Source organism: Seriola aureovittata, chromosome 15 (assembly GCF_021018895.1).
Source record: "Seriola aureovittata isolate HTS-2021-v1 ecotype China chromosome 15, ASM2101889v1, whole genome shotgun sequence".
Lineage (NCBI taxonomy): Eukaryota > Metazoa > Chordata > Actinopteri > Carangiformes > Carangidae > Seriola > Seriola aureovittata.
Genome location: NC_079378.1, coordinates 2,563,609 through 3,140,324, shown reverse-complemented (window position 1 = coordinate 3,140,324; position 576,716 = coordinate 2,563,609). Strand labels below are relative to the sequence as shown.

Sequence of the window (576,716 nt, the reverse complement as noted above, 5' to 3'; positions counted from 1 at the left end):
TTAATTTAAGAAAACATTTATGTGAGAAATTAAGGTGCTAATAGGTTGAAATATTACAACCATCAGTTTGTACGGTATTAAAATGCAACTGAAGAGTGTGCCTGCAGTATAGTCTATATGGGGTTCCTGTGGCAGTAGTGAAGATTGAAGAGTATCTTGTTTGTAGAATATATTCAAATATATTTGTTTTGTTTTTTTTATTATAACTTTTTAGATTTAAATTTAGATTATGGTTCACTTATTTGCATTTCTGAATCATCAAAGATCAGTTTCACTTTAAGAGTAAAAGAAAGTTTTTTGAGAAACTCAATTACATCAAGAACAAAATATTAGTAGTTATTATCTTTATGGATCTTTAAATCTATAAGTGGGAAATATAATGGAAAAACTAAAATAAACTTCTCAAACTCATATTGAAAATTGTTTTTTTGTTTGTTTGTTTTTTAATCAGCAGATCATTTGTAAATTAGACTACCAAACCAATAATTATTATTACTTCTATAACAGTTATGAATCAGGAAAAAAAAGTAAGTATAAGCTGAAATCACCTTACAGTACAGAGACATGATGTAAAGTAATTTGGGTGAGGGTTGAAATAGTTCAACTCTGTCTCAGACACTGGACGTGTTGTATTACGTGAGGAAATGCCGCGAGAGCGCGCGCGTTAATGTCAGCGATCGTTCTCGTGCACGCGCTTGTCTTTTGACAGGTGAGCGCGCGCCCGCTGGCTGGTCGCTGTGGCGCTTGACAGATGGAGCTGGTGTGACTCGGTGTCAGGGCTGAGAGAACATTTGGGGGAAAACAGGAACAAAATTCAGGGTTTATTTTATTTATTTTTTTAATCTGCAATGAAAACTGAACAGACTGAAAATGGAGAAAACTCAACGAACTCGGTGAGCGCAAAGGATGATGGGGCCGTTATTAACGTTAAAGTGACATGTTTGCGTCGGAATGCCTGAAGAACTAACGTTAACCACTAACCCAGCCGTTGAGCGTGTGTGGACTGAATCCTAAAGCCCGAATCTGCCTTTAAAAATACGGAGTTTTAAAGTTGAATTTTATATTGTTTTATGTAAAACAGTGTAGAAAAAACAACTTTAATCATTTTTAGCAAACACTTTGGCTGACATGAAATACACCAAACCGCTGTTATTTAATTTAAACACAAGCTAGCAGGTTTAGCTAGCAGTGGACTATCTTAAAGCTTAGCTTCTTTTCTAAATTGCTTCATTTGGCTTTTAAAATAAGTAACTAAAGCAGTTAATATGACTAAAAAAATGCTTGATACATAGATGTATTAATGGATTTATTTATTTATATATATATATATATTCTACAGATTGCCTACAGGCTGTAAAACATTTCATTTCTGTTTAGATGTTATTCTAGAGTGTAACATTTAGATTTAAATCAGTACTTTGCTCTGTATCCATCCAACAGCCAGCAGGCCTTCTTAATTAACTATTCCAGCCACCCATTTATTACGCAAAGCCAAGCCTTTAATGTAGTTATATACAGATGGTAAGGGTTTACATTCAGTATAACTTCTGTGGTGTTTGAAAAATCATATTTGTTTGCATCTGTTTTCTGTTTGGTATTGACAGGAGGTGTGTGTGTGTGTGTGTGTGTGTGTGTGTGTGTTAGAGGGAGAGAGAGTGAGTGAGAGACACCCAGTGCCTTTGTCACTCAGGTCTGGTGGCATGGTGAGTGGAATGATAAACAGAAGCCTGTGCTATCCATGTCAGCAGCCTAAAATAGAGGCTAACCGACAGGGTCTCAGATAGCCCCTGGACTCCATATAAGTCTGGTCAGCCTGCTCTTGGTTTCCTGTGTGTGTATGTGTGTCAGAAAGATACCCTGACATGTCCACCTGCTGTTGGGGTAGCAGGCTTTATATAGCGCCTCTCACTCAGCAGACTCATGTTATTTCTTTCTTGTGTCTATGAGGTCAAAACATACGACGCCCTGCGAGAGTTCATGTTTGGTGAGGTGGCGCACAGCTGATCGCAGTACATTTCTGTATTTTAGTTTAAAGGCAGTAGCAGGATAAAATGGTTTATTCAACATGTCTCCCCCAGAAAGGATACGCTTGTCAAATCCAGATGAGCATTCATGGATAAAACCTTTGTTCTAATCATAAATAACTGCATTGAAGGAATAATTAAACATTTTGGGAAGTACACATATTTGCATATTTACAGCAAGTGAAGTGGAAAGATTTATACCTCATGTCAGTACAGTAAATATGAGGCCACCCCCAGCTAACTTAGCCTGGCACAAGGACTGGAAACAGGAGCCCACAGATCCTGGCTCTGTCCCACAACAGTAACAGAAATCGACCTACCAGCACCTCTGAAGCTCACAAATTAACACTGTATATCTCGTTTGTTTAATCTTTACAAAAACATCAATTTGTAATGTAATGGTGTCAGACTATTTCTTGGCTGGGATCAGTAACATGAACCTGAACCTAATGTCCTGTAGTCTTTGCTGTTTGCTTGGCAATCGGTTCTCATATATGACGGTATGATTAACCCACTGTGAAAAGCAAATAAGTGAATTTCCCAAAATGTGGAACTATTCCTTTAATGCTGCTTATTAAACCCACTGAATTTTTCCTGACCCAACTTCAACAGGTTGGCATTTGGGCATTTGTCCTTCAGCTCCATATATACCCCATGTTGTGTCAGCCCAAACTATGGATGAGGCCTACTTTTATCGTCAGGTCTCCTCCGGTCATGTATTACACAGGCTAGTTTGAAAATTTAAAATAATAAATCTACTTTTTATGGACGGGCAGTGGAAGAAAATAGGTAGAACTGTCCATGACTAACCCAAACTATGTGAGCGCCACAAAGGAAATGTCACCTAGAAGGATCTCAAGCTTCTTTTCCCTGTGTCCAATCCTTTCCCTCAGCAGAGCGAAATGCTGATCAACCAGCTGAGGGAGATCACTGGCATCCAGGATCCACAGATTCTCTACAAAGCCTTGAATGTAAGTTATAAGACACCATCACGGATCACAATTGATAATCGTATCTTCATTTTGTCTGTAGAACAAGTTGATTTTGCCAGAGTAAAAGAATTTCAAAATTAATACAGAAGCTGACAGTAAACCAATGTCGGGACTTCATCACCAATTTCTCTCTCTGAGCTTTAGAACAAATGATTGAAATTTTAGATTTGTCCTGGTTGAGTTGTAAAAAGAAGTTAATATGTAAAATACATCAGTAGTCAAACTTCTCCTCTATTCCCCTTCGATGATATGATTTCAGTTCCTGCAAACAGCAGTGAAGTTATTGAAGTGAAGATTTCTTCGAGGCGTTTCAATGAATATTTACTTCAAAAATATTGCTTGATTAAGAAATTTAATTTAAAGCATACCTAAGAGACTCCAGTCGCACTAGAGACGCTGTGAGACTCTAGAGATGAAAGCTTAATGACAAAATTGATAAAAAGTTGATGTTCACTTTCTTTTTGAGTCTCGACAATCTTGGTTAATTAAATGTAAAAACTGTCCAGATGATGGTTCTTTGGTGACCTACAGTATACATCCATCTACCGGGTTTATGATGTCATGAGCATTTGAGTATTTTGAGATTTATCCTGCGGAGGAAAATTTACATCTGCACAAGATACCATGGCAATCCATTTCTAGAGCCACACTTGAAGCTGTTCTTAAAGTGTAATTAATGTCAACCGTCTTTGATTACATTCAAAGCTCCCCCAGGGTGCCAAATTTCCACCCCAGCACAGTGCTTATGTTTTCAAACAGAACTGCAGTCTAAAAAATCCCTGGGAGCTTGTTAATAGGAACCTCATAAAAGTGATAATTGACAAAGAGTGCAATAAACAGACTGGCTGACTGCGGTGCAGACATCATCCAACCTGGTGTTGTACCAGGGGCAGACAGAGAGACAGCAGGAGCTCACACATTTGGGAGAGGCACGTGCTGCCTATCTGCCCTTATCATTTCCTTATCTCTTCCCTTTAAGGCCAGTCAGGGTGACATTGGACATGCTGTTGGACTGCTAACAACACAGACCGCGGAGGTTCAGGATCCCGGAGAACCGCAGGAGTTAAAGACTTCTGAGGAAGCCTGGGAGGGCCAAAAAGGTACAGCGAGGGACGAAACGGGCTGGATGCATTCAGTTTAGTGTCAAATATGAAAATGATATTAAAACCAGAACTGTGGGATCCCCTCTGTCACCCTGTTGTCTGTTTCCTCAGGGATTCGTAAAGACGAACTGCAGACCGCCATAGAGCTCAGCCTGCAGGAGTCCCACAATGCCGAGGAGGAGGAGAGGGAATTCCACAGGTACAGGAAAATCTGATGACCTTTTTAAAAACGGTGATTCTGGAGTCTTGTGAGTTTTCTTCTTCTCTGGCTCACAAACTGCCTACATTATAAACAAAATCATTATTATTATTATTACATACAGTAGACAAGACTTTCAGCAAAGGTCACTGCCTACAACTGACAGTCCATGCTTAACAAAAACACACAGAACAACAGATGCAAGTAGAAAATGTAATGACTTTGCTGAACCTCTGATTCTTCTTGTGGCGCCACCAAAAGGTTCAGAGTGAAATGTCCAAACAGAATTACTTTGATTTATGACCAAATACCTACAAAATGAATGAGCTGTGCTGATTTCAGTCAGATTTAACACACAAAGGTTTTATTATACAGCCTATGCAGAGGACAGATAATCTAACTAAGTCAACCTGTGTTTAATAGAGTTGTCAAATCGGTGCTTTCAAATGGGTAATGTGATGTTGTACAGGGCTCTGGAGGCCAGCGCGGAGGAGAATGCAGCAAGGATGAAAAGGAAAAGATGCGAAGCCCAGAATGAGATGTGCAGCCCTGCAGACTGGATCCGTCAGGACGACTGGCCTGTTGGCATTCGCAACGTGGGAAACACCTGCTGGTTCAGTGCCGTCATACAGGTGAGAATGAGCAGGGCCAGGTGGGAATCAGTCTGACTGGTTACAAGAAACTGTTTGTCAGCTGCGGTTGGTCAGATACTACCCACGGTTCCCCTCTTCCTTCTAAAAACACATGATAAACAACCAACTAAAACAAGGACATTGTGGTGCAGACAGAAAACAATACTTACATGCATTTGTTTACAAACGTAGGTAAATGTGTGACATGTAGTAAGTGTGAAATTGGTTAATTAACATTTCTGCCAAACGATTTACTAAACAAATCTTATACTGGCATTGTTCAATTAATAATAATATTCATTTATAATTAACTATCCACAAGAAAGGGACTTTGTAGAATTATTTTCAAAGTTTGGTTTACTGTATATATTTAGAAAAATAAGCTTAAAATAAGTTTTAGTTATTTAAAAGTTATATGGAAAAATGACTGTAAGAAATGATATAAGTGTGTTTGTGGCAGTGGAAACTTGAAGCTTGTTTGAATCTAGATTACAGTAAATGTTTACTTACAGAACAAAGCGTTCAACATCAGTGAAAGCTTTTTATAGTTAATTTGTTAAGTTTATATCTGCTGTAGTATGTTTTCACACATGCATAAGGAAACAACACGGTACGTCTGCTTGCTTTCCTTTTTTCCTTTTCTCTTGCCTCTGTGCAAAAAAAAGTATGAAATTCATAATACAGCTACTACTGTGCACACCTATAGCAAACAGTCTGGGAAGTGCACTAAGCTCCTTGTAAGTGCCCACCTGTTCTAACAGACTTAAATTAGCGCTCTCACTTGGCTCAACAAACGCTTATAGACTTGTTTGCCGTCCCAGATTTCTAACTTTAGTCTCTCAGAGGTGTCCAGCCACATATTCAGGTAGCAACTGTCTTTTTGGCTCTCACCAATCGCTATAACCTGTAAAATTAGCACACACACACACACACACACACACACACAAGCACGGTTTAATATTTAGTGATCTGTTTTTTTGTATTTTTTTCTGTGACCTGGTTCAAAATTGTGTCCCCTGTGAGCTCAGTATCGACCGTGCTTTTAAAGTGACAGCAGGAACACCGCGACTTCAAAGAGATTTGAGCTTTGAATCTCGCCTTTTCATCAGCTTGTATGCCGGGCAAATAGAATTAAACATCAGAAGCAAAAACAAAAAAAAAAAATGTGTGGGCATCTTCCTGTTCAATGAGAACATGCTGTATTTCTCTGAGCTGCTAATTCTATTACGAGTCCATTCCTGACTGAGTTTAGTCAGGCCTATCAGGTGGCTCGGTGGAAACCCGAGCCCTCATTGAGATGCACAGGCCGTGTGGATGATTAAATAGCGAGTGATGATGGAGCGAGCGGCGGACTTCCTAGTCTGAGCCCCGAAATGGACGGCAAAGAGACGGTGATTGTTTGTCTCTGTTGAACTCAGATGCTTCTACATCGATTTAGAAGTCAAACCCCCCGAAGGAGAGGGGTTATTATCTGCAACTAGAAATGAGAAAATGAGGCGGTGTTGTCTGAATACCAATTGTACTCAGATGATGCCCCCTTTTTGTTTTGTTATTCTCTGCTGTTGATGCTGTTTGTTACAGATGAATTTCCTATTGTAGAGTCAACACAGCCCGATGATAAAGCAGTCTCCCCTAGAAAAAACAAAAAAAGAAGTGATTACGCTATCAGATCGAGGCCGAGTGACCACATGATTCAATTGTCTGTTCATTATCCCTCTATTATCCTTTTGTGGTATAAATTACAGTAAAGCTGAGATAAGCTGTAATTGAATTTCCCACTCAGAGGGAAATATGTATCTAGATATTCATAAGTGCTCAGGAGCTCCACTCGCCGCCACACATGACACATAAGACTAACTGACTGGTATTAATGCATTTAGTTTATCATGGGAAACACAAGCGTGGAATAACAAAGTGGCGTCGTGTTTGTGCTTGGCTGTTATGTGTAAACTAAAATAAAAAAATATTTAATTTGACCAAAGAATCAAGCTGTGTTCTTGAGAAGATTGACGCAGAACAAGATTGAAATTCAGAAATGAATGCAAAACTTCCTTCCTCCTGTCTTATCTCCATAAAGGCAGAGGAAAGATTTTATTTTATTAGTTCTTGGAGACAATTTTGAATATGTCAGATAATTTAGTAACTCACAGGGATGACTTTGATAAAGCGGCAAGCAGCACAGCTGAGTAGTGAAGTCAGTGCTGAGGGCCTAAAGCTGCACTGTGTCTAATATCTAATAAAAACCTGTGACTTTATCAAAACTAATGGAAAAATCCTCCAACTCCTAAAATTTTTACAACCAATTTTTTGTATTAAGATTACTTTCACCTCTTATCAATGAAATATTAGATTTTAAAGTGCAGACTGAAATTTGTGCTTCACCCATTTCACAAAAAAAAAGAAAAGAGGTGAGACATTCACTTCTGATCATGAAGCCGTCCCACTTTGTTCACTTCAATCTGACTGAACTTTGACATGTGAAATAATAAGGCTCTCCACTGTGCAAAGATAATAATAGTAAAATCCATCATATGAACCATTTTAACCTCATAACTTTAGACATTTACAAGATTAACAAGAACCTCAAACTTCTTTTAGCTGGGAGCCTGCAGGAGGAACTGCAAAACCTCATGTTTATTTTAACCTAAATCCATGTGTTAAAGGGTTAAATGATTAATCAAAATATTAATGAAATCACAATATGGCCAAGTGCAAATATCCAAAGTGCAAAAAATCAGATAAATGAAGCATTGTGGATGTTTTTGCATATTGCTCAGTTAAATGGAAGTTTGTCTGCTGCAAATGTGTTACGCTAAGTAGCTAAATATAACTGACGAAACATTAGCTGATGCACAGAGAACCATATTTCATTCTGATCAAGGAACGTGCTTCACATCTGTCCGTGTTTCCTTTTATGATCATTCCAAGTTAGACCACCACTACAGCGCCAGGCCTTGATAATCTTGATTTCCCAGCGTCTGACCTTGACCTCGGGAGGCCGGATTAATGCTCCTTGTTGTGTTGTTGTCTTGTTGCAGTCATTGTTCCACCTGCCTGTGTTCAGGAGGCTGGTTCTCAACTACCATCTGTCTGAGCGAATCCTGGAGAAGTGTAAGAGCCACTCTGTGAGTAAACTCCTGTCACTAGCACGTACAAGGATTCCTTCACACAACAGTGGGTTGCTCTGTCAATGCCATTCCCAGCAGAAAGACCTTTTGTTTGCTTGTTTGTTATTCATACAGATTCATTTTTCACTGATTACACACAAGCTGTTGAGATATTTTTTGTAATATAAACATAACCTCGGGGAAGAAGAGTGACTCTGAGTGTGTGTTAATAGGACAAGAGGAACATAGCTTTCATGCAGGAGCTGCGCTGCCTGTTCGCCCTCATGGTCGGCTCCACCCGCAGGTTTGTAGATCCCTCTGCTGCAGTGGAGTTACTCAGAGATGCCTTCAGGACCAACGAGGCCCAACAGGTACAACACACACACACACACACACACACACACACACAGTTTTCATCTTTTACCAAAACATGTTAACTCAAGGTTCACTTGTTCTTACCCAGAGGCCTGTTGGACACTTCAGCTCTCTGGTGACCATAAGCTTCAGTGTTGCTCTGAGTTTCTTTAATCTGATAATTAAACAGAATGAAATACAGACCTTGTAATAAAGTTATTTCTGTTTCTGTTTAGTTTTTCTTTGATGGTCTCCACTTTCTCGCTCTTGTGATTTCCTCCCCTCCACTCAATTTTTTTCCTTCTCTCTAATAAAGAACTGAGGCTTTTATTTGTGTGTCAGGAGGATAAATAGTGTCTTAACTCTGGTTCTTGAGCTACCACATCTGCAGGTTAGGGTTTAAGACACTGACCACAAACAGAAAAGTCCCCAGTTTCTCTCTCCCTCATTCCCTGTCATCTCTCTAATGATGCTTTTTAAAAAAAGATTTTATTTATCTATTGTTTTGTTTTTTTTAACTGCCTTTCAGCTGGGGTGTGCAGTGTGTAATTTGCGTTTAATCTCACTTGCTCGCAGTCCTTCTCAGCAAATGGAGTCTGCTCAGTTGCCATGGAGACAGCTCAGTTGTCATCACGTGGCCTTAGTGTGGAGCTGCGGTCATGCGTTAAACAATTGGTCATACACCTGTGCAATCTCAAAAACGGTGGTTTCCTACCCGATTAAGATTTTTTTATTTATTCAAATTAGTTTTTAGTGATTGTCTTGATCTTAATGTTCTGTTTTTAATGTATTTCCATGCCTCTGTAAAGCACTTTTAAATTTCCTCATGTCTGACTGGTGCTGTGTAAATAAACTTGCCTCGCAGAGAAGAGAAAGAACAAGAGAGAATGAACTTTATTTTCTGATGTCTTCGTTTCAGGATGTCAGTGAGTTTTCCCACAAACTCCTCGACTGGCTGGAGGATGCATTTCAGCTGGCTGCCAGTGGAAAGTAAGTTACAGTTCATCCATGGTTAATGACGATTCTTCTTCATTGGTTTTCTGTTCTGTTAAATGACATAAACATGTTTCGTCATGTTTCACTTTTAGCAGCGCTGAAGACAAACAGCACAACCCCATGGTGCAGCTTTTCTACGGCACCTTTGTGACAGAACGAAGACATGAAGGTGTGGTTTTTTGTGACGCTAATCGATAATCAATGTCAATTCTCTTCTCAGTCACTCACATTTATGCGATTCTGTTTAGGTAAGACGTTATGTAACACTGAGCAGTTCGGCCAGTACCCCCTTCAAGTCAACGGCTTCAACAACCTGGATGAATGCCTAGAAGGCGCCATGGTTGAGAAGGAGATTGAATCGCTGCATTCAGATCACGGCGTTACATCTGGCCGCGAGGTGAACAGCTTTATCATCTGACATCTGAGAATTTTCTATCTGCTTTTGTCTTTTTTCCTCCAGTGTTTGTGCAGTTTGATGCTGTGCTCAGACTTTGTTTGTTTGCGTTTCCTCCTGGTTGCAGAGATGGTTCAAAACGTTGCCACCAGTTCTGACATTTGAACTGTCCAGATTTGAATTCAACACCCAGCTCGGTCGTCCCGAGAAGATACACAAGAAACTGGAGTTCCCACAAATCATTTACATGGACAGGTGAGCTTTGTGCAGATAACACAATCACAGAGTGAATGTGGTGACGTCCGCGTCTTGGATCACACGTTAAAACAATGTTTGAAATGTTTCAACACTGATCAATTATTAGGTATTACCTGATTTTTCGTGCACAGATATCTCCACAAAAACATAGAACAGACCAATGAGAGGAGAGGAGAGGTGAAAAAACTCAAGGAGCAACTTGCAGTCCTCCAACAGAAATTTGAATGGTAGGTCACCTGTTAAAGCTGAGATCCGACTTTAAAACTCACGAACGTGGGAACCAGTCTCAGACTAATCGTCTCACGTCTCCATTCGCAGCTACAAGAACTACGGCTCAGGACCGACCAAGTATCCTCTGGCGGACATGCTGCAGTTTGTGTTGGAGTTCGCCACCACCAAACCCTCAAGCGTTTCCCCAGCTGAAGACCTGAGACTCGCTGCGTCTTCACCGACTCCTGCGAGCAATGGCCTCAGTGAGCCCAACTCCAAAGACAACAGGTGGAGTACACAGAATAATATATTGTCAACAGACTTCACAGACTGTGCAGATGATAGTCCACATCGCACATGCACCTTCATTATGTTTTGTTTCTCTCATATTAAATCCTGGATCCCAAAATGCTGTTCTTGCCGCCCTCAGTGCTCCTGAAGACACAGATTCACCCGAGGGCCTGGTTTCCAGTGTTTCCAGTTGCCAGCGGACCCCCATATACAAGCCGTTCACCCAGTGCAGACACCCAGTCGACTGTCCGCCGCACCCAGCGCCACACAGCATCACTGAGGAAGAGCTCCACTTTGTGAAGACCTGCCTCCAGCGCTGGAGGACTGAAGTAGAGAATGATATCAATGGTATGCTTATGCAAATACTCATAATATACAGACTAACGTTGCTTTTAACACGGTTTTCATATACAGTCAGATTAACTTTGCTTTGTAAGAGCAGTTTTTTAATCAAACAAAGCTGTGACCTCGAGCACGTGTGCTTCACACTAACTGTTGTTTACTACTGAGGGTTCCCTATCCCACAATGCACAGCAAGTCTCTTGTAATATTTCAAAATAAAAGTCCATCATGAGTTCAGTGCAAATCAGTGTGATTCTGTGCTTCTGTTTGGATAATATATTTCAGAATTGAAAGCGAATTATAGTAAATTAAAGCAAGCAATATACATTAACCTTACACTGACTTTATTGTTATTTATTTAATTCGTCTTTTTTGGTTAATTAGTAATTTAATTAGCTATTTAATTGTTATTAAAAATGATATACAGCTGTGTTTACATGCAATGCAGTCGTGCAGAATGTGGTTAATCTTGACAATGAAATGAAAACAATTTGCCAAAGGCTCATCCTTTAGTGCGCTTCTTCTCCCACTTTGTTCCACCAAAATACCTGGTTTATAAATACCTGCTATATAATTATAAATAACCTCTAGTGTGCCGTAGGAAAATGCCACTTCGCTGCTGCACTGCTGCACACCTGCACTAAAATAGACCTCAGTGTTTCCATGCCTCTCAGCTGACTGTGACTCATGCTCATCCCAGACAATAAATTACAGAAAATGTGAATTGTTAAGTTGAGTCATGTTCCCCTGACTTGAATCCCAGTTGGAGAAACTCCAATAATAGGTAGAAGAATAAAAAGAGGGCCAAAGTAATTCATGTCTGTAGGTGCACTGTATTCATTCCTTTGTTTTTCTTCTGGGTTTTTATTCGTGTGTGTGTGTGTCAGAGCTAAAGGCCAGCATTGACAGGCTCAGTCAAAAGCTCGAGGGTATGTACTCAGACAACAGTCTCTGCCAGGTAAGACTTACACTGACCCAATTCACTCTGACACATACGTTTCATGTGCAGCTGTAGAAATACATTGGTTGAGATTAGAGGAACCTTTATTGATCTGCAGGGACAAACAGAAAATAATGTGATGTGAACAGATGCAGTGAACTTAGAGCTGCGCAGTCTGCTCTCAATATTTGGATATTGTAGGTTTCAGTATTTTATACAATATGCAGTCAGTGCTTTCTGCCGCTCTGCTGTTATTCAGGTTCCCTACAGACTCCACGCAGTGCTCGTCCATGAAGGCCAGGCGTCAGCGGGTCATTACTGGGCCTACATCTACGACCACGCCAACCAGCGCTGGATGAAGTACAATGACATCAGCATCACTGAATCATCATGGGATGAGCTGGAGAGAGACTCGTTCGGGGGGATGACCAACGCCAGTGCTTACTGCCTGATGTACATTGATGACAGGCTACCCAACCTCATTACAGGTACATCTACATACTGTATGTGTTTCAATGAACGATACTGTGATACAGCAAAGAGGAACCGGTCTTATAAACGGACTGGGGACCGTGTAAACGTTAATTAATTCTGCTGTCGTTTCTATGAAAAACGGTTTTAATGGTCAATATGTGCACATGAGGTCTAACTACCTCCCACCTACCCAGAAGACACAGATGATGAGACAGGCCAGGTGCTGCTCGGCATGGACTCCCTGCCGCCCATCCTCAGGCGCTACGTCCACGAGGACAACCGCTGGTTCCAGCAGGAGCTCAGCGAATGGGAGGAGCAGTTCTGTCAGACGGCAGCCCCGCAGGGAGAGTCTACGGCGTCCGCAGAGCCCCCGAATCCCGGTCCAGACGATACACAGCAAACGCCTGTTGAGCCAGCACCTCAGTCCGGACCGTCCGCTGAAGAGCCGGACCAGGGAGCTGCTTCAGAGCCACAACCAGAACCAGAAGCTGAGAAGGATCCGCAGCCCGAGCCCAGTGAGAAGCCTGAAGGTGTGTAGTGGTGACGAGGAGAGGTTTTAATAAGCTTTAAGTTATTTTCAATCATCCTATCACTCCAAATAAAAACATATAGTAATGACTGTAATTGCCACTGTGCATGTAAACTAATGTAAACTACACATAGCCTGGATTTTAACCAAAACTTCACAGATTATTCTCTAGTAAATTATTATATTATATTATATGTGTGTCATGCATGTTCATTCTCAGCCTCTGTCATGTCTTCCTCTGCCCCCAGAAGAATCAGAGTTGACACCAGCACCACCACCACAGAGCCCTGGCTGCCAGCCAGACGACAGCAGCAGTGCAGCAGTCACCGACACCCCGGGGCCCAGTGAGAGCTCCGCCTCAGCTGAGCAGGAGCAGGAGCTGGAGAGTCAGGTAGGGCAAGTCCGTGACACCCCGCCCTGGTGTTCTCACACACACACACACACACACACACACACACACACACACACACACACACACACCCCAGTGTTGAATATGGGTCAGAGATTCTAGGCCACAGAAATAAAGTGTGTACATCTGGGTCAAGGATCTCATTTCACCACTTAGCATAGTGATGGAAGTGTTGGCTTAATGTCAGGCCGGGTGTAGAGCAATGTACAGATAGAGTGAAGGTCAGGAGTAATTACTGACATCAACTGATTGTTTGGTATCCAGTAGCTTGTTCAGAGACGTATCAAATCATTTTTACCTTATAATTTAAAGTTTTTGTTGTTATCGATTTGTTATTGTTAGAAACAAGCTGCAGCCTGTAAAATTACTGTGGAGCTGAATCAGCTCCTCCAGCACAGTGTCAACAAAACTGATTATAAGATTCTTAAATGTAGGGTTTATCGTAGGCTGTCCCATTAAATAAACCGGCAACTTAGCTAAGATAATAACTGCTAACCACTGCATTACCACTCATGTCCTGGTGATGTATTGATTCGACACATGTGAGTGTATATTCCTCCCTGAGTTTATCTCCAACCGTACAGAGCTGCAGCTGATCAACCGCCTGACTACATATAATAACCGGCCTTTCACTGGATACAAGTAATCCAGGGAGAGAGAGAGAGTTAAAATAAAAAGACACGCTGTAGACTGTGTATGACCTGACAGTTTCCATATGTATTAATATCTCTCACAGGTTTTTATAATGCATTCAGATGTGTAGGTTAAGTGTGCTGGGGCAGGTACGAGACGCTCAAAACGCTGAAGAGGACGAGATGATAAAGATAATGGAAGGATTAAAGGCATAGCCATGTTTATCCTTAAATCTCTCTCTGTCAGACTCCTGGCCCCGAAGCAGAGCTCAGTGACCCGGCACCATCTGACCTCCATGTGGAGAAGGATGTCACAGAGGTGGCAAACCTCAGCGCTGAAGCTGAAGCTGATGCTGAAGGTGAACCAGAGGCCTCCAGAGAAGCTCCCGAACACGCGGCAGATCAGGAAGTCGAGGAGCAGCAGCAGCAGCAGCAGGAGGAGGTGGAGGTCCCGGCTCGACAGCGACAGACTGAGAACGAGGTCTCCGAAGTGGAGATCCCCAACGTGGGCAGGATCATGGTGAGGGCCGATGCCGATGGATACAACGAAGAAGTAAGTGCATTTCATAACGAGATATAAAATCAATAACAATATTGACTTAGCTGAAAGATTTGACATTTGAATCTTGCTGTTTTGCAGTTTTATTTTCTTTCTTTGTTGTGGAATTTCCCACCAATGACACAGAAAAACAATACACTTGCAGCAGCTCAGTACACGGAGATGTTACACAGACGCTATTAACGTTTTCATTCCTAGATAGTTTGACTTTGATACGGGTAAGAACAGAATAAAATAGAATAGATTAGGAAGGCTTTACTGTTATTGGATTTAAAATACAGCAAAATTAGGAATAAGTGATTAGTATATGACTCAAATTCTAAATAATGGAGGTATTTCTTGGTTCTGTTGTTCTCAATCTGCCATTGACAGTAGGGGTGTAACGGTACACAATACTCACAAAAAAAGACATGAAAAAGATTTTAAAAAATTGAATTAATTATGAATTTAACTCATGAACAGAAACGTGGCAAACTGGCCATGATTTCAAATTGGACGACCCCAGAAAGAGCAGATCTACTGACACTACCAATGTCTCCTGCATTTGAATCACAACGTACCGAACGGCACGGCACAAACACATGAGCCGTTACGCCTCTAGCTGTCAGTAACCTGTTTGCTTTGTAACCACTCTTCTTCACTGCTGTGTCATTTCCCAGATGATGCTGACTCCGGCTATGCAGGGCGTCATTCTAGCCATCGCCAAGGCCCGACAGACTTTCGACAAGGAAGGCCCTGAGGCCGGCCTCATCAAGGTGTGGTCTCCGAGGGTCCTCGCACCTCACATCAACACTACGTTAAAGTCACTGCTTTGGATTCAAGAGTCTCTGGAGTAAAACATTCTCTATCTGCGGTTATAAATAGTTACGCCTTTCTTATATATGTATGAGAATCACGTCACAAACGCAAAAACATTAGGATATTTTAAGATTCCTATTGGCTGCAGTAGAATCCCTGAGGGCTTTCCTCCTTCATTTTCAACTGCAGGTTGTAACATACACTGTATTAACAATTAGCAGTATTAATCGTAATCATTAGAAGGACCATTAGCCTCTCAGATTTCTTTCTCTAAATGATAGACATGAATTTTTATAGTCCATGGTATTCCACAGCTAAAGAAGGTCAAAGTCAATAATAAGAAGAGAGTTTTAAGCTCGTCTTTTGACTTATAGATCTGAATAATCCCCACATTTTAAACACAAAAAATACTCAGACACATTTGTCTACCAGTGAAAAGTTTAAAAAACCTATTTGCTCTCTTTCACATGAGAAGATACTTGAATTCATACTTGAAGCCCAAAGGCACAGTATACCTGTTTATGTGTACTTGACATTCTGAGGTGTATTGGTCACTGTGAGGGTTGAATCAGATGAGATGCGTCCTCATGCTGTTCCATGTTTGCTAACTGAAATATTAAAATTCCCCCTACGGTTCCCCTCAGGCCTTCCACGAGGAGTATTCCCGCTTGTATGAGCTCTCCCAGGAGGAGGCGACGCCCCAGGAAGATGCTCGTCTGCAGCACGCTCTCGTCTATTTCTTCCAGAACCAGGCACCCAAGCGCGTCATCGAGAGGACGCTGCTGGAGCAGTTTACGGACCGCAACCTGAGCTTCGATGAGAGGTGCACACAGATAAACAAACTAACGGCCCTGTGATGTGTATTACATGTGATCAAGTTTTCAAATTGTCAAAATACTGGATGAAATTGACACTATAAAAGAAAATGAAGCAAAAACCCTGAGATTAAGGTGAAACCTCTGTTGTTGGACATTTTATTAAAACAAGTTGTGAGGCTGAAAGAATTAGGAAACAGGATGAAAGTGATTTGTCAGAAAACAGACAATATTCAACAGGTTTCTGCAGAAGTATGTGAGTAACGAAATTAAAACGTGGCTGGAAAGACGGCTTTACTCATAAACAGTAGAGCATACAGCATGCATATTGCACCATCTAGTGTCCAGACCGGAGATCTGCACCCTGGTGCGAATGTTCCTGTATAAACCCAATTGTATTTTAGAAGCATAAGATCTCTTCATATGTCCTTTATGTGCATGCAGGGCCATCAGCATCATGAGGGAAGCCCGAGCCAAGCTGCGCCTCATCAAGCCAGAAGACATGGACATGGATGAATACTTGGTACTGTCTGCAGCCTTTAAGAATCACCTCTGAAATGCCTCCACTTTGCCCTTGATAGATAGCTGACTTATTTTCTAGAATACATTCTTCATTGTTTACACTCTATGACAGAGGCTCTAATGTAACGAGTGTATGTGGGTCTGCGTGGTTGGAATTCCTGCAGGGAGTGTGTCGACTAAATGACATTTGGTCGAGCTGGAATGAGAACTATGTGCTTATACAAGTGTTTGACAAGACGGTTGGAGTGACGGCAGCACTGTGCAGCAATCACACACTGCAGGTTTAAACCATTCGTTATAACAAGAATACAAAATTATTAATATAAACTTGACACCAGACCACATAACAACACACGGCATTAAAGATATAACATACAATAGTGTAAACGAGCAAGTAGCAACAGATGGGTTAAATCAATAAATACAAGAGCACAAATCTTATAAAATAACAAGACAAGTAACGAGTGTTTCCTGGTGTAGTCATGTTGTGTTCAATGACTGTATGGCATAGTGAATAAAAGACTTCTTATACATGCTCCGGCTGGCCCTTGGGGCCCTGAACCGACGGCCAGACAGAAGCAGTTCAGACTCTGAGTGCAGGTATCTGCAGCTATGTGTTTAGCCTTCCTGTGTCCACCACGTTTTTGCTTTTGACACTCAAGTTGCCTGTCCAGGAGCGGGTTTTGTGCTTTTAAAACTTTTGCGAGACGAACTGACACACTGTTGGTTTTGGTCTTTTCATGGGATTCATCAACAATAACAAAAATATAGAATATCACAAGCCTTGTTCTTTAAAAGAGGAAGCAGTAATTGATGTGTGTTGTGTGTGTGCCCTCTCACAGCAGTGGCATGATAACTACAGGATGTTCAGGACGGTGTTTGTCTACCTGCTGACTGGGCTGGAGCACTACCAACATGGGAAGTAGGTGTCAAACACTCACCGCTGCACTACCTGACCGTCGTGTGTGTGTTTAAAAAAACAACTGTACTGTTAGAAATCATTTTTATTATGTTTTATGACTGAAAATCCACATATTTACACATTTAATGACGTGTGAAGAACATTGTGACTGAATTTGGTTTGACTTGCAAATTAAAAACATCTGTGTTCTGCTTTTTTTAAAATCACTTTTAAATTGGTTTACATATAAAAAAACAAAAGTGGTTAAAGATTAATTTGGCGACTGTTGCCGTGTGTGTGTGTGTGTGTGTGTGTGTGTGTGTGTGTGTGTGTGTGTGTGTGTTTGCTGCAGGATGCGTGAGGCGCTGAACTACCTGGCTCATGCGTACGAGACCAACGCCACTCTGCTGAGGAACGGAGAGAAGCACGGCGTGGACTCGTCTCTTATTGCGGTTTACAGGAGGAAATGTCTCACCGTGAGTAAGGCCGTCGCTGTGTGGAACTGCAGAATGTTCCTGTGTGAGCACTAAGCTTATTCCTCTAGTATAAAGGTTAGAAAAACAATAAATTAAAAAAGAAATGTTGGTATTTCTTAACAAGTAGATGTGTTGGCCTGCAGTAGGGAAATTTTCAGGGCTCATCAGAATCATAGCAGTCATGATTTGAAAACAGTTTGTCAGACATTTCCTGACATTCTTCCCAGAAGTCGCCCACTACAGTCATTTTGGTAAATATAGTAAAGTATTTTTTTTTTTATACCTCTGAAGCAGCAGCTGAGAAAACAATGAAGTTTCATGATGTGGAAAAGAAATATGTTCAAGAGAAAAACAAAAGTTTAACTGCTGAACGAGACGGCTTCTGTTTCAGTCCCAGTCTTACTTTATGCACTGGAGACTTTAAGTTGTACATTGCACTGTGACTGGCTTCCAAACTAACTAGTGATGTCAAACTACGCTCAAATGTTCGTGTATCAAAATCAGATTTAGAGCAGAGAGAGACGTTTCCTCTGACACCAGAAAGATGTGAAAGCTGCCTCCTCAAACTCTGCAAACACATTGTTCTGTAGAGCAAAAGTTAAACGTCCAAGTGAGGGAACAATAAGACAAGAGGATGGAAAATCAGGTTTTTATCACTAACTTGTATGTATCAAGATGCATCAGTTACCTACTCGACATGAGGTAGCTGATTGGATATCTGACGTGTGTGTGTGTGTGTGTGTGTGTGTGTGTGTGTGTGTGTGTGTGTGTGTGTGTGTGTGTGTGTGTGTGTGTGTGTGTGTGTGTGTGTGTGTGTGTGTGTGTGTGTGTGTGTGTGTGTGCCCAGTTTGCACTGTGTTGCAAAGAGATAAAAATATAAAACACACTGAAGAAAATGCAGGGGAAACCTTGACAGTAACTTTCTTCTCCATCCTCCTCCTCCACCATGCAGGCGTTGAACGAAAGCGCATCGCGGCTGTTCTGCAGCGGTGAGGAGAGCAAGGTGGAGGAGGGCGTCGCCATCATGGATGAGGTCGTAATCCCCTGCCTTCACCTGATGAGCCGGGACTCGGCTTTATCCCAGGAAGACCGGGACGCCATGGAGAGCATCCGCAGCCACTGGTGCTGCTGCCTGGGCCAGGACATGGACGGTACGACGAGTTATACAAACACATCAGCACGTCTTATAGTCACAAGTCACATTTCAGTTTTCAACTCTTTCAAACATCCAGGTCCAACATAGAAATAGAAAATTCCTTATTAATACCAAAGAACAATGTTCATCTATTCAACTAAAAGACACTAAAATAAACCTCCCGTTTCTACTGCTCTTCCTCTGTGTCCAGACTCATTACAGGTGAAGCTGGGCGAGTTGCTTCCCCGAGTTCTGGACGGTTCCACTGAGACAGTAGTGCTTAAAGACCCACCCAAAGTCCACGTCAACCAGGCCCACGACCTGTGCAGTCGCCTGGCCGCCGTCATGGAGTCCATTCACAACACCTCCATAGTCGCCGTCAAGTAAAGTCCTGGACGAGACCCTCCAGCGACTTCCTTCAACCGCGCGTGCTCATGTGCTGAACGACTGTGGGGCTGAAGCATCGTGTAGTTTTCCGCAGGCCACATTGTGTATTTCATTTTAGCTGCTGGTGTTTGGTGTTGCACATGAATATCATTTATCATGTTATCATAGCAAGCTTTAAGCACTCATTAGGGGTAGATATGGGGTGGGGGCAGGGCACGTGCTCGTTACAACAGCATTACTGCATTCATACATTTTACCCCAAATTACATCCTCTCGCCCCATGTGTTCAAAAGAAAAATACTAACAGTACTTTAAAAGTCATAATGGCCTTAAAACAGCAGCAGGTTATGCAAAAGAGGCTCGTATGACCTGCAGAACTGGCAACCGTCATACAGTTATTTATTGACCAGATATCAGTGAACACATGCACGTTAGAGACTCTTTGCCCTCAGATTCTCTTTGACGTTAAAACACAGACTTAACTTTATCTTAAGAGCACGTTACGTCCTCACGTGGTTTCTTAAAACTGCAGAGAGAGGCGTAAAGATGTGTGTAGCTGTAACGTGCTGAACGAGAGACGATATTACATCAGCAGAACAATGACGCGTTAGATTCTGCAGAGTGTTTTACTGACTGGTAAACTTGTTAACTTTAAACACTGGCAACAATTAGACTGTCACTCAGCTCTGCAGGGAGTGACTAGATGGATGATTTGTTGATTGTGTTGCTAAGCATTGTGAACGCACGATGAAGCCTTTTATATGGGGCTAAAAAAAACAACAAAAAGAAACACTAGATTTGTACTGCACAGGAACAGATACTGTTTACTAGCTTTTTTTTTTTAAATATATGTTTTATATTACTTTGTATTTTTCCTAAACAGACTCTAGAAAAAGCTCAGAAAGATGTCTACAGTACAATTATGCATAAACATATTAAGGGTTTTCTGTACAACGCACTCAGATCTCAGTACATCTGTGGACAGAACCTTACGGATACAGATGTGCCTTTTCTGCCTTTTCTCTGTAAGCCACAATATGAAACGACAAACACAGGACAACAATAGAAAAAAAATAAAAAAAAAGGATTTTATCTTGTGTCCCAGATGCAAAGCAGTTTCATGAATGAATCCTCCAAATCACAGTTTTCAGACCAGCAACATGGCGCCTCCTGTTAGAGCCATTTCTGGCTGTCGAATTCACACTGCCTTTTCACTTGTAGTCTGTGATGATACTCAATAAATGTTTTAAATACTCTCTGTATTTTCCTTTTATTATTGACTGTCTTCATAATGAGGTCTGTGATAGTTCATATCTTTAAAGAATAATGCTGGTTATAACTTTACATACACGTTACTCATTGTCAGTGAATTCATCCCTCTAACTCGCTGGTGTTGTCAGACGGGCCAAAGCCTGATATAGCGTTTCCCCCGTTGTTATCTGAAACCAAATCCACATTGCACTCAGGCGCTGTAGTTTAATTTGAGTAAATCCCACATACATCGCCCTGCCGCCGTTAATATTCTCCAGAGCACCTTAATGTCTAACCAACAAATGCTCTATTTACTCCTGTTTGAGTGCAGTTTACTAAAAACTGCAGTGCCCAGCTGTTAAAAGAAATTACTGGGCCTTTTCTAAATGTATAGTTTTCAAAGATTTACACCATAGGCAAGAACCATTGGGACAGATTAGAGAAGCCAGAAAGTAGTTAGAGACAAACGTTGTTGATTTTTGGTCCTTTAATTGGATCTGTTGACATTAATAGAAATATAGAATATTTCCTTCCTCCTCCTTTAACTGTTAAAGTTAATTTAATATTTTCAGAGATTAGGCCATCAGTAATTCTATTGCCATTGATCCCCCCTCCTTATGCACCTATTTGGTCGTATCTGCATGGCTAGCAGTTGTTTTACATTGCCTTATCTTAATTGCAGGGATTCTGTGCTATTTTCATGGCTTTAGCTGGGAACAGCACACATAATCTTCACATAAATTCACATAAGCCCCTTTTTATCTCTGTGTATGTGTGTAATACTGTACAACAATAGTGTGTTATTTCATCAGGAAATAAAGTCTTTAGCATTAATCGGGTTTAAATGCACATCAAAAATACAATTATCCTGAGATTAAGACAATAATACTGAGTCAGACTCTACAATGGGGTAGATTAACTGCCCTGATGTAGGATGTGTCAGGACCAAGGTAAGAGGTGCTGTGTTTTCGTATTAAAAAAAAAAAAAGAAAGAAACATTTTTATGCTTTTGTTTTTAATTTACAAAAGTTATGATTCATTGAAGCATATTTGAGAGAATCACAGCATAGGAAAATTTTGAGATTTGGCTCAGAAATGTTAAAATATATATGTTAAATGTATGATTTGTATATTAAATATTAAAAATATTTTGGCTGCACAATGAAAAATTTTACCTCTAGTAAATCCATACTCCTCATAGGTTTTGAATACAGGACTTGTGAGATTATGTATTTTTAAAGTGTAGTTTTTTCTACTTTTACTTAAGTAAGAGATCTAAATATTTTTTCCACGAGTTCTCTCTCTCTCTATTTGTGGACTTTCAGAATATGTTCCAATGAAACATTAAATAGTAAAGATTTACCACCTGGAATTGAAAAAGTACTCCCCGTCGGGGAATCGAACCCCGGTCTTCCGCGTGACAGGCGGAGATACTGTCCACTATACTAACGAGGAAGGCGGAAGAATCTATGTGACACTTTCACGCACTCAGTGGACAGGTTTCTCACCTGGATTTTACAGCCGGTACATTTATTTGTTTGCCCTGCAGTGAAGTACATTTCATACGGCATTATTTCAAGCTGACAAATAAGTGATGCAAAAGTATCACTTATTTTTTCATATTATCAATGTGGTAAAGGGAACCTTTTATTTTTACTTCCACAGAAGTAAAAAAAAGTCAGATACTCCCCGTCGGGGAATCGAACCCCGGTCTTCCGCGTGACAGGCGGAGATACTGTCCACTATACTAACGAGGATGTAAAAGATGGTCATGTGACCCATTCAACGAATCAGTAGACAGGTTTCTCACCTGAACTCTCACTTATTCTCAGTTAAATTAATTCTCACTTAATCTGCAGTGGAGTACAATTCATGCGGCAATATTTCAGGATGACAAAAAGTAGTGCAATGGTATCAATTATTTTTATTATTATTATTATTATTATTATTGTGATAAAGGGATTTTTTTCTTTTACTTCCACAGAAGTTAAAAAAGTAAGTTACTCCCCGTCGGGGAATCGAACCCGATCTTCCGCGTGACAGGCGGAGATACTGTCCACTATACTAACGAGGAAGTTGCAGGCGGTCATGTGACTCATTGGCCCGGAGGCGGGGTTTTATCTAAACGCCCTAAACCGTTTCCCATTCATTCCCTATGGTAGTGCTAAACCACTACGGGTGTAATATATGTTTGGCCACTATGACATGGTGGCGCTGTTCTTGGTTTGAAAAAAAAAAAAAAAATTCCTCTAAACCTTTATTCCACGCAAACCTCGGAGGAGACAAGACAAGTCTTTACACACTTTACACTCATTTATCAAAGGTAAGACACTTTGTTTGTGATAAATATGAAAATACAGGATGAATTTGCAATCTGACCAGATTTCAGTTCAAACAGTTTGCTACGCTTACGATGACGTTACTGCTAGCTAATAATTCCCTTGGTTGAGTGACGTGAATAACTGATCTATCAGTCCGGTTTGGTGTAATTACGTGCTAAATGATGAATTAACATGGTCATGTTTTTTAGTGAAGGGTGTGATATTATGTTTTTACGTCATAGTATTATGTTATGACATGAAAACATCTTGTCAGTAAGTTTCTGACAATGTCGTGTCGACGTTAGCTCAGCGCCGCTCGTTTGGTTAGTGACCTATGAAGCATATAAGTCTGTGGAGTAAATAACATAAGTAAATAAAGTCAGTTCCTCCCCGTCGGGGAATCGAACCCCGGTCTTCCGCGTGACAGGCGGAGATACTGTCCACTATACTAACGAGGAAGTTGCAGGCGATCATGTGACTCATTCAACGAGTCAGTGGACAGGTTTCTCACCTGAACTTTACAGTTGAAAAATTCACTTGTTTAATCTGCAGTGAAGTACATTTCAGCTGTAGAGGAATGCATTGGAATTGTCTTTAAAAACCCACAAAATTTCACCTTTTTTCGGAGTCACCCAGCTCTCTCATACCTGCACGTAGAAATGTGATTCAAACTATAAAACGGAGGAAAACTTCTGCTCTCTCCAAAACACATCAACTGTTTTTACATAACATGTAAACTTTTCAAACTGTGAGCACTCAAAGGAGGAGTGCAAATCACTTTTTCTTCAGAGTTAGAGTGAAAGCGTCAGTTGGCTAGAGTGCGTGAAGCAGTAAAAAAAATAACCTTTATTTTTATTTTTAACTCGAGCTCGCGGCCAAACCGTAAAAAGGAGACGAATAATTATTTCTGAAAATGTAGACATAGTTGTTGGGATTCATAAAATGTAACTTTGACTGGCAGGGTCTGCACAAAATTTAAACGGGGGTGCCGAGTCCGGCAGCAATACCTGTCTCACTTTCATTGACACCTAATGTAATCGTCTTTTTTTTTCAAAAGAATCTCACTCTGTCTTCGCACTGAGCTTACGCACTCATTTTAAGGAATATCTGAATAAAATAGAGACTGTAGAAACTTCTGGCTTCAGTGTCTGTCACGGTGTTTTCGGTTTTTGAAAAGAAGTAACGGTTTTCTCATAATTTGCAGTTGTTTTGAAGCCATGTAGAAGCCAAATTCTGGGCAGATTTTCACATTGCCATGGCAACGGCAGCTCCTGACCTGTGTGCGTGCGTGCGTGCGCCTAGCAACCAGATAACCAACTCTCCAAGCTCCGCTAGCTTTACATTAGCCGCATGTTAGGTCTTAAATTACATTTAGTTAGGTCTTAAATATGTAAGTCCATTTACTGCTTCCTTCGTTGCTTTTTGTTTTGTTTTGTTAAAAGAGTGAATGAAGTTGTGACGGTCTCCGCTGAGACAGAGGAGAGAAGCTACTAGCCCTCTCTCGCTGTCACTTCTAGTCGTGTTGCTCTCCTCCCCAGTAATGTTAAATTTAGCACAGAAAAAATATAATAGTGGTAATTTAAATAGCGGTTCAGGGGATTTATTAACCCTCAGGGGTCCCTCTGTCCTTTTTTGGACATTTTCTTCACTTTTCTTTTTTGATTTGCTGATCATTTTGGCTGTGTTACAGCTGAAGGTATGGAAGTTAAAGAAGTCATTTACTCCCCGTCGGGGAATCGAACCCCGGTCTTCCGCGTGACAGGCGGAGATACTGTCCACTATACTAACGAGGAAGTTGCAGGCAATCATGTGACTCATTCATCGATTCAGTGGACAGGTTTCTCACCTGAACTTTACAGTTGATAAATTCACTTGTTTAATCTGCAGTGAAGTACATTTCATGCGGCAGTATTTCAGGCTGACAAAAAGTAGTGCCATAGTATCAAGTATCGTTATTATCACTATTATCATCATTATCATCAATGTGGTAAAGGGACTTTTTTTTTTTTTTAACTTCCACAGAAATAAACAAAGTTAATTACTCCCCGTCGGGGAATCGAACCCCGGTCTTCCGCGTGACAGGCGGAGATACTGTCCACTATACTAACGAGGAGAGGTACTGACCCATTGTTGAGCATCTCCGAGAATTCCCAGTGGATGTCGGTGTCTTATCAAATTATGTTCACACATTTCACAAAAGACACAGCTAAAGGTGTATCCACTGGTCAGATTGGTCATAGGCCAGTCTCTACCTCTCCTCGTTAGTATAGTGGACAGTATCTCCGCCTGTCACGCGGAAGACCGGGGTTCGATTCCCCGACGGGGAGTTTTTGCAGTCGTTTCAGTTCATGAAGGCACCATCCGACGACTTTAACTAACAGTCTGTGAATGCAGCGCGAAGACTGCGTCGTTCTACGTTAGTTGCGTTAGTAGTCACGTGATTCCGTGAACAGAAACAAACATGGCGCCGCGAAATTGATCAAAACTCTTCCGTGAGTGTTTTTAAACTAAAAATTGTTTGATTTATTGTTGTTTTTCAGTTGCTGCTGGTCAAATAAATAAACAAGCACATAGTATTTGATTCAATCATACGGTTATTAAAAAAATTAAAACGAAAATGCGAATGCTATTTGTATTTTTTAGTGTCTCGTATTCACTTTGCTTCTATATGAATCGATGTTTTCGCGCTGTTTTGGCAAATTTTAAACCTAAACAGAAGATATTCGCAGCGACTGACCCTGTTAATATGAGCTGGACTCGTTAGTATTTAATTTCAAATGTCTTCAGTCATCCCGTGCCTCTGACTCAGCTTTTTCTTTTCTACTTTTAACACAGAGGTCAGATTGTTTTGGGGTCCACACTCGAGCCGCCGGGACCGATGAGAGGAAGAAGAGGACAGGCTTCATCGTCATCATCAGGTAAACCAGGTAAATACTGCCGAGAGTAGCAGTGGCAAGTGCTCTCTTGTTAGCTTTGCTGCTGTTTGGATGAAATCCACCTTGAACTACTTCAGTAAACTCAAGTTGAAGAGTTTGAACGGACAGCACATTTTTTTCTATCAAACATCAACAAAATATTTAATTTTTTAAGTTTTAAAAACAGTAAATTGGACCCAAACATTTGGATATAAGTGTATGTTTTTAAATTTCATTAAACACAGCTGTACATAAGAAATATATATATATATTAATGAGTATGACTGTACATATCACCTTTTTGTTTGTTTGATTTGTTAGCAATCTGGGAGGGTGGCAGGTCGACATTAAGTTTGTCTGCACTTCTGAATGAAATCAACAGTATTAACTTCCAGGTAAGAACAGCAATAGTGCGGCTTAGTTTAAAAAAAACAAAACAAATTGTAAGGATAATTTGTGCAATTAGCTCATGTAGAAGGTGTCAGAGAAGTAATGTTAGTGCCTCTGTTGGTTGAAGTTCCTCAGGAGCAGATCAGGATGCCTCTGAGGAAGCAAACAAACAAGGATGCAAGTGACATTCCCTCTGAAAGCCAGCAGATCGACGAAAGCACACAGGAGCAAGAAGCTGTCGATGACGGAGACGACAAGGTAGGAGACTGTGAATATTAGCTAGAACCAAACTGAGATAAATACAGGTTCAGGTTTATATGTATAAACCCTAGAGTTACAGAGCAGAGCATCACTATGGCTGAATAAACAAAAGCTGTGTCTTAACCGTTTGACGTTTAACAAGGCTTCGCGTGAACTTGATTAAACTTAAATCTGTTGTTTGTTCTTCCAGGACGAGCTCTCATCATCACTTCTGTTACCGCCAGTAGCGAGACACAAGCGCAGGAGAGAGAGGGAAAACAAATCCAAAAACAAAGGTACGTAGCACATGATCATGAAGGGTCAACTTTTACCTTCTTTTGTTTTTCTTTTGTGCAGGTAAACACAAGAGCAAGATCAGAAACTGTGTCCATGTAACTAGAAATAATTCTGAACTGAGCTGATTATTATTATATTATTATACAAATGTTGTTCGTGTGAGTAGAAAACAGCTCGTTGCAGTGAATCGATGTCCAGGCTGCTTTTATGTATCACACCGTCACCACACATGATACTGTGTGTAGAATATTTAGTCAAACATTGTTCAGAAACTGTCTCTGTTGTCGTCAGACATGACAGAGGAGGAAATGATGGACCTGGCCCTGCGTCTGAGTGAACAGGAAGCCAGTGACACGGCGCTCAGACTGCAGCAGGAAGAAGAGGCCGTGATGAAAGCCATTCAGGAGAGTGTGAGTACAGCGCTACTGATGATTTTAACATCTGGAGTAATTACAGCCAAGGATCACTGACGTTCAGAGCTCCTGGCGTCATCCTTCTCGTGTTGTTCTTCCTCTCTCGTAGATGGTCGGTCAGAAACAACCGTGCCCTCCTTCCCAGAGTCAGAGCCTGCTCGCCAACGCCGAGGCCTCGCTCAGACTCTGCGCTCGGCGGAAGCTCCTCTACTCGAACGCGAAGAAGGCGTCGGCCGTCGATCAGGGAGCGTCACAGGAAGTCTGCGCGGCTGAGACAGACCTGAACAGAGGTGAGCCTGCTCAAGTATGTTGTTAAATATCCTACGGTGCTTCGTAGGTAAAATTAGATTCAGCTGAAGCACCGCGGCAGGAAAGGAAAAATACATCAAAAGGTTTCAGGGAAAATAAATAATTTAGCTTTTGCTGGCATGAAACCAAACTGCTGAAAGTCCCATGGATTTGAAAACATGGCGTGTTTTATTCCCAGACGCAAAAGGAAGTGGAAATGAAAATAATAACAGGAATAAAAAGCGGAAAAGGAAAGAAGGAAGTCCTCTGCTGGAGATGCCGGATCTGTCCCAGACTCAGAAGATCAACCCTCAGGCTTCACCCTGCAGCTCCGAGGCTCTGTCACTGCATCTGGACTCACCGCAGGTTCGTCTGGAAACATCTGTCACTTTTTCTTTACTTCACATTTTACAGAGTTACAACGAATGGTTATTTATGATCACAATGATAATGTAATTGATGACTTTGTTTGACGTATATGTGTGTGTTTGTTTTCTCCTCTCTGTGACTCAGAGCTCTGATTCGACCCAGATCGAAGACTGTCAGCTCATTAAATCCCCCGTCTTCCCCTTGACCAGCTGCAGTGCAAAAGTTCAAGTCCCCCGGTTGAGCCAAGACCTGCTGGAGACCTGCAGGTCCTCAGGGTTTGTATTGTGCTCTCAGGACACCTTGACCTCGACTGAAATGTCTGTCCCCGCTCAAGTCAAGAGTCCGACGTTTCCCAAAAGCCCCAAAAGCTCCAGTAAACTCACAGCCTGTCCTAAAAGTCCTGTCTTCTCTGGGACCGATCAGGGGGACGACGGAGAGACGGAGCTGGATCCTGAGTATCTTAAAAGTCCTGTATTTGGCAGGACTACTCGGCGTGAGGGGTCTCCAAGTGCCTCCAAATCCCACCCAACCTGTGAAAACTCAGGGTTCATGTTCACTTCTCAGGACAGTTTAACTTCCTCTGTGAGGTCCACATCCTGTCGGCCTCAGAGCCCAGTATTCCCCAGAAGCCCCGGTCCTCTCAACAAGCCCGCCCCCCCAGAGAGACCAACAATCTGCAAAAGCCCCGTGTTCTCAGAGACCGACCGAGGACGGACGGAGCAACGTCACAGCTGCTCGACGAGCCCGGTGTTCAGCAGGACTGGACCACGACAGAGGATTCATCTGGACCTGCAGGACAAGTCTGAGGGTCCTTCAGGGATCAGGGATCCTTCTCAGGGTCCGGGGCAGGTGAGTTCAGGTGTCTGTGCAACGGGGGAGGACGTTTACAGATCCTTCAGTAAAAGTACTAATAACACTGTAAAAATACTCCACGACAAGTAAAAGTATGTGAGTATAATCAAGGTTTTTAACTTTTATTTATGGCTGGGCCTCAACTAATGAATGGAAATCATTAAACGTGATTATTCATTCATAAACGTAAGAAAACTGAAAAGAGTGGTGTCTTCAGACTTGACGGGAGTTTACTGTGATATAAGACGGGAAGCAGCAGCTGCAGCAAACAGCTGGAACTATGAAAAATTACCTCAGTTATTAAAATGGTTTAAACTTTCTGACCTTGAAACCTGAAACCTGAAGAATTAATTTTACACACTGTTGAATAGTTTAACCTTTAACATATCGTATTTCTAAACATCCATCCAGACATTTGATAAGTTCCTGCTCGTTTCTTCTTCTTCTTCTTCTTTCTGCTTCAGGACAACAAGACTGACCTCAAACCAGACGACAGTTTGAACAAGATCACCTCATCCCAGTCAGGTACAGTGAAACATCACTCACTCAGGGGTCAGGGGTCACGCTAACGCCTACATCGCTGATGTACCAGATCCTGCGTGTTGGTCAGAGGGTCTCTGCTCTTTCCTGACTGTGTCTCCTGGTTTTAGATGAAGCACAGGAGCCGAATGAGACGTCTAAAGGCTGCAGCTCATCGGAGAGGGAGCTGACCAGTGACATGACGCTGCTGTGGTCGGACGATGACGAGGCCGTCACGGTACAGAGACGCTCTCACTGTCACACAGTTTTAATCCTCCATCTGGACTGATCTGATTTCTGTTTCGACACATTTAATAATACTCATGACTGAACACACATGCTGTCCTGCTGCCTCCAAAATACTCACTACAGCACCAAATGTGAACTAATCCGCCGCTGAAAATAGTCCCCAACAAATGCCACTTTTCACCTGTTATTCACATTATAAAACACTTTATATCAAATAAATTCGACACTTTACTTAAAAATATAATTAAATCATGTTTTTTTTCCCCATATAATCGAGTCATAGTCCTTATTTTATTTACCGCTCAAGCTTCTGAAGAGCAAACACACTTCAGTCGCAATTTCTCAGTAAATCTTTGCTTCCACTTCTTCGTGTATTTTTCTATATTGACTCTTTTTACTGTGTCTTCAGTTACATATCTAGTTAATTCTGCATCTGTTGCAGCCGGTCGGCTCTCCCAGCCCCGTCTTCCCAGAGGAGAGGCCTGGTCCTCGGGCAGATGGTCCGGCTGCGTCCCTGAACCACGTGACTGCAGCTTCTCCAGGGACGACCGGGTCCAACGGCAGGTAGAGAAATCACCTTCATCGTCATCAAAAGATCAGAGTTTCTTTATCGTGTATCAGGCTGGTAATCTGCTCCTGCTACAGTTGGTTTGGTTGTCAGCTGCTTCTGAACTTCGGTGCTGCTGTTCTTACCTGGAATTTAATACAGCTGCTTTAATCAAGAAGCATCTTTAATGTTGACGCTGGCTGCACTGCTGCGTTTCTCCCTCTGTTTGTTTCCAGCCTCAGGTGCGTCTCAGGTCGGAGTCTCGATCAGAGCGGCCCGGACAAACAGATCTCGCTCGGACCTTCTTCCTCTTCCACATCCACCTCGCGACAGCAGCCTTCCACCACACAGCGAGAACCACGGCCACCCAGCAGCGAGGGGGCGGTCGGCAGGACGTCACCCCCACCTGGGGAGCCTGCAGACGGACCAACGGTTCACTACTACTGGGGCGTTCCCTTCTGTCCACGAGGCCTGGACCCAGACACCTACACACAGGTGGTTTGTTTCATCGTATGTAGAAGTAATAAACACGCGTTCAGAGTCAGAGTCACGGAGTGGAGTCTAATCTGTGTCTGTCTCTGCTCTCAGGTGATCCTGGCTCAGATGCAGGTGTATGACAGGAGTCTGAAACAGGCTCAGAGGTGTCTGCTGAGGAAGGCGGAGTGGGGGGAGCCCATCCTGCCACAGCCAGAGGTACGATAATCGTCCTAACACACACACATAACCTGATGTTTCAAAGCAAATCACTGAACAAACAGTACATATATTTTATTTCTTTCTTTCCCAGAAATCCCCCTCACCCGAGCCGACCGTTGAATCACCTCAACATCACGTTATTCGAAGGTAAAACTCTTCTTCTCCTTCTTTTACTCCAGTTGAGTCAGAAACGAATCATTGTGTAGTTAAACGCTGAGACAGAGAGTTATTCACATGACTCAAAATAACTTGTTTCATCAAACAACATAAGAAGTGTGTTGTCAGCATCCTGTTGACATAGTCACACAGTTCTTACTAAATGTGGAGTAAGAACCTGTTTGTAATCTTGAGTTTCACAGTTTCCATATGATTTACTCTAAACCAATTGAACTAATACAATAATTAGATATTAGAGTGGAAAGAAAAAGTAAATAAGCCCTTTGTAGTCCGTATTTACCTATTAATGTTGTCTTAAAATATTGTCGGTCAGTAAGTGAAATCCAGATGTGGGCTGCCAGCTGAGATGACTCTGAAGACACAGACACACAATGAAAAGAAAGAAAGAAAAAGAAGCAGCTCAGAGATGGTTAACGTTTCGAAAGATAAAATATCCAATAATTAAATAATGTTTTAGTGATTTTATCGTGCATGCTGGCGACTTTTTAAAGTCTGCTTCATCGTGGTGTTTTCCAGTTTGAGCTGGACGCTGCACTGAGAAACAGGAAACGCCGTCTCTGTCTGCAGTGACGCCTTTTTGCCACTAGGTGTCAGCAGTCAGTCCGATCGCTCAGCTGCTTCTGTAGAGACGCCAACTTCAAATGCACAGTCTGGTTTGTTGAGTTCTCTGCCCCGTTTAACTCTCACCTTTTCAGACGTGGTCTCAAGCTGAGAGGCAACGGACTGCGTGAATCGGCTGACGCCCCTCCTGCTGAGGCAGAGGAGGAGGAAGACGAGAAGGCCGGAGGGGAAGAGGAGGAAAGAGAGAAGGAGAACAAAGCGGAGGAGGAGAAGAATGAGCGGGGAGGAGGTGAAGGAGGACAGATGGACACAGATGACTGTGAGGTTTGTCCAGGTACGGCAAGCGCCTCGCTTTTATTCACATTTATACAACAGGCATTTTTCTACTCTAACTCCTGTTATTGATTTACTACATTTCCCAGAGTGCACTAGACAACCCTGAGAAAATGTCCATGACCTGATCCACACGTCACTTTCTCTCCTCCTCTCCTGTAGTTTTTTTATTGTATTGACGTCTCAGCCTTGTGGCCGAAGCTTAATTGTTTTGATGGATTTTCAAAATAAAAGAGGAGCTCAGGTAGACAACGTGCTTCTGATCTCATACGCTTGTGTTTTTACCCTCAGGTCAGCTCCCTGCTCTGTGGTGGAAGTTGTTACTTACAGGTTGAACTGAAACCTTCAGACTCAGGCAGCTGATAATGATCGGACAAGTGTTTTTCTTCTGTTTTTAATAACAGAAACACAACTGAGCGGCGACAGCACGCAAGATCTGACGATGATCACTGACGCTGGAGCCGAGGTGAGGTCATGTGTCCAGTCTCAAAAATACTCCAACTTTATTGGACCCAAGTGATCAGGAAATTTGTGGAAAATCTGTGAATTTTATTAGTTTTTATTAAAAAAATCAAACTTGAATGTTGTTGGTTCATGTGCTTGAGCTTGACCTCTGTATAATCAGAGTGGCCCGAGTGTTTCTGTAGTTCCCACAACGCCAGCAGAGTGAGACATCTTCTCTCTCTAGTGGATCACTTCACGTCAATTTTACAGGAGTCTTTATTAATCTTTCATTTATATCTTTAGATTTATTTATATTTATTTTCCTATCAATAAACACAGGAAGCTACAGCTGTTATACCACTGTTGATGCATATCAAATGAAGATCATTAACTCGCTGTCGAGTATCTACAACACTATTTAATTAATATGATAAATTAAAATCAAAGGTAAAGTTGGATAAATACAACACTGATAACTGAAAATCTGAAGTCAATATAGATATAATGACTGCTAGATATTCGTATCCTATTTGTTTTCTTTGTGTCAAAGGTTTGAAGTCATCTCAGTTTGACCACCAGAGGGCGCTGACGTGTTTTTACACTGTAAAATGTCTCCTACACGACATATCCTGATCTCAGTGGTAAAAAAAAAATCCTTATCAGAAATGTTTATGTAAGAAATCAGAAGGTTTTATCAAATTTTAACTTAAGTATCGGCCTAATTTCATGATTTAAGATGACCAACTCTGTAGTTTTAAACCAGGACCTTCAGTATTTGGATCAAATAGCTCTTGAAAAATAAGGTGTGTTGACTAAATTCATATTTAATATTGATTTAAATTCATATTTAATTAACACTGGGGTGAAGATGAGCATCAGATCGGACTCGGCATCGACTTAAATCCAGTGTGGAAAAGGAGTCCGATCAGGATCAAGATTAAAAAACAAACTTGATTGTAACATCCTCATCAATTAGTTTGTTTATCAAGTCGCTTTGACTTCACAGAAGGTTTTACTTTCACTGTGTAGAGTGAAACCTGCAGGTTACAATCAGTCCAGACTCATTTACTGATAGATACAAAGGAGCTGAACGATCAGCTGATTGACAGGAAATTCATTGACAACAATTGAGATAATCGGTAACGAACACGTACAGAAGTTGTAACACGAGCACAGATGAGATGTTTCGTTCAGTAGCCTGAAAGATGTGAAGTTTAGATTTTAATCAACAACCTGACATGTTTTTGTTTTTTTGCTTTACCCTGATTAGCACACTAAGTGTTTACCTGCCAGGTGGCTTTGATTTCTCCACAGCTCCGACCTGAAAGCCAACATCTCCCTGAGGTCGAGGTGATTCTCCGAGACGATTCTTCAGCCAAAGCCGAGCCACAGGAGGAGGAGGAGATGGAGGTGGACGTGGACGTGGACGTGGACGTGGAGGTTGACGGTAAGGCCGCACACTTACAACAGAAAACCTAAAAATGCATGTAAGCAGAAAACCTGTCTTAAAAACCGTGTGCGGCTGTTTTCAGCTCCAGTGGATGGAAAGACGGAGGGAAACGTCCCCATCAGCAGCCGAAAGGCGGAGGTAACGGGGCGCGGGGAGGATCCGGATGTGGAGGAGATAGAGGACAGAGGGCTGAAGAGGTCGACGTCTCCGGAACCAGAATCAGCCGCCGTCCCTCAGAGTCCTGAGACCAACGTGGACTGTCCCATCTGTCAGGGATCGTTCCCCGTGACAAAGATCGAGCTGCACGCGGCGTACTGCGACGGAGAGGTGGCTGTCGTGGACGAGACGAGGCCTGAAGTCGACCGTTTCCAAGGTGAGAGGAACTTCCTCCTTAACACCCGGCCTCCAGTTTCATGGCTGTGAACCAGTCAGCGTCCCATGAGGGAGGAGCTACTGTTTGGTTTTTGTAACGGTGACTTTTATGAGCAACGTCTCCTCACAGAGTCTCGTCTCCACTCATGCTAACTAGCTTTCAAAGCTCCTCAGACCGTGGTTTGTCGTTGTGTTGTTTCCTCTGTCACGCTCCTCCGACAGCGTCATATGACAGACAGATGTATGTTGTGTTGACAGCGTCACTGAAGCCACGCAGGAAGAGAACGAGGAGAGGAGAGGTCACGGCTGAAGAGACAGTGGACTCCTCCAGCACCGATAAGTAAGAAGCTGTGACCCGTCATCTTTACCTGGAGCAGCTGGAGTGTTTCCTGGCAGATTTCTTCTTATTTAATCCGGTTTTGGTCTCACGATTCCTCAGGCACCAGGAGAAGTGTTACATCTGTCAGAAAGCCGTTCCTCTGAGAGATTACAGCCGACACACCGAACTCTGCATCCGACGCCGGGCGTCCAAGACTGAAGCGGTAAACCTCCTTACACACCGGGTAACGGCACCGCACACACTTTTTGGTTGAGATCTGTTGTGTTTTTGACGTGTAATAACTTTTCCCTTCTACGTTTCTGACCTTCCAGAGAGGAAACCTGCTGTCGGCTCTGGAGCAAACAGAAAGCAGGGACTCAGGTGAGTCTGAGCGTCAAGTTATGACCAAGAAACCTTTTCAGAAACTGAGGAACTTTACCTGCTTTTCAAACGGAGGTTACTGTTACTGAGGTTACTGACACCTTGTTGTTGTTGTTGTTCTGTGTTCACAGAGGCCGGACCGTCTGGATCCAGACTCCAACCAGAGTAAGAGAGCTTAGAAAACAGGATTTATTTTACAGTAGTCGCTTTCATGGGAATCTGGTTTCAAAGCTGTCGTTTATGATCTTACATTTTAATTTTGTGCATCTCTTTACATTAATCTTACGGTCACAACAACATCTGTCAGACCAACGGTAATAAATTTAATACAATAAAAAAACAAAAGACAAAAATAATTAATCTGATAGGTCAAAATAGATAGATAAAATACAGAAACATAACTAATCCAAATAACTAAAATAAGAAAGGTTGGTGTGTACAAGAGAAAGAGGACGTTTGGGGAAAAGAACTTAATCCATCTTTCCCATATTTTCATGAATCTCTCCTGTTGCATCCTGATATATAAAATAATTCTTTCCATTCTAAAGATTTCATGAATCATGTCAGTGTTTTAAACACTTTCTAGTCATGTCTTTCCAAAATAAATATCCATCCAAAGAAGAAGCATTTTCTAGTGGCGCTTTTGTTTATTCTGTAGGATTATAATGTTAAGAATAAGTAAACTCTTAATCTGAAAGGTAACTGCTGCTGTCAGATAAATGCTAATGAAGTAACAGTTTAAAGTAGCAGAAACTTTACCTGAGTGCTGTGCGTGAGTACAACACTCCTGGATTCATGTTGTCGTCTACTCTTTCACTTTTAGAGAGGTCATCGACCTGCGGGACGACGACGACGACGACGATGACGATGAAGAGGTGGGCGCCGTCGCGGCGTTCAGGGTCAGCAACTCTCCCATCAGATCCTTCACTCCGATCTCGGAGGCCACCGACTGCCTTATCGACTTCAAGAAACAGCAACGAGGCAAAAAGCCGAGCCAAAGACGAAGATGAGGAAAGAAGACTGCGAGCCGGAGCCTTAACTGAAGAACGATCATGGCGTCAGGACGTGACATCACATCACATCACAGTTAGAAAATGACTGGACGACACCTCCTTCTGGGTATTTGTGCAGGTGAACGAACACAAACTGAACCTTTTGAATCTCACATCTGTCCGGAGTGCAGAGGAAACCTGGTCGTGACTCTTTCTGTGCCACTAAGTGTTTTTGTGTGTTTACGTTTGTTCGTGTCTCAGACTACCTCTTCACGTATCCACGCGTTTCCTCTTTGTTACTGGAGCTTTGCTCTCACACACACACACACACACACACACACACACACACACACCCACACACACACATACACATTTACTGTCCTTGTCAGACTGGAAAACGAGAGGTGAAGTCACTGTGGGGATAAAACCACTTTTATCTGAGATATCTCAACAGCTACTGGACGGACGACAGTGACGGTTTTTACAGGCCTTCATGGTCCTCAGAGGATGAATCCTACTGGCTCCACCCATCTGTAACGTGCCGAACATTAGCATGCTGCTAATAATGTGCTCATTTGTTAGCATGCTCATGTTAAATGCTAAAAATTAGATACCAAAATACAAACATCCCAAATTTGAAAGTTTACTGTGTGTAATCAGTATATAAACATTCAACAAACGGTTTCTAACACACTACAGCGTGGCTGTAAGTGAAAGAAGAGCTGCAACGATGGACATGAAAGTTATTTAGCAACTATTTTTCTAAAACAAAAAAAGACAAATATTTGCTTGTTTCCAGCTTCTCAGGTGCAAGAATTTGTTGCTTTTCTTTTGTCACACACGATAATAAAGCGATTATCTTTGAGCTGTTGGTTCAAACAGGACGCGACGTCTGAAGAGGTCAACCTGGACTGTGGGAAATTATAACCACCATTTACTGTTTTCTGACATTTTAATTAATAGATTACTCAAACAATCAGCAGATGAATCTTAGTTGCAGCCCTAAAGAAGATATCATATTTAAGTGTTTACTAACGTACAGTATTTGTCAACAATTCTTACTTCACATGAAGATGTTTTTTAAATCATCCCAGCGGTGTGTGGTTCATTATCTGTTCATACATTCACAGGTGGCAAATACATAAATAAACACTTAGAGTCACTCACAGCTACATGATTACACATTTATATACTGATTATAACCGATTTAAAAGGGTTAATGCAAAATATTCAGTGTTAAATGGAGTCTGGATCCAGACCTCTGAGTCTGAACCACTGCACGCATATCTGATATCTTACTTTTAGTAATTCAGATTCAGTTCAATGAAAACTTTGTCGGCCGGATTAGAAATGATCTTTCTGTGCCAGTGTGGACGCAGGGCTGCAACTAACTTGTTAACTTATTTATTATTTAATCTGCTGATATAAATAGTAAAAGTCATAATTCCCTAGAGCCCTGACATCTTCACATGCCTCTTTAAATCCAGCCAACAAATATATTTACTTAAAAAAAGGCAGAAGATTTTCACATTTGAGAAGCTGCATCCAGTGAAACTGACGTTTTCCACCAACGAGTAAAATCAGTTCGTAATCATTCATTTACTTCAGGAAAAAGAAACACTTGAAATGTCCATTTAGGCCAAAAGACAGAAAAAAGATTATTTTATTAATCAGTTATTTAGTCTTGAGTTTGCAGCCGTGTGGATCAATGAAATACAAAAATAATAAAAAAAAATGTAACGTAGAATGTAAAATCTTTGAAACACCCGAAGAAACTTTTCACCTTCTGTCTCGGAAATCAAAACCTGTTTGTTTGACAATCCCTCGTCGGACACCTGCTCTTCATCCTCCTCGAGCAAACAGTGCGTGGAAGGAAGTGCAGTGAATCTAAAGCCTGATATCTCTGGATTTCCTCTTCTTCCTCACAGCTCTGTGAGGAAGGTTTGAGTTTCGTGCCGCTGAGAGTTGAACAGCAACAGAGGTGAACAAAGCCTTAAAACGTTTTTTTTTTGGGGTGGGGAATTTATTTCAAGTTTGTTTTCTGTTCTGACGTGTTTTCATTGTGGACCATTTTCATAAAGGAAAAATATCTTTTCTCCATCTGCTCTCTCCTCTCTGGCCTTGAACAATGTGTCGGCACTTTAGCCTGAAGTTTGCAGGTTGAATAAGCAGAAGTAAAGTCTCTGTAACGCACCGAACGTGCATGTTCGCATGCTCGTTCGTTTTCAGAAACAATGAAAAATTCAGTTTAATCGTCCTTTTGTCCTTGAGAGAATCTTTCACCATGAAGCCACGGCTGATACAGAGTTTGTCCAACGCGCTGTGTCATTGTGGCGCTGAAAGTTTGAGGTTTGTGTTTCCTGTGAAACTTTGAAGCAATGCAGCGACGTGCCGGTGGTTGTTTTGTAAGACTCTGTCACAATGTTCAGTTGCACCAGCCGAAGCAAAAGTTCAGGAGGAAAAACTGTAAGCCGGATGAGCGATGACCTTTTACCATTTACCTCGTATTTGGGCATTTAGACATTTGTTCCTCGGGCTTCAGCTCGTTCAATCTGAAATAAAACGGTGGAAACTACATTAAAGAGCAAAGTTCGGTTCATGTCTCAGCGCCACCGTCTGTGGTGGATGAGGTCAGAACAGTCACGTTCTCACACTCGAAACTGTGAAAACCGTTTTCCTTTAAGGAGTAATGTTGAAACAGAAAAGAGACATAAACTGTCACACAAAGTTTGAAGCACCTCATCTTCTTCTGCAGTGGTTTAATGGCAGCGACTGGAGAGTCAGCTGCACGAGCTCTTTATCAACCGGTCAACTCGTATTCACACAACAAACCCAAGTTTTCTTTTGCCAATTTTCTTGAAATTTGATTAAAATGTTATAAATAAATACAATTATTACTATTAAAATTAAACTTGGATGGAAACTGGGTGTGCTCTAGCTTTAAGATTTCACTTCGAGGGAAAATGACTACAGAAAAACGAATACAGTAAATAATAGTCATTTAAATAATTTAAATGGTTTGTAAAAGGAAATAAAGATTTATATTTTTCCTTTAAACTTAATTTTCCAGGAAAAATCCCACATCTTTTTCAGCAGATTGAGTTGATCTGAGCTTGTCCATCTGCTGATGAAGATCATGTGATGTGACTGAAAGTCCAGAATAGCTAATCAAACCACCCTGTGAGATGTTTTCTCACCTGTGTTTGCTTGATTTAGAGACTAAAATCACGTTGTTGACAAAAAACACACATTTATTTTAGCTCAATACAATGAAAACTTTATTAGAACCAGATACAGTAAATAAACATGACCTGACCTGTTTGTCCATCAGTCAATATTCAAAATACTCAAAATTAGAACATGTTTTCATAAATATTTGAAGTTAAAAACAAAAAAATCGAAAACTGAAAGTGCTTAAATGAAACTTTGTGCAGACATTCATGATCCCCAGAGGATGAAATGTCATAACTCACAGAGGAAGCTCCTTAGCTCATAATTAATCATTAAAATAATTGTTTTTAAATTGTTAATTTACACCAGTTTTCCAGGTCACATTAATGAATTTATTAATGATATCACAAATATTATTTATTTACAACTGAGAAGGTCTGACGTATATGTGTTAAAGATGTCAGTAATTTTTTTGTCCCTTGTGGTTTCCGTCATTCTTTGACTGGTAAAAGTGTAATTATAAAAAGTAGCCTATTAAATTTGATTATTTGAGATGTTTAGATAGTTCTGCGGGATAAAACCGTCACGTGGGCAGTGCGTCAAAACATGTGACCATAGTTTTATTAATTTAGCAGCATTAAATTAATTTTAAATCAACTGTAGTGACGATTAATTTAAGGTGAATGTGGTCCTGCCGAGGTTTCCCTCCGCTTCACCGTCTCCACAGCCCGGTGTCCTCTCTGAAACGTGAAATCAGCTGTTTCTATCCGCGCCGCCGCATCCACCGCATCCTCCGCGTCGTTCCGCGTCGTTCCGCGTCTTTCCGCGCAGAGAAGCGAACAGCGCGCGTCTCCACATGTTGCGACATTAATCCCTCGTCCTCAGATGAGGTGGGTGTTAAACACGGTCCCGGACTGAGCTCTCTCACTCCGTCTCAGTCAGTGAGGAAGTTGACTGCTGTCAGTTCGAGCAGCGCGGGAAGGAGAGGTGAGTAACTTTACTTTTCTCTGGTTTTGCAGCTTCTTTTTTTCTTTTTTCTTTTTTTAAATGTGCAGCCAGTTTTTATTTTTACATGTTGATCAGCTGTTTGATTATTGTCGAGCTTTTCTTTTCCTGTTGTGTCCAATACGTTTCAGTGAAGCTTTTAAAAGTAAAACTAGTTCTCATCAATCGACTCCTACTTTTCACCCAGGGACCCTCAGCTTCCTCTTTAAAGGGCCCCAGAGCGGCCCCTGAACCCCAGATTTGAACCCTCAGCTGCTGTGCTCATGATTATCTCACACACTGGACTATAGACGTCACGCTGGCATGTCAGGCGTTTGAACATCTCAGGATCTTTTGTCAGCTCATGAACCGACTGGTCTGGTGTGTTTTCTGTCGCCTCCAGGTAGATCAGATCCACCTGACATGATCTGATGAAACTTTTTAAATGGGTCAGACTTGTCAAAAGCCTGTGGCTGCTGCTCCTGTAGAGGCCCAGCGAAGAGCCAGACTTGGTTTCAGGTGACAGATCAGATTCTGGATGTGATAATCCTGCACGTTGGAGTTGTTTTTAAACCAGTCTGATACTTTAAAAGACTTTGAGTCTGATCTGGGCGAGAAAATAAATAAATTCTTATAAATGAGCCAAATACCAAACTGTTGCAAACTGTGTCCGTCCTGAGGTGTGTCTGCCGGGGCGTGGCTGAAACACAACCTGTGTGTGCGACATCCAGGTGCGAGAAGAGTGAGTGTTGCAGGTTTTCATTGCAGTGTGATGATGGGGGCAGTATTTAGTCCTGGAAACTTTTCTTTCTTATTGGTTGAGTTCAAAAGGCGGAGTTAAAGAGCCACCAGTCGTTCCTGTAATTTGATCTTAAAGGGACACTCCACCCAAAAGTACAACAAAACTTTTTTCCTGAGTGTTGTCATCAGCTGGAGCTTCAGGTGTCACAGCCTCCGTGTTTCCTCGGGGGATTTTCAGTGTTGCAGAGATCTGAACTCGTCAAATTAAAAGACTAAAAGTGAAATTTTTGACTGAGGTGAAAGATAAAATATAAATCCTTGATGATAAATTTATTTTTGACTTACGAATTAAACAGACTTTTTATTCATAATCACTGTCTTGTTATTTGTTCACAATTTTCTTCCACTCTAGCTAAATTTAAACACCAGTCAATTATTAAAGAAAATAATTGTCAGATCTATTAATAATGAGAATAATTGTTGGAGTTCTCATATGGAACAACCACAAAATTAACTAAAACAGTCCAGGTCTTAAAACTAGATTTTTACACAGAGTCATCGTCAAGCAGTGTCAGTCAAATTTACAATTGAAATAAATAATTTAACCCTTGTGTTTAGTGCTATAACAGTAGATCATTAGCACTAAAACATGTTAATTAGTGCTAATTAGCTAATTTGTTTTGGAAGTATTTTGGTCATAAACCAAAGAATTGACTAGTTAAGATTTAATCAAATTTCCTTGCAGTAGCTGTCGAGACATTTCAAACATTTTAACCTGCTGGTGGCGCTACAGGAAAAGTCAGAGGTTCACCAAAGTTATTAGGATTCTTCCTCTAGGGAAAATTAATATCTGTACAAAATTTCACAATAATCGATTCTATATTTGTTGAGATATTTAAGTCTGAACCAAGTGGTAAACTGACCAACATTGCTATCTGCTAGCAAGGATAATGGAAAAGATGTAAATTGAGGCTCGATAGCAAATATTGATGAAAGGTGAGATTGTACACTGCTAGTGAACAATAACAAATATTTGAGCATCATGACAGACCACAAAGCGTCTATAAAATGAGTCAACAGACTACTTGCCATGTGACTTTATTACTGTCAATATCACATCATCACTGTTTTATTGGTTAATTGAAAGTTTAACTTGTAACTTGCCAAACAGATCATTTATGGACCATGTCGCTGGTAAGTTGAGCAGGTCACACACAAGAGGAGCATGTTGTAATGTAGTTTTATTTTACTGTTAAGTGTTTGCAGCCAGAAGAAACATATAGCCTATGTATATATATATCTAATACATAAAACCAGTTTGCTGCAAGTGTGACAGAAAATTGAGAAATATTTTCACCAACCTGCTCAGAAACTGTTCATATATCAAGGTCTGTGAAACTACGCTTCAAACAAGACACTGCTTTTCCTGTAGCTAACATTTTAGCTTTTTAGCAATCCAAAATACATTATATTCAGCTTTAACTCAATAAATTAAAGGTAGTACTACAGCTAGAGAAACATATTTTGGGATCATGTAACTGATAAACAAAAGTGTTTAGTCTAGCTTTACTACTTTACAGATATTTGTCTGCGTTTATGTTTAGCAGCTAAGCTACATTACCTAGAGGTTTTGCTAGCTAGCAAGTCTGTTGCTACGACTGGTCAAATGCTAACAAAATACTTTTTGTTAAAATGCTAACTTTTGTCAGGACTGTAGAACCTAAAAAGATACCAGCTTTAGAATAGAAAACTCTAATATCATGTTCCAGTTTTATAAATTAAACTTTAACCTCCTGTCATCTACAGATTCAGCATTAGCATCTCACCACACAAGCTACAAGCTAAGCAGTGTGTGTATTTAGCCGTATTTAACCCACACTGTGACTGACTGAGCGCACAGATGAACTACAGAGGACATGTTTATTTTTTTTTACCACAATACAGACTTTCCTGTGGACAAGAATTTTACTTTTGGTACAGTTTAGTTGTAACAGGGACCCTGTGTCTTTCAGTTTTTATTAGCCATGCTAGCATCATAGCTCATATCAAACAACTCACATCAACAACAGCACACATCAACAACTACTTTACGGATTGCTATGAAATTTTGTACAGACATTCTTGTTCCCCAGAGGATGAACCCCAATGACTCTGAACCCACCTGTAGCGCCACCAGCAGGTCAAAATTGTATTTTTTTTGAGACCTTGGCTTTATGTCACGACGGATATGACAAAATGTTTTTTCTAATTTGGGTGAATTGACGCTTTTAACCTCCTTTGTCCAGATGAGCAACGCAGCGGCAAACGGCAAGAAGCCTAAAATGAGTGGAGAGACCGTGAACCTGCACGTGGACGGCATCCCTCCGGACAGGCTCAGTAAGGTACGTATCACCTGAAGAGGACATACTTCCTAGGTTGAAACCTTCTGTATGAAGTGACTATTAACATTTTTTTGTTGGGGAGGAATAAAAAAGTCAAGCGATCACAAAGAGATGCAAAAACGACCACGAAGTCTCTTTCAGACCGGGTGACATGCGTAGCAAATAAATAGCAGCTATTTATCAGTATTATTTCATATTTGATTGATTTATTACTCTGAATGGACAGTGTATTAATTAATAATGTACACTCTATTACTGCAGAGAACCATCTCAATATATTCTTTAGATGTATTTTTGAGATTTTTTAGTGTTAGTTGATAACATTTCCCAACCACATACTTCTGTGGTATTTCATGCAGTAAATGATATTTCACACCTCCTCCTGCTCTTGTTGAATAGAACAGATATTATCAGTGTAAAAAGGTGCTTTGCTGCTGGAAGGATTTTCAGCAATTAGATGAGTCATGATTTCATTTCCTTAATTTTGTAATGGAGGATGGAGGAGTCACAGCCAACCCAACCCAACACTCCTCTTTATTCCTAGAAAACCTCCTGCAGGTTTCTCGTAGTCAAACATGATGCAAACATGAGGGAGGTTTTTTTAAGATGTTACTGCACTCAGTCACTGGTGTGTTCGTGACAAGCAGCATGGTGTTTGACAGAAATAATGACGTGATCAGCTACAGATTCGAGCCATTTTATATTCAGCCCCTAGTTTGCCGAATTAGATATTAGCAGCTCCTGTTTGCAGATGACTACCACTGCATTCATTTAATACTGAAGACAACTTAAAAGATGGTGATTATCAGGGGAGTTCTGCAAAGTGGATTTACGTTTATTGTTCAGAGATAATGATATCCTCAGGAAGTGTCATTCACTCTGAATGTTATCGATATATTTTATGTCTGTGAGTTCACATGAGGAGCACTTTGAATCCTTAATTTTCCACTTCCCCCCTGTAACATTAATCCCATCTGGGCCTGCAACAATTTTTACTTTCATTATCCATTAATCTGCTAATTATTTCTGTGATTATTCCATTATTCTATTGATTGTTTAATCCAGAAAATGGTGAAAAATACTTTAAAAATGACTAAAACAGTAATTAAATGATCAAAATAGTTGCCAATTAATTTTCTGCTGATTGTCTTACTGATTAATTAACTAATTGTTGCAGCTCTAATCCTGTCTGACTGAGCTGTAGTTTGGCTCAGCTGTTTAACTCAGTGCTAACTCTGGTACTGACCCACAGCCTTCTTTTAACTTAAAGATTAACCTTTATTTATTGTTGCTCTTAGACATTTACTCAGATATATATCATATGTTGCAGGATGAGCCCTCGCAGTTTAAAATAAGCATTTTAATAGTTCAGTGTCATGATGCAGGAATGAAGTCGGCCACACCTCCGCTGACGTGAAAGCAGGAATGAGCATGTACAGGCAGGATTTATTGAGAAACAGAGCGAATAAAAATGAGGCTGAGGGAACAAACACGTCTGTGGAAAAATACTGCAGGTCATGAAAGAGAAGAAGAAGAAGAGGAGGAGGAGGAGGAGGAAGACAAAGAGAGGAGGAGTGTGTGTGTGTATCAACACTTTGTCAGTGTCTGCAAACATCCAGACACCAGTCCTGATCCTGATCCTGGTTTTATAATAAGGCTTAATTCAAAAACTACTGGGAAGAATCACACATTAAGGGCGTCGTGTAGCGTAGTGGTCTAAGCAGGCGCCCCACGTGTAGAGGCTGCAGTCGGCCCCGGTTCGAGTCCCGCATTAGACGGTCTTTACTGCATGTCATTCCCCCTCTCTGCCTCCCCATTTCCTGTCTCTCTACTGTCCTGTCGAATAAAGGCATAAAATAAATATATATACTTTAAGAATCACACATTAGTGCAATAACAATGATAATAATGCTTAATAAACTTAATTTATGTAGTACATTTCATATGAAAAGCTTAATGGGCGGTGAAAAACAGAAAAAGTCACAAGCAAAAATGACAAATCAGCAAATCAGAGAAAATATTTTTCAAAATAAAATGATCCGTAAATAATGGAATCAGAGTGTCGAGCTGCCGTCTGTTTCCACCTTAGACTTGGTTTGTAAAGTTTACAGCTGCCGTGCTCTTGATGTGAGCTGAAGATGTGAAAATCTGAGTTGAATCTCGACTTTTAGGAGGCAGCCATATTGTTTTTCTCATTTCTGAAGATGCTTTTCGTCTCTTTCTGGTGATTTTTGTCTCTTTGTGGTCGTTTGATTAACTTTCTATCAAGAGATGTAAAAGGTCACTTTATACAGAGGCTCTGGTCCGTCCATGATACTAATAATAACCCTGTCGCCTTCTGCGAGGCACTGGTGACAGACCAGTAATAAGCCGATCATCAGATCAAGTGACACCTTTACCATTTATTACACACAGTGTCTCTTTGATAATATCCTCATATAACCATATTTTTCGGCAGCAGGTTGTTGAAACTCGTCTGTCAGACTCTTATAGTAAAGAACGTGTGTGATGGTGAGAGACGCTAGCTAAAGAAAACATTCCCCGTCATACTCTGTGTATAAACACCTGTTGTGGTGTGTTCAGGGACACAGTTTCTGCTCATCCATGTTTCAATGTGTTGAAACTCAGGTGACAAAGGTGCAAGGCTGGTGATATCCCATCAGCCTCAGCTGTACTGTACATGTCGTATGTCACATCTGATAAATAAGAAAAAGCAAATATCAGCCGAGCTGTTTTGTTGCTGTACATTTGGAGATAACTATATAAATATTGAACTTAATAATAATAATTCAATATGAGTGCATTTGGCGCCGAGGCAACATCTGACTGAAGTCTTGTCGTTGTTGTTCCGGCTGCAAACAAACACAGGTCACAGCGTTTTACAGTAAACAAGGTCAAGAAAGGTTCAGAAAACTGAAACACAAGTGTTTGTTCCTTTCTCGTCAGTCGTCAGTCTTTGTCTCCGCTTCATTAATCTGTACATATACGTTGTTTTAACTCGCACTGCAACTTTTTATCTGTACGGCCAGAACCTGCTCACGCTGCACGGGTCAGCTGACGGGAGGGCGATGCAGAGGTCACACCGAGCGAAAACACGGAACAAAGTTTATATTAAACTGCAAGTGTGATGTGTCCGTCTGCAGCGGAGCTTAGTTTCATATCACAGTTCAGTCTCATGGCTGCGGTTTGAGCCGCGGAAGTGTCAAATGTGAGTTCACGTTCATCCAAAAGGGAAATTCATTTTGTCGGGGGGGGGAGGGGGGGGGCAATAAGGACAATACAACAAAGGCAGTCCGTAGAGACAGTGCAGGAAGCAGCACATCATCATCTGGGGGTGATTCGTTTTGTCCCCTGCCCTCACTTACCCTCCACTGCTCTGAACCAAAGTGCTCAGTACCAGTACGACACTGTAGAAATACTCTCCAGGTACATCTCCAGGTGGAGCTGCTTTAACTACGTCATAGACATTTTGTTAATTTAATACAGTGGTTCCCGACCGGGGGGGGGGGGGGTCACCAGATAAATCTGAGGGGTCGTCAGATGATTCGTGGGAGGAGAAAGAAGAAAAAATGAATTCTGATCAACAATTTCTCTCAGTTTTTGGATTTTTCTCTGATTATTGTGTAATTTTACCTCTTTGTGCTTCAAACTGTTGAAATAAAACCACAAGTTTATAGAGGAAATCACTTATGTTGAACTGATAAAAACTCAAACAAAGAAAAACTCTACTTTAATCTTTAAAAATATTTATTGAAGTTAAAACAAAACAAAATAATGATTAGAAACATTTTAATAACTAAATAAATAAAAGATGGAAAGGAAAAGTGCGTCGCTTGTGCCAGGAAATGTGTTTGCTGGTCTAACATTAGTATAATGAATGCGATGTAGAATCTTACATTGTATGTAGTAATATAATAGTGTAGTAATATATAAGTGAATTAGGCCCTTTGCATTGGGGTCCAAACAATGGGGGACATGAGGGACAAAAACTATAACAGGAATCTGCTGCAGACGACTTTGTGCTCCAGACCCTGATGAACATGTGGAAACAGCCACCACCCGCTGCAGGAGGGGGGGTGGTGGTAGAAGCATAGGGGGAGGGGTAGTATAAAACACAACAACGAGAAACACATGGCACTCCGTCCATGACAACATCTTCCTGTGCACAGTTGCAACACTCTGAACCTCTGACTCACTGCTAATCAGTCAGAATGTGAACCTAAACAAAAATGCAAAAACTTTCCTACGACAGGTTTGTTGTTGAACGTGTAGCTGTGATCGCACCCTGAACGCCCGTCCTGTGCTGAGCTACCTGTGAATGTAGAGACAGTTTGATCATCACAGCCTTCAAAAACCCGTGCTGTGTTTTTCCAGCTCTGAAAGAAGCGGGAAAACAGGAAGAGAAATGTGAATAGTTGCTGCCATCTCCAGAGGATCATAACAGGCTGTACCAGCCAGGCCTCTTCCTGCAGACTCTGCCCCTGACACATTTCAGGAGCCTCGCGCTCTGGAGGTCTTTGAATTCATATTGAGCTGCTGTTCCAGCTGCAAACAGCTGGTTAAGGTAGCAGCTGCTCAGAGCCAAGGAATGGTTCAGCACATAACCAACAACCGAATGGTGATAAACAAATGAACAAACAGTTGTTTTGACGTTAAACAAAACCAAGCTAGCTGTTTCTCCTCTGTTTCCAGTGATTATGCTATGCTAAGCTAAGCTAACCTTAGCTGTGGGCTATAGCTTCATATTTAATGTGAAGAAATGAGGATATCAACCTGAACATCTGCAACTCTGACTGTGAGGAATTAAGCTTTTCACACAAAATGTCCAACTTTAACTTTAATGAACAAATCTAAAATTATATGACCAATATTTGATATATGATCATTAGATATCATAAAGTTCAGTGTATTGTTAAAATTGTGCAATAAGCTGTGATAGAAGACTGAAAGTCAAAAGACAAACTCATTCTCTCACACCTGTGTTGATATTGTTTGTTATTGCCAAGAACCAGAGCTTTAAATTTGAGTCAAAACATCATTTTTACTCATTTTTTACTCTTCTTTAAAAGCGTCTCTCGGCCCACTGCAGAGGAAACCCCTCTTTTTTCTTTGAGCAATTATCTACTGAGATGAATTTCAGTTCAGTACTTTTACTTGTTATTAACCAAAGAAAGACCAAGAACATCTGGATTCGAGGTCCAGGTCCCACACGTTCTGGCCGTTTGTCAACAAGGGAGAACGACATCAAAAGCCTTTATCCAACTTTAAATCCAACTTGATTTTTTATTGTTTTAAAGAAATAATGACTTGGTTCAGATTACTCCACCTCTTCTGTTCCAGCTCCTGCAGAAGTAAAAGCTGCACATATAAACAGTCCACTGCTCATTTTCTCATTTTATTCTCATCAGTTTTGTAAATTAAATGGCCACAAATTCCTAGAAATACCACGTGACAAACCGTCTGTTCAGTCTGTTTCTCCATTGATTTGTATTTTTCCCTTTCATACCCGACCACAGCCGTAAGTCTCGTCGACTAACCCCGACCACACTGTGAGGAAACGCTGGTTTAAACTGGTCAGTGTGTGCAGACTGTGAGGGAACGCTGCCATCTTGTGGATAAAGATGTGAACTCTCTTCTGTCGCCTTCACTGTTTGGTTTTTCTCTCAAGGCTCAAGTCATGTTTGTGCTTTTATTATGTGACAATCTAAAGCAAAAATATAACAACATTCATATTTATCTGACGACAAGTTTGTTATTTTAATCCAAAGAATAAAAAACATTAAATAAAACAAATAATTGCACAGATACATTCATGTCAGGAAGTTAATTTTAAATGACATGTATATTGTTTTCCTGTGCAGGTGGAGAAGTACCTGGAGCTTTTCCATCTGCCCCAGGAGAAGCTGAAGGAGGTTTCTGCTCGGCTGAAGAGGGACCTGATCCGAGGTTTAGGGAAACACTCGCATCACAGGGCGGCCGTCAAGATGCTGCCCACCTTCGTCCGGGCCACGCCAGACGGGACAGGTAAGGACGTTACCTGCTCTCTGAAACATCAGGCAGGAAGCAACTAATGTTTTATCATTAACTGAAATATATACAGTAGGATTTATATATATATATATATATATATATATATATATATATATACGGTATATATATATAGTTCCTCTGATTTAAATGTTTTGACTTGAGTTGATTAAATGCACTGCTTAATGAGTTTTTAAAGAAACATGATTGTGCATCGTAATTGACAGCTTCTACATGATATCTTGAATACTTTTAAATTTTTACTATGTAAATTATCATTTATATCAAACTCTGGTTGTGTAAACTTCATGTGCAGCAACATTTTCTACAAGTTTTATAATCATTTCTGGGAAAAAATATGCAGGAGGGTGTTATCTCAAAAGAAAATCAGTGTTCAAGGACAGAACATAGAGACTCTTAGAGACGGGCAATGTGTCTTCGTGTGTGTGTGTGTGTGTGTGTGTGTGTGAGTGTGTGTGTGTGTGTGTGTGTGTATATGTGTGTGTGTGTGCGTGTGCGTGTGTGTTAGAAACACTTTGTAACACAGATGTACCACGGACAATTGAACGCTACACACAGGACCAGACTTGAGTTGTTGTATCTTGTGGCGTCTTTAACGCCTGTTGCACAATCTCATTTAACTCCAAAGACATCATCGCTCTCTGCGTTTTATTTTGCCCTTTATTCATTTACAATCTTATACAGAAAATTCCACAACAGCATCTTGGGTTACAATAAAACTCTAATCCCATGTTTTTATTTCTGCTTCATTTGAACATCAGTCAAAGATAAAACAGTAAAACTCAAAAAACAACATTATAGATTTTAAATGATCCGACACTTCCTGTTTAGGTGAAGCTAAAAAAGAGTTAGAGCATTAACTACACACAGTATTTTTATTCTTTTAACCACCAATAGCCACTTTTATTTTTTGTATAAATTTCTGAAACCAAACGTTTCGCCCTCGATCAGCTGATGTTGTTGTTTGTTGTTTGTTCCTCCCGGCAGAGAAGGGCGACTACCTGGCGTTGGATCTGGGTGGAACAAACTTCCGTGTGCTTCACGTCCGTGTGGTGGAGGAGCAGCAGAGGGTGCTGAAGATGGACAGTAAGATCTGTGCCATCCCTCAGGAGATCATGCTGGGGACTGGAGAACAGGTGACACAGGAGGCATTTATAGTATATATTACATCCCTGTTCATCCAGAGTCGCATAAAATGTTAAATATTTGTGTGAAATCTTGAGTAATGGCTAAAAAGTGTTTTGTGATGTCACCGTGACTTTGACTTTTGAGCACCAAAATCTTATCAGTTCATCCTTGAGTCCAAGTGAATGTTTGTGCCGATTTAGATGAAGTTCCGCCGAGGCATTACTGAGATATCGTGTCCACGAGAATGACACCTAAGACAGACCTATCGGAAGTTGACTTGCATTGTGGGTAATGTAGGCGCCAGGTTCTGACAAGAAAAGAGGAATGTGTGGAATAAAAAAAGAGGATATCTCTGATTCTGCTGCATCAACAGTGTTAGGCTTTATGACTGCACTATAATCCCCACTGTTTTATTAAACATATTACTTAAAATTGAATTTAATAAATTAACCTCTTGAAAATATTTAGAATTACAAAAGTTTTACTACTGTTCTAAAAAGTTTCCCAGAGTTAAAAGTAAAAGAGAGGAAGAGGTTTCTGGTGCTGCCCAAAAAAAAACTATGTAGTACCAAACAGTTGTGAGCTTCCTTTAACTATTTAACTTCTGAGGTGTTACAGATGTTTAAGTGTAAAACATCTGTCTGTCTGTCCAGCTGTTCGACCACATCGCGGCCTGTCTCAGCGAATTCCTCGACTCTCAGGACCTGAAGGGACAAACTCTCCCCCTGGGCTTCACCTTCTCCTTCCCCTGCGAACAGAAAGAAATCGACAAGGTCTCTCACACACACACACACACACACACACACACACACACACACACACACACACACAGTAAGTGTTCTTCAAAAACAAACTGGTTATTAAATTTCCACCTTTAAACTTCTCTCTCCACAGAGCATCCTGATCCGCTGGACCAAAGGCTTCAACTGCTCCGGAGTGGAGGGAAGAGACGTGGTGCAGCTGCTGAAAGAGGCCATTCGCAGGAGAGGGGTCAGTCTTTATCAAAGAGATGGTCAACACAAGATAAAATATGTCACGTTGAGAGGTGAAACCGCGAGTCGGTTAAATGGTTTGAGGGGTTGAGGGAAAATGAATTCCTCAATGATTTGATTGATAGTTTTCCTCGCCTGGTTCCAGCTTCTCAAATTTTAGAGAGTTTGATGTTTCCTTCTGTTTTAAATCACTGTAAACTGAACATCTTTAAAACAAGATTTTTCACTTTGCGAAATTATAAATAAGATATTTTTCATTATCCTCTGACATTTCATAGAAAAAAGGCTTAACTGATTCATCAAGAGAATAACAGGCTGATCAGTTGATTTTGAAAATAATCATTAATCACCACTGCATCAAACCACTCCGAGAGTCACGACCAGACTAACCCACTAAGGGGCTAAACTAACCTAATCATACCACCTGTCCTCCATTTTGCAAGTTATTTTAAGTTAGAAAATAATTCAAAGGTTATTTTCATGAATAATATCAACTGAAATATTCTGCGTATTAAAGCTGGACCCTCATTTTATTTTCGATTGTGCATCAGTGCCAGAGAGTTGCGCAAGTTAATTAAATCACTACACACTTTGCCCAGTCGGTAAAACTTAACATGCATGAGAGTTTTTACATTGTGGTAAAGTATCTGAATCTTCTCTGATGGATTTATCACTGAGTGACTAAGGAGTGACAAGTGAACGACTAATAACATGAAGAAACTGTCTGTCTGGTTTTTTTACAAAGGTGACTCCTCGGTGTTGTAAGTGTAATTGTGCAAAAGTTCCCGTGTGTCTTTGAAGCGACATTTCTAAATGTGACTCTGACTCGACGCTGTTTGTGGAGGTTGTTCTCCATCTCCTCCCTCTTTGTTCCCTCTCTCAGACTCAGATGAAAAGCTCGGTGACACTTTCTCTTTATGAGACGGATGTAGCCTGATGTGTGTGTGTGTGTGTGTGTAGGTGTGCAGGTTATTTGGTAGTCAGATTATAAATAGGAAGGACATAAACACACCTGTCTGTCCGTCTCTCTCTCTCTCTCTCTCTCTCTCTCTCTCTCTGTCTCTCTGTCTCTCTCTCTCTCTCGGCAGGACTACGATATAGGCTCGGTTGCCATGGTGAACGACACGGTGGGCACGATGATGAGCTGTGGATACAGGGACCAGAGCTGTGAGATCGGCATGATCATAGGTAACAATACATTTTAATGAGTAAAGAGCTTCAGGACGTCCTCAGATAAGCCCGCTGTGAATCTGACTCTGCTGCCTATTAGTGTTTCACTGGCTGGGGGGGGGGGGATCTGCTGTATAATGTAAACTGTATACAGAGGGGGTGGGGTGGGGGTGGGGCTCATTTCCAGGTACAGGACCCCCATAAAATCTGCCCCCCCCCCACCAGAGTCAGAGGGGCAGTTGGCTCATTAGATTTCTGAACAGGCCAGCCAGGAACCTCTGTATGAAGAGACACAAATTTACCACAAAGACTCACAAAACAACCACAAAGAGACAAAAACTCACTGTACAGTCACAATGTGTCTGTGAGGTTATGGTGTTAGATATTCTCTCCGTGTCCACTTTATAAAGAACATCCGGCTAAAACAAACTCAGTCTAATAAAACAGTTGTGTAATAAATAAATAAATCCTGGATGGTGAAAGTTTGTCTCAGAGACGTTGATTCACTGTGTGATCATTTAGGGGGAGGAGGTAGTTTGTACTGCTGTTGACCTGTATTACATCATACAGAGTGACGTTTTTATTATTATTTAACCTTCCCAAACTGATATGATTGGGGTGGACATAATAATAGTAACCATCAGTATTACGCAACACGAGTCTCCACCGTGAAAACATTTTCTAGCTGATATAACCTTTAAAGGAAACTTTGCAGATACAGTAACTGGTATTGTTGGAAACCCACATTACCCAGGGGGCTGTTCTTCTCTCGGGCAGCTTGTCATGGAAAACAGCGTCTTCTGACGAGTAACTGAGCCTTATAGAACATATTATTTCCTCCCTAACAGACATGATGTGTTTTACCTGGTGAACAGCAGAGGCTTCTTGACAGTCTGGCCACATTAAACATAATGAGGATGATGCTGCTATAATTAGTTTGGCTTGAGAGCTCGGTCTCCCTCTGGTAATTACACCACACCTACAGTATGTGTGTCTGCGGGTATTTTACTTCATAATAAAGCATCGTATTATTTGTCTTTGAGTTACTTTCCTCCACTGGTCACATTAGGTGCTTGTTTAAATTTGTAAATAATCCCACAGCTAGGATTTTTAATTGGTCACTGCTGCCTCACACTGTGTAACCTCAGAGAGATCAGGTCTTATTAGACTGGCAGACACTATATTAATTAGGTATTGATTTGTTTATCAGTATCTGTGAAATGAATTAACCACAGCTCCTGATTAACAATGAAGCAGCACAGACTAGTGTGTTAATTCATACTTTATATTTGAGTTTATTTTCATTTATACGGTTAATTATCTTTACACAATTATTGTTTACATATTTACAAGTTTAAATTTTGACATCTGCATCTTTAAAAACAGTTTTAGTAACCCTCCTGAGTCAATCTCTGTAGTTTTCCTCAGGCTAAGTCCTTCTAGCCTCTGATTGGATAGTTTTGCAACATGTGACTTGGAAACAGGAAGTGCTGTTGTTGTAAAGCAGATTGGAATGTGAAGAAAAGTAAAACTGCTGCTTAAAAAGTGAGTCTTCATAATAGTTATTAATTGTCACACCCACATGTCATACACAGTTAGACTGGATGCTGAGCTAAACTTCCAAGCACATTGTGTAACATAAATATTCTTTAGTCTTATTTAAGATCTTGAAAGAATATGTAGAATATGTCACTTTCAGGTTGGACCCCAGGCCAAGATGGCAGCTGAGAGCTGAAAACAAAAGTCTGTCTACAAAAGAAATCTAATCATCTTCATCTCCTGTCATGCTTCTCTTCCTCTTCAGGCACGGGAACCAACGCCTGCTACATGGAGGAGATGAAGAACGTGAAGCGGGTGGAGGGCGAGGCCGGGCGCATGTGCATCAACACAGAGTGGGGCGGCTTCGGAGACGACGGCTCCCTGAGGGACATCCAGACGGAGTTTGACGTGGTGGTGGACCAGACGTCCATCAACCCCGGCGTCCACACGTACGTATGAGAATCATTAGTCCAATCAAACAATTCGTCAATATATATCCACAGAATATTGACATAAAGTATTATCTGGTTCCAGCTTCTAAAATATAAGGATTTGCTGCTTCCTCCATTTTCAAATGAGCAGCTCTTCACACAGAGAACCTCAGAGGTCCACTTTAAAATACAAAGATGTGGCTCTGAAGGAGATTTAAATTACAGAGGGGAGCATCCAGTCCATAAAAAAAAAACTGGAGGTCATTATGGCTGTAATTATTACTGGGGTGGGGGTGAAAAATTACCAGGAAGTTGACAGGAAGTCCCTGACCAGAGCAGGTGATGCTCAAATCACCTCACCTCCTCTAGAGACATAAATATAGTCTGAATGGGGCTTTGGAGTCTACCTGCTTGAGCTAAATGCTAATATCCACATGCTAACACACTCGCAGCGACAATGTTGAAAGCAGGAGTAATGTTTACCTCTGTCACCATCTTAGTTTAGTGTGTGTTAGCATGCTAACATGCTCGCAGTGACAATGCTAAATGCAGGAGTAATGTCACCATCTTAGTTTAGCGTGTGTTAGCATGCTAACATTTGCTAAGCTAACATGCTCACAGTGACAATGTTAGAAGCAGGAGTGATGTTTACCGCTGTCACCATCTTAGTTTAACATGTGGTAGCAAGCTAACATTTGCTAATTAGCACTATACACAAAGTCCTGCTGCAGATATTTGGTCATAAAATGTTAAAATGTCGACCTCCTGGTGGCGCTAGAGGAGGAGTCAGAGGCTCCAGAGTCAGTAGGACAGAGATGATGAATATCTGCACAAAACGTCATCACAATTCATCTGATAGTCGTTGAGATATTTGCGTCTGGATCAAAGTGGTGAACCGACCGACCGACCGACAGCAGCGTGTGATACCAGATTTTAGGTTTCGACACATTCACAGTCGGGGTCCTCTTCTGATGAACTGCTCAGAAAACACTTCCAGTAAAAGAAAATCAAAAAGGAAAACATAAAAGAGCTGCAAGAGTTCCCTCTGAATAAACAGCGAAACTACAAAGTGTTTCAGATATTTACTTCTGTTTTTAAAGACTGATTTTTTTATGAACGTCTCGCCCACTTTTTTGTGATCAAACTAAACATGGACAAATTCCCAGATTCAGTCCCAAGGCATATCACTAACATGTACCAGCCTCTCAGTGTTTTATTATTTTATACTTCAAACTGGAGGCGCCACATGCTCACATCTCCCCACTTTGTTTTTCTTTCTTTTTTTTTAATCAGCATTAACAGCAATGAGGAAGAATATACAAGATCTGTAAATCTAAATACTTTATCATAGCTGCTACTTTGGGACAAGGCAGATAGCATTGCACATACTGTATGTTTAATATACAAATGGCGCACTCGGTTGTAATACAAATAAAAGCCGGGTTGGAAGATTCTTTTATTAATTACAAAACAATAGTTGCACTTATAATCCTCTAAATGCATTTGGAGCTGATAAGTTGCTAATAATTTTGAGCCCTGCATTTCTGTGATGTAGTTTGTTTTAGTTAATGAGCAGCTTGTTTCACATGTAAACAAATTGTTGACACCGGCGTCCAAACAGCGGCTAAATTCATTCATCTCTTAAGAAACTTAGAGCCGCATTAAACAACACTCGATTTCTGCTGCAGCTTCGAGAAGATGATCAGCGGCATGTATTTGGGAGAAATCGTTCGACTGCTGCTGGTGAAGCTGACGGAGGACAAGCTGCTGTTTAACGGACAGACGTCGGAGGCGCTGCTGACCCCGGGCAGTTTCGAGACCAAGTTCATCTCTGAGATCGAGGAGTGAGTGTTTGTCTTTTGTTTCATCTGGAGGCTCCAAAGTCGTGGTGATTTAAATCACAATATCAGACACCTGTAACTGGTTTATCACAGTTTGAACACACTAGCTTAAAGGATACAGACAGAAATGTCAAAAAATGTTGAGACCCGCCCCATATTCTTTGTAAATACTGGGTAATACAGCAGACACAAAACTGAAGTTTGGGAATAAATGGTGCTAATCACAGGAGATAAATATCGCACTCATCCATAGAAAACCTGCGCTGCTCCTCTCTAGCAACAGGAAGAGAACCACATCCTATCATTTTCATCTCTAAAGGTCTTCTGCCACAGCAAATCACTTCTCCTCTTACATTTAACACCACGGCTCACCAGAGCAGATGTCAGGCCTCATTAGCTCTAGTTACCCCTCAGGTAAAGCCTGAACCTGGGCAGACGGCCTTCCACCACTTGTATCTTCCACATGGAGGATTTTTAAAACCTGAACGTCTCCCCTCTGCTGTACTTGGAGATTATCTGATTAAATGAAGGTTATATTATATCTATATGTCTGTGTCTCTGGTTCAGGGAGGGCACCGGTCTGGAAAATGGCCAGAACATTCTGACCGAGTTGGGTGTGAAGTGGGATCCGGTCGACGTACGCGTGGTGCGTCTGGTCTGCGACACCATTTCCTCGCGCTCCGCCCGTCTCTGCGCCGCCGCCCTGGCAACCATCGCCAACCGAATCCGTGTCAACCGAGGGCTGGATCACCTGAAGACCACCGTCGGCGTGGACGGGACCGTCTACAGAAAACACCCCAAGTAAGAGGGAATACGAGGGGAAAGGAAAAGACGTTTGGTTTAATGTGATTGGTTAATGTAGGAATTTGGAGGGTCAGAGCACGGTTACAAAAAAAAACCTTTTTATATCCAGATTTTATCCATTTCTAAAAAAAAAAGCCAAACTCTCTTTGAGCCGGACATTGGAGGAAACAACCAAACCTATTGAACCAGGAGGAATTCTTGGTTTTTACAAGTTAATTTTGGGGGAGACGACAAATCTTATTCATCTGTCTTTGTGAACAGGCAGGAGACGGCGCTGGGTGTTGACACATTAACACACTTCCTGCCTTTGTGAGGAGAACAGCTTGTTGAAAAAATAAAATTCCCGTCACTTCTCTTTCCTTCAATATCGTTTCCTTTCATGTGTGATGACAATTAACACATTTTTGCAGCGGATGTTGCTTTCTTTTTTTTTTTTTTTTTTTTTTTAATCAGCTGCAACACACACATCTGCTCTGTTAATCACCTGTCCTGAAAGTATCAGACACCAAACGGCAGAAATCTGTGTTTCATATCTTTTGGTGTCATGAGAGCGCCCCCTAGATTTGCATTTAATTCGACGGTACACTGTGAGGAAGATGTCTACAAAGATGGAGAACTTACTTTGAAACAGCCAATCAACTGTAACATGGATCAAAACACAGACACGCCCCTCTAGCTGCTGTCACTCAAGACATGCCCCCTCCACCTGCTGTCAATCAATCACAGACACGCCCCCTCCACCTGCTGTCAATCAAACACAGACACGCCCCCTCCACCTGGCTAAGCGTGACTTAATTTTCCTCTGATATTGGGAGTGACTGTGAAATAAATTCTACTCCTAACATTTATTTATATATTTTCTTTGTCTTTCCACTTTTTCCTTCCTCATCTATCCCTCCATCAACACCCCCCCCCCCCCCCCCCCCCCCCCACCACTGTAGTTTCAGCGAGGAGCTCCAGGACACGGTGCGCCTCCTCGTCCCCAAGTGTAGCATCTCCTTCCTGGTCTCGGAGGACGGCAGTGGGAAGGGCGCTGCCATGGTAACGGCTGTGGCTCAGCGGCTGGCTCTCCAGTCCAGGCTGTTAGAGGACAGTGACGGTGAGGATGAGGAGGTGGAGGAGGACGAGGAGGAGGAGGAAGATAAATAAGAGTAGAGAGGATTCAGATGATCCACAACACTCAGAGGCAGAGCACATGGAAGTTTAGCCTTCAAACATGGAGTTTGAAACATTATTTTGTTTTTAAAGCCTGAAATATTTTCTTACAGATATAATTTTTAATATAATGAACTATGAGAGAAGTTCTCTGATCATTTACTTCAGTATATAAATCAATTAAACACTGTAGAAGTTCTCTGTTACATTCAAAATTGTACTTTATTCAGGAGATAAAATCATTTTGCAAGTTAAGTTTGTATATGAAATAAAACGTGATCACTTTCAAAAATATTTGGACAAAATACAAAAAGATACAGAATGTTTCTAAAATTAAAGTTAGCCTTGAACAACAGCCTTAAAATGCTGCTTAGAACAAATCAATATTGTGGTGAAAGATATTCTGGGATAAGTGAATGTCCTGTATGGAAATTTACTTTAATAAAAGTAGAAAATTATTATCAAAAAATATAATTCAAGTACCATCAATCGAGAATGACCCTTTTAAAATATTATATATTATATCATTGGATTATAATTAAGATATATTTCTGTGTGAATCGCTTTAATTTGGCAGCTTTATATAGAGTTTGGTGGATCGAAATTTCAAAGTTATATCTCAACTTAAAATTTTGATGTAGCCTACTTATTATTAACTTGAGTTTTTTCTGATGTTTGGTACTTAATGCTTCTGCTCCACTAAATTTCTGAGGCAAATATCGTACTTTATACTTCACAATATCTGTCAGACATACTCTATATAGTTACTAGTTACTTGTTAATGAAATTTGATGTTTTTACAGATTTTACTACCCAGAAATATATGAAATAAATCAAACTAGCTTCTTTTCTAGCAGCTACAACATGAAAATGCCATGTAAACATTACAATGAAAGACTGATACCCCTCTTCCTCTGCTGTGTAATGAATATTTTTTTTATTTGGTTTACAACATGTATTTTCTCTTCCTTATGTCACTTTTTGAATTCAGAACTTAAATAACAGTATTTTTTCAGTACAGTATTTCAAGTTTTACTTCAATAAAATCTGAATATCTCTTCCACCACATAAAACATTGATGAGTATATTGAGTTTTATTAATCTGCAAAGTGACTAAAATGACCAAATAAATGTGATGGACTGTACTGTAACCTCGTCTTTAAGAGGTTCATATGCTACTAAAACACTTATGTTGTGGGGACAATGTTATCGCTGGTTGGATTATGTTTTTTTGCTCTTGCTACATAGCTAACGTTAGCATTAACAGCTGTTTACTTACCAGTGTAGTAAAGAAACGTTGTGAGTTCAGCATCAAACTTAATTCCTTTACTCACAGAGAGCTGTCTCCAGAGGTGGAAAACACACCGATGTTAACTCTTGTCTCTATCACGTCTTTTCTTCTACTGAAGTTAGCATGCTAACCAGCTAGCATAGGCCCATCTCATTACTTTCCGATAGCGAGTCACTGTAGCCTCCAATCAGCCCTGAAGAAGTAGCGCTGCTCAGAGGACGTATTATAACCTCCGTATCAATGTATTTACGACTTCACAAATAGATTTGACAATAAATCAACATTTCCTCGTTACGTTAAAGGAGCTATTTGTAAGGTTTTGCTACTGCTACATTGCCAACGTTAGCATTAACAGCAGATTACTTACAAGTCTTCAGCCATCGTTGTGTTTACAATAAAAGAGGTTAGAATATGTCTTCAGAGCAGCTACTTCTTCATGGCAGCCTGGATGCTACAGTGACTGGGTATCAGAAAGTGATGAGATGGGCTGACTGGGCTGGGGCTAGCTGGTTAGCGTGCTAACCTAAGTAGAAGAAAAGAAGTGATAGAAATAGAAGCAAAACAAGAGGGTTGCTTTCCACCACTGGGCGTGTAAAAGGATGAAGTTTCATGCTGAACTTACAACGTTTCTTCTAGACTGGTAAGTAAACAGCTAATGCTAACATTAGCTCTGTAGCAATAATAAAACATACAAATACCTTCGGTTACTGTTCCCTCAAAAACATATTTTAGTTTTAAGTTTGAAAATTGTCCTTGTTCTAACATAAACACGCAGTAGTTGTTAACATGCATCTTAGCAGGTACACATTAGCATACTAATGCTAGCAGCCAACCCAGAGCTCACTGCGGCTTTAATCACAGTTTGTTGCTCGTGTTGAACATTTCAATTGTCTTAATCATCTGCTTGTTGTATCTTATATATGAGAAATGATGAAATAATGAATCAGACAGAGGGGGAGAGGAGCAGAGGAAGAGGAGGGGGTGATTCACTGATGAGCCATTAGAGACATACTGGAAAAGACTTCATCACTTTGTTCAACCTCCTCACCACGGCTGTCTTTTAGTTTTTAAAATCAATAAATCTTTTACTGCTTCTGTTTTAATTAAAGGGACTTGATTGTCAGTGGTGATACTGATGAATGGATATTAGTTTATGTTACTTTAGATACAAGTTGTTTTTTTGTTCGTTTGTTAATCTCTTTGAATAAATTTCAATTTTAGGGGCACAAAACATTGTGCTATATTCCTCCAACAAAACCCTCCAAGACCATGAGTTGGTGTTATGTTAATTATGGCATTCTCTCCCTGTTATTGATGTTCTGTCCGTTTTCATGAGAAGCATTTGGTGTGTGTAATATCTGAAGCACTTTGAGCTGCGTTTCTTGTGTAAAAGGTGCTATACAAATAAAGTTTTGTTGAATATTATAATTATTAATAAGCACTAAGCGGTTTTACAGTGCTTCCTGGCCTGATCATCCTTCATTTATTTTATATCTAGGTGAAAATATCATCAATAAGCTTCAGTTCAGCAGAATTTTAATAAAGCTAAGAGACAATATTTCAGTGACGCAGGTACAGTATATGCAGTGTGTTGTTCACTGCAGACGAGCCAGTCTGTGCTGTGTTGCTGCAGCTCTCACTGACATGCAGAGGACGAATGGGAGCTGCAGCCTGAAGCCTGTGTGAGTGGTTTTTTTTTTTTTTTTCTACACCTCCGTGCTGCTGCAGACAGTCTGCTGCAGCCTGCTCCCGCCACACAGGGGGGTAATTTTGGGGGATGAAAGTCAAAAGCCTCTCCAGCGGCTCGGCTCCAGAGCGGAGTCATATTTATTAATGCACACAAACCACGCAATGCAGCGTTTAAAAGAGGAATTATGAAGGTGCTGAGAAGATGTAATGTGTTTACAAGCCCAAGTGTTTGCCGCCAATTTTTAGGAGACATATTGGTGAGACAACAACTAAACCTCAGGTCAGCAGCCAGAGAAGATTAATGAGCTGCTTTGGCCGATGAATAAACACACACCAAGCAACGGTAATACTTGTGATTTACAGTGCAATTCTGTTGTATGATGAGGTGCTAATAAAACACTTTCTGGTTCCTCTTGGTGCTTTAATGTAGCTGCAGTGAAGGAAAATAAGATTATATGGGGGAACAAGTGAGGAATAGTTATATAGGAAATGAGATTTTTTTTTTGTTTTTTGTAAATACCGTGCACAGTTCTGGGAAACGTAAGTGGAATTTAATGGTTTTAATCAGCACTGAAATCCTGCAGAAGCTGTAAAGTCATACATACAGTAACTGTCTGAGCACAGCACTTGTTTTTATTTCACTGCAGTGTATGTGCTCGTGTTTAACCTGTTAAATCCCTTATAATACACGGCTGTGCTGCATAAATGATTGACAAGACTTGAGCTTCACATCCCCAAAACAACACAGCTCTCCAGCAAACCCTTGTGAGTGGAACATAACCCATATATTTTCTATGTTCTTCAATAATCTATAAGCTCTGAGAGATTTTCCTGGAGCTTGTTTTGTTACCTTGGAGTACGCCCAACGTTTTTAGTGGCATGTCGTAACTGTGAAATACATGACACCATAACTACTTTATTTTTTAAGTTCTGCAAAATATCAGAGCTTTTCACTTTAGTTTTGTTTCTCAATATTGTTCCTTGTTGGTTCCCTTTGTTTGGAGTCATTTCTTCCTCCCTTGTTCCCTATAGTCTAATGTCTAGGTCAGGAACCAGTGAGGATTTTATTGGTACCTTTTTCATAAAAAACATAATTACACTGTAAATCATTGGCTGTGTTATAAAGTGTTACTGTTTCGTCCTTTGCATGAGTTATAATAAATATTTTCTCTCGAGGTATTGTGAATTATCTTCATCTCAATTGAAGAAAGAACCAGGCCTTAATTTCTAATTAAACTGTGGCGTTCGTAGTCAGAGAAACTCAACACTTCCCCCCATCTGTTTCACATTAAAAGCCTCCCAGCGGTTTGAGTGGGTAGGATCCTTTCCTTCCCCGTGGAGGCTTTTATTGTGAAACATCGGTGATCAGCTGGGAAAGAACAAAAGCAGAATTTTGAAATTGAAAGTATTTTATCTCCTTGGGCTCCATTTATTTATATTTAAGGACAAGTAAGAACCAGTCAGTATTTTTTTATTAGGTACCTGATTCATACAATGAGAGTTTAGGGAGTAGAAATACATAGAAATTAGAAATTAGTATTTCAATTTTATGCTACTTTATACTTCTACTTCACTAGATTTGAGAAGGAAAAATTAAACATTTACTGTATTGATCTGACAGCTACAATATACTTTTACTTTAAAAAAAAAAATTGATAGTCCTATAAAATATAACACATTTTGTTAAGATTAAAATGGTGGTTCCAACCTTTTTTTCCCATGTCATGTTTCAGATTCCCTCTGTAAATGATTTTAAAAAGATTTACCTGGTGACTCTTTTACGAGTCCCGACCTCTAGATACAGAACCACTGGACAATATATATATAGTATATATATATATATGAATGATGTAGTTAAATTGTGAAATGCAGCTGAAGCTTCAATGACTCAAGATCAATGATCTAATGATGAGAGAATCACAATCAGTCCTAGAAGTACTTTGACTTTTAATACTTGCTGATAGTTCTTCTGTACTTTTATCAAAGTAGTGAGTACTTCAGTTTTCAAGTGTGTCTACTTTACTTGAGTATTTCCAGTTTTACTGCACCTCATTCTGATGATTAAAGTTTGAATTTAAGATCATGTGATCATTTTATAAAATAAAATATGATAGTTTTGTTCAGATTGAACCGTCCAACACGATATAAAGTATTTATTTAGAGTAGCTCCACTTCAGGAAATGCCGCATTTATTCATCATTAGTAATAATCCGATAATACAATAAAGAATAATCAAGAACCACAAACAGGGGGTGCTGTGCTGCATAATTAATGGTTTTTATTATTGTTAATTTACATACACGTAGCTGAAGATACTTAAAACTTAAATAATACTTTGAGTGCAGCACTTTAATTTCTAATGGAGTACTTTTACAATATCACATTGGTACTTTTACTTTTTCCTCCACTGTCAGCCGGTCTGAAATCCACCTTAATAACAGCTGACGTCGCTCCTTTTGTTTCCCACCGGTCTCTCTCTGTTTATTCTGACCTTGAGATTTTCACACAATCAAAACAAATGTGACCTGCGAAACAAAGTGGAGCAGAGAGCGCACGAGCCTGGACTCATTACTGCTCATTCTCACAGGCTCTCACAAAGCCCCATCCCAGTGCTTCAGTCGAGGCCTGCCACTACATGAATGTCAGGCTGGAGCCTCATGGTGGGAGAGGAGGGGAGAGGAGGGGAGAGGAGGAGGGTGGGGGGAGTTCAGTTCAGCTTTGTGGAAGTTTAAACAGACACGTGCTTCCTCCCCCCACTGGAGACTCGTGGTAACTGCAGTTTATGCCTCCTCTCACCAGGATACATGTGTCCTGTGCGTGATCACGTTTTTCTACCAAATCAGCCGACCTCGCCGGTGATAAATCCTGTGCATTAATAAACTCTCCATCATGTCCTCATGTCTGCATAAACCATTTATTAAAAGTTCATCCGCTGCTTATAAATAGGGGGACTTTAAGTGCGTATATATCAAAGAAAAGTTTAGTCCTGAATCATGAGTTTTATCTTGTTTATCTAGAAACAAAGATCTCTGTTTGCTTAATTAAGAGCTGCCTCTCTTCCTCTGGCCACTGAGGTCAAACATTCGGTTGGAAAACCGACTGCGTGAAGAGGAAACTGAGTCCAATTTTTTTTTCGTACTGTCCAAATTATGATTAAAGAGATAATTTCACATGAAACAACTCAACAAAACAGACAAGGGGAAAATGTGATTTGACTGTGAGGCGTTTAAGTTTGCTGCATCAGAAACCAGGATAAAAGGTTTTTTTTTTTAAATGAGTATTTACTCTGATTTTATCTGTGATTTATGAGTTGTGTTGTAGACGCTGATGGTCTGAGGGTTTGATTTAAGTTTATCACCAGTTTTTGGACTTTTCCTCTGTTGTTTGGAAGTCTGACTGACCCGCTACTGGAGTCAGAGGGCGACAGGAAGTTTATTAGTAGCTTTATTAGTATCATGGGTAGATTACTGAATGGGCCAACGGCACAGAAGTCCAGGCTCCTCGGACCAAAACCTCTGTGTGAAGTAACGTCTAACATTTCTTGTTGGAGAGTCAACATATAGAAGATAAGCGCAAACTGCAGACAGCTGGATATTATACGCAATTATTTTCTCCTTCACAACAAACACCAGAGCGTCTGCATCACATATGAGTCGAATTACATAAAAATACATGCTGTCGTATAAGATGTGTAATTTTGACGCATCTTTCATGTTTGTTTTAATTTGTGTCTCCAGAACAAACTGTACTGTTTTTTTTTTTTCAGTTCTTACTTTTTTGTCAGTTCGTGTTGTTTTTAAAATATAGTTTAATAATAATTTTTTGAAATCCCTCTGCTCGGGTGGAGAGCTAGCAGCTAACATTAGCAGCTCGCCTGTTGAGCGAGATGACTCCTTCTGCGGCGCTTTCACAAGACAGATTGTTTAACCCTTGTGTGATGTTCATATTTTTGTTACTCAGCCAGTGTTGGCGGGTCTGGTGGACCCGCTGCATTTGTTGGGGTTTAATTCAACACAATCAAACAATTTTCTATTAAAATACTTAACAGATGTTTACTTCATCTCAATTACAAGCAATATACAGTAAACAGCATTTACTTTTATGGTTAATATTTGCCCTTTACCTTTCTTAGATCACACTTACAAATTAAAGTGCTACTCGATTTTGTTTGTTTTTTAATAAAATGTAATAAAAAAAGAAAATCAATAACAATCAAGATATGATTGGAAAAAATTCAACAAATTTACAAATGAAGCAAGGTTTTTTGTAACTATTGATTTTCATTTATTTGAACACCATTTGAAATTTAACCTCCTAGGACCTGGCGTCCACATATGTGGACCTCACATTTTGGGTTCTCTAGACCACAATACTAACTTTTTCTCAACAAAGGCCTGGTGACCACATATGAGGATATTATACTGCCACTCAGTAATCGAAATTTAAAACTAATGTCCTCATATGTGGACATCATTTTTCTCAGGTCCCAATCAGCCTATATAGCAAAGTATAGAGCTCGGGTCTTAGGAGGTTAACAAATTCAGGTCAGTTTACACAACACAAGCTGAACACATATAGTAACCATGTCAGTTTAGACAACACATCAGCCCCATTGAACACATTGCCTTTTCATACCAGCCTATACAACACACGAGGGTCCATCAGGTTTCCCTGTGTAGACTTGTAAGTTCCAAGCATATGAGGAAGTGGCATCACAGGCAGCCCAGATCTTTATACCATATTTTGCAGGTGTAGATGGTATATACTGCCTAAAGGGGCAGTGGCCCCTAAATGGCATCTTTGTTTTGGAGCTAGCTGATGCTCAATCTCATACGCTTCTTCTAAGTCACTGTCAGACTCTGAATTTTCAGTAATGTGATCCTCACATTCTGAAACCTCTTCCTCCAGGCCTACATCATCATCAAAAGCTTCACTCTCTTCAAAAACCAATTGCAAGGCCCTCTGAACAGAGAATCTTTTGGCCATCTTGATCAGTTGTGATAAGGAACCACACTGGCAAAGCTATATTTATAGTGTCCCGCCCCCAATTTGCAGCTGGGATAGACTATGAGAAAATAAAGATTGGTTCCCGCAATACAGAGGGTAAGATGTACGGGAATGTGAGAGCAGACAGGTGTTGGTACTTGAATTTTGCAACAATGTTGCAACCTTGTGTGGGAATGGCAGTGGCAGAAACACAAAACTCACATTCACACACTCTCACTCACTCACACACACACACACACACACACACACACACACACACACACACACACACACAGACACACACACACTAACAGCTGGCCCAGACTGGTGGAGGACAGAGTGAAGGTACAACAATTTCCATACTTTTATTAGCCCCGGGTCCAGTGGACCCGAACATCTTGTATGTAATAGAAATGTGTAGGGGGGGTGTACAATGTGTGGTCATTGAAAATGTGTTCTGATAAATATTCTTCACAGAAAATGAGCCAAGGCCAATGAGTCTGGGTTTGAAAAAATACTTAATCATATAATTTTTCTTTTGATAAAAAATGAAAACGGGTCCCACAGACCCGAACACCACACAAGGGTTAATAACCTATCTATTGATTATCTATACATGACAAATAGCAGCTATTTTCTGATATTCTTCTCATATTAGAATATTTAAAGTTGTTTATTATGGCTTTAATTTACTTTACTACACTATTAATAATGTACATGTTTATTACTGACAAAATTCAACAACCAGAATGACAAGAATCATGGAAAAATGAATGATTAAAGTGACCAATAACTTTCTTAATATGTTAAAAGTTCGACTTGAAAAACATGAAAACCTCCTTTAAAATCTGCTTCAACTTTTTACTTTCAGAAATGAAATGAGGACCTACTAAGTAACTTTAAGACGTACAGAGTTCAGCCCCTAATAGACCAAAGTGAAGCTCCTCCTCAGTCTGCACTTACACTCATGTTTAGAAGTGACTATAAAAGGTATTCAAAGGTCCAAGTCCCCAAACATCATCTCAGCTCACAGTCTGAAACTCAACTTTTACACACATTATTACATAAAACATGGATTTCATAGGTCAGGCTTTCACAATAACATTTCTGATGCTCAACGGATAAACTGAGAAAAGAAAACACTGTCATACTAAATAAGACATGACTCTAGATTTAAAGATTAATGTGATTCATTCTCTAACGTACTAATAAAATATTCACTTACTCTGATCTAGATACAGTGAAAATGCCTCATTTTTACTTTAGTAGGATTTGTATTCAGTACTTCTACTTGTAATGGAGGATTTTTATAATGTGGTGCTGGTACTTTTACTTGAATTGAGGATGTGAGTACTTCTTCTTCCACTGCAAATTACATCCATTCCGGTAATGGGCCGAGTCTGGCACTTGTGGTGTGTGCCTACTTCAGGGTTGGTTGTAGTTTGTTTGACTTGGGACACCATCAGGTCTTTGCCAGAGTGATATCAATAACAACAGCATAAGAAAAGTAAAACTGGGGAACAAAGAAACTGAAGAAACTTTTCGTACCCGTGAGAGTTTTCGGAGGTCAGGTGAACAGGAGAACGGTGCGTGCAGGAAAGAACCGGAGCAGAAGTACTTCTAAAATGTACTTAATTACTTTCCACCGCTGCTAATGCTATTACTTAGCCTCCAGTACACGTGTGTTTTAATATTGTTCAACCACATAAAACTCCTGAGTGAAAACAAAGAGCTGCTTCTTAACAGACTATTATTGAAAAGGTAACAGATTAATTTCCACAACAACCAATCCTCCATTGTCTCACTGCTCATCATGACTCAGCGCCACTGTTTGCTAAAATTAGATAATGTATGACATTTAATATTGGTAATGAAATGTCAAACCAACATTGGCGCATTGGAGCAGAAAACCGTGTGTAAATCAGTGTGTGACACCGAAGTTAAAGCACAAGTTTTCACCCTGTTTTTACACCTTAATCTGATTGGATAATGACAGTCCAATCACAAAGCAGAGTCCCAGTCAGAGGGCAGGTGGTTCTCGTTGCCGTTATTTCCACCGCAGGTCCTGAAAGATGTAATGACTTGTCGTCGACCATCTTGAAATTGTGCTACACTGCTAGGCCGACTAGTGAGGGCGAGTTCACCAAGTGTTTTCCAAAAACAACCAAGAGTTTTCTGCCAGAGAAAAACCTTATGTGGCCTTTATGTTAAATCAATTAACTTTATTTAGTGAAAAACAGCCACAACAGTATAATGTTGATAAATTAATTTAGTATATTTTTAACATTTTGAGCGGAAAATTAAGTTAAGGAAACTTGGATATGAGTGTTTTCTTTTTATTGTGCCAACATGTAAGTGAAATCATGGCAAAGTATTTTCTATAGAAGTCCTTCATTGTAGTTTTTGATGGTTATCATATTAGACTGTTCTTTTTACTTTAAATGTGACTCTTCCTTGCGCAGTTTAATGTTCGTTTGTGCCACTTCCTGGCACCTGCACAGGTATGCATATGTTTTTGTTTTTTTTATATTTACACTTTTACACTTACACTTTTTTTTTTTTTTTTTTTTACAGGGCATGTAAATCATCGAGAAATTCAGAAAATTCAACTTCTAAAACTATAAACAATGAATGGCTAGTCTGTTTTAAACAGTTAAATATAAATGCTTATCAGTGGTTTAAAAAGTTTGCATAGTTCACAAATACTACCACAGTGTCTCAGCAAACGATGTATGTGAGATATTCCCACTGAATATGACATAAAACTCTGTTATTGAAACAAATTATTTTATTATTTGGTTGAAAGTGTTGTGTTAAACTGACAGAAATCTCCGGTCAGACATGCGTCATGTGACACTTTGTATTTCAGGTGTACTCATAATGTTACTGTGCTAAACTGAAAGTTTTGTGTGCAAGCTGTTTCCAGTTGTGTAGCGTGAGATTCTGCTGGATACTGAAAAATCTTATGTTAATTTGACTTTTTCCAATATATAATGTTGTTTGTACATAAAATAATTAGGTTATTACAGATTATTATGTGTTGGAAAGTAACTAAGTACATTTACTGCAGGTACTGTACTTTTTTTTTGGAGATACATTATTGAAGTATTTCAATTTTCTGCTGCTGTTTAGTGACACAAAATAAATAAATCATAATGTATTGTAAGATGGAATGACTCCTGACATTATATCCAAGGACATTAATGCATCAATAACTATAATCTAAGAATATAATATATATTTTTCTAAAAAGGGCCATTTAAAAAAATGAGTACTTTTACTTCATTGGTACTTTTATTTAAGTAGAATTTTGAGTTGCAGTTTACTCATGTACTGCACTTTCTTTTTACAATTTTGAGGTACTTGTACTGAGTGTTTTCATTCTCTACTACTTTATATTTCTAGTCCAGATTCTGTACTTTTCATTACACTTTATTTATCTACCAACTTTTGTTACTGTGCAGATTCACATTAATTATACAAAACATAATTAAAACATATTTATATTTTGCAGTATAATAGCTTAATATGAGAACCAGCAGTATATAAAATAATTAAAATTAGCCCCACCTTCACCAACTGGAAAATTAAAGTGGTAAAACACATTAATGCATAGCACAAGTCTGCAATATAAGTAAGGCTGCTTTTATTTTGGTAGTTTAAGTGTATTTCAATGCTAATACTTTTACTGCAGGACTTTAACAGAGTACTTCCACACAGTGGTATTACTACTTTTACTAAAGTAAAAGATCTAAGTTGTACTTGTTCCACCTTCTGCTCGTAGCTAAACCCCGCCCTCGTATTCCGTTTCAGTCGGAAATACGTCACATTACTGAAGCTAAAGATGCTCCAACTGCCGTTTCTCTGTGACTTTAGCATTAAGTTGGACTCTGTGGCAAACTTTGGCCACACCTAGATCCTGTCCCATTTCCACTTACAAAAAAAAAAAAAGAAAAAAGAAAAGAGAAAGAAAGAAAAAAAAAAAAAAAAGGCAGGCTTTTATTTTTTCTATCTGGTGCGTTTGTTTGTGTGTCGGCGAGTCCCGGCGGTGTAACCGGAGAGGGGCCTCAGAGAGGGAATGCAGGACTGCAATGGAGCACAATGCAATACAGGTAAAGCCGATATAATTTCCAAATAAATGTCGTTTTCTGACACTTTGACGCGGCGGGTTTTCGGACCTGTTGACGGGTGAAATATTTTAACCGTATGTCGCCGCGAAACCGGAGCCGGATTTCGCGTTTTATTTCATTTAGTTTGACCATGTCGTATTGATTGTTTTCCCATATCAACCAAACCCAAGCACGGAGAGTTGCTCTGACTGCAATTACAACTTTATTCAACCAGGGCTCAACTTTTTTTTTTCTCTCCCCCCCTTCCTTCTCCTCCAGAGGTGGAAAATAAAACGCAGATATTTGTATTTTTCGTGGGGGGGAAACGATCGGCGGTGACACCGAGCTGTCGCCTCGTTTGTTACCGGAGACTCAGCCGTTAAATGCCAGTTTAATATTTCTGATATTCTCGGCGGTGTTAATGATTAATTTCTTTGTGTGTCGTGTCGACAGTCTCAGCTTCTCCTCCGGCTACCAACCCCCACCCGCCGCCACTAACAGCCACATTATGGCTAAATAAAATTAAATTTCTGGCCGTTTGCCTGCCTGAAAATATCAGGAAACTTTTCAGCTGCTCCACATTTTTCAACAAAAAGCTACATCGACATTTTTCCATTTCTGACTGAACTGAATTTAATTTCAACACCGACGTGATATTGAACACTGAATTTTTTTATTTTTTTTTTTCGACAGGGACTAGGTGGAGCAGCAGTAGTGTTGCTTTTATAGGAAGCATATTGATATTATTATCAAATACACCCCCCCCACCACCTCCACCACCTCTCCACCCCAATCCCCCCCCCCCTCGACATTTTGTCTCCGGCGTAATTACCACAGTTTAAGGAGGAATGTTAATATTGTGTGTGTGTGTGTGTGTTTGAAGGGTAAATGTGGAGTTTTTGTACTTGAAATAGCGAGGATTAGTCCTGCCTTAAAACCCAGGAAACATCCAGAGGACACACACACACACACACACACACACCACACACACACACACACACACACACACAACATATACACAACATACACACACACACACACATAGCCAGGGCAGTGTGTGTGCTTTTAGTCGAAATAGAAACGAACAAAGTCATTTATTTTGATAGAAATCCTCCATGTGTGGCTCGGGGGGGGATATTTAATATTCTAGAGGTGGTTGTATATTTTTTTTATAATATCTCTGTTTAAATATTAATTTATTGCAGCATTAATGTTTTTTTTTTGTTGTTTTTTTGTTTCTCCCAGTGGTGAACTTGTGAGTTTTTTTTTTTTTTTTTTTTGTTTTGTTTTGTTTGAATAACAGGATATACCCAAGGTCAATACTGTAGCAGTGTTTGGAATTTATTTATTTATTTATTGTCCAAAAGCAGTAGACATTTTATTATTAATATTCGTCGGAGGGTTTCTCTCTCTCTCTCTCTCTCTCTCTCTCTCTCTCTCTCTCTCTCTCTCTCTCTCTCTCTCTCTCTCTCTCTTCCTTCCTGTACTGAAAACTGAGTAGAAAAATATCTCACTGCATTATTCCCAGAAATATCACGAGAACTGACGTAGGCAGGGTGCAGATTAAGGGTTTCCATTTTAAATTCTTGTGTGTGTGTGTGTGTGTGTGTGTGTGTGTGTGTGTTCACATTTTAGACAGAGGGCTGCCTCTCAGTGCTCAGATTATATTATGTGGCTTTTATTTTCCTGCCTGCTCAGCCCTGCCTCGTTTCCACCACTAGGCTGGAGCACTGCTTCAGCTGGCCCTCCCCCAGGGCCAAAAAAAAAAGAAAAAGAAAGAATCCTATACCACTCCTATAGCAGATAATAGTCTGTTTATTATACACTATGCTGACGTGATGGTAGTATTTATCAAATATTCTCACTGTAATTAGGTTAAATATGTGTATAATCCTCATTCTGGGGCTGAAACTGTGTCTGCTGAGCTTATTTATCTCACTTTGTTGTCGTGTTTTCCTTGTTCTTTCTGCTCTTATACTTTCTAATATCTAAACCTAAAAGATTTAATTGATTTTACTCATTGGACACAACATAAATTGGCAACACCTTTTATAATTGATTAAACATTTCTAAGTAAAAATGACCCAAAAAATGGATTAATAGATGGATGGAACATAAATGTGCAACAGTTTCGTCAATAATCAATTTATTTTTCATGCAAAAAATCCCAATTTTCTGGTTCCAGCTTTTCAAGTGTGACCTAAATAGTGAATTTATCTCACTTTGTTCTGGACTTTTCCTGCTTACATAACGATAAATACCTAGAGCTCAGATGATTAATCGATCTATAGATAAACAGAAAAAACATCGGTAGAAACTTTATAGTGGATTAATCAATATTTAAGCAAAAATGCCCAAATTCTCTGGGTCCATCTTGTCAAATGTGAGAAAAATAGTGAATTTATATCACTTTGTTGTCTTTGGTTTTCCTGATCATCTACCTATAGATATGTAAAACTCAAAGGATTCATTGATTACTCAGTGGAAGCAACATATATTTCCAATAATTCTGATCATCAATGAATCAAAAATGCCCAAAATTGTGGTCCCAGCTTTCTAAATGCTAGCAAAAATAGCAAATTTATCTCACAGTCTTTCTGTTCAAATACCTATAGATAACTAGAGCTTAAAGGATCAATAGATCAGTTGATAAACAGAAAGTAAATCTTCACTATTTTATAAATGATTAATCTGATGACTCTTTGGTTTCAGCCTCTGAAACAGGAACATTTCCTGGTTTTCTCCGTCGTCCTCGAGTGATTATTAGCATTGGTCAGACAAAACAATCAATTGTATAGATCTTATATACATATATATATATGATTGGTTGATAAAGTAATCACCAGATTAATAGGTAATCAAAATAATCATTACTTGCAGCTCAATTAAATAAGGTTTTAGTTTAATTGTGTTCCTAATGTAGAAGTAATCCTCCTGTAATATACAGTATGTCTAATGTAACTCCAGGGGCCGATAACGTGCAGAGCTCAGTAGTGATTCAGTCTTCTAATGGCTGGTTGTTCGTTCCTCCTTATAGTCTCAGATCATATGTGAGTGATGTAATGACACTTAATAAGATCTAAAATGTGACACCGGTGTTGCTGCAGGGCCCCATCTGATCCATACACAGACTTAATCTGACTTCACGGTGTCATCTTGCTAAAGTATTAATATAACGTTAATGTATTTATGATATCCTCGCACCCGTACAGTTCAATATCTGACTTCAAACTCCACTGAAAACTGTTTAATATTCATGTAATGTTACATTCATGGGTGAAACTTTGTCCATACTTTTATTGTCTTTTTTTTTTTTTTTCTGTGGTATCAAGTTTAGTAATCCATAAACGCATCTAAAATAATCCCATGGTATTCTGGGAGCGGTTCCCATGTGATGTGTAGAGACTTCATCTGTCCTTTATAAACGAATATATAAATATATAGATAAAAATATCATGTAGTGACTCAAAGTTCAGGTTCATCCTGATTTTATATTGCTTTATTTTATTCTTTCTCTTTCTTCTTCCTACTTATAAATGACTGTTTAATCTTCCCATGATGTGAAATTACATTCGATTAAAGCCTAATATTGTGTCAATAACATATCAACGAATCATATTGAGCCTAATAATCGTTATAAAAACATCTGTAATTCTCCTATAACATTCCTATAGTGTCAGTGGGGACAAATAAATTACTATAATATTCCTTAGATTAACCTATAATGTACCTATAGAGGATAATACTGTGTAGTAGTGATTTTACAGTACTTAATTTTATTCTTTCACCACATTACTTTTAATATTCTCACAGTAATCACTCAGTTCATGGGTGATATTTTAATTACAGTCGTCAATTGTGACTGAAACTTTGTCATAATAAGTTTAATAATCCTCAATAAATCCCACAGTAACTTTACTGTATTCTTTATACTTAATTTTAATCTCTTTTTTTCAAACTCTTATACTTATAAATAACTATTAATTGCTGCAGAAGTTGTTCTTTAGTTATCTTAAGTACTCTGTAGTGTATTATTGATGCTTCCTTGTATGTTATTGAGTGTGATAATCCTTGTAAACTTCTATAATATTCCTTTGAGGGCTCACAGTAATGAGTATGTGGTAAAATGTGTTATCATGTGTTACTATAGTATTCCCTGAGCACCTCTGTGATATTCCCATAGGAGCTCAAACTGCCTCCAGGCTGGTGATTTTTATTCTATATAAACCTGATGTTTTGCTTTTTTTCTCCTTCTTGTGTGAGAATAATATTCTATATATATATTTACAGCAGCTGTGCAACTCAGCAGAATTCATAGTGCGTCGTTTTTACCTCTAAAATGAGAGAAAAATATATCTTTAATATCGTCATGTGGACTTGGAAATGCACCTGTGGGATCAGCGCTGGATTTTAATGCTTATTTAATCCTATAGCGTCTTTATGGTTTTTCCTGTCGGGACTTGCAGCATGTTTGCGGCACTGATTAATGACGCTGTCTCACTCTGCTGTTTTTTATTTTTATATAATCTCACTATCCGATGGGCTTTATGTGATAAAGGTGTATCACAAAGACGTTTATAATTTCAGTTCCTATAGCAGGATACAGAGCAGGTTTGACATTCAACAGTGACCTTGTCTAATTTAGAGTCTAATATTCCTCTAATACAGATATCGTGTTGCCTTCAGGGGCTCAGATCGTGTCTCTGTGAGCTTGTCTGGCTTGATGTTGTTTTTCATTAGTGTGTAGTTTTGGTGTCCTATAGTTTCCCCACAGGACCATAAAGTGTGTGTGTGTGTGTGTGTGAGATACTCCACAGTGACGTCATTAAACATTATGCCGCTGCATTTAATCATATTGTGGCTTTTTTAAATGGCTGGCGTCACCGCTGTTGTTTGACTGTGTGCGCGGCTGATTTGTATATTTTCTGCTGTGATATTTATTCTGTATATGTCTAAAAATTGATCCTAGGCCCTGCTGCAGCTGGTCTGCAGAGCTACAGTGGATGGGGGAGGAGAAGGGGAGGTAGGGAGGGAGGGAGGGCTGCCTGTGGTGGGTTGTGGGTATTGGGTGGGGGGAGGGTGTGCTGGGTGGGGTGGGGGTTGTGGATGATAAACGCTAGGAGTGAGAATTTGAGAATATTCTGCATTTAGGCAGCGGACGGGAGGTGAAGGGCGACGGCAGAGCTGCTGCGCTCAAACATCACAGCAGCTGCACGGCGATCGGACGGGGGGGGGGGGGGGGGGGGGACGCCGGGTCGTTTTTTAGAGAAGCTCTGCTACAGACCGTTGCTGCCACAGAGAGCGGAGGAAACACTGTATATGCATTTTATTTAGTGAATCTTCACAAGCCATCTATCATGAGTAAATGGGTAGCAGCTGCAGAGGCGGCCACACCCTGAGCTTATACACTAGGCCTTTTATTTCCTATGGATAATAAGCTTTGGTGAATGTGACTTCTCCTCGGCTTATTTTAATTCACTTAATATGAAATATCGAATCTGCCGTGCACTTGAAACTACAACTGCAACGATCAGCTGATTGAAAGAAAATCAATCAGGAAGTGTTTTTATAATCATTTACCAACTTCTGCCAAACATTTCTTTTCCTCCTCTGACAGTATTTCCCTTGTTTTACAAATAACTACAGCTGAAAGGATGAATCCACATCAATCTCATAATCTATTATTTGTTGTTTTTTCAATACCAAAATGTTCTGGTTCCAATAAGTTCATGGACTGAAAATAAATTGGCAACAAATTCACAATCAATGAATCATCCCTTAACCAAGAATCCTCTGGTTTCAGCTGCTCAGATGTGAATGTTTTCCTGGTTATCTCAGTTTTCTGTCGCAGTAAATTGAATATTTCTGTGTTCTGGGCTGTTTATCAGACAAAGAAGCAAATTTAAACCTGTCAACTTGGACTTTAATCGATCAATTAGATGAGAAAGTAATCGCAGGATTGATTATCAGTGGAGATAATCACAAGTTGCAGCTCTCTATATGAAACATCTTTGTGTTTTTATCTGTTACTTGGACAGAAAACGTCACTTTGGGAAATTTGTGATGGAAATTCACCTCAGCAAATATTCTGATAATAGATTGATTTTTTTTTTTTATTTGATCATTAATAATTAAAATTTTTTTTTTAAAGCAAAATCTTTCTGCTTCTTAAATGAGATAATTAGCTGTTTTGGTGTCACAGTAAAGTGAATATATCTTTGGGTTTGAGACAGAATTATAAACCAAACCGATCGATTAATGGAGAAAATAATCGTCACAATAATCTGATTGGCAGATTATCGGATAATGAGAATAATTGTCAGATGCATTGAAATGATAAACAGCAAATTTAATAAGTGGCTTGTTTTCAGTTTGGATGTTTGTCACTGAGACGTGTTTGTTGAACGTCGCGGCTCGTTTGCAGCTTGTGTGTTGCAGCTGTGCGTCTGCAGATTGTGTTTCATGTGAAGCTGGGTGTAATTCGGTCTTTTCTCGCCTCTAGCTCCAAAAACAGAGGATCACAGAGGAGCAGGGGCTGCGTGATGGAGTCGGTGTCAGGAAAACGTTTCAGTGTATAGGGCTGTGCAGACTGGATCATGCCGTCTGCTGCGGTGCGCAGAAAAACCGCATGTGAGCAATTTGCCTCGGATGGATGAACATGAAGGCGAAAAACACCTGCATTAACGTACAAGTCTGGCGATGTTCTGCTTTTCCTTTTTGTCACTAAATCCCATAAAAAGACTCAAACCAACATGAATGTCTCCCGCCGACGGTTGTGAGGCTGATATATCTGATTCCTCTCAGCCATAGAACCCCATTGTTCCCAAAAACTATTGAAAACTGAGCCACACTGTTGCACTGGGCGACGTGGATTAGTCCGCCGCTGAAAATAGTCCCCGACAAATGCCCCCACTTCCTCCTGTTTGTTTGATTGAAAACTACAGCAGGCAGCTGTTTTAGTAAATTATTGAGACTTTTACAAAATGAAACTAAATATTTATGATCTGTTTTTAAAGTTTCACATCTTCAGTGGGAACCAATGAGCTGAGAGAGACACTGACAGAAGAGGGAAGTCAGAGGGTTGGGAGATAAACACTCAATATTGACTGCAACAACTAGTCAATTAATCAATCAGTCAATTGTCAGAAAAACTATTTTTATAAAGAAATAATAAGTGCCGCTTTTCTCTGTTTTATATCATTATATATTGAATATTTTTAGCCCGAGAGAAAGTGGAACTGATATTTTCTGACATTTTATAGACTAAACGATTCATTCATTAATTGAGAAAAATAATAAAGTCCTTCGTGAGCCTTTTGCGTATTTGAAATTTCAGCCTGACGTGAAGGAAACGGAATAAGATATCTGTTGGAAGAACAAACTAGAGCTGAAACGCTTTGTTGAATAGTTGATGGACGGATGTTTTGATAATTGAATTAAGCAAAAATGCAAAAAATTCAGTGGATCCAGCTTCTCAAATATAAATATTTGCTGCTTTTTCTGTCTCTTTGATTGTGAACTCATATCAGACAGAACAAACTACATTTTAAAGATGTCTTCTTGAGGTTTGGGAAATTGTGATTGTGATATTTTCCCCTATTTTCAGACATTTTTTATGGACCTGACGATGGTTAATTATACGAGAAAGTAACTGGCAGAGAAACCTCTACTGAAAATAATCATCAGTTTAGTTTATCCGTGCTTATTTGTGCCAAATAATAAAATAAATGCCACGTTCTCTGTCTAACCAAAATAACTAAAAAATCTGAACTGAAACTTCAGTTGGGTTGTGTGAGCTGGAGTTAATGTGCCCTTAGGTTTCAGTGAAACACAATCTGCTGCAGCTCATGAGCAAAAAATGACGAAAATGATCCTGATTCGAAACAAGGAGGTGATTCATGACATCTGTTTGAATTTGTAAATTTAACAAACGTGTGGAGCCGTAGATAAAGAGCGCTCCGTCCGGGGCTGAGAGAAGTCCACGTTGTTTGGGTTTTTTCAGAGCGAGGAACTGGCGTAAGTCGCCTCGGCCTGTGGATTTTGTGGTTATGTGTGAGCACATTAACACACGGCCTGAGGACTGAAGCTGTGGCTCAGGATCCAAAATGGCAGCTCACCATCCTCCTGACAGAAAACACAGCTCATCGTTTTGGGTCACGCTGTTAAAGAGAATCTGTTTCCCTGGTACTGAGAATTGAGAGGCATCCATCAGACCTCACATGAAACACAGCGGCCTTGTATTTAGGAGAAAAACCTGCCTCCATGTCTTTGGTGTGTTTTTCTGTTGTAGCTTCTTTTTCTTTTTTTTTTTTTCCTGTGCGCTCCTCGGGGTGTCACGGGCCCCGGGCTCCTCGCACTTCCTCTTACAAAACAGTGAAATCAAAGCTGCAGGTTTATTCACCAGCAGCAGCAGCACAGACAGTATTGGCTTTCAGATGTATGAACCCACTCAAGGTGCGCTCGATTTATTGTTCCAGCCGTGTAAACACCCGCAAAATGGGAGCTTTGGCTGCTTTTTGAAGTCGAGTCTTATTTATACAGCCCAGAATCACAAATCACAAATTTTGCTCAGTGCAGTCTGTAGAGCTTTACGACGCCCCTCTGTCCCGAAGACCCTCCGATCATATAAGGAAGAAACTCCCCCAAAAAAAACTTTTTTAGTGGAGAAAAAAATGAAACAGCAACAGAAGTTAAGGCGAATCAAGCGCTCCTCGTCACATCCACAGTGTAAACACATAAGAAGTTCCATGTGAACTGAGCTGTAGGTTGACTTTTTTTTTTTTTTGCCAAATGACACATCCGCCATTTTGGGGACAGAAAAGAAAAAGGGAAGCAGGACTTATAGAAACACTGCTGTCAGGAGGACACGCTTAAAGTTCATTAACAGATTATTAATGCACATTAAGCTGTTAAATATCTGACATTTTTTAAAGAGCTGTAAAGTTTACACTGCATTAGTTTTGCATTCTTACAATATTCTCATTATTCTCTTGATAAGTAGTAAAATACTGCTGCAGCATGGATGCATCACTATTAATAATCTAATAACGTCATGTATGGTAATATATCGGTCACAGTGGATGTTTTCACTTCAGGTTTTCATTCTCTTTATACATTTCAGTAGGTTTTGAACATATTACACCATCCTTTTACTTAATTACCAGATCTATTTAGTTCTTCATTGCCGGTTGAAAGCTCCAGAAAAGCTAGTAATGGGATCTGGAGCTCAGCTCAGAGAATTTAATGTCTTTTATTTGTGCAGAATTTCAAGAAAAGAAGCTGACATTGTTTTCTCTCTCCCGGGAAATTGTGAGATAAATAATAATCTCTCACCGGTGCCTCAGTCAATATGAGCCTGAACAATGGGCTGCTGCTGTAGTGAAGCGTAATGACGGCCTCGGTGCTTTCTGTGAGGATGCATTATATGAAACAACAAAACACCGAGCTGCTGGAGGAGAAACTACAAGCTGCAATTTACTCCGACTCACGGTGTCAAAACATCCGTCTCTTTTAAAATCTCATGAAACGGAGCCATGAACTAAAAAGCCACACATGAAGTCATCGCAGTATCTGTCAGAATACGTCCAAACACTCCAGGGATTAATCATCCAGAGTCTATAAAGCAGGAGATTATCGTTCTCTGGAAAAGGAAACTTCAGAAAATGTCAGTTCTGGTAAAAAAAAGAAAAGAAAAATGCCTTTTTTGTCATTTTTGTCAGGTTAGTCAGAGATATTATGTAAGTGGATGAAGAAAATACTCTGAGTCAGACTCACATTCACTTTGCAGTCAAACATTTTCATGGAGAAGTTTTAATGCTGGTTGAAACTCTCCTGTAACAAAAGTCTGTCTTTGTTTCACTGAAGTTTTCTCGGTCATTTTGAGCTGCGATGGTTAATCAGTTTATTTCTCCGTCAATCGACTAATTGGCAATTATTTCACTTGTTTTTGAGTCATTTTTTTCTTAAAAGAAAATATGTTTCTGGTTCCAGCTTCTCAGATGTGAATGTTTTCTGTTTTCCATCGTCTGCTGTGACAGTAAACTCAGTGTGTTTGGGTTTTAGTCTGTTTATCAGACAACACAAGACGTGAAGAAACAACTAATCAATTACTTCAGATAATAATCAACAAATGAATCAATAATAGAAATAATCATTAGTTGCCATATTTAATGTTTGCTTTTTTTTACTGTGCAAACAAATAAACAAATTAAATGGCTTTTATTTTGAAACACTTGCAGGAAGTGTTTAGTTGGTCACTGGGGGGAGTTTAGCTGCGACCTAAACACAGTTACTGTTCTCAGCCAGCTTCTCTTCTAAATGTGAAAAGTTTCCCTCCCTGAGCAGGAAGTGAGAGAACATTTACCAAAATAAAAGCACAGAGTAATAACTTTTAAAATGTGACTGCGGGACCCTCTGATTGGAGAGTAAAGGTCACATGACTTTGTGCCACATTGCCCAGCATACTTCCTCAAATTTAATATCTGACCTTTGATTCTACAAACACAGATTAAACATATTAAACATTAAAACAGATTCAGACTTGTGAAATGTCAAATTCATTACACGGTGCACGTGTACAGTAAATAAAAGTTCCTGTCAAAGCAGATTAAAAAAAGGCAGAATAACTAATGAACAATATCTATAACGAATAGATTCTGAATGATTAACTACAGCGGGTGGTTTTATTGTGGTGCTCTGGAAATCATGTGACCTCTCTCCTGTGCAGCTGGATGAAAGTACAAGTCAAACAGCAGAATAATGTTTATTAATTTACCCTTTTAACTGCTGATGTGTTTATTTATTTAACACACAGGCGTTCAAAGGCCTTTTAAAACAAGTGTGACCATGGTGGAATGATAACATTTCTTTTTTTCATTCACATGTTTAAACACATGAGATCTGTAAAAGAAGCGTGACACACGCAGATTATTAAGATCAGACAGGTTTGTACATGTCTTTTAAATTTCAGCCTTTTCTCGTCATAATATTTAAAAACCTGCATCACTCACTTCAGACGAACATATTTACAGTCGGTATCAGGGGCTGCAGATACGACTCTGCAGCGTGAGGAGTTAATTTTTAACATTTCCTCTCTGAGGTGTTTAATATATTACAATATCCTGCTCTGAGAGCTGTTTATACATGTGAAAATGTTGCCTCATTGCAAGATGGTGCAATTTTATCATCAGAGGTGTTGATGCCAGAGGTGGATTCTGCAGAATTTATGGTTTGAACACGCCCAAGCAAATGTAGGGAGGACTCCTGGCATTTAAATTTAAGTCTCATAGTTTCATCTCCAAAGTATTTTCCCTTTTTTTATTACAGGGAAATGTCAAATTGACCCGTACCTGTATTTTAATTTGGCATCTGGACATTGTTGGAATGTGAACTGGCTCAGACAGAATTTCAGAGCATTGTGAATATCCCTTAAAAATGATCATACATCTCAGTATAAACAATATATTATAGAAAGATAGAAGCAGCATCATACTATAAATAAGCAAATAAATGAATCAACAGACACATGAACATGACACATGAACTTGAGAGGTAAGAAAACTGTGCAAATTAAAATAAAAAACATGCAAATTAGATTCTCTGAATTGTCATCTAAGGAACCTTTGACCTCATCTTCTGATTATTATTTCCATTAATAGTCTATTAAAAAAAAAAAAAACTGCCCGGCACAGCTTTGCAGGTCCGAGTGTGACGACCAAAAGTCCAAACACCCAAAAATATTGAGTTGACAGTGACATATGTCAAAGAAAAGAAGGAAATCCAAACACTTCAGAGGCTGGAATCAAATAATATTTGCCGTTACTTCACTAATAGTCGACTAATTGATTCATCGACTAATTGCAGCATTAAACAATATTAGATTGTTTTTGTTTTTGTGATATTTTTTAATTATCCTCCTTATCTAGGACGTGTGTGTGGTTGAACCTGTTGTTGTATGGCTGGATTTATTATAATTAGCTTCAGTATGAATGATATTTCCTTACATATGGAACAGAGCTGTTTCATTTCAGCTCTGCAGCCTGATGAGATTTCCTCTCTAACTCACAGCTCATCTTTGAGTTTCATTTCTGACTTTATTTCCCCTCTGGACTTGAGTCAAATGTGACTGTATCAGGAACCTGTGCTTCTTTATCTGTGTCCCCTGAGGTTCAACTCAACCATAGATGATATTTCTGTCTGCAGAAGAGATAGACTGGACTTTTTTTAAAACTCTGACACTGAAAATGCCCGTCGAGCCTCCCAGGGATCGTTAACTCTTCCTCATCTGTGCTGTCTTGTCTCTCCATCAGTGGTTGGGTGCTCCCTCCTGCCAGCGGGGCAGCTATGCCTTCTATAAGTCGGTGAGCAGCAGAGCTCAGCCCGACGGGCCCGTCCAGGTGTGGAAGCTCGGGGAGTTCTACTTCATCCGCTGTGGACCGCAGGATCCCGTGTGCGTCGCTGAGGTGAGATACCTGGTTTTTATTTGACTCTCTGCCGCATTAAAGCTGCTGTATATCATCAACAACAACAACAACAACAACAAGAACTGTTGCAGCAGAAACCTGCAGGTCTTTGAGCCTGATGAACCTCAGTCCAGGGTCCAGACTTTCACATTGTCAGCAGTGCTAACCAGCTACTAGTCAACTGATCTTGACGAGTGCCCCTCTAACCGCTGACTATGACTAACTAACCCAAACTAACTCCACAAACTGAATTGAAAATCGAATCCTAAATGGGTCACACTCCTGCTCACGTGAGCTATAGAAGAGTGATATGTTTTATTATTGAGTCTACATCCCACAGCAAAGCTAAATTTAGTCCATTGAGGTCGTGAGCTGAAAAAAGTAAAGACACGTGTGAACGAGCCTGCGTTGTATTTAGGTTGGTAGAGTTTTATCGACAGTGATTGATCAGAATGAAAGATGGAGATGATCATGTATTTGCTCTGATACAAACGTGTTAAAGAGCTTTTATTCACTGAACAACAAATAATGACATTACATGAGATAGTATTTGTACTTTATATTTTTACTCCACTACATTTATTTCACAGTTACAGCTGCTGGTTGTTCACTTACATGACATATAGTGATTAAAAATGTCAAATGAAAGACTTTTAACTTGTGGGCTACATCGAGCCACCATCGTCCACTTCATCATCAGTGATTAAACATCATCATCACCGTCCTCGCCACATGATGATTCATGAAAACCCCTGCTGACAAATTATGGCCACTTAGTGTAAAGATTAAAAAGCTGCTGGTGAGATGAAGCACTGAAGGCTCTGGGTTTTACTTGGAATACAAGGATGTGCATCACCATGTGAAATGATCCGCCCTCATTCTTAACTCCTGAAGTCTTCGTCCTAAAAAGCTGATTGGTTGTCTGTACATGTGGCTGAGACGTCGGCTCTCCTCTGGGGGAGCTGCAGCTGAGGACATCAGGTTGTTTCCTCGATTACAGAACGAGGTTTCTCTTCATCATGAGCGTTACCTGAGGCCTGCACTACGAAGCAGGTTATCCAGGATAACTTTCCCTTATCTGACTAAACTCTAACTGAACCTAACCTGTACTAACAAGCTGGTTATCACCTGGTTCAGTTAATCCTGGTTCATGTGAAAGAGGCGCAGTTTTTAATTATAAGAAACATGATCATAATAAAGTATTAATGTGTGATATGAGAGGAAACGCTGATACCTGCAGGTAATGTAATAAAATGATATTCAACCAGGTGAAATGTAAACAACATGATCACATGACTGGAATAAACAAGAAACACTAGAAATAATTAATAATTATTAAAGTCAGACTGATGTTATATTGAGTATTTTCGCTCTTTCGTCTCAGGATGGACAAACTGTTATAAACGTGATGCAGATAAAACAGTTCAAGTTAATGTTCGACTGTTTCTGCTGCAGAGATGGGGAGAAAGGAAAGAGGAGAGAAGTAGAGAAGCATCAGTTACCATGGAGATTTACCCTGGTAACAAGTGAACCACTGTTGTAGGACTGAAAACCCAAGTTACCTCGATAACCTGTAATCCTGCTTCGTAGTTCAGACCTCAGGCCTCTGATCAGCAACACGGCATCTGTGTTTACACCTGTGTTCTTCTTCTTCTTCTTCTTCCTCCATTTCTTCTTCGTGTGCAGGTGACCTTACTGTGGGAGGACCAGACGCGACACCACCTGCTGGCCAGCGCCAGGCTTTACTTCTTACCCGAGGACACGCCAAAGGGCCGGACCAGGGAGCACGGAGAGGTGGGTCAAAGGTCGGGGAGACTGGCTCCTCCTCCAGAGATTTAATACTGAATCAAAGCTGATTTGGATTTGAACGCCCTCAAAAAGTCGGTGACTAACCTAAAACATAAAACTGACTATAATGGCTTTTGAGTAGTTTAAAAAAAGGAGTTCATACATGCCTTTAGAAGAAATTCAGATTAAAATTCATTTAGTTTGAAACATAAATTAAAAAGAAAGCTATTGACAAATATCTGAAAAGCTCCCGTGGCTCATTAACATCCTCAGTTTCCAATATCAGAGTCACATCATGAGGTGAAAATTACATCCGTGGAACATCAATCAGCTTCGAATTAATATGATGAAAACAGATGCAAAGGTATTGAGGTATTATTATTATTATTATTATTATTATTATTATTATTATTATTATTATTCTGACGGATGAACTCGCTGATTTACATTGCGGTGCATCTGCATAATGCAAAGTCCTGCTGCTTTGGCTACCAGCAGTTCCTGTTCCCACGGTACAGACGACACTCACCAGGATTATTCAGACGCTGAAGAGAAAGGGCTCGATCTGATGATTATGAGACGAGATCTGATGATCGTGAAATGAGATCTAATGATCGTGGGTCGAGATCTGATGATCGTGAGACGAGATCTGATGATCGCGAGACGAGATCTGAGGGAAGTTTAAGCTTGAACTGATTTAACTTCAGAGGTTCTGACTCCACTGTGGCACTAACTGATGAACTGATTCTGGAAAACAATAATTCAACCATGGCTCCAAAGAAGAATCAATTTCTTTCCTGCGTTCAGAGGGGAAAAAAATAATTTAAATTTAATTGTTTATTGAAATTAAAAAAAAAAAAAAAAAGGTATTTTTTTGTATTCTTACTTTATTCATTATTTAAAAACACTGTAAATTATCACTTTAAAAACAAGACGAGGTATAAACCTAGTATTTGGCTGACTGGTCCATAGTCGGACCGGCCATCAGGACAAAAATAAACTGCTGGTGCCTTTCATATAATGTACATGCTGCATTTCCACTGCTTTGATTGATTAATCAAACTATATAATCAATGGCGTTTTCAATACTTTGTCGGCATAACGGTGGCGTGAACCTTGAGCCTCACTGATTTAATCCTTTAGATTAGAGAAGAGAAACTTTGTCGGTGTCACAGAACGAAATTGAGGCGTCACAGCAACAACAAGGAAGTAAAACAGACGGTGGAGGAAGTGCTCAGATCTCTCACCGCAGTACACTACATACATTATGCAGATCAAGTTATTGGATTAATGTGTATATTACTTTTAATGTTGTAGTTTGTCAGTTTCCCCCCTCGGATTTTTACATCATAATTTATCTGTCGATTTTATATTTTGTCTTATAAAGTACAATATTTGCCTTTTTAAAATGTATAAAGTAGAAATAAGTACATCAAAATTGTACTGAAGTACAGCACTTAAAAATAAATGTAAATGGAAGCAGATGAATAACGTATATAAGTAACCTAAAAATAAAAAAGTAGAATACCATCTACATGAGTTTAAACTGATCCCAGTCCTGATCCGTTTTGTAACTGAGAGCAAACGTCTCCCTAATATAATCTGGGGAATGCTTTAAGAACGTCTATTAATAACCTCGTCACAGGAACACTGCCTCCTTTTTTTATCCAATCATCTTAGGCCAAGAATCTAAACAGGTTAACCTTCAGTGAAAGTCTCCTCTTGTTGATCGAAAAGTCTTTTATAACCTCATTTTCCTCTGGTCTTTTTCCCCGGTGCTGAGAACAAACAGTGACATTATTTTATGCTCTAATATTATTTGATTATCGGTTTAATTCATAATCGCATCTCTCTGTCGGGAGAATGAGTGAAATGACTTTAAATATGAGAAAAATGAGCCGTGATTTCACACGAACAGGGAAAGAGAAAGGAGATGTGGACGCGTCTGCTGCTGCTGCTGCTGCTGCTGCTGTGAGTGTTTTTGATTAACACAGTTCACATGCAGGCTGCAGCTCAGCCTTCACATGAGAATCTCCCTTTGGGAATCAGACTAATGTATTACCCAAATGTAAATCCCATGACTTGTCTGAAACCAAATTTTCCACATTTTGAACTTAGATATTCCACTGTTGCAGTCTCTATAAGGAGGTTTTAATTTTCCTGGAGGAAAAATGAGGCCTCTGAAAGTTGCTTTTACAGGAATCACTGCCCAGTTTCTTTTATATGAAGACTTTATTTCTAAAACATCCTCATTTGTCTCGAGTGTTATCTTATTTTTTTGTGGAGGATCAGCTCGGTATTACATTGATTTATTGAGTTTTAACATAAGTACGACGAGCATGCATGCAAAGAAAGGAAAACGTGCAGATGTGCGCTGTGGTTTGACGAGTATTCAGCTCCTCATTTACTAAATTTACTTCTTACAAACTACTTTTACTTCCTGGTTGAGAAATCTGGATCAGGTGAAGGAGCAGAGACTATCAAGATGGTTAGAGGAGGAAACATCAGAGACTGTTGAGACCAGAGTCAGAGACTAGCAGACGCAGGAGAGCGGTTAGCGTAGTTAGCATCTTTTATTTGTTTATGTTGTTAATTAGCTTGTTTACTGGCAGTAGCTGACACAATGTTAGCTGTTATGCTAATGCTAACTCTCTCTCTCTGTACTGACAAGGTTTCATGTTTATTTAGCCCCGCCCCCCCCGTCGCCACAAGCTGACAGGATTGGTTCCTTAGGTTTGTGACGTATGAATCGCTGGCTGTCTGACTCTGTGTTTATGAGACTGTCATTGGTTCACTGCAGTTCAATGTGGAAACACTCAGTGAGGGAATCGTTCTTCTATACAACTGATAACTGCTCACAGACGTCTGAAACAGCTTTGAATTCTGTGAGCTTTAGTTTGAATAAAATCTTATTCAGAGGAATAACTACAGCCGAGTATGAAGCAGAAAGAAAAGTTCAGGTACTCCAGAACATTTATTTTCCACCAGTGGATTTCCATGTCTGAAAAAAGGCTCGTAAAATCACCATTGGGGCCTTGCTCACAAGTAAACTTGGGAGGAGGGGCTCCAGTCGACATGAGGCTTGGAGGAGAAGCTGAAGAGCTTCAGAGGGAAACACCTTTGAAAACACCAGAATATTTGAATTTTCAAAATGCGTATTCGTGGCTCCTGCAGAGACGCTCTGTGTAAGAGCTCCTCAGCCTTTTGCTGTGTTAATGAGTTCACACCTTGCTGCTGTGGGGCAGGAGTGCGAGGAGCTCTCACCTGGTTGCAGCCCGGGGGTTGGGGGGTTTGAGCCTGATCTGGATCACAGCTGACAAACTGGAACGGGAGGAGACGTCAGCAGCAGCAGCAGCAGCTCGATGTAAACTGGGCGAACGGTGACTCAGGCTTTTACATCGTACACACACGTGCGTGTCAACTGTTTGTGTTGAAGGAAACTTGACTGCACTTAATGTGACGGCTCTGACACACGTCTGAAGGACGGCGGCGTCGGCGTGTCTTAATCCCACAAGAGGAAGTCTGCATGTGAGGAAACATTAGCTGAATAGAGCAACACTGTCAGAGACTGAACGAGTCTGAAAACGACAGAAAACAAAGCAAGTTTTTTTAATTGTCTTGCTGCTATGAGCCATTAAAAGTCAGGAGAAGTGTTTCCATCCTCTGATATCTCAGTATCCAGGTTTTCATCCAGCTGCAGCACAAATTTTGGTTCAGATTCTCCAGTCGCTGCCGTTAAAACGCTGCAGGAGAAGATGAGGTCAGTCCAAGTTCAGACGATGGAGAATTTGGATTTCCACCTCAGCCAAGCGCAAAAAAAATGTTGCAATATTTATTTTTATTTTTTCAAAGTTTGATGTTTCCGCTCAGTTTTTAAATTTTAAAATTGAAAATGCACACAGCAACAGGCTGATGGAGAATCACCCGCTGTCTGTGTCGTCCTCTGCTTGTGTGCAATAAAACTGCTGCAGGATTTTACACCACAAGTTAAATTTAAGACACTGTTTCCTCTGCGGTGATGAATCAGGTTTTAGTGTCTATTTCTATGTATTTCCCTTTCCTCCACACATATAAACTCCCTGCTCACTTTATTAGGTACACCTATACAGTGCAACGCAACAGCTGTGCTACATATTCTGCATTTGTTGTTGTTGTTGTTGTGTGAAAACAAACGTAAATAAGCTTGTAAAAGGCTGAAAATCTTTTGAATACACAGCCTGTCTTGTTGTGGAGTTTACTTGAGTTCAGATCAGGTTACAGTTTAAACAAAGAAAGATAAAAAAAGACTAAAATGCAAATAGAAAGAGAAAGAAAACCAGTCATTTACAACTGGACTTGAGCAGTTCTTCACAGATGCATGGAAACATTGCAGTCTGTCGGGTGTTTTTCATAAACTTCCTCTTTCGTTTTTGAATGTTGCATCAGGTTGCATGAATTCTCTGATCAGTTAAAACCTTATCTTTAAATGTCAAGATCAACATCTGCCTTTCTACATGTGTCACAGTAAAAATAAACAACATTTACTGTTAGTTTATGGAAGAAAGACAAATCAAAGCATGTTTAAAATAACTGGTTCTGAACAAAGAGCTGGACTGCTTTAATGGATAGAAGAACTGAAGGCAGTAAAATGATAAAAGACGGGTACAAAGGTTTTTAGTCAGATGGAAAATTCATTGAAAAAGGTGAGAGGTAATAAAAAAACAACAACGGAGGAATAATAAAAAATAATGACGGAAAGAGGAGACGAGAAAAAAAGGACATTTATTTAAAAAGCAAGTGGTGGAACTCGTCAGGTGGCTTTTTGTCTCACAGTTTGTTTAACAGTTAAAATGTGAAACGTTATGTAATCGCACTGGAAGGCAAATGCATGAAGTTCATCAGAGCACAGTGCAGTCCGACGGCGAGGTGGTGCTTTCAGGTTTTAATGACAGAGTGGCAGCTGGTTTTTTAAATTGAGATTTTAAATAATTTCTCCTCAAGTTTCAGTTCAGACTTCCAACAGAAGTCGTCCACCTCCTATAATAAAACCTCATATCAGCAGGTTCGGCCTCATCTCTCACTCTGCAGCTCTTTTTTGTGTCGTCACGTAAAACGTCACGACTTCGCCAAACAAGAACAATCAAGACCTTTTTCTCCTATTGGAGAGTTGCAGAGCAGGTGAGGTGTGGGAGGAGCTGAGGAGGTTTGAGGTTTGTGGCACTTGAACGCCACGTCGGAGTTTCTGTCTGAACAATATGCAGCATTAAACCTGTTTGACTGAATCATAGATTGAACTTATTTTATGTGTGTGTGTTTGTGTAGGATGAAGTTTTGGCGGTGTCCAGGAAGATGGTGGTGCGGGTGGAGGACCTGGTGAGATGGTCGTGTGCACGGCCGGCAGGTTGGAGTAGCTGTTCGAAGCTGCCGCCGGCGCCACCACCCTGCGGGACCAACGGCCTCCACAAACCTCCGCAGAGCAGCGACGGCAACGACAACAACAACAACAATAACAACAACACAGCGGACAAGAGCAGCGAGCCGCTCAGAGACAAAACCGAGAGTAAGAAACACAGACACACACACTAAACCTAAACATATTTATTCTACTATAAATTCGTGCGGCACCAGTTCGTCAATAACTCCTTTGAGCAGTCAGGGAATGAAATACAGAAATCCTGTTCTTCATCAATAATTTATAATTTCATTTGTTCGATGCTCAGCTTCCATCAAGAAGATAAAGAGCACATAGCGAAATGAACACCTCTGACAGGGTCACATTATTATCCTTGTGAACTTTATGTCTGAGCTGTCGGATGAGACTGCATCTGGTTTTATAGTTGTACCTGATAAAGGTGTTTTTTAGTTGTTGGTGAGTGAAGGTATAAGTAGAACTGTTCAGCCTGTAAAGAAAAGGCTGGAAATCCTGGGTTTGGGTTTTACATGAGTTCGGATCACGTTACAATTTAAACAAAAGAAAAAGACTAAATGAAAAGAAACTGGACTTGACCAGTTCTTCACAGATACATGGTCTTTTTATTCTACAGGTTCTTCAGTCAGTCGATTCTGTAAATGTGGAACAAAACAACAATGATTGACATAAAAAAATTTACTTTTGAATACTTGAGTATTCTCAAAATCAAGTACTGCAGTACTTTAACTGAAAAACTTTAACTTGTATTGGAGGAATGTTTGACCAGAGGATCTAACTGTGACTCAAGTAACGGAGCTGTGGACGTTATTGATCGCAGACTGACGTTCGGTTCTCGTGTGTCTCGTGTCTCTTCCTCTCAGACGGCCCGCTGGAGCGTCAGGGCGTCAAAGTGCTCAGCTACCCGCAGTACTGCCGCTTCCGCTCCCTGCAGAGACGCATCCAGGATGGAGCGAGGGGGCTGGGGCTGCAGGACCCCCACCTGCTGGCCCTGGGGGGCGTCAGGGCGCTGCCCAACACCCGGGTGATGTACTGCAGGGACACGTTCAACCACCCGACGCTGGAGAACAGCGCCGGCTTCTCCTGGCAGTTCAGTGAGTGTCTCAGAAACCGGTCCGCAATCACCTCTCAGTTTTGAGTAGGGATCATGTGACGTCTTCACAGGCTCTTTCAAAGTAAAAGTCTCTTTGTTCACCTTTTAAAAAAATGTTTTTTCAATTAAATGTAGGAAAATCTTCCACAAAGACACAAACATCAACTCCTAACAGCCACCAGGGGGCGAACAGGCTCACTGCGCCACGCAGGCTCTCATTTGTTAAAACCTACAAAATAAAAGCACAGACTGTATGAGGTGTGTGTGTGTGTGTGTGGTTCAAATAAAATCTCCATCTGATTATGAGCCTTCTCAGATTTACATCTGACAGCATCACCGCCCCTCCCTGAAAAGCTCCCTGTATTTCTGTGTAACGCTGCCACCTGCTGGTCGCTCCTGACACTCCCTCAGCTCTTTTCATTGATGTAGGAAGTTTCCCACAGACTTCACATCCACCACACAAAGACTAAGACTAAGGAGTAAGTTATTGACCTTTATGAAGATTAGAAGACAGCATGAAGTAGCTTCATCTTACAAATATTTGGGCGTTCGTATCGATGTGATGCTTTATAGTCTTTGTTTCACAGTGTTGTGTGGAGGCACATTAACAGCATGACTGCTAATGACAGGAACAGGAATAACAAGTCTTTTTTTGTTTTGTTTTTTTTTTAAACAAAAGCTGGTTATGTAAATGTGAAGCCAGACGCCCAGTTTATTGTTTTAGTAGTCCAACGTGTGCTGAGTGACCTGGCTTGTTTTAAGACGGGAAGAGTTCGCTCAGTAGCTGCGTTATAATCGTACGTCACAAATAAAAGAAACGTCACTGAGGCAGATTTTTATAAATCATTTTTATGTTTGTGCCTAAATTAAAACTTAAACTCTCACTGGGAGGCAGATAATGTGATTAAATGGGCTGTTTATCTTTTAGTTCATCAGGCGCACAGAGCCGCTCTAACAATTAGAATAAACCGGTTGGAGAACATCTCAGACCGGTTCTGTTCACACAGCTGTGAAACATGTGACAGTCCCTTGTTTTCTGACATTTGTATGTAATTGTTATGGCTTCATTTGCATATTTATTTCCTGTTTTAGTGATGCTGTTTTCAGATCAGCTTGGTATTTATGAACTGTCAGTGGCTACGTGAGCTGCTGAGCTACACTCATGTCCTGTTGGAGAACATGTTAATTTGTCAATAGGTGTTACTGCTGTTGTTGTGGCTCTGTGCATTTCGGTTTGTTGTCTGCTTAAGCGTGTTTGATTTATGTCCCTTTAAAGTTTTCTAATGTGTCGGTTCAGAGATTCAGAGACCTTTTATTGGATCGTTTGATATGCAGGTGAGGTCATAGGTTTCTAAAAGGGACTATGAGAAGAAGAGGATCATGGGTAGAAAATGATCATGAGAAGAGTCCAGCTCCTGCTTCAGCTTTAAAGTCTCACAGTAAAAATTATGAATGAATGTTCGACTGAATTCTTCTTCTTCCTTTGAATTTTTATTCATGTTTGTGTTTTTGTTTTGTTTTTTTCTGCAGGATGTCCGTCTCTCAGTCTTCGAGGACGACCTCGCAAGAGGAGAGGCCGCGACGGCAAAGACTCCCCGAACTCCAGCCAATCAGAGTCCTGGATCGAGAGGATGAAGGTTCGTTGTTCGCCGTTTATGAAGTTGTTTATCACAGTGGTGAAGTTTTCTGATCACACTCAGTTTTACATTCGATTTAAAAAAAATAAAAAAAACCTCTGTAGTTGAAAGTGGAGCATAAGATCCTCTTCCTGGAGGCCCCGGACCCCCCAGTCTGCTCCGGATCAACAGCTGACTGATCCTCAGATCCTCAGATACTCAGGACGACCAAACAAAAAACTAAACCTGGTCCTTGAATCGTGTTGGTGACGGTTCACATGCGCCGTTACACAGAATGAGGTGGAAAATAAAATCAGCTAATTGTGTGTGTGTGTGTGTGTGTGTGTGTGTGTGTGTGTTTGTGTGTGTGTGTGTGTGTGTGTCTCAGGAGAACGTGATGGGTAGCGTGGAGGTCGGCTGTGAGGGCAGCTGGCTCCCTCACCCTGAGGAGCAGCTGTTCCTGGATCAGCTCTACATCTTCATGGAGCGTCACGGCTCGCCCATCCACAAAGTCCCCAACCTCGGCTTCAAGAAGAGTGAGTCTGACTCTTTCTTTCTTGTTTCCTTTCTTTCTTTTTTTCTGTCTTTCTTTTTTTGTTTTATTTCTTTCTTCTTTTCGTTCTTGCTTTCTTTCTTGTTTCCTTTCTTTTCTTTCTTCTTTTCTTTCTTTGCTTCCTTGTTTTCTTTCTTTCTTAATTGTTTTCTTCCTTCCTTCCTTCCTCCCTCCCATGTTTCAGAGGATGTGGTGTGTAGATGGGGTGGTTTTTTTTGGGGCGGACAAGTTTCTTTTCACACCTCTTCACTTTATTATGTTGTAGGTTCAATTTTAAATGGATAAAATTGCCATTTCCTCCCATCATCAAATAAAAAAACAAATCAAACATTGAAATGTCTCATTTACAGAAGTCTTCAGACTCTTAGTTCAGGACTTAGTCGAAGCGTCTTTAGCAGCAGTTACAGCTCGCAGTCTTCCAGGCAGATCCTCTCAGGCTCCATCACCTGGGATGGGAAGTGTTTAAACAACGGAGTGAGGCACATTTGAAGAACTTGGGTTTTATCAGACACATTTGTTTAGTCAAACTGAGAGTTTTATCTCAGAATTACAGTCTGGTTTGACTTTTTATTTCCTGTGTATCATATTTGCATCTCTGCTCTGTTTCCTCTTCCTGTTGCTGCCTGGATTCAAACATGTCCGTCCTCTGTCTCCTCAGTCGACCTCTTCCTCATGTACTCGGTGGTCAAGCGGCTCGGAGGGTACAAGAAGGTGAGTCGCTTCGACTTACATGGAATAACCTTTATTTAAAGGAATAGTCTGGCATTTGTTTTCCAGCAGAGAAAAACACGAGAAGGTTGAAAAACTGTAGTCTGTAAGTTAAATATTAAACTACCGGCTGGATAACTTAGCTTAGCATAAAGGGTTAGCCTGCCGACGGGACAGAAACAAGGAGTCGGGACAGAAACAAGGAGGCGGGACAGAAAACAAGCAGTCGGGACAGTAACAAGGAGGCGGGACAGAAACAGTCAGATGGGACAGAAACAGTCAGACGGGACAGTAACAAGGAGGCGGGACAGAAACAAGGAGGCGGGACAGAAACAAGGAGGCGGGACAGAAACAGTCAGGTGGGACAGAAACAAGGAGTCGGGACAGTAACAAGGAGGCGGGACAGAAACAGTCAGACGGGACAGTAACAAGGAGGCGGGACAGAAACAGTCAGACGGGACAGAAACAAGGAGTCGGGACAGAAACAAGGAGGCGGGACAGAAACAGTCAGGTGGGACAGAAACAGGCAGACGGGACAGAAACAGTCAGTCGGGACAGAAACAGTCAGTGCAGCTTCAGCTCAGTGCTGCTCTGTTCACAACAAAAGGCTCAGTCCTTCACTCCACCCACTGCACTGAAATGAGCCTTGTACTGAACAATACTGTATTATACAGCATGGTGGTACACCACTAACACTGTATAATGTATGTAATTGTTTTGAACACACACACACACACACACACACACACACACACACACACACACACACACACACACACACACACACACACTGTGTTACCACTCCACCAGCAGCACCAGGGCCATAATCCATTACATTGAACTTGAAGCCTGATCTTCAAATACTTGATTTCACTTCATTCATTTCTAAGGAGCTTTAGACTCTTTACAAAATTATAATAATAAACTTTATTGATAAAGTACGTTTACGTTACAAAGATTCACAGATTCAATATTTCATATTTATCCTCATGTTTGATCGAGTCGTTTCTGCAGGATGTCGTGAGTTCAGATCTGATCACCTTCGCCTTTGTGTGTTTGTGTGGCAGGTGACAGGAGACCGACTCTGGAAAGTGGTTTATAACGAGCTGGGAGGATGCCCCGGCAGCACCAGCGCTGCGACCTGCACCAGGAGACACTACGAGAGGTCAGACAAGACGCGCTGACACCCTCCACCACTGAAACCCTACACAGAAGATGTGCTACTGTTAAAGTTTTACGCACTAATCCTTGTGATGTTGCGTCGCAGGCTGATGCTTCCTTACGAGGAGCACCTCAGAGCCGGAGGAGCGGAGTTCAAAATCCCAGAATCCCCCACTCCTCCAAAACCCAGAGGGATCAGAGGAAGGAAACCACTTCCTCGAGGCAGAAAACCAGGACCCAAAGCCAAGGAGAAGAAGATCACAACCCCCGCTCTTCCTCCTCCTCCTTCCCCTCCTACTCCTCCTCCTCCTCCTCCTCCTCGAACTGTAAGTCACAGACCAGCTGCAGGATGTCATGAAATAAATGATCTGAAGGTTGTAAAAAGGATCAAATACTTCATTTTATTAGATTTTTTTCTTCATGCAGTGACCCCTCGCTGCTCAGTCACACTCTCAGTAATTTACCTCATTCCGTTATTTCATTCAGAAATCATCTGCTCGTTTCTCTGGATAAGTTTGGAAACAATCATCTGTAACAGCACGTGCCATTAAAAATACATCCATGTGTCAGTGAACATAAATTTACCTTCATAAAACTGCACCAGGGTCAAAGTCACAAAAGATCTTTTGATCTTTTTTATGTATTTTATTGGAATAATAAAACGATAAATAACTTTTTTAAAAGCAGATTTTCGATGGTGATGAATTAATAAAGATCCACATCATCTGAGATGCTGGTTTCCCCCTCAGTGTGTATCTCAGCCGTCATGTCAGAATCACTGCACTGACCCGAATAAAACACGAACCCAATTTTCCAACATCTGCTTTTGAGAAAAGAAGAAGACTTGGGAGACACTTTTACATCCGTCCTGTTGAGGACGTTTCCCTGAGATCCCGTTAATCCAAGGAGAGGAGGGGGAATGTAGAATGTGGTACTATGTAGGACTGAGCTGTGTATATAGAAATTAGTTCTTTTATCTCTGTAACTCTAGTAATATTAATAATGCTGTGGTTTTTGATAATGTGTAATATTGTCATCGTGTTTTCTGGAAAATGTTAAAATACCGCAAAAATGTGGGTGAGTTTATCGCCCCCTGTGAACTCTGTCGTAATATGACTGAGTGAACCTGAAGAAGCCACAGGTGAAATGCGTTTTTCCCTCTTAAAAAGTGACAGTGAAGTCATCTCGGCGTGCGGTGGTTTGATTTTCCCCTTTAGTTGTTGCTGCAACCGACCAGCGCCTGACCGCTTATATCAGCTGTTCACTGTTAAACACATGAAATACTTCAAGATACCAGATCTGACCACTTGGTCTCCCTCCTCTCTGAGCAGATCGTGAACCCGAACGGCTCCGTGGTGGTGAAGAGGGGCAGAGGCCGGCCGCCGGGGACACGCAACAAGGCCACGCTGATCGCTCAGGCCAAGCTGCTGGCTCAGCAGCAGGCCAAAGCCAAAGCAGCAGCGGCGGCGGCGGCGGTGGCAGCGACTGCAACGCAGACCCAGCAGCAGAGAGTTCTGCTTCCAGCCAAAGGCAGAGGAGGACCGATGCCCAGCAGCACACACAGGGTAACACCTCAAACTCCACAGTGCAGCAGGAAAATCACATCTACACAAGGTTTTTGCTGTAACCTGAAGGCCTCATGTCGTGAAATAATCACAATATTGCAAAGTATCAGGTTTATTCAAAATAACTGTGATCAGAGTCTTTCTTTATTTAATCATGTAAGCAGCAGAGGTGAAGAAAACAAACACACACACATAATAAACAAGCATCAGAGACGATCACAGAAAGATTTCTACCTGCAGGTGTCACCTGGTTAGATGCTGCTGTCAATCAAACACAGACAGACACGCCCCCTCAGCCAGCTGTGTAATAAAAAATAAAAAAACTATCAACAATAGATTTAAAGGACATTCTCTCTCTGACTTCCTGTTTCCTGTCTTCCTGCAGCCCGTCCAGCCGGCCATCCTCCCCGCCAACATGCCTCTCACCCCCGACCTCTCCCCCATGTCGGCTCCCTTCCTCCCCTTCCAGCCCAAACCGAAGGAGCTGAAGCCGGACAGGGGGGAGTCCGCGGCCCCCGCCGCTCCGGGTGTGCTCCTCTCCACTCTGCCTCGCCACTTCGTCGGAGGATCCCTGGGCGGCTTCAGCCCCATCAAAGGCGTGTGTCCGCTGGACGTCTTCAGGAGCCGCATCAGCCTCCAGAGAGCCCCGGAGAGCCCGGCGCTGACGCCTCAAGACCCCACCCAGCACCATCCGACCGTCTACCCCCTCCAGCCCAAGAGCGGAAGCCCGGACACCCCTCATCCCAGCGGGGACCAGCCTCAGCCTCAGCCCCACCAGCACCACAACCGCTGCTCAGGGTGTAACGGGGACGAGGGAGCACAGAGAGGGGGCAACCGGGACGCCAGGAGCCGGCCCCCGCTGCCCCCTCTCCGGGTCCTGCCTCTCAACCTGGACTGCAGCGTTCAGGTGTGCCAGCTGATGAGAACTCGTTGTCTGGACTCGTCTCAGTTGCAGACCTTCACCCGCCGACTGTCTGAGGCTCTGTCCCAGGACCTGAGCACCAAGCCCCCCTGCTCCCCCATCACCCCTCCCCCCGAGCAGGCGCTGCCTCTCAACCTCAGCAAACGCTTCACGGTGAAGAGACCCAGCACGGAGGGGCCGGAGCCGAGCCGGGCCGCGATCAACGGAAACACAGATCAACCATCGTCCAAGAGACCCAGATCTGGGTGCACGGACCAGGCCGAGGACTTCGCCCCTGGGTGCCGGTCCGGCTCCGGGGGGAGTGGAGGAGGGCAGGACGTAGAGATGAAGAACCAGGAGGAACCCGCAGACCTGAGCTCCCCGAGCAGGATCAGGGCCTTCCTGCTCGGGCTGCCGCCCTTCCAGGTGAAACTGGAGGAGGATCTGAACGGGACCAGGTTTGGGAAGTTTCTTCCTCCGGGATCTGAGGCCGAATCCCAGAGGACTGACACAGAGAGAGGGGAGGGGGGCGTGGTCGTAAAGAAGGAAGTGAAGCAGGAGCAGGAGGAGGTGGTCGACCTCGAGCGCCGTGAAACTGAGATAAGCAACAAAGTGCAGAAGTCGGAGCAGGAGGAGAAAGGTCCCGCCCTCTGCTCCGGACCTGGACCTGCGGAGCTGAAGAGCGCCGGCTCCTCAAACACTGACACACACTGTTTTTAGCGTTTGTCCCTGTTGTGATCAGAAAACTGTCGATCGGTCGGAGATTAGTCGGTTGTTGGAATCCGGGAAGTTGTTTTCACCGTGGGGCGCGGTGTCGGTTTTGGATGTGGGTGAAATCCTGAACCCACGAAGCAGGGACGTTCGTTTTCCTCATCTTTGAGAACATATGAACTCACAACGTCTCTTCCTTTCCCCTTTTTTGTTTTTTTTTTTGTCTCCTGTTATTTCCTGTTTTCCTCTGTGGTTTTCAATCAGGTCGTTGATTGAACTCGACACAGACTCATGACAATCACACATCAGTTTCTCTTCCTTCCTCTGTTCGTTTCTCTTTAAGGTAAAAAAAAAAAAAAAAGAAGAAACGGAGGAGCGAAACTGAGTCTTTAACAAACACTGCCATAACCCTCCATGACACTATTAACTCCACTATTCAATGTTAGGGTGAAATATTGAATAAGATCCATGATACTTAAAATAAAAAATCAATATTACATATATGGGTGATGCTATGCATCAAGACGTCATTATTAGCATCTAGAGTGTACTGTAGCTCGGTAGTTTCATTTTTTAAATTGTACTCTACTTCTGTAGAGAGATAGTTATTTTCTGATAAAGTGTTTAGATGTTATGTGGAGCTCCGGGCGAGGAGCTCCTCGGTCTTCACGTTATAGCTCGTTAAGTGAAGCCTTTCTATAGTCCTGCTCATTAGCTGAAATTATATAAACCTTTCTTACACGTATGTGCCTTAAAACGGCCTGCGATCAGTTTCATCGCCGGCTTCAAACACATTCACTCAGAGAGATACCTTGATGTTGGACCTGCTCAGCTTCCTGTCACTCCTCAGCACGTCTCCGTGGAATCCTCGAGTTTCTGTTTCTTTGAGAAACGAAAACGAGACTTTCCTTTTGATTGTTTGCACATACCAATGTAATGCAAGAAGAATGTCCCGCACTCTGCTCTCATCCAGCGTCACAATCATCCTGATGCTGATGATCAATAAACTACGAAACTTTTAAAAGAAGCCAAAGTTTTCAAAATTTAAATGATTATTTTAGCAGCTGAAGAAAAGCTCGTCTGAATAAATCAAGAGCTCTGATCAGGACGAACCTGCTCTCTGTCTTTGAGTTTTTAATCCTCGGTGTTGAGGTTCGATTCCCAGCTTTGCTCTTTGCACCGTAAAGTCCAAACTGTGGCCACACGTTGGCGCCGTCGTCTCGTCTTTTATCACTTCCACTGATCAGCCAATAAGAAATGACATCAGCGCGGGAGGAGGATCATACATGAACATGTAGCCCAGACATTCAGACTACCTCAGGTTCTTTTTTTCTTAAAAAAAAAACATTTTCCACCTGCGTTATCTGTTGCAAAGGGGGTGGAGCTTATCCTTAACACACACACACACACACACACACACAGACGCACTCGGATCTCATTTCCACCTGGTGTTGAAGGTTATTCTGGATTTTTCTTATCGTCAGCACTTTGACTTCCCCGCTCGGACGGAAGAAACTCAAATGTATAGTTTAACTTTTTAAAAGAGGATCAGTAATTTTCCTAAAACAGCTGATCACTGTGGTTTCTAACAAACGAACAGGAGATCAGCTGGCAGACATGTCAATAAAACATGGTTAATCTCAGGTGAAGGGAAGCAATGCTGCTATGCTACGTGTGGACTCTTGTTCGGGGGAATTTTATTTTGAGTAGTTTGACATTTTGGGGGAATAAACTTTAGAGCTTTAGAGTCTCTTGTATGTGGATTTTGTTGCTTTTGGACAGAACCAGTTTATCTGTTTCTCCCTGTTTCCGGTCCTTAGCTCAGTCCCATCCTCGGTCGCTCTCTTTTTGAGAAGTGATTCATCACTGGTGCGCAATGAATCTTGGGATATGTCGGGCCGGGAAGGAGCCTCGTTGTAGCTTTTGTGCTAAGTAAAGCTAACACCCCCCCCCCCCCCGGCCTTAGCTACATATTCAGCTTGGAGACATAAAGAGACGAATCAACCCCCCCCCCCCCCTTCCAAAATGTCAAACTGCTCCTTTTAAGACCGTGACCAAAACTGAGATGTGACGATGTTCTGACTGTTCTGCTGCTGATCCTGATCCAGATCCAGAACCAGGTCGTGTGTTAACACTAGGTGGAAATGAGGGAATCAAACCTGCAGCATTCCCCTCCACATAAACCAGCTCACTGATCCACCTCTCCTCCTCCTCTTCCTCCTCTTCCTCCTCCCCTCGTTGTGTCGAAAAAGAAAAAACCTCTTGTAGCTGAAAGAACTCAAACGTCAAGGTATCTCTTCACTCAGCCTTTTCCCTCGTTTCTCTGCCACAGATTTGCACACCTACTGTACCCGTTTGCTTCTTTTGGATTTTGCATATTTATATCTGCCATGTTTGTTTTTGTTTTTTTGTTTGTTTTTTTCTTTTTTTTTTCTTCTTGCCAATGTTTTTATTTTTTACCAGAATAGTGGAGTCAACCACGACACCGAAATGAACTGGTGCTGTTTATTCTAAATCGTGTAGCTGTTGCCATATTGTTGTTGTTGATGTTGTTGTTTTTCTGGGTTTTGTTTTTTGTTTTGTTTTGTTTTTGTTTTTTTTGTCGATAAAGCTGCAAAATCTTTTCATCTCAGCAAGTCATCAAAATCTCATCTCGAAAAAAAAAAACTCCTCACAGCAGATTTATTATTTGTCCAGAGAGTTTAAAGAAATTATTTTTAAGAAAAAGAGTTTAATTTAAAAAAAGAAAAGAAAAAAAAAAAGAAGAAGATGATGAACCACGACTTGTTATGAAAACATTTGGTAGTTTTTTCCTGATGGTATTTGACTGTTGGCTTCACGTGAGGCAGAGGTGAATCGTTCAGTAGATCATTCGCACCAAAGCACATGGAAAACCACCAGAAACCACCGCACTCAGACCTCCTCCGTAACCTCTGCTAGAACGAGTTCAACCGTCAGTGTTTCAGGATGTTGGTGACTCCTTAACTTACTGATCCTGTTACCACGGTAACGTCTGTTCACTTTATTATTTCCTATTTAAATCAATGCAGTAAGATTTTAATATATCTCACAAACACGTCTGATCATCTTACATCAGGGTGAATATATATTTTGTGTCTCGCTCTGCTTCGTAAATCTTTAAACATTTATCCAGGTGAGGTGTTTCTGGATGTGCTTCAGTCCGCTTCAAGGGAAATCATTTCGTACAACCTCGGCTAAAGCTCAAGTGTTTACAGCTGTTCTGGAGGGTGGGGTGGACGCTCGCCGTCATGAAGACAGTGGAGAAGTGTTGGCCAGGAAGGCAGCAGCACACGCTGGAGTATAAGATTATATTCTATCTGGAAATTAAGCTTGAAAAGTGCAGGTGGTCTTATATTCAAGGAACTATTCAAGGTCTATTCGAACACTTGACTTCTGCAGGGAGTGTTGCATTATGGGTTGTTTGTAGCTTTAACGTCGCTAAGCTAGCGAGTGTTTAGGTCTGTTTGTTGTGAGTCTTTCACTGAGCCAGTAGGTTACGTTGGAGCAGATAAACAAACACTCTTTTTATTTGTATTTTTTTAGTCTTTAAAAAATCAAGTATCGCTCTTCCTAAAGCGCGACGCTCATCACTTCCTCAAGAACAGGAAGTGCACCTGTGATAAACGACCTGAAGTTGCTTCAGGTGATCAAATGACAGCAGATCAGTAATGTGAGCTGAAATCGATTGTATTAGTGCTAGTGTTGGATTTTATTTCGGCGGTGCGTTTGCAGCCATCATGTCACCAGTTTGTCAGGTCAGAATTTCCCTTAGCATTAGCATTAGCATTAGCCCCCGAGGGTGTGGATGGTGTTTGGTAAAAGCTGCTAAAAACAGAAAAAGTGAATGAAAAGCGATATGAGATTGTATGAGTTTATTCTTCCACTTTTCCATCTGTACAAGTGAATGCAGCACCATGAATGTCTCTGAGGAGAGTCTGAGCTTTTATCTCCACCTTTTCGAACAGTTATAAACACTTCTGCCGCCACACTTCGTACGAACCAGTTCAGCAGCTTCCCAGTCAAACCACAGCTCCACTGGACCAGTTTTATCTCAGAGTGTCTCAGTCTGAATCTCTTGAACATTTGCCTTAGTTAGTTTGTTAATTTTTTTTTTTCCTGCATGTCTTTTATGTTAATGACTTGGTGCCACTGACGGCTGAACGCCTGGTGTGTCATTTTTAAAGGGGGAGGTGATCTAGTTTAGAGACGAGCAGCATGTTAAACCAGTATGAGAGATGATAGTTTCTTTTTCTTCTTCTTTTGGTTATTTAAGCTTTAGTTTGTAAAGGTTTCTTTAGGTTTAATTTCATTTTTTTTTCCCTTTGATAAAGATTTAAATGTTTACATTTTGTTATGCATGTTCAAACAGATTTGTTATATCCAGTGTTTTGCACACTACTTCAGCATCAGTCTTGAACGGCACAGCTCATTCATGTAAAAGGACTTAAAATTAAGTGCCTGATACTTAAAAGTGAAAATTGGAGTCAGCAAATGAAAGTTAGATTTGCTCATTCGCCTTCATGCCATTGACTTGAAGAACAACAACAGCAGCGGCGGCTCCTGTTGTGACGTTTCATTGTATTTACGGGCGGAGATTTTCTCGCCACGGCAGGAAGCTCGCTCAGCTCCGCGGCGTCCGTCGGAGCAAACTGGACCTAAAGGACTCGACAGCAGGGACACCTAGTGGCCGTCTGTGCCGGCGCTCAGTGATGTGATTCATCCAGTGAGCAACATTCATGAAGATAAATGATCAAATTAAAGGTGCTGCATGTGACATTTTAACAGCTGTGAACTGTTATCACATCAACTGTATTTTACATTTTGAGCTTTTACAGGGAAATCTGGATTTAACAAAAGTTGTTGCTGGTTTTTTGTTTTTTTTTCTGCAGCAACCAAACGGTAAAAACAGATTGACGGCTTCAGTTTGTCAGAAAACTGCTGCAACAGACTCGTATTTTAATTATCGATTAATTTGCAAATTATTTTTTTGAATCATCAATTAATCATTTTGTATATGAAAAACTGTCCAAGCTGTTCTTCAGATTAACACTCCAAAGATTCAGTCTAGAATAATAAAATTAAGAAATTCAACAGATTATGATTTTATATTTTTATATATTTTTTTTTTTTCCAGTTGATTTCAGTTGCACAAATGTAGCAAATATTTCTGGTATTTGCAAATTAGTTTGCCATTAAAATTATTATTTTCATTATTGATTAATCAAGAAAATAATCAGCAGATTAAATCATTTAAAATGTACAAAAATAATAATTTTGAAAAAATTAAAATCATGTCTTTAAATCCAAAGATATTCAGTTTAAAATATTTAGTATATTTCCACATTTGACTTTAAAAATATGACCAGTACATTTTTTTAACTTTAACTTGAAAAAAACTTAAATTATTGTTGATGAATCGACTGGTCTCAGAGCCGAAGATTGTATCTTTGAAATTTCATTAAACAGAAAAATTCACATAATCCAAGATGATATTTTCATATCTCGATCGCCACAATTCAGAAGCTGGAACGAGTCATTTTCATTCCACCAATCAGTTAACGAACTAATCAATTCAGCTCCAGAAGAAGGTTGTTTCTGGTGTTTACCCCTCTGTTGGCCGGTTGAGATCGACGTCTCAGAGTTCCTGTGTGACTTTGAGGTGATGAAAAAGAGGATTGAGGCAGCAGAGGGGTTTATGGGAAATGTAGTCTTGGGTTTGGAGGAACACGATCCTGAAAGAGTCGTACTGATGTTAAAAATGCTGCATGTGGCACCTTTTATGAACCGTTGGATGTTACGTACCGATGAATGTCTCTGTCACATCTTCCTGTGATCTCATTTCTATCACTTGGCACCATCTGTCATCATTTGCTCCAGGAAACAAACTCCAGATCACCGTCGACGCAGCAGCGTCAGTCTCACGTTCTTCTCTTTGCAAACTGTGCTGAACTTTTTGGACACAGAGTCGGACTGAAGAAGAACGGACTCTTCCCGGTTTAATCGCAGTCAAGATGGCCCCCGAAGGCGTCTGACGTGATTGGGGGAATGTTTTTAATTCCTGTTGATTGACGCTCTGTGTTCTTGCGTATGTGTGATTTGATGATTGCAGATCTGCAGCACAAACTCAAGTTCCATTTTTTTTTTTTTTGTTTGTTTCTATAAGCGGTAAACGGCTGGCAGTGTCAGGTACCATTCCATTTTAACACTGTATATTTATAATAAAAGTAATCTGTTAATAATACACCACTGCTGTTTGTGTGTTTAAATCTGTTTTTTTTTTTGTTTTTTTTTTCACATTTACAGTCGAGTTGCAGGAATAATGCAGAACATTATGATGTCACAATGAAGCTGACCTTTGACCTTTTTGGATATAAAATGTCATCACTTCATTTTATCCTTAGATATTTGAGTTGAATTGTGTCATAATGAGTGAATTATGGCCAAAAACATGTTTTGTGAGGTCACAGTGACCCTGACCTTTGACCTTTTAACCACAAAAATCTAATGACTTCATCCATGATTTTTTTTTTTTTTTTTTTTTTTTTTTAAAGAAATCTCAAAATATAAACTTAATTCTTTAAATCCGGTCGTATTTGAACTTTGTAAAAGATGATTAATAAATTTAATCACAACACAAAGAGATTTTATTTTTCCCTCCAGAGAAGAAATCAATATTTTATTTTTTATTTTTGATTGACCGCTGATATCACCTAGATGAGATCCTTGCATGTTAATTAGACAGAATACTGTAAAAAATTAAGATATTTTACGGGTTTGCTGGATTTCCGGTGATTCCTCAAACTGACCACTAGAGGGAGGCAGGAGTCCGGTTAAATCTGATGAGACTGCACAGAGGAGATTTCTGATTTGAGCTTTTATTTTGGAGATTTCTGACACTAACCTAGTTTTTTCATCTCGTTTGTTTTTATATTGTATAAAGTGATAAAATAAAATGTTAAAACATAAATATAAAAATGGTTACCCTCCCCCTATCCACCCCCCCCCCTCCTCCCCCCTCCAGGGCTTTTATTCTCAGCTTGTTTCAGAAACATGCAGAGTGTAAACATTCACACCAAAGAGGAAATGAACACATTCCTCAGTCTGCTGCAGGAACATTGTTACCTACTGTGTGTGTGTGTGTGTGTGTGTGTGTGTGTGTGTGTGTGTGTGTGTGTGTGTGTGTGTGTGTGTGTGTGTGTGTGTGTGTTTTCTGTAACTGAAGAACTGCAGGTTTGACCCCTGATGACTACGATTTTAAAATGGTGTGTGTGTGTGTGTGTGTGGTGTGTGTGTGTGTGGAGGCCATTTTGGAAAATAGCTCAATTTTGGGAGGAAAAAAAAAAAGTTTCAGTCTTGACACAGAAAAATGTGTTTACTGAAGAAGCCGGCTTCGTGTGGACCTGGATCTAGAACAGCTGAGGCCTCATCCTGGTCTCTGTCACATGACCATATATGATTATATAGTGCTGTGTGTTTCTGATACAATGCTATGTGCTACGCGTTAGCATGCTAAGTCTCACTGAGACTCTGATTCAGCTGCAGAGTTTTAATCTTGTTTGTTTTCGTTGGCTTCAGTATTTCGTGTCATTCAGCCTCCCGGTCTGGGGTCCGGTTCTGGTTTCTGGATTACAGAACTCACTGTGGGGCTCCGTCTCATTGGTTTGGTATGCCAGTTATATTTTTCCTGCACAGCCAGACTTTTAACCCTTTGAGACTCATAAATATTTTCTTTTGAAGTCTCTCCTCTTTGTCTGAGAGTCGAGCAGCTCAGACTGTGACTGTTCAGCTGTGAAATAAATCCACACAGATACAGAGATCTGGTAATTATAAACTCTATTATACAATTATAGACAGAGCTCTGCTAACACTGGTGGAAACTTCCAGTGTTTCAGCAGCAAAGACAAAAATAACGACATGAAAACAAAATAAAGATGAAAGAAACTACTGAACCTCTTTTTTTTTTTTTTTTTTTAAGATGTTTGACAGTCATGGCATATATCACATGACACAAATGAAAGTTGCATGAATATGCGATATGAGCCTCAATTTGAATGAATGAATAAATAAATAAATAAAGATAATAAATCATAATAATGAAAATCATTAAATTAAAAAAATTATCTTTAAAGAATTACCATAAATATAACAAAAATTAACCGTAACCGATAATAAATCACTAAAATAATAATAATAATAATAATAATTATAATAAAATAATTGAAAAATGTTGAAATAAATAATACATCATAATAAAAATAACTAAAAATGTATAATAAACAATATTAATTAAAAAATAATAAATAATAGAATCATAATAAAATTTAAAATAACAATAATAAAAATCATAAAATAATTAAAAAAATTTATTTTAACCATAACTGTACAAAACAAACAATTAAAGTTAATGGACAGTGAAAAGACAAAACAAGATGAACTGAAAAGACAAACCCAAACTTCTGCATCACCATATTATCATATTATTAACATGATATCAATATTTTCTTTAAAGATCATGGTTATTGTTAGTACGGCTATATCGAAACACCCATGCTTTCCATTTGTTTTTGGTTTCTTTTCCTTTTTAAACCGTTTTCATTTTCTACAAATAAAGATTATCAAAAAAAAAGCAGCCCCTGGCGTCTGACCTGTCCAGCAGTCCTGCAGGTTTAAAGAGTCCTGCAGAGACCGAATCAGATCCACTCTGTAAGACTACGACTCGTGTCTGGGAGAGATTTACAGCTCGACTCTGCTGCCGCCATCCGCAGCGTTCAGAATTAATCCCCAGTTTGTTTCACCCCCACAGAGTTTTTATTTCTCTAATCTGTTCCCTCTCCACATCCACGACTCCCACATCTGTTCTCCAGGAGGAATCTGGATGGAAACATTCAGAGCATGAAATCTTATCATTTTGACTTTGTAACGTGATAAACATCCTCATTAGACGGTTGTACAGAGTGTTTTCTGAAGGGTCTCCAGACACACTGAGACTGCTTCTCTTTATCTCCTCTCAGACAGGCAGAGTGTGTGGATGAGAGCTGGACGAGACGACAGAGGAGGAATTAAACTGTGAGCTTCTGCTGTTAAACCAGGCTTAAGTCTGAGACTATCTCCGCGGACCTGAGCTCAGAGAGAATTTAGACTTCTTGAGCTTTTGTTTGATCTGTTATAGATTTAGCATCAATAAGTGAAACAAACAGACGGACTTAAAAGAAGGGCAGATTTCTTTAAGACAAAGGGAGAAAAGCCTCAGACTGCAGATGGGAAATGGACCTTTTCTTTCCCCTTCTCTTTGTTTTCCATCTGTCCACCTGTCTGCCTCCTCCTCCAGAGGCATCCCAGTATAGAAGCTGATCAATAAATCAATCAATACCCCTCTGCCACAGAGGAGCAGAGTGAATCTTAAAAACAAAGAGCGAGCACTAACAGGCAGTGGAACTAAAGCCTTTTGTTTTCTTCCTGACTTTCTTTCCTGACAAGTTTTACTCTGAGTAAACAAGCTGACAAGGTTTAGGTAAAAGAAAAATAAATACACCATTTCCTCCCATTTGTTTCCTAAAAACTACACTGACAGCTGTTTGAGGAAATGACTGAGCGGATATGTCACTCTTGTGTTCTCTACTTGTTTTCTACTGAAAGAAAATGACCAAAGGAATCAGTTATTTCAGGTTTACGTTGTAGTATCTTGAGCTCTCTGGGCCACCGTACTCATTTATTCTTTATAGAGCGCCACAAGATGATGTGTTTTTGTAGCCCAAACCAGATGTTAGTGGTTCAGTTGACAAAAAGACAATGAGATTTTTACATCAGCTTTTCAATTATAGATGTAAATGCTTAAAAAAAAAAAATCCCGACTGGGGTTTTTACTGACTTATTTTATTTCGTAGAATAAAATGTGAAAATGTCTTTCAGTCATCTGACCAAAAACCCCTTTTGAAAAAAACTCCCAGACTTCAGGACGAGGGAACAGGAAGTGCTAAAATGCAACTAACCTCTGAGTTTTAGGACTCATTCTTGTGGCGCTCTATTTTGATATTCAGGGTCCACACATAAAAACATATTGGAATAAGATTTCACATTATTTACTTAAGTAAAAGTAAAAATACCAGACTTCAAAAATACTGCATTACCAATTTATACTAATAAAATAATTATGTTATTGGATAGTTATTGCATGAAAGCATTGTTTACATTTATGAGCAATACTAGTAAAGCTAATTTTAACTGTTTTATAAACTGTTGTGAAGTTAAATCTATGGAGTAAAAATTACAATATTTGCCTTTGAAATTTGTCAGTCAAAATTGTGCTTAAATACAAAACTAAATAGTTTTTTTTTTTTTTCACAGTAAAACAATAAAAACACGTCTTTATACGGGTGATGTGAAATTAAAAACTTGGCGCCTGATTGTGCACGTCAGCAGAAATGTTTTGTCCAAAAAACTGAAATTACAAGTGATCTTTTTTTTCGTATTTTAAGCAGGAACTGTGACCTAATTCTGGCGGACTCAGCGCTGCTCTTTGTGAGCATTTAGTGGATTAAAACTCACTGATTTTCTAAGTGTTATTTATTCCTTCCCGAAGCTGGAAGCAGAGTCGGTGTAATCTCCACTGTTCAGTCCTGACAGGCTAATTTACCCAGTCAGAGCCTCCATTAGGAAAAAAGCAGTTTAGTGTCAGCTCACTCTGCAGCCTGGATCTCATTTGGAGGAGGAGATTTGCACTTTGAGTCGTCCAACACCGACTCAGCTGCTGCATTCTGCGTAGAAAAAAGACAAATACATCTCACATGTGTTATTTTATATTATTATATTCTTAATCTTACTGCTGTGAATGAAATCAGGAGATTTATTCTAACCTTAACTACAACTACTACTCGCCTAACCCGAACCTTAAAACATGTCTTCACCTTAAAAGTTAATGATTCAAGTTTGTCCCAATAAGGAAGACAAGTCCCCATAATGTGACTGTGTCCCCACAACATGAGTAATACCTGGAGACACACACACACACACACACACACACACACACACACACACACTAACAAACAAAAACAGTGTTTGTAGGAAACCAGAAGAATCTGCAGGGTGAAGACAATTAATTAACACTAACCCACTTAATACGAGGGGGGGGGGGGGCTGGGTTTTTTTGCATGTGTGTGTGTGTCTCTGTTGTAGGCTACTTTTGGGGACAAAGACCAGTTAATTGGGGACAAATAAAAATGCACAATTTGGAAAAAGCTGATGTTTTGGGTCAGTGGTTAAGGTTGGGATAAGAACGGTTATGGTGAGTCTCCAGGAAATGAATGTAAGTCTATATGTGTGTGTTCAGTTGGGGGGGGGGGGGGGGGGGTAGTGTTAAAGGAGAATCAAATTACATAAAAACATATGGGGACAAAAAATAAATATTGCGTTTGTCAAATGTTATCAAAGTGCAAAAGTCAAGAATTAAAGCTTCATAGATGGTCGTGTCACTATGGTTTAGACTGAAAGAAATGAAATTTGGTTCGGGAGAAACAGACTAATAGAATAAACTACAACTTTATTTATAGACCAACGTCTCAGCATCATCATGGTCATAATAAAAAACACACAAAGTACATTAGTAAATATATAAATAAATACGTTTATTTAATCTTAGCATGCTGACATGTTCACTGAACAGAATGATATTATGATGAAAATGGCTTCTATTACTCTCTAATCGAAGTGTTTCTTTCCTCTGAGAGGCTGGGCAACAAAATATTGGCAATTATTCATGATTCTATGATGCACTTATACTGTGAGGACAGAAAATATACACTCATGTGCTTCTGGTGTGAAAGCTTTTTATTTATTATAGCGAGAAAAGACTCAACTCCGGTGCTGTAGACCTGTTTATATGTGAAGCCTTGTTCCAGATTATCCACTGGTTTATTAGAGCAACGTATTTCTCATGCAAATACATAAATAAATAAATGAATGAAATAGTGTTTGGTTGAAACGAGGAAGCGGTGGCGCAGTGAATGCAGCCCGGCAGAGGAAGATAAATTATGCAGACTGAACGGTGGACAAAGTGAGTTGCAGCAGGTTCACCTTGTGCTACGTCGCTGTTTGTGCCAATTAAAGCGCCCACCAGCATCACCGCCCCTCCTCCATTATCCTCTGGCCTCAGCGCCGAGCTCTGAGAGCAGAGGGAAGGTATGTGGGCTCAGCGCCAGCCGGGCCCGCATGGGAGAAAAACAGCGAGGCTGGCCGTGTGGGGTTCAACTCTGAGGCAGGCAGGTTACCACGGCAACCGACCACCGCTGCCAGACGGGGGGGGGGGGGGGGCGCTCCTAAATGTCAACTTTTCCTGGAAATGAGAATAAAGAACCTTTTTCAGTGTTTTGCTTGTGCAGTTCACAAAAACCTTACAAAGAGCTTTCAGGTCAGATTTGTGTTTATTCCTTGAATCAATATAATAAACCTTGAATTTAAAATGAACAAATCAATGTCCAGGTTTGTAAATGATCATTTTCAGAGGTTTTTGCATCACGACAGAAAAAACTGGATGTGTTATAAGGATACCATTCATTGCTGTTCATAAATTTAATATATCAATGCAGCCCAGTCCAAATATCATGATATAAAACAATATTGGCAGCAGGGTAGACAGAAAAAAACAGATTTATGGTGAGAAACATTGCGATATTTGATATTAGCGCATATAAGCCCAAGCCTAATGTCCAGGTAACACAGCCGTTGTTTATATAAATAATATCTCAGGGTGTAAAACTAACTGTGAACTGACCCTTTAAACCTTTTAACTGGAGCCTTTCAATTGACTGCTTTGAAAGAGCAGTAAAAAAGAGCAGTGCAATAATCTGATCAATCTACACACATATTAGGATTTTCTGTTGGAGTTGTTGAAGTTCTGTAACATCCATGCACTGCTTTTAAAAAGAGGAAATGAGTCAAGGGTATTTCTGTGTCCAAATTTTCACTGAAAGCAGAAGTGACTTGATTCAACAGAAGAGTTGACGGCTCCTTTTCTGACAAACAAAACAGAAATGAAAAATGTTCAGAAGCCAAATCAAACTAAAAATCTGTTTAGACTTTTTCTTGCTCTTATAACTTTTCGGGGGTTGTATTGTAAACTTAATTCTCCTTGTCATCTTCTGCCTGAAAGATGCTTTATGATACAGTTTACTTTTTTTTTAACCCGATTTGCATACATTTGCATGTGCAAATGAAAAATCTCACATTTTTTGGCCTTACAGTTCAAAAGAACTGTAATGCATCAGACATCATTTGAAAAGGTAACATCTTTCTTGATTGTGAAAATAAAACCGAACTTATACGTGGTATTTTTCTGTATGTTTTTGTCCTCACCTGAAAAAAGTCATATTTGATAACCATAATTAGGATATACGTAGTTTATACAAGAACAATGAATAAATCATCATGTTCCTTCTACATCTTGTTAAAAACTCCTGTGTGAAATGTGCTTTAACTCTTTAAATAATATATATGTAAATAACAGAAAACATACTGAAGTGTTTTGATGCTTTTAAAATCATTTAAAAAAGGTGCTCCGTCCCGTGCACTTCCGCCTACAGCTCCGCGGCTGTTTTCACGCCTCTCATTGGCTCAGAATTGCCCCCCCCCTTCGTCTCCCTTCATTGGACAAGGCAGGCGCCTGTCTTCGAGCTAAAATGATTGACAGGGGCAGCAACCAATAGCAGCGTTTTCTCCAACTGAAAGAATTGCGTCATCTCATGTGATCGTTCGGTTACGCTCGCTGTCATCACCGGTGCCTCCTGCAGCGCAACCGGAACGGATCTTCACATGGAAACTTCCATATTGTAGCTAGAAAGCTGTCGGACACAATCGGACCCGCTGACCGGAAGCAGGAAGGAGGGAAATCGTTTGAAATGCGGGGAGAAGTGGTGCGAATAAAGTTGCTCCATAGTCATCAACGGACTTCTCTTGATGATATTCATAACTCGGAATACTTTTATGAAAAAGCACTTCTGACTCCTGTGATCTGTGGACGCGCACGGACTAAAGGAATATAAACAATGGACGAATGGACCGACGACAGGACTTCATGCAAGGTAACCAAGTACTTCCACATCTACCTTTCAGGGAAAATAGAGACAAAGTTTGTAGCTTTAATTATAAAAGTTTATAAATGGTCACTGATTTTCTTTTTTTTTTTTTTGGAAGAAATGCTCCATTTAAATCAAAGTAAATATTCATTCTATACTGGATATTTTATTTTCCATGTGTTGACTGTATGCTTCCCTTTAGACAAATGTCAATGTTTGCATGCCCATTTGAGTGTGAACTAAAACATCTTCTGGTTACACTAGTAAGTAATTGGAATTAATGAAATTCAAATCAGTTCATAGTTATACATCAGTTAATGTCAGGGAAATTACTGGAAACTGTTGCTCCTGTAAAACAAAGCATTACCAAATCCTGAGTGCAGGACTTTTACTTGTAATGAAGTATTTTGTGAGTGATATTTCTAATTCAGAATATGATTTGAATACGTCTACAGACATGGGTGCACACAGTATTTCATTTTAAAGTAAAAACCATAAAAAAAAATATGAGGAAATATATTTGCCATTACAACAAACATGAGACACTTACAGACAAATAAGATCATCAAAAACCTGTGAAAATAAACGATAAAATGATAATAATAAAAATATTATCATCTCTGAGGAAATACACATAATACAAGTAGAAGTGATATCAGCTGATGATACAACAAAATGTTTGCTTTGCTCCTTCACTAATGAAACACTGTGGTAATGTAAAACGCTGAGTCAGGTGCACAGAGTCTGTTTTTTGGTTTTTTTTTGTTTAGCTGCTGCTGATTCGCCCGGTGCCTCTTTACAGCATCCAACAATAAATCAAATGATTTTCCACATGATGAAGTCGCTGCTCCCACCACAGTGTGTGGGCATCAGAGGTAAGCTCACATTACTCAGTTGTCTGTCAGACTCGCACTGTTACACAATAATGATAATAATTCTCTAAATAATGTACATTTCAGCTCCAAGAATTAGTTCAATAAAAGGAAATGATTCTTGTGTTTCTGAGAAAATGTAAGACGCATTCTGCACTCTGAACAAAACGTCTGTATTTTAGCGACATTTTTATTCTATGTCTTTAATGCTGCTGCACAGTCCTCGTCACTTGGCAACTATCGCAGGCAAATATTATAGGAGACATAGGTAACCGAGGAGGAGCACAGTGTGTGTGGGTGTGTGTGTGTGAGGCAGAGGGAGTGGTTCAGGTGGGAGTAGGTGTGTGTATAAAGGTGTGCACTTACCAGGTGATCAGATGAATGAGAGAGTCAGGGTTGGGTAGTAGCCATAATTTTTGTTGACCGCAAACGCTAAACTTTATCCATTTATCCATTAATCTCACTTTTGTATCTGTTTAATCTGTTATTATCATTTTTTCATACATCCATCCTCGCTACGCTGTGATAGCTCTGTACTCTTTTTACGCAATAAATGCAACGAAAGTATTTTGGATCTCAGCGTATCTTGCTTCATACCCTCCTGGCGCGTCACAGAACTATGAACCTGAGGACCCAACCTCATACTCTCAGCGGCTCATAGAATTATAGCCGCTACATTTTGTCAACAAAAAAGGCGTTTAATGAAAAACATCCAGATGCATCAAAGAACCAAGTCGTGCGAACAACGACTAGCCGAGAACAAAGGAGCCACAGCTAAGTGCCACGCTACGTCATCTATACACCTAGGAACAGGTATGTTTGAACCTGTATGTTCGTGGATTGAGGAATCTGCTACAATTGGAATGCATTGAATCAAATGAAGACAATGTATTAAGTGGATGTTCTGTCAATGAACTTAAAGGCAATGTCTACGGACGGAATCTGGATGCGCTTTTGATGAATTGTTACTGTCTTGTTTAATTCAAAATACAATTTAATGGAAATGAGTCAAATAAACGCTGCTGCTGAATGTTCGAACATGGAAAAGGAAAAAAGAGACATTAAAATGACGCCTAAAGCTTTGGAAAATAAAATCGACCGGCTGCAGCATGAGCGCAAAAGTGCCGTTAATAAAATCAAAGCGCTTATTCCGCAAATAAAGGCGCACATGAAATCAAAAGAAGACGTGACTGAAATTCTTTCACATCTGAACAGCATGAATGCACTGTGTAAAAAGGCCACTGACCTGCATAATGAATTACTGCCACTACTACCTGATGATGAACATAAAAAACACAATGACTGGTTTTGCAGCATTATGGAATACAGTGATGCATTCAAGGAACAAGTGGAAAAATGGAAACAGGAAAATTTGCATGAAAACTCAGATAAGTTACAACTTCAGACAAATACTTCTGAGCAACCATCAAAGGAAATGAACCAGGTAGTGCAAGTCCCTGCAGCTGACCCTCCAGTGCCTGTGTCTACTGTGCAAGACCCTCAGGATGAACTTTTGCCCTGTGACAGCATCTCAAATGTAACAAAGAGATCACGCTCACACTATTCCTCATCTTCAAGCTCATCTGCTCGCTTAAAAACAGAAACAAATCTTGCAATTTTGACAGCAAAACGAAAGGCATTAATTGAGAAACACGCATTGGATGAAGAAGAATTACAGCTACGCAAGAGAAGAGAACAGCTTGTACTAGAGAATGAAATTACAGAGGAAATGGCAAAATTAAGTGTTATAAAATCACAAAGAAGTATTATCAGTAAATCAAGGTCAAAGGTTACAGATGGGATGAATTCATATTATGAAAAATCACACTCAAGAAAACAACTTAATGTCAATGCCACTGAATTTTTCCCATCATTGCCTGATAAAGTAAAGCCTAATGCAGTTGAAACTATACAGACAGCTGTGAAGTCTAAAGTCGCTCACTCATCTGACATAAAACATCCCCCAGGTCCTTCTTACACGCTCCAACGTTACCTAATGGCTCCTGAAAATCCTGTGACCAATGTTACACAAACTGGCACATCACAAAATGACAGTGTGCTGGACATAATGAGGAAACAAAACGAAATTACAACACTCTTATTGCAACAACAATGCCTCTCAGCACTCCCTAAAAGAGAAATTCCCATGTTTGATGGTAATCCACTTAAATACCATTCTTTTATCAAAGCTTTTGAAAATGGAGTTGAGCGAAACACCAACAGCAACTGTGACAGACTATACTTCCTTGAACAGTACACCAAAGGACGTGCAAGAGAGCTGGTGAGGAGCTGTCAGTACATTGATTCAGACAGAGGATATGTGAAGGCGAAGGCTCTATTGAAAGAGCACTATGGCAATGAGCAAAGGGTGGCAGCAGCATACATGGAGAGAGCTTTGTTATGGCCCATTATTAAAACAGATGATGTGAACGCCCTCCAGGAGTATGGCCTCTTTCTGCGTGGATGCTGCAACGCTATGGAGGATGTGCAGTATTTAAATGATCTAGACACACCGACAAATATGTTGGAAATAATCAAAAAACTGCCATACAAACTCAGAGACCGCTGGAGGTGCCACGTATGTGACCTGCAGGAAAGGTTTGACAGAAGAGCAAGGTTTATGGACATTGCCAACTTTGTTGAAAAACAAGTAAGAATTGTGACTGACCCTGTGTTTGGAAACATTCAGGACTCTGCTATACCAACCAAACAAATGAAACACACACCTCACCCTCGCTCCAGCATCAGAGGAACCAGCTTCGCAACCACAGTAAATCGTGTGGAGAGAACAGCCCAACATGTGAGCAACGCTACGGATATAAAATCACCAGCCAAAAAGATCTGTCTCTGCTGCACTGGAGGACACACATTGGATGTGTGTGCACGGCTGGAAAAAATGGCACACAAGGAGAAAATTGACTTCCTGAAGGAAAACGGTGCTTGTTTTCGCTGCCTGTGTGTGGGGCACGTCAGCAAAAATTGCCAAAGGAAGGTTTCCTGCTCAAAGTGTGGCCAAAAACACCCAACTGTGCTCCATAAGGACAGTTTTGCAACTGTAGAACCTGCTGAGAGAGGTGTCCAAGTTACGGTAGACGGCACCTTGGTTTCCAGTGGGCTTACAGGGGCTGGTGAGATGAATTGTAAGCTTCCTATTGTGCCAATTCAAGTTAAGACGAAGAAGGGCAATAGAATTATTCTAACATATGCTTTTCTGGACCAGGGAAGTACTGCAGTGTTTTGTACTGAGAGTCTGATGCAGAAACTCAATTTGTCTGGGAAGAGAGCCAACATTCTTCTCAGGACCATGGGGCAGGAGAAGGTGGTCAGCAGCTACATTGTGCCAGAGCTGGAGGTGGCAGCACTAGAAGATGATAGCTTCATAGAGTTGCCAAAGGCTTACACTCAGTTGTCAATGCCAGTCCACAAATCAAATATACCTGCAAATAAGGATCTGACAAGGTGGCCATACTTAAGACATATCTCCTTACCACAGATTGAGGCTGGAATTGAGCTATTAATAGGAACAAATGTCCCAAAAGCCATGGAACCGCTGGAAGTCATCCGTAGTGAGAATAATGGACCCTACGCCATAAGGACGGTGCTGGGTTGGACAGTTAACGGACCACTGACAGGAAACAGTGGAGAGGCCGATTACTGTGAGCAGCCAGTAACTGTGAATCGTGTGTCCATTGTAAATTTGGATGAACTGTGGCAACAGCAATTCAAGATGGATTTTCCAGAGTCTCCTGTGGAGGAACAAGTGGGTCCGTCCAGAGAAGACCTGAGGTTCATGGACATGGTCACAAAGTCAGCCAAGCATGTTGATGGGCACTATCAGGTGGCCCTACCTTTGAAAATTTCAAATGTCAGCATGCCAAATAACAGGAAAGTAGTGGAACAGCGTCAAAACCATCTGAAGAGGAGGCTCCAGAGGGATCCAGTGTTTCACAGGGAGTATAACACCTTCATCAATGATCTACTAAGTAAAGGCTATGCTGAAAAGGTTCCTGATGCAGAGCTGGAAAGAAGAGATGGCAGGGTCTGGTATATACCACACCATGGTGTCCACCACCCAACAAAGGGAAAACTTAGAGTTGTGTTTGATTGTGGTGCCAGTTACAAAGGACAATCCCTGAATGAAGAGCTGTTGCAAGGGCCCGATCTAACAAGCTCACTGATTGGAGTTGTGACCAGGTTCAGGAGGGAACCTGTGGTCATCATGGCTGATATAGAAGCTATGTTTCACCAAGTGCAAGTGCCCCCAGATGATGCCGACCTGCTACGATTCCTCTGGTGGCCACAAGGAGACCTGAGCCAAGCACCATGTGAGTACAGGATGAAGGTACACCTTTTTGGAGCAACATCATCCCCTAGCTGCGCCAACTTTGCCCTCCGGAAATGTGCAGAGGATTTTGGACATGAACATAAGGAGGAGACGTTGGATAAGCTGCACCACTGTTTTTATGTGGATGACTGTTTGGTGTCAGTTGCAACAGAGGAGGAAGCGCTGACCCTCTGTCATGACCTCATATCTCTGTGCACTAAAGGAGGATTCTGTTTGACCAAGTGGCACAGTAATAGACCTGAAGTTCTTAAGGCCATCCCAGAGTCCCGCAGAGCTAAAGGCGTGAGGCAGTTGGACTTGGATTGGGAGTTTGCGTCCATTGAAAGAGTGCTGGGTGTAGAGTGGTGTATCACATCAGACACCTTTAAATTCAAGTTGGTGTGTAAGGACAGACCACTCAACCGCAGAGGCATCCTGTCGACAGTGAGTTCTATTTATGACCCTCTGGGCATGTTAAGTCCCCTTGTTCTCACAGCAAAAAGGATGTTGAGGGATTTGTGCAGAAGAGGAGTTGGTTGGGATGACCCCATACCAGAGAATGTCTCTAAAGAGTGGCTGAAGTGGATGCAAGGGCTCCACTTACTGGACAACTTTGAGCTGCCCAGATGTTTAAAACCTCTGGAGTTTGGAGACGTTGTTAGTGCACAACTACACCATTTCTGCGATGCTTGTGAGGAAGGCTATGGTACAGTCACTTACCTGTTGTTGCAGGATGAGCACCTTCAAATGCACAGTGCTTTTATCATGGGAAAGGCTCGTGTGGCCCCACTGAAGACAGTTACAATTCCAAGAATGGAACTGATTGCTGCAACAATGGCCAGCCGCATGGATTGCCTGTGGAAGAAAGAGCTACACATGAGTCTTCAGGAATCTGTGTTTTGGACTGATAGTGTGTCTGTGTTGAAATATATCAACAATGAAAGCTCCAGATTCAAGGTGTTTGTTGCCAATCGTGTTTCAGAGATACTGAAATCATCTCACCCTGCTCAGTGGAGGTACGTGGATACATCTTCAAATCCAGCAGACGCAGCATCTAGAGGGGTCAGAGTGGAGGCGTTTCTGAAGGACAGACTCTGGTTAATGGGACCTCAGTTTCTTTGCCAACCTGTATCAGAATGGCCTGTGAATCCTGAGCCTGTGAGCCATCTCTCCAACGATGATCCAGAGGTGAAGAAATGTGTTGTTGTCAATGCTGTACAAGCTGGAGAGGATCCCACTACTCACCTGATCCATCATTATTCTTCATGGGTCAGACTAAAGAAAGCTGTGGCATGGTGGCTGAAATACAAGGAATGGTTGTTATCCTGTATCAGGAAGAAAAAGGAGCTAACACCCAATCAGAGTGAACAGAGCAGGAAGCAACAAAGAAGTGAGAATCAGGAACGGTGCATGTTTAAAGGCGCAGCTGTCCTGAGAGCTCTTACCGTGGAGGACATGGACAAGGCTGAGCTGACCATAATCCAGTTTTGCCAGAGGAGAAAGTTTTTGGAGGAGCTTTCGTGTCTGGAAAAGGGGCAAAATGTCAAGAAAGGTAGTCACCTGTATAAGTTGTGTCCAAAGCTGGAGGATGGAGTCCTGCGTGTGGGAGGACGGCTCAGTAAAGCAGCACTGCCTTTGGAGTCTAAGCATCCTGTCATTCTGTCAAAAGATCTTCATATTTCTACCCTGTTGCTGAGAAATATACATCAAGAGGTAGGACACAGTGGTCGTAACCATATGTTGTCCAAGCTCAGGGAGAAATACTGGATGACAGGAGCAAGCACTGCCATTAGGAGGGTTCTGTCCAAGTGCACCATCTGCAGAAGACTTAATGCCACTCCAGTTTACCAGCAGATGGCAGATTTGCCCACAGAACGACTCAGGCCTGATGAACCTCCTTTCACCTGTGTGGGGGTTGACTATTTTGGACCCATTGAAGTGAGGAGTAGGAGGAGTATGGTGAAAAGGTATGGTGTCTTGTTTACCTGTCTTGTATTGAGAGCTATTCACATTGAGGTGGCACCTGCTCTGGACACCGACTCCTTTATAAATGCCCTAAGGCGTTTTATCTCCAGAAGAGGACAGGTCCGTGAGCTGCGTTCTGATAATGGGACAAATTTTGTGGGAGCAGAGCGTGAGCTAAAGACAGCAATTGCTCAATGGAACCAGGCACAGATCCATGATGTGTTACTTCAAAAGGGCATCAAGTGGACGTTCAATCCCCCTGCTGGATCACATCATGGAGGAGCATGGGAAAGGCTGATCAGATCGGTGAAGAAGGTCTTGAACTCCACTCTCAAGGTACAACGATTGGATGAGGAAGGACTCCACACAGTTCTCTGTGAAGTGGAGGCCATTATTAACAGCAGGCCCATCACCAAGGCTTCCACGGATCCTAACGACCTGGAAGCGCTGACACCGAACCATCTGTTACTGCTTAAAAACCAGCCTTCATTACCACCTGGGGAGTTCCAAGTAGCAGACCTGTATGCACAGAGAAGATGGAGACAAGTCCAGTACATATCTGACCTTTTCTGGAAGCGCTGGACAAAGGAGTACCTGCCTCTGTTACAGGAACGACAGAGATGGACTGGGGTGCAGAGAAACCTTGTCATAGGAGATCTAGTTTTGCTTATGGACAGTACCGCACCTCGTAATTCTTGGATTATGGGACGTGTCTTGCAGACCTTTCCAGATCGCAAGGGGTTTGTGCGTCAAATCCGGATTAAGACAAAAACCAGTTGCTTGGACAGACCCATATCCAAGGTGTGTTTGTTGCTGGAGAAGGAGGAGGCAGCATGAGGACGTTGCTGATCTCTACAGGGACTTTGTGTTATTAGATGTGAGCCGGACTTTTCACTAATCGGTCATAGAGATGACCAGAAGAAGGAATATTCTGTGTAATGGTTTATTCATGGACTTGAGCAGTTTAGACATTCTTTATTGCATTTTGGAATTTATGTGATTTATTATGTCCCCTATTGTGTTTGAAATGTGAATTATTATGTGAGACTTAATAATTCAGGGGCTGGTGTATAGGAGACATAGGTAACCGAGGAGGAGCACAGTGTGTGTGGGTGTGTGTGTGTGAGGCAGAGGGAGTGGTTCAGGTGGGAGTAGGTGTGTGTATAAAGGTGTGCACTTACCAGGTGATCAGATGAATGAGAGAGTCAGGGTTGGGTAGTAGCCATAATTTTTGTTGACCGCAAACGCTAAACTTTATCCATTTATCCATTAATCTCACTTTTGTATCTGTTTAATCTGTTATTATCATTTTTTCATACATCCATCCTCGCTACGCTGTGATAGCTCTGTACTCTTTTTACGCAATAAATGCAACGAAAGTATTTTGGATCTCAGCGTATCTTGCTTCATACCCTCCTGGCGCGTCACAGAACTATGAACCTGAGGACCCAACCTCATACTCTCAGCGGCTCATAGAATTATAGCCGCTACAAATATCATAAAACTGTGTCAGCTGGTAAAAAGTAGCTCCAGATTCTCAGATGTGAGGATTTGCTTCTTTCTTTTGTTTAATGTGATAAGAAACTGAATATGTTTGGTTTGTATTCCTCCGCAGCGGCAACGGTCAGAGCCGGAGACATATTGTTTTCCGTCCGTCTGTCCCATCGTCGTGGACACGATATTTCTCTAACGCCTTGATGGAACGTCTTCAAATTTGGCACAAACATTCACTAGGACTCAATGATGAACTGATTAGATTTTGGTGGTCAAAGGTCAAGGGTCAAGGTTGGGGTGACCTTACAAAAGGCGGTTTTGGCCTTGTGAACGCGATAACTCTGTAACGCCTTTAGGGAATCCCTTCAAATTTGGCACAAACGTTCACCTGGACTCAAGGACAATCTGGTTAGACTTTGGTGGCTAAAGGTCAAAGTTCAAGGGTCAAGTTCAGTGTGACCTCACAAAACACTTTTTAGCCATTTTTCAAGACTTCACACTGCAATTATTTGCTAAATTTCACACCACTGGTTAATATTTTATATGATTCTGCATAAACAGGGATGTAACCTGGAACTAGTCTGAGTAGCGGAGGGATACAACCACTGAACTATGTTGTTAGGACAACATCAGTCATCTGAAGACATCACAGGGCTTAAGGAAAAAGGACATTTTTCAACAGTTGGCAGATTAATCGATAATCATTTAACAATTAGTTGCAGCTTATTGAAAATTAACTATTTTTTTCTTGGTATGAAATCGGATCATTCTTTCTGGGAATCTTCCTTGGAATTTATTAGGAAATTACAGAACCATAAAATTAATTACCTCCCCCATAAATGCTTTTCTTTATTTCTTGAATCCCTTATTTATCCGTTAGATAATGAAATGTTCCGTCCTGAGCAGTGGTACAGTTTCTATTGTGTCTTCACAGCAGCTAATGTTGTACAGTTATAAAAGTTCACTCCTGGGCACTAGGACCCATCAGACTGGTTAGTCAGTAATGTTTCGGCGCTAGGACCCCTCGGGCACCGTGATCTTCTCTTTGTCTCCACCAGTCAGAGCCTCCTCCTCCTCCTCCTCCTCCTCCTCTCCGTCCTCTCTGTAGTCTCATTCCGTGTCTCTCTCCATCAGCAGCGGTCTGGATGCTTGCAGGGACAGAAACATGGCTGTGAATCTCGGCAAGAACAGACTGGCCCTGCTGACCGCCTACCAGGACGTCATTGACGAGACCTCGGACACCGACTGGTGAGTCCTGCGGGCCGGCCCGACCGTCCGTTCCCTTCCTCCCTTCCTCCCTCTGTCGCTCCATCTCCTCTTTCTCCACGTTTCGCTGCGTTGCTCCTCTCCTGGCTTTCTCTCGGGGTTTTTGTTGTCCGGGGTGGTGCACACGCCGGAGGATGCGCAGCGCGGCGCGGCGCAGGACAGGACAGGGGCGCACCGTGCATCATCATCACCATCCTCACAACGGGCTGGTGTTAAACTACAGATATACTCCACATCCAGATTCACCAATGCTACACACACACACACAGACACACACACACACTCTGTCAAGACAGACTTGTTTTATCTGCAGCTGAAATCCACCGCGCAGCTTTACCTTTTCTTAATTAAGCGCATTAAGAAGCTCCGAGCTGGAGGAAGCTGTGCGGCGGTGAAAGTGAGAGTTGAGTTGTTGGGGGGGGGGCGTGGGGGGGGTAGAGACCAGAAAGCAGCAGGTCTGTGGGTGTTGGAGCCTGAAGTGAACTGCACTGCAGAGTCAGGAGCAATGTGCGCACTGGACAAATAATTGTGCAAGCGGAAAGCTTTGTTTCCTCTCAGTTTCTCCTCCGCGCTCTGAGCCGGGACCCGGTTTCTCTCTCCGCCAGCTGGAAGCAATTTGAGCCTTTTTTTAAAAAATTTTCCTCAACGCATTGATGCGATGCAGCGGTGTTTTTGGCGAGAGAGCGCGTGAGAGAAGCTTCAGCAGATGAAAACGGGGCCTGGTCCAGAGATACTGATGAGCCCCTGCATCCCCCTAAACGAGGGCGGAGAGGAGAGGGGCGAGGCCGGGGGGGGGAGGGGAGGGGGAAGGGGAAGGGGGTGCAGGGAGGGGGGGAGGGGGGGCGTCCATCATCACTCATTGTGGCCTTGCCCACATGGAAATGGTGAAATATTTCATGTTAAAGTGAAATGAAACAAGGTTTTAAAATGGCCAACACGTCCTCCAAACGTGGAAACCCATTTATTTTTCAGTGGAAATTTTTAACTTCTTGTTTTTGATAAATGCTTTCGTTGCAACTGATGATTTAATTGTGCGCACATTCGTACAAAAACACAGCGTGTACTTTTTAGTTTTTCCAAGAAACAGTTGAATCGAGGGCGACTGGACGTGGTTGTAGATACTTGAAGACCTTTTCTCTCTGAGGGTCTTCATCCCCAAAACGCTCAGCAAGACGTCTGAATGTCCTCAGTCATCTAGGTCATTGGTTTGTGTTTGAAGTCAACCGTAATATTGTTTGATAAATTACCAAATTATGGACTTAATCAGTTTATCACTGGCTGCACATGAATGCTGCGTCGCTGCCAACCAGGAATTCCCGGACGCTGGACTTTCCCACCAGCATGTGAACGCGTCACAGGAATGTTATTGGTGAATTAAAGTGATGTCAGAGAAAAGGAAAGAGTAATCATGCGAATTTTATAGGACTGTTAAGTTGGTTTGGTGTTGCTGCCAGCGTCTCTTCTTGTTTGTGCGTGACAGACATTTAAAAGGGGAAAGAATTTATTATTGATTCAGTTTAAGAAGCTGTTGCAGTTTTAAGAGTTAATGAAGCGGGTAAGAGCTTTTAGAAGAGGTCATGTTTGAGTTTCAAGTTAAAGTGTAACCTGTTGTCCTGGATCGAGACGAGTCAGCAGTCACTACTGTAGCAGAGAGCGTTTGGTCAACGCGTTTCCGCCTTAAAAATCCTCTTATTTAACCAAAAAGCAAATATCTAAAAATAAATATTTGTTTAAAGTGCTGTGATTAGTCAGCTGACTGATGAGTGTGACCTCCAGTTTCGACGTCACCGGAGGTTGTGCAGTGATTCGGCTCAGATTACAGATCCTGTTTTAAGCTGTTTGCAGCCAAACACTCAGTCACCATCTTAAGTATGAAACGTGAACCTGTGCCATCTGTTGCTGGTCATTAGTCTAAATGAGGTCAGAACAGGTCTGGTGTTGTGTTTATTGATGGTTTTTATTCCTCTCCTGGTTCGGACCAATCAGAGCTTTGTAGGCGGGATTAAGACTCACTATTGAGAAACAGAAATATGGCCTCGAGAATTAAGTTAATGAAGTTGAAATTAATTTCAATTTCAACAAGTGATGCATTTTTTAAAGTTATTTTTTAATTAAAAATGTCCAAAGTTGAACGATACCAGCTGCTCAGATGTGAATATTTAAAGTTTTCTTTGTCTCCTTCGATAATGAATTCAATATATTTGTGTTTGGGAGCTTTGCACTGATAGAACAACAATTTGAATAAGACAACTTAGACTCTTAGAAACTTCACTCTTTTAAATATAAAAGGATCAATCATGAATATAATATAATCAAGAAGATTAATCGTTAATGAAAATAACTGTTAGTTTCAGCCCTAAACAAAAAAAAAATGTTTATCAGTCTAGTGCTGATGCTGATGGAAAAATAGGACAAATATTCAAAAATAAAAAATAGTTTGTGGGTCTGTGTGTAATACCAGTGTCCAATTATAACATAGTGTAGGTATTGATACAAAAAATAACTTTTTCATTGAGGAATATAAACATTTCTCTCTACAGAGAGCTATTTTGTATTTAATAGAATAATCGCTGACTGACTGACTGAGTGATGAAGTTACACCATTGGTTAGCTGAGTGTTATTTGGCGTGAACAAGCAGGCAGAATGCAAATACACCACGGTCCGGACATGTACAAGGTTCTGACCTGGTCTCATTGAGTCGATTACAGTCTAATAATGTCTATCACATGTAAAAATATGAGAGTTTGTCGGAGACAGAATGATAAAGTCCTGATTTCCATCACTGTTGCCGGGCGTGTTTGTGTCCTAACACTCTGACACTGAGTTCTCCAGGGATATACTGTATATATAAATAAAAAGAAAACATCACTGTTGCTTGTTAAGTTGTTGATCTCTGCAGGAAATGATGCTTTTTCCACTCGCACGTCTCTGCGGACTTCTCCAAACTGTAAAAGTGTGAGTTGCGGCCTGGCATCATCATATCCCTGTTTGTCGCCCTGTTCGTGTGAGTGAGAACTGTCAGCAATCAAGCTAAAGGTTAATGTGTCCTTTCGTGGTGTTGGGTTGTTCTGCCGAATGACCTGGTGGAGCGGAGAGATGATGCAGGGGGCCTCAGGCCTGCCCCCGTTTTTCACACTTGATGAGATTTGAACAAAGGCCGAGACTTCCCAAACACCGCTGACCCCAAACAACATGGGACACCTCCCCAAACACCCCCCACCCCGCTCTGTGCTAATCTGTCCATCTACTGTATCCACGTTTCTCTGGGAGCCGATGACTCTGTTGTTTTAGTGATAAAAATATTTTAAAAAATTTTAATCTGCGTCACACACAGATCGACGTCAGAGACATGAGGAACCTCGGGATCAAATCGTCCATGTCATGATTTGATTAGTGACTCAGACAGGTCTGGTGTTTTCTGCTCCTGGTTCGGACCAATCAGAGCTTTGTAGGCGGGATTAAGCATCACTACAGAGAAACAGAAATATGGCCACAAGAATGAATGAAGGGAATCAGACAGACAACAATTTTAACAACTGATGCAGTTTTTAAAGTTATTTTTTAAGCTGCTCAGATGTGAATATTTGAGGTTTTCTTTGTCTCCTTTGATAATAAATTCAACATTTTTGTTTTTTGGGACTTTTGCACTGAACAATCAAAAGGATCAATCATGAAACAAACTGCATTAAAGCTGAAACAGTTAATAAATTCAACTATTAATTGGCAGCCATATTGATGATTAGCAGATCAATCGTTTAGGTCATTTTTAAGCAAAAAATACAAAACAGTTTGCGGTTCTTAAACGGGAAGAATTGCTGCAATTTTTTACTGCAGTAAACTGAATATTTTTATGAACCGTTTACAGACTAAACGATCAATCAGTTATATCGGATGTCATCAGGTTCTCCAGTGTAAATTGTAAATTGTCTCCTGTAATTTGGGGAAACCCACTGATAAAAGTGATAATAATTACCTGCTGAATTAATTAACTTCATGCTCTTCTTACTTTCTGCTTCTTCTTCATTTCCTGCCTCGTCGTCGGTGCAGCAGCAGTGGAGTCGGTCAGGAAGGTGTTTCCTCATGAAACACAAAGCTGCAGAGCTTCATTCATTAATTACACGACATCCTCACATAATACACGTCCCCTGTGAACAGGCCTTATCTCTGCCTCGCTCACTCACACGTCCACAGCGGTGCGATCCTGTCACCGTGCAGCTTGTTACTCAGACTTTGAGCCTCTCTGCAGCGAGCACGGACACGGCCGCCGCGACCGGCTCTGCCCTCGGCGCGCCGGTTATCTGTGCGTGGTTGGACGGCCAGAGCTGAAGGGATATCAAGCGGCAAGAATCCAGATGACGGATGTGTCCTCTTGTATTTTAAACCAGAGTGGAGGGTGAAGCTGCGTCTGCTGATAACGGGGAGAAGGATCCTGACGAGGACGATGACGGGGTTTCCCTCCGGCTGAATCATGAGTCTTTGAATCTCTCAGACAAGAGAGGACGAGGTGGCGTTACTCACCGTTTGATGGAGGAATGCCGCTTGAATTGTTTTCAATCAAGCGTGAAAACGAGACGAGCCCACAGGTCGTCTGTGCGGCAGGTCGTTATGACCCATAGTTACGTTTTGTTGCTAGGTGACATCTAGTGGTCGTAGTGATTATGACGGGAGCAAGAGGGAAAAGTGTTGTCAAAGTGTTGTTATTATTTGTAACCATGACAACCGAGATCGTCTCATGTTGAAGAAGTACTTAAATTAACAACAATCACGATCTTTTCCTGAACCTCACCAAGCCATGACTGTTATTACAGTCAGGTAGGTACGCCACTATGTTTATTATTGTAACCGTGACAACCAAGATCCAGTACACCTGCCGCTGTCAGGAGGCACTCCTGTTGGTCGTTGTTGTATCCCTCCGCCACTCAGACTAGTTTCAGGTCACATCCCTGTTTATCCAGAGTCATGTAAAATATTAATCATTTGTGTGTCATAATTGCTGTGTGAAAAGGTGTTTTGTGATGTCACACTGACCTTTGACCTTTGACCACCAAAGTCTAACCAGCTCATCCTTCATTGTAAATGGGCATTTGTGCTAAATTTGAAGGGACTCCCGTGAGGAGGTCTAGAGATATCGCATTCACATCGCTAAAATCATGTTTTGTTACGTCACCATGGTCTTGACCTTTGACCTTTAGCCACCAAAATCTAATCGGTTCATCCTTGAGTCCTGGTGAACGCTTGCGCCAAATTTAAAGAAGCTCCTTCAAGGTGTTACTGAGATGGGAGGATGGGATGTACGGACGGACGAGCTGAAAACAACATGGCTCCGTCTCTGACTGACGCCTGCTCGTTCAGGTCGAGGACCTGTAGGTGAAAACCTGAGGCTAGAAACCGGTGAAGCACACCTGGGTGCACACTCAGGTTTCTCACAAAAAAAAAAAACCTAGAAAAAGATGATGTGCAGGACGAGGCTGAAGCCAAACAGTGACATCATGTTTAAAATCTGCTCCAGCTTTTACACTGAAAAGCCTGAGTCATGCAGGTAGGAGTGATGGACACCTGTTCTTTGATGTTAAATTTACACCCAATCTGCCGTATTCAAATGTTAGTATGAAGCCGGGACTGACTTCACAGCCTCTCGTCGTTGTTTCATCTGTTGCCCGAAGCGGAAAAGAGAAAGAACGTCGGCTCCTGAGCCACAAATGTCAGAAGTAAAGGTGACGCTGTGAAAAGGCCACAGAGCGAATCGGCGTGATCCGATATCAAACAATCCGCAGACGTTCAGGAATGCAGAGCGCTCCGCGGCGGCTGATTTGGCCGGAGGCTGCTGTCATATGACCCCTTGACCCCCCCTCCAGCTGTTTGAGGAAGCCATTACCTGACGAGTCACCTCTGCCAGGTTGACAACAGAAGAAAAATGGTGGTAAGAGGAGCCGAGCAGGAGGGTCGGCGAACCCGGAATCGTGTTTCATTAATCGTCCTCGGACAAAGTAACCTTCACATCTGAGACTTTTTTTAATGAATGTTTTTGAACTTGCTGTTTCCTCCTGCTCACGTCTCTACCTGGCTTCTCATTAGCTTGTTAGCTTGTTTATTTAGCTGTGTGTGTGTGTGTGTGTGTGTGTGTGTGTGTGTGTGTGTGTGTGTGTGTGTGTGTGTGTGTGTGTGTGCACTCAAGGTCAGTCACCCAGTGAAGAGCTGTTTGAGGTCAACGGCAAAAAAAACAAAAACAAAACAAAAACAAAGCTCAGCTGCTGGATGTGCACTTTGTCATTCTGGGCTCATGGTGTAAAATGAAAGGTTTTCATGGAGGATGAAAATGATCTGTTGTCGTCTCACACACTGAAGCTGCTCATATCAGAACAACTCGTTTATCAGAGTTAACGTTCATCTCTCCTTTCCTTATTGTCCCTGAACGCCTCACATGCAGGCAGTGAGTAGAGGCTGGTTACAGCACACATCACAGGCCCCACTTAGAGGGGGGGGGTGGAGGGTTTGGGGTGACAGCAGTGTGCTGTACAGCGTCTTTATGGGAGGTTTATAGTTGTCATTGCAAAATGTGACAATATGAGGGGTCATCAGGGGCCCCCTTTTCCCCTTGGGGGGCCCCGAGTATTTGCCTGACGGTCACCTCTGGTTACGTTCAGATATCAGCGCTGGGGATTTGTTCAGGCTGCCAGTGTTTCAGAAGCAGAAGTTACTGGTTCGCAGATGGTCTCTGACCTTTCCTGAACCGTCTCCAGGTAGTTTTACTTCCCTGAACTAAACCAGATCTCAACCACAGTGACAGCGGATCAGAAAAAATATTTTTTTTATGGCTTCAAAAAAGTCCCTTAAACAAAAAAAAAACACACAAAAAAAGGGGAATTCTGACACGTAAAGGTCAGTTCTTCAGGCGTGGAGAAAACAGTCTCTCCTGTGATGTCACCACACGTCCTCCAACCTGAACGACCACTCAGGGCGCTACTTCAGGAGCGTCTCCACAGGTTGGAGGACATCCGTTGTCGTGGTAACAAAATGTCTTACAGGTGACGTATTTGAAATAGCACATTTTATACAACCAACAGTCGTTGTTAGATTCATATTACTTCGATAAATGACAAAGAAAAGCATCAAACTGTCACTTGTTTGACTAAAATGAGTCATTGATTTCATTTTCCGTCGATCAGCTGATTGATTAATCGACTTTTTGTCAGCTGTGTTATAAAATAATGAGTGAATTTGACCTAAAAACCAATCACATGACATAGTTCAGTATTTGGGGATTTTCCAGGCAGCTTCATGTTTCTATGACAGATTCTCCTGCAGGTCAGGAAGCAAACAGGAAGTCTGCTCAGACTGATTGGACTTCACAGTTTTGACCTCTGACCTCTCGAATGTGTCCTCTCTGTCCCTCTCTCTTCTTCATCATCATCATCATCATCATCATCAGGCTCTGCTGTGTTTCCTCTGCAGGTCGTCTCATGCAAAGAGAAACTGAAAGTGTTACCAGTATTGAAAGCAGCAGCAGACTCTCAGATTGATGTAGAACAGGGTCAGTGGTACAACATGCAGAACAAGCTTTTACTGTCATCTATCTATTCTATCCGCTTCGCTCACGTGAGCTGGTTTGAGCTGGTTTTGTTTATTTATTATCCTGTATCTGTCTTTAATTCGGATTTAAGAATTGATCAAACTGTTTACCATCAAATAAATCAGCAATTATTTATTAATCTCCTTGCAATCCAAAGTATTTCATCTGGAAATCTGTGGTTTAGGGGAAAACCGAGCAAATTTTTTTAATTTCTGAAGCTGTAATTAGTCAAGTTTTTTGCTATTTCGGCATGAATATTATATATATATATATATATATATATATATTCATAACTAAATAAGCAACAATCAAATCCTGTAATCAGCTTCATCACGTGGTCCGACACGTGATCAGATTAATTGACAGAAATCTGTCACATGAAATTTCCAGAACTGTTTGAATTTTTGGCAGAAAATTAGTCGAAGTCACAGTAAGACACCGACTGAGAAAATAGTTCAGGGCCTTAAATTAATTAATTAACTTCTTAATTATGTTATTAGATTTCAGTTAATAATTACTTTCCCGTTCCATATTATAAGTGTTTATATAACTTGTATTATTTAATGTTCTTTTAATATGATGTGAATATTGGCTCACAGTCCGTTCACAACAATCAATCGTCTTAAATCTTAAACATCTTTAATGACTTGAACAAAAACCTCACTGCACTAAATTTTATTGATTGACATGAAATAAAGTGAATTATCAGTGTAATTATCGCTCTTCTTCCTCCCTCTCCTCCTCTTCATATCTTCTCTTTTCTTAATCTCATTGTCCATTTTTCTCAAATCTATTTTCTCCTTTTATAGAGAGTGAGACACGATGACTGCTGCACTGGGATCAGCTTAAATAAACCATGTCACTGACATTACAAGCAGCCGACAGTGAGTGGAGCAGATCCTGGATCTGCAAATAAAAATACAGGCTAAAAAGAAAAGTGCATGAAACACAGAAGAGAGAGTCGCCTCTTCATCTCTTTTTAACGTCGCATGAAGATTTAAAACAAAAAAAGAAAGTTTGCAGTGAAATCAGTTCATTTTAATGGATTAGCTGTGAATCTTTTACACAGTCATTTATTGTCAAGACAAATGTAAAGTGGAGTAAATGCCACAAACATCAAGTTTCCTCTGACATGTAGATGCTTTGTGTTTCCTCCAATCTACAACTCCCACGTTATTACCTCCCATTAAATTTTGGTTTTGGATCCAGATCATTAACTATGAATTAGCATTTTTTCCTCTGAAGTCTGGTGTGTGTTGTTTGACATTGGCGGAGATCTGCTCCTCCAGCGTCTCTCCCTCCTCCGTCCTCCCGCCCGGTGACGCGCCTCAGCTTCATAATGGGGTCGTAACCTTCAGTAACTATCTCAGAGAAAAGGTGAGACGGCGGGTCGGGCGGGTCGGGCGGCGGCGTGTCAGACGGAGGTCAGTGATGTCACGGCGAGGAACGAGTCCAGACGCTGGAACACTAGCAAAATCAAAAGCAAACACGCCTCAGTCTTTACAAGGCTGAAGATTTATTCTCATGTTTTCCTCAGCAGACACTTGACATGTGCCGGGAGAAGTTTACAGCACTGACACTGAGGGGGGGGATAAAAACAAAACACACTTTATTGGAGTCGTTAGCGTCCACGTTGACAGCGGAGACCACACTCGGCTGTGAATGAAGATTAATGGCTCGTTGGTTAGGAAGGGTGCAGATAAACTGGGGACAGTTTTCACACTTTTTCACATTCAGAAGAAAATAAATCTTCACCTCCAACGTGTTGAGAGTTTCAGCAGAAATCACTTGAGTCCAAAACTGTCTGCATGGCTAGATACTAGTGTTAATTGGAATCGTTGTTATCATAATCGTTATACTTGTTATTGATATTAATTTGTAAGTTGGGTTGAACTGACCCTGTAAATGTGTTTCCCACCAGGGAAAAATAATTCAAAATCTAACATCTGTCTTTGATTTTAAAATAGATAAATGAATAAATCTCACTTACAGTGCTCGATTTTCCTGGAGCTTTCAAACGCATCTCGGCAGAGAATAAAAACTCTGTCTGCTGATGAAGTCCGTTATAATAAACCTTATAATTGGACTGAGAGTTGAGCTTTTCTTTGTGCCACTCCACCACAGAGCTGGTCTGGACTTTTGCAGAGTCATTTTTCCTTTTAATTGAGTCTCTTTTCCTTAAACAAATGAAAAAGATCTGCTTGTACAAGGAGATTCTGTTTCATCTTCAGTGTCAGTATTTCAAGACGTGACAGAGTTAGATATTTATACTCTCTCTGGCATCAATAAAAAAAAAATCAACCCTTAAGTCAAAATAATTCTCCAAATAATTAGATTTGTCCTGGAAAACTGAAGCATTTGCAGGGTCAATAAATCGTCAGTTAAATCAAATATTAAAAACTTTTAGGGCAAAAAAAAAGAACACTATGAAACTTTCTTCTTTTTCAGTAAGTCCAGGGTTTTAGTTCAACCTTGGCTAAACGTAATTATTAACGACCATTATTTGCTCATTAAAGATTCTCTTGCTGTGTGGAGAACAAACAGGCCTGTGGCACATTTGAGCTGGTGTGTGTGTGTGTGTGTGTGTGTGTGTGTGTGTGTGTGTGTGTGTGTGTGTGTGTGTGTGTGTGTGTGTGTGTGTGTGTGTGTGTGTGTGTGTGTGTGTGTGTGTGTGTGTGTGTGTGAGATCCTGGACCTGCAGGTTCATTAACGGTCCTACTGCTGCTGAGGGTGTTTTGACCTCAGATGCATGCTATAGCTGAGATGATGGATTCAATGCACCGTGTCAGAATGATTTGCCTCAGGCAGTCCCCCCCCCCCCCCCCCCCCCCCCCCCCGCCCCAAAGGGCAACAAATAATGGAGGTTTTCTGTTTTTATTGTACAATATGGAGCTCTGTGCAGACACCAGCAGGGAGGTTGTTCAGCTGGAGACTGATGTAGCAGACATTAATTTACATCCAGAGCTTGTTCGTTTTTCATTTTTGAAAGTATCCTGGGTTTCTAAATAACGAGGGAGGGTCTCTGCTCAGATTAAAGTCGGCTCTGATGCCAGCGGTGGATGCATTTGGATATTTTCAAAGGGCGGTGCCTCCAACCAGATCTAGATAAGATGTATTGAGTTGTATTGTCCTCTGTCCTGATAAAGCTGAAGGTCAGTTTCGGTGTTTTTCTTCCCCCTGGTACATATCCGCTGGTCTGCTCTCCACACTGACTCCAAACTGTTTCGTGTTGTTTTCATTTGATTACGTACATGTAGCGATTCTTTTTATACAAGCCCTGTCTCATTTCAAGCCGAGCTCCCGAGAATGATGCTCATATTCGACTACTTTGCATAAACAAATACATTTTCTAGGAAAAACTGAGGTTGAAATTTGTATTTTAAAGGTGTTATATGTACGTTTTTTTTGCTATCACTTCATAGCTAATGTTAGCATTAACTCGCTGCGAGTTCAGCATCAAACTTTCCTGTCTTCAGTGATGGACACTTTTAACTCTTGTTCTTCTGTCACTTAAACACTCAGAGAAACCAAATCCTGCAAGGTTTGGATGGTGGGTCCAGGTGGGCGGGGCTTGGTGACTGCTTTGTTGTGACATCACAAAGTTCCAGAAGTCCTGACGGCTGGTTTTAAGGCTCAGTGTCTGAATACAGGCTGTGTGCATTTCTCTGTGGACTGAGGCTTTGATACTTTCACAGTATTAATATAGAAGCTAGAGCTGATCTATAATCACACTACACATGGACAGAGACCTTTACACTGGAGGAGCTTTAAGAAAAAAAAGAGATCAGCTGCTTATTAGCAAATGTTAGCATGCTAACATGCTAACCTCTGATGGAGAGCATGGTAAACATTCTAACTGCTAAACATCAGCATCTCAACATTGGCATTGCGAGCATGTTAGCACGCTGACATTAGCATGTAGCTCAACACAGGCATCAAATTAATACAGAGGAAGCTGTCAGAAATCCTGTGGGGGGGGGTACACACATGATTTCAAAAATATTTCAGCACAGGAACCGACGGAGGAGTACGCCTCTCAACCAGGGAAATCTGTAACAGCCCGTTGAGCCAAAAGCCACAGTTTTGTTAAATGAACAGCGCTAAGCCCACTTCATAAAACTGTTGAGTCAGTGAAGTGAAATGAAGCCGAGTGTCAGGCTGTCATTTCCCTGCTGCAGTCAAAGGTTTCGAGTTCAACAAGAGAGCGCTGTGGTGAAAGAGGGAGCTTGCAGCTGTAACCTCGCAGATTCTTTTTCAGCTTTTTTTTTTTTCCTTTTTTTTTGAATCACTTGCTCTGTGCCCTCGCAATTTCATAGCAGGAGGGAGAGAAGAAGAAGAAGAAGAAGGAGAAGGAGATTAAATTGACCAGAAAAGAGAAGGCAGTCAGCTCTTTTAAGCTTCGCTTCCACACAGAGAACACATTTAAATTCAGAGCAATGTTACAGGACTTTTTCTCTGCAGTAAGAATCAGAAATAAAGTTAAAGTGAGTCTTTATTACATTCTGCAGAGATATAAAGCTCCTCAAAGTGGCTCATTCAGCCCAGTTTTAAACCAGGCTTCCAATGAATGAAGGGGGAGGTGCTTGTAAACACTCAGTCAAACTGTCCCTCAGGTCTCAGGTTATTTGTTGTCTTGGGTTCCTGAATGAAACTTAAATAAACGCTTTAATATACATGTGGTTAAATGTCAGTCTCTGCTGGTTGTCAGTGGGTTAAAGTAGTTTCTGAGATTGTGTTTTTTTTGCATTTAAAAAGACCCGAATGGCTGATTCACCCGCAGCACTGCTGAGAAAATTGTGGGATGGCTCTGCGAGGTGAATAAGAGCTGTGATTAGTGTTTTTTTTTTAGGTACTTTAATTGATTCTCAAGTGTGTGTGACACTCTTGAATGGTTGTGTGTGTGTGTGAGAGCCTAGAGAGAGGTCTATTGTAAGCCAAGGTAACACACACAAGCCTCGCTGTTTGACAGACTCAAGGCTGTCGGCGAATAAAAGACTGAAACAAACTGGAAAAGACTGACGTGCGCTGGAGAAGAGTTCTCAGCTGTTGATCTTTTTCAGGTTTCTCACCCTGACGTGTCTTTTCGCCGCCCAGATGTTGGCGGCTGAGTCCTCTGGTGATCGAATCCTGGGGAAACCTCTAGGAGACAGGGTTTGGTGTGACACGTCCAATGAGTATTTACATCTAGGCCCGGTATTGGTTCAGTATTGGCAGATATGGATATCAGAAATCCTTAAATCTCATGCAGCGGCAAATAATGTAATTCTACACGGCTGTGGTGTTGATCTTGATGCATCTGGGATCCATCTGAGGCTGCTAGCTTCTAGCTTAAAGGAGCTACGTGTAAGTTTTGCTGTTGCTACATTGCTAACGTTAGCATTAACAGCTGTTTACTCAAAAAGTCTGGAAGAAACGCTGCTGAGTTCGGCATCAAACTTCATTCCTTTGCTCGCCCGGTGGTGGATGGCAACCCTTTAGTTTGGCTTCTGTTTCTATCACTTCTTTTCTTCTACTGAAGTTAGCATGCTAACCAGCTAGCCCCAGCCCAGAGGACACAAGAAACCACGTTCTGCAACATATAGCCCCTTTACGGAGACACAGTCAGCGTATAGATGCATGTCGTAAATTGCAAAAGCATTTAGCAGCAAGTAATGATGCAGCCGGACGTGTCCTTTATACAGGACATGGAGGCAAGACATCACAGTCCTGCGCCATCTTGATTTTCCTGTTTCTCATGTTTCTGGTGTTTTTCTTGCAGGATAACTCTAAAGCAGGCTTCTTGTCTTCAAACCCTGGTGGCAGTGGAGACTCTGTGGGACTTAAAACCACTTTGTCTCTGCTTTTATTGAATAAAAAAGCCATCAGACGTGAAGTAGCTGCTGCCGGTCTGAGTCTCTGACTGGATTCAGATCGGAAGTCGATGAAGTTGAGTCTGCGTCCCCTGTGACCGGCTCCCCTCGTCTCTCGGCTCTGGGCTTGAACGTAATGGTTTCTTAAACCAGTTAACCTTTTGTGTGAGGTGGACTTTACCTGTAACTGTCTGATGTTTCGAGGAGCGAGAGCGAGCGCTGGCATCAAAAGGTCGACTCATCGACTTGTTGACTCTCTTGAAGAGTAAATGTGTCTTCAGAAAACAAAAGACGCAGTTCGCTCCTTGCACTTCCTCCATCTTCCTCCACATCACTCCCCACTTCCTGTCCTCCTCTGTTCTCGCCCTCTTTCTTCTCAGTTATCAGTTTTCCTGTGATTTCTTTAATCGTACGACATCTCCTCACTTTTTGATCTTTCCTCTCAAGCTCTCGCCTCCCTTTCGTCCGCACCCCACATCCCCCCGTTTCTGCCTTTTTAGAAAAACAAACAAGGCTGTGGCGCTCTCCTCTCGTTCCTCTGTTCCTCTGCAAGGACGCCGGAGCAGCTGAGACACACAGATTGTCTCTCTCTCTCTGTCTCTGTGTAAACAATGGACGGAGGGACGGAGGCCAGTGTTTGTCCTCTGTGGACGTCTGAGTCACACCGACACCGCCTGGGACATAGAGACAGAAACATCACTATCATCTCTGTGTGTTTGATTGTTCTCTGTTTTTTTGGGTGTGTGTGTGTGTGTAGTGTGTGTGTGTGTGTGTGTGTGTGTGTTGGCAGGTGGACAGCTGCTGTGGTCAGTGCTGTGTTGTCCGTCCTATCTGGACCTTTTTATCTCAAAGACAAACCACAAACTTATATTTGTAGATGAATTTCGCTCCGTAAAGTTAAAAATAAAACTATTTTAATTAATATTTAGATGCAGTTTGATGAATATGACAACACATATTAACTTCACGCCAAATGTTTTTGGGTTTAGAGGGAGCTGATGTGGATTTGGGAGAGGATAGAAACTGAAACTCGGAGCTAAAGAGGTCAGTGGAGGGAGGTGTAAATACTGGAGTACTGTTGACAAGAAGCCAAATTGGACTTAGTGAGTGTGTATGAGGTCGTGTAACAGTGAGGCAGTTTTATCATTAGAGGGACGTTTTGGACCAAAGACCCAGAAACGTCTTTTAGTTTCTTCACATCCTCGTAGGATCATCTTCGTTCACAGCTGCTGTTTTTAAATCAGGACTCGTTTTATGTCAGATGACCTGTTAATTTAACTGAACGCATTAATCCTTTAAGGCAACGACAACAATCAAACGCATTTCTTCTGTTATAATAAAGTCAACATCTCAAGGCAGCCATTTTTAATAAGATTAACTTTTTAGCTTTGAGTTTATCCAGCTTAGAATTAATACTAAACAGGTTCAGTTTGGGTTTTTTTTTTTAAATGGATTGAATTCCTTTATTTGTTTAATTCTATAATTTATTGACTGAAGTCTCTCTTCTGATTGGCTGCTTTGTTGTGACATCACAAAGTTCCAGAAGTCCTGACGGCTGGTTTTAAGGCTCAGTTTCTGAATACAGGCTGTGTGCATTTCTCTGTGGACTGAGGCTTTGATACTTTCACAGTATTAATATAGAAGCTAGACCTGATCTATAATCACACTACACATGGACAGAGACCTGTAGACTGTGTGGGACATTTAAAATATGTCATGTGTCCACTTAAAAATCTTCCTTTTAACTGCAGAACTTGCCTGAGAAATCGTCAGGTTTTTAGTTTTTCTTCAGTATCGCAGTAAACCGCTGATCATCTATGGAAACACTGCAAACTGGAACTGATCGCAGTTGATTCGGCTTCTTTTTAATTGTGCCAATATATGAATAAAAGCAGAAAAAAAAAAAAGATTTGTATCAGAATTGAACACTGGCAGCCCCGGATGAAATGTCGGCCAGTATCAGTCAAAACTGAGCTTCATCACACAAACACTGACAAGTTTATCTTCCTGCTGTAAAATGGATGGAACAAAGGGATCCCTGTCCAAACTCCAGCACGGTCTGGGCTTCAGTGTGTACAGTGTCGTATCCTCTGAGGCTTCAGACTATGAACTGAAGCTTCACCAACCCAGTCGTGTCTGGTGGGGAGTTCAGGGACCAGTGTGCGGATTTTAGCTTCTGGAGATTTAACGGCCAAAAAATCTCTCTCCGCCAGGCTCGCTCTGAAAATCTTCTGAAACCTTTCACCCCTGGCTGTGAAGATTAGACCGGGATTTTCTGGTCTGGCATCTTCATGATGTTCAGTCTTCTGTCCTGGCGAGGACTCGCACTGAGATTTCTTTGGGACTAAACCGTTCAGTCTGCAGCTCCGGCCAGAAGCTGGACGACAGACAAACGGTTGTGAGGAATTTATATTGTCAGTAAATGAGAAATATTATCTCTCTCCTCCAGCGCGGCTCGACATGACGCTGGACCAGTTTAGAGTAATTTGAACTGCACTGACTCCGACAGACGTCTGAGGGTTTACAGTAAAGCCTGCTGCAATATTAACTGTCTACGTGGAGAAGACAGGCTTCATTCTGCAGCTTCTTCTTCTTCTGGTCGACAGAAACCAGAAATATATCTATTTCTAATAGGAGCAGTAGGGGAGGAGGTGTCGGGGATTGTTATTCAAAATGGATGAGCGCCAAAATCCAGTTCCCATAATGCATCAGACCCTGTCTCGCCATTTTCATTCCCAATGCTCCAATGTCTGACTGATTGGGCCAATCACAGGCTTTTCAGACTCGGCTTAAAAGTACCAATATGGGCACAAATTTTCATTATTGATCAATATGTCGAGTATTTTATGTTTGTCCGTCCCATTCTCAGTAACGCCTCGATGTATCTGATTACACTTTGGTCAAAGGTCAAAGGTCACGAAACACTTTTCAACCATTGCTCAAGAGAATATCAGAAAAATGGTTCGTATTTTTTAAGACCTGAAACTAGTCTGAGTGCAGGAGGTGGATAGATAACTCTAGTTTTCAATGGAGGAATTTATCCATAATTTTACAAATCCTAAACTGACATATTGAAATTTCGTGTTTTGCCAAACCAGTCGTCTCAAACCCAGAGATATTTAGAGATATCATCTTATACGACTGTAAATATTCTCATTGAGAAGCTGGAACCAGGGAAGTTTTTGGTTATTTTTGCTTCATAAAAATAACTGCTGCCAATTAGTCAGATCTGCTGTCACCAAAGTCTGGCTGCAGTCGTCTGATCTGAGCCTTTTGCTGTAAGAGGGTGTTACAATATAAGCTGGTGAGTTTCTGTGTTTCCATCTACAAGTTCAGTTTAACTCACTGCAGTGTGTGTTTTTTCTGTCGGCACATAAACACAGTTTGAAAAAACACTCGCAGTCAGAAAATGTTTTTTGTGCTCTAAAAGTCAACATCATCAAGATTTCAGGAGTTCGTCAAGCTGATGGCAACAGTCTGACAGGTGTGTGTGTTTTAGTGTGTGGTAGTGTGTGTGTGTGTGTGTGTTTTAGTGTGTGTTAGTGTGTGTGTGTGTGTGTGGGAGGGTGTGATGTCTGACCTGGCCTGACCGTCAGTGAGGAGCTGGCCCAGCTGCTGCTGAGTGGCCTCAGCGAGTCGAGTCTTAAATCAGTGAGTGGAAGCGGAGGAAGAGTGTGATCCAGCTGTGGGTCGTTCCCAGAGAGCCGAGCCTCCTCCGGGCTGCGGCCGGTTTTTACTGTCCTGTGAGGACCTGAGTGGAAACCACAGCTAACGATGCTGCAGGAGGGAGACGGTCCACAGCTGGATTGTGCAGCGCTTTGGTCAACCCTGGTTGTTGTAAATGTGCTTTTTTTAAATACTGGACTGGACAGATTCCGTATTTGCTGTTGAGATAAATAACCATCTGTTCATCGCTCTTTGCTAATAATAAAACGAGAGAGGAGAAAACAGAAGATGAGATGAGACACTCGACTTCATGCAGAGGTTTTCAGACTGTGAGTGAGTGAGTGACGTGAGCTGTGAGCCGTAACGCTTCATTATCTCCAATATCTGTCATGAATAAACGTCCTTAAATCTGCCCCCCCACCCCCCAAAATGGATGAATTAAGTTCTGGATCCTGAAGATGATGTTTACTGTAGTCAACAGGAAGGACGGCCAAAAACTACCAAAATAAGACTCAGCTTTCCCTTCAGCAAACACTCCCTTTGATAGCTGAGGAATGATAAGCAGCTTTTCAGCCTGGCCTGCCTCTCGCTCCCTCTCTCTCCCTCTCATCGTCTGATGATGACGTTATCTCTCTCGCCCTCTCTCCCTCTCTGCTCCTCTCACAGCTCTGGTTCCAGGCTTTGACCACAAATTGCTGCTGTTCAACCAGGGAAGAAGAAGGAGGAGAAAAATGGCCTTACATGGGCACAGTTTACCAGCCTTGTTTTGATTGGAAAGCTAATCCCCACCTATCACAGTCTGATCGGTTCCTGGAAGAGAGGAGTGTGTGTGTGTGTGTGTGTGTGTGTGTGTGTGTGTGTTGTGTGTGTGTGTGTGGGAGGGTGTGATGTCTGACCTGGCCTGACCGTCAGTGAGGAGCTGGCCCAGCTGCTGCTGAGTGGCCTCAGCGAGTCGAGTCTTAAATCAGTGAGTGGAAGCGGAGGAAGAGTGTGATCCAGCTGTGGGTCGTTCCCAGAGAGCCGAGCCTCCTCCGGGCTGCGGCCGGTTTTTACTGTCCTGTGAGGACCTGAGTGGAAACCACAGCTAACGATGCTGCAGGAGGGAGACGGTCCACAGCTGGATTGTGCAGCGCTTTGGTCAACCCTGGTTGTTGTAAATGTGCTTTTTTTAAATACTGGACTGGACAGATTCCGTATTTGCTGTTGAGATAAATAACCATCTGTTCATCGCTCTCTTTGCTAATAATAAAACGAGAGAGGAGAAAACAGAAGATGAGATGAGACACTCGACTTCATGCAGAGGTTTTCAGACTGTGAGTGAGTGACGTGAGCTGTGAGCCGTAACGCTTCATTATCTCCAATATCTGTCATGAATAAACGTCCTTAAATCTGCCCCCCCACCCCCCAAAATGGATGAATTAAGTTCTGGATCCTGAAGATGATGTTTACTGTAGTCAACAGGAAGGACGGCCAAAAACTACCAAAATAAGACTCAGCTTTCCCTTCAGCAAACACTCCCTTTGATAGCTGAGGAATGATAAGCAGCTTTTCAGCCTGGCCTGCCTCTCGCTCCCTCTCTCTCCCTCTCTCTCCCTCTCATCGTCTGATGATGACGTTATCTCTCTCGCCCTCTCTCCCTCTCTGCTCCTCTCACAGCTCTGGTTCCAGGCTTTGACCACAAATTGCTGCTGTTCAACCAGGGAAGAAGAAGGAGGAGAAAAATGGCCTTACATGGGCACAGTTTACCAGCCTTGTTTTGATTGGAAAGCTAATCCCCACCTATCACAGTCTGATCGGTTCCTGGAAGAGAGGAGTGTGTGTGTGTGTGTGTGTGTGTGTGTGTGTGTGTGTGTGTGTGTGTGTGTGTGGCCCTGTGTTAACAATTACCACAGAGCTGTTTACTTTCCAGAACCATCTCCTTCCACGTGATCGCTCTTTAACTGCGGCGATAACGACGGACGAGGTGGTTCGGTTTATTGTGATCGCTCGTTACTTTCGTCGACGACGTCCCCAATTAAATAATTATTTTCTTCTTCCTGTAACTGAGTCGCCATCTTCATTTCAGAGAGAGAGAGAGAGAGAGAGAGGAGAGAGAGAGAGAGAGAGAGAGAAGCACGACATGTGGTCACTCGCAAGTTTTTGAGGTGAATGCAAAGAAATAAGATCCAGATGTTTATTTCAGGATGTGTCACTTTAACCACCGCTGTGTTGTCGACCTCACTTTAACCCAGTCACCATTTTACCAAGAAAATCAATTAAGTCTGCAAATAATTATGTTTACTGCTCATTTGACTCTTAATTTTGATCATTTTACACATAAACATAATACTCAATAGATGAAGCAGCAAATCTGGAAACAATTTTTCCACGATAAATTACTCGAACAATTAATGGGTTAATGTAAGTGACTTTTCTTTTTCTGTCCAATGAGCCGTTAAGTGTATATATATATATACTGTATATGAATTTATATATAATATTTCACTCTTCGTTCTTTAGGTTTTTCAGGATCCTCTGAAAAACACAGACTTAACTAATCGTTGAAATATCTTCCTTTTAAATCCTGAAACAGCTGCTGAAAGTTACCTGGATGTCTCACAAACAGCCTGAGCTGTGAGTGTTAGTGTCAGGAGACTCACCTGGCAGCAGGTGTTTGACTAATAAAATAAAAATGGAGAAGATCCATATTCATCCTGTCACTCTTTAAAGCGTGCACGGCCGCCGCTCTGCATTTACTGTACGTCACGTCGGTCACATATGATCAGATCACAGAGCAGCAGCTTCGAACCTGCAGACACACTGATGTCACACATCTGCAAGGTGAAGTCGATAAACACACACTCTCGAACACAGCAGCTATTAAAAAGCAGAAATTAAATCCTTTTTAAAACACGAACACACAGTTTCCTGACGAGTGTTTCAACACTTGTGTTGTGGTGTCGGGTTAAACAAGCGAAACACCAGCTCTGTGGGTGTGAACGCTGTCTGACTCAACAGCAGAGCAGGCTGCTGTTTTAATTAGAAAGTCCACACTTTGAAAATGACGCTGAACTCGGGGAACTTTCTCCTATTAATATTCCTCGTCTGCGTCTCGTCTCCTTTATTCCTCTTCTGTATGAACGTGACAGTGTTTTTCAGAGTGTGTTGACGTCGCACGGGAAGCTGATGCTAATGCTAACATTTTGATCAAGAGCAGAATATCTCATTAATTATTATCGGTCAGGTGTTTATAAGATTGTCTGTAGCCCCCCCCTTCATCTCTGCTGCAGGCTACATTAGCAGCTGCTAGCATAACACACCTGAATCTCATGCTTCATCCATTTACCTCAGAAGTCGGAAAGTCTGACGCTTGTTGTTGCTTTTGTTAGCGATACCAGTTGACGACGACACGTTGCGCTGTATTTTGTAGCAGCAGTAAAGTAGCGGCCATCTTGGATTTTGAGTAAATGAGGTTCTGACTTCCGTTCCAGTTGAGATTTCCGACTGGGAACTCACTAGACTGAATTGTTGGCTGTCAAGTTGCATTGTGGGTAATATAGGTGCCAGATGTTGACAAGGAAAATATTATGTGGAATAAAAAACGGACAATATGGGAAGTTGGGTGATGAATGTTTTTGTTTTTGAACCACATTTTGTTTGTTAGTTTGGTTTGGCTGGCCATTAACACTACAATACCCATGAACCTTGGCAGCCGTTGCCATGGAAATGGAGCCAGTAAAAAAAAAACCTTTGGTGCCTCAGCTGCAAGTTTTCTGAAAACCTTCTTTCCTTGTTTTCCATCCACCGTTGACACAGTTTTAGGCTCCGTTTTCTCGCTGAAATGCACCTTGGGAGTTGTAGTTAATGTCTTCATCTTCAATTTTTATGTCCACTGGCTTGTACCTTTCTTTTCTATTTTTATTTATTTATTAAAAACCATTTATTGAAGTGATGATTTAACCAGGAGAGTCTCATGCTGATCCAACTGTGAGTCACTAAACCTCATCTACGGGAAAAATGAACGGAGCTTTTCCAGACATCAGCTGCTACATGAGCCTCACTCAATCCGATCCGTGCAGTCTGCAGACGCCGTTTTCCGTCGCGATGACTCAGGCATCCACCTTGACATTAACAGTGGTCACGAGTCGTCGTGTAGCTGTGAATACAAGCCTGACACCTGCAGGAGGTGATAATGAAAAAACAAAGCCTGCAGCGGGTCCCGGTGTTGGGGGTTTTATTTAAGAACCAGACTGTGATGAATGAACTGTTGTCGTCTGACTCCCCCCCCCTCAGTCTGTCACACAGGCATCGGCCTCCATGTGATTTATCGGAGGCTCTGGGATCGCAGCTTCCTGTCTCTCTGCTCTGCTGGGGGATGAACAGAAATGTCCTGGGAGGTTTATGGACCCTTCTTCGCTCTCTCTCTTTTTACCTCCATCGTCATCCATCTGTTTCTTCCTCTTCACCTTCCTCTTACCTGGCTTCATTTCCACTGTAATTAGATTCAGTTTTCTCCATCTCTCTCTCTCCCTCTCTCTCTCTTTTCCAGCATGCCATGTTTTAGCAGAAGAAAGACGCGTCTATAAATGAACTCCAGGTGGAAAAATGTGCTATAATCCGCTGAAAATAAGCTCGTATTGAAGCTCGCCACCCCTCCTCCACCGAGACGTTCACTTCTGCCGAGGCCTCTCTCTGTCTCCTCACGTCATATGTTGGCTGGGTGACGGCTCCGGCTTAGGGATTTACGGAAGATATCAAGTGATTTATGGAGCAGAGCGCAGCTTATGGGCTCGGCTGAGGTGCAGGATGGTTCATGTGCAGTTTTTTCTCTTGCAGAAAGAAGCAGCCGATATTTCATTCTTTTTGATGAGTTTAACGGGCAATTACTGAGGCAGAGTCTGGCTGTAGGTGTCAAATTCATTTCATTGATGAAACCGACAGAGAGAGAGAGAAGTGGGGGCTGCTATTTTAAGGCGACGACACTTCGTTTCATAGTATTTAAATTCCTTTTTTTTTTTTTTTTAGGTCAGTTGTAGAGGAGAGGCAGCGCTCGGTGGGAAGATGTGGCAGTAGGTTGATATTTCAGAGCATGATTCAGCCCAGTGTGCTGTCTGACACACAGACACCAGGGATTGAGGCTGCTGAGTGGGAGCCCTGAAGGGAAACTGAATTTGTAATTTTATATATGCTCTCCTCCTTTTAATAAAAACACACAATGTACGATTTTCTGCCGCTCAATCCAAACAATAATACAGGCGGAGTTTGGTGACGTCGTGAAGTCAACTTTCTCCACAGAGGTTTCCTCCTCTCCAAAACAAACAGACCAGGGGATTTTAACCGTTAGAAACTCAGAATAAAGCAGTTTCATGTTAAAAATCAGCGTTTCTTCAATGCTGTTTGGCGGGCACGGGAGGTGTCTGATTAGACGTCCTACAATGACAAAAATCCTTCATCTAGTTAAAAATATAAATATATAAAATATCAACTTAAAAGTATGTTATGAAAATGAGGCTTAAAACTGTTTAAAATGTCAATTTTCAGTTTCAGGTCGGGCAACCACAACACTAACGGTGCACACAGGATATGACGTCATTAGCAGGCGAGCAAATGAAACGGACGGTTAGCTTAATTAAAATTATGAATTATTTTTTCTGGGATAATGTTAAAGTCTAATAATCATTTTACGACATTTTATTGTGGAAAAGTTACATATTGTAGCTTTAAATTCCAATAATATTAACTTAATTTCTATTATAAATGATATGACTGATAATCACACAGATAATCATTCTGTGTAGATCAATAATAGAGACTATAAATAGTGACAGATTTTCATTTTACACTCACCTGGGGGGACACAAGCCCTGGTCCGACTTGTTCCCTCCCTGCACCGTTACCTTGGATACCGTGTAACACTAGCACTAAACATGAAACATAGAATATAAAAGAACGTGACACAAATACAACCTCGACGTTCCTGCTTTAAAACCCAAATAATAGAATTATTGACACAGAGAGACACAAATACACGTATCTCCTCACCTATATACAGCAACGACTTATTGTTTTTCTCCTGCAGCGCTGCCACTTGTGTTTTCATGCTGCTGCTGCTGCTGGTCGGCGTGACGGCCGAGGCCCAGCCGGTCGCTCAGTTATGTGGGTTACGGTGAGAAGACGGAGGCAGTGATTTGAAAGGAGAGCGTGCAGTGGTTTAGTTCTGCTGTGGTTCTCCCTGCCCTCCTTTCTCTCTCTCTCTCTCTCTCTCTCGCTCTCTCATTTGACTCATACATATTCATCTCTCTCTCTCTCTCTCTCTCTCTCTCTCTCTCTCTCTCTCTCCCTCCACATGTGGTAATACTATTAAAATGTCTGTGGATGATGAACTTCTTCAGCCTGGATCAGGAGAGAGAGACTGAGCAGCGCTGCACAGTCATCTGAGTATTATCCAGTCCTATTTTAGTTTGGAAAATTAAAGGAATATGACGTATATTTTGGGGAGATTTCAGTTCACGAAAGCAGCTGGTTAATGATGACTTACAGAAGTATGGCTCTGTGTAGTGTTTGCCAGTGGTTGCTCATGTTTTTGGGCTTTTATTTGTTTTATTTTTTAAAGGGGCCCGGAGAGGAGGAAGTGTCGAGTATTTCACAAGAGAAAAACAAAAACTCTCTCTGTGATTCCTCAAATTTATCTCGGGATGAGCGTTGGGATGGACGCAGCCTCTGTGACGTCACCCACAGGTTTTTTGAAGAGCGGTTGTGAAGCTCAGAGTGAGCTGCTCCACCGTCGCCATCTTGGCGGTGTCTGACTCCGCCTCCTAACTCCCGGTTAATTAATAAAATTTACAAATATCGCAAATGTCAGTGTCATAAACTAACTCTCTCTCTCTCTCTCCCTCCCTCTCGCCCTCTCTGCCCCCCGTCTGTCTCTCTCCATTCAATCCCATAAGCCCCGGCAGGCGTTGCTGGCACACATGCAGCTGAGCACAGCTTGACTTATCAAACTCGGGAGCGGTGTCCATTAAGAGTCAGCACTCGGCGGCGTCCAGCGAGCGCACCGATGTTCTGTCTGACTCCGCTGAATCGATAACACGCTACGACTCGGAGGAGAGACGACGTGACTCATTTTCATACAGGATGGAGAGAAAAAAAAAAAAAAACCCTGCAGAGGCAACTCTCACTTCCCCAGACGCTCGCAGTGTTTTTGGCAGAAAAACACTGAAAACAATCGGTAGATTTAATAGAAAAACATCCGGGACGACAGGGACTTTAAAATCATCACATGCAGTCGGAACGGTTTTTCTCATTTTCTCCAAATACGACGGATCTGATCTCGTTCTCAGCTGTACGTAAAGCTGCCTTCTGCTCATTTGTTGGAGCATCCTGATTTTTTATTTATTATTTAATTCGCTCGTCATCAAACTACTCGACCATTAATAAAAACCTGGCGCTTCAGTGTCGTTTTAACTTGTTTAATGTCGTCAATTTTTCAACTTCGTCTCTTTGAAATTAACTAGTTTGCAACAGCAAATACATTCTGAAGGGAATTTAATTTTGTTTTGTGTTAACATAATGAGGAAATGTTGTTAACTAACGTATGTGGAAAGTTGCAAATATGTTGATACTGGACAAATCTGTGAGATGTTCACAGAGATGTTTGGGGCCCCTCAAAGGGGAACAGGTGGCCCCTGGTGGCCCCTCATATTGACCTATTTTGCAAAGACAACTATAACCCTTAAACCTCCCATTTAAGGTGCTATACACTGCACTGCTGCCCTTCCCCCCCAAAAAAAACCCTTAGTGATGATGTGTGCTGTAGCAAGCCTCAACCGTGACACGTTGAGGGAACATCAGTAAATTGTAGTGTCTGCCACAGCCTGCACCAAAGAGCTTTGGTTGCCAGAAGCTGTCATGAGCAGGACTCAGGATGTGAGAAGCAGAATATAGAATAAAAAAATAAAAACAACCAGTCCAGGCAGCAGTAATGTCTCCTCCAGACATATTTGGCAGCAGAGATGTTGTGTATATATATATATATATATATATATATATATGTATATACATGGAGTTTCCAGGCGTCAGGAGGGTGTTCAGTTGGTTATGTGGGGCGCATCAGAGCCTGTTTGCCCTCCAGTTTGTTGACGAGACTGACTGTGCATGATTTAGCTGATGCTGTCTCTTGGAGAGGAAACATGGCCCTGATTTGTTTTCGCCTCTTTGTGCATCCAGACAGCTGATCCCCCTGAACGTCTGCCCGTCGCTGCTGGAGCAAGTCACTGCAAATCGCATTCTGAAATCTAAAACCGGATTGACAAGACACTGCTTGCACATTGTCCACATACTGTATATAGATATATATATATATATATATGACAATTTTAACGTGTTGATATTTGATTTTCACGCACGAGTGTGTTTGATGGATCACGAAACAAAGACGAGATAGAAGAGAGAAATCTCTTTTTTTTTTTTTTTCCACGCTTGTTATTTTGTGCCTGCAGGGTGAGAATCTCCTCCCCGCGGACCGCACAGTGCAGATCCAGTGTTCACAGTTTTCTGAGGCCTCAGGTGGATGAATTAAACGCACACGGGAGCATGGATGAAATGGTGTTGGTGTGTGTTTGATTTTGAACTCGTGTGTACAGTCACGTACACACACACACACACACACACACACACACACACACACACAGCTGCACATGCATCCAGGTGCATTTCAACTTGTGTGTGTGTGTGTGTGTGTGTGTGTGTGTGTGTGTGTGTGTGTGTGTGTGTGTGTGTGTGTGTGTGTGTGTGTGTGAAGCTGTTTGATGGTTGCTTCTATTGTTTGGAGGCTTTGAAGGCTCCAGTTTCCCTCTCAGTGGATTCAGCTCCAGGCCGCAGGACGACTCACACCAACAGCTTTTTCACTTTCACTCGAAACATAAACTGTTTTATAAACGTATATTTATCAACGTACATTCGTTCTTAAATCAGGGAAAACTGCATTTGAAGGATGTTCAGGTTGCATGCAAAGTTAAATATAAGTTAAAGTTAAAAAGTATGAAGAATAAACAAGAGCATGAAATCTGAACATCAGTTTATTAATTTTTTTTTTCAATTAATCAATTAACTTTCTAAAAGTAAAGTTAATAAAATGTTTAATTTAAGTTTAGTCCAACCATCACAACAGACCAGATGCAATGAGTCTGTTCTCGCGGGTGTGACCACCTGCCACAGAGAGTCCAATAAAATCTAAAATGTATTGAGATCAGCTGTGAGCAGATCTGTCACGTGTTAATAAGGCCGATCCTCACATGTCGTCCTCAGTCAGACGCTGTGATGGTCGCAGCTTTGTCTGCAGCGCTGTTTGATGTTCAGGTGTCCTGCCAAAGGCTCAGTGTGGTTTTTGAGTGTACTGGAGGAGGAGGGATGGGGGTGTAGTCTGTCTCTTTCTGCCTCCCCCCTCCTCCTCCTCTCTCCCACCTCACCCCCTCTCCATTAGTCTGTCATGTCCCGGTATTAAACGGGGATTTGGACGGCAGGAGTGTGTCTGCAGCGCAGGATTTGGCTGAACATGTCCGGTCCCAGCAGGGGCGAAAAGCTTCGGCTCTGAGCCCCCGAGGACAGGAGACAGAGAGGAGCTTTATTCACCACAAAACCAGTCACCCTCAGTCCTGACAGCTGACAGGACGGCTGAATATACTTGAAAGAAAAGCACAAAGATGAAACCATTATCTCTCCGGTCATCGTCAGGGATGCGGCGAAAAGGCGGCACCTGTCGGCCAGTCAGACACGCCCCTTATTTAAGCCTTAATGTCTTCACCACAGCACAGTAACACTCTTAATCCACACCAAGGTTTTCATTAGGAAGTTATCTGTTTTTTAACGTCTCTGTATTTCTAGATAGAAAACTGGTTCATCACCACGAGCAACAAACTTCTCGTGTGTGTGTGTGTGTGTGCTGTAACCGAGGCTTTCAGAAGTCTGTACACCGCTGGTAGAAACGCTGTAAAGCCGCCCGGTTCATGAAATACGACCACACGCTGCCGCCGTAGTGTAAATAGTACTTTGGACATCGCGCCGTACTGTACTTCAAACCCTCAGCTGTTTAATCTAGGCCAAGTTGTGTGTTAGAGTTTCTCTTTCAAATGAATTATACATACATAAAGTATAGTTATATATTATTTAAAAGCTCTGAAACTCAGCAAACAACTCCCCTGTAGGTTTTGTGTCGCCATGGTGAATGGAAACGCAGGAAAACAGGCAGAGTTCAACTAACAGGGACATTTACCGAGGGCTCAGTCAGGCAGTAACAGTTACTGAGGTCCACATAAAGCAGGGCTTCATTTCTCCTCAATAACAGGATTTATTAGAAGCGGAGCATGTTGGGAAATTGCCGGGCGTTCTCGACAGATGCTGTGAAGCTTTGTTAGAAAACAGAACTGGCGTTTGACGGAAAGTGGTTGTCAAACATTTTCAGAGACGGTAATTTGGTCGACATAAGAATCATTCGCTTTTTTGTCGAGTATCAGCAGAAATAAATTAAATCAAGCTTTTGCAAATATATTTCTGCATGAGACAGAAACTTAACTACGCTCACACTTGGACCTCACACCTGTGGTTTCACATTGACAGCTGCATAGTTATGATATAATGGATGTTTTGGTTTTGTTTTTTCTGTGTCTTAACATTCACTTGGCAACTTCAGTTCAGATGAATCCTGCACAAACTGTGTTTTCTGGTGCTTCAGCGTGGACACGATACATCTCACCTAACCACCTCCTGCTGTCTGGTGTTTATCTCGGTGTTACCGAGCGGCACATTCAGACATCACCTCGCTCCGTCTCCTCGTCCACGCTGCTCCGTGTCCTCGGCTTGTTTTGCTCCCAGAGACCTGGTTTTGTTTCAGTGCGGTTTTCAGCCGAGCCGAGCGCGGAGTAGTTTGTCTATCTTATAGCCGGGATAAATCAACTGCATTCCTCTGCTGCTCCTAGCGGTGTGACGCTGCTGCCAGACCCAAAACTTTGATTTTAGAGCCAATACCAGCCGACACGATACCGCAGGGATGTGACTAACGGATGGTGCTGGAAGAAACGGAGAGTCCTGCCAGGAAAACAACAAAACCACAACAGGTGTTAGGCATTAGCTGCGACTTAGAGGGTCTGATGCGCTGCATTGCTCATACGTTTAGATTATGTAAATAAACAGTGTGTTGGTTTTGTGGTCGAGTCTAAGTCAAGTCTCACATCCTCGGTGCATCACAAGCCAACGTGCTTTTAACCGGATAAGTTTACCAAACTCAAGTCTAAGCTCATGGCTGAGTCACCAAACTAACGTTGTAATCAATCAATCAATTCAGGCCAATACAGTCACTAAGTTCCAAGTCAGAAAGACGATTTTTGAGTTCTTAAAGTCATGCACGAGTTCCTTAAGTAACTTATGAGTTCTCAGAGTCGTGCACAAGTTCTTGAAGTCATGTGCAAGTTGTGAAAGTCAAGACCAAATCACTGTTGTCGTGTCTGAGACGGTAGAAGTCATTCCTCTAATCAGCAGAGCGTTGCTAAGTTCATCTCTGCGTCACCAAGTGTTGAGACGCCTAATTCACATCTGAACTGAATCTCAAGTTCTTAGTGTTTAATTGTTGTCAGTGTGAAGTCATATGAGCTGCTTCTTTTAGTCTTAGGCTTATTGTATAGTATGAAACTGGGGGAATTGTTGTGTCTGTAAACGAGGAAAATGTGATTGTGTTCCAGTTTATTCTGCCTGTTCCTGGGAAATGTGCAACTAACGCGTATCAGCAGATGGCACGTTTTGATACCAGTAAAACAAGCCGTTTAAAATCAAACGCTCATGATGCTCATAATGGTCACGGTCCAACATTGTAAAACGTGGCTCCGCAAAACGCTCGGTTAGAAACTGAGAGAGGAGCAGAAACAGACAGAAAACACAGAAAAACAAAAGGGTGAGCCAAGAGACAAACATGAGTGATAGCAGCTTGGCCTGCAGTTTGCTGAGTTAAGCACTCTGCCTTATTGGAGTGTGTTTGTGCAAGTGTGTGTGTGTGTGTATGTGTGTGTTTCAGCGGCGGGAGGGTGGCAGATTATGTGAGTACACAGGGGCATTGTGGGTAGTTCCCTCACAGGTTTTTTTCTCTCTGCCTGGATACAAGCAGTGCAGCACTTTCCTCTTCCTGCCTCTCTCTTCCTCTCTCTACAGCTGAAATCTGTGATGCTTCTCTCAGTCGTAATCCTTAAAATCTTCATAGTTTGAGTTCGGGTGTGACGCAGAAGACAAAAAGCTGGTGCATGTTGGTATTTCAGGAAAACCGTGTCGGATCATAACTTTGATTATAACCACGCTCGATGATGTTTTTGACTGTTTAACAGACAGTTTGCTGCCCTCGGTGATCAATACGTGCATCAGTTGTCATCAGTAGATTAAAGAACTATGTGTATGTGACGGGGGGGGGGGGGGGGGCTCGTTGTCACCTGACTCTGCATTTCTTGGCTTCAAACGAGCGTGAAAATGTTGCATCGATCCCGTGTTTCCGTCCTGCTGCTGCTGCTGCTCAGTTAATGTGCAACAAGAAAAACAGCTGCTCGCGAGGAAAAAAAACGTCCCGCGCCTCGCAGCTCCTCGCAGTCGGCGGGCCTGCTCTCCGCGGCGTCCAATAAATCAGCCACTGATGCTCGAAGCCTCACGGCTATTTGAACATGATAGTGGCCCAATGTACACAGCTTTGTTCCAGAAGTCCTGTCCAATGATCTACAGCTCTGCACACACAAGCCCCTCCCGCCCAGTCCCTTCTCCTCTGTCCTTTACTTTTAAGATTTTATTCAGTGTTAATCTGTCGCTGGCGTTCTGGTTAACTGAGGTTCCTTTGACTGAGAGAAGAAAGACATGGCAGTTGTTGTGTTATTGTTGTCGGGGGGGTTCACAGGCTCTTTGAGGAGTTCAGGAGTCTCAGCCAAGACTCGCAGAGACAGAAAGACGGATCATATTCTTCCTGTCATCCTCCTTCGCACATCCCTTCTCAGACCATCTGGGTGCTGGCGGGGTAACGCTCGCCCTGCTGCTGCTCTCTCCTTAACGCCGACAGTGTTCCTCAGCAGCTACACACTTAGCTGTTAGCAGCCGCTAACATCAGAGACGGCTAAAGAAACCAGTGCAAGACATCCGTGTGTGTTTTATGTGCAGAAAAAACACAACGCGTGTCTGGTGAAAGTGAATATTGAGTTGCATCATGGGAAGTGGAGGATCTAGTGCTTTTTTTCCGGCCGCTTTTGCATCTTGTGGTTCCGGAAACTTAATTTAATTTAATGCAACATTTGATTGAGTTTGAAGCTCTGTGATTGGATGTTTCCTGCCAAAATGCACCTTGGGATTAGTAGTTAACTTCTCCCTTTTGTTTTTGTCCACAGGCTCAAACGTATGAGTTTTTTATTTTAATCAAAGAATCTGATATTTTCTAACACAGCTGTTCGTCTTTTTGACAGAGAGAGAGAGACAGAGAGTTTCATGTCCATCAAAACCTTCGAAGCTTTCGAGCTGTGACTCACAACATTGTCTGTGGGAAAACTGAATGGGGCTTTGAGGGGGACCCGAAATAGCTCCTCCCACTCATTGTGTTGTTTTAAAAATCACCAGATTGGCTCTTTAAGTCAATCACAGTGTTCCCTGCTTCCCACGCAGATTTTATCCTCATGATTTATTCTCATCATTTACATGAGAAGAAATACTTTCACATGAATCGAGTCCTTTCTTCGAACTGAGGGGAAAAACAAACTCTCGTCGGCCCTCTTCCTGTCAGCGCACCAGAATCTGGTTTTTCCTGCGCTGTCTCTGGTCAGCGGGTCCCTCAGCTGTCAGTGACACTTCCTCCCCGCCCCCTGCAGCGGCGATGACGAGCGTCACCCTCGCCAAATGTCCAACAGGTCTCGGTCTCACCATGTAAAAACCGACGGATGCGCGAGTGGGACAGCGCGAGCTCTGACTCAGGAGCTCTGATTCCATCTCTCGCCACATTTCACCGCTGCGTCCGTCCGCTACGACGCCTTTAACGACGCAGAGGAACCGAGGCCAGAGACCGAATCGATGGCTGTGACCTTTTAACGTCCTCGTGGTAATTATCCTCCTGGTGGGAATCAGATTACGTTTATTGAACTTTATACACATGAGAAATGACAGGACGTCACTATGCGACTGTTTCACTGGAGCCGACTGAGGGATAACATCACCGCTGGCACAGAGAGAGAGAGAGAGAGAGAGACTCGACTACAGTAATGACATTTTAAGAGTCTGAACTCTGCGGCCTGATTTAACCCGTCGCTTCCTTCTTCTTCTGCACTGAAAAATAAACCAACACTTCTGGGAGATAATCTCATTCACTCTCCTAATAAGAGTTCGATGATGCTAAGCTAAGCTAACTGGCTTCCATACAGACATGAGAGTGGTGCAGCAGATTAATAATATTTGCTTTTCTTTAGGCTGAAGTCTCTTCTGCAGATGTCTAGGACTGAAACTGCGTCTTCGCACTTGTTTCTTCACCTTATTTCACCACATAAATACTTAAATATCAGCAGATTAATAAACCTCTTTCATAAAATATCGTGTCAGTAACATAAAAGTGAATGACTCAGATGTGAAACTCACAGAAAAGTGAAGTGCTGAGTCCTGAAAACAGAAAACTGGGGGTGAGGACATAAAATAAAGATTAAGAGCTGCTCCAGGTACAAAAGCCTCCAGGAGGCTCCCCCCCCCCCCCACCCCCCCCCCCCCCCCCCCCCCCCCCCCCCCCCCCCCTCGTTTCTAACACTGTTTAAATCCTGTAATTAAATAAGTGTTTAAAATTCACACAGGCGTTGCTTTGCCTCCCGCTCTCTGTCATTTAAGGTTTCATCTTCTCGGCTCGTTGGCAAATAAACTCACAAACTCACAAACTCCCACTCCACAGAGACGGATTAGGTTTTCTTTTTTTTTTTTTTTTTTTGGCAGAGCACCGAGCTGCAGCGTAACAGCAAAATGCTATTATGTAAAATATGAAGCTTACTCTGCACTCTGGGACAGTTTGTGCCTGATTTCAGCATCAAAACACACACACACACACACACACACACACACACACACACACACACACACACACGCTGCATGAACAGTCATCTGCAGCGTTTTAAAGGTCGTTCCAAACGTTTTGTACATCAGTGGCGGAGTGAAGCTGTTATCTGAGAGACTCATTACCTCATTACGACCTGCACAACCTTTCTCTCTCACACACACACACACACACACACACACACACACGAGTCGAGCAGAATATGATCATATCGGGAGTTTTACATTATTGTCAGGAACTTCAGCTCGGGCCTCGTTCGTTTCAAAGAAGGAGCGGTGGCAGATTCTGGTGTTGGATATCAAGACAGGAGACAAAAATAAAACCAGAGTCTCGGCTCCAGAAGCTGATACCAATGTGAAACCGACTTCAGCCCTTGTCGGACGCATTGGGGGACGACAGAGTGAAATAAACAGGATCACAGGTTTCTGCTGCTCAGTTTAAGTAATTCTCGTCCAGGTTAACAGCTCCTCGCTCGTCTCACTCTTCCTATGTTGAAGTGAAAAAAAAAAAACCTTCTGCCTGAGCTCTCATTCCTTTTTTTTTCCCCTGCACCTACACATCTTCACTCCCACATAACCACTCACACGCCACGGGAATAGAGTCGGTTTTTTACTGCAGCAGCTCTGGTCAAACCGTTCAAAACGCTTCATTTTTTCATCTACAGTAAAAGAAAAATTATAGCTGTTTTTTAAATGTTTTTATTGCTTTGCAGCGGTAAAATACTCCGGATTAGAGCGGCGGTGAAAAAGCTGAAATGTAAATGTGGATGTAAATAATAGAAAAGGTGAAGGACCAGCTGCAGCATCTGTGACAGATGCTTGAGAGCTGGGGCTATAGATATCCACTGTGGGCTAAAAATAACCCTGCAGGAGGGTTTGTGTAATTGAAAACGGATGTGGAGGAAGAGAAGAGGTTGTTCTTTCTGTGTCTTCTGTTTCAGTCATTTTTCTTTTTTATCTTACTTTCTCCTTTTGAGTTTTGAGGCACAAACGTTGTCGGACACACAGTCGGAGACGTGATCGTGATTGTTTCACACGAAGGTGGAACCGGTTTGGCTGAAAGTGCAGTTCCTCTAACGGCCTCTAGATGTCGAGAAAATCCTCCGACTTTCTGCTACTGGTAAAACAGTTCAAACATCTCTTCCCCAAGAATTCAAATCAAGTCAAAGAACGCACATCGCCGTGGTGAGTTTTAAATTGATTGAAGATATTAAAAAGCAACGACTGTCTCGGTAACGCCAAGGCGACTCTGTTTTCCTGACACGAGCCTCTAGTGGCCACGTGAAGTAGTGCGACGTTGTTAATGTTGGAAAACCTCGTAGGAAGGAAGCCGAGGTGGAGTCAGAGTGTCATGACATCTCCTGCCAGCAGCCAATCAGATTGCAGTTCACTTTCCACAAACAGGAGTAGCTGCTAGAAAACAAAACTACAGGCACAGCAGCATCATCGTAACTTGGTTTCGTCTATCTCCAACAACACGGACAATACGGAGAAGATTTAGTGTTAAAACAACACGTTCAAAGCTGTTTCCAGTGTTTACCGTTCCAACCTGATCCCATATCAAACATTAAACATTAGCAAAACAGTTAATATGCAACAGAATTTGAAGCATTAATCAAAAGTTTCTCACCATCAACCAAACGTTTACTTTTTCATCAGCCATATTTCCGCGTGTACAACATCAACAACTGAGCAAGTCGTGAACCCATAATTTTCCCAGTTGGAAACTCAATTTTTCCCGATTATTCCGGTTTAATCTCTGCCGTCTAAAACGTCTGCTGCAGTCCTGCTGTTATCACTAACCACGACACCTATCACCTGCGTCCTCTCTCAGACAAACATCAGTTCATCCAAAGGTAGTCTACGCTCGTCTCGTCTCGTCCATAAACCTTTGTGTTGGGGAGTTATCTCCTGCAGTTAGTACAGTTCGTGTTTTCTTACCACTCGTGAACCTGCAGCTCAGCGTCTCCGTGTGGTGCCGCATGAGTCGGACTGACGTGGTTCTCACCTGGACCGTATGAAGCCAGCTGAAGCGGTAAACAATGCAGAGCGCCGATAAATCCCTCCAAACAGACAGACAGACAGACAGACAGACAGACAGACAGACAGACAGACAGACAGACAGACAGACAGGCAGACAGGCGAACAGAGGAGCAAGCTGCAGGAGGCGGCCACACTTCAGGCTATTTCTGTCAGACTCCCACTGAGAGGCAAAGGTGGAAAGCCAGGTTATAACAGGCGGCTGTGTGAGTGTGTGTGTGTGTGTGTGTGTGTGTGTGTGTGTGTGTGTGTGTGTGTGTGTGTGTGTGTGTGTGTGTGTGTGTGTGTGTGTGTGTGTGAGAGTCACAGCAGGGACATAACAGCCGAAATATAACTTTTATAACTGTTACATACAACAGCAGAATGAACCTATTCTTTTCATAATAATCTACCAGAAACGTGCGTCCTTCTTTTCCTGGGCAACTAAAGGATCCTCTGTGGTCCAGTCTTTCCCAACATTCGTTGCGCACCAGTATTGAAAGCAAACAACACAGACAGAGAGCCTGAGGATTACACTGTTAAATGTAAGTATTGGGTTTCAGCTCAGTTCAATAGCCAATGATCCAACCAAACCAAAGGCATTAAAACCGGAAATCCTCTGCGGGCCGGACCGTCTCCTCCGAAGGATTCGGTCCCTGAGTTGAGACATTGTTCCTGAAAAACAGACACTGCAGCTCAGTTTCTAAAGATGTAATTATTTAACACTTAGATTCCCCACTAATCTAATTTGGGTTCACCTCTGTTGTTTCAGCAAGAGACCGAACCAAGAAAAACTAAACAATATGAGAACGGCTCGATGCCACCAGAGGTAAATGAGAGGAGTTAGACTGATCACATCCGTCAGGTAATAATGTCTCATGTTTAGATTGAAAATGAAATGTGTTTGAAACCAGCAGTGGAGGAAGAACCACTGAGTATTGGCAGAAATATTTACCAAAATATTGGTGGCAGGAATTTATTTACCGTTACATAATGCAACAAAAGCGTCATATTTTACAGGCTGGTTTTATGATTTTTATATGAATCATGAAAGTCTTAATCTGAGCAGTACCAGCTGTTACGTAAATGTAGTGTAGAGTAAAAAGAAATGCATGAAATGGAAACAGTCCGGCGGCGGTCGTGTTTGTGAGTCTGTCAGTGGCTGTGTTGAGCAGCCCTCAGGCGCAGAGCGTCAGTCCATTAATCTAATTATCGCAGTGGAATCACAGATTGGAGGGATTAGCAGACAGGAGCTCTGATCTGAAGATGTTTGTTAATCTCGCTCGTCTGGCGGCTCATTACTTTTATAAATTGACGTTTTTTTGTTTTTTTTTGCTTCCAGTCAGCAAAAATAATCCCCGTGTTTTATGAGCGCGAGATAACATCAGCGGTTATTGATGCCGAAGCCGCTGCCTTGCCCAGGGGCACGTCAGCTTGATCCCCCTGTTTTGAAGGACGAACACTGAGTCACCCCTGCTGTCCTTTTTAATGTAGTTTTTTATCTCCATCCTTTTATTTGATTGTGTAATGGCTCCAGTTTCCCCCTCAGGGATTAATAACAATCTGTTCGGTGAAAGTTATCGATTGGATCCGAGAGGACGGAGGTAGAGCGAGGTAGACGAAGAGAGGGGCAGGAGGAGAGAGAGAGAGTAGAGACTGTAGAGGTTAAATGTTCCACTTTTCTCTCGTACAGCAGCTTTTCTGTTGATGTAACAAACTCTGCTGGAAATGTTGGACTCAAATCTTTATTTACTTAACATGGTTTCTAGTTTAAATCGGTTCCATTGAAGTCTGTCTCGTATTTAGACAAAGCTCTCGTACAGCTGCTTTGTGCTGAGACAAACTTTGTCTTATTTCGTTTCTACAAGTTGCACTAAACCACTTCAACGGATATTTATCGGTCATTCTTAAAAAGCTCCGGAAATGTGTCAAAAAGTCGGATGCAGAAGGTTGACGTCAGTTTCTTTATGTTGTCAGATATTTCAAATGTTAAAAAACTGTTACAAACAAGATTAAACATCTCTGTGATTCTCTGTCACTGATAAACGTCGTAGGTTTTGTATTCAGGCAGTTTCAGCTTGCATCTGGTTTAGTTCAGTATCACCAAAAATATAAATTACGTTAGTGTATCTGCTGTGATTGGCCAGCAGCATCTCTGTGTAATGAGAGTCAGTTTTAATACCAGTCACAGTCGGGGTCCGTGGGAACAGTGAGGTGGGGTGTTGTTTTATTTGGCCAGTGAAGAATATTTGTGAAAAATGGCCGACTGCAAGGTTCAGCTGGTGAATGTAGTTTTTATCAAACAGACATTAGTTGGGGACTATTTTCAGTGGCGCATTAATCCACATTTGGTGCTGTACTGATTATTTCTGGCAGCAGGACGGTGTGTGTGTGTGTGTGTGTGTGTGTGTGTGTGTGTGTGTGTGTGTGTGTGTGTGTGTGTGTGTGTGTGTGTGTGTGTGTGTGTGTGTGTGTGTGTGTGTGTGGATTAATAAACAAAATAAACTACAGTGTGTGTGTGTGTGTGTGTGTGTTCATGGTGATGAAGGAACATGTCGCCCAGTGCAACTGTGCGGCTCGCTGATGTGTTTTTAATAGTTTGTGGAAACAGTGGAGCTCTACGGTTCAGAGGAATCAGATAAATCAGGCTCTGGATACACACACGCGATACATTCACCGTGGTTTGGCTCTGTGTACGAGCTTTGTTGACAAGAAGAAGAATATTATCAGACGTATCTCGGATGGTTTCGACCAACCACTGGAGCGATGTCATGCAGAAACTGTCTCGCATAAAGATACGACAGTTTCGTATTTCCTTCCCTCTCTGGCTGCAGGGTTTCTCCTGGCCTACTTTTATCTGTGCTCTTGACTCCCGCTGTTCAACACAGCCACACTGAGAAGATGATGAGCACATGTTGGAGTTCATGCTGCAGCGAGCATCAAAGACGCTTTTAGATCTGGTGGATCTCAGAGGTCTGCAGCGGAGCGATAAGGCAGCACACACTTTGTTTGAGCTGTTTCTCATTCGTTTTGTTTTCCCCCTTTCTTCTTCTGTCCGTTTGAGTGGTCAAACGGTCTGAACGAAGTAAACAAACAACATTTTTTGTTTTGTATGAAAACATGGCCGCAGGTCACGTTAGCGTTGAAACTGTACAGATGGACTTTCTCCTGCTCTACTCGGTCAGTCCGATTTCAGGCCTTTTGTTCATCAATATTTCACACATCAATCACACTCATCTCCGTACACACACACACACACACACACACACACACACACACACACACACACACACACACACACTGTATGTCAAAACAGGAGCTCTGATCCGTACAAAGCAGAAGGACTCGACCCAATCGGATTTCACAGAGCGCTGATTATAGCTTTGCAACATGAACCAAAAGTTAATATCAAAGTCATCTCCACAGATTTGAACTGATTAATGAAAGTGACAACAAATCAAAAGATGTTAGAAAATGTTCTGAACTTTTAAGAACCGAGCACGAGGAGTTATTCAGTGTCAATTTAAATCTCTAAAATCAAATCATCTCTGTCTGCCTCTGACCTGGAGAAGGTTTTTCATGCCTTCATTTCATCTCATCCGGATGGAAAAAAAAAAACCGCACTGAATCATTTTCAATTGGTCCAAAATGCAGCTGCAAGGCTTTTAGATGGAACTATATGAGAGGAGAACACATTACCCCAATTTTAGCATCCTTTCATTCGCTTCCCATTGCTTCCAGAATATAGTTCAAAATTCTATTAATCAATTATAAGGCATTAAATGGATTGTCTGGAAGCTATATTTCTCATCTACTGAGCCTTTATGTTCACAGAACAAGCTCTGCTCCCGGTTCCTAAATCAAGATCAAGTGGAATCTAGGAAGATGGTGCATGTGTTTTATTTTAAATATCAGCTAAAAGCAAATCTTCTCACGGTGGCTGATCACTGTCTTGTATGACTTTACATCTCCTGCACTATTTTGGTGGTAAATGAAATGCAATAAAGTTCAGTCAAAGTTAGTGAAATCACATCTGTACAGCTGGACACACAACACATATCCTAAGAACTGTAGCAGAAGGAGATTGTGTGAGAGAGGAAGAGAGGACTATTTTCAGCCTCCAGACAGACCCACAAACACAAGAAATATGCAGTTTATTCAAAAAAAGAAAATATTACAGATCACTTGAGTTTTTGTTGAGCAAAAAACGCAGCTATGTTCACAGATGGCTATGAATAGCTCTGGTAGAAGACAGTCTTAAAAGAAAAATCCCCCTCTTCCATTGATGTTTCTTTGTTGTCGTCATTGATATAAGATGCCAGACATTTCCAGAAGGCCAAAACTTTCTGGTGTTGTACCCCAAAAACCCCCTGTCAGCATTAGCCTCCTGATATTTACTGTAGACATAGGTAGCATTTAGCTATATGTCCATTTCTATGCAGACGATATCTTCTTGTATGTCATTGGCTCTACAATAAACCAGGCCTCCATGTAACAGTCTTTTTGATGATTTCCAGCTTGTTCCAAACTCAAAAAGAATAAAAAAATGTTTGTATTTCACAAGAATAATAAGCTTTAATATTCCTTCTGATAGTCATATTTACTTACTTGTAAGGATTTATCATATAAATCGTATAATTATCGCATAAAGCTGACTCTTGGTGAGTAACTAATAACTGTAATTCACCAGAGAAAAATAAAAACGTAAGGTGTCCCATAAGGATCAATATTAGGTCCCCTGCTATTTACTTATTTTCCAAATTAACATTGCAATGTGCGGTTGTACGCTGATGATACCATCTTGTATGTTATCAGCTCTACTGCAAACCAGGCATTTCTTTATGACATCCAGACCTGTTTTACCGAGTTACAGCTTGTTCCAAACTCTTAAAGACAAAATGTTTGCATTTCACAAGAGTTTCGAGGTTCCCGTCCTGCCTCATTAAAAATGGACAGTGGTGGGAGAAGTACTCAGAACTATTGCTAAACTAAAAGTATTAATACCAAAATGTACAAATACTCTGTAACAAGTAACAGTCCTACATGCAAAATTTTACTTGAGTAAAAGTACAAATGTTTTAGCATTAAAATAGACAAAGTACCAAAGGTTTTGGAACAATACACTGTACATTAACGTATATTATTGAATTATAATTATTGATGGATTAATGTACATATCCCTTTTAATGTTGCATATGGTAACTACACTGTGCATGCAACAGGGTAGCAGTTCTGTGTAAACTCCTGCTGTTTGTCATTGAAACATGGCGGGCACTTGATGCAGTCCAGATGTCTGAAAAATATTAGATGGCTGTGTTTCATTTGTTTGTGAGTTATGTATCGGCTACAGGGGAACATGACATGAAACTCTGCACATTGAACCGCCTCCCATCTTCCATCTGTTTGTGATTTGCCTCTTTTTCCTCAGACAAATCTTAACAAAGTGATTTATTGTCCGTCGAAACTCATCAGCCTTCCTCATCTGTTAAACTTGAGTAAAGAGTACGCAGAGTTTCCTGCCTGATAAACTCACCTACACCCACCTGACTGTCATGTCCTGGTTTCTGCAGAGTTACATCAGATACTCTGAGGAAACTAATGGGAAACAGCTGTCGGTGTAATGTGGTTGGAAAGGTTGGTTCATCCCCTCTGGACGAAACAAAATCTTTTATATAACTTCACTTTTATTCTTGAATTACTGCAGCTACAGGAACTTGTTTTATTGTCATGTTCTCTTTCATGAAGCAGGACATCAAAAATATGGGAGGAAAAATCCTTTGCTTACTTAAACAGCTCTAATACTGTGAATCTCAGTGAGTAATATAATCACTTGTTCACTTAAGCCAGACGTTATTTTAAATGTGCCTCACACTGTGTGACCTCAGCATAATACTTTTAAACACTGCAGCTCCAGACGCACTTTATCTTATGAAGAGATGCTTTTATGTGAAGCAAATGCGATTCAATGATCGCAGTTAAACTGGTTTTCCATTTGTTGTTTTACGGCTAAAGACAAATAGTGTCACTTTAAGCGATATTAAAGTTGACGGAAAGTTTTCTCTTGGAGTGTCTCAGTAAACTACGGTCATTACATGAAGTGAGCCGTCACATACACAAGGATGAGTCATTTCACTGCAACACCACCGCTCTATTGCCACTACAGTACAATTACTGATGCTGCAGCTACTATTACTACTTTTACTTTTACTCTCTACTAGTACTAATATATTACTACTGATACTGCTCGTACTACTGCTGCTGCTGTGACCAGAGCTGAGACTTGGACTCAAGGCTGACTGAAGTTACATGAATGAGTAATGGAGACTTCATGTTGGTTTAGGTTCAGGTGAGAAACAGAAAATTTCAAGGTTTATCAGAAGCCAAAGCAAAGCGCAGAGGATTTAGATGAGTGTGTTGTGTTGTATCACACAGTGCTGAACAGAAAGTGTTGTGTTAAGTTGCCTCCTCCAGCTCGTTAACCTCTTAACTTTTTAATAAACTTTTATTAACTTCCTGTCACACATAGAATTAAATTTGTACTCTGGTGTTTGAAGAACTGCACTGAGAAACTCCAGAGAAAAAGGAAGTTATATAACAAGTATAAAAGCAGATTGGCTAATTACTCTGCAGTAACATGATTCATTTTGATTTTCAAATAGTTATCAGTTTTGTTTTCTCTTAAACACATCTCGCCTGAGTCCTGAGTTTCTCCAGATATTTGAGGCTGGTGAAGCCTAATGTTAATATAACCACTCTAAACAGCATGGCTGTGTCTACTCACTGTGACTTCTCCTCCTTGGGGAGATGCTAGTCCGGCCACAGATACAGCCACTCTCTCAAATCAGCATTAATGTGCTTCTAATGAGTGTCAGAGCTCAGTCAGCCTCAGGGTCTTAAGAGTCCATCAGTGGCTGCTCAACTGTGAGTACCAGCAGCACAGGAACAGGAACACACGGCCTCTGCAATCATTGTCTACACTGAGGAGAGTCTCCACACCCTCGGCTTGTTCCCTCCCGCTCCTCTGTTGCATTTTTTAAAACGTGAATTAAACAGTGAACTTACTCTTTAAAAGCAAAACACTGCAGTCTCACTCTAACCTGCTATAATAAAACATGAGGCAGAGCTTGAATATTTAATTATTAGGCCTCTGCAGGGAAAGGACTTGGCCTTGGTTTAGTAAAATATCACTTTAATGATCAGAAGACTTCATAGACTTGAATTTTGACCTGCAATTTTTACTGCTCCGGCTGTTGCATCCAGTGTTTTCTGTACAACAACAGCAGCAGCAGCAGCCACAGTTAGCACCACTGCTAACAGGAATACGTAACAGAAAAGTGAACTGTGTCGATGCCCTGATATAACAGCGTCCTGGTCTTAGCGCTGCTGCAGCGCCCCTGACAGATCACGTCATGTTGGACTGCGGCCAGCAGCTGCCCTTCCTCCTCTGCACTGTCAACCATTACAGACGTAAAGACAGAAAACAAACAGGCTGCGGCCCTCTGTCCTCTGTAAGGAACAGAGAGTGGCCATCTGTCTGCAGAGAAAACAGCATGTTGGGGACCCCATGTGGCGTCCTGGCACGGAGCGCAGCCACTCCGTCTGATGACAGCCTCTAATCTATGATAACACAAAAATACTTATTTTTCCATTAGATGGTGATGCAGGAGTAAAAAGAGTTTAACTGAGGTTGAGAGTGAAGGGAAACACTCCAAGCTGCAGGTGCTCATCTCACACCCACTAGAAGATTAAACCACCCCTCCTTCCATCCCCTCTATCCTCGTATCTGTGTCTGCAGACGTGATATCCCAGCAGGCCGAGGTTTGTCTGACTCATTCTTTGTGCTCCAGCTGAAAACACCTCGACACACATTCTCCTTGTCTGGTCACCGACTCTCTCTGCTCTAATCTACTGTGCTCTGCCCTGCCGGTGGGAATAGCCGGGGCTTTTCCTTCCCTCTGCAGAGATGAATTATTTCTTCAGCATGCTGTACACAGCTAACAGCAGCACAACTGAAGCTTAAGCACAGAATGTCTCACTGTGAAAGATGCTCCTGGCTTGTTCGGATCTGCTATGAAGTGGGAGAAACGTGGCTCTCCTTCCTCATGGTGAATGTTTTTCTTATTAAAACCGAGATGATGCCAGTGCGATATCTCTGGAACAATGATGTGACAGGTTGTACGAAGGCAGTCGGCCCCGTGTCTGTCCGTATTGGCACGCTTAGGTCTTCATATGGCAGCTCGGAGGTGTGAATGGATGTGGCTGTGAATGTGGAACAGCGTGTTGATCCTTCTGTATAAGACGAGGTTGAAAACAACGTGACAAACGCAGTCTGGTGGAAGGAGTCTACAGATTACAGCTGGAGGTTTCAGGTCCGATGTGTTCATACATGTAGGAGTACTGTTTATACACACAGCTGCTAATATTTCACAGCCTGGCAGTAGTGAATGAAGTGTTCAGATCCATGTAGAAATACACAGTTACAAGTAAAGCTAAAGCGTCTACAGCCAAGCTAGCAGCGTGCTAACATGCTCACAATGACAATGCTAACATGCTGCTAATGTTGCTGTTGGTCCAATAGCAATTTAACAAGACCATGAGTCTACAGCCAAGCTAACAGCATGCTAACATGCTCATAGTTACAACACTAACATGTTGTTAGCGTTGATGTTGGTCAAATAGCAAGACAATGCTAACATGCTGCTAGTTTTGCTGTTGGTCGAATAACAACTTAACAAGACCATGAGTCTACAGCCAAGCTAGCAGCATGCTAACATGCTCGCATTGACAATGCTAACATGCTGCTTGTTTTGCTGTTGGTCCAATAGCAATTTAACAAGACCATGAGTCTACAGCCAAGCTAGCAGCATGCTAACATGCTCGCATTGACAATGCTAACATGCTGCTTGTTTTGCTGTTGGTCCAATAGCAATTTAACAAGACCATGAGTCTACAGCCAAGCAAACAGCGTGCTAACATGCTGCTAATGTTGGTGTTGGTCCAATACCAATTTAACAAGACTAACATTCTACAGCCAAGCTAACAGCATGCTAACTTGCTCACAGTGACAATGCTAACATGCTGCTAATGTCGCTGTTGGTCCAATAGCATTTTAACAAAATCCTCTTGAAATCTATTGGATGAATTACCATCACAATTTGTACAAACATTCATGCCCCCCTCACCATGAATCAGCTGTGTAAGTGCTAATTAGCCCATTAAGACTGTTAGCATTTAGTGTGTTTGTGTGCCAGGTCTTATAGCCTCATGACTCATTTCTCTGTGGTTTTACTTCAGTTAATGGTGTGAAAAATGTGACACTATGATGTGGTTCAGACTCTCTTGTGTGCACGAAAATAATAAGTTAATATTTTTGAGATGAAACAGGTTAATGCAGGCTCCCACTAAGTCTTTTATTGTGGATGAATAAGCAGAACAAAAGCTGATTTAAGACAGATATTGTAATCTTTGAGCGGTTCCTCCCACTCAGCAGGCCGCTCTCTAGCTAAATGATCCACCCACATTTACTCAGGGAGTCAGTGCAGCTTATATCCAGATTTCCTTTAGCAGTGAGCCATGGCTGCTGCTTCATTTCTAAAGTGCAGGATAATGCTCCTTGGCTGCTCGACAAAGGAAAGTCAGAATGAAATCAGGGTCTCTCTGATGACTCTTCTTCTCGGCGTAGCAAAGTCATCCCCTCTCATTTCTTCTTCTTTACATTCTTGTCTCCTGAGTCTTTTCTGTTACCATCCACTGAACATGTCGCTTTCTGGATGTTTCACAGTTAGTTAGACTTTGTGTGTTAACATTTGACTGATTCGTTCGGTATCAACATACCTGTGTATCTGCCAAATGTATAAATGGAAAATAAAATGAAATCTGGTTGCAATTACATTTCCTTCAAAATCTATTTGCTGTTGCAAATTAGATGTATACAAACATGATTTCTAGGAGACAGGGTTGTTGGTCTGCGCAGCGCCATCGAGAATCAAACCCTAAACGCTGGCAGCGAAGTTGTTTTCTGTTCTCCATCCTGTTACTGGTGGAAAGTTGATGATTAATTGCAGTGGAATTACTGCGAGGTTTAGTGTCCACCAGCCCTGATTTAGGATGGTAACACAGACGCAACGCAAACATTACATTCATTTAGGTAGAAAATTTGTCATGACACTAATTTGGAAAGAAAAACATGACTTTCTCAGAAGGAAGGCGTCTCTAACAGAATGAAAAACACTGATTAGCCTGACAGGATCTGGCTAACACAGCTAACGTTAGCTGACCGGCAGAGTGTCATGCAGCCGCATAAAACAAGTATTTCTCATAAAAGCCTCTCTAAATGAGGAGGCTGTTATTTACCTGGTAGGCTGAGGCAGCCCCTCCAGCTTCCTCCAGGCTCTCTGAATGAATTTATAAGAGTTTTAAAAAAGCTGCTGACAGTTCAGTAAAAGATGCCGACTGGACTCTCCTCTAATGGCGACGCTGCCGTATTGATTCTCTTGTTTGGCCCCGAGAACAACTGTTCACTGTTAATGAGAGGAAGAACCAACCTCCACTGCTTCATTATCTACCTGAACTGATGAAGAAGAGACATAACGTCTCTGTCACTGACTGATGGGATCAATGGTGGTCGGTTGAGGGTATCTTTGAAGTGAAGCTCATCAAGCTGAACCCACACGATGAGCTCGCATGTGACTGAGCCAAGAACTTGCAGCTTTAAGGGGCGTCAAAGTGGCTGATTAACGACCCGGCCTTTAGTATTACTGTAATCGTGTGTTTTTGTGTCCGTGGCCTCGACTGAGACGGAGCTGTGATATAAAACTGAGCTTCACTGCAGAACAGTCAGGAACATATTGTCTGCAGCTCATGGTCACGGTCAATTAATCCCTCCAGTGTGAACATAAAAGTCTCCGATTCTTGTCATGCAGAGATTAAAACATGTACTGTGCTATAAAACCCTGTGTTGGATTAATGAGGCTAACTACTTTTCCTTTTCTCTCTCTTCTCTTCCATGTTTGCTCTCCTTCCTGCGATCTCCTTCCTTTCCGATCAATCAGGTAAGAACATTTCTTTTATTTCGTACACAAGCGTCCATCAGTGGGTGCAGACGTGGAGGGTGACCTCCCTGTGTGAGTCCGGGCGGAGCTGAGCCCGACCTCATTACTCTCACGGCTTGCAGATAAACATCTGAGGGTCTTTGAAGTTGGCTGGATCGCAGTGAAAGCTGAGGGTGTGGACAAACTGATCTCTGTAGAGAAAAAAACGTTATGTAACCGAAATGTTTCGACACAAACCTTGAGATTTCAAACCGTCCCTGAGGGATCAGTGAAATCTGATGGGAATAAGGAAGAACAACACACGTTTACGTTTGAAGCTATTAACAGATTTTCAGAGGCAGATGAATGGATAAAGTACAAAGAGAAACATGTTTTGGCACGAGACTGCAGCTTCACCAGCAGGAACCAGGTTGACGTCTAAACATTGTGCAGTCGAGTAGATGTTGGGTTTTTCCTCACGACTAGAACGTCGGTGTTTAATGCCACTGTGTCGTCGGGAGGAGACGTTTGGAAGACGTCGGATATTAGTTACTTAACAACAATTTAAATGTCAGCTGTCGCCTTTCTTCCACGTCAAAATTGATGTTGACATTAGACGTCGTCCTGACGTTGGTGCCGTCAGGGTCACGTTCTCCTGATGCTCAGATTTTCAGGTTCTAACTACAGGAAATGAAGATTAATTTGTCTGTTGTGTCAACTTAAGTAATAAGGGATTCGAGCTGAACTGTACGGACGACCTTATTGTCTATTCGCCTACAACAATCACATTCAGTCAGCTGAGTATTTATACCAGGCCTCTTCTACTCCACTTCATTTACCTGACAGATTTAGCAACTGGTTACTTTACAAATTACAGTTGTACTTTAAAAACACACAAAGAGCTTATAAAATAATATAATGCTTTGTTACAGATTAAACTACCTGACTGTACGAGTAGAGCTGCGATGATTAGGTGTTTAATTGATTAGTTGACTGACAGAAAATGAACTGTTTTTGACATTTGATAAATTATCAGATTCTTCATTGAAAAAGAGAAACATTTCATGCTGCTTTTGATTTAATTGAATTTAATTTCGTTGTAATTTGTCCAACTGCTGCTGTTGGTGACGGTGTTACTGTGATTTATGGGTGTTCCCGCCGTTAAAGGAAGTTTTACAAACCAAACAATCAACTTATTAATCAAAAAGCACAACTTTCTCCCCCATCAACCAGCTACAGTAAAAGGCTTAACATGAATGCGTTATTGATAATAATCTTATTTTTCTTTCATCCTTTCACTTGTTGTATATTTACAGTGAGGTATTAGTACTTGTACTTCAGTAAAGGCTGTGAATACTTTCTCCACCACTCTCAGATTATATTGTGGGTGTCATGAGTGGATAGCAGAGAGTATGCTGTTTACACACACACATGTAGTGTGTGTTTATCTGAGGGAAATATTTAGTCATGTCTGAAACTCTCGCTCTGAACGATCGATGCGATTGATTGGTTTTTCAGCACTGTTGCCTGCTGAGATGTTTGTGAGTCACATGAGCGATGGCTGAGCCTTTGACCTTTTAACACGCCGTTTTCCCTCCAGACTGTTTCTTTCACACCTGAGCTTGAAGTTTCTCCTGCTGCTCTCTCCTATCTGATATTTACTCGTTTGCCCTTGCTGTATTTCTGAGAGCCTGTCTCTCCTGCAGCGCTGGGTTATTACCGTTCACTAGTATCGACCGGGACACGCGCTTCCAGCCGGGTTCACGCTCCGTGGTTTAGGAAGCGGCAGAAGTGTCGATTATCTCAGCGAGGAGCTGCCGCTTTAAGGTCCAGTCTGCAGAACACACCGGGGGTGGACACGTTTTAGAAAAATGCATCAGTCGGGGACGACGAGAGGAAAAGAGAAAAGTTACAGCAAAGTGCAGCCGGAGGCGTCTGACTGATGTGGAGGAGAAGGAGCCGAACGAACCCAGTTAACGGTTCACGGATGGTGAAATGCAGGAGGAGGCAATCAAACTCAGTGTCAAAATGAATAATTATTAAGATAGATCATTAGACTCCTTCTCAAAGAAAACTGAGTTACGCCTTAGTGTTTGTATTTGGCCACAGGAGATGTAAGTTTCTTTTTCCATCCTGACAAATCTGCATATCCAGGAGATTGATGACATGTTGATCATACTGCAAACTCAGCTTCGAGTTCTTGATGTTTTTATTGGAAAACAGATATACCGCCCCTGCTACGTTACTTTATCTAGAAATGTGATTCGGCAAATAAAACAATCTTCCCACAATCCCAAAAACTAGAATTACCGCCTGGCGGTTGTCTGCCTCCGCCGCTCAGACTACTTTCAGATTAAATCCCTGTTCATCCAGAGTCATATGAAGTATTAACCATTTGTGTGAAATTTTGGCATCTTGCTGTGTGAAGTCTTGAGTTATGGCTAACCATCAAAATAAGAATAATAAATAATAATCAGTTTGTCCTTGAGTCCAAGTGAACATTTTCTTCCAAATTTGAAGAAATGCCCTGAAGGTGTTACGGAGATATTGCGTTCACTAGGCCAAAACCACATTTTGTGAGGTTGCCAGGACCTTTGACCTTTGACCTTTGAACACCAAAATCTAATTAGTTCATCCTTGAGTCCTAATGAATGTTTGTGCCAGATTTGAAGAAGTTCTGTCAGGGCGTTACAGAGATATCATGTCATGAACAACCTGAAAACAACATGCCTCTGGCGCTGGCTGTCGCCGGGCGCGGAGGAATAACAAAGGAGAACAGTTTGGTGCAAAGTCTGCACCCATTTCCTGTTGCGAACATCCCTGACAAATGGACAGAGGCAGACGTGTCAGGGTTCAACCTCGTACATGTTTTATAGCTCAGTGTGGGTCCAGCAGGCCTCTTAATCAAATGATGACTTCCATTTCATAGAAAGACAGGGACACAGATGTCCTCCGCTGTGTCTCTCTGCCCAGCAGCAACAATATCAGCTATTAAGTCGAGCCATAAACAAAGTTAACTGAGTTAAAAGGCTGGCCTGTATTGACAAAGCCAATCAATAACATGCACTGGGCGAGGGAGGGAGGGAGGGAGGGAGGGAGGTGGACATGAAAGAAGATATGTCATCCCTCCCTCAGTATGTGTTGATCTAAGTAAGACAAAGAGGGAGTGAAACAAACTGCGTCATCAAACAATCCAGAATATCTGAAACCACTAAAGTCAGGGACACGTTTAATGTTGTAAAACCTGATTATAACATTCATTTTACCAGATGATCTGAATGTTTGAGCAGCGTTAAGGATCAAATCAAGCACCTGCCTCTTTAATTGATCCCTACGATTGATGTTTAGTGATTCAACTGGATTCACACCAGAAGCGGCTCCTCGGGGAAAACCGACTCAGACCCGTCTGTCCTGTCAGCAGCAGCTCCTGAGGTGGTGAGAGGACAAAACTATCTGTCCGTCACCAGGCTGAGTGACATCCAACACCCACGGGCATCGATGGATCACTGAGGCCGAAGGTGTCAGACGCTCTGTTCGAAGTGACTGTTTTTCTTGTCGAATCCTGGATTGTAGCAAGTCCGACTTTCACGCAGGAGACCCGAGTGTGACTCCCATCACAGACCTGTGAAGAGTGCCTCTCCATTTGTGTGAAATTTTGTCATAATTGCTGTGTGAAGTCTTGAGTAATGCAATGTGAAGTAATGACCTTTACCTTTGACCTTTGACCACCAAAAACCTAATCAGTTTGTCCCTGAGTCCCAGTGGACATTTGTGGCAAATTTGAAGGGATTCCCTTGAGGAGTTCTGGAGATGTTGCGTTCACAAGGCCAAAATCATATTTCCTGAGGTAACTGTGATCTTGACCTTTGACCTTTAGCCACCAAAATCTAACCAGTTTGTCCTTGAGTCCAGGTGAACGTTTGTACCAAATTTGAAGAAATTCCCTCAAGGTGTTACAGAGATATTACGTCCACAAGGCCAAAACCGCATTTTGTGAGGTCACAGTGACCTTTGACCTTTGACCTTTGACCTTTGGCCTTTGGCCTTTGACATCCAAAATCTAATCATTTCATCCTTGAGTCATAGTGAACGTTTGTGCCAAATTTGAAGAAGTTCCATTAAGGCGTTATGTGACAGACGGACGGACGGACAACCTGAAAACAATATGGCCTCCAGCTCTGACTGTCGCCGGCGTGGAGCAATAAAAAGATAATAAACTTATTCTGGGGTTTTTTTTTACAGAATTGTTCAATACAGTTTGTGTCTGGTGACAGGGTATACTTGTTTTTTTATTATTATAAGGAGAAAAAATAAAGAGAGAGAAAGGAGAAAGTTCAGTAACAAAGTAAGAAAGGATGAAGAAGCATGTGGATGTGAAAGCTCCCCACCTGTAGAAAAGCTTTTAACTCCAGCTGAAAGTGTTGACCGGGGGGGGGGGGGGGGGGGGGGGGGGTCGGGGGGGGGGGGGGGGGGGGGGGTCGGGGGGGTCTGCCTGTCTTTGTGTCCGGTCCTGTCCACTGCGCCGCTGAGCGGAGGAAATGGACTCCGGCACCAGCGGCATGTTTTCAGCCAACATAACGCCACTAAAACGCCTCTTTCATTCGTGCCTGAGTCTGCGTCACAGACTCTGGGCTGCAGCTGAGTCTGAGAGAACAGCTTCACACGGAGCCGCAAAGTTCAGCATCGAACGTCTTTAACACCTCAGGTTGTTTAACTCTACGGAAATGTAAAGTTTTAGAGTAAAATGAGGCCGTGACTTCGGCGTCGCCGTCTTTCCGTCTATTTGTTATTATTTGTTACTTATTTTAAACCCAAATCACCATCTTCTCCTTAAACCTAACCAACTGTTGTTATAGTAACCATCGCAACGAAGGTAGGCAGGCAGGCAGGCAGGCAGGCCGCTTTCGGTACAGTCCGTGTGTTTATTACTGTAACCATGACAACCGAGGTCCAGGTACGCCTGCTGCCGTAGCGTTGGTGGACGACTGCACAGTATCTTAACAAACCACCTACTGAAAATATCAAATTAGTAAGTTAATAAGTAAGAAATAATTCAAAACCCTTATTTTGAGGACGTTTATTCTCATGCAGAACAAACTACAGCCATGTTTTACAAAACACAGCAGGTGGTTCAGTATCTGCCTGTAAACCTTCACTGTTTACACTGGATTCTTCCTCCCACTTCCTCCCTCTTCCTCCCTCTTCCTCCCTCTTCCTCCCACTTCCTCCCTCTTCCTCCCTCTTCCTCCCTCTTCCTCCCCCTTCCTCCCTCTTCCCCTCATTGCTCGTGTGGTGGAGGTTTACAATCCGCATGAAGCTCTAACCTCGGCTTCTGTCCGATTTTTCTTTTTCTTTTTTGAACGGGAGAAATGTGATGCAGCAGAAAAACCTTCAATGAAATATTCTCATACTTACGTAACATGAAATATGTCTTTTTGAGAAACACCATTTTTAGCTCTGTGCCTGTGTTCCTTCCTCCGTCTTCTCCTCCTCGTGAGCGATGGCTTTCATGTCAGGCTAAATATTGAAACAGGCTCTCCACCCCCGCCATCGCCGCGCTGCCAGGACGCTGTCAGCAGCAGAGTGATGCATCTATTTCAAGCTTGGATCATCCTGAATGAGAGGATGATCCTGCTCTGTCTGTTTTTTTTGAATACAGTTATTCTGCCGTGTTAGCTGTGTTTTTCAGTGGCACCAGGCTGGACTGCCATGTATGGTTGTGATAATCCTCCGATAGAGATCCCAGTTCTTTATATCTGCTGGTATTGATCTGTTACATTTCTGTTTGATATATTACTAGTAATTTAGATCGATTCAACTGCTGTATTAATGAAAACAAAAACTGTACTCCAGTTTTCTTTTGATAGGTTTTGTGTGGTGTTTGTATAATATTTGGGGATGGGGTTAGGACACGGTGCAGACAGCTTCCCTTCATCTCCAAAAAAGAGCAAGATAGTGAAATAAAAATGCAAATATGAACTAAAAGTCACTGCGGTGTGAGGAGTTTTGCTGAAACAGTTCTAAAGTGCAGAAATGGCTGATAAATCATATTTTTCTAGTTGAAAGTTTAAGGCTTGTTCCATCTGTTGACTAAACCCCACATGAGTGTGCTGCGTTGCACCTTTAACCACTCCCAGCGGTGATGTCACTGTGTCCTGGAGTACACTTGTGCATCACTGCAGTTGTTAAAGGTCGCATATTTTACGTTTTTTCTGTGTTTTATTTGAAGTGTTGATCCATAAGAAGATGTACAGTATTTGTGGTTTTAAGAACCATCTCAGTGTAGTTTTACATCTCCTCTCTCAGGCTTCTCTCTGGAGCTCTAGTAACAACAGGTCGGTGAGCCAATCAGAAGAGAGGAGGCTCTGAGCCTATTTTCTGATTGGCTGATTGTTTTCTGAGCGATCCAATAAAAATATTTCAGATAAATATAGCAGATTTCAGGTAAACAGTCAGAGAAACCAAATCCTGCAAGATTGGATGTTGGGTCCAGGTGGGCGGGGCTTGGTGACTGCTTTGTTGTGACATCACAAAGTGCCAGAAGTCCTGACGGCTGGTTTTAAGGCTCAGTTTCTGAATACAGGCTGTGTGCATTTCTCTGTGGACTGAGGCTTTGATACTTTCACAGTATTAATATAGAAGCTAGACCTGATCTATAATCACACTACACATGGACACAGACCTTTAGACTATATGTGACCTTTAATTTACTTTTTTACAACCAAAATTAAATGATACTTATCAACATGTTCATGGTATGTTTTGTTTAAAAAAGGAATATCTAGTTTTATCAGCATGGTAATTAATACTCTATAGTTATTTAACAGTAGGAGGTGGGTCAGTCACAGAAGAAGTCATGATCCAGAATTTACAGGAAACCAGTTGAAATGGCTCCTGTTGAAGAAGAACTCTGTACATGTCGACGACCTGAAGTCCAAAATGTACTTTATGTGAAATATTAATAACGCAAAGTCACACTCACACCTTAAGGTGGAGTGGATGAACCTCCAGCTGAGTTCAGTAATTGGAGAGTGGGTGAAGCAGGTGGCCCTGCCCATCAATTTGATAGTGTGTGTGTGGGCAGAGTGCCTATGTTCTCTAGCCGTTAATTACAGCTCTTCACCGTCTGCCTCACTTCAGGACAACAAAGATGACAGACTCGGTCTCAGTCTGACTGAGAGGAACCATCACTGTCCTGTTTACATCTTACATTACTTTCAGAGTTGCAGCTCGTATCTGTAAGAAATACTTAAAGGAAAACGTCTCTTGAAACCAGGATTTTGGTTCATCACTTGCAGCCATTTCGTCCAGTTAATGAACAAAAACAGCTTAAACCAACCTGAGATGTCAAGACCTTCAAACGTCCGTCTCTTTCAGCCTCGATATCTTCTTAAAGTCTTAATGACAGATGTGCAGGAAGAAATCATGACTGGAGATCAAAAAGCAAAATTAACCGAAAAAGTGTCAAAACTGAGATTTTGGAAACTCGCGACTTAATGTTTCTCATGTCGGTTAATTCAGTTAATATTTTCCTAAATGTGTGCGTTCATGAACTGTCCCTTTAAGAAAATACTACCTTGTGTTCAGTCAGGTGGCTCTGACAGGTGGCCAGGTGCCCCCTCCCCCCCGACATCTAGTGGCTGTTAGAGGAACTGCATCTTAGAAAATTATCACTAGGGCACAAAGTGTGGATTAATTCGCCGCTGAAAATAATCCCCAACAAAACAACTAAAGTTGTTTAAAAACTAAAGGTTTATGCCTCGTTTCACAGACGGGGATTTGTTGGCATTAAGGAAAATGTAGAATAAAGGACCAGTCACATCCTTTTAAACACACTCCTCCCAGTTTATTCACTGGACTCAAATCCTGAAATTTCCCCCAAGATCCCTGTTGATGTTTTTAATCTGAGCTGGGAACTGTTTCAAGTTTCATAACACTGAACTGAGCTGTGAGGAGATGTGGGGATTAGGAGGAGCTGTCAGACTCTAACAAAGTCAGGGCTTGTGTCTTCATGTTCGAGAGGAATAAAGACAAAAAAATAGAAACCACTTAGATATTAAATCACCAAAACTGACAGGAAACACATTCCTTCAGATGGATCTGAACTTTGACGATCACGTCAATATTGATAAACGTGATGCACAAACAATAGAGCTCACGTACATGTCCTCACACAAAGAGAGAGTGAAAGGAACAAGGTGTTATGACATCTTATTCATTCCACCTCTTCCCTCTCTCTCTCTCCGTATGTAGCTACCGCCCACACACACACACAAACACACACATTCGTCACCCGTGTGCTCATGCAGAGCAGCTGTATTCATCCTGCAGACACGCACATGTGTAGGTTTATCTCTGAGCCACTTACACAAGAACAACACTGTTTTATTATAGTCCAGCTGCTGGCGGTTTATATTTGGACAACCACTGATTTATCTGTAGCTCAGAACTGACTCCCAGCTTCCAGCGAAGTTACATCAGTGACATGTGAGGGAGACCACCATCTGGTCTGTCACAATAATAATAATCTCACTTTCACTTTTCCCTCCAAATAAAGTGCTTGTTGGTTTGTTGCCAACATGTCCGATCATCTGACCATTCGAACTTACTGTCCAGCTGGACGTATTTTAGGAATGTCTCGCTGTTCCATGTGTTCTCAGTGAACACATTCCTACATATTGTAAATATACATATACATATATATATATATATATATATATAGAGAGAGAGAGAGAGAGGGACAGAGAGAGAAAAGAAAATATATATATAAAAATATCTATATGGTGAATTTTTAAATGATCTTATTCATTTCTAACTTCCTTATTCTGGGAAATTTGTCTCAGACTCTTGGACCCTGCTGTTTATAATATCAACATGTATATTTATTTATGTAATATATGTCTACAGGTTAAGAATACATACATAAATATTTGTTTGGGGTAGACATATATGTCAATATGTGAAACTGTTCCAGTTTCTAATAGGTTTTATATATAATATTTACATGTTGTTATTTTATATGTCACTCACTCACTCACTCACTCACTCACTCACTCACTCACTCACTCACTCACTCTTTCATGGAGGTTCAGTAGAAAGTTTAGTTTGCTCTTAAATTTCCATTTGTCATTCACTGTGAATGCAGGGAGATTTCCCACAGGATACCAGACATTTCATTCTGGCAAATAGGACAAATCACACAAATCAAACAGTCCAGCAGGAGTACACACACACACACACACACACGCACACACGCACACAGCAGACATACACACTGAGCTTTTATAATAGTAATAGCCCTTCAGAAATTGTCAGGCGGCCAAGAGGATCAGCTTTTAGAAAATAAAGTCCCTTCTCTCCGACACAGCGGACAAGAGGCCAGAAAGTCGTATTTGGACTGTGTGGATCTTTAGACTTTGGGGGATGAGATCAGGCCGACAATAAATGGTGACAGTGTGTGAGAGTGTGTGTTTGCACTCTATTATGTGTTTGTGTGTGTGTGGGTTGCAATGGCTCCCTGGAGCATGACATCATTTCACCGGGGTGGTTTTACTGATGGAGGGAGTGGGGGGGGGGGGGGTGGAGGGGGTGGGGGGACTCGAGTTGGGCCAGGAACCGACTCAAAGAGCCTCTCGGAGCTGTAATTTTCTTTTTGATCAGATGGATTTTATAGAACTGGAATAGAAAAAAAGTATCGTTAAGAATCGGTATCGAAGTCGACCTCACGGAGGCACCGAGGTCAGCAGGCTTCACCCCCCGGGGACCATGAATGCCTGGACCGGATTAATTTCATAATAAAAGTGGTGAACTGAGGTCCTGTCTGAAATAAAGCCTCTGGTTCTGCTTCTCTGTAAATAATATTATCCTCAGTGGAGCTTTAGTGTCACATGACATAATCGTGTTTTTCACCAGTTTATCCACTTGACCGAGAGATGGGTTTTGTTTTGTTTGTTTTTCTGCGGACTCGGACGTCCTGCGTGTCCCTGCGCAGCCTCTCGCTCCAGTTAAAGCGGCAGAACATCCACACGAAGTTAAATATGTTAATTCAAATGTATTTTAATTCGCCCTTCCTGCCGCTGCAGCGCGTGAATGTGTTCAGCCACATGTCATCTGACCTACTTCACATTCAGCATCGGCGTTCAGCGTACTCTGTGTGTGTGTGTGTGTTTGTGTGTGTGTGTTTATGTGTGTGTATTTGTGTGTGGCGCAGTTTGGCACGTTGCCGTCCGTCCTCACATTCACACCGGAAATTAGACGAAGAGAGAAAGAAAGAGAGAGAGGGAGAGGAGGAGGGGAGGTGGAGCGAGCAGGAGATGGAGATGTAGAGGCAGGAAAATGGTGTGTGTGTTTTAAATAGAGAGAGAGAAAGAGAGAGAGAGAGAGAGACAAAGAAAAGGAGGTAGAGAGACACAGGGTGTGTATTAAGAGAGAGACGGAGGCAGGATGAAAGGCCTCGCTGGCCGACAGCCCACAACGACTCACCATCAGAGACTGCTCAGTCACAAGGGGTCTGTGTGTGTGTGTGTGTGTGTGTGTGTGTGTGTGTGTGTGTGTGTGTGTGTGTGTGTGTGTGTGTGTGTGTGTGTGTGTGTGTGTGTGTGTCTCCTTTGAGATGCTCTGGTTTTGTTTTAAGTGCAGCCTGTACTACACAGGCGTCTCTGTTTCGAGGTGACTCCTCGCAGCAGGATGAGCTGCAGCATCTGAATGAACTGAGACACTTTAAAAAGATGCAGCTTTTCTATATTTGTCTTATTGTCACTGAATATCATGAAAAAAAAAAAAACCCAAATCAAGAATCAGTATCTCCTGATGGAGCGCCGCAGGGACGACGTGTCTTCGTGGGAACAACCGGGATGTTGGCGTCAAACTGGTTCAATGAGATTTTTACATTTGGCTTTTGGATTATTGCAGAAAATAAATAAGTTTTTGATACTGACACATTTTGTTCAGCAGGATAATCTTCACAAATGAAAAACCACAGTATGATTTCTGAAGCCTAAACGTCCCCGACATCATCTGTAGTTTCATTTAGACACTCGTTAGCAACCGGCCGTTTTTTAAGAGACGTAAAAGCTTAAAGAAAATCACGACGGGGGTATTTAGTGATGTATTTTAACTCGTAGAATAAAATGAGCTTGTGTTAACACAGACTTTATTTCAGCCTTTTAAACCAAAAACCCATTCAAATGCTTATATGCTAACTAATACCCAGGTTACTTGTCTATGTGTCTGCAGCCTGATGTATCTGATTCCTGATTGTTTTTCCACTGTTACACTGGAGGACATGTCCCTTCATCACCATGAACACACACACTGTAGTTTCCTGTAGTGTGACTCACTAAATAGAGCAATGGTTCCCCACAAGAACATGTCAGACCACCGGCTGGACGTACACATTCATCTGAATTGTGATATCCAGCGAGAATAAAGCACAACATAAACTGTTTAAACAAAGGTAGAACATTATTCAACATGGCATCAAATTTAAAAATAGCTTTTCTTATCTGACTATAATAACAAAAATTCATTTTAAACACACAGTAAATGGTTGGTTTAAATGACACTTTTGCAGGTACTCTCCTCATAAATCATTATGCTTACACAAGATAAACAGCGTGGTCTCCCAGATGGTCGTGATCAGAGCGGCTGCAGATCCTCTGATTCCTGTCCAGGCCTTTATATCTCTACACTTAGCAGCATCTTACTGTGCAGAGAGTGTCGGTTTTGTTTGGAGAAAATAGTTCCAGATGGAAGCTGTCGCTGCAGGTTATCGGCAGAAAGCAGGGGAGTTGCGAGGCTGATGTGTGTGAAGGCGGGAGGTCTGAAAGACATTTACTGACCAGGGAACCTCAGCCGGAGCGCCACGGATGATGACGATGTTTCGCTGCAGCAGCTGTGGCTCGTGATGAGCGTTCAGCCTCCTGCATTAACGCCTCGGGATCCTGTGCCACTGTTGTTTTATGGAGGTTTCAGTGTTAGAGGTAAAAACATGCAGTAGTAACCTCTGAAACGTGATGGAAAAGCAGTTTCAAGTTGCAGTAAATTGTTGAAATACTCTACTTTTAACTTTGGTTACTCTCCACCATTGGATGTGTGATGTATTTACCGCAAACAGACGACACGGTGGCCGAGTCAGGACAGGAAGAGGGAGGTAAAACACTTTGGTTCAGGCTCATTTATCAGCTCAGAGAAAAAATCTGCGAATAGAAAAAAGCTCGGAGGTTTGTTTTCAGCGGCCTCGACTATCTCTGCAGACCATCAGGTCCCAGTTAAACGTCCAAACACTCCTTGTTTTCCCCTCCTGTTTACACTTGTCCGCCGCTCACATGGCAACGGCTCGACATTGTTTCGGGACGCTGTGTTGGTCAGCGCTTGGATGTGATTGGTGCAGAGCAGACAGCGGCTCAGCAGCCACAGGAAGTCCATTGTTACCCGTCCAGCATACAAAGCACGGCTGTGAGGCCTGCTGTGGACTTCATGAAGAGTCCAGGCAAGAAAGACCCGTCAGTGTCACATAACATCAAAAATAATAATAAAAAACAGGTGTTCATCGTGAAAATTAGAAAACCGGATTAAAAAATGTGTCTAAAAGTGCTTGTAGACTCTCACTAACTCACTGATCACATGGCTGCAAATTAAAAACCAAGCTGAGGACCAAATGTAGTTTTTGTTCTTCAGAAGTCATAATATTTTGGCCAGAGGGCGGTGTCTCTGTGCGCCTGTATCTCAGTGGTTTATCATGTTGTGAGCATCAAAGTGTGAAGAGATGGGCGTGGCAGGATTACAGCGCTGATATAGTTTGATGACAATAATGAGCCAGACAGATGTTTTCATTTTATTTTTTTTTTTAGGGAACATTTATTTGGATTGATACCGTTTGTGATTTCTGCAGAGTTTAAATATCAAAGATCTTGTCATCTTGTTCCCCACACATGCAGCTAATCAGCCAATCACTGATCAGGTAGGAGAACAGGTGTTGGTCTCCGACACAGACATGGTGGTGAAGCTTCGAGCCTGATTCTCAACAGAACAGAACCTCGGCACCGAGGACGCTGCAGCTCGGGGGCTTTGCCCTTTGCTGTTGCACAACACATCCATCAGTCGGTCCGTCCCCTCACTTCCTGTCTGTAGGACGCAGACTGCTGCAGAGCGGAGATGAAACTTTTCTTTGTGTTCTCCGTCTTAACGCTGTTTTTCATCAGTTCCTCTGCCTCCTGCATCTTCTCAGCGCTGCTGCCTGAATACAAACAGCTGCACCAGTTTCCTCACTGTACCCACAGAGACGGACTCTCACTGCTCAGCCTGCAGCACAATCTTAAACAGAGAACTTGAACTTCCTCTGTCAGGGTATTTTCACTATTTCCGGAGTATTGGACCGGTACCGTCACTTCTCCCCGAGGCGCTTCTGCATGTTTCAGTGTCGAGGGGAGAATGAGTTGACTGAGGGAGGATGAATACTGAATGCTCAATGAAACTCTGGAGACAATGCAGTGGCTCTGTCACATAGTCAGAGCAACAGTCAGTTGTGTGTGTGTGTGTGTGTGTGTGTGTGTGTGTGTACGTGTGCGTTTTGTGTAGCTGTATAAGTCTGTCACTGCTGTCTCTCTTGCTGAGTCAGTGTTCAACCAGAGCCCTGAGTCCTCAGAGACGCACACACACATAAAATAGTGAACCCTCGTCCCTTCGTCTCGTCCCTAGAAAGCTGATTAGGGTGAGTGTGCAAGGACTCAGGAAGGCATGGTGGTGTGTGTGTGTGTGTGTGTGTGTGTGTGTGTGTGTGTGTGTGTGTGTGTGTCCTGAGGGCCCAGAACAAGACAAAATTCCCGTCGTGCTGACTAAGTGACAGTGACAGACTCTGAGCCACAGCTGAGACTGTTTTGACTGTCCTGCCCTTCTGCAGCTCGGCCTCTCTGCACAAAGGCAGCGTTTGACGACTTCCAGGACAAACAGAACACACTTCTCTCTGGGAGGGAGAGATTCTAGAAGAATCCAGACAACAAACACCCTTGACCTTTTTTTTGTTTCTCGTAAAAATTTTAGAGCTTTCTCTCATGTAAATAATATGTAAATATTCTAGACACGTGGCACATTAATATTCTGCATCTTGCAGATCCCCATTCATTGTATCGCTCGGAGGAACATTCTAGAATCTGTTGTAAAGATACACATTATAACTCTCTCTGACAGGAGCAACATTGTATCGTTCTAGAGCTCTTCAGTGAATCAGGATTGGACTCCTCTCTGGCCGACCAACATGGCGTCTCCTCTGCAGCAGATAGATATTCTACATCTCTTTGGAAACCATTTCAGACCTCTTTCTACATTTCTCCGGCCAACAAACATACATACGTAAAACCTATGGGATATAAACACTGTTGGACTCTCACATTCTGAACCTCTATGAAAAATAAATATTTTCTGGGTAAGACGTGTTCTACAATGTTATGGAAGCTAAGAGTTATAGACATCTCTGTCAGCCAAAGATGTCTACAAGGATGATCCACCATCATGGTCGAGAGTGTTTACCTGTCAAACACCTTTGGTAAACACAGATTCTCGACTGTGGCCTCTAAAATGTTTCTTTATCAAGTTAGCGTTCAGTGAAACAGCTTCTCCACACGAACGCTCTAAACACAGAAGAAACTGCAGAACCTTCTAGAACCTTCGTAGATCGATACACCGTCATTCTGGCAGACGAACATTGTAGAACTCCCTGCAGACGACAGACTGTTTACATCGTTCACATTTTATTCCCATCGTTGGCGTGGAAGAAGTCTGGTTAAGAGTTCTGGATTCTGGTTCCTGCTTTGCTCTGGAAGCGGCTCTGTGATGTTCTACATTCCTCAGCACTTAAGTAGGATCATATCACAGATGCCTAAAATGTTTTCAGCCCGGGGCCTGAAAGAGAGAAATGAAACCTATTGTTCAGGGACCAAAGTTAATTTCCTGTATTTTTTTTTTTCAGCGACACCTAACTTCTGTTTTATTTGTGCTGGTTTCCTTCAGTTTACAGAGAGGAGCTAAACATTTGACTTATTGTTTTAGTCGTGAGAAATCTCTCCACAACTCAAACAGTTTCTTCCCAGTTGCAGGAAACTCAACTTCTTTGTTTGATTGATCAGAACCTCAAGCTTTTCTTTTGTCTTTCTCGTCTTTGTGCTTTTGTCGTTGTTGCCTCATGGAAAGCCGAGCAGTAACGGCATGCGAGCGACTTCAGGTTCAGATTAGTGTTTTTCAGAAATCCTAATTCTTTTAATGACAAACATACATTTATGTGCCATCTGTCAGTGTGTCAGAGTAGAGCTGCCATTGTTCAGGCCCCCTCAGCTCGTTCAAACGGCACAAAACAACTGCTGATCCAGGCAGAATTCCTCCTAAAAATCAAATGCAAGTCAGCCTTTTCCCGATCTCAACACTACAAAGAACCCGCTGCCAAACACGGAGTCAGACAGTTAGCTGAGCGGTAAGCCCGCTGGTTTGCCGACCAAATTCTTGAGTATTGATGGAAAATGTTCCCTCACAAATTTCACTGAGTCAGCAGCTACTGGTTTGGCGAGATAACTTTGCTTTCCATCTGGTGAGTCCGTTATTAGCCGTGAGCCGCTGTTAGCCGTGGCAGGGATGTAGATGTCAGTAAACTCTGGGTAAAGGACGTGAACTCTGTCAGACGCAGATGAAAAGTTCACTCATGCTCATGTTTCATGTTTGTGCTGCACTCTGACTCCCTCGCTGTGTTTCAGCCTCAGACAATACACAATACGCAGACGAACGCAGCACATATTCAAAGAAGATTTGTTTTCATCTTAATGTAATTCACATGAGAACAATGGCTGACGTCGATGACAACCCTCAGATGATGTGCAGTACATTCACTGAGGAAGCTTGTTTCAGCATCTGGGCTACATCTGTTTTCAGAGTAGGATGTAGATTTGTCTAATCCTCTCCTTCTGAACCTCCACCCTCTATGTGTGTGTGTGTGTGTGTGTGTGTGTGTGTGTGTGTGTGTGCATGTGTGTGTGTGCATGTGTGTGTGTGTGTGTGCATGTGTGTGTGTGTCAGCTGCTAACGCTGATTCTGTTTGAGATGTGACCGCTGCATAACCTCTGTAAGAGCAAAAAATTACCTGTGTCAGTGTCTCCGTGTCTCTGTGCTCGTATGAAAAGGAAAATAATGGAAAAAGATGTTTTTAAAATATACACACGTTATCTGCAGTGTGTTTAAACAGATTCACAAAATGTTCTAGTGCAGAGAAGCAACCTGAAACCGGGGGGGGGGGGGCAGAAATATATCTGTAGCACTGAGGATAGAAAACTACAACCAAAAAAAATACCTTGTTTGGTCAGATTCATCACCGTCCTTTGCGTATTTTTTAATCTAATACTTCATGATTTGTTAAAAAGCAAATGAGAAATGATATTCATCAAATATCATAAAATAGAATTAAATTATGTCGTAACTAAATTATTGAAAAATCTAAACCAAAACCCTGTTGAAACACATATACGTACAAATACAGTACAAACGTTTCTGTTGTTTCGTGTTGGACTTGAGATTATCTACAGAATGAGCCATGACCAAGAATGTGAAGAAAAAATAAAAGTCTCTTTTAAAGCCCCGAAATAGATGAAGCTGTCCTGCTCTATTTACTGTTATTTGATGTTATTTTAGCTGGACTGTTACCATCAGTGCTGCCTCTGTGGAGTCGGCTGCAGAGCCCGGAGTGGTTTGGATTATCGTTGATGTTTATGGAAGCTGAAAAAAGTGAATTTCCTGCATTGTGTCTGTATTTTCTCTCTGTCGCACCTCAACGTGTAAATGACTCGTTGTCTCACGTTCATTTGCAGCCAACGCTCCACCTCTCTCTCTCTCTCTCTCTCTCTCTCTCTCTGCACCACACACCACTGCATTGATGTTGTTCTCCAGGGACGCCATTACAACAGCCATCCTCCTCCACTCATTAGAATTTAATAGAGGCCCAGACACATGCAGACTGATGTTCAGTTCACCCTTCTGTTCTCCTCTTGACTCCTCTCTCTGTTATTTTAGCAGCGTCTTCATTGATTTCTTTACTCTGTCTCCTCTTTAACTGTGTTTGTCCTCACACTCATTCCTCTCTGAAGTTCCTCTCGACATATTTTAAACTCAAATTCATATTTTGTTTAACATGATTTTCCAACATAAAAAGTGAAAAACAAAAAATGGAAGCTCCAGATCTCCCCTTACTTCCTCATTGTGACATCTGGATCAGGCGTTATGCCCCGCCCACCACCTGCTGGCTCCAGGTGGACAGGTGAAAGAGCCGAGAGCATCAAGATGGTGAGAGGAGGAAACATCAGAGAGACTCAGCCACATGTTTGAACCGTTAGCGCAGTTAGCATGTTTTATTTGTCTATGCTGTTTGTTAGCTTGTAACTGGCAGTGGCCGACGCAGTGTTTAGCCCCGCCCCCTGTCCCCTGAACCAGTCAATTCTTCTCTGATGTGAGAAAGTGTCAAAGCCTAGAGAGAGAGAGAGAGAGAGAGAGAGAGAGCATCTGTCAGCTAATACACCTACATCAGTGTATTTATGGAAAATGGATTCGTACTGTACAAACTCTCTCACGCTCACAAGCAGCTTCCAGTCGACTGAGTCTGTGTGAGATGTCCTGAGCTGGCCACCGTACAGGGGGGGGGCAGTTCTCTCTCTCTCCTCTCTCGCCCCACTCTCAGGACAAACTTCACAGTTTGTGCACAACGAGCGTCACGGCCCTCGTGTTGTCACCATCACGGCTGCGGATCATCCATCGTTCACACCACTCACCCTCGTGTCTCACTCGTGGGATCATCTCTGCATTCCCAGACCTGAGCAGGAGTCATGCCCCCCCCCCCCCCCCCCGAATGAAACATTACCCATAATTCTCCTCCGTCCTCATGTCTGTCCGGCTCATTTCTTTTGCATTGAGTCACCATGAAGGTTTCTAGCTCAGTAAATCACACCGTGTTATCCGACCACAGGAATAACAGCCGTTGCCAACGCACTTAATCATCCCCCCATAGTTCTCTCTGTCCCGTCCCACAATGCTCTCTGTCTGTCTGCTTCTGTCTTCACGGCTCTTTGTCTGTATTTACCGTCTCCCTCCCTCTCTCTCTCACTCTCTCCGTCTCTCTCTCTCTCTCTAACCGCACATATCTTTCTGTTCCCCGCGGACATTAAGAACCCAGGAGGAATCCATAACTCTCGGACCCTGAGGATAAATATTGGACTTTTGTTGGGGAAGGAACCCGGCCTCGCTCTGGAAGTCTGACAAAAAAAAAAAAAAAAACAAGAGAAGAGTACAACACTGTACAAGCCCCCCCGACTGATTTCATGCTCCGAGATGCAGCTTAACATAATCTGTTTTAAATAAGCCGAAAAACTTCACGCTTACCGCTGTCACTTCACTGTATCTGCAACGTTTACAAAAGCTGCGAAAGAACTGACAGTTTCTTGACAAACATGGCAGATGATTGGCCCGGATGGACACACACACACACACACTGACACACACACACACACACACACACACACACACACACACACACACACACTTACACACCCCTCCCTCTGTCTTCGCTCGGTCCGACTCCGTTAAAGTCTCTCTGGCTCGGAGAAGCTGCTGACTCGACTTTGTCTAATTCTCTTCTCTAAAAGGGCCTCGGCCGGTCGGCTCCTCTCTCTCTCTCTCTCTCTCTCTCTCTCTCTCTCTCTCTGACAGCAGTGCAGAGAGCTTCCTGGCAGCGTTCATCCCATCAGCCGCCTGGTGACGCACGTCCAAGTCGTCTGAAGGCAGAACGAGTGAAGATGTTTTCCGTTGGAATCAGAACCGTTAACTCTGGCGTCTTCATCGCCATGTTCTGGCTTTAGACTCAAATTCCTTTTTCTCACGTTTGCAAATTGGTATATTAAGCCACTTTTCTTTTTCTTTCGGGTTGTCACGGCAACCGCAATGCAATGCTTACACACTCATTATTAGAATGTAAAACTGATTTAATAAACACACAGTTTACTGAGCTTCACGGAGCAGATCCTGCTTTAGTTTCATTAGATTGTGGCTATTTCCTGGAGGCAGTGGAGTTTTGAGCTGCTGCTTCACTATTTTTCTTTTGAGCAAAGTTCTTGGACAAAACTTTAAAGTTAAAAGAAACTTTGCTGCTTTTGTAAAATGAAAGAGATGCTGATTATATTTGTTCCTCTGGCTACTCTGGTGTGATTTAAGCAACAGATGCAGAGCTGTGTGTAGGTGAAAGTCGTATTTACTTACAAAACTCAACACAAAAAAACGAGGCGCAGCTGCTTCCTGTCGTGTAGTTCAACTCTTGTGCCAAGATTTGACGTTAATGCAGGTTTTATGACTCCACACTGAACATCCTGCTTGACGGGATTCAGTCGATGCTACAAGATAATTTTTCTTTTTTAACACAGAAACGTTTTTTCGTGGTGAAACGTGACATCAGTGTGTATCCTCACACTCCTGCTGTTTGCTGCAAGAAGGAGCTCAGTGCATCAGGGCTGCACATCCTTTTGAAGTTGTGAAGTGAGTCCAGCTGGACCACCCCAACACACACACACACACACACACACACACACACACACACACACACACTCTTGCTGCTCACTTGATGTGTGTGTATGTGTGTGTGTGTGTGTTTGCCCTTCAGCTCTCCTTCACCCCCCTCCCTCCCTCCCTGCTTCCTTCCTTCCGTCCTTCCCACCACCATATCTTTACATTGTGGCTCCCCTCAGGTCGCAACAACTGCTGTTGCCGAGATAGCGATGGGGGATGCTGCCCGGTTGCCATGGTGACACTCCCCATGGGGCGTGTGTGTGTGTGTGTGTGTGTGTGTGTGTGTGTGGGGAGGTTTATCTTGGCAACAGTGCCATGCTCCGCTGATCCTGTGTACAGGAGGTGGACAAAATATCTGAAGCAACTTCTTGGAGGAAACGTTTTCCTTCAGAGCCGCTGGCAGCGTTTTGCAACTTGTCACACACACACACACACACACACGTCCCTCTGATCTGAGGTGTTGTCTGTTGTTGTGTGTGTCTCGGTACCTCTCATCAATCCAGACAGCTTCTCCTTTCCCGCTCGGAGCTGCTTGTTTTGTGCTCCTGATTCCAGATCAGGATTTTTTTTTACCTTTAAAACAAGACGTTCCTGAAGGGAAGTTGTGTGTTTGTTGAGACTGAGCCACAGACGTGTTTATCCGGAGCCGTCCTGTTCCCTGCACGAGTCGTCGGCTCTGCTCCTCCTCCCCGATTCTGTTTATTAATCTTCTGTAATATGTCGTCAGAATTTCAAATCAGCTCCGTTAGAAGCTTCTTGCTTCTGAGAGTTTGTGATTTTGGGTTTGACACAGTGCTAATCAGCTTTCAGCCGAAAATAACTCTGTGGCTTCTTTCTGTTGAGACTCATGTTGCTTTAATGGCCTGGGAGAGATGAGAAGAAACAGTCTGCATGTGTGTGTGTGTGTGTGTGTGTGTGTGTGTGTGTGTGTGTGTGTGTCACACAGTGAGACAGCATTAAAGATATTTAATGTTGTGTGAGAGACGACGGAGAAAGCAGGAAAGCCAGGGAAAGGAAATGAGAGAGGGAGGGAGGGAGGAGGAGAGAGAGAGAGGGCGGTTTAAAAGTTCAAAACGTCGAGGTTCATTTCAGGACACAAAGCCACATTTGTATTATTGATCTCAATGGATGTTTCCACTTTGATTAGAGCTGTAACAATTAGTGAGTTAACAGCAGTTTGATTATTAGCTCCAGATGTTTTCAGGTGCAGGATGTTGTTGATTCACTGTGTGATTCTGCAGATTCATGCAGGTGGTTGAATAAATTCTTATTTCCATTTGTTCGTCTTTACATTTTGTCATAATCCTTGTTACTTTTTGTTGAGTTCTTGTCTTATATTCATTGTGGACAAAAGGTTGTTCTAGTTTTTCTTTTGGTCTCATTGAGTTTCCAGAGATAAAATTGACACTGATGCTAAAACATCTGACACAAAATGTGAGGAATCGTTTTAGATTTAACGTCATAGATGTAAAAATTGTGGATAAAGATCCTCAATTTATTCAAAATCATCTTTTTTTTTACCTGTTTTATAACGTTAGAGGAAACTCTGCTCTTAAAAAACTTTTTCTTATTTAAATATGAATGAAAAATAAAAAACATGAACCAGATTTGAGACCAGAGCTGCGTCCTGATTGGACGGAGCAGTGATGATGATCCGGACCGACCTCCACACTTGTGATTAGTTGATTCACTGAGTCCAATCCTTCATTATTGCTCTTCTTTGTTCTTCCTCCTCCTCCTCCTCTTCTCTACCTCCTTCTTTCTCTTTTCATCTGCTCATTCATTCCTTGCTTCCTCTTCCAATTCTACCATCTCTTCTTCCTTTTCTCCCCCCATTTTCTTTTTCAGTCGTTACAATCCTCTTTGTCTGACACACACCATCATCATCGTCACCTCCTTCTGCCTTCATCTTCCTCATCCTCTCATCCTCTTATTCAATTTTCTCTCTTTTCCTCCCTGGCGTTGTCTTTTCTCTCCTTTTTATATTTTCTTTTCTCCTTTCATCTTCCTCCCATCTTCCTCCCTCTTACATGCTCAGCTGTACACACACACACACACACACACACACACACACACACGAACACACACACACAGCTGTTTCTAGGTCATGAAGGCCTCATATGAATAATAAACAGCTGTCTGCTTTAAAGAGAATTATTTATAGAGCCTAGAGTGAGAGAGTGAGGCTCAGTCATGCTCTCTCTCTCTTTTTCTATCACTCTCTCAATCTTAAACACTTCCTTATTTTCTTTCTCATATCCTTTTCTTCCGTCCTCTCAACACCGTGTTGTTTTTATTATCTATCATCTTTTTATTTCCTGTCTTTTGTTTTGTCTCTTTTCATCTATAATCCCTCCTCCTCACCCCTCCTCACCCTTCCTCACCCCTCCTCACCCCTCCTCAACCTTCCTCACCCCTCCTCTCTCTCTGCCTCCAGGAATCTGCGTTTCTATTGGTTTGTTGTGATGCTGCCAATTCCAGCACTGTCACCGGATCAGTAGTAATTGTAGTTAGTCACTGTCGGCAAACGCAGTCACGTCGGATGATCGTAATGTGAAGTGACAACCAACAAATTATATTTATACATTTACAACTAAACTGAAACAGCAAATACGTTCTGTAGGAAACGTAATTGTTCTTTTTATTTATTTACCTTCGTGGTTTAATCCAGACACAACCCGTTTATTTACATTTAACCCGAACAACCATCTTTTCACGAACCTTAACCAAAGTAAAAATGTTTATTTATATATGAATGTAATTTCTAGGATTGAAGTGTTTCTAAATCTCTCTTTAAACTACGTCACCAACACTTTTCCCTTCGCTCCTGTCATAAATACTACGACCTCTAGGTGTCGCCTAGCAACAAAACGTAACTATGCGTCATAATAAGCTGCTGCACAGACGACCTTAGACGACAAGTACGATCCAAAAATGTCCTGTGTGAGCTGGTTTGAGGTTGACACGTATCCCAGCATGCATTTCGCATCGCTCGGGAGCGATAGCTTACAGATAGCACTGATGACTCTTTGAGTCAAAATCGAGTATTTTTTGGCGGAGTTTGGTTTGGTGAGAGGAAAAGTCAAAGCTGCGTTCACTGACTCTCTACAGAACAAGCTGTTAACAACACTGACATATTATCACGAAGCAGCAAAAGCGTCACCTCTAATATTCCGTCTCCTTTCGGCTCTGTTTTTGGTCTCCACCATCTTCTTCATCTCTTTAGCTGCTAAATGCTCCACTCTCTCCACCGGTTTCTCTCCAGCTGTCTCCGTCTGTCCTGTGGTGTCGTTGCAGTAAGTCATGTCATGTCATTTGATCCAGTCTTAATCTGAAAATCTGAATCAGGGCAGTTATTGCGTTGTGTGGATTTGAATGTCCAGCTTTCATCATCAGATGTAAAAAAAAAATGAAACCAAACAAAGGCAGCGTAAGTTTGATATTAGATTAATTTTAATTAACACAGTACGGTAATAATCGGAGCCTGACTGAGCTGCTAATGTCAGCGTGTTGCAGTCTTACCTGTACAGGTGACTCTTATGACTGATGGTGAATGCAGGCAGACCACCTGGCTGTTGCTGTGACAACAGGCAGACCGACAGTGGATAAACGGAGCTGATTGGAGAACGGAAAGGTTTTAGTGATGTTGAGGGCAGAGAAATGTGCAGCCTGGCGTAAAAGAGAGAAAAGGAAAGGTTTTTCGGAAGCAGCGAGTGACGGTGCAGAAACAGGACAGGAGGGAGGTGAGGTCAGCACAGAGTCAGACACAGGCCAGACCAAAGCTTCAGGCTGAAACAAGCAGCATGAGGTCATCTGGTGTGAGTCCGGCTGGTAATCCCCAACACACACGCACACACACACACAAACACACACTTGAACAGGCATCTACAAAGCTACATAGGTTCAAGCAGCTGTGTAGAAACAAAGGTTCAATTAGGGATTTCTCACTTTTACTGTAACGGAAGAAAATTATATTTCAGCAAACAGAAGCAAAAATAAGAAATGACCCGTAGATGATAAATAAAAGATTTGAATCAAAATTACTGACGCTAACAGACACTGAGAGTTGTGTAAACTGCAGCAGTGAGTCTCTGCAAAGGCGACAGGCAGCAGGAAGCAGGAGTAATATCCACAAGCTAACAGGCTAACAGGCTAATAGGCTAACAGGCATTTAGTGTGCTGTGACTGTGGTACACATGAATCTGTCCCATGACGTGTACTCAACACACACGTGTAGAAACGCACACGCAGACCCTGCACTGATCCATGTACGTGTGATGATCGGCAGCAGCTTTACGCTTTTTGTTTTATGTGGCAGTGTTTTTATTATTAATAATAATAATAATAATAATCTTCAATAATCTACAGTGCACTGCTCTCCAGTTTTATAATCTCCTGTTTAAACCCTGATAGATTAAAGGGTAATTTCTCTAACCTCAATCCCAGCATGCGTTTTAATACGTAGGAAAATCCATTCTGAGCGCCGCCGCTTCACTTTCCACAGATTCTCCTGATTCGGTCAGTGTCAGTCAGTCGATGACGCAAAGTTTCACAGGTCACATTTTAACCTGACGTCACGTCCTGTTTTTAACATAAATACAATTTGTATTTAAATACAATTACAAAAATACAAATGTATTTTAGATCAAAAGACATTATTTTCTTCTTCTTCTTCTTCTTCTTCTTCTTCTTCCTGAAAGCTGCCATCACCAGATGTTGTGCAGATGTGGCTCGTACAAACAAAACATCTGCTGACTTTATGAAATCAACGGTGCATTAAGCAGCTGCAGTTCAGGTTCCCCTTGACCTGTGTATTAGTAAAATGCTGCTTCTATGTCAATGCATCAATATTAATAATCCAATAATATAATGTTATATCATTGACATTGGCTCCATCATCAATACTAGAAGTTAGAATTTGTTTCCAATATTTCTGCTCTTTTAATTAGTATTTTTTCATGAGTATTTTTTTATAGAGTTGTATTACTACAGTAAATTCATGGATTTTATGGCAGGGTCACTGTAGGTCAAACAATTTTAATCTGATGATGTCGGCTAATCTGTAATCTCTGTCACCTTCATGTAACCTCAGACAGAGAGTTCACAGGTGTGTGTCTGTGTGAGATACTACCATACTACAAATACACACACACATACATATATATGTGTGTGTGTGTGTGTGTGTGTGTGTGTGTGTGTGTGTGTGTGTGTGTTCAGGATGTGTGTACTTGTCATTATTAAAAGTGTCAGTGCTTTTCTAATCCAGACAGACACAAAGATCCCACAGTCATTAATCAAACCAAGTAATCTGCTTTACAACACACACACACACACACTCACACACACACACACACACACACACACACACACACACACACACACGCTGTCAATCCTCCTAAAGACATTTGTAACACTTGTTTCTGGTGACAGACTGGAGTCACTGGTTCTGTTGACCTTCGTCACTTCTCTCGAACGTCTTTATGAGAAAGAAGCTGATTGGTTAATTGGTTAATTGGTTGATTGGTTACCTGGTGTTACTGAATCAATATTTGATCACATAGAGAGCTGCGTGGCCTGCAGCAGCCTGGTTGATCGTTGATCGGTCTGAAATCCTGCTGACGTGTCGATGCACTGAACGCGCTCAAGTCATGTTGTCATGTATTGTAACAGCAAGCTAAATGCTAACGTTAGCATGCTAACATGCTCACAGTGACAGTTCTGACATGCTGATGTCACTCACTCTTTCTGAATACACAGTTTTTGTGCACGTGCTTAAACACAACAGCTCAAATGATGAATTCATTATTATTATTTACATGTATTTTCTGATCATTGAATATTTGACTGATCGCTTCAGCTCTAAGGAAAACGATGATCTGTGAGGAATTAAATATTGTTTTCAGTCGGAGGGAGTGTTCAGGAAAATGTATTTAAAGATAAACTGCAGCCAATGAAAAAGTAACTCTGTTTCTCAAGTTTAAATTAATTTAATTTGACTTTACCTCTGCAGACGTTAAAACAGACAATATATGAGACTGTAATGTTGCTAAAGGTGAAACTTGTTTTTTGACAGACACTCTCTCTCTCTCTCTCTCTTTCAGGGCCTTGTACACATACGAGGATGACACTAATGACTTGACACTGGCAACATCAGGAGGTGAGTTCATGCTTTTCCTGCGATCATCTCTTCATCCTTTCATTTACCTCCTAGGAAACAGCTCTTTCCCCACCCCCACCCCACCCCACCCCCCCGCCTCGGTCCAAAAATTTAATCTCAAATCCCAAACGTGCCATCTCACTGTTATTCTTCTGCTGTTTTAATGAACACGGCCAAACGTTAACGTCACAGTTGTAATTTGCAGCTCGAAGTCTGATGAGCTCTGCAGGTTCTGCCATTGCTTTGGGGTGGAGGGGGGGGGGGGGTGGCACATCCTGTTCTTTTGCCTCCTGATTGTTGCCGGGCCATCAGAGAGCTGGATTCATTATTACTCCAGCTAATGACGCGCTGCACGATCATTACAGTTTAATGAGACTCCCCCATATCTGATGTGAAGACACTGTCTTTTGCTCCAGACTGTAATGACATCGGTTGCATTGTGGTATTGTGATGTGTGAATGAACACATGGAAGAAAATTAATTTGAAATCGTTAACTGAGGTATTTCTAGGACAATAAACATATTTTGTAATCAGATATTTTCACGATAAAGTTCATGATTAATACTGCGGCCAATTACGTGATAAACAACATGTCGATGAGTTGTGTGTTTAATCTCACATTGGGGGAGAAATCCCAGTGTAAAACAGCTGTGAATTGAGAGGAGGAAAACAACACACGTTGCCATGGTTACTGAGGTCATCCAGAACTGAGCCGCAATCTGAAAATGAACCGATTTCAACTGTTTCATTAGGTTTCTAATTTTTAGCTTCAGCTCGATGTTAGCTTAGCACGTAACAGAATATGAAACTGTTTCTGACTGAAATGCATCTTGGGAGTTGTAGTTGACTTCTTATTTGGAGTTTTTATGTCTTCTGGTTTGAGAGAGTTTCATATCCATCTGAGATTTGAGCTCCAACTGTCAGTGAACAGGATTTTTATTTCTGGAAAACATAGCATCTATTGCCAAACTACAGTTTCTGTTAGCATGTTAGCACAACTTCCTTCCTGCCAAATCCTGTGAACGTTCAGCTTTGTCTTCATGCTTACAAAATAATAACCACATGATTAAGGTCGGGAACGTCACAAGGATTTTAACATAAACAGATCGTTTTGGAGTAAAGCAATCAGCAGTGTAATCTGTTAATCTGTTATAATAATCAGTATAAATAAACTATTAAAACACATCACTGAGACACACTGTTGACCTGGTTTAAGTATTAATCCAGTAAAGTCTCTATTTCCTCATTTTTGATTAGCATTTGAGTGTCCAGGTTTAAAATGAAACTAAATTATTTGTGAGCTGTTTTAAAGCTTTATTTTCTCAGTAGGAACTGATGTGCTGAGAGCTGCAGAATAGAAAAGTCAGACCGTATTGAGAGACAGACACATTGTTGTTTTTTTGTGTTCTTATGGGATTTGTTAAAACCGTCTCTATAAACATGGTTGATTTCTTTATTTAAGAGTCTCGTGGTGTCGTGGTTTCACTTTGATTTGCTCTTGATGAGAATCAGGACTTATTCTGTGAGTCTAATGTAATCATCAGTCCTGAATATAGAAACACTCAAGTGTCTGCATCAGTAATGCCGGAGAGATGCATGATAAAGAGCCGCTCCTCGCAGCACTGGTCTTAGCCTCCTTCATGTCGGCAGCTTTCCCTCACAGATATGTGAATATTTCAGCAGCGACAGAGAGGAAACACAGTTTGTTCATCTGCTCTGTGAACCTCAGAGGAAGATGTCTGCCTCCTCCGATCACAGCCAGCAGAACCACTCTTGTGTGTGTGTGTGTGTGTGTGTGTGTGTGTGTGTGTGTGTGTGTGTGTGTGTGTGTGTGTGTGTGTGTGGTGTGTAGATATGTGTGTTGACATCTCTGTAGACACTGATATGTAGAACAGGATCATAAACTGAGGCATAAAACCAACAGCGTGGAACACGTCGCTGCTGACTTAAAGGTTCCATATAGTCTAAAGGTCTGTGTCCATGTGTAGTGTGATTATAGATTATAGATCAGCTCTAGCTTCTATATTAATACTGTGAAAGTATCAAAGCCTCAGTCCACAGAGAAATGCACACAGCCTGTATTCAGAAACTGAGCCTTAAAACCAGCCGTCAGGACTTCTGGAACTTTGTGATGTCACAACAAAGCAGTCACCAAGCCCCGCCCACCTGGACCCACCATCCAAACCTTTACAGGATTTGGTTTATCCGAGTGTTTTTACCTGAAATCTGCTTTATTCTTATTGGCTCACTCAGAAAACAGTCAGCCAATCAGAAGAGAGGCTCAGAGCCTCCTCTCTTCTGATTGGCTCAACGACCTGTTGTAACTAGAGCTCCAGAGAGAAGCCTGAGAGAGGAGATGTAAAACTACACTGAGATGGTTTTTGGCTCTTAAAACCACAAATATATTTTCTTATGGATCAACACTTCAAAATAAAACACAGGAAGTGTAAAATGTTTGACAAGACGATCTCAAATCAAGGTCCACTCAGGATCTTTTTCTAGAGCTTTCAGCTGCATCACACAGTCTTCGTCTGTGATGGAGAGATGAAATGAGTTTGTTATTCTCTGAGCAGTTTTCCTCGGTGGCTCAGAGGCCCAGCTCGTCCCTGACAGAGGACAGTCCGGCAGACATGACTGGTCCTGTGCTGCAGGAATAATAAAGTGTGTTGTTCTGTGATGCAGGGGGCGGTCTGGCAGAGATCACGCTGACCTTTGACAGCGCCCGGGTGATGTACGGCTTCTGCAGCCTCAAGGATCCCACCGCCGCGCTGCCACGATACATCCTCATCAACTGGGTGAGTCGCCGGGTCGGGAGGGTGGAGGGACTGGAACTGGAGGGGAGGGGCAGGATATGATGCAATGCACACACCCCCGGCAACACACACACACTGAAATGTCCTGTAGGGTATGAAAGGAGAATATCAGAGTCATTAATGGGTCAGAGAACATTTTTAATGCAGCAGTTTATTTAACGAGGACGCATCAGGGACCTGAAACCAGGTTAACTCTCCATCGTCCAATCACAGGGCTGCAGCCTCAGCAGCTTCACACCTGCTGCAGGGATGAGACGTAACAGCAGCAGCAGTTTAGAGCTGCAGGTGTAGACGTGCTGCCCTCTACAGGCAGAGGAAGTTACTGCTGCTGCTGCGATGTTGACACTAGTGCCACCTGCAGGCAATGATGAGTACAACAGCGCTTCTGTTTGTCTGTCTGTTTGTGATTTTTAAGCTGTGTAAATAAAGTTGATGTCAAACTTAAATTTACAGCAGCTGTCGTCCTGGCAAGACAAAAAGACGAAGAGTGACAGATTGATTTTGTAAGGTTATTTCCTGTGGGAGGTTTTCTCCTTTCTCCTAGTGTCAGGTGATTGACAGAACATTTGATTCCAGCATCAACCTTTATTTATTTTCTCAGGGATGCATTAAGGGGTGACCTTTATTTTCAATGATGCCATTACAAAAGCAAAAAAAAACAAACCAAACAATCAATAATACAAAAATTAATTCCTGATAAAAACAGTAACATTCAAAAACATTAAGATTTAAAAGCATTATTTCTAAACTGTCCCAATATGTTATCAAAGAATCAATATTTAAAGTGCGTTGTACGTTATTCCATGATTTTGATATTAAATTCCAATTTTATTTGATTTTTATATTTTCTGTATAATGATGTTTTTTAATGTCAGTTCATGGAGGAATCAAACCTGAAACTGCTGCACCAGTAAAAAAATAAATAAAAAAAATACAACTGGAAATTAAACATATAAACTTTTGTTCACTTTAAAACATTATATAAGAGTCACTGGACAGAACTGTGCATCTTAAGTTTGTTAAAGCCAACAGTCTAACTCACTGAACTGAGTCAACACGTCTCGCTGCTCTGATGCTGAGTCAACGCACAGACGCTGCAGCTGGTTTCCTTGAGTTTTCTCAGCTTCAGCAGATTTTTATGTCCCGTCCCTGTGGTTCATGGTGCGCAGGATATGATGACGTCATCTGTGACTCTGTGGACACGTTAAATCAAGAGTGAAGCACTAGAAACAAAAGTAGATCAACTGTTGATTATCCTGGAGGAACTTTTGGAGGTTCTTCGAACTGTGGAGGAACCTCTAGAAAAGGTTCCTAGAAGAACTCGCTCCCAAGCTTATGTGAGGAACCTTTATAGAAGAATAATAGGAGTGATCATTATTATTTACACGAGAAACAGAAGAGTTTCAACTGCTTCCTTCAAGTGTCGGCAGGACAGTGAAGAAATCGCTGCTAGCGTACGCTTATAGCTACATGTAAGTTTTTGCTATCGCTACATAGCTAACGTTAGCATTAACATCAGATTACTTACCAGTCTAGAAGAAACGTTGCGAGTTCAGCATCAAACTTTATTCCTTTACTCGCCAAGAAGGCAACGCCAATGTAAACTCTTGTCTCTGTCACGTCTGCTCTTCTTCTACTGAAGTTAGCATGCTAACCAGCTAGCCGCGGCACGTTCCACTCTGTATTGCCGACTCACTGAAGAGGTAGCGCTGCTCAGAGGACGTGTTATAACCTCTTGTATTATGGCTGAAGCCAGCGTTGATCCTTTTTTAACGAATCGCACGGTTGATTGGCGTTGTCAGCTGTTTTCCGAGAAAGTCAGAGGATACAGATGTGGTGTTTTGAGCAGGATGCGAACGCCTCACGGAAATTGAACTTCTGACCTTCCACGCACAGGACAAACAGAGAAGTCGAGTCAACGCACAAGAAACAGAATGAATTAAATTCACGGTGGAAAAGGAAACGTAAGGAAGGAAGAGATGAATAATTTGTGATGTTTGAGTTCATTTATTCGCAGCGAGAGTCTCCGACTTAATGTTTGAAGAGCATTTAAAACGGGCTGAGTCCACCTGAGAGATGCATGTTTTACTTCCTGAACCTGACGTCTGCAGCGGCACTCACAGCAAGAGCATAATGACAGAGAGGGAGAGTGTTTAAAGTGTAAATATACTTTATACTCTTACTAATTCGTTTTACCGTTTACCTTTTGATGGAAACGTAACTACCGCCTGGAAGTGTTTCCCTGTGACACAAGTGCAATTTTTTCGACCCGGTCTCCTAGAAATTACATTTATATACAAGTAATTTACGACAGCAAATATGTTTTGTAGGAGACTGAGAATATTCTCTATAAATTTAAAGAGGAAGTTGTTAATTTACGTATGTGGTAAGTTGCAAATACATTAAATACGTTTAGTGAAATATTCACAGACGTGTTTTCCTGTTCCATATTTCCATATTCCTATTCTCTCCAGTGGGAACTGTCACGGCCAATCAGAGCGTCTGATTCAGAGGCTTGGCTGTCAGTTGTTATAAACCCAGACTAAATGGGAGCAGTGTTTTACTCTGAGCTCAGAGTGAGGAGAAGTTGTTCTGGGTTTATTGAAGTGACAGAAAATGAGACCAGTCAGATTTTTAGTTTGATTTTTTTTTTCATGGAGCAAAAGAAAAACTACCTTAAATACCAGAGAAGCATCAGAATAAAGATAGACTCAAACACATGTGTGCAAAATTTTCTTTCTTTATTATGGTTTTCTGTGTTTTTATCTATAAAATAAGGAAAAATTCGAGGTCTTATTCTTGTTTTATGGGCTGTGAACCTCTATTACACTGTACTGAAGTCTTTATTGAGTGACACACCAATTTGTCAACAGGCTGTAGCTTCTGCTGTGAAAGGAAAGGAAAACAAGGCATCACTGTCAGACGTATTGAGGTTGTACAGAAGGAGGAACGAGGGGCGTGGCTTATACACAGATCCACAAAGGCAACTGTCTTTGGCTTTCAGTTACTTTAATTTCTATATATTAAAATCAATACTGATTTATCTGTAATTAACTACAGATTAATTGTCCTGCTGATGTATTTTTGCAGATATGTTCAGTGCTAAAATACTTCCTCTTTGTATTGATGAAGGACGTAACCGGGCGGCCGATGTAAATTAGCTGTATATATAAACTTGAATGAAAAGAAAAAGAACAAAAGAGCGACAGAGAGACGTGGTAATTACAGAGACTCAGAAAGAGACATTTCTCTGGTTAAATGAGGCTGGGAGCGGAGCCAGGGGAGTCCGTCATAATGTAACACTGCAACGCTCACAGTCAAAGGAGCACCAGGCCGTGGCAGGCCGGGCCAAACCAGGCCGGACTGTGCCAGAGAGTGAACACACACACACACACACACACACAAAAAAATACACAAAACACTTCCTGGATGAACCACATCCTCTTAAATATATGCAAAAACATTCAAACTGTATCTGTCTTTCTCCAGCTCTCACACACACACACACTCAGATAATGTGGTTAAATTCTGTTATTGAGAGATAAATTGCTCTGAATGCAGATGAGACGGGGCCTTTTTCCCGCTTCTTTCTGTGTGTAATGGCTGCTCGCTGCGTTTGCATTGTGTCGGTCTGAATGAGCTGTGATTACTGAATCACATCCAGCCTGTCGCAACACGGCCGTCTCACGACCACGGCTCGACACAAAGATCCTAATGAGGCCGAGACGAGGGGAAACCGTCCTCGTGAATTTGAACATTTGTGTGTGTATGTGTGTGTGTGTGTGTGTGTGGGGGGGGGGGGGGGGTAAAACAGAAAAGGAGCAATTTTTAATTAAAGATTCAGGTCCAGCATCGCTCCTCTTTCGTTCTTTCTTTCTATCTTTTCATTCCTCCGACAGCCAGAGCTGGAGGCCATATTGTTTTCAGGTTGTCGGTCCGTCCCATTCTCGTGGACACGATATCTCAGTAACGCCTTGAGATTATTGCACAAACATTCACTTGGACTCAAGGACGAACTGATTAGATTTTAGTGGCCATTACTCAAGAGATTCACACAGTAATTATGACAAAACTTCCACTCAAATGATTAATATTTTATGTGTCTCTGGATAAACAGGGATGTAACCTGAAACTAGTCTGAGTGGCGGAGGGATACGGCCGTGAGGAGGTGATTCTAGTTCTCTTTCTGTTTCGTTTTTTTTTTGTTAAACAACAACTCTCTCTCTTTTCCCTCTCAGGTCGGGGAAGACGTGCCGGATGCCAGGAAGTGTGCGTGTGCCAGTCACGTCGCCACCATCGCAGACTTCTTCCAGGTCAGACCGAACTCCACAACTTTTACATTTTCCCTTTAAATTATCACCTGTAGGGATCGACATTTATTTACTCGTTTATTTATTCAGATCTGAACGATGTTTGTTTCTTCGTCGGCTTCAGATTCTTTAATTGTCACAATCAACACGTTTGAATATTCGTCTGTTTTCAAAAGAAGCTGCAGCACATTAAACCTGTAGGAGGATCAAAGAGGAGTGTGTGTGTGCGTGTGTGTGTGTGTGTGTGTGCGTGTGTGTGTGTGTGTGTGTGTGTGTGTGTGTGTGTGTGTGTGTGTGTGTGTGTGTGTGTGTGTGTGTGTGTGTGTGTGTGTGCTACAGTTACAGAGCATGACTAATACCAGCACTTTTAAAGTAATCTCTCTGTGCTGAGAGCTCTGAGCTGAATGACGATCCTCTCACCCAACGTGTGTGTGTGTGTGTGTGTGTGTGTGTGTGTGTGTGTGTGTGTGTGTCATACACAGCAGTGTGTACAGTCCTCTACACCTGGCTGACTATTTATTTTTGGATTTGTAGAGTAGATAAAAAGATCGAGATTAAAGCAGAGGTAATGTGTGTGTGTGTGTGTGTGTGTGTGTGTGTGTGTGTGTGTTGAAGTGTCATTATTCTAAGTGGCAGTTCTCTCTCCCACACAGCCTCGACTTCACCACACTGACAGGGTTTCAGTGACCGTTAGAGCGCACACACACATGAATGCTACCAATCTATTATACATGTGCAGTGATCAGATCAATGATCGTATTAAATTGATTAGAAAATAAAATTGGATAAAATGTAGAAGCAGTTTTGTATTGAATGAAATTGATAATGAATCAGAGGTAATTAATCAGAATTGATCATCAGGTTTCCGCCTCGTCTCTCCAGGGAGTGGAGGTCATCGTCAACGCCAGCAGTCTGGAAGACATCGACCCGTCAGCCATCGGGCAGCGGCTGACCAATGGGACGGCGGCGGTGGCGAGTCCAGTCCTGAGCCGCCTGAGAACCCGAGAGGAAGAACATGGAGACGTGGTGTGATGACACATGCACACACACACTCACACACACACACACACACACACACCACACACACACTCACACTCCTGCTGCCAGAAATACTAGAGAGCCAAATGTGGATTAATCCACTGCTGAAAATAGTCCCCAACAAATCTGCTATTTACTCCTGTTAAAACTACAGCGCTCAGCCGGAACTTCTTGAAATTTGGAACAAACATTCACTAGGACTCAAGGGTGAACTGATTACATTTTAGGGGGGTCAAAGGTCAAATGCTGTTTTGATCTTGTGAACACGATATCTCAGTAAAGCCATGAGGGAACTTCCTCAAATTTGGCACAAATGTCTACTCTGTTTTGAGGATGAACTGGTTAGATATCAGTGGCTAAAAGGTCAAAGGTCAAGTTCATGGTGACCTCAGAAAACATTTTTTTTTTAGCCTTTACTCATGACTTCACACAGTAATTATGACAAAATTTCACACAAATGGTTAAAATTTTATTTGACTCTGGATAAACAGGGATGTAATCTGAAACTAGTCTGAGTGGCGGAGGGATACGACCACGAGGAAGTGATTCTACTGTTTTGGTCAATTTCGGAGCCGTTCTTAAAGATGAAACAGTTTATTTGTGACATGTTTTTAAAGCTCTTCAGTAGCGTCTCAGACAGAACAGGAACTTGACAACTTGCTGAGAGACGGACTGACACATTGTCGGTTCTTTGGAGTTCTGTTGATTTCAATTAAGAATAAACATATAAAGTATATATTTTTTAATATTCTGTCGGCTTGTTCCGGCTGTTTGAAACCAGACAGTCCGTTAAAATCCACGGGAACATGTCTGATTCCTTCTGATACTCTAGGATCTTCAGTAGAATTTAAAATGAAGTGAAACCGCCCGGAGAAACAAACAACTCCCGGAGACTCGGGTCAGTGAGGAGGCGGAGCTGCTGTTTCCTTAATTTAGAGTCTGCACAATAGAAACACAGCGGATCTTTACTGGCTGCAGCAGGGACACGCCACAGCGAGTTTACAAGTCAGTGAGGAGCTCTAAACCTCAGGCAGGAAGGTTTTACACCGAGCTTTTCACAGATGACAGGAAGTACACCTCTCACCTGTAAAGGTCATTTACACGCTGGCTGGAGAAACACGACCTTTATTTCTCTCTCTCTCTCTCTCTCTATTTTGTTTCTCCGGATGCAGGGCACAGTGTACCAGAAGACCAACGCAGAGGTGGAGATGAAGAAAATCAATAGAGAGGAGTTTTGGGAGCAGGCCAAGGTACATGTGGAAAACAAAAGAAGAAAAAGGAGGGAGGGAGGGAGGGAGGGAGTGGAGGAGAAGTCTGGTGAAGCAAAGAAAAGGAGAAGATGCAGGAGGAAAACGGTTTAATCCTGCATCACTGATCAAAAAAAAGAAGTTTGTCACTTTTCACATTGTTTTTATACGAAATAAACAAAAGAGACGCGACGTGCTGATTAATGAGTTTTCACTGGCGCCACTAGGTGGATGTTTTTACCCTCGGACAGAGCCAGACTGCCCCCCCCCCCCCCCCCCCCCATCCCCCTCCATCCCCCTCCCACCCCCCTGTTTTCACTCTTTATGCTAAGCTAAACTAACCAGCTGCTGAGACTCGTATCAATCCGAACACCTGCTTCTCCACTGGAACTAATTACAGTTCATGTAAATCCCAGTGTGTTTTTTTTTTTTTTTTTTTTTTTGTTACTGGAGTGAAAGTGAGGGACAAAGTCAAATGCTGTTGCGTCCTCCAGCTGCGTTTCATTCAGAGTAAACACACAGTGACAGCGCGCTTCATCCAGCTGCAGGGTGTCCGCTGGATTTGCCCTTCACAGCTGGAACGTCAGCATCAGATGTAGATTCATCGATTAGCCGATCAACAGATAATTGATTTAAAATTCTTCTTCTTCTTCTTCGTGATGGTGATCTGAGCGTCGTCTCGTTTGTCTGTCGTCTGCTCTCCGCAGCGCGAGGAGGAGCTGAGGAAGGAGGAGGAGAGGAGGAAGGCGGCGGAGGAGCGGCAGCGCTTCGAGGAGGAGCGGATGGAGCTGGAGAGGAAAGAGCAGGAGAACCGGGAGAAGAGGTACCGCGAGAGGGAGCAGCAGATCGAGGAGCACAGGTGAGGAGCACGTGGGGGAGGAGAGGGGGGGGGGGGGGAGGGGAGGGGAGGGGCGTCGCACGATCCGGGTATTTGTAGAAGTCGTGATTACAGGATGAGATGCAGCTGGTGGGGCTCTGCTCCGACTGTGGCACACCTGCAGCCAATCACAACACACACACACACACACACTCAGAGAGAGGGGGGAGAGGGTCACTCGGGGGGGGGGGCTGAGCTGGAGGAGGAGGGCGTGGCAGATGTGACACTGACTTTTAAATGGTGGCGTCAGATTTCACAAATTATTTCCACTGATTCGGTAAAAAAGCAGATAAATGTCAGCGTCCTGCAGCTGCTGCGAGTTTGTTTTAATTAGTAAAATATGAAAATTATCTCCAGCAAAAACCTCTCACTCAAATTAACCAGGGCCTCGTTAGAAAGCAACTTATGACTGAGACGAATTTACAAACCCGCTGAAATGAAGCCGGAGCATCTTAAAGGGGCGGCGTCAGAAGAAAAAAAACATGTTGTAGACACTTTTAAAAACAATCCAACATCTGTTTAAATGTACGTTTCACATAGAATATCTTCAGCGCTTCGTCTTCCCGTCAAAACAACATGAAGTTCAGCTCTTTCTGATTGGTTCAGCTGACCTGTGCTTGTGCGTAGGGATACAATGGTTCAGCGGTTGAGAAAAAAGTAGTGCTGAAGGAAAGTGATGTTTTGACGGGAAGATGAAGCGCACATTAAAACAGATATTAGATTGTTTTTAAAAGTGTTTAAAATCTTTTTTTTCCTTCTGGCCCCGCCCACAGCAGCACATCCCTCTGCTAAAGCTGATTCTGGTGATCCACGTCCCCGGTCTCAGTCTCTCAGTCTCTCAGATCAGTGTTCCTCTGGAGAAATGGGACCTCGTCATTTTCTGATGATGTGAAACCTGATTTAAACTGTGTGTGTGTGTGTGTGTCTGTGAGTAGATGAACCAGGTGTACGTGTCGTCTAATCGGTGTGTTTGTGTGTGAGAAACAGGAAGAAGCTGCAGGACGAGGAAGAGGCCAGAGAGAGGTCGCGGAACCAGGCCGCCATAGTAAGTCTCCGTTTTCTAATTGGGGGTTTTTCATGTTTTTTTTGATGATGGAAATTGTTACCCCCCCCCCCCCCCCCCCCCCCCCCCCCCCCCCAAAAAAAAAAAAAAAAAAAACGAGTGTGAAGACGCCGTTGACCTCACGCTGCGACACAACAATGAAACCAATTTGTCTGTCAGTGGGGTTTGTTTTTGAAGAGAGTGATTATAAACCGTGTGTGATTTACAGAAACGTAGAGTCCATGAATATGTATGTGTGTGTGTGTGTGTGTGGGTGTGTGTGTGTGTGTGTGTGTGTGTGTGTGTGTGTGTGTGGGGGTGGGTTTTATTTTCACTAGCAGACATAAAACCATTAGGACGTCTTGTAATCAGCTTCCCGCTGAGTCGAGTCACAGCTGTGATAATTCAGCTAATTTTCCGAGCGTCTTAAAGTCGCTCTCACTCGTTCGCGTTGCTCGAGGAACCGTGGGTAGCTCCTCTCGCTGAGCAACGAGGAGTGGTGGGACCGAAACCAGCAGGTCGCCAACAACTTGGCTGCGTGTGAGGATGAAATCACAACATCACAAGACCCCGAGGAACCTCAATCGTTCACCAGGGGCACTGAGAAGAGAGCAGGCGAATTAAAAAGAAAAAAAGAGATGGTGAAGAAAACACAGAGATATAAAGGAGAATAAATGTTTCACGGCTTCTTTACAAACTAGAGACTCGAGCACAAAGACACAGCAAAGAGACCAGGACTGGATGAACCTCAAATAAAGATATCTGTCAGATCATTTTTCAACTTCATTTTCCCGCCGGCCGGTGTGAATGAAGCTGGAGCAAACACAGTCTCTGTCGCCCCTCGCTGGCGGGGACGTGTAATCGAGTCTGGACTTCCCTCCTGGTTCAGGTTTGTTCACCTGTGCACCGTTGTTGTTGTTGTTGTTGTTGTGTGCAGGCGGCGGAGCCGAGCCTCGAGGACCTGAACCTGGACAAGAAGGAGTCTGAGGTGGAGGTGAGTCTGCAGCTGCAGATACCGAATATCAAGGGAAAAGTGTCGTCAGTTTGACAGAACCTCAGCATCATCTGTGTGTTGGTGTTTCTCAGGAGGCGAAGGCCATCATCGCTCAGCGGTCAGGAAACCCCCGAGAGTTCTTCAAGCAGAAGGAGAGAGCCATGACCATCAGTGTGGACACCTCGCCCGTCTCCATCCACAGGACCGGTAAACACCTTCACTCTCTCTCTCTGGGATCAGTTCCTTTTTAATGGTAGAGCGGGAAAATTAAGGTTTTTTATACTAATGTATTATACATCACTGTGAAACCTCAAGTAGACACAGATCACCAACTGAGGGAAAGTCTTCGCTCAGACGGAGGACAGCTGCGTTCACCTTTAGGTGACAAGAAACGTTTTCCATCTTATTCTGTTCTGAAAACACACAACTGAGAAAGTGTTTCACCCAAAAGAAAAACCGATTGATAAAGCTGTGACACAAACGTCTCACTGACCTCATCACATTCGACACGAGATGCTCATTTATCACGAAGGAAAAACATTCACGTCTTTCCCTCTGGACTGGACCGTCAGTCTCTGTTCTCACCCTTCAGGCTCATGTGACAAATTTAGACAGTTTGAGCTTCTTCTTCTTTCTTTCTTTTTGTTGTTAATGTGCTTGTGATTTTGCTTATTTACGCTGTTGCTCGTTGTGTGTCTGGCAGCGTTTTCGGTGTTTTGTCGTGACCCTGTTTTGAAACACAGACGCAGAATCTCTCTGAGGACGAGGAGAACGAGTGTTTGACTGTCGACAGGTTTCAGGTTGAGAGGAGATTGCGGTCACTCAGTCCTGACACACCGTTAATTAAACTGTTTAGGATTTGAAAAACAACATGGCGAACAACAAAGAACGCACAACCGGTGCAAGACAAACTGTACACATGAAGAAAAAACAATGACAATGGTGCAAAACAAAACCTGTGATATTATAATGAGAACGACAGTTACAATAACGACATGGGAGAATGAGTTTAGTGCAAGTAAATAACTAGTCTGTATTAAAGTAGTCCTAGTGCAATAAAAGACATGTTACATATATATATATTTAGAGTTGTAAAATCCTCTCTCACATCAGGGATCTGATAAACCTTTAAACTCATGGATCTTTAACACGCGGCTGTGTTTGGTCTGAGAGGAAGGTTTTCAGACGCTGCTATCAAAGATAAGACAGTTTTATCTGTTGTCTCTGTCAAAGGAGCTAAATGAGACTTTTAAACAAAACAAAGAAATGTACATCATGTTTCTACATATTTTAACAGGATAACAGATTCCAGATCAGACCCTGTGATTTACCAACGAGCAGAGGAACAGCTGATTCGTCAGAGTTTTTCTGTTGTGGGGTTTAAAATCCCGACGTCAGACAGCTGAGGATGAAAGAGTCCGTCAGCGTTTCCTGTCTGCTAACAGCATGTTGCTGCAGTCCGACTGTTTACAGACACACTAACACTTCTCTTCCTTTTTTTTTTTTTTCTTTCTGTCTCTCTTTCCTCGGGGATTTTCTTCTTTCACATTTGTGTTCATCATCCTCATTCCTTCTCTCTCTCTCTCTTCTTTCGCTCACTTCTTCACTCATTGTCTTCTTCGACTTCTCCATTTTGTCCCACAATCCTCCTCTGCTCCTCGCCGTTTCCTCTGGGGCTGAACTTCTCGACTCTGACTCTTCCCTCTGCCTCCCTCCCTCTCTTGTTTTCCGTCTGTCTTGTCTTCCCGTCTCGTCCATCTTCCTCACATCTCTCTGTCCTGGTGCGTCGCTTCGTGTCCTTGTCATACGTGTGTGTGTGTGGGTGTGTATCTTCGTCTTCGGGTGTGTGTGTGGCGTCTTTGTCGTCCTGACCGCCAGGCCGTTTGGACAGCCCGTTCTTGAGGCAGCAGCACAGTCCCAGCAGCCCCAGTCCACCTCCCCTGCCCCGGGGCGTGTCGCCCCTCCGCACCCCGCCACACGCACGGACGCAGCCCGCCGCTGCAGCCGGTAGGTACAGCACATAACCGATAAACAGCAGAAGAAGAAGAAACAAAGAGGAGAGACAGACGGACATCCAAACACCCCCCCCCCCAACCCGAACCCCACCCCCTCAGTCATCAACCCCCTCCTCCTCAGATGTGGATGCTGGAAATAATGATAGAGGATGAAAGTGCATGTCATTTCAAAATAAGAGCGTTAACTAGTCTCTCAAGACACTGAGCATGTTTACGTGCGCACCGGAGTCCCTGTGATCACGTTTCAGATATAATGTAATTATAATTATTATAATTCATCTTCCTGTCGACGTGATTCCAACATGATCTCAGATTCTGATCCAGTGATCAAAAACCTGGATACGGGGCTGATTAAACCAGCTCCCTGGTCATACTGGGTCATACTGGGTCATACTGGGTCATACTGGGTCATACTGGGTCATACTGGTGCACACACAAACACTCAGGGCCAGTTTCACCCAGTGCAGCGATTTTTACAATTTAATTTCAAACATCAAAGATAAAAGAAAACAACACTTATTAAAGGAGGAACACGTGAAAATCTGCTGTTCCATCTTTCTTGAGAGACTTCAGCGAAAGGACAGTTGGTCAGTTTGACTCGTATTAAAAATGAAACCTCTGTTTTCTTCGACATTTTTTCCTTCCACATGCGTTTTCATCGTCTCACTTTCTATCGGTTCATTTTCATCATCCAGTCCACGTCGCTCACACACACTCTAACACAACCCCCTCACACCCCCTCACACACCCTCACATCTACGTACCCGCCCCTGAAAGACACCGCACCAACCCCTGCCGATCTCACCCCTCAGCAACAAGAAAAAAGTAGAATAACACCCTTTAAGTGCAGATATTTCAGCATCAGTAAATTTCAGTTTTGTAAGAACAGCAACAGACACGAAAAAGCTGCAAAAAATGTTGGTAACAAACGAGTAAAACTCCTTCAAAATAAGGGCAAACAAAGTTGGACTTTGCGTGTTTTTGTAGCATGGATGCTAGCAGTGTCACTACATTATAAACATTAAAGGTCCCATCCAGTGTAAAGGTCTCTGTCCATGTGTAGTGTGATTATAGATCAGCTCTAGCTTCTATATTAATACTGTGAAAGTATCAAAGCCTCAGTCCACAGAGAAATGCACACAGCCTGTATTCAGAAACTGAGCCTTAAAACCAGCCGTCAGGACTTCTGGAACTTTGTGATGTCACAACAAAGCAGTCATCAAGCCCCGCCCACCTGGACCCACCATCCAAACCTTGCAGAGCCTCCTCTCTTCTGATTCGCTCCCAGCCCTGTTGTTACTAGAGCACCAGAGAGAAGCCTGAGAGAGGAGATGTAAAACTACACTGAGATAGTTTTTGGTTCTTAAAACCACAAATATATCTTCTTATGGATCAAAACTTCAAAATAAAACACAGGAAGTGTAAAATATGGGACCTTTAAAATATCTTTCACCTATTTTCAGCATTAAATTAGCAATTGTTTGTTGTTGTTAAAAGGTCACTATACTATCACTATCAATCACCTTCCTTTTAGCTTGTGCACTCACAACCTTCCTCGCTGACAAGCTAACAAGCTAACACTTGCATTCGCATCTCTCAAACTGAAGTAGACAATAAAACATCCTTTATGGCTGTGAACCATAAAGCTGTTTGTCGGTTTGTGTGATAGATGTCGAGTCTGTCGTCCCCTCAATCCTCATCCTTTAGATGTCGTCCAGTCGGCTGCTGATGTCAAATTATTTTTCTGAATGTCTGCTGTTTTAGTTTTTTTTTTTGTTTGTTTTTTTCTGATGTGTTTTTCTTATGGTTTAAATTTGCAGTAAATAATAATAATAACTGTAATTCTCTCAGGGATGAAGAGATGAAACTTTATCTAGAATCTGACTGGTTTTCTTTCACCTTCTGATCCTCCATCTCATGCTTCTGATCCTGGACTACACACACACACACACACACACACACACACACACACACACACACACACACACTTCTGCTGCTGTAAACCCCCCCCCCCCCCCCCCCCCGACCTGCTGACCAACCCGTGAGTGTCTGTGTATGAACGAGTGTGTGTGACGTCGCCGAGCCGCCCGTCGGTCGTCACCGCTGTTTGTTGGCCTGTATTTGACTGAATATGGACGTTTGCTGTTTGGACGTCTGTGGAGCTGATGTCTAGCTGTCATTCAGATTTAAAAACCATAAATGGTGTTTTTGTACGTTTTCGGCTCATAAACTACATCAGACACGTGACGTCAGTGCTGACCAGTTTCCACAGATCCACGCTACAACTGTTAGCTTGACCAACCTTCCTTTACTTTTCCATTACTCGTTTTTAAGTTCACTATTTCAAATTACGCATTAAGCAGGTTAATGGAAACGCATCCATTGTCTCTGGTCGATCCACCGAAGCACAACTACACCATATACTGAATTATTACAAAACAAATATGTCGACTATTTGAAAAGTTCAAAATAAATGAGGATGTAGCTTCTCGAAATAAAACACAAATAAAACTTCACTCACCTGCGCTGCGTCAGAGGAAGACGCAGAAATCTTAAAACATCTGAAAACCTGGACAAACAACTCAGACTCTCTGCATGGATTTATAGCTCTAAAGCTTCAACTCTTTTGAAAAACCTATGGAAAATGGTCGGCAGCGATGTAGTTAAATGGGCAGAAGCGTGCACACACCTTTATGGCCTGCACTGTGTCCTCCTGCATGTCTGTGGGTGCTCTGGCAGACATTATGCTGGGTGGAGAAAGAGCCAGTTCATCCCTGTCTCTAATGACAGTCGAACACAAAGTCACTTCTCTCTAAATCCTTCTTTTAATGTGGAAAATTCCAGTTTAAAAAAATCAGTTTTATTAAACACTACTTACATAGATTAACCTGGAGTCACTGTCCTTATTCACGTCTCAGCTCAGACGTCCGTCTCCTTCCAAATGAGGTCCTTTGACCCTCTGAGGTTTTCGTTCCAGCCAGGTGAATTGGAGAAACCCACCCATGCAAGACGCTGCTGAGCCGGATGTCACTGAGCCGTTTGTCTCCATTTAGAGCGGCGCTGTTGTTCTTCATCTGTGGTGCTTTGTGTTCACGTCCTCCCTGGGAAAAAACCTCTCTGAACGGGACGTCTGACTCCGACGAGCATGAAATCACCCAGCATCTGCAAAGAAGCGGCGTGTTCTTTGACCGGAGCTGTGTCTGCTGTGATGAATTGTGATGATGGTGATGATGATGATGATGATGATGATGTGGTGTACTCGCTCTGTGGCTGTGACTCGTCCATAATGTGTCGTCATATACTGATGGTGTAGTAATGAGTTGTCAGTGGTCGTGTAGTGATTATGTTCATTTTACGTTAGACAGCTGCTGTGCGTCAGTTCACTGCACTGACACGTAGTACACGTAGTACACGTAGTACACGTAGTACACTATATACTCACTGGTGTAGTGCGTGAAGTCGTTCTGCACTCTCTACAAAATTTGATCGTCTCCTGCTTAAATTTCTGCTTCTCTGCAGACATGTTACTTCCTTCGTCCTCAGCTTCCGTTTTCATGAGTTCGTAAAAACCATTGGTGGTCCCTCCTCCTCCGCTACGTAGCCAAGATGGCGACCGTTGAGAATGAGAAGTGTCGACCGTTTCACACTCAGCTTTTTTACCGTTTGACTACACTGAACTCTCTGGAGTTCGGAGGAGGGAGGAGGGAATCAGTGAGTGGGTTCGGACACAACATGCTGATTTTTAGCATGCACAGTGTCAACGTGCTAACCTTCGCTAATTAGCACTAAACCAGAAGTTGTGGAATTGTCATAAGTTTTGCACGTATTTGGTCATAAATCAAAGTATAAGTTGAATAAAACATTCAACATGATCATGGTTATAAATAAAAAAAAAAGTCAGAGCATTAACAAAGGATTCATCATCTGGGAACCATGAATGTCTGAACCAGATTTCATGGTTGTTTTGCGAACCACTTACTAAAATCTACGTTGTAGATATTTAACTGAATATATGAAAAATAAAAAGACCTGCTGGTGGTAGATGACAAGTGAGGGGATGATAAAAGTTATTAGGATTAATCCTCTGAGGATCGTAGTTGAGATATTTCAGTCTGGACCAAGATGGCGGACCGACCAACCACATCGCTAGAACCATGCTGCTAGCGTAGCTGAAAATAAAGCTGATGCACGATCAATAGAATACAAACTTTCAGCTTTAGTCCCACCCACATGGCGTCTGATTGGCCGAGGTAACGTTCATTGATGGCGACATCACCAGACCTCTGAATTGCTGATGCGGGCGGTGGTTCAGGGGTCTGGATTGGTCTGTTTGTTGGTCATGTGACAGCATGTTAATGTGTTGAAGTAACACAGGATGTGACTGTTCGACCAATCACACAGCTTCACAGTGCAGAAACGTCCAATCAGCATCAGCCAATGTAACGGTTCATAGTTCCTGATATTCTGACACATTAGGACACAAACCTTTCAGTTTCACCACATCCTGTTTTAGTCCAACACGTCGGCGTCATGAGTTTGAACCTGTTTTTCTGAGGTGAGATCTCGTACCTTTTCGATATCTTGTTGTTGTGCCGTTTCTGTCCGACAGGGGACGATGACGATGACGACGAAGCGAGCACAGAGCGCAACATGGCCGCCGTGTCACCCATCCCTAAAATAGTCACCACGCCCATCAAAGAGGACCTCAGCCGGGAGGAGGACGACGTCAGAGACGAGTGGGGTAAGACGGAAACGTAACATTAGTCACGTGTCCATGACGTGTCCATGTCATCTTGTTGATAGTAACTTGTTGTTGTGGTTGTTTTCTAATCCAGATTCAGTGCCAAAGCAGGAGCAGAAACCTCCGGTCCAGGAGTCGACATCCGCCAAGCCCGTGCAGAGCGTCGCCCCGCAGGCCCGCGACTCCTCCGGCTTCTCGGCGTGGGATTCTGGGACAGACAATCTGGTCAACCTGTGGGACAGCAGTTCCGCTCCTCCCGCAGACCCGTCCCAGACCTCCCAGTCCTCCAATCTGGTGGACCTGATGGGCGACGCTGATGTCGTTCGCGATGACGTCCTGCCCAGCGCCGCCGCTGCCACCGCCACCGGCGGCAGCCGGCCTCAGCCCCTCCTCAGCTTCGATGAGATGATGGACGGGACTCTCTGCTCGGCCACCAGCGCCGAGGACGACCCGTCCAGCTTGGTGGACGTGACGGGCTCCGACCAGATGACCCTCAGCTACCAGCATGCACTGCAGCACGCGGCCGGGGAGGGACAGGAGCTGGAGGATGGACAGCTGCTGATGACCAATGGGGAGACGCTGCTGAAAGAAGGGACACAGGTGAGACAGGTTAACGCTGCTGCTGCGCGTTCACAAACACGTTTCCTGTCTTTGCGTTTGTTGACGGTTGTTTTCCCTCCTTCTTCTTCCTGTCTGTCGGTTCTTACAGGCGAGCGAGGGCTACTTCAGCCAATCACAGGAGGAAGAATTCGGCCAATCAGAGGAGTCCTCAGCCAAACCAGCGCCGGTCTTTTATAACAAGCCACCAGGTGAGATCCTCGCTAGAAAATAAAATAGAATTATTTATTATTCATTTATTTTCTCTACTGTTTTCAGTCGATCGTTATTTCCAGTCCGTCCCGTTTGTTTTATGCTAAGCTAACGTCAGTTATAGTGAACACTTCCTGCACAAATCTTTCAAATTAAAATTCTTCCAGCCACACAGCAGGCATAGCATCTTTCACAGTCTCTTGTATGAAAAGAGCTTTATAAATAAAGTTTATTATTATTATTATTATTATTATTATTATAAATTTACAAAGCACTAAAGCTGCAACATGACTGTTTTAAAACGCTGGTTTCCAACCTGTGGGCGGGGAATGTTTTGCAAGTGCAAGAAAATGTAACTATAAAAAAAATGTGTACATCATAAATTATTCTAAAATGAAATGATCTTCAAATACTATAAACATTTTTTTTAAAAACTGTTTGTGTCCTCAGAGATTGACATTACGTGCTGGGACACGGATCCCGTGGTCGACGATGACGACGACTAACCGGCCAATCAGACACCACCACCACCACCGGACCAAGAGGAAGTAGGAAGTGCGCTTCATGAAGAAACAGATTTTTTTCTAAAAAACAAAACACAAACAAACAAACAAACAAACAAAAAAAAAAGTAATAATAATAACAACAAGTCTTGCATCAAAACTACTTCTGTATAATCTTTTAGAGGAGAAGAACAGTAGCCACAGAAAAAGACAGGGTTGGAGTTGTTGTTGACGACGGTTTGGAGGCTCAGTTATGGGGGTTTTTTTCTGTGTGTTTGTTATTTTATTTATTTGTTTTTTTTTCTTCTTCTTCTTGTTTTTGCTATGCAGATGTAATAGCTGGGAGCTGGGGGGGGAACTTCTGTTTGTGTACAAGGTTTATTACACGTTAACGTAGCGCACCGCTGCATATTAGAGACAATGAAGCCCAGTGTGCGGCAGGCAGCCCACACACCTAGTCTGTAGTGCTTTAATAACACCCTATAAAACTAATACCGTGGATCATTACAGCTCATGTATGTCTTCACTCTCTGTTTCTTTTCTTACCTCTTTTTTCACATCCCTCCCTTCTTCTGCCTTCCTCCCAGAAACACTCACTTCTGCAAGTCAGTTAATCTTGTATTTAGTGGAGAAAAGGTGAAATATTTTATTTATTCCGGTGTATCTGAACTTCTTTTACGAACAGAAGAAGAAGAAGAAGAAGAAGAAGATGTGTTTCTCATGATGAAATTCCTGAAACAAGTCAAACTGTGGCTCCTTCTGACCTTTTTCACTCCTTTTGTATGATTTTAAGACTGAATTCAAGATTAAATGGCTTGTAAATCTGGTTGGTTTTTTTTGGTTTTTGTTTTTGTTTTTTTGTTTTTTGGTTTTGTTTTTGTTTTTGTTTTTTTCGCCTCCTTGTGGATGAACCGCCGCTTCTCCATCAGCAGTTCATCGTTTTTACCCCACATCTGTATTTACTCAAGCAATAAAGAACCATCCAGTCCAGTTGAATATAGTGTAGATATTTTTCCAAATATAAACTTTTTTTTTTAGCAGAGTAGAAGAAGAGAGAAGAAACACGGCGACAAAAGGCTAAAACTAACAAGTATTCACCAGGCAGGAGGAGGAAGAGGAGGAGGAGGAGGATGCCTTACCTTTTCTAATTAAAAAAAAAAAAGGATAATTCATTTTATAATAATGTTAATTTCTCCCATTGAGGTAGATCCTGGATGACAGAGGGAGGGTGGGAGGAAACAGCTGGAAGCAAACCTGATTCCTCTCTTTGTTTTCATCTGCATGGAGAACCAGATGTTCAGGACAAGATTTAAAAAGGTCCAAAGTCTGTCTAAGAAGATTTTTCAAACTCTCAGAAGCAAAGTAACATTAACCCCCCGTTACCTGTGAAGGAACCAGAAGCAGCAATGAACTAAATAACCATAAATTCACTGTTCGAAATGCACAAAAACCGACCGAGGTTCTACTCAGGCCGTGAAAACAGACGTGTAAAGAAATAAAGTGATGATGAAGACGAGGCACTTTCATGCAGCGCTGCTACGAAGTGTTAACGCACGTGATAACACATTAACAAGGTAATTATAATTCTATACATGACAGAAACCTCCGGGAACATTTAACTAAGATGGTTTAAGATATAAATCCCCAAGAGGAAGTCACACCAACAACTTAAAACAAGTTTATCACGTCACGGCTCCAAGAGAAGGAACTCTAACCCTTCAAGACAAAAGTCTGACTATCAGCGCACCGTAACTTCTAGTGCTTTAAATATTTAATGTTAATTATTAGACGAATGTTTCACTGATTTGAAATGGAGTGTGGTATCGTTTTTGTTTTTCTATCTCTTTCTTTTTTTATCTCTATGAAACGATTGAAGTTCAGCCAAAGCTGATTTACATAAACCAAAGTTGACTCTGTGTCGTAGCTCTTCCCTCTCTGGATTTCACCCTCCGTCGTTCACGCTGGGTTTAGTTGTAGGAGGCGACCTACGGTGGCCCTGAAAGGTCAACGCGCTGCGACTTAAGCAAACACACGCAAACGGGACAAAACGCAAACAAATTCACAAAAACATCTTCGCAGGAAACACTTCCGTTGTGTATCTGCAGCTCACGTTGTCAGATTTGTCTGTTTGCGTGTTTCAGCCAGTATCGATCAATACACCTTAAAATGTAGATATTGGTTAATAATATTGGTCAACTCCACTGCGACGTCATAATGTTCTCACGTCTGGTTCTCCCAGCAGCTTGATGCACGGCTGCTTTTGTTCTGTGCCAACGCAACATTTACCACATGTATTTTATTTTGATTTTTTATTTTATTTTGATTTTTTTATTTTAAATGGATGTGATGTTTAGTTGCTGGAGTGAGAGATGGAGTGAGCTGAGACGTGTGTGTTTTTAATACCTGTCAAAAAAAAAGTGCTAGAATTGATTTTCAGGACCTTTTTTGAACATTAGCAACAACAGTGTTCGTCTTTTTTGCTGTAAATTCCTGTAGAAAATAATAAAAAAAAAACAAAAAAAAAAATCCTAGGCAATAATAACACCTGTGGATGCTGTGTGTGTTCACCTGGAGGGAGGAGTCTCTCCTCAAACCCTGATGCGTTTGATTCATACCTGGAGCTCAGATCCACAGACACTAGATTTAAATAAATTCTGTAAAAACGAGGTTCGAGACGAAGAGACGTGAAGGTTCAATCTGGACTTAAGACGTCGAGATTCTCATGTTTCAAAGTTTGTCAGTGTTACATGATGGTTTCAGACGTTTTCTGACCTCGAACCAGAACCAGAACCAGAACCAGAACCGAGGGAGCAAAGATGAAACACCTGGAGTCCCTGGTAAGTTTTGAACAAGAGCGTCAGTCACTTCAACAAAAAAAAAAAACCCTGAAAACAACATTTAAAACATTTAACAGCTTAAAAGTTTCAGGCACTAGAATAAAGTAGAAATAGATAAAAAATATTTCTTTAGTGCAGTGAGCGGATTTAAACAACATTTATGAAGCCTTTAGATTTTCGATGATACAGATGAGACACTTGTTCTTCATGATGTTTCCTAACTGGATCTGAAAAGAGAAGAAATACAATCCTGCCTTGTTTTAAATGTTGGTGCAGCGAGGAATGATGGGAAGGCCTTTCCTTAAAGGAAGGTGTTTCCTATGCGAAAGGAGATAAGATAGGAAGCATTGAAGCATCCTTTTCTCATCATTTAGAGAACTGGACCGGCCACATCCTCTCATGTTGCAGTTCACACCTCCACCACTAGATGACCCCACTGTATCTCATTCACACTGCTGGACTTCCTCTGATTGATAGATAGTTATGTACTAAGGGAAATTCAAGAGTCCAGAAGCTCATTAATTCAATAGTATTATATTATAAACAATAATAGTTTGTGACTCTCTTCCCTCTGATGTTTCACAGTCCAGACGTAGCATCGCCGCTAACTCGTGTGTGTGATTGCCATCGACCTGTGCAGCTCTGTTCCTCCTGTTCACAGTAGATTCCTCTTGAACTTGAGGAACCCGTCTGATTTCTAGTCAGACAGAAGGATGAATGAGTCAAAACTGAATGTTTTCATCTTTAGAAAACTCTCTTCAGCTGGTCTCTCCCTCCGTCCGTCCGTCCGTTTCTCCACCGACGACCTTCAGGTCCGTTGAGTGTAAGTAGTTCATCTGCCGTCCTTCAGCTCAGCTTCAGGCTCACATGTTATTCAGCCGCCATGTTTATAGAGCTGCAGCGCATCATAACAGCGAGAGTCTTCACAGTTTGCGTTAAAATTTTACTTAATTCTCTAAATTAAATGAACTTGAAGATTATATACTAACTCGTTGACCCTGATTGGCCACAAGTGCATTTATATACACATATATTTATATTTTACCTTAAGGTGATCACATCTTTTCCCCCATCACATGTTTTTTGTATTATTATGACATTTTATCGTCTTTGTTCTGACCTGATGTTTTTTTAAGTATTCAACTATTTTAGTACATTTTAATTTCCTGTAATATGGGACCTTAAACACATCAGGCCTGAGTACCAGGTCCCATCACGCATCACGCAGCAATGAAGAATCTCTGATTGATTTTTATTAAACCTTGTACTGAACTAAATCTTATTACCGTCCCTGAGAGACTGCAGCACTTTAAGGCTTGTTTACCAACGGAGACGCTTCTCTTCAGGCTTCGTGACTTTGACGAGTTATTTAAACAGATTTTATTGAGAGGAAAGAAGAAGATTTCCTCGGAGCTGTTTTATTGTGGCGCTGTGAGAGAGGCCAGGCCCCGGGTGGGTACGCTGTAATTAGGCCGACGGATGGAGATCCTCCAAAAGGTTGTCCAATCAATTGGTTCAGCCAGTTGGTGAGCAGCCTCCTCTAATCACTCATTAATCAGGGGGAATGAGTTCTGATTACACTCCGTCACAGTGACTCTCAACCGGGCGGCGTCGAGGCCCAAGACGGCTGCAGGTTTTCTTCCACCTCGTTTCACTCAGAGCGTCTTCAGGGGAACGAGCCGCCGTGGTTTCTGAGGGGACTGCGTTTAAAATGTTAATATCGCTTGTATCAGCACAACAACGCCGTTCCAACGTGTTTCTGAGCTACTGGGGGGGGGGGGGAGGAGATGAGGTCACAACAGTTTGTTAATTGTGAGATAGCTTTTACATCTGCAACAGCTTCTCCCCGTCACCCCCTAAAAACAAGAGCATCTTCTCCCCGTCACCCCCTAAACCAGAACAACTGCCGCTGCCCCCCCCCCCTTAAAATTCTCCCTCTCACCCTGAAAACAAACTCATTCTGTCTCTGAAAAGAAATATTTCTATTTCTATCTTCTTCGTTTTTTCTCTCTCTCAGTTTCCCTTTCTGCTTCTCTTCTCTCTGCTTCTTACACACTGTTTTCGTAAATAAGCACAAGATCTTTTGTGACATGCTAAAGTGCGGATGTACTGTATGTTATTAAAAGACTTCAAAAAAAACCTCCTGATGTTTTCCCTTCTGTGCTTCGTCAACGTTGGTTTGGTGGTTTAATGTTGGATTTGACACTTTCACTGTCATTTTATATCAATTTTATGATTAATTCCACCTGACTCGGGTCCCGTCTTATGAAAAGCTTACAAATCAAATTTTATTTTAATTGAGAAATATGTTATATAGTTGTTATTTTACATCCTTAACCATTTAAAAAATCTCCACCTCCACCCTCTAACATCCACCTCCAGTTCTCCAAGGGGCGAAGTCATTATCATCACTCCCTGCTGTGCTGATGGGTTGCATGGGGAGTGATGATAAATTGACATAATACACTATTTCATTTGCATTTTCATTGGCTTTAAAAATCTAAGAAAAAAAAGTTAAAAAATTTTCGTCATTCAATTCAAATTCAGAGGACGAGTGTCTTCAGGCGACATGAACAGGTTCTTACTGAAAGAAAGAGAAAGAGAGAGAGAGAGAGAGAGAGAGAGAGAAAGAGAGAGAGAGAGAAAGAGAGAGAGAGAGAGAGAGAGAGAAAGAGAGAGAGAGAGAAAGAGCAGACACAGCAGAACTGGAGTTATTTCACTCAGAGTGAAGAGCAGCAGCTCCACCGACTCCGTTACTGTCGCTTCAAGAATGTGACACTTTCACACACTTCAACTCTCACACACACACACACACACACACACACACACACACACACACACACACGAAACACAACAGCAACTAAACCTAGAGGAGAAAGTTTTACTTCGAGAGGCAGGAGTAAAAGTTGGATTTCACAGTTTCGAACTAAGATGAACTTTTTCCAACAAACGAACAAAAAAACCTTAAAACTTTTTCTTACAATTTTTTCTTCTGATTGTCTCTGTTCTTTCACCGTTCCTTCTGTAAAGCACTTTATAAGTTCTGCTTTTTTTAAAAGTTCTATATAAATAAGTTTGTTTGAAGGGTTTTATCTGCTTTGTTCAGATCATTTAGGCTGTTACGAATAATCATTTTCATTGCCAGTTACAATTTTCCTGTCCCACGATGATTATTTGAGGAGCCTGATTGGTCCAAACACTAGTTCACACACAGGTTTTGAGTTTATTATCACATGAGACAAAAAAAACAAACAACAAAGATGTACAATTACTGTAAGAGGCAGAAACCACTCTCAAAAAATGTTGATGACTTTGATTAATCAATAATCAAAACACAGTAGTTGCTGATTAATTTTCTGTTAACTGACAAATTGCTTAATCCAATAATTGTTTTCATGTTAGAAAGTTTAAAATTTGAGATATTTTCACGGAGTCACGGTCGTTCACAGCTCACACTGACTCTTCTTCTCTCACACTGATAAAAATGCAGGAGACTGAATTAAAAACAGGAAGGAAAATGTGTGTTTTTTTGTTTTGTTTTTTTCTGCCTCTGGCACTAAGAGCCAGGTGCTTCAGGAAGAAACAGTGTGAAGGAGGCTGTTCGCCATAATTAACTCTGGAGGAGACAAAACCTGCACAGGTGTGCGTGTGCATGTGCGTGTGCATGTGTGTGCATGTGTGTGTGTAAGGCTGTTAGAGGGTTTACTGTGTTGTCATTGTGATGGTTTTGCAACATTTTCGTGGTGTAATCTGTGAAGTCCATATAAATGTGAAACCCATGTACATAGTTTGTTGGTAGCGATATGTGGTGACATTTTCCAGATGTGCTCGACATGTTTTCACATATTACAACATGTGGAAATATGTGGCACATGAGATCAAATGTAGGAAACACATGTGGACACACGTCTCAATGAGGTGTCTCTGCACTTGTGTGATGTTTTCCTGGTGGACGTTTATAGATGATAAGTTAGATAAGTAGATTCCATGAGACAGCGTGACATTTGCAATCTGTGATAAATAAAATAAATAAGTGGAGCGTGGTGTGTTGTCATCCTCTCTTCAGTGAAACACACTGACGGGGAAGATAGAGTAAATTAACTGAGTCATCCAGAGAAGCTGGTGAACACAAACTACAAAACATCTTTAAGATATGTGTTTAATACCTGGCCTTGAAATCACCTGTCATTATATTAACCAAGCCCAGGAAGTTATATAACTCTCAGACCTTTTGTTATTTTATTTGGTTATTATATTCTATGGTTAGTATTTTATTATCGCATGGCTTTTGAATGTTTAATTATATTAACGTTGCATTAGATTCCTATGTTTAATACCCTGATGGCGATTCAGCTAGATTTACTTTTCTTATTTTATCATTGTTAGTGCTGACATTTTAGGTTGATATGTAATTGTATGTATTTTGTCTTTATGTATTTTGATATCTCTCTCTCTCCATGTAAAAAAAAAAAATCATCCATTCATCCATCTGACTTTCTACCTAAGCGTTTTCAATTGTAATAAAATTGTTGAAACGGTTTTCTGGATCCTGTGTCGTCTTGTATAATACCAGTCACACTGAATACAACGTGTCATAAACGTCATCTCCTTCATGTCTGTTGATTTACGTTGCTCCTATAAACCAGTTTACAGACTCACTGCTGCTGGACTGGTGTGGCGCAGTACGGCGTGGTGAATTGTGGGATACGCTTTGCTGTGAATACTAAGTGGTTTTAGGAGAAGGGTGCATTAAATGCTGGTTGAGTGTGTTGTTTGTTGTCTTCTACCTGACTATCTGTTTAGATTGTGAGTGAAAAACGGATCCTTAAAGTTTCACCAGTGTGTAAAATATATTAAATAATGTTTTTAAAATAGCTGCACACTGACTGACTCTTCACACAGAGGAGCTCACTGCCGCCTTACATGGTGTTTCAGAGCCATAAAATCCAAATCTGACACTCGTCGTGTCTGTGGGAAGATTTTTGTGACGCTCTACAAAAAAGAAAACTCTGCTTTTCTAACAACTCACTTCCAGCTGTGAGGGCTGTGATGTAATAGTGGGCGGGGCCAGCAGGGCCAGCAAGGCCAGCGGGGCGACGTGGGGGAAAGAAGGTAGTCAACCAATGCTCAGTGGTTGCCGTGGTGATGTGACAGAGCGTTGGAGGGGGTGGGCTGATGTTCTCTCTCTGTGTCTCTCTTTGCCACATGTAAACAAGGCTGAGCATGTTGCCGGGCAACACATACTCTCACAGATGCCATCCCAGGCTCAATATTAGGTGGTTGACTCAGGCCTGATGGAGGAGAAAATCTCATTTTGTTCTGCTTTGGTGTTCGGAAAAATTTCAACAAGTGACAGCAAAAACCGGCCGACAAAGTCTCTGACCTTTTTGAATAAACACCTGCTCCTGTCAGCGACTTCACACCTCAGGCCCTCCGACACTTTACTCCTGCAGAGGTGTTAATAGAAATGATTAAGTCATTTGAAAACTGTGTTTCTCCTGTATGAGCATCAAGACATTTTTTTATTTTAAAAGTAGAAGCTGTCAGGAAAGCCTCACCTGTCAGTCTGTATATTATGGAGATCTAATGTGAGGATAAAAACATTAATGGGTGTTGTGAATGACTCCTGTTTGTGATTCAGTGATGGTCAGTACAACACCTCCAACCTGTTTGCTGGCTGCTCGTTAAGCCGTGGTGACTCAGTTTCTATTTCTACACCTGTTAAGCACGGAGGGTGTGAGGTGTAGGTGTGGAGGCTCTGGACTCGTTTAAAGGAACCTGTAGAGGAGCTGGAGTGAGTCACAGTCAGGAGTAAAGTCACTTGTTAGTCTTTTCTGATGAAGTAACACGGTAAGGTCACACCCTGCAACAGTGACTGACTTCTGTTTTAATCTTTCATTAGACAACATCTGGTAAACTGGAAATTTACAAAAAATCACTGTGGTAACCGAGGTCACCAGAATACCTAAAAATATTTTTATACCGACATTATGCCTTACGATAATATTAATTAATTAGCTTTACGAAACTATGATGTTTTATAACTAACTTTACTATGACTGTTTTTATACCGTTTTTTGCCTTACTATACGATGAAGCTTTTATGTCTTTTTATGCCTTATTATACTATGACGTTTTTATGAGTTTTTATGCCTTACTATACTATGACATTTTTATGCCTTACTATACTATGACATTTTTATGCCTTATTATACTATGATGTTTTTATGACTTTTTATGCCTTATTATACAATGTCATTTTTATGACTTTTCATGCCTTATTATACAATGATGATTGTATGACTTTTTATGCCTTATTATACTATGACGTTTTTAAGCCTTTTTTTGCCTTATTATACTATGACGTTTTTATGACTTTTTATGCCTTACTATACTATGACATTTTTATGTATTTTTAAGCCTTATTATACTATGACATTTTTATGACTTTTTATGCCTTATTATACTATGACGTTTTTATGACTTTTTATGCCTTACTATACTATGACATTTTTAGGCCTTATTATACTATGATGTTTTTATGACTTTTTATGCCTTACTATACTATGACATTTTTAGGCCTTATTATACTATGATGTTTTTATGACTTTTTATGCCTTACTATACTGTGACATTTTTATGCCTTACTATACTATGACGTTTTTATGTCTTTTTAAGCCTTATTATACTGACATTTTAATGACTTTTTATGCCTTACTATACTATGACATTTTTATGACTTTTTATGCGTTATTATACTATGACATTTATATGACCTTTTTTGCTTTACTATGAAATTAAATTTTTATGTCTTTTTAAGCCTTATTATATTATGACGTTTTTATAACTTTTTATGCCTTATTACACTATGATGATTTTATGACTTTTTATATCTTACTATACTATGACATTTTTATGTCTTTTTAAGCCTTATTATACCTTAACATTTTTATGACTTTTTATGCCTTATTATACTATGACATTTTTATGACATTTTTACGCCTTATTATACTATGACATTTTTATGACTTTTTATGCCTTATTATACTATGACATTTTTACGCCTTATTATACTATGACATTTTTATGACTTTTTATGCCTTATTATAACATGACGTTTTTATGACTTTTTATGCCTTACTATACTATGACATTTTTACGCCTTATTATACTATGATATTTTTATGCCTTACTATACTATGACGTTTTTATTACTTTTTATGCCTCAGTATACTATGGCGTTTTTATGACTTTTTATGCCTTAGTATACTATGTCGTTTTTTTGCCTTAGTATAGTATGACGTTTTTATGAATTTTTATGCCTTAGTATACTATGTCGTCTTTCTTCATTTTTTTGCCTTAGTATCCTATTTCGTTTTTATGACTTTTTATGCCTTAGTATACTATGTCGTTTTTTTGCCTTAGTATAGTATGACGTTTTTATGACTTTTTTTGCCTTAGTATACTATGTCATTTTTATGACTTTTTATGACTTTTTATGCCTTAGTATACTATGTCGTTTTTCTTCATTTTTTTGCCTTAGTATACTATGACGTTTTTATGACTTTTTATGCCTTAGTATACTATGTCGTTTTTCTTCATTTTTTTGCCTTAGTATAATATGACGTTTTTATGACTTTTTATGCCTTAGTGTACTATGTCGTTTTTATGACATTTTATGCCTTAGTATACTATGTCGTTTTTTTGCCTTAGTATAATATGTCGTTTTTCTTCATTTTTTTGCCTTAGTGTACTATGACGTTTTTATGACTTTTTATGCCTTAGTATACTATGACGTTTTTCTGACTTTTTATGCCTTAATATACTATGTGGTTTTTATGACATTTTATGCCTTACTATACTATGGCGTTTTTATGACTTTTTATGCCTTAATATACTATGACGTTTTTATGACTTTTTTTGCCTTAGTATACTATGTCGTTTTTATGACTTTTTATGCCTTAGTATACAATGATGTTTTTCTTCTTTTTTTTGCCTTAGTATACTATGTCGTTTTTCTTCATTTTTTTGCCTTAGTGTACTATGACGTTTTTATGACTTTTTATGCCTTAGTATACTATGAAGTTTTTATGAATTTTTATGCCTTAGTATACTATGTCGTCTTTCTTCATTTTTTTGCCTTAGTATCCTATTTCGCTTTTATGACTTTTTATGCCTGAGTATACTATGTCGTTTTTATGACATTTTATGCCTTAGTATACTATGTCGTTTTTTTGCCTTAGTATAGTATGACGTTTTTATGACTTTTTTTGCCTTAGTATACTATGTCGTTTTTATGACTTTTTTTGCCTTAGTATACTATGACGTTTTTATGACTTTTTTGCCTTAGTATACTATGTCGTTTTTCTTCATTTTTTTGCCTTAGTATACTATGTCGTTTTTATGACATTTTATGCCTTAGTATACTATGTCGTTTTTTTGCCTTAGTATAGTATGACGTTTTTATGACTTTTTTTGCCTTAGTATACTATGTCGTTTTTATGACTTTTTTTGCCTTAGTATACTATGACGTTTTTATGACTTTTATGCCTTAGTATACTATGTCGTTTTTATGACATTTTATGCCTTATTTTACTATGTCGTTTTTATGACATTTTATTCCTTATTTTACTATGTCGTTTTTATGACATTTTATGCCTTATTTTACTATGTCGTTTTTTTTCACTTTTTTGCCTTAGTATACTATGTCGTTTTTTTGCCTTAGTATACTATGTCGTTTTTATGACTTTTTTTGCCTCAGTATACTATGTCGTTTTTTTGCCTTAGTATACTATGTCGTTTTTATGACTTTTTTGCCTTAGTATACTATGAAGTTTTTATGACTTTTTTTGCCTTAGTATACTATGTCGTTTTTATGACTTTTTACGCCTTAGTATACTATGTAGTTTTTATGACTTTTTTTGCCTTAGTATACTATGTCGTTTTTATGACTTTTTACGCCTTAGTATACTATGTCGTTTTTTTGCCTTAGTATACTATGTCGTTTTTCTTCATTTTTTTGCCTTAGTGTACTATGACGTTTTTATGACTTTTTATGCCTTAGTATACTATGACGTTTTTATGACGTTTTTATGACTTTTTATGCCTTAGTATACTATGTTGTTTTTTTGCCTTAGTATACTATGTCGTTTTTATGACTTTTTTGCCTTAGTATACTATGAAGTTTTTATGACTTTTTTTGCCTTAGTATACTATGTCGTTTTTATGACTTTTTACGCCTTAGTATACTATGTTGTTTTTATGACATTTTTTGCCTTAGTATACTATGTCGTTTTTTTGCCTTAGTATACTATGTCGTTTTTATTCATTTTTTTGCCTTAGTGTACTATGACGTTTTTATGACTTTTTATGCCTTAGTATACTATGATGTTTTTATGACTTTTTATGCCTTAGTATACTATGTCGTTTTTTTTGCCTTAGTATACTATGTCGTTTTTATGACTTTTTTGCCTTACTATACTATGAAGTTTTTATGACTTTTTTTGCCTTAGTATACCATGTCGTTTTTATGACTTTTTACGCCTTAGTATACTATGTTGTTTTTATGACATTTTTTGCCTTAGTATACTATGTCGTTTTTCTTCATTTTTTTGCCTTAGTATACTATGTCATTTTTATGACTTTTTTTCCCTTAGTATACTATGACGTTTTTATGACTTTTATGCCTTATTTTACTATGTCGTTTTTATGACATTTTATGCCTTATTTTACTGTCGTTTTTATGACATTTTATGCCTTATTTTACTATGTCGTTTTTATGACATTTTATGCCTTATTTTACTATGTCGTTTTTATGACATTTTATGCCTTATTTTACTATGTCGTTTTTTTTCATTTTTTTGCCTTAGTATACTATGTCGTTTTTTTGCCTTAGTATACTATGTCGTTTTTTTGCCTTAGTATACTATGTCGTTTTTATGACTTTTTTTGCCTCAGTATACTATGTCGTTTTTTTGCCTTAGTATACTATGCCGTTTTTTTGCCTTAGTATACTATGTCGTTTTTCTTCATTTTTTTGCCTTAGTGTACTATGACGTTTTTATGACTTTTTATGCCTTAGTATACTATGACGTTTTTATGACTTTTTATGCCTTAGTATACTATTTTGTTTTTTTGCCTTAGTATACTATGTCGTTTTTATGACTTTTTTGCCTTAGTATACTATGAAGTTTTTATGACTTTTTTTGCCTTAGTATACTATGTCGTTTTTATGACTTTTTACGCCTTAGTATACTATGTTGTTTTTATGACATTTTTTGCCTTAGTATACTATGTCGTTTTTTTGCCTTAGTATACTATGTCGTTTTTCTTCATTTTTTTGCCTTAGTGTACTATGACGTTTTTATGACTTTTTATGCCTTAGTATACTATGATGTTTTTATGACTTTTTATGCCTTAGTATACTATGTCGTTTTTTTTGCCTTAGTATACTATGTCGTTTTTCTTAATTTTTTTGCCTTAGTATACTATGTCGTTTTTATGACATTTTATGCCTTAGTATAGTATGACGTTTTTATGACTTTTTTTGCAATAGTATACTATGTCGTTTTTCTTCATTTTTGTGCCTTAGTGTACCATGACGTTTTTATGACTTTTTATGCCTTAGTATACTATGAAGTTTTTATGACTTTTTTTGCCTTAGTATACTATGACGTTTTTATGACTTTTATGCCTTAGTATACTATGTCGTTTTTATGACATTTCATGCCTTATTTTACTATGTCGTTTTTATGACATTTTATGCCTTATTTTACTATGTCGTTTTTATGACATTTTATGCCTTATTTTACTATGTCGTTTTTTTTCATTTTTTTGCCTTAGTATACTATGTCGTTTTTTTGCCTTAGTATACTATGTCGTTTTTTTGCCTTAGTATACTATGTCGTTTTTATGACTTTTTTGCCTTAGTATACTATGAAGTTTTTATGACTTTTTTTGCCTTAGTATACTATGTCGTTTTTATGACTTTTTACGCCTTAGTATACTATGTTGTTTTTATGACATTTTTTGCCTTAGTATACTATGTCGTTTTTTTTCCTTAGTATACTATGTCGTTTTTCTTCATTTTTTTGCCTTAGTGTACTATGACGTTTTTATGACTTTTTATGCCTTAGTATACTATGACGTTTTTATGACTTTTTATGCCTTAGTATACTATGTTGTTTTTTTGCCTTAGTATATTATGTCGTTTTTATGACTTTTTTGCCTTAGTATACTATGAAGTTTTTATGACTTTTTTTGCCTTAGTATACTATGTCGTTTTTATGACTTTTTACGCCTTAGTATACTATGTTGTTTTTATGACATTTTTTGCCTTAGTATACTATGTCGTTTTTTTTTTTTTTTTTTTTGCCTTAGTATACTATGTCGTTTTTCTTCATTTTTTTGCCTTAGTGTACTATGACGTTTTTATGACTTTTTATGCCTTAGTATACTATGACGTTTTTATGACTTTTTATGCCTTAGTATACTATGTTGTTTTTTTGCCTTAGTATACTATGTCGTTTTTATGACTTTTTTTGCCTTAGTATACTATGAAGTTTTTATGACTTTTTTTGCCTTAGTATACTATGTCGTTTTTATGACTTTTTACGCCTTAGTATACTATGTTGTTTTTATGACATTTTTTGCCTTAGTATACTATGTCGTTTTTTTGCCTTAGTATACTATGTCGTTTTTCTTCATTTTTTTGCCTTAGTATACTATGTCGTTTTTATGACTTTTTTTGCAATAGTATACTATGTCGTTTTTCTGACTTTTTATGCCTTAGTAGACTATGTCGTTTTTATGACTTTTTATGCCTTAGTATACTATGTCGTTTTTCTTCATTTTTTTGCCTTAGTATACTATGTAGTTTTTCTTCATTTTCTGCCTTAGTATACTATGTCGTTTTTATGACTTTTTTTGCCTTAGTATACTATGTCGTTTTTATGACTTTTTTTGCCTTAGTATACTATGTCGTTTTTATGACATTTTTTGCCTTAGTATACCATGTCGTTTTTCTTCATTTTCTGCCTTAGTATACTATGTCGTTTTTATGACTTTTTTTGCCTTAGTATACTATGTCGTTTTTATGACTTTTTAAGCCTTAGTGTACTATGTTGTTTTTATGACTTTTTATGCCTTAGTATACTATGTCATTTTTATGACTTTTTATGCCTTAGTATACTATGTCGTTTTTCTTCATTTTTTTGCCTTAGTATGCTATGTCATTTTTTTGCCTTAGTATACTATGTCGTATTTCTTCATTTTTTTGCCTTAGTATACTATGACGTTTTTATGACTTTTTATGCTTTAGTATACTATGACGTTTTTATGACTTTTTATGCCTTAGTATACTATGACGTTTTTATGACTTTTTATGCCTTAGTATCCTATTTCGTTTTTATGACTTTTTTTGCCTTAGTATACTATGTCGTTTTTATGACATTTTATGCCTTAGTATACTATGTCGTTTTTATGACATTTTATGCCTTATTTTACTATGTCGTTTTTATGACATTTTATGCCTTAGTATACTATGTCGTTTTTTTGCCTTAGTATACTATGTCGTTTTTATGACTTTTTTTGCCTCAGTATACTATGTCGTTTTTTTGCCTTAGTATACTATGTTGTTTTTATGACATTTTTTGCCTTAGTATACTATGTCGTTTTTTTGCCTTAGTATACTATGTCGTTTTTCTTCATTTTTTTGCCTTAGTGTACTATGACGTTTTTATGACTTTTTATGCCTTAGTATACTATGTCGTTTTTATGACATTTTATGCCTTAGTATAGTATGACGTTTTTATGACTTTTTTTGCCTTAGTATACTATGTCGTTTTTCTTCATTTTTTTGCCTTAGTGTACTATGACGTTTTTATTACTTTTTATGCCTTAGTATACTATGAAGTTTTTATGACTTTTTATGCCTTAGTATCCTATTTCGTTTTTATGACTTTTTATGCCTTAGTATACTATGTCGTTTTTATGACATTTTATGCCTTAGTATACTATGTCGTTTTTTTGCCTTAGTATACTATGTCGTTTTTATGACTTTTTTTGCCTTAGTATACTATGACGTTTTTATGACTTTTTATGCCTTAGTATACTATGTCGTTTTTTTGCCTTAGTATACTATGTCGTTTTTATGACTTTTTTTGCCTCAGTATACTATGTCGTTTTTTTGCCTTAGTATACTATGTCGTTTTTATGACTTTTTTGCCTTAGTATACTATGAAGTTTTTATGACTTTTTTTGCCTTAGTATACTATGTCGTTTTTATGACTTTTTACGCCTTAGTATACTATGTAGTTTTTATGACTTTTTATGCCTTAGTATACTATGTCGTTTTTATGACTTTTTACGCCTTAGTATACTATGTTGTTTTTATGACATTTTTTGCCTTAGTATACTATGTCGTTTTTTTGCCTTAGTATACTATGTCGTTTTTCTTCATTTTTTTGCCTTAGTGTACTATGACGTTTTTATGACTTTTTATGCCTTAGTATACTATGATGTTTTTATGACTTTTTATGCCTTAGTATACTATGTCGTTTTTTTTGCCTTAGTATACTATGTCGTTTTTATGAATTTTTTGCCTTACTATACTATGTCGTTTTTCTTCATTTTTTTGCCTTAGTATCCTATTTCGTTTTTATGACTTTTTATGCCTTAGTATACTATGTCGTTTTTATGACTTTTTTGCCTTAGTATACTATGAAGTTTTTATGACTTTTTTTGCCTTAGTATACTATGTCGTTTTTATGACTTTTTACGCCTTAGTATACTATGTTGTTTTTATGACATTTTTTGCCTTAGTATACTATGTCATTTTTTTGCCTTAGTATTCTATGTCGTTTTTCTTCATTTTTTTGCCTTAGTGTACTATGACGTTTTTATGACTTTTTTTGCCTTAGTATACTATGTCGTTTTTATGACTTTTTACGCCTTAGTATACTATGACGTTTTTATGACTTTTTTGCCTTAGTATACTATGTTGTTTTTTTGCCTTAGTATAGTATGACGTTTTTATGACTTTTTTTGCCTTAGTATACTATGTCGTTTTTATGACTTTTTTTGCCTTAGTATACTATGACGTTTTTATGACTTTTATGCCTTAGTATCCTATTTTGTTTTTATGACTTTTTTTGCCTTAGTATACTATGTCCTTTTTCTTCATTTTTTTGCCTTAGTATCCTATTTCGTTTTTATGACTTTTTATGCCTTAGTATACTATGTCGTTTTTTTGCCTTAGTATAGTATGACGTTTTTATGACTTTTTTTGCCTTAGTATACTATGTCGTTTTTATGACTTTTTTTGCCTTAGTATACTATGACGTTTTTATGACTTTTTTGCCTTAGTATACTATGTCGTTTTTCTTCATTTTTTTGCCTTAGTATACTATGTCGTTTTTATGACATTTTATGCCTTAGTATACCATGTCGTTTTTATGACATTTTATGCCTTATTTTACTATGTCGTTTTTATGACATTTTTTGCCTTAGTATACTATGTCGTTTTTCTTCATTTTTTTGCCTTAGTATACTATGTCGTTTTTATGACATTTTATGCCTTAGTATAGTATGACGTTTTTATGACTTTTTTTGCAATAGTATACTATGTCGTTTTTTTTCATTTTTTTGCCTTAGTATACTATGTCGTTTTTTTGCCTTAGTATACTATGTCGTTTTTATGACTTTTTTTGCCTCAGTATACTATGTCGTTTTTTTGCCTTAGTATACTATGAAGTTTTTATGACTTTTTTTGCCTTAGTATACTATGTCGTTTTTATGACTTTTTACGCCTTAGTATACTATGTTGTTTTTATGACATTTTTTGCCTTAGTATACTATGTCGTTTTTTTGCCTTAGTATACTATGTCGTTTTTCTTCATTTTTTTGCCTTAGTGTACTATGACGTTTTTATGACTTTTTATGCCTTAGTATACTATGAAGTTTTTATGACTTTTTTTGCAATAGTATACTATGTCGTTTTTCTTCATTTTTTTGCCTTAGTATACTATGTCGTTTTTTTTCATTTTTTTGCCTTAGTATACTATGTCGTTTTTTTGCCTTAGTATACTATGTCGTTTTTATGACTTTTTTTGCCTCAGTATACTATGTCGTTTTTTTGCCTTAGTATACTATGAAGTTTTTATGACTTTTTTTGCCTTAGTATACTATGTCGTTTTTATGACTTTTTACGCCTTAGTATACTATGTTGTTTTTATGACATTTTTTGCCTTAGTATACTATGTCGTTTTTTTGCCTTAGTATACTATGTCGTTTTTCTTCATTTTTTTGCCTTAGTGTACTATGACGTTTTTATGACTTTTTATGCCTTAGTATACTATGACGTTTTTATGACTTTTTTTGCAATAGTATACTATGTCGTTTTTCTTCATTTTTTTGCCTTAGTATACTATGTCGTTTTTCTTCATTTTTTTGCCTTAGTATACTATGTTGTTTTTTTGCCTTAGTATACTATGTCGTTTTTATGACTTTTTTTGCCTTAGTATACTATGTCGTTTTTATGACTTTTTATGCCTTAGTATAGTATGACGTTTTTATGACTTTTTTTGCCTTAGTATACTATGTCGTTTTTAGGACATTTTTATGCCTTAGTATAGTATGTCGTTTTTCTTCATTTTTTTGCCTTAGTGTACTATGTCGTTTTTCTGACTTTTTATGCCTTAGTAGACTATGTCGTTTTTATGACTTTTTATGCCTTAGTAGACTATGTCTTTTTTCTTCATTTTTTTGCCTTAGTATCCTATTTCGTTTTTCTTCATTTTTTTGCCTTAGTATACTATGTCGTTTTTCTTCATTTTTTTGCGTTAGTATACTAGGTAGTTTTTCTTCATTTTCTGCCTTAGTATACTATGTCGTTTTTCTTCATTTTTTTGCCTTAGTGTACTATGACGTTTTTATGACTTTTTTTGCCTTAGTATACTATGTCGTTTTTATGACATTTTTTGCCTTAGTATACCATGTCGTTTTTCTTCATTTTCTGCCTTAGTATACTATGTCGTTTTTATGACTTTTTTTGCCTTAGTATACTATGTCGTTTTTATGACTTTTTAAGCCTTAGTGTACTATGTTGTTTTTATGACTTTTTATGCCTTAGTATACTATGTCATTTTTATGACTTTTTATGCCTTAGTATACTATGTCGTTTTTCTTCATTTTTTTGCCTTAGTATGCTATGTCATTTTTTTGCCTTAGTATACTATGTCGTATTTCTTCATTTTTTTGCCTTAGTATACTATGACGTTTTTATGACTTTTTATGCTTTAGTATACTATGACGTTTTTATGACTTTTTATGCCTTAGTATACTATGACGTTTTTATGACTTTTTATGCCTTAGTATCCTATTTCGTTTTTATGACTTTTTTTGCCTTAGTATACTATGTCGTTTTTCATCATTTTATGCCTTAGTATACTATGTCGTTTTTTTCATTTTTTTGCCTTAGTATCCTATTTTGTTTTTATGACTTTTTTTGCCTTAGTATACTATATCGTTTTTATGACTTTTTTTGCCTTAGTATACTATGTCGTTTTTTTTGCCTTAGTATACTATGTCGTTTTTCATCATTTTATGCCTTAGTATACTATGTCGTTTTTTTCATTTTTTTGCCTTAGTATCCTATTTTGTTTTTATGACTTTTTTTGCCTTAGTATACTATATCGTTTTTATGACTTTTTTTGCCTTAGTATACTATGTCGTTTTTTTGCCTTAGTATACTATGACGTTTTTATGACTTTTTATGCCTTAGTATACTATGTGGTTTTTATGACTTTTTATGCCTTAGTATACTATGTCGTTTTTCTTCATTTTTTTGCCTTAGTATACTATGACGTTTTTATGACTTTTTATGCCTTAGTATACTATGTCGTTTTTATGACTTTTTATACCTTAGTATACTATGTCGTTTTTATGACTTTTTATGCCTTAGTATACTATGTCGTTTTTCTTCATTTTTTTGCCTTAGTATACTATGTCGTTTTTATGACTTTTTATGCCTTAGTATACTATGTCGTTTTTCTTCATTTTTTTGCCTTAGTATACTATGACGTTTTTATGACTTTTTATGCCTTAGTATACTATGTCGTTTTTATGACTTTTTATACCTTAGTATACTATGTCGTTTTTATGACTTTTTATGCCTTAGTATACTATGTCGTTTTTCTTCATTTTTTTGCCTTAGTATACTATGTCGTTTTTATGACTTTTTTATGCCTTATTATACTATGACATTTTTATGACTTTTTATGCCTCTTTATACTGACATTTTTATGATTTTTTATGCCTTATTATACTATGACGTTTTTATGACTTTTTATGCCTCACTATACTATGACATTTTCATGCCTTACTACACTATGAGGTTTTTATGACTTTTTATGCCTTATTATACTGTGACATTTTTATTCCTTACTATACTATGACGTTTTAATGTCTTTTTATGACTTACTACACTATGTCTTTTTTATGACTTTTTATGCCTTACTGTACAATAACGTTTTCATACTTTACTATACTATGACGTTTTTATGACTTTTTGTCCCTAACTATAAAGACTCATAAACTTCCATTTCCACAGAAATCTGACATTCACATGATCATTTGTTAAATCTAAATCCTCAACACAATCAATAATGAGTCTCCATATTTTATTACATATATGCTGCACATACTTTAATATGTAGTTCATCATTATCATCATGTTTTTTTATCATCTGTGTATATTAATTAAATAATCAATAACATTCTGAAACAGCAGAGTTTATTATGTAATCATGGTTTTAAAAGAATTCTGGTATTTTTTTCCTTTCATGTAACAACTGCATAAAAATACACAACAGAACCAACAATAGAAACACATGAGGACGTGACACTGTAGTTACTGAAAAGTATCAAGGAGCCTGTCTCCTTTTCTTTTATTACTCCAGCACATTTGTAGTTGTGGAAACAGGCTTGAATGGCCTCTCTCTTCCTCTCTTTATATAACCTCTCAGGCTGAATCATCACTTTGTTGAAATGTACATCTTAAATACTCCGAATTCTGTTGCGCAATCCTGCTTCTCAGTTTCTCTCAAGGCCAAGAAACATTTCTCTGAAGGTGTGAACATGTAAGCATTGATCATCTGTGAATCATCACCCTGAAGGCTCCGGTGGAATCGTGCAAGACTAAATAAGACAATGAGCGGGATGATTGACGTCTTCTCGCAGTGTCTCTGATGTATTTTTACATGTAGCAGGCAGATTAGTTCTGAAGACACGACTCAAACTGAGCTGCTCTGGAAATGCAAATGTTAAGTGTGACTGTAGTTTGCAGCCCAGTTCATCTCGGACTCTGACTCTTCAAGATTTACATCCAATGCCAACATTCAGTAGCGTGACCCTTTTTCAGACCATCACGAACCCGCAATATTTGTCTTTTTACTAACCGTAAAACTGTAGGTCTTTCTGTCGTGTTTTTTTGTTCTACATGTTTTTTTTCTGTAGCCTGAAAGTTGGCGTGACGTTTACATGAGTGAGTAAGTGAATGAGAAAATGTTATTCTTTAAACAGCATTTTAACCAACTGCCAATCCCGGCCCTCCCTTGGATTTTATGAGAGTGAGCCTGTGACATTATTATTGAGTCTCTCTACCTTAATGGAAGCCCAGGCTACAGATGATTATAATCATTTAAAACCATTCCTACTGTTAGTTTGTGGCAGCAGTGAGTGAGAGAGGCAGCGAGGATGTGACATTTAAGCAAATTGCTCTGTGTGAGGCTGTGTAGTCAAACATGGCTCTGTAGTTTAAAATGTTATGATCAGAGCTGATGTTCTGTTTAAATCAACAATGATTCAGCTCCTCTATGGTAGAAAACCTTGTCTGTGCTGCTCTGTTATTTATGTGTAGAGAAACTCGAAGGCGGGTTCACCTCAGGATGAACAATCGATGATGTGAAGCAGCTGTTGAACTTTTCACAGCTGCTGCGACAACACCGATGATGCTGTTTCCTCAAATGCAACGAGAGTGAAGGTTTAACACGACTGTTTTAAAATTAACCATTTAACAATTACAGGGCTCCACAATTGAAGACAAGATTTCTAGAACCCAGAAACTGAAATGATTCTAGAACCTCAGACACAGAACACTAGAACTCCAAGGCCTCAGACAATTAACCTTTCAAACTCTGTCCCACCTGTGGAACACTCCGGTCTCGGTAGCACTACTACTCCAAGTCTCCAGATTCTGGCTGTCCAACGCATATTCCCAGTCAAATCATTTCTAGAAAGTCCAACATGGCTGAATCTACACAGAGAATTCTAGAACGCTGGACATGGAACTCTAGAACTCCACAGCCTCAAATGGGTCTAGAACCTCAGACACAGAACTCTATTATTCTAGAACTCCACGGCCTGAAACTAACAATTCTAGAACCTCAGATAATTAACTTTAATTAAATTCTAGAACACCAAAGATACAGTCAAAGATTCTTAGAAATTCGGTGGTAGAACTTTGCAATTCTAGAACTTCATAGCCTCAAATACAAAGCTCTGGAACCTCGGACACAGAACTTTATTATTCTACAACTCCGCAGCATCAAACAGAAGAATTCTAGATCCCTGGACGCAGAACTTGACAATTCTACAACTCGAAAGCCCCAACCAATGATCTCTAGAGAGTCAGCCCCTGTACGACTCTAGAACAACACAATCAACAACACAGAACGTTGGAACCTCAGACGTGGAACTTCATCTTGAAACTTGAACTTGAAAAAAAGAGAGATGTGCAAGTGCAGTGCTGACAATTTAATGACAATGTGTCATTTTGTTTTGTGAATATGTGATTTTATTTTACACAAGCAGACAATACAGAATTCAAGTTAACACTACACCCACTAACAGCAGGGAAACATCAACCTTTGTAAGGTACTGCTGCGAGAACCTCACACCATGAAACATAATTTAAACATCATCAGATACTAAATTTGTTAGGAAGATGGGAAATCTCGAAAAAATCGAAACCTCTTGAAACCACAGTGTTGGTGCTTTATACTAATGTTCATTACCAAGATGCACTGACACAAACGCTTGCAGAATTTGAGCATTTCTTAGGATTCTTCTTCTATCACCTCAAGTGTGTGCGGGACGCCTGTCCCCTCAGTGACGGGCTGAGATGTGACTCGTTTCGAGCACAAAAAGAGGCAGGAAATGCTTTTGAGGCATGAAAACCACTGACAGCCACGATGGAGATTCCATTTCCTCGTCACTCAATGCAGCGTCTGACACAATGAAACAGCTCGAGTAGTCTAAAAGCATTATGCTAGGCCTGCAGATAGAAGGAGACAGAGAATGACAAAGGGACATATGACATATGAAGAGGGAAATAAATAAAGAATAAACACTACAACGCTGCAGTAGAAAGAGAAGAGAAACAGAGGATGCACAGGAGAGAACGAAGGGAGAAGAGGGATGGTGAGAGCGAGTCAGAGAGCAACTGAAATCCACAATTTACATTAAAGGCTTCCCTGATTGACATAGGCAGACGTTCCAAATCAGTTTAAAGCTGAGAGGAGCGGAGAAGAAAAAAGAAGAGGTGATAATCTGATGAATAATTCATGTGAAAACACAGAGGTCAGAGGAGCAGAGAGCTGCAGGACATTTGTTTTGTTTGGTTAGAAATAACAGCAGCAGTAATGCAGTGCTGGGTCACACGGATCAGAAAGGAAACCAGAAATAATCAACTCAACAATAAACCCCAGGCTGTCAAACTGATGCTCAGTGACACATGCATTTTAATCAACTAATTATCCCAGTGAATTACAATATGAAGAGGAGGGAGGCGGATGAAGATCGAGCTGGTGAACCTGCTGATTGTTACTGACTTCCAAACCTCAAAGCAAATCCATCTCTCTTTTTTTTTGTTGTTGTTGTTTACATAAGTTTGACTCGTGTAATCATTAAAACCAACACCGGATTTTCCTACTGGGGATCAATAGTGTTTTCCTGTGTTATATAGTATCTCAGCCTGGAAAGAAAACAAAGGATCCCACACATTTATTCTCACTTTATCGGTCATCAAACATCAGGTTTCATCTATCACCAGGACCTAGTCTAAATAACACCCTGTTGATAGGGACTACTTCTCCTTCCGCCTGCCACAGTCATATGTGAACCACGGCTCTATAAAAGCGTGAAGAGAGCATACAGAGTTTTGACATTGATGATGGCTGACTGTAAATACAGTCTTGAGTGGAGCTTTTTCAGCTCGCTGTGTGTGATGTGTGTGGGAGGACCGCCAGGCGCTGTGGCAACACCACAACCCTCGTGGAGCATTTGAGATTTAATCACAGCAAAGAATATGATGAGGGCCGAAGAAGAGGAGGAGGAGTCCTTCTCCAGGTGCAGAGAGCGAGTGCAGCTGCCGGGCGACGTTAATCACAGACACTGACTGTGATTCACATCTGTCTGTGCTAAACATCCATTTTAATTGATTTACTCTGCAGGAAACAAACCTGACCTTCCTATATGTAACAGCCAGTGATGTTCACTGACCCAGTCTCAATTGTTTTGTCACACAGATTATTTCAAAATTCAGTTATTAAGGCTTTTTTTAAAAAATATATATATATAGTTTAAAATAATTTAATAAAATATATATAATATAAAATATTAATAATATAAGTAACATCCTAAATAAAAGATCAAGCCAATGTGACCTGTTGATTCCTCTCCTCTAAGTGTGTTTCGTACAAAGTATTGGTTTCGTATTGGTATTGTATTATTATTGTATCAATATCATATTATTATTGTATTGTTATCGTATTGGTATCTTATTGTTATTATATTGTCGTATTGACACCAGCCTGGGTTTTACTCTTGAATGAGCTCACACACACACACACACACACACACACACACACACACACACACACACACACACACACACACATAAAACAAAGTTTTATTTGTTTTATTTTGCCTTTTTTTTTTTTTAACTCCATAAATTATTGGCAGAAACTTTGCAGGTGAAGATGTTTTTATTTCACAAGAGAAAAAGGCTTTTGTCACAAAGCTTAAAAGAATGATATTAAATTTGTACGTGAAAAAAAAGTCAGGTTTTTGGATGATGATGATGATGATGATGATGACATGGATGATCCGGCTAACGCCGTCCTGCGATCACCCAGAAGCTCCAGGCCGAGGCCAAACTACGACAGTTAAAGACGACACTGAAAATGACAAAGCAGCGTGTTAACCAAATGAAATCCTGGCAGGCTCGTCGTACTCTACCATTACAGCTGTTTTTGCCCGTCAGAAAAAAAAAACAGGCCTCCGGGTCTGATGTCAGGAACGCGGCGGTCGGCGGTCGGCGGTCACCACGTGTTCTTTTGTACGTGTCAATACTCGCAGTCCCTGTGAAGAGGCAAGCTGCAAACACAGTCTTCAAAAAAAAATCAGAGCAGATAAAAGAGGAGAGGTCGTCGTGGGCAACAGACAGCTCCCGGGAGCCATGGCAACAAGAGACTGGTACAATAGGTTGCTCCGGCGCAGAGAGAGGAGAGGAGGAATGAAGAGAACGAGAGAGCGAGGGGAGGCAAAGATGGAGATAGAAGCAGCTGTTGCTCGTTTGTTGCTCGTCCTCTACCTTCCCAGTTTTTTTTTTTCCCTCTCCTCCTCCGCTGCCTCGACTCAATTAACTCTGATATGACACCACGATACCTCACTGACTCAACAACACCGCTTTGAAACCGTGTGTAATTTCCTCTTTTAGCTGAGAGCCACAATCCCAGCAAGAGTAAGTGGCTCCCCTTTCGCCCACAGAGCCGCACGGGGGAATTGAACTTGTGACGCCTTTGACGCCACTTTCACCCTCTTTCAGCTCCTCTAGGGAATTAAATCTCTACTTCTACCGGCGCTAGCGTGTAAACACTGAGCATGAAAGGAGGCGCACAGACAGGAAGTCTGTCTTTAAAGATCTCCCGCTTAAAAGGCTCGTCAACTTATTGGTTGGTTAGTCGGCATCCGCGCCTAGACAGCGGTGCTCCGACCCAGCAGGGGGAAGGCCGTTGGCAGGCCACAGCTGGGCTCCAGTCCCCTCAGTCCATGCACCCCCTGAAGCCCCGGTAACCCTCCATGGAATCCCTGTATCTCCCCTTGGAGTCCTTGTATCCCCCCTTGGAGTCCCTGTATTCCACCCCTGAGCCCAAGTCCATCATGGTGAGTCCTGGCCTCCCGCCGCGGCATGGTAGCCATCGCCGCGGCAGCCTGCAGGGAGCGGCCCCCCGGCGGGGTGAAGTTGTTGTGGTGCAGGTCCATGTTGGACAGGAGGTGACCCAGGGAGTCCCAGCGCTGGGACGAGGGCAGGCGTATCAGGGAGGAGTAACCCCGATCGGGGAACACCGTCGCCGCAGGAAGCTTGCTGGTCTCGGACGTGAACACCGGAGCAGGGTCCTGGTGTTCCCTGAGGGGCGGCGGCGCTGCTCGGAGCGGGGCAGGCTTCAGGTAGGTGCCCCCCCGTGGGTCGGCCAAGACCTCGCTGTAGGGCGGAGGAGGATCCTCCATCAGGACGGCCTCCTCATAGCAGGGCGGCTTCCCAAATACATCTGCATCTGCGAATAAAAGAGGAGACTGGGAGTTAAGATGAATCACAACATGATTTAACCTCGGACACTTGTTTTTATTAAATTAGATTATTCTTTAATTATGAAGGTTTAAAATTTCTAAAACTTTCCCAGAAACCAGAGAAAATATTCTAGAGTCTGTCGGGAGAACCGAGACATTTCCTGGTGGCCTGAGGGTCGTTTTGACGCCAGCCGTGAACAGTCGACGTAATCAGCGCTAACATCACAACCAGGAAGGAGAAAAGACAAAAAAACAAAACAAAAGGATGCACACCCTCGAGTCGACATCTTGAATACTCGCAAAAACTATCACAGCACATGAGGTCTGAACTCTCTCTTCCTCTCTCACACATTTTATTTTCTCGGCTCTTATCGTCGTCATTCCACAAAAAAACACATTTATCACACATTAACTTCTCACTTCAATCTTCACTGAAGTCAGATCGGCCCAACTCACTCTGAACGGCTTAACGCTCCGGTGCGGTGAATAAATAATAAACTAATAAACAAGTAAACAGGAGCGTTTCACAGTTGTGAGAATTGAGTAATGCAACAGTCATGATTCACAGCGATGAGTAACTTCTCCATTAACTGCTCACTCCAGAGTCAACTACAGACGCTCTATTGTGTTCAACTGGCTTCAGTGAATGAATGAGTGGATGGGTGTTGATTGATGCTGGTCCAGTCTGGACACAGCTACACAATCCAATAAAGTTAAACCCAAGGACACACACATCCTGAGAAATGTGAGTGAGAATTTAGCTCCGAAAAATGACAAATTCTTTTGCGTATTATTACCAGTTCATATTGAATGAGCGATCTGAAGAGTTTCTGGTTCCTTGTAAGAACTGATTGATTGAATTTACAGAATCACTGCACAGCACCAGTCATAATCATCAAGGATTAAAGTGGCAATCTGGGAGACTTTCATTTAAATTAATGTCTGTTACATCACTATCTGTCACTGAATGGTGACTGAGCCTGTGGCCCACTGATAACAGTACTGCAATATTCATGTATCCGCAGTGTTATGAACTGAGCGTCTGCGGTGACGTCCCCGGAAAGAAAAACACAGTATTACGTTACTGCTAATAGAAACATATATATATATATAATAATTCACCATTATTGTGGCTGATACGCACAGAAAACAAAGAGCTGAGTCGTTCAGTTTGAGTTTCGTTATAGAATTGCAGCATTTTAACTATTAAATTTTGACATGTTCTTTAAAAAGCAGCTGATATGTTGTTGTGCTGCAGAGAAACAAAAGCACAAAAATAAAAATATATACCTTTCGAAGCGCTGCAACATTTATGAAACACCTTTGCCCTGACAGAGAGAGAGCCTGTGGGCATAATGCAAGACTGTGGAGTCTATATTTCAATGTATTGTCAGTATAAAGGAGAGGATTTTTGGCCTGATAAAACCCCCATGGGCGAGTTTTTTGGAACAACTGAAGGCAGTTTCTATTTCCAGGCTGATGAATCTGCCCAGATCCTGATCAATATCTGTCGAAGTGTTGCACAACCTCCCCTCCTGCTTCCACCGGACCTGAAATATTAACAGCAACTCGTCCTGTCGGCTGAAATGCATCTTATCCATCTCCCAGAAAAGTTTTAAAAGTACAGTTTTTCATGCGTCGTCACATTTTCTCTGCACAAATAGTAGAAGTGGCTTCAGAGATGTTCCAGATAATCTTGCCTAGTTTCCCTGCAGGTTTCCCGACTAGTTGATTAATTTGCTGATTATTTTCTCAATGAATCGATCAATCCTTCGATCTATGAAGGGTCGGAAAATAGTTAATTTCCTAGGAACCATGTTGACACACTCAGTCAACCCCAAACATTATCATTTTTAATGTCATAGAAATCAACAAGATGCATCCGATATTCACATCTGAGGATCTGGAACCAGCAAATTTATGGCCTCTTCGTATAAAATATGACTTTAATGACTGATAATCATAATAATGATAATGATTGATTGTTTATGACAGTAAAACACAACAGATCCTTGTACCATTCCTCAGCTCGAACCTGTTTAACGGCTGTAAAAACAAACATCACTGTTGGAAATCAACAGATGTTTGTTGAACTGTTGCCATGGAGCCGGATGTGTCTTCGCGTGTGTTTCTATACCTGGCCACTCTCCATCACACCTCCGTCACGCCTCACACAGAGATACCTACAGGATCAGACTCTTACTGCGTCCCCGACTCCCCCTGTCGGCTTCTGTTGCTCCGGGCGACACTACCAGCCGTTCGAGCGGCTTAAAATACGCGTCGGAGACAATGTCGGCAGCAGAAAACACGTGGGACTGATGTTTCCGCCGAGAGGATCAGCACGGGTTCGTTTGAAGCAGCGGCCAATTCTGAGGGGATGAAGTATGTAACCGTACGTTGTGACAGCTACTGTACACAGCGCAGTGATCATATTAGACACGGTGCATTACAGGGTCAAACAGAAATAGCGGCGTGTGAGGTAGAACGTAGAGTAGATACAACCATCGCTCTACGCAGGTTTCATGTCAGTGTATCAGTGGTGATCAAACAGTATCTCTACTTCCAGATAGAACAAAACTGATTTCCTCTCATCTCTAATCTTTACGGTATCTTTTATAATCAGATCTCACATTTTCTATCACCTTTTTTTCCTCATCTAGTCTCTCACTTTACCTCCTCATCTAGTCATCCCATGTCATCTATAATCTGTCATCTCGCTCATCTCGCATGTCAGCACGTTTCTTTTCTTTTCTTTGATCTCACATTTCATTTGACCTCCTCTCTGATCTCACCTCGTTTCTCAACAAATCTTTTTTTCCTCTAGTTTCTTCTTTTTATATCTCTATTCTGATCTCATCTCTTTTATTTCGCAATATTCGCCTTTTTTCCTCATGTCTCATCTCCTCTCTCATTTTTCCACATCTCTCTTTCCTCTCATTTCCTCTTGTCACAACTCATTTTATCTTGCAAGTCCTCTCCGATACCTTAATGTCATCTCTCATATGATCCCTCTCCTCTTTCTTCCCACTGATATCTCTTTTCTCCTCTGTATCCCCTCCTCATCTTCTCTCATCTTTCTCATCACATCTCCTTTTACTGTCGCCTCATCTCATTCATCTCGTCTCCACATTTCTTTTCACCACGTCTCATAACATTTAATCGCTCTAATCTCATCTCTACTCTCTTTATCTCTATTCTCAAGTCATCATTTTCCTCTTCCCCCCCCACATCTCTCTCCTCTTATCATGTTATCACATCTTAACATTCATGTCCTCTCAATCATATAGCATCTCACGTTCCCCCTCTCATCTCATCTCATCCATCTTCTCTCATCTCTTCCCTTTAACTTTGTCTGAAGCCTTTATTTACATCACATTTCACATCTTTTTAAACTAACCTCTCTCCTCCTCTTTCTTCTTTCAGCATTTCTTTTTTTCCTCATCTCTAATCTCTCCTTATCTTGCATCTCATCTCCAAACATCATCTTGTTTTGCATTTCTCTTCTCCTCCCACGTCTCATTTCTCACCACTCCTTGCATCTCATCTGATATCTTCCTTAATCTCGTCTCTCACTTGTCACTTCTCATCATCTCATCTTACCTCATTTATTATATCACCCTCCTTCTTCTCACTCAGTAGTCTGACCTCTCTTTTTCTCACATCTCAATCTCCTATTATCTCAGTTTCCATGTATTCGCACTAAGGGCAACATGATTAACAAGTCGCATCACATAAATCATTTCCCTTTGAGCCAGCCGGAGCATCTCGGCCGATGTGTCAGTTCATGTTAATGCCTACTGCGGAGATAGCCAGATAAATACACAGCGCTACTCATTTCAAGTTAGAAAGGGCAAACAGTGGAAGCAAACATCATTTTCCGGTTCAAAAAACTCTACGGCTGCAGAGGAGGAATCATCACCCACCACCGGTCTGAGCCGAGCGGCTTATCGGAGCTGCTCCCAGTGTGAACATCCTGTGTGGGTCAGAATATTCAATACAAAAGCCTGTCATGCTGGCTGTGTGGGATGACAGCTGAGTGATGCATGAAATATGTGTTTCTGAAGACTAACTCTAATTACTCTAAAAAATCTTCAGATGGAAGTTGATTTTTCTTTGCTGTCAGGAAAGCAGCACTGGACTGAATCACATCCCTGACTTCAGACAGCAGCCGCAAACGAGCAAACGTTGTCACTGAAGCTGTCAACACTGTTGTGTGCCGCTAACTAATTAAAAGTAGGTATCTAAACAATAAGTTTAAATTTAATAAAAACACGGACTTTGGTGTTTAAAGTTCTGACTTTCAGCTTTAATTTGAGGGTGTTTGAAGATCCCAGTCAGATGAACCGTGCAGTAGCGTAGCCACTTCTACCCATGCTAACAGCAAGGTTGTAGGCTAGAGCTGATAATGTCAGTTACTCCGACGCTTCGGGTCAATACTCAAATATATTGAAAGTTATCACTTGGATTGTCATTAAATTCAGCACATGCATTCATGTTCTGCACAGAATCAACTGTAACAATTAGCAAAACTGAATGCAAAGCAGTTAGCATGTTGATATTGTCATTGTGCATTAGCGTTTAGCTCAAAGCAGCCTCACAGAGTCGTTCTCTTGCTCTGTCAGTCACATATTGATGCTTTTCTCACTCTTCTTTTAGCTCCAGGTTGGTCCTCAACACTTTGGCTAGCTAAGCGCTAACTTTTTCTGCCATTTGTTGCTAGGCAGGTAACGTACAGTAGAGATGTCTCTCGCTCTCCCCCCTGGCGAACATGACTCAACCAGCTCCTCTCTCTCTCTCTCTCTCGGCCCTCCGCTGTGCTCAGCTGGTCAGCACCTGCCTCTCTTTTAGCTCTGCCGCTGCCTGGATACTAAACCTCTTCATCAGTCTGCTTTGTGACCGGGGCTCCAGCAACCTTTTGTTTTATCCTTATACTGTCTGTCTCTGCTCGTTAAACATCTCTGACAGCGACTGGTGCTCTTTTTACTCGCTCCGGCTTTTCCGTTCCCTCTTTCCTACCGCTGTCCACCACTGTACAGATGTTTGAAGGTTTTAATTCTGTTTACTCTTCACTCCTGTGTTCTCTCCACATTTTTATGGTTGACATAACGACATGAACATCAGTAAATCCTCCTGCAGTCCAGGACAGAAACACAAACAAGAGACAGACAGATTCTTAAACTTCCTAAAGTTTATATTTGATGCAAATGGCAAATCTGCCTCTAAATGTTAATCCTCTGATGTCACTCGGAGCTCGTAGGATTTTACTGAGTCCTTCATGTGTCGTATATGAAATGCCTGTGCTTTTTAATCTATGCTAATGCTGCTGACAATGATTTTCACTGCAGCTGCACTTTCTGTTTTTCTTTTTTCTCCATTTCAGACGACGTCTTTACATTTCCAGAGGCTTGTGGAGGAATTTATTTCAAAGAGCTTTCTAGGTTGAAGCTTGAATTCCTGAGAAGGAAAGTTGTTGCCTCGTGTTTACCTCTGCTAGCAGGGTAAACACAACGTCCCAAAAACTCATGAATTCATTTCCATAAAAATAGTTGTACGCGTCGGCCTGAGGCTGTAGAGTTTAATTTAACTGGAAAAAGTCCCTCTCTCATTCTGCAGGTTCAGATGTGACTTGAGCAAGGCGCTTAACTGTAAAGTGCTCGAGCGAATCAGCTGATTGACCTGCAGCTGTATGTGTGGTTAACAGCTGATAGTAGTGAATGAGGATGGGCGTTGATGATAAAGAGCATTGAAACCTGATGAATCTGCTTCCACGTCCCTGAATCATCACGTATGTTAAGCTGAATGATTCAAAAGGTGCAGAGTTTCACCAGCTGGAAAAGCAACAGAACCAAATCTCAAGCCAAGTGTGACAACAATCGACTGTTCAAGATGTTTTAGCTGCTAGTTGCAGAGACGCACTGGAATGCGTGACATGTGCGTGAGGTTTTTAGAGGCCCTTGATTTTTAACAGTTGTACCGTGAAACCAGAACACAGAATACAGATCGCATCTTAATACCAGGTGTAAACGACGTCCTAGTTCTGCTCCACTGAATATCTTGTTGAAAGACCAAATAAATCATTAAGATCAAAAATATGGAGCAAGCCAGACCCGTCATCTCAAGCTGCGAGCGGTGAACGGTTCAATTTAAAGTTAATGGTCCCCCTCACAGTTTAACTGGAATCATTGTCGGAGGCCTGAAGACATAAAACTACACAGCATTTCACGAGTGAGATTAAAAATTGGAGAAAGGTCTGAGAAATGACCATAACGTTTTTTCTCTTCCTTTCCTCTCGATTAATTGTTTGTGATTGATCCCCTTGTTGGGTCCTGATCCCCAGGTCCAGACCACCTGAAGTAAAAATACAGAACAAAGACTGTGAATTTTATCCCCCATTAATTACAGTGTGGTTACGTTGGGAAGGGAACGCTTCACAACCAGTGCAGACAGGTATTGATTACAGTGATCAGCGACTCCTTCAACACACATATGAGAAAAAGTTTAAACCTGTCTCTCTCTCTCTCTACCTGTCTGTTTTTCCCTCTCTCGCCCAGCTGCCTCCACACCTCTGAATGTCTCTGTATTCTCGTCTGTGTATATATATATATATATATATATATATACACACGGCCACGTTGCTCGCTCCTTCACCGCTCGGCCTCCACAGTCACCGCCCTCGCCTCAGCAGCAGCTGTCACCATGACGCCCCGCGGGGGGAACGCTGCCCGGCAGGCAGGAAGGTGGAGGCTGGGAACCGAAGAGTCTAAAATAATCTGACACCACGGTGAATAATATAATCCTCCTCCTGTCCCCTGCTCTCTGGCCGCATCTCAATTTCTCATACGAACATTTTGAATTAATTAGTTATCCTGTATTTTTAATTGAAAATAAAGAAACTGAGTTCAACGTCATCCATCTTATGAATGAAATGCGCATTTGGCTCGTAAATAGAAAAACAAACAAGATGTGACAGGTTGGGTGTTTGTCAGTGATTTCACACTCAGCAGCGGAGAAGGGATTAACGTGCTCGACAGACGGAGGGAGGGAAACTCTCCGATCTTGAAGTCAAAGAGCAGCTCGATCTGCTGATGACCAGTTCTGAACAAATAAAACCCTTTCCGGGTCGTTCATACGTTCACCTGCGAGGTCACTGAAAACCACATCTGAGCCCACAGTGATTAGACTTCCTAATCTCCACTCGTACATCCTGCTACTGCTTCCAGGAAAAAAGCCACAGCCTCAAACTGTAGTAAACAACAACTAAAACATATTTTTCCCTCAGGGGTGGTAGGCGACAGGGGGCCGCGCTTTGTGACGCAACGTTAAGGGCGGGAGCGCCGAAAACCCTCCGTAGACCCGACCGTCTCATTCCAGTGTGGCCCTTCGTGGTCTACGACGGCCACGATGGGCCACACCTACATGGACCGCGTGCTACGAAGGATGTGACCCGATTGGTCGAACTGACCCTCTCCCTCAACCTCAGATCATCGACCACGAGACTCTCCATCGTCAGCTTCCCTCCCCAACAGATAAAAACAGCATGAAACTACATTTCATGAACAAGCTACAACATAAACGACAAAATTAAAACAAACTATTAAAATTCTCTCGTCTCATCTCGTGACTTGAAGGAAGGAAAATCACCAAACTGATGAACTGTATACAACAAGAAAAGCAGCAACAGAAACTGTAAGAATCCCGTCACGTTACCTGGCATGCTGACCCAGGTTGCTTGCGGCATGGGATGAGGAACCAGCACAGGAAGTGGCGGCGACAGGGTGCGAGGAGGGCAGAACTGCGGCGGCTCCCTGGGCAGCTGCGGAGGTGGCGGCGGCGGCGGCGGAGGAGGAGGAGGCAGGTATCCTGCTGGTTGACAGCCGAGCGGCTCCATCTCTACCGTCCGCAGACACTGCTCCCTGAGCCGCTCCTCGCGGCGGCGCTTCAGCCGGCGCTGCAGGAAGCTGCAGAAGCAGCACAGCATGACGATGAACGCCCAGACCAACCAGAAGCCGGCGAAACAGGCCAGGAAGGTGTAGGTGCCCTGCGACATCACCATGGCAGTGAGGGGACGGGCAGCGAGTCCCCCTCCCCCCTGAGGTCGGTGATTTCAGGTGGGGTTACAGGTGAGGTCCTGCTGTCGCTGTGAGACTAATGGTTCGTCTCTCCAGGGTCAAAAAGCTAAACTCAGGCACATTTATTACATTCAGTGAAAATAATCCGAGGTGGGAACGAACAGCCGTCACTCCACTTGAATACTGATGAATTTAAATCAGCTGAAGCTGTGATTCTGAAATAATAACCGTGCTCGGTGACAGGTTTTTCTTTCAAGACGGCAGCTCTTAAACTCGACACTTCACAAATTTAAACAGACATTCAAATGTTTTTTTTGATGAAACGACTCGATGAAGAGGGTTCCTGACGCCTGAAGAAAAAAACGACGATGATATAATTAAAAACAGCTCACACTGACAGTTGGTGAGTTAAAGAAATCCAGTAATATTCAGTAGAAGCTGGAAACATGTCTGAATACTGAACATTGTGCAGTTACAGCCTTGGTGGTGTTGGTGAAGATCTGGAAGTCAATAAAAAAAGCAACATCTTCTATAAAACGTGCATTAAACTCATTAAATAATAATTAATTTCATGAATGCCAAAAGGTAATGAAGCGGTTCATTGCCTTGGAAACAGCAGCAGTGGCTCGTTAGTCTCTGTCCACCTGGTTTACACATAAATGAATTTAACACTTTAAACAGAGATTAGATGTAAAAAAGAAAAGATTTCTGTCCAAATGAGGAACTTAATTTGCTGCAGCAACAGATTCACCAAAATACATGACAGAAGTTAAAGGGAAATCTTTGTGGTTTTTCAAGTTGACATTAATTTAGTTTCAGCTTCATATTTCAAAGTTACTTAAAGGTCAAAAATCTGGTATTTTAAAAATATAAAAAACTAACTTCCTTTCTGTTTTCAAAACCTCGTCCATTCGTCCTGATGTTTTAGAAAATCAGCTCCGTTCTTCTCATTTAAATGGAAATGTCTCGACTCCTGTTAGAAACACACAGTTTCACAGACTGACGGACACACACTGTTATTCCTCAGGACTGCAGATGAACTCTGCACCGTCCCCCGGAGCTTCAGCGGCAGGAAATGAGCGCTTAAATTCTCCAGAAGGCTCCAACCGGACCTCCCCTCAATAATCCAGCCGCTCAGTTTCCTTTAAAGGCTGATAAAGGTACAGAGGCGGGAAACTTTTTCCTCTTTTCTGATGGAAAATAAAACTGTGCCGGCATCGTCACCTGGCGTTGGAGGCAGAACTTTGGTCCGGGAGACAAGAGGAAATAAAAATAATAATAAAAAAAGGAGTAAGTTGGGAGTTTGGAGGAGCAAAGGCCTGTGGGTCACATGAGCTGAGGCGTCGTCCAATCAGAAGCGCCGAAAACCCCAGAGATGATGTGTGAGTCCTCGTCGGACCGGGTCCTCCACGTGAAGTCAAACAGCTGGTCCCTTTAGGGCCGCGGGGGGTCGGAGTCGGGGGTCCGTCTACGCCGCCAGGACGCCGAATTCCTCCCTCTCAGATCCCGGCGGGACTCCTCGGCCTCACGCTGCTCTACAAAGACACACGGGGAGGAGACGAGACCGTCGTCAGCGACTATCAGAGGACAGATTCAGACAAGATGTTGGACAGAGTGAGAACTGCGAGCAGTAAAAACAGCACAGAGGCGGAGTGGTTATAAATCTCAGCTGTTCAGGGCAGGATTATGACGCCGACCTCTGGGGCCGGGGATCAGTTTCCCACTTCAGAGATCGGCTCACAGAGGAAATATTCACAGTGATGCAGGGAAAGACACAGAGAGAGTGGACACAGATAATAAAAAAAATAACAGGATACATCACACTGTCTACTACATCACACCGAAATCCCCTCCTCAAATACACTGTGTATCCATGAAGAAGAAACATGAACCATTGTTTTATAATGTGACAACTCTCTGTTTCGAGGTTTGGCGAGGGGGAGGACTTTGGAAGAGGAAGCTTACAGTTATCTCCTCTGTCACAGTCCAATGTTTTAATGACCCATCATCCCTCTGTGGCCTTCGCCTCTCTGTAACAACATCACGCTGCTTCCACGTTTAGGAGTCATAACGCCCACGGCCCCCAGACGACTTCATCACTTTAATGTAAATGAAGAAGAAGAAGAAGAAAAAGAAGAATAATTAAAGAAAGAAGACAAAGAAGGATTAGAGACAGAAGAAGAAGAGAAAGAAGGGAGGACAGTCTCATGGTTAATGTTAGGATCAGGAGAGAGAGGTAGAATATGTACACAGCCTGGAAAAGAGAAGAAGAAGGATTAGAGAAAGAATAATTAGAGGAAGAAGAAGAAGAGTAATTACAGGAAGCAGACAAAGAATTAGAGAAGGAAGAAGAACTAGAAAAAGAAGAAAAAGGAAGAAAGAAGATGATGGAGAAGAAAACGGTGACGATAAAGTTGGTGATGACGAAGTCAGCTCAGGCCGACTGTGAGAACTAAAAATAATAATGATGTTAACGATAAAGATAATTAAGAAAAATAAAAATATGGATTCAGACAAAGAGGAAGAAGTAGGAAGAGGAAAAGGAAGAAGAGGAAGAAAATAATCTGCCTCAAAGAATTTATAGAAACTCACTCACTCAGGGGTCTACACCTACTTTTTCACAAGTAGCCCCTAAATTGAAAACCTACGGAGCGCATAAAGAACTTTAGGGTCACAATGAAAATTGATCAAATAATGTGTTTTTCCTTAAAGGTCCATGTAGTCTAAAGGTCTGTGTCCATGTGTAGTGTGATTATAGATCAGCTCTAGCTTCTTTATTAATACTGTGAAAGTATCAAAGCCTCAGTCCACAGAGAAATGCACACAGCCTGTATTCAGAAACTGAGCCTTAAAACCAGCCGTCAGGACTTCTGGAACTTTGTGATGTCACAACAAAGCAGTCACCAAGCCCCGCCCACCTGGACCCACCATCCACCCACCATCCAAACCCTGCAGGATTTGGTTTCTCTGAGTGTTTTACCGGAAATCTGCTATATTTATATCACTCAGAAAACAGTGAGCCAATCAGAAGACTGGCTCAGAGCCTCCTCTCTTCTGATTGGCTCAGTTGTAGAGCCCCAGAGAGCAGTCGGAGGGAGGAGATGTAAAACTGCGAACTCACGGTGGCAGCGAGACCTGCTTCAATCACACTGCCATAAAAAAATGTCTTAAAACCTTCGTGATCCCCAGAGGATGAACCCTCCTGACTTCTCATCTAGCGCCACCATCAGGTCAGAATTCATCCAACATGCACAGCTGCTGACAATTCCCATCAGCCTCAGCTTTGTGTTGCTAATTAGCAAATGTTAGCTTGCTAAGAGGGTGAACACTGTAAACACAACCTGTTACACATCAGATTGTTTATTTTAGCGTTTAGCAAAGCCGCTAGCATTGGCTGTAGGTGCTCTGTGTTTATCAGCTGTCATGGCGGTGCCCTTAAGCAAGGCATCCAGTGAGGTGTTGTTTTAAATGTGAGAGTCATGTAAATCAACTCGCTTGCTGCTCCTTCCAGAACCACTTGGACCCACCTCTTGTTTGAAACTGCGGAGTTTAGATTTCAGTATAAATCCACCACTGATCTGCTCGTCTCTACATCACCTCTGGGAGCCATGCTTTCTTTCTTCTTCTTTTTTTTTTCCACTAGTCATGTTTCTTCCATTTGTCAGCAAAGTACAGAGGGAATTATGTTGTTACCAAACGCTGAGGAGATTATCAGTGTTATGAATCCTTCCCTCCTCTCTGAACGGCTCTTGAGGGAATCCCCCCCCCCCTTCACTTTGAAACACACTTCGCAGTCGTTACTCATCCCATCATCTGCAGCATCTCGTGCCGTCGCCGCTGAAGTTAAACTAAAAAACACGGCATTTTCAGCAACTCTGAAATAAGATATTCGTCCTCTGAGGGAGGCGATTCCTTTTTTCTCCCCAGAACTGAACTCAAACTGTGGATGTTTTTTTTTCAAATAAACCGAACTGATGAGCTACGAGGGACGTGTTTTTATTTCTAAATTGGACACTTGTGCTGCATTACGGTTACATTTACAGCAGGAATGGAGCTGCGGCGGCGTTTGTGTCATGTATTTCTTTTTTTTCATCCTCCACCTCCACATCACCTTTGGGAATCACACCGGTGTCTGTTGTAATTTGAAATTGTTCAGCAGCGGTGATTCATCAGCGGAGGGTCTTCATTAGGTCGCACAGCCACCGATATGGAAAAGAGCTTTTTGTTTACTCCCCACGCTTCCTGCAGCCCGATCCGGTCCTGAAAGACGTATATATACGCTCAGACCTCAACCTCCGCACCCACTCGTGTACAACAACACACACACACGTACAGTACATACTTGCACTATTTATATCCCTCTTTTATCTTTCGTCTTTATCTCAAATGGAAGATCTGAATAAGAACTGTGGGCAAATTATAAAAGCAGGAGTAATAATAATGGAGGGGGTTACATGATTCAACATTTAAAGTGGTGCTTTTATCCACGGAGACGGCGACAGTGTTGCGGGGAAAACAAGTCCTGATACTGAAATGAAAAGTTGAAGCTCATGTTTATCTGCAGAGCTCGAGCTCAAACCTCAAAACAGATGAAAAGGAAACAGGTTGTTGGATAATTGAGTGTTTCCCGCTGAGGTCTAGTTAAAGGTGTCGTGCGGAGGTTTCTGGTAAACAAAAGTTGTTCTTGTTGTTGTTTACACACAGCGTTACACGCTGGAATGCAGTGAGTGTGTGTGTGTGTGTGTGTGTGTGTGTGTGTTGCAGCCAGACAAACAACATGCACAAACATCTTTAAGTCCAGAAGTTGTGATACTGATGGTCAAAAACTCCCCAGTGAGCCTTAAAATCTGCACCACTTGAGAGTGGAAACACAACACTGACTGGAACTTAAAGTCATGTTTGGTTTCACCTCATGAATCTAAACTCCAGTACTATCTCTCTTTTAGCTCTGATTTTGGTCTCCACCAGCGCCCGAGGCAAATTACTGACTCTTTAGCTGCTAAATACTTATTTTTGATTTCAATTCTTGGAAGGCGGTGTTGTTAATCGCACGGACGATAAAAGATTTCAAAAGAAAGGATCTAATTAGGTCGCGTCAGTTGATTTTTGCACCCGAATTAATATTTTCTCGATCAATCTGTGAATTATTTTTTGTCAATAAACTATAATTTAAGGCCAGAAAAAGTAAAAGAGCCTCACATTTAAGAATCTGGAACCATCAAATGCTTAAAAATAACTTAAACAATTGATTGGATATCAGGCAACAAAACAATTCATGCATTTCCTTTTGTAGCATTAAAAATAGTCTAATACGGTAAATTTATAACATTAGAAATAATAAAATGTCTAAATCTGACACGTGTTGTCTAATTTTCTCATGTTTCATCAGTACATTAAGTTTTTGTATGACTGTATAAAGTGTGTCTTGGTGGAGGACTCTCTCCACAGCAGGCCGCCTCCTCTCCTCTGAGTCGTCAGCCGATCTGTCAACACATTTCACTCAGAGCAGAAAAACCCTCATGATCACAGTCCGTGTGCCGCTGGAGTCGGAGGACAATCTCAAGATCTAACAAGATATTTTTCCTCCTCGTGTCCTTTACAACACCCCTGTCTCGTAGAGGTCACTCAGCTGGCTCGGAATAAATGAGCAGAAATGAAACAGCGATTATAAAATGAAAATAAATCAGTTTTTAAACATAGTTTTCAGAACCACATACAGAGTAGGACTCTTCTTCATCTTCCCCCACTTTTAGAATCGCGCAGCAAAACATTGGGCCTCATTCATGAAATGATTCATCCGTGTTTTTCTTATTTACGAAACATGAGCAGGTACAGTGAGAACAAGGTTTGCGAGGGTTCAGGATGATTCATAAACTGACATTTTTCATTTTCCAAGATTTTAATCTCGGTGTGTAGTGAGTTCTGGGACAGGAAACGGCAGAACAACACTGAAAACAAATAAATTAAAGGAAGAAATATAAGAAAACATTCTTACATGAGGCTCAAGATACAGACTGTTGAATGTTCTTGAACATCCAAGTCAGACCAGACTGAAGGAAACAAGCAGAAGCAAATACAGGCCTGACACCTGTTGAATCATCCTGCACTTCACACAACAAATACTGAATATCAAACATGAAAACTTAAAGTTACTGGTGGAGTGAGGCCTGTTCTTTCCTCCCCTTGCTAGCTGTGTAGCATTTGCTCTTACTTTAGCTGTAGCTAACTCGTTTCGAGAAGATAAATCCAGTAATAATAAAATACCTTTGCAGCTTTTTTAGTGTCAGGTTCAGTGTGTCGCTTCAAACTCAACAGACGCTGAGTGAAATGCTGACATCAGCAAATACGCTTACAATGACGAAGCTAGCTAGCACGCTAATACTTACTCATTTGCACTAAATAGAAAAGTACAGCTGAGGCTTATGGGAATATTTTTGCAGGTATTTGATGTAAAACTTAAGTATTAGACAAATGAATATTTCAACCTGATGATGGCACTACATGAAAAGTCAGACACTACATGTGCAGAGTGGTGTGATGCCTCTCAGGTGAAAGCAGAGAGTCAGCACTTTAACCTCTTAGTCACCGTTTAGTTTCAGATTTCATGTGCTGAAGTAGCAGCCAGCCTGCAGCCCTCTGTTTACTCATGTGTAAACTGTATGCTATGCTAACGCGACACACGTTAAAGAAGCATCTCCTCAGTATCATGTGTTGAAGTCTCCTTGAGCAAGGCAGCACCCTGCGTACACACATGTACGTCATGTCAGGATATAGCATGTGGATCTATGGATATGTCTTTTATCTATTCATTTATTTATTTTTTAGGATAAATTGTGGGAAAATAAATAAACTAAACTAAATAAAAATACAAAATGCTGCATCTGTTAATTAAATGTTTTTGAGCTCCTCCATGTTTCCTTGATTTTGACATTTTATGAACCCTGCAGCACACTGAATATTCAGTAGCCATGTGTTGTGATGCGTGACTGGATTTGTCTCAAAATGAGGTTAATGTATTCATTAATAAATCACTTCAGCTGTAAACTGTGTGTTTGGGAACTTCTACAGTGGGGCCCTTGGGTGTTGCATTTGTGGCCCCTGCACGTCCTGTGTATCTGTGGGTTATCTGGGTGTGTTGCTACAGAGAATTGAACTGTGCACAGCTGCCAATAAGATTATTAAAATGTTTGAGTGGTGTCTGGAGAATAAACAGAAATAATATGTAGGTGTGTGTCTCAGCAGCTCCCCTGAATTAAACTGAATCATGTCTGTGTCAAGTCATCCCAAACATACTGATCGATTCCTACATTACGCAACCGCTCAGACGCACTGCTGCTGGTGAAGAGACACTGTTTTATTTCTCATACAGAGAATAAAGACGGTGATTCTTTGAGAAAACAGCAGCATTGAGACGATAAATTCATCCTTTCTGCACGGAGATGAGGAGATAATGTGACAGGCTGCAGGTAAAATGCCCCTGAGCAACAATAATGTGTCTGTGAACTCACTGTTATCTCCACAGGTCCCTGTCTGAGAGTCTGGTGTTAAAACTCACCTTTAATTCCTCAGCCGTTTCTAGACGCAGATGACGCACTCCACACACTCCGTGCCATTTAACTTTACGTCCAAGAAGAAAAAGAAAAAAAAAAAAAAAAAAGAAAAGATATATTAAAAAACCAAAAGAAAACATGAGGGATAAAGACACTTTTCCTGCTTCCTCCGCTCCCTGTCTGTGTCCGCGGACGCTCCGCCGGCGGCTCCGGGCAGATCGTCTCCTCTCCCCGCGCGGTGCTGCCGGGAGCTGCGCTTCGTGGTTTGGAAGTCAGGGAGAATGAAAAGAGAGGTTTATCGGTTCACCTTGACAGCCTGGCTCCTCCCTCTCTCCCTCTCTCCCTCTCTCTCTCTCTCTCTTCTTCTTTCAGTCCCTCCCTCCCTCTCCTCCTCTCCCATCACTGGAGCAGCAGCAGGAGCGCTTCGTGACACTCGGCCTGTCTGACTGTCTGTCTGGATGATGGGAATACAAATCAGCTGCCAGCGGGGGGTTCTCCAAGGACGCACGGTTTGGCAAAGGAAGAGAGGCGCTGTGGGGGGGGGGGGGAGTCGGCATGAAGAGGTCTGGGAGGAGGGGGTGGGGGTGGGGGTGGGGGGGTTAGGTGTTAAGTATTAGGATATTTTCATGTGGAAACAAATTATTTAAATCATACATGGTTGTTTTCCACTGTTATGACTTTTCTCTCTTCCATAGATTTCTGCTTTCAAACCTGTTCCACTGCTGTGGGTCTGTTATACATTATTATATATATATATATATATATATGTAATGTAATACATGACATATATGTGCCCATATATTAAGAGCTATATTACCATATATGTCACAGTTTGTCATATATATTTCATCCTCAAGATATATGAAGATATGTTTATAGAAATGCCCACAGTAAAATGGATATGGATGTGTGTGTGCGTGTGTGTGTGTGTGTTTATCTCTGAGATAATTGCTAATGTGGCATGCTAACTGTAAATTTGCTAACCTCCTCAAAACCTGTAAACATTAACATGCTAACTAACTTACCTGCTAAACTTTGAACTTGATGGCATGCTAACATGCTCACATTATACAGCGTTAACATAAAGGTGTTTAACCTTCACCATCTTAGTTTAACATTTAGCGTAGTTAGCGCCAAACACAAAATGCAGCAGTGGCTGATGGGACTTTGGTCGCGAAACAAAAGCACTGGACAAATTGAAAACGTGACCTGACGTTGGCGCTAGATGAAAAGTCAGAGGATCACCAGAGTTAATAAAGTTTTACTTGCATGAAAACTTTGAACCCACTAGCATGCTAACATGCTAACAATGATAAAATATGCAGGTGTTTAGCAGATGTAATGTTTATCATGTTCACCGTCCTAGTTTAGCATTTAGCGTAGTTAGCACCAAACACAAAGTACAGCTGAGACTGATGGGAATGTCGTCAGTTTCGCAGGTATTTGAGATTAGCATTTAGCTCGAATGACTTTAGCTTAGCGTGGCTTCAGACTGAAGACAGTCAGCACAGTGTGAGGGCGTGTGGTTTGTTGTTGTTTTTGACACATTGCGTACGATACAGGAAGTCCAGTTGGAGAGGATTTCACGATTCTCAGACAATTAATTTATTCTTAATCGAACGTCATTAATGAGCAAACGAATCAACCGGGTACGTGCGTTTGCGTACACAGTATGTGACTGTCCAATGCAGCACCGTGAGGAATGACATCATGTGTTGCAGCAAAAACTTGCGCCAGGTTCAGGTTTATGCCGCGCTACGATGCCAAATCTCGCTGTTTTCACCACCTACTGAATCTATGGACCGGCTCCATTGAAATGAATGAGAGGGCCGTGTTTATTTGTTTTTTTCACAAAGGACTACTGTACTGATAAAGTCAAACCTATAGTGTAGAGCTGAGCCTGACGAGCTGAGTCTGAAATGTCCTAAAATGGCCGCCATACAGAGAGGAATTAGGAGAGAGCAGGGTAAGGGACCCGGGGACACAGAGTCCTGCCGGGTTTAATTCGAACTGTCTGATTTAAAAAGGCCTTTATATCCTCCAAATAACTGCCTAGAGAAAAGCAACAGGACGGAGCATCTCACCGACCGGCTTAAAAAAAAAAAAATACACCCAAAGAACACCCAAATCCTTCGCGTGTCTCCGTTGGATCAGACGCTTCGGTGCTTAACGCTCTGCTGGTTTTCAGTCCTGCTGCTTTCCTGCTCCATCACCTGCTATAATCCCAGTTATTATAATTCACCTGGAGGAGTCGGTTAATGGACAGACCAGGGGCTGAATGTAAGCCAGAGGTTTCTAACAGGATGTTTTGAATCGTTGATTTTATGGATCATTGATGAAAGTGACGTAAGTCCTTCTTATTATTATTATTATAACACTACAGGCTATATCCACACCTGTATGTGAATTAAAACATCCACTAAATTACATGTATGTTCCAATATTTGACTCAACCTGTTTGGGGAATATTTTGGTTGCAGATGATTCAGACTGACGTTTTGAAAAGACAAGTTTTATGTGACAGCAGAACAAATAACGCAGAGGAAATCTCCACGCTACATGAAGAAATACAATCCAGGAAGTACAATTTAAACACAAAATAAGACTGAAGATGCTAACGGGAAATAGGATAATTAGAATAATAGCATGTATAAAAAAAAATAGGAAGTTACAAACCAGCTACTATTTAGATAAAAACTACATTTCAAATTAATTTTCCTTTTTTTTGTTATTGTAAAACAGGTAAATGTAGGTGAATATACTGCGTTTATGTAACCTGCTTTTTCTGATATGGACTTTGGAGATAAACACAGAAAGCATGTATTAAAAAACGCTAGCATATGAAGGAAATTTGCAACTTGTTGCATTATGGGAAATGTAGTATTCCGTGTTTTTGAAGCTGGACTTTTTATAATTTGTCCCTTTTGTGAGTCCCAAACTTAAACAGAGTAAACACTTTATCTGCAGTGTCTGTTTAACGAGTCACAGGTGAATAATTAATAATAATAAAACTTGGTTCCTTCAACAGTAAAGAGCAGACAACAGCTTTCAATCAGTGACCTCAAGTTACAAACTGGTGAGATGATATCAGATGACTTTACAACACCTGCACCTCCAGCATATTAAATATTCATATCCTCATTAGAGGATGAGACACACACACACACACTGTAACTCTCTTATTTAAACTGCAGTCTCTTTAAATAAAGGTTCAACCTCAGTAAGATGAAGTTTACATACATGTAAAGCAGGAGTCCTTCAGAGTCACATGATCCTGTCCAGAGGTGAAGAGTCACATCACATGAAACAGCTGAATCTTTAGTTTGTGATCCTGCACGTCTCGACTTCACCCCGTCCGCCGCTGTGAGTGAAATGACGTGTTTGTGTGTCACATGATGAGAGAGAGAGAGAGAGAGAGAGATGGTGGTGAGCTCACTCTACCTGCAGCTATTTGACTATCAAACAGCGTCGCTTCTTCAGCAGACTGGATTCAAATCGTGGCGAGCAGCGAACCTCCCTGTGAACCACGGCGGTCGCATCACTACAGGTCGTCGTGTAGCGTTCAGTGACCTAAGGGCAGCGACTATAGGAAGCATAGAGGGAGAGACAGTTGTTATTAACCAGCAATAAAATCAAGTCTAGAAGAGACTGGGAGCCAATGTAAAGATACTAAAATGGGTGTAATGTGCTCTCAGGTGGAAAGGAAAGTTACAGGGATCACATCAGTCCAAACACGTGTCTCGGATGTCTCACAAAACACACACACACACACACACACACACACACACACACGCACACAGAGAGCGTCTGATCAATGACAATCCTCCAGCCGGTCGTTTCCTGGACCTTTTCAGATGAACACTGAGTCTGTTGTCTTCATCAATTCCTCTGTCATAAAGATCAGTCTGTTCGTCTGTCACCCCACACACGCACACACACACACACACACACACACACACACACACACACACACACCACACACACACACACACACACACACACAGCCAAGTACGCACGTGCTCTCGACCTCTTGCCCCATTATTACCTCCTAAGCTGCCATCAGTGTGGTCCCTTGGCATCGCACAGCTGACTGATTGTGGAGGATCCACAGGCGTTTTTATAATCACAACTTGTAAAACACATAGAAATCCCCTGTCTTTTCTTGGACCGGGGGATTTCTGTTCTGGTCCAAGTCATCTAAGGTGAACGAGTCTTCCAGTAAGTTAACACTTTGCAAAATATACTTATTTTTACTTATTTGAGTTGAGTTTAGAGATACAACTCTTATAGCTCTACGTTAATGATGCTGCTCCCGGGAGATGGCTGGGTTATGGTGTGTGTATGTGTGTGTGTGTGTGTGTGTGTGTGTGTGAGTGGACATCTTGTAGTGGAGATGCTTGGGTGTGTTTTTGTTTCGTCTCGTCTCATCACCTCACCCAGCACAGATCATCTCCAGCTCTGCGGTCCTCAGTGGGAGCTCTGAAGTTTTTCATCCAGCAGTGATGAGAGAGAGAGAAAGAGAGAGACGCCGCCGCCGCCGCCGCCGCCGCCGCACACTTCAATGTCCCGGCCTCTTGCAACACGACGGCAATAAAACAATACAGCGATGAGCCGGAGACGATTGCATCGCTATGACAACAGCTCTCTGTGGGAGCGGGGGACAAACAAAAGCTATTATATAAAGAGAGCCGTGAACTCTGCTGTTTTCTGTGCCGAGAACGGTTCAATTCAAGGAAATTAAAAGCCTCTCCGCTGTGTCATTAACTTACTGTTGTGGCGTATATGTGTTTCAAATTGTTCGGCAGGGTCACTGCAAATACCCTGTGAGTGTGTGTGTGTGTGTTGTGTGGCAATCTGCCACTTACTGGAGGTTCAGTATTCACCATCAATACAGAACTTTAGCTTCGTTGAGTGTGTAGGCCTTTTCCTCTTACTAAACGGTGAGTGGACTGCGCTCTTCTAGTCTTGACAACCACTCAAAAGCACTTTAAAATGAAGGTCACATTCACCCGTTCACACAGCGCTAGTTCTATACAAACCAATGGTACATCATCAGGGGAATTTGGGGTTCAGTGTCGTGCGAAGGGGACACGTTGACGTGCAGACCGGAGGAGCCGATGATCGAAACCACTGACCTTCCAACCCCCTCTACCTCCTGAGCCACAGCCGCCACCACTTTAACCACCTTTCTGAGATGTTTAAAGTACATTTAAAGAATGAAAACTACTCCTGCAAACCCAGGAGCTTGTGTTTCAAGCTGTTTTTTTTCCATCAGAGATGCTGGAAAGGTCAGGACCTCCACTGACCCCTACCAGAAGGAGCTCTCAGAAGCTGTTCACCTGGGGCGAGGTGGGCTGGACTTTCAGCCACAATGCTGAGCCGTTTTTCAAAATGATGAAGATGAAAAGTCAAAGGATCGCCATCATCCTGTGAGAAACACGAACGTCTGGATCAGATTTCACTGGCATCAATCCAGTAGTTCTGTCACTTCATTGGCGTCTATTAAATCTTAATTAGACAGACTCGTTCATGGAGCTCAGCAACCGGCAGCATTGTGGGATCAGTGCCATTTAACAGCCAAATAAATCCACTATTTTAATGGGCAGATACATAATAAGGCCTATGATAGTGTTTCATATTTGGCTGGACCTAAAACACGAATGTCGCTGACTGACTGAGTGAGTGATGAAGTTACACAGTTGGTTGATCAGTGCTCGTTGCTCTTTTAAATCGCAATCCAGACATGTCGAGGTAGATTAGACGGGATGTACCTACTGTATGTGGGGGGAGGAAGTACATCAACCCCAGGAGATAGGATGTGTTGCATAAATCACAAATAAATAGAGTCTGTATTTTCATTAAAACCTTCTTTGTCTGTATTTATTCCTCTTTTTTTCTTGACATTTCAGAGACAAGAAAAGGATCTTTGGCTGATGAGATGTCAAATTGCTGATTGCTTGTTTTCCTACTTCCTGTCCTCATCAGAGAAACCGGGCCGCTTCATGTTGAGATGTTAAGTGTCTCACATGCAGCACGTCTGGGAAAAAGAGGCATTTCAGAGTCACGAGTGCCCTTTAAGCTCTTTTCTGAGCTTTCAAACAGTGTTTAATTCTTCTCCGTCCTCACAGCCTTTGGTAAAATGAAGTGGGCATATCAAAGATTTAAAAAAAAAAAAAAAAGAAAGAAAAAGGAAAAGCCATTTAACCAGCGGTGGGGCGTTTACAGTCTTGAATCTACACAGATCCACAGGAACTTCCAGGATCCTTAAAGGGGAACTCCACTGATTTTATGCACCAAAGTCCGTTGTCTAGGTTTTTGGGGTGAACCACGACCACGACTCTTGAACAGTTGAGTCAGCGTCGGTCGGGTCTGAAGAATACAACTATGACAATGACAAAAACATCGGATTGTGTGGCGTTAGGAAGAGTCAACGCTACAATCGCAGCAGCTAGCATTAAAGCAGATGAATATCTTGACTGTTGGTGGTCAGGTTGCTTTGTGGGTATGTGTTGAATAAAAAAAGATGATGGTTCTGTGTCACTGAATTTGATGCTTTTCTTAAAAAAAAATCTCTCACTCAAGACCATTTAAACACAGCTGAGGCTAGGATGGAGCGCTAGATTGACAGGAGGACCGGTGTAGCGTCGGCAGCAAAGCGGACGTTGAACCGGACCGTTGTGGTGAAGAGGGAGCTGAGCCAGAAGACAAAGCTCTCAATTTACCACTTGATCATCGTTTCGACCCTGAGCAGTGACCGAAAGATATAAGATTGCAGATACAGGCGGCTAACCTTTCCGGCCTGAGCTCGGACATCCAGAGGGAGTTCGGTGTAGAGCCGCTGCTACTTCACGCCCAAAGAAGCCAGTTGAGGTGTTTCGGGGTATCTTGTTAGGACGCCTTCCCTTTGGAGGTTCTCCCAACACGTTTAACTTGTAAGAGTCCTCGGGGTAAACCCAGAAAACACTGGAGAGACTATATATTACATCTGGCCTGGGAACGACTCCGGCTCCCCCAGGAGGAGCTGGAAAATGTTGCTGTGGAGACGGACGTCTGGAATACTTTAACTGACCTGCTGCCACTGTGACACGACCTCGGATAAGCAGAAGAAAATGGACATGAACACATTACTGTGACTGAAGAGATAAAATACTGGACAGAAACAACAATATATCTCATAAAGCAACTTTAATTTTGGTTCATGTTATATTAAATTGGGCTGATCGTCATTTCTGACCACATTCGTTTGGATCCTGACGAGGTGATGTAGGAAAAATCACAGCTCCCTCACGGGGCGGACACACGTGGCTCCAGAGTTTTATTGCTGCTGGTAAGGTTTTAAAATGAGAAGAGAGCTGAACCTAATTAACTTGTCAGCATGAAAGGAAAGCATACGCAAAGGCTGATTATAAAAGTTATGACTTGTTGTTTAATAACTTTTATCAATAGCGAAAAGCTAATTTCACGACGGTACACTCACACGTTTATGAAATATTTGGTATGGACCGTCAGTTAGCACCAGTTTCCTCACAGCGTACGGTGATGAAAAGTCTTGTTTTAAGAATCCCCTGGAGATATTAGTATTAACGCAGCCCGTCGAAATAATGAGTCACGTTTCTCTCCTGGGTGATCACGACCAAACTGGCTTTTCTGAGTTCCCATGAGGCTTTGCTGTTGCCGCTGGGGGAAGGGTGGAGGCGGTGGATCACGACATGCCGGTACCAGGGGGAGCGTATATGCGTCAAACAAATATCTCTTAAAAACACACACACATACGCATCACAAGCATATTTATATTTAATGGATTTTTTTAAATTGTCTTTCAGATCTCTTCACCAAAGAGACGACAACACTGTTTGGGCTCTGAGTTGTGGTTTCCCTCCGACTGAGATGAGAAAACGACGTAGTAACAGTTCGTCTCTGGACTGATGGAGGATCTAAAAATGGAGTCGTTGTACCGAGCTGATTGTGGCTCCCAGCAGGTGGAAGGATGGGAACTCCTCTGAAGTGGTTTTCAGCTGACGTGTCCACCCACGCCGAGTGTGAAAGAGTGCGAGTAGTGGATTTTTATGTGACGACATGAGATTGTAGAAACTTTGCTGCCTGACTTGTTTTTGTTGTGGCGCCTGGCTCAGTCGACTGGTCCGCCACTTCAGTCCAGACTGAAATATCTTAATAATTATATTATCATTATATTATTCTATCAACACATTTTATCATGTTTTTTTTCATGAGATTTATTATTACAATTCCTTTTTTTGATACATAAATTATTATTTATTATTATAAGTATTATTATTAAATATTTTGGTTGTATTCATTACATTCTCCCTATGATTATATTTATATATTACTCTATTTACAAATGTTTAATAATATCATATTAGCATATTTTTGTTGTGAGATTTATTATTACTTTTGCTTTTTTAATATCATTTAAATTATTATTGTTATATAGTTTTTTATTTTATAATTTCATTATATTCTCCCTACAATTATATTTATTACATCATTAATGTGTACTACACTTTCCTTTTCACCCTCTCTCAAGACAGATATTTACAACTACATCACATATAAACGTGAAAAACACACACACACACACACACACACACACACCATAGTCTTTTCATTTCCATATCTCTAAGTGTTTATTGTCTTTGTTGTCGTGTATATGTCAATTATGTGTACCATTCGTGTTACACTTGTTTCATTTATAAAAATAATTAATAATAATTGATAAAAATTCATTCAAATTCAAATCAATTCATTTGTTGCTGTATTTCAGTCTGGACCAATGTGGTGGACCGACAGACCAACAGTCACGGCTAAAAAAAGAAAAGGGCATTGGGGATTTAAGCAGAACACAACAGTGCTTTATATCGTAGCAGTTTAACTCCAACGCCTGAACTGGCCCGGACCCGGGCGGGTGGAGTCGTCCGGTCGAGAGAGAGTGACCCGACAGAAACATGAAGAAAAATAACCGAACAATAGGACGAGGATCAGCCAGAGTGGAAACTGAGCGTGGGATCCGACCCAGAGAGAGAGAGAGAGAGAGAGAGAGAGAGAGAGAGAGAGAAGACAATGAAGTGAAAAGAGAAACTACGTCACTTCTCCGAGTCAGAGAGCGTGTGTTCACTCTGACATCAAGTGACACCCAATGGTGACGAATTTGTGTGTGACTGTGGGTGAAGCAAAGTGTGACTGCGTGACGTCTGATCCAGAGGTGTGACACACACACACACACACACACACACACACACACACACACACACACACACACACACATACTCTACAAACAGTGGAGGTCTTTGTGCTGGGACATCCCCTCAAAACAGCCAGCAGCAAGTCTTTTTATTCTCTGTGCTGTTTTGGCACAAATACAATTAAAGTACAGTATCACAAAATGTTGTGCAATGTTGTTTCAATGAAAATGTAATAATTCATTAAGTTAAAAAAAAAAAAAAAAAAAAGACACACTTTTGAAACCTTACAACTAAACGCTTTTTTTAAAGATCATGTTTGTTTACATTTTGGAAAAGAATTAGAGGCCTGAATGTGTTCACTTACAATACATTTCATTTAAATCCTTCTTGAGTTTGAGTTGCCGTGGTAACACAGGGACAGTGGTGAACGGGCGCTGTTTGTTTCTGCACTGATTAACATTTTTATGTCAGTCGGCCTGTTAAGTTCTGGATTACTACAAGAGTTTAGAGGAGAGTATTCGTTTAGACTTCCCATAATAAAAACACATGAACAAAAGCTTCCTGAATGGATTAAACTCAACTCAGATCTAGTGACTGTGAATACTGTCATGGCGGCACGTGTACATGCAGCGGCAGCCCGGCACTCTCAGAGCTACTAAGCATCATAACGGATTGCTGCCAAACTGAATTCTGGCCGTCAGCCAACAGCCAGAGTCTGGCCAGATGTGGGAGTACATGGGCCAAACCCGGGCCGAGGACTCAGGCATATGTTTGGCCAGAAGTTTCATTTTGCTATTATGGTACTTTACTACTTAGAGTAGCAACCTGGCGTCAGCTCCGAAGCCATCAGTTAGCATATTATTAGCGAACTACAGGTTATGCTAGAATAAGCCCCGGCTAACGTTAGCAGCTATGTCCTCCGTGCTAACCAAACATCTTCACTCTCAAAAGCCTTTTCTCAAGAAATAGGTCAGACATGTTGTTAAAAAGTCCAAACAATGAAGCTTAAATTTAACCTCTGTGTTGCTCGTCCAAGTATTTTTTTTTCTAGTAAACGTCTAACCAGTTATTTTACATGTTTGCATTAGCATACAGTACTATAGCTAACGGCTAACAAGCCCTGCTCTGCAAAACAAGAACAACGCTGCTCCTTAATTTGCATTTCTTCTACATGGATCATCAACTGGTGAGGATGCTGACATTTTGTGACCTGGTACCTTTGCCTCGATATTATTTACTGTCATTTCAGCAAACTCGACATTCAAGCTGAGACACTGTGTTTGTCTACCTCTTTGTGAAATGTGGTAAAATTTAGGTAACTCTGTGATCCCTGTAAACTGCATTATGTGCTGTGCTAGGGGCTCAGCAAAGGGTCACTTACACTGATACCTTATAATCAGCAGCAGGTGTGTGAATTAATGTGACAATACTGACCTTCTTGATGCATGAACACACGTCCTCTTCTCCTACACGGCGAGTCAAGAGGACCAGGGTCAGAGAAACTGAACTTATAATGAGGTTAAAGCAGAAGTAGTATTGTTTAGGGCTAAAATCACAAAGCGAAGCACTGCACCGTGGCAGTGTTAAAAGCCTCTAATTATTTTGGCTCTAAAATTACACAGCTTTTCAGCGTTGGCGGAGGCTGCCGCACTGACATTAACCGTGACATTTTTGTTGTTTGAAAAGGATGGAAAAAAAAAAAAAAGAAAAAAGGTGTGAAGAAGAAAAAGAGCGAACAGCAGACTCTGTTCGATGGGTACATCAGGGAGAGTCTACAGGAGGTCCAGAGAAAATAAATAAGCTAATAACAGATGAGGGAGAAGAACAAAGAAAGGGATTAAACAGAAATAAAGGCCTGAAAGCAGCAGCCTCCTTCTACAGCCACAAAAGCTCAGATGAGCTCTTCAGTCGCACCGATATCACTAAAAATAAAATGACTCCTTCCCAAGTCACACGTCTACAGCGGCTCACAGTTAATGCAGAGGGTTCTCTCCTCGTCGCGACCTGAAATCCAGCAAATCCGCAGTCATTATTTTCCGGAGGACAAGGTGTTCATGTTTGAACTGGCTGTGCTGTTTGGCAGAGATCAGTGTGTTTTGTAGTTCACATGCGACGTCAAAGAGGCTAAATCGCATCTATAAATCATGAGTTTACAATGATGCTGTCAATCGTCTGACACCTGGGCTGGTATTTATCCATCACCTCCGAGTGAAGAATTCAGCTCTACTTTGAAGAGGAGGAGTGAAAGAATTTAATAAACTTTTCTTACTTAGGAAATGACTTCACTAGCTACGGATATCATCCAGGGAAAAGAACTGCATCCTATCAATTTTACTTCTAAGGGTCTTCTGCAGAAAGTGCCCAGTCACATTTCAAACTACTGATCCCAGGTGTGTTTGCCTCTAATTACCTCTCAGGTAAATAATGAAGCTTCTGCCACTCTGCACCTGATAAAAGGGCGTTTGATGCTAATTTGATGCAGATGTTAGCATGCTAAAATGCTAAACGAAGATGGTATACATGGGGAACATTACACCTGCTAAAAATCAACATGTTAGCATAACTGTGGTCTCGTTTCCACGCAGCTGTGCGTGTTACGTATTCAAATCAACCGTAAGACTGACAGATATTGGACAAACTGTGTGTCACAGGAAGTTAGCATGAAAACGAATTAGCTAACGGTTCAGCAGCATATTTAGCTAACATTGGTAGCATGCTAGCTGTGCAACATAAATGTGGTTCATACGTGTTTTAACAGATTATTTAACTACACTGTCTACACGCCGACTGGCCCTGTTTTTGTGTCGCTAATGCTTCATGCGTACTCCACAAGACCGGTCAGCAACATACAGAAAAAAATGAGCTTAACGGCTGCGGAGGTGTTTCAAAACAAAACAAACCTGTGTTGATGTGAATGTATTTTTTTAATTACTACTTTTCTGTAGGAAGATCTCAGAGTGATTTCAGAGCATCAGGGTGGATGTTTCCCTGAGAAATGTTTTCTTAAATGTGAGAAAGACGAAAATAAAATCTGTGAAAACTGTGAAAGTGACAGGAGTAATTCACACTTTGGATTAACTTGGACTTTAAATGAATGTTGGCAGTCTGTTTATTAATAGAGGCCGTTTCCTCAGTGCAAGGCTCTTATGATTAATGAACGGTCTATTAACAAGAGAGGGTGAAAACAAAGCTGTTCTAATGCGGTTAAACAACACTGGCAAGAGACACACACACACACACACACACACACACACACACACACACACACACACACAACAGATCAGGTGACACCGAAGCAGACGCACAAGAAAAGATTTGAATGAACGTGGAAAATAAATTTCTTTCCATCAGATATGAAGATTCAAGATCAACCAAACAACCTGCCAGTTTTTTTTTTTTTTTTTACACAAATAAAATCAAGACTTCAGTCCTAAAGGATAAATACACCTGTCTCTATTTACATTTCTACCAATTTAAACAGTTTTCACCTTTAAGGATAATTCTGGTTTGTTACTGTTTGGGTATTTTATTTTTGTAGGTCCGTCTATCCCATATAACAATGTTGTATTTATACAATGAGGAAAGTTAAGAAACACAAGCAGCACTTATATAAAAATATTTTAGGCCTATTTCACATTTGTTCACCAAGCACTCACCTGGAAATGGCCCCAGCCTCCCTCGTCCTGATTAAAAGAAACATTATTTCTCATAATCCTTACTATAATAAACAAGCAGAAAAATATAATTAATTACCATAATTACATAAATACATAAATGAAATAAAGCTCTTTTAAATCTAATACGCTAGATGACGAGGGGAAGCTATTAAGCTACTCCTTTATGTGTTGATTAAAAATATTATATTAAAGGGAACAATTCAACAATTCATACAGCTGTATCGATCTAATTTAACCTAACCTCTGCTGCACCTGACCATAACATAACTGATAGGTGCGCAGAAGTACAACATCACCTCTGATCCTCGAGGCTGATGAGACCCAATCAGGGAGCGACCATGACGTCATTGTTTTTAAAAAGGTCAGTCCAGACGACAACACAACCAAAACAGGGTCTGCAGCGTTTCCAAAAGTCTCTGTTTTCAGGGGCTCGAAAACTCTGGAGTGGTGTGAACGTAGTGTGGATTTAGCAAAAAACAAAACTACAAAAATAAGACCCAAGTTGCAATAAACTTGAATGATCCTTTAACGCTGATGTGAGTATTGGTTAATCCTTAACACACCCTTAAGGAAACAAAAGGACTGAGGTTTTCTGACAGAGAGACACAGCTCAGCTGATCCAAACGTCCACGGTGAAGTTCAGCTAGTTCTTCCGACTCCACGGACTCGCCTTCGACCTCTCAGTCTTTATAAAATCACTGCAGAGGCCAGAGGTTCGAGGATGAGCGGGTCGACTACACGAACACGCGGAGGTTACCGCAGACGGGAAGTGAAGTGAAGCCGATGCAGCGGCAGCGGACGAACACAGCGAGTATAAAAAGAGGCGACTGCGAGCCGGCGGCGTTCCTTCAAACACCAGAAGGCGACGTGTACGGGAAGGGATTTGTCTTCACCTTTGATCCTGTTTGGAAAAGTGGTTCGGTTTAAATGAAGTGCTCTGATAAAAACCCAGTCGAGAGTTTTGTTACAGACCGAAAGACTTTATACAAAGAAACCTGAACAATGAATCCCTCTCTGCACATGCTCATCAAAAGGCCCCTTTTCACAACAGCTGATTTTTAAAAAAAAAACAACAACAAACAAACAAAAAACAGACTTTTGAAGTGAATGTCTTAAAGGGTAAGTTCTGTTTTTCAACACAGGCTGTTAGAGCTGCAACAATGTGCTGATAAATCAATTTATCAACAATTATTTTGATAATCGATTAATCATTTTAGTAAAAATAATTCATTTGTTGGTTCCAGGTTCTCAGATGTGACAACTTGATGTTTGTCTTTATTTTGTACATAATAACTGAAAGTCTTTGGGTTTTGGATCTGTCAGCTGAGGCGTTGACATTTGGTCATTTCAGCTTCTCAAAGGTGAGAATTTAATTTAATAAATTCAATATTTCTGCTTTTGGACTGTTGGTCGGACAAAATTAGGCATTTTAAGGCGTTGGCTGGTGCTCGCTATTTTCTAACATTTTACAATCAAAACAATTAATCGATTAATTTAGAAAATGATCAGTAATGAAAATGATCATTAGTTGCAGCCCTAGACTGTATTAAAAAGGTCAGATCACTCAAATTACACAAAAACAAACAACTTTAGCAGATTCTAGCCACTTCAGGGTTAAACATTTGGGTTAGCTGCAGCAGAAAGAGCCAGGCTAGCTGTTTTTCAGCTGTTTCCAGTCTTTGTGCTAAGCTAAGCTAACCAGCTGGACATATGAGAGTGGTATCCATCTTCTCATCGAACTCTCTCTGACATTCAGTGACTTTACCTTCAGACAAACCCATTTGTCAGCAAGACACATTAGATTTGATTAGATACATTAGCGCCACATTATCTTCACCTAGTGGGTCCTTACATTTCCAAAAACTATGGAGTAAATTATCAAGAGGAAAATCTAAATTACAGAAGCAGAGAAAGGCCATACTTGTGAATTTCTTATCTCGAGATAACAGAGCTTTGTTTTGTGTTTTGCGAGTATGGCCTTTCTCGGCTTCCGTACTAAACGGTTAATTTCTCTCCTTAAACTAAATTTGGCCTCTCCCCCCATTGCCCATGGCTGATACAAAATGCATGCTGGGATACTTGGCTATCCCAAACCCATATATCTTATGGGGCTGTAATTGTCTAAATGTAGACTTTGAATGGGAGCAGTACTTTTGCTGTGACTAATAACGTTTCACAAGACGACACAGACCGAGAAAGTGTTAACTATGAGCAAATAAAACAAATCTGCATGGGTAGACAATAGTTTGAAAACATGTTTTCTCTTTGTAAACATGATGAACTGACCCTTTAAAAGTTTCCCCATCATTTCTCATACGCAGCTTTAATAAATGTCTCTGAAACTTGAGTATTTGGTTCATTTTGGGCGACCAGACGCACAGATATCAGCATTTATTCACTGTGGGACAGTTAAAGGACAATTCCACACTTTCATGAGCTCATGGTTGTTACGTTCAAGATGAATGAGTGTTAAAAATAATAATGAACAAGCAGGAACAAATAGATTTTTACAGCTTCGATGAGACTTTGGTGTCTGGTTTTCTGTTCCCTAAGATCAGTCTACACAAATCACATGACAGCCACTTGTACATTCAGAGGTATTTCATTTTAATAGCTTCAGATATATCAGAGGCCATGTTCGAAGAGGAAGCCATAGACTGCAACAGTACCAGCTGAGGCATTTTTACTGAAGTGATGAACAGACCAGCTTCAGTCTTTGTGTGACGCAGGATTTGACCCAGAGGCTTCAGTTACTCTTGTTGTTTCAGTGACTTCAGATCAGATCTGGATGCACAAAAACTTTGGACTTTTTTGTCTTAAATTGTTGCCACCAAACATTAGAGGTGATCAATCGACAGGACAGATGTAAACCTGGCCTGTCTGTGAATTGTTCAATCAACATCTGGATGAGGAAGAGGAGCGAATAAAATCGTGAAGAGGAAGTTAAAATTTGAAGTCTTGTTTACTTATTTTCTTATCAGATATTGATTGATTTGAAGTTTGGTCATTTTATTAGGGAAACTTCTTGTGCTGATACATTTTCAGGTGGTTGTAGCTCAGTTTATATAAAGGTTTGGGTTAGAAAGTCACTTTTTGTCTGTAAAATATGTTTGTTTGCTGATGATACCATGTTTTATCTATAAAAATAACATTGGCAAAGTAAGGTAAGAAAAGGGTATTGTTTTCTCCTTTAGCAACATTTTTTTTTTCATCTGTTCTTAAAGCCAAAACAGATCATTTTCATCATCAAAAGACAGACAGCTGATTTCTGAACTGGGCCAGTTGAGTGCAGTTATTCTTATGATGGACAACATACCACATATGAGAACACAACAGGATTTCAGGCAGAGCATTGAAACCACAAATGGATTGGCTGACTGGCATCAGCTGATTCATTCATTGGCTGACTAGCAACATCCAATAGGACGATTGTAATGTGACTCTCTGTTGTTACTATTGATTTAACCAGGATTTAATGTTCATGTGTTTGTTGGAGAAGGATGATTTCTCCTTGTTGCTGCTTAGATCCACTGAATGTAACTGATGTGTTTTATTTAAAGTGTCTTAGCCTGAAATAATTTTGATGCTTGGACACTGGCTTTTAAATCAGTAAAGATTCAAATCATATAATTTAATATATGGGAAAAAAACAGTTTCCAACAATAAAGAAACTATTAACAGATATTTACTTGGGGTTAAATAGAGCAGTTATTTCAGTACAAGTCATCATGTAAACTTTACACAACTAAAACCAAAACTGTACTGTTTGCAGAAAAGATTTAATTATAAAATGTTTTTTTACATAATAAATGTTTTTATGAAAACATTAAAAGTGTAGTGACATGATCTTTAAAAACATTAAAGTGTTTAAAACCTCCTTTCATTGTTTTTTTTTCTCATATTCTATCTGTAATAAGCCAATGATAGGAACTGGTTGAATCGACATGTGATCTCTGCACATTCAACAAAAAAGAAAATTGATCTTCCTCTGCTTTCAGTTCAATGTTTGATCGTTATAATTAAAATAAAAAGTGCTCTGAGAAAAGTGGGCCATGATTTGGAAAAAGAGCATTGTGTATCTTCTCGATAATATGTGCCAAATTACTTTTTTTCCTAAAAAAAGAAGTTAATAAAATAATAAAATAATAATAATAAAAGTGTTATTAACATAATTTCAAATACTGCCTTTTTAAAATGTTTTATTTGAGTTAAACCTCTGCTGTTAGCATCTTTTGTGAAAATGGGGGCAGCTCCAAAATATAACTTCAGGGAAAAAAGTGAAGGGTTAATTTAACTTCACGACATCTTTATAGTCACATCTTGAATTGACAAGAGCAACTGAAGCCACTGACACAACAAGTCGATTGTCTCCATCACGGAAAAAAAAAAAAAATACAAACAATATTGTTATAAAAATATCTGCAGATGTAGACGTCACGGCTCTGACATCAAGCAAAGGAAAACCTGGAGTTAAATAGAAGAGAAACGCAGCAGTGAGGTCGGTCTCAGCAGAATGGAGGGCAGAGGAAGTAAAGTGGTCATAGTTCAGTAGCTGAATGTCACTAAGTCGATTCCCTGGACAAAGTGGGGCAATGTAAAGAAATCGAGGAATGCTCAGTCCTCCCTTGGTAACCACTGTGTCACGGTGCCCTCGAGCAAGGCACTTACAGCAGGCGATAGTTCCAGCGGAGCAGCGGCGGCAGCAGCAGCAGCAGCGGCGGCTCCCAGTTCTTTAAGATTAAGATTTACATGGAAATGTAGAAGTGGACGAGTGTGAAAGCAAAGAGCTTTCCCAGTACACAAAATAAAGAAACTAAAAACAACAACAACAAAAACAAAAAGTTCATCTTCTGTCTTCGTCCCCGTCTCCTGGTTCGTCCACAACCGATATTCACACCTTTTTAAATAACATTAAACTTTATGGCTATGCTGAAAATATACATTCTGACATTTAGAGAGAGAGAGTACTGTCTCAAAAATACAAATGTGCAAAAGTTGTAAACAAATGAGATCCTGTGTGTGTGTGTGTGTGTGTGTGTGTGTGTGTGTGTGTGTGTGTGTGTGTGTGTGTCACAGCCTGGTGGGCTCCTCGTCACTGTCACTGCAGTTTCCACAGCAGTCCTGCACACGGAGACAGAAGAGCACAGACTTTCAGCTTCTGTGTTTCATGATTTAAATCATCCGGTTCTCTCTTTCTCTACGTGAAAAAAACCAACTCACTACAACTATAACTGTGAGTTATAAGAATCATATTTAAGTATTATCAGTAACATCTTCTGGTTCTGCAGTAAAATATTCTATAAAACATTATTAGTTACTGAGTCATCGATGCTCCAGCTGCATTTCACTGTCGTAGCTGCTTTTAACTTCTTTATATACAGTTAGATAGTTTAGGCCTGTGGTTCCCAACCTAGGGGTCGGGCCCCTCAAAAGGGTCACCAGATAAGTCTGAGAAGTTTTGAGTAATGGGTAAAAAGTGTATTGTGAGGTCAACGTGACCTTTGACCTTTAGCCACTAAAATCTGGATGTTTGCACCAAATTTGAAGGGATTCCCTTGAGGAGTTCTCGAGATATTGAATTCACAACGCCAAAATCATGTTTTGTGAGGTCACCGTGAGCTTGACCTTTGACCTTTAGCCACTAAAATCCAATCAGTTCATCCTTGAGTCCTGGTGAACATTTTTACCAAATTTGAAGAAATTCCCTCAAAGCGTTACAGAGATATCGTAATAAAACACATAAAGTTTGTATTAATTTTAATAAAAGTAACAAAAGAAACTTAGTAGGTTTAACGATGATATAATAGATACGTTTTGTTAAACTAAATAAAAGTGTTTGTGATGCTGTTTTAAACAATTATAAGAAGCATTAACAGTCTTCAGCATGATATGAGCTTATAATCTAATAAAAAACATGTTTATGATGCTGTTATTAACACTTATGTCGCCTCATTAGATACATTTATAAACTCCTTATTACCTATTAACTGATGATTGTCACAAGGACTTTTTTTCTTAAATAGATTCTTAAATTACATCTGCTAAAATTCAGACTCTTGATATGATGCTGGATTGTAAAAAGAATGATGATGATGATGATGATGATGATGATGATGAGAGAGTGCACCCACCTGTCGGCCAAACAGCCGCTGCAGGAGTCCCTGTTTGGGGGGAGGGGACGGCTGTCCTCTCCAGTCCAGGTCTGGAGGAACCGTCCCGTCCTGGTAGAAAACATTCAGCTCTGTGAAACACTCTGTCTCGATCATCTGCGGGAGAGAAGACGAAGGTTCACTCTTCGCGTCAGACACGTTAAATCTGTGACCACACTGGAGCTCCTTTAATCACGTCCTGTCGCCGCTCTTCTTCTGCAGTGATTTAACGTAACTCTAGTGATCGGAAACTCAATTTTCTGGTCATTTGTGCGCACTGACGTGATTATACAAACAAAGACTCATTCTCCCGGCTTGTAAATACTTTGTGGGCTGTTATCAGATCAAGGTTTTTTTTTTTATGGTGCAAGGAAAAGAAAAGTTCCCATAAATGGCATGATTGTTGTTTATTAACTTGGTCATGGTGGAACAAGTAGAATAAATAGAACTTACAGTGTGTGTGTGTGTGTGTGTGTGTGTGTGTGTGTGTGTGTGACCACGTCTCTCACCTCATTTTGCCAAGGAATAGAAACGCTGCCCGTGGACACTTTGCTGTAGAACGACTCGTCTTTTGGCTCCAGCTCGACGCCCTTCACCGTGGAGAACTGCTCGATGTCCAGCACGTCTTTACAGTAGATGGCCTGCGGCTGCAGAACACAGTCGTTTAGGTGTTACTTACAGTTTCACCTGTGCTATTATTAAAGCTTCTAGTTCTACCTGTGAAACACCTGGAGAATCGGTGACGTCATCAGTTACACCTGAGCTCGGTCACGTATTTACTGAGATTACGTTCTGCAGACTTACGTCGGGGGTGAAGGGCACCTGCAGCATGCCGGCCTCCAGCCGTTTGAAGTTGATGGAGCGGAAGATGGGATGGCCTTTGACCTCAGAGGCTCCGCCCCCCTGGCAGCCCAGCCTCTCCGTGGGATCTTTGGCCAGCAGCTGGCAGGTTCAAAGAAGAAGAAGAAGAAGAAAAACAACATTGTTAAAACACCAGAGTAGAGTGAAAGCTTGAGGAGGAGGAGGTTCTGCTGTGTGTCAAAGATATTAGTCTATGAAATGAAGTTCCAAGATGGAGAAGGATCTGATGAGGAGCTGAGAGACGCCGCTCGTGCATGCACCCACCATTTTGCAGAGGGACGTGGCGTCCTCGGAGAACTTGCTGGAATACTCCTCCTCCACCTCCCTCACCAGCCGCTCCACCTCCTCCCTCTTGATCTTCTTCTTCCTCTGCTGGAAGGGCGACTGGCCTTCGATCATCTCGTACAGCAGGCAGCCCAGCGCCCACCAGTCGGGGCTGAAGGTGTAGCGTTCGTTCTTCACCACCTCCGGAGCTGGGAAGGAGACGGAGGCGAGGGTTTTTGTTTGAACAGAAGAAGATGATTGTAAAAAAACGTTTAAAACCACAGCGACAGAGTGCGACTGACTGTTTCCCAATTCAGTGGCCGTAACCTTCGAAGGCGGCGCGACTAGACTGTCCCGTTTCCTCTGTCCCAAGATTCATTGCGCTCCAGTAATGAAAAGAACATGGCATGGCCTCCTCCGAAAGAATTGGGACACAGCTACTGTTTTTCAGTTCTTACTGGTCGGCCTGTAAAGGTCAGAGGTCACTTACCCATGTATCCTACTGTTCCCACCCGTCCCTTGATGCTCTGCCCGTCAGGCACATGAACCGCCAGACCCAGATCCGATATCCTGATGTGGCCTAAACACTCAAACACATCATGAGAGGAAATCTCATAAGATGAAATGAAATCCAAGAAATATCTCAGATTCTTTCATGAGATTCAGGCTGCAGTAAAAAAAGTCGTTTTAAAGTTTTAAATGAGAAGATATTTTCTGATTCTGAAGAAAAAATATAAACGTTCTTCATTTTCACTTGAATAAATATCGTAAACCTGTTTTGACAGTAGTAAACACTGATGTTCTTTAACTATATAAAGCATTTCAAAAACAAACAGGTCTGAGTAGAGGTGAACAACAAATCATTAGCTGTTGATTCTTCTGATAATTTGCTCATTAAAATGAAGAAAAATTACTTTATTTTGAAAGTCATGAGTTTTCTTTTCCTGTGTTTTATCTGCTCTTAAAGCACTTTGTCACCTTATTTTGAAAAAGTCTATATTGATAAAAGGTGTTTGTAGTTATTTTGGGTTATTAGCAAACAAATCACAAATAAAATCGTCTTTATTTTCTACTTTTACAACGCGGTGGATGGTGAATGTGATGTGATCACAGACGTGTCTAAACTCCTGCAGAAGCCTCGACGTTAAAGTTAAAACCACTTTCATCAAGTTTTCTGTGTTTTTCTTCTGATCCGATCGAACCAGGAGATGTGAGTTTAAAACACAGACACGTTACTGAATCTGGATCTTTACTATGATTAGTCGCAGTCTGAATATTTGCACTTTAAGAGATCTTCACATTGTTTAATCACCAACAATCTTTTTGGGATTGTGCTTGTTTTATTAATGAGGTGTGGTTGCTGTGTGTGACTCGGATCAGACGGTTCTGCTGCAGTCAGAGTCACAGCGCCCTCTGCTGACAGAAGGAAACCATGAACACCAGATTTCCGGCCTGAAGCTGTGACGTCCAGTTTTACAGGATGAATAACAAGTTTTCTAATCTTTAATAAATGTTGATCTTGTGCCCACAGTGTTTTTCAGACAGACGCCGGATGACATATCCTCTGAAGGTACAGTGAGTCAGCTGAGCCACAGAAATAATCACAGACTTTTCACTGACTAATTATTAACGCAGAGCTGCATTGAATTATGTATTCATCAATTCATTAAATTTACTACAAAATAATGTAATATTATGTTTGATAATTGTATCATTTCAATAATATTTTTGAAATTTGAATTTTAAGTGCAAAATTACTTTAAACTAGAGTCTATTTTTGATGTCAGAAGCAGCAGGAACGCTGCACCTGTCCAGAGCATTAATGCGACTCACCGTGGTCGTCCAGCAGGATGTTCTCTGGTTTGAGGTCTCTGAGTGACGGAGGAGGAGAGGGAGAGTGAGAAAACACAGCGAAGAGGACAGGAAGAACAACATGTCCGTCTTTGAGGTTTACACGCTGACCTGTAGACGATGCGTTCCCGGTGCAGGTCCTCCAGCCCACAGCAGATCTCCGCCGAGTAGAAGACGGCCCTCCTCTCGTCGAAACCCGCCTCGCCCATGTGGTAGATGTGAAACTTCAGGTCTCCTCCGTTCATGAGGGTGAGCACCAGGCACAGGGCGTCCTTCGTCTCGTAGGCGTACGCTAAACTCACCTGCGGACAGAGGAGGAGTCTGTGCTTCAGGTACCTCTGGAAACAACATCTGACGTGTGAAGATGTCGCCTCACGCTCGGGAGGAAGCGGCGGACATTTTTATCATTTTAATAATTATAAAAAACAGAAGGTGAGAGGCCGGATTTTTCCTTTAATTTGAGATGATTTCAGGAAGTTGAAGACGGCACGTCCCCGCAACTAAAAAAAAAAAAAATCTCTGCCTGCTGCCAAAACCTCTTTAAAATGACTTTCTGTTAATAAAGTCGTCCAGTTGTGTATTTTCACAATCGAAGCAGCGCTGAAGCCTCCGGGACTCCTCAGGCCTGGGAGCCCCGGACAAACCGACTCACTGCCGTCCAAACCAAACAAGCTGAGCGCAGGTCATCTGGCACAGAATCAAACCAAACCAGAGACAGAACAAACCACAGTGTTGTCTTTTAATTACTGCAGTTGTCAATGTTGCAGACATCACGTCCGACTGACGCACACAGAGAACAAACCCGAAGTGCTTCTTGATTTTAATGTTTACGTTTGGAGGAAAGAAAAAGGAACTGTGTTTTTTTTTTTTTTTAAAACATAATCCTCTGAGTGCTTTTAAAAAAAATGAAACTATTTATTTGTGAGCTGTTGTTTTAGAGATTCACATTTTCAGGAGGAACCAATGAGCTGAGAGTCACAGACAGAGTGGGGGAAGTGTTAGAGTGATGGACATCGTTGGTTTTCTGTCTTTTCACGGTTTGTTTGTTGAGGAGGAAATAAACTGAATGAAGTCGGATCTATAATCTTCCTCTCTGACGTGAACTTTCTCATCAGCTGGAGTTTGAATAAATTCTTTCAGACGAGATATAATAAAAAAAAAAGAAGATGTAACTGCTCACACCTGAGGCAGGTGAGTCTCAAAGATGAAAGGTGAGGCAGAAAAAGCCCAGTGTTCTCTGTATCTGTAGTAAAGATGCAAATACTAGTATATAAGTGGGGCCACGTATTTGCATTCTGCTCTTTATCTGTTTGCTTCCCTCCTTCTCTCTGCTCACATATACAGTATTACACAGCTGAATTCACAAGAAAGCTCTTCTCATTTACATGTTTTTCCGTTTCTGTTGTCACGACAACGGGACAAGTCAAATAAAGAGACCGAAACGTGGCCCATTAAGACGACATCTTAACTTCCAAGTCACTTCCAAGCTGCTGCTATAATCCTGATTTTACAGCCACGACGTCGTCTGACAAAAATCATCTAAAACACACAAGTTAAAGACGAAGACTGAGCTGTGATTTACTCATAAAATCATCAATCAGAAAAAAAGTTAGAGGCTCATTGTAAATTGAATATATATAACTTGTAAATTTAGGAAATAGGTTCATTAATAATGAACCTCTGACTCCTCATCGCTCCCGTCCTCTCGAGTGTTTCCTGGTCGGCAGCCGATTGTGATTCTAAACTGCTGGAAGTAAAAGCAAAACAAAACATTTCTAATTGTTAAAAATCGTCAGTTGACTTACTACAAATCTACTGTTGACTTTCTCCAGGATCTGTTTCTCATTGAGCGCCATGGACTCTCCTTTCCTCTTCTTTATCCTCTTCTTCTCCAGCTTCTTACAGGCGTACATCTTCCCTGTGGCCCGTACCTGACACGCACACACCTGCAGGGTAGAAGAAGAGGAGGAGGAGGAAGAGGAGGAGGAGGAAGAGAAAACCAGGACGCAGGAGGAGAGAGAGAGAAATTAGTTAATGAAAAGGGAATTTTATGTCCTTTTATACATGTGAAAAACGGCAGTAATAAAAGATACAATACGCTCTCTTAACGAAACAGAGAGCGTTTCATCGCGGTTACACATGTGACTTCACAGCATCAGGAAGACAAACAAAACCATGATTGTAAATGACTTAATGATAAGGCGACAGACTGCAAAATTTAAAAAATCCCCTCTTTATTTTATACTGTTGTATAATCAGACTGTTGAAAATGAGCCGTTCCGCTCTGTGAACTGAAGCTCGCAAGATGTGAAGGGAGGGAGGGTGATGATGATGATGAAGAAGAATGTGAGAGAAACACGTGAGTCCGACTCAGACGGTGACTTTAAACTACAGTCGAGCTGAACTCACCTGACGCTCCATCACTGGTTTAAAGGAATATTCTGGGACTGATCCTAAAACTGATCCTAAAACTGATCCTGGACTGATCCTGGACTGATCCTGGACTGATCCTGGACTGATCCTGAGACTGATCCTGGACTGATCCTGAGACTGATCCTGAGACTGATCCTGGACTGATCCTGGACTGATCCTGAGACTGATCCTGAGACTGATCCTGGACTGATCCTGAGACTGATCCTGGACTGATCCTGAGACTGATCCTGGACTGATCCTGAGACTGATCCTGGACTGATCCTGAGACTGATCCTGAGACTGATCCTGGACTGATCCTAAAACTGATCCTGGACTGATCCTGAGACTGATCCTGGACTGATCCTAAAACTGATCCTGGACTGATCCTGGACTAATCCTGGACTGATCCTGAGACTGATCCTGAGACTGATCCTGAGACTGATCCTGGACTGATCCTGGACTGATCCTAAAACTGATCCTGGACTGATCCTGAGACTGATCCTGAGACTGATCCTGAGACTGATCCTGGACTGATCCTGAGACTGATCCTGAGACTGATCCTGAGACTGATCCTGGACTGATCCTAAAACTGATCCTGGACTGATCCTGAGACTGATCCTGGACTGATCCTGAGACTGATCCTGAGACTGATCCTGGACTGATCCTGGACTAATCCTTTGACTGATCCTGGACTGATCCTAAAACTGATCCTGGACTGATCCTGAGACTGATCCTGAGACTGATCCTGGACTGATCCTGACTTTATAATCTTTATTTTACATCTAATTACATCGTCCAGTATTCGTTTGCTTTACAGTGATCAGTTATTACGTAATTTAATAAAATTGCTTAAATTAAGTTTCTAACAATCAGTTTTTTAGTTACACATGAGCCTATCTTTCGTCACCTTAACTTTGCATGTATGTAGCTCTTGTAAATCCTGAAACACACACAGCGATCGGCCTCCGTCAACACGTCTCCACCTGACTGAAATACAGTCACCTCACGTCAGAACGACGCCACAGCGTTAACGCTTCAACGTACAAGTGTACACACAAGCAGGAGTCAGCCAACGTGATCCATACGATCAAAGAGACAGGAACCTCATGTCGTCCATTATCTCGTGACCCGATTGCTCGTGCATTAGGTCAGTTATCACCATGAGATCAGGACAGAATCAGGACTCTTCCCATCAGACGGACATGTAACACAGAGACACCATTCAGTGGCGTGTAATGGGATTTAGACGCCGCGGATGATGGAGCCAAGGACGAGATTCAGTTAGAGCTCTTTGCATAACGCTGTTGTTTTTTTTTTGTGTTTCTTCGAACCAGAATAAAACAGAAGCAATTTTAAAAAATAAAATAAAATGTAAATGTGTCATTTCTCTGCCCGGCGTGATGCGCTTTACATCCAGCTGTACTTATACGCTCCTTCTATTCAAAGGTCATGATTCGAAGGACTTAGAAGGACTTAATGAATCTAATTTGAACAAAATGGAGGAACGATGCAGCTGGTTACTGACTGGTGCGACGGGCGCCTGCGGCATTAACTGAGGATGAAAGGTTCATTTATTTTCTTTCAAAAGTGTAGCGTAAAAAACTGACAACAGGAAGTCGAAATGAAGTGTTTCAAGACTCTTCTTCTTCTGTTTGATTATAAAGATTCATCTGTCTCATGCTGGACGGGTTTCATCCCCACATCATACATCATCTGTTCACTTCAAAACGTTTGCTACAGGTAAGGATCTCATTAAATATGACATCGTAAATAAAACTGTCTGCATGTGTGATCTGAAAAGTTCAGGGGCAGAGAAACGAAATCTAATAACAAACCAGAGGAATAACATGAAAAATGTGATTTAGCCTCTTTGACCAAAGTTATTCAACCATAAACAAAGACAGCTGCTGTTTATCGTCTGCGGTTAAACTGTCAATAAGATCTATTAGTATTAGTTAGTGTTAACCTTAACCCTCTGCACACATTAAATTAAGTGTTACGAATCTTAAATCAATCAAGATGCTAAAAAACAACTGGCCTGTGGTTGAAGCTGCTGACCTCTGTCCTACAGTTTTGACTAAATGTTCAACAAGAAATGAAGCAGATCTGGATTTAGACATAACATGTGATCATTTAAGAAACTGTTAAAACTGTTAATAAAGTAATAAAATGAAATGTACTCACCTCTCCGAAGCCTCCTTTCCCTAAAACTCTGTACTGTCGGAATGTGTTTTTCGTCACCGGTTGCCTGTTGGACGAAAACATTAACTATTAATAAACCCGGTTAATAAAGACGGGTTCATGTGTGCAACAGCAACAACTCTTTGTGTGACTGTTGCCATGACAACCACAGACTGAGCTGGTAACCAACACCAGCACCAGTGAACCGGTCCCTCCTGGTGTCAGCACTCATCTCCCCCTCGGACGGTTTCGGTCAATCGGGCGTGTGAACTGAACGGACCCTGGGGCACGGACTCATTAAACCAGACTGAGTCATTTGCTGCTTAATAAGCCCAGTGATGCTGCTGCTGCTGCTCCTGCTTGTTTTTATAAAACAGTGTTTTCCCATGAATTAGTATTGGTTTGTGTTTGGCTGCGTTGAGCCCCGTAATCACCAGGAGGGCTGACATCCTCAGAGGTCAACAAATACTGTGATGTTGGACGGCCGAACGCTCTTGAAGCGAATAAGAAAACTGAGAAAACATGGTTTTATTATTCCAGTACTTGGTTCTATTGATGCATTTTGATGGTTAAAAGTACCGAGGTTCAATTCCCAGCTGTTCACTTGCTTTCTTTTTCTCTAATCTATCTAATCTAACCCTGGAGTCGCAGTGAGCACTGAGATCGTACTGAATACACCATCCATTTCACAGATCGGGTGATTAGTCAGTCAAGGTTTAGAGGTGTATGACGTTGAAGAAGGTGATGTGAAACTGTGTTTGTCACAGTAACGATAACCATCAAGAAACAGACCGTTGTTTCTCCATGAAAAATTAAACTATTAGCCCAACATTCGCCTGGGTGCTCGGCCCGAGTCTGGCCCATATACTTCCACATCTGGGCAGATCCTGGCTGAGGACTTTCTGTGTGTGCGCCAGAACTGGTCCAGATGTGGAGCTTGCATCTGATAATACTGCTGTATATGGGCCAGATGACAGCACGCAGCCCAGGTATGGGCCGGATTTATTTTGCCATCTGAAACCATGAAGTTAGAAGGATAAGACAGTGAAAATGTCTTGTTTGACTGCTGTCACATCTGTGGATGAGTCTCTGGGTCGCGTCCTCTGGATGTTCCCCTGTACGTTCAGCCTTGTTCCCCGAGTCATTCGTCTGTGGGTAGTCGCAGTCTCCGAGTAATGTAGTTGTTTTCAGTTCCTCTCTGCAAGAAGCTTTCAGTAAAGACTTGACTAGTACTAACTATCCCTGCATCTTGTTTTCATTCTCTTCTCACATCATCACGAGTTTTCTAATGAAGGTTTATTCATGTTTTCGTAAATGATAAAAAAAAGGAACCACATCCTTCCGGCTCCAGCACCAAGCAGAATTAACAATCTCTCCTCTAGTCAGGGTGATTTATCCAATCATGTTGATAGAGCAACTCGACCATAACATAGTTGTACTTGGTGACTCTGAGTTACCATTTGACAGTCAAGTGACTAAAGTTGGACAATCCGTCTTTGTCCAACTGAGATATTTTACCAAGATTATGTTACTCCGTCCTCTGAAGACGTAAAAAAAGGTCATCCGAGCGTTTAAACGCCTCCAGACTGGACTGCTTCAACTGCGACGCCCTTTATCCTGGTTTCAGCAGGCGAAACATCCAAAGACTTCGGAGGAGAAGCGACCACGTCCCTCCGACCCTCGCTGCCCTTCAGTGGTTACCTGTGAGTTCTGAATTGATTAATTGATTGATTTCTAATGCTCGTTTTTTTTTAAAAGCGGTGTGGTTTGACTCCTGCTTATACAGCATCTGTGAACCTGCAGTCCTCCAACAGGGCGCTACTAACCGGTCCAAAGTCTCCACTTCTTACTAAAGTGACCGGCCCCTTTTGCTGTTTCCGATCAAATGACCAAATGCAGTATCTCCTTTTAAATCTATTTTATCTTTTTGTAACTTGTTTTTACTTCCACCGAGGAGGTTTTATGTTTTCACCCAGATATTGGTTTGTCAGCCGGATTACACAGAAACTGCTGAACCGATTTGCACCAAACATGGTGGAGGGATCGGGCACGGGTTATTGACGAATTCATTCTATTTTGGTGCCGATCTGAATTTTTCTATGACTTTTATTTGGCATTGCAAGAACTTTTTTTTTTTTTTTTTTTTTACATTTTCATCAATTTCTTGGGAAAATAATCCTGATGTTAAAAAAACAAAACAAAAACAACATCAAGCTTCTTTTCCAGAGAATGACTGTAGTCAAAATAATGACCTGGTATTTTGAGGAATACTGGCATCAGGAGCCTAAACAGACACACACCCATTAATTAGAATATACTCCCTCTCTGTGAAAAGGCAGTTGGCCTCAGACCAGAGGCAGGATGGGACACGTTTGTTTCATGTTTCATGATGTTCTGCTCAGACCAAACGGCAGGGAGACACTGGCCCAGATTTACACTCGCATGTCAGGATAATTTATTAGACTTATAACTGTGTCAGTCAACAAGTTTGATTCACTGAGGTTGAGGTTTCTCAGCTACGAGAAAATCAGGGTTGTTTTTACTCCAGTCCGGGGGGAGGTGCTAACACACCTGAAGTTGTTTGGCAACTGCCATAAAATGCAAAAAGAAGAAGAATGAAAAAAAGAACTTATGTCTAAAGATCTGTGTCCATGTGTATTGTGATTATAGATCAGCTCTAGCTTCTATATTAATACTGTGAAAGTATCAAAGCCTCAGTCCACAGAGAAATGCACACAGCCTGTATTCAGAAACTGAGCCTTAAAACCAGCCGTCAGGACTTCCTGTAACTTTGTGATGTCACAACAAAGCAGACACGGCTCACTCACTAGAGCTCCAGAGAGAAGCCCGAGAGAGGAGATGTAAAACTACATTAAGATTAAGAAGTTTTTGGTTTTTAAAACCACAAATATATCTTCTTATGGATCGACACTTCAAAATAAAACTAAGAGTAGGAAATATAAAGTGCTCATTATGCAGAATGGCCCCTGACAGAATCAAATAAATGACACTGTTGGAGTCAAGCTATGAATGAATTGCTGGATTCTGCTTAATTCATCATTATAAATCAGAATTAATCAGTTTATTATATTCTGTATTGATCATTTGAATCAGCAAAGTAGCTAGAGACTGAAGCTGTCAGATAAATGTAGTGGAGCAAGTATAAAGTGTCAGAGGAGCTGTTGTTTCTGTTGTTGTTTCTGTTGTTGTTTCTGTTGTTGTTTGTTTATTTCTGACTCCTCTGTGACACATGTCTTATTCCTTCTTCCTCCCTCCCAGCAGCTGGAGGGTAACAGCTGTTCCTAAGCTTCCTCTCTCTCTCTCTCTCTCTCACTGCTGCAAGAAAACCTTTTAACTCCGGTTACGGTGGTTGGTGGTAGTAGAATAATTGTCCTCTGTGGGTGAAAACGTTTTTTAAACCCCACTGGATGAACTGCGAAACTGAAGGTCATCAGCGCTGCACTTCCTTCTGCCGTCACTGCGTCTCATGTTTCTCTGTCATCACATCCTGGACTCACGGAGTCAACTTGTGTATTTGCGTCACTACAGAGGGATTTCCTCGGGGGGTCGACTGTCTCAGCTGATCCTTGAAGTTTAACCATCAAGCCTGAACAAGCCTCTCCAGGGTGTAGACTTTGCTTACAGCATCACTGAAGTGGAGTCTGGGAAACCATCAGAGTCGTCCAGACAAACTTCTTCTGTCTGTAAATAAAACCTGATGAAGCTCATAACAGCCATTACGACGATGTTAACACCTCAGAACCAACAAGTGAGAAACCTGCCGCCTCCTGGGAATTTTCATCAGAATCTGCTCCTCACTTCTAAGGAACCTACTTTCTGGGACATTTTTACAACAACAATCTCCGTCTTTCGGTGCGTCATTGTTTTGGCAGAAGCCGTTACTTTTCCGATGCTAAATTTTTTCAGTCCAGCTGTTACACTTCCACAAAATGTTTCTGGAATGTGGATTCGACGAAAATGTAATGCGACTGTGCCTTTAGCTGGAACTTTAATTCATAGTTATCACAGATTCGTAGTTCATTCATAGCATCAGATTTCACCCACTGATATCACCACGGCAACACTAGATGCATGTATTACTACTGCTGACTGAGAGTTTATATTAGCCAGGTTTTAGCCAGTGTCACTTGAAATGTCAAAGGTTAAAGGTTAAAGTGAATAAATGAAATTGTGTGTCACTAAAGAGGAAACATTTCGGTCAGGGATCATCCGTAACACACTTTAACGTCTAACCTCCGGCCTCACAGCGCCAGCCTGTTAGGAAAGTGCGGTTGTGCAATTTCATGCCCCAATCTTGAAATACGTAACGATGACATCAGAGTCAAGCGACTGCGTTGTTCCCTGTAACCCCCCAGGACATGACGACACCGGGAAGAGGAAGGAGTGAGGCAACTCTCGCCGAGCGCGTTGTTACTGGTGTGTAAGGCAACTGCAGCCTCAGTGAGCTTTTAAGTGGTGTGTGTGTGTGTGTGTGTGTGTGTGTGTGTAAAGAGATTACACATTGTACTGACGTGCATAATAGAAAAGAAGTTTACCTCTCTAGCCACTTCCACTGGAGGAACCTGTTGTAGTACATGCTGTCGAGGTAGTCTGCGAAGGGCGCCACGCTCAGGTAGTCGTGGATCAATCTGGGAACGACACGGTGAAGAGAAGCTGCAGGTCAAACACCAACCTACAGCAAGACAAGTGACTTTTGCTACACAGTGGAAATTACAGCATTAAAGGTCCTTTATTTCACATTTTTATATATATTTTTGTTTTATTTTGAAGTGTTGATCCATAAGAAGATATAAAACCATCTCAGTGTAGTTTTACATCTCCTCTCTCAGGCTTCTCTCTGGAGCTGTAGTCAGAACAGGTCGATGATTAATCATTACAGCTTCTCCTGTCTGAGGATTTGCTGTTTTTCTCTTGTTTTATTTATTGTACAGTGAATATCTTTTGGTCCTGGGCTGTTGTCATGTCTGACACTTCACAACAAACTTTCTTCTTTTTGAGCTGCACTTTAAATTTCACTGATCAGCTCTGAGTTAGGATCTTTGGTAGAAAAAAAGAAATTGATATGTAAATGTTTGTACATGATGAAAACAGATAACACATGCAGACAGAGGTGTGTGTCAGTCAGGTGTGCAGCAGCCGTTTCTAGAAAGATTCATTTCACCAAATGAAATCAAGCATGTGGATTAAACCCAAATGTAATAATCTTCTGAGAGAGGAGCTCCACTGCCTTTAGGAATCAACTCACTGCAGTGAACGAACACAGGAAGGATTTACTCAGGTTTTTTTACACCACGCACGAATAAAAACATCTTGAACAAGGTAAGAGTTGAACTTGATTTCATGGGATTTGTATCTTTCAGCCTTTTATCAGACAGATAAAGACAGAGTTCAGGGTTTGTGTTGTTAATACTAGTGAATTACTCACGTCTTGTACTTGATGCGGCTTGAAAAACAAACTGGCGTCTGTGCTGCCTCACGCCTACGCAACAAGCACCAACAGAGCCGTTAGAGGATGTTACTCAATGAGTGTTTTTTTTTTTTTAATGGGATGGACACACACACACTCTTCCTCATCAGAAACAAATGAACAATATTTTTATTAGAATATTTTCCGTCCTGCGTTTGTTTATCTCCCTTTTGTCTTTATTTCCTTTTTTTTTTTTTCTTTCCGTACTCATATCAATCCTGACAGTTATTCAAATATCCTCCTGACTGTTGGAGGACCAGTGTTTTGTTCTGAATCACTGTTTTATTTTCTGACCCCGATGAAACAACAGATACGGTCAGAAACTGCAGCGCGCTCTCTGCTGTGATGAACCGAACTTCCTCATTTGGGAACAACTGGAGAATATTTTCAGATACAAACCCGAAGACCTGAAGCTGCAGAGTTTCTCTCTGCTGCTGGTTTCTGTGCGTTTTGTGCAAATGTAAATACAAGCGTGCACAAAGGCACGGAGTGAAAAGCTAAAAGTACAAACACAACAATGTTAAAATCTTCTATTAAAAGTAAAAGTGACGCACTATCAGTAAAATATAAGCTCTCTCTCTTTTTGTTATGAAATATTTGATCATTTGACCTCGTCGCGCCTCAAACAATAAACGGCATGAAAAACTTTCTTTGGAAACCGTTGGTCTAATCTTTTAACAATGCAGTGCATTTTATGAACTTACCACATGTTCAAATGTAAAACAGTGATACGAAGAGGAACTGAATCCATCAGATAAATGTGGTGAAGTAAAAATTTCAGTCTTTTATTTAGTGGAGTAGAAGTATGAAGTGGCAGAAAAAGAAAACAGGATCTAAAAAATGAACAGAACTAGTTCCTGATATAACTACGGTTCTATGAAATTCAGGATGCTTAGCTTGATGGATTAGCTTAGCATTAACACGTCTGGTATAGAACACAGAGGGAATTTCAAACAATACATTTTGAATTGTGAATGTATTTATTGATTATGTACGAGGGCATGTTAGGACACGATTCCCATGATCCCGTAGCTCGTGCTAATACGTAGCTTAATCTCTACATAATTAATTTCCACAGAGTGAAACAATAAATAGAGCGATTAAGTGTGTAATTAATGAAATGATACGGTCTATCTTATTTCTCATTATCCATTTAATCAAGAATAAACATGTGTTTGGTTTGAAGAGATAACGACTCATGGTGGTTGCAGTTAATTACTGTGTGAATTCTTGAGTTATGGTCAGAGTAACCTTTGACCTTCGACCACCAAAATCTAATCAGTTCATCCTCGAGTCCAAGTGAACGTTTGTGTCAGATGTAATGAAATTCCTGACGTATTGCAATCACGTGTACATGATGTCACCATGGCCTTGACCTTTAACCTTTGACTACCAAAATATAATCAGCTCATGTTTGAGTCCAAGTGCACGCTTGGAGCAAATTTTAAGAAATTCCCTCCTGGTGTTCAAGAGATATCATGTTCACGAGAACGTGACGGACGACCCCGAAGAACATCACGGCTGCGGCCGCGACTGTTGCGGACGTGGAGGCATTAAAAAAAAACCCGGAAATTCACTGACTTTAACACCAGAGACGGCGACTCGTGACTTCACTTGGACTTGAGCCTTGTGACTTGAAAGACTTGAGACTCTGCCAAACCCCGAGCGGCAGACAGAGCCGACATTCAGGTCAGCGCGGGGCCTGTGCGGGGCCCAGCAGCACTTGTTTTGATGTGTGTTTCAGAGCATGATTGTAGCAGCACCGCAGGATTCCTTCTAAAGCGTCCCGAGAACAGAAACCTCACAGAGACGGAGAAACGAGGGCTGGGAACACTGATACACTTTCTATAAAGAGATGATTTATTTCATGGCGGATGAATCAAATCCTGTATGTGTGCACCATCTGATATGTTACCGTTTAAATTGAGCGGAACTTGCTTTGGTGCTAACATTTCATATCGTGTAATTTACTGAGTAAAAAACGATCCAGTTCGGGGAGATGTGACCGACTTTGATTGGTGAGACTAACAGGTGAGACTTTTTTGTACTTTTGTACTGAAATTTTCAATTTCTCACATATATTGAAATAGGCCTTTAAAGCTTGTGAAGTGGAAACTGTCTCCGCCAAATTTTTTTAAAAAAGAGTAAGATGCCAAGACTCTCCCAGCAGAAACCCCCCAACCAAACTGTGTTAAAGAAAATCACTTTACGTTATCATTTTGATTTTATAATGTGTTCAAATAAATTTAAGTAAAATTCATAATTATAATTTACAAAATGTATAATTTTAGGGTTAAATTTAGGGTTAGGTTAATTTATTGTTTTATAATTTATACATTTTATGATTATTTTTAATATACATTTAATTACATAATCTGTGTTTAAATTAAATGTATAATTTTATAATTTTTTAATATAATTTCATTCTTATTTTATTTTAATGTTTTCTGATGAATGACCTCTGTGTATAATAATGTGCTATACAAATACATTTGCAAATTTCCAGAAATGTGACACGGCAACTCTGATCAAACAACATCAGTTTTACAATGTGAAAGGCTCTTAAAAAATAATGGACCAGTAAATAAACCAGCACAGATGGGACCCCTGCGATCTTACTTGGTACAGTCCTTGAAGAGCTCTTTGCAGGCCTCCTGCTGCAGCCTCTCAGTGCACTGAGCCATCATGACGTCCTCCACCTCAGGCACGTGGTCCTCCGACTGCATCAAAAACACATGAAGCCCAGGTAAACAGCGTGACTCAACTGTGACAGTAAACTCACAGAGGAAAGCCGGATGAACTGGGTTTTAGGAAAGTGATTATCCTCTGTAGACTTCTGCATGTTCAGACCTGCACACACACACACAGAAACAAGGTCTGAGGTAGAGACCAAATTATCAGGAAAAACAAAAATGTCAACCTGCAGATATGAATCTGAAATCTCTCGCACTTTTACATCACAATAATAACTGATGGGGTTTTGTCTCTTTTTTTTATCCTGACAGGATCATTCCAGTGGTTTCACATCAGTGGATTACATTTCTAATTTCCCATCAGCTTTCCTGGCGAGGTGGTAATGAGCCAGTCAGGAGCGTTTTGCTGCATTCACTGACACTCTGACAGAACCGATCTGCTGTAACGTGCTGCACAGTGAAACTCATGTCAGAAAATAAAACTGAGGTAATCCAAAGTTTGATTTGATTTTGGATTTTAAATTGTACAGTTTATCATCTCAATATTTATTTTTTAGTTCATTATTTTTGTCATTTTTTGGGGGTGAAAATATATTTTGTCTTTACTTTTGCTTAAATTTTATAACTGAATAGTCACTGTTGTTTTATATAAAATTATATGTTTCTTTTATTCAATGAGTCCAATGCCAAACTGTCTAATAAAGCAGATTTTTATACTACTTCTTTCATTGACATATGACTTTTCAGATGCTTATGTAAGAAAATAAAGTGTTTTTTTTACAGTGTAGTTCTGCACAGAAGGTTGACAACGATCTAAAAGTGAGTGGTGTGATTTGGTGAATAGTCTCCGGTGGTTGAATGACTAAAAGATCCTTAAAAACTGCATTAGGGAAAGCGGATAAGCACATCTGCTGCTCACTCTGGACTCCCTCCTATCTGTGAAGTGATGACGACATACACTCTGACATCACTCTGACATCACTCTGACATCACATGAGGAGCATTTTCTCTGCAGGGAAACATAAAAGTGACAGAGGTCCATGAAAGCAGAAGCCACCTTTGGGTCGAAGTACTTGTCGACGAGTTCCTGACCGCTCTCCTTCCTCCTCTCGTCTGGAGTCACCTCGTACTCCGCCTGCAGATTAACACATGAACACATGAAGGACACAATGAGCTGTCAGCTGCTGCAGCTCCGTCTTTAATGAATCAATGAGTTACCAGAAACAGGAAGTTTCAGAAACACCTGTGGATGCAGTTTTCTGCAGGTTGAATGCGAAAACGACATAATCACAAAGAAAATTGATAATTAATAAATACACAACATACATATTTCTGTCTACAGATTTATATTTCAGTATAATATTTTATAATAACTGCAATTTTTTTATATCAGACACCTTGGGACTGAAATTAGACTTAGTTTGCTGTTGCGTAGCCGGTGACGGCAGCGTTGGCTCCTAATGGACACACTATTGACCCAAAGCAGAGATAAATCGATTAGTCGATCAAAAGAAAATTAACTAGTAATTATTTTAGTAACTGATTAATCGTTTGTCATTTTCAATTCGATCAAAATCTAATCGGTTCATCCTTGAGTCCAAGTGAATGTTTTATATATATATATAAATCATACTGACACCTAATTTAAAGTGTTCAATATTAAATAAATATAAATGTATAAATATGAAATTGTATTGTAATTTGTATTTCATCCTGTCAGCTTTTATTTCAAATTTACCTTTTTTCCCAAATTCTTGTTTTATTTCATCACAGTTTCATTTTTGTAAAAAAACACTTTCCATCAAGCAAACAGGGCAGAGCCACGAGTCGTGTGATTGGTCTGAATAAGCCGACAGCCAATAACAAACTGACTTGGTTCATCACATCACGTCAAATTCATCACACTTACAAAACAAAAACTTCCATGCCTCGTTAGTTTTTAATTAGCTCATTTAGACCACTCGGCGTTTTGTACAATGATGAAACAATCTGATTAAATCATGGTGATGATGTGATGACTGCACTCAGTCAATAATAACTGTAATACTGAATTACTGCCGTGTGTGTGTGTTTGTGTTTGTGTGTGTGTGTGTGTGTGTGTGTCCGTCCACTGATGACCTCTCTGCCCTCGACTTCAGAAAACACAATTTAAGATTTAATTGAGTAGTTTTCTGAGGCCTGCTCCACACCCAGCAGAACATGAAGCGACTGCAGCGACTCCTCCTCACATCACGCAGCCCTCTGAATGACTTGCAGTAAACCGAGCCTGACTGGAAAACGCCAAAGTGCTTCCTCTCCCCCTCTCGCAAGCCAGAGCCTGTAAACTAATGCTAAGTGACAGCGGAGACGGTTCAAATCTCATTTTCCCTTCTCCATCTCGTCCTCTCGCAGAGCTCTCAGAGAAAGAGACGGGAAGTGGTTGCGGGGTAAAAGAGAACATAATTGCCTCGTGTGCGAGTCGTATCCGCTGGACGACTGAAAGCTGAAAAGCAGTTTGGCTGAGCTGGTCAGTCAGTGTGGAGCCTCGCCGCCGTCACGAGGATGAGCGGAGAGGGGGACGAGGTCTTCGCCGCCCGCTCCACTTGCACTCATCAGATCCCACGGCAAGGAAATACTGGTCCACTCAAAGACACGTACGTGACAAACGAAAGACAGGAAGTAAAAGATACTGTCTGCAGTGCTGCAGTTCAAGTGGAAGTCAGAGTTCGAGAAGAGTCAGAGTTCAGTCCAGGTCGAGTCTCGAGTCTCCGGTGTTCGAGTGTCGCCAAAGAAGAGTCAGGGTCCGAGTCGTCAAAGTCGAGTCTGAGGCGAGCGCTAACTTTCTCGGAGGAAAGACTTTTGTGGAAGAGGTAAGCTTCGGTCGGGGGAACCAGGTGGATGCTAACACACCCCTGCAGAAGTGTACGAGGAGCCGGACTGATGAGTAACCTGACGACTCCCTCAGGAAGAACACAGACTGTTAACCAACCAGTGCGATGAGGGAAGAGATCTGTGCTACAGACAGACCAGAAACAGGAAGTGGAGTGTGTGAGCGATTGTGAAGACTGAAGGAGGAAACCACAGTATCATTTATCTACTGTGCACCCGAAAAAAAAGAAAAGCAGCACAACAGCATTAATGAGGGCGTGCACACACACATGCACGCACGCGCACACACACACACACACACACACACACACACACACACACACACACACACACACACACACAGGGGGAATAAAGCAACAGTGTGACTGAAACATTCCTCAAGTGAGTAGAGCGAGAAGTGAAGTGAAACGTTCACTGTCACGGATGAGGTCAGGAGAAAGTGTGTGTGTGTGTGTGTGTGTGTGTGTGTTGTTATAAAACATGGGAGGTAGAGGAGGGTGACACACTGACGCAGTTTGCTCTCCTTTGCTCCCAGAAGTCAAGAGTTCCTGTATTTCATTAAACAGATATTAAACTCTACTTCCTCCTCTTCCTCCTCCTCCTCTTCCTCCTCCTCCTCTTCCTCCTCTTCCTCCTCCTTTACAAACTTCAAGTGTTTCAGAATAATTAAACTTCCTGCATCCGAGGCTCAACGTGAGAAGCAGCTCCACAGTTCTGCCTCCTCACCGGTGATTAAAGACATTTCGTTACTTAAGGAGGTCGCGGTGGTTGGTTGAACCCACATGTGACTTTGACAACGCACCAGTTCACATCCTGTCCCCAACCAACACCCAACGCTGGTTTCTCTTCAGCATGACAGCAGGTGTCTCTTACTGTAGTTGTGTTGTAGTTGTTCTACTTACAGTTTCACCAGCCCACATGACGTTTCATGACTTCTTTAAATTATAATCGATAAGTTTCTGTGAGAGAAAAATGCTGCTGCAGTGGAACGTTTGACGAATAACAAATCCTCTCAGAAACAATATGTCAGAACGTCTCTTCTCCAAACTTTACAGATTAAATCTGCCGCAAATGAAGTTCCTAAAACGCGACACAACAACAGAACATTTTGCATTAAAGATTAGAGCGTGAGTCCTAATCCTAGAAATAAAGAATGAAAATAACTTCATGTGAAACGCACGGCCTGTAACTTCTGCCTCGAGGTGTCTCTCAACAAAAGACGGCGCGTGGTGACGTCGTCCCGGTTTGGATTCCTTCAGCGTCGGTGGTTCAGCAGGTTTTTACCTGGAGCTGAATTCACCACAGAGGTGGAGACCAGTAGGAACACATAAAGCAGTTTCACATTAAAAGTCAGAGATTCACCGACACAGTTCAGCGGTCTAACATTTCCTCAGCTTCAGATCCAGACGGACCTTTTTTTTACACTCCGACACCTGCCTCCCTCCGTCACGGCAACGCCACCGTGAAGTGGAGAGGAAAACAAGAAAAACACACGTTTCTCCTTTTTATAATTAAGGAGCATTTCACCCACCTCCCTCCTTCATCCCCCTACACACACACACACACACACACACACACACACACACACACACACACACTCTCTGTTTCTTCTTACCACAGCATCCAGGAACTTGACGCAGCGTCTCAGCTCAGCTCGCGTCTCACAGAACTGCCTGAACAGTAACCGTCCGATGGGCTGCCGCTCACACAGGCTGCTGTAGTCCTTCTCTGCAGAGACAGAGACACAGAGACACAGAGACAGAGACACAGAGACAGAGACACAGAGACACAGAGACACAGAGACGGGGCTCGGTTTGTCAGACTGTAACACTCCAGTCACGTTTCCATTAAAAAGTTTGCTCAAGTGTCAGAGCGTCTTTTCCCATCAGCAGCGTTTCCCATGGAGATTTATACACAACTTAAATAAAGGAGGACGCCATGAACATCGGAGGAAATCATTACATTTGTCTGAAATATAACTTTACGTTTATTAAGCTTCAGGGAAAATTAGCAGTGGTGCTACATCAGACTGCAAAGGATGCAATGAATGAATGAATGAATGAATGAATGAAGCTCTACCAAACTTCACATCAGAGTAATAATTTACCCAGTTTAGTCAAGTTTACTTTGTATTGACCATCTGGACTTTTATTAATGACTATGATCAAACATGATTAGATGCAGAATTAGTGGCTGCAGGACCCGACACCTTCTCTTTCACAATAAGAATCAAACCTTCCTCACATTATTTCAGATTTTCCACTTTATTTATTTATTTTTCTTTTTACGTGCAACACTGAAAATGTTCCTAAAAAAACAATTAACTGGAACGATAACTTTATATCAACAGGTTAGATTATCAGCGTGTTTCAGATCAAACCTGAACTATAGAGACACCTTGACTTCACGTCTTTGTATTTCTCACATTTCATCCACTCGGTTCGTGCTGTACATCTCCAGTTGTCTTAAAATGATCTTGTTTTGTCTGGTTTCTTTCTTCCTGTACACTGTTCACAAACACTTTGGACTCAGCTGTGTTCTTCTGTTTAAAGATCTGTGTCAATAAAGTTAAGTTGAGAATCCTGTTTGATTTTCTTGCAGCTGATTCCAGCTCCCTCTGGATCCTCGTGTTTATCACAGCTCTGACATCTTTGTTTTGTTTTGTGTCTGTTGTGTAATTTTCCATGTTGCAATGTGATTTGTTTGACCAATCAGGATGCAGATGAAAGTACCTGCGACACATGATTTGATATTTCTCCCTAAACGACAGATAAAAGCAGAACCTGTGACAATGGCTTCATGTTAAATCACGTCTAAACACTAAGTTCCTGTGGTGGGAAACACCGGCATCACACATGAGTCATTATCTGACACAGTTTTATCAGCCTTTAAAAAGTCTCTGAGCATCAGGCCCAGACTCTAACAGTCTAATGAGTCAGCTGGAAACAAGCAGAGAGGAAAGGAAGGAAGGAAGGAAGGAAGGAAGGAAAGAAGGAAACCCTTTTCCAGTGCAACAGGGAACGATACGTCAAATCAAACATCAGCTGCTGCTGTTAACACCCACTCTAATGTTTGCATAAACCTGTAGCGACATTTTCAATAAGGACACTGATATTTATCTATCGCTGGTCACGCTGTAAAAAGAAGCCAATGACGAGACGTTGATGGTTCTAGTTGTAAGATATGAATCTACTCATGTTTTGCAAGTTTGAGAATGTTTATGTACCAGTGATGCACCGATTGGCATGTAATTTAATTATAATAATAATAATAATTATTGTTTTCCACAATTTAGAGACCCACACCCGACCGCACGTTACCATTAATTCTAGTCGGCTGATTTTAAATAAACAAACATTGATTTAAAGTAAATAAAAATGGCAATAGATATCTCCACAACAGCCTGAACGCAGCCTGACATTTAAATTCTGAGTGTCTCTGCTACTTCCTGAACACAAACAGTTTTAAAAGCTCATAATAACGTTTGGCCGCTGCCCAAAATAAATAATTAATCATGACGAGTTCAGCAGTCCCAACACAGAGTCTAATTCGTGCCTGATGAAAAATGAGGCTGAGAATATGTTCACATTTCAGCGAAGGTAAATAACATTTTCCTCATACATTATATATTATTTCAGCCACCTGCAACCCATCAGCTGTTTATCAATATGTTCGTTTTTATGACCTGGCTGATCCACGGATTCTCCGCAGCGCCCTCGGATACAACATCGCTAACGTCCACCTTAAAACTGGCCGACATTTGGTTGAAAGTAGAACGTTTCTTTTTTTGTTTAGATTTGTAGGTCAGTGATTCCCAAAGTGGAGGCTACGGCACCCTGGGGTGCCTTCAGGACGAACTAAGGGTACGGTAAGACTCATTTATTTCTTTTCCTTGTAAAACATGCAGGTGCACAGGAATCACAAAGAGCATGGACATATTTGAGTTGTGAAGAGATGTTTATAAAGACGATATAAAAGAAATGAAATGATGTTGTGGAGCTATCGTATGCATCGGACAGGTTGTGAGTTGGTGCCGGTTGTTGTGCGTCGCAGTGGTTGTGTTACGTATTGAGAGTCTTATTTAGAAGTACTGTTTAAAAGCTTGTGTGAACCTAAGGAAAAATAATATGGCAGCAAACAACCGCGACAGAGAGCCTGAGGATTACACTTTTTTTCAGCGGTTGCTGTGAACACGACAGTGAATCAAGAAATGAAAAAGGTAGATTAATCTAAAATAATCCTTAGGTGCAGCCATAACTATCTCTGTCACAGTAAACAGAAACGCTGGAAGCAACTGACTTGATGGCTGAGATCCAAAATAAAAAGTTTGGTTACACAAAGTTTTGTTTGAACAGATAATATTACAGCAGATCCCACGCATGATGTAGTTCAGTCATTTCAATACTGTGACACAACAGTTATATATCATCTAGACATGCAAAAACCAAAACCATAAAGTTCTGTTTGTGAAGGTTTTTGGGTGTACAGTGAAATGACAGTTGGGTTCACCTGTGCTTCAGTACGTAAAAACAACAGCGAGGAAACGTGGATTTGCATCTGTGACTCATGTGGATGCAAAGCAGCTCAGGAAGTTCACGAACAAACAAATGTGATTCGGGGTGGAACGGCGAGGTCAGAGCGATTGTTCTGAGAGGACGAGGAAGAAAAGAGCGAAACCACCTGCAGAACATTTCAATCAGACCAGTGTGACTCCAGTCAAACACATTTTTATCAGAATCACACACAATAGAGAATCTCAGGGGGTTTTACAGCGATTCAAGACACAACAGCAGGAGTGATAATCACATCCCTGTGTTACATGCTGCCGAAAGGAAAAACAACAGACACGGTGGAGTTTTTAAAAAAAAACTAAAAAGGATATTTAAAGATATTCAAAGTTCAGTGTTTCACACCAGAACTCACTGCATGTGTTCAGAGTTCATTTCCTTTCTCAGGAAACATTTGCAAACCTGATTCTCTGAATTCTTTCAAAACAGTTTGACAGTTGTTTTCATGCAACGATGCTGCGACGTCTCTTCTCAAATCAAGTCAATTATTGAGTTAATATATGATATATATATAATATAGAGCAGATTTAAAACAACAAACACTGACCAAAAAAATAAAAATAAAAATCAATGATTTCAGATAAAATAAGAACAAGAGCAAACAACAAATTTTAAAAACCAGGATCTTCATTGACAACCATGTCTTCTAGAAATCCTACTACAACTAAACAGTTTTTACAATTATGCGGTCATGGTCAGTGAGCCAATCAGAAGAGAGGAGGCTCTGAGCCTCTCTTCTGATTGGCTCACTGTTTTCTGAGTGATCCAATAAAAATACAGCAGATTTCAGGTAAAAACACTCAGAGAAACCAAATCCTTCAAGGTTTGGATGGTGGGTCCAGGTGGGCGGGGCTTGATGACTGCTTTGTTGTGACATCACAAAGTTCCTGAAGTCCTGACGGCTGGTTTTAAGGCTCAGTTTCTGAATACAGGCTGTGTGCATTTCTCTGTGGACTGAGGCTTTGATACTTTCACAGTATTAATATAGAAGCTAGAGCTGATCTATAATCACACTACACATGGACACAGACCTTTACACTGGAGGAGCTTTAATTGAAAATCAAAAAATGAAGGAGCAGAAGAGAGAGAGAGAGATTCTACTCTATATTCCTAACTCCAAAAATACTGCATGCTGCATTTCCCATAATGCAACCAGCAGCATCTTTTGGTCAGACACTCCCTGCCTGGCACAGTAAATAATGGGTGGAGTGTCCCTTTAATTGCTTCAGGATGAATGGCGCTCGTGTCTTATCGCTGTGCTGAGCCATTTCCTATCGATGACACTGTGACTGATAGTAACTGATGCCTCCTTCTGTCAGGTTCTGCTCTGGTTTCTGCCACTGTGAGTTGTTTCTGCTCTACTTATCTCTCCGCGGCTGCGTCCTCTTTGTTCTCCGCTCTGCTACACTAATGATCACGTCTCTCCCCAACATTGCTTTCATGTGCGTCTGCTGCAGAGCAGGACGGCAAAAACCACAAGGAAGAAATGTGCGGAGGAAAAAGAGGGGAGTGGGACATCTGAGAGGCGACAATGGACAAAAATCACCAGGTTGACTTTAAGGCACTTTAATCAAGAATGCATAGCCCCTGTTAATAGAAACTCCTAAAACATTATTCTCAGAAAAGAAACACCAAAAAATTAGCTTCATTACAGTTCACGAAGCCACTTGTTGGATCCCACACCAGCCGCTCATGCGTGAAATGCAACATCCCCCAGTTCTGGGAACTTTTCATCATCTGGTCGTGGATCAGTGGACTTTGTCAATAGACTGTACAGAACAGCCTGTACATCATCACACAGAGAACTTACACAAACAGGCCTCTATCAGGCCTCCTGCTGGCTCCAGGTCCCCACAGTGACATTACGATACCACAGGTTTGAAACTGGACGAAGGTCTCAGCCTCCGTGTGAAAGTTCTCGATCCCGTACCGTAACCCAAACGATCCCAACGTGCCTTTGTTTACAGCCTATTGGACGACTGTAATTCCCTATTTGGTGATTGGCCCCGGAAATCCACTGAACGACCCGAGTTCTCACAAGAACTAGAAAAGTAATGATCATATTTTTCCTGTATTGGTTAATCTTTTTTAACAGCGAGGACGTGCCCCGCCTACACCCTATAGTCCGGCTCGTAGTCTGAGATCTGATCAACTCTGTCCACTGGAAACTGTGGTGTTCACAGCAGCTTCAAACAGAGTGGGTATAAACCTGGTTCAGGTCTGGACCGTGTATGGATGCCAACCTACACCTATTGTTACAGGCAGTCTACAAAGTCTAGTCAAGTCTAGTCTACTGCAGTTCCCGGCTGCTCGGGAACTGCAGGGAAGAGGCAGAGCACTTCCAATACACTGAGCCTCACCTCCATTACGGCAAATAAGCCACTTCCATTACATATATCATTATTACTAAAGGAGGCAGAGGAATAACTAAACATAAGACACACCGAGCAGAGAGAACAAGGAGAGAGGGAAGGAGAGAGAGATGTCATCGCAAAGCTAAAGAAGCTAGCAGATCTTAATAGCATGTAAACAGAAACACCAGCAACTTTAACACGACAGACGGCAGCGACTCCAAACGACTTTAACTGTCCGAGTAAAGCTGAGCAGAACGAAGTTGCCACGCAGCAATTTCACATCCGTCCAGCGGAGCTCGGACCAAAAGTGAAAGTTTCATATTTTTCTGATTATTTTCAGATATTTATCAGACTGATGAGTCAGCAGATTTCCTCAAGACAAACAGAGAAACATATTTCTATAAGGATCCTTGTAAACTTTAGTTTCGTGCTGCAGCTGAACTTTGAAACCATCAATGAGATCCAGTTTCTCTAATGGCCTGAAGACAGAGGAGGAAGAGGAGAGGAGCCTCTCAGGAGCATCTATCAGGACTCAAGACGCTTTATTTGCTATTTGTGCAGAGCACCAGCACATGTGCACTTAAATTTCCTGCGTCTGTTTCTCTCTCACAATTTCAAATGCATTCCCATAGATTTTGACGATTTCTTGATTTCTGGTTCCCATCACTTTTCACCCAACAAAAAAAGTTGCAGATGATTAAACACAAGACACTGAGAGCAGGTTTCAGAGGAGCAGAGTCACATGTTTTCCAGGGGAAAACTCAAGTCGACTCCTGTTTCATGAGTCATATCTCTACTTCTTTTTTTTTTTTATAGCTACATCACTGAACGTACACAGAGCAACGCAGGATAAGACGTTCACTTTCACAAACCTAATCTAGTCTCAGAATTACTTCACTATAAAACTAATAGAAAAGGGTGATGGCGACACTGTTCTGTGCACAATGTTAACAAAGTCAACTAAACCACATTTGGACCAGACACTGGTACAAAACTCCTCAGCCAATCGGGGGAGAGGATTTTATAACTGCACCATGACCTGAACAACTTTTTATCTCTTTACCTGTGTGGAAATCAGATTTTTTTTATATTAAAGGTGTTTAAATCATCAGACTTTTAACTTAAAATAAATTTCCAAGTTTCCAGCTTCTCTAATGTGAGACTTTGCTCTAAAGTCTCTCTGTTTTCCGACATGTTATACACCAAACCATTCATCAATTAATCGAGAAAAGTTGTTGAATGTTTCCCAAACTGTGTGTACAGAACCAGAGGTGACTAATGCATTTGCAGTTTTGCAATGCATCTGATCAATGGATCAAATCACCAAAAGATTGCAGTGAAAAACATCATTGTGTAAGACAGAAAAGTTGAATATCGCTCTTGGCATGATATGTAATAATCCTGCAGATGTCAGGAGGGAAGAGGGGACAGAAAAATAAAAAAAAGTGGAGAACAACAACCTGTTCATGACAAACGAGGAAGTTGACAGCTTCCTGAATGTTTCTCAAGACTCACTCCCACTCATTTCATAAAAAACTGTCAAACTGAGTCAAGATTTTCAGAACTGAATCATTACTGAACTCCTCCCTCTGTTCATCTTATCTCCAATCTGTTTTTATTTTAACATCACACCTTCTAATCCTCATGTTTTACTTTCCTTTTCGTCACATTAAATCAGTATTTCTCCTCCAACCCTCGACTTTTCTACATGTGTTTCAGCGCAGCGGCGTGTTCAAGCTTCCTGCTGCACAGTCTGTCGACAGCAGCATGTTTGACTGAACTCAGTCAAATCAGAGTTTATTTGCATGGCACCTTCCAGGAAAGAAGCAGCTCTGTTGTGAAGGTTTCCTGAAGAAAAGCATGTGTTGATCACATACTGTAGGCGCCCGCTGTTTCAGCCGGACTTCATTTTACATGCAGAATATTTTAACGTCAGCAGGACGCTTTAAAAAAAAAAAAAATCTAAAAAAATCAGGAACTGAATCAGGATGTAAAAGTCCCTTTTCCTTTTTCTCTTTATTCATGTTTCAATTGCATCTGAAGAGCTGTGAATATTAGGAAAATTAGGCGACGGATTAAAACATAATTTTTTAGCTCAGAGTCTCCGAGTTGTTTTGTAGAGACGTAGAGAAGACACCTGCCTGCAAAGTATTAGCACTAGTTATAATTGCTTTAGTACATAATCTCATTTAAACAATTATCAAATAATGTTAAGCTTTGTTCCTCTTGGCTGCTCTTCTCTTCACCTGACTCTCATTTTCTCTCTTTTTTTAGACAAAGGTGTTTCATAAGACGATCGCATATAACTTCGTTTACATGCTAATAACGTTAACAAGAAGTTCCCCGTCCCCCGGCCGTTAACAATGATCCGGGCTCACAAGTCTGTGACTGAAAGATGCTGTGTGTGGTGGCAGTCAGATGTTCAGCGCTGTAAAGCCAGAGGTCTCGGGGTCAGGGGTCAGGGGTCAGGGGCCAGATCCGGCCCAAGTGAAATCTTCAAAGTGCCTCTTGTATCTTTATAATTTACTGTTCTGTTGGTAAATTATGAGCTTTTTCTGCCTTTACATTTGTCTGTTGTCTTTATTTCTAGCAATGCTGTAAAGTTGGAAGTCCTGAGGGAAACGTGTTCGCCGCTAAATGCTCCACTTTTTTGGACTGGCTGAAAACAATCATTTTCTGTAGGTTCATCACTGCGAGAAACACCTTTCACATCGTCACTGATGAACTCTTATTAAAACTATTGAACAATTAGTAAAGTTTGACTAAGCAATTTCCTGGGACAACAAACCAGAAACATGTACTGTGCATAAAGCGATCTTTGTGTCAGGTTCAAAATCTTTCTCCTGGTTTTGATCGCGACCAGCCTTGCAGTCGCCACGCTGCGCCTCAGGGCAGTATGAGCCTAAGTTTTATTGTAGGTCACCATCGGCCGGGCCTCCGTGCTCCTCCTCCTCCTTCTTCTTTAATGGACTAACAATGTGGCCTGTGTGTTTACTCTGCCCGGCCTGAGTGCCATGTATGGATGTACATTATCAACAGGCTCTGAGCCATGGCAGTGCCTTTTTACATAAACACTCCGCAAGTGGAACTCTGCTGTAAACACCTAGATGGTGGTAATGTTTCACATCACACTGACATCACATGTTAATATGGTTAACTTTGTGTATTGATTGGGGGTCAAACCACTTGACTGTTTTACAACAGTGTAAGATAAACTCGAGCATTATTGGCTGCAGGGATTCAGCCAAGAGAACATCCTTGACGTACAGCGCTGATGCTGCGTGATAAGGTCTGGTTCACAGTCGGTGTTCCAGTACATTCAGAGGTCAGGCCAGTCAAGTTCTTCCACATCAAACTGAGTAAACCAGTTCATTGTGCATGGGGGGATCCGTCATGTTAAACCACAGCTGCTGACACAAAGTTCAAAGAACGAAGAGAACTTGGAACAACAGACCAAAACCAAGTGTCAACATATTTATGGCCATGTAATATATGTTATTCTACATAATAAGGTCAGAGATAAACTGATGCAGTCGCTTGTTGTTGATATCCTCCCACGATTCATTTTTCAAAACAGTCCAATTTAAAATAAACCTGGGTGGTTTCCTCAAGCTCACATTGAGATATTACATTAGTATATTTGATGATATTCAGTACTTTTATAAAGTAATTATGACTTTCAATGGTTAATGAAAGTCAGCTGCTATTATTTCATTTCTAACAACATAATTGGCTCAAGAATTTTTGGTATCTGATGAAAGAAACCTGGGGACGTTAACAAATCTGCATCTTAGCTGCTGTGAGTTAACGTTAGCGTCACAAGCCCAAATCCTGAAGGTCCCAACACAGTACTTAAAACAATGTGATGTGGTGACATTGCATTTTTCTTCTTGTCAACAATTCCTGCTGAAAAAATGACGGTCTGCCACTGCTAAGTAATCTATGTGATTCCCAAAGGCTGATTCCTCTGAGCCATAGATCTCCATTGTCGTCCAGAAATGATTAAAAACATGTCAGAGAGCCACACTGTTTCTTCATTACCATGAACACACACACACACATTCAGTCCTGCTGCCCCGAATAATCACTAGAGCACTACATGTCCCTGCAGCCACGCAGCTGGACACCAACGTCCACCAGAAAATTTAACGTCTGTCCAATGTTAGAGTTGCTGGAGTCCGACGTCTTTCTGACATTACACCGACATCCTGCACCAGCTAGGGTGGATTAATCCACTGCTGAAAGTAGTCCCCAACTAATGCACTATTTGCTCCTGTTGCTTGCTTCGAACTACAGTGGGCAGCTGTACCTACTAATAATTTGTTGCTTTTGGTCTTTCCGTGGGATTTGTTGACATGAAAATTGAGCAATTGACCAATGCCAGCTTTATCCTATAAATGGGAGAATTTGTCATGGTAGCCAGATGCAGAGTATGACAGCAGCATACATCCAGGAGTACCTAAAGGATTATGGGTGATGTTATTTGTGGCATCATGTTTGAGTCACTAATCAAGGCCTTGTTAATATCTTTTTTGATCTGCCTTAAAGCTGCTGTTTGATTTGTCCTGCTAGGAGAGGACATCATGGCTGACAGTAAAAAAGGAGTTAATAAAAGAGTTAATCAGTCCAAGTAGCCAATCAGAGTCAACTTAGTCCACTTCTGCCCAGCAACTGCTGAGAAACTGGTTACTATGATGACTGGTGCCCCCAGGGACAGGGGGCAAACCACTCTGAATCCCCAGGTAGACAACAGCTTGTGAGCCAAAACATCTAATCGGAAATGTCCTCACAGCTTGAAAAGTACAAGTTCTGTCAAAAACGTTTCTTCACTCTGAGCGTCACAAGGCTTTAATGAAGAGACTGATGTATTATATATGTACCTACTGTCTACGGTTTTGGAGCTGTCCCAGTTTTAAAACTGGCATCATTTCTGTTTTTGACAAGTTCAGTTTAACATGGTCGTCTATGGGGGTTTTCGCCAGCGAGGTGCTCAGGAAAAGAAAGGACGCATTTTCTCAGCCGCATTTGAAGGAGATGGGACGAAATGGGAAAGTGTAGTCGCACCACTGAAGGATGCGGCCCTTGAATTGGAAAACAGCTACAGTCTAAAAATGGCAAAAAAAACAAAACATAAACTGCACAGTCTTTTGACCTGTTTAAAGTTTCAACCATGTCTCTACGTTCTACTATGTCTGTACATCTCAGGGAAGGAGACATGTGGCCTCTGTGCGGTGCACGGCAGGCACATCACAAGCAACAAAAGAGTTGTTGTGCGTAGGTCCCGAGGCCATCAGCAGAACTGTTCTCAGCGCTTCGGGCGAGGTACGGGAGATTTTAGATACGTGTGAAATGCAGCAGAAGCAGAAAAACAAATGACCTCAAGGATGTTTATCATTTTAAAAACTCAGCCTGACTTAACCAACTTATCTAAAAGCATACATTGAAGCTGCCTGCAGAGATATCCTGACGCTCACTCTACATCTCATGATCTCATACACCCTGGTTGACTCCTCTGGGCACGATCCCTCACTGGCTTCCCAACAACAATCGCTACAAGTCTCTCATTTTCTTTTTCCTTTTTCGTCTCTCTGATGCACAATCGCTCTGAAGCATCGTATTCACTTCCCCGGACATCCTGCCCTCGCTGCAGCCTCATCTGTGGACAACAGTGTCACAGGTGCATACTATACATTAAAATACTGATCTATAGGACGCCATGGTAGAGAGCCTACCATGAAGGCTTAGTCCTAATCGCAGGGGCCTTTCCTGTCTCTCTCTCACTGCAACTATCAGAATAAAAGCCAAAAAAAAAACCCAAAAATAACAACCCAAAAATAACTTTAAAAACATTTTGACATATTAGGACATTCTCTCAGTCAGCAGCTGCTGGAGTTGTGGATTCTCATGAATTCTCCGACACACTTAACAAAGTTATAAAGTTGTATCGCTATATTTATTGCAGTAAAACGACATGCAATCATTGCTCAACTTTATTTTGCCTTCATTTGATGGTGCAGATTGGATGAAGATCAATGAATTTAACTCTTCCACTTTCACTCCTGTCCTCTCCTCACTCTATCGGAGTTCTTCTGTCTGGTCTGGGATCATTAAATCTGGTTTCCACCTCCAACCTGTCACCTGTTAAAATGAAACTAACCATACCACTGGTTGAAACAGCAAAAACACAACTCTGCTTCCTCTTTCTGTACCGGCCACGGTTTCCTCTGTGGTACCACTTGAGCAAGTTTTTTTTTTTCCGAGCCCGAATGCATTCAGTGTTGTCCTGCTCTTTATCTTTTAAGAACTGGAGCAATGATGTTCCTGGCATAAAGGGAGTCAAGTTAGGACAGATTTGAGCTGCGTTTCTTTGAAAGCAGTGTGTCAACGGCAGAGAGTTTTATCTGATTAGCGGTCTGAGTGCGCTCATGACAAATCGTTAAGATGATTTAGGGAAGGTTTCTGCAGGTTCCAACAAGTTAAATTTAAGGCATTTTTAAGACCATGAACATCGACTACACAGAACTGTGTGTGTGTTTGCTGGTGGCTTTATGTTCTTCTGACTTCCCATGTGACTCAACTGTTTTTATACCAAAATTTCCTAAATTGAGCGTTTTCTTGCACAAGATGCAGCAGGTCTCAAGTTTGTTATTTTAACTCGGCTTCAGATTAAATGTAAGTTATGATAACAGCAATAGTTTTTACTTATTATAGAAGCTGCTATTTTTTCTTTTTGATGGGAGGGAACACAAGTAGAACGTGCTAACACACACACAGAACCTCCTAGCTTTGAGGCAACAGTGCTAACCACTGCAACACTAGTATAGCCTGTATGTAATCTGTTAAAAAAAATATGCTTCTTCTTTCTGACAGTGACACAGGAAGATCGACTCTCACACCTGTATGCTGAATATAAAGCTACAACCAGCAGCCAGTTAGCTTAGCTTAGCTTAGCATAAAGACTGGAAATCCTATCAAGTTCACTAATTAATACATTATACTAATACGTGGTTTCAGACGAAGTTGGAACTATTTCTTGACTCACAACAGTGTGCGTGTCCATCCGCCCAGTACTACTGTGCAGAATCTGCAGCGTGCGTTGCCAGATACGATCGCTGAGTCAAGGTTTTGCTTTTAGTTCCTGTAGAAACACTGATAGAGCCGAGAGTGCGGAGGCCCATTTTATACCTTTGGCTGACGTCTGCTGCTGAGAGTATTGATATCCAGCATATGAATGAATGGATGTCTATTTTCGTACAGTCTTACAGGCCGCCACTGCTACACAGAGGAAATGAAAAATCAACATTGATCATTTTGTCTAATACATTAATAATAGTGAGATAGTACAGTATGGTTAGATCATGTTTCAGTGGATCTGTGTGTCCTGAAGAAGCCAACTGATGTGATTTGTTTCTGATTTTTTTTGTTTTGTGTTTGGAACTTCAGGGCCACCATACCGACATCCACAGCTTAAATCAAGACACTTACTGCTGACATTTACTGCTGTGTATGTGGGGACATGATTTTCTGCAAGTGTGGCTGAAACAATGAGACTCAATTAGAGCTTTCGATATGCTACAGAACAGAGCTACACATGGAGCTGCAGTGTGTTGTAACTCATGCATTAATATCCCAGTGGAGGTCCCCTTGTGGGGGACTTTCCCACTATAAAGAAGATGACGAGGAGTCAGCTGCTGCCACTTATAAAGAAAATCCTTAAAATATAATTCATGTCATTCCTATAATATTGTCCAGATTTTATTAGTGAACATTAACTTGTCATGTGCTATTAAGTCAATAAAAGAAAAATGCAGGAGATACTTGGCCTGAGTGATGTTTGGATATAATTTTTAATCCGTGATGTGTGACAGTGACGTACCTACAACGTTTAGCCACGACTCTGGTTCAGACTGAAATCAACATGCAATGAAACTGGGGACACAAACTTATGTCGCACCCCCCAGGAGAAATTTTAAGATGCAGTGAATCAAGCAAATTTTTTTTAATCATTTATAAAATCTTTAAGATGATATAGATTTCTCTCAAATATACTCTCAAAAACATATCATAGTAATTAATTGTCCAAATAATTAGAAGGATATTTAAAGGTCCCATATTGTATAAAGGTAGATATGTGCTCACTGATTATCAATCAGGTCTAGCTTCTATATTAATACTGTGAAAGTATCAAAGCCTCAGTCCACAGAGAAATGCACACAGCCTGTATTCAGAATCCGAGCCTTAAAACAAATCAGGACTTCCTGTAACTCTGTGATGTCACAACAAAGCAGTCAGTCGTCCTATGCCCCGCCCACCTGGACCCACCACCCAGCCTTGCAGGATTTGGTTTCTTTGAGTGTTTTACCTGAAATCTGCTATATTTTATTTGTTAATTTATTCATTCAACAGTCAGCCAATCAGAAGAGAGGCTCAGAGCCTCCTCTCCTCTGATTGGCTCACCGACCTGTTGTTACTAGAGCTCCAGAGAGAAGCCTGAGAGAGGAGATGTAAAAGTACAGTGAGAAGGTTTTTTAGTTCTTAAAACCACAAATATATCTTCTTATGCATCAACACTTCAAAATAAAACACTGAAAAAATTTAACTTTAAACATGGAAATAATTAATAATAGTTGCAGCTTCAAATTCAAATACGCTAAGAAAAACACTGCCAATATGACACCATCATTCACAGTTACGATGGTCTGATTTGCAGCTTACGGAGCCGGTTGACTGTAGGAAAAGACTTTATACAGCGGTTAAATCAATAACTTAGAGCTGTCTTTTCTTTACCAACCACCACACAGCCCAGATGCCGAAACAAAGCCAGAAAAGGAGGAAGTCTCATTAACCCCCTCCCGCCAACCTTGACACAAAGAGCCTGATGATACGGAGGTTTGGCGATGGCTAGACAAGATGTGTTTTTATCTGAAGGGGTGAGCACCACGACTTTCATGTGAAGTGAAAAAAGAAAAAGCTCTCCTCTGTAAAAGTGGGGTAAAGACACCTTTATCTTACCTGTGGTTTGTCGCAGCTCTTCACACAGACTTATGTGGGGGAACTGCAGCATCTGCTTCCATTTCTTGCTTTTTCCTTTTCTGTTTCCACCTCCTCCTGTAAAACAAACAGGTTTGGGTTAAACCGGGTGGGAAGACGACGTGACGTCCGCTTTTTAACCAATAAATTAAGTCTGAAACAAAGACAGAAGTTTGCTTTTGGTGACAAAAATAATATCATCTGAACAGATGAGGATGTTGAAAAGACATCTGGTGGTTAACACTGTCCCTTCACAATAAGACACTCGGGTCTGATTTCTATCTGTTCTGTGAGGAGCTTGTACGTTCACGAGTCAATGAGAACATGAAGACTTCAGCTTCCTGAATGAGTCATATGACCGTATAGGTGACATTAACTGTCCAGGGGAGGAAGCCTGTCGGCCGACAACACAACCACAGAAAGGTCAGATTCTCTTTGTGTTCGTCAATGTGCATTTTTTTTCTGTTGCTTGGTCGTTTTAAGGCCAGATGCAGTATTTAAATAAAGTGAATACAACATAAATTAAAAATACAGGGGGACATCTGCGCCTCTGCAGAGTTGATCAAGTGTTTGATGTTTAAAGTTTTCGGTCGAGTCAGAAAACTTCCTGCAGTTCTCCCTGCAGACGTTCTCTTTCCAAAATCTGCCTGACAAACCCTTCCTCATTTTCAACACAAGATCAGCTGCTTCCTCATCAGAGATCTGGGACTGTAGTGGCACGTCAGGGTCTGAATGAGCTTTTATTTTGTAAAGTGAATCGATCACTTGTCAGTTTCATTGTCACCAAACGGCCGAGCGAGAGTCGGAGTCCTTACAGACCGGACACAGGTACATGACATCCCTCACAGAGCTGTCCGCATCCTGCATGGAGTCAAGGGGCGTCACTCGTTACTGTTCTCTAATTAATTAATTGACAACCCTATTAAATACACCTCACAATTTAACATTGTTAAAGAATTTGCTGTTTTAGTTTTAAGAATTAAGATTTAAGAATTTCTCTTTCTTATCTGTGTAAAACCAGACAAAAATCACAAATTCAGTGTTGTCAGAAGTCGCATCAGGTGACCTGAAGCAATCAGGATTAAAGTAATAAACACCTGTCAGTGACGAGCCATCAAAGATAAACAAACAACAAACTGTACATAGAAAGACAAGACTGCAACACACACGCCTCCTCACCTACGTCACACATGCAACAGTTTGTACGTCTGTGAGATGGAGAAAAGATAAAAGAGAGAGAGAACTTCATGCCGGTGTCATAAGTGATAATTTATACTGTTTTATATACATCGCGGCTTGTTCCTTGTCCCACCCCTCGTTCCAACAAGGTTCTAAGTTTAGGATCAGAATAAAAATGATTGTAAGGCGCCACAGAATGAATGTCCTCATAAGAATACGACTGCAGGTCTGTGTGTCTTCAGAAAATGCAACAGAAAGAGCGTCAGACGAGCAATCAGACCAAAGCACAAAGAGAAACCAGAGGAAGTTCCTGTTCTCTCTGCTCTCAGGAGCTTGTGCAGCTTGTGACACACACGCACACACACACACCACACACACCACACACAGACACAGACACACACAGACACACACACACACACCACACAGACACACACACACACCACACACAGACACACAGCTGCAGGTTCAAGTGCATTCAAGTTAATTCATTCACCACACAGCTATAAAAAATCTTAAGTGAGTTTCAAGTCCCTGCAAGTTGATTTTCTTCTTGAGAAATGAACTGAAAGCAGCGTTGATGGAGAGGAACAAAACAAAAATAAAAAAAATAAAATAAAATAAAAACCCTTGACATTCTGATGGAGGAGTAATCATACTCACACTTTATCACGTAAACATCTGTTTCCTGCCACAGATGTGAGGATTACTGCTTTTCTCAGTTTTATATTGTTGTAAATGAATATCTTTGGTTTTTAAAGATATTGTTATCTTGGACTCAGGAACTCAAACTCATAACCTCTCACTATTTTGCATGCATTATGCTATGCCCCCCCCCCCCCCCCCCCCCCCACACTTCTCTATTAACCTTTTATTCAATACAAAGTCAGAAAATAGTGAAAAATGTAAGTTCCCGAAGAATCGAAATTGACCTCTGCAGATGTCGTGTTGTGTTCAGGAACAGCCCAAAGTCCAAAGATTATATTGTAAATTGTAAATAAACAGTAAATAGTTAAATTTTAGATGATAATGATGGTGGGGGGGGGGCTTTCCGCCATTTTCCTTCAGGAATGTTGCGAGGTAGCGCACTAGCTACTAAGACAGAAAACATCACTATTCTTTAATCCCGTCTCCTGAGCTCTGATTGGTCAGTTGTATCTCTCACCGGGGGGGGGGGGGGGGGGGGGGGGACACGGACCCTGAGATGTGGACGGTGATTCAGAGGTAACGAGGCAAAGAACTGAGCAACCAAACAACCACCTACTATTTGATTTGCTACCGGTATGTTTGCAACTGGTACGTTCAGACTCTGGGAAACAGCCGCAGTCCAACGTGACGCTGTCAGCTTTCGCTTTCTCCCGGCTCCCAGCCACTTAAATGAAAGCATATACAGCCTTACAGTGTTAAAAAAGTCACTTGAGTACAGTGTGATAAAGTTTAGCTTTCAGCGGTGCAGGTGACGACACGTTTTCCCCGCCCGTTCACCGAGGAGACCAGCTGGGAGTCAGAGTCAGACAGCAGATTCAGCGCCTGTTGGCCCGTGGATATTACTCCTGATCCCTGCTGCCTGGAGCCTTTACAGAGACTTTGGATAAGTTACAAAACTTTTAGTGTCTTTTAGTGTTGACTTTTATCATCTCTTTATTTCTGCTTTGGTTACAACAGAGATATGAGCTGGTAGTTAGTTTGTAAGTCTAAAAATACACATGTAGCTTCAACACAATTATCTGAGCTTTCTGTTGCCTGCAGCTTAGTTATTCGGGAGGATAATCTAACGGAAACTATAAAAGTTGGGGGAACAACATTAGTATTATAAGAAGTGAGGAGGTCATGCCCAACACCGGCGCTGTCTGTGAGCATCTTGCTGGGAGATGTTGACCAGAGGCATCATCAGCTGTAGAGGATTAAACACGGCGATGCTTATTTTCTGCAGGACTGACTGCTGTTAGTGATGCTCCGGGATCAGAGACACAGTGTGGAAGTATTTACTGATAACGGAGCGTTGTTGTTGTTGACCGCAGCGGCAGCCACGAGGCGTCCTGCCTTCAACATCACAGAACTAGCCAATGACTAGCTTCAGGATTTGCTATTCAAATCCTCCACGGGGAGCTGCTACTCAAACATGAGAAAAAGACCATTATTGATGCAGATACAATGCAAACAAGACGTTTCGTTTGTGTCCAGGAAACAGGAAGATACTATCAAGAGCAGAATTACGGCTAAGTTCATTGATGCCAGAGGAGACGAGAGGGCTGATGTCCGTCCGGAGCATTAGTGGAAATGTAAATCAAGACAAACAACATGAGAATACGACGTGTCAGCGAAGCTCCACAAAATGATAAACATGCGTAATTACGTTCAGCCAGGCATGAGATAGCTCTAGTAATTAAAGCGACTTCTGATCTTCACTATGAACTGAATATTTCTTCCTGTAGGAAATCAACTGTGTCATTTTATTGATTGTAAAATTTTATTTAAAAAAAAAAAAGATTAACCATCACAAGTTCCCCAAAGTAAAAGCTTTCCAAGGAATAAAATGACTTTTATTTTGAAGTAGGACATTTTATGTAGTTTTACGCGATAATAATGAAAGATGTGACATTTCCAGATCATACGAGGAGCTCAGAGTGAGAACACAGTGTTTTAAAGTAGATAAAAATGTTGACGTCTTCAAATGTCTTGTTTTATCTGATCAACAGATATGACAGAATGACAGAAAACATAGAAATCCTCGCATGTAGAAGCTGGAACCAACGAGAGTTTGGCACTTTTAGCTGATAAATAATGGAAACAATTTGTCATTTAACTCTATCTCCATTAATTACTTGATTATATTTCTGAAACCATGCAGATTTTTCTGTAGATCAACCGATCGATTAATTAGCTAACCTGACGTCCTTCGGGGACATCTTCAACATCTCCACCTCCTTTACTCTAATAAAGCTCAGGATGAGAGCTTAAACACCCCCCCCCCCCCCCCCCCCCCCCCCCCCGCTGCTGCAATCAGCTCTGTTTGTCATTAAGTCCTTCCAGCGCCCGGTCACGACGTCCATTAACGAATCTATTTCTGCCGCTGCACCGGACCCCCAATCACTTCACCCCACCGGAGGTCTTCCCTCTCCCCTGCACGGTGTCCCCTGATCGTGATGGTTAAAGGCCCGAGGATGAATTCAGCTCCTAAAACTACACAGAGAGACTCTTCCTGCAGCTGCCTTTCATGTTAAAAGCATTCCAGGGTAGACAGTGTCTTTTATTGTGAAGTAGGACATTTTCTGAAGCTTTACATAATAATATTTTTCCTAGATTATACGAGAAGGTCAATGCGAATACACAGTGTTTTGAAGTAGATCAAATTTTAAAAAAACAGCGGACAAGATACGTCAAAGTTTCAAGCTGCTGACGTCTAAATGGAAATGACAACATAACAAACATTTACTCAACAAGATAATGTTGGAAATTATGACAAACCAGAAAAGGAAAACCCGCCGAATAACAAATGTGGTCATTGTCAAACTTCCTGACAAGATAAACGATGACTATAACATTGTTATCAGTTATGCTGCGTTCAAAGAATTTCCGATATTTACAATTTGCAATCGCTGCCTATAAGAACAAGGGGCTTTCCAGGGAGAACAATGACTTTTATTGTGAAGTAGCCACAGGAAATCTGGATGGTTCTAGATTTAAAATAATAATCTAAAATATCTATTCAACTATCAGAACCGACTAACAAAGACTTTTACGCAACTTTTTATCACATATTTTGAAAACAATGACAAACCTGAAAATAAATATATTCAGAGAACTACACCAGTAACTTACTAATTTCGTAAACTTGAAATATCCCGTCATTTCCAAAAAGAGACAAGACGATGATTCTTGTGTTTTGCATCACTGAGAACATCTTGTGTGTCACGCTGCGTTCAAGTTCGTGTAGGATGGACAGAAACAACGGGAAAGATTCCCATGTTCACAACCTGCGAGTGTGTTCTAGGAACAACTAAACTGCACCAGCAAATATGTTTCAAAGGAAATATAACTGTGATTATGGTTCCTACTAATGTAACGAAGATGTTGTTAATTTACATATTTGGCAAATTGTAAATACAAATATACTAAATGTACCAAATAATTCATTAAAACATGTAATTCAATTCTATTTAATTTGAACTTAATGTGATTTCTATATCAGGGTGCGTTCATCATCATCATCATCTGAAGAGTTGGTGAATTGAGGGTTACAAAAACAACACGACATGGTCACTGTATCATTTGCATCTAATCACTTTGAATGACGGACTTTGGCTCATGTTCATTTGGTTTTCCAGACACTTCTGTATCATTTGGTGCCACAATAACATAATATATAAAGTATATTTACACAATGGAAACGGGAATATTTGCTTTAAAAGGTGCATATTTTACCGTGACTTTGTTGTGACATCACAAAGTTACAGGAAGTCCTGACGGCTGGTTTTAAGGCTCAGTTTCTGAATACAGGCTGTGTGCATTTCTCTGTGGACTGAGGCTTTGATACTTTCACAGTATTAATATAGAAGCTAGAGCTGATCTATAATCACACTACACATGGACACAGACCTTCAGACAGGATGGCGCTTTAAAAATTTACTTTAACTTTTCAGAACTTTGGCTTCTTTTGTAAATAAAACAAAAAGGTTTTGCAGAAAAAGGTTTAAATTTCTTAGAGTAAAATAACCAAAATTTCAGTATCAGCACCTAAGCTTTGATTCTGATTTCAAACCCAGCTCCATCAATGAGACCAAACAGAACTACAGCTCAATAAAAGTCTGATAAAAATCTAATTAAACCACCAAGAACTAGAGTTCTGTGGTTCAACCCTCCTTGTCTATAATCAGCCGCTTGTTCTGAAAACTCTCCCTAACATTTTATGAATGAACGCAGCACGTCCACCTCGTCCGACACAAGAAACACGAGTCTGCAGCTGCACATCTGCTCAAACAAATAGAATTAGTCAAGAGGTAAAGTGAGTAACCTATTGAAAGTAAAAGAGCGAGTTATTTGGGTTCAACCTTTTACTGAAACGATCGGAGAGTCGTAAGAGTTGATATTTTTTAAACGGAACAATCACACATGAACTTCATTAACTCTGCTGGAGAACGTCTCACACGTCTCTGTCCGCAGGAAGCGACGCAAAAAGCCTTAAATGCAGCAGCAGAGTGAGCGCTCTGTCCAAACGAAGATCTCCACAATGACACCTGTTGCCTTTCTCATCCTTCACCTCAGCTGAGCATCACTGGTGTAAACAACTCATGGGTTTTGGTCACTGAAGTTCAGACTGTTTCCTCTTTCCCTGCAGACATCCACAGCTTTAAAGGGAAACTCCACCCTAAAATTTTAAAACACCATCTATTAATGACCTTTATTCCTATTCTATTCCCATTTCCCTTCTTGCAGACAATCCTTTTCTTCCTTCTTCTTTTAAGTCACGACTATTTCCACCAACAAACCAGAGGTGAAAGTTCACCGTCCACTGCCTCGACTCATTAGTTGTGGCACAAGTTCAGTTAATTGTGACTAATAACACAGAGAGAATCGTGACAACCATCTTCTCGTGTCTCTCTGCAAATGGCTTTCAAACAACTTTCACGACGCACGACAATTTGATTTTTAAATTAACGGCCACTAATTGCTTCCTAGAAGGTCGGAAATCGGAGAGCAAAGGGCACGCTGCGGAAAACGGTCAGCGGTAATGTGAAGTATAAGCAAATTGTGATCCAGCACATTTTACTGCTGCAGATTCATCATGTTGGCGGACTCACAACAACCGAAGCAACAGGAGCCGAGATATTTAACCAAATATTAAACACCGCCTGACAAACCTTTGACTTTATTCCACGATGACCCTCACGGAGGTACAGCTGCAACGATTAGTTGATTAATCGATTAAAGAATTATCTGCAACTCAAGCAAAATGACAAATATTCTCAGGATTCAGCTCTTCACATGTGAGATTTTCATATTTTTGTTATATGTAATAGTAATTTGAATATCTTTAGGTTTTGGACTGTTGATCAAATTAACATTTACCATTTTATAGACAAAACAAACTAATAGATTAACAGAGAAAATGATATGCAGATCAATCAATAATGGAAACAATCATTAGTTGCAGCATTAACAAGGGACTTTTAGTTCGTACTGTGTGTCGAGCAAATAAAACGCCCCATGATTTTCATTATGGAAATGAATAAAGCTTTTTATCGGAGCCGCCCTGCCTCCTCAAGTCCAGCTTCTGTAACGAATTTTAACGACGCCAGGACAGCTGTCATGATAAAATCAGCTTTTTCACAGATTGAGGAGAAACACTTGTGACGAGCAGATTGAACTTTGTGTGTAAAATCTGGGGAATTTCTCCTTTAACAGGCTTAAAAAGAGAAAATGAGAAATGCCCAGAATTTCCTTTAAACTGAGGCTCTGAGGTGTGTGTGTGTGTGTGTGTGTGTGTGTGTGTGTGTGTGTTTGTGTGTGTGTTTACACCTGATCCACTTGCATAAAAGAGAGTCTTTTCGAGGCTCCGGAGAGGTCAGAGGTCAATGCCTGTCTGGCACTGCCTTGCTCAGTGGCACTTGAGCTGGGCAGATGGGTGCCAACACAGACAGGCTGGAGTAGCGCAGCAGATAAGCTGAATTGAGCAGATAAGCTCACAGTGAGGGATCATGACAACTCATCTTCTCGTGTCCCTCTGCAGACGGCTTTAGGATTATGTTGGCACTGAGTCACCACAACCTTTGTCTCCTGATCTCACAACAATAACAAAGGGCTCTGATGATGTATGCATCCTTCACAATAAGACGTCTGTTTATAGTTTAACCATGCAAGTTCTATCAAGTGCTGGAAATGTGAATTTGTTGTGGTATATTTTGTATCTTTCACATGTATCTGACCTATTAACCTGTGATTGACTTAACGACCCCGCAGGTGTCAGGGCAGAAGTTCCAGGAAATCGAGACTGCTTGGCACATAAAAGCCATTTTAAAAAAAAAAAAAAAAAAAAAGACATTAAAATCATAAAGTGCAATCCTGTGCAAGTACAAACCTTCAGTACAACACAGCTGCTCTGCCTCAACATCCTGTTTCGCAAACGCACAGGACGATGCTGCAACATCAGCAAAGGGAAACCCGATGTGTCGCTGCAGCCACATTTCAGTTGAAACCTCTTTCCGGACCTCGTACTTCGCGTTTCTGCGTGCCACGCCAAACTCGTTTTGAAAATGTGTGAATTTTACGCGCCCTTTCGTTTCATCCGCGTGCGTTCACAGCACACAACAATGCGGGTAACGTTTTACAGGTCTCCGGGACCCACTCTTTAATTCGGCATACATTAGTAAACAGAAGTTCATTTCAGTTAATATTAAAAGTACGACAAACTGCTAGCTTGGCGTCACCGCCGCCTTCTCTCAGCGGGACTCCCTACGGAGGCGGTTAGCGTATTCTAACAGTTACCGACAGTTTACCGTGAACAAGGAAAGCTGATATTTTGTGTAATTAAGGTATAAAGTAAAAACAGTTCCACGCCGAATTGACCGCTATTTGTTAAGGAGTTGGGCACGAGTGTCGGCCCGTTAATAACATCTACGTAAACCCGCGAAAAAGCCAGGAAACTTCAAATCGCTCAAGTTGTTAATGGAGTCCGGCGCATATTTTATTTTAGGGTAACGTCCTGTTCGTATCGAGCCGCAGCATCAAAAGATTTGATCACCGGCCAACAGGAAGTGCAGTAACAGTTTCTATCACTCGTTGTCCGGGGCATCCCTCCTGCCGTTGGACCGCCGCCGTGTCGTAGGTACGGTACCGGGGGGGGAGAGAGGAGCTGTCAAACCGCCATCTCCATCCTTACCTTCCCGTGCTTTCAGCAGCACCGTGTTGGCCACGATGTTCTCCAGCTCCATGTTGATGCCGTCTGGGGTTACAGTAGCAGCAGTAGACCGAGCTCCTGGTCCCCCGCGGCGGCTTCAATCTCAGTTTATCCTCCCTAAACACCGTCCACCGCCTCCTCCCACCGCCCAGCCAAGGAGGACAAATTCAACTCCCCGTTTGTGCTTCTCGTTCAGTGCTGTCCGGTGACAGTCCGCACCCCTCCTCTCCGCTTTCTCCTCCTCTGTCTCCTCCTCCTCCCTTCATCTCTCCGCCCTGGAGCTGCTGTCAGAGAGGAGGGGAGAAACACGGACGTCACACTCTGTTCGAAATTTAACACGTAAACGCAACATGAGGCAGACACCACAGACAGACCTCTCACTCTGCTCACATTATCAAGATACTCTCTCCTCCACCAGCCTTGGTTACACAGTGTATTTTATCTGTTAAAATATAATAGTACTGGGATTTTTATGTCCACGTTTTTCTAATTTAAATGAACATTTTCTTGGCTGCTCTGCTGGACATTAATTATGTACATTTTGAAAGATTAAATGAAAAAGAACTACAGCTCTAATGAAGTTGTTGTTTCATGAGTAACCTCGGAGCATGTTTTATTTATAGTAAAATAGTAATGTAACTTTATTAAATTCATTATATTTATTTATAACATTTATAAAACATGTCATTATTTATTATTAATAATGATTATACACTTTATGTGCATAACATCTTTTAATCAAGAAATGCAGCTTAAAGTGATTTACAATGAAGAAATTAAATGCATTACATTTTTGTTTTTCATATTTTCTGATCTTAATGTTTGAAGATTTACCAAACGGTTCCACAGTAATGAGGTTGACTCCATGTACTGTGATTTCTCTGCCTTCCCTATAATTGATTGATGCGCTAATTATGTAGCTATTAAAAAATATTCCCATCAGCTTCATTTGTGATTCACAATGACGTAGGTCAAAATATTTAAATCAATACACTACGACTGAAATACAACTCCTCTTATTGGTCAAAAAGGGTTTGGTGTCCGTGGATGTATCAATCAGATGCATCAGATTGATGCACTGTTACAAATACAAAAATCAATGGATTACTGACTCCAGAGCTGCAGCTCTCTGTGGCTCATCTTTCCCTGCATGGATCAATGAAAGCACCACGGTGCATTAAAGCTACATTAAGAAAGACTTTTACTGTTTTGTCATGTACACTGACGACAGCAGCTCATATCAAGCAGGAGGGGGGTTGATAGCGTTATTGATCAGTACTTGTCACTCACTGATTGCTTCCCCTGGATGTGGCTTTCAGAACTCACTCTCTGGACCAAACTTCCATTTGGAAATAATCCTCATCTTCCCTCGAATCCCCTGGACGTCAAAGACTAAAAGGTGTATTATGCAAACATAAACAACTGAAGAACATTATCTAACATCAAGTAAACCTGTACTCGCTGGCAGTGATTAAGTAATCCAACATGTTACTTTCCATATCCAGCAGTCACAGAGCAACATGACGATTCATGTGTTGTGGTGTTCGTGTCAACTGGTGAATCTCAGTCCAGTATTTTCTCTCCTTTAGCTCTGCATTTGGTCTCCACCACCTCCTGGGGGAAATATCTGCCTCTGAACAGGTAGAGGACTATGGAGGACCAGGGGCGTCACAGGAAAAGTAATAAAGTATTTCTTTAATTTCATATTCTAATAAACATCAAAAACAGGAATTGTAAAAAGAATTTACAAATGAATGATTAATCCATCAATAAATACTTAAGATTTAAAAATGGATTTACAAAAACAGCAATAAAATATACCACTGAGAAATACCTTTATCAATTCATGAATAAGAATTTGAGAATAGAATTTGGATTTGAAATTGACTGGAAAAGAGACAAAGAAAAGTAAACGTTGCTGCTGTTGTTCAAACATTCAATATGCAGATAAAGACCTAAACAGACTTCAGAGACCTGTGGAGCTCTAATGCAGTCTGGAGCTTTTAAAGTCAAAAGAAATTTGATGAACAGCTCTTATTTTGAAGGTTAAGAGTAGGTAAAAAAAATGAGATTTTATCTTTCACTTAACTCCAAAATTTGAAAATCTGAAGCTTTTGACATACTTTTTTTTTTTTTACCCAGTCTGACATCTAGAGGATAAAAGCAGCAGTTGCAGCTGTTTCCAGCCCTTGACTCAGCAGCCCCATTAAATCAAAGCTGTCACTGAAACTCAAAGTAACTCTGATGTAAACCTATATAAAGACTTTAGAGGTTTTCCTATTAGTGTTTTTATCATTTAATATCTTTTTAGTGTGTCTGTTTTTGTTACTGTTTTTAATTTGTTCAGAACATCTGATTAACAAGACTTAGTAAGATAGAAGTGAAATGGTAGATAAGATAAAACTGAATAAAACAGAATAAACAGGAGAATACGTTACAACACAGAACAAAATATGAATAAACAGTCCCAAATTTAATTTAATTAGAGGTCAGTGGCAAACACAAAAGTTTTCAGCTTGGATATATGTAAAAAGATTTTTTGTTCAAACACTAAAATACAGTTTTAATGAAGCACACTTCTCATCTATACATCAAATAACTATTTTTTATCTGCCAATATTTAAACATCTTGTCTTTTTTGTTTGTTTTGTTCTTGACCAACCGTCCAAAACCAAAACCCTCAATTTTCATGTAATAACAAATTTCATTACTAATATGTAGCAACATACATTTCTATTATATGTGTGTAAATAAAATAAAAACGTAAACTTAAAACAAAACGATTAAAGAAAAAAAAAGCCCGAAAGGTCAAAGGTAAAAAAAACGGGGCGTGGTCTGTAGTCACATGACCGGAACAAAACAAACACGTGCTTCCTGTTGCTGCTGCTGCTGCACGTTGCTTCCCTCTCAGACCAACAAACCTCCGCTGTGACAAGAAAACAGAGACAAACACAAACATGCCGAAAACCAAGCAGTCGAGTAAGAGGAAGAAGTTCGACTACAACAAAGACCGGAAGAAGATGAAGAAGAAGTTCATCAAGAAATATAAGCCGAGGATAGAAGAGTAAGTGGAGCACGGAACGGTTCGCTAGCATGTTAGCTAATGTTAGCTAATGTTAGCTAATGTTGGTTAACGCTGGGCATGTTGGAACCATGAGAAACACAAGGCTGGTTTCAGTTTAACGGTTAGGACGAGTTTATACCTGTGGGTCAAAGTCACGTGATCACTTAAACCCCCCCGCTGGGTCCTCGAGAGGTCACTGTTTCTGAGGTTTAACCTAAACCTGCTTTAGACCTGGTTTACCTGAGGTTGACCTAAACATGTCTCACACCTGGTTTAACAGAGGTTTAACTTAAACCTGCTTCAGACCTGGTTTACCTGAGGTTTAACTTAAACCTGCTTCAGACCTGGTTTACCTGAGGTTGACCTAAACATGTCTCACACCTGGTTTAACAGAGGTTTAACTTAAACCTGCTTCAGACCTGGTTTACCTGAGGTTTAACTTAAACCTGTTTTAGACCTGGTTTACCTGAGGTTTAACTTAAACCTGTTTTAGACCTGGTTTACCTGAGGTTTAACTTAAACCTGCTTTAGACCTGGTTTACCTGAGGTTTAACTTAAACCTGCTTTAGACCTGGTTTACCTGAGGTTAACTTAAACCTGCTTTAGACCTGGTTTACCTGAGGTTTAACTTAATAAACACTAGATAAATAAGTCACAAAAACAAGTATTATCCCACGACCGTTTCACCGTGAGCTAATAATCTATATTGGCTATTGATGAGGCACAGAGGAATGAAAGCGACTAATATGAAAGGAATTTGTTGAAATATTTTGATCAGTGTTATTCAGTGTTGGTGAACATCAGACATTAGGTTCAGGTCATTATCTCGACCACCATCCTAGCTGAAGTAAGGTGTGGGTGAAGCTGCTGCTCCATCATCTTCGAGATGATGATTTCTGTAAAAAGTAAAACAAAGATAACAAAGTAGTTAAATTCATCTGAATGATGGGTTCATGCGTCAAACTGTGGCGGTCTACAGGCTGGAGGACAAGTGGATGCCATGCTTTCCTATTGTAGTGGTCTGCAGGGTTGTCTCGGGGGGGGGGGGGTCAGTAGTCGTCGGGATGTGTGTGTGCTCACTGCGGATATCCACGTCGCTTAAATCCTTCAATTGTTTCATTGAGTCGCTGCCCACCTGGAGCGGAAATGAATCCAAGGCCGTGACTCAAGTTCAGCTGCGAATACACAAGAAACTGTGCAGATCGACTCCACAACACAATGGTCTGATTACTGAGAGGAGGAGATTTATTTTCTTTATGAGTTAATCATCAGGCTTCTTTTGAAATGTTTTGAAACCATGAATATCTCTGATGTACAGGGCTGAATGTTTGTCTCTGGGACCGAGGTGCAAAACATTAATCAAGGCAGTAAATACTGTATGCATATTAGCATTTTATACAACACAGTCCTTGAGCCACAGATGACTAAGATATATGTTTTTTAAAAAGTCAAATAATATATCCAGTTGTTACACATAACAGGTATAAACAAAACAGCTATAAATGTTAGTGTGACTTTAATAACAGGAATGTAAAGTGTTAAACTCAGGAGGTGTTTGTTTTTTATCTTGAAAGAAACAATCACTAACACAAGGTGTAATTTTTAGGCCCATTTTTATTTTAGATGTAACTTTGACAGTTTGTTCCTTCTTCTCTCAGTTCACAGATTCGAAATGCGTGGGACGACAACAAGTCCATGGCCAGGAACCTGCAGGAGATGGGTCTGGCGTTCGATCCAAACCGGACTCTGCCAATAAAGAAACAGAGAGTAAGTGATCGCTCTGGGTTTGGCTCAGATTCTGTTCCCCCCCCCTTGAGAAGATGGAGATTCAGTTTTAAATGACTGTTGTCGTGATCAGATTGGGATTTGCAGCTGATCATGGGACTAAAATCATAGATAACTCCTGTTTCTGTAGACTGTAAAAACAAAAACATATACAAGCTCTCACCACATGAATTGGTCCATTTATTAAATAATTCCAGACTGTCATATTTCAGATCCAGCAGTTAATGACACTGTTGTTGTGTTACATTTATCACATGTCCCTGAACACGTCTGATTTTAGCTCTGGGCAGTTTTACACTTTGTTTTACATTTTCATTTAGTTATTTAAATAATATTTTTGTGGCATTTTTTTTTAACCTCTTTATTGATGGTGTAGATATAAACAGGACAGTTGCAGCAAATGTCCTGGCGTGGAATCAAACCGAAAGACGCTGCAGTCATCGGTTCAGATATTTGCGACTCAGTTTTCAGAACACCACATATTTTTGTCTCATAAATAAATGTCCCAGCCTTTGCCTCAGGCTAATCTTTTTCTGTCACAGTCTATTCTCTAAGTTAAGCTCTTTATTTGGAATTATGTTCTTCCAGTATTTTTCCATGCATGCCTTTTAAAACAGAAAAAATAGAAAATACAAATCTGGATCACCCAGGATGTATTTCTGTGTCTGTCTGTGCTGATGGATGCATCAGATCAGCAGCTGAATGATTGTGTTGTCTCTCTGCTGAAGTCTCCAACTTCCACTTCAGAGAATTTGAGGAAATTGTTAAATTAAAACTCTTGTTATTTTAAGTAATAAATGTATCCATCTGATTAGGATTTTATAACGCTTGTGTTCATATCCTGTAGTTGTTGGTTTGTGCCAGAAGGGGGCAACAGAGCGTTGACGATGAAACCACTTCAGTTAAAGAACCATTAAATGTCTACAACTGGTTTTCAAAACAAATATGTATAAAACTGACTGTTTAAGAAATCAAACTTTTTCTGGATTGAACAGAAATAAATGAAATTTAAATGAATGTATTTGCAGCGTCAGGAGCAAATATCCCACAATGATGGTAATTCCTGAGTGTAGACACTTCACAGCTTTTATTCAATATTTAATTTGCATTGTAACTCATACGGATGTTTTTTATTTTTATTTTTTAATGGTGAATTCGTTTTTTTTGTTGTTCTTCAATGGCGCTCTCTGTTTGCTCACTTTCTCCCTGGGGTTAATTAAAGTTAATCTTGTCTTGTGGGCTGCAGCTTGTTTTCCAGCAGCTTCACACAAGGTTTCACTTCATCAACATACAACAATGAGAGACCCATAAATCAGGAATTATTTTTTCGCCGCCTCTGGGCTCAGGAAGTTCCATCAGTGCTGGAAAACCCCACACACACACACACACACACACACACACACACACACACACACACACACACACCATACCCGTCATGTCACATTAGAGAAGAAGATGGACAGTCGATGTTAAACAAACGTGTTTAAAATCCTCCGTCCTGACGGATTAACCCAGAAACACACCGGCTGACGACCTGACCTCCATTGTTGCTCATTATGTGTTTTTGTTTACGTGCAGCTCCTCGGAGAAGACAAACAGACGAAAGCTCCCGTCAACATCGTCACCAAACCCTACGTTCTCAACCGTAAGTCATTTCTTTTTTCTCCTTCACTCGACTTTCTTTTGTTCTTTGTTTTGCACTAGAAGTCTGCGCCTAGGTCGGATCGGGCGAGAGCCTGATTGAACAGGGCAGAGTCGGGCTAAACCCGGTCACACCAGAATGTTTCATATCAAAATATATTTACACACCCTGGATAAGATAAGTGGTGATTTAGTGACTGTATGCACTTCACCCGAACTCTATGTAAACACTGTCACTGCTACAAGTGTTTTAATCCGCAATATTAAAATATGACATGTGGCTCGTTGCTGTGGGCGTGTTGTTTCAGTTACAGATGAATCGGTTAAATATGATTCAGGAAGCACCTAGCTACAAATCGAGTGTTTGGACAAACCTTCATGACTCTCCAGAGCCCCATGAACCCGACATCATGCTTTCCCTCCGCAGACTCACCTCTCTGCTGACTGTACGGCAGCTGATGTGAATGAGCCTCTACCTTTTCTCTCTGACTCATGGTTTTAAATATAGTAAAAAGAGCTGAAATCCCAAAACAAACAAGCAGGAGGAAACGGAGCATGTGTCGGGGACTATTTTCAGCTGCAGTTTAATCCACGTTGGATGCTCTAGTATTTCTGGCAGCAGGACGGTGTGTGTGGGACTGAGTCAAAATGTGTGTGTTCACAGTGATGAAGGCACTCCCCATTACCATTAATGTGTTTTTACCATCATTATTATTTATATTGTCATTAACGTCACAAAGTTGTGTGTCAGAGTTAAAGTGCAAGTCTGTCGTCGTGTTGAGTGATTCCACTGAGGCGAAGTGAAGGTGAAGTCTGTGTTTAAAGTCAAGACTCTTGTTGGTCTCCTTTTTTTATTTTTTTTATAAACCACTTCCACGGCTCTTCTCTCTTCATTCGTGTGGACACTTCGGAGTGATTGCAGCTTATTTACACCAATATGAATGAGAGCAGAGTGTTTTTGTTACTGTGCACAGAAGCTCAGAGGAGTCGGCCTTCAGCAGCAGTTTCTCTGGATAATGGCGCTGAATGACGATGTGAAAGATCATAAAAGACTTTCACGTTACAAAGATTCAGGGTAGTTTCAGGTCACATCCCTGTTTACCCTGTTGACGTCTTGAGTAATGGCTAAAAAGTCTTTAATGAGGTCACCACGACCTTGACCTTTGACCACCAGAAACTTATCAGTTCGTCCTTGAGTCCAAGTGAAAGTTTGTGCCAAATTTGAAGGGATTTCCTTGAGGAGTTCTGGAGATATTGGGTTCATGAGGCCAAAATCATGTTTTGTGAGGTAACAGTGACCTTGACCTTTGACCTTTAGCCATCAAAATGTAACGAGTTCATCCTTGAATCCTAGTGACTGTTTGTGCCAAATTTAAATAAGGTCCTTCAAGTTTCTGAGATATCGTGTCCATCAACAACAAGGCTGTCGCCGACGCGGAGGAATAAAAGTCCAGTTAATCATTAAAAGCCACCAAGATAGAAATGTAATTAATCTTTGAAGGATTTGGTTAATGTCCTGTTTTTGTTTTTCTTTGTGTGGTTCTGAGCAGAGCTGGAGGAGACGGCCAGTCGACCTGAGAAAGACACCAAGACGTTATCGTCCGACCTGATCGAGTACGTTCAGTACATGATCCGAGAACACAGCAACGACTACAAGGTAAAAGCTCCGACCCAGGCTTGAATGTGTCCTGAGTGACGTTTCTACGGTAACACAGCTCGGAGATAACGTGACCGTTTTCATTATTTAGCCAAGTATTTATTGAGCACAGTAAGTGTCAGACAGATTTGAGCTGAACGTTGAATCGGTTGAAGCAGAGTTGTTAAAAGGAGCCAAAATGTTGTTGTTTTTCTCTGGATTAAACTGACAAGATGTAACATGTAATCAGTGATATTCAGTGATATTCAGAGATGCTGGTCGGTGGATGTATTTCCCTTCGAGCAGAGGCTAAGCTAGCTGTTTCCCCCCTTTCTAGTCTTTATGCTAAGCTAAGCTAAGCTAGGTAACTTGATATTATCGCAGACATGACAGAGGTATCAATCGCCTCGTCTCACTTCCTGCAAGAAAGTGAATTAACATATTTCCCAAAATGTTGAATTACACCTTTAAGACTGAGGTGAGTGAGTGATCCATGCTAACATTCATTCATTCATTAATTCTTTCATTTAAAACAACACATCAAAATGTTGGAAAAAAACAAACAGATAATGCTTGTGTGCAGCCAGTCGAGTGAATTAATTCACATTCAGCTGAGGAGGTCCACATGGGAGAGCATCATTAGCATCATTAGCACCATTAGCATCATTAGCAGGCTGAAAGTGAGCTTGACGCTCTGTTATCACCTGCTGCAGTTTACATACAGCATCAAACTGAACAATGTCCGATATTAGATATTCACCTGCGGGACAGTGCTGGAGAACTGTTTAGGAAAAGTTTCCCTGTTGGTGCGTTCAAGGACACTCTGACACCTGAGATATGAGGGCCGGCTGCCAAGGTCTAAGAGCTTCTCTCTCCTGGACGTGCTCAGTAGCTGCGGAGGAAACTTAATTTGTCAGTTGAATATTTTTATCTGTGGTGCAGCCGATGATAACGATGTCCTCTGTTTGGTTGCCTCTAAGTTTCAGCTCCGTGATATTCTGTCGTAGCTGCTGATTAGCATTTCTCTCATGACTTTAGATTGAAGGGACACACTGTCTTTTTCTTTTCTTTTTCTTTTTACCAGAATTTTAAATGACCCGATCTTTTATCAGAAAAGTGCCTCATTCAAATGGATTTTCAACAGTTGGTTTAAATGGGAGTCATCACTGGGAGAACCGCCAAGTCCGAATCAGTTAGTGAGGAGAGTGTGTGTGTGTGTGTGTGTGTGTGTGTGTGTGTGTGTGTGTGTGTGTGTGTGTGTGTGTGTGTGTGTGTGTGTGTGTGTGTGTGTGTGTGTGCACTTTTAAATGCCATTATATAACCGCCCTCTAAAATGCATTTTTGCAGCGTTTTGTGGTCAACACAACATCACGCTCAAAATGTAGTCATTTTTAATTCTCAAACAGCAGATTTAAGGTTTTTTCATTTACAGAAGACACATGCTCCCACCTAGATAACTTTCGACCTTTGACCTCTAAAATCTAATCAGTTCATGCTTGAGTCCGAGTGAACGTTTGTGCCAAATTTGAAGAAGTTCCATCAAGGTGTTCCTGAGATCTCAGACGTACAACCTGAAAACAATATGTCTCCGGCTCTGACTGTCGTCGGCACTGAGGCATAAAAATATCCACATATGTGTGGGCGGGGCCTCAGATGTCCCAAAAGGCCACCGTAGAACAGTGTAGCTCTGGCGCCACCCTCAGGACAAACTGGTGTAGTTCATTAATTTGAAGAGGGTGGTGTCGTCTTATATCCGGCTCCGCTGCTGTGCACTCACCGGGAATGACGACACAACACAGACTGCGATTGTTGTTTGAAAATACGTTGGTGGCCCCTCCCCTTCTGCTACGTAGCCAAGATGGCGACCGGTTACACTCAGAATAAACGATGTGAGTAATAACACAGTAATCTCATGTGTGGTTTTCTGGTATTTAATGAGAATTACAGCCACGTGGGGGCGCTAGCATTTTTTTTTAATCAATTATCAGTCTTGGTTGAAAATGGTTTCTGGATTTTGCACATTTAATTTTTGTCACAAGGACGTAGGAACCTGTCTCAGCTGGTAGTGAGCGTCCAACATCTGGTTCTAACCGACCCTCCTGTCGTTTCAGGCGATGGCCAGAGACGAGAAGAACTACTACCAGGACACCCCCAAACAGATCAAGAGGAAGATCAACGAGTACAAGCGCTGCCACCAGCAGCACTACAACGCCTTCATCAGCTCGTTAGCTGTCCCGCAGCCGATGGACCAGTAGAGGGATTTTTAGACGCTGTTCTGGACTTGATATCGTTCTCTGCATCAGGACGAGACGGATCTGGTTCTGGAGAGACGAGGCGACGGGACGTTCAGACGGAAATCACAGAGCAGGACAATAGAATAATAAAGAGACACTTTTCTGTTGTTCCTGTCCAGATCTTTTGTTTTTAGTTTTTCTGCTTCTTTACAGGAAAATTGTCCCGATCTCGCCGCCAACTGTGTGTTTTTCTGTGTTATGACCGAGATGTTTTTGTTTTTTTTAAATGTATCATCAGCAGAAATGTTTCCCAGCTTCATTAAACACTTGAAATGTGTTTAATGAGAGGGATGCCGCCGCCGCCGCAGCATCATGTTTCCCACTGCAGCTGAGATGAAAACATGTTTCTACATAATGTTAATAAGCATAGAAAACACAGTTAAACAGTCGACCCAGTTAGTGTCAGTGGAACAGCTGGGTCAGAATAAAACAATCTGAGTACAAGAAATATAATTTACTCCCATATTAAACATGTTTATTACAGAATGGAAATGTTGTATTTTCACTTTTTTAACCTTTTGTTTAAACCAACTACATTTACATTACGGTTTCTAAATCACATCAGATACAAATTAGACTTGATCACTTTTTAATTTATACTTATATGGAACAATGTGAGGTAAAAAAATTAGTTGCAACTCTCTGTGAAAGAGTTTGGTATCCAGAGCAAATATATTGCGTCATCATAAAATCTTTTATGGAGAAATGTGCTTAGCTGGTTTGTTCCTCAGCAGATATGGAGTCTTGCAAAAGAAGCAGCTTCAGTGTCTTTGTGAAAGAGTCGTGAGTGAAGGTCGATGTAATCAGTGCAGACAGAAGTGAAGATAAACAAGACGCCGTCGTGAGAGGGAGAAAATTGACCGTGAACAGGTCCTGACAAGTCGACAGCTGAGCGTTCTACTTTTAGAAAATGACAAATAATCGCCGTGATGCCGTTTCGAAGTCAACAAGAGATGATGTCAGCTGGAGGATCTCTGAAGAGAGGCTGTTAAGACAGATTGTCTCTGCCTCCAGAGAGGACGTGAAGCTTTTAGAGGATCAGTTTGTGTCGTGTTTAAATGTTTTTCTCGTTGTTCAAAAAGACCAAAACCAACATGATCCAGGTTGTGGTTTCTCTTAAGTGCTATATGAAGGCGGTAGCGGTGTCTGCGCTCGCCATACTCTGCTCATTAGCCTTCAAGCAAGTCACTCAGCTGTGCTAACGATGCTAACGGGAGCGTACGGTTGCCAGGTATAACACCGGCGTCCACCGAAGCCTCGGCTCCGCACACCCGCCTCCTCTTTGCCCACGTTTGGATCGGAGCCGAGAGCGAGGGCTGGAGTCAGGTGCAGCCAAGATGGCAACAGCAGAGCGAGCTGCTCAAAACCGCTCTTCAGAAGCGTATGTGTGACGTCACAGAGGCTACGTCCATTTTTATTTACAGTCTATGATTTGAACACATGAATACGTCAAACTGTTTCCTCAGAAAGTCGTGCAGAAACTCATGGCGTCCTCCATTGTGTAATATTACAAACGCTATTTAATTACGTTTAACAAGCCATTTACTATTGTATGTGATATATTTACATTCTTAATATATGAATGAAGTTGCCAACATCAAAAGTTTTTTGCAAAGATGTTTGTAATAACTGATACTAACATGATTGATTATTGATGTGATGATTTTACTGCGGGCGGCCATATTGTTTTCTGTTGTTTTCAGCATTATTCTGTGTAGTTTGTTCCTTAATTGTACCTTCAACGTTGTTTTTGTCACTAGAACATGTATGAAAGTGACATCCAGCTTTACGGATTTACTCATGTGACCCTGTTGAGATTGTTGCCATGGCTGCAGGTTATCAGTATGGAAACACAAAGCAGGGAATACGACACATAAGTGAGAACACATTTTTTCGTTTTTACACAACAACCTTCAAACAAGACTTAATATACACCACAGCGCCTGCAGCACCAACTGTCTTGAGTCAAAGTGATTTGTTTTCCTTAAGGATGTTCAATTCAGCGCGACAGAATGTTTTATTTAGACAAAGGATCCGGTTAAAATGACATTTTAGCGCCGACACCTGAACCGGAGCCGCAGCTGGGGACAAAACCGGGACAGTTAGGAAACCAAACGCAGCTGCAGCGTTGGATGAAAATCAGTAAATGTGAGGATGCATGTTGTTGTGATGAGGAGCTCTGGTGGAGAACGTCCATTGAAGAAACCTCCAGTGCACATATCTGATAAACAAGCTGAAAAACATTGATCTAAAAATGAAATGACTTGGCTTGTTTGGGTTATTAACTGACTAATGAATCAACACTCTCAGACCCAGTTTGTGTAGATATGAGCTCGATCTGCAAGTTAAAATCACATATAACACCACTCCTGTTATTTATTTACTCAAATATCTAAGTGATTTATTACATGTCGGCATCTCAAAACGAATCTGACGCATCTGAACACTTTAATTTGTGAACACAGATGTTGCTTTAAGCTAATGAGCATGTCAGTGCTTATAATCATAATCTTTAATTCCAGCTTCAGATGAAGGTGACGAGCTGTGAGTTGTCACAAACTTCCTGTTTGACCAGTTGTGGTACTTTGCCCGACGAAACAAGGTCAGGCAGCTACAGAGGATATATAGATTTTATCTTTGTGTTTGCATTGACGTGCCCAGGCGGCGGGCGCAGGAGGGGAAGACTCAACTTGTGTAGGACACTGTATAGATCCCTCCCGTGTTGTTTCTCAGTGGCTCCAGATCATTTTGTCTACATAGGTCGAGTACACAACTGTGTTTATTGGCAGGTTTTCTTTCTCCACTTGTACTTTGGTTGATTTCTGTTGTTTTAAGAAAAAAAAACACATCAAGACTTAATCCAAAATTGCAGCTGAAGTTTTAAAAGAGAACATAAAAACATGAAGACATGCTTGAATTCACATCCAGCAGTTCCCTTTACACAACAAAAAAACATACAGCAGTCAACTAAAATCTTACTTGCTGTGAAAACATTTTCTGCAGAGCCACGCCACATCAAAAGGAATAAAACTTCACATTCATTACAAGATTGTGCGTCAAAAGCAAACATGGCTGCACACAGGCGGCGATAGAATAATCAAGAGTCAAGCCAACTGCAGTTTATCTTTACAAGTAGCTTCAGAGTCAAACACTCAGTAGTCACATCTGCACTGAGACATTCAAGGATGTGTGTTTTTCTGGATACTGGTACATTCTGCACAGCTGTGGAGCAAACAGGACTCGGAGCGTGTTGGGCTTAAAAAGGATGTGAAATCCAAATTGTGCGCAAATCCTTAAGCAAACAGAGATGGAGTGACGAATTTGGCTGATCTCATCTTCGCTTAATGCTTTTTTTTTCTTACTGAATAATGAGTAAAAACATTAAAGGATGAAGCTGATGATAGTCTGTATTTTCCTCATTGTCAACATGTCCCACGAAAAAGACCAAAACCAACAATTAATCGATCCTACGAACGAGTATTATCTGTGTAGCTCCATTGTCGTCCAAAAAACGATCAGTGAGTCACACTGTCGCACTGGGTGACATGTTGCTTCGTTATTATAAACACACACACACACACACACTGTAGTTTATTTTGACTCAGTCCCACACACACACACACACACACACACACACACACACACACGCACGCACATCCTGCTGCCCCAAATACTTACTAGAGCATTTAATGTGTATTAATCCACTGCTGAAAATAGTCCCCAAAAATGCACTAGTAAAAACTTAAAAAATAAAATATATTTCTGAGCTGTTTTCAAAGATTTACATCTTTTTTGGTTTTGGTCTTTTCGTGGGATTTGCTGATGAGAAGAAAAACAGAATAACACCGACCTCATCCTACACATCTGCTACCCAGTGGATGCACATCAAGTGTTTGTTGAGTACATCGTCGGCTTCATTCGTGCCGTGTGAAATATGGCCTTAGGAGCTTTAGCAAGTGATTCAGGGACAGTTTTTCTTGTTGTTCGGACTACATGTTAAATGTCACGATGAAAACAGTCTGGACTGACTTGATCCAGAAACTATACTCACAGAGAGGTTGTGGTTTCAGACACTGAATCTTAAAATGCTCTCAAGCTGTCGTGAAGAAACCTGACAAGAGTTGTGAGAGGAGAAATAACTCTGCTTTTTAAAATGTCAGGGGGAGTCCCTTTAAATCCCCCTCACAAAATTCCCCTAGATCTCAGAAAAGCCTCCGTGCAGAGGTCGGCGAGTATCTATTAAACCGAGTCGCTGAAATTCACGGAGCTGGTGCAGTGTCGGTCCCCGGGGGGCCTCCAACCTGGCAACGCTGAGTGTTGCCTGTTCTGCTCTGCTGACTCTCGGAAAACAGCAAACCAAAGAAAATCTGTGTATGCGTCTACAATCTTTGACATATTTCAGTTCACATCTTCTATACAGTGTAATCTACATGCTTAAATAAACCTGTAACAGGTTGACATTAAGACTAGTTCGAAGTCTGAGTCGTCGGCAGGAGGCGAACTCTGTGGTTCTGAGTCACAGGTCTGTGATTAAAACCCTCGTCCTCCTCACTCGCCACCTCCTCTTCTCCGGCGAGGGTGACGAGACGAGTTGGAGGAAAAGTGTAATGAAGGAGGAGGAAGAGATGACGTAGTTTGAACAGGAGGAGGAAAAGGAGGAGGTACTTGAAGGCATCTTCCCATCTTCTCAATCTCATCTTCTTCAATAAGAAAAAAAACCCTCTGCCTCTGTCTCGAAGGCCTTTATCACCTCCTCCTCCTCTTCCTCCTCCTCCTCCTCTGCCTCAAATAAGCCAAAGCTTATATAAGGAAGAGGAGGAGGAGGAAGAGGAGGATGTCCTTAAGCCATCCCTTTGTTTCTGTGCCTCCATCTCCTCCTCTTCTTCCCTGTGTGTGTGTGTGTGTATGTGTGTGTGTATGTGTGTGTGTGTGTGGGGGGGGGGGGGCTGAAATCAGACGAGCTGGAGCAGGAGGTCCTGGATGTTGTCCAGGCTCTGGTGGGAGTTCCTCAGGGCTCCATCCGAACCCAGCTGGGCGGCCAAGAGGAACATCTTCCTGTCCTCGGTCACAGAGCCCAGAGACAAGGCGTCATGTAGCTCCGACACACTGACAGCGTTGGGTTTATCCTGTGAAGAGCGTGAAACCAGTTAAAACCCTGTTTGACAAGAAATCTACATTTTTTAAATAAACTATATTTCAGATGAGTTTCTATCAAAGCATCTGTTCAACATCTTAGTTAGTTTGGTAGCATCAACAGCTGACCATGCTAACAAACAGAGGCTGTGTTCATCATGTTTTAACAGTTTGGTGGAGATGATTTTGTTGCTAACAGCTAACAAAGCTAGCAATAAACACCCCTGTCCTCAGCACTGTTTGCGTTTGCCGTTCAAGGCTAACATAAGCTAACGTGGTTGTGTGCGACAAATGTGAAACTCAGCAGAAGCTGTGTTTAGCTTTACTATTGCAAATTTGAGTGTTGTGGCAAAAATATGGTTAACACAGCTTTTGTTTATTGCTAGGTTGGTTTCCTACATCAACTAGCTAACAAATGCTAGCAGTTAGCTGTACTAGCAACAAACAGACGCAACATGCAGCCATATTTTGGTAAAAAATACTCTTAAAAATTTTCTAATAATAATATATCACAGAAATTGTGACACTATAACACAGATTTACCACAAACTGCACTTTCTAGGATAAATACCACACAAGTATCTGTGTACTACGGGAATTTACTACATAAGCACGTGGTATAGTACCACAGGATGTATAGTACAATACCACAGAACGTACGGTACAGTACCCAAACGCCTGAGATACAATCCTGTGGTAAACGTCCCAAAATATCACACCAGCCACTGAGTACCACAGTAATTTACCAGAGGAGCATGTGGTACAGAACCACAGGAACACGAGGGCCTCGTACCACACAAATTGCATGGTTTCTGCCAGAGGACATGTTTGTAAAGGACGTACTTGTCTCGGTGGCTTTGGCCATCAAGGAAAGACCTTATGTTACTTGATATCTGACAATACCAACAAATGTATTCAACCTGATGAAGCGGACTTGGCTTTGTAAGTAAGAATGTAATTATCATTAACTTGCGTAATACTTCACGGCGTGTCATTGCAAATAACCACATGTCACATTTTCTAACGGTGAATGTCTCGGTTCTGATAAAAACTCATATGCGAAGACAGTGAAGTTAATGCCGCCCTCCTACACAAACCATTCAACCCAGGCTTGAGTCTATAGATGTCCGCCTCGTTTCTTCGCACCACATCTTTTCCAACACACAGGTTCTGCTTGGAAACATCCTTTGTGCTGTTTAAACAGAGCGAGTGCCGAGGCAGAGAACAAAGTAGTGGTGGGTGAGAGAGAGTATCGCTGTCAAAAAAAGAGCTCCTCCCACTGAAGACGTTGCTTCTTTTATTTTACCTGCATCATTTGCACAGGACAACAAAGGTTGTTTTTACAGCTGAACGAAGGTGTTTTCCATAAACTAAGTAAAGTTGTGTTTTCACAAGATATTTGAAGAAGTGCAAACAGGCTTCAATTTTTCAGCATTTGGGCCGAATTATCTCTTTGCACAGCTGCTGAGATATAAAACACTCGAGTGTTATGTTATATGCAAGTTAAAAAAATAATGAAGAAATCAAGAAAATGCCCTTAAACCCCCGAGGGTTGACACTGGTCATCCATCACGGCTTGTCTTCTCTCATTTCATTACTGTCACACGGTACAGCTCTGCTTTGAAAACTACTCGCCTGATCTCACATTCACCAAGGAGGAAGTTATGTTTTCATTCTTCATGTGTCTTTTAGAAAACCTCCAAGACCGTACTTAGAGTAAAATATTGCATTTGTGTCGAGCATTTTGACGTTCTCATGTCAAAGCTCAGCAGTTGAACCTGAGAGACGATCTGGATTACAAATCTTATAGGCAATAAGTTTAAAAATGCACCAGTCCCTCTTTCATCTCGCTGGGAGACTTCCTGTTTGATGTTCCCAGTTTCCTTATTAATCTTCAAGATGAAAGCAGTGAAGGGAGAGTGTGTTAATTTCACACCTGTAGTGGTTTAAAGCACCTCTTGATTTGGATGGTTTAACCATGATATACTTCAGAATTACCTTCACGCTGCACCTGCTCTGTACAGAACATTTCGATATTCATCTTGAACTGAAGCGATTTTTATTACGAATGAAGCATTGAGGTTTATTTTTTTTATCTCAGAGCAGGAGGATGAAAGCTGCGGCGCTCTGACAGCACGCGTGACAAATATTCCCTCTTCCCTCGAAGGGTCATGTATAATTTCACAAGTGCCGGGCCGAGTGAAGAAATACGAGCCGAGGAGGTAATGTGGAAATGTTTATTTCAGGAGTGCGATGGATCATCATCGCTGGATAAATGAAGAGGGAATGACGTCGTATCCGCTCACTCCAATAAGTCATTTTGTCCACATTTACTTTTATTTTTAGCCTAATTTAATTATTTTTTTTTGTGTTAACTCGAGGGATTTTAACCAGAATACCAGTGTGATGGCTTTTACATGAGCATCCTGTTGCTGTTCCCTTTTCTATTTTCACTAATATTGAGCTCCAGTTCATCCACAGGAACATTTCCGCCTTGTAGTTTTAAACACATGCTCTAAAGTTTTACATTTTTGATGTATTTGTCTAAATGTTCAAGGCAGCCATTGATTTCCATTCATTTCTGCAAAGTATAAAGATTAATTTAATTATCATTGTGTGTTAGTTAAAATTGTGGGTGCGGCCCTTTAAGAAGAGATAAACAGGTGGTTTACCTGCTTGTTTCCTAGGATGACCACGGGCATCTGCGGCCCCACCCTCAGGAGGCGGTGCAGTTCATCCTTCGCCATTGGGAGGCGGCTCCTGTCAGCGGAGTCCACCACATACACCAGAACGTGAGTCCTCCTCATGTAGTCGGACCAGTAGCGCCGCAGGTCCTCGCCGCCGCCAACTGCAGCACACGAAACACAAACATTCATATTACATATACATATTCTCACACCTTTCCCTGTTTCACTTGTACGGCCTCCTCTAACAAGCTATTCTGGAGTTTTTTAGGGGTTTATTTGGCTTTAATTTATACATTTCAAATCATCTTAATTTGCATGTGTGTGTGTGTGATTTCTGTTTGTACAACTTAAATTAATCTCCATATGCCTTTCGGCTTCTGAAATGAATCTGGATGGTATCTGTGGTGAAATATTCTGAACTCAAGGTCTACTTGCTTGCCTTTTTACGAAACTTTCTCTCAGTCCTTCTTAACGAACCGATTCAAAACATGGAATTTCATTCTTAATAAACGGTCGTTTCTGATCATGTGACCAATTCAAAATTACATATGTAAGTTACATTCCATCCTCTGAAGAAGATCATGGGATATGGTCGAAAGCTTTTCTTTTTTTTTTTTTTTTAAATCACAGGTACTGTATGTGTTCCCAAGATTATGACTGAATCTCAGCGCACAAAAATAAAAACAACCCACATACTCTCAACACTAACACTGAATTTATGAATTTAATTGGTCAGGCAACCTTCATCAGGTATTTCAGGGTGAAATTTAATTTAACATTTTAAATTCAAAATGTTGACAGCGTGTGGGAGTTGATTTTATTCTGTTTTGTACTATTTCACAGCCTGTATTCAGAAACTGAGCCTTAAAACCAGCCGTCAGGACTTCCTGTAACTTTGTGATGTCACAACAAAGCAGTCACCAAGCCCCGCCCACCTGGACCCACCATCCAAACCTTGCAGGATTTGGTTTCTCTGAGTGTTTACCTGAAATCTGAATCATTTAAAAGACAGTCAGCCAATCAGAAGAGAGGCTCAGAGCCTCCTCTCTTCTGATTGGCTCACCGACCTGTTGTTACTAGAGCTCCAGAGAGAAGCCTGGAAATGAGATGTCAAACTACACTGAGATGGTTTTTTGGTTCTTAAAACCACAAATATATCTTCTTATGGATCAACACTTCAAAATAAAACACTGGAGAAGAGGAAAATATGGAGCTTTAATTTGTGTTCAGCACTAAAATCTGGTTTTCCATTGTTTGGAGAAAAATCTAAATCTTTAAAGATCGTAAGAAAAGTCTCGTCAGTCTTTTGTGACATAGCAGTTGTTTTACATTGGGGGGTTTTCCATAATTAAATGAGGCTGTAATGAGAAGGGAGTGGCCTGTTATTTAACTATAACATCCCGAGGGGTCTGTCTACCCAAAGTGTAAGATTTATATTTAAGTGTAGAGCAGCAGAACCAACAGGGCGCTCAGAGTCAAACGGGATCCAAAGAAATGTTCTTTTATTGATCGACACTGAGAAACTGCGGCTGCAAGGTCAGCTACAGAAAAACAGCCACACGGCCCTGACTGATCGCCTCGCTCGAGGCGGTCAGCAGATGTTTTTCTGCCACTTTCCTTTGTGTTGCAGTGAAAAGAAGAAGAGAAGGCTTTAACATAAATCAGGACGATAAGCTGAATTGTAGATAAACTGTTGGCATTCCTGCTTTCAACAAATTGGTCACAGATTAATTTCAGATGTGCACCGGACTAATCTAGTTTTCACTGAGGGATGAAATAGGCTGAGACGACGCGGCCGTTATTTATCTCCACGTTCCCCTGCTGGGGAAATTGTTTGGATTCATTTTTTTTCCCATCTAGTTGCCTCCAGACGTGAGACGTCAGAGAAGCTCTGAGCAAAATACAACCGAGAAGCTGCTTTTTCTTTTCTTTTAATACAGTTTGTTCAGTTTCCTCGCCGTCTTTGAACTTTATTTTTGCTCTTTCGTTTCCGTCCGTTACTCAGAGGCTCTTGTTATTCTTCAGCATCGGGGCGTTTTTGATTTATTTTCTGTTTTCCTCCTTTTCTTAGAGCGTCTTCTCCTCTTTCTTTCCTCCATTTGTTTTTCTTCTCTTGTGCTCGGAGGCCTTATTCTTACATTTCTGGATTAAAATCGAGGACATGTTTTATTTTGGCCTTTTGGAAAGATAGTTGTCTGTGTGCACATGATTCATTGATTTGTTTGGTCTCATATAAATGTACAGTACTGCAGCCTCCATGTTTAAAAACACGGAGGAGTCAGAGCTCAGAGCGAGTGGGTGTTGGAGGACGGTGTTCACACAGATCATTATCTGTCCAGCTCTGTGGACCGGTGGTTGACTCAGTCACTTAACTGGCTGATTTACTGTGATAGAAAAAGGCATCACATGGTCACGGGGACAGAGTTGTTAATATATATTCAGTCCCCAGCTTCAGTGGAGGGAAAGTTTCACAGTATACGAAGGGTTTCACATCCCATGATTCCCATGATGAGCAGGTATGACTTCAGGTCCTCGCCACCGCCGCCTCCGAACTCAGCGTGGCGCGGCGAGAATTCATTAGTGCCGGACTTAATGGAGAATGTTGCTAGGAAACTGGGCAGTGATATACCTTCGGTTGATGTGATGTGGCAGCAGTAAATAACTGTTTACGTGATGAGGTGCGGAGCGGCGGACCTGACGCTCGGCGGCAGGAGCAGCTTGTGTTTCTCAGCGGGACCCCTCGTCCTGCTGCTCCACGGGCCGCCTCATTAGACGCACACCCACATTTGCACACACAGCAGACACTGAGTCACACAGGGGTGATATTTTCCTCAGTGACGATGATGGAGGTGTCACTTTCTTTTTCCCCGCAGGAGATTGTGGCTGCACTCTGAGCAGCGACACAAGCCGCAGCTGCTGGTTTAAACCGGTTTCGCAGCCAAAGTCCAACTAAATTCCACTTTGACCCCAAGACATGGATCCAGTGTTGTGGCGAAGTCTGTTTCTTTATGGATTTGTTTGCTTTTGCCCCTCGGCACTCCCTGCATGACGCTGCCACTTGACTTCTCACCTCAAACCTTATTTTTTTTAAAAAGCTGTTATCCAGAGGCAGTTTCTATCTTCAAAGGTATTTTTGTGATCTCACATTGAAACGTTTAAAATCCAGTATTTCCACGGACTGGAACCAGTGTTACATTTCACGCTCTGGAGTTCTCGAGGGTCCGCCAGGGTCTGCGTGACGTAAATTTCTAGGTTTAGTTTGCTTTCACACAAAGAAAAATTCAAGTGAACCAAAATGCATCATCACAAACCAGGGTGAGAACGTTCTCTCCTCTGATTGGTCAGATTGTCTGGAGAAGGAAAGTAAATGCAGGAAGAAGGTTGTGGGAACCGTCGAGCTCAGACTTGTGAGTTCACCTGGTCGTGGGGGTCCGCTCGAACCGCTCCGTCTCTTTCTCTGTCTGCACCTGAGGGAGATTACTGTTCTCACACCTGCCTGAACGAATCGTACCAAGGGGGGAAATGAACCAGGGTTGAGTTTAACCAGGCTGAATAGTGCAGGTGTGAAAACACCCTGAGACAGCAGGTTACTTCACAAGTAGTCGCTTTCCGGTGCCCTTGCTAGAGATTTGTCCACTGCACAGACTACAGTGTTGGAAACTCCCACAATGACGAGAGAGAATCTGTAAAGGATGTCCACATCAGGGGGTAGCAGGTAATGTACGAGGCTGCGCAGGAAACAGCGCATGGATGGATGGATGGATGTCAGATGCAAGCAGCATGAATGAAAGCGGAGAACCGTACAGGCTGGAGGTGGAGGTGTAAAGCACCGGAAGCAGACGCCACTGAGACACATATTACACCAAATATGTTAGACTTCTAAGTGTGGTGTCGATGGACTGTTGTCCCACAATGCACCTCACAAGCAGCTTCTCACAGCTGGGGATGTTGCTGCAGCAGCAGAAACAAACACACACATTTTAAAATAATAAAACATTTTGAGACACAGTACTAAAGCTGCAGTTTGATTCATGCTCATAATTTTCACTGTTTAATGAGCAATTACTTCAATTTCTTGAATATGAACTGCGACAGTAGATACTTTGGGTGTGTTATTTTTCCAAAAAGAAGAGAAAAAAATGAACTTATTGATGTTTAGTTTGAATCTTACAAAGAAAAAAGGAGGTAAAACATGAAAATCATTTTTTAAGAAATACTGTTTGCACCCAACACTCTCTAACGGGAGTTTCATAATTTCATGTTTTTATACATGGAGACTTCTGTATAATCAGCAGCTCATTTGCATTTGTCTCCAGGCTCTTTACTCTAAACACAACTTTTTCATTCACAGGAAGATAAAAACCTGAGCGAAAGTAGGTTGAAACTGATCTGCTCCTGAAGAAAAACTGAACACAATAAACATTTAGTATATGAGGATATACAGGGGCTGTTTCTTTAATGCTCTCAACACCAGAGCTGATGGACTTCCTCAAACCAAGAGGAAAACTAGCACATACTGTACTGACACAAGCGTGTTTACCAAAGAGGAAAGAACCACACGCACAGTTTGTACATGTTAGAAACTTCCTCCTGATTCTGAGTTGCACTTCCCTTTAGCACAAACCCAAGAGCCTAAAAACGCTTCTCTAACGGATCTGATCTGTATCTTTTCATGTGGAGTTTAAAGGCTTTTAAGCTGGATTTTCCCCACGGACTTCCTAAAGAGAAACTCGTCAGTCCTCGTGCACTGTACGGCCTCTGAGTCTGCACTGAGCTGTCTACACGCCTGTGCGTCAATGTCACCGAGACAAAGACTCCAGCGATCTCCGTGTTCAGATCGTGAATGAATCAGCCGCTGAACGTGACACGTTCCCCCGAATGCGTCCGCAGGAACTCGCTCTGAAGGCCGGCTGCAGTTCCACATCTCACACTCAGGACTCAGAGTGAATGAAGCGCAAAGTCATGTGTGTTATTTTTAGTGCAGCGCTGTGGCTTTCAGACGAATGATAATCAGGAGGATTTATGTGTTTGTAGATGTAACACAGCCTACCTGGACCTATCTGCCATTCTGGTTTGATTTGTTCGTTCGAGGTCACAGTTGCAGTTAAAGTTTAAGTGTTCACTTCCATGATCCCAAAAAAACTGCTGTTGAAGTTTCCCCCAATCAATGAACAAATAAGGACGATATAGAAAGTGCTGGCAGTGATGGATGCAGCAGCTGCAACTGAAACTGTGATCAACTTCTGAACAACAACCAAACACACTCGTCCTTTATGTTCTCTACAGATTTTTAATCAATTACAGCCCAATATTTTGATCCAGATAGAAATATGGTCGACGGCTATTTGACAGATTTTCATGGTTCCCAACCAACTAGACCCCAAACAGTTCAAACTTTTCCACTTGTCAAGCGGTTGAGTTCATGACCGAAAGCTACCGGTCAAATTCCTGCCAGCCTCAGTTGTACTTTAAATACATTGATTTTCAAGATCTGAATACTTCCTCGGGTGCTGATCAACACACTCCTGTGGTGCTGTAAAACGTTGTTATCTATCTCGATTTCTATGCTATCTCCATGCTTCTTCTTCCATCTGCTGAATGTCGTTCGTGTAATCGTCATTAGGCGGTTTTCGCTCGTTTGCTTCACATCTGTGATTGTGCGAGTTGAACAACCGAGTCATTTGTTCCCCGAGTCTGTCCTTCAGGCATCGCTACTGCCCTATGCTTTCCGCAGAGTTACCAGGGTACATATGTTGCCTGTGGGGCGGCTCTGTGGAGGTAATTTCAAGCCAAAACTTCACAAACAAACAGAGCATTTATTGCAAATGCCCCACAATTCACTAACACAGTGTGGTTTTAATACACGAAACATCATTGACATACTAATGAATTTTGTTTTTCAAATACAAAATGTACCTATCAACGAAATACACAACATATTTCTAATGCATCATGCTTCAGAAGAAAATACAGCATGAACAAAAAAATTTCACATGATCTTTCACACAATTTTCCTAAAAGAAAACCACAGTTCCTCTAATGACCTAATAATGAGTCCATCCCCATAGACTCCCATAAAATATCCAACTTTACAGCAGAAATAAACATGTTTACAGCCTGGTATAAAAACAGTTTTGGCCACTATAACTAATGTCTTCCTTCATGACAACTGTACGGGGGTGAATTTTTATAAATTAAACTCTGTTTTAATTGTATTAAGGCTTAAAGTTCTGCATAATTAGCCAGTAAATGAATTAGCCTTGGGTTAGCCTTCGAGCAAGACGCCTAGCTGTGCTAACGATGCTAACAGGTTATTAAACCAACCTGCACCGAAGTCTTGGTTCCAACCGCGACCCACCTCTTTGCCCATATTTGGATTAGCTGGGAGTTAGAGGCGGAGTAAGGCGCTGCCAAGATGGCGACGGCGGAGCAGCTCAATCTGAAACCTGTGGGTGACGTCACGGAGGCTACGTCCATCTTTATATAAGTTTAGGAGGTCGGTTAGCTCACCTCCCAGCCTCCTGCAAAACCACTGAGAGTGACTTCAGAGACTAATACCATTTATTATAAAGGACTGTTCCCTCACTGGGCCATGGAGCCACTGGGTCATATGACATGAAATCTATTGAAAAAACAAAGTCATACTTATGTAAGAAATATGAATAAACAGAACAAGTACTAATATAGAATAGAAGAGTGATGTGTCCTCTTTGGGCCATGTGATTACATATTTTAGAATAAACCACAAACTGCTCGGTCATATGAAAACCATTGAAAAAAAAAAATTTATGGAAGAAATGTAGAATAAAGAGCGATGTGTCTTTATGAGACCGTGTAATTACAGATTACACATTATACTGTGAACCACTCCGTCACATGAAAGCCATTGAAAAAAGAATATATTAGTAAATTGTACTATTACAACTATAAATGATCATTTTTAATAGATTCCACGTCATGTGACCCATACAAGGTGAATGTGTAATAATGTAAACAAGCTAACAAGCTAACCTGCTAAATGACGTTGTGCGGACTCTCTCAGACATGTCCGTGGCGTTGTCGGCTACCATGCGTGTTTAATGAAACAAATGGCCGACTGTACTGAACAGAGAGGTAAAAAGCTCTTTCCATTTCCCCACTTCATGCTGTCTGATAAAACCCAAGACTCCACACAGTGCCTGCAGTGTTTGATACGGAGGGATAAAAGGGAGTCTTACTCTCCAGGAAGTCCAGCTGACAGGCGGGGGCGTTCAGGCTCATGAAGTTGAAGCCGCGGGTGGGTCGGCAGCGGCCCCTTTTGGCCGCCGGCTCCCCGGGGGTCAGACCCTGCAACATGCTGCTCTTCCCGGCGCCGTCCAGACCGAGGACCAGGACCTGGCGCTTTCCTCGCTCCTCCTCCTCCTGCGGGCAGATTACAGAGACGTTCAGAAATGTAGACTTGAGGCAAAAATTATTAACACATAATTTATTCAGCGCTAAATGAGGTTATTTGCTCACTTTCAAGACGAGCGGGGGTTTGGAGGTTTGCCTTAGGTTTACAAATAGAGTAAATTTACACGGTGTAAATGCTCCATGCTCATTACACAGCCAACCAAATCTGAATATGAACACAGTGTCATAAGTGTTAGCACATAGAGCCATGCTGCGGGTCTCCAGGTCCTCCAATATAACCTACATCTACACCACAACTTCAGGTCCACTACATGGCCAAAAGTATGTGGACACCAACACATGACTTTTTAAACATCACATTCAAAAGCATGTTAGCCTCCACTCTGCTGGTTTGAGTTTTTCCACCAGACCTGCCACTTTTCTGTATTTCATATTATTGTAAACTGAACATCGGTGTATCCAATGGGACATCGTGGTGATCAAACTCCACTCTTTTTGTAGCTGGATGTAAACGTAAACATGAATGTCAAATGACTGAGTGAATGATCAAGTTACACGATTGGTCAACCGGCTGAGTGTTGGATCTTCCCTATTGGCCGTTCCTCTTTCAAAATGAATTGCCACACACAGTTACTATTAGGGGGAGTTTAAAGCTTGTAGTGTTAGCAACTTAGCATGTGTCGCTAGATTTAGAGACCAAAAAAGCACCGAGCATTTTCAACATTTCACATCAACATTTTGGATAAACTTTAGCTACTTCCCATAAAAGAGAGTCCCACACTGTGGTTATGGAATCAGGATTTTAGCAGCAGACAACAACAGAAACAGAAAAACATGTAAATGAGAACATTACTATTGTGAATTCAGCCGTATTAAAATACAGAAAGGAGGAGAGAAGCAAACGGATAAAGAGCTGAAACACTCGAATGCTAATACGTTGCTCTCCAGACATAAAATAGGTTTTGACCTCGTCTTGTTTTTAATTTTGCAGATTAAACTATTGAAAAATTGATTAATAAATGCAGATGAAACACCAATTAGCAAGCATCAACTTCATTATTGGCACCTCCGCAGACTGGATCATCAGTATGTATCAAACTGACTTATATGCACCTCCGCAGACTGGATCATTAGTATGTATCAAACTGACTTCATCAGGCTGTTGGGACTTTGACCCTGGGTGTGTTCAAAAAGACACTTCATAATGTTCAGTAATATGAGTCAACATCTGCAAACCTCTAGAGGTAAAACTCCTGATATCACACTTTAATAAAACACATCACTGAGCAGCATCATGATGACCCTGCTCTTTATTAAAGGGGGACCTATTATGCTTTTCTGAGTTTTACCTTTCTGTGTTATGTAGGTTTTTTGTACATGCAAATGTTTTCCAGAGTCACAAGGATCACAGTTTACACCAAAGGGAGAAACTCTGTCAGGGTAACAACCCAATATTCTCCTTTGTATGAAACGCCTCGTTGGGAGTCCAGCCATTACTTCCTGGTCCTATTGACGTCAATACCTCTGCTGGTGCCGCCCACCTGCAACCTGGACGCCCCCCTGCAAGCTTGGCACAACCCCCCCCCCAACATAACTAATTATAATGAAGAGTTTTCTTTAGTTTTGTAGCCAAAAAGCCGAAAAGACACCATGTTCTCAACTGCCTGTAGAAATCTGCTTCATTTTTAATGTGAGCCCGACTGCTTCTCTAGAGCGTTTCAGACAGAGGGTGAGTAGAGGACAGTAAAAGATGTACAGAAGAAGAAAAATAAAGTCTTTTCAGAACATTAAAGCATGTAAATCTCATTTAGTAGACACCAAGAATGAAATGATTAACACTGAAAACGGCCATGATAGGTCCTCTTTAAAAGGACCTGCAGAGTGCTTGCGTTTCTCTGAGGAAAGACTGACAGTCGGTAAAGGTTAGCAACCGGATTGAAAACCATCCGTGCTCTCTCTGCGCCCGCGAGGCGCCGGGAAGCCTCGGTCCCCCGGAGATCCCACGCACGTCAGTCATCTTCCTTTTTAAAAGTCACACAAGGTTAGTCTTTATTCATGCCGTGTTGCACACGTGCAAAGTTGATTAGCAATTCCTATCAGCCCTTTCAGAGCCGAGACGCGTCGGTTTCAGCATCTTTATTAAAAAATATCACTTAACTTCACTTTGCTGATGGTCGATCGGACCTTAAAGATGAATTTATTTCATTTTCATAATTACACCTTCAGAATCAGCTCTAATTTGATCCCCCGACAGATAAGACTACACCACAGTGTCGGGTAGAGGTCGCAGGATGGAGTTACGGAGATGTTTTTGTGATGAATTGAATGAATCTGGACGTGTTTCTTGCAGAAGTCGCTGACTGGTGTTGCTGAGCGAACGCAGCGGCAGATCAACATGGTTGCTTAGACAGCTCTGTGTATTTCTGGCTGATGCAGCTCACTGGGAGACAAAACCTCAAACCCTGAGAGTGTTGAAGCCTCGCCGCGGCTGCTGAGGCTGCAGAGCCCGAGCTGCTGCTTCTTGTAGCTTTATCAGCATGGATTTTGTGCAAAGTGATCAATTCTTCCACAGAGTACCTGCTCTCTGCTCCTGTCGTCTGATTGGAGCTCACCTGGCCCCAGGATTTACACAGGAGACGTTAATCAAAAGCTTTTAGAGCAAACGAAAAACCTTCCACGCTGATTATTCCTTTTGATTAACAAATGGATCTGACACTTTTTCAAATCAAACCTGAGCGCCGGCCGTTCATCTCCTGCTCCGTTTCTTCACAAGCATTTTTTCTTTCAGGTTTCAAACTCACTCAGTTCAGACTTTTCCCATAAACACAGTGATATTGTATTGATTTCTATTGTTTTTCTGCTCCACAGGGAGGGAAAGGAAAAGAGCTGCGGATCTGCACTGCTGGATCTGTCAGGGAGGGATTTAACGTCTTGCTCAAGGACGCTCGGCAACACAAAGGGCTTTATCACATGGAAGCTCTATAGCCAGCGATTTACTGAGGAGAGGAGGGAAACTGCGATCCTCTACGTCACGTACCATCACTCCCTCGTCTTCCAGGAATTCCTCTGTGATCAAATGTTGTGACTTCACGTCCGCACCGTCATTCGACATCAACTTGTTGCATTCAGCAGATGATGTTTACGTGGCGACAGTGATAGTGGCGGCATCGTCAGAGCAGGAGGGAGCGGAGTGCGGATCACCTTCGACATTTAATTACTGCTGATATGACTCACTAATTAAAGGCAATAAGGCAGAAAATTTATTGATTTTAATTTTGCAAAAAGGATTAATAAATGAATAAACCGTTGTACGTTCTGTATTGCTCACTTGTGTCGCCATATTTGAATTACTGTGTTGAGGTTTGGTGAAACGCCACAGACTGTATGTAAAAATGGACGTAGCCTCCGTGACGTCACGTTTCTGAGGAGCGGTTTCTGAAAGCATCAACTCACACATTTCTGATGTGTGTGTGTGTGTGTGTGTGTGTGTGTGTGTGTGTATGTGTGTGTGTGTGTTGTTGTTGTTGTGTGTGTGTGTGTGTGTGTGTGTGTGTCATTTGAAACAATCATCATCTCCCTCTATGACCACTCAACCTAACAACAACAAAACACTCTATCTTATGATAACACCGCCTCATACTACGAGTACTAATGACATTTTATATCCAAGAGGTCAAAGGTCAACGTCACTGTGCCATATTAATGTTCTGCTAAAACACTTCTGGCCATTACTCAACGCTGTAACTCAGGAACAAAAGGAGAGATCGTGACCGTACTTCCTACAACTTGACCCAACACTTGTTGTTGAAAGCTTTTTTTTCTGTTTCATATTATTGATTTATATAAATACCATGGTTTGACCAGTGGCGTTGTCTTAAAGGTCCCATATAGTCTAAAGGTCTCTGTCCATGTGCAGTGTGATTATAGATCAGCTCTAGCTTCTATATTAATACTGTGAAAGTATCAAAGCCTCAGTCCACAGAGAAATGCACACAGCCTGTATTCAGAAACTGAGCCTTAAAACCAGCCGTCAGGACTTCTGGAACTTTGTGATGTCACAACAAAGCAGTCACCAAGCCCCGCCCACCTGGACCCACCGTCCAAACCTTTGCAGGATTTGGTTTCTTGCATGGTTTCTTTGGTGTTTTTACCTGAAATCTGCTGTATTTTTATTGGATCACTTAGAAAACAGTCAGCCAATCAGAAGAGAGGCTCAGAGCCTCCTCTCTTCTGATTGGCTCACTGACCTGTTGTTAGAGCTCCAGAGAGAAGCCTGAGAGAGGAGATGTAAAACTACACTGAGATGGTTTTTGGTTCTTAAAACCACAAACATATCTTCTTATGGATCAACACTTCAAATAAAACACAGGAGAAGTCCAATAAGTGCATGTATCCCCTCGTGTCTGGGTCTGCAGTTTGAATCCCTTGTGGGATGCGGCTGAATCTTCTTCTGCTGTGATTGTTTGTTGCTGTGTAAATGAGCAGGTGCATCCCTCCCGCCCACTGAAACCCCCTGAGGTCAAAAACACGCTGTTAGTCAACTCCCCTGCTCTCCGAAGCCGGGAAACATGATTACAATGCATCTCGTTGCACTTTGGCTCCCGGGATGAAAACATTTAAGTCCCCCTCTGCAGCAAGCTGCTGCCAGACACTGACAACATTATCCACCGCAGACAGACTGAGCCAGATAAAGCAGGCTAAGCCTATTACAGGCTGCTGCTGATTGAATCCAGGAAACAAGATTAGAGATATGCAAATAGATTTTATTAAGAGATTCAGTCTGCAGCTGTAGTGCTGCGTTCAAGAATCATTCATCAAGTCACCCAGCTGCTTCACTTCTGTCTGTCTCTGCAGGAATCTGACGGAGCAAACCTCGCATCACCTCAACTGCATCACGTCAAACGGAAACACACATCTGCTCATTCTCAGGCTTTGGAAACTTCACCACCAACATCATCCTCATCTTCTTTTTCTGTCTCTTTTCAACAGCAGCAATTAGAGTCGATTCATTGTTTAGTCAATTGGCAGCTTTTTTGATGAGGATTTGCACGTTACTATCTCAGCTTTGAGTCTTGGTTTTAATCACACTCAGGATATGAGCCCAGGTTTCTTCTGTCTTGGATTCCTTCACAATGCAGCGGCTCACAGCTTCACCTGGATGAACACAGTTTGATTCCTGGCTGTCTGAACCACTCAGCAGGATTCAGCTTCTTCATCTAATCACTGAGCCGCAGCACAGTTTATGATCTGCATCACTGAAATCAGACTTTCCTTTTGATTTCTCCGTGTCTGTCGATGATTGTTACATTATTTATCATCATATTTCTTTGCTTTACAGACCAGCCGCTCATTGATCTCCGATGGCTACCCAGAGGGACTTCTGGGTCTGAACCATTCAGGATTATGCTCCTTCTCGGAAACTGCGTTCCTCCAAGGGCTGTCGACAAGGCAGTCTCAGTCCAGACTGTTCTGGTCTGTGATTCTCCGATGGTGGAACTAGCAACTTAATGTGACCGGAACAGGGGGCATCTCTCTCCATCTTCAAGGATCTCTCGAAGACTCGAGTCTAACAGACACAATCAGACACAGACACAAACATGGCAGAGAAATTCTGAGAAAACCAGCATCAGGAGTTCACTCTCTGTTGTCTTTGGCTCCGTCCACACAACTCTAAAATTATGTTTTCAATCCAACACACCTGAAAACGCACGTCACATGATCATTCACGTACACTGAGCACGTGCTGGGCCGGTGTAAACAGGAAGCAGATCGTCTACAGGTCTCCGTTTTCCAGACGACAACACAACCTCGGAGTTTTCAAAATAAAACGGGTTCAGCAGCGTTTCTGAAACTCTCAGTTTTCAGGGCTGGAAAACTGCGGCAGTGTGGACGGCAGGAGGAAACGCAGGAGAAGAGACGCGTTTTAAAACAAAATCGTTGAGTGTAAAGAATCGATTTGACGATTAATCAATTAACCAATCGTAACATAGAGATGGAGAACGGTTGGTTGGAGCCTTCACCATCACCATCATTATCACCAACCTCTGTATCGTTATCACCATGACAACACAATCAAAACCCAAAACAATCTTCATCATTATTATGGTTTTCATCCTCACCATCAGTCATCAATACCATCATCACCACTGTCGTCTGCTTATAACGTGCTCATAGTCAGTGACATCATCAAAACCATCATCTTCATCATCAGTGCCGTCCATACCATCATCATCATTACCATCAACCTCTTCATCATCTTTATATTTAGTGGCACATTTTCCTCTTTATGAGCGGTTTCACTATCATCATCATCATCACAATGTACTTCTCTTCAATCAGTGTTACCTTCATCATCATCATCATCATCATCAGCATCATCACTATCATCACATCCTTCACACATCAGTTATTCATCAGCAGCAGCACCATCTTCCTCCTCCTCATTCTCTCCATTCACATCCTCTTATTTTGAAATATGATCAGCTCCAGCATCATCAAAATCATCTTCATCACCACCATCATCACCTCCATCATGACATCTTCACCACCTTCATCACCATCACCTCAGTTATAATCATCATAACTCAGCAGCTTTTCCCTCAGTCAGATGTAATGACAGCCTCTTAACCTCCTTCCGGTCTAAGTGAAACACCTGAGTATTAATGGAATAAAATAAAATACAATAAAAATAAAAAAATGGATGGAGGGGAGGGGAGGGGGGTCAATTAGAAACATGCTGTCCCACCTCCTTGATCGTGCAGTATTCCGCCTGTGGGGACCATATTCGCCTCCTGTAGAAGTAGTTCAAGGCGATGAAGAGAGCGGAGCCCAGGGCAGCCACGGCGGCGGTCAGGGCGATGGAGATGTGCCGGAGGAGAACCATATGTGGAGCGCACCGAGCGGCGACTGGAGCCGGAGAGAGAGAGAGAGAGAGAGAGGCAGAGAGGGGAACCTGAGGGCGGAGGTGGAGGTGGAGGTGTGTGTGGAGAGGAGGGGGTGGGGGGGGGTCACCGCTCTCCTGGATACCGACAGTGTTGAGGAGTGACTGCCGCTTCCTTCTTCTTCTTGCTGCTCCCCTGCCGCTCCACATGTGACCGAGCTCTCTCTGCTTGTTTTTGTTTCGAGACGCGCAAGAGGGGTATAAAAAAAAAAAAAAGAAGAAGAAGAAAAAAAAAGATGCTGCGTTCAAGTGCTGCTCGTAAACTCTGGAATCTCATGTGGAAATGCGGATTCCAGCACTTTTTAGGTGCACTTTTAACCAAAGCTGCAACGATTACAGACAATAAATCAAAAACTATTTAGATAATCGATTAATCATTTTACTCATATTTTAAGCAACAAAATGGCTTCTTGAATGTGAGGATTTTACGCTTTTGTTTGACACATATGACAGTAAACTGGATGTCTTTGGGATTTGGACTGCAGGTAAAATAATAAAAGTTATAATAGATAATTTTTGGCTGTGGGAAATTTGATTGGGCGTTTTTCACCATATTGAGACATTTTATTGACTAAATAATTAATCAGATGTTAACAGATTAATAAATAATGGAAGCATACAGTTTGGATTTGGTCCTGTCAATCTAAGGTTTCCTAACTGATCTTAGATATTTAAATATTTTTATTTTTATTCATTCAAATTTGTTTTATTGTTTTCAAATGCTATTTTAATCATCTTAATGCTGTATTTAATGTTTTTTCATGCCTCTGTAAAGCACTCTGAATTGCCTCGTGTCTGAATGGTGCGCTATAAATAAACTTGCCTTGCCTTTTATTTTTAAAATCAAGTCTTAAATCTGCTTATTTTACTCAACTGTAAGTGTAAATCTGCACCAAATAACAGGCCCGAGTTTATCCAGTAAGAGGGCGCAGGGTAAAAATGACCTGTGGGACCCTCCAACACCCCGTTCCAACCCACTCTCTATGAACTGTGAAGCCTTTACTAGAGACAATCAGTTGTTTCATCAAGGTGTCTTAAAATGACAAATACATTTAAACCTCGAGCTGCGGTAGTAATTAAGACGAGAGCAAGACGAGATTTCTTCTAACCATGACCACAATTCATGCTTCATAACTTTCAACCTGCAGTAACTGATGTTTTCCACTTGGGGGGCAGCGGCTCTGAGCGCAGCATTGACATAGCATCAGTTTTTAAGGTTGATATGCTGAACAAATCGTCACTTATTTCCACATCCAGGAGTTACAGAGCAGCGTGATGATTCATGTGGAGTTTTGTTTGTGTCCACCTGATGAATCTAACTCCAGCGTTTCCTCTCCTATAGCTCTGTGTTTAGTCTCCAGCGGCTCCTGAGGGAAATATCTGGCTGTTTAGCTGCTAAATGCTCCGCTATGTTCACCAGCTGCTCTCCGACTGATAAGCTGTGAACAGTGGCTCCTGACACTGTCATTGTGTCAACACAGATACAACTCAACTTCAAGTTCAGAAATCTGACCTTTGATGATTTCAAGTTGTTCTGGATTTGAAAAGTTGAAAAAATTAACCTCAAGGAATTCCCTGTAGTTGGCCTTTTGGTGGAGAATAGAAGTTCCTGATGAAGTAAAATCTTAAAGCTTTTGTTGTAGAAATGCAGTGACAGCAGGCAGATTCTATGTACAATGATTTTAATAAACACGGAATCCAAAAATAAGATACCACACTCATTAAGTATTTTATAATAACAAGTAACAGACCACTAATCTATAAAATCACGTTCATCATAAGTTATTTAGAGAAGTATCTTTTTTCCGACAGCACTTGAAGGCATCAGAAATACCCCGCCCATCGCCGGTGTGCCGGTGAGAGCTCAGACGTCAGAGGCCAGAGCTGAGTCGTTGTGGATATGAGCAGAAACGCGGGAGGTGGATGCGTTTGAGTGTCAGACAGAATATGAATGAAGCTGCCGATGAACAGTGTTGAAGAGCGGAGAGAGAGAGAGAAGCGTCTCTCAGTGTCTCTCAGTGTCTCTCCACATCTGTGAGGCGAAGCGCTCCATCTAGAGTCAAGTCAAGTTTATGTCTTTTTCACTTCTTGTTTTAGTGTCTCAGCCAAACATCCACAACACACCCTTACATTTCCACAGGCTGTATATACACTTAATGTATATATTAACATTTTATGTTTGAGCTACTTTTCACTTTATTTCCCGGGAGTTTAATCAACATTATTTTTTCCTTTTGAAGTATGACCTACCCTAAAAATATAAAAAGGCTTTTAAATTAGTCTCTATTTGTATTGTTCTTTTATTGTTTTCTTATCATTTGAAGGTTTTTATTTCACTGCCTTCATGATAGCACCAGTGTTTTTTTTTATATCTGTGAAGCTCTTTGTAAACTTGTTCTTTGAAAAGTGCTGTACAAATAAAGATTATTCGATCAATAAATTTAGTTTTTAAATAGTTACAAAAAAATCATAAATTGTCACCACAACAATAAGATAAAAAAAAACACAAAAATACAAAAGCATCTGTAATCAAAATTGATCCTGTTCTGACAAAACTGTATTTAAAAAAATTCCCCTTTAAATAAATGTTGTTGAATAACCGTCAGCTGATTGATTTCATTTATGTATCTTTAAGAAATAGAAGGAAAAAGAACATTTAACAGTGATAACACTGTTTTCCAACATGGTGCCAACACAAACAAAGATATATAGATAAATATAAGACAGATAATTATATATATATTCAAAACTAATACCATATTTAACCTATCCCACCACACCAACTAATATGTCAACTAATCAGTCCACCAGTCTTCATTAACCATGATCTCTGAGCACTGAAACTTCCTCAGCATCGGACTCCTCCACAGACAGGTGCCATCACTTGAACAAGAAGCTCCTGGTTACATTATTAACTTAACACCGTTAACCTTAACCGGTGTTATAACCATGCAAAGTGCACGTCTGATAACAACCAGAGCACCGGGCCCACAATGACAATCAGTAACACCCAGATGTTTAATCAGGAGCAGCTGAGTGGAGGATTAAAGTGCTGCAAACAACTTTGAGTTTCACCTACAAAGTTTGTTTTTTCAGCGTCCTTCAAGTTCATAATTCATGTCATGACTTATTATTTCTTTTTCTTTTTTTTACTTTAATTTTAGCATTTTAATCAGCGTGTTTCCTGTCATCAAAACCAGTCCAGGTGGAGCAGGAACAGATGTTTCCTTTGGCCTGAAATTGCCGTGTCACCCTCTGATCAAGCTGTGTCATATTTAAGTTAAAGGGACAGAGAGCTGTTGGGAACCATCTCCCCAAGTTTCATCAAAATCCAACCTGTGGCACCTGAGCTGAACAGCCTGTAGAACTCACCTGACATCAGTCTCCATTACTCAGCATGAGGAGGATCAATGCAGCAGTTCAACAGGTTGACCTCCAGAGGGGGCTGTCAGCTTGAAAGTTTGCCATTGCAGAGCAGAGCTGTGAAGGCCAGTGAGCAATTACATTACAAATATTTTTACGAAATAACAAAAAATATAAAAAAAAAATAAATAATATATATATGTATGTATGTATGTATGTGTGTGTGTGTGTATGGAATCTGAACATCTAAATCTTCTACACAAAACACAAAAAAAAGTAAATTTTGCACACTAGTCCTTTATGAAAACACACGTATTGATTGATTTTGTTGATATCAGTCATAGTTTAGGCAAATTATTGTGACCGGAAGTCTTATTTTGCTGGCTGAATTTGGCAACAAAAGTTTTATTTTGAAATCGTAGCCGGAAGCTGGCACAATGAATGTTTGTCACTTGACAGCCGTCGACCGGCCGAAGTCATCGGGACTGAGGGAAGACTTTACCGCCGCTGCCGCCGCTGCTCCCCTCCCGTCCGGTAGCAAACGGATCATTTCAGAAGATAACAGACCGAGTTTCTCTCTGATTTACCGGATTTTAACGGCTGCGGATTCGCTCGTTACTTTTTCTTCTCTCAGCGGTGTTCTGAGTGGTCGTTACCCCGCGGCGGCTGGCGGTTAGCATCGGTTACTGCTGCTAAACATGGTGGCCTGTAGGCAAGCAGGAGAAACGAGCCCAGTTTGGGGATTTTAGAGGATTTTAAAAAAAAAAAAAAGGCATTTTAACGGTTCTCCGCGTGAAACCCCGCTGCTGTGGACACATTACCGCCCCTCATTTGGCTCTTATTCGGAGGTTTGTGGACTTGGACGTTGAGGCTGCTTCTCTGTGTTTACGTTGTAACCGACAACAGACCCGCAGCAGCAGCAGCAGGAGCAGCAGCAGCACCGTTCGTGTTTTGTGGACCGTGGATAATTGTAGTTTACTTCAAAAGTTGTCACCAGACCGCCTCGAAGTTTCCCTCCGGATTTGGGGAAAAAAAAAAATAAAAAAGTTGTAAAACATGCGCCTACAACTGGAAAAACACGTCAAATAACAACACGGTGTAGTTTTATGACCGTTGTGTTTATATTGCAGATGACTTGACACTCACATAGAAATGAACTGATGCACAAGTGCAGCCTGCTGGAACTACTTTCCCCCACTTTTAACAGTCCCTCCTTTGTTGGATTCATTGCTAATCGGTGGATTATTATGGATTATTATTATTATTCCCTAATCCAAGACGCGCCAGGCAGGGAATTTTGGGAATAACTGCTGATACTGTTGCTGCTGCTGATGATGGTGATGATGATGATGATGATGATGAAGATGATGACAGAGAAAAGCGATGGTTTCCCTTCGTTATGATTTTGAGTAGAGAGGAATTAATTACATGGAGACTCGCCTGACATGCCAAGGAAGGAGTTGCCACTACCTGAGGGTTGGGAGGAAGCCAGAGACTTTGATGGCAAAGTCTATTACATTGACCACATCAACCAGTGCACCAGCTGGATCGACCCCAGAGACAGGTAGGAGTGTGTTGTAGTGCTGATGGATGACCTTTGACCTCTTGCAGATGAGATCAAATTACAATCATCATTGAAGAAAAAAAAAATATAATTGTAGTTTTTGCTTACCACTGTAATAGGCAGAAATATAAGCGCTGTTGCTGTGCAAAAATGAGACTATTCATGTAACATACACATAATATACCATAAACAGATATGTACATTTTTATCCTCAGTAAGATAGTTTAACCTGCCAGAGATAAACAGACTGTTTTCCTGCTGGGGGGGGGGGGGTCTGTGGACCATTACAACCAGCAGCTGGTCCATATAGATCCCAGTTAGGGAACAAGAAGGAGTCAAACACTGTTAAAATATTTTACTGCATTTGTGCCTTCTTCACTTTGACCTCTCACATCCCTGAGTCAAGCTGTTAGGGACAAATACAGTCCATGTCTCTTCTTCTAGTAGTAGTTATTTTTTTTTTTTTTTTATTTAAACTGAGGTTATTAGGCAGATGTGTTTCAGTGTGGTGACTGGCAAAATTAAGTTGCCAAATATATATATATTTCTTTTTTGTTGTCCAGCTAACAGTCTAAAACTCAAAGATATTGAGTTTGCTGTCATGTATGACAAAGAAAGGCATCATATCCTCACATTTGATAAGATGGAAGCAAGACATGTTTGTGATTTTTACCTTAAAGAAAAGACTCATTAGATCATCAGAATAGTTGTAGACTAATTTTCTGTCTAATCGATTAATCTGCTAATTGCTGCAGCTCTACCCATGACGACAGGCTCACAGCTCCTCTCCCTCCTCACCACTCTCTCTGATCTCGATGCTTTTCTTTTCCACCTGTAGCTGTTTTCATCCTGAAATAACAGATGAGACTTTCTTTTTCTTTTTTTTTTTTTGCACAAAGATTCAGCAGAGACTCAGGTTAAGTTGGAGTGATGAAGAGCAGAGTGGTGTTGAGAGGAAATCTTAATGAGGACAGGATCATTGAACTCGCCCGCACAGATAATGTCTGTCTTCAGAGCTGCATTCATTCTCTTATTTGAAGTAGAAATTTGACCTTGAAGCTGGGAGTCGTTCTCCTTTAGTGTTTCATCAAGAAGATCTCAGCCGGTGATAAACAAGATGCTCCCGCTTGTATTGTGCTCTGTGATGTGCTCTGTGGAGTGTTTTTGCATTAGCTTTGAAAGGGGAGATATAGAATAAACAGAAGGAAGAAGCTATTCATGTTTAAATTAATAGAAAACGATAGTGAGTGGGAAGGTGGATGAAAGGAGAAATGATAATACACGCTCAAAGAAAAAATGAGAATGGAAAGTTACTTTCAGTGCGGTTGTGTTATTGATGATTATTAACATTATGTTTTCATCTGATGATTATTATCTTAAAATATCTGAAAATAGAGAAAATATCCATTGAATTGAATATTCAGTTTGTTATGATAAAAAAAACAGCAAATATTCACATGGTTCATTTAGTAGCTTTACTGGAGCTTTCAATCATATCACATACATTTCACTTTAAGAACTTTTTAAAGGATATTTTTTTACCACCTGGGCTCATCAGCTTAAAGTTCTCCGTCCGAATCTACTGCAGGTAATACACTGACGATGTATAAGTACCTGCCACAACCCCAGATCAAATAACCTGAACTATCACTTTAAGAACACACTGGTTGAGGAGCTTAGACAAAATCCTGGTCATCCTTTAAATACTTAATTAAACTTATTAAGGTAATTGATTGGAAGCTGGTAAAAGACAGTAGATCCGTTATTAAGACTGTGATTGCATTAGTTTTAACACCAAGTGAATGATTTAAAGTCCCATCAGACATGTATGTATTGATGTAGTCATTAAATGTTGTGGGTAAACAGTTTATTTCTCACCAGGTTAACAGCAGCTTATTTTACCTGACAAATAGGTATTTTACAGAAATACAGATTTTTAAATCGTTTATTTTCCAGAGAAAGCGGAAACATGATAGAGGAATTTGCTGCAGATGCAACATGTCGGTCTCAAATCAGAAAAACTGACCAGTCTTAAAAACCGCAGCTCAGGTGGAAACCAAGAGTTATTTTCTTCTTCTTGCTCATTTACATCCCTGTAATGAGAAATCAGGTGTGGAGGTGTGAGTTACCTTCTTTTTTCCCCCTTCTCTCTCTCTCATAGAAATCCATCAGTGTAATAGGCTTAGAGTGCCAAGCATGCAGCACCACTTGTACCAAAACACAGTGTGGAGGCCGCGGTGGGTGGGTGGGTGGGGGGGCACCCTCGGTTTTCATCTTTACCAGTTACTTAAGACCCCTCGGACTTTGACACCAAATCCCTTTAATGGCTTATGTCTGGAATTCAGGCGGCTTACGGCTTGTTTTTGTCTTTTCTACGAGAGGGTGGGATTGTGAGATTCTCTTCTTGTTGCATTAGGGTCAATTTGTGTTTTACATGTTTTAACGTAGTGCGTGTAACTGACGCTGTTATCCAGAGGGGCAGTGAATCAACTATAAACAACAAGCTGCAGTTCCTCATTCACCAACATTGCAAGCAAATAGATGCGAATGAGTCACAACAGTTATCCTCAAACAGTATTCCTCTGTCCTCAGCTGTGAGAGGTTCTCAGGGCCGTTAACCCCACTTTTAAATGTCTGACATAAAATACTAATAACCATATCAAGTCCTATAAAATGTTATTGCGTTTGTCTTTCTTTACTTCACTATTGACAACATCGATTTAGCTCTTAATTTATTTGTTTTGAGGTTTTGCTCGTTTCTTTTGTGCTTTAATTAAAAAAAACAAAAAAAACAAAAAAACACCCACATTATTCTGCAGGTTTTTGTGTTTGTCTAATGAAAAAAGAAACAAAGACCTCGTAGGAAAAATATGTGCAAATTTTCTAAATGAGGTAAGGACGTGTCATGATATCAGAGTTTAAATTCTCAGTTAGATTTATTCGTCTTGCCCTGCTACTACGTGCTAGCTGCCTGAAGCATCTTTGCACTGGCTGCATTGGTGGTTCAATGATAAAATTCAATTAAAAATTAAAATAAAATATAAAAAAACAAAAAAAGTTTGGCTGATATTTTGATTGCGATATGAGTCATGATTTCAGCAGGAATGGTAATTTTTGCATTTCAATTTGCCTGAAAATATATAAAAATGATGATGATGTGATTTTTCTTGTGGCCTGTACCAAACAAACATGTTCCTTTTTTACATCTGGAGAATATGTAAGACTCAAATCAGTATATTACAATAGAAACTGGACAAACTGCACAACCACTTAATTTTTTATTTCTATATTGCACATACATTTTCCCTTTGCGCTTCTATGTCAAATTTGAATTTCCTCTAGGGGAGGGGGATCAAGAAATTTGAGATCTTATCTTAGGTTGGGGTCACTGAACTAGTGCTTTGATTTGTGAGGTATTTATTTATCCCCGTTTGCAAAGCGGCTCCTGTGATGGAGCCTCAGCTACCTGTGTTTTCACGTTTGGTTATAGTGATCATACGTGTGCTGTGTTTTGCTGTGTGTGTTGCTGCTCATTGCTTATATCAGTCAAGATGTTAGTAATAAACAATTGCTGCTCATTTCTGTTTTGCGTCATTGTAAATTGAACATCTTTGGGTAAAACGAGACATTTGAAGACGTCGCTTTGAGCTCTGGGAGACAGAACTGAACATTTTTCACTAATTTGTGACCTTTTATAAACCGAAAGTGGTTGATTCATTGAAAGTGAAAACAATAGCTAGCTGCTTCCCAAAAGGTGCTGCAGCTGTGTTGCACACAGTATTTCATCGGCTGTATCGGCCTCCACTTATTTGACACTTATATGGCAGGTGGAATGAAGACCTCTCCTCCTCTGGTCGTTTTACACTTAGACACTTAGAGGAAGTGAGAAGGAAGAAAGCCTTACCAAACAAAGTCCTTAAAAAACAACACACACACACACACATTCCTGAAACACAGAACGTGAAGGACCGAGCAGCGCACAGACTCACCAGCCAAAGGCCTGATTCATCTGAAATCCCTTTCACTGCTTGCCAAGGTGCACGGGGTCAAAGTGCAGCGTGAGGCCCTGCAAACTGTTAACTAGGACCTGAACAGAGGCCGGCTCAGCCACAGCTGCAGCCTGGTGTTTAATACATAACCAACCATCTTATAACTTATTTATCTGTGGCAGCTCACAATTCAGACAGAGGCAGTAATGTGCACTGGTTTGTTCTTGTGTGGTTAAATAATACAAGAATTAAAGCTTCTCTGCAGGTTGAACATTTCTTCTATTAATTTAACCTGTTGCAATGATATTTTTGTTTGTTCTAGTAAATTAACAGCAGTTTAGAGGATGTTTGGAAATGAGCAGAAGTTCATCAGTCATCTTTTCATCATTGTTAACTTAAAGTACTTCAAAAAACCTATTTAACATTGTAAAATTTGCATATTAACACATAATAAATGGTTTATAACACACTTTAATGGTAGTTGTAAGCAGATATAAGTGTTTACTAATGTATTTGTAGACAACTGTAACTCCTGTGGACACCCATAGTAAAAGGCTACTGTATAAACAGATAAAAAGTTAACAAACATTAACAAACACTTATTATAGCTGCTTACAACTACGTTACAGTGTGTTTTAACCCGTTTGTTAATTTTTTATGCACTGCCTGTATGCATAAGTTGATCAAAATAAAATAGGTGTTAATGATAATTAATTAATTAATCAGTTTAGGTAATTTATCAAAGAAGAATGTCAGAAATGTGTAATGTAGCTGCTTCTCCAGTGTAAATAAACTGACTTTTAGCTCCTATTCAGACGACACAAGCACCAGATCATCTTTTATTCAGTTTTGAGCTGCATGTTTACAATACACATTTTAGATCTTGGTGGTTTTTAAATAAATATTTTATGCGGATGAAGGATTGTAGTCACTGGACGTCTGGATCCGAGCAAACATTGGCGGCAGCTCGACTCCCAGCCTCGCCGACACGCCATGTGTCCACGGAAACAGAGTTGGAGAATCACTGATGTTTAACATGAAATTTCTTTATTCAGTGTTTTACCAGATTTAGTCGCCTGGTCTGTTTGTTTTGGAGAGGAGGAGAACCTCTTGATAATTCAGCTCCTGAACGAAGACAACAACTCCCATGATCCCAAACTCTGTCTCTTGTTGTCGTTTTGATTAAAAGCTCCCTAGTGGCAGAAATCCACATACGGTGGGTTATTGTAGTTTTATCTTTCCCTCCCATATCTCCTCACCGCTGGTGTTTCAGGTGATTGCTGGTTGTTGTTGTCTTCTGTTTGTTTTGCATCAAAGTGTCGGCAAAATCTTTTTCTGCCCGTTCAGCCTCAAAAACATGTTCATCTTTGGTATTTACAGGAGCTTTGAATTTCCTGCTGTAGTCATGTGAAAACCCTCCCAGTGCAGGCTGGCTTTCAGGAATGAAGAAAGACAGCCGCCTTATTTTGACACTGACAGCTTTTGCGTGTGTGTGTGTGTCTGTGTGTGTGTCTGTGTGTGTGTCTGTGTGTGTGTCTGTGTGTGTGTGTGTGTGTGTGTGTGTGTGTGTGTGTGTGTGTGTGTGTGTGTGTGTGTGTGTGTGTGTGCATGTGCATGTGCATGTATCCTGCCCAGGGCCCTCGGAGGAACAGTCACAGATATCCGATGTTCTTTATTTGAATAGCTAATGTAGCTGTACAGGACATCCAGATTCCAGATTCCAGATTGTAGTGCTGATTTCTTTTTGAAACACTCAAAACAAAACAAAACCTCTTTCTATTCTGTCCTGGGGTGACCTCTTTTTTTATTTGCCACTTTTTATTTCTCTGAAATCTTGATAAAGTATTACAAGAAAGAAAACAACCTATTTTTAAATTATTGACACATTCTGACTCAGTTATCCAGTCCCATGTGTTACACTTCCTGTGTTGATCCATAAGAACTATCTCGTTTTACATCTTCTCTCTCAGGCTTCTCTCTGGAGCTCTAGTAACAACAAGTTGGTGAGCCAATCAGAAGAGAGGAGGCTGTGAGCTCTGATTGGCTGACTGTTTTCTGAGTGATCCAATAAAAATATAGCAGATTTCAGGTAAAAACACTCAGAGAAACCAAATCCGGCAAGTGTTGGATGGTGGATTCAGGTGGGTGGAGCTTGGGGAATGGCTGAGAGTTTTGACTGCTTTGTTGTGACATCACAAAGTCCCGACGGCTGGTTTTAAGGCTCAATTTCTGAATACAGGCTGTGTTCATTTCTCTGTGGACTGAGTGCTTTGATACTTTCACAGTATTAATATAGAACCTAGATCTGATCTATAATCAATAAAGACATGGACATCTAGCTTCATACAATATGGGACCTTTAATATGTAGCCACTCAGCCATATTAAGGTTCCTGCACACATTCAGGACTATAACAAGAAGAACTGAACTGAAAGGGGAACAGAAGAGGGAAAAGAGAGATGTTTTCATAGAAAGGCATGAGCCTCTGTGGCCCTTGTAAATTCTTCAGAGTGCTATATCATCTATCCACCCTTGCAGTGACGCATTGAATGCATATCGTCAGGTGAAAGGAATGTTATCTGTCAGATAACACGCCGTCATTGGTATGAGAAGTCTGATGTGCAGAGGCAGATTTCTGCGGTCATTCCCCTTTTTTATTTTATGATGAATTCACAGTTTATTTTTCAATGCTTTGTTTAGGGAGTGTTTACGTCTGTCATTGTTTCACTGTCGGACTTTGAGCGGCTCTGAAATGTAGTTTGAAGCCTCATAACTGGCCTTGAGGAATGTATACGCCGCTCTGAATGAGCGTTTCTCTGACTCACCGTTCAGCTATGCAGCCCGCCTCCCTGTGTATTTGCACTCTGCCGCACACTTTGTCAGTTTGCATTAGAGCGCCGGGGCCTGGCCAGGCTGTTTACCTTGGTATGTGAAACCTGTGGAGGTGTGTGTGTGTGTGTGTGTATTCTGCTGCCTCGGCTGACATTGGCTTTTAAAAGCCGATATGGAATCAGAATTTAATATTCTGCAAATCAATTTTTGATGCCAGAACATCACAAGAGTTCAGTGTTTTCCTCACAGAGCCTCAGATAAGCTTCTTAAAAAACGTGCAGACCAACATGTGACGCTGAAACTCACTCACCAACCAACTGTCCAAAACCCATTCTAATTTTTTGATGTTTAAAATGACAAAAAGAAGCAAATCTTTCAATTTAAGAAGCTGGCGTCAGAGACTGAAAAATGATTAAACAGTTAATCTTTTATCAAAAAAGTTCTCTATAGATTGATGTGATAATCAATTATTTGTTTTATTTGAAGTGTCGATCTATCAGAAGATATAAAAACCATCTCAGTGTAGTTTTACATCTCCTCTCTCAGGCTTCTCTCTGGAGCTCTAGTAACAACAGGTCAGTGAGCCAATCAGAAGAGAGGAGGCTCTGAGCCTCTCTTCTGATTGGCTGACTGTTAGACTGACTATATAGAATATTTCAGGTAAAACACTCAGAGAAACCAAATCCTGCAAGGTTTGGATGGTGTGCCCTGGTGGGCGGGGCTTGGTGACTGCTTTGTTGTGACATCACAAAGTTCCAGAAGTCCTGACGGCTGGTTTTAATACTCACAGGAGTCTGACAGAAATATTAGTGAACACTGAAGCTTTGCCAAAGACAATTAACCAAACATGTAACTCCACCTCGAGTTAGTCAGTGAATGTTTTTTAATTGGCCTTTTCCTGTATCCTAAGATGACACTGCAATGAAAGGATTAAAAACACAAACCTGGAATATTTAACCAATCAGACTGGTTTTTATTAAACGAGCTACATACTTGCATCAGATTATCTGGATTCAAGTTGACACAGTGATGTGTGTGTGTGGACTGGGAAATTAGAGGCACATAGTAAAGTGCTGTGGTATAAAAAGTGTTATATAAATGGAGTTAATTTAGTGCATTACTCTACGTCTATGTCTGGTTTATAAGAGCATGACTGGAAGTGGAATTAGGTGTTTATTTTTGTCCAACTGTCAAAATAAACGTGGATTACATTTACTGGACTGCCAGATCCAAACTCTGGCAGCTATTGAGTAGTTATTTGTTCTGTTAAACATCAGAAAATAGTGAAAAATTAACTTAATCAGCCCAAAGTGATGTCTCCAAATTCTCTGTTTTGGTTGGCCAATAGTCCAAAACAAAAATATATTCAGTGGGCTGTAATGTAAGACTGGGAAAAGAAGTTGGAAGTTGTTTATAAAAGCCATTGTTATTCAGAAGTAATCCTTAATAAGATCAGTTATATTCCTGAAATGAAAACACTGCATGAAGTTTACTGGCAACTACCAGACACTTAGAAAGGTAGAACGTATTCTTGCGTGTTGCTCAATTCATGATTGACGTTTGGACGTGAACGTTTTTACCAAATCTGAAGAAACTCCCTCAAGGTGTGTTTTGTGAGGTCACCTTGACCTTTGACCTTTTAGCCACCACAGTCTAATCAGTTCGTCCTTGACTCCAATTGAACGTTTGTACCAACTTTGAAGAAGTTCCGTCAAGAGATATCGTGTCCAAGAGAATGAGATGGACGGACAACGCGAAAACTTCCGGCTCTGGCTGTTTTCTGAATGTTATACCTTCATCAGACAGTGGCACCTTCCAGCCGGCGAGGACGTGACCCAGGGAGGGAGTTGCTGCTCAGGGCGTTTGTGCTCATGTGGTTTGCACATCAGGTCGTCGCGGTTTTTGTCCACACTACCTGTTTGCAGCATGCGGTGGGGGGGGGGGGGGCTCCCACAGCCACCCGCAGGCAGTTTGAGTACAAAAGCACTGAAGCATGTGAGAAGCGCCACAAGTGGCTATTAAATGACTTGACAGTGAAATGGAGGTTGGGCCGCCGCCGTCGCCGCCAGCTGGTCCTCCGCTGCGAGGGAAAACTGTGACAGAGAGCGACGAGTTGAGGTCAGCGACTCCCCTCGGCCCGGCGATTAGAGGACAGGATTTAGTGGGTGAGCGGAGAGAGAGGAATCAAATAATGGGATGTGGATGCCCGGGCCAGCCAACCAGCCGGCTTTTTCTGGGATCAGCGGTTGGCAGAAACCTCCCCGTCTTTCCTGAATCTAAATTTAGAGCAGAGCCGAGGGGATCTTCTCCGGGCCCCTTTCATTATTCATCAGCTGAAAAAGGACCCAGTTGAGTTTCTCTGCTCAGCAGCGAGCCGCCGCTTCTGTGTTTGTGTGTATCTGCAGTCACGAAACACAAGAGGCAGCGGCAGAGTCTCGCTTTGTTACTCTCCTGTTTGTTGTCCGACTGGTGGTTTTCCTTACTTTTGTTTGTTTGTTTCTCCCATGTGACACTGCAGACGCTGCGGAGAAAACCTGCGGGGGGATGATGTGTGTAACTGCTCTATTCTGACATTTGTTTACTCGGCTGTCGGGTGACGTCTCGGTGGAAATTTAAAAAGAAAATTAAAAATTGGGAGTTTCATTTACCAACCTCATTTTAATTAGGAATCGGTTCTGATTGGTTCCATTTTGGATCTGGATCCATTAAGTCCCACAGCCAGTGAATCCCTCATGTTCATGTGATCATTCATTCATGTTCTCTGTTTACTCTACTACTACTACTGCTACTCACTGACACTACAGGCAGCTAAAAAAGAAAGAGACTCAGACGTGTTGATAACAACAAACATGGTGGACCGGCCCCCGAAACTTCTGGGGAATGCAATATTTACAGAAGGGTACTAATGACTGGGGGGGGGGGGGGGCAAGTTCTTTGTTTAAATATTTATCTACTGTCAAACATGTTAAAGTAAGAACTCGTGTTGAAGGTAGAGCGTTGGGCTTACCGCCAGTGTTACGCTGCATTTTGTAAATATGTTTGTGAAAATGTTTGATAAAGTAGAATAATTATCATTTTCACTGTGTTTTAGCACAGCCCCCCATTAGACACTAGTTAATTACAGTAGTTTATGTTAGTCAGTGTCAGTTTGTCTGATATTTGGTTCATAAATCACAATTAAAATGATTGATTATGTTTCTTAACGTTGATCAGAAGAAGCTAGATTCTTAAATATCATGTTGTCCAAAAATTTTGAAAGTACTGAAAAAGATTTGATTCGAAAGGATTTGATTAAAAAAACGATTGAACCCTTATTTTTGAAGTATTTGAGAAGTTTGAGCCTGAACCTGCTCGTCGTATCATACGAGTTAGAGAAACTATAAAAGCAAACTGTTAGCTGAGACATCAAGTGTTTCTGGTGTATTAGTGAGTGTGTAAGGAAGAAAAGATGTGATCTGGATCGTATCAGTTTTATGCAGCAAGCTGTTTCAGCCCTGATGAATATTAATTACCAGGAGACGTATAAGTATAAATTCCTGAAGTCGTCTCGCTCATTCTCTTCATTTCATGGTGATTTTTCTCTGCTGGTGCATTTAAAAAACTAAACAACAACATCACTAACCATCTAGGTAGGATTCAAATCTTGGAGTCCTCTGAAAACACTCGGGCTCAGTTACATCAAAACAAAATGAGAGAGAGTTTGATTTCACCCTCACGGCTGCAGCGCGCTCGGTCGCAGTAACGCCGCTGCAGGGCCGAGGGGTTGCCCCAGAAACCTCCAGGCGATGCGTCAGCGCTGCTTGTGGAATGCCACGGGCCGGTTTCCTCCTATTGTGGCCGGCCAGAGAGAGCCCCCCCCCCACCCCCACCCCCTCTTTTCTGCTTATCCCCCCTCTGAGGTGAATAGAGGACTCAGTAAAACACCAGGCCACCCACCCCCACTCCCCCACCCCTCCCACACTCACCCAGCCTCCTCCTCCTGGAGCAGCTTTCAGACTAACACAGTGAGCCGGGATAAATCCATCTTTTAGTCTGGTCATTACTCAGACCTGCTTCTGACCAGGCTTCAATGTGGGTCACGCCCTGTTTGCCTTTGTTATAGACACATGACCACGGGTTTACTAGTGTTATTACACAGTTATTACATGTTGTAGATGTTGGAGGTGACCTACAGACTTTCAGAAAATGAACATTTTAACAAATTTTTATCTCTTCATCCTGTTGAATCTCAGTGTAAACACCAAACAAATATACAGATAGTATAGAACCTGCTTTTATTGGCTGATAGTGGCTCTCTGAGCGCTACAGAACCAACTAGAGATCAACACCTGACAGCAGCCTGGTAAAAAACTGGTTTAACATCTTCATTAATTATCACGTGTCACATTCTTTACCTATTATACCTCATCAATGTTTGTTTACATGGTGTTTCTCTCTCTTTCTCTCACACACACACACACACACACACACACCTTAAATACTTAAATAAACCTGAGAGGTTGTGGGAGTGTGCAGCGGCTTCAAATACCAGCGCCACTTCGAATGAACTCGTTTCTATGACTCTGTGGTTACAACAGTTTCACATTCCTGTAATTTCCTTTTAGGAAATCTTCATTTCTTTTCTACATGTACTGTTTCCTTTACAGAATCAATAATTGTCTGTAAGCTGCACAAGCATAAGTCACCACTACACAGATAAATAAATGTTGTGATTGTAGTTGAGATGATTTCTGTCACTGAATCTGTTTTTGCTTCTGTTTCCTTCAGGCAGACGAAGCCTCTGACGTTTGCTGACTGCATCGGGGATGAGCTGCCGGTCGGCTGGGAGGAGGCGTACGACCCCGTCATCGGAGCGTACTATGTTGACCACAACACCAGTGAGTTCGCTGTCGGCTCTTCTTGCCGCCGCCTGTTGTGTGAAGATAGCTCCTGTGCCTCGGCTCAGATACGTGCTGTGTTATGCTTGAAGCTGTGAACCCTCCTCCTTCTCTTCATCCAGAGAGCACCCAGCTGGAGGACCCGCGGGCTCAGTGGCAGCGGGAGCAGGAGGCCATGCTGCGGGACTACCTGGCCGTGGCCCGGGACGCCCTCAGCGCTCAGAAGGAGATCTACCAGGTGAAGGAGCAGAGGCTGCGACTGGCGCAGCAGGAGTACCGGCAGCTCAACGACGCGTGGAGGGACAAGTCCACGTCGCAGACCAGCTGTGAGTAACGTGGAGAGACCGAGGGAGGAGAAACGCCGCACATGGTGGAGCACCGTTTATTTTGCACTTAGTGAAGTGGAGCTAGCAAACAGAAAAACAAGATAGGAAGCTCTGCTTGGACAAACAGGTGCTCCTGATGCTCTGCTGAGCAAATACAGAGGAAACGGATTCCCCCGGAAAAAATAAAGACGGGTAGCATCATCGAGGTAGAAAAGTTAATCATCACGCAATTAAAAACCCGAATCGACCACACCTGGTCTTCCTCAGGGTCAAACAATTACACACACACACACACACACACACACACACACACATACACACACACACACACACACACACACACATAAAAGTGATTAATTAAAGCACAAACTTCAATTACACATAGAAGAACTTTCTCTGCCACATCCGGCTCCCTCATTACACCTGTCATCACTCAATGAATGAAAACTACAGTATGTCAATGTTTTTTTCTGTTTATATATATATATATACAGAAAAACAGAAAAAAATTATGCAACTAAAAGTTACAAAAAAAGGAAAAATATATATAGTTTTTCACTTTTTTGTTATTTAAAAAAATATAGTTAAAATAATTATAAAAGTATTAATGGAAAGCTTAGAGAGAGAAAATCTGATAAAATGAAAAACAATATGAAGGAACTATATACATTAATATAAAGGGTAAACAAAAATAAAAACAAATAAAAAGTTAAAATAAAAATAAGATTAGATAACAACATTATACTGTATGACCTCATGTGGAGGGAAAAGCACGAGGACCAGATGATCAGTAGCAGACGTGTTATGTCGGTGAAAATAGTTTGAAGTTTGCTGAATATTGAGGCAGAATTTGGAACCGCTTCGACTGCGCCGACCTTTGACCTTTTGGAGGAAGGAAAGAAAGAAGATGGGAAGGGGAAGAAAAGCTTTGGAGGTTTTTGTTGTTGGTTTTCAGACATGTACAGGAGAGGGGAAAAATGGTGCTTAACCTCAGAGCAATATTCACATTTCTCCTGTTGTCCCTCACAAAAACATGTGAAATAACCGAAGGAGAAAAGGATATAAGGTTCAGCTTTTTATCGCCTCTTTTTTCTCTTTCCTATCCTGCAGTGAATTCCAGATCCTCCTCCTCCAGCAAGTACGACCCAGACATCCTGAAGGCAGAGATCGCCACGGCCAAAAGTCGGGTAAGAGCCTCTGCTTCCTCTTTCTACCACATCACCCGTTTTTCATGCTCGGATCGGCCGTACAGTCTGGCTGATACCTGATCTACTTAACATGACTGGTCTTTTCAGAGCTGCAGCTGGATTAAGCCTTAACCTGTATTAACCTGTATGTTTGTCCATTAGCAAATGAATCATTTAATGAATAATATCGGGCTAAAACTCCAAAGATATTCAGTTTGCAATGATACGAAACAGAAGAAAGCTCCTTATCCTTAGATTTGAGAATCAGACAAGGCGAACGACGAATGACTGAATGATTAATAGATGATTAAAACGGTTGTTTTAGTTCTATTTCTAATAAGAAGAACTTTAAATACTCGCGTAAACAGGTGTCACTCATTTTGACAAACCCCACAGATTTATTATCTGACTCAGGAACTGTATATTGATGAGATGTTTTTAAAGATGTACGTCTTCAGTTGGAACTAGTGAGCTTATATCTGAGATCACAAACTGTCGGACGGACACGTTTTTGTCTTTTCATGGGTGTCAACAAAAATAAAGTATTTCAAACTGATTTTCTCTTCCTCCCTCTGGTCTTTGTGTCTCAGGTGAACAAGCTGAAGCGGGACCTGGCCTGTATGAAGCAGGAGCTGCAGTATAAAGAACAAGGCTTTGAGACGCTCAAAGAGTAAGTGCTGCGTCCTGACGTCCCACCGTCCCACCTGTCTTTGTCCGTGGGGGGGTGTTTGTGATTCATATGTGCTCTCATATTCACCTCTGGAAGCTTTTCCGGTCCAGGCTCCTCCAGCTTCAGTCCTGGCTGAAGGGCGTATTGACAGGTGTATTTGTTGACTCGATCCCGGCGCTTTAGGCTAGCAGCAGCGCTCCGGGTTTAATCTGACGCTCAGAGTCTGACTTGAATAGTAAGTGTGAGTGTGACCTTCCCTCGGTCTCCACAGCTTCTCCCTCTGCCCGCAAAACACCTTCCACTTCAGTTCACTGCCGAGAACTGTGAAGTGTGTGACTCCTCAGACATCTCCTAAAGGTTAATGTAGTAAAATGTTCTATTTCTTAATTAGGAATTAGATGTGGACGATATCCAAAATGTCATATCTTGATGCAGTCCAGCCCAAATATTACAAATAAGTATGATGTTATCTGCTTTTTTTGTGCAAACGGTGCGACACTGCATAAAAAAAAATATCACAAAAATTAATACATAAGGCGGGAAATATCTCAATATTCGATATTATTGAATATCGGCCCCAGCCTTTTAGGAATGAGCTTTTTTAGAGGTAAAACATTCAGCTCAGAAAGTCAGAGCTACTTATTTTCTTATTTTCTTTTTCAGTCTGTTGATTTTTAAAGAATAAATAAATAGTTTAGTTGATTTAAATAGAAATTATAGTAAAAAGTGGCAAATAAAATGCATCATTTAATGTTCATTTTATGTCAGTATGCAACTAGCGATTATTTTCATTATTGATTAATCTGACACTTATTTTCTTAAATAATCAGCAAGATATTGACAAATGTCTGTCACATTTTCCCAGAGTCTAAAATGAGTGAATCTTTATGAAAATGCACATAAACGGGGCTCCAGGGGCGAGACGTCGACTTCTGTTTTTGTTTTTATTTTATGTCTGTTTTTAATCTTACACTTTACTCAGGAGAATTTCAAACCTGAGCTTTGACCACGACGCCAACTTTTCCTTTCTTTGTGTGTAAAATCTCATGTTCTCACAGTCCAGGTGACGTGGAAAGACTTTAGCTGAAACGTGGGACTCGTGTAAAGGAATATAGTGTGCGTGGCGGCGGCGTGAAGAGACACTACATGTGGATACATTTCTCCTACTCGTAGATAAGATTGAACTAAGATGTCAGCTATAAAGTCTTTAAAGCTCTTATCTGTCATTTGTCTTATCCTGATCATTTATCTATGATCACAGTAGAGATGAAGGAGTTAAGACTTCCACCTCTGCCGCTCGCCCGTGGTTGGAATTTGCCCCGTTCAGCGGCATGTGGTCAGAAACCAACACGTTAACGTGAAAGCGCTGCCTGAGCCGGTGCGAATCGCGCAGTAAACGGCTGTTATCGCCGCAGTTATTGCTTCAGCACTATCACACATTCCATCCCGTCATTAAACACTAACACCTCCATAAACGCAGCGATGAAAACAACAGCTCAGGAATGTGGATCTGAGAGGAAACACCCCGTCTACCTGACCTACTTCTACACCTCACAACATGAGGAGAGTGTCAGTCGGGAAACGCTCGTCTGAAAAGGGACTCGCTCCTCTAATTGTTGTTTATCTCAAACGGAGGCTGTTGCTGTATTTTTGAAACTCAACACGTTGGAGAGCGGACGCGCCGCCCGGGCCGTCGGCGGACGCTGAATTGAACAGGAATGTCCGGTCTGTTTGTCTTGCCTCACGCAGCACAGTGAGAGTGTCAGGAGGATTAAAGAGTAGCTGAGGCAGAGCGGTCGGACGGCATTCCTCCGTGACTTTCCTCTCCTGTTACAGTCATCAGACGCCATTCAGCGACCAATCGCTGTTTGCAGGAATACGAATAGGCTTAAGACAGGAATGCAGCCGCGCACTCGGCTCCCGATAAGATTTCACAAAATACTGGAGCAGAGGAAAGTGTTTCATGATGTTTTCTTCATATACAGAACAGTGTTGATACACTGTGTGGCCAAAAGTGTGCGGACACCCCTTAATATACAGTATACTGAAGTTTTGTCTGGGTCGCTGATTACATGAGTTAAAATGCAGGGGGAAAGTTAATGGGAGTAAATATTACTACCAGAGGTAATAGTTGTTTAATTAATACCGGTGGCCGTGTACCATGAAGGCTCACTCCTAGTCCAACCATCTCCTCTCTCTCTCTCTCTCTCTCTCTCCTCTCTCTCTCTCTCTCTCACTCTCACTGTGACGATAATAAAGTGACGATAATGAAGGCAAAAAAGTAATAATTTAAATTTCTAACCTGCACTGTGAACGAGGGTCATAGAGTGTGGAAGTCAAGGGAATTCACCAGGCAGGGAGGGTCTAACAGAAGAAGCTATCAAGCTGCATCATGGGAAGTGCAGTCCCTGCTGTTTTTGGAGCGAAACCTCAGGATATCTCGTCCTCTTGAAAGTGCAGTACTGAATCAGCGCAGAAGCTTGTTTTAAGAAATTAATATTGATCAAAATATCGTTATCTTATTTCTTCGTTATCAGGCTCAAAAATCTACTATCAGCTGGGCTTCAGTGTCCTCATACCTTTGGCCGTGTGCGCGGCACGTTGCGACACTTAAAATATGTCAGGGATAAACAAGAGCACAGTGAAGGGCTCAGCAGCAAGTGATGGTCGGGAAGAAAGACAAAGTTTGTATTGATGTGTTAATTTGAGAAAGTACTTTCAGGTCGAAGGTCACGGTGCATCCACAGGTGGAGGAGCAGGCCGTGGTTGTCAAGATAAAAGCTGCACCTGTGTTACAGTAGTTAATTAAACACCATCTCCCTCTCTGTGTTGTAGTAAAATGATCATTGTGATTTCAATTATTAAAAAAGTTCACAAACGGCGTTTTCACTCAACATAAGTCGATGTTTGAGAAGGACTTAGAGAGGATTATTTGTTCTCTCTGCCTGTTACAGACAAGTGCCTCCCTCCCTCCCTCCCTCCCTCACTTCCTCATTCTCTCTGTACCTTGTTTTCTCTCTCTCTGTCAGAACCGCCCTCCCCCTCTCCCCTCTCTGAAGAATGTGGAAGGACCTGTTATTCAGATGCATGCATGACTTGCTGATGACAGGGTTTACATAGCTGCTGCTGCCTCTCATGGCTGTTTCCTGCAGCGTCTCCCTGTAGCCCAGTCCCCCCAGTCCTCCCAGTCCCCCCAGTCCCCCCAGTCCTCCCAGTCCCCCCAGTCCTCCCAGTCCCCCCAGTCCCCCCAGTCCCCCCAGTCCTCCCAGTCCTCCCAGTCCCCCCAGTTCCCCCAGTTCCCCCAGTCCCCCCAGTCCCCCCAGTCCCCCCAGTAAAATTCTTCAAATAAGAAATATAACTAAAATAATAACTAATAATTATGAATAAAAAATAAAAGAATAAGAAAATGCAGATCGCAATATCCCGAGCAGAAGGTGAACAAAAGCCAAAAATGTTTGATTTATTATAAGATCAAACGCACATTTTTTAAAAATGTGGCTAAACTCGTAATTTATTCAACATATTTTTCCTTTTTCTGTTAAAATGAATGAAATTTGTCATTTAATTGTTGTTTATTTTCTACCTGCGAACACTCAAATCACAAATTTATGCTCGTTAACCAGCGACAGGCGACACACAAGCTGGATTCTGTCACGCTCTGGCTGACCACGTCAGTGTTGTAGTCCATATTGAGTCCCGAGTCCCCAGTGTTCGGGTCCAAGTCCGAGTCAAGTCCCTACTACTTGAGTTTGAGTCCTAGTCATAAAGGTTGAGTCTGAGTCGACATACAGATAAAACAGGTGACGCGGCTGTGCACACATGCACAAATGAGTCGAACAAAAACTTGACAGTGCAGCATTAACAACATCCTAATCAACCAGACAGTATTTCCTCAAATCAGTAAAAGTTTAAGCGGGTGCCATCTCTTGGCTCCTGACAGTCTTCACTCCCGGGTATGAGCAGTCACAAAGTTTTGAGGTTCTTCTCTCTCCGCTGACAGTTTGGTTCCACAGAGCAGTTTGGAAAATATGTGCGAGGACAGACAGTGAGTAACGCTGCTCCACTATCTGCTGTGGGAGCCTGCGATGTGACTGCTGCTAGAACGCTGTGGTTGCAGTGAGTCAGAGTTGCTGTTTGTGGACCACGTACCACTCAGACAAAAAGCAGCTAATTTAAAGTCATTCGATCTTTTGGAACTGAGGATTTTTTCCAGGGTCTGTCCGGCGCAGCAGCGACTGATGTGGTCTAAAACATTTTGATAGGATGTTTGACTAAACTGGCATCTGTCCTCTGTCTGTCTCTTGTCTGATTCTGACCTCCAGGATCGACCAGAAGGTGTCCAACAGCCCGTATGGCTTCAAGCTGCAGGAGGCGCAGGCCATCCTCAGTGAGGTCCGCTCCATCCGAGACGCCATCAGCTCGGGGGAGAAGGAGAAACAGGAGCTCATGCAGGTAAATTGTGATATTTCATGGAGGAAACATTGATGAACATTATGTAACTTTTAATCCCAGAGAATAAGCAAACTGAAGATGAATTTACTCATCATGGGGGTGTATTACTCAACCTGAGTCATCTGTGGCTCCGGACGAGCTTTGTCAATAACCCTGATGATGTCATAGTGATGCTATCAGGGTTACCTAGGCTCTAAGTTGCATTTTGGGGTATGTATGAAGAGAGTCTCTCTTCTGATTGGCGGCTGGTTTTAAGGCTCAGTTTCTGAATACAGGCTGTGTGCATTTCTCTGTGGACTGAGGCTTTGATACTTTTACAGTATTAATATAGAAGCTAGACCTGATCTATAATCACACTACACATGGACACAGACCTTTAGACATTGTGGGACCTTTAAAACTGATGGAGCACCACTTTAAGACCCACAAGCAGCTCATTTAGTCTAGTTTATAGCATGAACGCTTCTAATCCCTCATCTCGATTATCTACACCTCCAGCTGGAGAGAAGATCTAAATCTGTTGCACATTTAAAAGCTGAGCATTGTTTAAAAGCTGCCGGAGGCGGCAGGATGTCGAGTCGATCAGCTCCTGTAACAACTCCTCGACAAAACAAAAGAAGAAGGAAAGAGGAGACAGATGATCCACATACAAACACCTGACACCGAGAGCCACGTGGATCATGTCAGAAATCACAGCGAGGCCTCGTCATCACGTTCAGTTTCACAAACAAACAGAGGGATTAAATGTCGCTGTAGCTGGGGAAAAATTTTGTTTTATTTTGAAAGCAGAAGGAATGAAATAGCTTTTCTTCTTCTTTGGCCGAAGAAGGGATTCAGCAGCTACCAGGCTGGAGGAAAGGACCACACATCACATCAGTCGACCCTGGAGGAAGGTTCATTGTGTTCAGGTCCTGACCGACTTTGATTTGTTCCTGCCCCTGGGGGAAACGTGATGTGTAGTTTTCCTTCTAAGTTTTATTTAACGGGTAGAAAATCATCTTTAAAGAGACAGAGTGAAATGTGCCAAAAACCCAAACTCACCTCGGGAGGAACAAAGGAAATGAACCCCTGAAGGGACTGACTTTGCAGCGAGGGACAGTGCAGCGTTCGTCTCATGAGGCCGTGGAAAGAAGTGTTTGTTTTTTTTTGCTGAAGAGAAAGAATAAGAAATGAGCAAGAGGAGGCAGCTGACTCTCAGGAGAGTGTGTACACGATTTGAAACTCTTCATATCGCTGTGAGGAAGGAAGAAAAAGAAAAGTGATTCAGTGGCTCAGTGAAAGTAAGGCAGGTGGTGTTTTAGTGTGGCGCCTCAGTCATCGTGATGACAGCCTGTCGAGGAGGAGGAGGAGGAGGAGGAAGGGCGGCGTGCTGGTGAGAATCGGTTTGAGATGAGTTTTCTGCAAAGTGAGAACAATTTGGCTGATGGCAGGAACATTTTTCATCTACAGTGTAATTTCCTTTGTAGCTCATGTGGTTTAAACTCCGAGCAGAGAAGGGTGAGTTCAGAGCTGCGTGTGTCTTTACTGGCGTCAGAGCCGACGATGATCCGAGACGCCGTCGATCTGAATTTGACTTGAAGGCTGTTTATTACTTCCATCATGATGTTCAGTCTCAAGTGACAACTTCATGTCTTGCTGTGTTCGACCGTCAGTCCAGAATCCACAGATGTTCAATTTACAATGATTTTAAAAAGCAGCAAATCCTTGTCACATTTGTGAAACTAGAAGTAAGAGACTAAAGAAAGAAAGAAAGTCTGTCTGTCAGGATTTCTGATGCTTTATTAACTGTCGTCTGTTTTCAGGCGTGACAGGCAGAAGGTTCTCTCTCACCGTCCGTCATTGTTGCTGCTGTTAACTCATCCATATTTCCACCATGGCGGCTGTGTGTATTAAAGTTGCATGATGGGACTTTGAGTGTGTGTGTGTTCACAGACTGACTGTGACTGAACATGAAATTTGTCTGATGTGCAGTTTCTGGCTCTGATGCAACAGCTGGAAAACAGCTGTTTATTGTTGTTGGTTGTTTGTCAACGACTGATAAATCACACACACACACACACACACACACACACACACACACACACACACACACACACACACAGACCCCATGTTGATTTAAAACACCAGGTCTTATCAGGGAAATCTGGCTGCAGATTGGTTTGGAAGTGGAGGAAGGAAAGTGTGTTCAATAATATATAATCTGCTCTGTGCACTTGTCGCTGCCTCACCCCTTCCCCCCCCCTCCCTCCTCCCCCCCTCACCATCTGCATCTGACAGCTCAGCGCCGTGTGTCTTGTCTGCTCGTGTGTTGTGTGTTTGTGTGTCAGGGGTGAACAGTAACGAGGTGCATTAACTTCACCATCTGTTCTTTACTTTACTATGTTTTTACTTATTTTTTGGGAAACTTCTGACTTTTACTCCACAGCATTTCTGTGGAGTACTCTTACTTTGAAGCAGCTTTTAGTCAGCAGAATTGATTTTATTTTGAAAAATGCGATGCATCATCAGAATACTGTAACACCACCGTTATGATAGAGGTGCTGTGTTATTTTTCTGCCCCATCTGAAAAACAGAGATAAGGTGCATTCCTCAGCGGCCTTCAAAACCAACCTGCAGAGTCGTATAAGATATCGATCACGGCCGTAAAGATTAAAGTGTCACTGCGGCAGCCTTCACCGCCGCCGCTACATCGCTGTGTACAGTAACTCACAGAGGAAACATGCAGCAAACACAGAGGAGGCAGTGTTTTACATTTTACAGTTTTGTCCCTTTTGAAGAAGCTCTTTGCCCCCGAGCTGCTCTCACACGGTGAGTCAGAGCGACGCCGACGCCTCGCTTCCACCAACATCAGATAAAATGTTAGAAAATAAATACTTTCACCTTTTTATTTGATTTCTGAGCAGTATTTGGACGTTTATGCAAAATGAACAGCAGAGATAATGATGTCCTGACAAAGTGGAAGTGGAAAAGATGTAAATCATATTTGTGTGTTTGGATTTCAGTGAGCTAAGACTCAGAGAAGGAAGAGACGCAAAAGGACGCAGTCAGGTGGTGAAGGTTTCCTCTGCTGCCGCTCCAGCTGCTGACTGTCAAACCGGCAGGACAAAAACTCCTGAGTCACATCATCTCGCTGTTTGTCTGCTCCTGTTCATCCAGAAACTGGCGGTGCTGAAGGACGGTTTCCAGCTGGACTCGGGCTCGCAGCAGGAACTGTGGGGCAGCAGCCCTTCGCTCGCCAACTCGGAGCTGTCCATCCCTCGGCTCTACTCCGACGCCGGCTCTCAGACCGACATCCCCGCTGAGGTGAGTCCCACAGAGAGAGAGAGAGCGGTAGGAACCGGAGTCTGTGTTAAACATGGCAGCAGCAGAGAGTCTGCCGCGTCCTAGCTTTAAGCCTGACACTGTTTTTCCTTTCAAAAATCGGACTGATGGACAACCTTTGATGTTTTTCTGAATATTGACCTTACATGAAAATTGAAACTGTCCGGAGCTGAAAGTTTGGACTTCATGCTTCTCAGTCTTGCTGATTCATTGTTTAATATCAGCTGATTTTGCTGTGGAATTATTTAGAGGACATTTCTTAAACAGATGCTGGAGACAAAATATTGGTCTTTTTGGAAAATGTCTTTATATTAGCAGCAGTAGGATATTGATAAAGGTATTATTTTAGAATTGGTGCAGTTTAAAGCTCCATATTTTACATTTCCTGTGTTTTATTTTGAAGTGTTGATCCATAAGAATATACATTAGTGTTTTTAAGAGCCAAAAACCATCTCAGTGTAGTTTTACATCTCCTCTCTCAGGCTTCTCTCTGCAGCTCTAGTAACAACAAGTCAGTGAGCCAATCAGAAGAGAGGAGGCTCTGAGCCTCGCTTCTGATTGGCTTACTGTTTTCTGACTTATCCAATAAAAATAAAGCAGATTTCAGGTAAAAACATTCAGAGAAACCAAATCCTGTAAAAGTTTGGATGGTGGGTCCAGGTGGGCGGGGCTTGGGGCGTGGCTTGTCATTTAGTTATGGATCTGAGAACTGATGTGTGTTAATGTGACTGTGTTTTTGTGATCAGTTCATAACCAGCAGCAACAAACTGGCGGAGAAGGTTCGTCTGAGTCTGAAGTACGAGGAGGCCAAGAGAAGGTAGTGAGGCGCGTGTGTGTGTGTGCGTGTGTGTGTGTGTGTGTGTGTGTGTGTGTGTGTGTGTGTGTGTGTGTGTGTGTGTGTGTGTGTGTGTGTGTGTGTGTGTGTGTGTGTGTGTGTGTGTGTGTGTGGTGTGTGTGTGTGTGTGTGTGTGTGTGTGTGTGTGTGTGTGTGTGTGTGTGTGTGTGTGTGTGTGTGTGTGTGTGTGTGTGTGTGTGTGTGTGTTTCTGTCCTGCACACTCACCCCTCTTTCGCCTCTCACAGGATCGCCACCATCGAGGTGCAGATCGCCAAACTGGACAGCGAGGCGTGGCCGGGGCTGCTGGACCCTGAGCGTGATCGCCTCATCCTCATCAACGAGAAGGAGGAGCTGCTGAAGGAGCTGCAGTACGTCAGCCCCCGCCAGCGGCTGGAGCCCAACGACGCCGAGAAGCTGGAGTCCGAGAAGAAGCGTCTGGAGAGAGACCTGCAGGCCGCCAGAGACAACCAGAGCAAGGCGCTGACTGAGAGGTGAGGCGGGGTCAGACGCCGGAGAGCAGAGCACATGGTTCCTCTCTAGTGGAGGGTCACGTTAGGATATAAAGAGTTTTGGTGGTCGTCCATCTTTGTTTGTTGATGTTAACGTTGTGAACAGTTCCTGTGGTGTAAAGTCTAGAGGAGCTGAGGCCTCAGGTGGAAGTTTGTATAGACTTAGTTAAGTGGCAAGTCAAGTCATAAAGTTCTGCAGAGTAGGATTTAAAAGTATTGTGAATTTCCGAGGGATCAGACGTGATGTTATTGTCTTGTGATCTTACCGCTGAGGTGCTTGCTATTTTATTACTTCCCCGTTACTTTGCTGGAAAGTAAATGACTTGACTGGATCAAAATAGATCAAAAATCGGATCAAAACTGCAGTTTGTTCTCTCAAAAAAGTTCCTTGAGTTCACTCTGAGACTCTGAGCTGTGTCTGGTTTGGATTATTTGTTATATTCTGTTCAACAGCAATGATTTCTTTTCTTTTCCACAAATCTCAATCATCAGCTGATGTCTGTTAAGATTGTTAATTCTGAACTGAATTTTTTTATTGAAGCTTTTATTTTGGAGAAGCTTTGTGTTGAGGATCCATGTTTGGAAAGTCCTTCTTTGTAATTCTCAGCGAGTTTCACACCAGAGATTTTCTAGATCAAGTTGCGCCGTTGAAACTTGAATATTATCTTTGTGGCAAAGACTTTAATAGTGTGTGAATTGACGGCTGCAGCGCCACAGATGTAAACATAATAATTAATAATAATAATGGGGATAATAAACCATGGCTGAAATTAGCTGACATTAGCTGATGCTAAACCAATAACAGCTGTTGTCGTCTCACTCTCAGCACGTGTGTGAAGGTGACAGAGGAGCTAATGTCATGAGGAGATTAGAGCAGGTGATCACAGGTGTGTGATGACATGTCTGATGACACGTCTGACCTTCTGCTGCTGTTTGATTTCGACCGTCAGACACGTCAGACGGGAGGGATGATAATTAAGAGCTAGAGATGAACATGACAGACCTCCTCTGTCCTCCCCGCCGCTCCTCTTCACCCTCTTCATCCTCTCCTCTCTCCTTGTTATATCCTAAACAGCAGCATGCAGCAAACCAGAACCACCAAGTTCCTCCTCCTCCGCCCCCCCCACCCCCCACCCCGTCGCCAGCCCCCCCCCCCCCCCCCCCTCCTCCTGCCCCCTCCCCTCCTGCCCCCTCTCTAACAGGACTCTTGTTGTTCTGCGTTTAGGTCAGCCTCTACCTGAGCTCAGTCTCTCTTTGTGTCTTGTCTCCTGTTGCTGTAACCTGAGAGGCGGCAGAGCCCGGTCACAATAGGAGCCCCTTGTACTGTAGTCCACCTACGCACCGTTCAGCCGCTCACACAGGAAACACACACACACACACACACACACACACACACACACACACACACACACACACACTTGAATTCAGAGTGTTTGAAAATGTCAGGTTCAGCAGCTCTGATTCAGGATCCTTGAGCTCAGGAAAGTATTTAATTCTCTGTGTGTGAGTCTTTACAGGCTCTGCACTCCCACGCAGATGTTCTCAGCCTTCAGAAAATCTAATACAAGAAGCTCCTTTGGATTTCGTGTCATTTCCAAAAGAAAAAGAAACCTGATGATGGTCAGACTCAGTCTTTACAGATTGGAGGAAAGTGAGAACGACAGCCAGAGCCGTATTGATTTCAGGTTGTCCGTCCATCCATCTCATTCCTGTGGACGTGAAATCTCAGTAACGCCTCGGGGGAACTTCTTCAAATTTGGCACAAACGTTCACTAGGACTCAACGATGAACTGCTTAGATTTTGGTGGTCGAAGGTCAAAGGTCAAAGTCACGGTGACCCCACGTTCTGAGTGTCAATACCAACAGTTTGAAAACAGCCAAGAACTTTGCCTGAACACAGTAGAGTCTAAAAAACCTTCATTTAAATCAGGATGAGAGAATAAATAAACACAACTTTCCTTTTTGAAGGAAACAGACAAAATAAAGTCATTTGTTCACTAAATAAAGTTTTGTTGTTTGTATCATTTCAGGCTGCGTCTTCACTGCAGAAGGAACAAGCTGGTCAGAGAGCTGGAGGAGATGGTTCGACTGGCCACGTCACTACACACTCAACTCAAGAGGTTCGTTCATCTCTGCTCTTCTATCAATAATAACTACATCGTATTTACCAAATTAATCGCTGAGGACACGACAACATTAATACGTTGATAGAGAAATGTACTGCCTGAGGAGTCAGCTGTGTTCAGTGTGTGTAGTGGAGGTTTTGAACCAACATGTAGGCGGAGGTTTGCAGATTCTCAGCGCTGCGATTAAAATTCAGTCGTGTAAAAACGGTGATTATGAGAGAAACAAACTGAATAAAAAACCAACCTCCTTCCAACATTATGAATATTCATGCAAAACAAGTTTCTCACTGATTTTTTGTGTTACAGTTGTATTATCGTAGAATCTCCTCGGAAAAACAAAATCCTCTTAACTAGCAGAGAAAACGTTATTTCTCCGACGAGTAGAATAAGGGAATTAATAAAAACGTGACATTAAGTTCAGATAGTGACAGACGTGAAGCTGAACTTTTATCTTCAGCAGTGTAGAGACAGTTTATAAAGAGAAACGTTGGAGCAAAGACTGAAAACTCCAGTTTTATCAGGTTCCTGTAAAACCCTGGAATGAGCTGCTGAGTCAGACTTTATCGTGTCCACGGACGGAGACAGACAGGCGGGTTAATAAACGCACAGAGGACCAGAGTTATGACTTTTAATATCCGTTTAATTAATTGGTGGTTGCGGAGAGCAGAAGAAATGTGGCTCAACTTGAATGTTTAACCTTTAATAACCAAACGTTTGCTAAAAAAAGAAAGTTATTTGTTCTCCGCGCCTGTTTGACGGCAGCACTGAACTCTGGGCAAGTCTAATCCCGCAGCTCGAGCCGGAGCGCATGACGCAAGGCTGCTGCAAGAGCCGTGCATGTTCCTGAGTCGCTGAATATTTCACAGAGCTGGTTTTTAAATTCAACAGTGGGAATCTGAAAGGTTGACACGAGCAGCGTCAGTCCTCCTCATCTTCCTCCTCGGAGCAGTTTCTCCTGCGTCTCTGTTTGATCCCGTCTCTCCTCCTGGTCTGACGGACATCAAACGTCTCGCTCGCAGACAGGACGTCCTCTGTGTCTGCGCTAACGAGACGACCGGCTTTAATTAGACACCTGATCAGACAGAGTCAGGAGTGTGTGAGGAGAGCGGAGGACAGACAGAGGAAGTTTTCCCTCACGTCCTCTGCTGCCCTGCAGACGCCTCAGGAACGTCTCAGTAACCAGTAAAATCTTCTAAAGCAGCTGCAAGTAGTGATTAAACTCAGACTGGATCATACACTAAAGTGCATTCGTTCATAACGGCTTCTCAGCTCAGACTCAGGCAGGAGAAATAGAAATGAAAAGGACAGAAAGTGTTTAAATAAGATTGTTGTTTCCCCCCCCCCCCCCCAGCCTGTCGGCCAGCACCCTGTCGTGTTCCTCCGGCAGCAGTCGAGGCTCGCTGACGTCCAGCCGTGGCTCTCTGGCCACCACCTCCAGCCTGGGCTCCACCTCCTCCCTCAGCTTCACCGACATCTACCTGGAGCAGCCCGAGCTGGCGGACCCGGACTTCCAGAACAAGCTGGACAGCCTCCTGCAGGACGGCGGCCAGGCGGGCTACCGCCCCTCCAGCTCCATCACCACCATCCACGAACACGAGGTGGTGACGGGCTGCGGGAGGAGGGATGCCGGGAGGCCCGAGGGCAAAACGGGAGGGGTGGGAGGAGACACGGGGTGCTCTGCTGGAGGCGGCGCAGGAGGAGGAGGAGGTATCGGAGTGGAGATGGGGTCGTCCAGGATCCAGGCCCTAAGACTGTCAGAAACCCCTCGCTCCATGAGCTCTTTATCTCCACGGTCGTCTCTCTCCTCGCTGTCTCCGCCGTGCTCGCCGCTGGTCACAGACACTAGTTTCCTGTCCGGTGAGACATTCACAGGCCAGCCGGGGCCCGGCGGGTTAGGCCTGGACCTGGAGCTCCACAGCAGGCTAGCAGAGCTGGAGCTCAGCCTGGACTCTCAGGAGCAGCGACCCGACAGAGGCCCAGGTGGGCTGGAGGAGAAGCAGAGCCTCAACACCACGCTGGGCGAGGAGGTCAAAGGTAAACAGGAAGTGTCTATTCCTTTATTCTGTGTCTTTTTCATCCATCATGTCCAAATTCTCTGACTCATAATCTTCTTAGTTCATTGTGGTCTCATCCGTCACTCACTTTATGTAATATCAGTTACTTTACTTTATTATAGTGACAGTGAGAGAGAGAGAGGAAAGTTGGGGAGATAGAGAGGGGATGACATGAAGCAAAGAGCCGATAGGTTGGAGCATGAAGGATCCGCCTGTTTGACCCGCCCAGGAAAAGGTCGCATTTGAAGGAACCTTCGAAACGGGACGGTGTAGTCGCTCCGCTGTGACGCAGTCGGTCTTCACATGCAGACTCCGAAGCGGAAAACAGCTCTCAATAATGAAGCGTCATCGTTAGTTTAAGAAAAGAAAAAGTTAAGAATCAATCACCCGGGGCCGAACAAATAAAACAGTAAGATTCGAATTGTGATTAAATCAGCGAGCGACTCAGAGTCTCTTATCCTCAGAGCAATCGAAGGCTGTGAAACTGTTTATGCATAAAAGAGCTGAGGAGGGCGGCGGGATAATAACGGCTCCTGTGATGATCCCAGTTAATAACGAGAGAACGATCATCATGATGAATTATCTGCAGCAATACGAGGGAGGCTGCACGAGGAGACCACAGAGAGGAGGGTGATGTAACGCCCACGCCGCTGTTGCTGTGTGTGTGTGTGTGTGTGTGTGTGTGTGTGTGTGTGTGTGTGTGTGTGTGTGTGTGTGTGTGTGTGTGTGTGTGTGTGTGTGTGACTGAGAGAGAGAGAGAAATGTAATACTGTGAGTGAAACCTGATTGCTGGTGGGAGCAGTGAGGAGAGAGGTGTTGGATTACAGCAGGGTCGTGTGTGTTTGTGTGGTTTGTGTGTTTGTGAATTGTATCAGTTGAAATAAATGAAATTAGTCGATCAACAGAAAATTAACACTTTTCCTAATAATCGTTTATTAATCGTTCATCAGGTAAAAACATTGTCTGGAGGATTTCCTCTGTTTTCCTCAGAGTAAACTGAATATCTTTAGTTTTATTGTTACAGAATCAATCAATCAATCTATCTATCTATCTATGATTTCTTTCTTTCTTTCAGTCTGTGTGTTCAGACATGACTCAGTAATGAAGAAGTGACAGTGACACTAACGGTTTGTCGTGGCCTCGATAAGAATTCAGGAGGATCAGCTGAAGTTTGAACTGCAGCTGAACGTGACTCGGGTTCTTGTTGCAGCGGCGGGTGAAAGGTGGACGAGGTGTCTGGTTTCCTGTTCACCTGCGCAGACAGGCCTCCTCCTCCCTGCAGCCCGGATCAGCATCAGCACATTTTATTTAATGAGACCACAGCGGGGGGGTGGGGGGCTGAAAACAGAGAGCAGGGGCGTCCAGAAAACATCTGAACGTGGTTGGACAGTTATGTCCAGCAGCTCACTCCTCTGTCTGCTGGTTTTAGCTTTTTAGCAACGTGCTAATTCTACATGACTTAGAGGCGTGAACACGTCCAGTGGGGGTTTTCTACAGAGACAGAGTCGACGCTGCAGACTTCAACAAAGCCCCCGATATCTTAATTAGATCCCACAGCTCAAAACAAACATATCTGTGAAGTGCTGACAGAATCAGTGAAGAAGTCGCTCTGAGCCGAGGTTTTCCAAACATGAGTTTATCTCTCTCTTTAATCCATGTGCTCTGCTGTTTCTCACCCTGTCTCACTACAGGTGTGCTCCGTCTTTAATGTCTTTGCTTCCGGGAGTCTTTCCAGTGTCGAGACTCACTGACAGATTCATATGATATGAGATTAAGTAGAAGACGTGTTTAAATGTTTGATGAAACACGGGGACGTGATGCTTCTCGCCGCATGTTGCAGCTGGAGGAACAAACAGGAGTATTTGTTCGGGACTGTTTTCAGCGGCGGAGTTGTTTTCTTCATTTTAATAGAATCACCAGAATTATCTTTTTTAAAATAATCAACAGAACGACAAAGAAAACCAAGTTTAATGTCATTTACACTTAATCTTCACCATCTTGTTTTTCCTTCAGACTCAGCTCCCCAGCTGCGGGGGACGGGGGCGGGGCCAAAGAAGATTGGCGTGACCTCGGCGGTGTCTGACGAATCAGTGGCCGGAGACAGCGGCGTGTACGAGCCTTCGGAGCGCAGGTACGAAGGGTTTTCCTTTTTTACATATATTTATGACTTTTTATTAGTTTTTGTCTTTTATATCGCAAGTCATTCTCAAGTAACATGGTTATTATACTGAATGTGTGTGTGTGTGTGTGTGTGTGTGTCTCCTCCAGACCCGGCCTCCCTGCCGACCTCCTCCTGGGCTCCTACGAGGAGCGGCTGGCGCTCGGCTGCTCCCAGGTGCAGCTCGGCTTCCGCTACGAGTCCAGAGACCAGCGCTTCACCGTCTACGTCATGCAGCTGTCCAACTGCAGCGCCCTCTGTCTGCCGGCTGACCAGAAAATGTAATGACCTCTCACTCCTGTTTATTGACGTCACTTTTAAATGTAGAAAGATTAGAAACTGCAGGTGAAACAAAGAAACAAGGAGCCGTTTGTAAATTCAAGTCGAGACGAGACACAGTTCCATGAAGTTGATAGTGTTTACTCCGTCCACAGACATGACACAGTTTGTTCATGCAGATGTGATCTTCTCTTTCTCTCTATGTTCCTGGTTTCTCTTATAGATACAGTTTGTTTTCATAAATACTGCTGCTCAGTTCCTGAACAGTAAAGTCCTGTCACATCCTTCTAGTCTCATGTTTAATCTGGAAGACTCACATTTTAATGCCTTTATTCACCTGGTGTGATGTGAAACATCAGATTTCCACACAGACAAAGAAACAGAAAGTGTGTTTCCCGCTCATTGTTCAGTCATGAAATCCTAGAGTGTCTCAGAGTCAGTCGATCTGTGCGGCAGAGGAGGAGGAGGAGACTGAACCGGCGTCTTCAGCCCCAGAAACACTGAGTCTTGTGAGTGTCCAGAACCTTCCTGAGCCTCGTGTAACACCTGTACCTGTGTGTCCTGCAGGTATGTGCGTGTGGTGGTGCTGCCCTGCGTGGAGGCCACGCGCTGCCTCTTCCGGACACGCGGCTTCCTGCCTCAGGACGTCGTGGAGGTCAACGAGGTGTTCGGCATGCAGATATCCCACAGTGCACTGCGCCAGAAGACCCTGAGGGTCGACGTCTGCAACAACAGCAAGTCGGGCCACGAGGAGTGTCTGGTCAGTGCAGCAGGTTTTTGCAGAAAGTTTTTTGGTGAATTTCCTGCTTCAAGTCTCTGAGTTTGTTTTTCAAGCCTTCTGCTTTGAGTTTGTGTAAATCCACTTTATGCTCAGCCCTGAAATCTAGATTATGTCCTGGCCACCGAAAGTCGCTTTTAAAACCAGGTAACAACCAGTGAACAAAGAATCACAGACACTTTTACACATTATAGAGAAATAATTTAATTATTAAAGATGTTTCTTCCAGTTCTTCTGGTGTCCAAATAAGTTTCATATCATGTAACAGCAACGTCCACGGTTCAGCTCCAGACTTTGTTGTTCTGTCTCTGCCCTTATTTCCCCTCTCTCTCTCTCTCTCTGTCTCTCTCTCTCCCTCTCTCCCTCTTTCTCTCTCTGACTCTCTCTGACTCTGTCTCTCTCTCTGTCTCTCTCTCTGTCTCTCTCTGTCTCTCTCCCTCTCTCTCCCTCTCTCTCTCTCTCTCTCTCTCTCTCTCTCTCTCTGTCTCTATCTCTCTCTCTCTGTCTCTCTGTCTCTCTGTCTCTCTCCCTCTCTCTCTCCCTCTCTCTCTCTCTCTCTCTCTGTCTCTCTCTGTCTCTCTCTATCTCTCTCTCTCTCTCTCTCTCTCTCTAGACTGTCGACTATCAAACAGGCAAGATGCAAAAAGAAAATATATATCTTGTACTTTAAGACAACATAATAACGTAATAATAACAACAGCCTCTGGTGCATTAAACACCAGCTTCATGAGGGATGAGCAGACGCCATGAGCTCCTCCAACTTTATTTAACCTGCCTCCCTCTTCCTTCTCTCTCTCTCTCTCCTCCTCCTCCTCCTCCTCCTCCTCCTCCAGGCGGGAGCCCAGATCAGTCTGGCTGATGTCAGCTGTTCGGAGGAGAGATGCACCAAGTGGTACAACCTGCTGAGCCGCGCCTACATGCCTGAGATCAGCAGCAGCAGCGAGGACAAAGAGAGCCGAGCGGCGGGCGGCTCCGACAGGGTATGGGGGGGGGGGGGGGGGGGTTATTAACAGACAAACAGAAATCAATGAGTTAACTTGATCACATATTTCATCTGTCAGTAATAAGAGACGCAGCTCTGTTTAAACCCGTGTGATCTCCAGGGAAACAGACGCACTGAACAACAGACATTAAAACAAAAGTCTGTTTGTTTGACTTGAAGTTAAACAATCAGTTTAAAATACACAACAAACGTCTGAATGACACGAACACACAGATATTAATGTGTTTGGTCCGGATGTGTTTTGTGTTTCAGACTCGTGTTTCCAGCAGTGACACAGTCGGAGCTCCGGAGGACGACGAGTGGTGAGTGTTTTTATTCCCTCCTTCACCTACACCTTTCCTTTTCATGCTACTACTAAACAGGAAACACAGAAAATAAGATCAAAGAGATAAAACAACCAAAGAAGAAAGAACAGTTAACAAAATAAAAGCTTTTTTCATTTAACAAAAGTTCTCAAATGTTAAATTCAGTCCAAACACAATCAGCCACAGAAGAACTGAACCTCGTCTGTCTCTTCTTCTAACTGCGTCTCTGACGTTGATGTCAGGCACGGCGACTCGCTGGAGACAGACCTGTTTGATGAGGAGGAGGGAAACGGCGTGGAGGGAGTGGGGCCCCTGGAGGAAGAGGACGACTTTTATCCTGACAGCAGCCAATGGGAGGAGGAGGAGGAAGAGGAGGCGAAGGCGACCAAACCCCCTCCTCCGATAGCAGCAGCCATCACGGAGAAGGTAACTTCTGTTCTTCTTCTAGTGGCTTCAGCCTGAAGTTTGTTGATGTTCGTATAAAGCAGGAAATCACAAGTGAGCGGCGACAATTTTCGGCTTTTCTTCTTCTCCTCCCCTTCATCATCGTTGCGTATTCTTTGTCCAGGTGAACAAGGAGACGAGCATGGACGGCTTGTCGTCGTCGCACCACTGCTCCGTGGTTCGGCCCAAGGAGCGCCGGCCCGACGTCCACCAGCAGAACCCCTTCATGAGGGGGAACACCATCATCCGCTCCAAGACCTTCTCCCCCGGGCCTCAGAGCCAGTACATCTGCAGGGTAACGGACTCCGAGAGAAGAACTCCCAGCTCCTGAAACTGTCAGATACACAGAAAGGTTTAACTTCACTGTTTCTCTCTGCTCTCCTCAGATTAACCGCAGCGACAGCGACAGCTCCACCCTCTCCAAGAAGTCTCCGTTCGTCCGAAACGCCTCGGAGAGACGCAGCATGCGCATGAAGAAGGTAGAGACAACTTATTTATTCCCGCCTGTTTCACCTGCCGCTACCTTTCATGTGTCCGGTGAAAGTTTCATTCAGGTTGTTTCCATCGATGCTCCAACTTCTTCCTCCTCAGCCAAGAGTGAAAACTGTTTTTTGCAATATTATTTGTGGTTCAAATTTACAGCACAAACTCAGTGTGGGTGTAAAATCAGTGTGTCAGACAAGGAGTCACAGTCATAAAGCGTTGCTGTGACTTGCAACTACTGTGCAGAAGCTTAATGTCCTCCACGCCTCGTGAGACACTGCGGGAGCGGCTCGTTCTCTCCGTGTTGACAGCAGAGAGCTCTGTGCTGATACTGGTCAACAGTGCTGAACACGCTGTGAAAACTCAGACAGACAAAACAAAATAGTCCTGACACACCAGTGCTGTTGTTGTTTTCCACTACACGAGAGAAAACTACACTCGTTTTTTTCTTCCCGACGCTTCATGTGAGAAGTTTGTCAAATTAATATGTAAAGAAAATATAAAAATCCTCACATCATATAACATTTAAACAAGTCTCAAAGTTTGTAAATTCATTTTTTTTCTTTTTAATCTCAGAGGAACATTTTTCTGTTTCCAGTACGATAATAACTTTCTATAGTGTTTTTCTGAGCGTAGTTAAACAGCACTTAGAGAAAACGAGTCAGTTATAAAAGTCTGTCTGTGATGATTTTATATGAGCATGTCTCTCTTCAAATGGCATTTTATTTATAAGCAGCTGTTTATTTTTTCCGACTCAGATCTTTTATCTTTCTCCGGTTACTGATGAACCCTCTTCATCTGTCAGCCGGCGTCGCAGCACCTGAGCAGCATGTCAGTCCGGTTTGTCTGTGTTACGGGCCTCAGTGATTGGACTTGTGTCCCTCTGTGATCGGCCGTAAATCTTGACAGTTTAATAAAGAAGTCAAACCCGCCACATCAGCTTGAGTTCTGCCGTCTCCCGAGAGAGAGAGAGGGAGACTGGTGGCGCTGCCCAGTGACTCCCAGCGAAGTGCCTCTTAATATTTAATAACCATCTGAATGTTTAATGCAGCTCTGACATTTGCCAGCTTGGATTAAATTAGCGGCTCCCTCGGCGTCTCTCCCGGGTCTCGACGGCAGCGGGAAATTCACTTACGCACATCAGATGTTGGTGGCGGTGTTTGTCACTGTGGAGTCATGTGACTTCTGAGCCCTTGTCAGACCTGTCCGTCCATTAAAGTAACAGCTTCGTAAAAGTGTTCGAACACAACAGGAGCGTGTACTCAGTCTCGTAATGTGAAGTAGGACTGCAGCTAATGATTGTTTTCATCGTTGATTAATCAGATGATTATTTATAAACAACTTCCATAAAGATTCAAACAAATGCTATTGTTTTTATTTCCTACATTTATGTCTTAGTTTAGTTTAGATATTTAACATCCACCTGTTTGCTGCCCTGATGTGTGTGTGTGTGTGTGTGTGTGTGTGTGTGTGTGTGTTTAAGAGCTGCAACAATTAGTCAATTAATCATTTAGTTGATTGCAGTAGCAACAATCTTGATAATCAATTAGTCATTTCAGTCGTTACTCAAGCAAAAATTTAAAGCTTCCAGATTCGTAAATGTAAATATTTCCCGGATGTTTAGATTTTTTAATGAAAGTAAATTGAATATTTTGTCAGTTAGTTTACATCACGTTGGATTCTGGTCATTTGTCATTATTTTCTACATACAATAACATTCATTTTTTAATTGATTAATCGATTGTTGCGGCTCCTCATGCTTAGAAAAAAGCCTTTTACATTTAGCAGGACACAAGAAACAATTTCCTTATAAATTAAACTTATCAAAATATCTAATTAGTTTCCGATTTTATCACAAATATTCTCAGAAAATCTATTTTTAAAGGGGTTAACACGTCCATATGTGCAAAAGTTATTAGATTCAGCTTAGCGACAAAATGATCAATCAAAAAATTTCCGACGCGTGTTTTTGTGCGTGCAGCTCTTAACCCCGTCCTTTTCTCTTCCTGTCCTCAGCCTCCTGTGCAGGTCAAAGGTCTGGACGGTCTGCTGCGGACGTCCCTGGACCTGGAGCTGGACCTGCAGGTGTCCCGGACGCGTCAGGCCCGGCTGTCGCAGGAGCTGCGGGTGCTGCGGGAGCTGAAGACCCAGCTGGAGAAGGCGAGGCAGCAGGGCCAGAGAGAGCTGCCCGCCTGGGTCCAAGAAGACGAGCGCTTCCGCCTCCTCCTCAAGCAAGCGGAGAAACAGGTGACTGACACGAATCAGTCCAGGTTCAGCGCTCAGGTCTGTTTATCATGTGTGTGTCTCTCTTCTGAACTGAACACCTGTCTGCTCGTCCTCCTTGTTCAGACGCGAGAGGAGCAGCTGCAGGAGAAGAGGGTGGAGAAGATGATGAGGGCAGCAGCTAAGGACGTCCACAAGATCCGGGGCCAGAGCCGCAAAGAGGTCCCTGAGGTCCAGACCTTCAGGTGGGAGAAACAACAGCTCAGGACTCACATTCATCAGGTTTCTCAGAGTAGGAAATCAGTCTCGACTGGACAGACATTCTCAGAATGAAGCATCTTTTGGTCCTAATTTAGATCCAAGGAGTAAGCAGGAGGTTTCCTAACCTCCTGGTTCATTAATTTCTCTGTGGAGTGACAGATAACAAATAAGCTGCAGTCGTGCAAATCATCGGGTTGTTTTACTCATTCACTCATCAAAGTTACAGAACAAAAATTACAAATAGCTGCTTTAAAGAGGTGAAGGGAGGGAAATGAATCGAATCAGGGGAGGAGATTCCGAGCAGTGACCCTGAGACGCTTGATAAACTTGACCTCAGAGTTTGACACGAGGACGTTATTGTAGACAGTTTGAAGACTTGTTGACTTCATCTGAAGCTGTAATTGTCTTCAGCTGCAAACTGTTCTCACTGTTTCTCCCTGTGTGATTTCAGAGAGAAGATGGCGTTCTTCACACGAGCGAAGACCAGCATCCCCGACCTGCCGGCTGACAACGTGTAGAGAAGCATTTCAAAGTATTTCCCTCTCCCCCAAACCCCCCGTCTCCTCACCCGTCGGTCTTAACCTGCTGTTCCCTCACAAATGAAGCAAACGTTTGGCGGTGTTATGAAGAATTAAAAAAAAAAAAAGATAATAATAATATGTTTAGTAGGAAAGAAAAAAAACATTCAAAACCGTGAAGAAACAACTTTTTAAAGAGCTCAGCATTTCTAATGTGGATAGTGTTCATTTGTAAATTAGCGACAGCACTGCTAGAGCTTCAGTTCTGACTTCACTCTTCTCTTCCGCTGTTTATGGCGTCGTGTTTCTGTTATTAACAGGCTGTTTATAGGCTTTTAGGTGTTTTAAAATCATTCCAGCACAAAGTCACACAGCTGCACATGTGCGTACAAAGAGTTTTTGTATTGAAACGGCACACCTGGACATAAAGGATATATGTATATTGGTAGCACAAAATAAAATCAAACTACGGTACTAGAGGAAAATAAAGCACCTCAAGCTGGTGATAAAAAATACCATAGATATCTTCTCCAGAGATTTTTGATATTGACCTTCAAGTGATGTGTTTTTGAGCATTTTGAAAACTTTATATGCAGACAAACATACAAGCACACAGCGGGCTTTTTTTTGTTTTTTTGTTTGTTTGTTTTTATTGTAATTTCCTCTACAGACACTAAAAGAAGGATCCATAACTTCCATACGTGTGAATATGGATCAGTGAGCACGCCGGTTTTCCTTTAACAGTCATTACAGTTTACTGAAGGTTAAGAGGAAGAGACAGTTTATTTCCTTTACGGTCTCCTCAAAGTTATAATCCTTAAGATTGTTATACATCAAAACCCATGTTTATATTTCTCGTGGCGACAGTTTTTAGCGCAGTAGACGTGGCGTTGAGAGGTCGGAGGGGATATCTTGCCTCCGAGCAGCCGCCGTCTCATTGACGACGATGGCGACTGGATAGATACGAAAACTCTCCTGGTTGATTTCGTCAGTACAAAAGATGGATGACTGTTAAAACAACACGTGGTTCTCTGATTAAAAGGTCAAAGGTACGAACCTGAGGACACGAGAAGTGAAAAAGTGAAATGAACTGTGACTCCTGAGGTTTATCTCAGTATAAAATCATCCAATCTTTAACGAGCAGTCGAAAGCTAAAGACCCCTGACTGGTTTTCAGTAGTTTGAATCGATTCACTTTCAGATCCTGGGTCAGTTTTGGATTCATTCGGTAGCTCTCATCATGTGTTTAGCTTAGCGAGGCTTTCTAAATCGACGAGTCAAGACCAGACCCAGGACTTGAGTCTGAACTGGTCCAATATTCAGTTTAAGCCGGTCGGAGAGAAACGTGGTTTTTGAGGCAGACGGAGAGAGCGAGCTGTGAAATGCAGGAAAAATTCAAAATGTTCTGCTGCTCTTCTCCACCATGGCTGCTTTTTACTTGGTGGAGCATCATGCTGTTTTCACTGTTGCTGTTCTCTCTCTGTTTGACTCAGGTCTTCACGTCTACTGTCGTCAAATCTGTCAGACCGGGACTCTCCCTTTGCTAGTTTAGTTCATTTTTGTTTGCATTTTGTTGTATTCGTTGAAGACAGAGTAGAGTGTCCTTCATTTGTTGGTCCTGGTCTGTGCCAGTTACATAATCAATAATCAGACTTAAAAGGTCTAAAATCGACCGTTTCTAACTGCTTCAGTTTCTCTACGTCTGTAGTTACTGCTCTCTGCCACCGGGCGGCAGCGATGTGAAATTATCTTGCTTGTTCTCTTTAGTCTTCTTCATGTCGAGATGATCCGTCTCAACTCTCCTCGGTCTATAAACAGACGCGACGGTTCTTCTTCCTTTGTTGTTTTTCTGACAGAGTAGCTGCGCAGAGTGTTTGCTGCCCCCTGGTGGTCGATGCGCGACTTGCTGTCACCCCCGGTAACCGCAGGTGACGCCAAATGAACCCGGAGTGAAATCTTAAGGATTATAACTTTGATGTCTCCAAATCAAACACCAACACAAACTGCGTTTCACTACATGATGATGACGGAGAGGAAAGCTGGAGCGTCTTTTACTAAATGAACTGGATCAGATTTTAACGGCGAGACTCGTTTTTAGCTCTAAATTTAAAACTAGTCATGATTGTCTCTCACCAGTTACACACACACACACACACACACACACACATACATACATGCACACGCACACTCAGCAAGGTGTAGAAGCAGCACTAACACTCAGGTAGTTGATAGGATAGTCTGCACTTTAAGAAACTTGAGGTAAAAGTTTAAAAAAAGGAAAAAAAGAAACTTGATGTGGGTTTTTTGGAAGTAAAAAAAAAAAAAAAAATCCAGAAACCTTTGCCTCGCGCTGGAATGATTATTGATTATTGATTGTTGAAGCACTCGATGATTGTCGAAACACACACACAGGAAGTAAAGATCAAATGTATTTTTGGTGACTGTGAACTTCTTACTGATTGTATGATTGTTAGACTGGAAGTGACTAAAACTCCCCCTTCATGATAAAACTGACCAGCAGCCAATAGGAAGACAGACGTTTCCTGATCTTCACTCTGATTGGCTGCTTTTTCCCCCTGATGAAAACTATGTTTGTTCAGTTTCTTATAGTTTTAATTTTTCCTCTGTAACTGGATGTTGTGGACACATATCAGAGTCGCTTTCATGTTTCCTATAACTGGACAATCTGCAGCTGAATCTGTATAAAGTTGAATCTCGTGAACATGGTGCCCCAGCAAAACTTTCATCTTCATGATCTTTTCATCACGTCTTCAAATCCATATTATGTTTTTAAAAAAAATCTTTTCGGACTCAACTTCAGCGCTCTAATAGCGTCGTTTTACAGCGAAGCATTCAGCAGCTGAAGAGCCAGATGTTTAGTTATATACTGACTTTCAACTCGCATATTTATTAAGATTTCAGTTGCATCTGGATTATTTTTATGTTCTTTCTAAAAAATAAAACAAAAACCAAAAAAACAACCACACTGACCGAAAAGACAGGAGTCGAATCTTTCAGTACAAATATCCGCATGTTCATGTCCGTGTAGCTTTTCATGCACTAACAGTGAAAGTTGTTCATGTGTCCGGTGGGAGACGATTCTCCACGTTCCTGTTGATTGAAGCCTGAAATCAGAGGAGGAAGAGTTTCCCTCGCTGCAGTGACTCTGATTCTACACTCGCTCTAACACCACTGCGTTTTTATTTGATTTATATTCAGCTCAGTGAAAACTTACTGACTTTGTTTCCAAGGCAACCTGACTTATAAATCAGCGGCAGACCTCCACTCTGGCACATCTCTTATTTACTGACAGGTGTGGGAGGTTGTTTGTCTTTGTGTGTGTTCCTGGCTGTTTGAGAAGCTGTTTGTGGAATTCGTCCTTCGCTGCAGCTTTTATCAACGTGTCGCTGCGTTAGAGCAAAAAAAAAAAAAAAAAAGCTTCCCAGAAGTCTTTGCTGTTAGATTTAGGTGATACACCTCAGATTTAACCTGCTGATAACTGGACTCGTGTGTTTGTAAATGAACTTCAGGTTTAAGAGGCAGAAATCCTTCAAACAGACCAGGTTCTTTAGTGAAAGATGAAACTTTCTTTTCTTTTAAAGTTGTTTTTGGGGCATTTTTGTTCCTTTTATTTGACGGGACAGTGGAGATAGTGTGCGCCTTAACAACTCGTACCTGATTTGTTTCCAACCTCTCAGACTACAATGAAGGAGTTATCTGCCGAGGATTTTTCCATGTAAAGTACAAACAAAACAAACAAATCTGCAATGAAAAAAATGTAGAAGTTTAGGCCCAGAAATGGGGAAAAAAGAAAAATACAGAAGTAAAAATAATGAGTCGCCACCAGAGAGATTGTGACTTAAGGTGGCACTACTTTCTGCGTCTGAAATGTAGGAAAAGAAACAGGTACTAGGTGGAGGGATCAGGCAAACCCTCCTTCAGTAACAAGTAAACTTCACCTGCTGGACACAAAATAATTCAAGCAAACAAAGTGAAGCTCTGTCAGGAGAAGCAGGAAGAAACAGCAGCAGAAACATGGATTTTTACCTGTAGAAAAGTTACAAAATCAAAAGGTCCTAAAGTCTAAAGTTCGGCTCCGTAGCTCAAACAGATACAGATGAATAAACTGGAGAAGGTTTTCAGACGTGGTGAGTTCATGAGCCACTTGTTCTCTCGTTGCTGGGTCACCATGTTGGACAGGTGAAATCCACCACACGGCACAAACCCTTCATATCATCGTCTTTCCATTCCCGGTGTCAACAAGAACATCGCTGACAGAAACCTGCTGCTGCTGCTGCTGCTGCTGTCATTCCAGATGTTTCTCTTCAGCAGCTCGAAGCGATGCTTGAACTTTACATCAGATCCAGTTTTTTTTGTTTTTTTTTCCTGTCAGCTTTGTCGTTCATCTGTTGGTGTGTTTACGACCAACAGAGGAGGTTGATTTTGACGTATTTATGTCTCCACTTCCTTTTTAATTTTATTTTTTATTATGTCCCTCTTCAAACCTTCATTTATTTCCAAAAAGTCCCAACAAATAAAATCAATCTTGTTTTCCAGAGAAATAAAAACTGTAAATGTTTAAAATTCACAACAACAAAAAAAACACATTCAGTCAGCAGTAGGAATATTTTTGCACAAATATCTATTAAAATAATAAATATCCCACGCATACATAATAATCAAACAACACTATGACTCGTCATGCCTTGTATTAAAAATATATATTTCTATATAAAGAAGGTGAAACTTGATGGAACTGAATCAAATGCTGTGAGGACGTCGACACTGAGGCTGCGTTCACCTGCAGGAACCAAAAGTTTGATTTCCACCTGAGATCAGTCTGAACAGTCACAGATAAAATAAACCAAAGACTGAACACAAACAGACTCGGAGGCCGCTGGTCTCCTGGTGGCAACATACGGTCCAACATACGGTTTATACCGCGTGTTCTTAACGATATCGTATGTTACTCGTGTAGATTTCAATGGAACAAGCTGGATAAATAGATAAAACACGACCTTTGTTACACATCGTCCCCCCTCTCTCTCTTGAGGTTTACTGCGTCTGCATTGTGCGAGTATTAAGAGTCATATTGAGGGAGAAAAATTATCTGAAATTATGAGAATAAAGTCTCAATTTTGAGAATAAAATATTTTATTTATAATATTTCAAGAAAAAAAAGGACGTTGTGGTTTCTTGTTTGTGCCACATTTAAGTTCATTTCAAATCTTTTCGTCAGGTTTCATGACGTATTTCAGATAAAGGTGCGTTCAAAAAAAAAAAAACGACAAACGGCTCACGCGCCGACACCGCAATAAAAATCGACGTGTGAATTTAGATTCTGACTGTTCAGACTGACGTCACTCCGCCACTGAGAAAGAAACCGGAATCTAAACTGTCAGAATTTATATTTTAGTTATTTTTATTTTTCAGAAGCAGGTCAGATCTCCTGCAGTGTGAATGCAGCTGTGCGCTCTGAGGGTTTTACTGTAGCAGGAACACTGTGAAATGAATGAAAGCCTTTGGAGTAATGTGTGAGAGCGAGAGAGAGCGAGAGAGAGAGAGAGAGAGAGAGAGAGAGAGAGAGAGAGAGAGTGTGCCTTTGGAGAGCAGCATGTAAACTGTTAAAACTGTTATTGTACTTTTCTTTTTTCTTTTCTTTGGTCGCCATCATCTGATCTGAGGAGCTGAAACTGTGGAGAAACCTTTTTTTATTATTATTATTATTATTATTATTATATTATTATTATTATTTTTTGTTCTCCTCCACTGTAGAGCGAGTAGATGTAAAGAATAGGACTGTGTAGTCTGAGGAACAGCACCGTCTGTTTTAAAGTCGCTCAACGCTGTCGTGATCGACCGAATGTTGTTTAACCTTTAAATCAAAACGTTTATACGACGTAACAACATCTGGATGAAGGAATGTAGGTTTTTTTTTTGCTACGAGAAAAATCACAAATCATTCAGAGAAAAAACAACAAAACAAATGCTGTTAGTCACAAATGATTTTTTTTTTCATCATGTAGGTTGTGATATAATTTCTTGTTTGTTTTTTGAAGTTCAAGTGCATTTTTTTTTTTTCCTCGTTTGATTATTATTATTTTTTATTCTAATGAATCTGTTTGTATTACGACTGGTGATGAACCTGGTAATGTGTACGGAGGCGGCTATGAGAAACATACAGCATGTATTTATTGCACTTTTGTGATTTGGGTGTGCTTTTCCTGTTTTTCTTTTTATCGCGAGAGTCCCGAAAAGCTGTGAATTTTATTCTCAGACACTGTACTGTCGACCAGAGTTGTAAATATTTCACCAGCACAAAAAAACAAACAATATGTTTTGTAGTTTCACAACAAATAAAAAAAAAGTTCTTCTCTTCTACTTGGGTGTGTTCAGAAACTGCATTTTGTCTTACATAGTCTGTCTCAAATTTCTCTGAAAATGAATTAATTCATCAAGTAGTTGATTGACAAAAAATATTTACGATAACTGATTAATTGATGAAAGATGATTCCTGTTTCCTAGTTTTCTGTGACAGTAAACTCATCATCTTTTGGTAAGACATTAGAATACGTCAGCTTCAGCTTCAGGGTGTAATTCCACTATAGTCTAACATTTAATATCATGAATCAATTGATTATTGAAGGAATAATTGTCAGGTGTATTGATTATGAAGATAAATGTACTATGAAAGAGTAATACTACCATGTGTTAATTTACAGAAGTGTAATGCATTCACTTGAAAAAAAAAATGTCCTGTTTTTAAGAATTAACAAGATAATTATCTCGTTTATTCTGGTATAATTATGTCGGTAATTCAGAAAAACAGGATTTTTCTTTTAGGGAAATGTTTTCTTGAAAAATTATTATTTTTAAATTCCTGTTCTGTTTTACTGAATTAAATAATAGTTAATTAATCTATAGTGAATTAAAAAAAAAAAAAAAAAAAGTAATTTGATAAAACACAACTTTACCCAACATAGAGCTGGACCGTACACGCTGCTGTACAGTAGGTGGCGCTCTGCACCTTTTAGAGCGGTTTACGAGCCGGCAGTCGAGACGAAGAACAAGATGGCGACCGGTCCCAGCACCGGAATAACATGCGAAAGTTGAGAACTTCTTCCTCCTCTCGCAGTTTGTTTCATCATCCACGAGATTCCACATCCAGCCAGAGAAGAGCGTCTCTCCGGTACTTCAGAAAGATGGGAGACCCAGTGACCGACTACACAGCCCGGCTGCAACAGCAGGTAACCGGCCGGTTTGTCGGCGGAAGCGGCTAACGTTAGCTAGCAGGCTACATACGAGTGAGAGCACCGGTGTCCGTCAGGTAGCTACACGGCGGGCTTCAGCGGCGAAGCAGCGACGAACTTCATTGACTTCAACCGTCAATTGAAAGTATTTTCGTCTGTTGCTAAAACCTCCCGCACGACCAGACAAAGTTATTAACGTCTTTCGGTTAGGTTAACGACAGTCTCAAATTCGGCTAACGTACATTACACCTTACACCATTTGTTATGGAAATATATCAACTTTCTGTACTTGGTTTTCCTGTTATTCGTATGGACGTCACACAATCCGACTGTGCAGTTCAGTCACAGCAAGTTTGTATGAATGAATAAATCGTTTCTTGAAGCGTCCTCTCTCTGCCGAACTCACTAGAAGATGTCATGATTTTATTTTGGTACATTACAGGATGTGTGGCTGCACTGACAGTGATGCTATTATTCATTAAATATGAAATGAATATTAAACGAGGAGATATTTGAATGGAGTCTTGTGCGAGTGCATGTTTGCACTAACACTAAACTATGTATCATACAGTCCATAACTAATTAACAGTAATCAATAGTCAAATAAAATGAAAGGTGAGTGTTACTAATACACCTAGCTTGCCTTTATATAATGTTAATTTTACAGTTTACTGTTTGGTCCCTGGTTAATAAAGTGAAGTTTGGGGCCCTCTAGTGGTTTTACTATGTAAAATAAAATCTGTAAGAAGAAGAAGAGGGACTGATGGTTATTGATTATCAAAATAGTTGTGAATTATTTTTCAGTGTCAGTCTTTGCAGCTCTGATTCCCTCAGAATCTAATTTTTAATCATAACTTCTGTCTTCTTTGTCAGACTGCAAAAGAAATGAATTCATATATTTTAACCAACAAAATCTATAGTTAAAAGTTCATGTGAATTTCACAGACTTTCACTTTGTAATTTGAATGTTTGTTTTATCATGTATTGATAATGAGATAAACACTTTTGGTTTCGTTCTGATTTACTCGGACCAATTCCAATAAACTTTTATTGCCTGGCCTATAATCAGGAGCGGGAGATCCGGAGTCTCTCTGCAGAGATCGAGAGTCTAAAGAACCCACAGAACCTGAGTCCGTCTCCACGTCTGGACGAGCTGCGGGAGGAAAACACCCGGCTGAAATACCGCCTCAACATCCTCAAGAGGGTGAGTGATGCAGCGGCTTGCAGCTCTGAGATGACAGGAGACCGAAGTTTGCATTTTATTAGTTGTACTAGCACACTGTTCACTAATTCATGTCTAAATATTATAGTTATATTAATATCAGGTAACACTTCCTCCAAAAAGAGAATCAAAAGCATTGATCTTAGCCTAGAATAGAGCCGCAGTGGTTACATTAAGTCATCAATCCCACTATTTAGTATGAATTTAAATTAGATTGTATTAAACAATAAATAAATACGATATGACGTGCTATACAGAGTTCAAATTCATGTGTCATCGTCATGTTTTCGTTGTGTGTCCTCAGAGTCTGCAGGAGGAGAAGCCTCACTGCAGTAAATCCATGATGAACATCAACCAGCAGCTTCAGGAGATTTTCGGCGAAGCCATCCGAGCTTCCTGCCCCGAGCTGGACAACCCTCCGCTGGCCGTCACGCCCAACCAGCAGGCCAAGTTTGGAGACTACCAGTGCAACAGCGCTATGGCCATGGCACAGGTTAGACCTTTAAACTGAGGTTAAATGAAGATTTCAGGGAGTCTCCAGATCCTGAAATCGTTTAAATATCTAAAATTTAATTAGGTTTCAGACCTTGATTTGTTGTGGGACATTAGTATGTTTTTATATCAGTAAATTTAACACATTTTAAACCAAACTGTCTCTGACTTTTTTTGTGCTGCAGATGCTGAAGGCAAAGGGAATCAAAGTCAGCCCGAGGGAGATCGCAGAGCGGATCGTCCAGAACCTTCCAGACAACGAACTCGTCCAGAAAACTGAAATTGCAGGACCAGGTACAGACAATAATAAAATCATATGAGTTGATTTGTTTTATTTACTTCTTTAAATGAAAATCCTTTGTTATTTCATACATACTGTACATATCTTTGAGTTTCAGAAATAGGTGAAATTTCTTTTGTTTATATTAATGTTTTTATAGAACAACAAACAACAATGAAAGCATCAGGGAGTATAGACCACAATACAAATGCAGTAAGTAAATAAGAAATACAGAGTTTACATACAAAATAAGTCATTAAAACGTTAAAAAAAAGCCTATTTTTTTAATTTAAAATGTAAAATAATATTTAAATTTTTAGTGCAGCTTTAAGACAATTTTATAAATGAATAATAATATGAAAAAAGTGCCAAAGATTCAGTGGATTTGTTATAGTTCACACTGTATCACACACAAGTTGAAAATGCGTTTAAGCTGCGATCAATTTTATTAAACTGTATGACTTGATTTTCATTCCAAATATTGATTCATAAAAAAGATATGTAAGTTTTTCTCTTGTTTTTTTTTTAAGCCCAAATGCAGATGAATTGGAAAAGTCAGTAAAGGTCAAGAAATGTTGTAAAAACCTCATAACAATTTTTCAGTATTATCTTCTAGAAATCCTGAATAGATCAGAAGTATTAGTACAACCGAACAGATCACATCTCATCAGCAGGTTCGTTAATAACCAGAGTCCTGCCTGTAGCATCTCTAGCTTCCCGTCTTAATGTCTCCCACGTCCTCAGGCTTCATCAACATCCACCTGAAGAGGACGTTTGTGTCCAAACTGTTGAGTAACCTGCTCGTCAACGGCGTCCAGCCTCCGCCGCTGGCCTCCAGGAAGAAGGTTTGTCACGCTTCACGTCTCATCTTCAGGAGTCAGATCATATCCTTAAATATCTTCTGTCACATGTGTCACATATGAGACACAAAATTATGTTTATTTATTTCATACTTTTCTATAATCTTTGTTTTTTTTCCTCATGAAATACTGGAGACTTTTACCTTTTCAAACGTATTTAAGTCTAAAGCTAAAAAGACTTAAAAGTGAGTAAAACTGAGGTTGAGGATGAAGAAGAAAAAAGTAGTAGATATAAATAGTGTGTATGTTGTTGTGCTGCTTCTGCTCAGGTGGTGGTGGATTTCTCCTCCCCCAACATTGCCAAAGAGATGCACGTGGGTCACCTGCGCTCCACCATCATCGGGGACAGCATGTGTCGACTGTTTGAGTTTCTGGGCTATGACGTCCTCAGGTCAGTGCCGTCGCTGTTCACACGACCTGCTAGTGAGTGCTAAGCTAGGCTAAGCTAATGTTTCTGCGTCCTCTCAACTCACAGTTTGTTAGGTTCATATTAGCATATTAGCATGCTAACACTGCACAGCTAATATAGCATGTTTATATGCCAAAGTAAGTACGTTTAGCATGTAACTTTCATCATTTTAGCATATGAGGTAGCTAACTGTAGCATTAAACTCAAAGCAGAGCCAGTATTAGCATGCTAACATGATGATGAAGCACATACAGTTAGCATTAAAAGGAACATGTGTTAACATTGGATGTTAACTGACATGACAGTTAGCATTTTAAGATGTTATCATGCTAACTGTGTGCATGTTAATAGTTAGCGTGCAACACTGTGACAGTCATACATTTATCATGCTAATATGTAGCATCTGTGGAGAAACAAACAGTAATGTAATTTTAATTAAAATATGACCCTTAATGTTCAGGAGTACTTAACTTGGATTGACATGTTGAAGCTGAACTTATCAATCATCCAATATCCAGATATCAGGACAGTCTTTCCAATAATAGTGATATTTTGCTGAATGTTTTTCGCGGAGTGAAACCCTCAACCAGAAACTCAGCTGCTCACGTCACGGCCTGAGATGTAGAGAAATCAAACAAGTCTGTGGTATTTTCCCAGTGTCTGACATTTCATATTAACATTTGCAGGTTGAACCACGTGGGAGACTGGGGCACCCAGTTTGGGATGCTGATCGCCCACCTGCAGGACAAATTCCCAAACTACCTGACCGTGTCTCCGCCCATCAGTGACCTGCAGGCCTTCTACAAAGTCAGTTAATACTCCATCTGTCTCTCTGTTTCCCGCTCGGTGTCCGATCTCACAGGAAATGTTGGATAGATATCTGAAATGACACATAACCACAGACTTAAGTTAGCGGGTTAAACACAGAGCAGCTGCAAGTGTCAACTCTCCAACAGGCGGCTATTTTCTGTTAGTTATCAAAGTAAATCACAGAGACGACAGCGATGGTGCAGAATATGGGAAAAGTAATTCAGCAAAGTGACATAATGATTGCAAATTAAAACTTGCCAGCGGGTAAAATAGGAGTAAAAGGCCGGTGAAATTGCTCCAAAAAAATTGTCCTGTCAGCTCCACTGCAGTGACTCCAAAATCAGGTTTTATTATTAACAATTGAGTCCAGGAGATTTGTTTGTGTTTGTTTTTATTTTTCAAATCTGAAAGTCATAGCAGTTGTTCTTGCCCTCTCACGCTCTCAGACTGTGATGCTTCTATCAGCAGAGTCAGCCGTCTGGTTAAAATGAACAGAAGAAGAACAGATCCATTAATTTCCTTTTTGTTTGTGAAAATGCTGACTCTGCACAACGAACGGTTTTTAATGCCTCCGAGTCGGCGACAGCCCGAGACGCAGGACACGATATCTCAGTAACACCTTGATGGAACTTCCTCAAATCTGGCACCAACATTCACTGGGACTCCAGGATGAACTGATTTAGATTGGCCAAAGGTCAAAGGTCAAGGTCACTGTGTTTTGTCCAACCAAAAGTCTAAAACCCAAAGATATTTATAGATATCATCATGTACAAGTGTAAATATTCAGAACATCCAACATTTCCACACAAGTGTTTAATATTTTATATGATAAACAGGATAAACAGGGACGTTATCTGAAAGTAGTCCGAGTGGCGGAGGGATACAAGCGCGAGGCGTCGATTCTAGTTGGATGCAGAGACACAGGCCCGTGGTTGGTCCAACAATTTATCTTTTTTAAATAAGGCTTGAGTCGATGCGGTGAAGTAAAAACTTTAAAGTGCAGGTGACAAAATTGCACTTGATCAGGTTTAATTAATGGAGGAAGCCAAAAAGCATGATCGCGATGTTATATTACATTTACTGAGAGTACGTAGCCAAAGCTCAGGGGAAATAGTCAGAACAGTCTGGACCGTCTGAGCTTCAGCACATTCAGTCTGAGATAGAATAATGGACACCGCATTAAAGTGCCAAGTCTCGGCTTTAATTTGATCAGGTTTACATCCACATAGAAAGAGCTGTGTGGGAGAAGAAGCCCTTTCAGCACACAGTGCCCAAATTGCAAGTATTCAAAAGTAATTGGAGACTAAAGTCTACGAAATGTTTCTTGAGCAGCTGCGTGTCGTTTCAAACGTTTGCTCATGTAAAAGAAGAAGAAGCTCAGACGTGGCTCAGAGTTGATTTAAGGTGGAGTTGTCAGTTAATATGAGGAGTAGAGAAGAAAACAATGAGGCTAAAAACTATCAGAGAGAAATCAAAGGTCGTTGTTTTGCCAAAATCAACAGTTGGTACTTTCTAAAAGAACAAAAAAAACCAACTGTGCTCAGGAGAACTAGAAAATGGCAAACGATGTGGTCGACCGAGGAGAACAAGTCTTATGGATGAGATGGAAATCATTTTCATGGTGAAGAAAAAGCCGTTTTATGGCTGCACAGTATATAGTACAAACTCAGAGAACACTATCTGTCCTCTCTGCTGTCGTCCTCCCTCATTTCTCTCCACACCTCATTTACCTCTTACATCATCCGGCCGCCGCCTCTCTCTCTCTCTGCTCCTCTCTTTGTCTCCGTGCTCTCATTTCTTTTTCTTTTCTCTGTTCCCCTCTCCTTCCTCCTCCTCCTCCTCCTCTTCTTTCTAACTTCATCAGGAGTCGAAGAAGCGCTTCGACGAGGAGGAAGACTTCAAGAAGCGAGCGTACCAGTGTGTCGTCAGGCTGCAGAGCAAAGAACCGGACTTCATCAAAGGCTGGAACCTCATCTGTGACGTGTCCAGGAGAGGTAGGACCCCCCCCCCCCGTAAAGTCCGCCTTAAACAGTCCACCTTAAAGCACAGCGGTGATTCTCCTCTTTCCTCCGCACGTGTGTTGCAGAGTTTCAGAAGGTCTACGACTGCCTGGACATCCAGATCATCGAGAGAGGAGAGTCGTACTACCAGGACCTGATGACACGGGTGGTGAAGGAGTTTGAGGCGAAAGGTCGGTGTGCAAGAGGTCAAAGGTCACAGCTGGATACTGTTATGTCAGAGGAACCTTTACATTTTCTTTCCATTGTGATTCATTTAGTTCTGTTTTCAGGAGTCTTTAAAAATAAAACTTGGACCTTTGTTGAATCAGAGCTGATCGTGTCTCTGTTTGATAATTAACCCGTGTCTTTGGGTCTGAAGATAATTGAACTCGTTGTCACAGTAATACTTTCACAAACATTCAATAGACTTGTGATTCCTTTAAACTGTAGTCTGCAGTTACATGATTTCACCACCAGGGGGCACAATTGTCTCATAAATGTCTCCTCTGGCATCTTAACTGCCACCTCCTGTTTTTTCTTTTCTCTTTTTTGGGGGTTGTGTAATTTCCCTTTCACCCCCAAATCTCTCTCTTTTTCTTTCTGTCTTCTTTCATTTTTCTCATTATCTCCTCTTTCTCTTTTCCCTTCTGATTACACCCACATTATTAGTCTCTCTTTCTCCTGTAATCATCATTTATTCCATTTTTCTTCCTCTCATTTCCCGCTCTCTCTCTCCTCTTCCCCGCCTCATCCATCTTCTCCTCACCTCTTCTTCCTCTCCTCCTCTCCGTCCCTCTCCTCAGGCCTGATGGAGCTGGACGAGGGCCGTAAGATCGTCTTCGCCCCGGGTCAGTCCATCCCCCTCACCATCGTCAAGTCGGACGGCGGCTACACCTACGACACGTCGGACCTCGCGGCCCTGCATCAGCGGCTCTTCGTCGAGAAGGCTGACGTCATCATCTACGTCACGGACAGCGGACAGGTGAGACAGAGAGAGAGAGAGAGACGTGTGTGGCGGAGTTCAGATAGAGGAAAGGATGATGGCGTTCACAAAAAAAAAAAACAGAAAACGAAGAAACCAGGAAGTCAGAAAGTAAACAAAAAAGTCTCTTAAAAGTTTTAAGGAGAAAGTTAAGGCATTTGAAAGAGTGAAAGATTTCACATCAGTGACATACTACTGTTTCCATGGAGACTGTTGATTTGCTTCCATTATCACTTTTTGGGAAGCAGAGGCCGGTCGCACAAAACACTTTAAGTTTTCCACTTAAGGTTTAAGTACTTAGGTTACTTAAGGGCGTTAAACAGAATCTCTTCAAAGGGTTTCCCTTAGTGAAGGAAAAAAAGTTAAGACATTTACAGCAATAGAAGAGATTTTACAGCAGTAAAATTCTACTGTTTCCATGGAGACTGTTGATTTGCTGCCATTAGCATTTGAATAAGTATAAGACTAAATAAGGAGAAAACCTTAGATACTTCAGTGAACATTTAAGGAGAAGACTTAAGGGTGTTTTGTGCAACCGGTTTTATTTTAAGGAAACTTTAACTCAGACTTTAAGGAAAATCTCACCTGGCCCCCAGAAACTCTGTGAAAGGAGGAAATCTACTTTAAATTGACATTTTCTTCAACTAACAGTGTTTTTTGGTGTAAATATATCCCATGATTCATCTAAGCACAGGTAGAAAAACATAATCTTTGATCCAGTAACAGAACAGATAAATCATCATCTAGTTTCCTGCAGACGCAAACCACCTGCCACCTGTAGATAAAATGGTACAGGATGTTTTCAGTGTCTTTTTCAGTGAGATAGAAATATATATATTTTTTTAAATCAGTCCTGAACAAGTTGGAGGCTGAAAACTTTTCAGAAGTCACCGTCTGTGTCACAGACAGCAGGTTGGGCTTTAAAATGTTATGCGGGTTGTTATGAAGACAGACATCATCGTCCTCAGCAGATGTGAGCGGGGGGGGGGGGGGGGGGCTCGGCGTCTGCAGACTCACTGAAACTAAAACTGTCATCTGAGGGAACTTAATTTACCCAGAGCAGTAAATACAAGGCAACCTGTCGGACACGTTACCAAGGTGACTGTATCTTAAACGTGCTGCTAAAGGACAGGAAGAGATGAACGACGTGCAGGTGCGACATCTTAACATCGATATTTTATTTTCACTCCTGTCAACTTCCTCTCCCTTTTCCTATGGTTAAAAAAAAACCTTTATTATTTTGCAGTATAGTCAGAATGAAAACTTACAAAAAGGAGAATAAAATAAACAAATAAAAACCCACAAACAAACACAACGCATCATACATGACGACAACAGCCTGGTGGTGTTTCTTTAAAAAGAACATTATATTTAAATATTGTGTTTAATAAAGTCCCAGATCTTATCAAACACACCTCCTCCATCATCATTGTAAAATCTGTGTGTTTGTAAACGTGTAGCTACAGTTACCGGACGTGTTTTCATATTTATTGGCAGAAGGTAAAGAGCTGGTTGCTCCTTGACTTTGCTAGCAGCAGATCTGGTTCCTGATGTTTCCCAAAAAAATCCCCCGAAAAACAATGAAAAGTGTTTTTCCAATAGGAGTTGACTTCACTGCGAGACCGGGAGGAATGTGTTCGATTATGAGTGAAATGTTGGAGCTGCTGACTGACGGGCAGGAAGTCTGAGGTTCAGAGGTTCAGACGAGGCCGTGACTTCCTTCTGAATGACCTAAAGACGTGCACACAGCTTTGTGTACACTTTACTGGTGTGTGTGTGTGTGTGTGTGTGTGTGTGTGTGTGTGTGTGTGTGTGTGTGTGCGTGTGCGCGCGCGCTCTCCTGGCCAGGCAGCAGTGACATATAGGAAGGTCCTCTCTTAATCTGGAAAGTCGGATATGACATTTATGTTATATGTCACTCAATTTGTGTGTGTGTGTGTGTGTGTGTGTGTGTGTGTGTGTGCGCTCTCTCCTTCAGGCCACACACTTCCAGGTGGTGTTTGCTGCGGCTCAGATGATTGGCTGGTACAATCCCCAGGTGACCCGGGTGGAGCACGCAGGCTTTGGAGTGGTGCTGGGGGAGGACAAGTGAGTTGGAAACACACACAGAGCTGACTGACGGTCGGAGTGAACGGACAAGCCTCACTCTGCGAATAGATCAAATGTTTTCCATCTTAAATTTGCTCATGAACTGATTTCAGTTGACAGTTAAGGTGGAATTTCATATTTACAAAACACCCGTCATGTTTCTGGTTTACGAAGATCTAGAGGAATTTTCTTTTCATTCATTTGCGATGCCTGTCTGTGGAAACAACTCCTCAGATTGAATTTTAATCCCAAACTTCCCCATGTTGGCTTCCTGTCAGTGTTTTGAAATAACAACAGCTTTATGCGTTTTTCCTTATTTCTTTAATGTGTTTTTCTCTGAGCTTCATAAAAACACTGAGACTTAACTAAGTGAATTTAGAAAATACAGGTCAGGGAACAGCGTGTTCACCAGGTGTCGATGTTTCGACAGAGAAAACATGTCGACAATTATCTGTCAGTTTGCTAAGAGCTGAATTTGTTATTAAAGTTTAGTTCATACATAAAATTCCCCAATAACTGGCAAAACAAAACGACACAAATATGTTTTTGTTCAAACTGAAAACCTGCAGATTGAAGCTGCAGCTACATTTCTCATGTTGGCTCCTTCTCTTTGTTGCCGAATGTTACATGAGACAATCGATGCCACTGTCGCTAAATATGAAGCTAACGCCAGCCGCTGGTTAGCTTAGCTTAGCTTAGCACAAAGGCTGAGAATGAGGGGAAACGGCTAGCATGGCTGTGTCCAACGATATTAGCTGTTTCCCAATTCAGGCGTGAACGACGCGATCTACGAAAGGTGTGGCCCTTCGTAGACTGTGAAATGAGACGGCGTGACCTACAGTGGATTTTTGCTTTGCGTCACCAGCTGTTTCCCGCCTTTACAGTTGCGTCGTCAAGCTAGCTCCTGAACTGGGACACAGCCGTAGATTAACACGGTTATTTAAGATGTGGACAAAGTTAAATATTTAACACGTTGGGGTTTTGTACGAGGAGTTGGAACGACTTCTTGGACGGGTGCAATGTGTTTTCCTGGAGTCTTTAATTAGTGAGTAATTAGTGACCTTTTAGACGTGTTGGTAAATGCGTTTCCTGGTCATGCCATCAGAGAGCTGAGGCGACGGTAAAGAGTTGAACAGAGGCTCGACTCTGACTGTTGAGTGTTGTGACCACGTACAGACTAATAACAGTTTAATGCGACTCCAAATCACCGTCATCAGAGCCGCAGCGAAGACGAGCAGCTCCTCCGGAGAGCGAGACTTCAGCGCCGCCGCCACCTCACTGTAATCATCTGAACGTCCTTCACCGCGTCTTTATCGCCTCTGCTTCATGTTTTTATCACATTTATTATCAAACATAAAAAGCAGAACTTTTACTGCATCGACAAATAAAAAGGAAAATATACAGCCGCTGCTCCACAAACAGAGGAGTCGGCGTTTGAACACAGGGCTGTTATTACTCGCCGTGCGAGGGGATGAGGGGAGCGGCGGCGCTCTGCGGGGCCGTAGGTGGACAGCGGTAATTAAAAGTTCAGCAGCGACGTCAGACCAAGTTTGAGGAACGCTCTCAGACTGAACTTACACGGGATTGATTGATGCTTGATTGATTGTTTATGTAGAAATGTATTTATGTTTGAAATTGTGCATTTTCACATTAATAATGTAGGAGATCACCTTCAGCCCCGAATCTGAAGTGAAGTGGAATATTTGCCTGATCAATCTGATGATTATAACAAAGTCTATAGTTTGTTTTATACAGTGAATCAAACAGGTGTTTACAAAGATCCGCAGGTCGGACTCAAACCTCTGCGGTTTGGATTAAACCTGGATGACACGTTCACCAGGTGAGAGGACCAGACTGTGTTTCCTCTCCGCACACACAGCTCGTCAATCGACCGCTCATTGATTAACTTCTCCATTCCACCTGTAGCCTGTAACTGGTTTGACTTGACATTTTAATTATTCACATCACTCTGAGGACGTAGTTATTCCTCCGTGCCGGCGACAGCTGGAGGCGGAGGGATGTTGTTTTCTGGTCGTTCGTCCGTCCCATCGTTGTGAACACGATATCTCCAAAACGCCTCGATGGAACTTCTTCAGATTTGGCACAAACATTGACTATGACTCAAGGATGAACTGATTCGTTTTTGGTGCTCAAAGGTCATAGGTCGAGGTCGTAGTGACCTCTCAAATACATCTTGTTGATGATTGACGTGAATCCAAACCCAGCAGCAGAAAGACGTTAAAGTCTGAACCACAAGTTCAATCACTGTCACTTTTTATTTCATGAACTCAAAACAGAAAATATTAAAATAAGACGCGTAATAAATTATTCTCAGTCTTGGTTCATCATCTTTTTGAGCTCCATCGTCGTCTTCTACTCCTCCTTCACTTCATCTTCTCTTTCACCTCCTCCTCTTCTACTCCTCCTTCTGCCCAAGTTCCCTCTTCTTCTCCAACTCGTCCTCCTCCTCCTCATTCTTCTTCTTCCCTCTCTTTTCAGTCCTGTTCTTCCTACGTGTTCTTACCCTCCTCCTCCCTCTCCCTTCTCCTCCTCCTCCTCAATCCTCTTCTCTCTCTTCCCTTTTCAGTCCCTACGTAGTCCTCATCCTTCCTCATCTTCCTCCTCCTTTCATCCTTCCTCATCTTCCTCCTCCCTCTCCCTCGTCACATTTTCCTTCTCCCCTCTCCTCCTCCTTTTCATCCTCTTTTTCTTCTGTCTACTTTCCCTCTCCCTTCTTCTTCTCTTCCTCCTCTTCCTCGTTCTTTTGTTGAATCCAAACAAAAGCAGCCAGAAATATGAACATCATCATTTAAAAGATATTAAAGTTTTCAACTGGGACATTTTATTTTGTTTTATAGCCACAATCTGGGTTTTGTTTCAGAGTCGTACTTGTACCTGCTCTTCCTCCCCGGTGTGTTATTTATCAGCTGTTGTAGTAAGCGGTGATTACTGTGCGGCTGATACGTGAACACGCTCTATAATTTGAACACATATCTGTCACACTGTTGTTTTTTGCTAATCAATCGTCCAGAGAAGAAGAGTCCACGCGGGGGTGGGGGTGGGGGGGGTGTTCGTTGACGTTACGCGTCGCAGAGGCCATAACTAAGTGCTGCTAAACGCCCCACAGTAACCTGAGGGGGCGTAAATTGGCCCCACAATGTCTGCGCTACACCGAACTCCATTAGAAATTTATCATGCTGCTTTCATAATCGCTCAACCAGACAATAAGAGCTTAGCACAGCCACGGGGGGGGGGGGGGCTGTTATAGCTGCAAGTAAACAGGGGGGGGGTTATTAAATTTGTGGCTCATGTTCTGCTTGTAATGCTCATCTGATTTGCCTGATTGTACAAAATGTCTCACCCTGAGGCGTCGGCGAGCGGAAATAATCTAATAGTTTGTTGTCATGATAATTATTGCCGACAGAAAAGTCAAACCTCCTCGTACCTGCCGGAAAGTTCTGCTCTCTGATCTCTTTCAGGCCGCTCTGTCTGAGCCGTCGTTTCCTTTGTCCCTCGGCTTGTATGTGTCGGGGATCTCTGTGGCTACAGAGTTCACCGGGAGACAGCTTTCCTCACGCTCAACTTCTCTCTTTTTTTTTTGTTTCTCCGTCTGTCTCGCTCAGGAAGAAGTTTAAGACCCGGTCGGGAGACACGGTGAGGCTGATGGACCTGCTGGAGGAGGGACTGAAGAGGTCCATGGACAAACTGAAGGAGAAGGAGAGAGACAAGGTGAGAGAGCCGTCGCAGAGAGTCATGTCCTGACGGAGAGAGAGGCCTGACAGAGGAGATGGTTTTTGATTCTTAAAAAATCACAAATATATCTTCTTATGAATCAACACTTCAAAATAAAACACAGAAGAAGAAGAAAATATGGAGCTTTAAAAATAGAAGAAACACTGTTGGGTCCAGAGTCCAGATATTGGACGAACCGCCGTTAAACTCCCCAGAGGATGAATCCTGCTGACGTCGGTGATCCCCTTGACTTTTCTTCATGCAGCAATAAGAGAGTAAAAATGCTCGTCTCCTCCAGCTCACACGGTGCAGTGTAGTGCTGGAGGATAAAGCGTGAGCCATGTTTTCCTTCTGGCCCGAGACCCTCTGAGCTTTGCATGACACCGAAAAGATTTAAATTGGGAAGAATGAACTTATGTTTTCGTTCTTCTTGCGGATGAAGAAGAAGAAGAAGAAGTTGTTAGAGGGCGAAACAACAAAGACACGCCGAAGTCAAACACAACCGCAGCACCTCAGGGGTTTGTGCTGTTTTGTATTAGGTTGTTTTTTTTCTAATGCTTTACATGTCTGTGCTGAATATTTAACTCGAGACCCTCGTGGAAGCAGTCGGAGCTCTTTTTATTTATGTCCAGCTCGCTGCTGTTTCATATTTAATCAGCTGCTTTATTTCTCTAATTTCTCCTCAGAATAATTGCTTGTTAGACTTTATGGCAGAAACGCTCCTCAGTTACAGTCTACTTGAATCATTTTTGGCAGAATATTGCACAATATTTTAGCTTGTATTAGAATCATTTAATATCAATATTTCGTGCCCAATGTTTAATCTTTGATAAGCAGCCATTTAGTTCCAGTGAGCAGCTCATTATTTCCGCTTTTGCGCCCGGCTTTCGATTCACCCTGACAAGGCTTATTTTACAGTAATGACCGTCTCACTCTACAGTAGCCATTAAATCTTCTCGCTCTCATCCTGCGTGAACCGAGCCAAGCTCCGGATCTTTCTGATCACGTCCACAGAGGACCCGGGCTGAAATGGGAAACGCCACCCACCGCCAGATTTTTAGTTCCCTTCATCTGCTGAGCTCTGAGGACGGCCCGCTTTTATTCGTCTTCCTCCCCTCCATCTTTTCACCACGCTCCTCTTTGCTTTCCGTGTCCCGTGTCCCTCGAACCTCCTCATGTCTGCAGCCACACAGGCCTCAAGTCCGTCTGAATGTGGCCTTATTAAGGCTTCGTCAGCTGATGCCGCGTGAAGCTGTTTGGGGGGGAAAGACTCCAATCAGGAAACGAGTCGAGGCGAAATAGAAGTTACCTGGATGTTACTCCATGGAAGGTCCGGCTGCGCTCTGGCTTGTTTGCATTTCTTTAAACCAATCAGAATCGTCCTGAGCGGCGCTGAGCCCAGGATGTGGCGGCGGTGGCGCCTCTGCAAAACACTGGTTGTCCTTCCGTCCGTCCCATCCCCGTTGACGCCATATCTCAGTAACACTTTGATTGAACTTCATCAAATTTGGCGCAAACATTCACTAGGACTCGAGGCATGAACTGATTAGACTTTATTGGCTAAAGGTCAAAGGTCACGGTGACTTTTCAAAACATGATTTTGGCCTTGTTGAACGCAATATCTCCAGAACTCCTTGAGGGAATCCCTTCAGACTTCGCCACGGGTCCATGATCTCCTCCGTTGTCCGTGTTTGATGAATAACATCAGCTTGAAACTGGCGACGCTTCGTGAGTCCAACGAAACTGTAAAACAGCCAATTCACTTTCGTACAACGGATAATTAACCCCAAACACAGTTGCAGTAGTTTTGCGGGTATTCGGTCATGAGTCAAAGTCTTGAACTGAGAGGAAAAGTCACCAACGTCATTAGGATTGATCCTCTGGTGCCGATGAACGTCTGTGGCCAGTGTCATGGTCAGTCCACCCTGAAGGTGTCGGGAAATTAAAAGCTGGACTTAATAAAGAGTCTGAGCTGCGGCTCCAGTTGTAAGTTTTGTTGCTGAATCATTTCATCTGAAATTCCTTTTCAGCCTGAAGTCATTTGTTTTCCCCGACATTTAGCTTATGAAATCGTCTTTCACAAACTTGTTGTGGTCATGTGTGTGAGAGAGAGAGATTTCACCCCCCCCCCCACCCCCCCGCTTTTCTTCACTCAGAAAACCTTTTGATGAGTCGTGTTTTTTTTTCTCGGCAGCACAAACACAAACTTGGCTCCATCAACCGGCTCGTGTGCAGCCCTACTACACCTTGTTAAATAAAAGAATGGTTGCGTTGGTTGTTTAGGAATGGGAAGTGTTATTTTTCACCTCCTGACCTGATTTGTTCCAGCTACTCTCCAGATTCAACCCAGAAAATATCTGTTCACAGGCCCTTTCCCTCCATCCCAAGGCTATCATTAGCTGCTGTTTTCTCTTCACTCCACACAGCAAAACTCTGACTTCTCTGTTAATTTGCCTGCATGTGTTTGCACCTTCTGATGTCGAGGTGTTTGCATCTGAAATTAAACTTTCAGGGGGATGAAAACAAGTTTTTAAAAAAACAAAACACAAGAGCCTGACCTGGTTAGGTATTATCTGGAGCGCTCGGCGCAGTGTAAACACTCAGTGACTTCCAGTTGAACTGCAATGATTTTAATGCGGAGAAGGTTGTGGGGAAGCGGTGCCAACACAGTTTCCCTGCAGGCGCCTCTGGCCTGGCACTTTGCTCTCTGTCTGGGTCGGTGCCCACGTCTACCATCTGCTAACCCTGCCTCATTAAAACAAACCCCAACCCTGGCCTCCGTGACCCTCGGTCTGCACCGCTAACGCTGCTGCTGCTGAGGTTTGTTCTCTCCAGTCTCCTGTAGTTCTCTTCTTCTGTCTTCCAGCCTTTAGTCTATTATACTTTCTTTTATTTTGTTTTGATCATATCCTGTTATGTTCTGTCCCTCCCCGCCTCGTCCTGTTGTGTCACACTGCGTCCTGTCCTCTTGGATCCTGTCCTCGCGCGTCCTGGCGCTGGAACAAGAGCCGCAGTGATTGGTCGATTGATCAGTCAGTCGATAGTCAGAAAAGTCTGCCACTACTTTGTTTCAATTATTTATTGTATAAATAAATAATATATTTAATAATAATACATTTTATTAAGTAAGTATCTTTGAAGACAATTTACAAATCAAACAAGATTCAGAACATAAGACAAGATAAAAACAGCAGCAACAATTACATGGATATAAATAGAAGAGTTCAGTATAATAAAACAAAAGAAATATATTTAATGAAACGATAAAATAAAAAAATAATAATATATATACACATATAAAATAACATTTAAAGGAGCAAAGTGACACATTAAATGAGTGGGAAATTAATTAAATAAATATCCTATGTGCCACAAACCTGAGGAAACAAAAGGAGTTCAATTTTAGTGAAATAACATTTTTAAGAAAATGAACAGCAGGTTGTGTGTTTATGTTGTTTTCACTAGTTTCTATTGTGCGCATGAAAAAATGAGGCAACACTTCACGTTCCTTTTTAATGAATATTTCCAAGCAGCAAATGAAATGTAATGTATTTGTAAACAACTGCATGTTTCTATTACAGCTGTTTGTTGAGATAATCAGAGACAGTAAAACTCTGTCGTCTCTGTAGGAGTTGTTGTAACTGTTGACAAATACTCAACGTAAATGTCACTTTAGCTGTTTTCACATGTGCTTACAGCTGCATTAGTTTATTTAATGTATATTTTCTGTTTATTGAAGTGAAATAAAGCGACTTAAAGTGTTAGCAAAAAGGAAAATTACATTTATCCATAAATCCATCCATCCTGCACATTTGATTTTTTGAAATCTTTCACACATCTGTAGTGATGTTGTCTGGTCACGTCACATCACTCCTTCAGTCTGTCGCGCTCGATGGGAGGTTTGTTTTTGTTGTTGTTGTTGTTGTTGTTTTCCAATCAAATCACCATCACTGAATCTTCTGTTTAATCCTCTGTTGGCTGCCCGTGGTATCAGACGCGTCACACGCAGGTTCAAGGGAAGGCTACGACTTAATGAGTCAATTTAATCTTTTCGGCCGAGGTTAGAAAATTTGATTCATTATTTTGATTAAATTGAACTTAGTTGTTTTACTGATAGAAGCACAAGTTGAAGAACTGCCTACCGTAATTAATGAAGCGGCTCTTATCCACATTTTTAATGCTTTTTAAAGAGTTTGAGGGGGAAGTGGCGATGGGAGAGATGGTCACCTCCACACCTGTCCACTGTGTTTCTGCAGGTGCTGACTCCGGAGGAGCTGATTAAAGCCCAGAGGTCCGTCGCCTTCGGCTGCATCAAATACGCCGATCTCTCCCACAACCGCATCAACGACTACGTCTTCTCGTTCGACAAGATGCTGGACGACCGGGGCAACACGGCGGCGTACCTCCTCTACGCCTTCACCCGCATCAGGTGAGGGTCTCAGCATTACACCCGACGTGTGAACACTGAGTCTGAGTCTGTGGCGGAGGTTCGGCACACGTGACCACGAGGCGGTAATTGTAGTTTGCTGTGGAGCTGTAGCAGCTCTGACTCTTCAGGTAGGTGGTAATGATGTTGAGGTTAGGTGGTTTGGGGACGACCCGACCGGTGACTTCCTGTCACTCTACACTGTCCTTTATAGTAAAGATAAAGAAATAACTTTAGAGAAGAATATTATAAGTGATGCAGAGAAAGTTGGTCTGTGTAGAAATGTATTGATCAAGTCAAACAAGTTGCTCGATGAGGACCCCCCTCCCCCTGCTGGTCGTCGAGCTCGGCGTCTTCACTTTGGGACACGTAAAGTATCTAGAAAGTTGAATTGAGTTCCTTGTTCCTTCGTCAGTGTCCTCGTCTCCTCTCCGCCCGGTCAGAGCACCTCCCACCACCACCAGTACACTTCCATTACCCATATCAGATCAGCCTCGCTGGCCCCTCGCTGGAGGTTCTGGTGCCGGATTAATCTTCAGGGGTATTTTCACCCAACACCCCCCCCCCCCTGTATCGAGTGAGCATCTCCTGTCTGCACTGATCCCCCTCCTCCCGCAGCCTCCCCTGGAGGTGTTAGACTTGGGGGTGGCAGAGTGCCCGGCAAAGATTGATCTTCTCCATTTTCAGCAGGAGGAGGAGGTGGAGGTGGTGGAGGGGGAGGGGGGGTGAGAGTGAGAGCAGTCTTGCCTGAGAAGACTCGATGTTCCTGCACTCAGTCAATAGAGCACTCACCGGTGGCAGCGCCCCCCCGTCACTGTGGGTGTTCGAGTGTCATAGACGACGAGACGGAGACTTTCCTCAGGGAGGTTGTTCAGTTTGTTCCGTCCTGACAGACGAGTGAAGAACAGAACGGCAGCCGCTGTTTCGCCCAAAACTCGGAGGCTGCGCTAAAGATGTTGTGATGCAAGTGATTTCAGTTGATGGGAAAAATTATCTTCAGATTAATTGTTGAGGAAATGGTGAAAAAAGCTTTATTTTAGGGTTTGATTATTTCCTAAGTTTCTAAAATAAAAAGCAGTTGGAAGTTTATTTTCAAGAGTTTTATCATGTGAAGAAATTCTTTATTATTTATTATTTTAATTCTTTAGCTACTGTTCTGAAAACAGTTTTAGACTTTAGTTAGTTGTGTTTTAAAACAGTTTTTGGTTTTTAAAAAAAAGCAGTTTCATCTAAACTGAAGTAAAAAACATATTAATCCTTCATTTTTATAAATATAAAATACATTTTTGTCTGGATTTATTGCTCATTATCCACGACTCGGCAATTCATTAAAATTAATTGATTTGCACACTCTTAATTTTACTTAAAAATACTGTAAAATAAAACTGAAAAATGCTCCTTGCAGTTTGAGAGTCTAAAGTGACAATCCTCAAATTATTATAATTATAATAAAAACATATAAATTATTTTGATTTAATTCATAATTTTTTTGTGTGACCCTAAAAAACCCAAAGATATTCACTTTATACCAGTTTCCTGCAGCTGACCATGATCACATGATGAAATATTCCAAGAGGCTTTTGAAGCTCGATGTGTGAAACGACCATCGTCAAACAAGACTGATTGATTACGTTGATTAATTAGAAATGAACCACAGCAGCAAGTTGCAGCGTCGGGACAAAAGAGAAACTTTTAATTTGAAAATGTTTTTACAAGCTGGAAAAAGTAGAAACAAACGAGTCGGTCACGATCAGGTGACGTCAAAGAAAACTAATAAATATATCGGCTTATTGTAGGTGAATGTCGATTGATAAATGATATTAAATTAGTTTGTTTGAGTTCATTTAGAAAGTTTGTCCTGGAGAAAGCGCTGACTCATTTATCTTGGTTAAATTCTTTGTTTATCAGGAAGGTTCGTTTTTCTCTTAGAAAACAGAATATTGATCATATATCGTTTAAATATCGGCCTCAGAACTCCAGCGTTGATCGAGCTTTATGTTTAAACTGCTCAGAAATGTTTCGAACGTAAGTTTCTTTCCTTCCGCCGTCACAGAGACTCTGACCTGAAAAGCAGCTGTGACACAGTCTGTTATTTGTCTCTGTCGTTCAGAAGCGTCAGACTCCTGTTGCTGAATATGAGAAAGATCTCGGGGTTTCTCTGATCCTGGATCCATGTCTCACGGTGTTTGTCTACGACGTACAGGAGCAGAGCGTGACGTCCGTATTAATGGCGTCATTGATTTCCCACAGGTCCATAGCTCGTCTGGCGAACATCGACGAGGCCGCGCTGAGGAAAGCGGCGGAGACCACGGAGGTCCTCCTGGACCACGAGAAGGAGTGGAAGCTGGGGAAGTGCATCCTGCGCTTCCCCGAGATCCTGCAGAAGATCCTGGACGACCTGCTGCTGCACACGCTCTGCGACTACCTGTACGAGCTCGCCACCACCTTCACCGAGTTCTACGACAGCTGCTACTGCGTGGAGAAGGACAGGAAGACAGGTAACGCCATGGGGGGAGGGGGGGGGGTTCTCAGTTCTTGGGGTAGATTTATATTCTCTTCACAAAAACAGATTTTATTCATGGGTTTTTGTAAATAATGTTTTCACGCCTCCATAAAAACAAATGGCTTTGAGGGAAATGGAGGTCAGAGGTGGAGTAGGAGAAGCAGGAGGAGTCAGTCAACAGGAAGTCTCACTCCGAGGGGGTCGTCACTAAAAGCCGTCTGAGCGCCGTTAGCCCTCCACGTTTTTATCCCCGCGGTGCACTGGAGTGCTAGCACTTCAGGCTTAGAGCTGTTTAATTATGCTAATGCTCAGTTAGCGCTGCAGCAGTAAACCCAGCTGGAGGCTTTTATTTTATGTCATTTTTTTCAGAAAGGGAACAGTTCAGACTGATGGAGAGTGTTTGCATGAACAGAGACGGACGGCTGCAGAGTCACAGAGAAAACCAATCCGCTGCGTTCGCTGTCAGGTTATTATACTGAACATTATGTCGCAAAGGAGAAGGGTGTGTGTGTGAGGCCGACGTGTGCACATAATCATCAACACATCTCTCTGCACTCTGTCTGCTTTACAGCAAAAACACAAAAACAAAATACTCAAAAACAAAATACATTAATAGATACTCTATTAATGAGATCAGATCTGATCACATTAATAGACGTAGCAGCTGGTTTTATAAGATGTGAATTATTAAGACTCGTGACTCAGTGAGCAGCTACTTGAAGCCTGAGGATATCGTGTGATTACGGCCCCTGATTTAGAAAACTAACTGAACAGTTAAATGATTTAAATGTTATGTAAAATTAAAGGTTCCATATTTTACACTTCCTATGTTTTTTATTTTGAAGTGTTGATCCATAAAAAGATATCTGTGGTTTTAAGAAACAAAAAAAACATCTCAGTGTAGTTTCACATCTCCTCTCTCAGGCTTCTCTCTGGAGCTCTAGTAACAACAGGTCTGTGAGCCAATCAGAAGAGAGGAGGCTCTGAGCCTCTCTTCTGATTGGCTGATTGTTTTCTGAGTGATCCAATAAAAATATAGCAGATTTCACCAAATCCTGCAAGGTTTGGATGGTGGGTCCAGGTGGGCGGGGCTTGGTGACTGCTTTGTTGTGACATCACAAAGTTCCTGAAGTCCTGACGGCTGGTTTTAAGGCTCAGTTTCTGAATACAGGCTGTGTGCATTTCTCTGTGGACTGAGGCTTTGATACTTTCACAGTATTAATATAGAAGCTAGAGCTGATCTATAATCACACTACACATGAACACAGACCTTTACACTGGAGGAGCTTTAAATTAAATAATAATGTCTGAACCATCAATTCACATCTGGTAAATTTATCAGAATGTAATAACACTTTTCAAACAGCTTTTATCTCCTCGCAGCTTCTTTCTCGTCAGCGTCGCCTCAGCATCAGCTGCACTCCGTCGTCCTCTCATAAACTCGGATGCGTCGTCTTGTTTGTGTAAATTACAAACTCATTTTGCCGTCCGTCAGCACCCGTTGACGCTCCCGCCCCTTTAACGACTCGTCTGCTTTAATGCACCCCGTGCTGCTCATTACCGACATAATTTCTATTGGATTTCAGCGCCGTGCAGCGATTTGGCCCGGTGGGCGGCGACGGTCGTGGAACGTTGCATGTGGATGCAGATGTGCGGGTCATTGATTTTCATTTGAAGCCAGGGTGCGTCGGCCCGCTGCTGTGTAATGGTGGCATCATTAAACGCGCCCTCTGACCTTTTGTTGTTTGTTGGTGTCGTTCTCTGCTTCACCTCTGAATGTTTTCCTGTTTGCCGTCGCGTCAGTCTCTTCTGGTTTTTCCCCTGTGTCTCTTTTCCTTCATCACCTTCATCTCTTTTGTTTTTCTTTTCTTTGATCGTGTGAAGGACGTGATGTTCACTTGAAAAGACGTAATAATCACATTATTTACGTATCTGTGTGAATCATAACAACCGGTTTTGTCCAGATGAAGTCCGGCGTTAGAGCGTCCACGTCCCCTCGGACTATAGACGCATCAGTCCACTTCCCTCTGGCTCTGATCCTGATCCGAGGCGTCTTACTTCCATTTACCCAATCACACTCCGTGTTATTACTGCATCTAATTTCTGTCGATATAATTTGATTAATCATAAATGTGTTGAAGTAGAGCCATGTCGGATCCTCCGGACTCCAACTTTATATTTGTTGCTCGTTTGTTGTAAAGTTGTGTTTTTCCTTCTTTCTGTGAATCAGCTGCAACCAACAATTATTTCCACTATCAATACTAATCTGATAGTTGTTTTCTTTTGATAATTGATTGATTGTTTAATCTATAAAATATCAGAAAACGGTGAAAAGATTCCCTGCAGCTCGGGTTAACATATTCTAATTGCTTTGTTTTGTCAAAACAGTCAATAATTTTTTTTCAGGAAATAAAAGAATAAAACAAATTCTCAGACGTAAAATCTTAAACGTTTCTTCTCTCTGCGTCCGTGTCCAGGTGAGGTGATAAAGGTGAACATGTGGAGGATGCTGCTCTGCGACGCCACGGCCGCCATCATGGCTAAAGGCTTCGAAATCCTGGGCATCAACCCCGTCCACAGGATGTGATGTCACGGCGATCCCACCCGCCTCCAAGTGAAGATGACGACGATGATTAACGGTTAAGATAAAGATCGTGAGTCTGTCTCTCTCACGCCTCGGCCAAAACTCACTGAACTTTATTTTCCATAAAAGTTATGAAATCCATCGAGTTCAGCTCCTCAGTTATAACATCTCATGTGAAGGATCTTTTTTTATTAAAGAACCTGTATGAACCAAAACATCTGCTGTCGATCATTTTCACCCTGTGGCTCTTTCACGTTAGAGACGGATTTCTTATTGTTTCTGTAATAGAATAAAGTCGGAATTTAATGAGGATAATAATAATATTTCATGAAAAAAAGTTTTAATAGTACAAGGAAATAGTCGTAATATTACAAGAATAAAGTCATAATTTTATCAGAAAGTAAAAGTTTTACAAGAAAAAAGTTGTAATAAACATGCATCATAATATTATGACTTTTTCTCATAAAATTGCAACTTTATTCTGAATTTCAGGGTTTTTTTCCCTCAGTTGGGCCGTAATACTCCGTCGTGATAAAGCACCTCACCTCGACCAGAATAATACGACTTTGTGGATCAGATATCTTTACACACAAACCTACAAATAGCACCAGTGTTACCTGATGATCCAGCGAAGGTCAGATTATTTATTCATTTATTGTAGATTATTTCCTGTAAACTTCAGAAACTGAACAAAGGTAGATCTGAAGAGCTCACGTCTGATTTGATTGATAATTGGACTGTGGTGAGGAGTTGTACGAACCATCTCCCCAAGTTTTGAGGGATTAACATAACCATTATTATCTTGATTAATCCATCAATCATTTGGTTGATTAAATGTCCAAATTCAGTGAAATTCCTCAACAATTAATCGAGTCTTGAAATAGTTATCGACTAATTGTTTGTTTGTCATCTGCTATTGTCGTGTGATTGGATAGTTTGGAGTCTTATTAACCGTCACCTTCCGCGTATTTAAAGTATGTTGTATAACACTGACTCAGCCAGGTGTCGTAGTGATTTACGAGTTCTCAGGACTTCCTCTAACTTCAGAGCGAAACAACAAAAGAGTCTTAAAGTTAAGACTGATCTATTTTCAGCTGTGTCACTGAGAATCTACTTTCTTTTGTTTTGTGAAAACACTGCTCTCTCCCTCCCTCCCTCCCTCCCTCCCTCTCTCTCTCTGTTTATTTAAACTTTGATTTATGCCTGTTGAGCTTGGGTCGTTTTCCATGGATCCATTTTGGACCAAATCCAAACCTTTGGACCGGTGAAGACCTTTTCTGTCTGTTTTGTTTCTGCATCAGGAACCACCCCCCCCACCCCCACCCGCCCCCCACTGTGCCAACAAATTGGTTTCATTGAAATGAATGAGGAAACAACACAAACTGCACCAGCGTTCAAGTTCGTAAGATGCTTTTTAATCACAGGATTCTACACACACAGATTTTAAAGCATCAGTGTTTCAACTCTTAATTGCTCTTCCTGGTGTCCCGCCCCTCCCCCGAGACTCTGGCGTAAAGACAGTCGCGTTTGGCTCGAACTCCTCTTTAGATGACGACGATTACAGTCTTCGTCTTCCACGACTTGTGTGAGAGTAGAGTGAGAGAGTAAATGGGTTTTGTTTGCGGAAACTCAAAGTGCAAGGCAAACAAACCCATCTGATGAAGTTAATTATACATCACACGCACTGCGAGGCAGCCTGCAAGCCTGTAATTGTGACGTCTGCCTTTACCCACCAGACAGTTGTGTACTTCCATACGTATAAAAGTTGTATGACTCCAGAAATCGCCGCAAGTCATACAGTAGTTGTTGCTGTGTCGGGGGGGTGGGGGTGCGACCCAGCTTTGAAACCTATGAAATATCTACACTCTTCCTCTGTATTGTCGTCTCTCATCATCTCGTACAGCCCCGGACTTTATGGCTGATCTCGGTACCTTTTCAGACAATAACTCCCACAGCAGCTTCATGAAACATTCATCAAGTCCTTTTTTCTTCTGCTGCCAAGCTGCTGTTGAGGGACGGTGTTTTTTTTTAAAGGTGTTTTGACAGCCGCTCCAGGAGGAGGAAGCCTGGCAACGCCGCTTCAGTAACACCTGCGGAGGCAGTAACAGTCCCCGCCTCAGTGCGACTGACGGTGGTCTCAGCTGATTAGACAGTTATTAACATTTGCGTCCAGCAGACACAGAGCAACATGACGATCCCACCGGAGTGGGAGTTTCTGTTCACCTGGTGAATGTAAATCCAATATTTACTCAACTTTTAGCTCTGGTTTTGGTCTCCACCACCAGCTGCTGAGAGAAATATCTGGCTCTTTAGCTGCTAAATGTTTCACCTTCTTCACCAGTCGCTCTCTAACTGTGTCTGCCTTCTGTTTCCTGGTGTTGTGGTCACCTCAGCGCTTCACTCTGCTCCTCTCTTTACAGTAATCAGGTTAATTTAGTAAAAAAAAAAACACTTTGACTGTGATCAAACCTGTGAACTCTACAGACTTTATAGATGACCACATGGCTTGACTTTAACCTTTGACCTGGAGTTCATCCTGAGTTCACGTCACGGTGTTTCAGCCCCATATGGAAGGAACAGACTTGTACAGAAATGAAAGCTGCCTTCAGGCACTTTGCTGCTTCTGTTATTTGTAATTTGCATAAATTAATTCCTCTTCCTTAAAATCCTGTTTAGACCGAGGCACGGCGTCCTCGCCACGATGCGTGTTTTTACCTCACATGTCGCTTGGCACGTGTCTCTCGGCGCTGGCTGATTTTAACTGATCAGATCTCAGAGATTAATCAATAAGATATGTAAATCAGCTTTATGCAAATTGGACACAAGTGGGTGTCGTGAGTGTAAGGGAGGGAAGAAGAGGTGAGTTCGCCGGTGGCGATCGAACCGCCAGGCGTATTAATCTCTCGTGCTTCAGTGGCACAGTGTGGCACCTCATCCTCGCACTGGCTGCTGTTTCCCTCCACCTTCCTCCCAAATTACAGTCGGTGTAATCTGTTTGGCAGCGAGACGAGGCGCAGAGGAGAGAGGAAGAATCACTCGAAAAAACAACAGGAAACAGTTTGAGAGAAATAAACATTTTAATTAGGTGTTTGGCACTGATAAATTTAGATTTCACACACACACACAAACAAAATAAGCTCAAAATTAAATAAACATATCTGGATATAATTTGTATTTAGATATACATTAAGTTAAATAATCTGAAGTATGGGGTTAAATTGACATATTAACATTTTCTTTGAAGTATGTAGGACAAGCCGACTTCGACGGTGAAGCGACACTCAGGTGCCGCATGAAATAAGACTGTACAAACCCAGAGACACGTGGACATCGCAAAGAATAAATACAAATGTTAAAAAATTCATGGAGTTGTCTGGTTGGATATCCACCGGGAAGCGCACACACACACACGCGCGCACACACACCAAAAACAAAAAAAGAGGCTTTGTCCCCCGCCGTGCGGCGAGACCTTCATCAATTCACAACTTTTGTTGCGCTTCTTCAAAGTGACGCAACGGTGGCTGCGTCGTCCTGTGGAGAGGTAGATATGGCCGCCTTTGAACTGTGGCAAACGTGGCGTCCTGTTGCAGAACGGGTCGAAGTCACAGGGGCGAATTTAAAAAGCAAAGAACAGTCACTCAAAGGGGGGGGGGCAAAGAGGCGGGCTGTGACGTCGTGCTAATTCCTCGTCACAGCTGGATCCAGCTGCTGCGAGCCTCGTTTAAATGGAAAACAGTCCTCTCTCTGATTTGGAGAGAAAGTTCAGTTCAGTTCATGTGGCTCTGGTTCGTGGATAATTGTCTTTAAACATGCTGCAGGTGAAGCCGCCTCCCCCTGGTATCTGTTATCTAATCTGTTTTTTGTTTGTGAGTCTTTCATCTTTCTTTGCAGAGAAACCGTCGACACAGCGTCAGACACCAGGCGACATCCTGTCATCGAGCGGCGGCACCGTTCAGGCTTTCAGTCCCCGGCTGCGTCTCCTTTCTTTCTGTGACACTGCTCTGTTCCTGGTTGTAGGTTTGATGCAGCCGTCCTGCGTTTTCCACCATCCTCTCTCCACTGAAGCCAAACGTCTGCTGGATGAAAAAAAGTCTGTTTCCTGATGTTTTCTGCCCTTATTTCCTGTGTTCATCCGGGCAGCTGCCATGTGTTTCCTGCCCCTGCCTTCTTCTCCTGCTTCACCGTCCACTTGCTTCATCTCCACCAGAGTTAGAGGTTAACATCAGGCCTCGGCTTTTCACCGCCGAATCAAACGGCCTTTGTCTCAGCTCGCCTTCGTTTGCATTTTTTTTTGTGAAGCGTAACGGTGGCAGCGGGGAGCGCAGGCGTGCTGCTGGCAGTCTGCAAGGTCATTAAGAAAAAAGTGAAGGCATAGAGAAGCTCCAATAGAAGAAAGTGGTTTAGTGAAGCCCTCAAAGGTCACCTTCCCTCCCTGCGTGCTGAGCGCCGAGCCTCGAGTTTTAAACTTCCCGCGAAGACGACACCGTCGTCTCCTGCGTTCTGCCATGAGGTGGGAGTCGATGCAGTTTCACCAGATAACTGCGAAACCATCCCAAGTCCTCGTCGTCCGCTCCCGCCTCAGATCTTAGTCTCTTTGTATTCTGGTCTGAAGGAGTCCCTGATGGACAGGAGACCGGAGGCCAGAAGATGTCCGCTCACTTTGCTGTGCCACTCCTGCGACCGACCCCTGGACGACAAAACACAGAACGGAGAAGAAAAGGTCAGAAAGTGGAGAAATAACTTCACGAGTTCGATTCCACAGAAAGGTTTCAGCTCTGGTTTCGACTGCCGAGAAATTCTGGTCCCTTTTCTGTTGTTTTCTTAACAGTAAAATAATGAATCTTGTAAAGACAGTAACCCTCATTAAGAGGACATCAGCGCTCCCACTGTCTGTAAGATTAAAGATTATATCGCGCTTAAAGGCTGTTTAGGATAAACTTGAATTCATCTTCATATCCCAGTCATGAATAAACATTTTCTTTATACATTTTTAAAACTCTGCAGGGACAGAAGAACAAACTTTCCAGCTCCATCTGGCCATACAGTTTTGCTCTTTACATTTTATGATGATATTTTTCTCGACAGCTGCGTCCACACCTTCTTCACAAGACGCGTTTAGACTCATCACAGCAGGAAAAACAAAGGGTTAGTTTTACCTGTGCTGTCTGTGATGTTTTATTTTGGTAAATAACGGTATTATTTCCTGCCAACAGCAGCACATTTGCTAAAACTGCACAACTGTAAAAGTGAAGCATGTTTGCATCTTTAATGTGTCTGTTGTTTCTTTAGTTTTCTCTCCAGTTTCAGTCCAAACTAAACATCCTTTGCCGTCTCCTGCTCGCTCACCCACTCACTCTCTCACTCGCTCACCCACTCGCTCACTCACTCGCTCACCCACTCGCTCACTCACTGAGGCCATAACGTATTTAATTTCCTCTGGAGGCGATAGCATCACTTTCACAGGCCTGTACTGTAAAAAGCCCCATTGACCTTGATGCTGTGGGTCTGTTGTCTTGCCTTGAAAGCTAACAAGCACTTAAAATTAATGTCATAGCAAATAAGCCCAAGACGGGCCGACTCACCGCAGACGCTTAGCTCGAGCTCTGTCATGAGAGGAAATGAAAGGCGAGAGGAAGTGACAGACAGACAAAGCCAAGAGTGAAGGCATTCATCCCTCTGGGTTTCTTACATGATCACTCTTGCATAACAGGGACCTTGGCAGGACGAGGCGGCTCAGACTCCTGCTGGCTGCTGGTGAATGATCTCGAATTGAAGCTTATTTCACTTCTGCACAGACGCTACGTTTCTCTGCTTCAGCTAAACGTCTGAGACGTGAACGTGTGAATGTTTGATAACAGTAACTGGTCTCCATCACTGTCATCTATGTCTGTGGACGGGTGTGGAAGTGATGCGTTCAGTTCAGTTCAGTAATGATGTGCTGACGGAGAACCTGCTGAGATAATCACACGGTTATAGATCAAACCTGTCCTCGCCTTTCTTCCCTCGTTTTGACGTCAGGAGTCGCCATTTTCCTTCTCAAACTCAGTCCGTTTCCCTTTGCAGGGAAATGAGAACAACTGACCGAACATTATTAAATCAACATTAAAACTTAAGTTTAAAAAAAGCTTAAATTATGAGATATACAAACTAAGTTAGTCAACGTTTTAACGTGTCTTGGTCAGAATTACGGGACAAACGCAGCATGACTTGTTTTTCTAATTGACCTTGAACATCACTTTGTCCACGTCAGCATTTTATCACCTTTTATTTCTTTAATTTTTAATTTCTTTATTTTTTTTTTTAAACATTCTTGTTCTTTTACTTTTGTTGAATCTGTTTGTTTTATATAAGAACTGAAAGGTCTGATCATTTGTACATATTCGAAATTAGAGAAATGGAAGAAGAAAAAAAAAGAAAAGAGCATTACCTTGATTAAAATCACAGATTTCTCTGGTTTGATAATTGATGGAAACAGAGATAATGTAAGTATAAAAAACTATATAACAGATCTAGTCATTTTTAGACATTTTATTGTGGAAAAGAGTTATAAATTATAACCTTAAGTTTTGACACTGAATAAATCTCAAAACTTTGACTAAGAAACAAGCATATCATAAAATCTTGATTGAAAACAAAGTGAGTTTAAGTAACTAACAGTGTTTTTGTTTTGTTTTTTTTGGCAGGATTGAGTCTCCGTACACGTCTGTTATCAGTTTCCTCCCTGCACTCTGTTTTATCGAACCTGTGCCGGGGAAACACTGACCATGCTCATAACTGAATTGACCAAATCTGCAGCAGTCTCTTCCTCCTGCTGCTGCTGAGGGAGGGGGGTAAATAACAAACAAAAAAAACCACCAGTGTGGTAACGCCAGAGCTCGGTGAGAGCGCCGCTGCCACCTGTTTTCTGTCGCACCGAGGTTCATTTCATTTAATCAACTGAGACAAATGGAGCTGCAGGGCTCTGCTGAGAGTCAAATTGATCATGTAAGCAGCAGAAAATCTGCAGCTACTTATTTTCAAAGGGCATGAATCATGAGAAAAAAGGGCTTCTCCTCCTCCTCGTCTTCCTCTCTCTCATATGCTCACCTACAGGGAGGGTGTGATAGCGCTGCAGATAGATGCTGGCAGAGGTCAAAAACACAGAACGGGCTCAATTAAGACAGATAAGGTGGTCTAACTGCGCTCTCCAGATATTTCTTTTAATAGGCTTCTCACAGCCTTAAATCCTCTGTACTTCCTGCAGCTCACTCTGCCCTTGGTTTTACTTCTGTCTCAGCTTAAAGGACCATCCTGCCATTTTCATCTCAACAATACAAATAAAATGATCAGGTCTTTTAGCTTCTCTTCCCTCCCTTGCCCATTCACCTTTAGCCAGTAGTTCATAATATAATAAGTAAAATTAGCAAAAACAAAATATCCCTCCCTCTGCTTCCTTCCTCACCTGGTGTCGGTTCGACAGAGGTGTGTCAGCCGGGTCTTCCTGGCTCCTGTGGGCTCCAGCAGGTAGAGGCAGGAGTGGACTTTAGCCCTGACCCCCTCCGCCAGAACCTCAGGGTGCTCAGTGGATACAGAGGACAGGTAGAGAGGCCCGGCGGTCAGGTCTGTCTGCCAGGTCCTGAGGAGGAGGAGGAGGGGGAAGATGATGAGGTGATGAAATTGAAATTCTTGCATTTGTATTTTTGCTGTTTACTGTAGCGAAATTTGAATCTGTACACCATGTGTGGTGTTTTAAATAAAGATGGCAGTAAAAGGAAAATAAAATACACTGCAAGTGTCTGATTGACACACAGCAAACACACACTGTAGCTCATTTTGAGTCAGCCCCACACACACCTGTTTGATTCCAAAATAGTCACTACAGAACTAAATGTGGATTAATCCGCCACTGAAAATAGTCCCCAACAAATGCACAGTTTCCTCCTGTTTGAGTAACGTTTGTTAAAAACTAAGGCGCCCAGCTGGTTTAGGAAATTAAACGGCACATTTGTGATGTGTTTTTAAAGATCTACGTCTTCAGTTGGAGCTGAGAGCCACAGACAGAGGAGGGAGGTCAGAAAGTCACATGGTCTTTTCATGAGATTTGAGTCATAAGAAAAAATGTGCACTGAGGGCTAGTTTTTGTCTCTTTCAGGGGGGTAACCTAAAGTTCATGTGTGACGTGATCCAACTGCAAACACAGACCCATGTCTCATCTGCCTCCGGGGTTGGATTAAAATTTCATGTTCCACACACACACACACACACACACACACACACACACACACACACAGTCTGTTCTGTATTACTTAAAATAAGACTGACACTTTGAGAAGTTTCAGCTTTGACTCCTCCGTCCTCCTCGCTCTGCAGAGCTCAGCAGGTTAAGACCCAGAGGCCCGTGAAAGCCTGGGGCTCGCCTTGCCTCATTACCTGAGCAGCAGGTGCTCCTGGGGGGGCCGGGAGTCCAGGCCGTGGCCCTGGCTCTGCAGGAGGTAGTGGTAGACTTCGGTGTCCTTGGACAAGGTCTGGATGATGGCGGTCTGACGCAGGCTTCCCTCCCACAGCTCCTGCTCCCTCAGCAGCCGGTGGAGCAGCTCCTTATGGGGTGCGTCCACCTCCGTGGAGCCTCGCCACATCCACAGCGGGCAGCCATCGTCCATCTGAAGGTAAGTAAAGAAAGAGGTGGTGCTCAGTGAAGTTTGCCTCCTTTATTTCTTTTCCCTATTTTATCTCACTTTCACCTTTTTTTTTCTTTCAAAATTCAAGTTCTTTAAACTCCAGGTCCTAAAATGTGTTGTCCATCTGACCGGCTGCATGCTCTGCTGCTCTCTCTGTGAGATCGGCTAGGTGTTTCTGTAAGTGCTGCCAAGTAGGACTGACAAAAACCAGCCCAATTAGTGCCTATAACCCTCTAGTGTTTTTTGTTTGAGTAGATTCAGACGGTCTGACCCCCACAGAGCCCTGATGTCAACATCATGGAGTCAGTGTGGGATCACATGAGAAGACACTGAAGAACTGTGGCTGTGAAAAATGGTGTAAAAAAGTTGTCTGAATAATGAAGGAAAGAAACCTCAGATTAGCTCATCTAACATTTTGACATAGAAATGTAGATAATCAATGTAGAAATGATCACTTTATGGTCTGTATGCAGAGGAAGAAGTAACTGCACATTTGGCATGTTAAGATTAAATCTGTGTCTTGGAGGTTGAGGCAGCGACCGTGGACCTGACTGTCCCTGGTTCAGGTCCGCTTTGGGACCTTTGTTACATCTTCTCCTCTCTGCGCTCGGTCCTGGCTATTACAGGCATAAAAAAAGACACTTAAAAAAGTCAGAATCTTTCCTTTTTATGTTCTTTTTCATTACTTACTTTATTATACATCCTTCCTAAAAACGACTCATTATTTTTTCTTTAGCTATGTCTACATAATTGGTCATATTCTGGTTTTATAAGTTCATGGTCATTATTTTTTAGTATTATTTTATAGTATTTTTTATATAGTATGATATTTGCCTTCCTTGTTGCTGTATTTCATTGATTCTAACTTCCTTTGCACTTTTCATAATTAAATTCCCATAATTTGTTCACACTTCCCTCCAAACTCAGTAAACTGTTCACACCCCCCTAGTCTCTGTTTATTAATACTATATAGTTTTTCATTATTTCATAGCACACTATACTTCTAGTAAATTAGATTTTGCATTTAATTTATAAAATAAATGTATTATTTATTTATTTATAACAAATTAAGTATGTATGGAGCTGTAACACCTGTTTTTCCTCTTACCTTTTTGAAGGCCAGCTCCACGTGCTCCGGAGCAGGGTGGCTCTCCCAGCCCCGGCTCTTCTCCCTGGCCTCCTTCAGGAGGTGCTGGGTGCTCTGCTGCAGCTTGGTCCTCCTCTCCTCCTGCTGCTCCTCCTCGCCTCCACTCTGACTGGAGCACACGGGGCCTCCACCCTCCTCAGACAGGGAATCCTCTGTGGGGCCGGCGGCGCTGAGACGCTGACCCGGCCAAAACTCTGGAAGCTACAGAAAAGATAGGTATTTATTTTGTCTCTAGGTAAACTTCACAAATGGTCTTTATAATGAAAATAAAAATGGAATCTGTGGTGTAGTTGCTGCTTGTGGAGCAGGTTGTTGGTCTTTGTACCTGGAAGAGTCTCTGGGCCTCTGTGATCATGTTGGCCAGGCCCTGGGTGGCAGCCAGGTTCTCACTCAGGTCCCGCTGATCCGGGCGGCCCAAGCTGTACTTCCTGTGACTGGACCTGCAGCAACAACAACAACGCTAGATCAAGTTCACCGTCAGGGTCACTTCTGTTTCCCTTAGACTAAAGGCAGCAAATTAATTCAATGTCCAGTAAAGGAGAGACACTGGTGCCTCTCAGCTGACGCAGGTTTTATAGACAGGAATCAGCATCACTGAGTCACAATTACTGCAACTGACAGATTCGGGTTACCACGGAAAGCTTTCATGGTGCGTCACTGTGGTTTACCGGGAACCGATAGACTCACAGGATATGAAGTTTTGGTTTTAGCTTGTGATGAATAAGAAAAGTTTGAGGGACGAGCATTTTGTCAACTGGGAAATTAGACGCTGACGCTTAAAACAAGCCGAGCCGGTCGGACGGATGGTTGGACCATTAAAAAAGTCTGTGTTGTAGTAGGAGTGGTTCGTTCTGTCAAAGCAACAACAGGAAAGCGGAGGATGAAGAGATGAGGTTTCATAAATCTGTGGGAGAAACAGCAGCGAGCTGCAGTCAATTTTCCGAGTTATTGTTCCCACCATAAAGTGTGACATTTCTGACGGGCCCGGGACTTTGGCTTCCAGTAGAAAGGGAGGCACAAACCGCTGATTGTGTTGTTCTATCGTTTCCATCTACTGTCCCATCAGAGCTGAAGGGAGAGGTGGAAAAAGGAAGAGGAGTTAGTGAGAGGGAAAATGATTACAAGAATGAGAGGAGAAAACAGTAAGGGGGGGAGAGGATGATCAGAAAAATGTGGAGGAGAAGATGTGGGGGGAGTGTGGAGGAGGAAGGATAGAGAGAAATAAGATGGATGATAAAACGTGGAGAGAGGAGAGTGTGGTGGGGAAGGAGTGTAGATAAAAAGATGATGGAGGAAAAGCTGAAGTATTTTCTGTTTCTAAAAACTATTAAAAACACATCAGTGAGCCACACTGTTACCCTGGGTGTAATATTCCTTCATCACCATGAACACACACGCTGTCCTGCTGCCCCACATACTAACTAGAGCACCAAATGTGGATTAATCTGTCACAGAAAACAGCCCCCAACAAACGCACTACTTCCCACTGTTTGAGAAACATTCACCAAGAACTGCAATGAACACGTTTTCTTAAATCACTGAGTGTTTTTAATTATGAAACTTTATAGTTGTTTTTACAGATTTACATCCTCAGTAGGAACCATTGTGTTTGGGGCTGAAAGAAGTTGGAGTCAGGAAGTAGTGAAGCTGTGTCCCAATCCAGGGAATACATCCTTTGGAGGCTGCCTATGAAGACCGATTGCATCACAGCGATGCACCTAGACTGTCCACATTTTGAAGGCTCCTACAAATGCAACCTTCTTTTCCTGGTCCAACCTTTCCCAAGATTCATTGCACACCGGTAATGAAAATAATATGGCAGCAAACAACACCAACCGAGAGTCTGAGCATAACACTTTTGAAAGTATTGGGTTTCAAATCAATTTAACGGCTAACATTAACCTCAAGTTTTTGTGAAGGGCCACACCTTCATATACCACGTCCTACAAAGGATGTGACCACTGACTTGGTACACAGTCGAACACACACAATAGATCACAAAAAACTACCAAAATCTTTTTAAAAACACAAGAATAAGTAAAAATTTGTGAACTCCTTTCGGTACGTCGAATAAGTAGATTGATAGTATCACTCCCCTGAATTAGGACACAGCTAGAGAGACAGGACCAACCTATTGTTATTCTTTAGGTTCATAAATGTCTCCTTTAATTAAGCCTATGCGATGCCTAATGTTAAGGAAAGCCATTCATGCATAGTACAAACCCAGTAGCTCAGATAAACAGTCAGCACTGGTGGGACTGAGTGTCTCCAAATAATTAAGTTCATATTCTAATAATACAAACCACCAGCCCGCATGAGCGTTATCGTTCTCAGCGGCCAAACTCTGTCCCCTCATGTTATCGTCCCTATCTCTCTGTTGGCGCTCTTTTTTTTCTTCTTCCTAACTTCCTGTCCAACGAGCAGAAACTATCTTTCATATCAGGGAATGAAGCTGAGGCCAGATGGAGATCGGTAGAAATTATGTAACGTGGTCGTTGTGTAAACTCTGGTGACAGCTTCTCATTACACAGAGAAAAGTGAAGTGTGTGTGTGTGTGTGTGTGTGTGTGTGTATGTAACGGCTTGGTCCGATTCCAGAGGTGAAGTCATGTGTGAACGCTGGGAACTTTGGAAAAGAGACGTCCGTTGGAACAACAAAAGGAGGAAGAAAAACATGTTTCTGTGGCACCTAAACAGCAACCTGCCACACACACACACACACCCAGACACATGCACACACAAACCGAGCTAACCCAGAGGCTGACACTGAGGAGAGAGCCGCGATAATTCAGCAACAACATCACGACGAGTGTGATATTGCTTTTATACAACAGTTCTGCGAGCGCCATATAGGCAACAACAGATTATGATTTGTTTGTTTATCAATTATTTGACAACACAAATAGTATACAAGTAGTGTAGTAACAGTAACTGGACTGGTACTGGACTGTTGCTAAGCAACACAATTTTCCTGACCTGCACAATGCTTTCAGTCTAGCTTGCTACTTTCCTACACGTTACCTCAGGTGTGTCCTTAATTATCCAGGTTTCTTCCCTTCATGCTCTTCTGACGACCATACGGTATGTAATTTAAATGTTATTTCTGGAAATATATTAATCTTTGCAAAGTTTGTTACAATCTAAGATAGATAACGACCGTTAACGTAACGCAAATTAACGGTTGAGCGGAGTGATACATCTAGTTAAAAGTCCCAGTGTTGCTGTACTCTATATCAGCACTCACGGAATGCTTCTCGTCCAATCAAATTACTCGGTCGGAACTAACTGTTGTATTAAGGTGTTGTTAGCAGGCATTTCTCAGTGGTGTGTTCAAAGACGCTCCAACATTAAGACAAATAGAAAATAAACCCCAAAAGAAATATAATAAAAACAATTTGCAGTTTATGACAACTAACAAACCAGAAATAAAAAAAAATAACTCAATATGTGATTCGTTATTTTCTTTACAAAACTATCTGTGGTCTCAGCTCACCTAGCAGCGTTGGCGTCTCTCTTCAGGGTGTTGAGGTGGAAAAGCGACGGCGCCAGGCAGACGGCGATGTTGGTGGGAGTCATCTGGTTCTCGTCCACGCAGGCCACCACGTCTCGCAGGAAGAAGAGCAGCGTTCGCAGCCCCTCCCTGTTCTCGTCTGGAAGCAGCAAGATGGCCGCCTGAGCCGCAACCAGCTGCTGATCCTTTGGGAAATCTGCGGTCAGAAATTCAGTAAGAGTTGACTGAAAACTGAAGTTAAAAACTTTCAAAACTCCAATCGCGACAGCGGAATGACTAAATGCAAATGTTTAGCATGTACCCTAATGATTAGCATATAGCTATATATTAGCAATAACATATTTTAGCTTTAGCAGGCTTACCTGCTAATTTACTAACATGTTGGTATGTTAACAGACCACTAATTTAACATTCTAATATTAATGCTAATACTAGTTAACATACTAGTGTGCTAAATAATAGCAAGTTGTTTTTGAAATTATAGTTAAATCTAGCATGTTAGCATGCTAATCTGATAGTTGCACTAAATAAAAAGTTGTCTTTACAAGTTGTAATTCAGAATATCTTGAGATTTTTCACTAGATTGGACCAAAAATTTTGGACTAACAGACTGACATCAAAATCCCTCATGAAAAATTCCACCAAAAATCTCAACAGTGTTCTCTCTTCTGTTTTCTGTTCTAGGTATTTTAATCAAACTTTTCTGCTTATTCTTTAAGGCGGGAAATTAAATTCACAGCACAAGAAATGTCTTCCTCAAAGCTGGTAACAGAAGTAACTGCTCACATTGGTAAATGTGGAGGAAGGACTCGCAGAGTTTGCTGGTGAAGATGGGTTCAGGCAGGTCCCGGAAGTACTGCTTCACCATGTCGGCGACGTCGAAGGCGGACTGTCCGTCGTATGAAATGCCTTCAGGGTCGGACTCCACCAGCTCACGGAGGTACTGGATACGAGACTTCACCCCCGACTTCCGGAAAAGGCCCACCTGAGAGAGGACACGATACGGAAAAATTACTGTAAGTTTTGAATTACTATTATAGTCCATGAATCATTCAGAAACAGAAAGCCACTGGATGTCACTGCTTCAATATGATTTTACAAGATGTTTAAAAGGTTCTGTCATGTTCAACAGAGCCTCTCGTGACCTTCGGTGTCATTACCTGGTCCAGACATTCGGTCTTCAGGTAGACCAGGGCTCTGAGGATGCTGGGAGGAAGCGGCTCTCCTGTTTGCTGAACACTGAGGAGCAGAGGAACTCCGAACACCCGCCGGCCTTTCATCTCTGTTATCTTGGTCTTCCTCACTGATTTAGGAACAGTCCTGCAGGCGACAAAAACGTACATTAGATCCTGCAATCCACTGATTTTTTTTGGGCGCAATCAAACAGCATGATGGTACTATAGAGTGAAAAGTTATGGAAAATTAATGTATGCTCAAAAACTGTTTTTGCAACTATCTTGGGAATTTGCAATCTCAACCAGTCAAGCGTAAAAAAAAAAAAAATGCTCCACTTGGCTGCCGTGGGATCCATTTTCTTTTGAAGGAAGAGCCAAATAAACATTTTTTGATTACATAAGTCCCCAGTGATCGCAAAAATGTGTACGTGCCATTCATATCAGCACTGCAGGAAAAACATGTGGGCTTGGGTAAACTGTGGACATTGGACTGTGTTGAAGTTTGCTGATGTTTGTGAACTGATATCAGAACATTTTAACCATTAATACCAATGACTGCTTTTTATTTTGCTTCCTTTCTAAATGCCAAAAGTCCAGACTTACTGGAAGAGACAGAAAACTGCTTCGCTTTTGTAGCTTCTACCAGTGAAAATTGTCAGGCTGAGTGCACTCTGGATAAAACTGCAATCTTGTAATAGTCAAAATAAAACATATCCAAAGCACTCCGACGATCAGTAATGAAACCTCTTCTCCACTAGCTCATCATCCTAAAAGTTATAAAAACATGTCAGGCCTGAGTGTAGAGGCACAGAGAAAATGGCATCACACGTACACGTGCACTCTGAATGCTTTTTAGCTCTCTTTCCATCCCTCTGGTTTATCTTCAACATCTATCAGCGGCTCTCGGCTGTTTTGAGAAAAGTGCCTCAGAGTATCAGCTGTCCCAATCAGCACTCAATTTGTAATGTTTTTAATAATCAAGCACCCCCTCTGGCACCAGTGATTGAATCATTGCAATGACAAAACTTGAAGTTGTTGTTTGATTGATTCTTTCCAGTTTTGACTGTCTGCACATATCTGATTTTGAGCTGTGTCACTTTTACTTTGAGTTGGTGTAGATTTAGTTATTCTGAATCTAAACCAGCTCTAATGATAAACTTCAACACAACTATACCCGACTCTGCTGACACAAGCTTTTTTTGAGCTTTTAACTCAAAAAAGCTGCTCTGACAATGAGTTGCAATGAATGAAAACTCGGACTGAGAAAGGCCTAATGTTTCTCATATTGCCTTTCTTAAACCAAGAAAACTAGAAACTACCCAAGCTTTAGACAGAGTAACATGACTTTCCTAAATGTGAAGAATAAGAGAGGACAATGTCTCTAAGTTGTATTATTGTCACGTTGAGGTGAAGTCACATAATGTTCTTTTCGTGCAGGAAGATGTAATTTGTACTTCACTGTTCGTGCTCATTTAAAACTCCTGCTTTGTGCACCAAATGTTCACTTGCTTGCTTGTTTTCTTTCCTTTGAGGTGAGAGACTTCCCTCCCTTTCATGTGAGTTATTGAGGTTTAAACTATGTAAAATGGAGCAGTTTGAAATGCTAAAACACAGCACACCTGAAATAAACTTTTTTAACCTGCTGCTACAGAGCAGCCATTTTTTGTCTGTGTTTTTTTCCCCCTGTATCTCCCCCTGAACACACGTCTGATCCTGAAAATTAAAGCTGAATATCTATGAAGGGCAATTTCAGGAGGGTTTTCTGTTCAATGCTCAGTTGCCACATTCAGTCTTATCTCATTGAGTATAACACCCTTGGCAAAAATCAAATTGGTTTTCTACCAAGGCATAAAACAAGCAGGTCATGTGTTTACACAGAGCACATTAAAAATACAAACGTTCTGCAGAGTAAACAAGCAGAATATTTGAATGTTTTATTATTCTTAAAAATGAATTTGGCTCGATTTTGCACGAGGGCTTATTCCAAAAACATGGTGTGGGAGGCAAAACACTGATCTCATTAAATCGATGAATGTCAATAAGTGCAGTGAAAACGTCCAATATTTTAAATAGTAACAAGCTACAGTTTGAGCTCAGCGTAGGCTTTACTTAAGAATATGCCTCTTAGGTCTTGCCTTACTCTCATTGACCATGTTTCTAGCAGCAATAATGACATTACGAACATAGATTGACAGGGAACTAGACTGCTGACAATCCTGTACTGTGACATTTTCATGACTTTTTCTGCTTTACTGTACATTGATGTTTTTACGCCTTGCTATATAATAACGTTTTTATGACTGTGCAGTACTATACTATGACATCTTAATGCTTTACTACACTATGACATTTGGCATAAAATGTCATGAAAACATATAGTAAAGCATAAAACGTCATAAAAACATAGTATAGTAAGGCAAAAAATGTCATAAAAAAATCATATTATAGTATGGCATGAAATGTAATAATATAGTATGACAAGAAAATGTCACGTCATAAAAACATCATAGTATAGTAAGGCAAAAAATGTCATTAAACAATGGTATTGTAAGGCAAAAAATGTCAAGAAAACGTCATAGTATACTAAGGCACAAAATGCCACAAAAGCATCATAGTATAGTATGGCATAAAAACGTCATAGTATAGTAAGGCAAAAAAAGTCACGAAAACATCATAGTATAGTAAGGCAGAAAATGTCACAAAAACATCATAGTATAGTAAGGCAAAAAAAGTCATAGTATAGTAAGGCAAAAAAAGTCATAGTATAGTAAGGCAAAAAAAGTCATAAAAAAGTCATAGTATAGTAAGGAAAAAAAATCATAGTATAGTAAAGCAGAAAATGTCATAAAAACGTCATAGTATAGTAAGGCAAAAAAGTCATAGTATAGTAAGGCAAAAAAAGTCATAAAAACGTCAAAGTATAGTAAGGCACAAAATGTCATAAAAACGTCATAGTGTAGTAAGGCAGAAAATGTCATAAAAACGTCATAGTATAGTAAGGCAAAAAAAAATCATAGTATAGTAAGGCAAAAAAAGTCATAAAAACGTCATAGTATAGTAAGGCAAAAAATGTCACAAAAACATCAAAGTATAGTAAGGCAAAAAAGGTCATACTATAGTAAGGCAAAAAATGTCACAAAAACATCATAGTATAGTAAGGCAAAAAAGGTCATAGTATAGTAAGGCAAAAAAAGTCATAGTATAGTAAGGCAGAAAATGTCACAAAAACGTCATAGTATAGTAAGGCATAAAATGTCATAAAAACGTCATAGTATAGTAAGGCATAAAATGTCATAAAAACGTCATAGTATAGTAAGGCAGAAAATGTCACAAAAACATCATAGTATAGTAAGGCAAAAAAAGTCATAGTATAGTAAGGCAAAAAATGTCACAAAAAAGTCATAGTATAGTAAGGCACAAAATGCCACAAAAACATCATAGTATAATAAGGCAAAAAAAGTCATAGTATAGTAAGGCAAAAAATGTCACAAAAACATCATAGTATAGTAAGGCAAAAAAGGTCATAGTATAGTAAGGCAAAAAAAGTCATAATATAGTAAGGCAAAAAATGTCACAAAAAAGTCATAGTATAGTAAGGCAAAAAATGTCACAAAAACATCATAGTATAATAAGGCAAAAAAAGTCATAGTATAGTAAGGCAAAAAATGTCACAAAAACATCATAGTATAGTAAGGCAAAAAAAGTCATAGTATAGTAAGGCAAAAAAAGTCATAGTATAGTAAGGCAAAAAAAGTCATAAAAAATCATATTATAGTATGGCATGAAATGTCATAATATAGTATGACAAAAAAAAGTCATAAAAACGTCATAGTATAATAAGGCATAAAATGTCATAAAAACGTCATAGTTTAGTAAGGAAAAAAATGTCACGAAAACATCATAGTATAGTAAGGCAAAAAAAGTCATAAAAACGTCATAGTATAGTAAGGCAAAAAATGTCACAAAAACATCATAGTATAGTAAGGCAAAAAAAGTCATAGTATAGTAAGGCAAAAAAAGTCATAAAAACGTCATAGTATAGTAAGGCATAAAATGTCATAAAAACGTCATAGTATAGTAAGGCAAAAAATGTCACAATATAGTAAGGCAGAAAATGTCACAAAAACATCATAGTATAGTAAGGCAGAAAATGTCACAAAAACATCATAGTATATCATAGTAAGGCAAAAAAAGTCATAAAAATGTCATAGTGTAGTAAGGCAAAAAAAGTCATAAAAACGTCATAGTGTAGTAAGGCAAAAAAAATCATAGTATAGTAAGGCAGAAAATGTCACAAAAACAACATAGTATAGTATGGCATAAAAAGTCATAAAAACGTCATAGTATAGTAAGGCATAAAAAGTCATAAAAACGTCATAGTATAGTAAGGCATAAAAAGTCATAAAAACGTCATAGTATAGTAAGGCAAAAAAAGTCATAAAAACGTCATAGTGTAGAAAGGCAAAAAAAAATCATAGTATAGTAAGGCATAAAAAGTCATAAAAACGTCATAGTATAGTTAGGCAAAAAATGTCATAAAAATGTCATAGTATAGTAAGGCACAAAATGTCATAAAATGTCATAGGCGTAAAAACATCATCGAAAAGAAGTAAAAAAATGTCATAAAACATCATTGTATAGTAAGGGACAAAATGTCATTAAAACATCATAGTATAGAAAGGTAAAAAATATCATAAAAAATATCATAGTATTGTAAGGCATAAAAAGTCATAAAAACGTCATAGTATAGTAAGGCAAAAAAAATCATAGTATAGTAAGGCAAAAAAAGTCATAAAAACGTCATAGTGTAGAAAGGCAAAAAAAAATCATAGTATAGTAAGGCAAAAAAAGTCATAGTATAGTAAGGCAAAAAAAGTCATAGTATAGTAAGGCAGAAAAAGTCATAAAAACGTCATAGTATAGTTAGGCAAAAAATGTCATAAAAATGTCATAGTATAGTTAGGCACAAAATGTCATAAAATGTCATAGGCGTAAAAACATCATCGAAAAGAAGTAAAAAAATGTCATAAAACATCATTGTATAGTAAGGGACAAAATGTCATTAAAACATCATAGTTTAGTAAGGTAAAGAATGTCATAGTATAGTAAGGCAGAAAATGTCACAAAAACATCATAGTATAGTAAGGCAGAAAATGTCACAAAAATATCATAGTATAGTAAGGCAAAAAAAGTCATAAAAACGTCATAGTATAGTAAGGCAAAAAAGGTCATAGTATAGTAAGGCAAAAAAAGTCATAGTATAGTAAGGCAAAAAATGTCACAAAAACGTCATAGTATTGTAAGGCAAAAAATGTCACAAAAACATCATAGTATAGTAAGGCAAAAAAAGTCATAAAAACGTCATAGTGTAGTAAGGCAAAAAAAGTCATAGTATAGTAAGGCAAAAAAAGTCATAAAAAATCATATTATAGTATGGCATGAAATGTCATAATATAGTATGACAAAAAAAAGTCATAAAAACGTCATAGTATAATAAGGCATAAAATGTCATAAAAACGTCATAGTTTAGTAAGGAAAAAAATGTCACAAAAACATCATAGTATAGTAAGGCAAAAAAAGTCATAGTATAGTAAGGCAAAAAAAGTCATAGTATAGTAAGGCACAAAATGTCACGAAAACATCATAGTATAGTAAGGCATAAAATGTCATAAAAACGTCATAGTATAGTAAGGCAAAAAAGAATCATAGTATAGTAAGGCAAAAAAAGTCATAAAAACGTCATAGTATAGTAAGGCAAAAAATGTCACAAAAACATCATAGTATAGTAAGGCAAAAAAAGTCATAGTATAGTAAGGCAAAAAAAGTCATAGTATAGTAAGGCACAAAATGTCACAAAAACGTCATAGTATAGTAAGGCAAAAAATGTCACAAAAACATCATAGTATAGTAAGGCAAAAAAAGTCATAAAAAAATCATATTATAATATGGCATGAAATGTCATAATATAGTATGACAAAAAAAGTCATAAAAACGTCATAGTATAGTAAGGCAAAAAATGTCACAGTATAGTAAGGCAGAAAATGTCACAAAAACATCATAGTATAGTAAGGCAGAAAATGTCACAAAAACATCATAGTATATCATAGTAAGGCAAAAAAAGTCATAAAAATGTCATAGTGTAGTAAGGCAAAAAAAGTCATAAAAACGTCATAGTGTAGTAAGGCAAAAAAAATCATAGTATAGTAAGGCACAAAATGTCACAAAAACATCATAGTATAGTAAGGCAAAAAAAGTCATAGTATAGTAAGGCAGAAAATGTCACAAAAACATCATAGTATAGTAAGGCAAAAAATGTCACAAAAACATCATAGTATAGTATGGCATAAAAAGTCATAAAAACGTCATAGTGTAGTAAGGCAAAAAATGTCACAGTATAGTAAGGCATAAAAAGTCATAAAAACGTCATAGTATAGTTAGGCAAAAAATGTCATAAAAATGTCATAGTATAGTAAGGCACAAAATGTCATAAAATGTCATAGGCGTAAAAACATCATCGAAAAGAAGTAAAAAAATGTCATAAAACATCATTGTATAGTAAGGTAAAAAATATCATAAAAAATATCATAGTATTGTAAGGCATAAAAAGTCATAAAAACGTCATAGTATAGTAAGGCAAAAAAAAATCATAGTATAGTAAGGCAAAAAAAGTCATAAAAACGTCATAGTGTAGAAAGGCAAAAAAAATCATAGTATAGTAAGGCAAAAAAAGTCATAAAATGTCATAGTATAGTTAGGCACAAAATGTCATAAAATGTCATAGGCGTAAAAACATCATCGAAAAGAAGTAAAAAAATGTCATAAAACATCATTGTATAGTAAGGGACAAAATGTCATTAAAACATCATAGTTTAGTAAGGTAAAGAATGTCATAGTATAGTAAGGCAGAAAATGTCACAAAAACATCATAGTATAGTAAGGCAGAAAATGTCACAAAAATATCATAGTATAGTAAGGCAAAAAAAGTCATAAAAACGTCATAGTATAGTAAGGCAAAAAAGGTCATAGTATAGTAAGGCAAAAAAAGTCATAGTATAGTAAGGCACAAAATGTCACAAAAACGTCATAGTATTGTAAGGCAAAAAATGTCACAAAAACATCATAGTATAGTAAGGCAAAAAAAGTCATAAAAACGTCATAGTGTAGTAAGGCAAAAAAAGTCATAGTATAGTAAGGCAAAAAAAAGTCATAAAAAATCATATTATAGTATGGCATGAAATGTCATAATATAGTATGACAAAAAAAGTCATAAAAACGTCATAGTATAATAAGGCATAAAATGCCATAAAAAACGTCATAGTTTAGTAAGGAAAAAAATGTCACAAAAACATCATAGTATAGTAAGGCAAAAAAAGTCATAGTATAGTAAGGCAAAAAAAGTCATAGTATAGTAAGGCACAAAATGTCACGAAAACATCATAGTATAGTAAGGCATAAAATGTCATAAAAACGTCATAGTATAGTAAGGCAAAAAAGAATCATAGTATAGTAAGGCAAAAAAAGTCATAAAAACGTCATAGTATAGTAAGGCAAAAAATGTCACAAAAACATCATAGTATAGTAAGGCAAAAAAAGTCATAGTATAGTAAGGCAAAAAAAGTCATAGTATAGTAAGGCACAAAATGTCACAAAAACGTCATAGTATAGTAAGGCAAAAAATGTCACAAAAACATCATAGTATAGTAAGGCAAAAAAAGTCATAAAAAAATCATATTATAATATGGCATGAAATGTCATAATATAGTATGACAAAAAAAGTCATAAAAACGTCATAGTATAGTAAGGCAAAAAATGTCACAGTATAGTAAGGCAGAAAATGTCACAAAAACATCATAGTATAGTAAGGCAGAAAATGTCACAAAAACATCATAGTTTAGTAAGGTAAAGAATGTCATAGTATAGTAAGGCAGAAAATGTCACAAAAACATCATAGTATAGTAAGGCAGAAAATGTCACAAAAACATCATAGTATAGTAAGGCAAAAAAAGTCATAAAAACGTCATAGTATAGTAAGGCAAAAAAGGTCATAGTATAGTAAGGCAAAAAAAGTCATAGTATAGTAAGGCACAAAATGTCACAAAAACGTCATAGTATAGTAAGGCAAAAAATGTCATAAAAATGTCATAAAACATCATAGTATAGTAAGGCAAAAAAAGTCATAAAAACGTCATAGTGTAGTAAGGCAAAAAAAGTCATAGTATAGTAAGGCAAAAAAAGTCATAGTATAGTAAGGCACAAAATGTCACGAAAACATCATAGTATAGTAAGGCATAAAATGTCATAAAAACGTCATAGTATAGTAAGGCAAAAAAGAATCATAGTATAGTAAGGCAAAAAAAGTCATAAAAACGTCATAGTATAGTAAGGCAAAAAATGTCACAAAAACATCATAGTATAGTAAGGCAAAAAATGTCATAGTATAGTAAGGCAAAAAAAGTCATAGTATAGTAAGGCACAAAATGTCACAAAAACGTCATAGTATAGTAAGGCAAAAAAAGTCATAGTATAGTAAGGCACAAAATGTCACGAAAACATCATAGTATAGTAAGGCATAAAATGTCATAAAAACGTCATAGTATAGTAAGGCAAAAAAGAATCATAGTATAGTAAGGCAAAAAAAGTCATAAAAACGTCATAGTATAGTAAGGCAAAAAATGTCACAAAAACATCATAGTATAGTAAGGCAAAAAAAAGTCATAGTATAGTAAGGCAAAAAAAGTCATAATATAGTATGACAAAAAAAGTCATAAAAACGTCATAGTATAGTAAGGCAAAAAATGTCACAGTATAGTAAGGCAGAAAATGTCACAAAAACATCATAGTATAGTAAGGCAGAAAATGTCACAAAAACATCATAGTATATCATAGTAAGGCAAAAAAAGTCATAAAAATGTCAGTGTAGTAAGGCAAAAAAAGTCATAAAAACGTCATAGTGTAGTAAGGCAAAAAAAATCATAGTATAGTAAGGCACAAAATGTCACAAAAACATCATAGTATAGTAAGGCAAAAAAAGTCATAGTATAGTAAGGCAGAAAATGTCACAAAAACATCATAGTATAGTAAGGCAGAAAATGTCACAAAAACATCATAGTATAGTATGGCATAAAAAGTCATAAAAACGTCATAGTGTAGAAAGGCAAAAAAAAATCATAGTATAGTAAGGCAAAAAAAGTCATAGTATAGTAAGGCAAAAAAAGTCATAGTATAGTAAGGCAGAAAAAGTCATAAAAACGTCATAGTATAGTTAGGCAAAAAATGTCATAAAAATGTCATAGTATAGTAAGGCACAAAATGTCATAAAATGTCATAGGCGTAAAAACATCATCGAAAAGAAGTAAAAAAATGTCATAAAACATCATTGTATAGTAAGGTAAAAAATATCATAAAAAATATCATAGTATTGTAAGGCATAAAAAGTCATAAAAACGTCATAGTATAGTAAGGCAAAAAAAAATCATAGTATAGTAAGGCAAAAAAAGTCATAAAAACGTCATAGTGTAGAAAGGCAAAAAAAATCATAGTATAGTAAGGCAAAAAAAGTCATAGTATAGTAAGGCAAAAAAAGTCATAGTATAGTAAGGCAGAAAAAGTCATAAAAACGTCATAGTATAGTTAGGCAAAAAATGTCATAAAAATGTCATAGTATACTTAGGCACAAAATGTCATAAAATGTCATAGGCGTAAAAACATCATCGAAAAGAAGTAAAAAAATGTCATAAAACATCATTGTATAGTAAGGGACAAAATGTCGTAAAAACATCATAGTATAGTAAGGCAAAAATGTCATGAAAATGTCATAGTATGTTAAGGCACAAAAAGTCATAAAAACGTCATGGTATGTTAAGGCACAAAAAGTCATAAAAACGTCATAGTATAGTAAGTCAAAAAATGTCATAAAAACATCACAGTATAGTATGGCAAGAAAATGTCATAGTATAGTAAGGCAAAAAATGTCACAGTATAGTAAGGCACAAAATGTCATAAAAACGTCATAGTATAGTAAGGCACAAAATGTCATAAAATGTCATAGGCGTAAAAACATCATCGAAAAGAAGTAAAAAAATGTCATAAAACATCATAGTATTATAAGGAAAAAAAGTCATAAAAATGTCATAGTATAGTAATGCATAAAATGTCATAAAAACGTCATAGTGAAATAAGGCAAAAAAAGTAATAAAAACGTCATAGTATAGTAAGGGACAAAATGTCATTAAAACATCATAGTATTGTAGGGCAAAAAATATCATAAAAAGGCATAGTATAGTAAGGCAAAAATGTCACTAAACATCATAGTATTGTAAGGCATAAAATGCCATAAAAAAGTCATAGTATAGTAAGGAAAAATACGTCATAGTATAGTAAGGCAAAAAATGTCATGAAAACTTCATAGGCATAAAAACATCATAGTAAAAGAAGTCAAAAAAAGTCATAAAAATGTCATAGTATAGTAAGGCATAAAATGTCATAAAAACGTCATAGTATAGTAAGGCAAAAAAAGTCATAAAAAAGTCATAGTATAGGAAGTCAAAAAATGTCATAAAAACATCACAGTATAGTATGGCAAGAAAATGTCATAGTATAGTAAGGCAAAAAATGTCATAGTATAGTAAGGCAAAAAATGTCATAAAAACATCATAGTATGTTAAGGCACAAAAAGTCATAAAAATGTCATAGTATAGTATGGCAAGAAAATGTCATAGTATAGTAAGGCACAAAAAGTCATAAAACATCATAGTATAGTATGGCAAAAAATGCCATAACAACATCACAACTTTTTGTGCCTTATCATAGTATGATGTTTTTATGACATTTTTTTTACCTTACTATACTATGAAGTCAACATGTACATTTACCGCTCTCCAAAAATCAACCAACATCTGAGACTTGTTTAAAAAAGAAAAAGACAGAGACAAAGAAAAATTGAAAATAATGAGCAGGACGTAAAGTTTCTTTTGATTCATGGGTTTGGAAGATTATATGAGCAGAAAGGCTGCAGTGGCACTGTTGTAAATGAATTGAAATTTTTTGTAAATGTTGTCAGTTATTTTGATAAAGATGACAATAAAAACTAAATCTATAACTTTAAAAAAAAAAGTAGTGTGTGGAAAGGGTTTTATTTTGGTCCAGTCTTAATTCTAGACACCTTTGCATTATGAGGTTGTTTACTGTGATCCCATTTTCAGCCCTAACAAACTGTGCACTGTTCTCCTACAAGAAGACAGACACCTGATCACCATTTTAGTGTCGTTGATTCATGGGGTTCAGCAGGTATTTTTCTCACCTGAGCTGAACTTAGAGAAAGATTCAGAATTTAAATGAATCGCTCCGCACCTGCTCAGTGTGAGTGTGCCAGATTTTATGACGTGGGGACTTGAATTCAAAACAGTTTCTGAATGTACCGTTGACCACCTTCTGCACATTGAAATCCATGCAGTGTTTGCTGAGTGATTGAAAAGGGAATGTAAATACGGTGCAGAGCTTGAGAGGGAGGACAGAGACACAGTGAGGTCCTCTGAGGATAGAGGCATCAGCAGTCCTGCCTGGGTTTTTTTTTTGGAGGGAAGTTTATTCCTCTTGAAACGTGTTGCTACTCTTTTTTTTTAAGCCGAGGCAAGGTTGCACCTGAGCCATGAATAATGAATGAATTTTCTAAATAGGCTGCCTGAAATATTTACCCCCCTGCCCGCCCACCTGCCCTCCTTTCCACAGTTGTTTTCTTGAAGAAGTTTCTCTACTCAGGTGTGCAGGAGAGAAGAATCTGAGAACAGTGTTGTTTTCACTGAGTTTTGTTTCTCCCCTCTCCACACCTCCGCTCACTCTGTCCTCAACCTCTGCTGAACCCTGGCTTTTATTTTCAAGCATTAAATCACCCAAAAATACTCCCAGAGCCTCCTCTGTCCTCCACCCCCCCCCCCACTTCTTACCAGTTCCAGCCCTGCTTGCTGGACGGGGAGTATTTGTCCATCAGAGCGGTGAGCTTCAGCAGGGAGAGTTTCTGCAGAAGCAGGAACTGGGAGACAGACTGGTTTTCCACCCCTGGACTGGTGGGCAGAGAGGGCAGGCTCTGCTCGCTGGACCAGTGCAGCTGCTGGCTCACTCTGCTGAACACACAGAGACATGCACAGTCTTTAACGTATCACAAACAAGGGGAGACCAACAGGAACCAGTTAGCTCCCAGAGCTGCTGAAAATAAGTGTTTGTACTTAGATCTAAATACAGAAAATTTTATTAAATTCAAATGATGGTTGTTGCCTCATTAATTCGGGCAGCAGAGCCTTTGAATTTGTTCAAAAAGACCAATCAAAAGACGGCAAACTGTATGTGACAACACGTTTTGATCTGTTTAGATGGTCTAATAAAACAGATCCATTTGCATAAAAGAGATTAAAGTGCTGAATCACAGCAGCCCTCCAAGTCTGTAATACACTTTACACATGGGGAGGTAAAACTGTTGAGTATATAAACAAGTAAGTGAAAGATTTATAGCACTAGTCGGTCAAAATATGTAGAGTTTGTCCTGAAGGTGGCTCCAGAGGAAAAGTCACATTACTGCCAAAATCTAAAGTGTTATCTATCAACAGTGATAATGTTTGCAAAATTCAATTCCCTTTCAGGACAACATCAGGCTTCATCAGACTGATATTTTGGTGGTTTTAAGTTGTAAAGGTCTTCCAAATGATTTATGCTAACACCATCTTGACATATAAAATGCTGACATGCTAGTTGTGAGCAAAACGTCACAATGTCAGTTTGACAACGTTGAGTTCTGACATCAACCCGATTTTCATTTCCGATCAAAATTTAACATCTGTCCAACGTTAGAGCCGCTAAAGTCCAGCATCTTCCTGACGCTACATTGGCGTCTGGCGGCAGGTGGGCTAAACGCTAAAATTAGCGTATTAGCATGCAAATGCCAGTTCCAAACAGAGCCAAATATAGAATGCTGTGCTACCTTTGGCATGCTAACATGCTTGCAGATATCATGTTAACAACTATTGGATACCAATATTCTGATGATAAATATAAAGCATTTACCATGTAAGCATGCAAACATGATCACAGATTCACATGCTAATGTTTGCATATGCTTTTCTGTTTCAGATCTATGTTGTCATTAAGATTCATCCTCTAAGGAACATCTGTATTTAATCAATTTTAATTCATCCGATAAACAAAGGTTAAACAAAGTGCTGGAGCGACAGGGATTCCCGTCTTTCGAGCCAATGCTAGTGTGGTTAAAAAGCAGGTCCATAGATGCAACATGTGCAAACAGTACATATAAAGACACACATAATTGTGTACTAAGTCAGTACAACACACACAGAGAAAAAAATGAGAAAACAAGTAGCGTCCATCAGAATACAATGATGATGTGACTGCCTTTACATTAAAGGAGAGGCTTCATAACTTTTTATTGCTCATATCTGAGAACAAATGTGCAACAACTAACAGTTATAAAAGCAGCACTATAAAAAAAAAGCAATTAAAACTATACAACATTTTATCTTAAGTGCTTCGCAATAACTTCAGCAGTCTTACTTTGGTTCATGCCTGAGGGAATAAAAGCCCCTTAACTGTCATTATTAGTGTCCTGCTTACGCTTACAAATGTCCAGGGCGACTTTAAGCATCCAAGAAATTGCTTCTATTTCCTAGACCTGATTTTGAGTTATTTTTTTCATAACCTTGAATTATTTTTTACAGACACTTGTGAAGCACTTTCAGTTTTATTTATGTGAAATATGAAATGTTCTAGTGTTCAGTTTTTGTTTCTTGCATTACACTCATAAGCTCTCTCACCTGCTCCTGGGCTGTGGCGACTTTGGCTCTTCTCCGTTCACTGGTATCTTCTCACAGCTCTCCTCCTCCTCTTCCTCCTCCCCCCCTTCTTCCACCTCCTGCACCTCCAGGTGGATGTGGCTGGGCGAGGACGGGCAGGGGGAGGCTGCCGAGGAGCAGGCGGCAGGTGAGTCCTGGGTGGAAGAGGAGGAAGACGAGGAGGAGGAACCTCTCTGACAATCATCCTCGGACAGGTTCTCGGACCAGGTGGAGACCAGCTGCTGGAGGTCGCTGATCCTCTCCAGCACGCTGTCCAGAGCTGAGAAGACGTCCTCGTCTGCCAACAGCCGACTCACCTGTGTGGACAAAATCACACGTGAATTACAACAAAATTTCTCATCACAAAGAAGTCAGACTACAAACTTTTCAAGCACAGTTTTATGTGTTTTGATTTAAAGACATTACTAACTAAGCTTTTTTACATTATGTATTTTTTTACTTTCTCTCCAATGACTGATTCAGTACATTTTTTTTTGCAAAGTAAAGGTTAAAGGTTCTGTTGCTTTACATCAGTTTTGGAGGAGCTAAAGTTCAGGCGTAGATATAACTGCTTCCTTAAAAGCCATTTCATAATAACTTTTATAATATTCTATGTCAACTTTTACTTCCATGGCCGCCATCTTTTTGTCAAAGAGGCTGCCAGCTTTATTCCAAATGACTCCTAGAAAAAAGAAAGCATCTGAATCAAAGTGATTTATATGAGTTGTCAAAGACAACTGTATAGTTTCAATCGAAAATGAAATTTGATATGAGCACTCACAAAATGATTTCTGGCTTTATGGGGATACTCCAACTCCATATGGAGCTTAGTTTAGCAAAATCAATAATGTCGATTGAATTACCGTAGCTTTTTATAGATTTATTGATATTTTTCAGGGGATTTTAATCTTTTTTTTAGTAGAAAAGAAGGTGAGTCAAAGAGAGAAGGAGGGAGAGAGAGAGAGAGAGAGAGAAAGAGAGAGAGAGAGAGGCTGCTGCTTGTGTCTTATTTATGATTTGTTTGATGGATGAATCTGTAATTGATTAGTGAAGCACAGTGTAAAACTTTTAACGAAAGAGGACAGATGTCAGTATTTTACTGCCTCGTTATACAAAATAACCATAATATATTGCACATGTTGATCCCTAACAATGATAATAACTTCAGCAAGTGATCATTTACTGTTTATCACTCTCTGGCCTGTTCTCTACAAACAGACCTCTGCAGTCTAAATACACTTAGTGATGGTCCCAGAAGTTTGTGCTTTTATATGAAATATCACATACAGAGACACACACACACACACACACACACACACACACACACACACACACACACACTGGATGTTGCAGCTGGGAATCTGCATCTGACACCAAAAAAGTAAATGTGTTTTACTGTTGTTTTTTGGTGCATGTGAAGTGTATCGTACTAACTTGTGTAGGATATTATAGTGCTTCTTTGTCTAAGCTAACTTTTAGAGACAAATAGTTTTGTTCTATTTCAGGGTAAGTTTTTAACATCTGGTCAGGAACCAAAAATGAACATTTGGCACCGTCCACACTAAAACGTTTTCATTTCAAAATGGTGCTTTAAACCGAAAACGATCTCCGTCTAGACAAGTGTTTTAGCTCCGTCTGTAAACACATACATACGTGACCATTCATGTACACTGAGCATGCGCGAGCCAGCGTAAACAGGAAGCAGATTGTGTACCCTGCAGTTGATTGGTCGCACACAATACTATGAACGAGGAACAGCAAAGACAGTTGTAGCGATAAAATGCCGACTTTAACTGCTAGCAAAGACAAAAGTAAAACGGTGGTGAAAATGTGGATGTAGCTTGACACATTAACAGTTTATTTATTTATTTATTTTTTATCAGTGAGCATTGAACATAAAAATAAAGTCAAATAAAATAATGAAATTTAAAAAAGCAAGTACTAATTTCACTGTTATTGTTATTCTTGTGTACAGGATTATGATATTAGTCATCCAGAAGTTGTCTCTTTTACCAGCTCATGATTAAATGAATGAAATGAATAAATTAGTACTTTACTAATCAATTATTAATTTATGCTATGAATAATGAGTAAAATCTTCTTCAGAAAGTGTAAGACAAATGTTAGAATTAGAAAATTAGAAACCTTATTCACCCCTGAAAAGAATGTAATTTTTCAAATAAGTGATCAATTCATATTATAAAATGCAAAAATAAACAAATACATGTAAGTGCAGAATCAGGCCTTTGACCCACCTCGGACTCCTCACCCGTCCGTTCAGCGTCGCTGCCACTTCCTCCGCAGCCACCTACACCTTCAGACAGCTGCTGGTGGTCGGGCACGTTGTCGTAGATGCTCGCCCGATGATCCACCACAGCCAGCGGGCTGGGGACTGCGGACGAAGACGAGGGGTCCTGGCCGCCAGTGGCCAGCGACGCTGTACCACGGCGGCAGCTGTTTCGCCCCCGGTAGCCGTGAAAGCTGCCGGTCCTCCAGTTGACGGAGGTGTCGTCAATGATGGGGGACAAGATGGCGTGTTTGTGCGCGAGGGAGGTGGGGAAGGTCCCCGGTTTGTGTCCGTGGGGGATGTGGAAGACCAGACTCTCGTGGCTGCTACTGCTGTTGTTGTTGTTGTTGATCTGGTTTCTGTAGTCCTGAGTGAATAAAGAGAAGGAGACACTACTCACTAAACTTTAACATATCATTCCAAATAACAAAATAGTGATATTTGAAATTACCCAGTACCATATAGACCACTTAGTGTCACATATAATCAGCCTGAATGGGTTCAAAATTGGTCACAGTCTGTTTCTATTCAATGGAAAATGTGAGTAGAACTTGTCCTCTGTGGAAAAATGAATGGTGTGCAGCCACAGTGGCCTTTAAAAAAAAAAAAAAAGGATGTCCTTGTTGAACACTGTGGTTAAATGTTCTTTTTCTATTACGACTCTTAAAACAGTGAATCATGTGAATACTGTAGCTCAGAGTTAACAAGCAGAAGGCTTGCTTGGTTCTTGTCCTTATTCACACCAGTGATCTTGAGCATGTGTGTTCAACCATCATTTCATCATCATTTCTACGAGTTATTATAACACAGTACTGTACAACAAAGCCTGCTGGGGCCAGAAACACAAGCAGGGAGATGGTAGCAGGGTTTCCATTGCAAGTTTTGGTGAATTCATTCTTATCTATGTTCACTTTTTTCTCTGAAGGCCTCGACCTTCAGGACTGACCTCTGTTCCCGCGTGGTTCTGGTTGTTCCGGGTCGTTCCGACCCCGACGCCGCTGTTGGAGCGTTTGCAGTTGCTCCTGACCCGGGTGACCGGGCTGGGCGTGCTGACGGTGCTGCTGCTCTCTGAGTGGCTGTTGCTGCTGCTGCTGCTGATGGTGTGAGGGGACGAGGGCGAGGAGGACGCCCGTCTGTCGGGTCGACCCTGCAGACTGGAGACAGAGAGTACGAGATGTTGTGATAGAACCTTCTGGTGTTTTTGAAAGACCACAATCCACAACCCTCACCTTGATGGGCAGTGCAGCCTCTCCATCCTCTCCTCCTCCTGGATCAGAACCGGCCCGCTTATAACATGCCGGGCCCGACTGCTGCTGCTGCTTCCACTGCTGTGTCCGGAGGGGAGCAGTCCCGTCGTCCCCCTCAGCCTCAGCTTCTCCATCTTCCTCAGCAGACTGGTGCACTTCTTCCTGGGCGGTTTGTCTGGGAAGCAGCCTTCGGTTTCCAGACTCATGGTGGATGATCCTCCACCGCTTTCCCCAGGGGAAGGGGGTCCACTGAATGAGGTGTCCAGGGAGGGGGTTTTATTCGTGGAAGAGCAGCGGGAGGAGCTCCTGCTGGTCTCCTGGTCGTCCGTGGTGCTAGCAGTAGCGGCGGCAGAAGAGGCCGTGGTGGCAGCAGGTTTCCTGTGGCTCTTGTGGTGTCCGTCGTGGCCTTCGCTGTCAGTGCTGCTGGAACTGTGGATGGAGCAGAAATCATGGCGGTCGCTGACGTCACACAGAGACACATCCTGGGCTCCGCCGGGGCTGTCAGTCAAGCGAAGCACGTCCACGTTGAGGCGTCGCCATCGCCGCGTCCGCCTGTCGTAGGTCCAGTTGGGGCTGATGGCGCACAAGTCCTCCTCGTCAGAGTCGTCTCCCTGGAAGAAGGAGGACAAGATAAAGACTCACAAATATCTGCATATTATACAGACACACTGCAACACCACTAATATATGCAGAGGAGGGACATGCACACAGTCTGCAAACAGAAGAAGAGACGCAGACAAACAAACAGAGGTCTGAAATGTACACAAACACACCAAGATGTTTTCAATAATTTATACAAATATTTATGCAAGCAAGTGTTGTGAAGTGGGCTAACTTTATATTTAGAATTTAAAATGTAGTCGGATTGTTTTGAATATAAAATAATTATTTAACGTGGATTAAGCAAAACTGTTTGACTTAATCCATCACAGGAGAATTGTTATTGTTGTATTATCAATACATCTGACAGTTACTTTCTTTAATAATTGATTTGATTATTCAGTGAATAAAATACCAGAAAATAGTGGAAAATGCCCAGAAATTGAACATATTCTAAAGTCTTGTTCAGTGTGACCAAAGGTGTTGAACTAAAAAAACTATTAAATATTCACAGTTGAGAAGCTGCTTTTTTTGTGTGTGTTTCTAGGTTAATTGTGTAACTTGATTATAAAATACGTATTTATATTATTCACATAATAGAAAAAAATATCACGGAAATATTAAATTAATTATGAGCTAAATTACAGTTTAATTTATATTATAATGATATAAACCTCAAGGCTTTTAAGATCCATGTTTCTCAAAGATAATTCGTTCAGCTTTTCATGTCCTCTTTTCCTTTTACTTTCTTTTCAGATCTTTACTTCCTCCTAGAAAGAGACTCCACTGAGGAGGAGGAGGAGGAGGAGGAGCTGTCAGTTGATATCAGTCAAAATCAAGTGATGCTTAACGAGCAGATTTCATGGTGTGATGCCCTCCGCCGCTTCAGCTGCTTCGATATGAGAGTCCTGCTGCGTTCGCTCTCAACACTCACCCTGCGTTTTGATCTTCGCGGTTCCAGCCTCATTTCCACGCATTTGTTTAAAGTGCTTAATCTCCTGTAAGAGGAAGAGGAGAGGAACGTGGTGGTTATGTCATGCAATGATAGGGACCTGTTAAACGCATCATTTACCGGCAGTACATACAGCGGCACCGTATACTCTCATCATCTATCATCACAATATGGCATTTCCTACGTGGAGGCCAGTTTAATCCCTGGACCAGCAGGATTAAAGTGAAGCAACGTCAGACCGTGGTTGTAGTGAAGTGACTGTGTGGTCAAATGAGCGCTCTGTTGCACCTGTAACCACCAACCACTCCTCCAACCTAAACGACCGTATAGGTCGTTCTGTTCAACCCTCTGATTCGACGCGCCTCCCCCTTCCTCTGGCGGCAGGCGTACCGGACCTCGGTTGTCATGGTTACGATAATAAACACTGTACTGTACCGAGCACGGCGTACGTACCTTCGTCGTTATGGTTACTATTATAATGTTCATGGCTTGGTTAGGTTAAGGGAGAGATCGTGATTTGGGTAAAAATCGTTGTTGTCACGGTTACAACGTTAACAACGTGGTTGACTTTGTTGAACGGTGGTGGATAATACAAACGACGGGAATCAAACACCGCTCTCTTGTGTCAATGACGTGGACTTTGTCGCTCTTTATACTACGTCACCGCACTTTTCCATTCTGTTGCTGTCATAATTACTACGACCACTAGATGTCGCCTAGCAACAAATCGTAACTGAGTGGATTTTGTTGTAGGGAGTTAGAAGAGGTCGAACTCTCCTCATTTAGAGTATTACTGGCATTTATGACAACATTTAAACCATGGATACAATTTTCCATATACACAGTAAATGAATTCATATATTGCGTTCACAATAGTCGTCTACGTCTTTTAAATATATTGTATTTAGTTTAAACTGCACAGGCTCTTGAACGGTAACACTCAGAGGAAAAAGCAGGAGGTTTCATGGTGTTTTGTAAATTGTAATATACTTTACATACGGCACATGGAGAGTTGAAGGGGTCATAATAACACAAAGATCTCACTCTATAATATTATCCAACACAACAACAGTAGAAATACAGCCTCACACTTGAATGAGCACAAAATCTTAACACTATCATTTGTATTTAAAGTTTGTTTGTTTTGCTGTAAGTGTGTATTGGGCTGTGTCCACACCTGCACAGTTAGTTGCATGCACTTGTTACCTGCAGAGCGAATCAAGAGCATCCTTATCCAGGAAGTAGTGATCGCGCTTCGCCCACTCGATGTCAACGGGGAACCTGCAGTCTGACAAACAAACAAAGATGAATGACACAATAAGAAACCGCTTGAGACACGGTCTGGACTTAGTGCGTCTCATCTCGGAGCTGATGGCGGGCTGCGTGTGGCACAGGATTACATTAACTGCCTCATATTTACCTTTGAATAATTGCACATACTGAGGGAAGCCGGCCGCTCGCAGCCAATCACAGGCCTCCTTGGCTTCGATCTCTGTAAACAGTGAGAAGGAAAACAGCATTTGATTCAATTATAATCATTTCATGCTCCGCCCGCTTTAAGAGGGCAAATATTTGCACTTAATCAGTCGCCTGTTTATGAAGTTTAATTACATTTGCATTTGCATTTGCACAAAAAAAAACATTGAGAAAGAAAAACTGGAGGCATATACAGGCTATTAATTATCTCTGAGGCCAAATAGGCCATTTTAATTACTGCTAATTGGCTGAGAGTGGGGATGGGTGCTTCTGAGAGAGAGGGAAAAGAGGTTTTTTCATGTTTGCCTCCTCTTCATCTTCTATCCATCTGCCTTCTCTCTCTCTCTGTCTCTCTCTCTCGCTCGCTCTCTGAGGCTGTTGCAGCAGATCAACAGGACAGTTCTCACATGCTTCTCATTCACCAGTGATACTCATGAAAAAGGATTTATCTCTGAGGAGTGCTGCAAATTTCTCATGGACAATATTGTAATCTGAACATTATGAATCAGGCCTCCTCACTTCTGTCCTTCTCCGGTGATTAGCCACCATCTTGCCACAGTTTCAACAAGATCTCAGTAAAATTGAGTCCCTTTTCTCACTTTGACTGTGGTATTTGAAGAGGGACTGTCTGTTGACATCATCAGTATTTGTTCAAACTCTCAGTATTCAGACAGTATCCAGAGAGAACATCCAGGTAGGCTGCATAGTATCTCTTTGCGTTTGCACAGGCTGCACTAATGTGTTTCTTCTTGTTAGAAAGTCAAACTGAAATTAAAATGTATTTTTCTAAGAATTAGGAATATATATTCTTTTGGCTTATGTGGTTTAAATTTTTTTTCTAACTATTTATTTTTCAGTGTTTATAGCGCGGCCCCCTACATTCGTGACCTCCAGGGAGTATGCTTTTTTTTTGTTCCTTTGATTTGAGTTGTTCAATATTTATAATATCACTACTGTTCCAAACTTATTGGTCATCCATAAAGTTTAATGTTGCATTGTGTTTCGTTTAGTTTGCATTGGAGTACATGTGAATATACTGACACCAAACTCGACTGCAGTCAAGTATTTTTGTGGAAATTGACACACTGTGTTAGAAAAAGGCTGAGTGGAGAAAAACAAAACGTTGTCACTTGAAGCATAAAAAAAAAAGAAGAAAGAAAAGGTTTTGTTGATCCAGGATGTTTACATTCAGCTGCAACAGAAATCATTTTCTCAGTCTGGCTGCAAAGCTCAGAAGAGGATGTGGATTTTCTGAGGGGAGTCAAAATATTTGTCCACCACAGCCCTCCCTGAAATGTTAAACCTGCTCTCTCCATGCATAAGAGGCACCGTTGTGGGTAGAATATTGCCAAGGGCATTTCTTGTTTTCATATTCAGACAGCATGAAATATGGCCGACATTAGCCGACACTAAAGAACAACAACAGCAGTTTGCCCATGACTGATCGGTTCTTCAAACACTTCTTGTCTGGTGGTTGTGTTTTTACTGCCTACTTATTCATTCAGCCAAGATGAATGAAAGGCGCTTAATTCACATTTTATTCTTTGTGACTTTTCAAAAGTTTGCCTAAAATTCACTTGACAGCAGGATGGAAACTTGGCTTATGATGTGGTCTCGCTGTTTCCCCTAGATCCCCCGGGGGTCAGGAGAACAGCATGACACAAAGCAGATGGTCCAGATATGTAAACAAAGAGGGAGGGGGGAAGAGGGATTCAGCGAATATGGCAATCTTCAGAATGACAGACGGGAAAGACAGAAAGAGAAACTGACTAAAAGTCAAGAGCAGCGGATGGAAATTAAAGACGGAGTGGTAAAACACAGAGGAATTACCATAAGTATGTATATCCTGACCCTTCAAATAACCTGCTGGTTAAACATCAGAGCGCTGAGCCTATTTTCCGGCGTCACGATGGGTTTGTGACATTTGAGATAGAAAAGGGATCAAGTGTGCTTGCTGAGCGGCGGTCTCACTTGTCCGTGAGAGGTTCTGTAAATCCAGGGATATGTGAATCTACCACAGAGAGAGCCCCTGAACTTAGCAAGGCAGCCGTAGCGCTTTTTTCACCACCGACATCACTCGGAGCAACCTCCCATTTCGCAACCTTGAGGGTCACAAGTTAAAAAGCTCCAGTTATTTAAGCCAGTTTTCCACTTTAAATAGGCCTAATATCCTGCTTTAAGGCAACAGTGGCTCAGAGCTCAGAGAAGAGGCTTCTGTTGGAAGGGGTTGAGGTTACAGTCCTTAAAGCCTGCAGGGAAAACTTTAGTGAGGAAACAGAATCATTATTAATAATAGAATTATCTCAGGGTCCTTGAGTAAAGCATTCAGACCCAAATCACTCCAGGGCAGTTGTGGAAAAAAATGGATTACAGTTGTGCTGTAGGCATATGACTGTGTTAAAGGAGTGCAAACCAGAGGAGTCAGTCAAACCTGGACAAAAAGAGAAAGTAGATTTTCTCTGATTCCTCACGTTACAAGGTGTTTGGATATTAAAGCTGCACTTGGCCTCTTTGCAACTCCGAAAAGGAGCAAGACAAATGAAAAATGTAGACATTAAAACGCAGAAATCCCAGAGGCCACGATCAGTAAACTGCACACATCATGTTCGTGTTTACCAACCAAGCCTTCCCCCTGTTACCACCCAAAGATCAACCTGCATACCAAAGAGCTGAGAGGGGGAAGATGAAATATCTGGAGCCACTTTTCTGTATATGAAGTGTCAACTCAACTCAGATCAGCACTTTTTTTTCCATTTACACTGATTCACCCCAGAAGTCAAAGGACATTTCTGACCTTGCTAGCTTTAAAACATGCTAAGTCAAATTGCTAACACTGCTGCGATCTGTAGTGTAAAGGTGTAGATAGCTAGTACATTTATCAGGGACAATTTTTTAAATAGTTTTTTTATATTTCTGCGGCAGGTTTTAGGAACAAGAAAGTACTAGAAAAAAATAATCGTAATAAAAGAATGAGGCACAAGCTAATGAAGACAGGCTAGCTACGCTGCTAAACAACAACGTTAGCGAACATTTTAGCTACAGCTATCAACTTATTCTTCCTCACATATATCCCCTGTGTTGTCAAAGCAAATTCAATGTAAAATCTATTAGCATTAGAAAAAAGTAAATTCAATGTGATAGCACAGCTAATAACTTAGCTAATAACTTAGTGCTAGCTTGCCACTGTTAGCCAGCTTGCATAGCCAGTGCTCACTCTAGCTAGGTCATTAAAACTTCAAGGTTGAACATGACAGAAAACCAATAGTGCTACAAATGAATTAAACGGTGAGAATGCCCTTTTGTCTTGATACAGGAAAACAATGGACTTGGTTGCACATTTAATGTTGTGAAAATCTTCAACTCAATTGTATATTATCCTCTTAAATTATGGCTCTTGTGCATTATTACATATTTTTCATGTAAATGTATTGTGTAGAAACCGACCAAATGACATCAGAGCAGCCAGGTATGTAATGAACGATTGATTAGAAAAACAAAACCCCCATAAAAAAAAGGGGTAAGAGGAAGGAAATGTGGCACAGTGTGAATATGGAACTACGTCTTTGGACGACAACAAATCATTTCAGTCGGACGTGGACGGGGTGAAATCAACACATAAGAAAAAAGTCAATGACTCACAGGCATGAGAACAACCCTAATTCGTATCGGACCTAATTACCACATGAATTACGACTCCAGCGAGAAACAAAACACTCTGCACCTGTCAGAAACAACAATTAACTTTATACTCCGCCTGCATTTTTGGTCACTGACCTCAACTGCCACATTCAGGGGCCTCTCTGCTCGGCTCAAGCGTTTACGTAAGTGATTGTATCTTACTGGGCTCCTGGGTTTGAGCATGACCACAGCAGGCAGTGGCCTCTTCCCTTTCCAAATGACTTTGTCTCTGAGGAAGTTGTGATTTGGCCCCTCTGGGCTCCGATAAGAGATTTGGATGTGTGATTAGGCCACTCCACCCTGCTAGCGCCAGGAAGCTGGATGGTGTGTGCCTGGATGCGGAGAGGAACTGGGGGATGGTGGGGGTTACGTGCTCGGTGGACCGTTTGTGTTTGGGTGTTTATGTTTGTTTGGACACCAAAGCACTGACCTGGACTAACAGAGTTACTGCTGCCATAAATTAGGGTAATTTAAAGATTAAAGTTTATTTTTGTCGGGGCAATCACTGCAAATTACTTCAACAGAAAAGACAGTTAAATGGCTCAAGGATTTGATGTTGTTTTCGAAATATTTTATTCCTCTTGTGTCACAGTGGGATGTGCATCATTATCCTCAAGAGTTAGGATTGTGAATTATCATTATCAATCATTAATTATCAATTATTAACAGTCAGTACTTTACTGTGAGTTCAGGAACTGTGTACCTCATATTCTGCTGTGTTAAATATCAGTTTGGTTGTCTTATTTTAAAAGATGAGTTTCAGTTTCCAATTTTCGTCAGTGTATTGTGAACAGTTCTCACATAAGAGCAGCATTGGTCGTCTATTTCCACAACCGCCTTTTTAAATGTGATCAATTCATGCGTGTTACACAGATCAGATACAAAAAAAAGGCTTTAAATTCCAAGAAGTATTCAAGATGGCCTGAAATCTGATCGCTCCAACCACCTTGAGAGGAGATGAGAGATGCATTTAGCCATATTTTGAGAAGATGTAAATGCACCCGTCACTTTACTCCTCCCACAGTGTCAGTCAGCGCTCTATGGAAGAGCATATTCTCCCTGCGAAAAGGCAGCTTCTCAGCAATTACGGTTTAATTAGACGTCAATCTTCCCGTCTCATTTAAAGCTGAAGGAAACAGCGGCTTCAGCGACTTCAACTCATACACTCATACAGTAGGTGCACTGAGCTGTTGTAGCGTTTATCTGATCCCTGATCAGTTCAACTGCTGAATGATCTGTGAGGGTGAGAGAGCACTGGTCTGTATGAGTGAGGGAGCAGCATGAATGAGCGTGTGAACAGGATAAAACTTTTGTTCGTTTATAGATAGTTGTTAGCTTACTAGCTAAAGTGTAATTGTTGTAGCTAACTGTCAGAGCATGTATGTTATCCTCTGGTGTTTTTGGAAGCTTCTGTTTCCGAATAGTGGTTTTTGAAGCTCAGAGTGGGCTGATCCACTGTTGCCATCTTGCCAGTGCCTAATTAGAGGAACTGCAGTTTTTGGTGCTTCAGTGTTGGCTTCATGTTTCAGCTGCCTGGAAATGACGCATGTAAACGAAACTTAACTGCATGTTCAAACAACTTTATGTAATCAGCTATGACGTGGTTCCGCGGCAACCAATCAGAAGGTAGAAGTGCTCCACTCTAGAGAACACAACCGTGTAAACTTTTGTTCCCATCAAACATTTGTTCCCACGAACAATAGAGGAGAAATTGATAATTACAGTGGCGCTTTTTGCCATCATTTACGGCGTTTCCCTGTTTGTTTACAGAGACTTAAATATAAAAAACAATGCATGGAGAAAGGTGTCTGACATTGTGGGTGTTCCAGGTGTTGGTGAAGTGCAGCCTATAATAAATTTTGTGAAAACTCTGCTCTCTGACTGACTGTGTCTCACCACATCCACAAAAGGCCAAACAAGCTCAAACACTCTCAGCCATATTCCTGAAAAGCCCCATTCCTACAAAGTCCAATATTTAACTGATGTTCGAAGGCTTTCAAACCACTTTTACGCCTCGCTAAACACTTGGCGTTGCTGGATAAAGTCACTGCTCTGCTTGCAGTTCAGGGAGATGCTTGAGAGCGTCTTGCGGGGCCTCTAGAGGTGTGGTTGAAGATCACAGGTATGTCAGCTGTCAAAACGGCCGGCAATTTTTTCCTCTTCTTTTTCACTGTTTCTCTGATGGTATTCCCCTGTCAGTCCAGTCAGCTCGGCAAGGGGAAAGTTAAGATGTCTGCAGTCACGAAGGGCCGGAGGGGCAAACACTCAAACTCTACTGTGTGACTCACAGTGTGTGTGTTTGTGAGTGTGTGTACAATGCAGCAGTATGTTGTGTCTGGACACATATTTTTTTTAGGGCAAACCAGGAACCTTGAAGATAAAAGCTGCACAAAAATCAACTTTAATATTTAAAAAAAATCAATGTTTTTTTAATCAAAAATAAGATGCTGGTGCGTCTTTACCTCACTGATGTGGACTATGATCAGCAAAACGTTCATATATTACAAGTGCAAAAAAAGGCTGTCAAGGTAATCTCAGTGATGGATCCTTGAGTGATATCCAGCAATAATCCTGCTTGCACAACAGATTTTCTTTTTGATTATCCAGAGGAAATTAGTTTGAGGAGATTTGCAACAGGTCTGTTATATAAAGAGTTCTCTGAATGAACTTGAATCAGCCTGGAGCAGCTTATATAAACCACAACTCAAGAAAATCCTCTCTCGCATTTTGCCACATAACTCCATTATAAAATGCACACATGTAAAAGTGTTGACAGGAACTGCAAAGGTCAATTATTACTCTTTGTATTATTATGAAATCTGCTGGGTGAGCAACTTTCATATGAATGAAACGGCATTAAGTTAGTGCGCACATGAGGGAGCCCCTTCCCCTTATTAATGACCCGAGAGGAGAAGTAATTACATTATGAACTGTAACAAGTATAAAGCAGCAAAAAAAAAAACTGCTCACACTTGTCAAAACGTATTAACCTTCTAGCCGCGTGATTCTCCACCATAACAATACACTGCATTAATTTCTGTCACGTAGATGACTCCCTGAAAGAGGCAGCGATTACAGCAACAGAGCAAAGATCAAATGACAAAGTAAAACCAATACAGACAAACAGTGGCAGCAGGAACAATAAATCTCAAATCCTTTAAATCCAGACACTAAACATCATCACTGGTTTATTCAGGACACCCAGATTCAACCTCTACCACTATTAAACTATAATAACATAACAGAAGCATAAAGCATACAAAGAGCCATCCCCACAGGATATACATGCTTTACATTAATAATTATTCATTAAGGTGTGAAATGGTCTTTAGTTGTAATTAAATAATCATTAAAATCAAACTGCAAGCAAATAGATTTTTTAAATATAATTTGTAAGCACTTGAATGCTTTTATTTCTGGTGCTACAACATAACGTCAAATAAAGTGTTGTTGGTTTTGATGGCTGTATTTGTAATGACGAACCACGCAGCCTGTGGTGTTGGCGAGGTTAAAGTCCTTTATGTGGATCGGCAATTAACTGTGCTGTTAGAGATGATTCACTCCCACAAATTGCCGTGATTCATTAAATTCTTCCACAGGAATAGATCTCAGGAAGCTAATGTCACCGCGTCTTACTTCAGTCTTGTTAGAATAATAAAGCACTTCAGCTCTGACCAATAAGAGCTGTTAATTATTCAATCATCTAATTATGACGTGCATGTTGGCATTGTCTGAACATAGTTGGGGTTTTAGTACCTTTCCCATGGTTTCTCATTTTGAACCAGTGGCGTATAAGTTTGATTTCTGAACATTAGTTTGCTGTTTGTTCTGTAAACAATAAAATGCCATAAGCTAATGCTGCCATTTTCTTCTTTAAAGACAAACACAGGAGTGGTCAGACTTTGTTAAGCCCCCCAGAGAAAGATCAATGCAAACAGGAAGCAAAATAATCCAACAACAAAAAAGGCAATCTACAATCTAGTATCAGGCCATAAAATAAATCCACGTCTCACAATCAATTACACTGAAGTGACAAGTTTAAACAGGAGTTCTGCAGAGTGACACGTGTCCTAACACGACCCTGACAGACCGGCGTTAACCAGGAGCAGTCCCAGAAAATGCCACAGCAACAGAAAACGTCATAACGGCCACAGAGATGAAGATCCTGACTCCTGCCTTTTGTTACAGGCGTTGAGACTCTGAGAGCTTCAGCTGCTGCGAAACATCAGCCCTCCAATCAGGTTATACATTCCTCCAACTGAAGGAGATTAAGTGATATCAGCACAGTCTGGAGAAACCTCCTACACCTGTTTGTCATGTAGAGAAGTTAGCCAAAGGTCAGGTTCGTGGACGGATAATCATCATAATACAAGTCCAATCTATAATTGAGAGTTTGAAAGTCAGAAAAGAGAATAAACTAATCTCTCTGCACCAAAATCTATTCTTCTTTTCCACTGCTTAATTTATTTTAACTCTAAAGATGATAAAAACGAGAAGGAAAAGAAAAGTCACTCGTTACCAGTAGAAATTTGCAACCAGTCACAAGAGGTTTTAGAAGTCCAAAGTCAGACAGGGAAACAGCCTCACTACAGGTCGTCAATCAAGCTGTCAAAGACCAAGTTCATGTTCAGTGTTGAAAGAACTTTTCATGCATCTCTGTGTCATTGTCTTTAGTTTGTGTTTAATCCTTGACATTTGAGAAAAGTAACGTTGGTTCTCACAGATGAAGTCTGGGAAAGTTGGGAAATGTTGACTGTAATCTATAATCCAGTATTCGTTGTGTTGACTACTGTTGCAAAGCAGATTGCCCCATGGGGACAATAAAGACTTTCTAATCTAAAATTATTCACCTGGCATTAGCTTCCATACAAACACACATGTATATTGCAATTTTTTATTTTACATGTAGGGCTTCTTGTATATAAATAGTCATTTTAAATAAATTTCTACCCACTTTTTGACTCTTGTGGGTCAAGCACATATGATATGCTGATTGGTTTTTGTCCTTTGGCATTCCTATATATGTTTGTTTTTAATCAATTTTACTATTTTTATTGATTGTTTTTGTCTTTATTCTGGTTCCACTCTGGCCCTCCTCTTTAAATGAATCTGAATTCATGGTTTAGGTGCTATACAAATAATTTGAATGATTTCTGATCTTTCATCTAAGTTCATGGGTCCAAGCCACACACACACACACACACACACACACACACACACACACACACACACACACACACACACACACACACACACACACACACTGAGCATGACCTGCCTCACCCTCAGCTGGCAGGTATAGCTGCATTAGCTCATACCCAGGTACAGTATCATAACTCCCGTGCACTGTTGCCGTCCGTTGCTAACAACAGTCCGTCCTGAGCCTCGGTGCCAGTGGAAAGATGGCTTCACTGAGCTCAGATGAGTATAGTCTCAGGTTACCATGATGCAAATTGGAGGGACTACAGGGGCATTTCGTAGAAACAGATATGACACAGCCCCGTAATGTGCTCCCGGGCAACAAACCAGCTGTCACCGGGCCAAGCAAAACACGGAGGGAGAAGATTTCTTTATTTTCTTTAATCTCGGAGCACTTCATCTGCTCTGTTCTGCCTCCAAAACGAGCTCTTCAGGTCATCTGCCAACAGCTCCTGAGAATCTTACCTACCAAAAAGTTTTGTGTGTTTTTACCAGTCGGATTGAATTATATAAACTTTTTTGGAAAGACTGACCCTGCAGTTCTGTGTCATGGTCAGAATCAGCCGAGTTGCCTAAAAAAACAGTGATTACATCGTCTCGCAGGGGCAGCACACATACTCTTGCTTTACCATTTGTGGTGTGGGAAGGCTCCGTTCGTCATCCGCTTGAATTTAGGCGTTGTCAGTGAGGAAATGGCCAGAATGACTCTGCAGGCAATTAAGCTCGTCCTCTACCAGTTTTCACATTCATCATTTTATTCAGGCTGCACAAGAGATGATTTAGGAGTTATATGATTGTTGAGACATCACTATGAACTTTTCTAGATGCCTTTGCATCTAATGGAAAACTGATGGAAAAAACACAAGTATGAGAAATGTCCACTTGATTATCCATCTGGACCTGTTTCTGCATTAATCTGAAGTATGAATGCAGCTGCAGATTTCATTCTACATTCACTTGACCTCCGCTTAATAAAAGCTCACGTTATTCAGCAGAGGTGGTTCAGCTACAAAGTGAGCTCACAAGTTTTTGCGTTGGTGTCTGTGAAGCTCAGGATTAGCATTCAAGCAAAGAAGATTTAGATGAACCTATTGATATAATATGCTTAAAGGAATAGTTTGACATTTTGGGAAATGTGCTTACTCACTTTCTGGCAGGGAGTTAGATGTGAAGATCGATACCACTCTGTCCATCAAATGTTAAGCCACAGTCAGCAGCCATTTATCTTAGCTTGGTACAAGGCCTGGGAATGGGGGGGGAGGGGGGGGGGGGGGGGATCAGCTACTCTGGCCCTGACCAAATGTATTATAGCAGCACCAGTAAAGCTAACTGTTTAACATATTATAACTCGCTTGTGTAAAAGATCAGAGTGTTAAAATGACGGTTTGCTGTTTATGTGCAGGATCATGTCTTGGATGGGACCAGTAACTTCCTGGCAACTGCTCACAGATTAAACGTAAATGAGAAGAAATTATGTAATCTACTAATTAGTGAGCTTCATAGGTGGTAGTAGGTGGATTTTGTAACCATAAAAACTAACAAATAGCTCCTTTAAGCTAAGCTCGTAATGCCAGCCCGACAAGACGAGAATACATTCACCAAAGAGCCAAGAGTTTAATTTTCCTTCGGCCAACTCGCAAAAGTTACGTTAGCTAACATTAGTTACATTAGCTAAGGTTTTAGTTACGTTACATAACATTAGTTACATTAGCTAAGGTTTTAGTTACGTTAGCTAACATTAGTTACATTAGCTAAGGTTTTAGTTACGTTAGCTAACATTAGTTACATTAGCTAAGGTTTTAGTTACGTTACATAACATTAGTTACATTAGCTAAGGTTTTAGTTACATTACATAACATTAGTTACATTAGCTAAGGTTTTAGTTACGTTAGCTAACATTAGTTACATTAGCTAAGGTTTTAGTTACGTTAGCTAACATTAGTTACATTAGCTAAGGTTTTAGTTACGTTACATAACATTAGTTACATTAGCTAAGGTTTTAGTTACATTACATAACATTAGTTACATTAGCTAAGGTTTTAGTTACGTTACATAACATTAGTTACATTAGCTAAGGTTTTAGTTACATTACATAACATTAGTTACATTATCTAACATAAGTAGTTGGTGGACGGTCCACCTGTGTTGACATAAAAAACATTCTTTATAGTAATGAAATTTTTAATGTAACCATGACTGGGTTGTTTTCCGCACCTTGTAACTCTCTCAGTAACTTTAATGAACAAAAGAAGTGAGAAAGTCTTGATGTTATTAATCAGGTATCGCTAAATTATTCAGCGAGGAAAAACATCTTGGATAGTTTGAGCTGCAAAATTTCTCACCTCTACAGTGAATCTGAAAGTTTAAGTTGTCCTGTAGGTGTTTAAATTTTTCATAGTTAATGAGCCACTTGTGCAGTTAGGTAGAAACAAGCGCAGCTCATTAACTGTTCAGGAGAAACTAACACCAACGGAGCTCTTGATGAGCGTGGGGTTTGACTGCACAGTTTTAAAAATACACCAAAGTTAAGCTGTTTTTGAAAAAAAAAAAGAAGAAAAAAGTCCTCTGATATATTATTATTTATGAGATACCACCTACTGTACTTTGTTTTTCTAGGACTGTTCTGACGAATATCTGGTAAAAGGAAGATTAAGTGACACCAGCACCTACAGAGTAGTTTGCTCACACCAAACACTTTGAGCTATCAAACTGTCAACAGCATCACATTGAGAATCGAGATTCGGTGTCAGAATCAAAGAGTGTGGGTTTCATACTAAAGCTACCATCTTAAAAAATAATCCACCGTTGAAGAAGCACGCTGCTACATGAGCTGAGCAGGAAATGGACCAGAATGCAATGCAACTAAGGTCTTGACAAGGAAAACTCACTGTCTTGATCTTACTAAACAATCCAGTCAGCTACTAATTATGTTATGTTTTATTTTGCTTTTATGCCTCACATTTATTTACATTCAAGTCACTAAAAATACAGTAGATAACAATTTGGATAGAAAAAAGTTTTATTTGCTGCTAATTGAAAAAGATTTTTAACCCCTTCTTCCATATATATTGATGTATGATGATTAAGCTCAGCTTTTAACACCATGTTCACTCACATTCACTGTCACACAACATGGTGAGAAGGTTTCAAAGACTACTACATGTTATGTAATGTCCACAGATGTTACCTTTGGAAGCAAAAAGACAAGACTAAAACCAAAACTGCAGATATCAGGTCACATATTTCAAAATAAAGGCATTAGTTTTTGATTAATTTAAATATAATTTACATACAGTAATGCACTGCTTCACATACAGGTGTGTATTTTAAAGTTTTTAGACAAAACTCATATAATAGAGTTGGAGTTTTCTCAGTTTTCTTTAGCGGGTGATCAGTCCTCTCCAATATGTGACATTTTGAAAGTAACCCACGCACATTCAGAGCGATTCCTACGCTCTTCCTGCCAGAGAAAAAGCTTTTATTCTACCAGAGTTCAAAACCGCTCTCATGATGTTTTCAGGCCCACGGCTTTCAAACAATAAAGAACTCTCAGTCGATACTGGAGTGCTTCAAATTCCTTTTTTTTTTTTTGCCTCATGAATGAAGAAAAAACCCTATTACACTTTGATTTTCACCGCTGATACAGTATTTACTCAAAAAATGAGTTGTAAAAATTACCTCCACCAGAAGCCATATTCACTCCAATCAAGGCTCAATTAGGTCCTCATTAAATACAACTCAATAAGCTAATTAGCAATCATCAACTTAATGAATGTCATCAAGCACCAATTGTCAATTGTCATCAAAAAGAAAACAGACAGAATTGAAAAGCTGGGGTTCTCATTATCTCCCTGTCTGTCATGTAACACAACACAGGAGATGTAACTCAACATGTACTCACTTGTGATCAACATGCTTCTGAAGGTCTGAAGTCTTGGATGAGGGGCGGGAAACTTTTAGCAAACTTCCATGTCACCCATTAGAAGTGATGTGGGCGCAGATGAAAAGAATTAGAGAGTTTTAAAGAATTAAATCCAAAAGGAAAGGTCATATATCCAGAGTTGTAACGGAGCAGTAAAGTCCAGTTGTGCTGGTCATGTTGGGCATCGTGTTAATGAAGTCATTGTTGAAGATTTCCCCTTTCCCCTACCACTCCCCTTCCTCTGGCCTAGACCGGACCATCTGAACCACCAGGAGGGGGATGTCCTAAAAATAACCCAAGGGAAACACTTCAGACACCCGAGCGCCTGCCTGGGGGAGGCTGAAATTACTTTGTAATTTCTGTGACGGAACGAGATGTGGAAGAAGTCGTGGACAGGCTGGTGAAATCTGGGAGATAAAATCTGGAGAGGGTGAATGTTGCTGACCCTCCCTGAGAGGAAATGATGGATCCCACAGTGAGCTGGCTGCCCACTTGGTACAAGAGTGACCACAGATTTCCACAGGGCAGCTTCCAACCTGGCAATTTGTGTTTTTTTTTTCCCCCCTTACTAAAATAGTATAATTTGAATCAGGCTGTTCGGAGAGTGAAATGAGGTTTGCGGTGAAACTCACAATACAAATCAATAATCTCCTCTGCTCAGGCTCTGCATCACAACACTTGGTAGGTGGTAAATTTGCAAAGAGAAAGAGAGGAAATTAACGAGATGAATTTCTCTCCTCTTTGAGATTGAATACTTCCCAACTGCTCCGATCTCTGACCTTCTCATCACCTCAGATGAAATGAAAGACATACCCGACTCAAATCAAGGAGGATAAAGTCCTTGCCGTGCCCTAATAGTGTGTAGTTCTTCAAGGTTTCATCTGAGCTCAGTCCAAGGTATACCATTAGCATTAATGGCCTTCCATTTAATGCGTAGGTGTTTGATTATGGGCTTTTAAATGTGAATAACTCCCTCGGAGGAGAGGAGGGGAGAGGAGAGGAGAGCGGTCTGCGTGATTCGCTACATTAATTCACAAGTGGAGGAGGAGAAAATGGGAGTATGTAAACAACTAATGGACTTTTTCCACAGTCCGCCGGGAGTCGCAGAGCAAGAGGAGGAAGAGTCGAAAAAGAGAGAGGAAGAGGTCGGAGGGAAACATTTCTGAGAAGATGTCAGAGGCCTGATAAGTTGGTTTTATGGGTTAAAGCCCAGGGGGTGTGTAATACACGTTATACAACATAGTACAGCCACAACATTACAGTCAAAAAGGTATTTCCTGCATTCTGCTGCCATGACAACAACAATGTTGAGGTAATATCGCCAATCAAATGACCCTGTCTGATTCTAACTGGTTAATTGTAATGCGCTCGCGTGTGTGTGTGTGTGTGTGTGTGATCTCCATCCCCGACAGCAGCAGCAGCAGCTGTTGTGAACAGACCAAGCAGCAGTTTCCCCCTCAATCAGTTCTATCGCCTGCTTCATATTTACTCTGATAATTTACAACGTCTGTGATTTACGGAAACATTTGGGGCATTTGGCAGCGTCACATCCCACTGACGTACATACACATGGATGCAGAGGTCTTACTGAGGAACTCAACAGGCTTTCAGGTCGGGAGCTTCGGAGCTCTTCGAGGAGGGGCATCGCCCTCTCAGAAACACGAACGCACTCAAACACGTGTGTTTATGTTTGGTAGTGAAGCAAGATGTGATTTCCCAAAGTGGTTTATATTAACGACAAATCATACGATTACACTAATGTGAAAGGCGTCACTCTCAATGACAAACTCATGAAGAATTAATCACCAATTTGTCAGCTGTTTGAAGCTTTTTCAGTCTCTTTTACTTCATAGTTTTGGCACATTTTCTGTACAGTTCAGTCTCCCTACTCTCATCAACCTTGTATCCAGCAGCATCAAGCAGCTGTTTCTGTTCTGTACCTGCCCAGCACCAAGCTGCAGACGGACACAGTCAGAGACAGGCTGAGACGAGGGTTTTAGACTTTAGGCAGCTGTTTATGTCTTCGGACAGATTTCGTCGTCGCAATAGCGTCACAACCGTAAGATGCAGTCACAAGACTCAACAGGTGTGTAGCTGATGGGCGTGGTCCCATGCTGTAATCACTGCTGAGCACTCATGTGCATCACGGCCGGTGTGATCCCGTCACAAGATGCAACAACTGTTTGATAGCGTCTCTACAAGGCAATTAGACCACATTCACTCATTCACACACACATTAATACAGCACTTCTACACACACTCATACACTGATGGATCAGCCATCAGAGGCAGTTTGGGGTTCAGTATTTCGCCCAAGGACGTGTCAACCTTTTTGATAAGTGGATGACCCGCTCGACCTCCTGAGCCACTGCCTGAGGGTGTGTGTTTTTCATGAAGTTGGTTTCGGAGGGAAACTTGTTTGTCGTTACTGAGCGCTTTGACACTTTCACAGTATTAATATAGAACCTAGACATGGACATCTACCTTTATACTACATGGGACCTTTAAGTCTGCTGCTCCCGGGGGAAGGTGATGCACACTGGGTGCATGAGAGCCTTTACCGCTGAAAAACAGCTGCTGGAAACAAGCTTGAGAAAAGCCAAGAGTGAACCAAACACAAACACTGAGAGCCATAAAACAAAACACTGATTTAAAAATAGACTAAAAACACTCAGTAGAGCTGAGGGGAACTATAGTCTGATGATAATCTGATAATCTTTGACATTAGATATAAAAAATATTGATTAATGCAGCTGTAATGATAACTTCTTCTCCACTCTGTGCAGACTAAAAATATACAAGTGCTCTCCAATCTATTTTGATTGCACTTGCACGTATGTATTCATCTGCTCGCAGTGAAACGCTCCTCCCAATGTCACGCAGGAGAAAGGCCTTCGGTCTCTGGAGCTGACAAGATGTTGACTGTAGAAATCAGGATTAAAGCGGAGCTCAGGGCCTGACCTCTGGCGCTGCCAACAAAAAGACTCTCTCTGTCTCTGCTGTGTATAAAGGTTACACAAGACTGCGTTTCCTTTTCCCAAGCAAGAGCCTCTCGGGCGTCAGAGGAGGAAGAATCCAACAATACTCCCAGCGGATGGGACTTTTTTTTTTTTTTTGTGCGTGTGGGTGTTTGTGTGCGATGTGTGTACGAGTGTGTACATATATGTGTGGTGTGTGTGTGTGTGTGTGTGTTTTGGTGTTTGAGGTTAGGCAGCTACTGAGATGTGCTGGTGCTGCATTGAGCTCTGCTGCTGTTCGCGTGTGTTGCTCTGGGGCGTGCGCGTGGTTGAGTTTACTTAAAGTGTGAATGTGTACGCGAGTGTTTGTAGTCTAATCTGAATCCAGCCTCAGAGGCTTCAGGGCTGGTATTTCCGATGCAGCGGGACAGGAAGTGGCCTCTGCTCTCAACACTGCAGCACACACTCTACACGACCCATCACTTCATCTGTGTGTGTGTGTGTGTGTGTGTGTGTGTGTGTGAGAGTGAGTGAGAGAGAGAGAGAGAGAGAGAGAGAGAGAGAGAGTTTGGTGATTCAGACAGTGTAAATTTGCCTTTCTCTGTATATCTACTACACATAGATTACCGCACAGATTTTCAGCCCAAAAGCCAGTATTAAAACATAAAAAAGTAGATGATTAGTCATTGAATCAAGTCATTTTCCAGCTTCTCCGACTTGAGGATTTGCTTCTTTCCTCTGTGTTGTCATTGTAAACTGAATATCTCTGTTGCTCAGACAAAACAAACAACCTGAAGACGTCATCTTTGGCTCAGAGAAACTGTAAACACTGAATTCGTGACTCAAAAACCTCTAATCAAAACTCCTCTGCTCTCTTGTGAACACACACCCTGTTCACAGCGTCCTCTGTTATCAGCTCATCTGCCGTGACAGTGACTCATTATTTCACTATCTATTTTAGGACGTGCAGCGATCGACAGATAAATAGTTTTAGCAGGAATAGCAAGAATTGATAACTGGCACTACTTTCATGGCAATCCATCCAACAGTTGGTGAGATATTTCACTCAAAATCACCAATGTCGTGGAGGCACCAGAGGAAAAGTCAGGGTATCACTAAAGCCAGTAGGATTCAACCTCTGGGGACCATGAATGTCTGAAAAATAGTTGAAATATTTACTGGTTTCTGGTGGACTGAGCGACCATAGAAACTGACACTGCCATCCCTGAAGCCTTGCTGCCAGCATGCTCAAAAAGAAATGTGTATTATTTATTTATTTACAATAAATACGACTTCCATTTTTCATTACATAGGAATTACTTTTTTAATGCACTGTCAAAGTTTGTTGTTTTGGTTAGATATACAGTACTGTGTAAATGTTTTAGGCACCAAAAGTGAAGTCAGGTTGTTTTTTATTTATCTGAAAAGAGAAAGAAAAGCTACATCAGTATCAGAGTTTGTCTTTGAACGAGCACCCATTCTCTTCAGGTACTTGTCAGGTCGGTTGTTCCAGCATCTTGGAGAACCTGCCACAGTTCTTCTGTGGATTTAGTCTGTGATTTAATCATGTGATCCCAGACTGACTCCACGACGCTGAGATCAGGGCTCTGTGGTGCAGGAAGATAACTCTTTATGACTCTGTATGTTCGAGCTTGTTGTCCTGCTGCAGAACCATTCTGGGACCAATCAGACGCTTCCTAATGATATAGTTTAATAGACAAGAAGCTAATCATCTAAACTGCCTAGAAACATTTGCACTACCACTGTACATGTGTGAAAAACAGTGACGGAAAAAACAGCCACGAAAAATATAAAAAACATTAAATGCTCCAATGCTATGAACCCTGTTAGTCAGGGAGGTAGCGCCTGTTTCTACTCCGGCACTCTCCAGGAGAACAGCAACAACTTTGACAAGAACAAAGTCGAAGCCACAAAAGGGGAGAAACTAATCAAAAAAACAAGACAAAAAAGTGTTGAAGTTTGAAGCACAGACTCAAGTTCAGTTAATTGATAGATGAAATCTGTTGGCTACAAAATGGCCCATTCAGCTTCATCTCCAGTGCTGTTGATGTAAGAGGTAGAAATGGCTGTTTGGGGATTTACTTGATGGATTGCTTTCTTCTTGGCATCTTGTTATCTCCTTATAGAGTCCATCCTTCTGTTGCGTGATGGATAAGAATCTAAACATCTGAAGTGCTTAAAAACTTTTGCACAGTGCTGTAGATCAGTAGAGGTATCCTGCTGATCAATGTTGGCTTACTACACTACATTCACTATAAAAGGGGCTGGCGTCGGTTGTATGAATAAAGACGGTTGAGTCTCAAGGGGTTGGTAGTGTGATGTTGCCGCTGCAAAACCTCTGAAGTTTGGGGGGGGGGGGGTTTGGCCTAAACCTTAACCACAGCTTGGCAGACCAGGAGACAAAAATGATAACTTTTGTGCTATAGTAAAGTTTATCTATGGACGGAAACGAGAAAGGTTTGAAGACTTGTTTGAGGTTTGAGTTGCAAAGGGGTTACGAGGGGATCACATTTCAAAAGGCTTTCTCTGCTCCTGAGCCAATTGATGTCCAACAAATCCTGATAGTTTATTTTTTACAAGACTTGACACACGGTTTAGGTAGTAGTTTTTTTTGGAAAATAATACCAATATCTCTTGGAAAAGACACTTACTTCTATGGTACACTTTGTTGAGGACACCAGTGTGGTGGTGTGGATTGGATATAATCAGGATATCTGTAAAAACTTTCTTAGAAATCCCTCCCAAATATATTTCAGCACAAAGACAGCCAGCACCAGATTTCTTTAAAGCTTTGCAGTGAAAAACAGCACTAAGTGATTTTGTTTCTCAAGCTGCCTCTTTCAGGGTAGCAGGCTGGGGTAATTAAATAAATCTCTCCACTACCCGAGTCGTCAATTCTGTGGCTGCCAGCACGACATACATCTGTGCTACGTTTTTTGAATTAGAACGATGGCATATTCTATCCAATAAATACTGACTTAATTTACACATCATAACTAATCGCCTTCTGTCTCTCTGTGTAATTTAAGTAACAGCATGAACGTTGCGGCCATCATTCCTGCCTAAGAAAAACAGAACGACCACAGCGTCCTCACAGGAATCAATGTCTTGATTAAATGCTTTCTTCTTCTTTGGTGGAGGTAAACATTCATTGTATTGTTTGACTTTGCAGGGCCAGCCCCTGACTCAAGCAGACTCCCATGGACTTCACTATCACTTTATTGGGAATCTGATTAGAGATGCTCTTTATTAGCACTTAGGAATGATCTAAGAGTCTGAAGTAATGGGCCGTCCACACACAGTTCATTTGGAAAGTGTCTTTATGAGGACTACACCTCCTAAAACCAATGGTTGGAGCAAACACAGCAGACTTTCTGGGCCCTTATTTCCTTGCCAGTGTTGTTGTGTCATATCCAAACTCTGCAGTTATGTTTTGCCAAATGATCCATATCTGGATTCTGAGCCGTCTGTGGATTCGAAGGGAATAAATTTTGTGTTTCATTTGTACGTCCCTCCTGTTTTATTTTAGCTGTTTGTCACTGCAAGAAAAGAGTTTCTGATATCTTTGAGTAGTCGTCAAGAAAATATTACAAAACACTAACATGTCTTCCTGTGATACAAAACCCGACGTGCTGTTTATCTAAATTCACAATTGCCCAAAAGGGCGAAGTGCAAACAGCCTTCGTCTCTGTACAACTGGGAAAGAAAATCACCAAGAGGTCTGGAGTTCAGATATCCAGTTGTTATGTATGTGAGGAAGTGAGTGAATGAAGAGCCTTGAATTTAATAACCACACGAAAATCAAAGAAGCTATGAAATACTAAAACGTAAAAAGCTGTTTTCTGGTATTTTGTTTTTCCTTTTAAAAAAAGTAAGAATAAGCTTCTTTAAAAGCAGTTAAATGGAGATGTTAAATTCCTCTCCATCAGCACAGACAATACAGCTCCTACAGCTTCTAACCTTTACTTCTTTCTTTATTGCTTTCACCAAAACACCACTGCAGACGTCACACCATCTTTGGTTTGTTTTTGTAAGAAGAAAACATTTTGTAGAAGGACCACATTCATGCTGCCCCAACAACACAACACCTGCACAACTTAAAGCTCTTTCGACTGATGTTTTTGATTGGCAAGCTCCGTGTATTGTCTTAAAGGTCGTCAGTTCAGCGGCAGCGTGTGGAGCTCTACGCAGCTTTCTTGATTCACAGACCTCGACTGAAATGCTACCTGTGCAGTGTGAAAGGTAGAGAGTGGAAGAAACTGGCAGCTGAGGAGCAAAATTATTATTTTCTGTTTTTTTTTAAGTGAAGTGACAATCTTGTGATTTGTTTGTCATGTCGCTTAAACTATAAGAAATTATTTGACACTTTTCTTGTGTTGATCCATAAGCAGATATAAAAACCATCTCAGTGTTTTTACATCTCCTCTCTCAGGCTTCTCTCTGGAGCTCTAGTAACAACAGGTCGGTGAGCCAATCAGAGGAGAGGAGGCTCTGAACCTCTCTTCTGATTGGCTGACTGTTTTCTTAATGATCCAATAAAAATATAGCAGATGTCAGGTCAAACACTCAGAGAAACCAAATCCTGAAAGGTTTGGATGGTGGTTCCAGGTGGGCGGGGCTTGGTGACTGCTTTGTTGTGACATCACAAAGTTCCAGAAGTCCTGACGGCTGGTTTTAAGGCTCAGTTTCTGAATACAGGCTGTGTGCATTTCTCTGTGGACTGAGGCTTTGATACTTTCACAGTATTAATATAGAAGCTAGACCTGATCTATAATCAAACAACACTAGGACATCTACCTTTAGAATATATGGGACCTTTAAAAGATACCAAGACTCACTGCTTTGCATTTGCTTTGATCTCCTTGATGGGACATTAAGCTCTTTCATATATTTGCCGTGCCACTGTGCAGCAGTGGTGATACACTGTGTGTTGTGTGATGGATATGAATCTAAACCTATAAAGTGATCAAACGTTTGGACAGCCATCACATACACATGAAAAACTGCCACAAAACTATTAAATGCTCCTACACTATTCAGTTTGAAATGCTACGAACCCTAATTGTCATGGAGGCAGCTTCTGTCTGTCTCCAGGCGAACGACACACTTAGCACTGACAAGAATTAAGTCAATGCCAAATGAGGTTCTCCAAATTGGGAGGAAAGAGAGGGGGTGGGGTGGGGGTGATCAAATTAAATAAGACCAAAAATAAAAAGAACCAACTGGTGTTCAGTTAACTGATAGATGGAAGCTGTTTGTTATAAAACGCCCCATTCAGCTTCATCTCCAGTGTTGTTGATATAACAAGCAGAAATGGCTGTTTGGGGATTTACTTGATGGATTACTTTCTTCTTGCCATCTTGTTATCTCCTTATAGAGTTCGTTCTTATTTCCATGCTAAAACCCGAACATTACCATACTGTCAGCCATGTGTCTTTCTGATGAATAGCCAGCCGTAGAGGAGTGTATTAAGACCGGGCAGATGTGAGTATCTGCACATATTTGAAAGCAGCATACACAACCAGGAAAGTTCCTCAGATAATTAAGGATGAAAAGCAAAAATAATTAATATATTGACATTAAAATCAGTAGTGATTTGCTAAAATTACCCTTTTTGCTTGAGAAACGTCCAAATACTCGTCTCATGTAAAAGTTACTAGAAAATAAATGCAAAGAGTCCTTTAAAAAAAAAAGAAAGTTAAACATGCTTTTAAAATGTAAAAAGATCAATACCAAAGAAGAACTATGAGAAATGCGATTAAAATTGAATATTGAAATAATAAAAGTGAATAAATAATCCTGAACACAGATACAAGAAAGAGAAACAGAAAAAGCCGGATAGAATTCAAGCTCATAAAAGATTTATACTCTGCCTCACAGCATCTGACGCCCAGTTCAACAGCGCCTTATCCCGCTGAGTCACTGGGACGCCCCACAGCTGAGCCTTCCAACTGTACTTGTTGACACCACACTATAAATAAAGTGTTCTCTGTTGCTTTGTTCTGGGCAGTGGATGGAAACCCGGGGATTTTGCCAAGGGTCAGCAGAGCCTCTGGCACCATGTTCAGAGATGTTATTATCAGGCTTTCAGCACCATTATTGTTCCACGATTCCTCTAAACACCAGTTGTGACAGTTGGCCTACACTGGTGTAATGTTTGACATCCTCCTCTGACCAAAGACCAGGGGTGGAGGGAGAGAAGCCGAACCTGGAGCTACTGTGGCTCATGCATGTCCTCAAAAACAGAGAACGGGCATGAAACGTCCAAAAATATCTAAAACACTTTCTCTACAGCAATAAATCAATTTATTAACAAGTGTTTTCTTTGAATTTTACACCACTGCCATCATCACTTTTACTATTTACACCTGTGCTATCATCACATTTACTGTTTACATTGGTGCCATCATCACTTTTACTATTTACACCTGTGCTATCTTCACCTTAACAATTTACATCTGTTCTGTCAGGACTTTTACTATTTACACCTGTGCTATCATGACATTTACTGTTTGCATCTGTGCTATCTTCAGTGTATTTATACTTTAGGCTATCAACAGTGCTACTATTTACACCTGTGCTGTCATTATTTAACTATTTACACCTGTGCTATCATTAGCATTCCATGAGTACCCTTAATGCTAGTTACCTCAATCATTATTGATATTATTAGTTAAAGAAACCTTAATTGCATGCTTAAGGTTGGATGATTTGCTCTGGGAATAAATATTACTATAAATATAGTCTGTTAATTCCAGCGCATTGTTGCACTATAAATAAACTGCAGCTTGTTGTTCAGTTCAGAGCCATGAATAGAAACCTGGTCAAGGTCACTTTGGTCAGTGTTCACAGGGTGTTCCCATCAGGAAGTCCCACTCCAACACCAGCTTCACCATCTCTGCTGCCCAGAGTCCATCAACGCCTTCAACTGGAACACTGTGTCCGACAGCAACCATAACCTTGAATACCACTGCCTGACATGGTCGTCCCAGGGTTCACAGCACAGGAAGCTTTGGTATGGCAGGTTCTGATTTGCAGCTCCACCTTTCAACACAGTAAACCCTGTATTTCTTGTTTCTCTAGTGCTGCCTTTCATGCCGTTACAGTGAGTCCAGACCTCAGTAGAACAGGCAAACATCGCTGATGCTCAATTTAACTTGCGCGCCTCATGTAGCTAAAAGAATGATTTGCATCATGTAACTTTAGCGTGGCTTGTTTCCCAGCTCAAATACTCATGTGTCTGTCTGCAAAGTGAAGTGTTTTTTCAGTTTAAAGACCAGATACAGACTCACTGTTCTCATTAGGCATCAATCCCTGCTGCAGTTAATGCCGTCGCCTACTGTAATCCACCAGGACGCCCCTGCACAGAGCAGGTTTTCATCAGACTCTAAAAATCTCACAAAAAAACACCAAAAAGTTATGAAAAATTCAAGAGTTCAGGGAAAGACACTAAACTGGCAGGAGACAAAGTGGAGGAAATGGTGCCATCATTTTCTGTAGTGCCTCCATCAGCTTCCAGCCGGGGGGAGGCAGCGTAGAAGTGTGGGATATCATGATTTGATCAGAAATGAATCTCGGTTATAAAATGAACATTTTCAAATTTACTCTGCAAAATATGAATAAAAAAGCTCCTGAAATAGCCCTCACAAAATCGTTGAAAAAATTAATTTGTATTTCTCAAGATGATTTAAAAGTCTAATTAAAGTCAAGTCAAATACACACACACACACACACTCGTCATCCCTTACGTCAACACTCACACATGTAACATACACACCAGTCAAACTATGCAAATATTGGAATTCCTTTTATTCAAACAGTGTGTGTGTGTGTGTGTGTGTGTGTGTGTGTGTGTGTGTGTGTGTGTGTTTGTGTGTGTGTGTGTGTGTGTGTGGTCCTCCTCTGTCTGGTCTGACTACAGTTTGACCACAATGCAACGCTGAGTGTTCTAAACCAGAGAGAACTGAGGACAGATGAACCCGCACCCACACACACACACACACACACACACACACACACACACACACACACACACACACACACACACTTGTTCCAGCCCCTAACCCTAACCAACACCCACACCAAAAGTAGTGTCTATGATTCCCCGCAGGTCAGTGGGCATTCAGGTTAAAGTGCCCACTGGGATATAAAAACAAGCCCGCCCACACTCACACACTCACACAAACACGTACACACACACACACGCCCACACACACTCACACAAACACACACACACACGTACACACACACACACACGCGCGCGCACACACACACACACAACACACACACACACACACACACACACACACACACACACACACACACACACACACACACACACTTGGTGAGAGACAGGAGGATTACAAAAGATAAATCGTTTCTCATTATGTATTTAACCTTTATTTAACCAAAAGTCAATTAAGAACAAATGTCATGGTGGGAGGAAGACGAGGAGCAGAGGACAAGCTGTTTGGAAAAGGACAACAAAAAGTTAGCAAGGGGTAAGGAGGGATACGGGACATATTTTCTGAGTTTTTCGAGGAGTTTGATGAAAGTTATTTGACCTTAGAGCCACTATACATAGCGTTCAGTTTGCAATGTTAGCTCAAAGCTAATTTTTTTTCAGCAAACAACACTGTAATAAAAACATAAGCAGCAGTGTGTGTCACACAAATAGAAAATAAATGAAGGTGTGAATAAGGTATTAACTGAAAACTTCCAACTTTAGTTTGTTTTATTCAAAGAATGAGACAAAAAGTTGGATATCAATCATGTCTGTGCGTAAGGATGGACCTGTAGCGGGGAAGCGATTAGCTTAGCTTAAAGACCGGCAGCTAAATGCTTATATATCATTTGCAAATTAGCACTGAACACAAAGTACAGCTGAAGCTGAGCTGAATGTCGTTTAGTTTGAAAATGTTCGGTCTGACACTGGAGTATTGGACAAATTGGCGCCATATTTCCATATTTAACCATATTTAACTTCATGGTGGAAGTCAGAGGATTTAGGATTCATCCTCTGGGGATCATGAATGTCTGTAGGAAATTTCATCTTAATTCATCCAGCAGTTCTTAAGAGGTTTCAGCCTGGATGTAAGAAGAGCTCTGATGCTAGCAAGGCTAACACAACAGGAAAAAGCAATTAAACATATTTTTAAAGAAGTTGTTGTAACACAAAGAGACATGGTGGAAATCTTCCCGCTTTTCTAAAATGTGCCTCTGGTGATCATCTTGAAACAAATCCAGATCGCATTCACTGCATTGATTTGTCGCTAAAATGTGGATTATCGAATGTAAAAATATGTTATACATCAAGCTACGTGCATGTGGATGTTTCTATAATAAGCTAAAAAGGTAACACTTACTGGCATTTGGCTTGTTACTGTAGTTATTGAGGAAACTCCACCATCCTTTCCTGAGTGGAGCCAACATGGCTGACCTCTGGGATTTCCTCTCTCTGCCCTGCGCCTGACACAAAACGTGTTTTGTTTTTTAAGACGTGCATGTGACATCGAGCCACTATGAGAGATGTGTGTGTGTGTGTGTGTGTGTGTGTGTGTGTGTGTGTGTGTGTGTGTGCGCCAGGGTTTGTGTGTGTCATGGCTTTGTGTGTCATACCAACACTCATTTCTCAGGAAGTCATTACCTGAAAAGAAAATTACCATCAAATTGACAGTAAAAGCCCGTCTGGAAATCTCATCTCTATTTATGGTCGACGCTCGTATCAAATACGAAGAGGCTGGAAAAAGCACAGTGACTAAACACACACAGGCTCAGTATGAGACACGCAGATAATCTACAGTCTCCTTCACAAGGGTCACATCAGAGTGGCACCAAACAGAGGGATACTTATCCAAACTGGGGGGGGGGCAGATCTGGGCTGCTCAAATGCCCCCATGTTGAGAGAAGAGGGCAAAAGTGAAAAATCATGATGGCATCCAGATTATTCATTATTATTGAGTTTTACTAGTTAGGACCAGGTTTTGGAAAGTAACCACTGACTAGTTAAGCTGTTGTTGACCGAATTCTGTAAAATCAGACACATTTATTGTGTTGAGATAATAATGTGGGTCTGACAGACGTGGGTAGGTTTGTTTTGATGCTGATTTTAACTCAAAATTTAAATAAAAATTTGAAAAGTAACTGAGTATATTTACTCAACTACAAACTAAAGGATATCTTTTCACTCGACTATTTCCATTTCATGCTAATTTCTTCTTCCATCTAACAGGAAACCCCATTAACTACGTCACAACCTGTTGGATTTACCTTGTGACCCTTTGGCGGGGCCCCCACCCTTAGGTTGGGAACCACTACATTAAACACAATGACACAGTACTGCTGCAGTAAATCGAAACCTATGAGCTAAAAGATGCTAAAAAGCTCCTTCTGGAGCTGCAGAGTTGGCTACGTATTGATTTTACATATTGATTAGTGCTGCTTTAAAGTAATAAGTAGCTATTGAAAAGCCTGTATCTATTACACTGCTCCCTAAAGATGTGTATTGAATTTGTTTGTGTTGCTGTCTCTTGCCTCTTAGTTGCAGATTTCACATTTTACAACACAATGAACCACTTAATAACAAACCAATTTCACCCTCGTGTCTGAATCAATGCATTTAAACGCTGTGCATCAAAACTACAAGAGGAATAGTACAAAAAAAAGGACACATGGAGGATGTGTTACGGTGCAGAAAACACTCACGACCTCCCTCTACAGTACTCTACCACAGGACGATACGGCCTTTTATAGACACGGCGTTCTGACCGCTCCATCCTGCTCGCCTGCTCAGGAAATCCCTCCACGATTAACCGGCCCTTCCTGAGCGCCTGGGTGATTGCCTGTCCGTCTATTTCTCTCCTCAGTAACGCGACTGTCTGCTCGCCCGTCTGAACCGTAACCCCTGCATCTGATTACCTGTCCGCCCGTCGCTCGGCATTCCTGCCTCATGACTTTATTCATTCAACCTCATTCTGCTTTGCTTTAAAAGGAGCAATGACTAAAAGTTGTACAGCTCGTCTGCAGAGTGTTTTTTGATCAATAACAGCGACTTCTTCAACTTCTGGCTGCAATAACTTAATATCTCTTTAACTCCAGAGAAGCTGGTGGACAGCTGCAACAGAAAGTTGTGGGTGTTGACATCAGAAAAGTGGGTGTATAAGCAGGAGCTGATTTAAACAAAATATTAATTTATGCTCCACACATTAAATATGGATGATCCAACAAATTAAATGAGGAATTTTTTGAAGTTGTAGCAACAGGACATCTTCCCGCTCTTCTGACTGAACAACATAAAAGTCTCACACACGCAGGGTTTAATGTTTCTCCTCCTCTCACTATCTCGCTCACTCTGCTTCTAAAACTCAATTCCACTTCACATTCAACTCCCAACTTCCAATTACTCTGGCGGGGCTGACTTCTCCGCCGCCGTCCCCTCCCAGGGCCTATAAACCTTTGATGGGAACAATGACTGATAACTCGGGAACAAGAAAAAATTAGGGCCGCTTCGTTATTGGTGATTCATAATCCACTTCTGAGGTGTTAATGGGGAGCCGTATTTAAGCTGCCAATGTTTAATATACACTTTCTGCAGTTGCACTAAATCTCCTGCAGTTTTCGGTTCGGGTGGGGGGTGTTAATGGAAGGAGTGGAGGGGCAGGTCAGACTTGGCCATCTGCCCGGGACCGGGCTTTGCTTTTTTGGGTTTTCTTAGCACTTTGAAGTGACCTGGATATACAGCTTGTGGATAACTCTTTCACTCTCAATCTATCGTTTCATCTCTCTCCGTTGGTCTCTCCTTAGGTTTTATTTTTCTCTGTTTTTCAATCTTTCTCCTTTACTCAGTATCAGTATCTGTCTGCGTCCGATTCGTCTCTCTTTTCTTTCTGGTTCACTTTCCCTCGCTTTTCATGTCCTCCCCCTCCCCCCTTTTTTTCTTGCTCACTGGACCGTTAAAGGAATACTCCTCCAAAATCCTGTCTCTGAATATCAAACACTCATCTCCTGTAGACTACAAAGGTGGCTCGGTTGCCCGCGGACGGCAGACGTGGTCAAAGGAGTTATAATTGTATTCAGTGGTGATCCAGTTTCACAGGAGTAAAGTATAAAAAAAACATCCACAGAGACGTATCAAACCACTCCTGCAGCATAATCCACTTCTCCTTTGACCGTCCATACACTTCATGTGTTCCTAACACTCGAACTTCCACCAAAATATACAACTCCGGTTGGTGTTAGCAGCTACAGCTAATCACGCTAGCATCCACTCACAACCTGTATGAAAGCCGAAAGTTTGATTAATTGTTTGTCTGACAGTTTAACACGCACAAATCTCTGGCCAAACTGTCGGCAGTCAAGTTGCATTGTGGGTGATGTAGGCGCCAGATTTTGAAGAAGAAAACGTGAAATGAAAATGGACATTAACGATTTGGATTAAATTTGTGGTCCGCTCCTTTCAGGTGAGATCTTTAAGGTTTGGTGAATGAAAATCAATATGATCATATATTAATGATGCACTCACCTCACAGCATGAGAGAATGTTAGATGCTTGAAATTATAATTATCTTACATATATTATATCAATATTAGTGATATTAGTGTTTATTTGGTGTCAGATCAAAAACTATTTTTTCTTTTTGCCCACTCCTGGTGTTAGAAACACAGTGTGCAGGTTGAGAGGTTTCTATCGACATTTAAACGTGTTCTTGAAAAATATCTGGTTTTGGAAAATACGGAGCAAACACACGGACAGAGGAGCAGAGGGTTGTGCTGCAGGAGTGTTTGACTTCTTGTTCTGAGGACTTCAGGGCACGCCATGCAACACACCTCAGACCGTACTGTGAAATGTCTCTTGTTGCAGTAGTCGATATTGAATATGAATCACAGAGAACACAATAAGGTGCAGTGAGACTGATGAGACCAGGAAAACTGAAACGTCCAGCCCAGAGGAACAGTAAAAGCACATTCATTTATATCCTAATTGCCACGGTGAGTCAGAACTGGAGCTTTCGGGCTGCAATCCCTCATGACATTTGCCTTTAATGCCAGACTTAATAATATGGACCCTCACACACGGCTAATGGATCAATGCAGTTTGCAAATATCAGACCTTTAAAAAGTTCAAAACTCCCAAAGGGATGCGATAATACCTGGAAAATAAACACCATTTAATGGTGGGTTACTCTTGGATTTACAATCCCATCTTTATTTCTTCTGTCTTCAGCAGAACGATCAATATTTGTGAATGTGAACCGCTCTCTTACGCAGCCTTACATGTTTAATTGCTGCTGCTAACAGCCTGAAAGCACATTCGCCACGGTTTCCTCGGACACAGAAATGTCAGATGATGGTTTCTTTTTTGGTTCGTGCAGAAATATTCCATGTAGCAGAAATCCTGGGAAACATTAATATGCGCTTTTTGTGCTGCTGCTACAGGTATCTCAGACGAAGTGTACCAGCAAGCAGGGTTTCCACAAGTGTATAAGCCCCCTGCTGGGCCCACGCATCGGGGGGGTTTAGGGCAGCTCAGTCGGAAACCGAGATATAACGGTTGGAAAGCTCAGCAACGACATCTGTGGTCGACCACGTCCTCGGGAACGCCGTTAGACAATCAGAAAGACCATTGTGTGCCTGTTATTGAAAGCATGCTGCGGCTCACTTCACCGATCTGAGCGCCCATCCCCCACAGGCCTGACCAAGGAAGGTGATCTGCTCATAAACTAAATCCTGATTGAGAGGAAAAGCTCTGATTTTCAAAAAATTCTCAGATTCTCAAGGAAAAACAGAGTTCAGAAGTTCGATCTTTGACCTTCTACGTGAAGGTCAGAGGTCAGGGTCAGCTACAGATCAACACTGCAGTGCTGTGCACATGCAGCCAGCCTTCTGGTTAAAAGCTCATTTAACTTGTAGCATCAGTGGTTAAAAGCTTTCTTTACAAAACACAAAGACTCTCATCCCTGACTCGGCCATTGCTCAGGTCAAAACCTCCACAGGTTTCCTTTAATTCCATTACTACATATATACAGAAGGTCTCTGCAGACTGACAGACCAACCTTATTGACAGGTTACGGTAATTTTCTTGCTTTTAACTGTTGCCAGTATTCTGCACTTCAGTTTTAAAAACCACAAAGCCAAAGTGTGCCATTAATTTCAGTACAGCAGCTTCATGACGTGTGCGTCTCGTCTGGAAAAGCTTTTTCCTTTTCTTTTACCTCGCCAACCAAGATGAATGTAGGTCGTGGGTGGAAACAAAAGCCGCCATTGCTGCGGTGGCCTCACTTGTGAACCCATATATAACACTGTGCACAGGAGTTCACGCCTGAAGAACATTTGCCAAGAAATCTGTCTGAATTATAGCCATCAAACTGGAATTAATATAAAGGTTATAATCCAAAACTGTTCAACATGCTGTCCAGTTTTAACGTGCAGCTTTGTTGGGTTATCAGCTGCTCTACCAATAAAGTAAGACTTGAGGAAAACTTTAGGTAACAGCTGCACACCTCTGGTCTATGAAATCAGTTTTATTTTGATAAATCTCCATAGAGAACCAAAGTGAGACAGGAACTAATAAAGAGACTGAAAATCCAGCCCTGGAACAGACTTTCTCCACTATGTGGCTTTCTGTAAAGATCAAGTAATATCATATTTATTTAATATTTATGCTCCTACTGGCCTTAACATCCACTATTTCCCAGAAGCCCAAGATATTTGTGAGTTAAAGGAACGTCAGAAGATATGACTCCACGACACTAAATGTCTGTAATAACAGAAGGACGGGGAGCTGAACGCTGAACGACAGCAGAAATAACAACTGCAATGTCATGCTGGGATGTTTGGGTATTATTTTCCTTCTCTATATATTGGCTGCAGATCTCTAAACGTATCAAGTATCAAGTAAAACTCCGACAAAAAAGACTAGTTTGTTCATTTTTCTGGCCATCTTTAAAAATTCATTCAGTCATTTTGCCAAAAAAGAAACAGCTGTCTTATAACCAGGGTTGTGCTCTAATATTTGGGCCAAAATCACTAATTTAATAGTATAAATTATGAATCATTGTGCACTAATTACCACAGCGAACGTATACTTGCCAGCAGACTCCATACTCTCAGGGAAACAAGTATCGACAGTGGAAGCTGTAATGCACACATCGACCAGAGGTGGCAGCCTCAACAAGTCGAAAAACACACACCGCTGAGAGAAGCTGCTACAGCTAACATGTTAGCAAAACATGCTTGTGTTTCTTTTCCAGCCCAACGCCTGGTTCCACGGCCCGAGTCCGGCCCATATACGGCATCATTGTTAGACGTTACTTCCAGCTGTCAGCCAACACTGGAGGATAAGAGCCAGAATCTGCCCAGATGTGGAAGTATATGGGCCAGACTTGGGGCCAAGGACCGAGGCATGTGTTGTGCCAGAAGGTTCATTTAGCTATTTCAACCCCTGAGAAAAAAACCTCTGGCCCTTCAACTGCTACATATTTAACTCTCTTCACCAACTTTCACCTGTTTTTTTTTCCCTTCAACAAGTCGACTTCATAAAATGAACCACTGTCGCAGCATTTTGTACACAGTTCACATCCCGCCCTCACCGCAGACCAAAGCCAGGAGCCCGGTTCTCACAGCAACCTGCCTCCTTGTATTAGGATGGTTCGGAAAGAAGCCTTTGACGAAAAGGTCAGGCCACCTTTCGCTATTGAAAATCATTGGCTGCTAAAGATCATGACATTAAAGGTATGAGCTGAGAGGCCATAAGAGAGCAGCGGCGAGGAAGAACAGATGAGGCAGCGGTGGCAAAGACAGGTGGATGGAGGGATGAGAATAGAAACAACAAAAGAGAGAGAGAGACAATAAGGAGGAAAAACAGAGAGGGAGGTGACATTAACAACAATGGAAAAATACTCCATTACAAATAAAAGTAATCAAAATTCAAGGAAAAATACTTATACATATATAATAGATATATAAATAATAAGGTGTACAATGGAAATGCAAAATAGAAATGCTCAAGTTAAGTACAAGTACCTCAAAATTATACTACTTGAGGGAATATACTTTATATCCATCCATACACATGCACACTATGAGAATATGCTCATTAGCAGAAAACATGAGGACGCATATAAACATTATAAATAGGTTAGAATGAGCCGACTTTGCTCATTCCCTGATTGCACTCAACTTTAAGGTGCCAGCACACTCCAACATTAAACCTTTGTTTCTGTTCTCATTGTCAGCAGCTTCTCTCCACAGACGCAGCTCTGTGAGCATGAGTGTTAATATATGGGCCGACAGGGAGAGATGTCACCGCTGGTAATAATCTGCCTCAAAATAACTCTATCAAGAGTTATCTTGCCATTTGAATCAAATTATGACTATTATTTAATCGACTGCATCTGTTGGTCTTAGCTGCCGGCTTGTCGGCTGCAGTTGTTGAGAAACTGAGATGAAAATGAACTCGGGGAAAATAAATTTCAGATATAAAAGCTGCTGAAACAGAAGCGGGTTGTGTTTTAAAGATGCGGGATTTCAGGGTGGACTCTTCCTTTGGCTCTGTGGAGTACAAGGTTTAGCCTCTACAACATCTGTATACCTGTTTTACTGGAGTAGATGTACAACATCTGTATATCTGGTTTATTAAAGACCCCAGCAGTGTTTACTGTCCTACTTCACGTGTTTAAAAAACTGGTTTGAAAGCACAAACTGTTGAGCAACATTTTGCCATTAAAATCCAATTTCAACCCACAGTGAAATGAGGCCAATGTGCTGAAGGCTGAAGAATTAGACATACTGTATGTAGGCTAACGCTGCACTAACAGAGACTCAGTGGAACTAAATGATTAGAGCGGCAGACAAACCCTGCAGAGCGAGAAGCCATGCTCCGAGATCTGCCTTACTGTCTGTGTGTGTGTGTGTGTGTGTGTGTGTGTGTGTGTGTTTAAAAGCAGGTTGCCTCCAGTTCAAACCTGATAAAAGCTCTCAGATGTGGTCTTAGAGCTAGTTGTGTGTGTGTGTGTCGTTTTCTTACAGCCTTACATGAGCATGGTGCACTGTATATGTTTCTGTGGATGTATATAAGGAATTTATCCGCCAACAGATTATTCTGCCACAGAGAAGGTGAAACTGGGTCACTGACTACCACTGCAGCTGCTGTAGCTGCGAGCGTGAAGCTCATACGCAGTGAAGTTCTACAGAGATCAGAAAATCCGATGAAAAGCACGATTACATTTGATTATAGGTCAACTGTTTGACTGTGAATGTTAGCATTATTCTTTTATAACCTACGTGCTAAAATAGAACAAAAGCTTTTTTCTTCCGGCCAAATTAATCCTCCCTTAGTGAAGGTCGTGATGTTCAGTTCGTGTTGATCCGACATCTCTGACTCGATGATTGTAACTACGGCAACAGGGAGTTAAGCATCAATCAGTCAAAACACGTCATGTCACCATCTTACCTTACAGAGAAAAAAAAAAAGAAGAAGCTCTCACCCTGCAGCTCTTGGTTGACTGAGCCCTTCAGCACTATATGTGAAGCGAGAGGCAGGTCAGAGCATGGGAGATCAATGTAGACTGTCACAGAGGTAAACTCTGACTTCATCTGCATGCATAGAGTCAACCGGGTGAGTGAACATACTGTGGTTAAGGTCTGGAGTGTTAAGCTCTTAAAATGAACCTTTGATTCCCTGCAACTGACTCTCCCTGTTTCCATCAATAAACCAGCTAACAGAATATATCTGTCCACTGATGAAACAAACTGAACAAACTGCCAGAAAAAAAGAAAAAGAAAGTATGAAGAAGTTAAGCTGCCAGGTTCCTGCTTTGGCTCAGAAGTAGGTTTCTTCTAATACAGACATGATAATCTAAGAGGCCGCTCTCCCCAGAAAAATAAGCAATAAGGCTGCCAGTTTTCAAAGCTTTTGCAGACGTGCACACCTGCAACTAGTCAATAATGTCACGTGGTTTCCAGTCACATATTTTTAGCGTATTTGCATAGTGTTATACAAGCGTTAATATAAAAGTATGCATCGTCTGCGTATGGTAGAGCATAGAATAAGAAACATGCTCTAATTAAATGTTGATACAGACCCACTTTTAATTGGCTTTAAGTGAACTATCTTGTCAAGTGTTGGATGGATTTCAATGAAATTTGGTTCAGACCAATGACTGTACATAAAGATGGAGAACGTGTCTCTAGGTGCCTTGGTATCAAGGACCCGCTCGTACACCCACACGACCCAATCACAGCTGTCAATGTCAAATGTATTTGACGTGGATTTTTATTTTTGAGTTTTGCCCAAGTCTCATCCGTTCTCATTTAAGGGGCAGGGTTTATTATGACCTATACTGCAGCCAGCCACCAGGGGGTGATTGAAATTTTTTATGTTTTTTGTTAATGTTTTTGGAAACCTAAGCCGACAGTCATTGGCTCAAACATTCATGTATCCAGTTGGTTAAACTCTAATAACTTTTGTAATTCTTTGACTTGTCCTCCAGCGCCATCATCAGGTCGAAATTTAAATCTGTCCAGGATTTCAGGTTACAACTAAACGCCTGCAAATATGATATACCTGCTTAGCATTAGCATTTTAGCATCGTCACTGTGAAGATGAGGATTTTAATTGAGCCATATGTGAAGCAAAAGATAGAAAAGTAAAACAGCTTCATCTACATGTGCACCAGTTGTTGTTATTCTTATTTGTTGTTCTGCATTTTGTACATAATAATGTATTTTTATATTTGGAAACAACAGCCCCGCAGCTGTAAATAGGTATACACCACGGCCCATGTGTACCACGTCATTGGAAATGTTAAGCTAATGAGTAATTGTCCAGGGGTTGGCATTAGACCACGTCCTTTCAGCTCTGTTAAATACTGGTTAACTAGACATACAGTGGACATAAATATCATGAGACACACACCTTTGTTTGAAATCTGCTCTGAAAAAGCTGAACCTCTGCCTTTAATCTCTCGTCTACTGTACGGAGCCTTTTTGCAGACAGTTGTTTTGATGATTGAACAAACGTGTCAGTAGCGGCTAATTATGCTTTCTGGGAGAATATAGGATCATACTGGTGTATAATTACTGTAAACATTCCTGAGCCTAATTACCGTTAACATCCACTGGTATGTTTCATTGCTTCAGTGGGCTTGTTAAGGGAAATTTCATACATCTTTTGCAAACACAGATGTATACTCGCTTGATCATTTTGTGCTGTAAGAAGACGAGGCTCTGGGGGAGGTCTGTAGGTGGCTTCAGAGCAAAAAAGCCCTTTGGTTTGTGTCATAAAACGCGGATTGTTTAAGCAGTGATGAAAATGAGAAGCCTTTAAAAGTAAGAAAGTGATATCATCGATCCGCCGAAGTTTATATAACCAACCCCGCAATTTCATCTGTCACATGTTGTTCATTGTCCCTTTAACCGATTTGTTGGACAAATCTGTGCAGAAGAAAAATGTTGCAGAAAAACACCCGAGCGCTGCAGCCTGAAGCGCCTGGAAATAAGTGGCAGCACTCCGTCAGCAGTTGGTGAAAACGCTGACCAACACAAAGCACTCCATCAACTAAACATTAAAGAATCAATATTGTGAAAAACTCAACTGTATGAAGGGTTGGAAGATGGAGGGAGGGAGGGGCGGCACCACCATCGTCTACTGTAAGAGCTGCTGCTGTAGTGGAAAACCAAACTAATCAAATTGGTGGACTGTAGACACAGTTAAAAGCCTTTGTTCGACATAGTTACACCTGTCGACGAATCAAACTGCCCCTGACGGAAAAAAAATCTAAACCAACCTTTGAAGGATTTAAAGAGGAAATGTTAATGTTAATTTATGTGTTTGGCAACAGATCTGATGTTGCAGCACAATCTCCACTCGTAGTGACTCATTAGGGAAAGATCCTGGTCTGGTTTAATACAGAAAAACCTGTTTATTTACACATTCTTTCCCTAATCTCTTGTGCACTTTGTACGTCCGCCATCCACACCTGGCAAATCCCCTCACCGCTAATGAACGCATCCCTTCATCCATTAAAAAACAAAAAAACGTCGCCTCTGAACATAATCCAGGCAGGAACTGCTTTGCCACCATGACGTTTAGTAGCGTATGAGCGTTAATTACTGGGAGATCTGTTCGCCCAAGCGGCAGCTGTGTCCAAAGTGTCGTACAAATGAGGTGCAATCAAGGACGAGTCTTAATCTCCTTTAATAACATGACCTTTTACAAAAAAAGGTAGTTCATCTATGGCACCAAAACATCCAGGACCTCTGCAGGTGCTTTAGTTTGGCTGTATTTATCTGTCCTGGTACGTCTCATCCCTCTTATTCCCTGTCACCTACAATATCTTTAAAGAATAAAAGAAGTAATTACAGGTAGATGATGACCTCATTCTGTTGTTCATGCTGCAGAAACAGAACAACCGTCAGTCATCACCACACCAGACCTCTGAATAAACACCATCAGTTTGTTTATTTTATTGCAGATCACATGCAGAACAAACTGTAGGTGGTCGTGTCCCGATAAACCTTTTAGATTTGTTGAGTTTTGCCTCTTTCACTTTGATAAGCCTTTAAGTATAAGACTGTTTTGACTGCTGGATTATTATGAGGAGTTCATGCAGCCAGACTGTTGCTTTCCTCACAGTATTTACTGTAGTAATATTATTGTGCATGTGTAAATATACAGCATAGGCTTCTGTATTATTATTTCAGATCAATGAGCTGACTAACATTTTACCCAGGAGTCCACACTGTGTGTTCAGTGCATGTTGTCTGTGTCAGTCAGTCCGGTTTCTTTCTCTTCCTCTCTCTTCCTGCCTGATTTCCTCACAGTTTGACTCTAACACGACATCTAGTGGCAGGAGACCAGCGCTGCAATGTTGAGGCTGACCTGCAGGTTTGAGGATATGTTGAAGTTCCCACGTGTTTGTAATCTGCACCGAGGGTTTCTGTGGGGGAGCTGACCTCTGAGGTTGGATCCATTAGTTTACTGCTGGTATTTGTTACCAGTCTGAGCGGGGAGAGGAGAGAGAGGTGGCCACACATACACTTTACACTCCAGTGAAAATTGCTTCTGCAGAAATGTTGTGTAGATTTAGATTCAGATTTTTGTCTTTATAATTTCTGGGAAAAACAACTGTTTGTTCGTATTTCTCTCCACACATTTTCCTACATCTTCCTCATTTTACTGTAAACTCCAGTTATCAGCGTCTTCTTACAGCACAACAACTTCTGGGACATAAAATAAAGCTCTTCTAAAGGAAAATCTGGGTTTTTCTGCAAAGTGAAAACAATGAGCCTTAATCTCGATGCTGAGAGGTGCAGTGTCTCTGCAGTGAGAGTTTTCTCCTGGATAAATGTAAAGCATCACATTGTGATATTCGGTGCAGATACAGACTGATGTCAGAAAAGCTTCAGCAATCTGAATAAACACGGATAAAGGTCATCTTCTTGCATCAGTCCCTCAGAATCAAAGGCCGAGTGCATAAACCAAATTTCAACAATCACACAGTGAATAAATCCTTTGTAAAAAAAAAATAAATAAAAGCTTTAACAAAAATATCTCAAAACAAGCTGGGTTTTGACTAAGGTCTGATTCTCTTATGACTTTTTGTTCAGAAGTTCATGTTCCTCAGTGGATGAATTGTAGTGACTTTGTGAATCCCTGAAGTTTCCTCAGGAGGTATCATGAGGTTGATATTTGTGGTTTTTAAATGAAATATCTGGGAGTCCGTTGGATGGACTGGCATGAAATTTTGTTCAGAAGTTCATGTTCCCCAGCAGATGAACCTTTGCAACTTTGGTGAATCCCTAAATTTTCCTCTAGGGGCACAATGATGAGGTTGTTTGTGGTTTTAAATGAAATACCTGGACAACTATTGGATGGATTGGTTCAGACATTCATGCTCCCCACAGGATGAATCGTAGTGACTTTGGTGAATCCCTGAATGTTCCTCTGGCGGCACCATGAGGCTGATGTTTGTGGATTTAAATGAAATATCTCGACCACTCTCTGATGACTTGCCATGAAAACTTTGTTCAGACATTCATGCTCCCCACAGGATGAATCACAATCACACTGGTCATCAGTGAACCTTTCATTCAGTGCTGTTAAAGCCGCAGTGCTGTGTGCTTCTTGTTGCGCCGTTGTTACTATTCGGCTGTGTGTTAGTGGAGTCAGCTGGAGTTGTGGTGTACCTGGATCATTAGTCTTCCTCCCTGTTTGGAGGGAGGCTGGTTATAGTGTTTATTTCTTTGATTAGTATTTCAATTTAGCTCAAGTTGTGTGAGACTGCGTATATAGATTAGCTTCTTTTTGTTTATAGGAAGCTAGTTTTCTGTTGTCTTTGGAGCTTCTGTTGTAAGTCTTTCACTTTCTAATCTAATTTGCTAATCAATATCTGTATTTGTACTTATATTCCCTTGAACCTTTTTCCCTGGGTTATTTTCTACTGTTACTCCTCTCATCCCCCGGACCTCTCAGCGCCATCATCAGGTCACAAAATTAAATTTGTCCAATACTTGAGTCTGCACCGAGGCCACATGTCTATACCCCCCCCCCCCAAAAAAAAAAGAGATGAAGAGCTGCAGCACGACGCGTGCGACCTCATTTGAATCTGCACGTTCCGGGACAGAGTGAAAATAGATGAAGTCATCTGTCAATTCAGCTGAAACTCAGCGCTGGAACACTAGTTTCACCGATTCAGCTGTTGTTCTCGTCCCCGGGACCCTCAATTTTGTCTCGCGGTTTTGCCCAATGAGCACCCATTCGAATGAAGTAGGTCAGCTCGGGTCGAACGCTGCTGGATGATAACGGTGACATTTGACAAAAGGCAACAGAAAGAGAAAATTGAGAGCAGTGAGAGCCGTGTTCACGCTCTGAAAAGGGCTGGTGGGCTCCAGACAACAGGATGATTGACACACGTCCCGTCCTCCCTGGACAGAAGAGGATCCGCTGCGAAAGACGAGAGGAGACGAAGATGGACGGTGATAAAATGACATGAAGTGACTGAAGGAGGAAAAGAGGAGAGAGAATCAATTAAAGCAGAGGCTCAGCGTCTCTTAAAGGAGTTTTTGTGTTTACAAATAAACCAATGAAGCAGCAGATGTCGCTTACATTTATTAGTAATGCTTTAAATATCAGAGGTCCGTCGGGAGAACCGTGTTATTCGGTGCTAATTATGGGTAAAACAGAAACCGCGATAAGTTGGTACACATTTCTATTTTCAGTTGGTAGCGTAGCCTAGAGTCTTTTAGTAACGACACAATTCAACGTACGTGGAGAACAAAGTATAAATGAATAATAAATGAAAATTCCTCTTTTCCTTACAATTACCACCAAATTAAATTGTTTTATTCTGGCTAACGGAGCCAAACTAAGACGTCCTCACGTTGAAGGTCTAAAAACTCAGGATGAGTCCTCACAGAAACAGAAAGGTCACACAAACACACACACACACACACACACACACACACACACACACACACACACGCACACAGACGCACAAACAGTCTGGTGATGGACGTCCACTAATTACACATGCGTGTGCACACAAATAAAAAGAACGCTCGACTACGCTCCCTTTTCTTTTACACACTGATACACACACTCTCTCACACACACACACACACTCTCTCACACACACACACACACACACACACACACACACACACACGTGGATTCCTGCCTCTCCTCTCTCACAGTCATTTAAGGTCCCAGCAGCCCTGATCAGATTTCAGAGTCAGCCGAGTGTGATGATACAGACGAGCTGCAGCACAGCAAAACACTGAGCTCATGCCGCTCTCTCTCTCTGTGTGTGTGTGTGTGTGTGTGTGTGTGTGTTGTGTGTGTGTGTGTGTCAGTTCAGAAAGAAGCTCACATGCCAGCAAAAGCGCTCTCCACCTGGGATGGGAAGCATTAGCTGTTTAACAGAGCATCAGGGTCAAAGCTCCGCGCTGCTCTCGGACTTTCACCAACTGCTCGGTTTGAGTCCAAGAAGCTTTTTATTTATTTTATTTTATTTCTTTTTTTTACAAAACGATGTCAGATTAGAAAACAGCTGACGGCACATGTGACAACACGTCCACAGTATCAGAGATGAGCTGACATGGAACAGTTTGTGTCATTATGTTTTTATTTTTATCATTATATCTATAGATTATTATTTTTTATGGATGAACACAAATAAAACACAGCAGAAGAGGAAAATATGGAGCTTATTTTAAACACCTGTGTGTTTCACATATTGACAGTGTGTGTGTGTGTGTGTGTGTGTGTGTGTGTGTGTGTGTGTGGTCATTGTGGCCTGTGGTTTCAGATCCAACAAGGTGCCTGACAAGAGAGAGAGAGAGAGAGAGAGAGAGAGAGAGAGAGAGAGATCAGGTGTGGAGGACAGAGTGAAGTGAAGCTCATTTAATGTCTCCACCTTTGGCCTCTCTTCTTCTTCTTCTTCTTCTTCTTCTACAAAAACAATAAAACTCTGAGCTGGATGCTATTAAACACACACCACCAAAAAAACAAAACAAAATGTTAAAAAGTGTAAACACCCACATCTGTTCTGAGAGAAAAACAGTAAAGGCTCGACTACACCAGAAAGCGGCACAGAGACATTTCACCTGTGCATCTTAGCAAAGTGTCTGGTTCTAGCAGCGTGGAGCTAACTGCTAACATACTATCCATTTTTTTGTTTTTTTTGACATTCACTCCTTTTCCCTTCTGTCTTGATTCGTGTGAAAACGTTGCATAAACAGCAGAAATGTTAAGTTCCTGTGATCCGTGGACCGTCCTTCCTGCTGACGGGTGCAGTTTTAAAGGTTTGCCCTCCTCTCTTTGCTTCACCGTCTGCGTCTATTCTCACACCTGTTATTAACGTTATCTTTCAACCTGGCCTGCCTCTGTTTATTTGCCCTGCGATGCTCGTAGCTTATCGTCCATCTTATCTGCATCACGTCTTCACACACCGTCGCGTCTCTGCCTCATCCGACCCGTCGAACTTCCTAAGCTGATTCTCAGACTACAGTACATCTCTCCCTTAAACCCTTCCCTACTTTTTTTTTACTGTTTATTTCAAATCTCCTCTCCCCCCTCCTTTCTCCTCCTCCTTTCTTCTTATCTCTTCCTCTCCACCTCCTCTATGATCCCTCCCTCATCTATTCTCTCTTTATCTCCCCCCCTCCACCATCCCCAGTGTTAGGACCACCCGTGTTTCTTTCCCTATCCTCCTCTCCACGTGATAAGGAGCCCAGGTGTCATGATGGATTTCACTCGGGCCGCGAACAGTTTGCTCCCGGGCCACGGCGGCTCCGGATAGTGCTGGATAAGCAGGTCAGATGGAGCTTGCGTGTACGGAGAGAAAACAGCTGACAAGAAGCAATAAGGGGAGCAAAAGCTTGGCCACCCAGAGATAAATGTGTCTCTTTTTTGTGGCGCAGACGGGGTGGGTCGGAGCAGAATAAGCCATTTCCATGTGAAAAGCTCTGAGGAAGAAAGAGGAAAGTGTGGGGGAGATCTAAATCAGAGTCACTTTATCCGACAAGTATGATAAATGTGCAGGAATATGCCTCGGAGGCACTGGTGCAGAGAGGTTGGCACCTCACAGAGTTTTCCCCGCACATGCTTATGATGGAGAAAGAAATGTGGACCATAAAGAGCAACAGACTGGCTTACAGGTTTACAGCTGGGTTTGGAAGCGTGGAAGGGCGCAAGCTATCGATAAAACGGCAGGTAAACTGCAGGAGGGACACGAGAGGACGAGAGGAATTAGAGGTTAGAGTGGAGAGACCTTCGCCTCACTGGACTGTTTTTTTTTTTTTTGTGCTCCTGTTACTCACAGGCTCCAAAACCTATTTACATCTTGGCAAATATGCAGCATGAAAGGTCATCCTGCATTAGCTGCTAGCAGTTCCCGTTTGCTCTGTAACAATGGCTGTATAGACAGAGAAGGTTGGACTGGATGGCGCCATTTTATACGATTTTTAAGCTTATTTATCAACGTTATTACTACTATTAATACTGATATTCTAGTCGTGAGAAAAACCCAACGTCTAAACGTCAGGATGTCAGTTAGCTAACGGTGAATTTCGACGGTGATGCTACATTGATGCTTGGTGTCTGCTGGGTCGGTGTTACATAATTCATCCAACAGAGAGGACTTAAAGGTTTATTTCTATACTGTGAAATGTGCCTCTCAGTATAAATCTTGAGTCTTGCTCCAGTTTATCTTTGCACACCTATTATAACAGGGTCCGGCTCATGACGGACAGTTTAAAGGGGCTGCTGTAAGTTTTTTCTGTGCAGGTTTCCCTAGTCCGCCCGAAACATCTCGTCCCTTTCCGATACTGAGTCACTGTAGCTTCCAAGCTAACCTGAGGAAGTAGCGCTGCTCAGACTTGCAAATTTAAGGGGTAATTTTCAATAAAATATGATCATGTTATGTGTTTATGTTAAAAATGACCACAAATATACTGTTGTAGATGTCAGTCCCCTCAAGACACAGGCAGCAAACCTTTACTCACTCACTCAGTCTAGTCCTAGTCAGTATAGAACTGTTTTTTACTGATGTTCACAAAATAATATGTAAACTTTCATTACATACAGCAGATCAATTTCACCCACGCACACACACACACACACACACACACACACACACACACACACACACACACACAGTAGAGGAGCTGACAGCTCAGATAAACCTCTCCTAATAGAAAGTGGAGAGAAAAGAGGAAAATGTCTGTCAAGACCAAGAAATGGTGGAAATCCAGATTTGTTGTTTCACTAAGGGTTTCTTTTAAATCAAACCCAAAATGTACTTTTAAAAATTAAAACCACAATAATAAGCCCCATGTTTATTTGAGAGTACCAACTAAATAAATAACCTTTAACCCTGGAAATATACTTTCTGTTGTTTTGTTGTATAGGAGTCTCTAAAACCAAACATCCCCCTGTTGAAATAATGTGCTGCACCATTAGCTGGTGTATTGTGTTTTATTTTTTTAGGTCTCAAGACTTCCAGACATTCTGAACCGCTGCCAGAGTCTGATGCTGCACAGGTGGCACCAAGTGGACTCTTATATTCATTAGGACAGAAAGAACAAATGATTCACCTTCAGACTGAAAAACAGAATCAAGCAATAAACCAGAAGTCTACACAACATATCAACTTTCTGTGTAAACAAATGAAGACGGTGGACTGTAGAAATTACATCAAAAGCAGAATTTGGGAAAAAATAAAACGAATTAGAAACTAGAATTACTGCCTGGCGGACGTATCCCTCCACTAACCAGCCAAGTTGCAGGAAATATGGTCAAAATCTCCACTTCTTTTCCTGAGTTACAGCGTTGAATAACAGCCAGAAGTGTTTTTGCAGAACATTATGATGTTACAGTGAAGTTGACCTTTGACCTTTTGGATATAAAATGTCATAATTTCATTTTATGCTTATAGACATTTGAGTTAAATTGTGTCATAATTAGTGCGTGAATTTGTGAGTTATATCTTTGACCTTTAACCACCAAATCCTTTTATTTTTTCGGCCATTTCTGGCTTCATTACGACAGGGACACTGAGAGAGAAACAGGAAAGTGAGGGAAGAGAGAGAGAGGGGACGACACGCAGCAAAGGGCCCGAGTCGGATTCGAAACCAAGGCCGCTGCGATAAGGATGGAGTCTAAATGGTATGTGCCCTGCCAGGTGAGCCACCAGGTGAGCCACCAGGTGAGCCATCAGGGTGCCCCGATCACCAAAATATAAATCAGTTCATCCTTGAGTGCAAATGAGTGTTTGTCCCAAGTCTAGTCTATCTGGAGATATCACATTCAAGAGGGCCATAAACAGGTTTTGTGAGGTCACAGTGACCTTTGACCTCTGACCCCCAAAATAAAATCAGTTCATCCTCGAGTCTAAATGGACATTTGTGTCAGATTTGAAGAAGTTCCATCAAGGCGTTACTGAGATATCGTGGCCATTAGAATGGGACGGACGGACCTGAAGACATAATGCCTCGGGGCCTGACTAATCAAAAGGTGATTTAAACACTGATCACAACTATAGGTGGTTTGAGCCACTGTTGACGGCTGATGTTCAGACAAACAAAACGATAGGAAATACAAATCTTACAACGCTACAAAAGTCGGGAGGAACAGGGAACACACAAGGTGCTTTAAAATAAACAGAAAAGGTGTTTTGAAAAGCGTCGGCTGAAGACGTGATTACGATGCAGCTTGAGGTGTGCGGTATGATAGTTTACACAGAAACAACAGAGTCGTGTTTGACATGTCAACAACTCTGCGGATCACAGAGCAGCTGCACAGCTGGAAACCTGCTCCTTCAAGTTTAAGAAACTAATGCTCAGAAAAAGACGCCGTTAAACTCCATTAAAAGACTCTGTCTCTCTACGCCTCCTTCAGTAACATCAAAGGTCGTGACGGCTCTGTTATGTCAACTTGCTATCAGACGGCGTTATTGTTTAACATCAGCACTGTAATGCAAGCAGCCACAGATAGACAGATGTGCGGTGAATGCAGAGATGGGAAGAATCATTTTTGAAATGTTGTGACTGCTGCTTTTGCTTTGCTGGGTGCCAAATACATGTTTTTTTTTTTCCTCCTGTACATACATTTATATTGTTGATGATATAATATAGCAGGTTAAAACAAGCTCGAGACTGATGAGATTTATCTGGAGAGCGTGAAGGCCGGCGAAAATTCAGAGAAAGCCTTGTTTGGAGCGGAGCCCATGGGAAACAAGATAGTATCATCAGCGTAAAAATAAGTTGTTGCTGTGTTGATTAACAAAAGCGGCCATTTATGAAGGAAGAGATCCAGACTATTAAGAAAAGTAACAGCTCATTTATGAATCATTAATCTTTCCTAGAGTTTTGAGCCTCTGTGTTTTTTGGATCGTGGCCCCCACCTTTTTTTTTTTTTTTTTTTCCCAGTGCTGTTATTTTTGCAAGAGCTGTTTTTATCACAAATCTGCATGTTGAGTTTTTAGTTGAGAGAGAGCAGCTGAACAGCACAGCTTCCTCTTGAAAAAATAGAGTGGGGGGAGAAAAAAAAAAACTGATTCATTCATGGCTGGGAGGCATGCGCTGTCAAAGCCACAGAGCTCTTAATTTTCATCTTACTGACACACAAACTCCTGCGGCACTCTTTAACCCGGGTAACGGCAGATTCTGCAACCTGCAGAAAAAAATAATAAATTGATTCAGCTATTTCAGTTTGGGACCCCAAGAAAAAAGTGGCAAAGTTGTTGTTTAACTCCAGGACTAAACAGAATTAAATCATATTTTAACTTTCATCCTCAGGGTTCAGTGAAATAGCCACACAAGTGGGTTCTGGGGATGTGACAATTGGATGTCATTTATTCAGTTTAATTTCCTTACACAACGCACCAGGTTACTCTGTCACTGAATAATACAATTCAATCATCTTATAGCTCAATTAATCAATAACTTTCATGTTAAGATAACCAATGAAATGACTGTGTAACGTGAATGGTTGTTGTCTGAGAATTATCTCCCATTCAGCAGTTCTACTGAACTTTTTTTTAGCCTCTTTCAGCTCATTGTTTTGGTTTTTACAACTCGTTTAGTGAATGTTTGAAGATATTCATGTTTTCAGATCCGATTAAGCGGTAACAGACACACAACACTCTATATGATTGCTTATATGTTTGCCATAACAGTTTCATATTGGAATTTGATCATTTTTGCTCCCTAGTGGTCAGTGCTGCTTTAAAGGAGCCTTTTGGTAAGTTTTGTTATTGACACACAGCTAGCTAACGTTAGCATTGACAGATGTTTACTCACGAGTCTAGAAGAAACTTTGTGAGTTAAACATCAAACTTCATTCCTTTACTCACCGAGAGCTGTCTCCAGTGGTGGAAAGCTAACTAAAGCTAGCTAAAAAGCTATCTTGCCTATTTTCTGCTGCAGTTGTCTATGAGCTGGACCTGGGCTAGCTGGTTAGCATCCTAACTTCAGTCGAAGGGAAGAAGTGATAGAAATAGAATAGGAATTAAGTTTGATGTTGAACTTGCAACGTTTCTTCTAGATTGGTAAACAGCTAGTTAATGCTAATGTTGGTTATGTAGCAACAGCAAAACCTTACAAATAGCTCCTTTAAAGATACTTTAGCTTTAAGGTATCGAGCTCATTAGCTTTTAACATGGCATATTTTAGCAGTTATGAGGGCTGTAGCTCTGGTGTGATGCATCCCTGAAGAATCCATAATCCAAATTTTAAAAAATCAATATATAAAGTACTATGTGTCTCATGCACTAGCATATATTTAAATACTTTTAACCTTGGTATAATAAATGGTACTATAAGTTTAGTAAGTGGTACTACTGCTTGTAGTGGCTGCAATAGAAGATATGTGTGGATTTATATTGATCATTTCTGTATTCCAGTATTTCCTAGAAAGTTAGAAAAACATCTTCAACAAGTTTCCAACAACAAATCAAACGACGTCTCCAAAGTAAAAAAAATACAAACCTCATACATATGATTTACTTTACAAACAAGCACGCCTCTAAATCTGATCCTCAGACAGTGAGCTCCCTCCAAGCACCGAGTCACCCGAGTCAGACACAAACAGATTGTTTTTCAGTCTCCCGCCTCGCCTCGGCTGCGTCCCGCTCAATCTCGTCCATCCCTGCAGCGACGACGGAGGTTTTGAGGGGCCACACCACCATGTAATGAGAACCAGGACGGCGGATGGCTTCCATGAAACCTGGACTCACCTCGGTGATCCCCATCGGCTTCACTTAAAGGAAAACACCTCTCAATATAGGAATTCATGTATGTTATTTATCAGGTCCAGACGAGTCGAAGCCAAAGTCTCTCTGTAAGTCAGAAACCGGGGACCTCACACTCAGATTATCATTGGAAATGACTCTGAGGGACGGACATCACATCATGTATCTCACTTTGCTGATGTTTTTTCTCGATGCAATTCTGTCTAGGAGATGTTTGCGCCTGAAAGCAACTTCACCCTCGGTTATACACAGCTGAATGTTTAACTAGCGGCAGAGGTGGAGGAGCTCTGTCTGTCCTGCTTTTAACCTGGCGTCACGAGTCATTTGTTCAGTGGTTTTAAAGTGCTGTTTCCACGCTGTGAGTGCGTGCATGCACGTGGAGCTCCACCTGAGCTGACCCTGGCTGCCACTGGTGCATTCAGTGTCACCTCAGGCCATTACCAACACCAGAGGAACATGAGTCACATTCAAGGCCTCATAACAGAGGAGGGAAATGTGTGGAGCGCCTGTTTGACCTCCGTCACAATGCTTGTTATGCAAGAGACAATACGCAAAAGTGTGTTATTTTCTCTATTAGGAAACTTCAGTGTACTATAATGTTTTTACACCACATGACCTAAAATATATGGACACCACATGTGACAGTTGAACACGTCAGTTCAAAACCTCGGGTATTAATCTGCTGCTGCAACTGTCTCAATGTTTTGGCGCCGTGCTGCAGCCACTTGCTCCCATCCAGCCACAAGAGAATTAAAGGAGAAGTTCACAATTTTCCCAGTTTGTGTTGAAACAATAGCGAGGTGCCAATATGCGTCCTGAAGACTGTTGTTGTTGCATAATCTATAAGCGCTCATAGCCGGTGTTTCAGCCCATCCCATTGGACAAGGGTCGAGGTCCGGACTCTGTGCAGATCAGTCCAGTTCTTCCACACCTTCTTCCAGATGCTGCAACAAGCACTAAAATATCAGTGTATACAACAGCACAGACCAACAGTATGTGGACTGGGACTCTATTGAAGCTCTGAAGTCCAGTGTTTCAAGTTTATAATGAAATAAAAAGGGAATAAGATTAAAGTCAAATGAGCATTTTTACATTTTTGCTATTATATATTGTAAATAAGTATATTTGCTTTTTTCTTGTGTGTGTTTCATGGATATATAAGTTTCAGTTTTGGAGTTTGTTTTAATGCAAACCCATTACCAAGAGAGCAAGTTTCTGCAAATGGATTTTTATATAATTACAGAAATGAATGTAAATCAGTGGCTTCCAGGAATGTAGAGATGAGTCTAAAGGTTTTCAAATGGTGAGCAGGAATGTAAAGTAGGACATAACTTTTGAGTTAAAGCATGGAAAATGACAACCTTTATATTTATATTAAAAACATACAGCAGACTGAGTCGCATATAACCAATGGGAAAGTGCTTCACCGGGATTCATCTCACAGCGTGAAGCTTTTCATGAGGCCAAAATGTCTCAACTGAGGAAACCAGACTGAATCTTTTGCATAGCAAAGTCTTCCAACAACAGGTCTGGGATCAACAAGTGGGGAGGACGCTGTTTCAGCAGGGATTCATTGACTGGAGAGAGACAGAGAGAGAGAGAGAGAGAGAGAGAGAGAGACAGAAAGAGAGAGAGACAGAGAGAGAGAGAAGAGAGAGAGAGACAGAGAGAGACAGAGAGAGAAGAAAGAGAGAGAAGAGAGAGAGAGAAGAGAGAGAGACAGAGACAGAGAGAGAGAGAGAGAGGGAGACAGCTTTCCAGAACAACACACAAGCAGGAAGAACAGCACTGCTGCGTCTCCTCATCAGTGAAGGAGGAAGGCGTCTAATCGGACAACAATTTTCTGTTTTCTTTTGGTCTGGTCGGTCCACCCATCGAGGAGGGAGCACGTTTGATACAACGGTTCTGAACAAGAAGTTCAGACAAACAGGGAGAACTTATCTAACTCACTTCAAGAGCTGAATGTCTTCTCTTGTTTGATATTAAAAGAGAAATTGTTGCAGCGAGTTTGCGAGTAAAAAATATGACTTTAAGGCAGCGACTAGAAGCTGAGAAAGAACCTGAGAGAGAAACAGAGGATTGTTAATGACCAGAAAATGTATTAGATGAAGAGAGAAGAAGAATGCAGCGAGAGGGAGGCAAAGACAGAGAGAACAAATATGGACTAAAAAAAATAAAACAACAACAAAAAAACATATTTCATCCCAAATGGGTTCTGGAGACGCTTTACCTCCCCTCGCTCACTCCACCCGCAGGCTGCAGCTCTGCTTTAAGAAATACACGCTTAACAGACACACTACCCATCATGCCATATGTTCGGTGTGCGACTCTCAGCACACAGCCACATGTGTGTTCGCCGTCACTGGAGGCTTTTACCACACAGAGCTCGTCACGGCGACAGACAAACAGTCGGGGACGCAGTCGCCCAGAGGCGGCACTAACGACGATGATCATGACGAAGATGATAATCACTTCTTGTACAGTTACAGTTAATTACATTACTGAGATTACAGAGTGGAGCCTTTAGTGCAGTCGTTTTGTTTGCTAACATGAATGTTAGCTCCAGGCCGCTACACTACTTCCTGTAGCCAATAGAGGGAGCTGTAGCTTAAAATAAAGGTCATAGTTAGCATATTAGCCATAGCTAACTAAGCTAACTAGTATTGCAAATGTAAGGTGAGGGTTTGATATGTATGATAAAACAAACAGCTGGATGGAGACGGATTCTACTTCTCTCCCAACAACACTTCCTGTCTCTAAGTCACATGTCGCTACACTGACCAATCAGAGGCGAGGAGGATTTAGACTGAGAGATGGAGATGGATTCAGGATGTTATTGTAACTGTTTTTCAAATATGCAGATGTAAATATTTAAAAACGTAAATAATAATTGCGTAAACATAAATGTGTAAATAATTATCTGTAACATTTTGTTTGCTGGACTTTTCATCCTCAACAAGATTTGTTTGGAAAATTGTGGTTTTAGTTTTTTCTATTCTTTAATTCATCAGAGCTTTTCCTCGTGTTGTTCCCCTGAGTGAGTGAATCTCTGTATTAACTTCAAAACCTGAGCACTGCTGGGCAGAGGCCAACTCTGTTTGGTAGTTTTCCATTATTCACTGATGATGATGATAGCGATGATGATGATGACAATCAGGACTTTGGCTGTAACAGATGGTGGACTACATTCAGGGTAATTTTACATTGAATGTCTCCATCCATTACAGGAGAAGCTGCACACATTTGAGACAATGATGACAGAGATGAGACAGATGATTATGACAGCGATTACAAAGATGGCTGCATCCTTTCAGAAGCGATGTACATATTCACACAAACGTCTAAATCTGGAAGTTTTAATAGTCGCTCGGTAATGAGACGAGGTTTTTCGTGCCAGCAATCAATTTGTCAACGGCGCTGTCACATTTTTATAATTGTGGATGTCTCGAATTGGAATAAAATTACAAAGCAATTTTCCCCGAACGCGATGATGAGTCACTGAACACCATCCAAGATGAGCTCTGAGCTCTGACCTCACACGAGGGAACCACGTTATTTATAATTATAAATAATGTGACGCTCACATCTGCATATTGTTTGATGTATTAACATGAACACACACACACAAGTATGACTTTTTAGAGTTTGATAGATACAGAAATAGAGAGACTGAAACTCTGCACAGATGCTAACACACACACACACACACACACACACACACACACACACACACACACACACACACACACACACACACACACACACACACACACACACACACACACACACACACACACACAGCTTGTTGAAGGGCTCCCGGCCAGGTGGTGATGGAGCAGCTGGGTGGAGTTTGTGTGATGCTTTTAAAAGCTGCCAGCTCTGAATCAGAGGCAACAACAGCAACACCAGCAACAAACACAGAAACCCGGAGTCTGAGAACTGCAGTTTCATCAGAGCACGACACAAGACCACATGTTTTTCCTTTATCTCTTGTGGGTTTTTACGCACCGATTCATTTAATTAGTCCATAAAAAAATCATAGATAAAACCGACCTTTAGTGCATCTGCACATAAAGGCCATGAATCCTCTGAAAGGATGAGATTTAAAAACACGGCTGTTGGACAGGTTCTGATGAAAAAGAAATGTGGTGCAGACATTTGCTGGATTTGTTGGATGGACTTATGAGGCAGAGTCCCTGTACTGTCACTAACAGTCTCTCAGTCAACTACAGTATCAGTCTGTGTGATCATGCTGGAAGATTTGTCCCTTCCATATCTGTAAAGTTAAGTCAAGTCAGTTTTATTTATTTTAAAACCCCCGAAATCATGAATCACTTATAATCTGAACAACGTGACACCCGCCATCGCTGGACCCCGATGCGGATCAGGATCAAGTGACACAGATGTGTTTTATTTCCTGAGTGTAAAGCTGCCAGGATATTACTTTTCATGAAGAAAATGCACCTTTTATATATAAATGATATGACATTATGACCTATTGTAACACTTTCATCTTATTATTTTGAATCCAGATTTAAATCAGAACAACACTTTTCTTTTAATTTGTCTAAAAATGACACACAGCTGTCATATATCATGTGAAGCATTTACACACACAAACAGCACAGTGAGCACATGCTCAGAATATTGTTCTACCATACAGAATGAATGAATGTACAATATGTGCTAATTAAAGTTAATATTTTCTTCTTCTCCTGTGTTTTATTTTGAAGTGTTGATCCATCACAAGATATATTTGTGGTTTTAAGAACCGAAAACCATCTCAGTGTAGTTTTACATCTCCTCTCTCAAGCTTCTCTCTGCAGCTCTAGTAACAACAGGTTGAGGAGCCAATCAGAAGAGAGGAGGCTCTGAGCCTCTCTTCTGATTGGCTGACTGTTTTCTGAGCGATTGAATAAAAATATAGCGGATTTTAATGTAAACACTCAGGGAAACCAAACCAAACCAAAGATCTGCCAGCGGGTCGAGGTGGGCGGGGCTTGGTGACTGCTTTGTTGTGACATCACAAAGTTCCAGAAGTCCTGACGGCTGGTTTTAAGGCTCAGTTTCTGAATACAGGCTGTGTGCATTTCTCTGTGGACTGAGGCTTTGATACTTTCACAGTATTAATATAGAAGCTAGAGCTGATCTATAATCACACTACAGACTGACAGAGACCTTTACACTGGAGGAGTTTTAAACTGTTACGAGTTCTGAAATAATGTTGTTTATTATTAGAAATTAGTAAAAGAAAAACAGATTTTGGGTTGATGTGTGTAAAAAACCCCCCCAACTTTTACGATACACTACAATGTCAGTAACAAACACAGTGACTCAGTTTAAGCTCCTTGCTGCAGCTTCTTCCATGTTTTCAATCTACTGCTTATTGATGAAACCTGGGACACTCCCTCACCGAGGATCAAACGTTCAGGAGGAGCAGGATGAAGACCTCAGCGGCAGAAATCCACAAGAGCGATGTCATGACACTGCGCACCTCCACACCTGCGGGGGGAGGTCAGCTTTGAAGAAAATGTCGTAAGACGGATCATCGTGAGCAAACTTTTCACGGCCAAATTTTCTCACCCAACTTTCACCGAATTTTTGGCTCCGCGAGGGAAAAGTTAAGTAATGAAGCTGGAGCGACGATCGCTCAGCTTCACTCAGCTCCTCAGATCCCCGGAGACTCACATTTAGCCAACTAACTGCAAATGGAAAACGGGCTAACTGCAAATTGAATGTCGCCTAACAGAGGGGGTCTGGTGTGAGAGACGGTAAGAGTAGCAGGTTGACTTCTTCCTCCAACCCACCCCTCCCTTTAAAAAAAAAAAAAAAAAAAAAAAAAAAAAGTTGCTGGGGCAGCATCTTTATTAGAGTTCATGATTTAAGAATAATCTGCAGGCGCGGAAGAGTGTGTGTGTGTGTGTGTGTGTGTGTGTGTGTGTGTGTGTGTGTGTGCTCTTCAGATCTTCAATGAGACTGGAGTCACAGATCCTTATTTTTCTTTTTTTCTCGTGGCTCAGAGGGTTCATTAGAGGTGAGTCTGCAACAAAGCACTGCAACACTGTGTGTGTATATGTGTGTATATGTGTGTGTGTGTGTGTGTGTGTGTGTGTGTGTGTGTGTGTGTGTGTGTGTGTGTATTTGGCTGCAGTGTGTTCTGCGTTTCCATCCCCTCCCTGGCAGATATGGAGCCTCTTGGCTGGATTTCTCTCTCTCTCTCTCTTTCCCCCCTCCCCACATCTCAATCCCCGCAGGCCTGTTGTTGCTAACCACACACACGTACACACCCACCCACGCACGCACGCACGCACGCACGCACGCACGCACGCACGCACGCACGCACGCACGCACGCACGCACGCACGCACACACACACACACACACACACACACACACACACACACACACACACACTCCAAAACAAACCCATAAAACAATATCATATCATTACCGGACACGCAATCACAAACAGACACACACACACACGACTCAGCTGCACATCTTGTTTTGTTTTTAATAAAGCTGTCAAGAAGCTGTGAAGCTGTGTTGGTCGTCACACACTACGCTGTCAGCAGACTGAAACCAGACAGCAAATTAGACATCCAGGGACCCCCGGGGGTCCTTCAGGGCCCCCCCGGGTGGCCACTTCAAAAATAAGGAATGTCTTAGGAGAGAAAACTGTCAGTTTCTCCACCGCCACAGTCGAAAACATGGCGGATCTGTAAAGAAAAGAAATGAGTCCACAGGTCGTCTGTGCAGCAGCTAATTATGACCCATAGTTATATTTCAATGTTAAGCGGCCTCTAGTGGCCGAAGTAATTATGGCAGATGCAAATGAGGAAGTCAGGTGCTGTAGTATATCGAGTGACTACGGTCGGCAATCCCAAATCCCCATCTTTGATCACAAAGGTATCTGATCCCAAAGGAAAGCTCAGATGATTATCTACATGAAATATAAGCTACATATTCTGTTTCCAGCACCTTAAATATGAAGATTCACAGCTTTTCTCTGGTTTATGTAACTATCAATGGAATATCTTTGGGTTTTATGCCATTAGATGAACTGATAACAACTTAATGCACAGACCGACCTAAAGAGGTGGCACGTGTCCATTTTTGAATTTTTTCTTGATGGTGAAATCTCACTGCAACTCAGTCGCTACTTATCTGGTCGTGTTCAATCAGCTGCAGGAGAGACAGTGGGTGAGGAAGAAAAGAAATGATGAAGAGAAGAAGACAGAGGAGAAAATGGACACAGATGAAGAGCTGGTAACATGGACAGGGGAAAGACAAATAGGCAGTGATGAGCGGAGGTGGGTGAAGAAACCGAGACGGCGCCAGGGATTCTGCAGTATCACTGGACCTTGATCCGACCCCCTCCCCCCCCTCTCCTCTCCTTCCTCCTTTCTGGTCCTGAACCACCTCCTCTCCCGCCGAGGGGGGGAACAACGCCGGCGCTGCGCCTCCACTTTATCAGCAGCAGCCACATTCACGCTGCATGAAGATGAATCGGCGGAGGGGTTCGCAGCCACCCCGACGAGCGGCGGCAGCCAATGACGCAGCAGGAGACGAGTAATCCTCAGCCTCTAGTATTAGAAAGGGACTCCAGGATCAGGATTGGGATTGATGTGGGAGCCAGGCTGCCCAGTTTACAGACACACAGCCATAAAAAGGAATCTCCACTTATTTTATTTTTATTTAATTTTGTCTGGCTGCTTTTCTTGTGTGGCCGTAATCCTGCTCCATTCTCAAGAGAGTCGGGACAAACAAAAACCAACACCTTGCTTTTCCTTTCATCCGTCAGACTTCACACGAAACACAGTCCTGAATTACTGTGAATTAACCCGAGACCGGTTTTACCTGAGAATTCTGAACGATACACGAGGTATTACAGTGTGAAGAGGGAGTTGTGAAATTGCTCCCAGCGTACTGAGCGGCCTCTCCGGTTTCCTGAATGAATGAATGAATAACAACGCGATGCAACACGGCTGAATTACTGTATCGCTTCATGAAAAATGCTCAGGGCCTCAGCTGAGGTCTTTGACTAAAACCTGCGAGCTGCTGCTTCCTCTGTCGGGGAATCAGTCTGGCACAGCTGGGCCCCGACAGGTAGACGGTGTCCTCCAGGTAATCGAGGACCTTACAACCCCCGCACACAGCAGCCCTGACAAATCGACCGCCGGCATCAAAGTAAACTCATTACTGAAGACTGATGATTCGGGTGATCCGGAGTTACCAAACGGCAGGTTTGGGATTAAGAATGTAATGCAATGTAATGGAGAAAATGATCATCTGTCTTCTTTAACATTAAGCAGAGAATCGCGGGACGGCTACGGAGCTGTTAGAAAGATTTATGATGTAATATGTATAATGATTTTTTAAAAAGGAACATACTGCTGGTTTTGCATGTTTTAGCAAAGAAACTGAGGAGCTTTCTTTAGTTTTTTTAAAGTTATTTTTTCTGGCTTTTTATGCCTTTATTCTAGCTGCAGTTATAAACTGAATCATTGTGCTTGAAGTAGAAGTAAAAAGCATAATAACAATATAAAAACACAGATTATGAAATAGACAATATCTCATTAAAGTGCAAGAGTAAAAGATGAAATGAAGGCAGAGGAGAGAAGCTGATTTTTGTGTTGAAATCCAGACTATTGCATCATGATCAATATTCTAAATGTTTGATTAAATAGATTTAGAAATAGATTTAATTAAAGTGATTTAGAGTGGATTTCTCTTTCCTCCTGGGAGGGGGGGCGGGGGCGTGATAGACTGTGTCTGAGAGTAATCCGTCACACTGAACTACTCCTGCTGTTATTTATATATAACAAAGTTATGACACTGCGGTTGTGAGCAGAGGCCACTGTGAAAAAACGTTTGGTGCGTTCAAGGACAATTTGACATACCAGAGTTGAGTACCTGAGTTCTTCAGAAAGAAATTTCTGAAAAAACACTTGAATATTTAAACAAATTTAATATTTCTTTTCAGGAAATTTAATTAAAAACTCCCAGGCTGAACTTTTGTTCTAATCAACCTTTAATGACTGACGTGTCATTTTCATTCAACAAGTTTATGGTAGCAGTTACTAGAAGTGGTTTATTTATATTCTGTTTATATTCTTTCTCATTGTCAGTTAATCCCATGAAAAGACTGAAACTATCAACTTGTGTGCATCCAAAACCTGATGAATCTTATTCCTCTGTAACATAGAGCTCCATTGTTTCTAAAACAGCAGATGTGGATTAATCCGCAGCTGAAAATAGTCCCCAACAAATGCATTAAACGCTTATACATTTGAGGAATGTTTGCACCAAAAGGATATTTTAAAAATCAAAATCAAATATAATTGCAATCTTTGTTTGCATCCTGAGCGTCGAGAGCTGAACTAACACGTCTTTTTACCTTCATATTTTTCACACTGGTCCAAGTAATATGTCAATTTAAGAGTTTCTCCCACCAGAGTTTCTGCACGTTGACTTACGGGAACCTGTGCAACTCACCTGAACCCTGTACCCAGACTTGTTGTTTTGTCTTGCAGAACACTCGTCCTCTGGTGGGGAGGATGGCTCAGAATACATTTCTCCTGAACACAAAAAAGTCCTTTTGTTCTCATGTGGATCTCTTAGCCAAGAAAAAGATGCAGCGCAGCACGGTTTGATGAATTAAGGGTTCTGGTTCACGAGGAATAGAAAGTGAAAAATGAGAAAAGAGAATGTTTTTAACAATTAGATGTTTGTAACTATTATTTTGCATAAATTCTTTTCCTCAAAATTCATCAGCTAGTCAAAACTGAGACATATAATAACCCCTTATTATATGTGACTAATGTCAAAAGTCACGAGAGCAGCAAGCCTTCCCAAACACATCGGACACGTCTGACAAACGACTGCGTACAGACCCGGTCACCCTCCAGCTGAGAAATGACGCCAGGGAAAAGCTTTTGTTTTGAAGATGCCAGGTTCAGTGTGGGAGCTTTTCATCCAGACACAAACCTGACCACAGACAGTTCATCTTCTCCCGACGGGACGACTCCTTTTAGGGCCAAAAGGCTTCTGGCTCTCGGACGTGAGAGTCTGTACTCAGGGCAGAGAAGTTCCTTAACAACAGGGCTGTTTGTCAGGCAGCCAATCCTGTTGTAGTCATTCACACACACATGCGCACACACACACACACCTTCAGACGCAGAGAGAATATAGACGCTCACTTACTGTTTCAAAGAGCCATTTAGCATCTGCTCATCAGTTAGCAGCTTCAGAATGAAGCCATAAAGGCAGACAGAGTATTCTGTCCTGTGATAATGGGAATGACAGTGATACAGGCAGGTAGAAGCCACCAAACCACCAAAGTACCCATCAACCACAGTACAGAATCTTCCTCAGGGGGATCACATCTGTAATAGAGGGTCTAAATGTGCACGTGAATAGTCTGCACGAACGAGTCTACGCGCGTGAGAGAAAAGAAAAGTACAGGAAATCGTTGAGTAAAACCCTGCTTACCACAGGAGATGGCTTTCTACGTTTGTTTTTTTACAGCAGTAATCTTTTATGGGAATCATAACCAATGTTTGTAATACGTGTTTTATTTACCCGCTGTAGCCGGCTGAATTTAAACCTTCATTCGCTGATTTTCTCCGGCCACTTGGAGGGAGAGCCGAACAGGTTTGTTGATATGGTGAACTTTGTATTTCCACGTCCAGCAGTTACTGAGCAACGGCGATCGTTCATGTGGAGTCATGTTTGTGTGCAGTATTCCCTCTCTTTTATCTCTGTTGTTGGTCTCCACCTGCTCCTGAGGGAACTATGTGGCTCCTGAGCTGCTAAATGCTCCACTACTCCGCTGATAATCTCCTGTAGGTTCATCCCTACGAGCGACACCCGTCACGTTGTCACGTTTTTAATATAAAAATATAAATCACAGCAGCTTTAAACCAGAAATTTTGCATCTGTCAGCTTCAAAAAGATTAATAAAAAATAAAAACAAAGCTCAGACTTCATCTGAAACACAAAAGCTTTTAGAGATTCATGATGGAGCTAATTGGATAATTTAGATGTGCAGATTACAGCTCTTATTAAAATCAACATCTTTGAATTGTCTCCTAGCTGTGTAATCAATAACCAAAGTGCCAGTTATAAACCAAACAAAGGCGGTGTAAGAAAAAAAAAAAAAAGTTGAAGCTAAAGTTTGACCTCATTTCCCTGAATATTCCTCATTATTGATAATGAATAATTTTAGATTTTGACTGTGTACATGTACGTAGATAAAATAAACATCTGGCTAGTTATAACAATTACACTGCAGCTGATAATGCAGTGTAAAGGTGTAAATCCTGCAGGGGCAGACAGATGTATATCAGTAAGCAGGAGCTAAACAATCACACTTCACTGCACAATTACAACATGTGAATACATATGAACTGACCCCCGATGAATACTCAATAGTTGTTTCCCCTTGGTATGAAAGTGGAAAGAAAACATTTGAAATGTTGAACGACTGACTGTCTCCCAGCACCGAGAATCAATTCCTGATGCACATAATGAGCAGACGTAATCCCAGACTGAACAGAAACCCTTCAAGCCTGAAGAGAGACACGCTGAGAGAAACACTATTTGCATTTTATACGTTTTAAGCTGATGCTTTTATCCGAAGACACTTTGGCCCTAAAATACATGACCGATGGGCTGGTGAACAATCAAATCCCAAAACACCCATAATTAGTTTGTTTTCTAGCATATTGTAGCTCAGACTGTAATGAGATGTTTTTATTTTGTAGTTTATCCACATTTTTCTGTTTTTATTCTGCAGCTGCCAGTCAGGAAATCAGTGAGCCAAATACAAGACACAGACATTTTACAGAGAAGGGAAGTAACTTCTCCATCCCAGTGTCCATCCCATGGTCAAAGGTCAAAGTTCAAGGTCACGGTGCTCTCACATTCTTGTGAATGCGATATCAGGATCATGTCATTACATCTGAAAACAGGTCTTTGGCCCTTAAGCGTGAATTCATATAACTATGACACTGTCAACTGTCTATAAGGGTAAAATGAAAAATTATGACATTTCACATCCAAACGGTCAAAGGTCAACTTCATTATGACATCATAATGTTCTGCAAAACATGTGCAAAAAGGAAAAAGCATGGGAAGAGGGAAAGTTAGACGATCAATGAAGTCAACAGGATTTTGTCGTCTTGGTGCCATTACCAGATTTAACTGCCACCAGTTGAGCCATGCCGCTAGCATAGCTAAAAATGAGCAAACAGAAAAACTGCAGAGACGTCAAACTGACCACTAATGATGAAAGCAGCGGCGAGCATCAGGACAAGCAAAGCGTTGTTGTTTTTTGGGCGTTTTGTGCATTGAGAATAATCCTGGGATCTTTGGTTGTTGGTCTTTGTCTGTAACCGTCACCACACGCCACTGGACAATATATATATTATAGCAAACTTTTCTTATAAGAAAATAAATATTTAATTCATTTCAAAGTTTGAGAACTTGTCCATGAACTCCTGAACTTTTTCACAGGCTGGGGAAAAAAACAGCTGCAACTTTTTTTTAAATCAGCCTGTTTCATTAAAAGGCCGAGCAGACAGTGTGCCACGAAACGCAACACAATTAGTGTCGACTCGTTGGTCTATATTGAGTATATCTGCACTGTTGAGGCACTTGATGAGATTTTTGGTCGGAATCAATTCGGCAGAATTTTGAAGGTCCAAAAAAAAAAAAAAAAAGAAAGAAAAAAGAAAATCACATTTTGGAGTTTGTACTTTGAGAATGAAATTCTTTCAGTCACTTCCACTGGCAAGTTGATCCATGTCAAGTAGATGTCAGTTTGCAGGCTTACACAGAAAATAATACGACTCCGGACGTGTGGTACCTTTTAGTTGACATGAACACACAGCTATTGAAAAATATTCTGAATTTTGTATCAAGAAATTATAATTATAACTAATTAGAAGTTAAACAGTTTATAATTTAAATGCTAATGAACTAAATTATCTGGCTTTTTTTCTTTTTTTTTTTTTATAGCTAATACTTTTATAATAAGAATTAAATAAAATAATAAAAAGTGGAATTTTTTATTTTTATTTTATTTGTCAGAGGTTGAAGCTGCTCACCCAGCGGCACAGTGTACATGCTAACTCTTAAAAGAAGGGAAAATGAGGTCTGTTTGGGGGCAGCGCCGAGCGAGATGACTTGCTGCCGTCCTCCTAACCAACACAATGCTGCTGTCCTGCATTGTCCCAACCAATTTGTTGCCTCCGCCGTTATCATGTGTCCTCCTACAAGATTGGAAAAGTAGCAAGAAAGAAATAAACAGCCATTTCTCTCTCTCTCTCTCTCTCTCTTTTTTTTTTGTCCCTGGGTAACGGTATGGAAAGTTATTCAGCCGCAGATACACAAATGATGGCCGAGTCCAGGGAGTTTTTCCACAGATATGAAAATTAACATAACCTCCATTCAGGTACGGGCACACATTGCTGGAGGAAGCTCTCATTGGGGAAACAACAGCAGTAGTCAAACACTGAGGAGAGAAAGGTGCAGAGCTGGTTTTCCTGTTTCTGTCTCTTTTACAACAGATGTGAACAAAAAAGCGAAACATTCTGAGGACATGAAACAAACGACAACACAGATCACGCTTTAGTTTCAGCACGGGGCCTGCAGCAGGAAGTGGAACAATGACACAGGGGGGGGGATTAATTAAAACAACAAGACGAGTTAATCAGGACCGAAAGGCACAGGACGAGCTGGTTTGACAGGCGTACGAAAAATGATGTTGAATATTATTCTAAAAAGCGAGTAGCGTCCCAATGTGAACTCACAGGTTCTGAGGGGGAGAGAAATAAATGAAAAACTGCAGGGGACGTAATATCATAGACGCCTGTGTAAACTAAAGCATTGACTGTACGAGGTAAACCTGATAATGTTGATATAATCCAGTTCAACAGCCCCACAAATCATGGTGTCCAAAATGAACTAAATCTTCCAACATCTTTTTGACACAGTCTCAACAGAAAGAAAATATCTCGTCATGGTTCAAACAAAATGCTCGTCAGGTCGTCTGAAACTCCCCGATGTGTCCGACAGTCTTTGTAAAGATCATCGTCGCTTTTTTAAACATGTTTTTATGTTCTTATGCTTTTTTCATGTGGAGCACTTTGTGCATGTAATTTCTTTTCTAAAGCCGGGAACACTGGGTGCCTGGTGTTGTGCGCATAGCGGCCGTGGAGCATCTTCGTTTTCAATTCAGAGCCCATGTTAACGGGTTAGAGCGGACACACTGCCTGCGACCTGGGATCTAGAGATTCGGCATTTCGCCTGCAACATTACATAAAACTGACACCTTCCACTATAGTTTAAATATAAATATACTTTTCAACCACCTTAGCAGCTGCATGTGGAGACAGATTCATTTTCTGTCAAAAATAAATCAGAAATTAATTCTTAATGAAAAGAAATCCAACATTTGTGTAGCAAACTCTACTAGAGAGATAAAGCTGGAAGTAGCAGTGACGCAGCTGTCACGCGGACGTGTGTTCCCGGCGTAAACTTTAAACAAACTGCAGACAAACGACCTGTTTGGCTCGTGGTATTTACTTTAGAGTGAGAACTACATTTCATTTTGTTTATGTGCTGCCAGGGTTACCTCTTCTAGATTCTCATTGCAGTTGCTAAAGACTTTAAACAGCGTTTTAAGCATATTTGCGAATTGATCACACAAAATATAAATTAAGCTATTGTTCAGGTAAGAATGTGATTGAGTGACGTGAGTTAAATTTCACTGAAACTGGCAAAACTGTTGTTGCCTGGGGAAGAAAAGCACCATCATGACAGACAGGTTCTCTAAACCACAGGACGCCTTGCTGCTCCGAGAGAGCACAATCATTTCAGATAAGCTCTTTTCCTCCGCTGTGCCCTGGTTTACTGCCACACCCCTCCTGTCTGAAAATCTACAGCAAGGTGAAGAGAAAAGCAGACATTTTGAGTCTGTCTGTGTGGCTCTCAGGTGGCCTCTTCTTCCTCCTCCTCCTCCTCCTCCTCTCTGTTCTCTTTGGAAGCTGCTGAAGCACATTCCCTCTGAGATAATAAAAACAACAAAATAAAAACTGGAATATGGGACTCTGGCTTCGTCTTGCCTCTTTTCACCGTTTCCTTTTCATCCCCTCCGATGCTTTGATACAACCTCATGTGCTTTTCATTGTTCCCACAAAATCTCGGTACCAAGACATCAAATACATCTGGCTGAATTTTGGGAAAATGATGCAAAGTCATTCAGTTTGATGAAATGGTGCAGACATTTTGATATAGCGTGGGAAAAGCTAGTGTAATACTGATATTGGGGTGAAAATATGTTTGTTTTTTTCCATCTTAAAAGCAACTTAAAGGAAGTAAATCTCCGAACCCCAAGACTGAACTGATGGGCAACTATGCTGTGAAGCTTTGCACTAAAACGGTAATATTTTTAACTGTAATCACTGGAGAAAACAAAAGAGAGTCTTCAGTTACGTATGTAAATGTATCTCAAAATTTATACAGACATAAATTCACTATCTGTCTTTTGACTCTTTTTCCTTTTAAATCTTTCTATGTTTAACCAGCTATCCATTTTGGATTCTCCAGGTTTTGCCATGGATCTAATTTTAAAGCGTAAAATCTGACTGAGACAGCAAACAAGTTCCTATCATTGGCTTGTCACAGTGATAGGCCAATGATATGAGTTAAAGATAACTTTGTTTTAAAACATTATTTGTATTATTTATAATTACATCTTTTCACCAAAATCGTACCGTTTTTCAAGTGATTTGTCGGCCAGCTTGCAATAGTTTTGTGGGAACCACTGTTGTAGAGGTATTCATGCTTTAAAGTGTTTAATGATTGCTTCTACATGTTCACCACCATCACCAGCTTCTACCTGCATTTTCAAGAACTTCAAATGCCCAATTTAGCATTTCTCACTGAGCTCCTTAAATATGGATTTTTTAATTTTATTTTTGTCGACATTCCCCAGAGATTGTTTTAGAAATGTGGTTAGAAATTAATGTAATGTTGCTGGTATGATGTCAATATGACTAATCAGCACGTCTTTTCCGTCACGTGTGAAAAATAGGCAAGACGCTGAATCTCTAGATCCAAAACCAAGATGGTCCGCAGCCGCCTCGCACACGCCTCGCATCTAGTTGTGTTCCTGACACATTTTCTTGTCGGCTTCAAGCAGAGAGTCAGTCAATTCATTCTCATTCTGGACAGGAAGACCTGCTTCCTTCTTATTCTCATCTCCCCCCACTCAGATTGCATCTTCAGTAATCAAACAATTTTTGATAAAAATGATTTGGAGGGCCCCATACGGTAAAATATTCATGAATTCTGAAGGAATACGTGCAGGAGGGGGAACCTTTCTGTTAACACCACAATTCTAAAATATTCTCTTTGCACGTGTTGCAGTAGAGAAACCTGAAACCTTTAACTGTCTTTTTTTTTTTTTTTTATTCCAGCTGGATTTTTTTTCCCACTTCACATCTGGAAAGATTTTTTTTTACTGTAACGTAGCCTTGATCATAATGGTAAAAAAAAAAACAAAACACACGCACTCAGCTCTCCCCTGAGCCTGTCATATGAGGACAGTCAGAGTGACAGCAAACAGAGCGGAGAGAGGGAACGAGGAGAAGAAAAGAGGAGCGGGTATGTAAAGGAAGAAAATATGAGGTAATACTGCTGATAAAATCCAGGAGCCTATGATGAGAAACATACAGAGTCTATATGAAGACAGGGGGGGGGGGGGGGGGGGGGGGGGCAGCAGGGAAATAATCAAATCTGGGATCACACTCACATCAGATGTTTGTCCACGTGTAAATATCCCCAGTGCACTCAAGTCTCTGACCAAGCTACAGAAGATGTCCTGGTTAAACATGACCTAAAAGTGAGGCCAGATGCAGTATGCATGTTGCAGCATAGGTCATAAACCCCGCCCCCCTCCAAGTGAGCACATGGGACATTGGCCAAACTAAAAAAAAAAGGTTTGATTTTGATGCTGTAAAACGGAAGTGTAAAGTCTTGATGGGTCGAGCAGGTGTACGGACGAGACCTCGCCGCCATGACTGCGCAGCTCCACATATTGTCGGAAGTGGACACGTGTCATCCATCTTTACGTGCAGACATTGATTGGTGCATCCTCAAGAAAGAGGTAGCGATTGAAGCTCGGCGATGTAGTGGCTACTTGTGAGGCTAGTTGCTCATTGCTAGCATGCCAGGAACATGCTAGCATGTGCTAACCACAAAATAAACAGTCCACCAAACCAGCTAATTATCAAACTGCTAGCTAGTTAGTTTGGGTTCTAACCAGAGAATAAGTTAATGTTAGTGTTGCCAAACACAAACATCTGCTGTGTCTCTCCCTGCCAGTGCTGAGCGGGTACAAAGAGCTTCCAAGAATTAGCCACAGCCCGCACCTTCTCCTGCCGACTCTGCTGTACTATATTACCCTGATTGCTCAGTAGCGCAGAGCTGAAAGCTCGACTCGGCCGAAGATAACGTCCGGGCTCTTTGCGCTTTGTCAGACTTGTTCTTGCACCAGTGTCAGACAGTAGATTCCTGCAGACGCACTATGGCGGTGTGTTTCGAAGGTGCACATGCAGCTTAAATGTGAAAACCTGAGAAGTCGGAAAGCTCAGCAGGGATTTACCTTGAGCTCAGTGTGAGAAAGCACTGATCGTGGTCATTTAAAAAAATTTTTTTTTTGCTATGATTGCTGATATGACCCAAACCCTAAAGCTTCATGGGAGAATAAAGAGTGTATATTTTCTTTTTTTGTCCCCAGAGTTTAAACCTTGTGGTTCATTGTCTGTCACACGCTCTGCAGCTGATAACACACACACACACACACACACACACTCCCCCCCCCCCCGTCATTCATTTTGCTGCTTATGCCCCAAAACAGATTAATTTACCACACAAGTTGCAAAATCAAAACTGTGTGTGTGTGTGTTTGAAAGCGGATGATAGTCTTTGCCTGAGTGTGTGACAGTGTGTGTCATCCTCTTTCTGTCAAAGCTGCAGAGACATGAAGAGGAACTGTGTGCTTTGTTTCTGTCTCTCTCACTCTCTCTTCTTCTTCTTCTCTTCCTCACTTTGCTGTTTAGTTTGGCCCATGTCTGATCACTGCAGAATAAACACCAGCTTTCACATCGATTCTTTCTATCACATTTGGCTCAAAGCCCCGGTGTCTCTCCACTTTCTCATTCTCAGTTTTAATCATCTTTACCCTCAAGAACCACTTCACTGTGTGAGGCTACTTAACTGTAAAATCATTGGACAATTTGTTGTCTTATTTAAATGGATAAACAGAAGTAGCTTCTATGTCGCCTTTGAAAAGAAAAATGTTCTGACGGGAAATTTAACATTTTAGGTTTTCAGCTTGAAAATTCTGCAGCATCACAATCCAGTGGAGGTAAATGCATCCAAACGCAACCCATATTAAAACTCAACAAATTAATCTGCATTGTCGGCATGAATTTGTATCATGGATTTGTTGGGTGCCAAAAAAGTAAGCGTAAGATATATTAATAATAAACTAGAATCACCGCCTTGTGGTCGTATCCCTCCGCTGCTCAGACTAGTTTCAGGTTACATCCCTGTTTAGCCAGAGTTTTATAAAATATTTACTATTTGTGTGAATAACAAAATGGCCGCAGAGAAGCACATTGAGTGGGATTGAAAAACTATTCCAATTTTTCAAAGTAAAGTTTCTTTCCTGAAATCTACAAAGACTCAGGCTTTGTGTTGTTCTCAGTACAACCTCATTAGACAGAATCATAAACTCTCAGAGTGTCTGTTAATTTCCTGCAGATACGACATGTGAACAATTAAACTTAACCACCGCAGAAAGAGTCTTTTCATGTGCTCATGTGCTGCCACGATGCAAGCTCCGCTCGCCAAGTGCAAAGGTTAACTGCAGCTCTACACGGATTTTATTTGGACTAAAAACTCTTAAAAACAATGTTCATTCTGCACAAGCTGAGACACAGTGTGGACCTGCAGCTATGTGGCCTTATAAAAACCTGAGCCGACACCTCCTCTTATATCAAAATCTGTGATAAAGTCCTTTTTCCTGCTGAGGAACGGAAACATTATGACTTCAGAAATGTCTCTTTAAAGTTTTTAAAAACCTGTAAATCTGGACGCTCACACAAACTCTTAGCATTATATTTGAATAAATTCTACGGGGGATATTTGAACTTGCATCAGGCGGCGAGTTGACGCTTGGAGCTTCTGGAGACCGTCATTGTTTCATATTGGTGATGAATCCGTCCGGGCGTTCGGCAGAGTTTACACAGTGCGTCTGGCAGAGGCCGTGTTTGGACGAGCGGTCGCCTGCGAGGTTTGAATGGAAGACCATATTTGGGCCGTGAGTTATGACAACTTTTTAGCGGTGGCATAAATATTAGGACGGGCCGACGATGAGGAAGTACGGAGAGGAGATGATGGCGGTCCCGCCGCGGAGTGACTGAGACGGAGAGGGATGAAAGAAAAAGCAGAGGACGACGGGGATTAGAGCAGAGGGTTGTGTTCACGCTGCAGAAATGTGGATGTGTGTGTTGGATTCTTGTTTTTTTCCAGATGGGATGTAGTTACATAAACACACAGATCAGTCTTCTGTCGAAGCCCGTTGATCTGCTGTACACATTGGTTTAGCAAGAAAATCACACTGATAAAATATTGTGCTTAAGGATTGAAACGCAACAAGTAGAGCAGCCTCTCACAAAATTTAAATAAAAAAATAAAAAAATTAATCCACAAATTATGTTCAAAACTACCGACTATCGATTTTAATACTAACCAACTTTTAGGCACACTTGTTCTTGTTTTCATTTATATATAGATGATATGGCCCAGCTGAGTTTATACTGAGTTTATTTGCAGAAAAATAATTATCATCATATCTGATATGGAACAAAACAAACAACGGAAAAATTATTTTAAGATGCAGCTGCTTAAGTGTGACCCACTTGCTTTGCCAGAAGATATTTTGTTTTTGGCTTCAACGAAATTACATTAAAATCTTTTCCACAATTAAGTGTCACATTCACCTTCATTAAGTTATTTTCAGTTAATTTCTCTCTCATTCTTACGCTCACATCTGTTTATCTTCGTTATTTAAAGTCTGAGAAAGACTTCTTAACAGAAGTTAATTTGATGTTAGTAATATATAATATTAATTGAAATTCATGTGGGTAACTGGATAAATTCATCCACTGTCCTTGTGTTTTGGTTGTTTTTGTTCTGCAACCACTTTACTTAGGTTTGATGTAATGGTGTATAACTGTTAATGCATGTTTTAATTATTAATAAATTGATTTTCATAGCATATGGAAATGAATGTAAATCAGCAGCTGCCTGGAAGACATTTAAAACTGCGTCAATGTTTACAAAAGGTCACACAGTTCAGTGAAAAAGCAGTGCTGTGATTCTCCACTGTGCTGCTGGATTACGAACCACAGGACTACACAATCCATATCAGCCAATCAGTGAGCGTGACTGCTCTGATGTCATTTGTTGATTTAATCCAAACACACACACACACACACACACACAGATGTAAGTGTACACACAGCTGGAGCCAGGTATCAGCTCCCACAGAAAAAGCAGAACCAGCTGTTTGAATAAAACACAAACACACAGAAGAAAAAAAATACTGTTCCCACACACACACACACACACACACACACACACAGGTAGAAACAGCATTATTCCCTGAGCTTTAAGCAGCGCCGGGTGAGAGTCTGGACGTTAACATTGGGCAGGAGGATTATTCAACTTTTCAGTTTATCTCTGCAGTTCATTTAAACCCCTGAAGGTTCAGGAGCATCGTGTGTGAAAGCTTAGAAACCTGCCTCACCATCCTGCAGCTGATCAGTCACATACTATACTCCTCACTCTGTAAGGGCTGTGTGTGTGTGTGTGTGTGTGTGTGTGTGTGTGTGTGTGTGTGTGTCACAGATGGTCACGTACGGTCAGGGTCCTCATCACAGTTTGTTTTGGACAGTTAGAGATTAGTTTCGAATGTGGTCGTTTAGAACGGCGATCAACGACTTTTTCCTGTTTATTTTCAGTTTGTCCTGATTTTCACCAAAAGATCCAAATTATTTTTTCTTTCCATCAGGATCAGATTAGTTAGAACTGATTTTCACCTGTTATACTTCATGTTCATAAGCATCCAAATATTCCACTTTTACAGCTGCAGGAAGACACTAATGCATTTTACAGTGAACAAAGTACACAACTCAAATATGTATATACTGATTGACTTAACTTTAAAAATACTAATAAAATATATCACTAATATAATGGGAATGAAGTGCAAATAAGATGCTGATAAAATCATCAGAACCTCAAAGCAATACATTAAAAAAAGTGATATTGTTTTGATCTTATTCTCATTTTCACACTGATATTTTTATCCAAAATATTAGAAAAATAAACACTTTTAAGTTTCAAATGTGAAGAGCTCGGGCTGTGCTAAAAAAAAAAAAAGTCACACCAGCGAGTGGTGGCAAAACAGCATATCGCAGTACAAGGCTAGCCATCAAGCTAACAACATTAGCTGACTTGTTAGCCAGCCGTCTTAGCCACTAAAACACAGTGGAGTCATATCTCCAATGTTGATATATGTTAACAACTGTGCTTTTATCATGAAGTCACATGTCAAACTTCACCAAAATCAAACTTAGACTCATTTACTCTTCACTCAAATGAACTGAATTAAATTCAAAAGACAAACGCTGGAAAAGCTTATTCAGCTTTAAACTTTTCAGTTTACCTCTGCAGGTCATTCAAACCTCCACCAGCTGCTATTTTTAGACGCTTCAGCGACGTCTCTTCACAGCTCCCTGCTTTACATTCACACAGACGCTCACATTTACACCCGGGACGTGCTCAGCACATGGCCGCAGTAGGTGGAGGTGAGGCGCCGCGCTCAGGGTCAGCTTGACATTTTCCCAGCCGGTTCAGTGAATTAACCTTCTAGTCACAAGCTCACCTAACAAGCCCACAAACGACACAAAATCTACCTCCAGGAGAGAAAAAAAAAAAGCACTGCTTCAGCTTAACTGCACACCGCAGCTCTGCGTGATCCCAGCCTCACTGATCCATTAAAACCTGCTTTGTCTTAATAGTGATGAAACACTGCTGGACCCTGTGACCTCTCGGGGTCATTCAGATGGACGTCATACTACCTTTCCTGGAACTCCCTGGACTCCATTAACACCCTGAGGTGTCAACACGTGAGTCACCTTCACAGTGTGTGCCACCAGCTCACGTGCCAGCGGTTTTGTTGAAGCTGTCGTACAAATATATGATGGACAGTAAGAGGCAGCAGCCGAGCATGACGCTGACATGACATGGGGAATGTGCAGTCCAGGCTGTAAGTATTCGGACAGTTACATGTTGTTTTGTTTGTCGGGCTCCAGCACATTCAGTTAGAGATAATATCACGGATCCTACATGAAAGCGAAGTCTCAGCTTTAAGTTGAGCAGGTTTACATCAGTATAGACAGAACTGTGTGGGAGAAACAGACATTTTAACACCTGGTGCCCAAAGTTTAGGGGTTCAAATGTAATTGGTGTTCTGCAGGTGTTTAACTGTCCAAATACTTGTGGCCTGGACTGTTCATTTGTATATTAAAATAAAGCTTTTCAAAGTGGGTTTGCGAGATATTTAAGCTTATGTCTTTTATCCCACTAACAATTCTGGGCATTGGAGATGAAATCTAATATTATCTCATGAGGTTCACACACAACTGAAACATGTGGAGAAGCCACATAACTTTACACTGGGCGACTCGAATTAAATGCAATCAACAAGACGAAGGCTTTCGAACTCTGAAACAGCTGCGGCTGTGTTTTCGATCTGTGACAGTAGCTCAGTGTCGAGCAGACGCCGCTGGTTCTGTGCTCACACCGTCACACTTGCTCTTCTCTTTTGTCTGTTTAGTCCATTAGTGAACTCAATCGCTCTTTCATAAAGAATTTTCTTTCTCCCATCTGCCAAAAGGCTCAAAGGGAGACTGAATGAATGAATGAGTTTTAGCTGCAGGAAAGATGTGATTTTCAAATTATTATTATAATTTTTTTTTTAAATAGTCAGATTTAAGGTGGAAAGTTGTTTATCTTAAGATTCACTAATCAATGCAGGTAGCAGTGGTGTACAACCTCAGCTTAAAGCAAGTAAAACTCAAACTGTTTCATCAATCACTTGACTGTGAAAATGAAATTACATGCAATTTTGTAATACAACCTTATCCTAATATGAACCATAAGATCATAGATTTTTGTCACATTTTTCTATATAATTTACAATATCTCTTCTGCTTGTGGACAATAAGACAAAATATTGTAATCTTTAAGCCAGTTTTTCACAATATCATGATATATACTGATTTCTACATATTGATATTGTGATATAAAATTAGATTTTAGCCACATCTCCATGTCGACTTGCAGCAAATCAAACCTTTTCCTTGCACCAATATGCTGCTGCAACTTTGCGTGAACTCCTCTCCCCGAGCTGACAGCCAGCTGAATAATCTACATTCTCATCTTTATCCTGACTCACCCCACAGCCGCCTCTCCCTCACGCTCCTCCAGAAGACATCCCAAGCCTTGTTGGTGGAGTCTTTCACGTGCTCACTGAAGGATCTCCGCAGTGGAGTTTTTACCGCCGGGGTCTGAGCCATATTCCATATACAGTGCGTTCAACAGTTACATATTCCACACTGAAGAAAACCTTGCTCCTCTGGTGAGTTTCTAACCCATGTGGGCAGTGTTTGCTCCGTCACGGCTCGTACTGAGGGTGTGTTTGACTTAAGAGTTCAGCAGAGTGAGGAAGGAGGAGGAGGAAGAAGAAGAGGAGGCAGGAGGGCTGACACTTGATGCAAAAAGTCTGCATGCAATTTGTGAAACACCCCTGTCCTCTCCCTCCCTACACCTCCCTCCTCAGAAAGTTGTGTGTGTGTGTGTGTGTGTTTGAGAGAAAGAAAATGTGTGTGAAGAACTGTTTATGTGGATGAACAAACTATTACAGTGAGAGTGTGTTTTTCTAGAGGATGAATGTGAAGCAGAGCAACAGTGAAAAGTGTTTTTCTTGTGTGTGCGTGTGTGTGTGTGTGTGTGTGTGTGTGTGTGTGTGTGTGGGGGAAGTTGAAGGATTTGGCCGGCCTGAAGAGAGGAAATGACATCTAACCTGGGTCAAAGACGTCAGCAGCACACACACAAAAATGGAAATAGAGAAACATTCACATTATAAACACAAACAGACACACACACACACACACACACAAACACATCTGCTGACTTGAGACGTGAGTCTAGGGTGATCGTGGTGGTGATTGAGGGTGGGGGGGGTCTCAGTTATGTAAAAGACCTCTTTCATACATGACAGACTTGCATCTTGACTTGAGACTTGTGTTGTGATTTGACTTTGCTTTGTTTTAAATGACTTGAGCCTGGATTTGGACGAGGCTTGAATAAATGGACTTGGCTTGGACGTATCACAAACTTAAGACAAACTCGCGACAGACTGAAAACTTGAGTCGGACTTTCGGAGTCAGATCTTGAATGACTTGAGACTTGACTACCACCTGTGTCTGACTCCAGACTTCAAGTGACTCAAATGACTTGAGACCCGACTTGAGACTCGTCCCAAAAGACTTTTGATTGTAAAAATGAAGCAATCAAAGTTCCAGTTCAGGGGAATCTGAGAGAACCTCACAGTCTTTGCTTTAACAGAACACAGTCATCAACACACACCACCACAACCGCCATCATCATCATCATCATCATCATCGTCATGTGTAAACACACTTCATCTCTTGGGAAAGCAGATGAATAAACAGTACAGGTCAGTACTGCTGGGAAAGTGCAGGAGAGAAACCGAGGGAGATGATGAATGGGAGGAGAAGGAAAGAAAAGAGATAGGAACGCACTCGAGTGACATCCCCGCGGTTGGTCACAAGGGTAATGTGTAAATAAATAGACCCTCCCAAAGTGGTTCAGTCCTATCTAGGGATTAAACCTCAGTATTTTTAGAGCACTGACCAAAATGTCCTTAGCAACGTCAAGTGCACCGAGTTCTTCATTTATTCTTTCATCAGAAAGTCACAGCTTTACTCATTTCAGACTTATTGTATAGCAGCCATTAAACACATGGTGGTCCCACCTTGGACCCCTGCCCCCACATCCGCTGCCCCTCCACCTCCCATTGGTCTCTGCGCATCATTTAACTCTGCCCCTTTCCTCAGTTGTAAGTTTAATGATAACGGAGCAGCTGTTATCACTGGGTTATCACTAACTCTGCAGCAGAAATGGTTTTAATATATTTACAGAACTCGTGCCTGGTCACCTGAGAGCTCATTTTGGCCAATTTTGTTTCCATTAACAAATAAACTTCCTGCTAACTGGAGCTGCCATTACATGAAAGTACTTTACCGGCTTCTAATCTTAGCTACGGCAAAGGAAAAGAAAACGTACATGTGTGGTCACTGATAGCATTTAGTAGTCATTTAGTTGTTTTTTTTTGTTTGTTTTCTTTACATACAGTACTGTATGTTCCAGCAAAGAATAAAACAGTAGATCATAGTGGAAATGTTGGGTTCGTGTCACTCTGGGCAAACATTTTATCAACCAGGGTAGAAAGCAGAAACCTCTGAGAGATCTCAAGATTAAACAGGTAAAATGAAGATGTTTTAATTATTCCTTTAAGGTTTGCAAAGGGAACGCAATGCGATTTAATTATGGACGAACATACGGCATTCTCACCAATACGGCCCGCTAACCCGTGCACGGGCCCATTAAAAGATTCACTTCTGCTACCAGAACTTTTACCCGCAAGTCCGTGATGTGAAACGACCGTGAGGCTTTCCTTTTGTTTGTATTGGTGATGGTTATTCTGGCTAATTCCTGCTTTCTTTAGGCGCTCCGAGCGCCGTAAATGTAAAAGCCGTGTGAAAAATACTTGAAACCACTGGAGTTTATAAGAAAACGCTTCCTTCTGCTGCTAAAAATGCCTCCAACACATAGATGTACAGAGAATGTGGTTGACAACTGCTCAAAACATGTGGCATATAACTGATTACTTGTAATAACAGTATTGTATAATGTATTTTATTTTGCCAAACTAACATACTGAATACCTGTGACTATTTTTACGAGCTCTGATTCACTCAAAATTAGGCAGATTAAATTTAAACAAATCAAATAAAACTGCAATTAAATAAAAATGTTCATCTTCCTTCAGACAATTGAACAGAAACAGCAGATGTTACACTGATGGTACAGGGACTGCATTTGTAATCGAGTTTGTGCAGCTTTGAAACGCTGAACTCGTCTTGAACTCGACAGCAGCAAAGACTCTCATTTGATTCCTCTGAACTTTTTGTTGGCTTCTAATTCACCCACAGTAGGAAAAAAAAAACAAAAAAAGGATTCTCTGGCTCCAAAATTAGACATACACCACCTGAACTCTCAAACCTGCTCCGCGTAAAGTATCTGTCAGCATGAAAGTCAACATTTCAGCTCGCTCCCTGCACCTGCCGGTCTGAAAAGTGCTGTGCTCGATATCAAAGCAAAGCCGTTTTTATTCTCCTGCTTTTGTTTCCAAAGCCGTCGCACTCAAGAGTTTCAGAACAAAGCTATTTGAATATCAGCACAACGCAAAGCTTCATCAATTCACTGTGGTGTTATGCAAAGTTAAAACCATTCAATGTCACTATTACTGCGTGCCTTCAATCCCCACCAAGAATTTCTCACATGGCTATTATAATATTTCCAATAGGAAGCAGCTTTCTGCCTCCCCCAGACCCCTCCCCTCCCTCTGCTGGGAGGGCGACGGGAGACATCTTCTGGCACATTTGTTTACCCTTCAAACAAGACCTAAATTAGTTGCATTCCCAGTGGTTTTCCAAAAGCAGGTAATTAAATAGCACTCAGCTGCACGCTGCGTCACTTCAATCTGAACTCCCCTCACTGCCGATCGGAGGGAAATGCCAAGCAGCCGACACAAAAGATGCACAGAGAGAGAGCATCCGTTTGCATTTGCATGCGTCTAGCCGATGCACGCATATCCAGAGTGACTCACCACAATGAGCGAGCAGGAAGGAGCCGGGCGCCTCGCTCGGTGACACTTTGACGGGACGTTGGCGGTTGCAGGATTCGATGGTGTGGCTTTAGGTTTCCAGGACGATCTGTCAAACCAAAGTGACAGAGTTAAAATTACATGAGAGACAAGTCTGAGGTTTTAGAAGAAGAAAAAACACAGACAGAAAACAAATGAAATATTCTTTCAATATATCTGCAGTACATCAGTCGTCCTGACTCTCACTGAAAAATACACAGACTCTTTTTCAGTACTGGTTTTAAGGAGAGGTGCTAATGCTAGCATCTCGTGTTCATGATGACGATGCTAACAGGCCGATGTTTTGCAGGTATCATGTTCACCACGGTCACCATCTTAGTTCTGTGACAATACCCATACAGTACATTTCCACTCTACTACTGTAACTGAAGCTTTTGCTCTGAATATGAGATGATCCAGATTATAAGACACCCCCCCCCCCTTTTCCAACATCTGGTTTTGAGAAAAAATGGTGGATGGATGGCACTTATATTGCACTTTTGTAGTCTTCTTGACCAATGAAATCGCTTTACACTACAAGCCACATTCACACGCACATTCATGAAGAGCTTCTTCCATACACTGATGGAACAGCCATCAGGGGCAATTTGTGGTTCAGTATCTTGCCCAAGGACACTTTGACATGCAGACTGGAGGAGCTGGGAACCGAATCACCGACTTCCTGATTAGTGGCCTTTTTGAGGTTAGAAAACACATTCGTCCTTTTGGCAAAGTTTCCCCGAAATCCCACTAACCCAAGGAGAAGACAGCCCTCATCATTGAAGCTTTTTTTCTTCGGAATAAGTGAAATATGAAAATTATGTAAAACCCACATTTGTGTAGCTTGTCCTGTCAGTCAAAGACTCACTCTCTCTCCTTCCAGGCTCTTAGAAACCATCAAAGTCATCTTCTCTCGACAGATTGCATTTTTCACACCATCTTTCTTTACAGATTTTTTTTTTTTTACCGGTTGAGTAAAGTAAAGACATCGGGAGATGCTTTAAACTCATTTTCAGTCATCATGAATTTATTTATCTGAGCAACATTAAAGCTACGAACTACCCATAATGCAATGCTCTGAGTCTGAGAACAACTACTTTTATATTGAGGCCAGTACAGCAGTAGTAAGTTTTGGTTTCTAAAGATGCTGAGATATTTCAGTGGATAAGAGACATTTTTGATCTGCTGATGGCATCAGATAAAAAGTCAGGGGACCATTAGAGTCACTGGGATTTATCCTCTGGAGACGGTGAACATATGTGCCAAATATCTTGGCAAACCATGTCAAGATTGTTGAGATGTGTGCACATGTTTTACATTCGTTAGGAGCTGGTCTAGTTCTGGATTAAACAAAAACAAGCATGCTTTTTTGTAAAGCATGAATGGCTCCAATTTATCAAAACTCCCTCAGCTGCAAACAGGAGTTAAAACACACTGCCAGAAATACACATTCAAGTGTCCAAAATATCATGAACTCCCTCCTCCTGTTGAGTCCCCCCCCCTGCTGCTCTGAACCCACAATATCTTTGATTGTCAAGAGGACTAAAAGCTTTCTTTAACCTGTCTCCTCTCCTCCCGTCTTCGCCTCCAGGAACAGACTATTGTTAGTCTGGTCGTCTCCTCTGCTGTTGTTGCTCCTGCCCAGAAGCTTGTCACTCATCTTGATGAGCTGTCTGCCTCTACAGCAGCGCTCAGGCCTCTGGCTGCAGCAAACACCGACCAGGAAACTCTCCACTGGGGGCGGGGGTTGTAGGCTGAGCACAATCCTTCAGCACAGATCTTCAGCTTGCTTCTGAACTTCTTCTTGTCAGTCACATGTTTGGTTTGGCTGCATTTCCTCGTCAGCCATTTTTGGTGCCCTGTGACCTCACCTGGATAACTACACCCTGCCCCCTGCTGGCCAGGAGTCACATGTGGCCACATTATCACTTTTATCCCTTGTGTTATGTTGTTGTGTTATCCCTACGTTTATTTCATTTTTTCTGTTTACCTTGATTCATTATTTTACTGTTTTTATAATAGTAAATGTTTATACATTTATATATTAAATATATATATATATTTTATTTTATATGCAATATATGTATTTTATATATTTTCATTTCTTTTCTTATATAAATAAAGCATTTTGGGCGAAATTTGTATGAAAGATGCTGTATAAACAAAGTTTAGTTGAGTTAATGTAAATGAAAAAAAACAAAAAAATAATTGAATTACACTTAAATTACAGTTATCAAATATTTTTAAAATGTTGATGCAAAATACATCAAAAATGTTTTTGTGCATTTTTTGTTACATCTTAATGTTGTTTTATGTTTTCGGGGGCAGCAGAACAAGCTGTGAACACAACTTTGACATATCACCTCAAAAAGCAGTTTGTATCGAACGTGTTAGCAGTTTTCCTCTTTATAAATCCAGCTCACAGAGCAGCAACTTCATTCATTTGGAGTTGTGTTTGTGTCCAGATGATGAATGTTCTTCTTTTAGCTCAGTTTTGGTCCCTGCCAACTCCTGAGAGAAAAATTCTGGCTGACACTAAAAAGCTTCATCGTGCCGAGAGGAACTTGTCACATTCCACACACTCATTATAAAATATTTATTGATAATTATTATTATTATTTCTTTGTTTTGTCTTTTTTATGTTGATGCTTTTATGAGTAGACTGAGGGGAGTGTGCAGGAAACTCACTCTGCCTGTACTTGTGTCTCTGGGCAAATGGAAAGCGAACTCTCTTAAACTCCTTAAAGTTACTTTATCCTAACTTATCAGTTTCATCTTCATCTTTTCATCTGCTCCACAGGATCCCCTGTGGAAACCCGGCGAGCTCCGCACTTAAGTTTGTGGCTACGTTAAACGCTGTGCTGATGAAGTGTGACTGCAGCTAAGAATAAACACTCCAGTGCTGAGTGTTTATGGCAGCAGTGGTGTTGTGTAAGGAGTCCGCTCATGAGGAGCTGCAGGCCAGGGCCCGACTTCCCAGCTGTCTGGATCACAATAGAAGGATTTGACTTCATGACAATGGTTCTTCTCTTTGACAAGATAAAACTGGTTCAACTTCCTTAAATCTGCTGATGGAGAAGATAAGGTCCACCCCGGGCTCTCACATCTAAGAGAACTGCTGTGTCAACATTAATTTTCCCAGTTGTTACTGAAATTTACATATTTCAATGCCTCGGTATTTCTGAAATTAAAGCATAGAACAAATAAATAATGGAAATCAAACATTGTTTGGAAAGTTGATCTCGACACTGTTGCAGAGGTTCCCATAAATGTGCGTCACTTGCAGGTTGCTTTGCTTCCACCTTCTGTTCAGTTCATCCCAAACCAGCTCTATGGGGTTCAGGTCTGGAGACTGTGTTGCTCATCATCATTTGAAGCCACCATCTGGTTCTTTTCTTCAGACGTTATTACCGCACTGTAGTATGAAGCCCTGACTAACCAGTCTGTCTTCCTCTGTTAGCTGCCTTTTTCTCTCCATTCTGAGACAGAACTACTTCTTCACTATTTTTACTACTTCAGCTACCCCAACAAAAACTTGGGGTAGCTGTAGGAAATGTTTGCATTGACTTTCAAAGCTTCATTTACTTCCATTGCTGGAGGAAAATAAGTTAACAAATTGCTTTTTTTCTTATACTTCAGGCAGGTTACTACTTACTTGCACCATTTCAGGTTATTCACTGGACTTGAACTCTTGAACTTGTAAAAACAGACTGGTAAACTTAGACCGGTAGTGTGTGAACAGAAACATAACCGCAGTCACCTGCTCTCAAACTAATTTGGAACATATTAATCATGTCGACAAATAGCAGAGAAATGCATTGAGAAGTTTTTGTTGACATTTAATAAAACATTTTGAGCATAATTAAGTCTCCATCATTTATTACCCTACAGTAGTCCAGCTTTAATTAGCACTTAGTTTATTAGGCTCTTTAGTTAAAGCACTACAGAATCCATTAGTGTGTGTTAATACACATTTGTTGCATTTTTCTTGGCATGTGTTATCATCTCAATGTACAATTCAGATGTTTTATACACTGATGAGAAATATGTTCTAGACTAAAACTGTCTACCTGATTTTGTGCTGTCTGTCTTTCCTGTGCTGAAAGTCTCTCTCCTGCATCTTGCTGCTCTCTGCCTGGACATCTTCACCTTAATGTAAATAGCCGTAGCTAACTATCTAGCTTGTTTAATACACTTTACTTTCTTACCTTCAAAGTTTCTGAATTAGATTGTGTCAAGTATCTACGGATGAACGCTAATGTTAGCTAGTTTCTCACCTTAGCCTAAAGTTATAGTTTAGCTAACTAATGTTTGCTAGTCTCTAACTTTAGCCTAAAGTTACAGTTTAGCTAACTAATGTTTGCTAGTTTCTAACTTTAGCCTTAAGTTACAGTTTAGCTAACTCATGTTTTCTAGTTACTAACTTTAGCTTTAAGTTACAGTTTAGCTAACTAATGTTTGCTAGTTTCTATCTTTAGCCTTACTTCATAGTTTAGTTAACTAATGCTTGCTACTTTCTAACTTTAGCCTTAAGTTACAGTTTAGCTTACTAACGTTTGCTAGTTCCTAGCTTTAGCCTTACATTACAGTTTAGTGAACTAATGTTTTCTAGTTTCTCACCTTACCTTCTCACCCTTATTGTCATTGTATAATTCGCACTCTGAATACTCACCCCATCTCGGGATTATCCTCCTTGCGCAAATGTCCAAAAACAATGCTGCTCTCTTCTCTGCTTGACAAGCACCAGCCTTTGTCAATGGGACATTCTTCAAGATGACAGTAGTTTTACAAAAAAACTAAAATCCCAATCTCCTACATGTCGCAGGATCAGCCACACAATATGCAAAGATTTGGTGTGATCGCCACCAAATGCCCTTTTTCTTGTTCATGGGTGGAAACCAGGACCCTGGAGAGGGGAAAATAACAACAAAGAGCATTGAAAATAAAGTGTAAGAAATGGAGGCTTGGGGGAAACAGAGTAGGAAGGAAAATAATGACACCATGCTGTGAATTTGACCTTAAACGCTTGATGTGGTGAGATAGAGCTGCTCCCTCTGATGTGCTTCTCCGGGCAAACCGAGGCCTGACGCTGCATAATGCAAAACACCTTCAGCGATTGTTTTTTATTACCCAGAGATTTGCTGTGCTCTTTCTCCGGCGGGGGCTCTGCTTCACATTAATATAGTTAATACAGTTTGATACGGCGGAGCTGCTCAGTTCAGCCACAGTGCTCTGCTGGAGTTCATCAGGACTTCCTGTTGTTGCAGGTGAATTTCCCTGGTTTGATTGTTCCAGCTGGGAAGAGATTTGGTTCAGTGACCCTTCATCCACACGCCTGACGCAGAGTTCACACACATCCAAGTGGAAATCAAAACCTGTGCCAAACATAAAGCTCAGCAAAAACACAACCAGGAAGACATTTTATCTCATTCCGCTGCCCTCTCCGTCTACATTTAGAACACCTTAAAAAACATCTTAGCTCCTGCGGCTGCTTTAGACTGATACCATGTCTTTAAGTGATACAACCCGTCAAAGAGTGCAGTTTCAGGTTCCTTGTCACAGTATTATTCCTCTGCTGATGCATCCAAGTTACTGTAATTACAAGTATCCAACTTATAAATAGCACTCACATGAACACCCCAGTTGCAATTACAACTCAGTCATGTAAAGATTTAAAACGTGTTTCCATTTCACTTTTGTGAAATATTTACCTAAATTTGATCATTGGATGTTTTCACAGTCCATGTCGCTTAATTGTAGCAAGCTAACAACAACATATTACCAATGGTTGTGTTAGTGCTAAATGTTGTCTCATCTCATCTCACAATCTAAAGTCATTCTGCATATGTCTGAGTCTTTTCATTAACTTTGGATGCAGTAACACTGCCTCTAAACTTCTCTTTACTTTCATGCATAACCGAGACATACTGCAAGCATCAGACCACTTTATCACCTGGTGTTTTTGATTTCCATATGACTTTGCTCTTGGGCCCACCTGAACAGACCTCAGCTGTCTCTATGTAATTTTTTTTTTGTCATCAACTCAAAGGTGAAAGTGAGGACTAACTGGGAAAATTAGCTGGCTTTTGTGAAAGCTTGCAGTTTGTAAAGTGCTTTATTGTTTGTGTGTTTTTTGTTTGGGGACTGATGAGTTCCTAAATTGGATTGGTTTTATATTTAGATAATGTCAGCTTTTTTATTAGGGAGCAGTAGGAAACAGGGCTTCCAAGCAGGCTTGTAAAGTCTAATAATGAAGATTGGAAGTCACTTGGTGGCAAAGGGAGTTTTACGGCTCTTTGTTGCCATAAAACAGTGAAGTCCATGGGATGAAAAAAAAACAAACGGAGGAGGACAGTGTGTGCAGAGATTATTCTGATTTTTCATGGGCCAATACCTTGAGTCAAATTGCCTCTATTGCTTTTATTATTAGACTTTATACCCTTGTTGCTTTGTGAATCATCTTTGTTCAGCATTGGTTTGTAATTTATTGACGATTTTCAAAGTGAAACTATGACAACGTTGCTGCTTTTTTGTTTTGCTGGAACAGACATTACATTGACAAACATTAGGGGTTCATTCCATTGAGAGCCATTCTGCAGCTATGAAGCCAATCCTGATGAGGACTCAGCAAACATTAGCTGTACACTGTAGCCGCCTTGTTTCAGTGCACAAACAAAGAGATGCATCAGGTTAGGATAATTCGAAAATGTATTCAGTATTAGTTGGCATATTACATTGTGCTTGCAGCTTTGTATGAACAACCCACTGATATCAGCCTGGTAACTGCTAGATTAAAAAACACATCATAACATCTACACTAGATCTGCATTTGGAAACAGATCTACCTCATTCAGCTGTGCACTGTTACAAACCATTCAACAACACACAGCAAGGTTTACATCAGAGCTGAGCTAAACACATCTGAAAGGTCTGTCTTACATGAAACTGTTGACGATATTTAAATGGCTACATGTCAATGCAGAAGCAGGTCAGACCTTCATACTGAAATAATCCTGGTGAATCCCTACCAGTCCTCCAACCTGAGCAACCATACAGGTCGTTTTTTTTTTCTTTTTCAACCCTCTGATACGACCCCTGTATTTTCTAGATTGTTAAAGTTTTTATTAGTTATGGTTTGACAAAACAATCTCAACGCGACGCTGTACTGAGGAAGCACCATAAAACTAGAACGTCTCTGTCCTCCTCTGCCCCTCTCTGTCTCATAATCTGAGTCCGTCTTTCTGTCCCTCTGGCTCCTGTCCCTCACTTTCTTGTTATATGCACCGAGTCCCTTCTCAAAAAGTAATTTCCCTGGGCTTGATATGGTGGAGAAGAATGTAACAGAACCTAATACAGCTGCTGGAAATGGAGGCGGTTCATGACAGGTGGGAGTTTTCATATAATATGTAGTTTCAACAAAGGAATATGGAGCCTTCGAGCAGTTTTTAGTTTCCAACCAGCACAGTTTGCACTTTGTGGGAAACTTTTCAGAACATAGGCCTTGGTAGATGTGCAAAAAGTATTTGAAAGCTATACTTGAGGGGGAAAAGTCCCATTAACAAAACAACAACAAAAAAAAAATAAAAAATACAGTGTATATAAATATATATATATATATAATAATAATGAAAATAAAAATGAAGCAGGGAGAGATCATGCTTCTCCCCTCAAACCATCAAAACTAATGAATAAACCACAATTCAACAAAATACAAAGGCAATAAATATAAATGTCAACCCATAAAATGAACAGAAGAGTTCATCAAATGAGCAGATCTATGATGACAAAAGAAAAAATAGATGTAATGAGGATTTGTTTTTAAAATTGTCTGCTCTTGATAATGTGCACCTTCAGTTCCTGATCTGAGTTAGAACACTCACCGTTTTCATTGGCCGTGTTTCGCCGTGAAGGTGGTCAGCTTGTCAGGTATTAGTTCACAGACACAGTGGCAATAACACATGTTATATATATATATATACAAACACAGATCAGACATATCTGACATATCTTTTTTTCACAATGTGAACCAGCAGCTGGTTGCTAACGCTGTCACTGAAAACAGCTGGTTGTTGAGCTGGTTGTTCACTGCGACTGACTCTTTTAACATTACACAGTCATTTTATCAGGCACATTTTTCATTGTGATTGTTTTTCATTAGACGTTTCCATTATATTCGCTCTCCAATCAAGAGATATTCTTCAGATTAATGAGATTATTTCTCTCTTCAGTGAAGTCAATGCTTTTTTCCTTTTGATATTATATCAAAGTGTATTTTCATCTTCTTAAATGATGGCTCAGATACATGAAAAGTACTTCTAAATCATAGTGTATTATTATGATTAAAATGTCAGTTGATTGTGGGTTAGTGGAAAGTGACCCAGGAATCGTGCTGGTGCTGAAATCTGACTATTACTAGTTGTCAGAGGTCGATGATTGATTTCCTTTTAATAATGATCATTTATGTGTTAAAGTCACCCGAGGGATCTGAACATACTGGCTAAAGCCGTGATCAGTTGCTCTTTTGGGAGGAAGGAAACGCTGGTCACACATTGTGACTGTCATTTCATGAGCCTTGCCATCCTGTTAAGAAGAAACGTCTGAGGGAGAACACCTGTAGCATCTGTAAATTGAACCCACTGGCCCTTAAGATATTGGCTGGAGAAAAAGAAGGCCCACGGGAGGCTGTACCTCTGCTCGGCTCGGCTCAGCTCACTGTTTGATCCTTGCACAGCTCTGTACCAATATAAATCTCTTTCATCACATGACCTCAAAACCACAGATCAAAAGCACCTGCAGCCGAGTGTTACAACCAATCATCACCTCTGTTGATCAGATATGTCAGAGACGTGGCGTTCGGGCTGAATGGGAGCCATTCAGCACCCACACAATCTTTGGTGCGCGTTTAAACATGGAAAATGTCGACAAAACTATGAAAACCTCAAACAGCCTGCGGTGATCAAAGACACGCTGACGCGCCCAGTGTGTGCCGCTCTGCTCTACAGAACGTTCAACACACTTTTCAACACATAAAAAAATACACACCACTGTCGGCTGTGAATGCTCAGTCATGATCAAAGCCTCAAGATCTCACAATAATCATATTTCAGGGTGGTAGTATGTGGTCATGCTGTGACATTATACATGGAAAGAAGATAAAAACACAAATTTAAATATGTGACACGCTTCCCAAAATCATTTGAATATAAAAGAGAGTGGTTGCAAAGAGTGGTCGTTAAATTGGACTCAGTTACAACAGAGTCTAACATTGACAAGTTTCCACAGTGGAAAAGAAAACATCAAAACGTCCAGAGAAACTTTTCAAACCACTCCTGTAGCACAGGCCACTTACTGTATCTGTCCTCCATCAATATGATTAGATTAGAATAATATTTATTTTAAATATGATAAATAAAATATTTTCTTGCATCCAAAACTGTATATCCTTCTCTATATGAGCAAAGATGGATGCAGTACAGAGAAATACAGGTAACAATCACAAGATACAGGTTAAATTAATTGGGGACTCTAAATTGCCTGTAGGTGTGAGTGGTTGTTTGTTTCTTACCTCCAGAATTTCAAAGTGTCAAATATCTATGGATGAACGCTAATGTTTGCTAGTTTCTAGCTTTAGCCTTAAGTTACAGTTTAGCTAACTAATGTTAACTAGTTTCTCACCTTAGCTTTAGGTTACAGTTTAGCTAACTATTGTTAGCTCGTTTCTCACTTTAGCTAACTAATGTTTGCCAACACGCCCTTCACTTCTAATGTTAACTTGACATTTCATTACCAACATATGTCATAAATGATCTAATGTTAGCAAACACTGGTGCTCAGTCATGAGCAGAGAGACAATGGAAGATACGTTTTGACATCAAAAATAGAGTTTATTATTTCATTTGGTGAGGTGGTTACCTTAACATTCATAACCCCATGACCCTTAAATGATAAGTGGTAGAGCTAATGAATGAATGACAAAATATCGCAGTTAATGAGTGAAATTCATCCACTGCCTCCAGCACTGATTCAACAGGCTGAGACGGCCAATGCTGCCATCTGTCTCTCGGCTCTGAAGTGTGAATGTGGGTGTTTGTGTGTTTATTCATGGATGAACTGTAAGTTGGTGGGTGGTGACGTTATTGAACTTAACTCGCACAGCTGACTGGGCCACTTCCCCAAACGAGTTCAGAATTAACAGATGCTGGCAATAACTTTAACACGTTACATTAACATATGTTCATACATCTGTCCATTGTGACCCTTTACATAAAAGCTGTGGAGACTAGAGCCGAACGCTTTTGTGAAATTCTCACACAATTATCAGAGGTTGTGTATTTCATGGTGTTTTAAATACCTATTAATGTGTTAATGTTTTTCCTCTTTTTCTTTTAGCACTCTTTATTGAATATTGTCTTTGTGTTGGTGCTTGTAGCATAACACTGCTGCCAAGAGACCACTTTGGTTAAATAAATTGAAATAAAACTAATGGCGAATCTGTGTTTGTGTGTGAATTGTCTATTTGTTTGCATCCAAAAAAAGCTTTTTCCTTAATTTTAACTGTCAATACCTGGAGGTGCAGATGTAAAAAGCTCCAGTCTGAACACTTTTGTACAGAGGTTAAAATAAAAGTTTGTCTCTTATTCCTCCAGCGATCATAACAACTTCACACTCAAGGTGAGAGATGTAAAATATCTCAAAACAAAAGTACAAGTTCAAACTGAGAGGAGAGCTTTGAGAACGGTGGTGAAAGCAGCAGTGGTGCGCTGATTATCCTGTTCTTGGGAACAAAGCTTTCTTCTCTCAGTTGCCTTAATGACTACACAGATTGACGTCTTGAACAGAGCCAAGGTAAACTGTCAAACAAAACTCCCAACAAGCCACTTCCTCACCTCACTTCTTCTCTAAAGAGATTGGCTGTCGGGCTGATTGACAGGCCTGACACATCCGCACACAGGGGACGGACAGGAAGTGTTCTCTGGATCGATACTAAATACGTCCTCCCATCACTCAGATCAGAGGTATGCTGAGAACCCAACCATGAAAACCAGTGAAATTACCTCTTAATCTAACACAAATTCAGCCTAAAGTACAATTATTTTCACAGTATCGTCAGTCTTTATTAGAGAGAGACACGACCTGATGCTACAACCTCCAAAAATAATTTCAACAATGCAGTTTTATTCAACAATAGACTGGTAATAAACAGTGGTATTTACTGGTCATTTATTATTTAGGTTGTAGTAACTGTCTCTGTAGTAATTCTGTGCCTCTTTGTAAACTTTCCACTGTAACAGGAACATAACTTTCAAACTGAGCCGCAACTTTACGGTGACTCGACGTCACAGCTGCGCCGCATTACCTGAACAAACTGCACCACACCTCTGCTCCCGTATGATATAAATGCACCATAATAAAGGGATTAACTGACTGACTGACTTTGGTCTGACTGGTTAAGTGACTGTGCTGACATTCTCCACCTCAGGCTGTGTGTGTGTGTGTGTGTGTGTGTGTGTGTGTGTGTGTGTGTGTGTGTTGGGGGGGGACTAATGCTCTCAGATCAATACTAAACACATTCTGTCCTCTGGAATCACATCAGGGCGATGTGAAGTGCTGAACAGGAAGGACATGAAGCTTTTATATTTGTCTTTGCCCACTGACCAGATCTTTTAAACAGGCGGACATGATTGATTTTGAACAAGGGCAGATAATCATGTTCTCTTTTTATTTGCAATATAACAACAGCCCACTTTATCTGAGCATTCACAGGACAAAATCACTGGTCAACTCTCTTAAAAACCCTGGTCCTTTAAATAATTTTAGTATATAGGAATATATAAAGGCCACAGTTTTTATATTTCATTCGCACAAATGCCTCAACTACCTGTTCAGCAAGGTAAGCTAATAAATCGTAATAAACTGCATTTGTAAAATAAGAGAGGGATGAACTTATCAAAGGCAATAAAAGCCTCATAAAGTGAACTCTTCGCACTGCTTGGAGTTTAAAAAGAAAACACTAATTGCTAATGCTAGTTCAAGGCAACACATAAAGCGTTGGCATTGTGAAGAAGGTATCGGAGCGAGTTCGTCAAGACTCTCGACTTCAAAAAATGGTGACTCACGCGTTTTAAATAATATGTTAAATCTGAAAGATTCTTTAAATTTACCTTGTGGGTGGTTTTACCACATTCATAGGCACGCATTTCTTCTTTTGTGTTACACATTTAAAAACACTTGAAAGTTTGCTTGAGAATTTGAGTTTGATGAAAACAGACCTGTTCTTTCTCCAGCTTCATCTCTGATTCTCTTGTTCTGCCTTGTTCACCTGATTTTCCCTTTGTCTCTTTCATTCCCGCTCAGCATCTCTTCTTTTTTTCCCTCTGTTTTTCTCATGTTTGACCCCTATTCCTGTTTTCCACCGTGTCTTTTATACTCTCGCTCCATCGCCCACATACCTTTCAAGGACGATCTACAGGTAAAGATGTGTCTGCTGCGGCAGCGATCCTGACAGCGTCTGGGTTTTTTTCTTCAGACTCAACACAACTTTACTTTGAAATCCATCATGTCTCTTCCTGTGGTCTTGCCTTGAGGACAGGTGTTGGGGGAGGGTGGGGGGTGGGGGTGAAGGCAGGGTTTCGGTCTGAGAATGATGTCACAATGTCTACCTTAATACCTCTGGAAACTGGGATCCACGTCAGACAGACTTCAACGCGAATAAGCCCTCCAACTCATCCCGCTAACTGCTGAGATTATGTCTGACAATGGAGGGGTGGGGGTGGGGTAGGAGGGCATGTTGCTATGATTCAACCCAACACACACACACACACACACACACACACACACACACACACACAAACACCTCCACCTCTTTCCTCAGTTCAGGTAAAAGCTGAGCCAAGCAGCTTTGGGATTCAGGTTGAGATCAGGATGGATTGATCGCAGCCTGCAGACGTGCGCTCAGGGATCCAACGCTCAGGGGTGAAATCATGTGAGACATAAAGACAGATTTTACCCAACAACACCTTGTGAATAAATGGCCACTACAAAAATACCTCCGAATTTCTTTTTTTTATCTGCCACCTTTATATGGTTAAACACTGATTTCATTTTATTATCTAAAATTACTTTTGTAAAGTTTAGGAAAAACATATTTCGCCGTTAAAAAAACAAAACAAAAACACATCGTATGTGATGTTAAAATACAAAGAAGAAGTGAAATGCGATTCAGTCTGGTTGTAAGGCTACAACCATGCCATGCTGGACTGGTGGATGCCACCCTTACGTTAATGTAATATATGTACAATTATTGAATTCATACATGTGAAGTAAAAACATAAATATGTTTATTTGTAAAAGTTACATATGGAACAATTTCATATACGTATATGTCTAGCTCATACAAATATGTATGTGTACTTATATTGTAGAAGTATGTTACGTATAGGTTGATATTAAACATGTAAATATTAAAGATAACATAAGATTTAAAAATAATGAATTGATAAGAAAAACATGTAAACAGAGAATTTGTATGTTGTTTTAATAATCTTGCATATATAAATTAAATATATATCACTAACAAATATGGTTGCAACATATAATACTGCATAAAAATTCATCATATAGATATTTTTGCTAAATTTAATTTTATTATATAGTATATATGTTCAACTTCCCCATCATTTGAAGCTCTAAGCTTTTCTAAGGGAAGCATTTGGGACTGTCTCCCGTGCGGTGGATTAGATATTAATGTCCTGATGTTTTGAGACTCCATTGAAGTCGGTTTCAGAGGCCTCACAGGTTGTCAGGGGCATCACTGAGGCATCACTGAGGCATCACTGAGGCATCACTGAGGCATCACTGAGGCATCACGAGTCGACACAGAGGGTGGGGTCCCTCGTGAACCACAGTAGCTGTGGTGTCTGATGTTGCTAGATCTGAAAAACACCCATACATCCCAATGACCCCTGGCAATGACGTGTTCACATGCATCTCAAGTTATGTGAAAGAACAGATATGCAAAATGAAAACAACCAGTGCCTCTCGGTTTTTTCAGAAACACTTGTGGGAACCATGTTTTTAAAAGATTTGATGCAGCTGTGTTTTTTGTCATGGTTGTGTGAGTGGAAAAAAAAAAAAGAAGAAGTTTGAAACACTTCAGCTTTTGAGGAGTTGCAGCGTGGATGAAATGTCAACCCACAAGAGACAGCTAATAAGCGACAAGGGATCTGGTGAATTCGGTCTGTTTTCTACTTTTTCATAATGATTGCTTCATAATTTCTCCCTCGCTCGCTCTCTCTCTCTCTCTCTTTCCCTCGAGACTCTCTTATAGTGTTCAGTGGAGCCTGTCTGAAAGAGCCCGGCACCACAGGACTATTTTTTCCCTTTCTCTCTGTCAGGGATGCACATGTGAAGATTTTTTTTGACAGTTTTTCTTCTCCTTCAAACACTTCTACCTGTCTCTGGCCCGATGAGAAGAATCAAGGGATTAGACGCCTTTTTGACGCCAAGTGTTGGGGCTAAAATCCACTTTGTAGACACTTTCCAGTCCCCTGTGGAGAACCAGCGGGCCGCCCCTTCTGCTGGGGCCGAAGTTACAGAGGAAGCAGTAGGAATGGCTGAAAAACATGCAGCTCAACAAACAGCAGGGGTTGTTCAGTACCCTAAATTGACTTTTTATGGACCTTTTTCATGATTTTGCATACATGACAACAACAAGTGACTGTGGCATGTTGGTGGCCACAGGTTATTTGTTTGAAATTTTAAGGTTGAATCCGGAAATCTCTTTGGTCGTACTGCTCACAGCCCATTGATTTGCAATAACCAGCCAGTCACATGTTCAAAAGAGCTAAAATATGCGAGAGGCTGGTCCAGCTTCCTGTACGTTTAACGGATGAAGATGGTTCTGAAGATGTCGGCTGGAGAGTTTGAACTCCTTCCACTTCACTAATGCTTGTTTTGTTTTTTTTTGTTTTTTTTTAGCGGTTTAAAGACAAACCAGTAAAAAGACGATTATCAGTTAATGGACACGTCACTGACCTCGCACACTCCAAGTGCAAACGGGAAAATAAAAATGAAAAACTTCCCCCATTACTGCGATGACCGTGGGTTGAGAATTCGGCAGGAAGCGCTGCTCCCACAGCCGCACCGGCGTAGGTTGGAATAATGGAGTTAATGTCTTCCACTTACAAGCAAACTCCCTGTTTACAGCTTCTTATTATGTGCTCAGAGCGTCTCTTCAGTGTTTACAGGACGACCTGAGGACAGGAGACAGAGCGAGTGCATTAGTGTGAGGGGAGCCTGAGACCGACTCCGGCCTCAGACTTTACTGCAGTGATTCTTAAGCCGAACTTCAAGACCCTGAATGGGTCTCAGGACGGACACAGACAGGTCTTCTCATAACAAAAAGCTCTTTTAAATATCTCTCTTGTTTTGTTTTGTTTCAGCCCGGCGCTCATCCTGGGCTGAAAATCCCTGCTCTCCTGTGGGACTGGCTTCAAAATGCAAAAAGTTGCAGCAGCTAATTACCAGAAAAAAGGGGTTCAGGGACTTCAAGAGGCCCGTAAGGGGTTTCCAAAGGTTCTTAGCTAACGGTGGAGTGGTTTAATTTCACGATAATTTCATCTGCAAACACAAAGGAGAGGGAAAGAGTGATTGTCCTTTAAAACGGGCATGGTTTTTTTTTGTCTCTCTCAAGAGCAGCTCAATAAGACAGATGCTAACTTTAAACTTTAATAAGATGTTAGTAACTTTATTTAACACTCAAAATCCAGTTCAGGGAAATGTTCACAATCAAAAGGCATTAGTATTTACATTTAAGGCATTAAAGGTCCCATATTTGACACTTTTCTGGTCTTATTTCCAGTTATATTTGAAGTGTTGATCCATAAGAAGATATATTTGTGGTTTTAAGAACCAAAAACCATCAGTCATTGGCTGTTTTCTGATTGTTTACGTGAACTCTTCTATATTTTTATGCAGATTGAGCTGACTGCTTTGTTGTGACATCACAAAGTTCAGGAAGTCCTGACGGCTCAGGACCGATCTGCTCTGAACTCGGACCTCTGGGCTGACATGGCGTCTGGCCTGGGGTTTATCTGCTGTTTTGCATAGTGTGCTTTCTCATTCAGACGTGCAAAGCAGTCGCTCAGTCACTTGTTGTTGATGTGATGCAAAGTGACACAAAGATAACGGATTCTGTCCACATATCCGGAGTGATTGTCCCGTTGCTGCATCCTCAGTCTGGAATGATGATGAACTGTGGGGTGAGATTTGGGGTCGTAGACATTAACATAAAAAACAAAAAAAAACATGGGGGCTGATTAGGTCTGATAAAATCACACTGGTGTAGAAGTTTAACAACCTGTGTAGGAAGATGTTCCCTTCTTACTCTCGTCTATATATAAAATGTAATTATGTGATTTGTTAATAATGGAGTTTACAGCGTTGTGCGCCTAACGCTGTGAGGCACAATCATTTTCAGTCTGCACACTACAGCACATTGTGTAAGTGGATCATGATTTCTTCAGGTTTGTATCCACTGACCCATTTTATCTCCCTGTGACTCATGTCTGGGTACCACAGCAGTCACTGAAGCAGTCTGCTCCAGCCCCTCTCCTCCCTCATCCTCTGATCCCACCGCCGCCCCATTTCCCACATTCCTCCGAGCTGACGTTTCCCGCTGTTCTGTAACATCCATCGCCCCGCGGAGAGGCCAGTACACTGCAGGGTCCTGACAGGTAACTCCCTGGACGGCCATTTGCCTCCGCTGGCAAAAATTAATCCCACGCTCTGCTTGTAAAAAAAAAAAAAAAAGCTCCTCAGTATGGAAGCCATTATAGATAGAGAGAGAGAGAGGGAGGGGTGGAAGAGAGAAGGAGTCAGGAGGGGAGATTAGACAGACTTAAAGTGACACTTCACCAAAAAATCTGTCTTTTGAGTATCTGAAAGTCGCCATGTGTAACTTAAAGCCAGTCGGCTCCTTTGTGAATGAATGGCAGCTGTGGTCAGTTTAGAATTACAGCAATTATGGCCTCCAGACTTCTCAGACCAGTCCAATAACATAAACCACCTGTCTGAAGTCTCTCAGCTGTGGTTGAATCACACGGGACAAAGTCATTATATTAAAAGTTGATGGTTATAACTCGTGTCTTGCGGTGAGAGAGAGTTAAGTCTCATTATGTTGGAACTACAACAAAGATGGCAGACACTCGAGGTCGCACTGGACCGAAAAATGTCCTCGACTGACCAGGTTAACTTTTTATTTTGCTGAAGTGGTTGAATTACTTTGGAAAGAAGCATTAGATGATACAGATTTAAAAATCTAAACTTACAAGATTTGAAAGTGTTGATCAAGAAGAAGATATAAAAACCTTCTCAGTGTAGTTTTACATCTCCTTTCTCAGGCTTCTCTCTGGAGCTGTAGTCAGAACAGGTCTGTGAGCCAATCAGGAGAGAGGACGCTCTGAGCCTCTCTTCTGATTGGCTGACTGTTTTCTGAGTGATCCAATAAAAATATAGCAGATTTCAGGTAAAAACACTCAGAGAAACCAAATCCTGCAAGGTTTGGATGGTGGGTCCAGGTGGGCGGGGCTTGGTGACTGCTTTGTTGTGACATCACAAAGTTCCAGAAGTCCTGACGGCTGGTTTTAAGGCTCAGTTTCTGAATACAGGCTGTGTGCATTTCTCTGTGGACTGAGGCTTTGATACTTTCACAGTATTAATATAGAAGCTAGACCTGATCTATAATCACATCATTCATAATCAACACATGGAAATCTACCTTCATGGGAACTTTAAGACCAAACTCTCTTTTATCTGCTTAAATATTTTCAACCCAGGGTGGTGGAGATGGAGGATTTCTCCAAAAACGTGACAAGATGTATAAAATCTGAGACACCTGGAGTAAAGAAAGGACCCTGCACTAAACGACAGAAATGTAAACTACCAAACTGCAACAAACAAATAAAACAAAACAAAACAAAACAAAAAAAAGAGAATGTTTCTTTGACTCACAGCCCACAGTGCTATTTTCAGAGAGATCGTCATTGCTGTGTGCATCCATGTTCCTGTTGCCTTAAGGCATCCTGAGTATATGAATGTTTTCTGAGCCACAAGGTCAGACAGGCAGTGGCGGTGCTGCTCACACACACACACATACACACACACACACACAGACACACGCACACACACACACACACACACACACACACACACACACCCACACACCAGGGATGAGAGACTCTTAAATTATTCAAGAGTAGACAAAAAGCCAGACCTGGTAACTTTTCAAAGTGTGAAAGAGAAGACTTCTCTGTCAGCGGAGCCCCCTGGGTCCACAGACGCAAACCTCTTCACACTCTGACCGTTCAGGCCTCAGTTTCCTGTTGGAGGAAACAACACTGTGTCCTCTGTGAGAAGACACACAATGCAAAAGAAACACAAGGACACATACACACAAACGCGCGCGCACACACGCACACACATATGGCGAGGAAACTATGTTTTGCTGCTGCTCTTGCAAAATTAGGTGACAGTGATGCATCTGAATTTGATCTGCATTCTTGGCCAAATCTGCAAAAACTTTAACGCCAGTTTAGTTAGTCATGCACATCAGTCATGTTGATTTAATTCTCATATAAATACACAGCTGAAGAGGAGGTTACTTTGGGTCGTTTTGCCTTAGAAAACCCAAAATAGACTCAGTGTCCCTTGATGCAATAAATGCTGTTTCAGAGGTTTCTCTACAATAAAGAATCAAATTCTGGGTCAGTCACTGAATTATGAAATAGTCCTGGCAGGACTCTCTCTGCTGCATATACAAAATGTGCGTCATTATGAGCGCTTCACCGAGCCTCGGCTTCAGTCGAGGATCTCGGCGTCCTCTGCAGATGCTCTGCGACTCGTCTCCTCAGGCTGCAGCGTGCTTGCTGCTTCACAAAAAGGTTTAACGCTAAGCTCGGTGCGGCTCATTGTTTGCACAGATTTGTTTTTGTAGCTCGTTACCTCCAGACGTGGAGGTGTATGTGGTGTTTGTTTGGAGCTGAAGAACGGCGGGAGATGTGTTTGTATAATCCAGCTTTAGATAGACTGAACTAGATCTTTACTTCTGGAGTACTTTAAGGAAATGGGGCGGTATAGTTTTTCCTCTTCTTCTATCATGGGTAGTGATTTCACTGATTCCCTCACTCATAGCTGTGGGTGGCGAGAGCCGATACTCCACAAAATAAAAGATTTTCATGATTGATTCATGATTGACGCCCTCGTCCTTCTAGAGGCTGGAACATGCAGTTTCATCTCTGGGCTGCATGTGAGTGAATGTGCAGGAGGTCTCTCCAGAAACATTTGAATGGCCGTCTTCTTTAAACTGGTACATTTGTGTATGTGACTTCACAGTTGTTGTTTTTTTCCCCATTGTAGACAATGTCACAGTTTATTATAACGATGCAAATCAAAATGCAGAACACAAACTAGGAGGCAGGAAACGGTTGTAAGATTGATTATTGTGAACTTAGTAAGTGTCATGGTTTGCCGTGATGGACAATTTATGTTTGAACACATTTGGACTCTTATGTTTGGACCTTTGTTTCATTTCCTGTTTTATTTTGTATTGCTTCCTGTGTGTGTGTATTGTGGTTAGTTTACTTCCTGTCTTTGTCCTGTTTCCCTCCTTGTTGATTGTCTGCCCCGCCCTCATGTGTTTCACCTGTGTTCAATCACCCTTCCCTCCCTTGTGTCTATTTAGTCTCTGTGTTCTTCTTTGTCTTTGTCAGTCTGTCCTGTTTTCTGTGCTTCACCTGTTTGTGGATGTTTGAAGTTTTCCTCCCGAGTTCCTTGTGTTTTTGGCTTTTCAGTTTTTGCTTCTGTTTTCCCATTTAATTCCCAGTGTTTTGGGATTTTTTCATTAGTGACTTTTTGTAATTAAACACCTTTTTTCTTTTTTTGTTGTCTACATTCGGGTCCTGTTTGTAATAGTAATATTGGAGGAGATGTGGCCTTGGGATCCAGGCTGAGGGGAAGTGTACACAAATAGAAACTGACGAGGGAATCTTGACTGGACTGGAGCGAAGAAACCAAGGTTAGTCAAACAAATAACAATTATTAGGAAATCAGACTTGAGAGTTCAGAGCGGAGGTGTTAAATACTGCAGCAGGTTGAGTCGATCAGCTGATGAGTCTCAGGTGAGAGCCAGGACCAGGAAGCCACACCCAGCAGAAACACAAATGCTCAGGGAATCCGAACAGTTGGTGGACTTTCAGGCTGAAGACACTCTGTGTTGAAACAGTGCAGGGGACATGTTGTTTAAGGTGTCAGTGAGACAATGAAATATGATCCAGGAATCCATGAAGCTGAGTTCGAGTGAACTTTTATTTTTATTTTTTTCAAAAAGGGTTTGTCAGATGGTTTGTAATACTTTCAGATATGATTCAACAACTCTGGAAAGTTTTCATCGTTGCAACTATTTCACATTTTGTTGAGTGACTGAGTGGTAAACAGCAGAAATACAGTGAGCACATAACAAAGTAATGCGAGGGCAGGGCTAGAGTCAGTCTGAACTTGGCCTCAGACTGAACCTGACTGGTGGACTTGCTGCTGCAGTTGCTCATTTTCAGAGAAAGAGTCAGTGGTGACAAATTTTAAGCCAAACTGCTCCTGAATTCAATCTCCCAACGCCCATAAACACACAACCCCTCAAGACCTGAATGCTGTTTTTTTTTTAAAAGTTTGCATCTTTGTGGAGAGGATTATCAGCACTCTCCACAAAGCTCACATTCACAGTGCTTATAATCCAGTATTACAGACCCATTTTAAATGGGACTGTAACATAAAGTATAAAAACGTCAACATAAACTACTTAAACCACTCCAGCAGTATAATCCACTTCTCTTCTGTCCATCTGTGTTTTAATTTTTCCTCCTAAACATGGATAAATTCCTCCTGAATTCACAGCCCTTGTTGTCAGGCTTGTTAGCAGCTCAGTCCCAGTCAGACCAGACGGAGACAGTGAAATAATTTTTGCATGTCCTTGTCACCTACGTGGAGCTGGAGTCTTGGTGATGTGCTTCCTGGCTGTGCAGTAGCTCCTGTTGACTGTTGCTAGTTTTGTTTGTTGGTGGTGCTTCATATTTGGTAGAGCAGGGTGTAGACAGTAAAATCAGATGGTGTGACAGCACATCATATTATAACATCCTCAAATTAAAGGTCCCATATTTAACACTTCTGTGTTTTATTTGAAGTGTTGATCCATAAGAAGATATGTTTGTGGTTTTAAGAGCCAAAATTATATGAAATCCTGCAAGGTTTGGATGGTGGGTCCAGGTGGGCGGGGCTTGGTGACTGCTTTGTTGTGACATCACAAAGTTCCAGAAGTCCTGACGGCTGGTTTTAAGGCTCAGTTTCTGAATACAGGCTGTGTGCATTTCTCTGTGGACTGAGGCTTTGATACTTTCACAGTATTAATATAGAAGCTAGAGCTGATCTATAATCACACTACACATGGACACAGACCTTTAGACCTTATGGCACCTTTAAGTGTTATTCATGTTGATGTGACTAACTGTAGTTGTGTGGGTGGAGAGAGAGAGAGAGAGAGAGAGAAGGTGTGAAACGTCACATGAAATTTAGAGGTTATGAAACTTGTCAACAAACATTTTTCTCCAGTATATATGGAGCATGACTACAGACCGTCGAGGTGTAATTGTCGCCTTTCATGCTACACTCGGCTTTTCCCAGAACGAAGAAGATGGACGCAGATTGATGCCAGAGGTTAACCTCAGCACCTGCAGAGCAGCTATAACGAACATGGCCTCAGCATTGTCAGTTTCCTCCGCACCTCCACTCGCAGGTTCTTCATTAGCTCTTGGCAGTGTTGTGGCAGTCTGAGCCTCACATGCACTTTTCTTTTTCCTTTTCTATTTCTATTTACATACCAGTTTCAATGAATAGTAATGAGCGCTGTTGTTGTTGCTCTGTTTGCTGATGACCTTCTCAGTCTCTCCTGGCACACGTATTATTCTATCTCGCAGAAATGAATTGTGGTCGGTACATGCGGGCTATCAGCGGTTTTAATAGAGCTTAATAGACTTTCCCTGCGTTTGACATCCACTGCTGCCCGCTGTCGCCACCATTACAACATGGCTGCGATGGCAGATAAACATTATACATACATTAAGGTGATAAGTGCCGTCTGCGGAGCAATCCAAACAAGCGCTCAATGTGACCCCTGTTCGTATACGCGTCGGTAACAGCATATGGTTTACGTACTGTATCTCCGCGGAGGGAAAACATTAAAACAGCCCTGCAACCCTGACGGGAGAAGGAGCTCGTGGTTTATGGAGACCACTTACAGTCCTCCTTCACCAACAAGCACCAGGAACTAAACTCAGGGACTAAAAGAGCCCCTCTGTGCTTCCCTGTGTGTTTCCATTAAATCTAAACTGTAGAGCAACTTAGTTTGAGATTTTTTTTTTTTTTTTTTTTTGCCTGTGAAGAACGAACGAAGAGTCTTTATTTTATTACATACTATATTTAAATGGGTTTTTTTTTTTTTTTTAAGACACGATCCAATGAAGGTTATCTGATTGTTTTGGTTTGTGTTCAGGCAAGACTATGGACAGTTCTATCTCCAGAGGAGGGAGCTGTAGTGGGGCTTTTGTTGTTGGTGTTTAAAGGCAGATTTAAAGCGTTTAACCTTGTCAACATGTCAGTTTTTAAAAAAAAATATAACACAATACATGTCATGAGCACCATGACTGAGTGTTTCCACCTTGAACTGCAGGGAACCAATGACAGTCTCATAAAAACAGATTCAGGGTTTCATATGTCACAAACCTAGGGAACCAATCCTATCAATGTGTGGGGGCAGGGGGCGGGGCTAAATGAGAGAGAGAGTTAATTAGCACAACAAACAACAAACAAATAAAAGATGCTAACTGCGCTAACCGCTCTGACCCGTCTGCTAGTCTCTGGTTCTGGTCTCAGACTCCTCCTCCGGGTCTGACTGAGGCTCAAACATGAGGCTGAGTCTCTCTGATGTTTCCTCCTCTCACCATCATGATGCTCTCTGCTCTTTCACCTGTCCACCTGGAGCAGGCAGGTGGTGGGCGGGGCACAAGGCTGAATCCAGGTTTCTCAATGAGGAATCTCAGCAGAGGATCTTTTAAATAATTTAAATGTTGAAAAAAAGGCTTGTATAAGCTGTCTACCTGTTTAATGCAGATTTATGAAGACAATTTTTATAACAAGAATAAATGATGCAGCAAATGTTAAGATTAATGTAAGTCATCAAAGAAAGGAAAAGATTTTATCATGTGAAACTGTGGGAGACCCCAAACATGTTCTGAAAGTCCACACGTTATGTAACAATGACTCATCATAATAAGCTTTATAATGAATGTTGAACACCTATGGGAGATTGTCCATCACCAAAACACCAACTGAGGAGTTATCTGTAGGACTCCATACCAACGAGCACTGAAGGTGTTGGGGCCGCTCCTGGTGGCATCACTGTTGCAGCAGGTACAGTAGATTGAGTAGATCCTGTATAGAGACTGTAGGTCCTGGCTTTAATTGGTTGTTTCAGGTCAGATTTCAGACTCACATACGACAGGAAATACACCACTAACACCACACATGTGCCACAGACGGCTGATGATCTGATCATCTGGAACACAGCAGTTATTTCCAGCTGTAAAACTGAACAAAGATAGTAAAGTATAATAACGGTGTCAGCACTTCTCTGCGACAGGCCTTCAAACTGATTAAAAAAGGAAAGTCACTCGCGATGCAGTCAACGTGACAAAGAGCAGACTCCCCCGGCAGCGGTAACAAGCGGAGGATAACAAGCAGCAAAGAGACGTGTTTGCTGTTTTTTTTTTTTTTTTTTTTTTTTTTTTTTTTTTTTATTTCATAACATCTCACTGTAAGAGATCACTTCATGTCATCACTTCCTTGTTAGAATCTTCACTTTCAGGAGCAGCTTCAAAAACAGCGGCACCTTCGCTGGTGTTAGATCCAATCACGTTCAACTGCCGCACGGGCCACTTTGCAAAATCACACTCGTTATCACCCAGTTGCAGTTTCAGTTTTGGGTTGTGTCGGGGCCTTCCTGCTGGAAATCAAAAAAACATTTACAAATGTGGGTTTGATTTGAAAATTGTCGTGATGCTCGTGGATTTTGGGAACAATGTAAAAATGACAAATTCAAAAGGAATTAATGGCAACAGCGCGAGGGAAATGGTGACACTATACAGTCTGAGTGGGGTCATCAGCGGCAGTAGGCAGCTGTTGTCAGTGGATAAAGCTCTGATAAACCAACTGAACAACACCTGTCCAACAGAAAACATCTGTCAGGAAGTAGTGGAGACCAAACCAGAGCGGAAAGACAGAGTGAATATTTGACATGAACATGATTGTGCGCTAACCATCGACTGAGGAAACAGTTTTTGTACCAGGCTGTAAACATGTTTCTTTCTGCTGTAAAGTTGGACATTTTAACATCTTTGGGGACTGACTCACTGTTGGAGCCAGACTCTAGACTCTAGTGGTCGTTAGAGGAACTGCAGGTGTTGTCACTTCCTCGTTGGCGTCATTTTTCAGCCCTGGAGGTTTCTGCTTGGTGCTGACACACTAACCATAATTAACTTTCTAACATAGGGCTGTGTGCCTGTCAGCTGTTTGTGGAGTTCATCTGCCTCCTAGTGGCCAAAAAAAATTAATTACTGCAGCCAATGTGAAAGCCTTCACCGGAAACTGAAAATTACTTTCACTCACTCAATCCTCACTTTTCTCTCCCAGTCATTAATCTGCAGAGTTTCACCGGGGTCGGTGGTGGATTAGAGGTGGGGAAGGTTGTATGTTCTACGTTTTATAATGAACAGAAAAGACTTAAAGGCTCTCTGAAAGAGGAGCCGTCCTCTGGGACTCCAGGATGAAATGGCAGAATCGCTTTTGAGAGCATCTGGAGGGAAACACACAGAGTTTTATTCTGCTGCACTAATTCCAGATGTTTCATTTATATCGTTTGTGAAGTTTTTTTTAAATGGGCTTTGCAGTTTTTTTTTTTCTTTTTGTCATTATACTCTTTGTACTTTGTGGCACCAAAACCTATTTTTCAACAAAGCTATTCTGTCATGCATTTCCATTGTAAAACCCTTTTGTACCCTTTATTCTGTAGATGTGTGTTGTTTCCTGCTCCACTCTAACTGACTGAAAAGAGCCTCCAGACTCCGTCAGGCTGCCGTGGCCTAAGTGGGACAAAAGTTGAATTCACCTCGGAACATTTATGGCATTTTGTGAACTCTCAAAGACATTAAAGGCTCTGCTGTTGTGACAGACTTTCAATAGTTTATACTCCCCTGACCCTAAAATTTGCTTTGGTATTGTCACACTCAGCGCAGCAGCATTCACCGGCCCAAAGGAGCGAGGTTCATTCAAATGAGGAAGAGGAAAGCAATTCTTAAACTGGGTCTCACACAAAGTCCACACGGACCGCATAGTGAAAACAACACGTTAGCAAAGCAGCAGCAGCAGCTTCAGTCCTCCATCAGCACAGGATGCGTTCAGGCGCAGTATTGAGTGTAGGTTTCTTGCACACCGAACGACTTTTCACGTAATTTGACTGTTACAGACACATTTCTGATGATGGAATAAAATCATCTTCCTTTCGCTCGCGTCATCTCGATCATTTGGTTTGAAGCGATTTGTCCAAGCCGTCTTCAGTCTGTCTTTGTTTTTTTTATCTTGACGTTCCCATAAAATCAAACATCATTAATATTACCGTAAGTTTTTAGTCTCGGGCTCATGCAACTAGTAACGTTCAATGACGTGAACACAGTCGACATCTCCAGCAACAAACAGGAAGCAGCAAACCGAGTTGATAGTGAGCATGGAGGCGCAAGTATGTGAGTGGTATGGTGCGAGGCCGGCATCAAATATATGAAGGAGGAAAGTGTAACTGCACACAAGGAAAATCATTTCAAAATAAAACAGGAAATCATAAATATGAAGTCGAAACTCATTTTAGGGGCAGATTATAGTGTTGAGTCACTAACTTTTTAATATGTTTACCAGATTAATTTGTGTAGTTTATTAAGTGGTGCAATATTATTTGAGTTTATTATATTATTAATTCATATTACTTTATATACTATATAATTTATCAGTTGTAGCACTTTTTTTGTTTTATGTAAGCCTTTAATATATAGTCTGAAAAAAAAACGTTATTTTTCCTGTTAATTTAAAGGTGTGTGTGTGTGTGTGTGTGTGTTTTTGTGTGTGTTTGTGTGTGTTTGTGTATCCTGGCACGATGCAGTTTGAGTCATTAATAACAGGCTTTTGTTTGTGAAGTTTCAGATGCTTTTGCACAGTTGCAGCGGCGTCGCCTGTGCATATGGACACAATCTAAGCAGAGACGTTTCACAGCTGACATGCTTTGTTTAGCATTTCTCTCTGCACACCCACAGCGCTGATGGTCGCTTGTGTGACAAACAGCGTGCACTAATTGCAACCTGACAAATGCAAAAAAACCCAAACAAACCACATGCAGATACGAACAAAAAGTTCAAACAGTCCACAGAGAGTCGCATATATTTCATGAGCTGCCCGTAACAAACAGTGGGTGGTCCTCCTGAACAGATACGAGGTTGTGTTTCTGCAGCAGTGATGGATGGGAGCGCACACATCGTCACAACACAAGTGAATCAATGAATAATAACTAAAACTAGACCCAGTGGTTCGCTGTGCGCCCTGAAGGCTGCAGTTTAAACATCATTAGGTTGAATAAATAGCTGCTGATTTTGAACCAAAGCTTTGAGCTCAGAGCCCACGACTGAACTGTGAACAGCCAGCGCTGCTTTCCTTCCACTGAGGCCGATTAAGACCCGTGTGAAACACAGAAGAGCAACACCAGAACAAAGCCTGAGTCTCATCCACAGAATATTGAGAAAGTTACCTGTAAATCACCAGGAAATCAATACTAAGAGGAATTGCATCCTTCAAAATTTCACTATAAAAGCCTTTTAATGTAAAGCAAAAGAGGAAGAAAAGAAAATGTTGACAGGTCTGCTATTAGATTATTTTAACTGCGTATAGAGCTTCAGGCCCGGCTGTTTGTTCCATTGGGGTAGTAGAGAAGTTTTTCAGGACTTTGTTTGCAAAGAAAACATTTTGTTCAAACAGATGCGTCTTGACATCCGACACAGATCGGTAGCGTTTTTCTCACGGTGAGTTTATCTGGAGCATTTTCAAGTTCTCCAGTATGTCCTACTCGTGGACACCTTGTTGTTCCAGCTCAGCCTGCTCCAAATCACTGAAAATGTTGGGTGTCAGCCATCGTCTTCCAAATGAACCGCAGGCCTGTTTCTTTCAAGGATAGGATTCAAACTAACAACAGGAAATGAACACAGAAAATGGAGAGTTTATGGTTGTAAGGAGATGGATGTTTACATCTGATCACCAGCGCTTGGAAAGCAGAGACGAGCCCATTAAAGATTAGGTTTCTAAAAAGTCCGACAGACACTGGTTCTCCGTGTGTTTGTGTCGTGTGAATCTAAACAAAGCAAAGTTAACATTTTCCATTTCAGCTCAGGCCCAATTAAACAAGCTCATCACATTACTTCTTCTTGTTTTTCTTCTTCTAGGACACCGAAGACAGATGGAGACAAGTCAGACAACTCAGCTGTGAGCAGGAAATCTTCATAAAACATTTCATAACTTGACTCGAACACGTCTTAGCAAAGATTCTTCAGTTCAGAGAAGAAGAATCATCAACCTTTCACACTCACAAAGTCACAGCTGCGAGGTTTAAACCGCTGCTTCCTCAACGTCTCAGACGGCCGTACAGTACACAGAGGGAACAGATCAATGCAGCTTAATAAGTGATGAAAACACTGCTGCAGGAAATAGGAAATTGCTCTTCCTCTTGTGTCCTTGGCCGCTGGCTGTTCCTCGCTTATTTAAGACAATGAGATTTCTCAATTAGGCCATCCAGAGCTGATTATTAATCCGGTAGCATGATGTGACTCAGCAGCGGCTTATTACAACACGTCTCACCACTCTCCTCCTCTCTTCACCTCTACTTCTGCTCCTTCCTCCCCTCCACTTCTTATCATTCAAACGCTCTTGTTTGTTAATCCTGTTCACTGCTCTTTGCTTCTCCTCCTCATAACTCCAACCCTGGGTAAATAAAAACCCAAACTGTCTGCATGGCCACAACCGGAGATAGGAGATAAAAATGTCTTTGTATTAATTTATATTTTTGGGTGAACTAACATTTTGAAAAGCAATCATACGATGAGAGAAACGATTTTTAATAGAAAAAAGATGGCTGTACATTCAAAAAGTAGAATTGCCCCCTCACAATTGTATCCCCCCACCACTCAGACTAGTTTCAGATTACATCCCTGTTTATCCAGAGTCAGATAAAATATTAACCATTTGTGTGAAATGTCATAGTTTGTCATAATTGCTGTGTGAAGTCTTGAGTTATGACTACAAAGTGTTTTGTGAGGTCACATTGACTTTGACCTTTTGATCTTTGACCACCCTTTAGATTTGTGCCAAATCTAAAGGGTTTCTCTTGAGGAAATCTCCAGATATCACGTTCATGAGGCCAAAATCATGTTTTGTGAGGCCTTTGTGACCTTGACCTTTGACCTTTAGACACTAATCAGTCCTTGAATACAGATGAACATTTGTACCAAATTTGAGACGTTACAGAGATATTACGTTCCAGTCCTGACTGTCGCTGAATGGACGTTTCCTTTGAAGACTGACGACTTGCAAATTCTAATGAGCTAGCATGCTAAACTAATTAGCAGGTTTTAAGCGCACCATGTTTTCACCAGGTGTGTGTGGGCCATGATGAAGTTGTGTGGATGAAGTTGGAGGCTGTGACCTCCAGGGACGGGCTTAATGAACCTCTGCCATTCCACTGCAGAGTTCATTATCATATCTCAACTTCTTTAATATGCTTACTGGCATTTCCAGGTATTCTTAAAGCCGCTGTGGGTAGGATGTGTCATGGCCGCTGTCCAGGGTGCTGAATCTCAGACTGTCGACCAGCAGACCAGAATCCTGTTGGCAGTGACTGATGGACAGTTGTTTGATCTGACCAATGAGCCTCATCATTTGCTTCGCCTGCCAAGCTCACTGTATATACCTCGTTTTTCCACGTCCTGGTTCCTGAGTCTCTGAGTCCCTCTACTCCAGTTTATTCTGCCTCATTAAGAGAGTTAATTAATTATAAAATTACTTAAGTGCCTTTTGTGTGTGGATCAGTTAGGGTTTGCCTGCAGGTTCTGTAAATTATATTTTCTTGTTTTCTGAAGTTAGGAATTACATATGTTCTCTAAGCAACGTGACGCCCCAGTGGTAGCAGCAGCTGACACCCTGTGACCTCTGTGTAAATTGTTCCTGATATGTCGACCACTTCAGCCAGACTTTGACTTCGGGCTCTCACCTGAATCTTCTCACCGCCAGTCGTGGTTTTGAAGAATTTCATCGGCGAAATCCACATGACTGGAGCAGAATCTGGCAGCGACAGCAGGTCCAGTAGACACTGATACCGACTCAGACCTCATAATGTTGATTGACTGCGTTCTGTTATCCACACCCGTTGTTAACGAGATAGGCCTCACTGTAATTTGTTAACACGTCTTCAACTGACAATTAGTGGGAACGGTGTTAATGTCGCCCCCCCCACACCCCCCACACCCCCCCTGTGCTGTCTGTGGAGCTGCCGGCAGGACTGACTTCCTCTCTGTTACATAAGTGACTGTCAGCTTCTCCAATATCCTCCTCTTGGTTGATTTATAACTCTGCTTTTCTTAATGTGACTCTTTCCACTGAGATTTCCCTCCCTCTCTCTTTCTCACTCTCTCTGCTCAGGATGTTCGGCCCCTCAAGTGCTCAATTATGTCACACTAAAATCTCATTATTTTAGTTTTTGTTTTTTTAAAATGAAAACCATGAATTAATCAGTATTTAATTTGAATATTTAAAAAGGAACTGTAATGTAAAAGTTCAGATACAGATGGGATTATAAAAACGAACTTTGTAGAGCCAAGCTTCTGAAACTTTTCCAATACAGTACACATTTACTCCCGCCACCAGAGGAATCTGTTTGAGGTAAACTGAGGAAGTTTTGAAGTTGTGTGTTCAATAAACTTCATTATTCCTTTACTCAAGTAGTGGCTGAAGTTAGCATGCTAACTAGCTAGCCCTGGTCAGGTCGGACCGTATCGTTTCTGATACCGAGTCACAGCGGCGTCCAGGCTGCCCTGAAGATGATGAGACGTCTCCTGACAGTGCTCCTCTGTCTGATCTACAGTATCACAGGCCTTTTGGAGATGCAACATGACGATCCAACATGAGTCAGAATCACAGAGGATGGAATAAAACCGTTCAGGTTTACTTGAGAAGCAACAGGTAAAACAACCTAAGAGGTAATGTCGAAGGGCAAAGCCTGTAGGCAACAGGAGAGCAGAAGAACAAGCTAATGCTTTAAATTGCTGGGAAAAGAGGCAAAGATTTTAAAAAGAAGTCAGGCAGGGAGTCAGGTAATCAGGTAGGTTGAGAAAAGACTGGAAAGGTCTGATGCTGCGTTCCAGACAACTCACAACTCAAAAATGTCCAAACTCCTACTTGAAAACATACGATGGAACAGCTCTGGAAGTCTGAGCTCTGATGTGGAAACTTTTAGCCATGGATAAAACCAACTGGTTTTGAATGGTGTTTAATAAATATAACTATCGAAATGATTATATAGTATTAAATTAAAGATATTTCCGTACTAAATGACATTTACACTGACATTATTATTTTTAATATTCTGATTAAATTGATGTAAAACAGCCTCTTGTCTTATCCATCATTTCTCCTCCTCTGTTTTGTCGATGTATCTAATTAAACTCTGCTGACGCTGCGAATATTCATAAGCTGCCTGTCAGAAAAAGATGAATTTATGGTGGTCACCATGGTGATTGTGTACTGGGGAGCTGATTAGGGTTTGGGGAACAGGTGAGCAAGTGAGAGTGGAGAATCGGGTGACTGGGAATGATGGGAAAGACTGGGATGGGCACTGCAGGGCAGGATCTGGAGTCCAGCCAAGATTGTTGGCTGCAAGGTTTCAAAATAAAGTTTATATCCTACCTCTGATCAGCAGCTGCAGAAATATCAGCCCCTAACCTGTATTTGTAATCCCAAGCCACCAAACTGCATTTAAGACACTTTATTCATTACGAAAAGAACTTTGATTTTAAAACAACTTAAAATGGAGGGAAACTCAAAAAGACCCAAAATAAATAAATAAACAAAACAGTGGCAGATGATAAAAACTGTAAAGCCGTAAAGCAACAGGAAGATACAGTAAAAAGTGACAGGAGAAATAAAGCTGTTTTTCTCAGTGGTTGTTTGGGCTCATTTTCCCTCAGCGCTGAACACACGCTTGTTGATTAGATTTATTGTTGTTGCGAGCCGATGACAGCAGTGTGGGACGGGACAAGCTGTAAAGGATTATTACGCCGTAATGAAATCACATCACAGGTTCTGGTGACTTATCCACCCACCTCTGACTGAGGGAAACCACAGAGGTTCACTGAGGAGGATCAAAGGAGCCTGTAGAAAAAAAAACATGAGCTAAACACTCTGTTACTGTTCTGCCTGGAAGGAAAATAGAAAAAGGCGGGAAAGATTTTACCAACAACACAACTGAAATGTAGAAAACACTATGGCTTCTTATGTAATCTGTTCATTTTGATCTACTCTGGATAGTTTGGCAGGTTGCGCATGATGTAGAGGCAACGTCTGATGCTTTATCTCACACACTTCTGAAAGAATAAACCAGGACCAGGATAGAAAATCAGTAGAAATGATCATGTTGTAACAGATCAGAACTCACAGACGAGGTGGGCAGGTTAAAGAGAAAGTACTCAAAACAGGCAGACCCCATGACACCGAAGGCTAAACTGAAAGTGCTGCTTTAAAAATGCAGCAAGTTCTTGTCCTAGAAACATAAAAAAAAAAACATCCTGCGAAACCTTCAACACGCTTATTTAAAAATGTACAAATTTGGAAAGTTAATTTATTTGTACAACTATGTGGAGGGAATCAAAAGCACATGTACATTTCAGTCCCTCAGTCAGAAATCCTCCCACATGTGCATTCACGCTGCTGAAGGAATGGGCCCCACCTCCCCCACCCTTCATCATCATCTGAAACAGAGGCAGGAAATATTCTCAAGGCGGCGGCAGCAGCACATAGGAGCTGACGTAGGCAGGTTTTGTCGGTGGCGATGATTAATAATTACACACATGAGTAGCTTCTCCCTGGTTTCTGTCGGCGCTGGATTCTCCAAACAGCTTCATGGTGTCTGTGCATTATTTCAATTGTTCTGTAGGTGCTTCTGTGTGCAGGGGTTTCATTTTGCAATGCGTGTGTGTGTGTGTGTGTGTGTGTGTGTGTGTGTGAGAGAGACAGAGATGCATGTTATCTGTCTTTGAATGAGTGTTTTAATTATGGCTGCTAATTGAGCTGTTAAGCCAACCTCCGTCTTGATTACACACCTTCTAACTGCTCTCTGGGCAGCGCCGCGGTCGACTGCAGTAGCTCTTACCCTGCTTATGTGTGTGTGAGTGTGTGTGTTTGTATGTGTGCCATAATTAACTAGGACTTGTGATGTGTATTTCTACAGGCTGCACCAACTGATCAAGAGAGGTTCCTCTACATGTTCTTTAATGTTTTATGTATGTGTTTTCGGGTTGTCAGTCCGTTTGTCGCCATATCTCAGTAACGCCTTGAGGGAAGTACTTCAAATTTGGCACAAAGGTTCGGTAGAACTTTAGGATGAAGTGATTACATTTTGGGTGGTAAAACGTCAAAAGTCAAAAGGTCAAGGTTACGGTGACCTCACAAAACACAGTTTTAGCCTCTTTAATGAGCTATCTCAAAAAAGAACTTGAAGAAATTTGTTTAGATTTGGCAGAAACATTCACTTTTTTACAGATTTTGGTGGTCAAAGTTCAAGGTCGCAGTGATCTCACGTTCTTGGGAATGCAATATATCAGGAAGGTCCAGAGGGAATTTCATTAATTCTGTCATTTTTATGCCTTACTATACTATGACTTTTTTAAAAAATGATTTTATGCCTTACTATACTATGATGTTTTTTGACATTTTTATGCCTTACTATACTATGATGTTTTAAGCCTTACTATACTATGACATTTCTTGATGTTTTTATGTATTAATATATTATGAAGTTTTATGCCTCACTATGCTTTGACATTTTTTATCCATTTCTATACTATGATTTTTTATTCCTGATAATACTATGACATTTTTTGACACTTTTATGCTTTTCTATACTATGACGTTTTTTTGATGTTTTATGCCTTACTACACTATGATCGTTTTTGACATTTTTATGCCTCACTGTATTATGATGTTTTATGCCTTATTATATAATGACGTTTTTTGACATTTTTATGCCTTGCTATACTATGACATTTTTTTATGTCTTTATGCCTTACTATACTATGATGTTTTTATGCCTTAATATACTATGACGTTTTCTGAAATTTTTATTCCTTAATATTCTATGACGTTTTTCGACATTTTTATGCCGTACTATTCTATGATGTTTTTATTCCTTAATATATTATGACGTTTTTTGACTTTTTATGCCTTACTATAATACCACTTTTTTTGATGTTTTTATGCCTTACTATAATACCACTTTTTTGACATTTTTATGCCTTACTATACTATGACGTTTTTTGATGTTTTTATGCCTTACTATACTATGACGTTTTTTGATGTTTTTATGCCTTACTATACTATGATGTTTTTTGATGTTTTTATGCCTTAATATACTATGATGTTTCATGACTTACTATAAGACCACTTTTTTTTGGACATTTTCATGCCTTGCTATACTATGATGTTAAAGTGTTTTTTATACTATGATTTTTCTCTCTGCCCCACAATAAGAAGGTTGTGGGTTCGACTCCTGGTGTGGGTCCTCTCTTTTTTGGATTTTACATGTTCAGTGTTACACTTTCAATTTCTGCTTCGGTTCCTTCAGAAAACTCTGGATTCCTCACGCACTCCAGAGACATGTGCATTATATTAGTAACTCTAATGGTTTACTATGACATTTTTAGACTTTTTTATGCCTTTCTATATTATGACGTTTAATGCCTTACTATACTTTGATGTATTTTGATGTTTTTATGCATTCATATACTATGAAGTTTTTTTTTACATTTTTATGCCTTACTATACTATAACGTTTTTTGATGTTTTTATGCCTTACTATACTATGATGTTTTATGCCTTACTATACTATGATGTTTTAAGCCTTACTATACTATGACGTTTTTTGACATTTTTATGCCTTACTAGACTATAATGTTTTTATGCCATAATATACTATGTTGTTTTTTCATATTTTTATGGCTTAATATACTATGACGTTTTTTGATGTTTTTATGCCTTACTATACTATGACGTTTTTTGATGTTTTTATGCCTTACTATAATACCACTTTTTTTTGACATTTTTATGCCTTACTATACTATGATGTTTTATGCCTTACTATACTATGATGTTTTATGCCTTACTATACTATGTTTTTTTTTAACATTTTTACGCCTTATTATACTATGATGTTTTATGCCTTACTATACTATGACGTTTTTTGACATTTTCATGACTTAATATACTATGACGTTTTTTGACATTTTTATGCCTTAGTATACTATGACGTTTTTTGACATTTTTATGCCTTAGTATACTATGATGTTTTATGCCTTACTATACTATGACGTTTTTTGACATTTTCATGACTTAATATACTATGACGTTTTTTGACATTTTTATGCCTTAGTATACTATGACGTTTTATGCCTTACTATACTATGATGTTTTTTTAACATTTTTACGCCTTATTCTACTATGACATTTTTTTGACATTTTTATGCCTTAGTATACTATGACGTTTTATGCCTTACTATACTATGATGTTTTTTTTACATTTTTACGCCTTATTATACTATGACGTTTTTTTGACATTTTCATGCCTTAGTATACTATGACGTTTTATGCCTTACTATACTATGACGTTTTTTGACATTTTTATGACTTAATATACTATGAAGTTTTTTGACATTTTTATGCCTTACTATACTATGATGTTTTATGCCTTACTATACTATGACATTTTTTGATGTTTTTATGCCTTACTATACTATGATGTTTTATGCCTTACTATACTATGACGTTTTTTGACATTTTTATGACTTAATATACTATGACGTTTTTTTGACATTTTTATGCCTTAGTATACTATGACGTTTTATGCCTTACTATACTATGACGTTTTTTGACATTTTTGTGACATTTTTGTGACTTAATATACTATGACGTTTTTTGATGTTTTTATGCCTTACTATACTATGATTTTTTTTTAACATTTTTACGCCTTATTATACTATGACGTTTTTTTGACATTTTTATGCCTTAATATACTATGACGTTTTATGCCTTACTATACTATGACGTTTTTTTGACATTTTCATGACTTAATATACTATGATGTTTTTTGACATTTTTATGCCTTAGTATACTATGACGTTTTATGCCTTACTATACTATGATGTTTTTTTAACATTTTTACGCCTTATTCTACTATGACGTTTTTTTGACATTTTTATGCCTTAGTATACTATGATGTTTTATGCCTTACTATACTATGACGTTTTTTGACATTTTTATGACTTAATATACTATGACGTTTTTTGATGTTTTTATGCCTTACTATACTATGATGTTTTTATGCCTTACTATACTATGATGTTTTTTTTACATTTTTATGCCTTACTATTACTATGACGTTTTTTTGACATTTTTATGCCTTAGTATACTATGATGTTTTATTCCTTACTATACTATGACGTTTTTTGACATTTTTATGACTTAGTATACTATGACGTTTTTTGATATTTTTATGCCTTAGTATACTATGATGTTTTATGCCTTAATATACTATGACGTTTTTTGACATTTTTATGACTTAATATACTATGACGTTTTTTTGACATTTTTATGCCTTAGTATACTATGACGTTTTATGCCTTACTATACTATGACGTTTTTTGACATTTTTGTGACTTAATATACTATGACGTTTTTTGATGTTTTTATGCCTTAGTATACTATGACGTTTTATGCCTTACTATACTATGATGTTTTTTTAACATTTTTACGCCTTATTCTACTATGACGTTTTTTGACATTTTTATGCCTTAGTATACTATGATGGTTTATGCCTTACTATACTATGACGTTTTTTGACATTTTTATGCCTTACTATACTATGATGTTTTATGCCTTACTATACTATGATGTTTTTTTAACATTTTTACGCCTTATTATACTATGACGTTTTTTTGACATTTTTATGCCTTAGTATACTATGACGTTTTCTGACATTTTTATGACTTAATATACTATGACGTTTTTTTGACATTTTTATGCCTTACTATACTATGATGTTTTTATGCCTTACTATACTATGATGTTTTTTTTTAACATTTTTACACCTTATTATACTATGACGTTTTTTTTACCTTTTTATGCCTTAGTATACCATGATGTTTTATTCCTTACTATACTATGACGTTTTCTGACATTTTTATGACTTAATATACATGACGTTTTTTGACATTTTTATGCCTTACTATACTATGACGTTTTTTGACATTTTTATGCCTTACTATACTATGACGTTTTTTTACATTTTTACGCCTTATAATACTATGACGTTTTTTGATATTTTTATGCCTTACTATAATACCACTTTTTTAAATGTTTTTATGCCTTACTATACTATGACGTTTTTTGACATTTTTATGCCTTACTATTCTATGACGTTTTTTGATGTTTTATGCCTTACTATACTATGTGGTTTTTTGACATTTTTATGCCTTACTATTCTATGACGTTTTTTGATATTTTTATGCCTTGCTATACTATGACGTTTTTTTTACCTTTTTATGCCTTACTATACATTGGCGTTTTTATGCCTCATTATAATATGACGTTTTTTGATGTTTTATGCCTTACTGTACTATAACGTTTTATGCCTTGCTATACTATGACGTTTTTTACCTTACTATACAATGACGTATTTCGATGTTTTCATGCCTTACTATAATACCACTTTTTTTTTTACGTTTTTATACCTTATCATACTATAAAGTTTTTATGCCTTATTATGCCATGAAATGTTTTCACGTTATATCATTGCTTTCATGCAAAAGAACTGTGGTCCAGTGGTTACTACTGTTGCCCCACAATAAGAAGGTTGTGGGTTCGACTCCCGGTTTTATGCCTTACTATACTATGATGTTTTTTTAACATTTTTACGCCTTATTCTACTATGACGTTTTTTTGACATTTTTATGCCTTAGTATACTATGATGTTTTATGCCTTACTATACTATGACGTTTTTTGACATTTTTATGACTTAATATACTATGACGTTTTTTGATGTTTTTATGCCTTACTATACTATGATGTTTTATGCCTTACTATACTATGATGTTTTTTTAACATTTTTACGCCTTATTATACTATGACGTTTTTTTGACATTTTTATGCCTTAGTATACTATGATGTTTTATTCCTTACTATACTATGACGTTTTTTGACATTTTTATGACTTAGTATACTATGACGTTTTTTTGATATTTTTATGCCTTAGTATACTATGATGTTTTATGCCTTAATATACTATGACGTTTTTTGACATTTTTATGACTTAATATACTATGACGTTTTTTTGACATTTTTATGCCTTAGTATACTATGACGTTTTATGCCTTACTATACTATGACGTTTTTTGACATTTTTATGACTTAATATACTATGACGTTTTTTGACATTTTTATGCTTAGTATACTATGACGTTTTATGCCTTACTATACTATGACGTTTTTTGACATTTTTGTGACTTAATATACTATGACGTTTTTTGATGTTTTTATGCCTTAGTATACTATGACGTTTTATGCCTTACTATACTATGATGTTTTTTTTAACATTTTTACGCCTTATTCTACTATGACGTTTTTTGACATTTTTATGCCTTAGTATACTATGATGGTTTATGCCTTACTATACTATGACGTTTTTTGACATTTTTATGCCTTACTATACTATGATGTTTTATGCCTTACTATACTATGATGTTTTTTTTAACATTTTTACGCCTTATTATACTATGACGTTTTTTTGACATTTTTATGCCTTAGTATACTATGACGTTTTCTGACATTTTTATGACTTAATATACTATGACGTTTTTTGACATTTTTATGCCTTACTATACTATGATGTTTTATGCCTTACTATACTATGATGTTTTTTTTAACATTTTTACACCTTATTATACTATGACGTTTTTTTTACCTTTTTATGCCTTAGTATACTATGACGTTTTATGCCTTGCTATACTATGACGTTTTCTGACATTTTTATGACTTAATATACATGACGTTTTTTGACATTTTTATGCCTTACTATACTATGACGTTTTTTGACATTTTTATGCCTTACTATACTATGACTTTTTTTGACATTTTTATGCCTTACTATACTATGACGTTTTTTGATATTTTTATGCCTTACTATAATACCACTTTTTTAAATGTTTTTATGCCTTACTATACTATGACGTTTTTTGACATTTTTATGCCTTACTATTCTATGACGTTTTTTGATGTTTTTATGCCTTACTATACTATGTGGTTTTTTGACATATTTATGCCTTGCTATACTAAGACATTTTTTGATGTTTTTATGTCTTGCTGTACTATGGTGTTCTATGCCTTACTATACATTGGCGTTTTTATGCCTCATTATAATATGACGTTTTTTGATGTTTTTATGCCTTACTGTACTATAACGTTTTATGCCTTGCTATACTATGTGGTTTTTTGACATTTTTATGCCTTACTATACTTTGATGTATTTTGATGTTTTTATGCCTTACTATAATACCACTTTTTTTTTTACGTTTTTATACCTTATCATACTATAAAGTTTTTATGCCTTATTATGCCATGAAATGTTTTCACGTTATATCATTGCTTTCATGCAAAAGAACTGTGGTCCAGTGGTTACTACTGTTGCCCCACAATAAGAAGGTTGTGGGTTCGACTCCCGGTGTGGGTCCTCTCTCTTTGGATTTTACATGTTCAATGTTACACTTTCAAGTTCTGCTTGGGTTCTTTCAGAAAACTCTGGATTCCTCATGCACTCCACAGATGTGTGCATTATATTAGTGACTCTAATGGTTTATTATACTATAAAATTTTTAGACTTTTTTATGCCTTTCTATATTATGACGTTTAATGCCTTACTATACTTTGATGTATTTTGATGTTTTTATGCATTCATATACTATGAAGTTTTTTTTTACATTTTTATGCCTTACTATACTATAACGTTTTTTGATGTTTTTATGCCTTACTATAATATGATGTTTTATGCCTTACTATACTATGACGTTTTTTGACATTTTTATGACTTAATATACTATGACGTTTTTTTGATGTTTTTATGCCTTACTATACTATGTTTTATGCCTTACTATACTATGATGTTTTTTTTAACATTTTTACGCCTTATTATACTATGACGTTTTTTTGACATTTTTATGCCTTAGTATACTATGATGGTTTATGCCTTACTATACTATGACGTTTTTTGACATTTTTATGACTATACTATGTATGTATACTATGATGTTTTATGCCTTACTATACGATGACGTTTTTTGATGTTTTTATGCCTTAATATACTATGAAGTTTTTTGACATTTTTATGCTTTAGTATACTATGACGTTTTATGCCTTACTATACTATGATGTTTTTTTGAAAATTTTTACGCCTTATTCTACTATGACGTTTTTTTGACATTTTTATGCCTTAGTATACTATGATGTTTTATGCCTTACTATACTATGACGTTTTTTGACGTTTTCATGACTTAATATACTATGACGTTTTTTGACATTTTTATGCCTTAGTATACTATGACGTTTTATGCCTTACTATACTATGATGTTTTTTTAACATTTTTACGCCTTATTCTACTATGACGTTTTTTTGACATTTTTATGCCTTAGTATACTATGATGGTTTATGCCTTACTATACTATGACGTTTTTTGACATTTTTATGACTTAATATACTATGACGTTTTTTTATGTTTTTATGCCTTACTATACTATGATGTTTTATGCCTTACTATACTATGATGTTTTTTTAACATTTTTACGCCTTATTATACTATGACGTTTTTTTGACATTTTTATGCCTTAGTATACTATGACGTTTTCTGACATTTTTATGACTTAATATACTATGACGTTTTTTGACATTTTTATGCCTTACTATACTATGATGTTTTATGCCTTACTATACTATGATGTTTTTTTTTAACATTTTTACACCTTATTATACTATGACGTTTTTTTTACCTTTTTATGCCTTAGTATACCATGATGTTTTATTCCTTACTATACTATGACGTTTTCTGACATTTTTATGACTTAATATACATGATGTTTTTTGACATTTTTATGCCTTACTATACTATGACGTTTTTTGACATTTTTATGCCTTACTATACTATGACTTTTTTTGACATTTTTATGCCTTACTATACTATGACGTCTTTTGATATTTTTATGCCTTACTATAATACCACTTTTTTAAATGTTTTTATGCCTTACTATACTATGACGTTTTTTGACATTTTTATGCCTTACTATACTATGACGTTTTTTGATGTTTTTATGCCTTACTATACTATGTGGTTTTTTGACATATTTATGCCTTGCTATACTAAGACATTTTTTGATGTTTTTATGTCTTGCTGTACTATGGTGTTCTATGCCTTACTATACATTGGCGTTTTTATGCCTCATTATAATATGACGTTTTTTGATGTTTTTATGCCTTACTGTACTATAACGTTTTATGCCTTGCTATACTATGACGTTTTTTACCTTACTATACAATGACGTATATCGATGTTTTCATGCCTTACTATAATACCACTTTTTTTTTTTTAACATTTTTACACCTTATTATACTATGACGTTTTTTTTACCTTTTTATGCCTTATTATGCCATGAAATGTTTTCACGTTATATCATTGCTTTCATGCAAAAGAACTGTGGTCCAGTGGTTACTACTGTTGCCCCACAATAAGAAGGTTGTGGGTTCGACTCCCGGTGTGGGTCCTCTCTCTTTGGATTTTACATGTTCAATGTTACACTTTCAGGTTCTGCTTGGGTTCTTTCAGAAAACTCTGGACTCCTCATGCACTCCACAGATGTGTGCATTATATTAGTGACTCTAATGGTTTATTATACTATAAAATTTTTAGACTTTTTTATGCCTTTCTATATTATGACGTTTAATGCCTTACTATACTTTGATGTATTTTGATGTTTTTATGCATTCATATAAAATGAAGTTTTTTTTTACATTTTTATGCCTTACTATACTATAACGTTTTTTGATGTTTTTATGCCTTACTATACTATGATGTTTTATGCCTTACTATACTATGACGTTTTTTGACATTTTTATGACTTAATATACTATGACGTTTTTTTGATGTTTTTATGCCTTACTATACTATGATGTTTTATGCCTTACTATACTATGACGTTTTTTGACATTTTTATGACTTAATATACTATGACGTTTTTTTGACATTTTTATGCCTTAGTATACTATGATGTTTTATGCCTTACTATACTATGACGTTTTTTGACATTTTCATGACTTAATATACTATGACGTTTTTTGACATTTTTATGCCTTACTATACTATGATGTTTTATGCCTTACTATACTATGATGTTTTTTTTAACATTTTTACGCCTTATTATACTATGACGTTTTTTTGACATTTTTATGCCTTAGTATACTATGATGTTTTATGCCTTACTATACTATGACGTTTTTTGACATTTTCATGACTTAACATACTATGACGTTTTTTGACATTTTTATGCCTTAGTATACTATGATGTTTTATGCCTTACTATACTATGACGTTTTTTGATGTTTTTATGCCTTAATATACTATGACGTTTTTTTGACATTTTTATGCTTTAGTATACTATGACGTTTTATGCCTTACTATACTATGATGTTTTTTGATGTTTTTATACCTTACTATACTATGATGTTTTATACCTTACTATACTATGATGTTTTTTTAACATTTTTACGCCTTATTCTACTATGACGTTTTTTGACATTTTTATGCCTTACTATACTATGATGTTTTATGCTTTACTATACTATGACGTTTTTTGACATTTTCATGACTTAGTATACTATGACGTTTTTTGACATTTTTATACCTTAGTATACTATGATGTTTTATGTCTTAATATACTATGACGTTTTTTGACATTTTTATGCCTTACTATACTATGATTTTTATGCCTTACTATACTATGACGTTTTTTGACATTTTCATGACTTAGTATACTATGACGTTTTTTGACATTTTTATACCTTAGTATACTATGATGTTTTATGTCTTACTATACTATGACGTTTTTTGACATTTTCATGACTTAATATACTATGACGTTTTTTGACATTTTTATACCTTAGTATACTATGATGTTTTATGCCTTACTATACTATGACGTTTTTTGACATTTTCATGACTTAATATACTATGACGTTTTTTGACATTTTTATGCCTTACTATACTATGATGTTTTATGCCTTACTATACTATGATGTTTTTTTTAACATTTTTACGCCTTATTATACTATGACGTTTTTTTGACATTTTTATGCCTTAGTATACTATGATGTTTTATGCCTTACTATACTATGACGTTTTTTGACATTTTCATGACTTAACATACTATGACGTTTTTTGACATTTTTATGCCTTAGTATACTATGATGTTTTATGCCTTACTATACTATGACGTTTTTTGATGTTTTTATGCCTTAATATACTATGACGTTTTTTGACATTTTTATGCTTTAGTATACTATGACGTTTTATGCCTTACTATACTATGATGTTTTTTTGAACATTTTTACGCCTTATTCTACTATGACGTTTTTTTGACATTTTTATGCCTTAGTATACTATGATGTTTTATGCCTTATTATACTATGATGTTTTTTGATGTTTTTATACCTTACTATACTATGATGTATTATACCTTACTATACTATGATGTTTTTTTAACATTTTTACGCCTTATTCTACTATGACGTTTTTTGACATTTTTATGCCTTACTATACTATGATGTTTTATGCTTTACTATACTATGACGTTTTTTGACATTTTCATGACTTAGTATACTATGACGTTTTTTGACATTTTTATACCTTAGTATACTATGATGTTTTATGTCTTAATATACTATGACGTTTTTTGACATTTTTATGCCTTACTATACTATGATGTTTTATGCCTTACTATACTATGACGTTTTTTGACATTTTCATGACTTAGTATACTATGACGTTTTTTGACATTTTTATACCTTAGTATACTATGATGTTTTATGTCTTACTATACTATGACGTTTTTTGACATTTTCATGACTTAATATACTATGACGTTTTTTGACATTTTTATGCCTTAGTATACTATGACGTTTTCTGACATTTTTATGACTTAATATACTATGACTTTTTTTGACATTTTTATGCCTTACTATACTATGATGTTTTATGCCTTACTATACTATGATGTTTTTTTTAACATTTTTACACCTTATTATACTATGACGTTTTTTTTACCTTTTTATGCCTTAGTATACCATGATGTTTTATTCCTTACTATACTATGACGTTTTTTGACATTTTTATGACTTAATATACTATGACGTTTTTTTGACATTTTTATGCCTTAGTATACTATGATGTTTTATGCCTTACTATACTATGATGTTTTTTGATGTTTTTATGCCTTACTATACTATGATGTTTTATACCTTACTATACTATGATGTTTTTTTAACATTTTTACGCCTTATTATACTATGACGTTTTTTTGACATTTTTATGCCTTAGTATACTACGACGTTTTATGCCTTACTATACTATGACGTTTTTTGACATTTTTATGACTTAATATACTATGACATTTTTTGATGTTTTTATGCCTTACTATACTATGATGTTTTATGCCTTACTATACTATGATGTTTTTTTTAACATTTTTACGCCTTATTATACTATGACGTTTTTTTGACATTTTTATGCCTTAGTATACTATGACGTTTTCTGACATTTTTATGACTTAATATACTATGACGTTTTTTGACATTTTTATGCCTTACTATACTATGATGTTTTATGCCTTACTATACTATGATGTTTTTTTTAACATTTTTACACCTTATTATACTATGACGTTTTTTTTTACCTTTTTATGCCTTAGTATACCATGATGTTTTATTCCTTACTATACTATGACGTTTTCTGACATTTTTATGACTTAATATACATGACGTTTTTTGACATTTTTATGCCTTACTATACTATGACGTTTTTTGACATTTTTATGCCTTACTATACTATGACTTTTTTTGACATTTTTATGCCTTACTATACTATGACGTTTTTTGATATTTTTATGCCTTATTATAATATGACTTTTTTTGACATTTTTATGCCTTACTATACTATGACGTTTTTTGACATTTTTATGCCTTACTATACTATGACGTTTTTTGATGTTTTATGCCTTACTATACTATGTAGTTTTTTGACATTTTTATGCCTTATTATACTATGATGTTTTTTTTGACATTTTTATGCCTTAGTATACTATGACGTTTTCTGACATTTTTATGACTTAATATACTATGACGTTTTTTGAAATTTTTATGCCTTACTATACTATGATGTTTTATGCCTTACTATACTATGATGTTTTTTTTAACATTTTTACACCTTATTATACTATGACGTTTTTTTAACCTTTTTATGCCTTAGTATACCATGATGTTTTATTCCTTACTATACTATGACGTTTTTTGACATTTTTATGACTTAATATACTATGACGTTTTTTTGACATTTTTATGCCTTAGTATACTATGATGTTTTATGCCTTACTATACTATGACGTTTTTTGATGTTTTTATGCCTTACTATACTATGATGTTTTATACCTTACTATATTATGATGTTTTTTTAACATTTTTACGCCTTATTCTACTATGACGTTTTTTTGACATTTTTATGCCTTAGTATACTATGATGTTTTATGCCTTACTATACTATGACGTTTTCTGACATTTTTATGACTTACTATACTATGACTTTTTTTGACATTTTTATGCCTTACTATACTATGACGTTTTTTGATATTTTTATGCCTTACTATAATACCACTTTTTTAAATGTTTTTATGCCTTACTATACTATGATGTTTTTTTAACATTTTTACGCCTTATTCTACTATGACGTTTTTTGACATTTTTATGCCTTACTATACTATGATGTTTTATGCCTTACTATACTATGATGTTTTTTTAACATTTTTACGCCTTATTATACTATGACGTTTTTTTGACATTTTTATGCCTTAGTATACTATGACGTTTTCTGACATTTTTATGACTTAATATAATATGACGTTTTTTGACATTTTTATGCCTTACTATACTATGATGTTTTATGCCTTACTATACTATGATGTTTTTTTTAACATTTTTACACCTTATTATACTATGACTTTTTTTAACCTTTTTATGCCTTAGTATACCATGATGTTTTATTCCTTACTATACTATGACGTTTTTTGACATTTTTATGACTTAATATACTATGACGTTTTTTGACATTTTTATGCCTTAGTATACTATGATGTTTTATGCCTTACTATACTATGACGTTTTTTGACATTTTTATGCCTTACTATACTATGACGCTTTTTGACATTTTTATGCCTTACTATACTATGACTTTTTTTGACATTTTTATGCCTTACTATACTATGACGTTTTTTGATATTTTTATGCCTTACTATACTATGACTTTTTTTGACATTTTTATGCCTTACTATACTATGACGTTTTTTGACATTTTTATGCCTTACTATACTATGACGTTTTTTGATGTTTTATGCCTTACTATACTATGTAGTTTTTTGACATATTTATGCCTTGCTATACTAAGACATTTTTTGATGTTTTTATGTCTTGCTGTACTATGGTGTTCTATGCCTTACTATACATTGGCGTTTTTATGCCTCATTATAATATGACGTTTTTTGATGTTTTTATGCCTTACTGTACTATAACGTTTTATGCCTTGCTATACTATGACGTTTTTTACCTTACTATACAATGACGTATTTCGATGTTTTCATGCCTTACTATAATACCACTTTTTTTTTTACGTTTTTATACCTTATCATACTATAAAGTTTTTATGCCTTATTATGCCATGAAATGTTTTCACGTTATATCATTGCTTTCATGCAAAAGAACTGTGGTCCAGTGGTTACTACTGTTGCCCCACAATAAGAAGGTTGTGGGTTCGACTCCCGGTGTGGGTCCTCTCTCTTTGGATTTTACATGTTCAATGTTACACTTTCAAGTTCTGCTTGGGTTCTTTCAGAAAACTCTGGATTCCTCATGCACTCCACAGATGTGTGCATTATATTAGTGACTCTAATGTTTTATTATACTATAAAATTTTTAGACTTTTTTATGCCTTTCTATATTATGACGTTTAATGCCTTACTATACTTTGATGTATTTTGATGTTTTATGCATTCATATACTATGAAGTTTTTTTTTACATTTTTATGCCTTACTATACTATAACGTTTTTTGATGTTTTTATGCCTTACTATACTATGATGTTTTATGCCTTACTATACTATGACGTTTTTTGACATTTTTATGACTTAATATACTATGACGTT

At 41.0% G+C, this 576,716-nt stretch overlaps 12 protein-coding genes, 1 long non-coding RNA gene and 6 other non-coding genes across 34 annotated transcripts; 9 read left to right on the top strand and 10 right to left on the bottom strand.

Moving 5' to 3' along the window:
• Positions 1-734: 734 nt before the first annotated feature.
• usp28 (ubiquitin specific peptidase 28) lies at positions 735-20,735 on the top strand. Its single transcript, XM_056398069.1, has 26 exons — positions 735-893; positions 2,918-2,995; positions 3,996-4,116; positions 4,231-4,318; positions 4,788-4,950; positions 7,989-8,075; positions 8,291-8,428; positions 9,331-9,401; positions 9,500-9,576; positions 9,656-9,804; positions 9,929-10,056; positions 10,191-10,286; positions 10,378-10,557; positions 10,700-10,908; positions 11,790-11,860; positions 12,102-12,330; positions 12,511-12,846; positions 13,094-13,236; positions 14,134-14,439; positions 15,105-15,200; positions 15,888-16,066; positions 16,503-16,581; positions 17,423-17,502; positions 17,834-17,957; positions 18,910-19,108; positions 19,304-20,735. Exons 1-26 carry the CDS (start codon positions 849-851, stop codon positions 19,477-19,479), a joined length of 3,648 nt encoding a protein of 1,215 aa, XP_056254044.1. The 5' UTR covers positions 735-848; the 3' UTR covers positions 19,480-20,735.
• A 1,378-nt stretch (positions 20,736-22,113) lies between these two features.
• Positions 22,114-22,185, bottom strand: trnad-guc (transfer RNA aspartic acid (anticodon GUC)). The gene has a single exon. It is a non-coding gene; the product is annotated as a tRNA-Asp (tRNA).
• Positions 22,186-22,415: 230 nt separating this feature from the next.
• Positions 22,416-22,487, bottom strand: trnad-guc (transfer RNA aspartic acid (anticodon GUC)). Its single transcript has one exon. It is a non-coding gene; the product is annotated as a tRNA-Asp (tRNA).
• Positions 22,488-22,937: 450 nt separating this feature from the next.
• On the top strand, positions 22,938-37,955 carry uimc1 (ubiquitin interaction motif containing 1). Of its 4 annotated transcripts, none has more exons than XM_056398195.1 (24): positions 22,938-23,053; positions 25,887-25,978; positions 26,288-26,361; positions 26,484-26,614; positions 26,808-26,892; positions 27,185-27,303; positions 27,416-27,596; positions 27,794-27,960; positions 28,108-28,812; positions 29,280-29,340; positions 29,466-29,572; positions 30,026-30,147; positions 30,367-30,625; positions 30,719-30,823; positions 30,918-30,973; positions 31,699-31,898; positions 32,302-32,363; positions 33,656-33,788; positions 33,874-34,164; positions 34,422-34,503; positions 34,603-34,726; positions 34,815-34,863; positions 34,995-35,028; positions 35,687-37,955. In XM_056398195.1, the coding sequence occupies exons 4-24, from the start codon at positions 26,504-26,506 to the stop codon at positions 35,871-35,873; spliced, it is 3,240 nt and encodes a 1,079-aa protein (XP_056254170.1). In that variant the 5' UTR covers positions 22,938-23,053; positions 25,887-25,978; positions 26,288-26,361; positions 26,484-26,503; the 3' UTR covers positions 35,874-37,955. The 4 variants fall into 4 exon arrangements, with proteins under 4 accessions (XP_056254170.1, XP_056254169.1, XP_056254171.1 ...); XM_056398194.1 differs by lacking the exon at positions 22,938-23,053 and adding an exon at positions 25,479-25,543 and having other exon boundaries at positions 25,887-25,969; XM_056398196.1 differs by lacking the exon at positions 22,938-23,053 and adding an exon at positions 25,479-25,543 and having other exon boundaries at positions 34,603-34,705.
• Positions 23,438-23,509, bottom strand: trnad-guc (transfer RNA aspartic acid (anticodon GUC)). The gene has a single exon. It is a non-coding gene; the product is annotated as a tRNA-Asp (tRNA).
• On the bottom strand, positions 24,773-24,844 carry trnad-guc (transfer RNA aspartic acid (anticodon GUC)). Its single transcript has one exon. It is a non-coding gene; the product is annotated as a tRNA-Asp (tRNA).
• On the bottom strand, positions 25,093-25,164 carry trnad-guc (transfer RNA aspartic acid (anticodon GUC)). Its single transcript has one exon. It is a non-coding gene; the product is annotated as a tRNA-Asp (tRNA).
• trnad-guc (transfer RNA aspartic acid (anticodon GUC)) lies at positions 25,307-25,378 on the top strand. Its single transcript has one exon. It is a non-coding gene; the product is annotated as a tRNA-Asp (tRNA).
• A 1,917-nt stretch (positions 37,956-39,872) lies between the features above and the next one.
• LOC130182851 (hexokinase-2-like) lies at positions 39,873-60,959 on the top strand. The gene is made up of 11 exons (XM_056398023.1): positions 39,873-40,013; positions 43,037-43,132; positions 48,994-49,156; positions 50,168-50,316; positions 50,962-51,081; positions 51,203-51,298; positions 52,389-52,488; positions 54,275-54,458; positions 56,129-56,284; positions 56,849-57,082; positions 58,027-60,959. Exons 2-11 carry the CDS (start codon positions 43,037-43,039, stop codon positions 58,232-58,234), a joined length of 1,506 nt encoding a protein of 501 aa, XP_056253998.1. The 5' UTR covers positions 39,873-40,013; the 3' UTR covers positions 58,235-60,959.
• Positions 60,960-69,464: 8,505 nt separating this feature from the next.
• zgc:77151 (uncharacterized protein LOC337153 homolog) lies at positions 69,465-104,543 on the top strand. The gene is made up of 12 exons (XM_056397296.1): positions 69,465-70,318; positions 82,624-82,776; positions 84,463-84,570; positions 89,866-90,103; positions 90,835-91,065; positions 92,595-92,701; positions 93,069-93,216; positions 93,892-93,944; positions 95,009-95,106; positions 95,209-95,428; positions 96,434-96,667; positions 97,053-104,543. Exons 1-12 carry the CDS (start codon positions 70,298-70,300, stop codon positions 98,286-98,288), a joined length of 2,847 nt encoding a protein of 948 aa, XP_056253271.1. The 5' UTR covers positions 69,465-70,297; the 3' UTR covers positions 98,289-104,543.
• A 17,568-nt stretch (positions 104,544-122,111) lies between these two features.
• Positions 122,112-214,446, top strand: dbn1 (drebrin 1). 6 transcript variants are annotated; one of them, XM_056396521.1, is made up of 15 exons: positions 122,112-122,269; positions 193,174-193,229; positions 195,913-196,025; positions 200,282-200,356; positions 201,236-201,379; positions 202,564-202,641; positions 203,346-203,497; positions 204,503-204,560; positions 205,495-205,551; positions 205,644-205,758; positions 207,430-207,558; positions 212,176-212,307; positions 212,402-212,907; positions 213,017-213,116; positions 213,568-214,446. In XM_056396521.1, exons 1-15 carry the CDS (start codon positions 122,187-122,189, stop codon positions 213,621-213,623), a joined length of 1,854 nt encoding a protein of 617 aa, XP_056252496.1. In that variant the 5' UTR covers positions 122,112-122,186; the 3' UTR covers positions 213,624-214,446. The 6 variants fall into 6 exon arrangements, with proteins under 6 accessions (XP_056252496.1, XP_056252495.1, XP_056252497.1 ...); XM_056396520.1 differs by having other exon boundaries at positions 201,215-201,376; XM_056396522.1 differs by having other exon boundaries at positions 201,215-201,379; positions 212,200-212,307.
• Positions 214,447-238,418: 23,972 nt separating this feature from the next.
• Positions 238,419-256,162, bottom strand: LOC130182984 (proline-rich protein 7). 2 transcript variants are annotated; one of them, XM_056398251.1, is made up of 3 exons: positions 255,710-256,162; positions 247,793-249,689; positions 238,419-240,072 (listed from the first exon to the last, which is right to left on the bottom strand). In XM_056398251.1, exons 2-3 carry the CDS (start codon positions 248,136-248,138, stop codon positions 239,492-239,494), a joined length of 927 nt encoding a protein of 308 aa, XP_056254226.1. In that variant the 5' UTR covers positions 248,139-249,689; positions 255,710-256,162; the 3' UTR covers positions 238,419-239,491. The 2 variants fall into 2 exon arrangements, with proteins under 2 accessions (XP_056254226.1, XP_056254227.1); XM_056398252.1 differs by having other exon boundaries at positions 247,793-249,684.
• Positions 256,163-269,553: 13,391 nt separating this feature from the next.
• Positions 269,554-318,588, bottom strand: grk6 (G protein-coupled receptor kinase 6). The gene is made up of 16 exons (XM_056397139.1): positions 318,359-318,588; positions 309,286-309,381; positions 294,967-295,079; positions 291,541-291,618; positions 290,410-290,510; positions 286,859-286,951; positions 282,306-282,369; positions 279,515-279,655; positions 277,821-278,011; positions 277,692-277,729; positions 276,349-276,438; positions 275,859-276,067; positions 275,538-275,675; positions 275,243-275,380; positions 274,716-274,850; positions 269,554-273,705 (listed from the first exon to the last, which is right to left on the bottom strand). The coding sequence occupies exons 1-16, from the start codon at positions 318,408-318,410 to the stop codon at positions 273,655-273,657; spliced, it is 1,728 nt and encodes a 575-aa protein (XP_056253114.1). The 5' UTR covers positions 318,411-318,588; the 3' UTR covers positions 269,554-273,654.
• A 2,656-nt stretch (positions 318,589-321,244) lies between these two features.
• On the top strand, positions 321,245-329,282 carry nop16 (NOP16 nucleolar protein homolog (yeast)). The gene is made up of 5 exons (XM_056397872.1): positions 321,245-321,440; positions 323,099-323,207; positions 324,804-324,870; positions 326,417-326,523; positions 328,614-329,282. Exons 1-5 carry the CDS (start codon positions 321,334-321,336, stop codon positions 328,755-328,757), a joined length of 534 nt encoding a protein of 177 aa, XP_056253847.1. The 5' UTR covers positions 321,245-321,333; the 3' UTR covers positions 328,758-329,282.
• A 2,275-nt stretch (positions 329,283-331,557) lies between these two features.
• arl10 (ADP-ribosylation factor-like 10) lies at positions 331,558-351,158 on the bottom strand. The gene is made up of 4 exons (XM_056397871.1): positions 350,754-351,158; positions 343,834-344,017; positions 336,602-336,777; positions 331,558-333,922 (listed from the first exon to the last, which is right to left on the bottom strand). Exons 1-4 carry the CDS (start codon positions 351,096-351,098, stop codon positions 333,749-333,751), a joined length of 879 nt encoding a protein of 292 aa, XP_056253846.1. The 5' UTR covers positions 351,099-351,158; the 3' UTR covers positions 331,558-333,748.
• A 3,592-nt stretch (positions 351,159-354,750) lies between these two features.
• Positions 354,751-397,886, top strand: wwc1 (WW and C2 domain containing 1). Of its 2 annotated transcripts, XM_056397870.1 has the most exons (22): positions 354,752-355,875; positions 367,464-367,573; positions 367,696-367,899; positions 369,010-369,086; positions 369,677-369,756; positions 374,079-374,208; positions 377,365-377,511; positions 378,276-378,346; positions 378,611-378,856; positions 380,905-380,994; positions 382,352-383,034; positions 385,068-385,185; positions 385,323-385,493; positions 386,059-386,251; positions 387,103-387,249; positions 387,525-387,574; positions 387,820-388,003; positions 388,146-388,316; positions 388,408-388,500; positions 390,521-390,751; positions 390,854-390,972; positions 391,440-397,886. In XM_056397870.1, the coding sequence occupies exons 1-22, from the start codon at positions 355,757-355,759 to the stop codon at positions 391,504-391,506; spliced, it is 3,501 nt and encodes a 1,166-aa protein (XP_056253845.1). In that variant the 5' UTR covers positions 354,752-355,756; the 3' UTR covers positions 391,507-397,886. The 2 variants fall into 2 exon arrangements, with proteins under 2 accessions (XP_056253844.1, XP_056253845.1); XM_056397869.1 differs by having other exon boundaries at positions 354,751-355,875; positions 390,521-390,972.
• Positions 397,887-398,567: 681 nt separating this feature from the next.
• On the top strand, positions 398,568-421,358 carry rars1 (arginyl-tRNA synthetase 1). The gene is made up of 15 exons (XM_056398313.1): positions 398,568-398,752; positions 399,825-399,959; positions 400,282-400,470; positions 400,655-400,763; positions 401,494-401,594; positions 401,879-402,000; positions 402,705-402,825; positions 404,693-404,822; positions 404,915-405,019; positions 405,632-405,810; positions 407,789-407,898; positions 411,522-411,627; positions 415,887-416,059; positions 418,307-418,554; positions 421,037-421,358. The coding sequence occupies exons 1-15, from the start codon at positions 398,606-398,608 to the stop codon at positions 421,144-421,146; spliced, it is 2,085 nt and encodes a 694-aa protein (XP_056254288.1). The 5' UTR covers positions 398,568-398,605; the 3' UTR covers positions 421,147-421,358.
• A 2,843-nt stretch (positions 421,359-424,201) lies between these two features.
• On the bottom strand, positions 424,202-526,360 carry si:dkeyp-23e4.3 (rho GTPase-activating protein 7). 6 transcript variants are annotated; one of them, XM_056396931.1, is made up of 17 exons: positions 526,157-526,358; positions 455,974-456,045; positions 455,760-455,841; positions 454,536-454,599; positions 452,984-453,612; positions 452,701-452,908; positions 451,723-452,121; positions 449,450-449,784; positions 447,575-447,751; positions 435,618-435,777; positions 435,244-435,442; positions 434,440-434,653; positions 431,273-431,387; positions 430,909-431,148; positions 429,553-429,782; positions 428,585-428,758; positions 424,202-425,830 (listed from the first exon to the last, which is right to left on the bottom strand). In XM_056396931.1, exons 1-17 carry the CDS (start codon positions 526,275-526,277, stop codon positions 425,722-425,724), a joined length of 3,528 nt encoding a protein of 1,175 aa, XP_056252906.1. In that variant the 5' UTR covers positions 526,278-526,358; the 3' UTR covers positions 424,202-425,721. The 6 variants fall into 6 exon arrangements, with proteins under 6 accessions (XP_056252906.1, XP_056252909.1, XP_056252907.1 ...); XM_056396934.1 differs by having other exon boundaries at positions 447,575-447,748; positions 526,157-526,290; XM_056396932.1 differs by lacking the exon at positions 526,157-526,358 and adding an exon at positions 468,808-469,308.
• LOC130182209 (uncharacterized) lies at positions 480,245-481,641 on the bottom strand. The gene is made up of 3 exons (XR_008829691.1): positions 481,453-481,641; positions 481,172-481,274; positions 480,245-480,272 (listed from the first exon to the last, which is right to left on the bottom strand). It is a non-coding gene; the product is annotated as an uncharacterized LOC130182209 (long non-coding RNA).
• Positions 526,361-576,716: the final 50,356 nt, after the last annotated feature.

What these genes read in the sequence shown, in the direction of transcription:
- dbn1 (XM_056396519.1), top strand. Translation starts at nt 122,187, where the DNA reads ATGGCTGTGAATCTCGGCAAGAACAGACTGGCCCTGCTGACCGCCTAC. An exon ending in CCATCGCAGACTTCTTCCAG is followed by an intron (nt 200,357 to 201,214) that starts GTCAGACCGAAC and finishes ATTGATCATCAG; the next exon opens with GTTTCCGCCTCGTCTCTCCA. An exon ending in CGACGTCAGAGACGAGTGGG is followed by an intron (nt 212,308 to 212,401) that starts GTAAGACGGAAA and finishes TTTCTAATCCAG; the next exon opens with ATTCAGTGCCAAAGCAGGAG.
- rars1 (XM_056398313.1), top strand. Translation starts at nt 398,606, where the DNA reads ATGCGAAAGTTGAGAACTTCTTCCTCCTCTCGCAGTTTGTTTCATCAT. An exon ending in CAGCCCGGCTGCAACAGCAG is followed by an intron (nt 398,753 to 399,824) that starts GTAACCGGCCGG and finishes GCCTATAATCAG; the next exon opens with GAGCGGGAGATCCGGAGTCT. An exon ending in ACGTCACGGACAGCGGACAG is followed by an intron (nt 405,811 to 407,788) that starts GTGAGACAGAGA and finishes TCTCTCCTTCAG; the next exon opens with GCCACACACTTCCAGGTGGT.
- LOC130182851 (XM_056398023.1), top strand. Translation starts at nt 43,037, where the DNA reads ATGAGCAACGCAGCGGCAAACGGCAAGAAGCCTAAAATGAGTGGAGAG. An exon ending in AACAGAAAGAAATCGACAAG is followed by an intron (nt 51,082 to 51,202) that starts GTCTCTCACACA and finishes CTCTCTCCACAG; the next exon opens with AGCATCCTGATCCGCTGGAC. An exon ending in TTCATCTCTGAGATCGAGGA is followed by an intron (nt 56,285 to 56,848) that starts GTGAGTGTTTGT and finishes TCTCTGGTTCAG; the next exon opens with GGAGGGCACCGGTCTGGAAA.
- LOC130182984 (XM_056398251.1), bottom strand. Translation starts at nt 248,138, where the DNA reads ATGGTGATGTCGCAGGGCACCTACACCTTCCTGGCCTGTTTCGCCGGC. An exon ending in AACCTGGGTCAGCATGCCAG is followed by an intron (nt 240,073 to 247,792) that starts GTAACGTGACGG and finishes TTTTATTCGCAG; the next exon opens with ATGCAGATGTATTTGGGAAG.
- wwc1 (XM_056397869.1), top strand. Translation starts at nt 355,757, where the DNA reads ATGCCAAGGAAGGAGTTGCCACTACCTGAGGGTTGGGAGGAAGCCAGA. An exon ending in CGGGCCACGAGGAGTGTCTG is followed by an intron (nt 386,252 to 387,102) that starts GTCAGTGCAGCA and finishes CTCCTCCTCCAG; the next exon opens with GCGGGAGCCCAGATCAGTCT. An exon ending in CAGCAGCCATCACGGAGAAG is followed by an intron (nt 388,004 to 388,145) that starts GTAACTTCTGTT and finishes TTCTTTGTCCAG; the next exon opens with GTGAACAAGGAGACGAGCAT.
- zgc:77151 (XM_056397296.1), top strand. Translation starts at nt 70,298, where the DNA reads ATGGAGCACAATGCAATACAG. An exon ending in GCTCAGAGACAAAACCGAGA is followed by an intron (nt 90,104 to 90,834) that starts GTAAGAAACACA and finishes TCTTCCTCTCAG; the next exon opens with ACGGCCCGCTGGAGCGTCAG. An exon ending in CCTGGATCGAGAGGATGAAG is followed by an intron (nt 92,702 to 93,068) that starts GTTCGTTGTTCG and finishes TGTGTGTCTCAG; the next exon opens with GAGAACGTGATGGGTAGCGT.
- usp28 (XM_056398069.1), top strand. Translation starts at nt 849, where the DNA reads ATGAAAACTGAACAGACTGAAAATGGAGAAAACTCAACGAACTCG. An exon ending in AGAAGTGTAAGAGCCACTCT is followed by an intron (nt 8,076 to 8,290) that starts GTGAGTAAACTC and finishes GTGTGTTAATAG; the next exon opens with GACAAGAGGAACATAGCTTT. An exon ending in CTGAGGCCGGCCTCATCAAG is followed by an intron (nt 15,201 to 15,887) that starts GTGTGGTCTCCG and finishes GGTTCCCCTCAG; the next exon opens with GCCTTCCACGAGGAGTATTC.
- si:dkeyp-23e4.3 (XM_056396929.1), bottom strand. Translation starts at nt 526,277, where the DNA reads ATGGCTCAGACCCCGGCGGTAAAAACTCCACTGCGGAGATCCTTCAGT. An exon ending in AGAACCACGCGGGAACAGAG is followed by an intron (nt 452,122 to 452,700) that starts GTCAGTCCTGAA and finishes TTATTCACTCAG; the next exon opens with GACTACAGAAACCAGATCAA. An exon ending in TGGAGCTGGCCTTCAAAAAG is followed by an intron (nt 429,783 to 430,908) that starts GTAAGAGGAAAA and finishes ACTTACCTTCAG; the next exon opens with ATGGACGATGGCTGCCCGCT.
- grk6 (XM_056397139.1), bottom strand. Translation starts at nt 318,410, where the DNA reads ATGGAGCTGGAGAACATCGTGGCCAACACGGTGCTGCTGAAAGCACGG. An exon ending in CAGTGGAAGTGGCTAGAGAG is followed by an intron (nt 282,370 to 286,858) that starts GTAAACTTCTTT and finishes TTCGTCCAACAG; the next exon opens with GCAACCGGTGACGAAAAACA. An exon ending in CGGGAACGCATCGTCTACAG is followed by an intron (nt 277,730 to 277,820) that starts GTCAGCGTGTAA and finishes TCCGTCACTCAG; the next exon opens with AGACCTCAAACCAGAGAACA.
- arl10 (XM_056397871.1), bottom strand. Translation starts at nt 351,098, where the DNA reads ATGTGGAGCGGCAGGGGAGCAGCAAGAAGAAGAAGGAAGCGGCAGTCA. An exon ending in TCAGCTGGACTTCCTGGAGA is followed by an intron (nt 336,778 to 343,833) that starts GTAAGACTCCCT and finishes CGTGTGCTGCAG; the next exon opens with TTGGCGGCGGCGAGGACCTG. An exon ending in TCATCCTAGGAAACAAGCAG is followed by an intron (nt 333,923 to 336,601) that starts GTAAACCACCTG and finishes CGCTCTTCACAG; the next exon opens with GATAAACCCAACGCTGTCAG.
- nop16 (XM_056397872.1), top strand. Translation starts at nt 321,334, where the DNA reads ATGCCGAAAACCAAGCAGTCGAGTAAGAGGAAGAAGTTCGACTACAAC. An exon ending in TATAAGCCGAGGATAGAAGA is followed by an intron (nt 321,441 to 323,098) that starts GTAAGTGGAGCA and finishes TTCTTCTCTCAG; the next exon opens with TTCACAGATTCGAAATGCGT. An exon ending in TGCCAATAAAGAAACAGAGA is followed by an intron (nt 323,208 to 324,803) that starts GTAAGTGATCGC and finishes GTTTACGTGCAG; the next exon opens with CTCCTCGGAGAAGACAAACA.
- uimc1 (XM_056398195.1), top strand. Translation starts at nt 26,504, where the DNA reads ATGCCTCTGAGGAAGCAAACAAACAAGGATGCAAGTGACATTCCCTCT. An exon ending in TGACTGTGAGGTTTGTCCAG is followed by an intron (nt 31,899 to 32,301) that starts GTACGGCAAGCG and finishes TTTTAATAACAG; the next exon opens with AAACACAACTGAGCGGCGAC. An exon ending in GACTCCTCCAGCACCGATAA is followed by an intron (nt 34,504 to 34,602) that starts GTAAGAAGCTGT and finishes ACGATTCCTCAG; the next exon opens with GCACCAGGAGAAGTGTTACA.